Genomic DNA, 552093 nt, shown 5'->3' with positions numbered 1-552093 from the left:
AACTGGAATGCGTCTTTTGGAGCAAAAATTAATATAAGACCTGGTTTTATTTTCAGGGGAAAATCGTATATAAAACACTGATGAGGTTACCCTACTTTGGTAATGATGTGTCTGCAAAAAAACAACCAAGCTCAGAGAGCCCCAAGGCTCCATAAATGAGGGTTGTCCATACATGTCCACATGCAAGCACATATTTGAACTTTCACACGTGATTTGTACCAACAACCTATTTTTTCTTCCATTAGCCCTCATTTAACCTATGGAAATCTATCCAATACTCAGCTAGTCACTAGTGAATCATGAAGTGACCAAAAGAAGGCTGTTTCAGAAATTCACACAGGCCAGGCTATATGTATCCAGACACTGTTAAAACAAAACAAATGAAAGCAAATTATTGTTATTACTGGATAGGTTAGAAAATGTGTTAATTAAATGAGGATTTGCTAAGTGTTTGCAATACTTTAACAGCCAAAAGAATCCTTTTAAGAGAATGGGTTTATGCAATCCTTTCCACTAGGAGGTAGAGTCTCCACCTGACAGGAATTTGAAATAGGAGTGATAAAGAAATTGAAGACAATCCATGACTGATGTAGCTAAACATGTGGCGGGGTTGATTGGAGAGACTAGCTCAGGGGTAGGCAACCTTGGCTCTTTTATGACTTGTAGACTTCAACTCCCAGAATTCCTGAGCCAGCTGAGAGTTGAAGTCCACGAGTCATAAAAGAGCCAAGGTTGCCTAGCCCTGGACTAGCTCAAATGCAAGAATAAATGCCAGAATACAGAATGTCAGAATTCAGAAGGTAGGCTTGGAAAAGGCCATGAAAGAAAAAACAAATAGAAAATAATGCAGAATTTTATATAACATAAATAATATATTATATAAATAATATTGTAAAAATATGGGAGCGCTGTGAATTGAGAAATGGTTGTTTTGAAAATGGAATAAAAGCATTTTGCCCCAAATGACCTCCCCTTTCTTATTCATATAGGGGTAGCAAGCCTCAGGTTTTGAAAGGTTTTTATTTTGAGCCTTTCCTCTCAAGAAATATCTAATTATGAGAAGTATTAAATTTGAAAACCATGAAGTACATAGTTAAAATGCATAGTATTACTTAGTCCCACTATTCAAACTCCTCTAAAATTGCTTTTTTTCTATGCTTAATTACAGTGGATGTTGCCTTTCAAAGCTGTCTAATCCTGCAAAATAGAAAAAGCTGTGATATAGCCCCATTTTTTTTATTTAAGATGATCCTCCATATCAACAGTTCAATTTAATGGACAATAAAATCCTATTCTTCTGACAAGCAGCCTCAGCAAAGATTAACATTCTCATTCTCCATGTGGTCTGAGTCTTCCAACTCAATCCCGGGGACAAGGTTGTAATAATCTACTGATTGGTTCATGTAGAGCTTCTCACGGTCTGCTGAATCTCTCAGAACATCTGTTACACTCAATGTCTCTGCTTCATCTATCGCCTCTTCCTCTTCAATGACTGGTTTTGTTGTTCCCAACTTTTCTTGGTCGAGATTTCTACACATCAAGGAATCATCAGAAGCCCCCAGTTTAATCTCCACTTCCTCAGAAAGATCTCTGCTGCTCTCTAATAGTGCAGTTGAAGGTTTAAGCAAAATTTGATTTCTCAACAAGTTGTTTTCACTCTCTGCAGCACCATGAGCAGGCATAATAGGTGGAATAGAGCACTGATGATCATCTGATCTATTGGTTCCATTCTTCTCCACTGTAGCCAACCGGCATTCCTTTCTACTATGAAGAGCAAAGCCCGGCTTTCTCTTTGTCTTATTTTTGCGCTTGCAGAAGTAGCAGGTGACCAAGACAAGAATGGCAACCAGAGGTAAGCAAATAAACAGAGCAGTGAGTCTATGAGTCTGGCACAATTCTGCCTTGGAAATGTTTTTGATATTTATGCCATGGTAATGTTCTGGGGTGTGACAAACAATGTCAAATGAACTAATGATATATTTTCCTAGATGTTCAAGAAAGTTGCAAGTGCAATCCCAACTGTTGTGAGATAGACCAAGTGTGAGGAGGGAAGGTTTGAAAATCCCAGAAGGAAGGGAAGATAATTTATTGAAATCAAGGTAGATCTCCTGAATTTGGTTAGATGTTTCCAGAAATGACTTGGATAAATTCTGGAGTTGATTGTTCTCCAAGTGAATAACACGCAGTCTAGGTGCATGTCTCAGGAAATTATCAGGAAGCCAATTTAATTTGTTATGGTCCAAGTATATAATTTCCAGGCTAAAAGAATCAACACTTACATTCTTAATATGTGATATACCACAGTTTGATAGATACAGCTCTTTCAACCCTACAGTTCCAGCAAAAATGCTCCAATCCAAAGTATCGATTTTAGTCCTTGTGAAATTCAAACAACATATCTCAGGAGCTAATTTAGTCCTAAATTTCTGGAAACTGATATCTGTGCTGCAGTTGCAGGTCTTTTCCATTGCTCCAAATGTAAATTTGGTTGCTAATATCATCCCACCAAAAAATATAACTGTCCATTTCTTCTGATCTAAATAAAAAAAGATGGCAAGTATTAGACATTTTGCACAGATTTGCATTATGAATTGCAATTAGAAATCAACACTTTCTGCGGTTAACTCACTGATTCAATAAACAATTATCAATAAACAACTGAATTGCAATATTTTACTTCACTAATAATAGGTTATATCGAAACTAACTGTACTGATCATGGAAAGTCTCCTTCCATTCAGAGAAGACACTGGGATCCATCTGAGGCAAACATGGCTGATTCTTCTATTCCACTGCACCCCATTCCATCACTTTTTGCTCAAGCTGAACAAGAAAGTCCCCCAACTTTTGAAAACAGTTTTTATCACAATGGAAGTATCAGATATCAGATAATTTTTTTAAAAAGAAATGCTGCAGCCACAAAATAGGACAAAAGATGTTTGCATTATAACCAGAATTTGAACCACAATATGCATGCAAAATAAAATAATGTTTTAAAATGGTTGCTTGTCACTTTCTGGGAAAAGCTAGCAGTTTTTAGGGTTCAGGGAGCAGCACTAACCAACCTGGGGTACAGCATCATAAAACAAACACTATGAGGCTAGTCTATTTATATGCCTGCTAATATCATGGGCTGTGTCTCATAGTATCTTGTTCTGTAATGCCAGGGGACAACTCTCAGAGAATCCAAGGAACTTATGGCCTGCCAAACACAAGTCACTTCCCCTGGTCACAGCATTTTTTTCTTCCTTCTCCTGAGAAATATATTTTTATTGTTAGTGGTGTGCTTCCTTCACTCCTTATCCTGCTATAGATACAAGACTGGTCCTTTCCTTTAGAAGTGAAGTAACTGAGTTCTGAAAGAGATGGGAAGGAGAGCTGTGAATGAATGAATGGAAGTTGTTTGCTTGGAGGAAAACAGATACTTTTAAAAGAGTGAATAAGTAATCATAGACCTGGCTAAGTGTCTGAAACCCCACTGGGAAGGGGAAATCTTAATCTTTGGTTGATGCTGTATACAGCAATGTTATTATGAAGAAAAATTACATCCCTTTTTCATTCCAGAAAAGATGTAGCGCCAAAGCCTTTTGTTTGGAGGATGCCTTATGTTGATAGTGTATAAATTTGTTACCAATTAAGTATTTCCATACTACAGAATGCCACTTGCCCCCAAAAGCCCTCAATCATAATATGGTTTGTTTTATTTTGACTAAGAGCATCAAGTTAACATAGCCATTAAGTCATATAAACCCTATGCTGAATGTATTGAATGATCGAATGTATTGTACAATCCGGTAGCATTTATTTTTATTTATTTTATTACATTTATATATCAAATTTGGAGACTGTCCATCTCCCTCACTGAGCAACTCTAATAGGTAGATAAATAGTTTACTCAATAAATCATAGCTTAGATATGTACTGTGCCAGTTAGGGCTGTCTGTAGCCGGAGCAGAGTAAAACAGCTGATTCGTATTGTATTTGCTATGAAAGCAAGCAAGCAAGAGGTCATTCTAATGATTCCTCTTATATTCTCTGATCATTCCTGTCTTGTTGAACTGTAGAACACAGGCTGCCTTAAACTCTTTAAATTAGCGCACTCTCTCAACTGGAAAAAAAATATCCTACTTGTTGAAGGAAGATTCAACTTCTACTTCAGATCATTTGGCAGCAAAATGGCCCTGCTTACTGTTCTCACCTCTCACATGTTGAAGAGTTTTGCACCAACCTTGTCTAATGTCAGAAAATAATGACTGTATGCCAAAGGAACAATGCTACTTTACAAAGAGCAACCACTTCTTTCTAGTTGCTTGGAAATAAATACATCATTATTAAGTTGTAGTTGGTTTAGTCTGTGGCTGGTTTCACAGATTAAAGTCATAATATGATTTCTGTGACTTTGACTTAAGATGTTATCTGAACCATAAGCAAGCAAATTTATAGACATATTTCCCACGCAGTAAACTCCTGCACACATACATTTAAAAGCTCATAATTAATAAAGAACAGTTAAGTCCTTTAATCACTATGTTTTTGCAATATTAGAATAAATTATTTTAGAAGTTTAGAAATAATTTTATCTACCGGTAGGAACACAGAGTACAATAGGAAGAAAGATGAAAACATTTAACATTTTCAAATACTGTATATTATATACAGAATGCACTAGCAGATGAAACAAAAGCTTCAAAAGATATTGCAGGACTATGTAAGATTAATTGCTGGAAAGTTGTGTTGCAACATTCAGGAAGAGCTAATTGGCTTTATGTTAGTATCTCCCAATAATTTCCAATCAGGTTTAAAGCAGATCCAATGCTGCTATGATTTTGTAATGTTTTCCTTCTGCCATTGTGTTGAATCGGAAGTTGTGGTATGGTGGCCCCTGTGCTGGAGACACTGATTTAATCTACATTCCGCAGGAACAATTAGCAGGCCTTGAGCCAGAATAGCATCCCACCCTAGCTCTTCCTGACCAATGACATCAGCTTTTCCTTCTCAGGCTTGGTTCTCAAACATCCTTGACACTTAAAATAGAATATTAAGATCATTAATAGTCATTTGGATGAATAGTCAAACTGAATGAATTAATAAGTATTAGTTTCCAGAAGAATTTACAACATAAAGGGAGAAATTTACTGTATTACACTTTTAAGGTTAAATCACATCAGTGCTGATGTTAATAGAGATTGAAATATGCTTATGCTAGATGTTTTGGACTATTACATCCATTAACACAAATAAACCTGACCAAATAAAAATTATGTAAATTGTAATCCCAAGCTTTTGATAGGCACCAGTTGCCTACAGTTGAAAAAAGCAACCAGATAATCTGATGTGAAATTATATAATTTAGTACCCAATGTATTTTACCAATTTATGATAGTCGGACAAAAATAATCAATGGGAAGACTTTTGTGGAAAAGGTATAACCTAACACTGCTGATTGTTAAAATCCTGGATTTTAAATGGATAGTTTATTCCACAAACACGCTTTTGCTGCACAATTTCTTTTGAAGCATCTGATCTTGGGTATTCTATTTGATCAGTGATATCCACAAGGCAGCCTGTGATCTCTTTGTGTACAGTTCTTTCATAGTTAGCACTACCATTATATGGAGCAAGCAGGCACTGGTATTGGTAACAGTTCCTGTTGAGCTACTGTTCTAATGTTAGTGATCTTTGCTTGTTGTTGGATCACTAGTGTCATCTGGCCTCTTCCCAACATATCAGTGACCGTACTGAGAAAGGGCCTTGACTGAACAAGCAGCTTTTGATGATGTTTATTACTTCAATTGCAAATTTAGTTTTGCTTTTGATGATGTCTATTGCTTCAATTGCACATTTATCTGAGCAGAGAGCATGCAGGTGATAGATGGGACAGTGACAGTTGTTAAAGGATAGTTTTGTCTGTGCTACATGCTCTTCTTAGTGTCCTTAAGGTGGCCTGCTGTCCTTGGGTGCAGTGAAAGATGTTATCTCCTCACTACTGATGACAGAGTCAACTGACAGGTAGTCTGTTTTTGTGCATACAGTGGGAACCTCAAACATAATAGAACTTGTCTCCTAATACTAAGGTTTTTGGGGAAAAAAATATCCTAAGAAGCACAAACTGCTTTCAGATTAGCAAATGAATCATTGATCCACTTGTCAGTTTGCTGTAAAGGGAAAAGCTACCTCAATATGTTATTTAGAAGGGTAGGAAATGGTTGGCTTCAAAGCAGAAACAAGTCCTCTAAATATTCTTGTCATGCATTATTGCATGGAGTAGGTGAATGAATCATGACTGAACTCCTTGATCCCTACCACTTACGCTATGGTAAAAAAATCTTCTGCTTTTGAAAAGCAAGTTAGGGTTACACCTGAGAGATTGCACAGGTCTTATGAATGGAGTCATTATCTCCAACTTTAAAGCTACAAGCACCTGCTAGTTCCTTATGCCACTGAGATGGAAGAGACAATTGATCAGGAATACAATTTTCCTTGTGTGAGCTATACAGAAGCAAATTGCAGGATTCACTTTCTTTTCTCCTATGATTCAAGAAGGTGGGCAAGGAGGAAGGAAGAATAAGGAAACTTTTAGTCTCTCAATGCTCTTCTGGGAAATTCAAAAACTCCCAGTGCTGGAGTCCAGTCTGGAGCCAACAGAAATGTCCTTACTAGCAACTTTTTGGAATAAAAATGGAGGCCGCAGGCCCCCAGTACACAGGATACACATTCTGTTTATTGGGGACTCCTCTGACAGTAGATTCCATGCTATTAACCCAGACCTTTTATCTGGGAAGAAAGCTGAAACTTAAAAAAGCATCTCAGAGGATGCAATTATTATCAGCACAGTATTGTGAAAAGCAAATGCAGCCTCACTCAACTTTGTGCTGTTCTGGTTATAATCATTCCATTGCAAACTATAAAATAAAATAAAATAATAAAATAAAATAAAATAAAATAAAATAAAATAATAAATAAAATAAAATAAAATAAAATAAAATAAAATAAATAAAATAAAATAAAATAAAATAAAACCCCACATCTTGAATAGTGATCCGCCGGATACCTGCTGCCCTCTGCAGTACCGGAAGTGCAACTGTCCGGAGATAATAGCAAGTCAGAGACTGTGGGAAACAGCAGAGAAAATTGACAGCAGTTGGAAAGGGAGCTACCCTTTTAATTGAGTACAATACTTCATTCAGCCAAGCAGTAGTGATGAGAGACTCTTTATTTCTTCTTTCAAGACTCCAGCACCGTTCTGAAAAAATCGGCCCGGTCTTTAGCATCTTTTTTTTATTATTTTATTTTGGTTTCTCTGCTGCATTTCATTTGGTGCTTTTAACCCTTTTTTTCCCCTTCTCCCCAGCCCGCCCCCCCAGCAGAAAATAGGGTTGGGGATCCGTGAGTGGTTGGCTGGAAGAGGGAAAACGGATCCCCACCCCAGCTACTATATCCTGGAGCGGGCGGAAGAGTAACTCGAGCTGCCCTAACCAATTGCCTTTTTCTTCGCTTGGGACCACCGCACAACAATCGCTCCCGCTTTCTTGGAAGAGTCGCCTGCAAAAAAAAACGCGGCGTTCTTCTTTCTCAAAATAACCGGAGCCTGGTCCGTCTCCCAGGATACAAGATTATAAACAGAAAGCATCTCCCCAGCCGCGGCCTGGCAAACGTCCTCATGTCGAGGGCTTAAAGCCCAAAGGCCCGCGCGGACTCTTTTCCCCGTCCGGATTTCTCCCCGTCCAGCCAGGCTGCAAAAAGGGCCGACTCTCCCGCCCGTCCCAGCTCCTTTAAGCCAACTGCCCTGGCCGTGTCCGGAAAAGTAAGAGTTTGGTCTCGGCCGGACTCCTAGGAGAGAGGGAAGCGGCCACTCCTCTCTGCCTTCTTTTCTGGGACACCTGTCGACCTGCGCGGAGGAAAAGGAAGAGCTCCCCGAACTAGGTCCTTCGGTTGCCCAACTAGCGAGGCACCGCGCTCACGCTTCCTAAGAAGGCGCGCTCCGACGGCCGGGAAGCCTGAAAACTCCCTCGACCGTCGAGGATGACGGGCGACGAAAGGCCGGCCTGGAGAATCTCTCCAAGCTACTCACCTGTCCCCGGTGGCCTGTCCCGTCCCATTGTCCGGACCGCGTGGCGGGAAGCCCGGTCAAGAAGGCTGTTCCATGCCTGGCTCGGGCTCGGGAAAAGGCGCTCTTCGCTGAGCTAGCCTCCTCCTCGGGCAGCGCCGGGCTCTGCCTTCTTCCCCGGGGCGTGGCCCTCCCGACGCCCGAGAAACTGTCGGAAAAGGCATCTCGTGGAGAGGAGGGAGAACCGAGCCGGCGGGCGCCTGTACGCTTCCTCCCGCCAGTGCTCGCTGCTGTGGCCGCTTTGGGGGGGCCTTCGCCTGGCTCGAGAGGCCGCGTTCTCCCCGAGGAGTTTTTGGGTGGCGGGCTTCGAACCCAGGAAGGCTGGCTTGCCGCCTCTCCCGAGAAAGAGTTCAGGGAGAGCCGAAAGTGCGCCTCGCCCTACACCAGGAGTGACTAATCGGAGTAGACATTTTATTTATTTTTTTCTTCACCTTTCACCAGTAAATTAGTCCATAATTGGTTTGTGTCGTATTTAACGACTGCATAGTTGGAGCCACGAGTATGGATACGGTTATGATTGTAAATTACAGCAATCCGAAACAAGGGTAGTTTGAGACGTTCACCCCACTTTCCTTAGTCTGTACATTTTGTTCTTTAGCTGGTGAATATGAGATAGGGCAGGCAACCTGTCTCAATAGTCTATCTAACCCTGCACAGACAAATATCATAATCCAAGAATTAGGGTGAATTATTCTTCATAAATCACAGCGGCTAAATGGCAGTAGCTTACAAGAAGGGTTCCTTTCAAAGTTCAGGAGATTATACAATTCTAAATTTGGTTCCTAACTGCTATTCTTTACTTGTAGACACACATAATACATATGTACCCATCATGTTATTTCCTTTCAGGCTAAGCAACTTATGGGGGGGAGGAGTGAAAAGTAACGAGCCAAGTAAATTAAAATCAGGAAATAAGGAAAGAAAAACTAAAACTAGTTTACTTTAACCTCAGTCACTAAACCTTTCCATAGCATTTTATTGTTGCAAACTATATTTGCTTCCGCCGTATCATACACACGAGTCATATATTCTTTCTTTAAACTTCATTTTTTTCTGAAGGATCTCATGAACCGCATCCAAATCTGACTTTCTCAGTCAGAGAAAGTACCTAATATTTTAACGATTTGCTAACAGATGGCCTACATAATTCTCCTGCCATTACAGTTGTTAATACTGTGGGTAAACAATGCCTTTTAATTGCTCAGCAGTTTATTCGCTTGATCATATCACTGCAATACTAACATGCTGAAATATGTTTGAATATCAGTAGCTCGGGTTGGTGGTTAAGGCTGTTGGTTTGAGCCCCTAGCTTGGCAATTTGGTGGCAAACCTCTCATCACCATGCGAGGAGACACCGTCAGGGCGCTTTGAATTGTGCTCTTCTTCCGGAAAACTGGCCTTTAAATACCTTTTTATGTCATGTGAATTGGTATTAACATGCTGCCTGGCAAAATCTGGGGGTTGAAGTCCACAGTTTTTAAAGTTGTTGCGATTGATAAACGCTGCTCTATGGGGTTAGCAGTCACAATGTGAGACCACTCTTGAATAAAGATATGAATATCTATTTATTTATTTTATTTAGCATACGGCATATAATACATGGACTAGCAATATATATTAACATTTAACAAAGATACAAAATCTCCCCTTTAATGGTAGGTGCAAATGATCTTGGGAGACAGGGAAGAGCCACAGCCAGGGCCACTGTCCAAACAAGAGGCAGTTTAGCCCACAGCAGGAATGTGGATATGGCAAATATCTCAGAAGGGACCCTCCCTAGTTTCTTGGGCTACAAAGGCGAGAAAGAAGAAATGTAACTTTAGACTTGCAAGATGGACGTCCGCTTTCTGAGTTAGTCTAGACAAGAAATACACCCAGAAAAACTAACCTTTTTATTACAGGTGGTCCTTGGCTTACAACCACAATTAAGCACAAAATTTCTGTTGCAAGTGAGACAATGTTAAATGACTTTTGCCCTGTTTCACAACCCTTCTTGCCACAGTTAAGTGAATCACTGCAGTTGTTAAGTTAGTAACACGGTTGTAAAATGAATCTGGCTTCCCCATTGACTTTGCTTGTCAGAAAGTAACAAAGGGTGATCCCAGGATCCCAGGACACTGCAACCGTCATAAATATAAACTAGTTGCTAAGCATCCAAACTTTGATCACGGGGATGCTGCAATGGTTGTAAGTGTGAAAAATGGTCATCAGTCCCCCCTTTTCAGTGCTGTTTTAACTTTGAACCATCACTAAACGAATGGTTGTAAGTCAAGGACTATCTGGATAAGGTTTCATTAATAGAACCTTCTATGTTTGCCTTATAGGGACGTGGTGGCTCAGTGGGTTAGGACGCTGAGCTTGTCAATCAGAAGGTCGGCAGTTTGGTGGGTCAAATCCCGAGTGCTGCGTAGCAGAGTGAGCGCCTGTTACTCGTCCCAGCTTCTGCCAACCTGTTAGAAAGCACGTAAAAAAAAATGCAAGTAGAAAAATAAGGACCACTACGGTGGGAAGGTAACAGCGTTCCGTGCGCCTTTGGCGTCTAGTCATGCCGGCCACATGACCATGGAGATGTCCTCGGACAAGCGCTGGCTCTTCCACTTTGAAACGGAGATGAGCGCCGGCCCCTAAAGTTGGAAACGACTAGCACACATGTGCGGGGGAACCTTTACCTTTACCTTACGTTTGTCTTGCTTACATTCCTGCTGCAGACTAAGCTGCCTCTTATCCAACAATGGCCTTGCCTAAGCTCTTCCTTGTCCCCCAAGGTCACTCACACATATCATTGCATTCCCAGATTTACATATTCATCGAGAAGGATGCTAAGTTCCATTTACTCTTGTTTCATCTATGTCTAAAAAAGTTTTGCTTGGGCCATTTGAATATAAGTTAATTACTGAGTCAGATGCTAAAGGGTGAACAGACAGATATCTATTCATAATTTTAAAAAATCACCTTCATTATTCCCGTCCACCAAATGTTTCTTTATCATGCACAATAAAGAAGGGGTCACCTTGAGTCTTACTTTCTATCTCTATTCTGCCCCTGTTATGTACATAAAAGAGCTAAAGTTGGAACAATCAAAGGATCCTCTCTTTAGGGGAATTAACCCTCTTATTGAGAGTTAGGCCAGGTGAATTAATTAAAACATTTCCTAATTCTAAGACCGGACCCTGTATCAGCACACAGTAATTTGTTTCATCTAACATGGCTGAATCCAAGAGTTCCACTCAAACTCTGGCGTTTAAATTCAGGGCTTTAAAGCAGGCGCCTGGATAAGTAAGCTATGTTAGGATGGTTAATTTTCCTCAGAGGAGCTTCAATAAACTCAAATGGAATATTATTTGAATTTGCTTATCCTTCAAATCACAGCTGCTCCATTCCAGCCAGAAAGTACAGGTTGATGATACCACTCCCCTTGGTGCAGTGTAATGTGGTGTCTTCCAAAGAAGAACACAGAGTCATTGTTAAGGGGAAAGGAACTTGAGGATTGATTTCAAACATGAAAGCAGGTATAGGTCAAGGCCTATGCATATAATGCTGGCAGTGAGTTGGCTGTGACGAGTTGTTCTAGAGACCCTTTCCAAGAAAATCACTGAACTGTGGTCTTGCCAGATGGATTATGCCCAATGCTCCAATTATATGTATAACTCTTCTATTTGCTCTTAGTAAATGTTGCATGGGAAGAAAAAAATATGAAACAATTTAAAAAAAGGAGGATGTTTTCTGGCTCTCCCCTAACGTTCTATGAATGATATAGTACAGTGACACGTACAGGTCTGCTTGGACTAGAACCAGCCCTGGAGATACAAAACTCATTGCAAGGCATCCAGGGTATAATATAGGAAGCCACATTCCTGTCTTTATGCTGTAATGTCGATAGTTTTATACAGTACCCAAAGTAAAAGTGCCCCTCTGATATGCATTTCTTTGAGTTGTTTCCCTTCTAGCACAAATCAAGATCAAGCATCTCTGAAAATATAAATCTAGAAGTCAATGGTGCTACAGGCTCATTTTAAGTATGCTAACTCACCCCTGGTGAACTTTTGGTCTTCCCAGTGCTTTTTTTGTAAAAGAAAAAGGTGCCGGAACTTACACTTGTCATACAAACCACCTTGCCTACCCTACAAGGTTCCATCCAAAAAAGGTGCCGGAACTCCGTTCTGAGTGTTCTATGACAAAAAAAGCCCTGGGTTTTCCCATTTTCTATCTCTCCTTCTTTCTTACTGTAGCAAGGGAGGGCAATCTGTGTTCTTCAAATATTGCTGTACTAGTGAAGGTGCTGAGAATCATAGTTTAGCTTTATATGGAGGCCATATGCTTTCCATCTCTGCAAAACAGTCCAACTAATGTGCAAGGATGTTGGTTGAGGGACCTATGATTCCTTTATAACAGATTAGAAGATTTAAGATCTCTCTTTGGAAGGTTACAAGAAAGGTGTTGGCCTGATTAACACATTAACCCAGTGGGGGGATTCAAATATGTGAACAACAGGTTCTCTGTATGGATGCCACTTCCAGAAGTCCACTCTGGGTCTGCCGAAGTGGTGCGAACTGGCTGAATCCCACCACTGCATTAACCCATCATTAGTTTAACCATGATTTGTTCAATAAATCAGAATTAATAAGTCATAGAGCAAATTTTATGTATTACACTCGCTGGATTCACACAACACATTAAGCCCTAAAGAAGTAAACTATCTTTTAATTCAGCCTTATTGTGTCATGTAATCGCAGACTATATAGCAATAACAGGAAAATGAGAATTCTCCGGAGCCCTGTCCCATATTGCCAATGGTGAGGGATTTCAGGAATTTAGAAACATCTGGAGGGTCAACCCTGATGTTCGATTTTCAAAAATCACCAGATTTTGCAGCGACGTGTGGAGAAGAACCATTTAGAAATAAATAAATGCAGAGATTTGCACAGCTAGTTTATGGAAAAATCCTTCCTGGGAAGCTTACTAAGATTTGAATTCCGACCTTACCCTTTCACCCACAAAAAAGTTCCTTACAGATTGTTGTTTTTTTTTGTGATGAACTATTTATTCCATAAGCTCCACTCCTTTGATAACATCAGAATGCCATCTCTGTCCTTAAAAGCTCTTAACAGGCCAATGAAATGAAATGAAAGGCAACCTGCAGCTGTAAAAAGGCTGGCTTTTCCTGCCTTATTGCAACACTGGGGCTACTGTATGAGAGAAAGCAAAAAGAAGCAGGAAGTTGAACAATGATTCTTCTTTTTGAGCTCATTTTTGGAATGAGCAAAATGCTTAGGAACAAGCAGGTCTCTAAATCTTGTGGGCAAGAAATTCAAAAGGGAATCAAAGATTGATAAGCAGACAGAGATTGGGGTACACTAGATTCAAAATGCGACTAAATGAACTGAGACAGGAATCATCTGTCTATCTGAACTAATTTTCTGTAAAATGAGATGTATTTATGCAATCATGATTATTTATAACACGTATTACTAACTGTAACACTGAGTATGTATTTCCAAATTTCAGGAGCCAGAATTAGTTTAACAGTCCACTGCCATACAGATTAAGAATTGGTTTGTAACAGGCTGCTACAAACTAGTTTTAACTTACTTTTGATAGAGAAAATATACACAAAAAGTTTTTCTTTAAGTAATAATTAACTTACAAAATTCCTTGTCACAGGACTGTGGGATGACCTCTGGCTTAGATGGCTATACAGACTAAAACTGGACTCACTGCATTTAAGGGGAGTGCCTCTTGGATTATTTGATGATAGATACAAGCAGTAAGGAATAGCCAACACCATTAAATCTCATTATTCAGCCTCACAGATAATCTGCCTCTTTGCTGTAGTCTAATTACTGGCCAGGTTTAACAGAGAGAAAGAAAGAAAAAATAGGACCATGATCTTTCAAAATAAAACCTAGATTGCATGGCCAAAACCTCATGATAAATAATGCTTTCTTTATGGTCAGCCACTGTTAGCAATTGGGAAACCAGCACCATTATCAACATAACAAATACAATACACCCACAATGCTATGCCAAGAATAGAAATAAAAAGTGTTTTCTCCAGAGGTCATTCCCACCTTAACTGCAATAAATATATGGCAAACAGAACTCGAACACAGAAGATGGGCTTCCCAGTCAAGAACCTGAATATTTGGCAAGTCTGAGGAGAGTTTTGAAAGGGAGATCTTCAAACAACGGAAACAGCATTCTTTGGGGATCACTGGGTAGTCTGCCAAGCAACTGAGTTGCTACTGCAGCAGATATGCTAGTAGAAAATGCCTGTTTAATAATAATAATAATAATAATAATAATAATAATAATAATAATAATAATAATAATAATAATAATAATAATAATAATAAAGTTGGAAGGGACCTTGGAGGTCATCTAGTCCAACCCCCTGCTCAGGCAGGAAACCCTATACCATTTCAGGCAAATGGCTGTCCAGTCTCTTCTTAAAAACCTCCAGTGTTGGAGCATTCACCACTTCTGGAGGCAGGTTGTTCCACTGGTTAATTGTTCTAACTGTCAGGAAGTTTCTCCTTAGTTCTAGGTTGCTTCTCTCCTTGACTAGTTTCCATCCGTTGCTTCTTGTTCTGCTTTCAGGTGCTTTGGAGAATAGCTTGACTCCCTCTTCTTTGTGGCAGCCCCCGAGATATTGGAACACTGCTATCATGTCACCCCTCACCCTTCTCTTCATTAAACTACACATACCCAATTCCAGCAACCGTTCCCTATATGTTTTAGCCTCCAGCCCCCTAATCATCTTTGTCATTTTTCCCCCTTTTATATTGACCCAAATACATTCAAGTTTACAGTTTTCATCATTGTTGTGCTCTATTTCTGTAGAGATAAAGTTAATTCTTATATATAGAGCAACTCCACCTCCTCTTTTGTTTAGTCTATTTCTTTTAAATAATTTAAATCCCTCTAGCTGTGTGTTCCATTTGTGGGTTTCGTCCCACCATGTTTCTGTAATGGCAACAATATCATATCCGCCCTCATTTACCTGAATTTCTAGTTCACCCTGCTTGCTGTTCATACTCAGTGTATTCACTTGATCATATCACTGCAATACTAACATGCTGAAATATGTTTGAATATCAGTAGCTCGGGTTGGTGGTTAAGGCTGTTGGTTTGAGCCCCTAGCTTGGCAACTTGGTGGCAAACCTCTCATCACCATGCGAGGAGACATCGTCAGGGTGCTTTGAATTGTGCTCTTCTTCCGGAAAACTGGCCTTTAAATACCTTTTTATGTCATGTGAATTGGTATTAACATGCTGCCTGGCAAAATCTGGGGTTGAAGTCCACAGTTTTTAAAGTTGTTGCGATTGATAAACGCTGCTCTATGGGGTTAGCAGTCACAATGTGAGACCACTCTTGAATAAAGATATGAATATCTATTTATTTTATTTAGCATACAGCATATAATACATAGACTAGCAATATATATTAACATTTAACAAAGATACAAAATCTCCCCTTTAATGGTAGGTGCAAATGATCTTGGGAGACAGGGAAGAGCCACAGCCAGGGCCACTGTCCAAACAAGAGGCAGTTTAGCCCACAGGAGAGTTTTGAAAGGGAGATCTTCAAACAACGGAAACAGCATTCTTTGGGTATCACTGGGTAGTCTGCCAAGCAACTGAGTTGCTACTGCAGCAGACATGCTAGTAAAAAATGCCTGTATAATAATAATAATAATAATAATAATAATAATAATAATAATAATAATAATAATAATAATAATAATAATAATAATAATAATAATAATAAAAAGTTGGAAGGGACCTTGGAGGTCATCTAGTCCAACCCCCTGCTCAGGCAGGAAACCCTATACCATTTCAGGCAAATGGCTGTCCAGTCTCTTCTTAAAAACCTCCAGTGTTGGAGCATTCACCACTTCTGGAGGCAGGTTGTTCCACCGGTTAATTGTTCTAACTGTCAGGAAGTTTCTCCTTAGTTCTAGGTTGCTTCTCTCCTTGACTAGTTTCCATCCATTGCTTCTTGTCCTGCTTTCAGGTGCTTTGGAGAATAGCTTGACTCCCTCTTCTTTGTGGTAGCCCCTGAGATATTGGAACACTGCTATCATGTCACCCCTCACCCTTCTCTTCATTAAACTACACATACCCAATTCCAGCAACCGTTCCCTATATGTTTTAGCCTCCAGCCCCCTAATCATCTTTGTTGCTCTTCTCTTTACTCTTTCTAGAGTCTCGACATCTTTTTTACATCGTGGTGACCAAAACTGGATGCAGTATTCCAGGTGTGGCCTTACCAAAGCATTGTAAAGTGGTATTAGTACTTCACTTGATCTTGATTCTATCCCTCTGTTAATGCAGCCTAGCACTGTGTTGGCTTTTTTGGCAGCTGCAGCACACTGCTGGCTCATATTGAAGTGATTGTCTACTAATGATTAAATCCCTTCAGCCAGGACCTCCATGGCACTCCCTGAAATATTCCTGCCACAGGTAAAGGAAAGGCATGAGAAAAATAGTGAAAGAGGGGTGTGAGAGTAGTCAGAACTCTTTCATTTCAGTGAAGGAGATAGTGCCAGGCTGTGCTGTGCCTCCCCCCACAAAAAAAAAACAATTACCAGAAATGGAAGGCAGAGGAAGAACAAAAATAAAAACTCTGTCAAAACAGGAATCACCCCACTAACTTATAGTGCAGGAGAAAAGCAGAATAATCTCAATTTCTTTGGGAAAAATGGCAAGGAGCCACTGCAGGGAGATTAATTGCCATTCACATACTACTACTAATAATAATAGAGTTGGAAAGGACCTTGAAGGTCTTTAGTTCAACCCACTGCTCAGGCAGGGAACCCTATACCATTTCAGACAAAATGGCTGTCCAGCCTCTTCTTAAAAATTTCCAGTGTTAGAGCATTCACAACTTCTGGAGGCAGGTTGTTCCACTGAGTAATTATTCTTGTTGTGTAGTGGGTTCTGGAGAGCAGGAAGGACGCCGAGACGATGAGTACAACATAACAGCTCTTTATTAGGTGGAAGTGACTGTACTCGGGAATAGGGGCTACCTGCACTTCTTATATACCTGCCAGTACCTGGCCAGGTACACCACCAACCAATCAGATTGAACCTCTGTTTCCCACTGAAAGTGCTTCCCGCCAAAACAGTTACAGTTCAACGCCTCCTGGTGGTGACTCTTATGCAATGCTTTAGATGTTCCTAAAAGCCTAATACATAACACCCCTTCCCCCTTAAGGATGAAACTATATACATATACAACTATTACATTTATGACAACTAAACATCCCAATGAACCTAGCCCTCCGGCTTCCCTTATTTGCACACATAGTCCGTGAAGTACGCGGCTGGCCTATGGGCCCGAGATGAACGTCTTAGGGTTTCTTCCCCCTTGTGGGCTGTCGCCTTACTCGCCGTATTGTGGACGTCCAAGTTCTCCTGAACAGGAGAGTCAGCAGGTAAGCTCTGGCTGACCGTTTCTGGTAGACCCACCCCATAGTCGGACCCTGTGGCAGGGTTAGCCCAGCTGTCCTGGGAGGGTTGCTGTCCTGGTTGATCGAGGTTCTCCCGATGCAGTTCTGTGTCAACCTGCTCCTCCTCAGGCTCGGACGCAGTTGTTTGTTGGTGGTGCTGGTAGTGGGGATGTGAGCTAGCTTGTGTGCCAGCCTGAAAACTCAGTGAGGGGTAATTTGCCCTGTGGTCGCTTGGTGACCGTTCTGGAACTCTTTTCCTTACTTGGTCTATGTGCCATCTGACTTGACCCCCCTCCACCCCTACTACGTAAGATAAGGGCCCAGTTTTGTCAACCACCACTCCTGAAATCCACAAGTGTCCCGGACCATAGTTCCTGGCCCAAACCAAGTCACCCGGGTGTAGTTCTCTTGGAGTTTTGGGTTGCGCAGCCTCAGAAGCCACTCTGTCGGGGTGAAGCCTGTCCAGTTTGGTGATGAGGCGTCTACCCCAACAGAGCTCCGCAGGACTCTTCCCCGTGGCTGTGCATGGTGTGGTGTGTTGTGATAATAGAAATTCCTCCAGCCTGTGGTGCCAATCACTGACGATAATGCGCCTGAGTGCGTCTTTGGTTGTTCTCACCATCCTTTCTGCTTGTCCATTAGTCGATGGGTGGAAGGGCGCAGATGTGGCGTGTCTAATCAAGTTTGCTCTCATGAAGGCCTGAAACTCAGCAGCGGTAAATTGAGCCCCATTATCTGATACCACAACGTCAGGCAGACCATGTGTGGCAAAAAGTCTCCTGAGCACTTGGATTGTTCTGGCCGTGGTCATATTTGGGACTGGCACTGCCTCCAGCCATTTTGAGTGGCTGTCTACCACTATTAGAAAAAGCTGTCCTTGAAATGGACCAGCATAGTCTATATGGACCCTGGACCAGAGTGTATGTGTTGCCTCCCATTTGTGGACAGGCGCTTGGGGCATCTCAGGTCTGGACCTTTGGCAAGTGTAGCATCCCTGTACTTGCTCTTCCACTGCCTTATCTAACCCTGGCCACCAAAGATAACTCCTTGCTAGAGCCTTCATGCGAACTATGCCTTCATGTAGAGACTGCAGGACTCTATCTCTTAGCGTTGATGGTATAATAACCCTACTACCCCACAACAGGCATCCTTTATGAGCGGACAATTCATGCCTCCTTAAAAAATATGCTTGGAATTCCGGGCCTGGACTTTTATCCTGCCACCCTGTGAATACCCAAGACTGAACTCTGCTCAGGATTTTGTCTGAGGCTGTCTCCTCTGCAACATCCTCTGCATGGAGAGGGCATTCCGGTAGCTCTTGGATTGCCAGTATCTGTGCAGCTGGTGCCTGATCTGGTTCTATGTTTGCTAGGGGTAGCCTTCTTAACCCATCTGCATGGCCCATTTCTTTTCCTGGCTTATGAATCAGTTTAAAATTGTAAGCTGATAGGAATATGGACCATCTGAGCATCCTAGGGGAGAGTATTTGTGGGGTTTGTTTCTCCGTGGTGAATAAGCCTAATAGAGGCTTATGGTCTGTAAACACTGTCCCTACCATACAGATAGTCGTGGAATTTTTTGACCCCAGCTAATATTGCCAGGGCTTCCTTGTCTATCTGTGCATAGTTCCTTTCTGCCCCTGACAAGGTTCTAGAGTAGTAAGCTATGGGAACCTGTGTACCATTTCCCTCCAGATGGCTTAGCACTGTTCCCACTCCATATGGTGAAACATTGCAAGCAATGCAGATAGGCTTGGTTTCCATGAAATGGGTGACTGTGGACTTGTTGGACAGTAGAGCCTTTAGGTCCTGGAAGCTTTTGTCATGGACATTGGTCCATTTCCATGCAGCTTTTTTATCTAGGAGTCTATGCAGGGGTTCAGCTATGGCTGCTTTGTGGGGTAGGAAGGAGTGGTAAAAGTTTAATAATCCCAGAAAGGCTTGCAGTTCTGCCTTGTTCTTGGGAGTGGGGGCCATCTTAATTGCCTTCTGTGGGATGGATCCCACTGGCATCGATCCTGAACCCCAAAAATTCTGTGGATGTAACCCCTATGCTGCATTTGTCTCTTTTTAGTTTGAGACCTGCAGAGCGAAGCCTCTCTAAAACTGCCCTAAGTCTGTCTGCTAACACTTCCTCTGTTTCTCCAGCAATGAGGACATCATCAAAATAAGGGCATACACCTTGGATGCCCTTAAGTGTTCGCTCCATTACCTCCTGAAAAATTCCTGGCGCTACACTTACTCCAAACTGCAGACAGTTAACTCTGAAGGCTCCCTTATGAGTTACAATTGTTTGTGCTGCTGCTGTCTCCATGTAACTGGCAGCTGCTGGTACGCCTGCGCGAGGTCTAGTTTAGCAAAGATGGCACCGCCTTGGAGGGAAGCGAGAACGTGGCTGACCGTGGGGACCGGGTAAGCGTGCTGGTTTAGGGCCTTATTTAGAGTGCATTTATAATTGGTGCAGATACGGATCTCCCCGTTAGCTTTGGGGGGGGTGACTATTGGGGTCTCCCACTCTCCCCTGTCTGACGGCTGCAGGACCCCCTGTTCTACTAATTTGTCTAGGTGCTTTTCAATTTTGTGCTTGAGTGCAAAGGGGACTCTCCTGGGTTTGATTCTAATGGGTAATACACTGGGGTTTAATTTAAATGAAATGGGGGGCCCTGTGTACCTTCCCAGCTTACTATCGAATACGTCTGCAAACTTTTTGCAGACAGATTCGATGTTGTTTCCCTGCAATATGTGGATGCCAGATATTACAGTACCCAATGCCTCAAACCAGTCCAACCCGACTAAACTGGTCCTACAGCCTTCGACTACGATAACATCCAAGTGCCCCTGAAACCTCTTAAACCGCACGGAAAGGGTGGCCTCCCCCTTAACTTTTACTGGGGCATTTTGAAAATCGGTTAACATGATACTGGAGGGCCTCAATTTAACCCACTGCTTACTCAGGCCGCAAACAAGTTTAAATGTTTCATCGGAAATAATCGAGACTGCCGAGCCGGAGTCTAGCTCCATTTTATAAGGAATGCCTTGTAAATGGACTTCCAATTTTAGTTTGGGTTTAAGTGGCCAGCGGGCCCCGGTTCGGCAGATGGCCCTCCAGCTTTCGAAAAACCCCACACTTGTCGAGTTCCGGGCCCCAGTACCTTTTCCCGACGAGTTCTCCGACTGTCGCTTGGGTAGGCCCTCTTGGAAACAGCTACGGCAGACCACTGCGATGTGGCCCAATTTTCCGCAGGCCTGACACGTGGCCGACCGGAACTTGCAGTTCACCCGCGGGTGGTTGCCTCCGCAGCCTCCACATTTTGGGGATGGAGCTGCCTTCTGTTGGCTCTCCCTGTGCTCGCGTCGTCGATCCCGTTGTTCCATTTTTCGCTGGATCTGGTTGATGCCGGTTTCTTCCTCGTCTGTGTGCTGGCCATACATAGTGCCTTCGTAATGTATTGCTTCCTCTGGGCTGCTGGGCAGGGGAGTCTGTACCGCTTGCACCGCACCTCCGGCCACCTTGTCGGCCAAGATCTCATCTTGAGCATCTTGGAGAGTTATATCGGGCCTTGTGAAAAGCCTCTGTTGCAGTCGCTTATCTCTTAGGCCGCACACCAGCCTGTCCCGAAGTCTCTCATCCAGGCTGGAGAACTTGCAGAGGCGGGCGGCCTGTCGCAAGGCTGCGATAAACTCCGATGCAGATTCACCCGGCTGTTGTACCCTCTGGTCAAAACAGAACCGCCAGGCCAGCTCGGACATTCGGGGCTTGAAATGCCTGTTCAGCTTTTGCGTGAGGTCTTTGTATGAGACGGTTCCGATCGGCTTCGGTGCGAATAGGCTTTTGGCCAAATCGAATGTGGCAGGCCCGCTTATGCAAAGCAAGGTCACTGCTTTTAGGCCGTCCTCAGCGATTTGGTTCGCCTGGAGATAGTTCTCAACTTGTCCCAGGTGTGATGGCCATCGTTCGGGATGCCGGATGTCGAATTCTCTGGGCTGGCTGAACCTTGGCATCTTCTTCCTCTTGTTCTCAGATCCTGCTCTGCCGAATCAGATGGTTGGTTCTGAGTATGTGTGGCTGCTAGCGTGGTGACTAGCCGGCCGTAGAAGGGGGGGGAAGATGCCTCTTTCTTCCAGCACGCAAAGCCGTCCCCTTGTGAATTCAGCTCTTTAAGGCAAAGCAGGATCCCACCTTCGTCGCCACTGTTGTGTAGTGGGTTCTGGAGAGCAGGAAGGATGCCGAGATGATGAGTACAACATAACAGCTCTTTATTAGGTGGAAGTGACTGTACTCGGGAATAGGGGCTACCTGCACTCCTTATACAGTATACCTGGCCAGTACCTGGCCAGGTATACAATCAACCAATCAGATTGAACCTCTGTTTTCCACCAAAACTGCTTCCTGCCAAAACAGTTACAGTTCAACGCCTCCTGGTGGTGACTCTTATGCAATGCTTTAGATGTTCCTAAAAGCCTAATACATAACAGTTCTGTCAGGAAATCTCTCCTTAGTTGTAGATTGCTTCTCTCCTTGGTTACTTTCCATCCGTTGCTTCTTGTCCTGCCTTCAGGTGCTTTGGAGAATAGCTTGACTCCCTCTTCTTTGTGGCAGCCCCTGAGATATTGGAACACTGCTATCATGTCCCCCCTCGTCCTTCTCTTCATTAAACTAGACATACCCAATTCCAGCAACCGTTCCTTATATGTTTTAGCCTTCAGTCCCCTAATCATCTTTGTTGCTCTTCTCTGTACTCTTTCTAGAGTCTCAACATCTTTTTTACACTGTGGTGACCAAAACTGGATGCAGTAATCCAAGTGTGGCCTTACCAAGGCATTGTAAAGTAGTATTAACACTTCATGTGATCTTGATTCTATCCCTTTGTTGGCTTTTTTTGGCAGCTGCAGCACACTGCTGGCTCATGTTGATGTTTTAACTTTTGTGTTTCATCCCCAATAATAAAGTCGTTGCAACCACTTCATTAAATATGCTGAGGGTATCTCAGGGGAAAGAAATCAAGCATTTTGTTGTTCTAGTAACCCAATGTTATAATTCCACCCAAACCTCTGATCATTGTGAGATTTCAGAAATAGCAATTGCATCTGGTCAAAATAGACTAAATAAAAAAAGTGTGAATCAAACTGTCAAGAATCCCTCAGATAAATTAATTGAACAAATAAAAAAACAGCCTGGAATCAATTTATAACAGTGTTATTATTAGAGGAGCAGTTTATATTAAAATGGAATTTACCTATTATTTTAAAATTAAATTATTCCATGCCAGCTTTTTATATATAATCCACCTCACACACACATCAAACCACTCTTAAAGGAATAATTAAACCTCCCTCCCGCCATAATCAAAGAAAACTATCCCCCCTCCCCCACCAAGCTTTGTTTGCCTTAAAAACAGAGACTGCAGTTGTTTCAACCATTCCCAAGATATTAAAGGGCAGGAAAAGCCATTAAAACTGCTAGGTTTTTGCAACTTGCTGTCTTCCCACAGTGTCATTTGTATGATTAGTGAGGAGGAGGAAACCTCACAGAAGAAGCCTGACTTTTGCCCCCCTCTATAGATTCTCTCTAGATCAGGGGTGTCAAACTCAATTTCATTGAGGGCCACATCAGCATTGCAGTTGCCCTCAAGGGGCCGGATGGATATGGCCAGGGTGGGCGTGGCCTACTGGGTGGGCGTGGCTAGAGTGCGTATGGCCTATTGGGTGGGCATGGCCAGCTCTACATCGTTCGCATCAAGGGTGCCTATGGGGGCCTGGGCAGGAGTGGGAGAGATCTAAGGGTCTCTGGTGGAAGGAGGGTCTCTGGGCCAGGGCAGTGGGAGCCATTCCCTCACTGTTTCCAGGATGGTTTCGTGGGCCACATGAAACCACTTCGCGGGCCGCATCCGGCCCCCGGGCCTTGTGTTTGACATGTCTGCTCTAGATGGTATTGTCAAAAATGTTGAGAATAAGGTGCACAATTCTCTTAATTATCGGTAGATGGCAGTATCTTATCACTGCTGCAATATCATTAATTCTTTGGAAGAAACTAGTCTACCCTGCTTACAGTAGCTGCCAGTAGATATAGTCTGGACCTAGAAATGTTTTAAGGAGAAAATCTTCTCTGCTATTGGGACCTCAGTGATCCAGCTAACTAAACAGATCTTGCACTGACCATCAGTTAGCTCTTATTCTATATTCTATGGGGGAGGGGGTGTCTGTGTTTATCCTGCCTTTTTATATGTAACTCAAGATGGCAAATATACTTGATACTACTACCTCCTTTATTTATAATTTGTAGGGCTGGCTCTGATCTATAAAGTGGTTTATGATGTGGCCCCTGGATACCTACTGGACTGCCTGAATCAGCCTGATCATTCTAGGAAACAACGGCTTCTGGTGCCCCATCATAGAGAAATAGAGGAACTGGAGCCAGGAAGCAATGCCAGTCTTCTGTAACAATCTTCCTGTACAGATCAGATTTCTATCCTTCCTGAGTGGCTTTAGGAAAAAGTTGCAAACTAGCTCTGGAGAGTATTAAAGAATTTTGGCAGCTAAATTCTCCAACTGGAGTGCTCTAGTTTTGCTGACTGCAAACCCCATTATCCCCAGTCACTATGGTTGAGAGTGAAGAGGACAATAATTCTATGCCTCTTAGGGGCATCGGGTTAGGAAAGACTAGCTTTTACAGCAAATTACTTCTAAAAGATCCTTTGCTTTTCCCTCTAATCAAACCTGGTTCATACTTAATAGTAATCTGCAATATGTTTCGTTTGGCTTAGTGTGTTGTGCAGTTCTAGGCTATCATGCTTATTTAACAAACAGTGACAAAGTGTGATGCATGGACCCACATATGTATATAAAGAGCAACTAATGTGAGCATGTGTACATTTTTATTCTAGATAATCATAATAAAAATAACCATATAAATACACTGCATTGACATTAAAAGGTCAAAACAACAGACTCTGTATGGAGGGAAGCTAAAATATAGAAGCAAATTATTACATTTTTCTTAAACAGTGCTCCCTAGAGAAAGGAATTCCAGTGTTGGTGCCATCACCGAAAATTTTCCTAAACCTGAACATTTTTGCAGAAAGCAGTTAAATTACAGAGGCCATCACAGTCTGAAACCATGTTTCTTTTTGGCTTAACTAGTTTGTAGATTTGCATGTTTGAATCCAGACTAACGATTATGGTTAAGTAAGCTAACTTATAAAATAGCATATCAAATCATTATGAAAATACAGTGGCTAGATTTATACATTATATTAAAACTTAATGTGGAAAGTGGGCTTAGAATGCTGCATGAACCTATCCATTGTGATTTATTGAATAAATCATGGTCAGTCTTGATGTAGGCATCCAGATACCATAAAAGAATCAAAAGCAGATTGGAAATAACATATTCAGATTCTTTTAATTGGAACAAAGAAGTGAGTATCTTTTTTGGGAGTATCTTCTAGGAATGGAAGGCACTGTTGGATACCACTCTGAACGTAGTCAACGTCTCTTTCAGACAGCCCTATAGCATAAATTATTTTAATTCTTAGGGCTTTTTAATCTAAGTATTATACCTAGACAACTACATTTTTCACACAGGTATGTATCATTTTGGCATTATTTCATTTGCAAATTTTGTAAAGATTACTTAGAAGTTCCTGTGGCTTTAAAAACTTTCCCTTAAAAGGGGAACCACTTCTCTTTATCTCAGTTCCACTGTACTGTTGCTATAGTAATTTGTGTTGGTCTTGTGTTTCAGTGATACAAGAACCAATTGGAAAAAATGCAGAAGTGACATAACTAAAAACTTACTCACCTACTAAAAAACAGCCCAGAATTCTTCTATTCCCTGTTACCTTTGAGATAGTTACAGTTAAAGGAAACAATCATCAACTATAGGTTTTTTTTCCCCAGAAGATGAACTTAGAAATCTATATTAAAATTCTAAATCATGCCCATAGTAAACTGTGGTGAAACCTTACAGACAAAAAACTATTTTCCATTCATCTTCAATTGCTTGATTTATACTTCTACAAGCAAAAATGTCATCTGATCAAGCGGCAAAAAAGTACTCTTTATTTTTCAGATAGCCATTAACTTACAGTCACAACTGGGACCAGAAATCCAGTTGTAAGTCATTAGAGTTGTAAGTCAAGCTGCCCCATGAAATGATTTTGTGACCTTCTTTTTACAATAGATGTTAAAATGTGACAGTTAACTGAATGCAGCAGTTACAAGTATGAATCCATTCAAATGGGAGTTTTTTGCCAGAAAAATGCTGGAGCCTGGCAAAAAATGTTGTGAATCACAGCCACGTGACTGCAATATGCCGCAGCTGGTCATAAATGTGACCTGTAGCCATGTGCCCAACATGCAGTCATGTGATGAAGGGGGAGGAAAGCTGCGTGTGTGATCATTTAGGATGGCCAGGGGATGTTTTACAGCTGTAATTTTTATCAGAGTTAATCACTCCATAGTTGGGAGGGACCTGGAGCTTCCTCAGTTAGGGCCTGATCATGGGCCAGAAAGTTATGGAAAGTTATTTAAACTAGTCAAATGAATGTACCAAACAATTAATGCTAACCTTAAGATAACATTAACAAGCAAATGAAAAAATATATCCCATAATGACTTGCCTTGTCTAAAGTTTCAGAGTAAACCCATAGTTTAAAATAAATTTGAAAACCAATGAAATGTAAAGCAAAACAGATATACATCACATAATTAGCTTTAGTTCCACAGTCTTATCCCACTTCACAGGGTTGTTACGGTGATTAAAAGGTGGGGTGGATCATCCATACCTTGAGGCAAAATGGTTGTGTTTGCATGACTCACTAAAGCCCTCATGAAGCCTCATTGGGCTTGAAGTTCATGCCAGTAAGAGATAGGCAAGGCAAGTAACCCAATGTTATAATTCCACCCAAACCTCTGATCTTCGTGAGATTTCAGAAATAGCAATTGCATCTGGTCAAAATAGACTGAATAAAAAAATGTCAATCAAACTGTCAAGAATCCTTCAGATAAATTAATTGAACAAATTAAAAAAAACAGCCTGGAGTCAATTCATAACAGTGTTATTATTAGAGGAGCAGTTTATATTAAAATGGAATTTACCTATTATTTTTAAATTAAATTATTCCATGCCAGCTTTTTATATATAATCCACCTCACACACATCAAACCACTCTTAAAGGAATAATTAAACCTCCCTCCCGCCATAATCAAAGAAAACTATCTCCCCCCCTCCCCCACCAAGCTTTGTTTGCCTTAAAAACAGAGACTGCAGTTGTTTCAACCATTCCCAAGATATTAAAGGGCAGGAAAAGCCATTAAAACTGCTAGGTTTTTGCAACTTGCTGTCTTCCCACAGTGTCATTTGTATGATTAGCGAGGCCTGGAGACTAAAACATACCAAGAACGGCTGCAGGACTTGGGTTTGGCTAGTCTAAAGAAAAGAAGAAATAGGGGAGACATGATAGCAGTATTCCAGTATTTGAGGATCTTCCACAAAGAAGAGGGGGTCATGTTATTCATCAAAGCACCAGAGGGCAGGAGAAGAAAAAATGGTTGGAAACTGACCAAAGAGAGAAGCAATCTGGAATTAAGGAGAAACTTCCTGACAGTGAGGACAATTAACCAGTGGAATAGCTTGCCCCCAGAAATAGTGGGAGCTCCATCACTGGAGATTTTTAAAAAGAGGCTAGACAGTCACTTGTCTGAGATGGTATAGGTTCTCCTGCTTGAGCAGGGGGCTGGACTAGAAGACCTCCAAGGTCCCATTCTATTCTATTCTGTTCTATTCTATTCTATTCTATTCTATTCTATTCTATTCTATTCTATTCTATTCTATTCTATTCTATTCTATTCTATTCTATTCTATTCTATTCTATTCTATTCTATACATTGAGGAGAGAAATTGTCCAAATGACAGTGGATGGACTGAAACAGCCCCTTTCTTGTGGAACAACTCATCTCTATGATAGAGGTCGGAGGGGAGGGCTAATCTAACATTCTCTTCTACTCCAACAATGTGTGAATCCCAAAGGAATTAACAACTCTGTACATAATGTCTGCATTTGGGGTTCAAACAACATGCTGGGATTACAGTTGACTCAGTACAGGGGGTGATGCAATTAAGTCTAATTGTCTTGGCCTCAAACTAGCCGACTGTGTTGTCCAAATACAACCCACAAAGTTTGTCTGCAACTCATTGTACATTGTGAACTGAAAAAGTTGGGTCAATTGAATAGACCATGGTTAAATTAGTCATAATTAAATATGTTATGCCAATACAGCCACTAAGACAATTACTTTGGGCAGTTAATCATTGAATTAGTGACAGCGCAGCAAATGGCAATTATTGATACGGAAAGATAGTGGTACTTGTGGATTTTCTGATTTAGTTGGCAAATAATTTGGCAAGCTTCAGATACTACACACTTCAAGTTGCACAGTAACTGAATCACTATTTTTTGTTTTGTGTCCATATGCAAAAGGGAGGAATGGGATCTATATGAAAACAACAATGCAAAGAAAGCTGTAGCCAATGGGAGATATTTCCAAGTAGCAAAACTGTATTGATGTTTATGATTAATTTTTTAAAATAGGGCTACAATTCTAATCTCATGGCATCTTTCCTTCCCTGCTGATGTCTTTCAATTTATTTTTCACATTTCTGAACTACCCAGCTTCATTGGACTCAACGCAAGTAGATCATTGCTATTTTCTTCTTATAAGTAGAATCTTAGAAGTCCTTGCCACACCCCTGGCTCCAACAGGAAACAAGCCATTGAGTTCACAGGTGGTTGGTTTATTCACGAAACGTTCTGGCAGGTGGTATTCAAAGAAACAGCAAACAAAGTTAGCGCTGGGAACAATTGCTTCCCAGTGCTTTAAATACATGCCTCCAGACTGGCCCCATGCCCCACCCACCTAGCCAGCATTCGGCCTGCGCACCATTAAGAGCAGCCAGGCTGGGACGCGAGGCAAGCTTCCGGCTTCCTGCCGCTTCCGGCTTCCTGCTGCTTCTTCCTGCTGATCTGCTGTTCAGCAAGATGACCGCAGAGTTGACGGCCACGTAGCTGAGCTCCGCAGGGTCCCCCTTCCAGCATCCAGGTAATGGGAGGGAAGGGGCTTTTGCTCCTGTCTCTGTTGATGGTCCCGTCTGCTGCCTCCATCCAATGGTCTTGTCCCCTCCTCCCCCCTCCCATTAGTGGCAAGCCCACAGAGGCTTGACAGGTGGCCCCCTCTACCAGGGCTCCACCTGGAAGGCAAGGAGAGACGTGCAATTAGTCATGAACTATGGCGGATGATGCAGCTAAACCCCCCCTCCTGGCTTACATGGATTCCGTCGGTGGAATAGTCTCAGCAAATGGGGGGGCTTTTATGTCCGCTTCTCCCACCCATGACGTGTTCATGACAGGGTACCCTTTCCACCGTACCAGATACTGCAAGCAACCCCTAGCACCTCGTGGGTCTTGTAATGGTCCCCTGCGACAGGACCTGGTGTCTGCCTGATGGACCAAAAAGAGGAGTCTTCCACCAGCTTCAGTAAACTGCAGTGGAATACTGGGTGCACCTTCCCCAAAAGACAGGGTAGCTGTAGCCTCACAGCAACTGGGTTAATGACCTGTACAATCTGAAATGGACCTATAAAATTTGGCCCTAGTTTTTTGCAGGGTATTTTCAGGTGCAGGTACTTGGTCGACAAGTACACCATATCCCCCACCCGAAGGGGCTTGTGAGGTGCCCATTTCTTATCGGCCTGAGCCTTATATGCCTCTGCTGCTTTTTGTAGTGCTCTTTTTACAGTCTCCTAGACCCCCCCGTATGTGGTCTGTCCAATCCTGGGGTTGGCAGGGGGAAAGGTCCCCCTGAGGGCACTTGGGAATCGGGATAAACTCCACCCCATGAACCACCCAGAAAGGTCATCCACCAATTTGCGTGCAGCCACCTGAGCGGTTGACTAGTGGAAGGGAGGCATAATGACCTGTACTACCTCCTCCCTTCAGCTATTGTACTGGGGCATACGTGACAGAGTGTCCGCCAAAAAGTTCCTACCCCCCAGCACATATTTCAGCCGAAAGTGAAACCATTGAAAGTATTGTGCCCATCGAACATGTTTTGGGGATAGGCGCCACAGTGTCTGCAAAGCCTCAAGGTTTTTATGGTCCGTCCAGACCTCAAACGGTTCTTTGGCTCCCTCCAGGAAATGCCGCCAAGTCGACAATGCCCACCGTACTGCAAATGCCTCCTTCTCCCATATCGCCCACGCCCATCTTGTCCCCTCCTCTCCCCTCCCATTAGTGGCAAGCCCACAGAGGCTTGACATAGAATTTCTATGGATTTTCATTCAGCTAGGAATTACTGCGCTTTTGCAACAAAACACCTATTTGGGCCTTATTACAACCCTTATGCCAATTTTTCAGAAATTTGTGAAATGGGTACTAATTTATTGGGGAAGATGAATCCACCACTCCTCAAACACATTTAATCTTTTGCACCTGTTGCTGGTTTTATTACTTTTAAAAGTTAATTATTTAGATAGTGTTAAAATATTGTGGCTATATTTAAAAGAATAGTGAATTTCAAAATTGTTAAAATGACAGAAACTCAGAAGGAACTTTTGCCAGTATACATAAACAAACACAAACATGTATATATAATTTTAAGGAATACTGCATTTCACACAAAGAAAAAAAATCCTACTGATTTGAAATGGTAATATATTGATACTTACTGCTATATTCAATTGAAAGTTTTATGCTAAGGGTTTTTTAAAATACTTTTTATCCTTATAGCAAACCCATAAATGCTAAGATACATTGGGATGGGGTTGGTATTCTGTGCTTCTGGAAGATCATGCTTTTTCTCTTGAGTGAATCAGATAAAAATAGAACTGTGGAAATATAGTGAATTACAACTAAATACCATCATAAGGGCCGTGTAAAATATAAGTGAATGAGCAATACACATTCCACTATAAATACTTATCTGGAAACAGTTGCACATCAGTTGCACATCCAATACCATGTTCTTTTAAGTTACATGAAATCTAGCCTAATTATTAGATAATGATTCTAATCTGTATCCAATACAATTATTGTCTTCTGGTTTTAAAAACTAGCCTCAGCTGGTTAGGCTAAAAGTAGTGAATGGCTCAAAGTTACTCAGGCCTGGGTTCATATGAGTCATTGACTTGCCAACCTTATTTTAGCCTAGCCTGGTGAGTTTTAGCCATATTGTAATATAATCCAGCCAATGTGAATAGTTTATAATTTAATGTATCGCATAAATGTAGCCAGATGATCTGAGTACACTAAAGCTAATCATGGCTAAAGGTATCATGTGAACGCTATTTACAACTTAATTGGGATCAGGTTTACATAGTGTTAAACCATGATTCTTTAACCATGCTTACTTGAATAAACCACAATTAAGTCACAGCAGTTAATTCACACTACTGCTGTTGTTTACCAACCACAATAGCTGGGTTTCTGGAATACACAAAGTGAAAAAGAAACAAACTATATTATAGCTTAGTGAGATGTGTGAATCTACTGTGTCCACCTGACCTGCTATATTCTAAGTTTAATTAAATACATGTGCATGATTTACGTTTCAGTTTTTGCAACTTGCAGAATCAAATCAGCAGCGCTCTTGGAAATGCAGAATTTTAGCTTTGCCCCATACGTCTACAAAATCTGTTTTTTCAGATCTCGAAGATGGCAGCTGCTTTCCCGCGTTAAAACAGGGCTCCTAAGACCTTAGATGGAAAAACAAGCAGAGTTACACTTTTTGGAAAGCAAAACTCCAGCCGGCCTTTAAACTTTCCCCGGCAACTGTAAGCGACGCTTCTAGTTTTGTCTCTAGTTTCCGTCGATACATCTTTCCGGCGTTGTTGTTGTTGTTGTTTTAAAAAAACCTTTTTGCTCTTCCAGAGAACGGATGGAATATTTTGCATCTCTCTTTTGTTTTAGGAGAGGTGACGGGTTCTTTAAGGGCTCATTCCCGCCCTCTAGTTGGCGGGAGGGGTTTCCTATTCGATGACGTCAGACGCACTCATTGATAAAAGTATCGGGATTCCCTGACTGTGGGCTCAGAAAGAGTAGATGAAACTTCCTCCGCCGGCGCGACACGTGTCTTTGTGAGCGCTTGGGAGAACGCGCCGGGACGCGGGCCGACTGCTTCCCTCCTCGAGGGAGCTATGATGGAGCCCATTTGTTTCCCCCCCTCTCATCCTTTCAACGACCACGTTATGGCCTCGGATCCGTACAAACCTTCGTTTCCCGCGATTGAGGCGCCTAAATCCATCCGTGTGGAGCCATCTAGACCGGCCGAACCCACCCGAATCATTAGCGACCCAGTCACGGGCAGATCCTACAGCAAAGGCCGCCTGCTCGGCAAGGTACGTGCGGTTGTATCCGCCGCGGGTAGGAAGGGTTCGGCCGGACGGAGCGATCGCGATTCGGGGGGCGGCTCTGCCATCCGTGAGTCCGAGGGATGATCTCCAAGCTGGCCTCTCTTCGGTCCGCCGAAAGGGCTGAACTGAGTCGCGTTCGCGATTAGGAGAAAGGATTTAAAGGAGCAGTGGATTACGTTGGGAAGGATTATTGTACGTGAGAATCATTGTGGCACTTGAGGGTTGTCGTTGTGATGGGGGAGCAAAAAAAGCGTCTTGATTTCGCGCTTGCCCTCCGAAAGCTTTTCTTCCACCGGCCTGGGTTTTTCTCCCGTCCTGATTGAGGCTCTTCCTTCCCAGCGAGATTCGATTGATCCGAGGCAGGCCTGTCTGGGCAAGGCTCCCGCTGTGCTCTCCCCATTGGGTGGCGAGGGATCTGATATGATCTGGTTCTTCTCTCTCCCCTGCCGCCGGGCCTGTGTGCTCTTCTCCCGTCTTCTCCTTTTCCCCTTGAAAGCGTCAGAGATTTCCCATTATTTCTATAAGAGGATTTATTTTTTTTGAAGTTCGGGCCTGGTTTGGTTTGCTAGTCATATTGTTATACACGATAGATGATAGTTTGCTTCTCCATCTCCCCTGCAAATAATTTGTTGATTGGGAAAAGAATTTGTAGGCTAATGGCTGTGTTCACAAGACGCTGAAGTCTAACTAGCTTACAGTATGGGAATCGGTTCTTATGGTTAGCTTGTTTGATGGTGAAAGAATTTATTTAATTAATTGCGAGCAAGCAAATTTTAATACAGCTATGGTTTTTTGGGGTGGGGAGGGGCGGGTTGTGAAGACTGACCTTAGCAGAGAATTTCTCTCTTGACTGACTAGGGATTAGCAGAAACTAGACAGTTAGGGACCCACTGGCCAACCTCTAGTAATTTACATGACTTTTTGTTTAGTATTGTGTTAAAAACCAACTGTAAACCATGGTTAAACGATGGTTAAGCAAAAAACATAGTAATATAAGTGTTCACAACAATAGAACAAAACTGGCAAACAAGTGTAATCTAATACAGTGTAGTTAGAAGGTAGCGGGATGCCAATGGATTTCTGGGTCATGAAGACTGAAAACTCGATTCAGCTTTGATAGCTAACATTTCTGGGTTTAGAATTCTTCAGATAAATATGTTTAACATACTAGGCCTCCAATTTTTATTATTTAATTTATATGCTGACCATCTCCATGGGTTATAAATGGGTTATAAATTCTGGTTAAAAAAAAATAGCCAGCACAAAATTGGATTTGGGACTGGGTGGCCTTGATTTGAATTATGATTATGGAGTTTTTTTAAATTATGAGCTTAGCCTAATCCTCAGACTTCTGAGGGTTATCTCATTATAAGCTACCCAGAGCATCAGAAGGTGGGGCATCAGTGCCAAAGGCATTTAGAGGACTGTATCCTCATATGACTCTTTCATGCTGAGACAGGTTACTCAATAGGAATAGCTTGAATCTATAGGCAGTCCATTATATTTGTTCTCCAGTTGAATAGGACTTCAAGCCTTGGGATTTATAGCTAGTGTGACTGAAAACTCTTGCTTGCTGAGAATGCTAGGAATTAATTTTCAATGTATTTAGTAGCATCACATTGAAAAAGGCTATGTTGCTTGCTGATGGAGGCTGTGGAATCTATACTTGTAATGTGACTATGATATTCTCCACTGAGCTGTGTTATTTTTTTTAAAATAAATCACTGATTTAGTGCCATGCCTGAACCCACTCTTTTTTCTAGTATTTTGAGGCTTCACAAGTGCCTTTTTTAGAAACAGTTGACTTTTAGTATTCATGAAGCAATAAAGAAGCAATATGTCCTTGTGAAAATAAACTAAGGATGAATTCCAATCAAAGAATTTTTGTATGTTTTCTTAATCTGGTTTTGCACTACAAAGTTACTGCATAACTCATGGAAGCTTACATTTAATTTTTAAAGGATGTACCTAGAAGTGGATTTAATAGGTCTATGACATATAGGTCTATATCACGTTCTTCCACTGTTTTGATAATGGCTGTTTCTGTATTTTTGTCCTAATGGAGTCAGAATGTACTCTGCGTTTGTGACAATGATCCATGCATCTGATGAAGCACACTGTGAGCACACTGCTTATGCAATAAAAAGGCATTTGTTACATTTAAGATGCTATAAGGCTGTTATTTAACTGAATATATGATTGTGACTGCTGCTGATTTATATATTATTGGATACATTATATATACAGATGTATATATAATGAGCAAGAATGTTTTGCTTAAAATATATTTTCTTTTTTGGTCATACAAAATGTGTACATAACTGGTTTTCTAAATGGATTGGAGAAAACAGCATTTATGCGGGAAATCTCTGCCAGGAAAACTGATCGCATTCCAAAGATAGAAGGGGTGCAACTTTTGGTTCTGTTTGTTCTACATTATACAAAGCAGTGTGTCTTGTGAAAAATCTGTTCGTTGGCTATAGTGATACTTTCATCTAATATCAGGAAAAACAATCTTTTGCATCGAATGTGGCATTGTGTGAAATACTTGTTTTCTAATTGCTGTCTATTGGTAACTCTTTTTGATGATACCAGCCTAAATTGCTTCTGTAAAGACAATACCCAAACCAGGATTCTCTGTTGCAGAGAAACTGGTTTGTCTTGGCCAAAATGTTGTTTAGGCATGAAGCTATTTCAAACAAAGGAGTATGGTGCAGCCAAGCTTGTACTTTCTATGCTGCTTGAAAAACCTGTCTAGATAGTACCGTAATTTTGTTCTGGGTGTCATATGAACAGGGCTTAGCCATTCTCTGTTAAAAAAAAAAGGCCTGCCAGTGACTGAAGTGAAACAGCCTTAGGCAAAATTATATCCTAAAAAAAATGCATAACAGAGAAAGAATAGTATATTTGAAATTGCTGGATCAAATTTACCAAATTTGTACCTGCACATTCCTGAGAAACATTAGAAGAAATTAAATATTTGATTGTGTAGTCAGCACATCAAGCATGTTGTTTTTAAATTTGGAACAAGAGCTTGAAGATTTAGGTCTCCGTGTGAGAATCTGCATTAAGAGTATCTCTAGCCACCCACTTCTGCTGAATGCCTTCCAAGAAGCATATTATCTTCTGGAACATACTATTTTACTGTCAGCAAGCTGCCACCAATAACTTTCTAAAAATTAAATTTGCTTTTTTGGATACAGTATCTAAGGAAGACTTATCTTTTCTCCAACGCACGTAATCCCAGTTATTTTAGTTATTTATCATAGGATTCAATTTCTAGGTTTCTTACCATTATATTTGCTGTTTAAAAGTAATTGTTTTGTGGTTAAAATTTGAATGACCATGAGCCAGAATATGAGTATTGAACTATGCTCATCTCCAACTGATTTAAATTTGCTGCGCATTTGAGTCATAGGTACAATGAGGAGACAAATATGGGCAAAAGTTTTGGACACATTTTCACATCTTTCTAACACAAAGTATCAGAGCTTGACATAAAACATGGGCTAGAATATATCTAGGTGACCTCATCCTACTTATGCAGTTATGTACTCGTACCATTGACAAGGTATTTATCTTGGAGCTTTAGGTCCGTATATTAGTGCTCAGTGCTGTCACTAAAAGCAGGAGGTCTGAGAAAATCTGCTATTATTATAAATAGGTTATCACAGAAATTAATCTTTTTGACAATATTCCTGCCGGTTATTCCTCTTTGAGGCTTTTTAACAATGGGTACATTGGCTAATTTCGCAAATTAGCATATAGGCCTTTCAGGTGGTAGGGTAGGCGGGTTTTTTTTTAAAAAAAGTAAGAATGGCCAAGAACCTTGACTACAATCTTATGTTCAGAATTTTATGAATATTATATTCAGAATAATGTGGGTGTCTTGGAAAAGTGCCTTCCAATCATTTACTTGTGCATCAAGGAAAAATGGGAAGTTCCTGCAGTATACATAGGTAATTTCTGCTTCTTGATTGGCAGGGGGGATTCGCAAGATGCTATGAAGCGATTGACCTCTCAAGCAACACAATGTATGCAGTGAAAGTTATCCCTCACAGCAGAGTGGCTAAACCACACCAACGTGAGAAGGTATGTGACTGAGGCCTGAGCAGGCTGAGAATAAGTGAAGTAATCACCTTGTGCTGGACGTTGGTTCTGAACTTGCAGATTGTAATCCTCCTGGTGACTCTTTCAGATCATCAATGAAATTGAACTACACCGAGATTTGCATCACAAACATATCGTGAAGTTCTCACATCATTTTGAAGATGCAGACAACATTTATATTTTCCTTGAGCATTGTAGTAGGAAAGTGAGTACTAAATTACTTTCTGTCTCTGAACCTTGTGTGTTCCCTGAAGCATGTTTTACTATATTGTAGCCTTCTCCTTTTACAAATATGTGTGTTCTTTTGATGTCTTAACAGTCTCTGACCATCATTGTTTCATCAGAGCCGGGCAGTGAAACTAGGGCTGCTATCACATGACCAGCTGAAGCAAAAACATTTTGTAGCATTGTGAACTAACTAACAGAAATGGACCATGCAAGATGATAGCACTGAATCCTTGTTCCAGACAGGGCATAATTTATAAGCTATAACTATCACATCCATAGGAGAATGTAGATGTGATTTTTCTGTTATGTGTTCGAAATGATAGAATACTATAAGATTCATTATAGGAGCAAAACAAAGGGGCCAATGGTAGATTTTAACAAATAGAAGAAAGAGGAAGGGCGGTAATACTGTTGGCAGCATATATCTTAAGAGAGTTGAGAACCATAGATATTCAATGCATCCTTGACAGTTAGTAAAGATGTGCCCTTCTAGGCTGCTTACCAATACTGGAGGTATGTATTGCAGCTTGCCACTTTGATGCTTCCTGCTTGTCTTCCTAAATTCATTCCTCCTTGAAAGTATTCTTAGAGTGATAAAAATGTTCTTTGTAAAAATCTGTCATAGGAAGTATTTTCAGTATAGACATTGAGACTACCACAAGTAGCACTTGTTCTATTTTTAGTTACTTGTTCTTTATTTGCACTTTATTTTCATATAAACAATGTCATCTTATGGCATTTTAATGGCTTCAGTTGCTCTGGGGTACATCAAAATAGGTATTAAACTGTCCAGCAAGGATTACTTGTTGGAATAGTGTTTATAGATGTTATATCAGAATTCATGCCATTGCTTAAGACAAGAATGACCTTTGCTAGAATTGGCTATTAAGATTTGAAAATTTCTTTGATGAACTTTCTTGAGGTATAATACCAAATGTTCTTCATGCAGTTCATATACATTTTAGCATATTTCACTACACTCATAAGATAAAATTTCTAGTAATTTGACTCTCTTGTATTTTGGAAAGTGGACATGGAAACATTGCATGAATTTTATTTGTGGTCTGAGAATAAAATGGAAAAACATATAGATACCATCATAAGTTCACTGAGAGATATAGACGGGAGGAGGGATTAGCATCAAATGGAAACATACTTGAATTAGAACATTTTAGACTGACTTCGGGAGCATGCAGTGTTAGCACAGAGAGGAGCAACATAGGTATTCAGTAGCAACATAGGTATTGAATATATTAATGTATTCAATACCTATCATCTCTAGGTAGCATGACCAATGTTGTCAATAAGATAGTACAATATAACAAACTCTAATGTACCCAAATTTGCCCATGTCTGATATGTAAAAGATTGAGGAGAAGCCCTTTCTAATCCTTTACTGGTCATGAGTTTCATCGGTAACTGGGACACTCATGTCTATCTCCTATGTATTTATCATTCTTTTTCTGCCATCAACCACCAGTAGGGCTTAAAGTGTTCCATCTCACCAAATTGAAGAATTGTGGAGCAGATTAGATTAGATTAGATTAATGACTGGCTCACATTGACTCCTGAATTTCATGGAGGAGTAGGGATTTGAACTTGAGTTATGAACAATGCGCCAAACAGCAGTCTGCTTATAGCCTCTTTATGATTAATTATGTCTTGTTCTAGTCTTTGGCACATATCTGGAAGTCCCGCCATACCCTCCTGGAACCAGAGGTTCGGTATTACCTCAAACAAATAATCTCTGCTTTGAAATACCTCCACCTTAAGGGCATTTTACACAGAGACCTCAAGTTGGGTATGTACAGCACAGCTGCTCTTTTACTCATGAGTAAAATATGCCAAAAATGTATCTTAACATATTAACTACGATACTTGTTTTGAGAATGAGATTGCCTTAAGGAGACACCGTATAATCTCTCTAAATTTGCATTCTAAGATCTTCTCTCTCTCTCTCTCTTTTTTTTTAAAAAAAAGTAAAAACTGGGATTCTAAATGGTAAAACGTACATTCATTTTAAGCTTTTTTTTAATTTACATGGCACTTAGATAGGATTAGGAACTTCTTGGCCTAGAAGCCAAGTGTGATCTCTGGGAATATTTCTGTAATATCAGATTTTGAGGTAGAAAGGCAGGAAATAGGTAATATTAACTAAGGAAATAATGTCTGCTACAGGTAACTTTTTCATCAATGAAAATATGGAACTGAAAGTCGGTGACTTCGGTTTGGCTGCTCGCCAGGAGCCTGCAGACCAGAGGAAAAAGTAAGTGGCTCAACATTTTTATGCCGGGCATCAGCAATTTCTCAGGTCTTTGCTGTATTGCATAATATCCCCCAGTTGCCTAACCCTTCTCTAGGCCCTGCAAGACTGAAAATCAGGAGATTTTTTATTGGATGTTCCAAATTCTGTTTTTTCAAAGGAGACTATGAGGGGTTACTCTTAGAAGGGGTGAACTGATGCAAATATTAGTATTTGCAGGCCCATGTTGTCAGTCCCTACCGTATTCCTCTGGGGTTATGTTCTTATGCTGCCATCTCTAATCCACTTTTCATTCTAAGTTTGGGTGAAGAGCTTTATTGTCCTGGTGCTTCATTCTTTGCAGCTGTGTGTTGGGGGAGGGGAAGAATCTGAGTGCAATAGGGACCAAGGGACTTGAAATAGACTCCTTTGCATCAGCCTGGAACTTGGTCACCGAAGAAACAATGTGGTGCCTGTAGTAACGTCTAAGGCTGAGACCTTGTGGTTTGCTCCATGGAGGGGAACAATGGCTAATCTTATATTGTGTTACTCTTTGTGCAAACGTTGGCAGTTGGTGCCCGTCAGAAACGAGTATTAGTGGGAAAGCAGTGTCAGTCTCCTATCACAGGTTGTTAGGTGCAGAAGGCTCATACTTCCTCACTGGGGAGTTGTGAAAAAAGCTTCTTGCACGTCCTGTTCGTGGAACAAGGCAATGCGTTCGTATGACTTGTGAAATGGCTGGAAGAAGGAAGGTTTCTGAAGCCCAGCTGCAGAATAAAAGAAACGACAAAATAAAAATGTCAAACCAGGTTTTGTTTTCTTGCACCCTTGATGAAAAGATTAATTTTCCCTAAGACCTAACAATGAATGGATCAAGTTATAGCTAAAAAAAAGTCAGCCCTAGCAGTAGTGGAATTTTAAAATAAAAAATAGTTTGTTATATATTTTTTCTTAAAAGGCTCATTTTGGAATTACTGGAACTGTGTTTTTTCCTGGTATTGATAACTTAGGTTTAGCAAATACCTGGCTAATTTGGGAGGCTATTTTGTGTGTGTGTGTGTGTGGGGGGACACTTCAGTCCTATTTACTGGATCTGCTATGTGGTGGTGGCAGCAGAAGCAGCAGGATCATTGCCTTTACTTACCTTTACCCTCTAAATGTATACCCTTAAGAAGAACTAGCTGAAAATTCTAGCTATCCTGACTACATGAAGGGTACTAAGTTGGGAAAATATGTCCCTTAGCATAATAAGTATTTTGCCCGGATGAATAGAAAAAACAAAAGGGAGTTGCAGAAATGTTATGCTTGGTTCATTGTCTCATACTATGAACTTTTGTTCTCTAGGACTATCTGTGGCACTCCAAATTACCTTGCTCCAGAAGTGCTAGTGCGACAAGGACATGGGCCAGAATCAGATGTATGGTCTTTGGGTTGTGTCATGTAAGTCTAGACCTCAAAGTTTACAATCGATTATTTGCTTCTGCAGCATGGCTTTTGTACAGATCTGCTCTTTCAAATGGGTAAATAAAATGAAATAGTAAGCATTAATAGGTGCACGCACATGTATATATAAAACACCATTTAAAAATCTGCTTAGGTTTTGTCAGTTAAAAGTTAGGCCAAAAGTTAGACATTCCAAGTACCTGAATAGAAATTCTAGTAAAATGAATAGAATATAGCAAAAGGCCAAATTCTAGCCACTAAATCCAGTTTCAGCAGAGTATTATGGGGAAACTGCAAAGTAATCATGAAATAACATTATATGAGCCTCCCCCCCAAGCTTGGACAAACAGCTGGCAATGGGATATATAAATCAATGACTTCCTTGAGTCCCATATAAGCCCATGTCAAAATGGGCTTCATGGAGGCAGTAATTTGCATGAGGCCTGTTTTAGTTCTCTCTTGGTTTCTGCAAATCTTAATACTCCTTCCATATGTGTGTAAGTGATCTGATGAAACGTAATAGAATAATAAGGTTGGAAGGGACCCTGGGGTTCTTCTAGTCCAACCTCCTGCTCAATTGGACTCTATGCTATTTCAGACAAATGGTTGTCCAAAAATGTTTCCCTGAGGGTATTAAAAGGAGTTGATGACAAAGTGCATCCACTTTCCCTAGTTGATGCCAAATATGCCAGGTCTCCATAACAGTCTAATTTCATTGTGCCTGCAGTCTATAAAAATTAGCCTCAATAAAAAGCTTAGGTGATTATCTAGACCAGGGGTAGGCAACCTCGGCTCTTTTATGACTCATGGACTTCAACTCCCAGAATTCCTGAGCCAGCTGGCTCAGGAATTCTGGAGTTGAAGTCCATGAGTCATAAAAGAGCCGAGGTTGCCTACCCCTGATCTAGACTGTGTGTAGATCGTGTAGTTTAAACTGTGTGTGATTCACGTATTGTAAGCATCGATGTATATAACTCCGCTCTAAAACTCAAAACATTAGTGCTGTTACTAAACGTTGATGATCTGCTTTTAATTTCTGCAAAACAGATGGAAAAAAGTGGCCTGTCTGTTACACGCAGGGTAACTGTTTAACTCAGGTGGTATTCAGCAGTTTTCCGGAGTATCTTGAAAAACAGTCTGAGCCTTTAGATTTCTTTGCTTTGGTTACCCACAGTTTCCTGTTTACACAGCACATATAGAAAATGTGCTTCTAAATGCTGAGAAAGGGGAGAGGGATCTTCACTGAGAGGGATCTTCACTGAGAAGATCCCTCTTAAGAGAAGAACTCCCTGTGCTTCAGCTCAGATTCATTCCAGAAAAGTTTAGTTCCGAAGAGATTCTTTAGCTCTGATCACATGGAGGAGTGCTGTCATCTGCCAGCCGGATGTGCCTCCGGTCTGCAGGCACTTGGAGGAATAGCAATGTCTCATGAGCTTGATTACAGAGACAACTTAAGCCTGGGTGTTGTCTAACATAAACTTCCTCCATGGCTGCTGCTGAGTCAAGTGCTAATAGAGAGCCTGTCAGTGCTGACTGCAGAGAAGTGGTATCCTTCAATCTCCTTAGCACTCATCATTTGCCCTCTCCTCTTTCTCTTCCTCTCACTCCTTAGGTACACTTTACTATGTGGAAACCCGCCTTTTGAGACTTCAGATCTCAAGGAGACTTACCGTTGCATCAAACATGTTGCGTACACGCTTCCTCCTTTCCTTTCTATATCGGCCAAAAACCTTCTCGCTGGCATCTTGAAACGCAATCCGCAGGAACGCTTCACATTGGAAGAAATTTTGGACCATGAGTTTTTCACTAAAGTGAGTGGCAGTCCCATCAAAAGTGCACTACTTTAACTTTGGCGCAGGGATGCCAGGACCACAAACTGGGCTTTTGCAAAGTATATACTATTGGTAGCTGTATCTCTGTCTTTTTGCTTGGACACTGTCCTTCTAGAGGCAAAGTCTTCAGGGGAAGCCATGATTGAGGCCCTAGCAGCGCAAGAACATGACTGCCCCTATTACTAAGGGCGTGAGCTCCTGGAATCTTGCCTGGATTGTAATTTAGATAATTACATCCTGCTTCTAATTAACACTCACGCTCACACGATTCTGCTCTTGGCTCTGGCTTTTGTTTTCTGAACAACCTGATGGTTACATTCTTGCCTCTTAAATCAGAACCTTCTGCAGAGTTTTAAAACCTATGACTGTGGAAGATTTGATGAAAATGGCCCAATCTCAAACATGCATGAGAGTTCTGAAAAAGCTGGGAAAATGTAACGTAATGAATGCTTTCTGTTCTGACGTTTAGTTTGATTTTACTAATTATTTTTAACTTTCTAGGCCTACACACCTGATAAGCTCCCACCCAGCTGCTGCATGATGGCACCTGAACTGAGCCCCCCCAATCCTGCTAAGAGCCTATTGGTAAAGGTCACAAAGACACTCTTTGGGAAGAGAAGGTCCAAAGGTGAGTTCTGCACTGTGTCCCAGTGTATGACATGCTTCCTAAAATCATACAAATGTATTGGACAAAAAGTAGTAGCATGCCTAGCCTATTCAGTTAGTTTGTGGCCCTTTTGATTGCATGTCTTGGACCAAGGACTAATATTTAATTATAATCAGTTTGGGTGTTGCCTCTGCATGTCTTGGAAATCTAAAAGTATTAGAATTGGCAACAGACAAGTTATTTTTAACAATTTACTATACGATACTTGAAATATAAATAATGGAGAAGGGAGCTGTAAAATTGGCTATGTCATCATCTATATCATTCCTATATTATCATTTTTGGGATAGAATTGTGGTCAAGCTGAAGGTAGATTTCTGATTCTAACACAATCTCATATAGATATTATCATTCTTAAATCCATTTTGTCACTTATAGGATTGCCGGTTACATAACTGCTCTGAATTTTTTCCCCCCCCACAGTTAAGAAGGCTTCTTCTGAAGAGAAAGATGACATCTCTAAGCTAGTATCGGGCCTTGTAAAGACTTCTATCTGTAGGCAAATAAGTCACAAAACTGTGGATGGAAATGAAGTAAGTTAACTTTAGGAACTTGGTTAATCACTTGGCTCTTTCAGAAGGGGAAGAAAAAAAGATTAATGGTGTACACTGAAATTAACAAGAAGTAAAAGATGGGATGGATAGAAGGATATAGACTGAAATGGCTTTTTTTTTAAGGTCACTCCTCTGAATGGTCAGAGTCCTAGCTCCAGCCCTACAGAGACCCTAGCTGAAGAGGGTTCACAGAAGTCCATCTCCAGATTCATTCGTGGGACAACAGCTAGTAGCTGTGAAGGTGAGAATTGCCATTATCTCCAATAGGATGTGCTGATGCTCAGAGTATGTTTACCCAATGAGAAGTGGTTATCTTTAAACTTACTCAAACTTGGATAAGTGGATTAAGCCCAGTAAGAAAGAGGTCACTGGTAGCAGTAGACCTGTAAATACCTGAGATCAGGATTGTAATTTGAACAGATGACTCATAATATTGGACACTCAAGGTAGCTATTAGTCAAACAGCAGAACCAAAACTTATTCCTGGCCTTTCTTAGATATAGGATAATACTTGTCAAGGAACATGGGACAGTGAAGAAGATGCACTGAAGCTAATTCATCATGAAGGTTTATTAAATATTGGGGAAATCAAACTGGCCTACAGGAAAAGACCAAATGAAGAATACAAAAGACATGACAAGGCAAAGTATTACATGGCTAGTATAGTAAGTATAGCAAAGTATAGCAAGGCCAGTATAGCAAACAAGTAACAAAAAGACCTGGCAATAGTTAAGGGCAGGAAAGTTGAAGAAACTTTCTTGTGCAGCTAATGCTGGCTGCACAAGACCAAGTATTGAGAACAAATTCATACAAAACCAGTCCTGAGAAGACAGCATTAGACAGCAAATGCTGCTTCTGCAAAGAAGCTGAACTGGACCATCTCGTTAGCTGCTGAAGAAAATTGCACAGACTAATCACAAACAGTGGCATGACAAAGTACCAATGATGTTGCATTGGAATATCTGGAAGAAATACTATTTGTCTGCAAGCAGCAAGTGGTAGGATCACAAAACAAATAAAATAATAGAAAATAAAGAAGCTAAATTGCTCTGGGACTTTAAAATTTAAAACGGATCAAGTCTAGCACCCCAGACTTAACAACTATTAAGAAAGACAAAAAAAGTTTGGAAGTGGACATGGCAGAACCTGGAGACAGCAGACTAGAAAAGAAAGAAATTGAGAAAAATATCAACTAAATACAAAGGACCTACAAATAGTTGTAGAATGACAGTGCCAATGGAAAGCAAAGATTGTACCCAAGGCAACCAGTGCTATTGTTACTACCCCAAAACATCTGGAGCGCCATCTGAACACCATTGTCATTGACAAAATCATCAGTCAATTTAAAATGCAGCTTTACTTGGACAGCTTCCATCCTGCGATAATATCAAACAAAATCGGCCTACACCAGGGGTAGGCAACCTCGGCTCTTTTATGACTCATGGATTTCACCTCCCAGAATTCCTGAGCCATGTGGGAGTTGAAGTCCATGAGTCATAAAAGAGCCAAGGTTGCCTACCTCTGGCCTACTACACCATGTATTTGGGAAGGACTTAAGAGGTGCATAAAAATGCCAAAGGCTCTCCCTTGCCAAAGGCCTGGGTCTCCATGGCAGAGTCTTCTGCCATGATCTGGCTGGGAGTAGCAAAAGGTCTTAGTATACCTTTAAGAAGTTCAGCCTAATTAATTTGGTGAACCAGACGTAGTTTTATATCATCTTCTAATAAAAATGAATTTCCCTACCAGGTATATTCAGATTTTTAGCTTCGCAAGTAAGAATCTCTCTAGGCTTGCTCCATAGAAGCTGGAATCATCTTGTGCTATTATTTTTCTTTTGTCTAGTATTTGAAGAGTGTGTCACAGCATCAGCTCTTATTGAATCTGCTGTTGGGCTCCTGAAGAACTGTCTGTCTATTATGCCATCAGGTAAGTAAAGGGTATTAATTCAGAAATCGGGAATGGGTTGGTGGACCATGTGGAAAGAGCTTCTCTCCTGAAAGTTAATATCAAACAGGATAAAGCACAGGATGCATAAAGCTCTATGTGGTAACCTCCGAACACTTTTCCCTCTCCCAGTCCTTTTTAACATTAATGTCCAAGTGTTGAGTATTTATTCCCATGGTCTGTTCACTAGGAGGTTGAATGGAAAAGAGCATATTTTAATCTTCCATATCACCCCCTCCATTCATAGTGGGAGAGATACCTTAGGGGTTCTCACTATGACTTAGAACAGAGGTCCCCAACCTTTTGGGCACCAGGGACCGGTTCCGCTGAGGGAGGTTTTCCATGGACCGGAGGGGGCGTGGTTTTATGTGCTGCCTGCATCCCGCGGATGGGGCTTTGCTTGTTTGTGCGGACTGGTTGCGGACCGGAGGTTGGGGACCCCTGACTTAGAACCCTGGAAAATTGTAATCCTATTCAAGATTAAAATTGACCATGCAAGCAGCTAGGACGAACCCTGTTTTTCCAGTTATGTTTGTGTCAGCTGAAACTGCCCTAAGGAAGCCTCCTTTTGCATGCAAAGGCTTATATGTGAGCTGAAACGCTCTTTACAAAGGATTTGAACTTGTGTGGAGACTAAATCATAGAGCTCTCTATATGTGAGCTTTCCCTGCTGAACGTGCAAATGGCTTTTCGCACTTGATCATGAATTGGAAGAGAGTGGTTCTTCATAAATAAGGAATAGTTATTGGCTCACATATTTACTCTCCATATTTAGAGGCTGGTGTTAAGAAAGAGGAAGAGGAGCCATGTTAGTTTGCTCCTTTCTATATTTTCTGTCTTCAGTACAATCCTTTGAAGAGGATTATTTGATCTAATACTAATAATTTCTCCTGAATTAATAAGTATCTTTTATTCATTGTCCAGCCGAGACGAACCCGGCTTCCCTGGCTTGCCATGAACATTTTGTTTGGGTGAGCAAGTGGGTGGATTATTCCAACAAGTACGGATTTGGTTACCAGCTCTCCAACCACAGCATTGGTGTCCTCTTCAATGATGGAACTCACATGTCTCTCTCAGCTGACTGGAAGTAAGTGGAAGAAATGGATTGATTGAGGAGTTGAGGAAGGTATATGCACATAGTTGAGGCTGGTAATGCACTTGGATCAGCTCTTCACTACAGCGGAAGGCCTGCTCAGCCTTATGTGCCGAATGATAATCACTGGGTAGTACAGGCAATATAAAATAATGGATAACTGAAGACATGAGCCAGAAGATCACAACAAAGGGAAAGTGACATTTTCTGCTTAAAATAGCTCAACAATTTGTGCTTGCCTTTTTTTTCCCCCTTGGGATGCTCTAGAACAGGGGTCTTCAAACTTGGCCCTTTTATGACTTGTGGACTTCAACTCCCAGAATTCCTCAGCCAGCTTTGCTGGCTGAGGAATTCTGGGAGTTGAAGTCCACAAGTCATAAAAGGGCCAAGTTTGAAGACCCCTGCTCTAGAAGACCTGATATGCATTTTTTAAAAATCTTTTAATATTTATCCCTACATTAGAAGCCCTGTTTAGGAGCTATGAGCTCCACTCCCGTGTCATACGGCAGGATTGTTGATGTTACCAATGCTAAATTGTTGAATGGCCAAAAAAAAAAAATCAAAATAAGAAAGAGATGCCTCTCCATTTCATTCTGCCATACGTAGATAATTTGTACATCATAATAGATCCAAGGTGCTTCTGGCTACTGCTATCTAACTACATTCTCTTGCCTTTTAGGAAAGTACATTACAATCTGACAAATAGCAAACATTTCTCCTTCCCGACTTCAGCAATTCCGGAACAGCTACAGGAACAGATGGGGATTCTGCAGTACTTTGCTTCATACATGGAGGAGCATCTCATGAAGGTGAGATGTCACGTATGTTCATGTTTATGCTGTGTTGGTTTCTGAATGCAGAAGGAATTGCCAATTTTCTAACCATTTCATCTAGACGTTGATAGGCATCTTTCATAATACTTTCATGGCTTAGGCCCGGGATACCTGCAGGACTGTCTGCTGCCAGGAACGACTTCCCATCGCCCTGTGCGCTCACACAGAGAGGGCCTCCTTAGGGTGCTGTCGGCCAGACAATGTTGGCTGGCGACCCCCAGGGGGAGGGCCTTCTCTGTGGGGGCACCTGCCCTGTGCAATCAGCTCCCCTCGGAGCTCCGGATGGCCCCTGACCTCCGGTCCTTCCATTGTGACCTTTAAGACACTTCTTTTCCAACTGGCCGACCTGGACTGATGATAAGGGGTTTTAATACAGTTTTAACGTTTTATTGGTTTTAGTTGGGGCCTGGTATAGTTTAATCTCTTCTTAATATTTGTATCTTATTTGTATTTTATTGTTGTTAGCCGCCCTGAGTCCTTCGGGAGATAGGGCAGCATATAAGTCCCAATATAAATAAATATAAATAAATAAAGAGAATAGTTAAATACTCACTCCCTCTCTCCCTTCCTTTCTGTTTGATCAGCTGGTCCCATTGTCGGATCTGTTCTCAGATGTGATGCCTTATCCTTCTGGCTATGCCTATTCCACAGGTGTAATGAAGCTTTAACTAAAATTCTGCAGAATGCAGTGAAATTCTGCTAATCTGACTTTTCTTAAACATGTTTTCTGGTATTTTTTTTAATTGGATTTATATACCGCCCCTCTCCCGAAGGACTCGGGGCGGTGTACAGGGCAATTAAAACACAATATACAGCACATAATATACAAAAATTAAAATAAATTAAACCAAGTAGCCCTAAGCAATAAAACACATTCTAAAATTTAAAATATGGAATTTAAAATTTAAAACCCCAATCCCTCAGTCCAGGCCGGCAAGTTCAAATAGCCAAGTCTTCAGGTTGCGGCGAAAAGAGCGAAGGTCAGGAGCCATCCGGAGCTCAACAGGAAGCTGATTCCAGAGGGCAGGCATGCCCACAGATAATGCTCTCCCCCTGGGGGCCGCCAGTCGACATTCCCTGACCGACGGCACCCTGAGGAGGCCCTCTCTGTGGGAGCGCACAGGACGATGGGAAGTTAACGCCGGCAAAAGGTACTCCCGTATATAATCCGGGCCCATGCCATTTAGGGCTTTATAGGTCATCACCATCACTGAGGTACCTGAGATATTGTTTTGCAGTGGAAGCTGAGAATTACTTATTTTCATTTGGGTAGGAATGCCGAGAATAGATTGAGGAGGAATGTTAGGAACTGACCGTTCTTTCGTCCATTTTTCTAACTTTTCTGTCCTCTTTTCAAAGGGTGGAGATTTGCCCAGCATAGAAGAGACTGGACAGCTGCCTATGCTGCTCCTACAGTGGGTGAAGACTAATCAGGCTTTACTGATGCTTTTCAGCAATGGAACTTTACAGGTGTGTGATGCATCAAGTCCCTTAAGTAAAAGTATTTATGACCTGCGCCCTCTTCTACTTAAGAGAGTTCTAGACAGACTTCTCATGCCAAACACTTCCAAGGCTCCTTCGTGTTAACTGACATGAGAAGTATTTTTATTTACAGGAAGATGCTATGCCAAAGGTAGCTTATCTTTTGAAGGTTTTTATTTCTTCCCTGCCTTTACTATTTTTATAAATAATGCAACACTCCTTCCTCCTCATGAAAATATAAGGCTGTGCCTTCAATATTCTGTTAAAAGACCGATGTTGCAGTGGATAGGAGTTGCCTATGAGGAGGTTTGTGGGAACCCCTCAATCCTATATATTGCACAGCGCAATCATGTTTGCTACCTTATTAGACTTGGAGAAAAGGCAGGATATAAGTGCATATACGTTTGTCATGGTAGTTTAACATATATTGGATACCTGTAAGCCCATTTCTGTATATCTGGTTTTCTAGCCCTTCAGTTCAACTTCTGCATTTTGTTTCCTTCCAGTGTTTTAACTGAAGGGAACAGAGGAAGAAAACTACAGCCAAAGTCTCCTAGTCTCCTAGCAGATATGCTAAACAAGGGCGTGGCATGCATTTTCTTTACAATCTCCATAACCACAAAGATCATACAGCCAGAATTTAGTAGCAAGCCACTAAATAGTAGCTGTTCAATTTCTTGCCAATTTTCAGTAGGAAGTGAAATATAGTAAGTCCAGCAAAGCCTTATATGCTTAATCCACATAATATAAAAGGTATCCACCAAAAAGCAGATCTAAAATTTCAGGCCTATTTTTGCTGAAGTTATAGAACGTTGCCTACAGCAGTCTATAATTGTAGAAGAGTTCTTTGTGCTTAATCTAGATCAGGGGTCCTCAAACTTGGCCACTTTAAGACTTGTGGACTTCAACTCCCACAATTCCCTAGCCGGCCATGCTGGCTGGGGAATTCTGGGAGTTGAAGTCCACAAGTCTTATAATGGCCAAGTTTGAGGACCCCTGACCTAGATGCATGCAATATAAATGTGGAGAATCCAAAATAAATGCTATACTTTTAAATACCCATCAGTGATGAGTGTTAAGAAAGGGATTGTGCTGTCTTTTTTTATATAGGTTAACTTTTACAATGATCATACCAAGGTGATCTTCAGCAAACCTGACCACTCCTGCCTCCTTACCTACATAAACCGTGACAGGAATTCCTATACTTACAAGCTGAGCAGCATCGCAGAACTGGGTTGTTCACCAGAACTTCAACGTCGGCTCAAGTATATTCTCAAACTACTGCTACAGCGAGCAGATGCTTAAGGCTGCAAGTGGTGTAGTCTCACCGGAACACCTCAGGATGGATATGTTAATAACATAAAGGATGGCAACTCTAGGCATCCATAGTGAAAACATTCCGATGTCTAATTTTCTAAAAAGGAAAACTTCAAATCTGCACACATCTGTAGCTCCAAACCACTCCTCAGGATTCACCCAATTCTGGATCCCTTGCATCATTGTGTTTCTTGTTTTTTTTAAAAAAAACACAACAACATCAGCTTGATGTGAATGCTTCAGTTCACAGGAAAATGGTGTAGGGATAGATGCCTTAAGTTTTATGTCTGTGCAATCATTGCATAATTGGTTATGCACATGGTGTCACTGGGTAGAAAGGGTGGAGAAATTATGCTCCATACACTATGTACAGTGCAGGGTAAAGAAAAAAGTACAAATATTTTTTATGATGGTTTCTAGGCTTTTGGTCTAATGCCTGATACTAGATATTTGGTGTGGAAAGTGGTGTACCAGATGGAAAAAGGAATACAAATATAGAAATTGGTGGCTTTACTTATGTGTTGTCTCAAATCCTTGCAACACTACCATCATCTGCTCAGGAAACTGGCATAACACTGCTGGGAGTTGCGTTTCTACCCAAGCTTCACTTGGCTCTGACTCATGGACCAAAGCTGTGAATTGGGTGTGGCTATCTAGAGAAGAAAAAAGCTTATGCAAGGAAGCAGTTGTGGCATGGCTGACTTCTCTACTGTGAAAGCAGATAAACAGCTTCTTGTTCCAGCTATAATATAGTTCAAACAAAAATGCTTGAGCCACTTTAGTTGGCTAGAGTGCCGATTGCCTGTCCTCTAGAACTGGTAGAGAAGGAACTCCTCCAAATTTGGAAGGACTAGTTAATAGACCGTTGAATGTTCAGCCTTAAAATCTGGATCAATTCAGGCTTTTGGTGTTACTGCGAAGTACTTGAAGCTATGAAAGGACATGTTGGGTAATATAACTATTACACTAATTAAGCAAATGGGATGCCTTTTTGCTGAAACTGTGAATGACCTGTTTGCTTCAATTTCTTGGCTGCTTTTCGGTCCAGGGTACAGCAGGGGATCTGATAAATTGGTACAGACTTGAACAGCTTAAATAGAAGCTGCCCACTTGAAGTTTTGAACCTGACAGACTGTTCAGCTGTGGAGGCTACATGGTGTGAACATCAAAGAACTTTATTTATGTATTTATGCCAACTATTTATTTTGCACATGTCCTATCAATCACGCACACCATATTTCCCAAAATGCAGCAGTTTGATTATAATAAACACATTTTTAATAAAAGCAAAGAAATGCTTATTTTGTGTCAAAACAGTGTCTTGTGGCAACCAGTTGACTGGACCTCGGCGAAAGGCAGATGACCACACAGATTTCTTTAGAGCGATAATTTCACATTCTCACATGTTATAATATGCTGTATGCTCTTCACAAAAATTGTTTTACATCAGTATTTTGGTACAAAGAAACAAATATCTGAGTGGTGGACAGATTGGGTGCTCTGCGTTTCCAAATAATTTTCAGACTTCTGGCATTCTTCTGCCTATTATCCAGAGACGCTGACAAAAGACATTTACTGTTTATTGATTGCAGTATATTCATTTTTCTACTGCATATCCTGAAAGATGCCAGTTTATAGCCAATTCCCATGAAAAGTAGAGCACAAAAATATCTATTATCAAACTTGGATCAATGAGATAAAATCCCAGATGAACAACTCGATAATAAATAGCATTAAAATTCAAAATCTGATCCGAGCAAGATTATTTTAACCATTTTGAGGAAGGCTGGCTGTGAAGGGGTCAGGTGCATCTCCAGGGCTAAGCATGTGGCCAACCTGAGGAAGTCCCAACCCCCCTGAGCTTCTTGAGTTTGCCTGGCAATGGGTCATCAGAGGAATTTAGGTGATCAATTACCTTGATTAGGTTCTTGCCCTGTCATGTAAACACACTGGAGATTCTTTCCCCCTTTCTGGATAATTTTTATTTAATATTTTTAAATACCCAATTAACAAAATAATCTTTAAACTTAAAGAAATAGTAAAGATGCAAACTCAAAGAATGCAATTATGAAAAAAAATCTTATATTTAATACTTATCAACACTTGCTAACACATTAATATAATTGGTACAACATGTAAAATATCTCAATCTCTGCCATGGTAACAACATGTAAAATATCTCAATCTCTGCCAGAGGCCAATCTACCATACCTCAGCAGTTGCAACCTTTGATCAGTAGAAAATTCTACCTTTTCTAAAACATCACATATTTCTGACAACCACTAAACATCTGGAATAATGTTTCCAATTTCTCAATATGATTCTTTTAGCCACCCTCCTTTCTTGATACAATCATATTTCCTGGTGAACAGATTCTAAAGCTTAGTACAACATTGCATTAACATCTTTATCATATGAAGATTTTCCAGTAAACCTACTTATGTACATATTTTTTTTCTCTTTTTCGTTCAAACATGTACAACACTCGGACTGCCTGGACAGGTCCCTGCAATTTTCTTGGCAAGTTTTTGAGAAGTGGTTTGCCATTGCCTCTTTCCTAGGTCTGAGGAAATGTGATTGGCCCAAAGTCACCCAGCTGGCTTCGTGCCCAATTCAGGATTAGAACTCAAACTTTCCCATTTTCAAAGGAATAGATGACCGTATCCCATGCGTTAATGAAACCTCACAATTTTTATACTTCCAACACAGAAAACCTGATGTCCAAACTTTCAGATATTTGAAAGATACTTTGAGATACTTGCACCCTTTTGTAATCTCTTTTTATGCTTTATTGCCCTCTGAGTATAGTGGAGCTATTTGGGTATCTTTACTGAATAACCAGAATAGGTTTTTAAATAGAATTTATACTTTGCCACTCAGAAGCCAGATATTACAGACCTAGAATATCTGATGGGTTCTGACTTTGATGCAGAATGTTAGTATTTTTATCAGAATTTATCACTCAATTGTGCGTTTGAAGTAACACTTGACAAAATGTACATGGTAACCTACATTCTAATAGGCAATGTAAACAATTCTATCAACAGAATTAAAACAACTTCTAGCAATATCAAAGATATTTTAACAATTGTAGGTGTTGTAAGTTCTGTGAAAATAAACATTAGGTTTAATTAAATGTAATTACTTTAAATTTAATTATAGTTAGAAAGTAAGAGACAAGTCTTTCATAGGAAATTACGTCAAGGACAAGTTGATAGCATGAACTGGTTTATATAAGGTCTGAGATGATAAATGGTCTTGTGTTTTTTTATGGTAAAGTGGTCTCAGTTCTTACAGACTTAAAGATTAAAATGAGCTATCAGTTAGAATGGAAAACAGTACAGTGGCAAGGCAGAATCTTACTGCCATTTTTGGTAACATGCCTTGGTAACTAAAATCCCTTCTTTCAATAGTCAATCAGGTGGAGTTAAGTCATTTTATACAGGGAGAGTATTCCCCGTATGAACTCTTCAGCAAGTTCATTTCTAGTCAATAGGTGCTAATAGTTTGGACATCATTACCCCCATTTAGCAAAGTTGACAGAAATGGCAAATTCATATTTGATGCATAGCTTTCCCTAAATTAGTGTTCACCCAATGTGTTAAAGCATAACTGCCATTATTATTAATATTTGGCTATATTGTTGTTTTTCTTTCAAAGCAGTAAAGGTAATCAGTTATAATTTCAAGAGTTAAGTCAAGAATGTGTTGGGGTTTCCCCATATTTGTGTTGACGGTATTAGGTTTTTGACCTCAATGGAAAAAGTTACACTGACATAGGATGCAGCAACAAGAAAGGGTGTTTATATGTCTCAGACATTCTCAATGTTTTTAAAAGTCTTGGTGCTGGCAGAGAGAGGCCTTTTGATATTTTGGTCTTTCACTTGCAGTATGTCTCAAATCCAGCAAATACTTAAACAGCTATATTTTGGACATCCTTTAACACAGGGGTGTCAAACTGCCTGCAGGCTGGTTGCATCATACAGAGGCCGCGCCCACCCCAGCTCCGGCAATGGAAAAAAAGGTCACCATATGTAGCGACACATCATGTGACGTGGCGAGTTTGACACCCGTGCTTTAACATAATCTTGATTTGAAAGATCCTCTTTGCTCAAGGAAGAGCAATGGGTTTATTTTTTGGGAAAAGAAAGTTACATAAGTTACAAGCAAAGATATAAATATTGTATAACCAAATAATTCTAACTGCAAATTTAACAAAAGGACTCTTAAGGAGTTGGGTTGACCCACTGGGGCAGCTTTCCTAGTTATATCTATTGCTACTCTATTATTTTAGCATATATATTTTGCACACTCTGTTGTTACTTTAAACTATGTCCAGATACATACCCAGATCTGACAGAGCATAAGCTAATGAAGGAGAATATTTGTAGCTCAGGGTTGAGATGAGGGGTCCTTGGTGCGCTCTGAGCTTGCTTGTTTTGTTGCAAACATTTCATTACCTAAACTAGGTAACATCATCAGTGCTAGTCTACCTAGTTAGAGTAATGAAACGTTTGCAAGAAAACAAGCAAGCTCAGAGAGCAACAAGGACCTCCTAGACCATAATCTCTAGCAAGATAAAATTAGAAGAGAGGGAAGTTAATCTTCAGAAGCCTGACTCATTCATAATATAGTCCATGTACTGTGACTACAGCAAAAAGGGATGAATTTGTGAAAGTGGCTGAAGCAAAGCTATCATTCTCCACATCCCAGAGGGACCGACTAGCAATGTGCAAGCCTTGGTTGGCCAGCTGGCCCAGAAAGACATTGCACACAAGTTTGTAGCGTGGTGGGGTTAGATCTTTGACCCTGCTCCTGACAAGATCTGACAGGTTTTGGACCAACTGCCCACTAAGTGCAGGATTGTATTTGACATCGCTGAAGTAGCTGGCCAGAACTGACTCAAGAATCTGCTGTGTGCGTGAGGAATTAAACCTGTAATCTTTATCTGGCTGGATCTTGTAGGTGTTCTCATAGTGTGTTTCCTGAATGGGTTCAAAGAGTGGTAGCCCAGAAAAGCTCACTCGACCACAATGCATCCAGGGCCCAATAGAAAGGCGCCTTCCTCCAGCAGCAAATGAATTTCTCCTACTTGAAAATGGGGCATTGAGGATGCTCATAATGGAGCTTCTCCGGGATGGTGGGAAGGGGGCTTTCCCTTCAATACTCTGCAGAGGCAGTAATGGTCTGGGTGCCATATCTGTAGGCTGGGAGCTTTGATGGAGAGGCAGTGACCTTCTCTTTGGAAGGGTGGAATCAGTATCTTCTGAATCCATTACCTAATTGAAAGTTTCTTGGGATGTTGCCAGAGGCCAATCTACCATACCTCAGCAGTAAAATCCTAGAAAAGAAAAGAGGCACACAGTTATAAATGATTTCTTTCTAGAACCTATTTTCCCAGAACTCATTCTTCTTTGTATATGTACGCAAATATATATATATTCTTAATTGTATTAAATGTGGTAGACTTCTTTTGTGGAATTATTTTTTTGCTATACAGGTGAAACTTGAAAAATTAGAATATCGTGCAAAAGTTCATTTATTTCAGTAATGCAACTTAAAAGGGGAAAGTAATATATGAGATAGACTCATTACATGCAAAGCAAGATAGTTCAAGCCGTGATTTGTCATAATTGTGATGATTATGGCTTACAGCTGATGAAAACCCCAAATCCACAATCTCAGAAAATTAGAATATTGTGAAAAGGTGCAATATTCTAGGCTCAAAGTGTCCCACTCTAATCAGCTAATTAAGCCATAACACCTGCAAAGGGTTCCTGAGCCTTTAAATGGTCTCTCAGTCTGGTTCAGTAGGAATCACAATCATGGGGAAGACTGCTGACCTGACAGTTGTGCAGAAAACCATCATTGACACCCTCCATAAGGAGGGAAAGCCTCAAAAGGTAATTGCAAAAGAAGTTGGATGTTCCCAAAGATAACAGAAAGTTATGTGGAAGGGAAAAGTGGAAGAAAAAGGTGCACAAGCAGCAGGGATGACCGCAGCCTGGAGAGGATTGTCAGGAAAAGGCCATTCAAAAGTGTTGGGGACTTTCACAAGGAGTGGACTGAGGCTGGAGTCAGTGCATCAAGAGCGACCACACACAGACGGATCCTGGACATGGGCTTCAAACGTCGTATTCCTCTTGTCAAGCCGCTCCTGAACAACAAACAATGTCAGAAGCGTCTTACCTGGGCTAAAGAAAAACATAACATGTAAGCCATAATCATCACAATTATGACAAATCACGGCTTGAACTACCTTGCTTTGCATGTAATGAGTCTATCTCATATATTAGTTTCCCCTTTTACTGTAAGCTGCATTACTGAAATAAATGAACTTTTGCACGATATTCTAATTTTTCGAGTTTCACCTGTATGTCCATTAATAAAATTGAAGGGATTACTGTTACATCTCCTCTTATTAGATTTATTTACTTATTTATTATTAGCTACCCAACTCCAATGGACTGAATATTTTGAAAAGCACTCCAAATAAAGCAAACAAAACTTTAATTTATCTTCATATATAAAATTACATTACAGAATGAAATTATGTGATATACTCATTTGTTCATATATATTTTCTTCTATCTTGATAATCTTGGTGTGTTAATTCTCTATCATTATGAAAAATGTTTATGATTAAAAAATAAGACTGGAATAAATAGGCTAGTGCTAAAATCATAAAGCTAATGAGAGAAGAATAACAGCCAAATATTTGATAAGCTTCCTTTAATTATTTAAATTGCAAAACAGTTGATAAAAGCGAAATAAAAGAAATCAAGAATGCATCGTGACTCTTGTTGTAATAAACATCGTTGCCACATAGAAATAAGTAAAGTCTTAATGTTACCAATATTCTAAAAATTCAATTTTAAATTATTTTGAAGACTAATATTTATAATATTGGAATAAATCTTTTAAATATTCTGTTTTCTTCTAAATAGTATGGGTTAAGTATTTAAACAAATTCTATTGATACTAGGAATTTGATTTTTTTTTATTTATTTTTTTGCAATTAGGGAATATAATCTTGATCACCTAATGCAAATTGTGGTATTTTAAAATTGTTTTCCAAGCTTTTTTATTCAATAATAAATGATAAATTATAATAAAGGAATATTTTCCACTCTAGATTTTTGGTAGAAACTTTTGAAATATCTCTCTGTTCCCTTTTTATCTACCCATTTTAGCTTGGAATCACTAGTCTGCATTTTGTACTTAGCATGCTTTCTCTCTTTTTAAACATTCTTCGGATGGGTGGAAAAAGTTGCCTGCTATCTATATGATTATTGTTCTAATCAACAATGGAATGATTAAAACTTCCTTGGTGATAATACATTAAGATTAATTGATTATACAGGCACACAGTATATGAATTCTATAGCACACAAGAAAATCAGAGCTGAATAGCTAGGCGGTAGTACCCTCCTGTTTTCTGAGGCGCGTTTTTCCAAGCAACCCCAGAGAGAACATTCTTTTGCATTGTTCTGAAGCTATGGAATGGTGAGTTTGAATCCTTCCTTCCTTCCTTCCTTCCTTCCTTCCTTCCTTCCTTCCTTCCTTCCTTCCTTCAGGGGAAATCTCTAGCCAGGTCTATGTTAGGCTAAAAGAAGGTTAAGTGGTTTGCAGCTCAATATGTTGTGTGAACCTAGGCAATGTAGTTTGCTACTCTGTCACATAGGGTTGCGATGGGTCGGACACGACTTCGCAGCTAACAACAACAACAACTCTGTCACAGGCACATAAGTTCTTGGCTTAGTCCATAGTGGAACTATGATTCATATGGTATGCAAGCATAATCTTATTCTAGCTGTTTCCTATGATTTAATTATTTATATCGTAATTTTGGCTACTACCGTAACCACCTTGAGTACTCTAGGGATAGAAAGGCAGGGTATATGCTAAAATAATAAGTAACATACCTGGAAGCAATACAGACTAGAGGCTAGTAGGCTTCCTGGCAGGTGAGCTTTGCTGGATCTAAGACCTACAGCAGATTGCAAAGGCTTTTAATACTGTTATCTTGTTAACGCTTGCTCAGGCTTGTTGCAGGAACCTGCTGGAGCCCTTACTACCCTGTCTTAATAAGTTTCTCCCTTGGCCATGGTAAATCATTGGCTCTTTGAAGTGACAGCTCAATGGGAAAGGCATCCAAAGGGCTGCAGTAGGGCTGGGCAACCTGCCATCCAAAATGTGTGACCCCATGGAGACTGTATCACTTACATTATTTTTGCAGACTGGTGTGCGTGAAGAGGAACGTTAATGCCTCTCGGCATCTTGATGGCTTCTGAAATCCAGTAAAAGGATCTGGACCTGGACAAGTGACTCTTTAATGATTAGTTCAAGCTAAAATGTCTCCTTTCAGCAGGCTTCCCTAGAGTCTCTTATTTTACTTCAAAGTTTGTCTTTTGAATTTGAAGTAGTACTTTCATAGCTGCAGAAAGTTGATGAGCCAAACCAGATTTAATGCACACATGTCCTTATATAGGCATCCCCTCAACTGTTAGTTTACTTTGAAAAAAATCAAAATATGGCCACAGGTTTGTGAAGTGTATCCTCAGTTTAAATAGATTTTCCAGTTTTATAAACTAGAAGGGATATATTTTGATACTGCAGCTTTAACTGTTCAGTGAGTTTTATTGGTAATATTCTTTTCAGATGAACCCAATTAGTTTACAAGCTTAATAGATTCTTTTAAAAGATTTGTAACAAAAGTCAAAATGCCAAAAGCTTTTAAAAAAGTGAATTTATCTAAAGAGGTACCTTGCAGCAATTTTGGGACTGCAGTTTCCAATTTTACCAACCAATTTTGGGTAATGCTTGAAGTTGCAGAAGGCTTAAAGTATGGAAATGTTAGGTACGAAACATCAGGACCACATATATGCACAGGAATCAACTAATGCAGGTCTTTTCAACCAGTGGTACGGGTACCACCTGTGGTACATTGGCATCTGGCAGGTGGTACGTGACCATCCTAGAAAAGTGGTAGCGGGGGAGGGGAATGAGCTGAACCAGTGGCAGCGAGAAATGGCTGGAGCTGCAGGGCTGTCAGGGCTCAGCGGAAGCACCAGGATCAGCACCAGGCTCCAGCTGGAGCTCTGCACTGATCCTGGCTCTTCTGCTGAGCCCATAAAAAGCGTTGATCAGCTGGAGTGTTGCAGCATCTCCAGGGTCTTGTGATTTACATTCAGATGCTTGGCAACTGATTCATATTTATGATGGTCACAGTATCCCAGGGTTATGTGAAGTGACCAAAACCTGCTGCAACCACCCAGCAGACGGGTGGGGGGAATAAAAACCAAACACCCCCCCACCCCACCCCCACTGCCAATCCTCAACAGAAATGCTCACAATGAAAACCTCGGACAGGAGGAAGAGTGGTGCCGGGCAGGCAGGCAGGTGTCTTTCTCGGCTGTGGCTTGGGGGGCACTTTTTTCAGTGCCATTGTAACTTCAAACAGTCACTTAGCAAACTGTTGTAAGTTGAGGACTACCTGTACTTCATCACTTTTTTCCTTTTTTTTTTGGTCAAGTTTTTGACACCTTGCTAGGCGACTGGTGGTACTCGGATGTTGCCATATCCTAAAAGTGGTACAATGGGTGAAAAGGTTGAAAAACCCTGAACTAATGGTTCATACTATTTTGGTGCTAGGTAAGGTGAACAGAATTAAAAAGGAATTGAACATAGTCCATTTGTGGCTACGTAGAGATACTAGGCTGATTCCTCTTTTGACTCTGCCTCCAGGTTCTGCTACTCCTCCTACAGGAAGGATTAAAATTACATTCCAAGGCTTATGTATGATGTGGTCACTCCTGACAGTTGTTTTCAGTACCAGGACTTGCTTAGAAGCTTATTATGTACAGCTACAATTTACTGAAGATTGATGAGAAACATTTTCTAGCAAACTTTTTAGAAACATTTTATATATCTCTTATATTCTCTGAAATGACCCTAGCACATGAAGTAAGCTGTTTGGAATGCCACTACCTTACCTTATTGTTGCTTTCTGAGCTAGAGGGCTTCAAACTGGATTTAAAAACTGCAAGACATGCAGTTTCTAATGGGTCAACTCTGTTAATAAACAATAATGAAGACTATTTAACAAATCAGGACAACTCAGAAAGCAACAATAAGGTAAGGTAGTGGCAAATGTCAAACATTTTTATGCTGATTGTTCTGCATTTTCACAATCACCTTTCTATCTACTCAAACATTCACTTTTTATTCAGGTTCATCCTAATTCTATTAATTTTAATACCTGTCTTTCTGGCCCCATATGACCACTCCTTCCCTAACAATTTACTGCCTTGAATATATCCTCACTTAGGTAGCAGTTTCCTAATTTGTTTAGCTGAAACTCATTTCTGCATTCTCTGCTGAAAGCATTATTTTATTTCTGGCACACCTTTGTTTGGCTACCTTTTGCGTACTGTATTTGGAGAACTTCTATTATAGGAGAGAAAGATTCAAGAAATTATGTGTTTATTTTATGGTGAAACATTTTTGTTGCTATGTGACACAGGGTTTGTCCAAGGATATCATTCCCTTTTAACTCTTTGCAGCCATTGTGTGTTTAGAGAAATGGTATATCACGATTCTCGGACAAGGCTTAAACTATGGTTTATGGCTTAGTAAAATATTTGAACCAATTGCAATTTATTCAATAAACAATGATTAAATAAAGTCCAGTTTAACATTTGCAGATTTTATTCATGTGAAACTTTAAGAGAAGGGTTACAAAATAAAGAGAGGGATAGAATCAAGATCAAAGGGATAAAACCAAGAGCATGTGAAGTGTTAGTATCACTTTACAATGCCTAGGTAAGACCACACTAGCAGTATTGCATCCAATTTTGGTCGCTACTATATAAAAAAGATGTTGAGACTCTAAAACAAGTGCAAAGAAGAGCAACAAAGATGATTAGGAGACTGGAGACTAAAATATATGAAGTGATTGCAGGAATTGGGTATGCCTAGTTTAATGAAAACAAGGAGTAGTGGTGACATGATAGCAGTGTTCCAATATCTAAAGGGTTGCCACAAAGAAGGGTGGGGTGTCAACCTATTCTCCAAACCACCTGAAGGAAAGACAAGAAGCAATGGATAGAAACTAACCAAGGAGAGAACCAACCTAGAAATAAGGAGAAATTTCCTGCCCTCAATGGGGCAACTTGCCTTCAGAAATTGTGAGTGCTCTATTAATGGAGGGTTTTAAGAAGAGATTGAATAACCATTTGTCTGAAATGGCATAGGGCCTTCTGCTTGACTAGGGGGTTGGACTAGAAGACCTCCAAGATCCCTTCCAACTCTGTTATTCTGGTAGCAATAAGCCAGGGAAGAGTTTGGTATTCTATTTCCACAACAATTCTTTCTTCTAAGTTGAACTGAGCTGGAAACAAATCTGACAGGAATTCATTAAGGAATGAAGCATCAGGATTTCATTACAAATGTTTATAATTGGCATATAGTTCAATATGTATATGTTCAAAATACAAGGCTAACTCCGTGGTTACTGCTGCTTACAACATAACCTATTCCAATGCTATCTTTGGTTGTTTCCCGCCCTCTTTTAGCAAAGCCAAGTTTCAGCCATTATTGTACTAGACAGGTACACTGACAGTGATTTGATATTTCAAAATGTTTCCTGGATATTTCTTTTTAGACCAAAGAAATGCAAGGGCAGCAGGGATGTGTGCATCTAACTGTGATCGTGTAATTCCTTCCAATTAATCTGAACTGATTTCTTCACAAACATAAGAAATTCATTTTGACAGGTTTTAGCATTTAATTACCAGGTACAGTTGTATTTATTGAATTGCATTGTACAGCTTGGTCTTGGGAAAATTGTCTTTAATTAGGATTTGATTAGATCAACTAAAGGCAAGTAAAATGTGAAGTTTAATTAAGTAGTTTTCAGTAACAAGAGAGCTTGCTCAGTCTCATATTTTTTTCAAATACAAAGCCAGTGCATAATAGGTCTTCAGCTAACCAAAGAGAGGGTTAGATTACAAAGGAGCAAAGAACTGTAATAACATATTCTCATATGACTTTCATCGAGCTGTTGGCTAAATCCCACCAGATCAGCTTACTTTCATAGTTGGAATAGGCCAAGGCATTTTCCAGGGAGCCAAGATTAAATGAAACAACCTACTGGAAATTCATACAATTATCAGAGGCAGTTTCATAAGATGGTGTTTTAAAAGATGGTGTTTTTGTTGTTGTTGTTGTTGTTGTTAGTTGCGAAGTCGTGTCCGACCCATCGCGACCCTATGGACAATGTTCCTCCAGGCTTTCCTGTCCTCTACCAGATGGTGTTTTATTCTGCACAATTCACTGAAGTGATTAGCATATGGGAAACAAGGTGAGCAGTGTTCTTTATAAGGATATTTATTCATGATCCTACTAGTTGTAATTTTTATAATAAGAACTGAAGAATGGACCTGCAGCAATGGATCCCTAGCCCATCTAGTCCAGCAGTCTGTTCTCACAGTGACCAAGAATCCTCCTAGTCTCTCAGCAGATGGTCTTCAGAGGCAGTTACTGGAGGGTTTGTATCGCCATCAAAGCTATTAGCTTTTGATCTTCGTAATTTCCATGAATTAGTTCAACCTGTTTTTGAAGCCAGCCAAGCTAGTAGCCAGCGCCACATCTTATGCCAACAGATTCCAAAGTTTAATTATGCATTGTGTAAAAAAATGTTTTTCCTTTTGTCTATTCTAGTTCTTCCAGTATTCAATTTCATTGGGCAACTTCTTGTTCTAGTATTTTGGAAAAAGGGAAGGAGCTTCTCTTTGTCCATTTTATTCACACCTTGCATGGTACCCTTCAATCATGTCCGCTCAGGTTCACCTGACTGAGATTAAAAAACCCCAAGTGTTGCAACCTTCCCTCATAGGCAATCTGCTCCAGCTGCTTTCTTTAAACAGATGATACTAGAATGTGAATGGTAAACATGTAGGCAGCAGAAACTTTGTCATAATGTGTGTTTATAAGTAATTCATCTAGATTTAGTTCAGTAGCATGGGATCCTAACATAGAAGAAGTAATAACATCACTTAGATCAGTGGTTGCGAACCTATGGCACGGGTGCCAGAGGCGGCACTCAGAGCCCTCTCTGTGGGCACCCACGCCATGCCTCGGAGGTGGCAACTGTCCCTCTTCAACCAGCCGCCTGCTAACTTGCCGAGGTCCCACGTGGCCGGATGCATCCCAGCATGACTGATTTCCCTCCCCCCCACCCCATCCCTCCTGGCCTCACATGCTGTCCTTTTCCCACGCACGACCCACTGCATTGCCTCCTCAGCTGTCGGCCAACCATCCATCTTGGAGGTGGCTTCTCTGAACTGCTGGCGACGGGCTGCGGAGCCCCAGAGTGCGCCTGTCGAGGGGCTGGCAGGCTGTGGCTACTGACGGACACCGTTGGCCCCCATGCACTCGCTGGCCTCTGTGTGCGGGGGCTGATGGTGTCAGGCAGCAGCTGTCCCAGGCCTTGCCTTGCCCCATGGCAATGGCACACCCACCCTGCCTCGCCTTATCCTGTAGGATGTGCCTACCGCCATACCAGAGACCCACTGGATCTCACCCAACCCTGCCCACCACCCACAGGTGTCCCTCCCCACGAGCGACATTGAGGTGACCACATCCACCTTGGCCACACCCACCTAATCTTCCATGACCACCACAGCCACACCCACCCAGTGGGCCATGCCCACCTGGCACCCAGCGATAAATAAGTGGGTTTTGGGTTGCAGTTTGGGCACTCGGTCTCATCACTGACTTATTATGAAAGCACTAATATTTGGGAAAACAGATGATTTGCTATGTCTGTCCATCCCACTACAAACCCCCCAAATGTGTTAACTTCAATTCCCACAATCCCTAAGTAGCATTGCCAAAGGCTATTGTGTAGATTGAAGTCCAGTATACTTAGAAGATACAACTCTCTTTCAAACTGGGCTCAATCCTTGGAGATTTCACAAACATAGTCATGCTGTTTCCTTGGCAGTAAAATGGAATTGGTTTGTCACTACTTTTTTCAGGATTATTTAAAACTTGCGAGTCTACTTACAACCCAGTGCTTCATGGCTATTTCTCATCTTAGTAACAGGCTCTTTCAGATCTGTCAGCATTAGTTGGAAATCATCATGGAAAGCTGTCTACCAAAATATCTCCTCTGGATGATGTCACCTTCATTATGTTACTTTATTCTAAACCCATTGGTCTCTCATAATAGTTCTCCCTCCACATTTCTCTATTTGTTGAGCTACTACAGAGTAAAGGGGTGAATGAGTTTGTTGCATTTGCATCCTGTTCCCTTCTCATTCCCAAAATTGATCTGCATGAACATGACCTAACTTGCACATAGATGTATAATATGCCCCTTTGGTGTTGGAGAAGATTGTGAACAGCCATGTAAACAACCAATGAAAGCCAGTATTCTTATTTGAGGTACAGATGACCAGATTTAAATTATACTACTTCGCATACATTATGCAAAGCCCTAGTTTTTTGGAGAACATTATCAATGCTGGAAAAGTTGGAAGGGAAGAGGAAAATAACCAGGAGCAAGCAGTTACAATGGCAATGAGTGCACAGTTGAAAGAGCTGAAGGCCCAGGCTAGGGTCAGATCATCATGGAGAACATTTATCTATGTGGTCACTAAGAGTCAACATTGACCTGATGGCATCTAATCTAATCTAATCTAATCTAATCTAATCTAATCTAATCTAATCTAATCTAATCTAATCTAATTAATCTAATCTAATCTAATCTAATCTAATCTGGAAACAATATGAAATTCCTTAGCAGGAATTCCACCCCATTCCATGCAGAGAGGTGTTGTTTTAATTTTGTTGACAGAATAGTTGGCAGTTAGATGACATCTCAGTTCCAAACACGAACTTTTTCCAAACATTGATCTGGTTCTGAGCACAAAGCCCATACATGCAATGTCCCCACGTAAGGAGAAGAGCCTATTTGTTTTCTTTACAATAATCCTTATCCCTGGTTGAATGATTTCTCCGAGCCTGCTCTTGGGATTCCTTCCCAGTTTTTGCAACAGCCTTTTTCCTTCTATATTTTTGAGGTCCCTCCCACAACAGCTGGATATTAGGGCCTTGGCAGCTGCCTGTTGCTCAGCAACGTAAGTGTTGCTTTCTGCTTCTTTGGCCTTTCTCTGCATTCCTGCCTTGCCGCTGAGGCTCCGGCCAGCCGTGTCGATTCTCAGTATTATCGCGATTGCAAGCAATAAAGCAAAACCAAGGAAACTCGCATAAAGCTAGTGTTTGGCTGCCCTTCCCTGCCAGGGCCGACCTATGGCCGCCGCCTCTGGCTCTGTTCGCCTGCTGGGGGATCCATCTGCTTTTGCTGCCGCCCTCAAGGTTCTCATAAACAACCCCCAGTTCAGGTAAGCGTGCCAGCCAATCTGCCTGCCGTGGGAATCAGCCCGAAGAACGGGCAGGGATAATCATGTGACCGGGAAGGAAGGCAAGCCCGTGCCATTAGACTTGTTGGAAAAGTTGATACGTTATCACAAAGAAACAAGAGACGAATTTTGGGTGGTTTTAAACAATTTCCCTGACTTTGCACCGCAATGAACGTGCTTGGTTCTTTGAATCTCTCCAGATCACAACTACGCGTCTGATTTGACAAAGAGAGATTCTTTCCGGCCTACGTGGCTTCGGTTTATAAAGAAATGCTGGGTTTGCTGTAAAATTGCATACAAAGGCAAATGGTTGCTTGCTGCACATATAGTGTGTGTGGTCTTCTTTCCTTTGGGCCCTGCTTCTTTAGTAAAAAGAAACGATTCTTTGCAAGAAATGGAAGCCCTCCTTTCAAAATAAGCATTGATTTTATAATCTTTCTAGTTGTAAGCATGGAAGGGAAAAAGTGAGTCACATCACTGTTTGGAAAGAGTTGTCCTGTAGATGCCCAAAGATTTGGATCAGCTGTTTTGAAGACTATTGTGAGAAATGACAATGAAAGTATCTCTTTACAGGTATGCATTGTGAAACCTGAAATTTTATTTTTTATTTATTTCATTTATGGGCCATACATCTTGCCTAGAGGTGACTCTAAGTGGTTTACAACAGAGTAAAAGCAACAAGATAAAACATTAAAATATTAAGATCATAAATATCCACATTAAAATTAACAAAGGTAGCAAGGATGGGAGCAAAATAAAAACAGGATGAAGGTGGAAACTTCTGTAGTCCATTAACCACTCAAGTATGACAAGCTCCCTTCGGTGGCTCAGGCCAATTGTCAGAGCCAGGTTTTTAAGGCCCCTATGGAAGGCCAAGGGGTGCAGTGTTCCAAAGTGTGGGAGCCATGGCAGAAAAGCCTCTTTTCCCAACCCACTAGTGGAATTCTTTGACTGATGGGGTCTCCAGCATGTCCCTTCTGTCAGCATAGGTCAGGCAAGCCCATCCCATTGGGGTTAAATGGTTCCTCAAGTAACATGGACCCATGCAGTTAAGGGCTTTTAAGTAATAACAAACACCTTGAATTGGACCCCGAAGCAAACTGGCAACTAGTGCACTCGTGTAACAACATGGGTCACCCTAAAAGGTAAAGGTAAAGGTTCCCCCACACATGCGTGCTAGTTGTTTCCAACTCTAGGGGCCGGTGCTCATCTCCGTTTCAAAGCTGAAGAGCCAGCACTTGTCCGAGGACGTTTCCGTGGTCATGTGGCCGGCATGACTAGACGCCAAAGGTGCACGGAACGCTGTTAGTGGTCCCTATTTTTCTACTTGCATTTTTACGTGCTTTCAAACTGCTAGGTTGGCAGAAGCTGGGACGAGTAACAGGCGCTCACTCTGTTACGCGGCACTCGGGATTCAACCCGCCAAACTGCCGACCTTCTGATTGACAAGCTCAGCGTCCTAACCCACTGAGCCACTGAGGGGATCCCCAAAACAGTCCTCATAGCTGCATTCTGCACCAACAGTAGCTTCTGAATCCTCTTCAAAGGTAGCCCCATGAAGAACATGTTCTAACAGTCCAGCATGAATGGTTCAATGCACAGTTACATGAATTTATTGTGCATTGACAGCCTAAAATATGAGAGTTAGTAGCTCTCAAGTATCATTGCTACTACTTTGTCCTAGATAATTATTTCAAGTCAGTTAAACTACAGTGTGTTAAATGTGTAAACACCTCTTTTAATCTATTCACAGCACTTGTTCTTGACAGGAAAAAAATATCTATAACCACAAGTGTCTGTAGAAAAAGGGTAAGTGGCAAAATGTGCCTTCTGATGTGACAAACTCTTAGTTTCTTAGGTACTTGTGGTACAAGTATAAAAGAGTGGCATTTTGATGATGCACATGTTGTCATTTTGATGTAATTGCTGCTGGAAACAATCTATAATTATAATATCAGGTTTTGACAAAACCAACCAATACATTTTTCCTAAATGGGAATTTGAATTACAATGTTAGTCTCCAGAGATCATTTAAATGCCTTATTTTAAGTAGCAGGCTTTTTCAGCAATCGGGGTGAACAAGCCTGTCACTGTCACATATTATAGCATAGTCAAGATGCTACAGTACACTAAGCACAATAAATACACTAACCGATTTGCCTCATCATGAATTACTGTAAATCTAACTACTATGGTTATAGTTTATTCAGTAATTCATGATGAGGCAAATCGGTTAGTGTATTTATTGTGCTTAGTATACTGTAGCATCTTGACTATGCTATAATATGATTTGATTTTGACTGATACAAAATTAAAAGGAAAAAATAAATTATAAGTTATGGACACAAAACCATTGACTCCAGTACTTTTGAGATTATTTTGCAATATATTGCATATTGGTAATAACATTGTGTGATTGTTATTAACCCTAATTTGTTAGATTTGGAATTAAAGTCATTTCATAATTCTTAACGGTATAGACAGCCAATTGTCTCTACAAGCTAAGAGGCTTATAACTAGACCTAGATTTCGGTTAAAAGTTATGTAGCTGAATTTCCTGTTTCTCTGTTTCACAGTGTATACAACAGGGTCAGCAAACAGAAGAATGAAATGCCAGTCTGTGGGAAGATCAAAGGCCTAAATTGTGATCTAGTAAAAGTTTTAAGAAGGCAGTTCTTTTCAAGATATCCCATTTATTTAAAGCATTCAAGAGAACGATGATTAACATCGATGAAAACCAACTGCTAATGCTAGATAGACCATATATTGAATGATCCCTTCTACCTTTTCCATGATGAAAATATTTTGTCTTGCTTTTTTGAGCTATCTTGATCCATGTTTTCTGACTATATTCCAAATGATGCAGATTGTATGTGTCTGCTCTTCAGTGGTACTATATAATGATAATTGATACTGTTTCTGGTGCAACAGATCATTTGAATCTAATGATCCTAAAATATATAACTGCCTGATCTGCAGCACTGCTTGGAAAACAAAAAGTACATGAGGCTCTACTCATTAAATTAGTGAGGTTATTGCCTCATTTTTATTTTCTCTGCTTGTAATGTTTTCTGATCTTGTTGTATACTTATTCATTATTTGGTATTCGCTTGCTACTTTTTGTTGAAGGCAGCATGATTATTCAATGAGTTTTGTTATCTGATGCGGAATAGGAAATTTGTTCCTTCTTGAGTTAAATTGTTTAGTCTCTAAATTCGAGTATAATATGATTATTTTTTCAAAGATGTCCGTCATCTTCAATTTTAACCAATTCCTCACTGCTGGTAAGGATGCTTGGTTTTGTGTGCTGCCTGCATCCTGCAGATGGGGCTTTGCTTGTTTGTGCAGACTGGTTGCTGGCATGCCGCGGCCCAGTACTGGTCCATGGACTGGGGGTTGGGGACCCCTGTTCTAATGGCTTCATCCTTTCTTTGTCTTTATTTACTGTTCTATATATATTTTTCTGATTGCTCAAAAACCCCACATAACTAATAGTTTATAACAGGTGTTGAAAAAAGCCATTTTTCTCCTTGAAAGTCCTGAAGACCAGAATATGGAATGGGGCAATCCCTGCAAATGGGGAAATAGATTAAAATTGCCATAAGCTTGATCATTAAAAAAAGAGACAAAGTGTTAAATAATTACATAAATGAACAAGGTTCAGCAGTCAAACAGTGTTGATGTTACAGGATCAGAGAAATCTAGAACTGCATTTAAATACATCCTTGTCTCAATATGCTTTTAATTAGTAGTGCAGCCCTTGGTTTCACTTGCTTTACCAAAGGTCATCTGAATTCTGCATGCTGACTCTCAAAAGGAGGCATCTAAAGAATGATGAGAGAGAGAGAACAGGCTAAGAAGCTGAGCCATCTATATGGTAAACTGTGCTAGTTATATTGAGAACTATGTTACCTCTCTTTCCACAGTGATGTAACTTTTCTGGTTGGCAAAGAGAAGCAGAAAGTCTTTGCCCATCGTTGTCTACTCTCCACCCGCTGCCAAGTTCTCCATGCAATGCTAAACCAGCCCCATGAGACACATGTCCCGCTGACGTTGAATCACGTACAGCCAGAAGTGTTCCTTACAGTCATTGAGTATCTGTACACCAATGGTGTCACTCTCAACAGTCTTACGGTAAGTATCACTTATACTACTGGCTGGGTTGGGGTTCCACAGAAATGGATGGAGGAATAATTAAAATTAGTGGTATTTTTAATTATTTTTAATTTTTAATTAATAATAATAATTAATAATTTTAAATTATTTTTAATTTTTAATTATTTTTAATTAGTTTGTAAGATGAAAAAAGCAAAGGGACACAGTGGCTCAGTGGGTTAGGATGCTGAGCTTGTCAATCAGAAGGTCGGCAGTTTTGCGGGTCAAATCCCGAGTGCCACGTAGCAGAGTGAGCGCCTGCTACTCGTCCCAGCTTCTGCCAACCTAGCAGATCGAAAGCACATAAAAATGCAAGTAGAAAAATAGGGACCACTACGGCGGGAAGGTAATAGCGTTCCATGTGCCTTTGGCGTCTAGTCATGCCGGCCACATGACCACGGAGACGTCCTCGGACAAGCGCTGGCTCTTCGGCTTTGAAACGGAGATGAGCACCGGCCCCTAGAGTCAGAAACGACTAGCACGCATGTGCGGGGAAACCTTTACCTTTACCTTTAAGATGAAATAGATGAATTTTGAAATTCCGTAATCTTTTTAAAGATAAAGGTAAAGGTTTCCCCTTTACCTTTAAGATGAAATAGATGAATTTTGAAATTCTGTAATCTTTTTAAAGATAAAGGTAAAGGTTTCCCCTTTACCTTTGAGATGAAATAGATGAATTTTGAAATTCTGTAATCTTTTTAAAGATAAAGGTAAAGGTTTCCCCTTTACCTTTAAGATGAAATAGATGAATTTTGAAATTCTGTAATCTTTTTAAAGATAAAGGTAAAGGTCCCCCCGCACATGCGTGCTAGTCGTTTCTGACTCTAGGGGCCGGTGCTCATCTCCGTTTCAAAGCCGAAGAGCCAGCGCTTGTCCGAGGACGTCTCCGTGGTCATGTGGCCGGCATGACTGGATGCCAAAGATGCACAGAACGCTGTTACCTTCCCACCGTAGTGGTCCCTATTTTTCTACTTGCATTTTTACGTGCTTTCGAACTGCTAGGTTGGCAGAAGCTGGGACGAGTAACCGGCGCTCACTCTGTTTCGCAGCACTAGGGATTCGACCCGCCAAACTACCGACCTTCTGATCGACAAGCTCAGCGTCCTAACCCACTGAGCCAATGCGTCCCTTGTAATCTTTTTAGTGACATATAAAAGCATTTGTTTTTTTCTCTTTTTTCCTGATTTTGATTGATTCTGCAAATTGGAAATCTGTTCATATTATGTAGTCTTTTCTAACTGTGAGTTCGCTGTTTTTATTGTCTTTTTAAATATTTTTTTTTACCAAGAACCACCTTTAGATATTTCCAGTAGGACAGTGAAGTGTGCATTCGACACATGATAATGAAAAATTAATGTGAAGATGATAATTTGTAAAAGGCCATGGTGAATTAGTGGCCTGGAAAAAATCAGTTAGATATCCTGGTGGGCGAATGATCAATAGACTCTTTTAATTCACAGAACTGACACTAAGATTCTAGATGTGTCTAAATAGCACTTGTAATGTGCAGCATGTATGATTCATTACCATTGAGATGTGTTTGAATATTAGTAGTTCGGGTTGGTAGTTGGGCTGTTGGTTTGACGTCCGAGCTTGGTGATTTGGCTTGCAATCGTTTCGTCTTCATTCTGGGGGACTTCTTCAGTCTGCTTTGAATTGTGCTCGATAAAGCTCATTACCGTATTTTCTTTGAACATGCAGAGAATATTTTCTCATTTTAGTCATCAGCCAAGTTTTATATCTCTTTTTTTTTCTCCTAAAAGAAATTATGCACTTATACTCCCCTGATTTGCCATTTTACGTATCTGCGTGTTCAGCGTTTTTCTATTTGGTTTTATGCTTGCTTTTATTTCAACATGTGTATATTTTTCAGCTTTAGACTTTCAAAATACAAATTTATCACCTCACAACTTCTTATCTTTTCTTACTGGCTGTTTCTCCCCCCCAAAAAGAAAATTATCTTACGTCTATGGCAACTATCACAATCTGTCCACAATTTGTATTTTTTAAAATTTGTATGCAAGTGTGATTAAAAAAAAAAGCAGGAACAAACTGTGCCCAATCTGTATTGCAATTCCACCACCACCATCAACAAACCCTCCCCCCCATGACGTAATGTGAATGAAGGGTCAGTTCTGGATGCAGCCTTTGTGGTAGTGATATGTGAAAGATAGGAGCATTAGTGTTTGCATTGAATTTCATCCATATTCATATTAACAATTCTTAATATTTGAAGCAAATCTTTTCCATGGAGTCTTGAATTGCAGAACCTTCAGTTCTAAAATCCTATCACCCCTGCAGTATAGGAAGCTGGTTGAAGATGCGAAGGAAGAAGGATATTTGTGCAGGAATGCTGGCTTAAGCGATTACTCTGAATAGCTTCCAGATAATAAGTCTTGTTGCTTAGCTTTTTTGCTAATTTAACATTGTTGGCAGCCACCCCAAAATCACTGGCACAGTTCTGATATAAGAAAGCAATAAAATGATTTTTGAATAATGTGTTTCAAAACTGCACACTGTATGTAAGGCTGTCTTTTCCTTTACTAGCATGGAGGGAAAGTCTCTTGGATACAGAAAATTAGACATTGTGATCCCAGTCAACCTGAAATTCCTTATTAAGCTAGCACTTTTTTAAAATTAGCGTTTAGGCTCTTCATTTGTACTGTTTAATTGCAGAAATACAGCAACTTTATCTTTCCCACTATCATCTACGAAGCTCACTTGTATGAAGGACTTTTCTGCAATAGAAGATCCTATTTGGATGAAGATGACCATCCATATGGAATTGATGTTGGGTTTGGGGGCAGATATTGCCTTTATCATATTGTTTCTACATTTGTGTGGAGCATATGTCATCCTATTAATTATTCTGGATCTCTCTTTCTGCTTTTGTTAGTAGTGATTAGTTTCATTTACTGGAAACAAAAAGGTACATTTTTCCCACATATGTGGCAGAAGTAGTATCAAGATTTTTAGTTCAGTGTATACCAATTATTCTTATAGGTTTTTTTTAATCTGCAATTTGCTTCCCTTGGATTTTAATATTTACAAGAATCTTCAGAGTGAGTTGTCCAGAATTACAGAATGCAAAGTCATTAGTATGCATTTCTGAAATCATCAAGGCCGTAGAAATTCAAGTATTCTTTCATAAATCATAAAATAGAATGTATCATTAAATCTGCTTCATCTACCATTTTTTCTGTTTACTAGAGGAGCTGAATGAATATGTAAATTAAAATCTGCAGATGTTATCTTAAAATAAAGATGGGCAATTTGTGTCTCATTATATTTTGTTGAGCTACAGCTTCCATCAAGCCCGCATATTAATTCCTGAGGAATGATGAAAGTTGCAGGTTTCTTTCCCTTCCTTTAAAAAATGATCATATAGTCAGAAAGAATGCATGGCTGGCAGAGATAGTGTCTCCCAACAATCCTGAAGATATCAGTCTAAATAATTTGTGATTTTATTAACAATATACAGCATTTCTGAGAAGATCAAAATAAACACTGAAAAAGCTCAAAGCATGATAAAATCACGTAGAAACTTTTTATAGTGCTGGAAAGTTAAAAAATAAAAAGTTTAGGTACAGTTTTTCATCTTTGACAACATAAAGGATGTGGCTTATTACAAAATATTTGCCTTATTCATTTTATTTGCAGGCCCTTGAGGTTTTGACTTCCTCCATTGAGTATGGGTTGAATGACCTCAGAAAGGTAAGGATCTCACACTACAGTTTATTAATCCTGATCTAGGATTTTATAATCTATGAAAGCATGTGCCATGTAATTAGTGGTATATACTGCAAGCAGTGGATACTGGCTTATTTGACTCAAAGACTGTAAGGTTTGTATCCTTATACTACTTTAGACACTTTGCTATTCTAGACTAGACTACAGCTCATTTAACTCAAATTCTTGAGATCCCTGCCCATGTAGAACTAATATAATGGTAGGATTTTCTACCGTTCCTCGCTATGAAAGAGAAATCTTGTAAGTACAGTATTGATATTGGCAGGAGAGAACCACATCTTGATTCAGCCCATTATCAAAATGTTCTGTCCTGTTATTTTTCTCCCTCAGTTTTGTCTATTACCAAGGTGTGCCATCCTACTATCTTCTTCCTGAAAGCCTAAGAAAATATTAAGTAAATTATTAAGATTTTGTAAGTAAATGGTAGAAAGAAAATAATCATAGCAGTTTCTACCAGTAGGAAAGCAAGGTGATTTAATAAGAGCTTTTTCCCACTTGAACCCAATCTTGGCAAAAATCTGTCCTGGGAACATTCCCCCCCCTCCTGATTGAGTTATATCAGCTCAGATTTGGTACTGAGCACTGAGTGGAGCCAGCCTTAAGTCATCTTTAGCACAATGGAGGGGCCCCTTATTCTAGCACCTTCCAACAGCGCTCTCAAATCATTCAAAGACAGGCTTTGTCACTGGTTACTTCACGGAGACCAGATGATTGCAGTGACTTGAAACGGAGGCAATTTAAGCTGGATATGGCAGTGGGAATTTCACGCTGTTAATATCCTTTTCTGCCAGTTAAAGGATAGGGGGATACTCAGCGGTGGGGAAAGGCCGCCTAGTAAGCGGAAGCCAAGCAAGGCCTGGATATAGAGGAAGGTCTTGTTGAAAAATTGTCATAGCTATGGTCTATTAGGCAGAAATGTAAGATTCAATGGTGGAGTTTAAACTGGACCTTCATTATAGGTGGATTTTTCATTAATTGGAATTTACATACTATTTGTTAAAACTCACAATACCTCTGACTTTAATAATTAGGTTTAGGTTTATTCAATTTCTATACCGCCCTTATCCCGAAGGACTCAATTAATTGAAGCTTTGCGTATTGACAATATATTGTCACCAATATCAAAGAACCCAGGGAACTGCTGTGGGAACAGCATTAGGGAAGTCCTGTAATCTAAATTAAAAAAATTAGAAATTCTACTTTGGAAACTGATAATCCTCTGTAAATGTGCACACACACACACACACACACACACACAAATTAACTGCATGTAACTTGGAGGGAGCAGCATATATTGGCTACTTTCAGATTTGTGTCAGTTGTATAAAAACAGCAGCAACTGTCACATTATTGATGGCACCACGGAGCTTTGGCACGGCAGGTGCTATTTAACACAGGAACTGCTGACATTGTAGAACCCTGTTCTGATGACATCGTTAACATCTGTCCTATTTAGACAAATCTAATTTGGATAATTCCTATTATGTGAAGGCTTTGTGTTTGGTTTGGTTTGGTTTGCTTCTATTTTGGACAAAATCCATATTCTCCCTCCAAGTATTTAGTTCTAGAGCTTTTTTTCTTTAAACCCTTAGCTACATTTAGCCAGTTTCCTGACAAATTGATAATCGGTTTCTTTTCTTTTTCCTTTCTCTTTTTTCTTTCCTATGTTTACACAATTCCAATTATAACATTCTGGAATTTTGGTTATTTTGTTTGTACAAACTTACTGAGTTAATAGTAGTGATGAAATATAGTCCATATGGGTTAGCCATCTCTTTGATCTTCCACTTCCACCCTATTGGAATTTTTCCTCCTATTGAACTAGTATCTAATATAAAAGGTATAGACTTTCCTAGGAGTAATTTATTTATTTTATTTATTTATTTTAATTCCATTTATATCCCGCCCTTCTCCGAAGACTCAGGGCGGCTTACAAGCTTAGCAGTAGCCTTCATTCTATGTATATGCCTGCTTATTAGGGCTTTCACACACACCCCAAGCGGCATTATTACAAAGTCAGCTTATTGCCCCCAACAATCTGGGTCCTCATTTTACCTACCTGGGAAGGATGGAAGGCTGAGTCAACCTTGAGCCTGGTGGGACTCGAACCTGCACTAATTGCAGGCAGCTGGTGTTACTTAAGGAGGCATTAGCCCACTGCTCCACCAAGGCTCTAATCTGAAAGAAGCTCTAGTGCTGGTCTTTTCTCAGACTCTGATCAATCTCCTTCATAATATCTGTTATAATTTGCTTTGAATATCTTACTGTGTTCTGTGTTTGGTTCTTTTCCATTCTAAGCACCATTTTCAGTAGACCAAATAAAGGTCAGTGGGATACGGTTACAAACATTGAGTGCTCTTATTTCTTATTTTAACCTATGGAAAAAGATACGGTCTTTTCCCCCTGTATAGGCCAACTTCAGAAGAAAAAGGTTATGCTGTATATAATGACACTGGGTGGGTTGCTATTGCACAGCAGAAATGGAAGCTCTCCTTTTTTTTGGCCAAATCTGGTTGGGTATTCCCAAATAGTACCAGTTTTAATTTGTTGTGTTAACTCACTGGGTGTTATACAGTGGAATAGTGCTTGTTCCCACGTGCCTATGCACTTTACCCAATTGCCTAGCCAGGGGAGACAGCCCTTCTTATACTAACCTCATCATGGTTTAGAGCTTTTTCTCATGCGGTGCCAGTCCTATGGAATCAGCTTCCACCAGTTGTATACCTTGTGTTTGATCTGTCAGATTTTTAAAAGATACTAAACATGTTTCTTTCTTATGGGCCTTTGTTATCCTGCTTTAGGCATTATTTTTATGCAGTAAGATATAATAATCATTTAATGTAGTTTTTAATGGTTGTTATAAATCATATGGACCACTCAATTACTGAAGCTCTTTAATTGTGATTTTAAATTGGATGATAGTGACATTGTGCCTTTTTGATGTTATGTTTTACTGTTTTGTTCTGCTAAGAGAACAAAGCAGATGCATCCAAATAACTAGAGTCATAGATGCATTTTTATGCATCTGTAATCTAGTTATAGATATGTGAAAAACGAACATACTGTATACTAGCAATACAGCTACTATTGAAGAAGGGAAAAAAGAAACTAGTATTAATTCATGCCCTCATTTCCAAAAAGTGAGAGAAAATTAATATCCCTTTGGACTAAGCAAACAACTCCAGATAATTATGGCAATATTAAAGTATTTTTCAATGATTGCAGCATATAATCCAATCTACCTGAAGACATTAGTACTTCATTCTGTTTCCCCTGTCCAGTTCTAGGAGATAAAGTGGAATTATGCAAACTCTTATGCCGGTGAAAGAAATTAATTCCATTTGCAAGAACTCTGATGTCAAGAGCCATGTACCCCTTACCCATTTTTCTCTATGCTTTCTGTTCTGGACATTGGTAGCTAGTATCTAGGATACTTAGAAATGTATAAGCAACAAAAGTGAACCTGAGAGTATATGTATTTGATTGATTGTACAGTTATATTAAAGGGACGCGGTGGCTCAGTGGGTTAGGACGCTGAGCTTGTCGATCAGAAGATCGGCAGTTTGGCGGGTCGAATCCCGAGTGCCGCGTAACAGAGTGAGCGCCTGTTACTCGTCCCAGCTTCTGCCAACCTAGCAGTTCGAAAGCACGTAAAAATGCAAGTAGAAAAATAGGGACCACTACGGTGGGAAGGTAACAGCGTTCCGTGCGCCTTTGGCGTCTAGTCATGCCGGCCACATGACCACGGAGACGTCCTCGGACAAGCGCTGGCTCTTCGGCTTTGAAACGGAGATGAGCACCGGCCCCTAGAGTCGGAAACGACTAGCACGCATGTGCGGGGGAACCTTTACCTTTACCTTTTTACCTTACAGTTATATTACCCATCCTCTTTTCAGTAAACAATAACTACCAGAAAAGAAGCAAAAACTATTTTGTGAATGTGAATCCATGGGTTTTTGAAGGGCTTGACACTGAATTGCAAAATATACCTTGGGGTTACCCTACATGCTCAAATTAGTTACGTCCTGTGTCGGTGTGTTGCGCTTAGAGATGGCACTATGGAACTCTAAACTGTTAGCTCTTTTTTATATACATAAATGATATATTTCCCCTTTTTATATTTAAGAAATATTAGAGCAACATATTACTTATGCCTTTTTATATATTAGTGTTGTAACTAACTCGCTTGGGAGATTTCTGGGGAAACATAAAACATTCTGAGCTTTTTCTATTCCCTTGCATTTTTGTTATTACAAGTAAGAACATACATAGGCTTGAGAAAAATGCCTTTTATTAATAAGATTATATACATTTGAGAATGCATCTAAAGATGGTACTTTAACTGGTAGTGCTAATTTAGTTGATTTTCTTGCATATATGTGTGTGTATATATAGATAAGACATATTTTCTCAATTCTGTAACAGCGTGAGATTATTCAGAATTTCTCTGTCCTCTGAATAGGAGTAAACATATGTTCCCAGAAATAACACAGCAACAAAGACTCACAAAAGGATGGGAAAGCTGGATGAGAGAGCACTAGGTCTTGACTATTAACATGAATTAGTGACTTTTGGAGGGACTTTCTTAGGAAGAGAATAGAAGGAAAATCATGGAAATAAACAAAGGAGAAGTGACAGCTGACTAGGGACATAAACTTATCCATCTGCTTTCCAAAAGCTGGAAAGCCTAGGCACTGTTCACTGGGGAGTTGTCATAACCTGTCATTTCCTTGCTGACTTGATGATCCAAGAATAACCTTATGTGACCATCGGGAGTTTTCCAATTGATACAAGTATCTTAGAATGTGGGAATAGCAGGAAACTACATTTTGATGAGAACATATATTCAACAGAAGGTAGCTCACAAAGGCAAATAAGAAGGAATTAATGCCATGACCCTGGCAATTTGGAGGAAGTATTGAGTCTAGAATGTGGGAATTCTTGGAGATTAAACAAAAGGGAAAAAGATTTAGAAAATACGATGGTATGGACTTGAAGATTTTACCCAATATAATATTGTAATGCAAATATTACAAATTTTGAGGGAACAGAAAAAAATGGAATAATAGTATCTACAAAGAGGAGAGAGAAAAGTAGAATTAGATAATTGTAAAGATTGCAGAAGAAGAGCCATGTTGGTTTGTGGTAGCCAAAAATTAGAAGGAGTCTGGTGCCATCTTTTCAGTTTTATTAAAAATCATCACACTACAGTTCACTTCAGCACAGGCATGGAATAGCTAAAATGAAGTAGAATTTAAACCGGAATTATATAGGGGTAAAGGAGGAAGAAAACAGTGTGGTTATGCTCATGCGAGTTATTGGTGAATCAGATTGCAAATACCTTATCAATTAACAATTGTTAAAACCTACTGTGTTTGTTGAGATTTTCAGAGAAAACCTAAACCATTTGATGTATAGGAGTTCAGCAGTCTCTTGCTAAATATTATTGATGAAGTTTTTTGTTCCATAGTAGCTGCTCTGAGATCTGTAATGGAGCATCTGGGGAGATTAAAATGCTTTGCTATTATTTTGTCTTTGTTCTGATGTCAAACTTGGGCCTATTAATTATTTTATTTAAAGTCTGGCATGTTTGTCAGTTGTATCAAGTTAAATCCTATACCATTTTAGCTACTCCTTGTATCTGACAAAGTAAGCACTTCAAATATTTTTTATGCTAAAAATATAAATTACTCTCTAATTGTAAATGTGCCCATACGTGGCCCACTCTAGCTCCAGGATATCCCATATGTATACTTTTCAAAACTTGTTTCTTAAAATTCTGTTTGTTTCACTAATAAATATTTTAAAAATATCTTTATAGATACCAGGTAACAACTACTACACTACAGCTTTATTACTTCTTTCTGATTCAACCTCTTCTGTTTAACCCCCAGAGTTAAATAAACAAGAGCTGAAATGTTTGCACAGTCTGTTTAATTCCAGAGGGATTGAAGTTTCCCAGAAGCCTCAACTCTATCTCATTTTGTATAGATTCAGCATTTTGTAACTGCAACGTTAGCGAGCCCTTATTTGAAGATAAGTGAATATACTTTGGCAAGACAAATACAAGAACAAATTGAGGACACATTGATTTCTTTTACTACCAGTTTAATAAAAATAGGGGTAGCATGATACCAACAGCTGGTCCTGCTGATGAGCATTGCTGAATGGTTTGGAAAAGACATGAAAAACAGGTTTGGGGTTTATTGTAATCAAATAACTTCAATTGCTCTTCAACAGAAAGAAGACAAGCCGGTCAAATAAAATATCATAAATCACAGGAGCCAGCACTGAAGCATTAATCAATTCTCAATCACCTTAATATGTTATAATTTATTAGGCAAAAAATACTTGGCAGCTAATTTGAAATCATGTTCCGTTTCCCAGGGCCAGCTAGAAAGAAAGTACAAATCTATAGGGGTAATTGTAGCCTAAGGCATGGTACAACCAATGCATTATGCTACAATTCTTACAAATTTTGTTGGCCAATACCATGCTGGCTGGAGATGATGGGAGTTGTTACCTGCAACCAAAGAATGCTAAGGGTGGGAATATACTACCTCACATGATAGGCTTAGAAATATTGTTCTGTTTCTATCAAGGGGAGGGCGGGCAGGGTATGAAATACTGGGTTCATTAGTTTATCTGCCAATGCAGAGAGCCCACAGTGAACTGTGCAACAGGATATCACATCAAATCTTTTATCCCTGTGGTGTGCTTCTATAGCTCTTCTAAGAATTGGACAGTGAAAAGCATTAGTTACACTATCAATACTATTGTCCTTTAGAGATCTTAGAACAACAAACATACGGTCCCAGAGCATCCAGTCGGTAGTCAGCTCTCTTGCTTTATGGAGAAAATGTCTTTAAAAGATGGAGCTGAATTACACTGGGACTGAGATTCTTCCAAGGGAACAAGAAAAGAAGTATCAGTGAATTTTCTGGGGAGATGGCCGAGTTCCTCTTGCCCTTTGATTCTTAACACTAGCCTTGACTGATTTACAATCCAACCTGCTGGGAATTGGTGAGAATGTATGCTGCTTCCATTCCCCCCCCCACCCTCTCCCAGGGCTTCCCAGCAACATCTGAGTATGACTTTGAGTGAGTGGGACAGACAAGAGTGGAAGTAATCCCTGGTGTGAGAGCCAAACCCTTGCAGGTGTGCAAACGTTTGACAAAGAAACTATTTGCAGATCTTTCTCTACTGCCTTACATACTTCTTGGGATTTTTCTCTATATCTTTCAGCTTCTTGTGCCACCCTGGAGTCCTAAAAAAAAGGTTAACCCTTTTGTTATGTGAAACGTTACATAGTGGGTTTGGGCCATGAACTAAAAATAATTAAATATCTTCTGGTTATTTAAGTAAAAACATCTAGCATTTCTTTGGTTTAACATACTGTAAATGATGAGATTGATATTAATGCAGTTTCTAATCCCATATGGAGCAAGATGAGTAGCCATATTACCTAATGGTAAAAAAACCAGGAATCTAGTAGTAGTACCTTTTCAATCAACACATTTTATCAGAAGGCATAACCTTTTGCAATTTCATCAGAGGCATTACAACTACTAATTGCTAAGATACTTGCAATGTGTCTCACCTGTAGCTTTCACTTTCCTAACCAACCTGTCTCCTCCATTTCCCACCCCCACCCCAATTTAACCTATAAATCAATCTAACCCTTCTATGCTTCTGATGAAGCTAATGCTGTAGCTCATGAAAGCTATTAATAAAATTGTTAGTCTGAAAACAGGCTATCAAGCCTTTTTTGCCATCGTAGACTAACACAGCTATCCATTTACAATGTCTACTTAATTATCAAATGTTACTCATGTCCAAAAGGGCAGTCAATAGTACATGACAAAACACTGTCATGTTATTGCCAAGAAAACTGTATGGTTTTATCCCTGAAGTCACAAGGATTCAGCTCAGATCAAGTTGCTGTCAAGTCGTCATGGGGGAAATTTTGCCATTCCATTATGCATGAATAGGATGCCCGGAGAGAACATCCAGATGCAACCATAGTTTCATTCCATACAGCATTAACCTCAGGCTTCCTCCTTCCGTTATATATATTCAAGATGGACAGTATTTAATATTTTATTGTTATGTATGTGTAGGGGTGTGGGTCTATACATATGTTGTATGTAGTACGCTTTAGGTGTGTGTCATGTATGTATTTCACTTTGAGAGCGGGCAACTAAATTTCATTTTTGATGTGTGCCGTTGTGCCCACAGTAAAAAATGACAATAAAGATTATCTTACCTAAGTGGGTTGCTATTCCTTTTTATTTCAGAAGATGTTTTCTTAATGATTGTGAGAGTACCTTAGTTCATCTTATACGCTGTGTAAAATAAAATGAAACAGGCCACCATATGTGAATCCAGGCACTGTGATTTTACTTGTGGGTTTTTCAACATCTTGTGAACATTAAAGAATTCTTCCTCTGAATTGTTCTAAGAAGCAAGCTAGTTCAGTTGCCAGGCCCAGCAGTCATGGACGGAGCTGTAATTTGTTATCCATGAACATAATCAACGTGTCTCAAAATGATCAATTCGCTATCTAGAACAGGGGTGTCAAACTCAATTTCATTGAGGGCCGCATCAGCATTGCGGTTGCCCTCAGGGGGCCTGGTGGGTATGGCCAGGGTGGGTGTGGCCTACTGGGTGGGCGTGGCTAGAGTGCGTATGGCCTGCTGGGTGGGCGTGGCCAGCTCTACATCATTGGTATCAAGGGTGCCTATGGGGGCCTGGGCAGGAGTGGGACAGATCTGAGGGTCTCTGGCAGAGGGAGGGTCTCTGGGCCAGGGCCAAGGCAGTGGGGGCTGTTCCCTCACTGTTTCCAGGATGGCTTCGCGGGCCACATGAAACCACTTCGCGGGCCGGATCCGGCCCCCGGGCCTTGTGTTTGACATGTCTGATCTAGAAGAAGATATGGCAGCACAGATTACCAGTGGCTAGTTATATGAAAGAGATAAGATAGAAGACCATGTATATTTCAAGACTATTGTTTTCAGCTTTTTACAGTATCTTTTTAACAGTATCTGTTCTGAGTTACTTGGTATAACTTTGGCATGACAATAATTGTCCCATATTTTTTTCTAATTTACCGGGAAAAGTTAGTAACCCTTAAAGGCCAAATAGGTGAGGAACATTCTGCTCTGTTAAGCTAGGGAGTGATGGGTTAGTCTAAGGCTTCGTTCATTATTGGAATCACTGGTGGTGGAAAGCCTCCTTTATTATACTTGTGTGACCATCAGGCACTCTGCTTCTGCTTTTAGTCTCCAATTTTGAAGACTCTTGAATGAAATACTTTATTGAATTGAATTATTTGGCCATGTGTGATTAAACACACAATGAACTCGTCTCCGGTACAAAAGCATTCAGTGTTACATGCAAAGCAACAAGATAAACAACAACAATAAAAGGAGTAAAGAAGTAAAAAAAAATGACTGAGGGAATGTTCACTTTCTGGAAGGGAAGAAAGGAAAGAAAGCCAGCAATAACTGCAGAAAAGCTGTTGCTTTCTCCTTAAACCTGATTTCCCAATTTTGTGCACAGAATAAAAATCGAAGAGCCTCTTTATTGTAAGCTGCAAAAGCTGAGTGTGTGTCAGAATCCATTTATATCACATTCATAAATGTATGTTTAAAACATTATCCCCCCATGGATTCTGCCATCTCCCGAGGAAGGAGGAGCATATGTGGATTCAGCCTGCCTTAGGTTATTTCAAAGACCAAGGGAACCTTTTGAACTGGGGGAACAAAAGGGAGGGTTAGAGAAGAAGGCATCTGGCCTGTGTCTTCTTTTAATTCTGGAGAGGAAGAAGGCAATAACCATAAAGATTCGAAGTTCCTTCTTTCCCCCCCACGGATGACACGAAGTAGAATGATGGGGGCTCACCAAATGGGGTTGAGGGAAGGGGGGTTGAACCGGGTACCCTTTATAAAATTTCAATTTGTAAAACAGTACTAAGTCCTGTCTTGTATTTCCACAACCAAGCATGTCCTAGTAAAAATTCCTTTTGGACTAGAACTAAGATGTGGATTGGGGTGGGTCCTGACAGTGTGATGACGTGTGAACCAAGCTCCCTTATCTAGGCCCTATCCAGACCCAAACATGCTTGACTTTAGCAAGCCTGTCACATTATATGCTTCCAAGACAAGCCCTGTATAATAGCTTAAGATAGGTTAGTATGGCAAAAGGCATTTTGAGGTCATTTACTTTTATACTGCATACTTATGGCTTATATTGTTTATATAGTTTTACTTAAGAATCACAGTAATACATTTGTTTCTGACTTATCGCCCTCACTGTAGAGTTAGCAAGTTGAACAGAAAGACTGCATTTCTTCTGTGTGAGGGAATCCGTTAGGCCAGTGGCCCCCAACCTTTTGGGCACCAGGGACTGTTTTTGTGGAGAGAGGTTTTTCCATGGACTAGAGGGGGCGTGGTTTCAGGTGCTGCCTGCATTCCGCAAATGGGGCTTCGCTTGTTTGAGTGGACCGGTGCCAGTCCACGGACCGTGGTTTGGGGAGCCCTGCATTAGGCAAACGGCATGCAACACTCCTGGCCTTCATGGTAGACCTTGTGGGTGTGGTTTGTTTTCACTCACCATCTTTCCTTTCAAATTGTCTTAGAAGAAACATATTAATACAAATTATAAATAGGAGATGGTTTTATATTAAAAATATTTCATCCGTAGGCCTAGTCTACAGAATTGGCATGATAGTTAAGAATACTCAGGAATGTTCACTATAAATTTTGTCTTTAGAACTAAGAGGAAAGTGCAAAAAGATTGAAGTAGAAGTGAAAGAAGTCATAATGTTGTCACGGATGTCAGCTATGGTTTCTAATCAATAGGATTTTCTAATCCTTTCATCTTAATTAGCCTGGATAAACCAAAGCAGATACAAATAGTTGGTTCATATCCAATCAACTCTTCTCTGCATGTAAATGTACAAAAAAATCCTGGGATTTCCAGGAATTATATTAAGTACCCTAAATCATATGCATGTTTCAAAGGCCCTCTAATTAGCTCTGATTTATCAAACTAGAAGCTTGAAGCTCGGATGCTTCCTCTAAGTCACATGAGTGAGAAGGGAAGCTAAAATCAGGATCATGAGCGTCAGTCAGGGGGAAGGTGTGATCTTTTCCCTCTGTGTGACATGTTTTCCACAATTTCAGATTATTACTTTCTATACTTCCTAAGTATATTCTTTCCACTATTACTGGAATTCAATTTCCATGAAACTGAAGACAAATTCTGAAATTTTTCTCATCCATTAGCTGAGAATTAGATTTGGGCATGAAGGAACAGCCCTGCAGATTTGGGAAGGCTATTTTAAGAACAGAGAGTAGCTTGTTCATGTTTTGTGTCATGGATTTTTTTTAAAAAAATAAAAATCTATTCCCTGTTTTAAAGAGATACTCTTCATTGTCTGAGGTGCTCTTGGGCAGACATAACAGAGATCCCATTAATCCGTTTAACTGAGAACTGACACAAATCTTTGCTATGGTTTTTCCCAAAAACAACTTTTGGAAGTATACAGTGTCTTTGGTCCACAAATTCAAGTTGCTCCTTGTCTATGAGTCAGCAGCTGCACAGAGCTGGCTGGGGCCCATGTGCTTTGTGGCAATTTCCTGGCAGACTCATCACTTTTCTTATCTTCCAAGCTTTTGCTTTCGGAAGAATAATTTCCTGTTCCAGAGCTAGAATAGAATAACAGTAGTGTTAGAGGAATGCAGATTGCCGTTCCCATGAAGTGCAGGGGGTTATCAGAATGTTATTTTTAGACAATGTCATCAACAAAACCAGACTGAAGTGGGGGGGAAGCTAAATAAACAAACTAACATTCCTAAGATAGTAGGGTAAATCCATTAGAGCTTCCACAATTGATACGGCAAGCGTTTACAAACCTGCAATAATTCTATTTATTTTTTGACTCTTAAAGAATGTTTATTTTTTTAAAGTAAAAACTCTGTGTTTTTATTCCATGTGCAAATTTGCTCTCAGAGTCTAAAGAGGATCGTGTGTTTAGCTTTGATGATTGCAAGCAGAAGAACGTTTGGTGCTTATATGTAACCACATTTCAGTTCTCGTTAATGTATATCTGAGAATTAAAGAAACAAAAATCTCCGAGGATTTTCAGGAGTTTGATGATTTATACAATATTGGAGACTGGCTGTTGATGATCCAAGGGTCGAAGTCAAAGTTTGATTCCTAATTCCAGAAGAGGAATGATGTGGAGATTAGCATGAGGGAAAGCATTCTGTGTATGCTCTGAGGTACTGTTGAATATTAGTTCACATTAAGCACTGAAGTTAAGAATTTCTTGTCTATCTTTCTGTTGGGAAGAACATACTTCATTTTCAGTAAGAAGGAATAGTTGTGGTACAATATAAAGGCCTGAATTCTGTTTTGTAAAGCTGTCGTGTCATACAGTTCTGTTTAATATGTGATTTTTTAAAAAAAAAATAAGGAGGAACACTTTTTTTCATCTATGCCAGGCATGTCAAACTCGCAATGTCATGTGACATCGCGCGACATATCACAACTTTTTCCCCATTGCCGGCAGTGGGGTGGGCATGTTTTCAGCATGACGCATCCGGCCCACGGGCCAGCAGTTTGACATGTCTGATCTAAGCACTTACTGCATTATAACAGGGCTATTGGGGTAAAACTCTATGGTAGAGATTTGACTGTAGTCTAGCATGTGATGATGCCAATCCAGCAAATTGCAGTTTTTTCATTGAAAAGTGGTTAGCACAATTGTGGCAATTGACTACCTGAAGCCAGCTGGTATGTTTGAATTAAAATTGTGAAAGAATCAGACATGCTTGTTGCATTTTTATATCTTAAGATTTAATACAAGGATGGGGAAAATTTTCAGTCTTAGCTTCATGGGTAACCTTCTGGATGTCATATGATACTGATGACTAGTGTCATCTTTAGATAATCACTTTACATTCAGCTCAGAAGTGCAACAAACTGTTTCCTGCCTATCAGCAGAACAGGCAAGGAGGGAAGGGAGACTTCAGAAACAGGAACTTAAAAACGTCATGTCTTCCAACATCTTTTCTCCCTGTTCAACAGTTGAGTAATGGAGGAAATGATTCTGTAGACTAGAAAAAAAAATAGATGGAAAAAGTAGGTAAAAATGTATTGCAGGTATACGGGAAGGGCCCCTGGCCATGAATGGTCCCACTTCATTATTTCAAATGGTCTAAGAACATGAAAAGACATTCTTTCTAGGTGGGCCAGCCATATCTCTCCTGGAAAAAGTGAAAACGCAAGCTTTTCTTCAGGTTTGCCTTCAGCATCCTGATATTTAAGTGGGATAAGTGGGATCTATAGCAAAGCGCAGCAGGGTGGATTTCTCCTATTCAGAGTTCTAGCCAGCCAATATTCTACATTTAATTTTAATTTTCCCCCACTTTTCATTTTTCATTCCTCAGTTATTAGTATTCTAAGCCTGTTCAGTGTACTAATTCCTCACTAATCTGTTTGGATTAACTGTATCAGAGATGCTTGCCTTCTCGGGACGTTTTTCTTCTTCCTACTGTTTTCTGCTTTTCCCCAAGCATGCTGATACACACTATACTATAGTAGCAATATTTTGGCTGTATATATCATAATTATCACTTGAAATTACTTTTAGAGGTCCAATTTCTGTCGCTGAGGGAGCATGGTAACTACCCCAAATGAGGTGGTTTAATAGAATTTCCAAACATAATGGATTAGCCATGTGTTTTTGCTCTCCCAGGCTCTGGGGTTAGATTTTCCCAGAGGGAGAAATGTGATCTGAACAAATCACATACATTGAAATGTCCTCATCATACCATTGGGAACACATACCTTGACTACTGGGCTTACTTCAGCTAATCTATAACTCATAACTAAAGAACTGTAAATAGATAACATATTGCAGGTATGCAAGAAAGAAGGAAAAATATTAGTAATCCAGCATACCGGGAGGAAGCAATGCATAGGAAGAATGTTATCAGCCGTGTAATCCGGGCTACTTGTTATGATAATGGAATGTGGGCATGTTTGGGCAAAGGACTTTAGGAAATAGAGGAGGCAATGACTCCCCAGTTCAGAATACAGGGGAGTAATTCTTATAACAATCCATTTAGTGACCATTCAAATTTAGAATGGCGTTGAAAAAAATGACTTATGACCATTTTTCACAGTTACAACCTTTGTGGCATCCCCATGATCATGTGATCAAAGTTCAGATGCTTGGCAGTTGGTTTATACTTATGACTATTGCTGTGTCTCAGGGTCATGTGATCGTCTTTGCCAGCCTTTTGACAAGCAAAGTCAATGGGGAAGCCAGATTCACTTAACAGCCGGGTTACTAACTGATCAGTTGCAGTGATTCGCTTAACAACTGTGGCACAAAAGGTCGTAAAGTGGGGCAAAGCTCACTTAAGAAATGTTTCACTTAACAACAGAAATTGTGGGCTTGATTGTGGTCGTAAGTTGAGGTCTACCTGTACTACCTAAGGAGAAAAGAGTTGTTAGTGGAAAAGTGAGGCAAGAAAGAGATTGGAGTTGCATAGAGTCATCTGCTTTGAGTCCATCCCTTCCCCTGGAAGCTGGCTGAGTCCCAGACTTGGGGATGGGTGGGAAGGAGGTGAGATCATCTAAACTCAATTACCACGTGGCAGGCAAGGGAACCTCCCTGTACTACATTCCTGAATGGTGAGTCTAGCATGACTTCAAATATCCAAGTTAACTGTTCTTTATCATGTCCGTTCCCCTAAAAAGTGTATTCTCAGCTCTCTATAAGTGCGCCATCCAAAATACATCATGTCAAGCTATAAAATGAGACTTCTGTGTAGCTTGGTGCCCCTTGCTATTAAAAGAGGTAAAGAGATCTCCACCAGAGATAAACCCATCATTTTAGAATCAAACAACAGCTGGAGGGGATAATTACAATTTTGGGAAAAGATGTAGCTACTTTAAGAACAGTGACCCCAAATGGCTTTCATTTCTCCTTTGGATCAAAGCACTACATGTATATGTATTGTATAATTTATTTATTGTTCTTGAAAATCAGCCGATAACTGTAGGTCTTTTGTCAGCACAGAATAGCTGGTTCTCTTGCAAAAATGATCTGTATGAGCATCTTTACAGCTCTGCTGCTTCTTTCTAGGCTTGGCATTGCTGCTGCAAGACCCCCCCAACCATTCTTTGCCTCTTACTACCTGTTTATACCTGCATGGCAGTTGTTTATATATATACAGGGCTTTTTTTCTCATAGAACGCTCAGAACGGAGTTCCGGCACCTTTTTTGGATGGAACCTTGTAGGGTAGGCAAGGCGGGTTGTATGACATGTGTGAGTTCCGGCACCTTTTTCTTTTACAAAAAAAGCACTGTATATATATGATGTGTACTCTGAACTGTTCAGAAACCACTTTCCTTTTCAGAGCTCCAGAATAAGTTGCAAAGTGGGAAAAAGAAGAATAAATGTCTAGGAGTAACGATGTCCAAGTTTGCATTATATATACACTTTTTGCATATGGTTCTTTCCCCTATCCCCATCCCTTCACCATTTTGATCAAACAGCTTGTGCAACATCAGAAGTAGGAGCATGAGATGTGGAATAGTGCATATCACTGACAAACAAGGCCTCACAGATTTAGTCAAGGGCTAATGACTAAAGGCTGAGGGCTATAATTTTGATGCTCCAAAAAATTACTATAATTAAACTATGCTCGTTGCACCTTAAAAGGTTCCTGTGAAAGCAGATTTTGTACCCCCATTTATAGCTATTAAAGAAGCATTCTGCAATTTTCTGTTATGTATGCGTAAACATTTATGTTGGAAGAGCTGATTTCTCAAAGAATTTCATAAATGAAAAATAAATTAGGGCCACATAAATAGGTACTTTATAACAAAATTAAACATATTTCTGTTTTTGCTTATTTTGTGGAAAAATACTTTTCTACACCTGTTGAACCCCCTTTTTTACATCTATCAAAGGATTCCAATCTACTTTTGTATCTACCTACCTACCTACATTCTGTGCTCAGCTGCAGACCCATAACAACTTAGTTTGCTGTTGTCACCAAATTCATATTTCTAACTCTACTTTTCACATGGAGTCATGGATTGAACCAGATCTCATCTCTGAATGTTTCACATTCAGTTCAGCCTTGTTTTGAACACTTTGTCCCTGCTCTATTTAGCTGTATTAACTATTGTTGACCGTTCCATAATAGTCACTGTCTACTACCCTCATGTCTGTGTCTCTGCTAAAGGCTTTACACCAGGGGGCTCCAAACTGGGCAACTTTAAGACTTGTGGACTTTAACTCCCAGAAAAGCTGGCTGAGGAATTCTGGAAATTGAAGTCCACAAGTCTTAAGGTAGCCAAGGTTGAGGACCCCTGCTTTACACATTGTGGTATTGTGTAATTTATCCTATCTTCTGAGCAGTAATGCTGCTGAATATCCTTCTTGGATACTCTTTGCCCATACTCATCCCTCAGAGTTAATTATTACCTCTTATAGTCCTACTGGCTGTGTTGCAGCCCATGTGACGCTGTGTTTCGTTAGGCCTGTTTGAACAAGGATGAAATGAAAGAATATGGATTAGAATATAGATTTACAGTCACGGGTTAAGAAGGCACAGGACCAGTGATGGGATTCAGCCAGTTCGCACCACTTTGGCAGAACCGGTAGCTAATTTTTTGTTGCCAGAATGGACTTCCAGAAGCGACATTGACACAGAGAACCAGTTGTTCACATATTTGAATCCTACCACTGCACAGGACAATAGAATTTCTGTACTTTTAATTGTACAGAAACCATTAATTAATTAATGATAAATTAATAACTGTGGTTGTGAAAAAAGGTATTCTTGTTGAAATTTCTCTTAAAAGAGTTTCTTTTTGAAACTGATGATAGTATGATTCATTATGATTATAATCCCATTCTTCCCAATTGGATATTGTATGTTGAACTTCAAATTCCATGAGTGCCAACTCCTTGGCCATACTCGTTTTGGATTATGGTAGCTGAAGGCCAGTGTAGTGGGCACCATCCTGGAACCATTGCACTTGGTTTCTTCTACATCATTCATAATTCTATAACAAGGATTTTTTTCATTCTCTTTTTTTTAACTCTTTTTTTTCTGCTGTGAGCACATCAGAAGTGTTACTATGGATACATGCATAATGCTTGCTAGCAGACGTAAGAAACTATAACACAAAGTGGGAATTATGGTTTTTTATATAAGGCAGCCAAAATCACAATGTGCCTGTCAAAGAGTTCATCCATTGGAAGCTTGACAGTGCCCTTAAAAAACAATGAGATGCAGTTTGGGTAATATTAATATCAGCAACAGTAATAATGCTAATAAAAAGTTTGGGAAAACATTACATACCTCATTTTGAACTACCAAATACGATGAGTGGGTGCACATATTGCTGTAACATATTCTGGTTTTTGATAACTGTCAAATATCCTGTTCTCATTTATTCTTGAGTGCTTTCTGATCTTCAGCTGAAGTGGCTGCTATACATTTTGTTAGGTTAACATATTCCATCTTTTATTGAAGCAATAAGTTTTCACATTTACGACTCTTTTTTTTAATTCAACTGAAACACTGGGGGGGGAAACTGCTAGTAAATGCATTTCATGTGTACTGATCCTGTCTTCAGACGGTTGTCTGCTGCAACGAGCTAGGAAGTTACCAGTGCTAACTAACAAAAACTATGTTCTTTGTATATAAAGTTCATTTCCAGCATCCTCAAGATGGACCAGTAAAGATCCTTATCTAAAATCCTAATGATTAGCTAGCTAATGGTAGAGTTGAAGGAAAAGTCTTCACCAGGATCCAGTCCAAGCCAGGAATAAACAACATGGCGACTGCTTTAGAAAGAAGGTTACAGTTTATTGAAGAGGAGAGCCAGACAGAAAGATGGCTCTGGAAGAAAAGAGAGCCCACATGTAGTAGGGAGTAGGTTTTATACTGTCTTGGGCTTTTGTTTGGAGTTGTTTCCTGTTCCTGTTTGAGGCTTTGTATTTCCTGTGTCATGTATTTTGACCTGAGTCTGAGTGTGCCCCTTTGACATCTGTGGGTTAATCCTATTATGTCCTGTCTTAGAGTTTGGGCGGGGTATTAAATTTTCGGTATCTTTGTCTTCCTAAGCTTCTAGCTGGACGGTGCCAACCTTCCTGAATGGATTATTACATCTGCATTTCTACAGAGTTGGTTTCTGCTTGGGGAGACGGGGCTATTGAGAAAAACTGGGCATGCTTTTCTATCTCTTTAAGATCCTTGGAGGAAATATAATATTCTGCCCTTTTAATATTTTCTTCTCTGGGGGGGGGGGCTGACTTCCCAAAGTAGCAAATCAAATCCATACATTTAGTTTACAGTATGCTGCGGTGAAAATTGGTTTAATTGAATAAAATATGATTAGGTTAACAGTGAGCATGTCATGTGACTACAGTTGCATTCACATGTTATACTTACCTATGACAAATTTAACCACAATTTATAGAATCAATTTTTGATTATGGTAAAATATACTGAACCATAAGCTAACTGCATAAGCTGAGTTCATATATCATATTAGATTATACCATGAATTGTTTGGTTTTAGGATAATATAGTGCATGAATAAGAATTAGGGTATAATCAAAACATGGTTAAACTTTTTTAAAAAGGCATATGAACCCAGACGTAATACATACCATATTGATAGAGTTTACAATTTGCTATGACATATTTCAAATTATTACATGTTTGATACACGTGAGATAGAACTATCTACATCATTTGTTCTTTTATGAATTGCAGAATAGAATGTTGCACTTCTTTTGTCAAAGTAATTTATAAGTGTTTATGGTAAACTCCAAATATTCATAAAGCTCTGGAAGAGGTTTGATTCCCCCCCCCTCCATTTAAGTAGTCAAATCCAATCCTTTATAGTATTGGGACAGCTCATGTTTATTTAACACATTCTGTTAACAATAGATGGGGAAAGTCACTAAGTTGTTTTGCAATCTGTTTTGCCCTGAGTTATTCGAACTCCAAAGGGATAGAAGATGTGAATGCAGCTTCCAAGATTAAAATAAATGCTTTGCCTTCAGGCCCCTTCCCAGTTCTCATTGTTGGAATAAATAGAAGGAGTGGCTTTGGCAGCTGTATTGTAGCTCTTGTTTCCAAAGCAGAAAAACATCTAGTCTACAAGTAATGAAATAGAGATGTAAATAAGCAATTTATTGGATAGTAAGTTTCATTTCAAATAGCTTTACACAGAATCCACATGACTGTTGAATATGTTTCCTTGATGTCAACGAGGCTCAATATTGCTAATAATATAGATAATTTGGGAAACAGTAGCTGATGGGGGCAGGAATATATGAACATTTCCATCTGTTGCTTTCTTTTTTCCCCCAGAGCTGATGCAACTCTTTAAGATTTCAGGGGCAGATTAGGAATTTTACTAGACATGGAAAATAGGAATCTGATATATTCATTGTAGCTATCCCTAAAATGAGATCAAGCATCTCAGGAAAGATTGTTGAAACACAGTTGGGAGGACTGTACAATAGCAGCATCCCCAAAGCTCATCTCTTTAACCCTTCTTCACAAATGTGACTTAACAACTTTGTACTTGAAGAAGAGTGATCCTTGCAATAGTACACAAAATTGCCATTCTGCCTCTTCCCTCCCAAAATTAGGACTGATCCAAGACATAAAACCTGATTGGACAGGTCTCACTGAGTAGGACTTTCCTTTCTTTTCAAGCCAAGTCTCAGTGACACATGCTGGGTCTGCCCTCTTGCCCTTGAGTAAATCATGAAGTTTTATTGCAGCCAGATCTGGCATTCAAAAGCATCAACTTTTGCCCAGTTGTTCAGCTGCCTGGATCTTGAGGTGAGACTGGAGAGCCAGGCAACAGACTGGCAGTGAATTTGTAGTCTCTCTTCCTCTGGCATTTCTCATTGTATTTTTCCCTGTTCATCACTAGCGTTACTCTTCCTTCCATCTTTCCTTCCCCTTAACTAATGACCTTTCACCTCCTTGGTGTTCTTTCATCAGTACTTTTTTTTCATTATCCAGAATCAAGAAAGCTGAAATGGGGAAGAGATTTTAACTTCACTTCCTGACCGACCATGTTCCAGTAACCATTATTTACTGTTGGTCCTCTCCTTTTACCGTCCCCTACTTAAGAACAGATTACATTCCGAGAGGCTGTTGGTTTTGTTCGCAAATTCAACAAGCTTAAAAATATGCACAGTGCACTTCTTGCCTTGCATGGGTGGTGGTCTAGGGGGCCTTAGGTATGTGGCGTGCTAGAAACTGGCCATTTCCTACTTTCTCCCAAATTCCTATCTTCTCTCACTGCTGCCAATATATATAAAGGGACGCGGTGGCTCAGTGGGTTAGGACGCTGAGCTTGTCGATCAGAAGGTCGGCAGTTTGGCGGGTCGAATCCCAAGTGCCACGTAACAGAGTGAGCGCCTGTTACTCGTCCCAGCTTCTGCCAACCTAGCAGTTCGAAAGCACGTAAAAAATGCAAGTAGAAAAATAGGGACCACTACGGTGGGAAGGTAACAGCGTTCCGTGCGCCTTTGGCGTCTAGTCATGCCGGCCACATGACCACGGAGACGTCCTCGGACAAGCGCTGGCTCTTCGGCTTTGAAACGGAGATGAGCACCCGAAAGCTCCTAGTAATGTCTGAACTTAAATTAGTGAAAGTGGAAAATAGATTGACAATGAGAGTTCATAGGAATAACATTTTTCTATTTGTACTGCAGAGTGAATAAGACCCAACGTGATTCAGCAAAGGCTAATTTTGACTTCTTCCACATCACATTACAGGGGACTGTCTTTTAAAATGACCAGGATCCCACTGTTGAGCTATAATGAGTCACACATATGCAGTAGTTGGCATTGCTAATAACGGTGGGTGGGTGGTTATTCTGTACCTGGGGAAACCCCCAAAAGCCATATAATCCTCTGCACTCATTTCTTTTCCAATCCACTGGTACTCTGCTCATTAACAGAACAATATTTATAGCTATGAAGTCAGAAACTGCAAGTAGGGGTGAAAAGTCAAATGAAATTCTACAAAAAGTTTCAATAGCAAGAGGTGAATGAGTGCAAAATTGCGTCTACTTCCATAAATGAGTAAACAGCATATGATTCTGTAAGAAGACTAGCCTTCTGGTCCAAGATCTGCTTTTTTCCAGCCTTTCTGTTATCATTGCAAACTGAGTAAGCATTCATAATCTGGCTCCAGATGGCAAAAGAAAACCAAAACCAAGCTAGGACAGGTCTGGATAAAAAAATATTTTCTTTTATATTTTCCAGTCAAGGGTAAACCCATGTTATCATTGACCTTTTACTCATCTTTCTTAAAATTCACAATGTGGAATGTTTTAAATTTATTAACATGCAAAGCCTAGGGAATAAATGAGAACCTATACGCTGCTCTTATAGAAACATTTATATATGGCTATTGGCATACAGCTGATGAACTGGGATCTGTGAACAAGTCACATAAAGTATTTGTTTTGGTCAGCTTCCTCGGTAATACTACAAGAAGTAGCTCTCAGCTAGCAGTGAGAAAACTTCAGTTTGAAAGAGACTCCAGAACAGAGGCAACACTCAGAACTGGATTTCAAAGCAGAAATGTGAATCCCCCATTCCACCTTAAAAAGATGACAACACCCCCCCACCCCTGCATGAAAGTAAAATATATTGCAATTTTGAAGCAGTAAGAAATGTGATGCTCGCCAAATGTTGTTGAACTACAGCTCTCAAGTTGCCTTGCTATTAGTTAGGGTTGCTGGGAGTAAGCCTTTGCTTTCCTATCCCTCTTGTATGAGTCCTTACTGCAGCAATACACATCTGATTGATTCTCAGTCTCTTTTATTTCAGCTATGCATTGAATTCATCAAAGACACACTAACTGTGAACCAAGCAGGTGAGGCCTTTCAGGTAAGTTGTGATATTCCCAGGTTTGCCCATATAGCAGTCCCTGAATCTCTTTAAGGATAGAAGCAGGAGATCTTTCCCAGACAACCAATGCTACAGACATTGGCATCTGTCTATTTCCACGCAGATTCCTTGTTGTTAGGCTGAATTCAAAGGCATGCAATGCCTTAATTGGTAAAACACCTGAAATCATGTCAACTGTGGACAGACAGCAGTGGTAGAACTCTTCATCACAGACTACATATGTTGAGCAATTAGCATGGAAAGACAAGCACTAGCAAACTTGCAATTAATCACCTTTCCTGATAACGCGTGATGAGTAAGCATTGCCTCCATCCTACCAGTTGGATGGGGAAAGAGAATAATGTTGAAATGTATTGATACGTAGATTAGCAGACAAGCAAACAAGCAAATACTGTTGAAAGGAAAAATGCTGTAAGAGAGATTTGTTCACCTGATAGTGAGGCCATATGGTCTGAAGGTTTTTATACATAGTAACTAGAGCTTGAATTGCTCCCATAATTCAACTATCTGACAACTACTACAGCTCACAAAACAGGGAATGCCATGGCATGCCCAATACTATTTGTGTCATTGCATTCTGGACCAGCCACAGCTTCCAAGAGGACTTTCAGATAGTCCCATGTAGAATGCATTGCAACAATCCACACGTGATTGAGGCATGAGTGTCTCCCTGGAGAGCCCAGGAATGGGAGCAGCTACTTTATAGGATGAAGCTTTGCAAAGCCTCTAGCTTTCCTAACGCTGGACCAGGATGCCTTGCGTACAGTCACTCATGCGCTCGTGACCTCTCGTCTAGACTACTGTAATGCTTGTGACCTCTCGTCTAGACTACTGTAATGCTCTCTACATGGGGCTGCCCTTGAAGTCCACTCAGAGGCTCCAACTAGTGCAGAATGCAGCCGCGCGAGTTGTGCTGGGAGTCTCCCAATACTCCCATGTTACACCTTTGCTCCGCGAGCTGCATTGGCTGCCGGTTGTCCTCCGGGTGAGATTCAAGGTGTTGGTAATGACTTACAAAGCCCTACATGGCATGGGTCCAGATTACCTACGGCAACACCTGCGGCCGGCATCAACTTCCCTCCGTCCAGTGCGCTCCCACAGCGAGGGCCTCCTCAGGGTGCCTCCGATCAAAGAATGTCGATTAGTGGCCCCTAGGGGGAGGGCGTTCTCTGTGGGCGCGCCAGACCTGTGGAACCGCTTGCCGGTTGAGCTCCGGATGGCCCCCGACCTTCGCTCCTTCCGGCGCGATCTAAAAACTTATTTATTCGAGCAATCTGACCTGGTTTGATGGGTTAGGGTTGGGGTTTTAATATGTTTTTAATTACTGTTTTAAACTTGAGCATAATATTTAATCGTTTTTTAACTTTTGTATTCCGTTTTTATATTTATTGCCCTGTACACCGCCCTGAGTCCTTCGGGAGAAGGGCAGTATAAAAATATAAATATAAATATAAATATAAATATAAATATAAATATAAATATATAGCTACTAATTGCTTTTCAAGGAGGAGCTGTAAGTCTAGGAATGTTTCCAAATTGTGTACAGATCCTGAATAGGGAACAGCAGCCCTATTAATGACTAAAGAGTCTTGGTGTTGTAGTGGTTTAGAATGCAGTATTGCAGGCCAACTCTGCCCACAGCCTGGAGTTTGATCCTAATGGGGTTCAGGGTTACCCCAGCCTTCCATCTTTCCGAGGTCGGTAAAATGAGTACCAGATTGTTAAGGACAATATGCTGACACTGTTTACCCCCCAGAGAGTGCTGTAAAGCATTATAGGGTGGTGTATAAGTCTAAATGTTATTGCTAAAGATGGACTTTCTTTAAAATCAGGTGATGTAGATCAGGGGTTTTCAACCTTTTCACCCATTGCACCACTTTTAGGATATGGCAACATCCAAGTACCACCAGTCGCCTAGCAAGGTGTCAAAAACTTGATGACCCCCCCCCCCAAAAGCAAAAAAGTGATGAAGGACAGGTAGTCCTCAACTTACAACAGTTTGCTTAGTGACTGTTCGAAGTTACAATGGCACTGAAAAAAGTGCCCCCCAAGCCACAGCCGAGCAAGACACCTGCCTGCCCGCCCGGCACCGCTCTTCCTCCTGTCCGAGGTTTTCATTGTAAGCATTTCTGTTGAGGATTGGCAGTGGGGGTGGGGTGGGGGGGTGTTTGGTTTTTATACCCTCTGTCTGCTGGGTGGTTGCAGCAGGTTTTGGTCACTTCACATGACCCTGGGATACTGTGACCATCATATGAATCAGTTGCCAAGCATCTGAATGTAAATCACAAGACCCTGGAGATGCTGCAACATTCCAGCTGATCGGTGCTTCTTATGGCCTCAGCAGAAGTGCCAGGATCAGTGCCGAGCTCCAGCTGGAGCCTGGTGCTGATCCTGGCGCTTCCGCTGAGCCCTGACAGCCCTGCAGCTCCAGCCATCTCTCGCTGCCACCGGTTCAGCTCATTCCCCTCCCCCGCTACCACTTTTCTAGGATGGTCGCGTACCACCTGCCAGGTGCCAATGTACCACAGGTGGTACCCGTACCACTGGTTGAAAAGCCCTGGTCTAGATATCCAGTTACTTGGTATTGCTAAGGCTGAATTTGAGTCTGTTCCTTCCCATCCAGACCCTTACAGTCTCCAGCCATTTGGGACAATAAATGAATTGGTATATAAAGACTAGATGATGGAATGGAATGGAACTAAACAGAGGCTACTTTTGCTTTCTGGTAAATGCGTCTGTTTACCAGAAGATTCTTATTATAGCTATTGCAGTTCTTTTAACTCTGAGGGGAAAAGCTGAATTGTAGGTAAAATATCTGGAAAAACAGCATCCATCTGATGGTGAGAAAAGCATTGGAAACCCATTACTGTTGCAATTTTCAATATTGTAAGAAGGGATTTTCCAATTCAGGGTAATGGAACATAAAGCCTCTCTCACATGTCCTCTCCTTTCCCGATTTCTGTTCCGTTCTGTATTGAAAGAGAGTAGTGAAACGTTGCCGTCTTCGAACTTCCCCCACTTTGGTGTTCTTTTTAAGGGATATTACAAAGTACCCCACTGTGCCAAGGCTTTTGTACTGCAAGCCCTTCAATGCTGATGAACATTTACCCTGGCTGATTTCATAGTAGCTGACATGCAGAAGCCATATACCGAAACTGAAATTGAAGAGAAACCATTATGTGAAATGTTGGCAGCTTTCAACATTTCACTAAGCCAGAGATCAAACACACAATACAATGGTTCCTGTTATGTTTGGTTTTTGTTGCTTTACTCTGCTACTGTTTGCACTGGATTTTGTCCTGTGTCACTGCGTAAAAGTTAACAGGATGTGCCACATGATGTAGTACAGCCATTTCTGTGTTGTTTGTCTATGCTGTCTCAGTTCAATAGCACATATTCTGTGTACGTGGCAGGAGGAGGAAAAACTTTGCTGTAACAAAAGGACCTGTGCTGATTTGGGATTCTTCAACATGGCCCAGTTATTTTGTTCTTACTAGCAACATCAGCAGTATAAAACTTCTTATCCCCATCAATGATCCCAATTCTGTCACAAGCATAATGTTGGGAGAGGATGGTGTCTTTATTTATGGTGTACAAGACACAGTTGATGGATTCACCTTACCTCATTTCCTCTCCCCCCCCAAAAAACCACCTTCAGCTGGTGAAAGAGCCATCCTTCCCTATAGGAATAAATATGAAGGAGGAGGTTGGTTATGACAAAGAGCCAGATAGCAGGTTTAGCCTTCTTTCAAAATGTGCTGATTTTGTACAAGTGCTCAGGTGTGTTCAAAGAGAGCCTCACCATCAGCTGATTTCAGCTAACCATTCAGCTTCTTTTGGACACAAATTTATGGCTAGTCCAGAATAGCTCATTCAGGAATTATGCTAGTCTTGTGTTCAAAAAAGCATGAGACCCATACTGTATTCAAAAGAAGTCTGAACAACAGTAAAGAGATACGTTTCATCCTGCAGATTCACTCAGGAATTGGACTCTCCCACTGCTCTTTATCAGAATGGCCCTGGAAGATAATTTCCAGAAACTGGAAAGGAGAGGGCATGTCTGCTCCAGGGGCAGGTGGCCAATAGAGTCTGGATTAATTTTCTATTGATAAAATAAATATGGAGCTTTCCGGACCTAGCTTAAAGTGATATTAGCATACACAGCTTGGTGTTAGGTTGGACAGCTGGGGTCACAAATTGAGAGCCTTTGGGACCTTATTTCTAGTTCTGTTGCAACGATGCCCAGCTGAGCTAGGCAAACACTACTGTAATATGATAGCGGGGAAGAAATTGCAAACAGAAGTGTTTTAAGGTGCAGTCTTGAATCACCGTCTTGTGATTCATAGTCAGTGTGCCCCTGAATCTGTATTTCAAATATGCCCACATTCCTTGCTTGTGACAGAGATCATAGGATTTCTGCAACTATGTAGTTTGCCCATCAGCATAACCATGTCATGTTATAAAACTCATAAAAGACAAGAAGTGACATTCTAGATATGCTAGCTTGTTTCTCACATTCCTAAATTAATACGTAATCATCCACTGTAAAATTACAAGGAAGTTCTGTTTCGGATGTGAAAAGTCAATCATCTTTCTCAAAAAGAGGTTCAATTCTGCCCAATCCTGTTCTCAAAGAATGATTTCCTCTGCTAAATTTGGAACTAAGAATTTGTCATGAAGTCTTTTTGCATGGTTAATCTCCGTTCCTCACTTCAGATAACAGCCTCCTCCTTTAAAGCTTTCAATGCAGATACCTTTACGTCTATATGTATGTCTGCATGCATGTGTGAATTTATTTTTTAAATATATTTTATATATTGTAGAAATTTATAATCTGTTAATAAACTTCCCTGGGGAGTTTACAAAAATTAAAATACAAATTAAACATATAGTGTTTTTTTTAAATGCTGTATCTTGTGTCTCCAGATGCATTCTTTGTTGGCTGTAATTTTCTCCAAAAAAAAAGTTTGTGAAATAATGGTGGAACTAAAGCCAGTTAACTGCCTGTTATTTTTAGTGTTGTTATTTTTAAATGGATCTAACTGATATCTCTGTAACCTGAGGACTATAGTGATAATAGAGAGGAAATCCTCCATCCACTTCAATACCTCCACTGATTCACTCTAATTGAGTTTAATTGCTCTAACAGCATCATTATGGCACCTATCATTTGTTGGGGTGGGGTTTAATGAGAAATGAGCACTGCTGCAGTTCCTATACTGCAATTACCCTACAACCTAGGTGAACACTATTAGCGTATATTGCTTTTTTTCTATAACTTTAAGCAAGTGATATCATGGGCCGACAAGAGCTACCCCAAATTACTCAATACATAAAACCATATTTTTCCTTCCAACCAGACAAGGGGTAGGAAGCCTGCAGGCACTTTTTATGACCTTCTGAAGTATTAAGCTTGGCTGATAAAAACTGATGGCACAGTTTCTTACCACAGTATCTTCATGTGGGAAACACAAGAACGCCATTGTAAAAGCTGTAAAATGGGTATGTCAGAGTGAAAAATAGAAAATAAACTCAAACTCCCCTATTAACAGAATTCAGACCTGACCCAAAATGTGCCTCCACTCAGTTTGCAAAGTTTAGCATTCCCTGGTTAATTGCCACTCTTGACCACCAAAGATGGCCTAGCCCAGGGGCAGACAACCTTGGCTCTTTTATGACTTGTGGACTTCAACTCCCAAAATTCCTGAGCCAGCCTGGCTCAGGAATTCTGGGAGTTGAAGTCCACAAGTCATAAAAGAGCCAAGGTTGCGTACCCCTGGCCTAGCCCTAAACTGTGGTTTGCTTTTGCTCATCAGGATCATGACACAATAGAGGTAGTCTTCAACTTACGACCAGTTGCTTAACAACCATTCAAATTTATAACGGACCCCAACAAAAAGGTACCTACAACCCAGATTCAAAGTTCCAATGGCCCCTCCCCCTCCCCTACGGTCATGTGATTGCATTTCGGGCACTCAGCAGCTGGCCCACATTTACAACCATTTGCAGTGTCCCATAGTCACTTAACTGAGATTTATGATATTTTGGGCCGGAAACTGGCGCTTGCTTCTGGTTTCCAGCAGAAAAATGCCAGTTGCAGACAATGGGTTTGCTTAATGACCACTGCAAAAAAGTATGGTAAAATTGGATTGGTCATGTGATGACCCACTTAACAACCTGCATGACTTCCAGGCTCAATTATGGTGGTAAGTCGAGACTATCTGTAGACAGGACTGCCTTACCTTTATATTGTATTTGTATTGCTTCTGGGGCTTTTTTAAAAAAATAAAATAAAATAAAATAAAATAATAAAATAAAATAAAATAAAATAAAGCAGGATAAATTAAAATATATAAATAAATAAAATATTATGTCCAAGATTATAATTTACAATAAGCTTTTTTCTTAAATCATTTTAGGGATCACATTTATATAATATGAGACCTTTAGAATAGTGTGCAGTCCCTGAATACCTTGGTACAGCCTCCGGCAGCCTTTCTTCTGGAATCTCTGGCTGAAATTACATTTTATAAAGGCAGGTAAAACATTCAGGTCTTGGTTTCTAGAACTCTGTGCATAGCCGTAGAGTAGCTTTGCTCTGGCTCTTCTCTCCCAACACAAGGTGGTCCTGTTCTGTTGCATTGTTGGAACATTATTATTCTACTGATGAACAGTCCTCAGAATTTCATGCAATATCTTTTCAATGTTCTGAATTTCTGTGCGTTGAAGTGAACCTTTCTTAAAGTTGCAAAGATTGGGAAATACTGGTATGGTATCACACAAAAGAGCCTCTTCTATACTTGAGTTCATATTAGCTTCTTTAGTCTTTCACAGACATTGGTAGGTCCAGGAGAGATTCAAGAGTAATCCAGGAGCAAGGAATAAAATGAAAGTAGTGGTTAGAACTGTGGGTACATTCTTTCTTGTTTTCTGCAAAAAGAACAGCTCATACGGAAAAACCTCTGTATGCAGTTGATGAATTTTGTGGTGTCATGATGGGGTTTGCTAAACTTGCCCTTTGTGCTTCTGAGGCACACCTACACATTTAAAAATAGATGCCCCCTTTTGTGTTCTCCATAACCACCTGGCAGCATTTCCTTTATTTGTTTGTCAAATGATGTGTATTTATTGATGAATATATACGTTACTTGATTAGCCCATTTTGCAGATCAGGGGAAGACCAAGTGTGGCCACTAAAATCATTGTGTTCTATTTTCAGTAAATATAGGAACCAGATCAAAACACAAAAACATCTGATAATAATACCTAGTCTGTTAATGAAATGTCTGCAAGAAAAGTACCAAGCTCAGAGAGCACCAAGAACCTAACATTGGAGAAGCACATTGACACATAGTCATTGAAACTGAGAAAACAAGACTTTAGGTGGTATTCCAAGGTCCAATAATAGTATCGCAAAGGTGTGTGGTCAGGTGTGTTTTGCGTGGTGTTTGGTATTTACTGTTTTTGAAGATAGCCGTTGGTGAGTTGCATGCTTGCCCTATTTAGAACGCAGCCTGAGTTCAACTGGCAGGATAATGTGGTTTGCCACAATCACATTGTTTTCACACATATAGTTTGTAACAGAAATTGTTTATATCTTGCAGACTGCCTGTTTTTATTCCTTTTCACTCCCAGCTACAGTTCTGCTTAGTGAACCTGGAATATGTCAGACAAAACAGTAGTTTCATTCTGATGGGGAGCAGTAGAGCAAGTAAAATGGGATGTAAACATGTCATATGGAGGCTGAAACTCCATTAAGTCTACGCACAAGATAGCTACTCTCCATACTTTTGAAATGAACTCAGCACTACATCCATAGATGTTTCCTTTACTCTAAAGAATCTAAAGCAAGCACCGGTGACTTTTTTTAAAAAAGGAAGAAAAAGCCTGGCGATGCACTTAAAAGCAAAATGTTTGATCTCCAGAGACAACAGAAACATGTCTGATGATAAAGTAATATTGTCAGTGGCTGGGGCTGAACATTTTCTGCCTTCTTCCAATCCAGATAGTGACAAGTTGACAATAGGACAAAAATGGCATTTTAAAAAAATGCATAATTTTGCTGCCAATTTTGTCAGTGCAATCTAAATACCAGATAATGAGATGTGGAAGCCACATGTCCTATATAGATGCAATTTGTTTTTTTCAATTAATGGTCAGAGGAAAAGGTTCCACAACTGTTTATTAGGATGCGATTTGCAGATTTTGCCTATAAAAATAGCTTGATTTGAAATTTCTTTCATAAAAGGAACAAAATATGTTCCTGTTAAAATTACAGACAATATTAGTTCAACAATAAGCTATGTCCCCCATTCCCCATTCACCCCATGGCACCCAACAACCCAGTCAGATCAGTTCTAAAGGAGCCCCCCCCCCCCAAGCCTGCTGACAAAACTATATCTTCAATGCCTTGTGGAAAAGGGAGGGAACCACCACAGAGAAGGGCCCTTTTCTATGTCTAGATGTACCTTCCTGTTGTGGGACTTGCAACATGCCCTGGCTTCCTGTTCTGGTGGTCCTGTTAGATGTAACTGGGGAGAGGCCAATTGATCTAATGTATCTGCCAGTAACACTGAATTATACTCTCAGTTATTAAGATCAATTTTCACCCATTCTGAGTAAACACATCTGAAAGATACCAGAAGGAAGTCCTAACAAGATATTATGAAAAAGAGAAGTGGAGCAGGGAAATGCAGAGAATTTAAATGACTGCAACATTCTCTGTCTTTTTATATGGCATTGCTAATGATTACAGTATGTAGGGATTCACCCATGAAACAAATATTTTATTTATTTTACTCTTTCCTATACTAATTCTTTCAAAAATATAGGCTATAAATGCAGTTGTACCCACTGTAGTCATTTTATCCATTTTTTATTCTTACTCTCTTTATGACAGGCAGCAGTGGCATATGGACTCCTAGATTTGCAAACATATTGCTTGGCCTTTATTGAGAATTATACTCAGGTAAGAAGAGGTAGACACTGAGATGACATGCAGAAAGGCCCAATACAATGTTTCCCATTCTAACCGAGACACTGGAGACTAAAGAGAATTTATTTTAAATCAATGTAATTTTCTTTCCTATTGGGACCATGGGTATATATGTACAGATGTATGAATGTATGTATGAATACATGTATGTATGCATTTAATTAATATGGCCATTCACCTCACAACAGTGACGCTGGGTAGTACATAACCATTAAAAACCTAACAGTTACACACAATAGCCAGTGATGGCCAAGGTAAATTTTGTGTGTGTGTGTGTGTGTGTGTGTGTGTGTGTGTGTGTGTTTGTATTTTGCTGGGAAAGGTTGAGGGCAAGACAGAGAATGAGGTGGCTGGATGGAATCACTGAAGCAGTAGGCATGAGCTTAAATGGACTCCAGAAGATGGTAGAGGACAGGAAGGCCTGGAGGAACGTTGTCCATGGGGTCGCGATGGGTCGGACACGACTTTGCAGGTAACAACAACAACAAATATATATATTTGTTGTTTTTGTTGAATGGTGCAATAGGAAATGGTGGCAGTGAGTCTAGAAATGATGTTGGAGAGTAATATAATGGGGAACTGGATTGCTCTAACCCTCTGTTTTTTCCAGAGACACTTCATCTTTATCTAAGGTTTTTCATCCTCATATTGTATTCTGTATCTCAGAGGTATACAGCATCTTTTTTTTTCTGTAGGAGGTGATCAAAACCCGTGGGTTCTTGGAACTGTCAGAACAGGCAATGCAAATTATTTTGCAGAGTGACTATTTGGCTATTGACGAGGTGAAGCTGATCAATGCTGTACGAGAATGGGCTCATGTTGGGTCTGTAAGTACTGATACGGTAGCTTAGAGGGGGAGAAATGGGAAAAGGATTTAAGGTTTCTTTAAAAAAATAAGCTTCACAGAACTAGAAATAATCCTCCTCAAATACTTTGCAGTAGTCAGTGTTAGTAAAACAATATTATGATAATGATAGACTTGTTGAAATAACAGCAGAGATATGGTCATTAAATAAAAATAGTACAAGATGATGATAAGATAGGAGAATAAAAAACTAATAATCTTGTAATTCATGCAAAAGTATAATAAAAGAGGTTTTAAAACCCTCACATAGCCCAATAAGAAAGTAATCAAAGATATTTACTTGAGACAATAATTCATAGTAGTTTTATTTAATTTAATTCCATTTATATCCTGCCCTTCTCCGAAGACTCAGGGCCTACTGAGTCACTGATACTCAGGGCCTACTGAAGATCTGGAGAATAAGGACTCTTGAAGTCTCTCAGTACCATTTTTTTGAAACTAGCCTTTTTCTCCAAGTAAAACAATAGCCTTGCAATAAAGGCCCCATAGCCCCAATTCAGTATTAGGTTGATACTATAAAATCTGTTATCATGAGCACTGACTGCCTTCAATGCAGGAAACTCAGCAAAATGCACTTTCTGTACATTGATGCTCCAGTATAGATTCCATCTCAAATCCAGATGAAAAAACGGGATTTGAATGAATCCAAATGTTCTATCCTATAAAAATGTCTACAATTGAGAAGGCATCCCTCAGTTTAGAATCTTATACAAAAACAGCATGTTAAGCTATGTTAAAAAAATGGTGGTCATTGCCTCTTTTAAAACTATCGGAACTGCACCATCTCTTAATGCAGGGGTCCCCAACTCCCGGTCCATGGCTGGTACCGGGCAGCGCCTATTGGGGACCAAGCCACACAAGTGCGGGTGAGCATGTGAAACTCCATTTCCGTAAGTGGCGGGTGCACGTACGAAACCATCCCCTCCCGCCGCTGCCAGTCTGTGGAGCTGGAAAGGTTGGGGACCGCCGTCTGAATGGGACTTTTGTTGCAGTGTTTGAATAAACAGAATCTAATCCTGGGTAATTTCAAATGTCAGGATAGGCAGTCATGAAAGAGTACACTGCTCCCATCCCTTTCAGAGGCTTGTTAGCATTCTCAAGCTACAAAAGCCGCAATGCTGAAGGATATGCTGATATCCTTCAGGAAAACTAGTTCTGTGATAACAGATCAGATGATTCTTTGGCTATTTCTAATTCTATTGAAAATAATGGCATATAATAACTTTCGGCCAATAAATGGCATCTTTCACTTATTGGGGGTACATTGTAGGAGGGGAACCATGCTAGCCTATGGTAGCAAACAATCAGAAGTCTGGCAGCACCATTTCTGACAAGCACACTCTATTAAAAGATATAAGCATTTGTGAACTGCAGCTCCTTCTGATCTTTTGCTATTTCAGGTGTCTACAGTAAATGTTTTTTCTTCCAAGATCCCTATATTATTTTGTAATTAGAGCAGGAATTGTAGCACCAACAAATAGATTTACTTTGAACTCCAGTATCGGGCTGAGAAATGGCAATTATAATAGTCAATAACAGTTCTGTCTTGCTATATTTTATATTTTATACTAGTTTATAGTTTATTATTTTCCGTCTTTATTATTTAAAGCCATTCAAACCTGTGCTGGCCCTGTACTTATTCCCTACAGGCTGTGCTGGATAGGACTGTGCCTGATATGGCACGACCCGTGGTGCCACAGCTGCGTCTGGCTCTGCTGTCCCCAAGGGAGCTGACTTCTCTGGAAGAAGAGAACAAAAAAGACCAGATGATTCCGGTGAGGGTGGCTGTCAGCCTCTGTGCAGTTTCTGCATGCATTTCAGACCTGGCGCATTGCCATTCAGTTTGTACAGGTTTTGTAATTTCCTTGGCTTGCGTGTTCTTACGTTGTTGTCCTGCTCCCGGGGGTGAATTAACTTGCACAAGATAGGGCCTCTGGTGGTCTCATCCACTTGATTGGAAATCCATCAAAGGATTATTATTTTTTTGAAATACCCCACCCACCAAAATAGATGGTAGAAATTAATAGAGCTGCTGCCATCTGTGTCAGAAGTTCACAGAACTTACTGGGTGCTCAAAAGCTGTACAAAAATCTGATCATATTTGGGAAGAACGCCTTTGTAAAATGGTTTATGAAGACCATTTGTTAGGAAAACTGTGTAGACGAAAGAGAGAGAGGGAAAAGACATTTAAAAAATCATGTTATAGTAACTGAAAATTTGGGGGATTATTTTAAAAAAGAATCACACCGATGAATTAAATGAAACAAATCAGTAAAATTTGAACCCCCACTGATCTGTCCAGTCTTTCTTAGAAAAGCCAATCACAGCCCAAGTGCAAACAAATCTGAAGCAAAAAATATATTAAGGAAATACTGGCCAAACAGTCTACTGGGATGGGACAGGCTCTGTTGCCATAATAGATTGCTTAACGACATTTTGTGGGGTGTGAGTGTGTGCAGTGGGAAGGATTCAATGGATTAATATCAGAGCCGACATGTCTGGCTGGCCACCCACTGAACAGGAACTATTCAAACTACAATCCTTTGTTGCATATCCCAGTTGTAAATAAGTAATCCCAACATTGTAGGGAAAGGCTTTGTGACTAAGAAAAGTATAACTAGTAATTGGCAGGTGATGGCCTCTTTGCCTTTGAGAAGAGAGAAGGGGACGCATCAATTTCCCATGGCGCCTCTGTAACATATTCTGAATGTGTTACCTATTAAGTTCCATTGCTATACAGCACCGGTTCAAATATTCCATAACCGTTTTGCCTCCTCCTAGGTAGAGAGTTTTGCTGAGGCCTGGAAAACCCATGCTCTGTGGAAGAGGCGTGGGATGCCATCCTCCTCGTGCCAGCGTCGGCGTGGCACATTGCCTCGTGTCCATCATCGCCACCTTGACCCACAGCATAAATGACATGGTATCCTTGGAATGAGGAGGAAGCAGCACTTTTATGCCAAGGCAAGGGCCAGTTTGGTTTAGTGATTAAGGCACCAGGCTAGAAACCAGGAGACCACAGGTTCTGGTCCCGCCTTAGGCATGAAAGCCAGCTGGGTGTCTTTGGGTCAATCGCTCTTTCTCAGTGCAACCCACCTCACAGGGTTGTTGCTGTTGTGGGGAAAACAGGAGGAGGAATATCAGGTACATTCACTGCCTTGAGTAAATTATACATAAAAAAAACCCTCTCTTTGGTATGGTTTGCTGCTTTTGGGTTTCCCTTGGATGCTGTACCTACATAAACAGGACCAGAATTTGAGCGTGACCTCCTCCCCTTTGTATTATTTTCCAGGCTGTTCCTTCCACCCAAAATGAACAATTTGCTTTTAATTGTCAGAGAAGCTTATCAGCTATTAATTCCTCTACTTTAACCCATTTGCCTCCTTTTGCTATTTAAGATAGCACTGCCTTGTCTTCCTCACTATTTCTTCTGTTCCTTTTGAGCAAATAGCTATGCTCCAGTCATAGGGCCCATCCCACCAGTTCTTTGTTGTATCTATTAAATATTTGTCTTCCTGTCTGAAGATCACCGTACAATCCTTTTGCAAACAGATGCCAAACATTTTAGAGTGATTACACTGGGGAGGGGTGGTTTTGTAACAATCTGCACCCAACTTGAAACTACCTGACCTCTTGATCAGACTACTGCCCTTGCCTTTATAGAAATAATTTGTTATACTTTAAATTGGAGTGTGTGTGTGTGTGTGTGTGTGTGTGTAATATCATCCATCTTCCTCCATTGCTTATCCAGATGGAGAATCATGCAGAGAGAATTCCAAAATTTCTCTTAGCCTTCATAGAATTCTCCTCCACCTCCTCCAACAGCGTGTTGTTGCTGTTATTCAACATGAATGGAATGGACTATATAAAAATGGACCCTTTTGTGTGGAACACCTAATGGTTCACACAAGCAGCACTAATAGCAATCTATTGGTTCATCATTGTGTGTGAGTTTTCTTTTTAAAAGATTTTTTTAAATGTGCCAGTTTAGAAGCACCTTCCTTGCTGCATTGGCTCTTACAAGCAGCTTTGTAGAGGTGTGCATACTGGTGGGTCAAGGTAACCTGGGCCAAGTAAATGACTTGCCCCACCATTGTGCCATAAGAATTCAAAGTGAATCAGATCTGACTGTACTGTGGCTATTAACATAACCTTTCTGCTGTTCCAGTCAAGTAAATGCCAGATACCCCGGCTGCTTTAGATCAAGATCCAGGCCCAGCCTAGATTTGTTTGTTTGAGAGTGCCTGGTTGCTAGGCAGGCCAATGACTTGGAGAATACAGAAGAAACCTCTCCTTCACCCTGTTGCAATATATTGAATCACCTGGTTCAGGCATTGCTAATATCAGCTTCTCCTCTGTGTGAAAATGAGAGTGGGAGTAAGATTAGCCAAGAGCTTATGCTTAACACAGTTATAATCTTAAAATAACAAATATGTTGCAAACAGGTAAACCAAGATCCACACTTCATGAGCATTATGTGATTTCTAAAAATTGTAAATGCAATTGTTTATGAGATGGAGGGATTTAGAACAGATTGGAGATATTAAGGAAGATGCAATAATCCCCTTCCCACTTCTAGTTCTCTACTGCCTTATGGGGCTGTATACTACGTTTTTTGTTTCTTGTCATGATTGAATTCCAACTGCCCTGTCTCCATGACTTTATTTGCCATTTTGGAAGTAGGTAGAAGATACCTATTATGCTGTGATATTTTATGCGCGATTCCAAAGCACTTGTATTTAATACTCAAAACAAACCTTGACAAATGCATTATTTAAAAAGCCAGGAGCACATAAGACCTTTCAAACGCTGAAAGCATTTGAAACTACAGTAAAACTATAGAATAGCTTCATAGAACTATTCAGAATTAAGTCCTTTTGTTAATAGACCACGTCTGTTCTAGTAGGCTATTCTCTGGGTTGTACAGCTGTGTTGTCCAGCTGCACCCTTTTATTTATTTAAGTGGAAAATCCATTGAATTAATAAATGTGCTCCCATCTTGTTGTTTTCTTACGTCAATTATGCAAGTCAGGGTACAACTGTATTCCCTTTTCCTATGTGTTCTGTTTTTAATTAACACTATGACGGATTAGGTCAGGGGTAGGCAACCTTGGCTCTTGTATGACTCGTGGACTTCAACTCGGCTCAGGAATTCTGGGAGTTGAAGTCCACGAGTCATAAAAGAGCCAAGGTTGTCTACCCCTGGATTAGGTGATTCCATTGGTAAGAGAGTTTGTCACTTCTACTCTCTCAACTGCTTCTTGAACCCAACTCAGTCTTTCTGAGTCTTGTTCCTCAGATTAATTGGCTTACAATAAACAGCCTTCTTTACCAACGTGACCATTATCCAGATTGACCAATGGGGATGATTGGATGTACAGTCTAAAACATCTGGAAGATAGCAGGTTGTGGAAGGTGAGTCAAAGCTGACAGTCTCTCCTCATTGCCATTTGCTTCATGTGGCTTTTACTCTAAGGCTGTTTTAATTTTGTATGTTGCTTATTACAGCATTGGGAGGGGTTTTCCCCCCCTCATGTATGCAGCTGCTATGTAAAAATGGCTGTCTTATGCCTACACAATCCATAGCCAGTATGAAGATTTTCCCTGTCTTGTCATTTCCCACTCTGTTTCTTAGCTGAGAGAGCCAGCATTATCCAAAGACATTTCCATATGTATGAACATACATGTATGCAATTACATTTGAAAATATAAATTCCTTGGGAATTTCTCCACCCTCTCCTGCTTGGCAACATCAAATAATACACATCTTGACTTTCAGCCACTCCTTATAGCACTTCAGGGACCAATTTATCCTCACTGTTGCCTCTTTGAACTCAGCATCCACTGCATACCATCATTTCCCAGTGACCTTTGAACCAAACTTTTATTCAACCGCTTTGTCCTCACCATCCACAGATCCCAGTCATGTTTAGTGTAGCTAGGAAGCACTTTCAACTGAACATATCAATATAGTAGCTGATTTCTGAGAACACTAGTTTATCAGTGCTCACTCTCTTTTCATTATTTTTCTCCTCCACGGTTTCCATTGCTCCATGAAACAAGAGTAGAAGCAAAAAAAAAGCCTTTGATTCATTATTGCCCTGTTCTATCAAGCTCATGAGATGCATTAGTCCCCAAAATCCTGATAGCATAGCAAAGCTGCATTTGAAGACATTTCCTCAGAATGGGCATGAGTCAAGGAGATAGAACAGTGGAGTCGTGTCAGATAGTTAGGTTCTCCAGTGAGAAAGAAAATGCCCCAAAGTACAGAATGACCTCATTGGAGTTTCTTAGGAGATATAGAGGAAGGAACCGAAATATTAGTTTTCAAGGAGTGGTAAGGAAGTGGAATTTTTAGGCTTTTGTAGTGCATTTTGCTGGTGCACTGCTAGCCTCATACAGTAGACAAGGATGTCAATCAAGCAGACACGCAGTAAAATTGTCAGGTGGTACTTTGTTAAAAAAATAATAATCTGAAAGCAGAAACTTGTTTTGGCCTCACTGAGATTGAGAGATGCAAGGAACTGGATACACAGTAGGTAAATGGTGTCCAGGACATGTTACCTTGATTCTGCTGAATAAGGTGATTCTCATAAAGTCCTTGCATCATGCTCAAATAACAGCCACTTCTAGAGTTGTCCACTGTGGCCTCAATTCTATCCACAAGGCTAATGGGCACTGTGACATAAAAGGAAACTGCCAGTGTAGGGCAGTGTAGTATATATAATCAGTTTCCTGATGTATGATGGTTTTTCAGCTGTACCAGTAGCATCTGTATGTGTATATTTTAAATCATTCTTACATGTCACCTAGAGTCTTGTGAGATGGGCAACCGTATAATGTGATAGTAAGTACGTACATGCATACGTACATACGTTGTTGTTGTTAGCTGCAAAGATGTGTCCAACCCATCATGACCCTATGGACAATGTTCCTCCAGGCCTTCCTGTCCTCTACCATCTTCTGGAGTCCATTTAAGCTCACGCCTACTGCTTCAGTGATTCCATCCAGCCACCTCATGCTCTGTCATCCCCTTCTTCTGTTGCCCTCAATCTTTCCCAGCATTAGGCTCTTCTCCAGTGAGTCCTTCCTTCTCATTAGGTGGCCAAAGTATTTGAGTTTTAGCTTCAGGATCTGGCCTTCTAAAGAGCAGTCAGGGTTGATCTCCTCTAGGACTGACTGGTTTGATCGCCTTGCAGTCCAAGGGACTTGCAGGAGTCTTCTCCAGCACCATAGTTCAAAGGCCTCAATTCTTTGGCGCTCAGCCTTTTTTATGGTCCAACTTTCACTGCCATACATTGCAACTGGGAAGACCATAGCCTTGACTATATGCACTTTTGTTGACAGGGTGATGTCTCTGCTTTTTAGTGTGCTGTCTAGATTTGCCATGGCTTTCCTCCCCAGGAGCAAGCGTCTTTTAATTTCTTGGCTACAGTCCCCATCTGCAGTGATCTTGGAGCCCAGGAAAATAAAATCTGTCACTACCTCCATTTCTTCCCCATCTATTTGCCAGGAATTGAGAGGGCCGGATGCCATGATCTTGGTTTTCTTAATGTTAAGTTTCAACCCAAGTTTTGCACTCCCCTTCTTCACCCGCAACAAGAGGCTCTTTAGTTCTTCTTCACTTTCTGCCATTAGAGTGGTATCCTCTGCATATCTTAGGTTGTTGATATTTCTTCCGGCAATCTTAATTCCAACTTTTGATTCATCTAGCCCTGCCTTTCTCATGATGTGCTCTGCATATAAGTTAAATAGGCAGGGCGACTCTCTAGCTTTCTCCATGATCCAGCATATGTTTGCAATTTGATCTCTAGTTCCTCTGCCTCTTCGAAATCCTGCCTGTACTTCTGGTAGTTCTCGATCCACATACTGCTGAAGTCTAGCTTGTAGGATTTTAAGCATAACTTTACTAGCATGAGAAATGAGTGCAATGGTGCGATAGTTTGAATATTCTTTGGCACCGCCTTTCTTTGGAATTGGAATGTAAACTGGTCTTTTCCAATCCTGTGGCCACTGTTGCGTTTTCCAAATTTGCTGGCAAATTGAGTGTAGCACTTTTACTGCATCGTCTTTTAAGATTTTGAATAGCTCAGCTGGAATACTGTCACCTCCACTAGCTTTGTTGTTGCTCAGCTTTTCTAAGGCCCACTTCACTTCACATTCTAGGATGTCTGGCTCAAGGTCAGTGACCACCTCATTGTGATTATCAGGGATGTTAAGCTCATTCTTGTATAGTTCATCTGTGTAATTTTGCCACCTCTTCTTAATCTCTTCTGCCTCTGTTAGGTCCCTGCCATTTTGGTCCTTTATCATGCCCATTTTTGCATGAAACATTCCCTTCATCTCTCCAATTTTCTTGAAAAGATCTCTGGTCCTCCCTATTCTATTGTTTTCTTCTATTTCTTTGCACTGTTCATTTAAGAAGGCATTCTTATCTCTTCTAGCTATTCTCTGGAATTCTGCATTCAATTGGGCATATCTTTCTTTTTCTCCCTTGCCTTTCGCTTCCCTCCTTTCCTCAGCTATTTGCAAAGCTTCCTCAGACAGCCACTTTGCTTTCTTGCATTTCTTTTTCTTTGGGATGGTTTTGGTTGCTACCTGTTGTACAATGTTGCGAACCTCTGTCCATAGTTCTTCAGGCACTCTGTCTATCAGATCTAATTCCTTAAATCTATTTGTCACCTCTACTGTATATTCAACAGGGATGTGATTTAATTCATACCTGAGTGGCCTAGCGCTTTTCCCTACTTTCTTCAGTTTAAGCCTAAACTTTGCAATGAGAAGCTCATGGTCTGAGCCACAGTCAGCTCCTGGTCTTGTTTTTACTGACTGTATAGAGCTTCTCCATCTTTGGCTGCAGAGCATATAGTCAATCTGATTTCTGTGTTGACCGTCTGGTGACGTCCATGTGTAGAGCCGTCTCTTGGGTTGTTGGAAAAGAGTGTTTGCTATGACCATCGTATTCTCTTGAAAAAATTCTGTCAGCCTGTGCCCTGCTTCATTTTGTACTCCAAGGCCAAACTTGCCTGTTATTCCGTTATCTTTTGGCTTCCTACTTTAGCATTTCAATCCCCCATGATGATAAGGGCATCATTTTTGGTGTTAGTTCTATAAGGTGCTGTAGGGCTTCATAGAACCAGACAATTTCATCCTCTTCAGCACTGGTGGTTGGGGCATAGACTTGGACTACTGTGATATTGAATGGTTGGCCTTGGATTCGAACTGAGATCATTCTGTCATTTTGAGGATTGTATCCCAGTATTGCTTTTCCTACTCTTTTATTGACTATGAAGGCTACTCCATTTCTTCTGAGGGATTCTTGCCTGCAGTAGTATACCTGATGGTCATCTGAATTAAATTCACCCATTCCTGTCCATTTTAGTTCGCTGATACCTAAGATGTCGATATTCAGTCTTGTCATCTCTTGTTTGACCACATCCAGCTTTCCTTGATTCATGGATCTTACATTCTTACATGGATCTTACATTCCAGGTTCCTATGGAGAAAAAATAATTACAGCATCGGACTTTCCTTTCACCACCAGACACATCCACAGCTGAGTGTCCTTTCGGCTTTGGCCCAGTCGCTTCATTCTTTCTGGCGCTACTAGTACTAGCCCTCTGCTCTTCCCCAGTAGCATATTGGACGCCTTCCGACCTGAGGAGCTCATCTTCCAGCGTCATATGGTTTTGCCTTTTGATACTGTCCATAGGGTTTTCATGGCAAAGATACTGGAGTGGGTTGCCATTTCCTTCTCCAGTGGATCACGTTTTGTCAGAACTCTCTGCTATGACCTTTCCATCTTGGGTGGCCCTGCACGGCATAGCTCATAGCTTCATTGAATTACGCAAGCCCCTTCGCCACGACAAGGCAGTAATCCATGAAGGGGCGTACGTACGTACATACATACATACATATATACATAATGAAATTAAGGGGGCTCTCTATTTTTACTGGATAGAATTCTATGGAACATATATTTTCTTGTTATCCAGAATTATTAATAAACCAGTCAAGATAAGCAATTTTCGGTTACCTGCAGACTGAGTAAATTTTACATTCTAGAAGGCGCCTTTTTACTCTTTCCTATTACTAGATTAGGGAAAGTTCATTAATACCAGACTTTTAAAGGATATGATATCACAAATTTGATTAGAGAATCATTTTCTTACTCCATGCTTATTCCTGTTCTTTGACAAAATCAGGAACTGAGAACCAGACTAACACAGAGAGAAAGAGAGATCAGCTGAGAAACAGTGCTTGGTTAAAAATTACCCACTGAGTTTCTGTGGAGATTCTCAGTCATCTAGGTCATAGTTATCTCAAAGGTGTTTTTTCCCCTCAAAAGGCAACTGGACTTTTTCTTTTCCTTTTTTTTCTTTGAGGAAGAAGAAGGAAAAAACCCTCAAAGAAAAACAGTCCATTTGCTTTTTGAAGAAAAAAGCACCTTGAGATATTCACTAAGTTTCATGACAATGGTCTCACATGTAGGTGGGTAAGATTGGGTGAGATCTAGGTAGGCAGAAATAAGGGAGCTGAGGTAAATATGAAAGTTACGAAAAGCAAGACACCTGTTAAACCACAGAGTTCTTTGCTAGATATTAACTAGGTGTCTCAATTTTTGATTGCCCTTAGGTGGTCACTCTGGGGCAACACCTACTTTAGGTCAATTTACATTTTAAATTGGGAGAAGAATCATTTCATTACTTCTTTATCCTACCCATTTTAGAAATTTGGTGGATATCACAATTCACTGGAATCTAATTTCATTGTATTAAATCGAAACTTTCATCACATCTTGTGACTTCAGCATCAAATCATTCTCCTCCACCCCAGCACCCCCAAGCCCCCAGATTCTGCCCAAGCTGCTTCTACTTTTCTGAAGATCTGGAAAGTTTTTATATTGTTATGCTCTTGGCCTTAAAATAGATATTGCACTTAGCCAATATAACTTGCTTTTACAGTATTTGTTTTGTTTCTTCTGCCCCCTAGTGGTAGAAGCAAATCCTCAAGCTTGGGTCAGCAAAAAGAAACACGTTAATCACATCTTCAAGTACATTTCCCAGTTATTCCATTTCCTGCCACTCCAGGAATTTTTGTGGTGGAAAGAAAAGTGAATAATGGTGGGAAAACATACAAAAATTATGAATAGATAACAAGGACAGATGTACATAATTTTATTTAAAATAATCCAATAGTTCTGAGTTAAATTTCCAGATTTTTAAAAAATGTGCCAAATATGAGGGAAAATATTGAATTTTAAATGAATGGGAGGATAAAGGCAATTTTTAATATTGAAAGGAATTTTGTGTACTGCTATGACTATTGAAGCAAAGACAATAATTATTCAGGGTCAAGTTGCAGTTCCTGCTATAGACTCTGATATAGGATCTTTCTGGTATAAATATTCAAACCTGGTGTGAACTTATTGATTATGTGCCATAAATTGTTAGTGACCACATAGGTAATTTTCACCATGATGACCCGTTTCTACCCTGATCCTTTGGTGTTTGAGGACATATTAAAGTGGGAGTATATGAAGATCAAATGGCGTGCCTTTTTAAACCTATGTATGAATTTCCTTGGGGCAGTCATGTACAGTGTGCACAATTCTGTATTTAAATTTTTTTAGTCCAGATTGTGTTCATTTGAAAATTGAGTTAATTCATGCTATTATTAATATAACCTTTGATATTCAGCCTGTCAAAATTTCAGAGAAAGATCTGGCTGAAGGCAGTTATTTACATGCTTCCTTACACACAGCTGTGCCTGAAAATCAGAGTCCTATCCTTCCTAGTTCTCTCATGTTCCTCCAGGTTTTTTTTCTTTGTACAGTATTCTTGTACCTTACAATTGTGCCTTCTTGTGCCACCTGCTTTCTGCTTTTCTTTTGCCAAATCAAGCTGGCAAATTTCCTTAGGATTTCATACTTTGTAAAACAGTGCTTATCAGGGCTTTTTTTCTCATAGAACGCTCAGAATGGAGTTCCGGCACCTTTTTTGGATGGAACCTTGTAGGGTAGGCAAGGCGGGTTGTATGACGTGTGTGAGTTCCGGCACCTTTTTCTTTTACAAAAAAAAACCCACTAGTGCTTATCAATATCTTTCCTACAATACATCAAGGAAGCAAACAAGAAATCCGAAGTGACTATAATTGCTGATGGACCATGATCTTCCTCAGCTCTTTAATTAATTTCTTCCTGCAGATTGGTTGGATCAAACTGAAAAAAAGGGTTGGGTTGAAAAAGTAAGGAAAATGCCAATTTGTCTCTCTTGTACCCTTTTCCTGGTTGTGACTGTATACTGACCCTAACAGCAACCAGTTCAGAATCTTTGCAAGACTTCCAGACTACCATAAGATAAATTCCTGGCTATTTGATAAGTTGCCCTATGGATGTCCTGGTTGATTGGAAAATATGAAACTGACCTCCAGTGTTGATGCAATTCTATGTAGGTGTTTTTTTTCTAACAAATAAACTCAGGAAGTCTACTCATCATAGTTGAAAATGCAATAATTAGGTTAATGATCAGAGTATAGATCAGGGGTGTCAAACTGCTGGCCCAGAAGCCGGACGCATCACGAGGAAACTGTGCCCACCGCATTGCTGGCAGTGGGGGGAAAAGCTCCAATACATTGCACGACTTCACGTGACATTGTGAGTTTGACATGTCTGGTATAGATGTAGTCAGTTTGGGATGCTTGACAACAATCTCAGGTAATTATTTGAGGAAAATCATCTCGGTACAAGAGTTTTAGTATCATCAGAGCTGTATTTCTCTATTTTTCAGATTACAAATGTAAGTGGAGTTAGTGCCTTATATAATGAAAAGTTAAACTAAAAACCTTTAAAAATTATTTGCACTGCAGCTGTGGTGGGCGATGTTATTATAATGCATGTATATGTATGTATGTATTTTACAGAACGCCTAAAGTTCTGGAGCATCTTACAGATCTCAAAATACAAACTTACAATAACACGTGATACAATGATGGAAAGAGGAAAGGAAAGGAAAGGAAAGGAAAGGAAAGGAAAGGAAAGGAAAGGAAAGGAAAGGAAAGGAAAGGAAAGGAAAGGAAAGGAGGATGTTTAAAGCACTAATTATTTCTAAATATGCAAACGTTATTTTCATAGTTTCACTCTCACTTTATATTCTTTTTTAAGCAGAGTATTATTGCATCTACATGCAGGCATAAAAAACGTACTACTGGTACCTGTAGATGGTGCTGCTTAGCTATGTTTTAACTGGAGCTTAGCCATTGATCAACTCTAGCAAAAGCCACAGAGAATTATTTCTGATTCTTCTGACCTGTACTGAGGGCTTTATAATCAAGGCTGCATATTTTTCTTTTAGCCTCATTACAGGTATGACATTAACTCTTTTCCTGGATATGTGACAGATATGCCTGGGGGGTGATGCCTGTTTCTGCCTTTCCCCTCCACCTCTCTGTGTTAACAGGGAATTGTAAACTTGATTTGTACAGGCTTCTGGACCTCTGGAGTTTTGTGATCCACCAAATTTATTTTCTAATGACATTCCAGGCCTTACTGAACTACAGAAGAAGGGAGCAGATGCAGGGGAGAGCATTGCCCTCAAGCTCCATGCATGTGTTTTGCAAGTGCACCTGGCTGTTATAGATCAGCGGAGAGATGACTGCTGCTTTGCCACTGCCAAATACTTTGTCCTATTCTTCTTTCATAACCATAAGCCACCATATTTCTTTTCTCTCACCTTATCTACCCAGATGCTCTGCAAAGAGCAGAGGTTAGGCTAAGAGAAAGACTTGCTTGCAAGAGCCAGCTACAACTGGCCTGAGACCGTTTGTTCTCTGAGACAAAGATGGCATCTTCTCCCATCCCTAATACTAAGAAGCCGTATGAATTGAGCCTCTGTTTCTGTGACATGTTGTTGCTGAAACTCCATAGATAAAGTTGGAGAATACTAAGTAATAACAATAAAGAATTAGGTGAATGTTCCTCACATTGAGGAACTGTGTAATTTCTTAATGTTTTTCATGGAAATGTCTCTAAAATGATCATCCTTAATGTGCTAGCTTCCATTTAATTTGAGATTGCATGTGTCAGGACTGCAACAGCCAGAATTCCAATCAACGTGGTCCTGTGGAAGACTGATTTCGTAGGACTTCTAGACAGCATCACTGTAGTTAACATTAGAAAGTGAGATTATGTATTTGAAAAGCAAAAGCAAAAGAAAGCACCAAGCCAGGTGAAAAGTGAGGGAATGACGATTAACAAGGAAACTTTCACTGAGAAATATAATCTGCCCAACATAGTTTCAAAGTTATTTTGCCTTATTCAGGAATATTTATGTTTCACTTATCTTCAGTAAATGCATGCTACATTCTAATCTTCCATATTTTTACTCGAAGAAAGAAAAAAGACATTTTCCTCTGAAGAAGGCAAACTGGAAAAGAGCATGTGTTTATTGTTCTCTGACTGGAAATAAGAGATAGAAGAAACACCCAGCCCTATTTTTGTCATTGCGGCTTTTCACCCTATCACCTCATCCTGAGTTTTCCTTATGGTCATTTGCCTAGTTTTCTGTACCAGCTTGCTCCTATTTATATTGCAATTACAAATATTTATATTTATCCTCAGAATGTCTTGGGAAAGTGTGACAGCTGCCAGCATCTTATACACATCCAGTGGATTTTTTTAAAAAAAACATTATTTGTAAACATATTCTTAAGTCCAGATCTAATCAGTAATCAAACGCCAGACCTATTTACATTTTGGAAAATGCATTGCTGCTTTCTTGTTTTGCAGCTGTGATTCCTGCTCTTTTGTTCTAGGCAAGTGAACCATATGGGCAAAGAGGGGTCGAATGATAAGCCACTGGCCCAGCTTCACTTAGTGCAGCCTCCCCAGATGGTTGTGACTGGTTAACTACTATTTCCAAAGAACAAATTGCCAATTGATTTTGTAGCCATCTTAAAGCAATTTTTCTCATGCTAGGGCCACACAGGGAGGCAGCAGCCCTTCCCATCCCATGTAAAGATGAAGCAGATGGCTGATTGTAAGGATTGCCTGGAAAGATTTGAAGTGGGTAAGGGAGAGGCTATCCTCAAGAACCAAGGAGACCCAGCAGAGTAACACCAGGGAGGTCTGAGCTAGGAATGTTGTTTATGATCTGCTCAACTATAGCACACCAATACAAGTGTAGGGGAAATCCCAGGAGTAGGTGCATTCTGATCTCTCATATTTACCGAGAGAGGGTGGGATCTGTGTTCAGGCAGCAAAAGAGAGAAAAGAGTTACCGTAGATGCCTTTTTGCAAGAGGACTCAGGAGCCTCTAGATGGACATCTCCTTCTACCAATCATTGTGCCTACTATTTTTTCTTTCCCTCTTCAACAGCTTTACAGCAGTTAAAAAAAAAAAGAAGGATGGCAATACCTGGAAACCCCCTCCCACAAAAGCCTCTGGAAATGCCCTAAAGATCTAAAATCCTTCCTCATTATTTTGAACACCTGAAGTAAGAGTACTTACAGCGGTGGCCACTCATCCTTTCTCATCCATATATTTCTTGGAAAAATACACGCTCGGCATTACAAGACAAGATAGAAAGACCTGCACATCGATTAGAGAACAAACAAAAAGTATACTGGTATCATCAAAGGAGTAAAAGAATTGCAGTGGAAATGGGCTGGTCACATAGCAAGGAGAACTGATGGCAGGTGGACCAAGGTAGTCATAGAATGGATCCCACTTGATAAAAAGCATCCACGAAACAGACCTAAAAGAAGACGGATCGACAACATCAGCAAGTATTGCAGGCCCAATTGGCAAAAGCAAGCTCAGGATCATATTGTAGTCACAAGTTGAAGAGTACCTGTATTAGTATAATCTCTAAATATCATGGCATCATGAAAAAGATAACTAAATTTGTGAGAGCTAACAGCTTTTTTATATATTTAGTGTATTGTTAAAATGTGGAACGGTATCTATTGATCTAAGAAGCTGCATGAATATGTAATGGAAGAGTCAGTCTCTTGTTCCCTGAACTCCGAGAAAGTTTATCTAACTTTGGCCATTAAATTTCACTTTTGTTCATACTGCAGGGAAGGGAGTTCCAAAGGACATTAATCATAACGTGAAACCTACCTTAGTTCATTTGGAACTTAATATCTATGTCTTCAGGATAGATAAGCAGTACTCAATGACATTTTGATAGAAAGGATTCTGTCTTCTTGGTAACCTTTTTACAGAAGTGGAATTTGGAGAATTTCTTGTTTTTATTTCAGTCTTTCTCTTTCTTTTCAATACTAATCCTTGGAAGTACAACCCACATAGCTCATTAGAATTTATTTCTAAATAAGTATGCTTGAAATTCCTGCATGCTTTTCTCTTTCTCCTCAAGCCATGTTTGGTGTTAATTATGTTTTTCAAGTAAATCCAATAATCTTTTTGGCAAATGGTGAGGTAGGGGTGGGATCTAGCCATTAAGTGATCCACAGATCTTGCCAACACTGGCAGGATTTATACAAACCATGATTATGTTTCTTTCATGTTGTGACAGCGTTCTATTCTGGATCTGGCTGAGAAGTGTGGCACCCTCCTCCTCTCCCTCACACAAAGACAAAACACACATTCAGCATGGAATCTCATTCAAAGCAGCGAGGAAACTATTGTTCTTCCGTCTCCAGACAAGTTGGAAGCTCAGGATCTTACTCTGCTACTTGGCATAATCAGGCATGTCAGCCGATGATCAGTGATTGACTGACAGCTTTAATAAGGCTGCTATAGCAAGGGTGGGTACCCACCAGCTGAATGAGTCACCATGTTCAAGATGTGTGGGGTTTTTTAACTCTCCACCCTGCTGCCTGTACCATCATTTAGCTGTTCTTTGAAAGAGGGTAATTATGAACATCTTTGGATTTGATTCTTCCTCCCTTCCTCCTTAAATCCCCTCCCCATGCATGCGCACACCCCCACGTGTACACACACACACACACACACACACAGAGGCAGCTTGAGGCATTTCCATGATAATCATCTGGTAGACTGGAGCACTGTGAGGAAGTCAGCTGGTTTTGTGGGTGAGACACCCTAGTGAGTCTGGCTTTGCTAAGGCTTCCAAGTTCTGTTCAGACAGGGAGTAAGCAGCTCTGAAGTCAAATGCTGGGTGAGAGGGGAGGGGTGGGGAGGATGAGTTTCCACTAGAAAGCCACCCACGGTGTGATCCCAAGAACATGTCTGCACATTTGTGCACGCCCTCAGAGGTACATATGTCTTCAGCCTCTAGGAAGTATACACACACCCAGGGCAAATTTGAGTTATTCCCTCTGGAGGCTACAATGGGTAATTATAATGTTCACAAGAGAAATAACTGTAGTTATAATAATGTGTTTTGCCTTCTCCTCGTCTTTGATTACAGCATCCTATCTTTTAATTGTCCCTAGTCTTCTTTCCTTTTTAAACTTACTCTGTAAAAGTTGGGAGAGTCAAAGAATGAGGCCCTCAAATATAGCTTCCAGTCCCTTCTTTAGGTAGATGAAGGCTCAAGAGAATATTTATATTAGTATTGTGATTAAATTCTTTTCTAATATACTTTTGGGGTTAATGATTTTAATGGGTTATGATGTTTTCAGAGCAATTGCCTGCTGAGCATCTTCTTCAGAAGCAGGTGAGCAAACCGGGCCCAAAACTACTCAGGCCCCTGATTGGCAGCTATTTTTCTTTACAAGGGGTGAACTAGAAATGTTTCCCCGAGCCAAGGAGGCCCCAGGAATGAATTGGAAGCCCGGAGATAAAGCGGTAGGCGGGTGTTTTCCTGCCTCAGTTGGTAACTGTTTCCCTAATAGAAAGAAAAACATACTTGAGGAGGGGGTTGAAGGCTCTAATTAGGAGGATGAGGATTAGAACAGTGAAAAGGAGGCTTCTTTCTCTCTCTGACATGTGTATGGATCTCTGGGTTAATAGAAAGAAAGGGCTTTTGGGGACCGGAGAGAGAGTCTGCACGGGAGAGAGGCTATCGTCTCTCTCACAGATGCAGCTCAACTACCCCTTCTGCCCATTATCAACTCGATGCAGCTCAACTACCTAGACCCGTACCAATCGGGTTTCAGGCCCGGGTACAGCACGGAGACGGCATTGGTCGCGCTGGTGAATGATCTCTGGCGGGCTCGGGACAGGGGTTGTTCCTCTGTCCTAGTCCTTTTAGACCTCTCAGCGGCTTTTGATACCATCGACCATGGTATCCTGCTGCGACGTCTCAGGGGGTTAGGAGTGGGAGGCACGGTTCTCCAGTGGTTCTCCTCTTACCTCCTGGGACGTTCGCAGTCGGTGTTGGCAGGGGGGCAGAGATCGACCCTGAGACCTCTCATTTGTGGAGTTCCTCAGGGATCGGTTCTCTCGCCTCTCCTGTTCAACATCTATATGAAGCCGCTGGGTGAGATCATTCGTGGTTTTGGAGTTGGGTATCACCAATATGCTGATGATACCCAACTTTTTATTTCCACCCCAAACCACCCCAGCGATGCCCTCGACGTGATGTCCCGTTGCCTGGAGGCGGTCCGGGTCTGGATGGGGAGGAACAGGCTTCGACTCAACCCTGACAAGACTGAGTGGCTGTTCGTGCCGGCATCCTGGGAAATTCCGATTATCCCATCATTGGCCATGGGGGGGTGAGCTATTACCCCCCGTAGATAGGGCTCGCAACTTGGGGGTCCTTCTAGATTCACAGCTCTCTTTGGAAGAGCATATTGGAGCTGTGACTAGGGGGGCCTTTGCCCAGGTTCGCCTGGTGCGCCAGTTGCGGCCCTATCTAGACCGGGATGCCTTGCGCACAGTCACTCATGCGCTCGTGACCTCTCGTCTAGACTACTGTAATGCTCTCTACATGGGGCTGCCCTTGAGGTCCACCCGGAGACTCCAGCTGGTGCAGAATGCAGCCGTGCGAGTTGTCTTGGGAGTTTCCCGATACTCCCATGTTACACCTCTGCTCCGCGAGCTGCATTGGCTACCGGTTGCTCTCCGGGTGAGGTTCAAGGTGTTAGTTATGACGTATAAAGCCGTTCATGGCATGGGTCCGGATTACCTACGGCAACACCTGCGACCGGCGTCAACGTCCCTCCGTCCAGTGCGCTCCCACAGAGAGGGCCTCCTCAGGGTGCCGCCGATCAAAGAATGCCGATTGGCGACCCCCAGGGGGAGAGCCTTCTCTGTGGGCGCGCCAGACCTTTGGAACAGCTTACCGGTTGAGCTCCGGACGGCCCCCGACCTTCGCTCCTTCCGGCGCGATCTTAAAACATTTTTTTTCGAACAAGCTGGCCTGGTCTGACGGGGTGGGGTTGGGTTTTTTTAAAATTAGTTTTTAACTTAATATGTATTGATTTTATGGGCATGATGTTTAATTGGTTTTTAATGGTTTTTTAATTTTTGTATCTGATTTTTATTGTGTATTGCCCTGTTCACCGCCCTGAGTCCTTCGGGAGAAGGGCGGTATAGAAATCAAATTATTAAATTATTAATTATTATTAAACTACCCCTTCTGCCCATTATCAACTCGAGAGAGGATGGCCTCATTTAGCAATGGGGATTAGCTGAGCAAGCAACACTGCTTGGGTCCAGCAGAACAATAACCAGCCATCAGTAAACCTGGGAGTGTCGGACAGGCGGGTCCACAGCCTCTGTTACTTTTACTTGCTCATTGCTTTCATGGTGTCATCTCTCAAGGGTCAGCAGATGGCAGCATCTGGTCAGTCTTGCTTTGCTTGGAGGGTTATCAGGATTGGACCTGGTGCGTATTCAGATGGGAAACCTCCAGGGAATTCCAGAGGAATAGGCTAGTTTGGAAAATTGATCAGACATCCTCGAAGAAAGCACTGGCAAAGCACTCCTGTAGGGTTGGCCAAGAAAACTGCATGGAAATTTTCCCCAGAAACAAAACCTGATCCAAGGACATCTTGAGTCATCTGTATAGAAATGTATGAAAATTAAGAATGGAGGGGCTAAGGCTAACGTTGCTTCTGCACTAGATGCATTGTGGCATCACAATTTTTTATTCACACATTTTATGGAATCTTTTTCATGTTACTACCATCTGTTGGTAACCCTCCTGTGGTTTTTGAGGACTCTGTTGAGCCTGGAAGTGATGCAATAAGCACAGATTCAGCATAACTCTTTACGATGACGTCATTTCATAACAAATTACCTTTCAGCATATTATTAAGTTTTATCTGTGTCTGGATAAGTAGAGCTGTATTTCGGTAATTTAACTGAAACATTGTCAGGGTAATTTTAAATAGCTGCTAGTCTTTATGCGTAAATTTTGAGATGAAGAAAAACAGCTTTTCAGCTGCCATTTTAATAATTTGATTTCTTTTAATCAGACAGGAGACATAGCTAGAGGAGATAATTCTACTTTATTATAAGGTTACACTAACGGAATTTAGCAAGACTGAAAGCGTATCTCTCTCTCCTTCCCCTTTACAGCCCAAGAAACTATGGAGAGTTTCTTCTGAGTCTCTTGCCTCGTTGTGGGCTATGTTGCCTTTTATCTGAGTCTTCCTTAGCTGCATCTCTTTTTCCAAGATCACCCCCACTACAATACCCAAATGCTTAATCCTAAGGTTTCTCTGGATCCAATGGATAAATATCCATTGCCCCACTCACAAAAGTAATAGAAAACAAACTGTGCTCTTTCCCCTGCATTATAAGCTTGATTTGTTTTACATTTCATGTGTCATAATGGCTAATCGAGCTTGAACAAATATGTGCTGACCTCTATTTTTGAAAAAAACAATGTTCTGATTACTTGGATCTTCCCCAATGTATTCCAATCATATATGCAACATCTCTATCCAAGATCATCATATTCTGATACGTAACTGTAAAAAACCAGTGATTTATTAGTTCTAAGACCCGTTTGCTGGAAGCAAACTTAATATAAGCTAATATAGCTGGAAATCATTAAAATTAAAAGGGATGATTATGGAACATGTTTGATGACATAGCTGGCAAAGATTCCAACAATTCTTAGTTTCCTAATAAAAATTTGTATGGATATGAACTCATGATGGAAAAAGCCCCATATATCCTAGTTACTTCGTTAGATCAGGAAAGAACACTCTTGCAAAAAAAATCTTGTTTTGCCAACTGGATGCCAAATCATTTACATATCTTTGACACATAAAAGTTAGTGTGTTTTATTAAATATGGTATAGATTAAATGGGTTTTTTAATACTCCATAGTCAAATAAGTATTATAGGCAGAGATGCTGTTCTGCACTAACTCTTTAAAGAACAAGCCAATTTTCTTTTGTAGCAGTATGTTTACACATGATCAGCCAAATGGGTTATTTTTATCAGAACTAAGTTGTAAACATTCATTTTGTTTGATAAGATTTTTCCAAGGTCCATTTATGTCCATTACTAAAATAAAATTATTCACAAATTCCAGCCTTATTTACAGCTATAACTAAAAACAAACAAAGACAATCCATTAAAAACTTGAATGAACTGGTGCTCTCTTGATCCTTAGCGAGAATTGAAAATTACCTCTTGACAGTTACAACAATAGTTCATAAAACGTGATAACCTGCTACTTGCAATGAGTGCTGTAATTCTGGATAAATTGCAGTTTCTGTTGCTTGTGGATTCCTAGCTGCAGCAGTGGTGATTAAAAGCAGGTTGTCATCGTATAAGTCCTGCACCATGTATGTGAAGTTGACATAATACAAAAAGAGTAGGGCTAGCATTGTGACACATCATTTGCCATCTTATCCCGTCTCTCCTCTCCTCTCCCACAATAACAACTACGTACTTGTCCTTCTCCTTCTTCCTCCTCTTCTGCTGCAATTGCCATTTCTTCTTCTTCCTCTTCCCCTCCTTCTCCCCTCCTCCTCCAAATTATGTTCTTACTAGCTTCAAAATCATGCTCACGCCACTTCAGAAAAATGTTCAGAATAAAAATAACGAAATAGAAATTAGGATATTGTCTCTCCAATGATAATATTAAGTATGGGATAACTCACCCCATCTTCAACCACTTAAGTGTCCAAAATATTTATAAAAGATTAAAGGGAATAGCAACAGCTTGTGGAAATTCAAGCTACACTATACTTTTTACAATTTATATCATTATATTTATTTTAAACTCCTGCAAGGTGCATAGGACATTATGTAAGGTTTGCACTGCTCCTGTTTGTGCAAAATTCCACCAGTCTGAATCTATGACTGAATTAATATAATGATTTAATTATGGTTTGTTTGATAAATCACTATTGGCTGGGGTGACACTTAGTTAAGTTATAAAAATTAAAAAGCTTATTAGCTAGATTTCTACAATGTGCTAAGCTAAGTGAAAATCAGACACACTAAGGGCCCCATTTCCTGGTGTATTGCTAATTGGCTAAGTACCTTGCTCCTATAAGGGACGCGGTGGCTCAGTGGGTTAGGACGCTGAGCTTGTCGATCAGAAGGTCGGCAGTTTGGCGGGTTGAATCCCAAGTGCCGCGTAACAGAATGAGCGCCTGTTACTCTTCCCAGCTTCTGCCAACCTAGCAGTTCGAAAGCACGTAAAAATGCAAGTAGAAAAATAGGGACCACTATGGTGGGAAGGTAACAGCGTTCCGTGCGCCTTTGGCGTCTAGTCATGCCGACCACATGACCACGGAGACATCCTCGGACAAGCGCTGGCTCTTTGGCTTTGAAACAGAGATGAGCACCGGCCCCTAGAGTTGGAAACGACTAGCACGTATGTGCGGGGGAACCTTTACCTTTACTTTTTACCTTGCTCCTATATATATTTAATCTGGATGTTTTTAGTGTTTTTATTGTTTTAAAATGTTTTTAGTATTTTTAATTGTAATCTTTTTTTTAATTGTAAGCCATCCAGTCATTGAGATGGACGACTATAGAAATTGAAGAAATGAATGAATGTATGAATGATGGTTTAGCACAATGATTGACCTTGATGTAAGAAAGAAACTAGTTTAAAGACACTACAGGACAGTACATGAATGTTATGGTTGTGGGAGGATTTAAGCCTAGTTCCCCCCCCCAAAACTAACCACTGACCTTCCCATTTCTGAACACATTCTTAAATGTGTTTCTGTGGACTTGGATAAGTACAGTCATTTTGTTCCCCAATGGGAGGGCATCCTGGCCACAGATGGTAGAGATGTCATAAATCTCCATGATCTGCAAGATGGTTTGTTAGCTTCAGCGGCTCTACCTATTAGCCTACAGAGAACAAAAGTGAAGGGGAACAAAGAAGTGTAACTCTCAGTTGTGCAACACTGTGCCTGAAAAAAGGGGAAAGTTATCGCTTGAATGTTGAAACCTGAAGGGAGAGAAGATTTCAATGACAATTAATGAAAACAACTAGTTTCTTTTGGTATTTCTTTTGGCACAGCTCATTCTGTTCTATGCATCCAGTCTGTGATGTTGAAAGACAAGAGTTCTCATGGTAGCCCAGTCATATGGAGGAACTGGCCTCTGCATGGAAGACCCAAGGGAATTTTACAACAACATAGCAAGAGAAAGCTTTCATACATGGGAAAAGGTTTAAGATGCAAGGGAGAAAGTAATAATTCAGGCACTCTTGGTAGCAATGCTTGTTTATACGTTATCCACTATCCTTCCAAGAACTTATTGTAGTTAGAATGGGGTAGTCTGTAGGGTTGGATTCTCATGTCTAGAGTACTGAGACAGACATCTATTAATATTCCAGGTGAGGGGAATCATAGCAAAACTGAGAATCAATCACTACAGAATCAATCATAACCGCAGTGTATGTGTTGCCATTATAACCAACTTTATGTTATCAGAGCCAGTGGATTTTAACAAAAGAATGGTGTGCTAATGAAGAGGAAGTGTTTAGTGTTACTTTATATGTAGTCCTTGTTTAGTGGCTGCCTTATAGAGGACCATTTGCAGCTCCATAGTGATGAAATAAGGGACGTGGTGGCTCAGTGGGTTAGGACGCTGAGCTTGTCGATCAGAAGATCGGCAGTTTGGCAGGTCGAATCCCGAGTGCCGTGTAACAGAATGAGCGCCTGTTACTCGTCCCAGCTTCTGCCAACCTAGCAGTTCGAAAGCACGTAAAAATGCAAGTAGAAAAATAGGGACCACTACGGTGGGAAGGTAACAGTGTTCCATGCGCCCTTGGCGTCTAGTCATGCTGGCCACATGACCACGGAGACGTCCTGGGACAAGCGCTGGCTCTTCGGCTTTGAAACGGAGATGAGCACCGGCCCCTAGAGTCGGAAATGACTAGCACACATGTGCGGGGGAACCTTTACCTTTACCTTAGTGATGAAAAAGTAACTTTATGACCAATCCTCACATTCATAATCTTTGTACATCTGTAAAGCAGAGGAAAACTGAAGTAAAATTGCTGATTCCAATTGTGATCACTGAGGGCTACCTATGTATTTTTTTCTGATATTTTGTTTTAAATAGAGGGAGGTTGCAATGTTTTTTTATCCATATTCAAAGTGAATTTTGAAACACAGACTGCCATGTGAGAATGGAGATTCCAATTTCGGCTTTATTTAGTCCAGGCATGCTCAGGAGACTTATATTTTGAGAAAGCTTCCAGATGTGGGATTGTAGAAAATGCATTTAAGAAATAAAGTATTCAGCAATAAGTTAAGAGTTCACTCAGGAGAAATATTAAAGAAGGGCTGCTCTGATTATGTTCCTTAATCCTGATTTTTTTCCTGACTAATTAAATATGGAAATTTTTAAATTATCAAAGCAATAGCAAATACAGGCTTTATGATACAGGAAAGCACATCTGCAGGCATGTAGACTTTTTGTTGGAAACTTTCAACTCTTTCAACAGAAGTAAAACGAAACAGCTCTTCCATTTTTGTGGTCATACAACATAAATATAGTTTGCTTTTTTATGTGAGTTTTGTATAATTCAAATAATTACAATAGACTATACAGTATATTAGTATTCAGCATTCTTATATGGGAACTAATCAGCTATAAAAAATCTTGGTTTAAAATACTGTTGAATATAGAGTAGTCTGATTTATAGTATAGCAATGGGCTATAGTAACCCCTGCAACACTATATATTGTATAAACCAGTTTTCCAGAATGTGATGTTACCACTCAAAATTAGTTCCACCTTGAAATTTCAATCTTAAAATATAGTACAGTATCTTTAGCCTCTCCTGGCAAGAACAATAAAGTGCAGAAATAAGTAACACTGAATTAATTCCAACTGCCATGCTTAACCCTGCCAAATACATTCTAAACAGTATTCCCGTTTCTCTGTTTTTGGCTCTTTTTCTTTGCAGTCTCTCAAATGTCCTCTCATCATCATGGGTGTGCATTAAACAGAAAACGAGTTCCGTCTGTAACTTGAAACAAAGCATTACATTCCAGAAGTCAATTTGCCTCATTTCAAGTCAATCTTGGTTTCATAGAAACAAAGGTGTCTGCAAATTTTGGTCAGAAACTCAAGATGGCGGCCATGGCAGTTTGCAACACATAAAAAACCCCACGCACTGTCATACCATCATATTGGCTTTTTTGACCATGCCCTATGGGCACCCCTGGGCAGAAAAAAAACCTGAATTAATGTAGTGGATTCACTTTCAACAGAAATAAAACTCAGAGCAGTTTCAGATGTTTCAGGCATGGAAAATTGGGATCTGGAAGGGCTGCAAAAAATTGGACAACCACCAGATAGAAGCAAAACATTACAGAACATTCTCTGCTGCCATCTAGTGGTCATCTGTAGTTTCACAGTGCAGATGTGGTAACTCCCTTGAAACTAGAACAAACATTTGTGCCTGGAGTGTAGGTATTTTCACTGCAAGGAACGTAACCAGAAAGACATTGGTTCTGTGTTTTATCTCTCACACAAGAGACCAACTTTTAATTTAACTACCTCTTAAGGGCTGAAGGATATACTGGAAGAAATAAAATAACTCTAGTCGGTCCCATTTAAGAAAATACTTTTTCCCCCTAAATCTACATCTAAAACTAATCTTGCAGACAATCAAGGATAACTCTGTTCATTCTTCCATTTAAAAATTTACCTGAAACAGGCGGCCAAAAGACAAAATAAGGAATTTTGTGGTTTCTATCTGGTAAATCTACATCTAAAACTAATCTTGCAGACAATCAAGGATAACTCTATTCATTCTTCCATTTAAAAATTTACCTGAAACAGGCTGCCAAAAAAACAAAATAAGGAATTTTGTGGTTTCTATCTGGTAACTTAATGATTAGTGACAGGTACTTCCCCATAAGACAAGCTTCACACCACACAAATATCCTTCACTGCCTGGCTGCCAGCTTTTATATGCTAAATGTAGATTACATTTACATCAGTAGTCCTCAACAGCATACAAAATGAAAGAGTGATCATGAGGGGTACACCCTTGCTCAACAAAACAACTCTTCCTTTTTACACTTGAAATGCTAAAAGTGTAGGAGAACTGCAGCATACAGGTTAAAACTCAAGGACAAGCATACCTTTGCAGAAAAATGCCCCCATCAGTATTACAAAAAAAGCATGAGCAAGATGCACACTTCCAACCTGTTTCTGCTTTGCTTAGCAGGCTAACCATGACTTTTCTGGATTTGAAATGTACTATGAAATCTGTACAAACAATAGGGGCAAGAAAGTGCAGTGTACAGAATGCAAGAATGAATTAATGTTACCAAAATTTTAAAAATCCAAAAGAGCTAAATGAACCAAAGCACACCAACAGCATAGAACTTGTGGGGAAGGAAAAAATAATATTGATGATTTCTACTGGAATGATGGCCTGCTTCTGGACATCACCTTCATTACTGTCTTTGATCCAGGATGATCAGGTATTGAGGTTCAGCTGCTTCATCACTGGTTATTCTTGAAAATAGATGAGTCATGGGAATCAGACTCTGGAAAGAAAGGAGCCATAAGAGGGATCGGAGTTGAATCTCAGTGCATTCAGATGTGCTGGGGCTAGATAAGCCCATGTGGAGCTTATTCTACATAAGATTGAACTTATACATTCGGTCAGTGGTTGCTCAGAGACTGAAAGGGATAGTCAGATGAACCATACGGTTCTTACTCAGTGCACCTTTCTCAGGTGACTGGGTCAGAGATCATCCCAGTATCACTTGTTCCACTGATCAAACTGGTCATTGGTCAGTGGAATAAGCTTGATACATGTGAGTTGATATTTTAGAGGCAGCAATTGCCCTTCACTATTGGACACAGCTAGGTATTGAGCAGGTTGCTAGCAATCGGGAAGGTATGGTAAATGGCTGGCCCTCAGCTGTTTGAGGAAATCCATAAAAATATGTTTATCACAAGTTTGTTTCACCAAGTCATCACTCAGGTCTGAATGACAAAATGTTGTAAATTATCTTCCCTAGAAAACAGCATCTTATCAGTTCAGATGCTGTTGGTAGACAAATGTAACTGGGCAACTGTCACTGATTACCCAAAATGGGGGGGGGGAGGTTTGTCTCTTACCATCCCAAGCTAGTTCAGTTAACACAGAATTGTGCAACCTGCATTGCTAATTGTATCAACAGTCCTCTTTTCTTTGTGGCACGCATGCTACCCTACCTGCAGGCTGATGCCCTTAGGCCTGTCTTCAGTGAGTTTCAATCCTCAAGTTCTACCATGCACGTCTGTCACATCTCCCTTTACCCTCCATTCTAGGCTAAAGGACCAATTACTATAATCTTTCGTATATAGGGAAGGTGCTGTATTATTCCCACATTTTTCTCTTTGCATCTTTTCTATTTTTTAAAAACTTAATGATCTGTACAAGGTTTAACACTCCAAATGTAGTTTCATTATAGATTATTTATATAATAATATGTTGGCAATTCTATTTGGTTTGCCAATGGTTACAGGCATAGAATTTGCCTTTTTTAAACTTGTTTTTACCCACTGGCACCTGACCTTCAAGCCCTGTCCTTTTTGTTTCTTAATCTTAAAAGCACCCTGATCATTGCGGTTAAACTTGGAAAATTATAGGATGTGTTTTCACCGCGAACGAATGCTATTTTATTTCAGAAAAATAGGAAAACAGCAACCTATTCCCTCCCCCCCCCCGCCCTCGCTTTTTCTCACTACTCTTCCGAAAGAAAAGAGGGGAAGCGATATCTCTGGGCTCTTTGTAAGGCGCCTGTTCTTCCGAAATCGATAGCTCGGTATTCTTTTAACTTGATTATTTCCCCTACCAGTAACCAGTAGATCGATTATTCGGTGTTCTTCGTTAGGGCTGTTCATCGATTCGCTCGGCAAGTAAACACGGTGCGGTGAGCGTGTGCGCGTTTTGACGGCGGCGCAGACGCGGAAGTGCACCGGAGGGGAAGCGAACCTATTATTATTGGTTCCTCCTTGCCACGGTGAAACCAGCAGCCCTTTAGGCTTCAGGTACCAAAGCGCTGGTGAGACGTTGGGAAGAGAAGCCCACCCTTTCCCCGCGTAGCCTGACAGTTAGCATTTATTTCCGCTGGGACAGGAGGATAAAGAAGAAAATTATTGGATTCGCATGCTTATTAGGTATAAAATTGATGTCTGGCTTTTGCAACGGAGTTTTTAACACGGGGGTTCATTCACGTGGAGCATATTTTGCCTGCTTGCCGTGGTTTTAGGCCTGGCAGTACTAAGGCTTAAGAACACAGCAGATTGGTCTAGATCAGGGGTAGGCAACCTCGGCTCCTTTATGACTCATGGACTTCAACTCCCAGAATTCCTGAGTCAGCATAGCTGACTCAGGAATTCTGGGAGTTGAAGTCCATGAGTCATAAAAGAGCGAGGTTGCCTACCCCTGGTCTAGATTAATAAACTGAAAGAAAAATGAGGTAATAAAGTCTATGAGCAAGAGAAGAATATCTCTTTACAGCTTAAAGTGACCAGGTCTTCCGCTGCTGTAACTCAGAAAACAAAGGTTTAACACAAGAATGGGAAATGTATAATCTTTCAGAGGCTTACCTACAGTTTTCTGCGTTTTCCAACATTGGCTACACTAGTTGTAGTTATCGAACACAAGGGAGATAGTTAAATGGCAAAACAGAAGACTGAAGATGCTGGTTTTTCTGGGTTGTTAAAATCTTACTATGGATTATGGGACGTTACTAGTTCTGCATTTTTTTCCTCCTGTAAAGAGCACCGGCTGTCTGGTTATTGGTTGATTTTTTGGATTATTTCATCTTTTCAGATTTTGGTATGGAGTTTCAAGCAGTGGTGATGGCTGTAGGTGGTGGATCCCGCATGATGGATCTGACCTCAAATATCCCTAAAGCTCTTCTTCCTATTGGTAATAAACCTTTGATATGGTACCCACTCAACCTGTTGGAACAAGTTGGTTTTGAAGGTGAGCAGACTTGAATATGATATTTTGCTCTGTTGAGTAATGACATAACAGAAAGTCAAGGACACTGTTTGCAGCAGTACTGGGAATGAGCTATGTCAATAAATCCAAGGACTTTGGCACCATAGCTGGAAGTCCAGTTAATTCAGAATGTCCCATTTGACTTCTAACATAATTTAGAAGAAGGAGATTATATGTTCAAGATCATCTCTATATTTAAGTAAACATATACAAGCACTCCATATAAAGAATGCACACATTGTAATTTTTCTTATCTTTTTTCTTTTTCTGGAAATTTGATGTGAATATTAACAAAATAAAGGGGTGCGATGGCTCAGCTAAGCTTGCCAGCTAGAAAGCTGACAGGCTAGGTTCGAGACCTGAGTGCCATACAGTGGGGCGAGCTCCTGTTCCTGCCCCAGCTTCTGCCCACCTTGCAGTTCAAAAACATGGAAATGTGAGTAGATTAATAGATAACACTTCGGTGGGAAGGTAACAGTGTTCTATGCACCTTTGTCATATAGCCATGCTGGCCACAAGAACACAAAAAATGTCTTTGGACAACGCTGGCTCCCTTGGCTAAGAAACGGAGATGAGCATCACGCTCCTAGAGTCAGACATGACTGGACATTTACCTTTTTATTAACAAAATAGAGCCAGTGTAGTGGTTAAAGCATCTGGCTATGCTTTGAAACCGGCCTGAGTTCTAATGTAGCTCAAAGAACATTACAGTAGTTTTGGAAGCTCTGTGGGAAACTTCCAAGAAGATTGAGTGTGCATATGTGTGTGCATGTGAGAGAGAGATTGCACTAATGCCATATTTATATGTAAAGGCAGTGTAAACCACCCTTTCTTTTCACAGGCTTTATGCGAGAATAATATGCAATCTGTAGAATCACAATTTATTGATTTTCTCCAAACACTTCGCTCACTGATTATATTTTTCATCTAGAATTTTCATTGCTGTATACATGACATTATAAGCAAATTATATTAAACATTTCATTTCCTTTCAACATAATTAGTTTGGGTTAACTGGTATGGTTTATAATGGATATTTAGTGGGGTAATACAGTATTTCAGATTTCAAGGCAAAATGGATCCTCAGTGGAATGCACAAATATTGCACCAGTGTATAGTTGCTTAAAACAGCTTGCTTTTTCGTGGAATTGTGCAGGAAAATTGTACAATCATAGGAAAAAGCATGTAATATAGTTGTATAATTAGGCTTGATTATAATATAGTTAGTGCTACATTTTAATCTACCTCTTCAATTCTGTTATGGTGGTCAGCGTTTTAACAATTCTTGGCTTAACCCAGTGTAAGAGATCAATCGTATCACCTATGTTCATAACTAGTTTGTGATGAATTATATCTTCTATCTGCATTTACAGTCTTCTAAGAAAAAGGTCTAAACTATAGAAGTTTTAGTATAAATGGAATTGGATATATCTAGTTTAATGAAAAGGACTAAGGCTGACCTGATAGCAGTGTTCCAATATCTAAGGGGTTGCCACAAAAAAGAGGGAGTTGGGCTATTCTCCAAAGCACCTGAAGGCAGGACAAGAAGCAATGGATGGAAATTAGTCAAAGAGAGAAACAACCTAGAACTAAGGAGAAGTTTGCTGACAGAACAATTAATTAGTGGAACAACTTGACTCCAGAAGCTGTGAATGTTCCATACTGGAAGTTTTTAAGAAGAGATTCAACATCCGTTTGTCTGAAATGGTATAGGGTTTCCTGCCTGAGCACAGAGTTGGACTAGAAGACCTCCAAGGTCCCTTCCAACTCTATTGTTTTGTTATTCAATCTCTTAAAAACCTACAGTGATGGAGCACCCACAACTTCTGAAGGCAAGCTGTTCTTCTGGCTTGTTAGATGCTTTTTTCTAGTATGTCATTTCCTTTTTAGGATAGTTTTTGTTAGAAATTCTGATGCTAATAGATTCTTATTCATGGTTCCTATGAATTAATTATCATATGATTGGTAAAGTTTCTAAAACAAAGTTGGCAAAATAGGCTTATAAATAAGCACTAGGCTTTTTACAGGTTGTATCTCTTCTCTGAGCCAAGAATGTTGTATTTTCTGCCATGTCAAAGCAAAGGTCTGGGGTAGATGCACTTTTTTCTTATAACCCAGTAATAAAGAGGTATTCTTTATTAAGGTTGTATTATGGAGGCTTCAGGGAGAATCTTCAGAAAGTTTTGAAGCTAGAATAGAGAATGAGCCATGTCTACTATTCAACTCAACCCCGACAAGACTGAGTGGCTGTGCATACCGGCATCCCGGGATATTCAGAACATTCCATCTCTTTCCATGGGGGGGTGAACTATTACCCCCCGTAGATAGGGCTCGCAACTTGGGAGTCCTCCTAGATTCATGGCTCACTCTGGAAGACCATATAGTAGCTGTGACTAGGGGGGCCTTCGCCCAGGTTCGCCTGGTGCGCCAGTTGCGGCCCTATCTAGACCGGTATGCCTTATGTACGTTCACTCACACGCTCGTGACCTCTCGTCTGGACTACTGCAACGCTTTCTACATGGGGCTGCCGTTGAGGACCACTCGGAGGCTCCAACTGGTACAGAATGCAGCCGCGAGAGTTGTGTTGGGAGTCTCCTGATACTCCCATGTTACACCTCTGCTCCGTGAGCTGCATTGGTTACCAGTTGTCTTCCGGGTGAGATTCAAGGTACTGGTAATGGTGTTTAAGGCCCTACATGGCATGGGTCCGGAGTACCTTGGGGAGCACCTGCTGCCGGCATCAACTTCCCTCCGCCCTGTGCGTTCCCACAGAGAGGGCCTCCTCAGGGTGCCACCGATCAGAGAATGTCGTTTGGTGGCCCCCAGGGGGAGGTCCTTCTCTGTGGGCGCCCCGGAGCTATGGAATCGGTTGCCGGTGGAGCTCCGGATGGCGCCCGACCTTCGCTCCTTCCGTCGCGATCTGAAGACACTCTTATTTGAACAAGCCGGCCTGGCCTGATGGGGGATGGGTTGGGTTTTTATTGTCATTTTTAATATATGTATTTACTATTTTTAGTTGGGCATATGTTTAATTTTCTTTTAACTTTTGTATTTTTTATATATCTGCCCTGCTCACCGCCCTGAGTCCTTCGGGAGAAGGGCGGTATATAAATAAAATAAAATTAAATAAATAAATAAATAAATAAATAAATAAATTGTTCCAGTTTAATGTGTGGCTTTGCCCTTGCAACACTAAATACACCTATCTAAATGGCAGAAAGCATTCCATTCTCTAAAATAATTAATTTCAAAGCTGATGTGTCAAGAAATGCTTAATATGTTTACTTCTTGCATCTTCTATATAGAAACTAATCTAGTTATTATCAGTGGAACTAAATATGAGGTATGATTACTGACTATTTCCAATATTGATGTTTAATATGTATTTTCATTGAAGAAAGGATAAAGAGAGAAATAGTAAATGATTTCTGGCACAGAGAATAGAATAAGAAATTATTACAAAAGCCTTCACTGATAAAAGATCCTGTTTTCTTCGAATTAACTAATTCTGCTTTTTCCATTCCTACTTCAAAGGAAATCAGAGCTAATTGCCTGAACAGATTAGAGTTCTATGACAATGTAATTTAATTTTCAATACTAGCACACTGCCTTTTACTCTGCCTGCTCTTTGTCTGACAAATGGTTAATCTCAATTTCCTTCTGTCTTTCTTCCCATGAGTTTAGGGTACTTGCAACTGGCAAAATGTAGTTAGCTACATACTAGACTTTGCTTGGCAGAAAGTGAAGAAGAACTAAACAGCCTCTTGTTGCGGGTGAAGAAGGAGAGTGCAAAACTTGGGTTGAAACTAAACATTAAGAAAACCAAGATCATGGCATCCGGCCCTCTCAATTCCTGGCAAATAGATGGGGAAGAAATGGAGGTAGTGACAGATTTTATTTTCCTGGGCTCCAAGATCACTGCAGATGGCGACTGTAGCCAAGAAATTAAAAGACGCTTGCTCCTGGGGAGGAAAGCCATGGCAAATCTAGACAGCACACTAAAAAGCAGAGACATCACCCTGTCAACAAAAGTGCGTATAGTCAAGGCTATGGTCTTCCCAGTTGCAATGTATGGCAGTGAAAGCTCGACCATAAGAAAGGCTGAGCGCCAAAGAATTGAAGCCTTTGAACTATGGTGCTGGAGAAGACTCCTGTGAGTCTCTTGGACTGCAAGGCGATCAAACCGGTCAGTCCTAGACGAGATCAACCCTGACTGCTCTTTAGAAGGCCAGATCCTAAAGCTAAAACTCAAATACTTTGGCCACCTAATGAGAAGGAAGGACTCACTGGAGAAGAGCCTAATGCTGGGAAAGATTGAGGGCAATAGAAGAAGGGGACGACAGAGAATGAGGTGACTGGATGGAGTCACTGAAGCAGTAGGCGTGAGCTTAAATGGACTCCAGAAGATGGTAGAGGACAGGAAGGCCTGGAGGAACATTGTCCATAGGGTCGCGATGGGTTGGACACGACTTCGCAACTAACAACAACAGACTTTGCTTATAATGCATTTCCTAGAAATCTCTTTTATGTTAGTTACAAAATTTGTTTTTCTAAGCATTGCTCAAGTCAGATTTCTACCTTCAGTAATGTTCAAATGCCTAAACAAAAGATTTCAACCTCCACCACACCAAATTCCAGCCATGAGAATTTTTCCAAAATTATTTCCTTCTTTGAAGTAACTTCAAAACTGAGAAAAATGCAGAAGACTTTTTTTCTACTTGGTCTTAGACAGATTGGAAGAGAAAACTGACTTAATGAGAAACTGTCCAACCCAACCCCATTTCAAAATAAAATTCTCTTAATAAAATAACGAATTATTTCCTAAGAAGTTTATCCTATTTGAACAGAAGTTTCCCTCTCACTGCCCAAAAGAAATAGACATTTAGCTCAAAGTTAAAATATTATTGGCAATGCATTCCATAGTCAGTGAAGTGATTCTAGGCTTAAAACAACCCAATTCTGAATTTTTTCCATTATGAATGGATTTGCCTAGCTGTTCCCTTGTTGATTCAAAACTCATTTTGGATTTAATTCCAATGCAGATTAGATGTTTTGATTAACCCTATACATCAGGTGGGAGTTCAAAACATCTGGAGATTACTATGCTAATCTTTGTTCTAGGTCATTCATAAATATAAATTTAAAGTGGTAGTCTCAGTGCAACTCCCTGGGTGTCCCATTGTTTAGTTTCAACTATTGTGAAAGTTGACCATTTATTCCTAATCTAAGGTCTAAGGTCTGCAAATCAGATAATTATAAATGAATAAAGAAACCTTCATTCTACTGTTAGTTTATTCAGAAAAAAGGTGAGAGATCTATCAAATGTGTTTTGAGAATCCCAATAATCAGTGCATATGAATTTACTACTGTCCACATCCACATTGGGACTCTCTAAAACAGTTTCTCAACTTGGCAATATATCAGGAATAAATGTAATCCTGAAAAGCTTGTGCTTTCTTAAATCCTTTAAAAAGTTTGTATTACATTGGCTATCTCTTTCTCTCTGTCTCTCTTTCTCTCTCTTTCTCCTTCTCTCTCTCTTTCCTCTCTCTCTTCTCTCCCTCCCCCCCTTCAAGGTCATTTATCTACAATTGCTGATTTTAGGGATAGGAAATTTTACATGGGAGACTTTTTTTTAGAACTCTTGGATTAAAACCAATTAAATCAAATGAACAGGTATTTCAGATTCTTCTGAATGTTACATGGGAAGGCTCATAAGTGCTTTTTCAAGAGCCTGATTTAATGGAATTTGAATTCGGAAGACAAAATTCCATCTAGACGATCTCCTAAAATAAAGGACAAGTTGGTTGCATCCAAAGAAACTTTGGTGAGGTACTTTATGCTATTTGCATAAATATATATCAATTGTGTAATTATAAGGTAAAGGTAAAGGTTCCCCCGCACATGTGTGCTAGTCGTTTCCAACTCTAGGGGCCGGTGCTCATCTCCGTTTCAAAGCCGAAGAGCCAGCGCTTGTCCAATGACGTCTCCGTGGTCATGTGGCTGGCATGACTAGACGCCAAAGGTGCATGGAATGCTGTTACCTTCCCACCGTAGTGGTCCCTATTTTTCTACTTGCATTTTTATGTGCTTTCGAACTGCTAGGTTGGCAGAAGCTGAGACAAGTAACAGGCGCTCACTCTGTTACGCGGCACTCGGGATTCGACCCGCCAAACTGCCGACCTTCTGATTGACAAGCTCAGCGTCCTAACCCACTGAGCCACCGCGTCCCTATAATGTGTAATTATACCATTGCACAAATAATATAAATTAGTATGCATTATATGTTTTTAGATTTAATAGACATTTAAGATTAATAGATGTTTTCTCCTCTCACCTTTTCCATTATTCAGGTTGTATTTGCATATCTTTATTAGTATGTAGCTTTGTGTTAAATACATAGATATAATAGTGACAGAAATGCCAGTTTACCTAATAATTTTTTAGATTTACTATATTATATTTTGCTTAGGAGGTCTTACAAAATAATTATATTAATTAAAATAGTATAAATTATTTTTCTGCAGGAATAATGCTACCTATTCACATCTTAGTATTTTAATCAGTAAATTATTTTTGCAAATTTTGGCCTATGAGATTTCTGAAACCTTGAAGAACTTGATTAAGTTATTTGTAATTTGTAAGGGCCCTTTAAAGGTTTTACGACTTTAAAAGAATTCAAACTATTTAAACTTTACATTTAAACTTTACATTTACATTTAAAAGTTATATTTAAACTATCTAAAATTAAATGATCTGAATAATGTAAACTATTTCATAGATCTATTAACTTTTTTTCCTCTTCTGTAGAAGTCATTGTGGTTACAACGAAAGATGTTCAGAAAGTGCTAAACTTGGAGACAAAACTGAAGCTGGATATTGTATGTATTGCTGATGATGCAGATATGGGAACTGCAGACTCATTACGGCATATTCATGAAAAAATAAAGGTAATACTAAGTATTTAAAAATCATTTTAATTTATCATACTATGAGTAATGTGTATATGAGTGAAATATAGAAAGAATTCAATAGATCAGTGTTCACTAAGGAGATTAAGCAAACTTTTAAAATATCTAAATACTTTCAGCATAATTGTGTTAAAAAATGAATGTACACAAATATATATATATATATTTATTTATTTATTTGATTTGATTTGATTTATATACCGCCCTTTTCCCGAAGGACTCAAGGCGGTTTACAGGGCAAATTAAAAAAGAGATACAATATACAGATTAAAATACAATTAAATTAATAGCCCAACACTTTAAAATTAAATTTAAAACCTTAAAAACCCCTCAGTCCAGGCCAGCCAGCTCAAATAGCCAGGTTTTTAGGTCCCGGCGAAACAAGCGAAGGTCGGGGTCGATCCGGAGTTCCACCGGCAGCTGAAAATATGAGCATTGTTGATAAATTTCTACTATTATTTCCACTGACTACTTCAAATTGATCTTACCCATATTTTATCTATGTATAGTACTGTTACATAATATTATTTATTTGTTTGTTTGTTTTCTATGCTGCCCATCTCCCCTACAAGGTGATTCTGGGCAACTAAGATAAATCCTCATCTTAGGAAATGTTTATATCTTGTAAAGCCTGTATACATTTCTGAACTCTTTATTTGCTGCTGTGTCCAATTCAGTTTTAGGGACAAGATGAACAAATTAAGCCAACCAATGAACAATAATGTAATGTGTGCCACATCTTTGAGAAAGTATGAGAGAGAAATCCATTTGCTAAATAATGTTAAAAATGGATTCATATATCTATTTAGACGCTAATACTAATACAAAGTAAGTTCTACACCTTGAGTTATTTCTAAAAATAATAAAGGCAGGATACAAATAATTAAATATAAATTCACTATGGATCATAGATTTCTTCTAAGAGACCTAGTTTATTTCTAAATTCAGTGAGAACTGAAACACAGGAACAAAAATAATTCTAGGTATGACCCCATTTTTCATTATCCAGTGTGAAACAATATTGTATTTATAGGTACACTAAAGTGCATGTAAATCAAACTTCATTAGAATATTTCAGGCCTAGGTTATTGATTTTTCATGTTCCTTAATGATTACATGTTCTTAAGGTTAATATTTAATTTTCAACATTTTCTGAGGTACCTTGATCCAATTTAAATTATTTGGATGCTGAATTAAACATTTAATTTAATCACTTCTTAATCAGTAATTTAAATAATTTGAAATCTACATCACTAATATCAAAAAGCACTGAAGTGAAAATTGAGGAAGTCATAACCTTAGGTCATGAAATGAACCTGTTGTTGCATCAGATACACTGGCAATAAGAAGACCAGAAAATTGGTTTTTCAATGACTGATGAAAATTTGGTAAAGCAAATTAGAAATCAGGGTCAAGCACATATTAAACGGATATATCTTGCATTGATAGAAATTGATTCAGAAACAGAACTTGTTAAAGATTGCATGATAAAGTGGGCTCAGAATATTCAAGAAGTTATTACAATGGATACTTGGGAAAAGATCTGGGTGAGAAATGTAAAATTTACGCAAGCCCAAAATCTAAGAGAGAATTTTTATAAAATGTTTTATAGGTGGCATTTAGATCCCAAAAAGCTAGCAAGTATGTATCCGAACTACCAGCCTAAATGTTGGAGGTGTGGTGGTGAAGATGCAACGTATTAGTCATTTTATAAGAGCTAAAGTGCGATAGACCTAATACCGGTAGTTTATTGTTGTTAGCATATGGTAGTCTATGATTGTTTTTTACTTTTATACCTTGTATTTAGCTCTGGGAAGTCAGGGAAGGGGAGGGGGGAGGGTTGGGTTGGGTTGGGAGGGGGGGTGGGGGTGGGGAGGGGTTGTTTTGTTAAAGATAAAATGTATTGAAAAACTTTTCAATAAAAAAAAAGATACACTGGCAATAAGTTTTTAGTCTGAGCTGTGTATCCACTTCTGGTATGGTGGAACTGAACCTTCTTATCGCTGCGGCCGTGAACAGAACTGGTTTCGTAAAATTAACGTGGTGCTCTTTGACTGGAGTTCTTTAATAAGGGGGAAAGTGTCTCCTTTTCTGTTTCGGTGGCCTTGCATCCAGCTCATCGCAGTATTTTGTTTCCTGGCAGAAAGCAGTGTGTGAACTTGGGCAATATTTCGTCTGTTTCCTGAGGTTTGGCAGCAGCATCTGTAGACTCAGGTTATGCGGGAAGAGCCCATGGCATAGCTGCTTCCCGTGCTATTATTACTTCTCTTGGGAGTAGAAGCAATTTGGGCATGAGAAGGAAACCCACCATCAGCACTTCCTACACACTCTCACTTCTTTATAAAATTACAAGGAAAAGCCCTGTGCAATTAAGAGTAATGATGGGAAGGGCTCTTGCTCTGTTCGGTGTGAGCCAGAGACATATAGAACCACAGATATGGCCCCAAACTGTACTGCCTTGGTAAGAAGACCCTCCATTTTTGCTGGCATGTACATAGATAATGTTATGTTGGTTTGGAATATGAAGATGAAAGCTGACACATTATTTTTCCCTCTCATCCTGTCAAAGGTCTTCTCCAATTTATGTCAGTAACTACATTTTAACCAGCTATTAAAATATAGTATTCCAGCAGTATAACAGAGTGGAAAAATGTACATTTTCCTGCATTAATGAATGTTTACTTATTCTAATGGAACCTCTGACTAAACCGTACAGTTAGATACTAGTAGGACTTTGACTGTGAAGTAATGATCGGTGGTCTACGTAGTGTTTCCTGATTCTTTCAGAATAAAAGTTACAAAAAATGTTCCCATGATCCTTCATAATCTCAGGGGTTGCCAGTATCTCAGGGGTTGCCAAAAGAAGAGGGAGTCAAGCTATTCTCCAAAGCACCTGAGGGCAGGACAAGAAGCAATGGAGGGAAACTAATCAAGGGTAGAAGCAACCTAGAATTAAGGAGAAATTTCCTGACAGTTAGAACAATTAATCAATGGATCAGTTAATTAATTAATCTGCCCCCAGAAGTTGTGAATGCTCCAACACTGGAAGTTTTTAAGAAGAGATTGGACATCCATTTGTCTGAAATGGTATAGGGTTTCCTGCCTGAGCAGGGGGTTGGACTAGATGACCTCCAAGGTCCCTTCCAACTCTGTTATTGTATTGTATAAACAATGAAAGAAGCAGTAATTTCTTGGAAGAGCTAAGCAATGCAGATTTGCGTGCTGGGTACATCTTTTGGAGCCATATTGTGGAAAGTGTGATGTCACAGCAGTGGTCTGTATGCTGCTGAGGGTCAGTGATCCATGTAGTTTTGGACAGACAAGTTTAGCGCTTCACTTCCTCTGCTAAAAAACCTCCTTTCCAAATACATGACATAAGAAAGCTCACTGTAATGGCTGGGAAGTGGAATCTCTGCTTCTGGTACACTTGAGATGAGTTTGGTGACCATGGAAAAAAAGCATAACTTGTAACAGAGATGTTTTTGGACTGTTGGTGGATTGAAAAACAAACCATGAAATAAGTGCATAGAGACAAATGGATGTTTTACTCCTTTGCTTATGAGTTAATTTTAAAATAAATAAATAGAGCATTTCATTTCTTAAAGCAGTTTACCAGACCTCTTTTACTGAGGCTTAACTGATGCTCTCTGAAGCGCCATGTATAGTTCTACAGTAAAAATATTTTAGAATGCCTCACTCACCTCTTAACAACATTACAGAGACATCTATACAACAAAAATCATAAGAGTTCAAGAGATTGACAGTGGAATAAATAACAGAAAATCATAGGAGTTTTGGTATGGTCTGTGTCTCATAGTGGAATATATGTGAAAATACTTAGGTCACCACACACAATCCAGAAACAATACTATAATAATAATAATAATATCTTGCTCATCCTTGATATGAATTCATTTTGAAGTTCTCTCTTAAATCTGGATCTTATTATGAAAAAGGAATGGTTACAGAGAGGACCACTGTAGGGAATATCAAAGTCGAGTTCAATTAAGGTTATGTTAATCCAGTTTTCTTGCATAAACATTTTTCCTCTATGGGCTGATCAAAGCAATAAATGTATTTCCGGTACATATGTGGTAGGGAAGTATGGAGTTGTTCATCTTGCTGAAGGTCACTGTGTATATTTGCTGTTCCCTTATTTTACTTCTGGAAGAGGGTGGGAAAACGTGTGGAACAACTTATCTGTAAGGCCCATCTTGTAAAGTAGTGCAACGTGCCCCATAAAAACTTGGAATGGAATGGCTTATAATACTTTCTAAGCACTGATGATGCTTCTTCAAAACAGAATTAGTCTATTTACTACTGAAATTAGAAAAGTTATCTATGGAGATTCTCGATCATTCAGGTCATGGTTGTCCCAAAGATGCTTTTTCTAAAAGGCAACTAGACCTTCTTGGTTTTTGTTTTTTTTTCTTTGAAAATGTTTTGCTTCTCCAAGCTGAAATGAAGAAGCTTCTTGGATGAGAAATGAAATCTTTTCAAAGAAAAAAAAACCTTCCAGTTACCTCTTGGAAAAAGCACCTTTGGGATAGAAAAGATACCTCTTTTGCATCTGCTGTAGAAGAGAAGAAGGGTTACCTCTCCTGTGGGTGTATTCTCAAAAGTTCTAGAATCAAGATCAAGTGAAGTACTAATACCACTTTACAATGCTTTGGTAAGGCCACACCTGGAATACTGCATCCAGTTTTGGTCACCACGATGTAAAAAAGATGTCGAGACTTTAGAAAGGGTACAGAGAAGAGCAACAAAGATGATTGGGGGACTGGAGGCTAAAACATATAGGGAACGGTTGCTGGAATTGGGTATGTGTAGTTTAACGAAGAGAAGAGTGAGGGGTGACATGATAGCAGTGTTCCAATATCTCAGGGGCTGTCACAAAGAAGAGGGAGTCAAGCTATTCTCCAAAGCGCCGGAAGGCAGGACAAGAAGCAACGGATGGAAACTAGTCAAGGAGAGAAGCAACCTAGAACTAAGGAGAAACTTCCTGACAGTTAGAACAATTAATCAGTGGAACAACCTGCCTCCAGAGGTGGTGAATGCTCCAACACTGGAGGTTTTTAAGAAGAGACTGGACAGCCATTTGCCTGAAATGGTATAGGGTTTCCTGCCTGAGCAGGGGGTTGGACCTCCAAGGTCCCTTCCAACTACTACTACTACTTCTTCTTCTTCTTCTTCTTCTTCTTCTTCTTCTTCTTCTTCTTCTTCTTCTTCTTCTTCTTCTTATTATTATTATTATTATTATTATTATTATTATTATTATTATTATTATTATTATTATTCTCCTTAGAATTGAGAATTAGGTTGCTACTATTCTTTCTTTACTATGGATATTTTATTGGTCCATACCAAGGGTAGGCAACCTTGGCTCTTTTATGACTCGTGGACTTCAACTCCCAGAATTCCTGAGCTAGTCATAAAAGAGCCAAAGTTGCCTACCCCTGGTGTAGACCATTAGAGCTTTGAAGAGAAATGGGGGCTATATTCTCTTTTAAAAGATCATGAAAGTAGAAAAAAATTGGCAAGATTTGAGTGTCCTGGATGGCAGAAACTGATAAGGCATTTGATTGAAGTTGAGCTCCAGAAAAAATGTATTCTTGGCGCTGATTATTTTAAGTTATATAATAAGCTGAATAAGTCTTATCAATTCAGTGAGACCATATTGAAATTATATAAATATGTGTGTCTAGACAAATCTTCACCAGTAGTGGTAAGTTGTAAATGTGGATTACAGCTCCCCAAATACTTAGTGGGAATTGTGCAACACAGTATCAGTATATACTTATATTAGTATCAGTGTATTGGTACTGTACATATGAAGTTGATATATAGTCGTTAAAGAAGATGGTTACATCTTCTTTCATGCTGATTCCTGTCGAATCTCCTCCATATAAACAGCTTTATTCCCTGTGCTGTAATTTAATAGTATGTAATACCTGACATTATTTACAGAGATTCTCACAGAAGTTATGCAATTGCTATATTATTGTTCAGAACTTTAGAATGTGTATATAGGTCTAGATTTCCATCTGTAATAATTTGGATCAGAGTAATGTTGATAGATAACTCTAAATTATTGTCATTTTGGTTGAATGATACAGTTCTTGAAAAGGAAAGCTTAATTTAAATACTTATCCATAGAAATTCTGAACATCTTACAAAGCCAATTTGGCATTTTTTCAGTTTTCTCCATCTATATTCTATAATGTATTGATTAGGGAAAAATAAACTGGTGATAGTGAAGGTGTGTCTCATCCAGTTGTTGGCAAGGTGAGATAAAAATAACCATTTTTAAGTTCAGTCTGAGACTTTTTTATATATATAAAAGTTGAATTTTATAAGGTTAGGGAGGGGATATAACCAGGGTAGGGATTAGGGTTTAGGGTGGCGTTAGGATCGGGATTGGGGTGGGAACGGGGTTGGGAACAACATTGAGGTTGCCCCCCAATAACATTTTCAAGCTTTAGCAAACAGACTATTGTCCGGGTACATATGTTCAATGAACGCTAATTAATATAACAGTAAATAGCTGTAATGTATATGCTAAACGATAACCATAAACGGTATCAATCAATACATATCATTCTCCTTACTAATATATATTCAAAATAACGTATCACATTCATTTCTCGCTTTGACCATTGGTAAAATTTATCCTATGTTTTAAAATAAATTGAATCCTCTTTCTCTTTAATCTCTAAAGTTAATCTGTCCATTTCTGCACACTCTAAAAAATTTTTTTTATTAAAGAGTTTTACAAAAACAAAATTTTACAATATATCCCCAAATCCCTCCCACCCCAAACCCACCCACTTCCCCCCCACTTCCCAGAGCTAAGTACAGGATTATAGTTACAATAATCATATTCTAAATAAAAATTATGCATAATATACAATTAACCAAATTCATAATGTGCTTTAACTCCCCTTTAACATAACTACAAACAAAGTACCAATAACAATATCCCACTAAAATCTACTCATAAGCTAAATGGAACTTTTTAGTCCCATATTTGTTCTGAATATAATTTATCCATCTCCTCCAAACTGAAATATATCTTTCCTGTGAATGATCTTTCAAATAAGCAGAAATCTTAGACATTTCTGCAAGATTCGAAACTTTAAACACCCATTCTTCTATAGTGGGCAAACTATCCTTCTTCCAATATTGTCCCACTAGTAACCGTGCTGCTGTTATCATGTTCAACATCAAGTTAGTTTCTTTAACATCACAATCTACAACAATACCCAATAAAAACAATTGCGGAGAAAACTTTATCTTTCTCTTAAAAATCTTTTGAATGTTCCACCAAATTTTGATCCAAAAAGCTTTTATATTTCTACAAGTCCACCACATGTGAAAATAGGTAGCTTCTAAACTACCACATCTCCAACATTTAGACTGTAAATTAGGATACATGTTGGACAACTTCTTGGGATCCAGATGCCATCTATAAAACATTTTATAAAAATTTTCTCTTAAATTTTGAGCCTGAGTAAATTTAACATTTCTAACCCAAATTATCTCCCAGGTGTCCAACGAAATTGGTTCCTGAATATTTTGTGACCACTTTATCATACAGTCTTTAACCAGTTCCGTTTCCGAATCCAATTCAATTAAAGCATTATATATCCTCTTTATATGTGCACAATTTAAATCTCTAATTTGTTTTACTAAATTTTGATCTGTAATTGTGATGCCAACCTTTTGATCTGACTTCCACCTAACTTTCAATTGGGTATATTGAAACCAAGAGTAACTTATGTTTTCTTGTCTTAACTCCTCTAATGATTTAAGTTGCCAGTCAATCCCTTGCAATCTAAGTAGTTCCTTATAAGAAACCATGTCCATACTCACTCCCATAGATACGCCCTCTATCGCGTGTCCAGGAATTCCCCAAATCGGTATTTTATAATTTAACTTATAATAATACTTTTTCCAGACACGCAATAAAGCACTTCTAAGAATATGGGATTTAAAAGCCCTGTCCACTTTCTTATCGTAAAGCAAATATGCATGCCATCCATATACCAAATCCCATCCCTCAAGATGAAGTATTCTCTTGTTAGTTAAATTAAGCCAATCACTAACCCACGTCAAGGCAACCGCATCATAATACAATTTCAAATTCGGCCCCTTGAGTCCCCCTCTTTCCCTAGCATCTTGTAAAATCTTAAATTTAACTCTTGGTTTTTCCCCCGCCCAAATAAATTTGTTAATACCCTTCTGCCATTGATCAAGGTTGGCATCCTTTTTCAATATAGGTATCATTTGAAACAAAAAGAGAAACTTTGGTAGAACATTCATTTTAACAACTGCAATTCTTCCCAGTAATGATAATTGTAATTTTTTCCAATTATTTAAGTCCCTTTGTACCTTCGACCATAGTGTTTCATAATTATTCTTATACAATTTTACATTTGAGGCTGCAATATATACTCCTAAATATTTAACCTTCTTCACTATTTCAAAACCTGTTAATTTAGATAACATATCCCTTTCACTCATAGATAGGTTCTTAGATAATATAACTACTTCGCTGCCCTCATCGCGTCCGCAGATAATCGCCCGGCCGCCCTGTTTAGGGTGACCCGCTCCCTCCTTAATCAGGAGGTTAGTGGGGAACCCTTGCAGGGGCGGGCCGAGGAATTTAGTCAACATCTGTCGGACAAAATCGCTCGGATTCGGACCGGTTTGGACTCCGACTGGGCAGTATCGGACGATCAGGACACGAGCGGTCTTGTCAATGTCACCTGGGAGGAGTTCGATCCTGTGACTCCGGAGGAAGTGGACAGGATCATGGGGAGGCTGAGCTCCACCACATGTTTATTGGACCCGTGCCCTTCCTGGCTGGTTTATGCAGCCCGGGAGGGGACACGAGGCTGGTTCCAGGCGGTTATATCTGCTTCTTTGAGTGAGGGTAGTTTCCCCGCCGCCTTGAAAGAGGCGGTGGTGAGACCTCTCCTCAAGAAGCCTGCCTTGGACCCGGCTGTTTTGAATAACTTTCGTCCGGTCTCCAACCTTCGCTTTCTTGCGAAGGTTGTTGAGAGTGTGGTGGCGCATCAGCTCCCTCTGGTCCTGGATGAAGCGGATTATCTAGACCCGTACCAATCGGGCTTCAGACCCGGGTACAGCACGGAGACGGCATTGGTCGCGCTGGTGAATGATCTCTGGAGGGCTCGGGACAGAGGATACTCCTCTGTTCTAGTCCTATTAGACCTCTCAGCGGCTTTCGATACCATCGACCATGGTATCTTGCTGCGGCGTCTCAGGGGATTGGGAGTGGGAGGCACGGTTTTTCAGTGGTTCTCCTCCTATCTCCTGGGATGCTCGCAGTCGGTGTTGGCAGGGGGGCAGAGGTCGACCGCGAGGCCTCTCGCTTGTGGAGTCCCTCAGGGGTCGGTCCTCTCGCCCCTTCTGTTCAACATCTACATGAAACCGCTGGGTGAGATCATTCGTGGTTTTGGAGTTGGGTATCATCAGTATGCTGATGATACCCAACTTTTCATTTCGACCCAAACCACCCCAGTGATGCCCTCGACGTGATGTCCCGGTGCCTGGAGGCGGTCCGGGTCTGGATGGGGAGGAACAGGCTTCGTCTCAACCCTGACAAGACGGAGTGGCTGTGCGTACCGGCATCTCGGGATATTCAGGATATCCCACCCCTCATTATGGGGGGTGAGTCTTTACCTCCTGTAGATAGGGCTCGCAACTTGGGAGTCCTCCTAGACTCACAACTCTCTTTAGAAGATCATATTGTAGCTGTGACTAGGGGGGCGTTCGCCCAGGTTCGCCTGGTGCGCCAGTTGCGGCCCTATCTAGACCGGGATGCCTTGCGCACGGTCACTCATGCGCTCGTGACCTCTCGTCTTGATTACTGCAACGCTCTCTACATGGGGCTACCCTTGAAGACCACTCGGAGGCTCCAACTGGTACAGAATGCAGCCGCGAGAGTTGTATTGGGAGTCTCCCGATACTCCCGTGTTACACCTTTGCTCCGCGAGCTGCATTGGTTACCAGTTGTCTTCCGGGTGAGGTTCAAGGTGTTGGTAATGACCTACAAAGCCCTCCATGGCATGGGTCCAGAATACCTTGGGGAGCACCTGCAGCCGGCGTCAACTTCCCTCCGCCCAGTACGCTCCCACAGAGAGGGCCTCCTCAGGGTGCCGCCGGTCAAAGAATGCCGACTGGTGGCCCCCAGGGGGAGAGCGTTCTCTGTGGGTGCACCGGATTTATGGAACCATCTTCCGGTTGAGCTCCGGATGGTGCCCGATCTCCGCTCCTTCCGGCGCGACCTTAAAACCTATCTCTTTAAACAAGCTGGCCTGGCCTGATGGGACGGGGTGGGATTTTTATTAATGACTTCAATTTTAAATTTGTATTATCTTTGGGCATTGTTTAATTATGTTTTAATAATTTAATTTTAATTTTTGTATCTAATTTTTATGTATTGCCCTGTTCACCGCCCTGAGTCTCTTGAGAGAAGGGCGGTATATAAATTAAATAAATAAATAAATAAATAATATCTTAGTCTTATTACTATTCACCTTAAACCCAGAAACCTTACCATACTGAGTTATAATTTCCATCAAATCTATAACTGACTGTAACGGTTGGGATACTGTCACAACCAAGTCATCAGCAAAAGCTCTCAATCTATAATCATTCTGTTTTATTTTAATTCCCTTTATCATAGAGGACTCTCGAATTTTGATTAATAAAATCTCTAATGTTAAAACAAACAACACACTCTAAAATTTTCTTGATTAAGCTCTCTTCAGTTGGTAGGTTTTCAGTTTTCCAGTATGGGCAAATACTATTCTCGCTGCTATCAATACATGCAATTTTAGATACTCATTCTCCTTCTCATACTTAGCTCCTAGTATTCCTAATAGAAACAGTTCGGGTCTAAGTTCAGTCTGTATTTTAATCATCTTTTCCAACCACGTGTGTATCTTAAGCCAAAAGTCTCAGACTTTTGAATTATAATCTTAGATATTTTATTCAAATAGAAGGATCAGAAAGAAAGATAATCGTGTTTTTATATAATAACATATTGGTAAATAATACTATAAAAGGAGCCACTTTGGTATGGTGGTTAAGACACCAGGCTAGAAAATGTGAGACCACATGAGTTCTAATCCTGCCTCAGGCACAAAGCCAGTTAGGTGACCATGGACTAGTCGCTTTTGCGCATAAGAGGCAGTGGCAACCCATTTCTGAAAAATCTTGTCAAGAAAACTGCAATGACCTGTCAATTACCAGGTGGAAGGTGTGGATGCGTGTGCAAGCACGTGTGCGCGTGGACACACACACACACACACACACACACACACACACACACACTACTGCTAAACTCTGAAATTGGTGGTGGGCACTAAAGCTTTATAGTTTTGGTTTCCTAAACCATATAGTCTGCTGGATTTATACAGTATAGCAAAAATTTCTAGTGCAGTTTAAAAACAAAGCCATTAAGGATAAATGAACCAACTACAGTGTATCTGAATATTTTATGTCTTGCTTTAACTATTGTAAAACTGGAATGAATCCTGCATGTTCATGTCTGGGATGAAACAGGTGTTTAGCCTTAGGGATCTGTTGACTGACTTGGAATAGTAGATACCTAGATTATATTTTCCAAAGAGATGGGTTGGATGGGACTTAATGCATTAGTTGAAAAATAGGAAGAAACTACTGCATCAATAGATAACATTAGAAGCAGGTAATTGGAAAGTGGTTCTGCCTTGCTGGAGGTCTTCAAACAGAAGTTGGAATATGGGGAAAACACAAGAGATTTTAAATGAAAACTCTTGTAAAAACTATAAATCCGACTATATGCAATAAGAACCACACCCTAAAGGACCCTTGGTTTGTTATCATATTTTTTTTAAAGAAAACCTACGATTTTATGTCAAGTAAAAAAAGTTTCCTTTGATTGGTTCTGATACCCAGCTTAATTGGATAAAGCCGTATTCTGATATTGTGAACTAAAAAAATACTCAGGCATTAAAAATGTTCAATAAAATGTTTTTAAAACCTCTTTAATGTCCTGTTTGGAGTTGCTTATCCACTTAAGAAAGTGGCTTCCTAGGAAAACAGCTAAGGTACTGCTTAACGTAACTGCTCTGAGTCACTCTAAGAATGAGATTGCAGTATCTAAATTTGATAGATAAATAAAAATAAACTTTATAACACTAATTCTGTATGTTTAGAAAACTATTATAGTAATTAATATATATTGTTACAAAGATCTACTGTAATATATATTATTACAGGGTTCTATTGTTAGCGCAGTTTTCTGAACTGTAGGGATTGTTGTGAGCGTTATTAAATTAAACATACCTGTATTTCTGTTGCAATATAACAGAATCTTATGTGGCCAGATTTTAACCCACAAACTCTGTGTAGTTATGATCTCAGTTATGATCTCAGTGCAAAAGAAATACACTATTTCTTTTGCATTCAACAATTTAAGACTGTAATCTTTTAGATGCCTCCTCCAAAACTGTCTTATTGAGTTTAGTAAAGTGTCCTTGTTAAATGAGCATAGGACTGCAGCACATGTTTTTTAGGGATTTTTTTTTTAAAAAATACTGGCTTGACTGTATTAATTTGAAATAAGAATAACATGTCTCTTTATGTGGACTGGGTGATCCTGGATCATCTGTCTTCAGGGATTTTCTCTGGGCTATCTAAATCAATTATATTTTTAACTTGGGGGTTAAATCCAATTGTCAGCATTGCAATGTATGTTCAAAATCTGTAGTTGCTTTGATTTTAATCTCTGCTTACATTACTTGAATCTGTTGTATGTACGTAATTGGCATGTTATATCTTACATCAGAAAGCCTTAATTGTTAATTTGGATGTGCTGTATATTTCATAGTGGTTTCACTGCTGTATTTTCCATTTGCATTATATCAGTTTTGCGTAAAATTAAAATAATACTATTCTGCCTTTTTTAATCAAATGGACGTGCATAGGATTTTCCCCCAGTCGTTGGTCATACTGAGGATAAATTAGATTTTCTTATTATGTAGTTTTTAAAAATACAGACCATATTTCCCCCCCCCCTCTTTCTGCCACACCAACCCTTGAAAGTAAAGGAAAATAGAAGTGACTACTAGGGTGCTTGCCTAGTTTATTTTTCATTCAGGCATTAGTTTATTCTTTCAGGAGTTCCATACTGGAAAAAGGGCATCCATCAGACAGTAAGAACTTTATTTATGAGGGTGTTGGTGTTTCAAAGGGGAGGCTGTTGAATCCCAAAAGAGTCTTTCATGGTGTACTCTCAGCGTGTATCTGAGGCCGCTGCTCTGCTCATCAGGAGGAGAGGCAGAAATTTGGGCTTCACTTAGCAACCGTGTGTTTCACTGGTCCCTGTGCTCTCTGACGTTTATTTACATATTGAAGAGTAAATGGGTAGAACAGATGGCAACCAGACATTTGGTGGTTCTGTTCCCTTACGCTCCTCAGGGGTCTTGTATTCAGCCTCTGCCAGAGTTCATCCTAAAAAAAAACCCGAGAAGCCTGTTCGCAGTTATGAAAGCCTTGTTGGCAGTTTATGAGGATGACAGATTAAAATGGTGTAGCTAAATAATTACAAGATGGAGTTAACAAGTCCAAAATGAAGGCATGCCTGAGGTGCCTTTCATCATTGAGAAGAAGGAGGTATCCTACTGGAAAAAGATCTAGTCTTTAAAAGCAATTAAACTGTAACCTTGTCCACAACGTTTCAACAAAATGTTGCGTTGTCGCCATATGTTTGGCAGATACAATTCCTAACTTTTAAGGGCTCGTTGTGTGCACCACCAGTAGTTATGTGAACATTTATTCAAATTATTGTTTGGTGTGGAATTTTATTTTTTATTTGCCCCTGTCAGGTTACGTGGGATTACTTTATAATAGGCAGATACATTTTTATTTATCAGTTTTTATTTATTCAGTTTTTCTGTGAAATATTCTGAAATATTATCTTTGAAAAGCTGCTTTGTATGCGGATGAATTGGTTAAAAAGGGGATACCTTTGTAGTGTATTTACAAATACTTTTAAATTTTACATCTTACCCATTGCTGGTTATGACCTAGGTCCTACTCTCTATTTAACACTGTAATAGTATTAAATTATTACCTAGTAGTTAGTGAAACTGGCACATTATTCTTTGAAGGTTTTATGGAGGGTGGGTGAGGAGGAGGAGAAGGAAACCAATGACTCTATCATTCCAGGCTGATGTTATTCTTTTCAAAACCAGCAATATTTATATTCTTCTATTAAAGGAATATAGGTTCAGAATTTTGCCTGAAGCTAAAGGAAGAGGAATTAAAATGTCTTCTGTTTAAGGAATATTGTGAATAGTACAGAACTTCTGTAATAGTTTAAGATGAAATAAATTGTTTTTGTTTTATTTATAATGACTACACAATATGAAAAATTAATGTAATGTCACCTGTCTAAAAAGGTTTTCAAAGGTTTTCAATGATGGAATGATTTTTGGCAACATTGATCATCTTTGTTAATAACATGCTATGATGTGTCTCTGTGAAAACGACACATTTGATCTGGGGGAAAATTATCTTTAGATAATACAAATCACCTTGTAAAATTGTTCCCAGCAATACTTTTAGTACAATAGCCGTGGTAATTCATTTCAGTCATTTAAAAAAAATGGTTTTCAAGTAGAATTAGAAAAAAAAATAGTTTACAAATCAACTTTTTATCTAGATTGCTTTCCTGTGTTTTACCTTTCATAGTCATTTAAAGTTTCATAAAAAATATAGTGCTATGTAGAAAGAAACATTCTCTATATAAAATATAGAATTGCAGAGCAGGGAGGAATCCAGTGCATCCTTTAGCTGATGTCCTGTCTATCCTATCCCATTCCTTCAGACTCAATGCAGTACTTGCAAAGAAGATAAGATAATGAAAATTGAAAAGTTGTGTGGGATAATGAAATTGTTTTCCTTAATCCTCTTATTGGCATTCATATATATCAGGCTAAGCCTAAGAAGAATGTAGAACAATTCAGCCAGAGTTCAGTTCTTTATTTGCATATACATAATACGAACTAAACCAGGGGTAGGCAACCTTGGCTCTTTTATGACTCGTGGACTTCAACTCCCAGAATTCCTGAGCCAGCATGGCTCAGCTTGGAAACCTCTCCCTTTTCCCTCAGCATGGCTGGCTCAGGGATTCTGGGAGTTGAAGTCCACGAGTCATAAAAGAGCCAGGGTTGCCTGCCCCTAAACTAAACCCTTACTCCTCCCAGCCTAGTGGATATAACCCGAGAGATTCTAGGGATCAGCTACTCTAACTCTCTTCCTCTGTCTTCTATCTAGTTCCGGGCTGTGCTCCCTTCTCCGTTTTCTGGAATGTGATCCCTCCTTCCTGCTGCTTCACTGTAATCTCACCAGCTCCCCCTCCGTAGGCACTAGTGTACACTGTAAAATTCTAAAACGAAAATACCAGGCTGTCACTTGAATGTCTTGAACTTATTGGTTAGTTAGTATGCTTCTGTATATGGGGATGACCTAAGGTGATAGCGGGGGAAAAGATGGCCCCTAGGGAAGAATCAGATGAGGCAGGGCATAGCCACAGCTGCATAATGGGCAGAGAAAAAGACTCAGAAAAGATCCTTCCCTAACTTCTCAGGCCGTCAAAGAGACAGCAGGAGATTTGTACCATCAAACTTGCAAGGTTCTGATAATGTAGCGTCATAATAAAGTAGAACTAGCTGATCTGGTCCTGTTCCCTGCCTGGTCTACCTAGGAAAGCTGACAGCTTCATTTCTGCCTTCCCTTCGGAGTATACATCTTATTATGTGGGATAGAGGAAGAGGTGAAAAACGCTGCCACAACATCTATCTCACGTTTATTTGTTTATTACAGGTTTCAGTGATTATTATTATGTATTAAATTAGACACTTATTAAACTTACATATTTATACCTAAGCGGTCTAACCTTGGGGGCTTTAGAATTCTCCAGGAACATGTGTCCTTGGCCACCTCAGTCAAGACTTAACTGGGGTTGAAGCTTAATAAATCAGATTGAGGAAGGTAGCTTTATGGCATGAAATCTTTGGTTACAGTTTCTTATTTCTATCACTCTCGCAGGTACAAAACTCTCTAAGCAGCCTGTACGGAGAAGTAATCTAAAGCATGATTTTTAATAGGTGGAATGAAATTACGTCTATAGGGAACAGTGCTGAATATTTACAACACTTTAGTGTATCTGTTCCCTACAGATGTAACTTACAACTGTTGTAAATGCACAAAGGGTAAGGTGTATATTCATATAAAAGTGATGCAGAGACAAAAAACCTGAATGCCTGCCCGGTTTGCGGAGAATATTTTATGTCATGCTCACTGTGAACAATGAGAGCTTTCCCCCCGCTCTCTTTTTTAATACATTTTTTTTTAAAAAACGTATTTTCTAGAAAAAGAAAACCTAAATGTTGATATTAACAGAATATACCATACCTTGCAGATAGTTTCCTGGTACAACAGTGCAAAAAATGTCATAGTTTCCATGTTGGAAATATGTGTTTATAAATTTCAGTTTGCTGGAGCAGGAAGCCCAGTTTGCACTGTTTGCATGTTTACAATGTTTGCCTGGGCAGGCTGACCTCTTCAGAAGGTGGCTACATCCTACTTTGTAGACATTCTTAAAACATCATTGCATCAGCCTCCTCCCTCCTCTATAAGATGTTTCCTGTTCCTACTGTTCATGTTCCCCCCTCCCCTTTTTCTGGATAGATGGGCATCATTCCAAAGATAGCATGGCTCCATTTTTATTTTCTAAGAAACTTTATGAGACCCAGTAGCATTCTTGGAAATAAAAGCAGGAGCGGAAGTTGAACTTTGCTTTGTAGTATTCCAGATATTCGCCTGTAACATTTTCTTTAATAACAGATCTGTTAGAATGATCAAATCTTTAATTTGGAATAGCATTGATGATGTTTTTTGAACTAATCTTATCTCGTAGTACATGTATTCTTAAATTTTGTGTCGGTGAAATTTAAATAAAGTACAGTACCTTGGCATAATGGACTTGGGGTATTTATAAATAAATAGTTCCTGTTGGGAATTCCTGAGGTATTTATTTATTTATTTATTTATATATATATATATATATATATATATATATATATATATATATATATATATATATATATATATATATATATATATATATATATATATATATATATATATATATATATATATATACATACATACCGCCCTATTCCCGAAGGACTCAGGGCGGTTTACAGGGCAATATTTAAAAGACAATATAGATTAAGATAAATATAGAATTAAAAAGAATTAAATTAATAATAGCCCAACAATAAAACAATGTTAAAACTTAAAACTAAGAAGTCATAAAATGAAATTAAAATTACAAGAGGATGAAAAATGTAAACTGCTTTAATTCAGTATGACTGACTTGCTGCACTTTGGTTAATTAGTCAGTGTTAACCCTTAGCAATCACATACATTTTTTCCCCCATTACAATCTGTTCCTAACTGGTCTTTCAGGTCCTCTAATGGTGCAACCATTATTACTGGATAACTGAGGCCATCCACTTTGCTGCTGGTCATCATCTTCTGAAATAGAATAATTTGAGCCTGGAAATTTGTGCCTTGAGCGAGAACTCTGGGTTGACATCTCCAGTGACCCATATTTTTTTTCTGCCTGTCCACTATATTCTCTGGAATCTTTTCCAACATGAAAGTTGAAGAACATCTGTACTCTTGATACCAACTTTCACTTCCAGAGATTGTCACAGGGAATACTATTTCTTGCACTATTTTAATATTGGTAGATATAGACACATCACTATGTCTGAATACCTTTTCCAAGTGCTGCTCTTAATGCCATGGTATATGCTGTTGGGTAGGAAACATCAGGTTTGTCACTGTAAATAATAAACTTGTGCACGTTTTTAGCATTCTGCAATCCAGAATTACATGGCACAGGGAGGATTAAAATAAATTGTTGTTGTGTTGTTGTTAGCTGCGAAGTCGTGAACGACCCATCGCGACCCTATGGACAACGTTCATTACCACTAGCAAATATAATGGTAATAACAGAAATGTTAAAGTAATATACTGCTGAAGTCTTATGCAATATAATAACATATCTGGCAGAGGCATTGCGGGAGTACCACACTGAAGGTGTCTATTGGACTAATAGCTGACCCACCTCCCCCTGCTGCACATCTTGCCCTCCCTCCTTGCCCACCTTTTAAGTCATATTGCTGTATTTTAATTATTTATTTTCATTGTTCCGTTGTTTTACTATTTTTATATTTACGTTTTTATAATTTTCTACTGTTGTAAGCTGCCCAGAATAACCCCACAGCAAGAGGGGCGGCAAATAAGAAATAAATAAGATAAATGTCTGGCAGATGAAGTGCCTTTAAAAGGCAAGAAATAATAAACAGATAGATAATACCTATAAAATAATAAAAAGCTGTATTGTAGGACTAATGCAGAATGTTAATGGATTTAGCAGCATTTGCTGAGAAGCCCTCCTGTGTACTGTTCTTCCTATTTCAAAAGAATGCATCTACATGTTTATAAGGAAACATTTTTTCTTTTATGTTTGACAGACAGATGTGTTGGTGCTGAGTTGTGATCTAATTACAGATGTTGCTCTTCATGAAGTAGTAGATTTATTCCGAACTCATGATGCCACACTCTCCATGTTAATGAAGAAGGTCTGTGAACCCACCGAACTTGGACCTGGACAAAAAGGAAAGAAAAAATTAGGTAATTTAGTGAGCTTTATTCTGGAATGTGAACCACTGGTAGTTTCACAAGAATTGGTAGTTTTTGCAGAGTATTAACACTTTTCACAAGCTGTATGCAAGCTGAAATGATATCTCAGTTTCTCTTCCAATTCCTGATGACCATATAATTATTATAATTAGTATTATGATGTTACCATGCAATATAAGCCTTGTCATTTTTCTGTTACATTCTAGCAGCAGTTCTATTCCTAATCACAAAAGATTGAGTACTTAGCAATAATATTGAATCGGATTGATTTATACCATCAGGTAAAATGCACGATCAGAACCCCAAAATAAACTATGCTTGACTTAAATGATTATGCCTGTAATAAAAAATTTTTAGTTTGAAAAGAATCTACCAGATTCCTTCTGATTTTGGCTGCCATAGACTTAACACAGCTTCTCTTCCTACAATACTTAATATGGCAACTTACTTTTTAAACCTTATAATAGTCAAAATATTTGTTGTTTGTGGCATTCCATCACCATTCTGTTTAGGCAGAATAAACATACATTTCTGAAATGAAATTGGTGCTGCACTGCTGTTTAGGTTCTCCTGTTTGTATTCATTAACTTTGGCAATGTCTCTTTTAGAAATGATTCCTCGATTTTGGAATCTCTCTTAGAAAATTTACCCTTTATTTTTACGTAAGTCCAAGGTTCTAGCTATTAATGAATATTATACGAAACAATATGTCTCTCAATAGTTGCTAGCTATGCCCAAAATAATAATAATTTTAGTGAGAAGACAAAAACAGCTATTCCCTCGTTATCCCTGATTCAATAATTCAAATTGTAGAAGCAGGGAAGTGGCAATACAAGCATCTTTCAAACTATAGCCACACATAGCTAAAGGACCTCTCGTGGAACTTTTTTTATATTTCTTTGGTTCTTCCCTGGTTGGAACACCCTTGCTAGAATTTTCCGGAAAATTCTTTCAGGTTTGATGAGCAAACTTTGTTGACATTTCAACAGTTAGTCCTCAACTTACAACCATGCATTTCCTGACCATTCAAAGTTACAGTGGCATTGAAAAAAGTGACTTATGACCAGTCCTCTCCCTTACGACTAATGTAGCATCCCCACAATCATAGGATCAAAACTGACATGCTTGGCAACTGGCATGTACTCCCGATGGTTGCAGCGTCCCAAGGCCAGGTGATTACCACTTGCAACCATCCCAGCTTCTGACAAGCAAAGTCAATGAGGGAAGTTGTAATTCACTTAAGAACCACATTATTCACTTGGCTGCAGTGATTCACTTAACAGTCATGGCAAAAAAGGTCATAGAATAGGGTCCAACTCACTTAACAACTGCTTTGTTCTAATCTCAATTGTGCTCATAAGTTGAGGACTACATGTATATGCTTTGTTTCAGGAGTCTAGCCCAGGGATAGGCAACCTTGGCTCTTTTATGACTCATGGACTTCAACTCCCAGAATTCCTGAGCCAGCCATGCTGAGGGGAAAGGGAGAGGTTTCCAAGCTGAGCCAGGCTGGCTCAGGAATTCTGGGAGTTGAAGTCCACAAGTCAATAAAGAGCCGAGGTTGCCTACCCCTGGTCTACCCATACTCTTCCTGGGTTACAGAGAAGGATTATAAAAGAGTGATGTTATGATTTTCTATTTCAGTGGAACAGCGTGACTTCATTGGAGTAGATAGCTCAGGGAAGAGGTTGCTTTTCATGGCCAATGAAGCAGATCTGGATGAAGAAATTGTCATTAAGAGATCTATCCTTCAAAAGTAAGCTTTGGACTTTGCCTTTTCCAAATTAACAGTTTTATGAAATATAGTGAAAACAAGTAATTATGGAGATGAAGGCTAGCTGCTGTATATATTCAAAATTTTCCATTTCACCCAGAATCTAAATTTTTGTGATGTGTATTTATAGTTATTATATATGTTTTTCAAAGCTGCTACTCAAGGATATTTACAAGGTCTTTAAATATTCATTATAAAGCATAATAATATGCACCATAAAATTGTAATATGAAATTGAGCAATTTAATTATTTATTTCCTATAGCTAGTTCACACCTTATTGTTAATCCAGGAGGAAATGGGGTGAATGTTACGGCCTCTTAACTCTCTCCTACAGCAGATAAGCTACTGTATTGATTGTTCCTTTTATTACAATTTCTTTATCTTTGTTTCCCATTTGTTTAATCATTGTGCAAGTAGAACTAACATGGAAAGCCAATAGATTCATTTTATTTTCATTTTTTCAAACATTTACTGATAAAGTGAAATTGGGAAGGAGGAAATAAGATAATGCAAAATGGGATATCTCAATATGTGAATATAAGAATAATATTTGTTTCTGAATTTTCCATATAAATACATGTGGTACTGATTATTTTATGTTATGTTTATCTACTATTGTTCTTTTCTAACTTGATACAAAGCACAGTATGAAAATCTGAGCCCCTGAAGCATTCATTAAAAAGGCATTTCATTAATGCTCCTTTCAAAGGTGGTGCTAATAGACTGTATATTAACATTACAATTAAAATTGAATATTTGCAGTGAGATTCTCTGCAACATAGATGGTGAAGTTCCAAATTCATTTTGCTTGACAACATTAATTGGAATAATAATTTCTAGGCATTTTCTTTTCTAACCTTTTTAACACAATAAAGTAGAATTACAAAATTAGCTTTATCATTAATTTCTATTACGGTCATTAACTAGCATACAGTTGCAAGAAAAAGTATGTGAACCCTTTGGGATTATGTGGAGTTTTGCATGAATTGGCCATAAAATGCGCTCTAAACGTCATGTAAGTCACAACAATAGAAAAACACAGTCTGCTTAAAATAATACTACACAAACATTAGCTGTTGTCATGTTTTAATTGAACATAAGATGGAAACATTCACAGTGCAGGGTGGAAAAAGTATGTGAACCCCTAGCCTAATGACTTCTCCAAGAGCTAATTGGAGCCAGGAGTGAGCCAACCTTGACTCCAATCAGTGTGATGATATTGGATGTGTTGCTGACAGCCGTCCTGCCCTTTAAAAACACACACCTGTTTTGGGTTTACTGGTCTCAAGAAGCACTGTCTGATGTGAACCATGCCTCGCAGAAAAGAGCTCTCAAAAGACCTACGATCAAGAATTGTTGACTTGCATGAAGCTGGAAAGGGTTACAAAAGTATCTCCAAAAGCCTTGATGTTCATGTGTCCACGGTAAGACAGACTGTCTACAAATGGTGAAAGTTTAACACTGTTGCTACTCTCCCAAGGTGTGGTCGTCCTGTAAAAATGACTGCAAGAGCACAGCGCATAATGCTTAATGAGGTAAAGAAGAATCCTAGAGTGTCAGCTAAAGACCTACAGAAATCTCTGACACATGCTAACATTTTTGTTGACACATCTACAATAAGGAAAACATTAAACAAGAATGGAGTACATGGGAGGACACCACGGAGGAAGCCATTGCTGTCCCAAAAAAATATTGCAGCACGTTTGAAGTTTGCAAAAGAGCACCTGGATGTTCCACAGCACTACTGGCAAATTATACTGTGGACAGATGAAACCAAAATTGAGTTGTTTGGGAAAAACACACAACACTATGTGTGGAGAAAAAAAGGCACAGCACACCAACATCAAAACCTCATCCCCACTGTAAAACATGGCGGAGGGAACATCATGGTTTGGGGCTGCTTTGCTGCCTCAGGGCCTGGACGGATTGTTGTCATTGATGGGAAAATGAATTCCAGAGTTTATCAGGACATTTTGCAGGAAAACGTACGACCATCTGTCCGCCAACTGAAGCTCCGCAGAGGATGGGTGATGCAACAGGACAATGACCCAAAGCATACAAGTAATTCAACAAAACAATGCCTTCAACAGAACAGAATACGCCTTCTGGAGTGGCCCAGTCAGAGTCCTGACCTCAACCCGATTGAAATGCTGTGGCATGACCTTAAGAGAGCGATTCACACCAGACATCCCAAGAATATTGCTACACTGAAACAGTTTTGTGAAGAGGAGTGGTCCAAAATTACTCCAGATCGTTGTGCAGGTCTGATCTGCAACTACAGGAAACGTTTGGTTGAGGTTATTGCTGCCAAAGGAGGGTCAACCAGTTATTAAGTCCAAAGGTTCACATACTTTTTCCTGCACTGTGAATGTTTCCATCTTATCTTCAATTAAAAGATGACAACAGCTAATGTTTGTGTAGTATTATTTTAAGCAGACTGTGTTTTTCTATTGTTGTGACTTACATGATGTTTAGAGCGCATTTTATGGCCAATTCATGCAAAACTCCACGTAATCCCAAAGGGTTCACATAATTTTTTTTGCAACTGTAAAGAAAAATCACTAAGCAAATGAAATTATAGATTTATAGGGTAGACAAGTAGAATTAAAATAAATAAAAAGGGTACATGTATGTATGTATGTTTGTATCCATTGTATTCAATTTAGGTGCCACTTAATCTTAAATTGACCCTGGGTTGCTAGAATATAAACTTGAATCACTGTGATATCATTAACTTGCCACTTGATTATAAGAATTAAAATTAAAAGTATAACAAGCAACCCAGCCAACTAGTTGGTTTAGTTTAGGGCTTCAAAAATAACTACTCCTAAATATCAGTGTAAGGCAGATATGTCAAACTCAAGGCCCATGGGCCAGATCTGACCCATGGTATGTTTAGACCAGGCCCGTGGCGCTGCCCTGGAGACTTCGAGGGGCCGGCCCTTGCCACCTCGGCCACGGCCCACCCCAGCCCGGCTGTGCATTCCCCTGGGCGTTTCCCCAGGAGGCAGTGAGCACGTGGGGCCTGATGGGGCCTGGCAGCAGCTGCAGCTCATTAGCCCCCTGGCCGCTCATTTGTCTGCAGTGACAGCCAGCTGGATGTGAGCCTGGAGCATCCAATAAGCCATGCTCGGTCCCACCCCACCTGTACCGCACTCATGCAGCTTGGGACCCTGCAGCCAGGCCACTCCCACCCTGCCACCTGCCTCACCTTGCCTCATCTCACCCCCATGGTGGTGGCACCGGCAGCAGCAGCCAGAACCAGCAGGAGTCCCATCACCCTTCTGCTCTCATCCAGTCTGGGAAGATCGCAGCCCACTGGGTGAACCAGCCACCTTGGAGGCCTACCAGCCTCAACCCCCAGCTATCCTCCCATACCCACCGTTAGCAACCTGGCCGAGGAGAGCAAGCACAGCAGCAGCAGCCTCAAGGAGTTAAGTGTGGCCGGGAACCTCCTCGGAGAAGTGGGGCTGGGCTGGATGCACCCACCGAGCCACACCTACCTAGTTGTGGTGACCCAGCCACACCCACCCGGCCATGCCTATCTAGTCAGGCTGACCCAGTCACGCCCATCAGCCACACCTACCCAGCCACACACATGTGGCCCTTTGCATAATGCTGAGATTAGGATAATTTTAAAGTGTATGGGTTTGGGTAATATCAAATTCTTTTCTTCCTTTCACAATATTTATAGCCTGCTCATTCCTAGTAGACCTTTAGCAGGGAGCTACATCTTACATTGAATTAGATCTTATAATACACAGGGAAGAAAATTATCTATATTCAAACAGTAATAATAATTTTTGTTTATAATTTTAAACATTTAATTACTTGGCTGTCAGTCCTTACTAGATAATCTTAATTCAATTTAAAATATTGCTTATCACTAGAGTCTGAAAAATACTTAGCTTCTGAAACTAAATTCAGTTGCCTTCATGTAACACTTTTGAACTACATGAGTGTCCAAACATCAGGAGTTGAGCTTGATTTGGGAAATTCTTAACTTTTTTTCATCTTTGGTTTCGAAAAAAATGCATTTAAACTCATAGTTAAAATGCCTAGGAAGATACATTCAGCTCTTTCACTGATCAATAAGGCAATTAGTATCATGGTAACCAAAGACCATTCTAATACATACATCTACCAAAGTCAAATGAACATTCAGTTTTAAAGACAGCTTTTCCCAAATTGGATACCCTTTATTTATTTATTTATTTATTTTATTCCATTTATATCCCGCCCTTCTCCGAAGACTCAGGGCGGCTTACAAGCTTAGCAGTAGCCTTCATTCTATGTACCGTATATGCCTGCTTATTAGGGCTTTCGCCCCCCCCCCCCAAGCGGCATTATTACAAAGTCAGCTTATTGCCCCCAACAATCTGGGTATGGATTTTAGCTCCCATAATTCTCAGCAGTAGCCGTGGGAATGCTGGGAATGGGAAATATACGTGGAGCATGCAAAATATATGTGGAATATGCCAAGTTGTGGAAGGTTGCTGGGGAAGACTGCTATAAGAAAAGTGGGTTTTGTATTTACATTGGATTTCTTCATTTCCATTGTCACTTGCCAGGTTTCAAATCTTAGCTGCGATAACCCAAACATTAAGTCATAATTTATGCCAAATGAAGAAATGTTGAATTACCTTTATGTTAAACCAGGATAGGAAGTCTGTATCTTTTCAAATTTTACTGAACTATAATTCATAGCATCACTCACTATTGGCAGTGTTTCTAGAGAGGCATAGACTTTCCACCTTTGCATTATCCTAAGGATAAATATTGGATAGAAGTTTGGATCTGGGGATTTGGTATGTACTTTGAAGTCTCACTTCACTAAGCTCTATCTTTCTAAGCATTTGGCATGCCACAACATTGAGCAATAATGAGAATTCCATTGGCCTTTCTCCACCTCTCACCTTCAAAGGTGATGGTGGAGCTGTTATACTTGTTTCCATGGAGTGATTACTACAAGCAAAGAATTGTTTGCCTCATCTGAGATATTTATGACTGTATTCTAAAAAGTACTCTAAAAGACACCTGTTAGAGCAGGTCTAAATTTGGATCATTTCCCCTTAAAATGCTGTAGGTTGTTTGGGGATGAGCTGTCCCTAATAAGCCATCCACCTTCGTGGGTGTCCCATCTCTGCACATGCAGGTGCAGTGCTGCTCTAAAGAGGATGCACTAATAAATCACAGCCACAATCGGGCCCACTCATTACCTCATACAAAAAAGGAATACCTCCTGTATGAATATATATTGGGTAATGGCAAGAATGGCTTTGAAGTGACAATGCGGTCTCTATTCAAAAGACCTAACCCATTTTATGTATGAAAAGGATATTGTGGTTTTACTTCGTCCTCTTTAAAATCCTTTTGTGGGAGGAAAATCATATTTAAGTGTGGAGATGAATCGTTAAAAGAATTGTTCAGGCACAGAAATGTATTAGGCACCTCTGAAATACTAAGAGAGTACAAAGTTAGTTATGTCATTTTTTTTTATTTACAGCGGAGGTTTCTTTAAACAACAAGGAGTGGATCCTATAATGATACAGTAATCTTTATTACTGTGGTGTTCTCATGAAATTGCTTCTATGAACTTCTGTTACACTTTTTACAGTGTAATTCCATAACTCTGCATACTTTCTATAAAGTTATCGCATATTTCAGGTTAATTAGGGATTGTATGTCAATGTTGAGGTTTTTATAGTTGCCTCCAAGGCATTGTAAATCATCATGATTCGAAAAGGGCTACCTAGTGAGAACGGCATGTTAAGTAGCTAAGAGAATATTCTCTTTGTAAGCGTCAATTGATTTTCCCCCTACTTTTGTAAGTAAAGTTTAGCTGTTATCCCAAAATAGTATGAAGAGGGAACTCCTCTAAATGAAATTGATTGCTGCCTATACAACGAGTGTGCAAATGTCTGCATGCACATGCCTTACATGCTCTTGGCTTCAGATAGCCATGATAATATACTGAGGAAACTGCCATGAAAAAGCCATGCTTGGAAAGAACTATAAACTTTCTTTTTACAATCAATTAATCTTTGAATTGTACACTCATTTGTATTGCACTGAACAACAAAAAAGTGTAACGCTATTTGGGTTGTTACATGTTTGTGCTAGAGTGGATAGGAAATTTAAAGTGAGCCAAGCCATATTTGGTGTTTACCTACCTTGTCTCTAGCTGATGCTCCTAAGCCAGGCAGAAAATTTGGTACTCAGGAGGGAAACTTGCTGGAAGGAGAGGAAATCCGAGGAAGAAAAGTCTGTTTCTGGATTCTTGCTATAGACCAGGGGTTCTCAACCGGGGTGGGGTGGGGTGTTCACACCTCCTGGGGGTGCGAGACGATATTCCAGGGGGTGTGAAAACTTGGCTTTTCAAAATTAGAGTGTATATGCATAATTTGTTGCCATTATTTTGAACTTTTGTAAGGGGTGCGAGAATATATCAGAAGCGTTCTAGGGTTGCGGGGTAGAGAAAAGGTTGGGAGCTGCTGCTATAGGCTATGCCTTAGAACAGAGATTTCCAATTTGAGGTCCAAAGGTCATATACGCTCCTAAAAGCCTTGGATGTGATTCCTTAGAGCAGAGTTCTCCCAACTTTTCCGGCTTTGCAGACCAGTGGGAGGGGGCAGAGGGGGTGATTTCTCACTTGCAGCTGGCAAGCGTGCTCACAGCTCCTCCAAATGAGGATGCGCGTGAGTGCACTCACCGGCCGTTTTTGCAGCCCGGTTGCAATTCCCTCACGGACCACTAGTGGGCTGTGGCCCTCAGGTTGGGGAGCTCTGCTTCAGAGGCCTTCCTGAATTTTTAACTTTTTAAAGTAAGAGTGAAAAACATTAAATGCATAATCATATTAACTGCATTTAAATTAATTGAAATAATTTAAAATTAAAGGAAATCAACTTCAGTTTTTGTCCTAGCCTCACTGATGTTTCCCGGCATTTCCTACTGTGTGGAATATGGAGCCTGACATGCCATTCGTGGCCAAGGGCAGTTCTCATCCCAAAAACAGTTGCACATCTTTGACTTAGATGTCTGAAATCTTGCCATCAAAAATAGAACGGAATGAACATTATTGCAGTTTTAATTGCTTTCTTTTCTTTTGATAAATCTTTGCTCTTTAAATAGTCAATTATCAAGGATCTTGTGATAATATAATTCATTACTTCAAGAGATCTGCATAGTAAGTTGGGCTGGAAGATAATGATTGACTAAGCAAAGTTGCCCAAGGAACATCTTGGCTGAGGGATGATTTGAAACAAAAACTTTTGAATCTACCACTTACTCTACAGCTAATATACAGGTAATCCTCGACTTACAACCATTCATTTAGTGACTGTTCAAAGTTACAACCGTACTGAAAAATGTGATTTATGAGCATTTTTTACATTTAGGGTCGTTGCAGCATCACCATGGTTATAGATCAAAATTTGGATGTTTGGCAACTGATCATGTGGTCACCTTTTGTGACCTTATGACAAGCAAAGTCAGCAGGGAAGCCAGATTCATTTAACAACCATGTACCTACAGGTGAAACTCGAAAAATTAGAATATCATGCAAAAGTTCATTTATTTCAGTAATGCAACTTAAAAGGGGAAACTAATATATGAGATAGACTCATTACATGCAAAGCAAGATAGTTCAAGCCGTGATTTGTCATAATTGTGATGATTATGGCTTACAGCTCATGAAAACCCCAAATCCACAATCTCAGAAAATTAGAATATTACATGCAATCAATAAAACAAGGAGTGTACATAGAACAATATCGGACCTCTGAAAAGTATAAGCATGCATATGTACTCAGTACTTGGTTTGGGCCCCTTTTGCAGCAATTACTGCCTCAATGCGACGTGGCATGGAAGCTATCAGCCTGTGGCACTGCTGAGGTGTTATGGAAGACCAGAATGCTTCAATAGCGGTCTTCAGCTCTTCTGCATTGTTCGGTCTCATGTCTCTCATTTTTCTCTTGGCAATGCCGCATAGATTCTCTGTGGGGTTCAGGTCAGGCGAGTTTGCTGGCCAATCAAGCACAGTAATCCCACGGTCATTGAACCAGGTTTTGGTGCTTTTGGCAGTGTGGGCAGGTGCCAAGTCCTGCTGGAAAATGAAGTCAGCATGCCCATAAAGCTCGTCTGTGGAAGGAAGCATGAAGTGCTCCAAAATCTCCTGGTAGACGGTTGCGTTGACCCTGGAGTTAATGAAGCACAGTGGACCAACACCAGCAGATGACATGGCTCCCCAAATCAACACAGACTGTGGAAACTTCACACTGGACGTCAAGCATCTTGCAGTGTGTGCCTCTCCATTCTTCCTCCAGACTCTGGGTCCTTGGTTTCCAAATGAGATGCAAAAGTTGCTCTCATCAGAAAAGATGACTTTGGACCACTGAGCAATAGATCAGGTCTGTTTTTCTTTAGCCCAGGTAAGACGCTTCTGACGTTGTTTGTTGTTCAGGAGCGGCTTGACAAGAGGAATACGACATTTGAAGCCCATGTCCAGGATCCATCTCTGTGTGGTGGCTCTTGATGCACTGACTCCAGCCTCAGTCCACTCCTTGTGAAAGTCCCCAACACTTTTGAATGGCCTTTTCCTGACAATCTTCTCCAGGCTGTGGTCATCCCTGCTGCTTGTGCACCTTTTTCTTCCACACTTTTCCCTTCCACATAACTTTCTATTAATGTGCTTTGATACAGCACTTTGGGAACATCCAACTTCTTTTGCAATTATCTTTTGAGGCTTTCTCTCCTTATGGAGGGTGTCAATGATGGTTTTCTGCACAACTGTCAGGTCAGCAGTCTTCCCCATGGTTGTGATTCCTACTGAACCAGACTGAGAGACCATTTAAAGGCTCAGGAACCCTTTGCAGGTGTTATGGCTTAATTAGCTGATTAGAGTGGGACACTTTGAGCCTAGAATATTGCACCTTTTCACAATATTCTAATTTACTGAGATTGTGGATTTGGGGTTTTCATGAGCTGTAAGCCATAATCATCACAATTATGACAAATCACGGCTTGAACTATCTTGCTTTGCATGTAATGAGTCTATCTCATATATTAGTTTCCCCTTTTAAGTTGCATTACTGAAATAAATGAACTTTTGCCCGATATTCTAATTTTTCGAGTTTCACCTGTAATTTACCAACTGCAGTGATTCATTTAACAATTGTGGCAAGAAAGTTCATAAAACAGGACAAAACTCACTTAACAACTGTCTTGTTAATCAATGGAAATTTTAGGCTCAATTGTGGTCGTAAGTTAAGGACTCCTGTATGCGTAATGCAGGGTTGTTGGGCTTGGCAAATGATAGAATACAGCAGAGAAGAGTAGCTGAAACTCAGAATTACAGAAATACTGCACTTGAAAATCTAATGTTTTAATTTTACATTTTAATTACACAGTATTAAGTGCTCAGGAAATAGCTGCAAGTCTTTGGAACTGATAAGACTCTTTAGGTTGAGTTGGGAGAGAAAAGAGTGAAAAAGAGAGTTCCAAGGTGTGAATAAAGCGCCTGTTACTCGTCCCAGCTTCTGCCAACCTAGCAGTTCGAAAGCATGTAAAAATGCAAGTAGAAAAATAGGGACCACTCCGGTGGGAAGGTAACAGCCTTCTGTGCGCCTTTGGCGTCTAGTCATGCCGGCCACATGACCACGGAGATGTCCTTGGACAAGCGCTGGCTCTTCGGCTTTGAAACGGAGATGAGCACCGGCCCCTAGAGTCGGAAACGACTAGCACGCATGTGCGGGGGAACCTTTACCTTTAGCTTTTACTATATCTGAATTCAAAAATTCCAGTAAAAGGGATCATAGTACAGCCAAAAGAGCTCTTGTCTTCAGCATGTGTGAACTGTCTTAACATACTTAAATGATTGAGATATATCAGTACTTCAGAGCCTACGAATTATGTTCTAGATCATGGTTTTTCAACCTTGGCATACTTGAAGCTGGGGAATTCTGGGAGTTGAAGTCGGCACGTCTTCAAATTGCCAAGGTTGAGAAACACTGTTCTAGATGCTTCCCTTGCTTTTGTGTGGGTGTGTATACATTCAGAAAGGGAATCCTCCAAGTCAAACTGATCAGTGAATTTGAACTTTTGTTTTTTTCTGTTCTGGCTTACCTGCTTATTGGATGAACGGAGAAGCATGTTATATTTACTTTGTTTTACAACATCCTGTCCGTGATAGATTTTGTTTTGGTTTTTTTTTACTCTTATAGCGCTCTTAGTAAAACTTTGGTTTCTGATTTCAAAGGTAAAGAGCTCGTGACTCGTTTTAGGGCAGTTGGAGAGACTGACCTTTTGGTGCATCCATACTTACAATTTGAGCTTCTCTCATTTTTAGTGTTTCTGCTATCTTTCAAAGGAAAACATTGGAAAAAAACATAATCAAGTTTCCTGAGTGGGAATTTCTATTTCTTAAAAATATGCAGCTTTTTAATTATAACCTACCGTGCTCCTTTTTGAGGGGGAGGATTACATTAGGATTTCAGCAGGGAAGCAAATAGTGAGTGAATCTAATTGTTCTTTTCAGATTACTTTGTCAAAGCTCAGCATGTGTCTGTGTGTATAAATTATATAAATTAACCCTCCATTTTTTTTACCACCTAGCTGTATTTAAATTCGTCTTTCCCAGCCTGCATGACAATAGACCATGAGAGTGTAATCCAACACATTAGTACCAGACCATAAAAGAGATAATGCCCTGGTCTTTTGAATGTTTACAGGATCTTTCTCAGTGGACAATTCCTAACTTGTTTAGCTTCATAGAATCACTTTACTGTGCTGTTCAGATGGCATAGAAGACTGAGTCTAAGGTCAGCAGAGTTATCCATGCCTATTTGAACACAGTCCGAGTCTTCTTGGCCACATGTTAAACATATGTTACTCATCAATAGCTGTGGAACTCCATGACGCAAAGCAGACTGGAATGCAGCAGTTAGTTAACACCCCAGTCCGGGTTGTAAATATATTAGTAAATGTAAAGAAGCAGAGGAGAGAGAAAATATTACATAAAGCACTGCGAGAATAGCATAAGGCATTTGTCTTTTCTTTCCTAAAATATTAAATAGTCTCAGTCATTGGGATACTTGAGATCTGTGATAACAAAGCCTAAGCAGTTTCTGAGGCTTTTTATTTTAAACTATCTAGTCAATCTTAAATATGGAGCAGTATAAGAGGGTTTTCTAGCTGGTTACAGGGAAATACCGATGGGAATTGTTTAATTGTTGTCCTCCAAGAAATGCTAGCTTGAAAGAACTCTTATATCAACCCTATATTTTAGTTCAAAGTCATAATGCTTTCTAAAAAGACATACCAGTGAACGTGTTTTCAGAATTATGGTTACATTTGGTACTGATTGAACTAATTGGAGTTACATAATGACAATTTGCTACACTTACTGCATTGGCTGCTGGGTTAACAGTGCATAACCAGCACAATCACAGCGGTGCAATTTGGCTGAGAAAGTTGACAAAACCAAATAGCAGCAGGAATCACGCTGCAAAGTAATGGACCAATTGGGAAGTCACCTAAGGGTGAATGGTTTTCTGAACTGTAATTTTTTGTTTGTAGGCAAAGAGAATTCCTATAGCAATTACTGATTGGCTGTATAGGTAGTTCTTGACTTAAGACTAGTCATTAAGGACTGTTTGAAGTTATGACGGCTCCGAAAGCTTGCTTTATGGTCCATACACAGTTCCAGCCACAGACACACACAGACACACACACACACACACACACCTCTGGTTACGTGATCACGTTCTGGTTGCTTGACTACCTGTTCCTGTTTACGACCAGTGCGAAATGTCCCATAACCATGGGATTGCCAATTGTAAACTTCTCTGCTTGTTTCTCCAGGAAATCAGCGGGGATGTCCTGCACTGAGCTTGAAAAATGAAGCAAGGATCATGAGTTTTGTTTCTCCAGCACCGTGCAGGACTTCCGTTCCATGCATGGAGGGGAGAGGAACTACTGCACTAGGCTGGAGAAACAAAGCAAGGATCATGAAGATCTGAGCTCTATTTCTCCAGCCCAGCACAGGAATTTCTGTCTGCTCATGGAGGGGAGGGGAATTCCACCACTAGGCTGGATAAATGGAGAATCCTGAAGATCTAAGCTCTGTTTCTGCACCCTGCTGCAGGGGGTCCCCTTCCATGCACGTAGGGGAGCTACTTGTGTTCCTTCAGCAGGCAATTATATTGCTCCGTCCACTCAAACGACCCACACGGTCATTTAACAACTACAACTACCAGAATTGTGGTCGTTGAGCAAACTGATCATGTGGGCATCTCACTTAACAACTGTTTCACTCAACAACTGGTTGAGTGGTCCCAACTGTGATTGTAAGTCAAGGACTGTCTGTATGGGAGACCAGAAATATTATTTCCTTTGTTCTTTATTTTTAAGAAACCAGAGGGCAAAATTAAACCTCAAGAACATTTGATTGCCTGACTTATTTTTTTTTAAAAAAAATGTTTTCATTTTGTGGGAACGGTAAAGTAGGAATCAGCCATGCTACAAATGTCTCAGGCCCCATATGGGCCCCATAGGTGTTCTTAGAATTTAAAAATGCTGAGCGGTGGCAACACAAAGTTTTATTGGGAATATACTCATTGCCCATAACATGATAAGCTGGGGTAGCTGAGAACATATTAAGAGGGTAACAAAAATGGCAGGAGATTCCTCCCCAGTTTGCCTTCTCCTGAATGTATTTTGTGATTGCTAACAGCTGGCAGCTATTTTATGAATGAATCTAATCCAAACTAGACCCAATTCTCCTTTCTCATGGCAGTCATTTTGTGAGAGCACTCATTTGATTTTAAATATACCTATAAACCCCTCAAAGTTGGAGTTTTTTATTTAGAGCATACAGCAGCCTCTACCTTTTAAAGTGACAAAGTCAGCATGAGTTTCCCTGCTCTCATCTTGCTGCTTTCTGAAATTTATCTTCTCCTGCGTTATTGTTCAAAAGAAAGAAAAGCCCCATACTGGAAATAAATATCAGAAAGCCATAGTTCAAGGGCAGAGAAGGGAAAAAGGAAGAATGATGGTGATCCTGGTCAAGATTGATGCCACACATTTGATAGCAAAAAGTGGCCAAAGGAACAATTGCATGGTGGTTTAGGACTCTGAGCTTGTCGATCAGAAGGTCGGCAGTTTGGCGGGTCGAATCCCGAGTGCCGTGTAACAGAGTGAGTGCCTGTTACTCGTCCCAGCTTCTGCCAACCTAGCAGTTCGAAAGCACGTAAAAAATGCAAGTAGAAAAATAGGGACCACTACGGTGGGAAGGTAACAGCGTTCCGTGCGCCTTTGGCGTCTAGTCATGCCGGCCACATGACCACGGAGACGTCCTCGGACAAGCGCTGGCTCTTCGGCTTTGAAACGGAGATGAGCACCGGCCCCTAGAGTCGGAAACGACTAGCACGCATGTGCGGGGGAACCTTTACCTTTATATAATATAACACCAGTTTAGCTTAACAAGCTTAAAATTAGATGATAGAGAATGAGAAAAGGAAGAAACTGTCAACATACATTGTAGGTAGCAATCTGCCAATTAAAGCATATTTTAAGTTTGGTCTAAGAAGAAGTAAAATAGGCAGAGCTGCCAGAGAGCAGATCTTCAGTGCGCCTATTTTGTTAATCAACTTCAAAAAGTTAAGAAGAAAAGAGATTGGGGAGAGGGAGGGAAGGAATTTTGGCTGCACTCCTGGTTGCGGTTTATCCTTATTGGATCATTGCCATGACACTGCAGCTCCTGGTTGTGTTGTTTGCTTGCCCTTTGAGTAAACCTGTGTGTAAAAAAAAACCCCTATGAATGTGTTTGTAGGTAACACAATTGTTATATAGGATATTTTATTAAAAAATAAGATGTAATAAATTCCACATTCCTGGAATTTATAATCTTAGAGAGGAAAGACAGGAGGAAAAGTCAGGGATAGGTAGTTCTATCATTTCACTAAGTTGTATTTCATATTATTTACTATAAACTATTAGGACTATAACGTGTGTTCTGTTCATTGCTAAGGCACATTGGAAGAAATCTGTCTTAATGCTAAAAAAGAAATACCTTTGTTAAACACTTTAAGTCCTTCTGAATGACAGGGGGAGGGGGTGGCTCTAGCAGCAAACTGTTGCATAGATTAGATCCTGACATGAAAAAAGTAGAATTAACTGTTGTAGCGGTATCTGCAAAATATGTCTTAAGATCTAAGAATGCAAGGTAAATTGTACTGGCATAAACAGTCTGGGCCCAAGGGATATGATAAATTGATTCTCGGCAAATAACTTAAGTACAACTATTTGAACAATTACTGATTATTCAACATAGAGTTACTAGTGCATGAATATATCTGAGCTTGCAGGAAAGGCAAAATACAACTGGGTAGCATCAGAGTCCTAGTGGCTATTGGCTAAGAATCCATACTCTTCCTTGTGGCTTCATATAGCTGCTTAGTAATATGGTAGAAAAGTCAGAAACCAGGCAGGATTTCCTATGTTATGTTATGTCCAAGATGTTCTGCATCTGTTTTCTTCAATTTGATACCCTGTTGATGGGGATGTTTTGCTGGGAAGGATGGTTACTTTATATGAATTTATTGTAACAATGCAAAGGGATAAATATTGTAAAAATTTGCTTGTAACTGGCATTTATGAAAGCAAAAAGGAAAGGAGAGCAAAATCCTCCATGGTGTTTTAGAAATTATTCATGCAGAGGTTTAAAGACCACCAGTCAATTTGCTGAGCTTTTGGTCTAGCTGTCTAGATGTTCAGGACGGTCAAGTAAGTGGCAAGTTGTTGAAAATGAGTTCCCCCATTTGAAGCACTGTATCTCAGCCAGAGTGGAATTGTATTAAGTAGTAAACAATATTTGGTAATTTTCATCTAAAAACGAGGCGAAAGGCCAATTTTTGTTTGCACTGTTACGAAAGCCATTTGTGTGGGGGGGGGAGGCTTTTTGGCAAGCTTTCTTATTTTTGGAAGGATATAATTTTTCCATCTTTGCAATGTAGGGGTTTGGACTATGGCTGAAGAATTGCCCCTAAAGAGTGGCCATGAGATACAATTTGCTTAAGTCACTCTAACAACCCTGAGAACAGGGTTGCTCAGACTCTTCAGACTCCTTTCTTCCTATAGCCTTTGTTTTTAAGAGCACTTGAAAATATTGTTCTTCAGGCAATGTAGGGTTTCATGCTTGATCCATGCCTTAGGATTTCAGTGCACATATTTTTTCCCAGGCCAAGAAGCTATTGAATTTTTAAAGCTTTTCAGGAAGAAGAATCTGTGGGCACATATTTAGCTGTACCAGACTCTATTGAAAGAATAATGGACTTTTTCCCTCCATTCAGCAGCATTCTTATCCTAATGGAGTGCTTGAGTTGCAGTTGTCAAAATTATTTTATTTCTATGCTGTAACATTACTTGTGGTCCCTTCTTTATCCTAAGCGTTCTTAGTGAAACTGGGGGTATTTGAAATATGGGGTTTGGTTTTTTTCCTTTGTTTTGGGAAATGCAAGTAACCCTTGTAAGATGGGAAAGTGTATCATCTGCACAAAAATTATAGTGCTTCCTAATGCTCTGCTCTTATTTTCTATCCCAACTTCTTTTGGATATATATACCTTATGATATTGGTGTAGAAATGAAATAGGCCTTTTGAAAGGTAGGCATGAGTCTTTATAGCTGTATGACTCATCTTGTTACAAAGAGATAATATGACATAAACAAAAGTGAGAGTTTGTTTTTTGTTTTGTTTTTTTAAAAAAAAACACTCCTTTGTATCTATACCTGTATGAAAGATATCGTTTATCATAAAAATATTAACTCAGAGATTCAGCCTATATAACATACTCCATTCCTAGTTCATCATTTTATAAGGTATTTTTAATCCTTACATAATGATTCTAATACCAACTAGTTTTAACTTGCAATTTACTAATTTATTATTTTTTTAAAGAAATAAGATGTGTAATTGATGTCTGTCTAAAGTGGAGATGGAGAAGAAACCTAGGAAAAGGCTTAAAGGAGAAAGGTTGCTTCTTAATCCTGTTTCCTGTGGCAGTTTTCTGTCTTCACTCATCACACAACTAAAATATATTACGACCTTCTGAGAGGAAGATGGCAGAGTCTAATCCTCATGTGAAAGACTTCCTTCTGTTCTAACTGTTAACTATTGTGCATGGATACTGTGGAGACACACACACACACACACACACACAAACACACAAACACACATCTATCTATATCTATATCTACATATATATCAAAGCATTTGAACATAGCTTTACAGTTAAAGGAGTTTTGCTTAACCTACAATGTGTCACTTTGGATGTTATCAATAAACTTAATGAAAGGAATGACTCAACTAGAGGGTTCCAGGTATTGTTCAGAAGTGCCAAAAAGTAGTGTGCAGGTGATTCGGGTTCTCTTTTTCAGGTTTTGGAAACATCTGATGTAGCAACTTAGACTTTTGCTATGAGAAAAATAAATGAGTTGGGGTTTGGTTTTTTTTTGCTGGAGGCATTTGTACATTTTTGTTTTGTTTTGTTGCAAGCTGGAAATAGTAGAAAGCATATCCTGTTTAGTACTTTATGTCTGAATTTGCCTTAAGAAATGGTATGTAGTTGGAGGCAGAGATTTCTCCTTTTGCTTTTTTCATCTTTTCATAGTAAAAAAAAGTGTTTTCACTTTCCTGTTGTCCTGGTTTGATTAGTGAGACGCAGCAGTATGTCTACAGAAAAGTTAGGTTTTCCCTTTGCTAATGTTGTTGCTTTTTCATGTGAAATATCTAAGTGTGGCTTTTGATCTTGACGATACTTTCCTCACAGATCTGCCAGTTCTCAGTCTCCATTTATATAACTTGGAAAACCTTCTGCGCAAAACCTAGGGCTAAAATATATGAAGCTCCTCTTGGCACAACTCTTCCTTCCTGACTGGTATACCCTTCCATTCTTTAAGATTTTGTCAACATTACAGGTAGTCCTTGACCTACAACCATAATTGAGTCTCAAATTACTGTTGCTAAGCAAGACAGGGTCTTAACCACTAGACCAGATGTCTGCAACCTTGACAACTTTAAGACTTGTGGAATTCAGCTCCCAGAATTCCTCAACCAGCTATGCTATGCTGGCTGAGGAATTCTGGGAGCTGAAGTCCACAAGTCTTTAAAAGTTGTCAAGGTTGCAGAGCCCTGCACTAGACCAACACGTTTCGTGCGAATATGATATAATTAGCACAACGTACGAATAATCTCTGTTGAATTACTCTTGCATATTAGAAATGTTCTCAACGTTTACAGAGCCTAAATGAAAAACAGCAATATAGAACAGCCTCCATTGTTACGTGGATCCCTGGTTTGAAAGGAGACGGAATAAAAATCCCAGGTTCCAATAAAATTTACTAGCTTTACTAGAGCCCAATGGCTTAAAATATATTCCTTCCTCATGGACACTCTACAAACAGAAACAACTAAAAGAAGACACTAATGTTTATGCAGAGGGTTACAACAGACAGATTACAATATTTATAAAAATTATCTGGTATGTACTGTTAACAGTGGTGTCTACAATAGGAGAGTTTCAGCTGTAAATTCAAACAGTCAGCCCACCTCACTGTTAGACTTCTTGGATAGCAGAGTTTCAGTGGGCCACTGGGCTTCATGTCAAGTTCTGTAGCCACGTTGTGCTCTAAATTGCTCCTGTTACCAACAGTCCTGTTGATAAAGAAAAAGCCATTGTTTCAGTTTCAGTGGATTGTCATTTTATGATGTGTTGTTCAAATCGAACAGCACCATGATGTAGAATCTTGAAACCCAAACAAGTAGTCCCCCTGCTGTAACTTTTATACTTTTTGAACATTTGTGTGGCTAGTTTAATACATTTAAACAATTTTTATCTTGCTTCTGTAGCTAGATTAGATTAGATTAGATTAGATTAGATTCGGATGGATGGATGGATGGATGGATGGACGGACGGACGGATGGACAGACCATTAAATAAAATTAGATTCATAAAACCACTTTCTGTCAGTGATTTTTTCATCTTCTTGTTTGTATGCTCACTCTTCAGCCTCAGGACGATGCCCCAAAATAATTTTCTCGTTAGCTCAATGAAACTGGTGGCTATAATTTGGGCATTAAGACATAATATATGGGTGTCCAACCTTATGGCTTGCCTGGGCCACATTGAATGAAGAGGAATTGTTTTGGGCCGAATACAAAATATATAGTTAATGTATATAAATCACATAATGTTAACAATTTAGGATCTTGTGCGGGTCGTATTACTAGCTGTCCACTGACGCATGCATGGGCTTCAGGTTGGTTTAAAACGTAATCTCTAAATTTATGCCATGCAAAATGTATATTAACAGAAAAGAATTAAGGAAACATAGTGATATTCACATGTCATTTTAAGACATGACGTTCAATTTAATACATTGAAATTTAAACAAGCAGTAGGCTAATGAACTGGTTCATTTGTTCTTGGTTTGTGTAATAGTATAAGTCAATTAGGGAGGTCCTGTATAATCTTTGGCTATTAAACTTAAGAGAGTGGTTTATTGTACCTAAACAAGCCAGTAACGAATGCTGTATGAAATCGGGGAGAATCCATTATAAAGTTCCAGTTAGGACGTTGCCAGTCTTGTTTTCATATTTGCTTAGGGCTTTTTCACACACTGCATTCTTAAGCTGCTTGATTCCCAGAAATGAAATTGGTTTAAGAATCCTGTCCTAGATTTCAACTACTTCCTCTGCTTTGACCATCATAAGGGCCTGGTATTCTCTCTGGACTGTGCCCTCCAATTAGTGGCCTCCTCTTTTTTTTTTTTCTTTTAACTCCTCTGGCCCATACCAGGAAATGAAGCAACAATGGTTTTGCTTTCCATGAGTAAGTCGTTGAGGACATGTGGATTCGATTGACAGACCTTTTGTATGGACCCTTCTGCATTGGCTCTGCCTCAAACTGTGTGCCAATCCACGGACTGGGAAAAAAAAAGAAAAGAAAACACCTTTTACCAATTTTTCTGTTCCTTACCCTGGAAGGTAGCCCAACCAATTCCTACCACAGCACACAGTAATTAATTGTAATAAAAGTACACAGAATACAAACTGGACAGTGCTGCTTGCAATGGTAGAAATCGTAAAACGCTATTTTTGATGCAAGGCAGGGGGCAGGGTTGAGTAACGGTTGTCATTGTATGTTCCTCCTCTCCAGAAGCACTTAACATGGTAGCCTAGTCATGCAGATCAGCCCTGAATGACTTGTCGAAAATGAGGAGTAAGATGAATTAACAGATTGCCTGCATCAATATGTTGCTCATTCATTCTTTATTAAATCATAATCAATAGCTACATGAATACCTTTTCTGAAAGCATTTTCTATTAATTTATGAAGTTTAGGTACCTTGTTGCCTTATATTTTAGGCTTTGTGATAATGTAAACTATTACTGATCTGGGTAATACCTAGGAAAGCAAACATTTAAAGAATAATTATGAATATGTCAATATTGTTCAATTCATATTAATTTGTTAAGTTGCAAGTTGAATCTTAATTTAGCTTCCAGCTAAGAGGAGCCATTTTTGCTTAAATGGGACATTATTTTAAAATCCTATTGGTGTCTAGATTTGTTTTAACATGGAAATTTGTCCTCATTGCCAGGAATAGAGCGGGAGTGCCGCAGGGTTTGTATTTCTAGAATTCTTTCATAACTTTAATTTGTATTTGATTGTTGGCATGGTTGCAATATTTGTATGATCTGATTGACTGGATAATTTTTTTTTAATTAAATGCAGTCTGAACTCACTTAAAACTTGTTGCATTTACTTGTAAAAAGTTTTCAGATGATTTGAAATATCTTCTCTCTCGGTCATCTTTAAGTAGTTGAGCAAGCAGTTAACATTTATGACTCCATTTTAATAAATGTGTTGGAGGTCTCTTTAGCACAAACAAAATGTGCTACGCAGGATAATTAAATCAATATTAACATGTAAGAACTTGCAGTTTCTGGAATTGCTCTCTTAAAACTCAGATATAAACAAAAACCCTGTTATTTTTTGTGGGTGTACAAGCCCAAACGTAGGAGGTGTTTCCTGCTTTGTGTTGTTCATGCAATGCTTATGGGGCTTTTGTTGTTGAATGTGACTTGCAGATTCCCTGGATTTGAGTAGGAACAAATGAGAATTTCAGAATCTGTAGCAATTAAGAAGGATAGAGAAAGAGTTGAATTTTCCAAGGGCTTTTTCGAAGGCAATAAACTGGCTAAGCATATAAGCTTTCCTGTCATTGAAGGTAATGGAGGAGACTTGGTTTGTGGAACATTCTTTAACATAAAACACTCTTACAAAATATTAAGTGTTGTTATGTTCAGCAATACCTCCAGATAATCATCCTGCCTATTAGGGTGAAAAATCCCCTTAAATTTAGTGATAAGATAAGATACCCTTTATGGTCATTTTTTACTGTGGGCACAATGACACACATCAAAAATGAAATTTAGTTGAGCGCTCTCAAAGAGAACACATACATGACACACACCTAAACATACTGTATACAACATACACATACTATATACAACATGTGTATAGACCTACACCCCTACATATACATAACATATGAACATTAAACACTGTCCATCTGATGGGCTTGCTTCTGATGATAGAGCCATATACTTGTGCATATTCTAACTTTCATCTTTGATCAGGGATATACATGACAGAAATACAGTAGGATCAAATCTAGAATATTTATTTAAGTGTGTTGCTATTGGCATTTTCCAAGGACAGGCAAATTTTTTGTGGCCAGAGGTTGGGTTCATGGCAGAAAATAGGCTTTTTGACTCTAGGCCTAGGGCCACTTCCACCTCTAGCTCAGAATAGCCCAGTTTGCCCTCTTTAGAGTTTTTTGGTAGCAATCTATGAATTCCCTTCCAAGTATTTTTGTGGGTTTATCATTTTTATATATGTCTTTCTGTACATGATAGTTATGAAAGTACAGGAGGATTAATGGAAAAAATAAGATACAATACATGCTCAAAGAACATACAGAGATTACCTGGTCAGAAAATGTTTATCCTGTTTTCGAGAGGCCCTTCTCATTCCCTTCTAATCTCTTTGAGTCGGTAAATCTAAAAGTTAGACTTGCTTTCTAAATCCAAAGCTCCCGTTGCTCTCCTACAAGTCAATACCTACAAGGTCTTTGATGACTTTGAAATTGCTGTTTTGAATTGTTCTATTCTGAAAAATGAGTTCAGATATTCCTTGCTTAACAGCTATTCATTTGGCAACCGATGGATATTATGATGGTGCTGAACACGGGGTAGTTAGGTCCAGTCCTCAAAATTACATTTATTGCAGCTCCCCTGCAGTCACCAGATCAAAATTTGGGCGCTTAGCAGCCTGCCATCATTTACATCAGGGGTCCTCAACCTTGGCAACTTTGAGACTTGTGGACTTCAACTCCCAGAATTCCTCCGTCAGCGTTGAAGTCCACCAGTCTTAAAGTTGCTAAGGTTGGGGACCCCTGATTTACATCGTCCACTGGGACATTTCAACTTCCCCCCTTCTCTCCCCTTTTTGACTGCCCTGCACTCCACTGCCACCACTCACCCCTACCGCCTCTGGCTGGCCGTCACTGACCTTTGTCATCTCGGAGGGGAAAAAGATGGTGCAGGGTGGCCAAAAGGGCAGAAACGGGAGAGAGAGTGACGGATGGAAGTGTTGAAACAGAGGGAGATGCAGCAGGGCAGGAGAAGGCAGAAGTTCTTACCTAATGATGGAACGGTCCTCCCATAACAACTACAACCAGGACTACTGAAACCGCTGTTGCTAAGTAGTGCTGTCATGTAATGTTCCACCTAACCACCACTTCACTTAGAAGTCACAGTTAGGGAAATTAAGCAAGGTCTACTGTGCATTCTTTATTTAGAGGTGTTATGTGTTTAGAACCAATGTTTGAAATCCCCATCAAAATAAATATATCTTCAGGGGCATCAAAAAGGGTTGGATTTATCTTTTCCTTTCATTTGTTTTCTTAGGTGACTGAAAATAGCTTTCTCCAACTTAGTGCTTTCCTGATGTGATAACATTGGGTTGGGTAAGACTGATTAATAGAATAGAGAGATTATTATTTTTCTGAAAATCTTATCTCAGATAGATTACATTTCCTGTTACTACGGTTAATAAGACACAAGTTGAGCACACTTATCTGGCTGAACAAAGGATTTATAAAATACACGATATCACAGTTCCTAAAGCTTTCTCTAAAATTCATAAATTCAACTTTAGAAAATAATTCAGTGGAAACAACCAATATGAACCGGTGCCTTCCACGGTTAGAAATATTTGTTGTTACCAAAGTGATGTTCTCTAAATGTCATGTTCTTGTTGTATTTCCCCAAAAGAAAGAAATAAAGAAATTAAACTGGTAAAATTTATTTGGGGAAAAAAATGTATTTGTATGGAAGCAGAAGAGAATCTTACAAAGAAAACATTGCAAATAGTTTGTAGAAATAATATTAGACAACACTGGTATTTCTAAATTAAAATGTTGCTACGGTTCATGTTGGTCTTTCCCTGATACCAAACCTAAAGCAGAAGTCTCCTGCGGATGAACTTGCTACATAGATTTAATTTAAAATCTGTTTTCATGGATTAGAGCCTGATGTACTTACAGAATGGGATCAGTGACAAACTGGATAAGCAGGTGTGTGTTTGTATGACAAATTAAAGTCATGGGAGCCATCACAATTCACCTTCCCACTAATCCCATAGCAAAGGTTTGGGAACACAGATGGCCCTTGTAAAATTTTACCATCAAGAAGTTTTAAAGTGGAGCTCTTAAAGTAACTGTGGAATGCAGAGCTAAGTGACTTCATTCTCTGTTGTTTCCTCTCCAGGCATTCACGAATTCACATTAGGACAGGTTTGACGGATGCTCATCTGTACTGTTTGAAGAAATGTGTCATAGACTTCCTTGTGGAGAACAGGTAAGGAAAAGGATCTAGGACCCAAATTCACGTCAAAAAGGTTTGAATGTCATGCTGGAAACATCCTTGGCCTTGTTTAATATACAGGATTGCAATATACAGCTAGTGTTTTTCTGGCTTTAAATATAAGAACGCCCTCTTCAGTTTGTGATCATACGGACACAATTCCTTGATGTCCCATGAGCGTTCCTTTTAGCAAGGTGTGCACTGTGCGTTTTAATGATGTACAGTGCATTGCAGCAGTTCTACCTCTTATTCTGCTTATGGGCTCTCACAAGTGTAAAAGAAGCGAAAGAGAAGCAGAAAACATACTTGATCTTAGCCAAAAGGCCGAGAAGCGATGAGAGAAGCAGAAAACACGGAGAGGATCCTTTCGTCTTCCTACCTCCTCTTAGGTACCATGTTTCAGTTTTGAATACGTTCCTATAAGCTATTCCAATCCTGTTCTCAGCCTCGGCGGCATTCCCTTTCAAAACAACGGCTGAGTTTTTCCAGTGCCCACTCCACTGCCTTTCCGAAATGAGATTTAACAATGAGCAGGGTGCCTGAGAAAATTAAAATTATTGCTACCGTTCACGTATGCTGCAGAACATGCAAATGAAGCATCATCTGTGAGTAAGGTTTAATTATATGTTTTTAAAATAATTGGGCTGGAGGAAGACTTATGTAGGACAGCTGCATTGAAAAGGCAAGCGCTTATGAAAAATGCATGGCAGCGTTCTCCTTCTTTCCCACCTCTAAACTGCCACATAGCCTTTTAAAGATAATCCAACTGTATCTACCACATCTCACTCGTTTTGAACTGGAAGAAGAGAATGGGAAAATAAAAGTTTACCTCTCTGCTTGTTGCATAGGGAATCACTCAGCGTTCTCAGTTTCTTCCTGTTCCTTAGCTGGAGGGATGCTATGGAGCATTTCTATTTGTCTTTCAGAGGTTGGGACATGTGTAAGTGAGTACAATTTTTTGTTAGCCATCAAGGCCACCCAAACTTTGTTGGTTTTTAGTGGGAGATCAGTTTAAAGAGGAAGGCGACAGTGACAAGTTCCATTTAACTGAGAGTTATCTGCAGGATGTCTGCTTTCTGGAATATATCAAGCGAGGGGCAAGTTTATTCAACATGAATGCTAGACAATTAACTCTAATTGACAAGACCTAAACAAGTTGTTTGGACACTGGAAATTAAATCCAACCCATTACCTCCCCTGCCTCCCTTTTGTATATGACGGTAACTTTCCACCCAGTAGCATTAGACAATGGAGGATTAGCACACTGAACTAATAATCTTGTTGACTTCATACCGAAACCTAATACGTGCCTGCTTTGTCTTCATTTGTATTTATTAGGGCATTCTTGTGCAGCAGTAATATGAGCATTTCTGTTCTTTTTGTATGGGTCTTCTTTTCGTACGTTATTTTTGTCTATTTGTAAATCCAAGACTTCTCTGGATAAATCTTCATGTTGACTATTTTTGATACATCCTGTGTATCTTGCGGTGTTCCTAATATGAAATTGTGACCACCTACTGAGAGGAAGAAAGACAGCCTTTTATGGAAGATGAGAGAGATCCTGGGTGTAATGGTTTAGCGGTAATGAAAAATATGTACTCACCTCAAACTAGAAGTAACTTAAAGCTGAACCCCAGGCATAACTTTCGGTCCCACCTGCTCCAGATGCTGCTGGAGTTGAAACAGATGTGTTCCAGAATATATTTGCTCCTTTGAAATACTGCAGAAGCCACAGTTGATTTAAAGAAAAAGATGAGATGCTAAGGATGGAGTTTAAATGTTATGACAGACAAGTAAGGAGGTGAAGGATGACCAATGTGCAAAAAAAGTTCCCTACAAGTAAATAGATTTCTGTAATAAGAAGACCTGTTTTTATTCCCTCTTCCCCTAAACGTCATGACAGATTATGGCAGGGACAGATGGGCAGAAACAGATTAGGTAGTGAGTAAAGTCTTAAAATAGTCCTAAGAATGTTTCTTTGCATGGGCCTCTACAAAACCATTTTCAAAACAACTCTTGCACATGCATTTGAATGTATAAACATGATATTTTTATGTTCATCAGCCTTTTAGTTTAAAGGCTACTTATTTTATATTTTGATGTATTAGATTAGATAGAGTAGATAGCATGTTATAGTATTGTTGATTTAGCTGTACTCTGCTTAATAATAAATTCATGGTAAAGTTGTTACAACAACTACTACTGGCTGGCTATTGGCTACATGCCAACCGTAGCTACAAGAAAGATAGTTCTATACATCTGTAGGATGTAAGGCAGACATGTCAAACTCGGTCACATGACGTGCGACGTATCGGAACTTTTCCCCCCATTGCTGGCAATGGGGTTGCCGCGGTTTCGTCGTGACGCATCCGGCCCACGGGCTGCCAGTTTGACACCCCTGATGTAAGGTAAAGATTTAATTTGCTACGTGCTTTGCTACCAAACTGAGACAGGCAGTTAGGTTTCTGCAGTTTGAAAAGAAGTTACTACTTCCTGAGATATAAATCAAAAGAAAAGACGCTGCTTTCCTCTTAATCCTCATGTAAATGGCCTGATCAGTTAGCTTCTCTTTATTGAAATATTCCAGATCATTAATATTGAAGACCACCAGAAGCTTCAACTAGTCCAGAATGTGGCAGGATGGACAGGAATGGGCGCGCCTTGGTGTGCCTTTGCTTCACAAGATGCCGTAGTTGTGTGCTTGCTTCCCGGTGTGATTCAGGGTACTAGTCATTACCTACAGAGCCCTAAATAGCGCAGGGCCCAGCTATGTGAGGGTTAGGGTTCTGTCTCCCATAATATCTTCCTGGCCACTTCAATCCAGCAGGATTGGTATGCTCCAAATTTAAAGATTGCCATCTGTATGGAATTTGGAAAGGCTCCTTATCTGTCATAGCGCTTAACCTCTCCAGTAAGGTTCCCCAAGAACTGCTATTTGCAACCTTCATCGCCTGCTTTCAACGTGTAAAATCAATGGGGAAGCCAGCAGAAGGTTGCAAATGGTGATCACGTGAGCATGGGATTCTGTGACTAGTGCCCTAACTGCCTTCATAAGATTGTGTGGCCCCATGACATTACATCTTACAGTCATTGCTTAGCAATAGAGTTCCCTATCCCAATTATTTTTGTTTATTAGTTTTATTCATTTATAACATAACATGTGAAAATACGAAAAGCAAATAGTAAGGGACCACAGTAGAGAAAGGGAAAACAAAAAAGGTGGGAAGGAAAGGGAGGGGAAGAAACAAAAGGCATTGACTTCCGACTCACTCTTGCAGTAAAATCAGGCATTAAAATCAAATCTCAACTTTTTTTTTTACATTTCTCTAGTAGTATGCACTAGCCATTTCTGCATTGGCAAATCAGTCTAATCAGTAAAACCCAAAATCGTGATATCATTTTTTCCCCCACTTCAAGCACAAAGTCCAGAAGCGGCTTCCAAGTAGAAACAAAAGTACTTAAGTTCTTTTCTTTTATCAGCCCAGTCAGTTTGGCCATCTCTGCTAATTCCATCAGCTTTTGTAACCGTTCGTCCATGGTAGGAATCGAGGCACGCTTCCACTTTTGTGCATAGAGCAATCTTGCCGCCGTCAACATATATAAAATCAGAGTTCCAAATTTTTTCCCCAGTTCTCTTCCCATTAGACCTAGAAGAAAAGTTTGATCTGGTTTAATCTTTATGTTCACTTAAAGAATTTTCTGCATTAATATACGAATCCTACTTCAATATTTCTTTTGCCGCTATCCCAGTTATTATCAATGTGACCTATAGGTAGCTTCTACAGCAGACATGTCAAACACAAGGCCCGGGGGCCAGATCCGGCCCGCGGAGTGGTTTCATGTGGCCCGCGAAGCCATCCTGGGAACAGTGAGGGAACGGCCCCCACTGCCTTGGCCCTGGCCCAGAGACCCTCCTTCTGCCAGAGACCCTCAGATCTGTCCCACTCCTGCCCAGGCCCCCATAGGAACCCTTGATGCGAACGATCTAGAGTTGGCCATGCCCATCCAGTAGGCCATACGCACTCTAGCCACGCCCACCCGGTCGGCCACGCCCACCCAGGCCACACCCACCCGGCCCCCTGAGGGCAACCGCAATGCTGATGCGGCCCTTAATGAAATTGAGTTTGACACCCCTGTTCTACAGGTATATTTACCTATATCCTCCTTCTGAAATGAACTGAAGAAGCCTCTTGGATGAGCAGTGAAATATTTTCAAAGGGGGGGGAAAAAACCACCAAGGGAGTTTTTGTCTTTTGGAAAAAGCACCTTTGGATTGATTCAAAATCTTTCCAGTAGGAGAAAGTGGAATATTTCAAACAGAAGCCTTCTGAAATTATAGTGCCAACTTATCGGTTGGAACAGCAATGGACAAATTTAAAGATTTTTAACTGTAACATTTTTTTTTACTCCTGATAGCTGTACCTAAATCATTGATGATACTACTTAATTTGGTAATGAAATGTCTGCAAGAAAACAAACAAGCTCAGAGGAACCAAGAACCCCACAGTTCAACCCTGAGCTACAAATATCCCAAATCTAAACATGGAAACTACATTTTTAATTCTTATCTGTTATTATATTTCTGCCTCCCACCTTTCCCCAATAAATTCAAATCAGTGTCCATTTTCTCTTGTTCTGGTTTTACCATCACGTCGTCTTTATCGAAGAAGTCAGAGGAAGATGGTACATTTTTAAAGGCGATGGATTTGAATTTGTATCTTTCCCATCCCTAGACCCTGGAAACAAGGAAGACAAAAATAGAACTATGAGCTAGCCACAGCACAAGAAATGATGTGAGGGTGATTAGGAACAACTCTTGTGGATAAAGTCTAAAGAGTAATAAGTTAAGTAATTAGTTTTGTCATATTTTGTTACTTTTGAACCCATAAATGTCAGATTTAATAGCTCTACGTGGAGCAGTTTCCCGAGCAAAGTTAATTTGCTTTTCAGAAAAAGCGTTTAATGTTCAAGCGGAAACACTTGGCTCGGTTGTATTCAGAGAAGCAAAGTATCAGATATGTTTTGGGAAAGAAGAAAAATAAAGCATTTATGTGTCTTTTAAAAACGTTGGCTATTGATAAGCCACTTCCTCTGCCATTCCCTTCCTCCTCCCTTCAGCCAGTCTCCCAAGATCTTTATAGAGACCTTTTCTGGAAAGCTGTTCCAGAAAAGATTATTTTTTCTTCCATCTGAGCTGCAGACTGAAAGGAATGCTGTGAAGAAAAATCTTCAAAGTCCTGTACCTTCCATGAACGCTACTACCAAGATTGCCAGAGGGTAGGAGCTGTGTTTTGGTTGATGAGAGTAAATTTTGTCCACGGGCTTCTGCTTGATTTGCTGCGTGGTATGTTGTACACAGAGGCCCCTGCAGGTTTACATTAAGATATTGCCCAGACTAAACCAGTCTGTAGTTTTGCTTTCTCCCTCTCAATGCCTTTTTATCATTCACGCTGTCACCTGTGTTTCCTGGCAAGGCCTATGGACTGTGAGGGAGGTCTGGCAGAGTCAGACTTTTTCTGCCTTAATGCATGCTCTCTCTCTCTCTCTCTCTCTCTCTCTCTCTCTCTCTCTCTCTCTCTCTCTCTCTCTCTCTCTCTCTCTCTCTCTCTCTCTCTCTCCTCTCTTTCTTTCTTTCTTTCTTTCTTTCTTTCTTCTTTTTTTCTTTCCTGCCGGATAAATGTCTGTAAAAAGAGAGCTTGCTGCGTGGATACTGAAGAGAGAGCACGTCAGTTCTGTGGCTGGAGTGCATTTTTCTTCCTGATAAAAGTTCAGATTGTATACAGTGAGTATTTTCCATATGAAAAGAGAGAGAGAACAGATTAAAATTTAGGAATTAAAATGCAGACAGACAGACAAAATGGCCAAATAAAATGAAAAATATAAAAGATGCAGCTAAAGGTAGGCCATTCCTGCAGATGTACTGAAAATTTAAATGGTGTTACAGGGAAAGATTTAGGGATGATTAGCATTTCCACAAGTATCAGTTTACCCCAAGTAGTCCTCAAGTTTTAACCATTTTGTTCAGCAGCTATTCGGACTTATAGCAGTGCTGAATGAAGTGGGTTCTCAAAGTTTTGATTGTTGCAATACCCCCACAGTAACATGGACAAAATTTGAATGCTTGGCAACCAGCTAGCTTGCACTTATAACCACTTGCAGCACCCCTCGATGATGTGATTGCCATTTGCAACCTTCCCTGCTGGCTTCCCACAGACAAGGTCCGTGGGGAAGCCAGCAGGGAAGACCGCAAGTTTACTTGGCAACTGTCCTTTCTTTGCTTGCATGCCCCACAACTTCCTCCTTTCCTTTGCTTGCATGCATCCCAGCTCTCTTTTCTTGGACCTCCTGGCCTCCCTGCATTTGCACAAACCCCACACTTTCTTTCTCTGGCCTCCCGGTACTTGTACTCACCCTTGCATCCTCTTTCTGTAGCCTGTCTGAACTTGCAGCATACCACAGAAACTGCGCCCCCCACACACACAAATTTGTGTGTGACCTGCACTGGACCTCCCAGCGCCTCCCCTACACTGCTGCAGCACCTCCATATCTTTACCTGGGACAGCCTCTGCTTCCCACATAATGACCCACACATCTGGAGTTACAACCCAAACCAGGACTGCCTGGATTGTTATCTTGAAGATAAACTGGTAATTCATTCTCAAAATGTTTATTTATGCCCAATAATAATGTATTGGTTGTAAAAATAGTCCCCAATTTACAACTGCAAGTGGAAACAGAATTGCTGCAACTAAGTAAGCGAGCACTTTGCTTACTTTATTGCAATTCTCATCCCAGCCGCACTACTACTAATACAATAATTATTGTGTATCAATAAACTTTTTGAGAATGAATTGCCAATTCATCTTCAAGTATTAATAGTTTATCCTACCCTTGGGATTGTAGTACTGTACTCGCTTTTACCAAGGGATGATGTAGATCAGGGGTGTCAAACTGCCGGCCCGCAGTCCGGATGCGTCACACGGACGCCGCACCCACCCCATTGCCGGCAATGGCAAAACCGTCACGTGACGTTGCGAGTTTGACATGTCTGGTGTAGATTAAAAAAAAGTTACATAATTAGTCATAAATTTCTACTCAATAAATTAGTTTATAACTTATCAACCAATAATAGCAACAAGTAAAATTATAATACAACATATATATTTGATAAGGGACGCGGTGGCTCAGTGGGTTAGGACGCTGAGCTTGTCGATCAGAAGGTCGGCAGTTTGGCGGGTCGAATCCCGAGTGCCGCGTAACAGAGTGAGCACCTGTTACTCGTCCCAGCTTCTGCCAACCTAGCAGATCGAAAGCACGTAAAAATGCAAGTAGAAAAATAGGGACCACTACGGTGGGAAGGTAACAGCGTTCCGTGCGCCTTTGGCGTCTAGTCACGCCGGCCACATGACCACGGAGACATCCTCGGACAAGCGCTGGCTCTTCGGCTTTGAAATGGAGATGAGCACCAGCCCCTAGAGTCGGAAACGACTAGCACGCATGTGTGGGGGAACCTTTACCTTTTACCTTTATACATATTTAAAGGAGTGTCCTATGATACTGCAGAGCTCACATATATCCAGAAATCATACGAAATAAATACCCCCAAATTGCCAGTCTTAATGGGAATAGGGTAAAATAACCAGGACCCAATAATAATAATAAATGTCCCTAAAACGTCTTTAAAAGCCAACTGACTTTCAAGAGCAAAAGGTAGGATGAAACTGATTCTAGAGCAATATTTTTCAAACTTGGCAACTTCTTAAAGTTAATGTGTGGATTGCTGGCTGGGGAATTCTGAGAGTTGAAGTCCACACATCTTAAAAGTTGCCAAGTTTGAAACAGACTATTCCAGAGTCATGGTGCCGGGTTTGTGAAACAGACCCGCAACTCTTAAGGGGAAACAGTAAGGTGACTGTATCCAAAGGAACATAAGCAAAAAGCATGTTTTTAATGGAGGGGAAATGTTGTACACCAAGGAGAGTTACATTGTGCTTTTTAGTATTACTGGTTCTCAGGATAGAATCTGTCCTGTGGGTTTCTGTGGGAAAGTTGGTGAATCACTAATAAAAATGGAGGAGAACTAGATGTAAGTGCGGCAGGACTGCTCTTCCATATTTGTATGTTTCACCTGTTCTTCATTCTCTTTGTGTTCACATCCAATCCTTGTCTGGCACTGTGGGAATTTGCAGCTGCAACAAATCCTTTGGATATTTTTGCCGTAATCTACATGAATTTGCTTTGAATATTTCTAATGCTGCTTGTGTCCAATCTGCAGCTGGCAGAGCAGTTCACATCTACAGCTGTTGTTTGGAGTGCTTTGAAAATTCCAGCTTGTTATGACATAAAAGGAGCCCATTTGGAAGGATTTCTCCACAACCTGAAATACCCTGATTAGTCTTCCTGCTGTGCCCTCAGCTTCTGTTCTTTTCTTCCTATGCGGTTAACTGTTGGTGGCTGAAGCCACCTGTGATTAGTGTTAATGTGCAATACACACTACAAATATAACTCTTGCTTTTTGTTTGTATTTGGTATACAGTTGTCATGCTCTGTAAGGAATTTGAGGTACAGATTGGTGAGATCACCGTTTACAATTAGCCATAGTCACAGTAAAACATTCCTATTGTTAGCATCACTTTTTGCAATACTGGCTAGTCAAGTGTTTGCTTTTCCTCATGCCAGTACGTATACACACACACACACACACACACACACACACACACAAACAGAGTTTTAGGTTGCTTCAGAGAGAAATAATTTATAAACTTAGTATTCCCCATTTTTATTGCACTAATATATAAAGACATTAGCCAAATAAAATCAAGAATCACAAACAGAAATGGACCATAGAGGAATAGGCAAATTATAATTATGAAATACATATAAAACAAACAAAAAATTACCAAACAGTGAGGTAAATTTTGGTCACATGAAATAATGTTGACTGGACCTTTCCACTGTGCTGATAGGAAACCAATTGACATATGGACGATGAACATATGTCTTTAATATAGGATTTTAAAGCAGGTGTACTAGAGTGTTTTCATCAAAGTACAGCAGTCTGTCTAGCCACAGACCACACACTGTAAATCTAGAATTCTTCATACTTCACTTCCAAATGTTTCATATATAATTTAGCAGCACAGTCACATCTGTAATTTTTTTCTTATTCCAACACCGTATTAGGAATCTTTGAATATTAAACCAAATGAATACAGCTGTAGAATATGCCCAAAGTCTTCCGTAAAATTATGCTTGCAACATACGGTTGAGATCTAGCCTTGCTAGTATCCTTTGTAGTAAACTGAAAATGAAAAATCATTTTTTCTTCTATTCATCACTTTTTAGAACATACACTACAAATTTAATATTTTTTAGAACTCTTGCCTGTTGAATTATTAAAACAAGATATTCTAGCTCCTTGTTTCCCATATCTAGCTTAGTAATACTTCTGCATTCTTTCATCTGATTTTTTAAAAGTACCAACAGTTTACTAGGTGTCTACAAATCCATTAAAACATACAGTTTAAAACAAGCCCAATTTAAAATGTAGGTAGTTCTTATTTAGTAACTGTCTTGTTTAGCCATTCAGTTACCAGAGTGATGAAAAATCTGTGATCAGTCCACACATTTACAACTTTGCTGATCTGTAAAGCAAAGGAAAGCTGAAGATCATAAGCACAGTGGCAGTTTCACTTATTGACCACTTCGTTTAACAACTGAGTTATTGGTCCTAATTGTAAGCACTAAACAAGGAGTAAAATAGCAGAATAAAATTGATGCAATAAGAAGACTAATATACAGTTGCAATTACAATAAAATAACAGCAAACGGTGTTCTAAAATGATTTCTGATTGTCATGGGGAAAAAGTAGTGATACCAAAGAATCATAATATAGATGATCTCAACTTACGACCACTCATTGAGTGGCACTGAACGAAGGGACTTACAAATGATCTCTGAAGTTATAGCTGTTGCAGCACTCCCACATCATGTAATCAAAATTTGGGCACTCGGCAGCCTGCCTGTACTTTGGACTTCATGGCTGCTTGAACTCATACCCACTTATCTCCCCTCCCCATCTATACCCCCCCACACACACACCTACCTTGTGGTCCCTGGTGCTTTAGCTAGAGGAGGAGAGAAGACAGAGCTGGGGACAGAGTTAAGCCTATCATCAGCTTAGAATTGCTATGTTCCCACAAATGGTGAAAGTCCACTTGCCCTTATCTGGCACCAGTTCAGTGTTGAACTTTTGTTGACCATATTCTTGTGTATTGGATTGAATAAATTTTTGGTGCTGCAACTTAATGGATGATCCTAATCCTTTGCACCTGACATTAGTTGGCTTTCATCATCTTTTTTTCTTCTGTTGCTGTCCAAGCATGCCCAGCCTATCCCTTTGTGAGGCAAATGCTGACTACTTGAAGCCATCTTGCCCAGGTTTCATGAGGAAAGGACCATGCATAATCTGGAGAAGGTAGTCTTGTGTGGCTGGCAGCTGCTTTGTGAAGAGCCAGGTTGGGCATGCTTGTCAGCAGCAGGAGCAAGAACATAGTTAAGGTCATGGGGTGGTGGCCACATGTAGGGCAGCAAGTGCTGGAGTGCAAGGAAGTGAGGACAGTTGGGGCTAGACTGGGGCGTTTGCGGTTTTCTGCCGTGCTGCTGGGCTGGGTTGAGGTTGCATTTCACACTTTGCTGCAGATAAGGGGGTTCTTGCAACCACAAAACCATGGCACACCAAGAAGCCCTTGAGATGCAACGTATAGTTTCCCCAGTTTCCCTATGCTCACAACCATGCACTCTTTCCTAGCCTCCCGGATCTTTACTTGGAACCCCCTCCACGTTCTCCTTAACGACCTATGCCTCTAGAGCAGGGGTCTTCAAACTTGGCCCTTTTATGACTCGTGGACTTCAACTCCCAGCATTCCTCAGCCAGCATGCCTGGCTGAGGAATGCTGGGAGTTGAAGTCCACGAGTCATAAAAGGGCCGAGTTTGAAGACCCCTGCTCTAGAGTTACGATGGCAACTAGATTGCCATTGCTAAGATGTCACTCTTTAGAACCACATCATTTAATGGAGGAAATTCCAGCCCTGATTGTGGTCGTAGGGCAAGGACTATATGCACAGGCTCAAAAGAGCCTCTCTAGAAGAGGCTGTTCCACAAACCCGAAAGATACTACCAAAAAGTTTTTTTTCCTCTTGTGATCCTGATTCATTCATTTGGTATTGGCACTTGTGGAAAAGCCGTACGTCAACATAGAATCACATAGGTAGATATGTGAGGAATTGTTTCTTTTAAGTAATTTGGCCTGAAACCATTTAAGGAATTTAAAAAAACAAAAAAACTAGATTTTGAGCTCAAAAATGGGCTGGGAACTTGTTCCACTGATGAAACCGTGGCATAAGGTGAATGTATCCACGAGTCCTATTTTTCAGATGAGCTGCCTTTTCTTCAACAAACTTTGTTGCTTTGTTTTTAAGAATAAGCCCTACGTGTAATTTCTTTGATCTAAACAGAATAGTCCGTGCAAGGGTTATTCTGTCTTGCCTAAGCTGATAAAAGGTTAAGACACCGAGGCCAGTTGGGTCTCCGGCTTCAATGTGCATCCGATAGGAAGCCGAGACTACTCATCTGCTGCTTTAAAAAGAAAGCGTGCAAACCCCTTCCGAAAAAGCTGCAGATTACTGGAGTACAAAATGCAAAGAGACATCTTTCAGAGAAGGAAGCAATTAACACTGGAAATTGTTTTGCAGCAAGTGAGGATAAACCATGAACAGAATGGAAATTGCATAGGAAGTTCCATAAGCTTTTTTTTTTGTCCAGACTTTCTCCTGTTTTCTCTCATCTCAGCTGCACGTTCAGGTGTCAGAAGAGCATGCTTTCAGATGTAATCAGCCTGATGCTATCATTTTTAGTGAAGCTTAGTACTAAGTTTTGTGAATTGTAAAATTTCATTTTTTGCATGTTCAGTTTATTGAAACCTTAGCTCTTTGGTGTTTATATAATACTTCGGTTTTGATAATGTGTGTGTGTGTGTGTGTGTGTGTGTGTGTGTGTGTGTGTTTTGCACATGATAGCCGGAATATCCCTGCGTGATTTGCAAAGCAAACACGCCCCTGTGTCTAATTTGCAGAAGGGTTAGAGCCAAAATGTGATCAAGCCAGGAGGAAAGCTTCTTTTGAGAGCCATGCTAGGTGCAATTTGATTTAGTCTGAAAGGAAAGCAACCAAACTTGTGTGCATGCCGAAGGATTAGTACATGGATGAGAAATTGCCAGAAAATCCCAGATTAGTTGAAATTGAAAAAAACTTTCCTGGAAAAAGCCAGTCCCCATATTGTTGCCATTGAAATTCAGTAGAGGTGTCTATGCAGTCACCAGAAGTCATGTTCAGCTCTTCCTATTTTTTTTCCCTATGTATAATAAACAATTGCAAAAAGATTTGAACCTAAGCAGCAGTTTAAACTTGGTCCTCTTGTGCCATAAAATTTCACAGCCGAATGACACAAAGGCAGGCATGCTGTGTTAAACTTACAGTCACAGTGGTTATAATTTGAGTAATGCACATGGAATTACTTATAATATCCTGGTCTGCCTGACTACTTTAACATTTCTTTTCGCTTGTCATTTAAAAGTATAGTTCAGGAGCTGGGAGAGGAAAATGATGTGATTGCAATCAGATTTTTTTTGCTTAACTTTTCCGTTAGTACCAATAACCTTACTTCTCTATCTCAGAAACTCTGTACATTTTAAAGGAATAAATTGATCAAGCAGAGTTTTTTTGTTTGCAAACTCAGAAGGTGGTCACCAAAGCCATATTATATGAGATCAACCCAAACTTTGACTTAAGGAGTCAAAGAGGCAGATGATACTAACAAGAGGCTGCATTAACTCTTTTTCAGTTCTCTTCCCATTTCCTTGAAGAGACAAGCAAGGGGAGTATATAGTAGGGGAATTTTCCCTGCTTTTGCATTGAGATTGTAATGTTGGCTAGAATATAAATATCATTTCCCTGATGCCCTTGTTCTCAGCATTGTTTTTATTCTTTAAAGTGAATTGACTTTTCTTTATAGCAGTCAGGATGGGAAGAAAGGAATGGTAACTGGTTTTTCTAACTCGGGATATTAGAGAGCGGGGGAAAATAACTTGTTTTATTACAGTATTTGAATTCACTATATACCTATAGGATTCACAATTAACTTTTCTTTTCACCTCTCTTTCTTCTATTTAAAAAATATATGTTTTACGTTTCCCCTGACCACTACCATTACATTTTTACTATTGCGTCTCATTTTCTGAAATACAGCAGAATTAAATCTATAAGATATTTTTAAATAATTGACTAGAATTTCTTTCTCTGTTAAAATTGCTAGAGTCCTTCACTTACAACTGGTCACTTAACCATTCAAAGTTACAGCAGATTTTCCAAAAGCTACTTACAACATAGTCTTGAAGTTGTGGCAGCCGCAACGTGTCTGCAGTTGTTTGCCCTTATGACCGATTGCAGGGACTCTGCAGCACCCCCTGCCCATTCACCCCCTTCATTCCCCACACTGGGTTTCTGCAGCACCTTAGACATTCTTCCCACTCCACTGGCCCCCACACCTTCCTCCTCGCTTACCTTTTGTAGATTTCTACAGCTCAGGAGGTCAGGTTAAGGAAGGAGAACAGACTGCTCCATTGATGGACCTCATGGTGCAATTCTGGAAGTGGTCAACATTTTTCAAGTGATCACAGTGAATTGTAGCCGCTAGGATGATGGCTGCTTCCGGGAATATGCCATGCAGCCCAGCAATGAAGCACTTTGCTTTGCTAATGTGAGCTCCACAACATTTCAGAGTGTTCCAGTGTAATAACGTCACCAAGTATTGAGCTTGACTCAAAAGTAGATTTTATGCTTTTTTCCTGCTAGGAAATAATATTAGCATGTGTTTCAAATACTTTGCAGGTTGAAGAGATTGCAGTGATATCTTTTGCAGCAAGAATTATGTTGTGGCACCTTAACTAATTTATAATGCCTGGGGGTTTTTTGTGCCTCATCGTAGTCCATTTTATCAGATGCCCAAAGTATTTTTCAGGGCTCTGCTCAGGCATCAGATGGACAGATACAATCAGCCCATTCAGTGCTCCTGCAAAGGGTCACCAGGATATTTAATAGGAGAGGACATATAAATGAGCATTTACGGGCTTCCCACCTGTGGAACAGCTGCACCCAACAACACAGCACCTAAGCAGTTTGATACATTTCATTCCAGTTTGGTCAGTTTTACCCACCTCCCTTCGCCTGCATTACTGGGCCATTCAAAATCATTTAAAAGGATCCATAAATAATCAAAATAGCCAATGTCAATGACAGCTCCATTTTGTAGTGAAATCAGCTGGTTGGATTGCATTTGATTGGCTGCAAAAAAAGGGAGCTGAGAATGTGTCAAGCCACCATTCCCCTTAAATGGACTGTGACCATTATGCTGTTGCTGCTGAAAGGCGGGGGGGGGGGGCAAGAATTCCCAGCAAAGAGAAAATGGACCACTCACAAGTTCTGCTCAGTTTCAGGGCTATAAAAAGGGAGAACAGGTTTTGCAGCTCAGGCAGAAATAAATCACCTGAGATGCAAACACAAACTGCAGCTGGGAAACAATTTGAGAGCTGGTCTGGAGGGATACCAGGAGGACCAATATTATAGTTTAGTTACAAACTTAGTCTAATGGTCTTAATAGTCTAATGTTTTAACTATTCTTGAAGTGTTCTGCTCTCGTTTAGAATCTAGATTGCACAAACAGCTACTTGAACATCAGATACAAGGAAGAAACCCTTTCCCCCCCCCCCCTAAGGAACTTGTAAATAATATATTTACGTTTTAGTGCTATTTTTTTAAATTTCCCTAGGACATTTACTTCAATCAGAAGTGAACTGATCCCGTACTTGGTTAGAAAGCAGTTTTCCTTGCCTGCACAGTTTCAACAGGAACCAAAGTACAAAGAGCAGGGCCAAAAGAAAAAGGACCAGAAAACAGGTTAGTCCAAAAAAAAACCCATGCAGGAGACAATGAATGTCACTTGGGAAATATGACTCCAATATAGGGAAAGCAGTTATCTCCCGGTTCATAAACTCTTTTTAGCCTGCTTCTTGACAAATAAAACAGCTTGTCTCAATTAAAAATCTGGTAAAATGTTGGTAGCATGATCCATATAGAAATAAACATAGAAGAGATTGTTGCCATCAGGGTTGAAAAAGATAAGGAACAACATAGTAAAAGGTGAAAGGAAAGATAATGAGGGTGATCAGTTCGATTATGCCAGATGTAAGTGTTCTGTATTATATCCAAACTGGGAAGTTATCATTTGTTATAATAAGGCACTCGGCTTGTTTAACAGATCAGTTTAAACAAACATTGGGTTCCTGAATTTGGCTGAAAGAGGGAGTTTGGGTCTGTTTTAAAGAAAGAAACTCCTGTCATTTGGCAGCCATATAAGAGATAGGAACTTATGGGGCCTTGTTCATATATTACAAAAGTACATTATTCTCTTATAATTGAAGCAGAAATTAGTCTTATTTCTGGGAGGAAAAAGCAAAGCATTTTCTTTTGGCTGGTATTTCGATTCTTTGTTTCTTTGGTCTCAGTTAAAACAGGGATCTTTTGGGTGTTAGCAAGCAATTTCTTCCAGAAGCAGCTCTTTTTCTAGCCGGTGGATGAGGCCACACTGTTTTTTTCATTGCCCTGATATTTTACCTGTAGGCCAACAATCCCAGGGACCATTGTTCTTCTGGGCAGTGGCAAATATTGACATAATGTCATTTGTGGAGGGTAAATTCAGCTACTCTGTGCCCACCCATTCATTCTGTGCATAGAAAGAAATGTAAATAGGCCATATATAATTTATTTTTTATTTTATTTTTATTTTAATTCCATTTATATCCCGCCCTTCTCCGAAGACTCAGGGCGGCTTACAAGCTTAGCAGTAGCCTTCATTCTATGGATATGCCTGCTTATTAGGGCTTTCACACACACCCCAAGCGGCATTATTACAAAGTCAGCTTAATTGCCCCCAACAAAGTAATGCTTACTTTGATTCCATTTAAAATGTTTATGATTTATATTTTTGTATTCCACAGACATTTATAACTTTATGAAGGGTGATAGCTGGTTTGAACTGGGTACAGACAAAATGTGTTGGAACAATTGCAGAGGAGATGTAAAAGAGGCATTCCATGGAGGGAAAATTCGTTGCTATGTTCACATCATGAGAGACGGACTATGTTACCGAGTGAACACTCTTGGACTATATATTGAAGCAAATAGGCAGGTAAGATAGAAAAAAAAAGTTTTTAACTCAGGACTGGTGCTTGTGTAATTATGACAATTAAGAGAGGGATAGAATGGGGAGATTAGATTGAAATATCTTTATCTTGGTTACATTATGAAGGGGGAAATGACTGAATGACCCAAGTATATTTGTTCATATATTTACAGTACTTGCACCCCCATCTTTCTGGTCAGAAATCATTCACAGTGACTTACAACATTTTTTAAAAAATAGAGTGACAACAAATTAATAGTATGTTCCAAAGCTTGGGAATGATGTAAGTGAAGATCCTCCCTTGCGTGTCAAATAAATAAACCTCTGACACTGGAGACATCTTCACAAGGGCCTCTCCTGCAGTGCTTCATGGCCAGACAGACCCATAATTAAGAAGCCTCATCTAAAAAAGTCCAGGCCTTGACTTATTTAAAGATCAAGGGGTCCCTGCACCAGTTGCCCACATGAGCTTCTGGACACTTGGTGCCCATTACCTTGTGCCTTGACACTTTTCAAGGATAACACAGGCATAGATATCAGATCTGATTGCTGAGGGACAGTTGTAGTTGGTACACTAATTGTGCTTACTATTCACTATAACTGTCATCTAGGAAAACAGTAACAGCTGAGGAATATTTCCAAACTGTGGACTTGGTCTTTCGGGAGGAGTGAAACCTCATCCACAATAGACTGAATCAGAGTCATAAAAGCCTTTAATTATTCATCAATAGCATGTATATATTTTCTGGATTTATCCCTTATCAAGTCTATTATGAAAGTTAAGCCATTTTCTAGGAGTGACCACACTCTCATGGCATGTTTGTATGAACTGACTTTAAGGCACATTTAATAATAGGTCAAAACTTATTTTGTCCTATGAGAGGTGAGCTATTTTGGAGTCTGTAATATGGAATAGTAGATAGAAGATCTCATTTTGTAGAAAGAAAGAAAATGCACAATCGCTATATTTTAATTTCAAGGGTTTAAAAGAAGGAAAGAAGATTGGTGCAGTTTGACATTCTTAGAAGGTGCAAGAATGAATTGAAGAACAAACACTAGAGTTGTCTGTCTAAATATGTTATTCATTTGGAGTCAGTACTCCAAATATTCCCTCCCCATGTGATAATTCCAATATATATATACTGTATTTTTGTACAAAACATTCAGTGATCAGAGACAAATTTTCTTCAATAGTATCTTTTCTGGAATGGCAATATAAGGCAAACTATCAATCCTTCAGAGAATTTTCACATTTTAAAGAGAATTCTAATAGTCTTATGCTTTTGTTTTGCTTAAGCTGTTGTGGGTTCCCAATATTCCATAATTTTTGATTTGTGGATATTTTATTTTCTGCTTCACACTTCCCTTACTCTTTTAATATGTGAAAATTTATTCATCTATTCTAGCTGTTTGTCAGCTAGCTTAAGCAACTGGATTCCACTGAAAGCCTATCCAAGTCAGGAATGTATTCAGAAAGTCTATTCGGTGAAGTTTATATGCAGCATGATTATTCTGCAGCCTCCTTTATGTCTTCTAGCTTGAGAGTAAGGTCGCTCTGCCTAGTCTGAGTGTCCCGTTGTTTCTACACACGGAAAGGAGAAGGGACGGATTGTAGTGTCATCATATACAGCCATGTTGTGCAACAGATGCTTGCACGAATATGGAAGCGTGAGCACAGTCTATATTTTTTTGTTCGTAACCCATGAAGCAGCTGCTGATGCATTAGAACTAGCAGCAGGAACAGAACAGCACTTCAGTCCCCTGTTTTTCTACTTAGGAAATATTTCACTTGTTTCAGTTGACCTCTTCAGTCTGCTGCTCCCTTTGTGTGGGCAGGTGGCAGCAGGAGGGAGTAGTTTTTGGGAATAAGAAGTAGATTACTTCACCCCAAAAAAAGCACCCTAAAGTTAAACTAAACTTCCCCTCGGCTCCGGCGCTCCCTGACCATTCTGTTGTGCCACTACTTGTCTCACTAGTTGCTTCCCATATAACAGCATATTTAAATATTTTTTTATTATACGTAAAGGTAGGAAGGGGGAGAGAGAGACGGGCAACATGATAACTTTATTGTCACTTTGAATGTACACCAATCGGCATACATCAAAATGAAATTTCGTTGCATACAGCTCTCAAAGGGTCACCACCTCCGATATATACTCCTTGTTCGGGGCTCGCTCAAATTTCACATTGTCCATTTTAGTCTCTAGGGAGTGAACGATGGCAAACAGGACAGATGAAAATGGGGCTCCATGTGGATTAGCCCTCAGGTTAGCTTGTATTCTGACAACCTCGCCTTCTTTCCTTTTTCTGATCCTGACTCTTCCACCTTTTTCTTAAAGAGGCCTTGCTTCTTTTCGCCCCTGGAGCACGCTGCTGCCGCCGCCACCAACTCCTCCAAAAGCCTCTCTCTCTTCCTCTGGGCCTGCCGACAGCCTCATCCAGTTCCTTCGCTCCATAAGCTCCAGGTCCTCTCCTCCTCTGCCTCCTCTGGAAACAGCCCTGATTTGCAATACAATCCATCACTGGGCCAGCAGTCAGATCTTGCTGCTGGTAGAACAAATTCAAACAGCGCCAACGACTTTTAACGGTCTCACCAACAGTTCCAAAACAACTAGAAACTCGCCATGCCAGCAAAGATTGTCGGCCGTAATGTCGTATGTTACCTTAGTTCCACCATGTTGCTCAAACACATTAAAATCTTCCTGATCATGTGGCCTATAGCCCTTACTATCCCTCCCAAAACTATTTGCCTTCAAGAGCCAATGCAGCCGCAGCCATTCCAGGCGCCGCCATCTTAGAGAGACGCTTTCAAGCATGTATATTTTATGTTCTAAACAGAAATAACCTTACATAAATTCACATCGCATATTACCCTTAAAAGAACAATTTAAGCCAGTTAACAATAAAAAGAGATGAATGAGCATATACGCCAGTATAGGCAATATAATTTTTAAATACTTCTTCTAGTGCAGACATGTCAAACGTGCGACGTCACATGACGTCATGCAACGTATCAGGACGGTTTTGCCATTGCCAAGCAATGTTCAAACTTCAACTAAAAATATGAAATAGCTTGTGTACCCTTAACTTCCTATATAGTCTCCTGAAGCCTGCTACCTGTTTAGAAAATTAAAATCATCATGCGTCCTTTTTAGTCACTTGAAGATAATAATTTTAATTAAGTAAACTGAGGGTAATGTTTATATTATAAAGAGGAGTGTATCTGGGGGCCATTAATGTATGATTTCAAAATTTTTCTTTCAGGTTCCCAAAATGCTGCCTTCACTTTGTCCTGAAGAACCTCTGGTTCATAGTTCTGCATCGATTATTGATAAGTGCATGGTGAGTAGCAAGAAGAGGATAATGGGAAGGTAGAGGTAAATAAATATGGATGAGTCTGTGCAATTTGTTTTCCTGGTTCTTGATGTTGTTTCCTGGTAAATATTGTTCTAACGAAAGCTCTTTCAAGCTGTACTCAGACAATCATACCTTTGTATTTTAGCCATTTCTCTGCACATCTGCATGTACAGATAAGTGTATTGTTTTGTCTTGTTTTCTGAAGTAGGAAGCAGTGGTTTCAGCTTCAGAACAGCTAGGATCTTATACCAATGTCAATCAGTAGGTTAAGATTCTGAGATTTAGAGCAGGTAAGAAAAAAAACCTTAGTTTAGGCAAAACTAAGTAGGACAGATGCTAACAAACTTTCTGTTGCTATGTGGATGATACTCTTGTGAATAAAGCAGAGGCAGTTGCACAGGAAACCTCAAGGCCCATAAAAAATGTATTATGCACTGCATTCAGACTTGCTGAGAAAGAGAATGGGTCTGGGTATGAGCACAAGGCAGGTAGAACTGTGTGAAATGACCACCTTCCAATTTGATCAGGTCAGTTTTTCTCACATGGCAGAAACAAAATTCCTGTCCCCTTGTTCGTGTGTTTGTGTAGGTCGTGCTTCTCTTAGAACTCTCCTAGATAGTTAAACAAGACTTACGTATGCTTGACCTGCTGGGTTGGTATTGCTAAAGTGCACTGTTTTTTTGTTAATTAGAAAAAAATAGCATTTATATCTGTCTAGGTCTGGGTTTGCTGACTACCTGCAATGGACTATCGTATGTATTTATAATGTATACTGTTTATTCCAGTAGACTGGAAACAGTTAACTTCAGAGAAAGTTTAGCATTTAGCATTTAGCATTTAGCATTTCTTCATTATTGACAGAATTATCTCTTTTTATGTTCTTGAAAAGTGCAGTCAAATGTTCTTGAAAAGTGCAGTCAAATGTTCTTGAAAAGTGCAGTCAAAAAATCTTAAATCACCAGAACATCAATTTAGTAGCTATGGAACATATTCAAACATTCTCCAGTTCTTTTTTACTAATCCATTTAGAGTGTTATGTATTCTCCAATATACAGCAGAAAAAATAGACCCTTTTCCCGTGAAAAAAGAAAAGGATTCTTGAGGCTTCATTAAAGCTTATTTGGGTCTGTTCAGTCTGTTAATTGGCAGCTATTGGCAACTCAAGGAGAAGATATTGTTCAGTTTCTTTCTCTTCCTCCGCAGGTTGGATCTGACAGCATTGTAGGTGCATCTTCTCAAATAGGCGAAAAGACTTCAGTAAAGCATTCTGTCATTGGTACTTCATGTTTGATCAAAGATAAAGTTAAAATTACCAACTGCATCATCATGAATTCTGTCAGAATTGAAGAAGGGTAGGTGGTCTTTAAAAAAAAATTCTGTGGTTTTTACATAGAGAATTGTAGCTTTAACTACATGAACTACATGTAGCATGAACTAATTATGGAATATCCAAAGCATACCCTGTTTGGCTGGATGCCACTTCTTTATTTCCAGGAGAGAAAACAGAATTATGAATGAGAATAGAGGCATCCACAAGAGGGCCACAAGAGGGTACAAACCAACATTGTATCATTGTGATGCAAGCTGTACCTCTTTTGTACATGTACTGTACCATGATTGTGCAATTCTCTTTTTTTATCAATTTGATGAAAGCCTTCATTCCTGCAAGGTGCCTCTGAGAAATATTAAAATGTCCTGATATACATAGTCAGTTAAACTAGTGTTAAAGTAGTGTTAAAAAGATCACCATTGGCATATAATATGGGAAGCTAAAAACAAGAGTAATGCCATGCTTTTTAAATATGATTCAGAGAACATTCAGAAAATTACAAGTAGAATAGCTCTATTTTGGATAAATTGGTGGGAAGATGATACATGAAAGTAAAATAGCTTGAAGAAGTTTCAGTATCTTCAAATAATGAAGAAATGCTAAATGAATTCTACAGAAGTAAATTATGACCACAAACACTGTACAGCAGTGCTCTCCAACCTTTCTGGCTCCATGGACCAGCAACAGTGCCATCGGGGGAGGGGGGAAGGGGATGGTTTCCCTTGCACAAATGGAGCTTTCACACTCGTCCACTTGTGCAGGCCACGGCCCGATACCAGGCCACAGCTGGGAGACACCCTGCTGTAGAGTAGTTTGATTGTATGTCACTTAGATAAAATTGTTTGCTTGTCCTTTCAAGAAATGTTTTTCCTTCATCAAGCTCCTGAGCAGATACAGCAGTTTAATAGTAAAAAGATCCTCTTATAGATTGCAACTGTTTAAGAATAGGAAGCCAAAAGAGAAATAAATGAACATTAATCACAATTTTGAAATTATGTATACAAGGTGAAATAGCCTTTTTTCCCCTATTGAAATCAAATGATTTTACATGATTAAAATAAAAAGGGACGGTATTTTTGAATGGTAGATGCATATCAGAGTGGAACAATTCACATTAAAATACTTAACACAGATATGGTAGAAGCAAAAAGAAAGCCCAGATTATTATTATTATTATTATTATTATTATTATTATTATTATTATTATTATTATTATTATTATTATTATTAAAGACATATATATGTGAGATGTTGTGGGGATACTGTGATAGAGAAAAGCCTGCTGGATGGTTACATGATGATCGACTGAATGCATTCTGCATGGTTTTTCTTTTCACCGTTTTTAAAAATATTTTTAATTTATTTTGGTTGTATTTTTAATGAATTTTATCTGTTTGGATTGTTTTAGTACATATGCCATTCAGAGTCACTACCTGAGATGGATTGCTATATAAATGTGATAAGTACATTTATTTGTTTGTTTGTTTGTTTACGAGACTTCCCTTTGAAAGAGAACTGCCAGTGGTGTCAGGACCCACCCCAATCCATGTCTTAGGAAAATAAAAACTCTTGTAGTCAGTTCTAGTCCAAAAGGAATTTTTACTAGGACATGCTTAGTTGTGGAAATACAAGACAGGACTTGGTATTGTTTTACAAATTGAAACTTTATAAAGAGTTCCTGGTTCAACCCCCCTTCCCTCAACCCCATTTGGTCAGCCCCCCATCATTTTACTTCGTGTCATCCCTTTCATGTGAAAAAAGGGAACTTCGAATCTTTATGGTTATTACCTTCTTCCACTACAGATTCAAATGGAGACACTGGCCAGATGCCTTCTTCTCTAACCCTCCCTTTTGTTCCCCCAGTTCAAAAGGTTTCCCTTGGTCTTTGAAATAACCTAAGGCAGGCTGAATCCACATGCGCTCCTCCTTCCTTGGGAGATGGCAGAATCCATGGGGGGGGGGATAATGTTTTAAACATACATTTATGAATGTGATATAAATGGATTCTGACAAGTGGTTAACTCTAGACTTGAGCTGACGATTGACCAGGAAAAGTTTGGTTCTTTATTGAGACTCTTGTTCAAAAAGTAAATTCTCTATTATGGAAAAAAGCAGTTGCTGATATTATAATAACTTTCTAGAACTTTCCAAAACTATGGCGTGACTTATCTTGGATTAATTCTTATTGGAGCAGTGAAAAAAATGTAGTCGGTCAAAACATGGCAACCAGAAGACTCAGAGGGCTAAAGCAACTGCCCTATGAGGAAACAGTATTATACTGGGAATGTTTAACTTAAAAGATTAATGACAGGGACATGTTGGAGAAAAATTATATTGTATGCAATATAGATCAAGTAGATGGGAAAAATACTGATATTAATGCTGATTAACTTTACACAGTTATTTATTTTAACATATTTTATATGTGTTATTTCACATAGGAATTGCTCCCACAAACCTTATTTTGGCAAGGTTTTTCTCAATAGGTTGTCCTTTTAGTTCCATACTGTTCTTGTATTGGTTGAAAAAGCTAAATTATTATGTAAATGATGGCTGTTGTATAAGAGCTCCACCTCCCTTTGCAGACAATTTCTTGTATCAGTGAATTAAAAACATTAAACAATGAATTAAAAACAATTGCTCCTTGAAGTTGATTATCATAGTCACATGCTTGTATAATGTGAACAAAAAGCTTAGATTCCTGAAGCACATTGCAGTTACAAAACTAGGTTATAAGTGAATATAATATAATATATAATATATATAATTGCCACATTTAATTACCAGCATACTATAAATTAAATTCCCATACTATAAAGATAAAGGATAATTTCCACTTCATCTTCAGACAAGGCCGGTTCTGCTGTTGTAAAAAACAATAAATAATACTTCTGTTGAGATTCACCAAAGACAGGAGTAGCTCTTTGGAAAGAATGAAGAATTGAGGAGATAAGAGTGTACACATTTAATTTTCTAAATAGAATTAGACAGTCTCTACTAAGAGAGAGAGTGAGAGAGATTTTCATGTGTCAGTGGCCCAATTAAAGCTTTTCTAAAATGGCCTATTGGGTATTAATATTTAAATAAATAACATTATAAAGAGCAATAAAGTATTCTTTATTTTCTCAAAGGGACGCAGTAGCTCAGTGGGTTAGGACACTGAGCTTGTCAATCAGAAGGTCGGCAGTTTGGCAGGTCGAATCCGAGTGCCGCGTAGCAGAGTGAGCACCTGTTACTCGTCCCAGCTTCTGCCAACCTAGCAGTTCGAAAGCACATAAAAATGCAAGTAGAAAAATAGGGACCGCTACGGTGGGAAGGTAACAGCGTTCTGTGCGCCTTTGGCATCTAGTCATGCCGGCCACATGACCACGGAGACGTCCTCAGACAAACGCTGGCTCTTCGGCTTTGAAACGGAGATGAGCACCGGCCCCTAGAGTCGGAAACGACTAGCACACATGTGCGGGGGAACCTTTTACCTTATTTTCTCAACTTTTTAGTCTTAAGATTGAAAAGGTATTGGAGTTTGTAGATCCTTGCCTTATATCTACTTGGCAGACTACAGAGATCTCCTGTGCTACTTTATGTTTTAGTTTTTAGATTTTACATTTTGTAATTATGTTTATTAGTTTTTGCTTTTAACTTTTGTTAACTATGACAAAATTCTCAAGGATCAATGCGAAATGGCCACATCAAAATGTATAGTTGGAAGAAATAATTCTATTAACCAAGCTGCAGGGGCCTTTTGATTGTCATCTAGGTGCCTCTGTTCATGCTGCACAGTAATTTCTGGATTCCTTCAATCTAGCAGAAAATGAGTCTTGGTTTCATTATTTTAGTAATAGTTTGGCAAGAACAGGGTTATAATTTCTGTTCTCAGGCTGCTTAGCATGCAGTGAGTGATGGCATCTAGCACTGAAGGGAGAATTCTGACTATATATCTCCTGTCTATATTTGGCTCATTTCTGCTCCCTCTTGGGTCATATGTAACAGAGTATCAGTTACATCACATAGCCATCCTGGAAGTTGTCCCTCTTTGACTTTTTAAGGAAGCGGATGCTTTTTTATAACCAAAATTTCTGCACTCAAGTTGACTTTAGTACATATAGATGGTTCTTTTTCCTCTTCACTAATAAAACGTGTTTTTTTTCTAATATTCTTAATTTTAAAAATAGTACTGCCTTTCACCTCATTCATTCATTCAATTTATATCTTACCCTTTCTTAGGAGTTCAGAGCAATGTGCCTAGCATCCCTCCTCCCATTTTCCTCACAATAATAACTATGTGTGATAGATTGGTCTAAAAGAGAGTGACTGGCCCAAAGCCATCCTATGAGCTTCAGGGGTTGGGTAGACTTTTTTGGTATCCCCATTCCTGGGGATACACCTTAACCACCATGCTACATTGGATGTCATTTACTTATGTCACTTACTAGAACCTGTTTCATGCTGGTATAAGGAAAAACTACTGTATAACCAGGTATAAGCTTTGCTGACTCTCTAATCCAGGGGTCTCCAATCTCCAGTCTGTGGATTGGCACTGGTCCGCGGCATCCCGGAACCGGTCTGTGCAAACAAGTGAAGCCCCATCCACAGGATGCAGGCAGTATGCAAAACCATGCCCCCTCCGGTCCGCAAAAAACCCTCTTTCCACGGAACTCATCCCTGGTGCCCAAAAGGTTGGGGACCTCTGCTCTAATCCATAGGTGGGTGGGCAGCATGTACTTGGCCTGTTTTTGTGACCTTCAGTGCTCCCCCAGATTGTGCTGCTGAAATACACCATTGATTTTTGGCATTTTTTTAAATAAAAGAATAGAAGTGTTATGCCTCTACAGGTTGCATATTAATTTTGAATAACTGCTTTAAAAAAACTAAATATTTTTCCCATTCTCCCTCCAGTAGCATCGTTGTTGTTGTTGTTAGCTGCAAAGTCGTGTCCGACCCATCGCGACACAACTTCGCAGCATTACCACTGAAAATACCATAAAAAGCAGAGTTCTTGTTCTTTTTCTAATTTTCTCCATAACAATTGCTGTGACAGCATATTGGCAGTTTCCTGTGATGAACTCTACTTAATAATCAACCTGAATAAGTGAGATTCAATACATGTATGCTGATTCCCATGGAAAATATATGTAATCTCTGTATTAGTGCCTTGAGTATATATTTTTCTCTCCAAAGTGAGATGGGGAAAGAATAAAGATATTAATACACTTAAGTCAAGACAATGTGGTTTTGGTTGTGAAATATTATCCCAAGTTTGTTGAACTTAAGTAATAAATTATAGCTTTTGTAAATAATGGCCTACCTCAAGTGGTAATTTTCTTGTAAGGTAGTCCCCAATTTTATATTTTGTTTGAGTTAAAAAAAACACCATACATCAATATTTTACCAGTTTTTGACAAGTAAATGAATATAGGGGAAACACCTCCAGGATTCTTAATTGACAGATTATCAGTATGCATTTTACGGAAGTATCTGATGTGTTAATCATATGCTGAGTCAACTCCCTGAAAAGAGATTGTGTTACTATTTGCCAAGGTGCTATAATATTATCTTTTTAAAATCTTCACTTTAATGTATTCAATTTGCTATACACAGCTTTTCACTAGAAGTGGCAATCCATTTCTCACAGCAGTGAGTTGGCTGGATGAATCTAATAGCATGCATAGCACATCTGGGAAGTTAGCTGGCTGGATGACAAGCTTAAAGTAGCAGTGGATGTCAGAGTAAAACTGATGTCATTTGTAATAGAAACATGTTTGGCAAGATTGCTACTCTTCTTTATTTTGAGTATATACTCAGTTTTGTTCCCAGAAGCCATGAATTTAAACTTGTTAAGTTGCACAGAAAATGTTGCATCTGTGTCTGTGTGAATAGTCCATTGTGTTAAACATGAAAATAGATAATATCAACAAAATGCTTTCTGATCTAACTTTAATGGTAATACAGGGAGTGCAGAATTATTAGGCAAGTTGTATTTTTGAGGATTAATTTTATTATTGAACAACAACCATGTTCTCAATGAACCCAAAAAACTCATTAATATCAAAGCTGAATATTTTTGGAAGTAGTTTTTAGTTTGTTTTTAGTTATAGCTATTTTAGGGGGATATCTGTGTGTGCAGGTGACTATTACTGTGCATAATTATTAGGCAACTTAACAAAAAACAAATATATACCCATTTCATTTATTTATTTTTACCAGTGAAACCAATATAACATCTCAACATTCACAAATATACATTTCTGACATTCAAAAACATAACAAAAACAAATCAGTGACCAATATAGCCACCTTTCTTTGCAAGGACACTCAAAAGCCTGCCATCCATGGATTCTGTCAGTGTTTTGATCTGTTCACCATCAACATTGCGTGCAGCAGCAACCACAGCCTCCCAGACACTGTTCAGAGAGGTGTACTGTTTTCCCTCCTTGTAAATCTCACATTTGATGATGGACCACAGGTTCTCAATGGGGTTCAGATCAGGTGAACAAGGAGGCCATGTCATTAGATTTCCTTCTTTTATACCCTTTCTTGCCAGCCACGCTGTGGAGTACTTGGACGCGTGTGATGGAGCATTGTCCTGCATGAAAATCATGTTTTTCTTGAAGGATGCAGACTTCTTCCTGTACCACTGCTTGAAGAAGGTGTCTTCCAGAAACTGGCAGTAGGACTGGGAGTTGAGCTTGACTCCATCCTCAACCCGAAAAGGCCCCACAAGCTCATCTTTGATGATACCAGCCCAAACCAGTACTCCACCTCCACCTTGCTGGCGTCTGAGTCGGACTGGAGCTCTCTGCCCTTTACCAATCCAGCCACGGGCCCATCCATCTGGCCCATCAAGACTCACTCTCATTTCATCAGTCCATAAAACCTTAGAAAAATCAGTCGTGAGATATTTCTTGGCCCAGTCTTGACGTTTCAGCTTGTGTGTCTTGTTCAGTGGTGGTCGTCTTTCAGCCTTTCTTACCTTGGCCATGTCTCTGAGTATTGCACACCTTGTGCTTTTGGGCACTCCAGTGATGTTGCAGCTCTGAAATATGGCCAAACTGGTGGCAAGTGGCATCTTGGCAGCTGCACGCTTGACTTTTCTCAGTTCATGGGCAGTTATTTGCGCCTTGGTTTCTCCACACGCTTCTTGCGACCCTGTTGACTATTTTGAATGAAACGCTTGATTGTTCGATGATCACGCTTCAGAAGCTTTGCAATTTTAAGAGTGCTGCATCCCTCTGCAAGATATCTCACTATTTTTGACTTTTCTGAGCCTGTCAAGTCCTTCTTTTGACCCATTTTGCCAAAGGAAAGGAAGTTGCCTAATAATTATGCACACCTGATACAGGGTGTTGATGTCATTAGACCACACCCCTTCTCATTACAGAGATGCACATCACCTAATATGCTTAATTGGTAGTAGGCTTTCGAGCCTATACAGCTTGGAGTAAGACAACATGCATAAAGAGGATGATGTGGTCAAAATACTCATTTGCCTAATAATTCTGCACTCCCTGTATGGTAATCTCTCTAATATAATTTTCTCTCTAGCCCAGAGAATCCATATTGAACTCCAATTTATGGTATGTAGAATGTCTCAAAGATACACACACACACACACACACACACACAGAGAGAGAGAGAGAGAGAGAGAGAGAGAGAGAGAGAGAGAGAAGATATAATATACCACTGGACTAGAGGCTATTATAAGAGGACACGTTTTATAATTGAGACAAACTTTCAACTTGTGTCATTCAGATATGTTGGACAGCCATATTGATTGGGAATTATGGCAATTGTTGTTCATTGCCAGTTCACAGTACTGCTTGGTATATTGCCATTGCCATATTGTCTTGAACAACTCAAGAGCTTTTTAAAGAGCTTTGAAATTATTTTATAGGAAGTAATATTGGAATATATTAAATAAACATGTTTAAAGACAAGGAAGTCTCAAATGGCTTTAAGCCCTGGTCTCTGTTAAAACAGAATTCAAAGAAAGGTTCTCAATTGGACTCATTTAGATCCACTACTAGGATTTGTGCAAGGTTTTTGTGAATAGGTGTGGAGATGGAAGACCAATATCAATAGACACTTTGATACCTGTATCAGAGGATCCTAGTGTCATAATCCATAGAAAAGGTCTTCTAGGTCAACTCTTCCAGTGAAAGAGTGGGAATCCTAACAGAAGTAACCAACCTGTTTTCAACTGTCATTTGTGTCTAGTAGTATCATATATATCAGTTACAAAAGCTACGAGTGGCGCAAAGAGCCATGGAAAGATACATGCTTGGTATTACAAGACAAGATAGAAAGACCTGCACATGGATTAGAGAACAAACAAAAGTATACAATGCCATCAAGAGTGTAAAAGAATTGAAATGGAAATGGCACATGGCAAGAAGAACTGATGGCAGGTGGGCCAAGGCAGTCATAGAATGGACCCCACTTGATAGAAAGCGTCCACAAAAGGGACCTAAAACAAGATGGATCGATGACATCAACAAATATCGTGGGCTCAATTGTCAAAAGAAAGCTCAGGACCGTATAAGCTGGAAACATGCGGAAGAGGCCTTCATCCTGCAGTGGATAGACAGTGGCTAAAATGATGATGATGATATCTGTTACTTTCCAGCCCCAAGTTTGGTTTGGACTAGAGTTGTCACATCACCTTCCACCATGGGAGGACTGCTGTTGAATACCCAAGTGATTAGTGAGGTGAGAAACATTCACCCAAGGTTGGATGGCAATCCTGGATAATAATTGTGGATTTTGAAAGAAATGAAGAAGAATAACTACAAGATTTATATGCAAATTAACTGAGCTGACTGGCCAGATCTTTTATAGTCATTTAAGAACAGTACATTTGGTCTCCTTGCTGCTTTCTGATGAACTTCAGATACAAGTTCAAAACCTTATTTCTTCATATTGCCTAGAGATATTATTGCTGCTGAAATTATTATTGTGAATTGTTTTAGTGCACTGTTGCTGTCTTGTAATTTGTAAGCCATTTGGAACACAAATAGTATAGATATGTGGAATAAAAATTTAAAGAACATATTGCTGAACCTGTTAAATCTGGGCCCTTAAACAAGAGCTGCTGTTCTGCAGCTCATGCATAAGCCAAGTGAATTTGCCTTAGCAAATGGTATAGTCTTGTTCTTACTGCAAGATTATGAATGAGGGAGAGCATGTGTGTTTAGTTAAACCCTGCTGCCACCTACCACATGTCTCCAATTTAATGCTATTTTTTGTGAGAATATGGCCAAGTAAAAGAGAAGTTAAAAAGAAAGCAATAAAACTGGTTGAAAATTAATCATGGAGTGATTAGGTGGTTTTCTTAATAGTGCCTGATGTACAGAGCTAGGGACAAGCTGAACAAATTCTAATTAATCCCATGGAGGATTTGGGATTCATAGGCTGCAGCACAAAACTTTTCACTCACTGTCCATCTTATATAATGCATGCATTAGAGCAAACCTGTTCCAAAGTGATATTTATATACTGTACCGTCATAACACACTTTTTACAGGACATTCCCTCAGGAGAAAAGAGGCTTGCTTCCAACTTCATAGTTTGCAAAGCTGCAAATAATGTGACAGTCATGTGGAGATAATCAAATACATTACATTATACTCTTGGGATGGTATCTTCCTTTCACAGGACTTGCTGAGTGCCTCTCATATTAGCCATGCATGCCACATTTATCCCAGTGTGCAGGACCATGAGCACTAGATCCCATAAAAGAACAGATTCTCATAGTGTAGGCAACGTGCACTAAGCCATGTGTCTCAGAATTAATATAAAGAGGAAGAATTAGAGGAAACAAACCAAGATACTAACTTTATCCTTACAGATCTCACATTAGCCACTCTGAAAACAGATATGGGATCGTATGAATATGGAGGTGTGTTCCATAATCTTTGTGGAAGTTGGTCGCTATTTAAAAAGGGCCCAAATACAGAAAATATTCTCCTTGTAAGATTTATATTTAAATCCAATAGCTCTTGCCAGAGACCAACAAAAAAACAGCCAGCAAGATGCTTGCTTTGGCATTGGGCCTGGACAGCTATGCTTCTGGAGCTCCAGGATGAGTTCTGCACTGCATTATACTAATAGACAATGTCGCTCACTGACACCTTAAGTGTCCTTCGCCATTATGGAACACCCAAGTAAGCAGACCACCCAGAACCATGGCACAGTGCCCTGTGACCTAATGGAAATGCCCACTGAGTGAAATGTGTTGCTTTTTATGATACCATGTCTCCCTGTTATCCTACCAAGATACTAAATTCCAGCATGAAAAATTGAGTCATTTCTATTTATTACCCCTCTCACGGCTTCAAAGCAGTTCCTTATTGTGCCTAATATGTTTTAGAGAGAGAGAAAAACAGTGCAGAGGTGTTAATTCTTTTCCAGAGTAAACAGCGATAATGTCAGAAAAAAACAGAAGATAATAGTGATGGCTCTAGGACAGGTCAACCAAAAATCTATGAGTACCCGATTTCATATAAGATTTCCAAGCTGTCTCAGATCCCAGACATAGAAAAGACAACAGTTTCACATAGAATGTTCAACCAGGAAGATTCAGTTTTACAGATCAGTCAACCCCACTTCTCTTTGCCTTTCCCAGGCAAGTGCTTTACCATATAGCCAACCGTAAGTAAGTGGAGCAGAATATGCTCCCTGCAAAGTGCAGCTTAGAGTTGGTTGATACCCCGGATTAGCATTTAAATGCCCAGGTAGAATAGCAGATGTATTCTACCTCTTGATATCTGCAGACTGACTATAAGGCAAGGATTGATCATGCTGTGAATCAATGAGTCTTAAATAATTGGTATATAGCCTCTAACTATGGGCTGTCTTTGCATTGCTGCAATCTGTTTCTTGTTTGCGAACAGTGCATATTTCAGCCTCCCTGATTATTCTGACTCTTCCTAGGTGTTCATTTTTGTCCATTTCTGTTTTCTTGGACTAAAGAGAATGCAAAGCCACAGCGTTGTTGTTATTTTTTGATACTCTCAGTATTTTAGGCAAAAGAGGCCCCTCCCCCCCTCGTTAACTTTGCTCAACACACTTGATTTATAGATAGATAGCAAGCTCCGAAAGTCAGCAGTCCTGGCACTGTGTAAATCAGCTTTTCTTATTTATAGTTTCAACAGGAAAAGGAATTATTTCCCAACTCTTTACATTTCTTTCCGAAGCAGTCGACCACCCTGTCCTTTGGTTTAAAGCTGTGTAACTTTACCACAAAAGAGTGGCGGGGAGGAGAGAATGCAGCCTGGAATTGCTCTGCTATAAAAACTCCAGATTGTGTGTTCTTGGACGTTGCCTTTAAAACAGCTTCCTTTAAGGCCACACAAGAGATGGCCTGTGTCTTTGGCTTCCTCCCACCCACCCACCCCCCAATCTCTGACCTCTTAGAAAAATAAATAAAAGATAAAGCAGGGTCTGGAATGCTGCAGAATGAGTATACATTTTACTCTCTGTTGTTTTCTGCTGGGATTAGTTGTTTACAATGAGAGGGAGGTGCAAGTTGCAGCCTTACTGAAATTAGAAGCATTTCAGAGTTATCTTGTTAGGTGGTCTCTGCTTTAAAGACTTAAATCTACTGCCTTCCCTTTTGTCTTCTTGGTCATCATTTCTCCATGTGCCCTCTGTTAAAGAGAAGCCAAACCCTCTTGGCTTTCATCACATCTAAATAATATGCTAGCTGTGCTTTTGCTACAAACCCCAAAGTAGGTTAAATTCTCTCTTATTAATGTAAAAGGTTATCGACTTTTAGCTCTGCTTTAAACAAATTTAAATAAACAAGCTTTTACATTCTTCAAAATTGAATTCATTGAACAAATAGTCTACAGGTTATATACATATATGCTAAGGTTACACCTCAATTGTGAATTAAAAAATCATAGAATCATAGAGTTGTAAGGGTCCTGGGAAGTCTTCCTATTCCAGCACCCTGTCCATTGCAGGTATTCTCATACCATCCTGGGCAAATAGTCATCCAATCTTTTCTGGGAAAACCTCCAGCGACAGAGCATCCACCACTTACGGAGCTTTAATACCTCTCACAGCCAGGAAACTCATCCTTATTTCAACTCTCCCTGCAGAGCATCCTTTGATTGGTTCATGTTTTACCTTGGGTGCTGTGGAGAATAAATCCATCCTCTATGCGATGCTATTCCATCATATATGGAAGACTGCTATCATATCTCCCCTTAACTTTCTCTTCTTTAGGCTGAATGTAAAAAGGTAAAGGTAAAGGTTCCCCCGCACATGCGTGCTAGTCGTTTCCGACTCTAGGGGCCGGTGCTCATCTCCGTTTCAAAGCCGAAGAGCCAGCGCTTGTCCGAGGACGTCTCCGTGGTCATGTGGCCGGCATGACTAGACGCCAAAGGCGCACGGAACGCTGTTACCTTCCCACCGCAGTGGTCCCTATTTTTCTACTTGCATTTTTACGTGCTTTCGAACTGCTAGGTTGGCAGAAGCTGGGACGAGTAACAGGCGCTCACTCTGTTACGCGGCACTCGGGATTCGACCCGCCAAACTGCCAACCTTCTGATCGACAAGCTCAGCGTCCTAACCCACTGAGCCACCGCGTCCCTTTAGGCTGAATGTACCCACTTCCATTACCTATTCTTTGTAGAATTTAGTCTCCAAGTCCCTTACCACCTCCTATTCTTCTTTGAACTCTTTCTAATTCTTCAACATTTTTTCTTTTTGGGGTTGTAGTGGCTAGAACTGGATAGTGTATTTACGGGTGTGACATAGAGCAATGTTATCATTTCCTGTGAACTTGACCCCATAATTCTATTGATGCCAACTGCATTGGCTCTTTTGGCAGATACAGCACAGTATTTCATAAATGAATGCATGTTTTTGCACAACCCTTTATTTGTAGACATGCTTCAACAAAGTAAAGCAAATGAATGACATCCTTCAGCTTACAAGATGGAAGTTCCTTTCCCTCCCCTTCTTGTGTAGGTCTTTTATACCCACTCCCAAATCAGGACTATATTGCCCCCATTTTTAGGATCACATTGCTGGGTCCCTAGGAAGTGGACAGAAGGAAAAAAGGGTATTGTAAGGACATTTATCAGTCATGTAGATCAGTAAACACGGTTGAATTCAAGCCAGTATGTTGTAACGGTTAGAATCCTTCCACTAGATATACAAAAGATCACATTACATGTGACATCTGGAAGAATCAGAGATAAGTTCTGGAAAAAGTTGCACAACACTCTCAATAAATAAATTCCTGGGAAAATTTATTCTGTTAATTGGCATGGATGCTGGGAACAAGATGAGAGAGTCCAGGAAAAGCAAATGGATCATTTGGGCCATTCAGATATCCAAGAATGAATGAGAATGATAACTGGTGAGGATGTGCTTAAAAAGACAATTTATTTGTTTTGAATACATAGTTTTAAGAGCTTATGTCAGTGCACACGCGAGAAAATTGAAAATGAATGCAAAAATGCAGATGAGAGGAAGATTTTCTATAGAGAAAGAGTTGCAAAGAATGTAAGGGAGAGCAAGGAATGGTCAATAGACACAGAAGAATGCAAAGAAATTTTCATGGAAATAATTGTTTTGGAGGTAGATGAAAAATAGCTAAAGTAGGAGCCCCAGCAGAATGAATAGAACAAAAAGCAATGACAATTTGAAATGAAACAAAAGTGAAAAATGCTGAAATGAAACAAAAGTGAAAAATGCTGAAAGCGATATTTATGTATGGGAACTATAGGTACATGGCAAACAATGGAATGACTGAAAGGTAGCAATGAAAAAGGAGAAAAATTGAACATTAGTAGGGCTTTATGCTGGGCAGGGGAATGGAGATTTTTGTTTCTCATCAGGTAACATACAGTATATAAGAAAAATGGCTTATGGCAAAAAGATTAAAAGAAGTTGATGAATTGTGGACCATGATAGACTAATAAAGATGGATGAAATATTTGTCAGGAAGCAAAATTGGCTGCATTTAGGAATATCTCTGCCTGTTTTCTAATATGGAAGTGAGAATTGGGTATGTTAGAAGAAACATAAAAGTAAATTGTATGCGGTGGGAATAGAGCACATAAGAAACACAACAACAAAAAAGACAAGCCAGGAATGAATGATAATGAATTGTGGATTGAATACTAACACGAGTGATCAGTATGTAAGAAATATGTTGAGACAGCTTGGTCATATAGAAAGAATGTTCAAATTTCCAAAAAAAGAATGAATGGATCAAGAAGAAAATACAGACAGATAAAATATGGAGAGAGATAGTGACTGGTATTGATATAAATGACATTTAGCAATATTTCTTTTTTCTAATCCTATGCATAATTTCCCTTAACTGCTATTTCTTGCTTGTTTTTTGCATTTTGCATACTTTTGCTTATCCCAAAAGAGCATACTATAACATGTATAAAATGTACATTACGAATATTATCACTGTATTCCATTTGTAAAAGATCAAGTTAAACAGCTGTTTCTAGCATATTAATGTTAATAAAATTACCCAAACATTTAAGAAGGCTTTAATCCTAGTCAGACTCTTTGTTTTGCCAAATGTTTTCATATTTCATTTTAAAATTAATTCCATATTTGTAAATAGCAAGTAACAATTGACAGTACATTTTAAATAAAACATATTTGGAATCTTCATAATTACAATTAATTTTTCATAATTGATTAAAGTAGTTCCTTTTTTGGGGGGGAGCATTTCTCAACTGAGAGAAGCTCTGGGCTAAAAATATTGTTGAATGTTTTCTCCTCTTTTTCATATATCAATTTTTACACTGAAGTTTTAGAATTCATATTTTACTCCAATATAGATGTAAATTGGGACTTTAGTTCCCATAATTCTGTGGGAGTCTTGCTGGATGGGGGTTACAGGTAGTCCTTGACTTACAACCATTTGTTTAACAACAGTTTGAAGTTACAATGGCACTTACAACCAGTCCTGGCACTTAGGACCATCTCAGCATCTTCACATCATGTGATCAAAATGCAGGCACTTGGCAATGGGCATGTCTTTACAACGGTTGCCGTGTCCCGGGATCACATGCTTTTCAACCTTCCCAGCCAACTTCTGACAAGCAAAATCAACCTAGGAACTGGATTTGCTCATGTGAATTATACAACTGTCAGAGTGATTCACTTAACCATGCAAAAGAGCTTGTTAAATTGGGTGCAACTCACTTATTTTATTTAGAAAATCCATATTGCCACCTACTCACACATGGCCACTCAAGGCAACTTAAAAACTGCCTTCCTTAGCAACAGAAATTCTGGTCCCTGCTACCTGTATGGTGTCATGCCCAAGCACATCTAGAGGGTATTAGGTTGAGGGGGCTGCTTTACCTCTGTGAGAGGGTACAACTTCGCATTTATGACTGATCTGTTCCACTGTCTTTTACCAATAATATAGTCAATTTGATTTCGCTGGGCTCCATGTGGCCTACTAGGAAAGATACTCTGGGCATACACTCCTGGCATTCTCCACTCACCCCTCATAGGAGCAGTTCTTGCTGCCACAAGGGAGAGCATAGCAGGACATTTGGGACAGACTTAGCCATACCCCAAATTTGCAAGTTAACATGGGGTTAGAGAGGTTAGCACTTACTGCTCAAAACATAAACTCTTAAACCTTTTCCAACTTTATGATGAGGTGTGCCTTTCTGTTGTAAAAGCTCTAAAATCATGGTTTCTGAACAATCTGTACCATTAATCTTAGAAACCACTGCTTCAAATATGTTATTGTATAGATAGCTGCTATCAACCCACTTACAAGGGCTAATAAATGTTAATATTTGTAATTTTATAAAGCGGCACTGCTCAGAATTGAAAATTAGAAGGCCACAACACAAAAGTGCTTGCTATATAAGAATATAAATTTATTTCTAGTTCTTTATCCTAGATGGTAGGGAAGGACAGAAATGAGATTGAAATTCAGCAAACATATACTTCTTCTGTTGGCAGTCTTTTACGGTTTGATTTTCAAAATGTGCACAAAAAGGCATTTGCAACTAATTTCCAAATGGCTGTATTACAGCTGTCAGTGAGTGGAAGGAACACCCACAAAATGTGCTTCAATTTGCTTTCTACTCCTGTGGTAAATACTAGCCAAATTGCTCTGTTGTGTGGCAGGGCCATAGCAGGAGCTAGAATTATCAATGTGTGCCTGAAATCCTACATACAGAGATTGAACTCTAAACTGTTTCCAGCCCTGGTATGCTTCAATCATCCTGTTGTCAGGGGAGAAGTTACTCTAGTTTTGCTAGCTTCCAAAATGAGGATTGCGCTTTTACTGATTCTTTCAACTTCAATAAATGTGTGCAGTTGTAGGGTGTTTTTTTTTTAAATTCCAGCAATTCCTAACAAGAAGAAGGATCTGTATGTTTTTATACAACAAACTGAAAGTCACACGTAGCTATTGAGATATTTTTTTAAAGGTTCCATAGGCTCAATGTTTTAAAAAAGATGGAGGGGTTATTATATTACGAGCCCTTTCATGATGATTTCAAACTAACTTGCAGATTGATTAGGATTGGTTTTGCCAGTCAAAATGTTGATATATAAAAGTTATGTAACAAATATATATATATATATATATATATATATATATATATATATATATATATATATATATATATATATATATATATATATATATATATATATATATATATGTGTGTGTGTGTGTGTGTGTGTGTGTGTGTGTGTGTGTGTGTGTGTGTGTGTGTGTGTGTGTGTGTGTAAATTACTAACAAAGAATTAAAGGGAAACTGAGATGCATTTCTGACTGCCTTGTATGCAATCAGCCCAGGTTCGAATCTCAGAAGGGTATAGCTGACTGAGGACGACTAAGGAGTCAGAAATGCATCTCAGTTTCCCTTTAATTCTTTGTTAGTAATTTACACAAATATATGAATTGTCCGGTGTGACTACTGCCTGTTTGATAGCCTTCAAGATAGGCTGAAAACAGGAAATAAAGATTTGCCCCATGTTTGGGGCCTAGCAAGGTAATCTAAATAGTTAACATTTGAAACATATATATATATATATATATATATATATATATATATATATATATATATATATATATATATATATATATATATATATATATATATATATATATATATATATATATATATATATATATATATATATATTTGTTGTCAAAGGAACCACAGCTGTGGCCAATACTTGGTGAGAAAAAGAGAAGTGTTTTACTTTCATACCATTTTTATTGGAATTCTTGCACTGTATTTTCAGGACATGTCTTCAAGAAATTCCTGTAGCATTAGAGTTTTTTGGGGGGAGGAGCAGGGCTTTTTTTCTCATAGAACGCTCAGAACGGAGTTCCGGCACCTTTTTTGGATGGAACCTTGTAGGGTAGGCATGGCGGGTTGTATGACATGTGTGAGTTCCGGCACCTTTTTCTTTTACAAAAAAAGCACTGGGGAGGAGAGAGTACATTGTTTAAAATGTATTGTTTTGGTGCAGTTTTTCCCCCTATTTATAGTATTTTTCTTTTTAGTTCTTTGAAAAGTTTATTTCAGATGAATGACAATTCTTTTTTTTCCCCTTTTATCTATGAAAACACTGGCATTTTATGTGCACCATTGTTTATTATGACATTTGTAGTTAACTATGAAATCGCTTAGTTATCTTTTTCAGAAGGGATAGATATTTTCTACATTGGTCAATAAATACTATTAAATCTTATGAAAACAAGAAAAAAAGCTGAATTTTAATAGCTATCCTGTTGAATAACAAAAGACCTATGCACTATCAAAAAACAGGTTTTGCTCCTCTACTGCTGGAGATTCATAGTTATGCTTTTTCAAATGATGTTTTTGAAGGTTGGTAAAAATTTTGCTGATTTTCTACAAACTGTACCCAGATATTTTAGATAAGCTCTGGTGGTGCAGTGGTAAAATGCAGTACTGCAGGCTAACTCACTGCTCAGTGCAGGAGTTCGATTCTGAGCGACTCAGGGTTAATTTAGCCTTCCATCCTTCCATCCTTCCTTTTGGAGGCAATATGCTGACTCTGTAAACTGTGTACCACTGTGTGTACCACTCTGTAAAGCACTGTGGAGTGGTATATGTCTATGTGCTATTGTTATTGCTAACTGTTGAACTCAGAATCTGACAGCAGCATTAGCATTAGACTATTCATAGATGGTATCATGTTTCACTGTCTGTCCTGTGCTATCAAGTATCAGAAAAAGGCTGAGAAATCTTGCTTACCTAATCTTGGTTACTTGTATACTTAAGATGTACATTCTAGGATTTGTAGTGATGATTTCCTTCCTGCTAATTGGATTAAAATCTGGAGTTTTATTCCTTTGACCAGAGTCATTACAAAGTGAATTATCAAGATGGAATTCATCAAAAATATTTTTCCTCTTTACATTTAATATCAGTTATCGTGGGCCTCTCTTTATTAGGATTTGAAGTACATCCTGGGTATAAAAGTAGAGAGCAGCACAAATCACTATTGCATGCTCATGAAATATGTTGTAGTGATAATTATCAAGGTTCTTTATTAAGATTATAGACATAATACATCAGTTTGTAAAATATCAGGTTACTCAATTCATTGAAGTAAGTTTCACCTACTTTTAAAAACTGTAATCTATGAAAATCTGGAAAATAATTGGTATTTAATTATTGTTTTAATTTTCAGAATATCTTGGAATATTTATTCTCCCCCTCCCCCAATTCCTCTTTTTAGATGTACATTCTTAAACAAATTTATTTTCGATTAATATTTATATAAATAGATCTCAGTGACTATACAGAAGGATAAATATTGTAAAAATAATATTATTTCAAGATTTATATATGTATCCGTATTATTCCCATGGTAATATCTGTAAGGTATTTCAGGTAGATTGTTTACCAAGAAACTTTTTAATGGGAGAGCCCCCAAGATTTTCTTTATCTAAATTACAGATGAAGAACTACAATACAATAATGAGGCTTTAACTTTCCCGACTTTCAACTTTCTTGCTATGCATACATTTTGACTTCTGTTTCTTTATGGAATCTTAAGTGGCCAAAGTCAAAAACCATAATGGACATATTTATGAAAGTTATTATGGGGCTCCTGATATAACTGAAGTTTGGTTCCTATTTTCTAGTCAAAACTCTTACTTCATGGTATAAGGCATAGTTGGAAAACATTGAATGGAAATGCAACTTTGAGCCTTATTCATATGACAGATTTATATATTTGGAAATCTGAGTGAAAATGGAAGATAAATCTTTTAAATTCAGTAACAAGTGTATTAATTAGCTAAGTTTTAAATCATTTAACTTGCTGCAAGAGATATTCATATTTTTCCAAACTATAGAAAATTGCAATATACTCAATCATGATTGGTTTTCACAATTTGTTCAAAATGCATTAGCAGCAATCTATTTCCTGAATTATTATCAGCACTGAAATTAGTTTTGGTTGGGTGATTCCAAATATATAGTATTTTGAATAGAATACTAATCATCCAGTCATAAGAGAAGATGACTTCAACACTTATTTTCCCATTTACTTATTTTCTTGTAACCTTCTGGAAGGAGGCTCTATGTTATCCGAAGCAGAACATCCAGATTCAACACAGCTTTGTTCCATATAGTATCAACCTTGTGAACTCTCAAGTTTCCTCCTTCCACTATGTGTTCAAAATGGACAATGATTAATATTTGTGTGTGTGTGTACACGCACACACAGACACACACACACATGTGTGTGTGTGTGTAGTAGTAGTGTGTGTGTATATATTTGTGTGTGTGTGTGAATAGCATGTGTATATGTGTGTTATGTATGTGTATGGGTGAATAATATACTTTCTTTTGAGAGCAGGCAACAGAATTTCACTTTTAATATGAGCCAGTGTGCTCACAGTAAAAAATGACAATAAAGGTTATCCTATCTTATCTTATTGGGCACATCAGAAAATGTGTGTAAACCCGTGGATCAATGACATTTTTATCCTGTTGCCCATGTGAGTGGGTGGTTAATCTTCCTGCCATCATTGCTGGAGCAGTTGGAAAGAAAACAGCTGTGTCAGTGCAGCAGGAATAAGAAACCAAGGGAAAGAGCTGTCTGTTCAGACTTTCCCTTAGAATTAAGATCTCAATAAGAGGCTTTGCCAAGGCAACCTGAGCTAGATGACTCCATCATGCATAACTCTGTCATGTGAAAGGGGAGGTTGTTGGCCTAAGATTGAGTCAAGTCCTTCCTGTTCAAAATATTTCTTCCTTCTCATACCATAGACCTACTCTTCCCTAGACTGTAGGAGATGTCAGTTTGGCTGTGACCATAGAAGACCAGTTTCTACTTGTATGACAAAAATTGGTGTTCTTGTCAAACTCCATTTGCACTTCTGAAGCTTTAAGAAATCAAGATCTCTGTTGTGATATTTTACACTTAACTATGGATGACCTGCCTAATTTATCAGCAATATTTCAGTGGAAGAATAACCATAGCAACCAGTAGGGCTTCCCGTAACATCATCCTAGTCATTGTAAAAAGTTGTACCTTGCTTTTCTTTCTCATTCCCATTGTCTTTTCCTTCTCTACCATGTCTTTTTAGATTATAACCCTGAATACAGAACTGCCTGCTTTTAATTATTCTGGAAGCTTTCAGATGGAAAATGTGGAGTATTAGCATAAGTAGCCTTGTGGTTCATCATTATGAAACCCCTGTGGAAGGCCTGAGAAATTATTTTGCGGTCCAACCAACTGGAAGCTTCCCATTAACCCCTTATAGGACTGAATTTCTGTCTGCAGATTAAAAAAAAACACGATTTCTCCTTTTCCATGAGGACTAGAAACTCAAGATTGTAAACAACATGATACAACCTGATCTGTGTGAATAACTGAAGAACTGAATTTTTATTTTTCTATTTCAAGACAGCTGTCCTATTAATTGATATTTCCAGAGAAAGAGAATTCACTGGCTACATGGACAATCTGTTTCACTGTTAAATAACTCTTATTCAAGGGAAGTTTTTCCCCCCCTAATATTTAATTAAAATCTGTTTGTCAGCCGGTCCTCTTCATATTTGTTTAATTCAGTCTCATTTTATTGAGAGATTAAATTCTCTCATTTAGTTTCAAGCTACTGCTTCATCTTCCAAGATTCAGTCGTTAATTATGTTTACTGTCTCATTTAACAAGGCTATTGTAGGAAATACTTTGTGCTCTTACTGTTTCAGTATCCATCAAATTATTGATTGCCAGGAAAAGATTATTGAGTTTAATCTGGCAAGATTTTTGACAAACCAATGTTGGCTCCTAGGAATTAGTATTGTTAATTATAAAAAGTACTTTGCCAATATTTTAGAATTTATACCCCATCACTCTGAAGGAACTCCTCATAGTTGATATCAAGATCTACCAAAATATTTTTTGTTGACGATACCCTCGTTGTTGCCAGATAGTTTCCCCTTTCTTTACCCTATCCTTTTCTGTCTTGTAGGAAGGAGTAATTAAAACATGCTTGTAACTCTCATTCCTTCATTTTCCTACCTAGAACCTCATAAATTTTAGAAACTTTCCTCGGCACATTCTTTGTTCCAACGTATAGATGAGCAGTAAAGGATAGTATTCAGCTGTTTGTGTTAACTCACATCTTGAATACAGTCATTGGGAGGCCAAACTCCAGTCATCAGGATATGTTTGCAATTGGTGTGCCTTCATTCCTCTTATGTGAGGGATGTGATCAACACACTTGTGTTTCTGGGTAGATCTGAGTGTTTTCATTAGCGCTGCTTGATTTATTATCTGCCAATAGTCGAGGTTCACAAGAAAAACCTGGTACTACTATAGAATTCCAGTGGCACTGAATGCCTCCTGAGTGTTCTTGAACTCCTGGGCTACCATATTTGGGCTGCAAACATCAGATGGCAATTAGTAAGTCTTTGTTGCCATTTTTTTGGCCATTTGGATTTTTGCAGTCCAAATATGGTGGTCTTGCTTATTCCTTGCCTTTTGTCTCCTTTCTCTGCCGTTCATTCATCCAGTATATGGGGGACATGCAGTGAAAATACCTGAATCTCTTTCAGTATTTTTTTCTGCAGAAGGCAGAGCTTCCATTTTCTTGGGAGATAGTTTACATTGTTCTTGGGCAGAAAAATAAACAAACTTCACAGCTTGCGGGTCATTGATGTAACTGATGCCAGATTTTCTAAAGCCATATAACAGTTTTCTGCATTTCCTTAAACTTCCCTACTATATTTTTTTATGTAAAGCTTCCCTTTTGTGTGCTTCCTTTGTGATATCTCTTGTAAATAGAAATTATTTAACCATGTCCACCAAAGTTGTCAACCGTGATTGACCATTGGCTTTCCAGAATTTTGGATAGAAGATTTTTCGTACTTTCATTTATCTACTCTTTAAATGGAGAGAAAGCTTTAATTTTCTGTAAACCATATACTTTGCCACTTAAATATATTGCCTATCTCCTTCCCACAAGGCTTCCATCAAGAGCTGTGGGAATGATCAAGATGACAGCTGCAGCCATGTGACTGAAGCCTGGCCCCTTTTATACATGCATTGTGGATGCACCATATGTAAAAGGGGAGGGGCTTCAATTGCAAAGTCACTGATGCCATCTTGATTTTCTGAACCGCTGCAAATGTCCTGCATCCCCATCACTTCCGCACTTACTTGGTTATAATAATGATGGTTATTTTAATTTCTATATTTGTTTAAAATCCTCATTTATCTTTACAGATGCAATTTACAGAACTGTGTTGTTTGCCATCATGCTGTGATAGAGAAAGGAAGTGACCTCAAGGACTGTTTGATTGGAAATAGCCAGCACCTGGAAACTAATTGTAAGTGGAATCTAACCAGTGATTGTTAAAAGGGCTGATATTGTAATCCAGTATTTCTCAACCTCAGCGATGCTGGCTGGGGAATTCTGGGAGTTAAAGTCCACACATTTAAAAGTTGCTGGGGTTGAGAAACATTGCTATAATCCATCTTTGTTCCTGGAATTGTCCTCTGTAGCTATGCAAATGAACTAGCTCATTTTTAATCCACTCTATAGATTTAATAACACAGTAATTGTAGAAGGAACTGCTAGAAGCAATGCTTTAGAAGTCCAACCCAAATTAAAATAGTAGAAGCACTTTTGGTTGCTCACTGTAGATTAAAATTAAATTTCAAAATGACAAAACTTAGGCCATGTAAAGAGTAGTAAATTGCACAAAATATTGGTAGGTAACCACTTTTATGAGACCATTTGAATATTTGCAGAAAGCATGCAGAATTTAGAGCTTAATTATTAAAACCCTGTCTTAAAGCTGATTCCAATAGTTTATGCCAGTCCCTTATAAAATGATACCTGCTATTCAGACTTTCAGCATCTGTTGTTGTTTTTACTAAAACTCAGAAATGTACTTGCAGGAGCCAAGAGCAAACCATTAGTTCAAGTGAGAACATGGTTGGGCCAGATTCAGACATATATGTCTACCAATGTTCTTTTTCGGTACTCTGGTTTAAGTATTATTGTTAGAAAACCAGGAGACAACCCCTTGACAATGTATTGAAAATCACTTACACATGTACTTTTCGCCTAATCCTGTGCTAATCTAGGGGTGCCTTTGCTTAGGTGTGGGCCTGTGAAAAACACTACAGGCTAGCTGGATATGCTGGTGGTGGAGGCAATGTGCTTCTAAGGTCTTCAAAATTTGTAATGGAAAGACTGGCTGAGTTTATATATACACTGTATTTACGTTTATTGCAGAAGTATTTACACTATGTTTTTGTCATTTAATTTGGACACTAAGGCAGTTAACTCTCCAGAGTATGGACAAACCCTGTGCAGGATTTTTTTTGTATTTTGTATTTTTGAACAAATTTATCCCTAAATTTGTGGATCTGAAAGTTAGAGATGGATAATATTTTAAAGCAATCAGTAACATCTTTTTGAAAGTCAGACAGACAGACATACAGTGGGGCAAAAAAGTATTTAGTCAGCCACCAATTGTGCAATTTCTCCCACTTAAAAAAATGAGAGAGGCCTGTAATTTTCATCATAGGTATACCTCAACTATGAGAGACAAAATGGGGGGAAAGAATTCAGGAAATCACATTGTAGGATTTCTAATGAATTAATTTGTACATTCCTCGGTAAAATAAGTATTTGGTCACCTACAAACAAGCAAAATTTCTGGCTCTCACAGACCTGTAACTTCTTCGTTAAGAGGCTCCTCTGTCCTCCACTCATTACCTGTATGAATGGCACCTGGTTGAACTTGTTATCAGTATAAAAGACACCAGTCCACAACCTCAAACAGTCACACTCCAAACTCCACTATGGCCAAGATCAAAGAGCTGTCGAGGGACACCAGAAACAAAATTGTAGACCTGCACCATGCTGGGAAGACTGAATTTGCAATAGGCAAGCAGCTTGGTATGAAGAAATCAACTGTGGGAGCAATTATTAGAAAATGGAAGACATACAAGACCACTGATAATCTCCCTCGTTCTGGGGCTCCACGCAAGATCTCACCCCATGGGGTCAAAATGATCACAAGAACGGTGAGCAAAAATCCCAGAACCACACGGGGGGACCTAGTGAATGACCTGCAGAGAGCTGGGACCAAAGTAACAAAGGCTACCATCAGTAACACACTACGCCGCCAGGGACTCAAATCCTGCAGTGCCAGACGTGTCCCCCTGCTTAAGCCAGTACATTTCCGGGCCCGTCTAAAGTTTGCTAGAGAGCATTTGGATGATCCAGAACAGGATTGGGAGAATGTCATATGGTCAGATGAAACCAAAGTAGAACTTTTTGGTAAAAACTCAACTCGTCATGTTTGGAGGAGAAAGAATGCTGAGTTGCATCCAAAGAACACCATACCTACTGTGAAGCATAGGGGTGGAAACATCATGCTTTGTGGCTGTTTTTCTGCAAAGAGACCAGGATGACTGATCTGTGTAAAGGAAAGAATGAATGGGGCCATGTATTGTGAGATTTTGAGTGAAAACCTCCTTCCATCAGCAAGGGCATTGAAGATGAAACGTGGCTGGGTCTTTCAGCATGACAATGATCCCAAACACACCGCCTGGGCAATGAAGGAGTGGCTTCGTAAGAAGCATTTCAAGGTCCTGGAGTGGCCTAGTCAGTCTCCAGATCTCAACCCCATAGAAAACCTTTGGAGGGAGTTGAAAGTCCATGTTGCCCAGCGACAGCCCCAAAACATCACTGCTCTAGAGGAGATCTGCATGGAGGAATGGGCCAAAATACCAGCAACAGTGTGTGCAAACCTTGTGAAGACTTACAGAAAACGTTTGACCTCTGTCATTGCCAACAAAGGGTGTGTGAAAGCCCTAATAAGCAGGCATATACATAGAATGAAGGCTACTGCTAAGCTTGTAAGCCGCCCTGAGTCTTCGGAGAAGGGCGGGATATAAATGGAATTAAAATAAATAAAATAAAATAAAATAAATATAACAAAGTATTGAGATGAACTTTTGTTATTGACCAAATATTTATTTTCCACCATATTTTGCAAATAAATTCGTTAGAAATCCTACAATGTGATTTCCTGGATTCTTTCCCCCCATTTTGTCTCTCATAGTTGAGGTATACCTATGATGAAAATTACAGGCCTCTCTCATCTTTTTAAGTGGGAGAACTTGCACAATTGGTGGCTGACTAAATACTTTTTTGCCCCACTGTACAGTATATGTGCATATGCACATGCACATGCAAGCACACACACACACATGTAGAAAGTGCCCAGGAAGTCTAGTTGACTTCATCATTTCTTTTGATATTGAAAGTATCCTATGCCTTACTTCTGTCACTTGGATGTTGTTCTGCATTCCATCAAAGTAGAGCTTGCTTCAATCTCTCTTTTGCTTTAAACATCGGCTTTCAAGAATAAAGTAACCTTCTTTAATCCTTAAGCCTTAATATAGACCTGAAGGATGCTAATTCAGGAAAATATATGCCTAGCATTACAGAGTAATTTGTTTGGTGGCTGGACTATTTTTACAGCTAGAAGGAACTATTTTCTATCTTCGCTTTATTCTGCTATAAAAGTAATTACAGTTTCTCTTTTTACCCCATACGTTTTCTATCTTAATTAAATATTTGGTAACTTCTTTTATTCTTTTTCCTCTCTGATGAACAGTATCTTAAATTATGAAACATCGGTAGTTTTTATTGTCTTAATATGAGCCAGGAAGAAAATGGAATTACCTTTGAGGCTTCTATTGGTTTTTTTTTTTTCAATTTAAAATATATAGCCAAAATTCAGAATATTACTACTCAGCCAAAGTACCACAGAACTGTAGTATTATGCTTTGTTATTTAGTTATTTTATGTTTAATTAAATCACTTCACTTTGCCATTTTATAATCTTTTCATTGCAAATTCTCATTTATATTCTGATCCGTATTTCTGACCTTTCTTTTCTGAGGTGCTGAAACACTGCCTCCTTAAAGTGTTTCCAGAAGTATGAATGTTAGTACATCTTTTACTGTGCAATACTTTTTTAAATTGAAGATCCAAGATCTTTTTGAAAAAGAAATAAGTATTGTATATAAATTATCGTTGCTAGTTTAATAAGTTGCTTTATTACGGCACTGTAAGTTAAAAAAATCATAATCAAGATAAATTGATGCTATTCATAGTGACATATATTCTGCTTTCTGATGTCTATAACATACATAGTTAGCTTCTACATTATGTTTAATCAGATTCTCTTTAGCTAGTAGCTGTCAGTAGTCTTAATCCAAATTCCAACAGAAACCATGCCTCGACTGCTTGTCACCTAGCGATTTAAAATTCATAATTCTTCTGTAATAATGATTATCTTTTAGTCAAGAGGTCGAGAGAAAGCTCCTTTGAATGCAGAAGTCTATCCTGGATTAGAATCCACCACAACAGGAAACTGTTCTGTGTGGCCTGAGATTCTTTGTAAACAGCCTATGTGAGTCAGAGACCTTGTTGTTAGCGGTCCAAATCACCATATGACATTTGTATAATAGCAACTGTGCATCTGGAAGGTCTTAGAAATTTAACTCTAGGGAACTGGCTGTGTACATCAAGTGCCATCTGTATATGACCCGACTCTCTGATTGTATATGAAAAACCCCTTGCCAAGAATCCGCAGTCGCATATATCTCCTTGTTATTGCTTCCTACTTTCCCTTCTAAGATGGGCTAGGGAGCCCTTCAAATGCAGACCACCAGCTTTTACGCTCACTGGTGACGACTGCAGAGCATTGCTGCACAACATGCTCTTTCCTTTCACTGCCATGACTTAATTTAGAAAGTTCCTCACAAAGAGTAACCAGTTAGGCAGACAAGATAGAAGTACTTTTGCTGTAGAGAGGCACTTGTCAACGCTGCTAACATCGAATGTTATTGCTTGACATGAGATGAAGAAGTAGCTATTTCATATGTTAAACTTGTGTATTGCTTTAAGACTTGTGTATTGTTTTAGTTTAAAATTGGTGGGAGGGAAGAGTAGGAATGCACTTTGAAGGCCATTTGTCCCTCTAAAGAAGATAAGGCATTGGCGGTTCTTCTCACGGAAGTGAAGCTGATTCTTTAAATTAATTGGAGAATATGATTAATGACAAAATTAGAAAGGTGGAGAATTGTGTTTAATTATATCGTGCAAGGGGCGGAGATTTCAGATTCCAGCTTCCTTCCAGCAAGCATTTGCCGGTGTATTAGGCTAATAAAAGACTTTTAAGGTAAACAATGCCTCAGAGTCACTTGAAAAGCCCATACCTCGGAAACTTGACAGCACCTGTGAGAAGGCAAAGCAAGGTTGGACAAAGGAAAGGCATTACACAAATACAGGTTATCTTCTGGCACGCCAATAATTCTTCCTAGTTCAATAAGACTCTTCAGCAAGCAGTCTGTTCATTCAATCTTTTATAACTGTAAAGATAGGTAAAGATTCCCCCGCACATTCGTGCTAGTCGTTTCTGACTCTAGGGGCCGGTGCTCATCTCCGTTTCAAAGCCGAAGAGCCAGCGCTTGTCCGAGGACGTCTCCGTGGTCATGTGACCGGCATGACTAGACGCCAAAGGCGCACGGAACGCTGTTACCTTCCCACCGTAGTGGTCCCTATTTTTCTACTTGCATTTTTACGTGCTTTCGAACTGCTAGGTTTGCAGAAGCTGGGACGAGTAACAGGAGCTCACTCTGTTACGCGGCACTCGGGATTCGACCTGCCAAACTGCTGACCATTTGATCGACAAGCTCAGCGTCTTAACCCACTGAGCCACCGCGTCCCTTTTTTAACTGTAAAAGGGTGTAAAAGAGATATTGGATATGCAAAAATCTTCTCTTCGTTCTCTTCATCTTGCTACTGCTACAGTTAATTTTAAAATCTGTCCACAAATAACGCCTTTTACTCAGCTTACATATACACGGAGAGATATTTGTATGCTTTTTATCTGCAAAGCAGCATTCAGTGTAGCTTAGCATATTACAAATAGTACAAAAACTCCCACGTTAAAATACAATATTTAATTATAATTTATAAAAGTGATAGCCTTCAGTTACAAATGCAAACTGTAAGGAATAGTATAGGATAATTAAAACCTGGAACCGGGGGGGGGGGAAAGCTTGTGAAAAACAGTGAAGTTTCAGTAACCTTTTTTAAAAAAATTATCCACTGTACCTATGCTATGGGGGAGAGAGAGTTCTAAAATGTTGGTTCCCCTACTCTGATTTTGAAAACAAACTTATGGCTGATCAGCACTCATAACTCTACAGAAGATATTAATTCTGAAGTAACCACACAGAGCGACACATTTCCCCTAGATAAATGTAGGCAACCTGATATCATAGACTAAAATCTGTGATAAAGTCCTAAAATCCCTCCTGGGTGAACATTTGGGCGTTGTAGTCAAACTATCTGGCGTTTAATAAACTACATTCCTTAGCCAAGGTATCAAAGAGTTTGTGGGAAAATATCTTAAATGCATATAAGCTTCTTCCCTTTCCCAGTGGGTTGTATGAAAGTCCCCCCTTGAAAGAAATCTCTTTTTTCCCCTGTCTCCTCTCTACTGAGTCCAGTGAGCTCCCCCATTTTGATTGTTTCTCCTGTGAATATTGCTTCTCTTTCTTTCTGTCCTAGCTTGCAATCCTTGGAGAGGATTAAGCTTCCAGTTTCCCCTGGCACCTACTGAATGTTTTTCCCAACAAAAGAAGGACACATCAGCCCTTTGGTAGACATAATCAGTGGTCTTCCTCATTGAAAGGCTCTCGCGTTTTCTTGGCTTTGAAATATATGGGAAGCAGTCCGGGTCAGCAAATGATTACTGAATCTATTCTTTCCTCCATAATAATTACAACATACTGTATAGGTATCATGTCAGAAGTATGGGAAGGTGTGAAATTCAGGTTTTGGAGCAGAGCCAGTAGTTTCCTGCTATGGTTAGAAAAATGGGCATTTATTCCTCACGTCCAGGGAAGTTTATTCGTTGATTCTAATCATTTATTTATTGCTTTCCAGGAAAAGAAATCTTAAATAGATTTACAATTAAAGTTACAATGGGTTAAAACATTTTAAAAAAACATACTTTAAGGCAGAGGTCCCCAACCTATGGGTCGTGGCCAACTACCGGTCCATGGCCTTTTGGCCACCGGCCCGCATGAGTGGCTGGCCAGTGCACGGGCACATGTGTGCATGCTCAGCCCCTGCCCTTGTGCCTGCTCTAGCCGAACCACAAATCTCACACCAGCGCTAGCCGAGCCACAAGCCGCAAGCTGGCGCTAGGAGAACCACAAGCCTCTCGCCGGCACTAGGAGCCCCATTTGCAGAGCGTGCATGCTCACAGCCCCGTTTGCGTGGAGCCACATTTGTGTGCAGCCACACTTGCGTGTGTGCACATGCGCACATAAAGATGCCTGTCCTTCTCTTTCCCACCAGGCCGCCAACCCAGAAAGGTTGGCGACCCATGCTTTAAAGCACTATATGTATTTTTATTTGTTCAATCTTATCCAATTCTCAAGGACTGCCTTGACAAATCCCTGCTATTTTCTTGGCAAGGTTTATCAAAAATGGTTTGCCATTGCCTCTTTCCTAGGACTGAGAGAGAGTGACTGGCCCAAGGATACACAGCTAGCTTTGTGCCTAAGATGGGACTAGAACTCAGTCTCTTAGTTTCTAGTCTGATGTTTAAACCACTATACCAAACTGCCTCTCTAGACATTATATAAACAGTGAATAAAGAGAAAATCAAATCAAACAGACAAACAATAGAAACTTAAAACTAATAGCAGGAATGAAAAATTGAAAACACGAAAGCATTAACACATTAGAGGTTTGGAAGAATAAAAAAATGGCTTTACTTGGTGCCAAAATATACAGTAAGGTCTGGCTGGTTTAGGCATCCATCAGGACTCACTATTGTTTTGCAGAAATGTTTTATGCAGGTATATTCAAAGGAAGCCTGATTGTCAATTCATAGTTGAGCAGTTTTGGGGTATGGGCTTAATGCTGTTCTGGAAGCCAGCAGGCGTGTGCAGAGTGGAGGGTGGCTTTGTGCCATAATCATCAGAGAAAGGGTTGGTTCTTTCTCTTTTGCTTCACCACACAATCCTGCACCACCACCAAGGTTGCTGGTCAGCTGCCCTTTGGGAGGTTGAACCAGGTCCCAGGACCAGTATAAGGGTTTGGTGTGGATTGGAAAAAACTAAGCTTCCTTGTTGCCCAAAGTAATGGAGGACAGGGGCCAGAGGAGCTGGGTTATGTCCACACCAGCTTTAACTAGCCAAACAGTGATGAGTTGATCCCATGGCCAAAACAGAGCACTGTCTGTGACATCAGCAGCATAGTTGGTAAAGCATGCCAAATTGCACCCACAATAAAACTGCCAATGTTTGTTGCTTTGATGCCAAAAGTAAAATGCCCTGAGTTCCATCCACTGTCAAAATAAAATCTATGAGTGGAACACATTGGCCATACGTTCCTGTTTTCTGCGCTAAATAGCCTGTTTCCTTTTTCTCTCCTAACTACGTGGAATTTCCAGAGCTCTTCTCTCCCACCCAGAGATTTGTGTTGGGAAATATTAAGCCAAGCAGTGAGGAGGTCGCAAGTGGGGAATTAGCTTTGAATTCTTGCACAGCCACAAGAAATCCACAACTCACCCTCTCCCCCAAACTCCCTAGAGGCTTGTTTATTTGGTCCCAAGAGAAGGCAAGCAGTCTGGGGAGATTCCTGAATAATAGGCAGAATATAATAAAGTAATTAGCTTGAATTCTGCACAGATGGTGTGCCTGACCCACTATGAGTGTGATGGGCAGTTTCAAATTTTGATAAATAAATATTCAGTTCTTGCATTTGCTCTTAGTGTCATCAAAGCTCTTATGCTTGGGGGAATAGGGACCAAAAGAGTTGCACTTTAAAGCCACATTCGTGGAGGTGCATACATGATCCTTTGTATGTCTACATTTCTGTAGCTTCATTCCGATGCTCGACTCAATGTTTCTTTTTTAAATGCTATTATTAAAAGTGTCTCCAGTTTTTAAAAAGTGTTCATACGTAGCAGAGTCTTTCGGCAGTGCTATATAATAGAAGATTAATTTGGTGCCAGGGACTGTACTGTATTTTATTTAAAAGGATTTATGAAACACTGTGTAATTGAGTGAGTAAACTGAATATTTTTGAGCCCCTGAGGGCTGGAGCTTCGTGGTGGTCCTGGGTTTTGGCCCTAACCCCTTCTTTCTTCTCTTCCCACACACTCCTCCTTCTCTTCCTCCTCCTCCTTTATGGCTTAGCTTTGCCACCACCACCAGCAGCAATCTGTCTGGGGCTAATTGAGCAAATAACAAGGAGATGCTTTCATATTCACCCCAAGGCAGTGTTCTCAAGGAGAGATGCTGCCAGAAGATATCCGCTATCCAATTGGGGTGGGGAGAGAATACTTTGCCATTAGTATCCAGTACTATGTTAGAGTTTGTTGGAACAGAGTCATTGTTGTCCTTATGTTTGCTCAAATTGCACTGTTGTATACGATACTGTAGTCCATAAACTCCAAGAGCCCAGGTTTTCTGTAAGCTTGTCACACCTACATTTTTCAAGGTCTGATTCTTCTTGCACCCCCTGTAAAATAAGTGCTGCATTCTCTGAGTCTAAGCCGTTCAGGTGGGAGCTCCTGGGACCCCTGTGCCAGGCAACCTGCCTCCCTGACATTCTGTTGTGGCTCCAAATCTTGTGTGCCAGAGATGCTCTTGGTCTGAAGCATTCATGCCAGCAAATTCTGGGACAGTTTTGAAAGTACCTTCTTTAATCCTTCTTTTCTGTGTGGTTTGAATGCATCTGTAGCCCTGCCAATGTCAAATAAAAGACAGCCTGGTCAAAAATTTCTGAGGAGGTGGAGACTTTGTAAATTCTTATCTGGCTCTGAGAACAGAATGAAGCCAGTTGAAGAAGCGTTAACCAGGAATTGAAAAGTAATTGTGGGCCCACTTCCACGTAGGGCTAACCCAAGAAAGTTGAACAGTGCTTAGGCTTGGAGAGCACTACCTTCCCTTTAGGCTTATGTTATGTGATTCTGTTCCTGCCAGCAAAAACTGCTTCTCCCATTCCAGCTGTGTTACTTGACTGCAGTGATACAGACATGAAAGTTTTCTCATTCAAGTTCTGAAATCAGGTATTTGACTCAGATTGGAACATTATATTTGAGGCTTTCACTTTACCCCCATCACCGCCATACGCACCACATAGTCTCTTTTGTGTCACAGTGTACAAAGCATAACCTCTCTCTCTCTCTCTCTCTTTCTCTCAGCTAAACATGCAAATGAAGTTATTATGGGCACTGAACAGCTGATGGAAATCTGAGTCTGGCAGAACTGAAGAATGGATTTCTGGCAACCTGAACCTATAGCTCAGCTGGAGATTGTGCTACATGAATTTCTCCTGGCATAACTGACACTGACAGCCACCCCTGCTCCGACTTCTTCTTTACCTCTTAATAAAGAAATATTTACAGTGGCATCTGTCTGTCTCCTTCATTTAACTAGTTCCCTGCTCCTCTTCTCATTGACAGGCAGGCTGCTTTGCAGAGGCTGATATGGTTCTTGTAAATCCAACGAACTCACTTTGTTGCCAGCCAAGCTAAGAGCCAAGGACCACACAGATTGTGTTCCGCCAAAAGAACAGCTGAGCCAAAGTAGCTGCAATGAAAGTGCCAGCTCCCTGAGTACCACTAATTAGAAAAGGAAGGTAGTACATGTTGATTCAACTTTGCATATGAGGTTAAAAAACATTAGATAAAGGGAGAAGAAAAAGTGGTGAAGAGTCAGAAAAATACTCTCTATTATATCAGTTTGGACTGTGAATAGTGTGGTTATCTTTTTCTAGAGTGGAATTAATTACCAGCTTCTGTTGTCTGTAATTCCAAAAATTATTGTACAAACTATTTCAATCATAAAAAGCTGTCTGGAAAAGAGAGGAAAAACACTGTAGACAATTTGTAAGTCAACAGTGAGTATTGTTAGATTTTGCCAAAAATGTATAATGAACATTTTCATTCCAGCTTGGGACAAGCATATAAGGGCACAGATTACCATTATCTGATCAACATTAAGTGTGTCCTGACCACTAAGACAATTACTTGTAGTGGACAAGTAACTACTTGGATACAATTACTATTGGCTTCTGCATAGACTTTCTGAAATCACCAGGTCAGTTTGGTAGTTCTTCTGACTCTGAAATCCACTTTATGAAAATACAAACTATGCAGTGATGTTGCTGAATCTATAACCCATATCTTTTAGATTGGGGGCCATATGAGAGAACAATCTTGATTCAAACTATTTTTACAATATTTTTGACCAAGCTTTCAACACAGAGTGATTGTTTAGATTTAAAATATTATATTGGATCACATTTTACAGAGGCATCCTAATGCAATAATTCTAATCATACCTGGGTTATATTTGGTATTTTATTTATAATGAAATTACATTTTATCTTTCTAATCAATTGTCAATAATAGGTAGATTATAAGAAATTAATGAAAAACAAGAATGAACAATTTAAAATATGCCTGAAGCGTGATGAACTAAAGATTCTTGGAAACACATAGTTTTCTCCCTAAAATGTTTGGCTTGCAGGAATCTTTCAAGTCGGATTCTAAAACACATATCTGCACCTGTAAAGGCCTCCAGCAATTGACCCAGAGGTATACTGGTTCATTTTCATTAGTTGGTGTGATAAACATCTTCCTCATCTTTTTCCTCCCAGAGGGGATCTTTTTTTTGTTTTTGTTTCTTTGTTTCACACAGGAGCATTAAAATTATAAACCAGCCCTGCCCAATCCTTCATAAATGAAAAATAAACCACATTAAAGAACTGGCTTAGACTGGAAAAATGTGATGCAGCAGCTGTCTCAGATGAAAGGTTTCTTGGGTCTCCATGTGTGTATGTGTATACAAATGTAATACATACTTGCGCTAGCCCAAATTAACCTCACAAGCTTCTCTGGTGCCTGGTTTGCATGACATTTGTTAAGTGTATAAAATCGCAAATCTGCTAAATTTACCAGAAAAAAAGTTCATCAAATTAAGTGGCATTCCCTTTTCTTTATTCAGCTGAAGGGAAAACAGAGCGCTCCAAAGCTTTCTCATAAAATCTATTACTGTAAAAGAACTTTATCACTTGGGAGTCTTGATCTTTACATAGTGAGGATGCTGTTATAAAACATAAGGTTTTAAATTCAGACTAGCAAATTGGATGATGCCTCACATATTTCAGTTTACAAATTAAGACCCATGTTCATGCTTCCTTTAACTTATTCCCTTGTAACCCACTTCACACTGGCAAAATGACCTAGGTCTAATCCTGTATGTTCTGTGATTTGGTTAATATGCTTACTGATTGAAATAATGCAAACATCATACAATACAAACATACACTGTTAATTTTGTTAAGGAAAATTAACAGAACTGCCATTCTCATATGATGCAAGGTGTCCATCCTTTGTACAAGTATCTGGGCCCACATCTATCTATCTATCTATCTATCTATCTATCTATCTATCTATCTATCTATCTATCTATCTATCTATCATCTATCAGATAGATAGATAGATAGATAGATAGATAGATAGATAGATAGATAGATAGATAGATATTGCAATCCTTGATGTAATCCCTATTTTCCACGCATAAGTAATGGCTTCCTTCTTCTGCCTTCACAAGGAAGTTCGCATAGTTTTTATAACGTTTTTCTGTACTGACTTCCCACATCTGAGGAGTCATCCTGTCTTTATGCTCTTACTTTGCAGTATGATGAAAAGCCATAAGAAGATAAAGTGTGCAAATGAGAACCAAGGCCTTTAATCCATGCACTCTGCAACTTGCAAATGGTACACTGACTTTTCCTTTTTGTCTTTTATAACCTGCAGGTGTTTGGGGCAAGATAAAAGTAGATTATCAAAGCAAAGATTCATCCTTGATGTAGACATCGTGTGTGGCAGTACTGCAATTATGAAAAATAATTCCAAATAATGTTTTCCTTCAGAAAGTGCAGGATCGTTGCTAGGAATTTAACCCTCAAATGGTCTGATGGTAAGAATTTGGATCCCATCCTGAAAAAGCAACTTCCTACATGTCTGTTGCTATCAGAAAGGCAGTCTTCGGATAGCTCCATTTACTGTATAGGAGGTGGCAGACTTTGGTTTACTCTTATTATTTGAAGAATTCATAAGCCAACTAACTATAGATAGACAATTACTGTACCTCAGAAGCCATATGCTTCAAGCAATTTCTCTGTAGAAATATATATCTATAACTGAATTATTATATGCAAGTATTCTAATACTTGCAATGTATGGCAGTGAAAGCTGGACCATAAGAAAGGCTGAGCGCCAAAGAATTGAAGCCTTTGAACTATGGTGCTGGAGAAGACTCCTGCGAGTCCCTTGGACTGCAAGGCGATCAAACTGGTCAGTCCTAGAGGAGATGAACCCTGACTGCTCTTTAGAAGGCCAGATCCTGAAGCTAAAACTCAAATACTTTGGCCACCTAATGAGAAGGAAGGACTCACTGGAGAAGAGCCTAATGCTGGGAAAGATTAAGGGCAATAGAAGAAGGGGACGACAGAGAACGAGGTGGCTGGATGGAGTCACTGAAGCAGTAGGCGTGAGCTTAAATGGACTCCAGAAGATGGTAGAGGACAGGAAGGCCTGGAGGAACATTGTCCATAGGGTCGCGATGGGTCAGACACGACTTCGCAACTAACAACAACAAAATTCTAATACTTAAAATTGATCCATAGTTAGGAGTGGGATGTAAGCATAAGCATATAGTTTCCCAATAATTTCAATACATACTTCTCATACACCCCAATACAGGATATATACGGGTGGCAAGTAGCGAAATTACCCCATACTTCCTAACAGGCTAGAAAAAAAATTATAGCAACATCTTGGGTTGTGCAGTTGATAAAAAGCAATATGGCACTTCCTGGCATGTAAACTTTTTCTGCCACACCACCAGGAAATAGGAATTGCAACTTATTAGGAATGTGGGGAATTTCTTTACACAATGAGGAAACTGGCACTGATGATGTTACCTAGTTTGGGTAATGAAACGTCTGCAAGAAAATAAGCAAGCTCAGAGAGCACCAAGGCCCCCTCATTTCAACCCGGAGCTACAAATATTCTCCTTTATTGGTACCTTACATAAGATCATTTTGTCCATTTAGCTTAATTCTATATTCATGTATAGCTAACTTGAGGTTTTTTTCCGTAGTTCATTTGGTGGTGTATTGAACAAGCCGTGGTGGACTTCTTTGCTTAATAACAAACTGCTCCTTGCCTCTTCTTCGAGTTGTGACTTAGTATTAGATTATCTGTTTTAATAGGTAGAGTCACTTCAAGTTTTTTTTCCATAACCTGCTACTTGATTCTTTTAATTAGAGATGCCAGGATTAAAAATGGCATCCTTTGGTTGTAAAATATGACCTCTTTTCCTCATCTGTGTAGACAACTTTATTTTCCACGGAACAACGTGTCCAAATCCTGTTACATTTCCTTTTTTTAATCAGGCCAAAACTGCATTATATTATCCCTCTAGTTTTCTAAAACACATATCCAAATGGGATTATCATATTGGGGATTGGATAAACGTAACTGACCTCATCTATTTCATTCTGTTCTGTCTTCCAGAGTTTTTTTTCCCCCAAAGACTCATCCTGTAATGTGGTTTTGGTATCTGGAGAATCTAATATTCTAATAATCAGAAAATGGGGAAAAAATAACCTGGCCTAGATTGCTGTATTCTTATAAATTCCAATAAATTACAGTTTATATTGTGTCAGAACTCTTGGCTGTGTAATATTTTTTACAGATTTCTATTTCTGTTAGGAAATCAGCATGTTGTATAGACACTAATATGTCTATGGAAATGTCATCTCAAAAAGTTAGTTGCTAATTTTAAAAATTGTTCTGAATACAAAGCAACATTTTTATGTAATTTTAAAAATTGATCCAAGGCAAATCTTGTGCTTTTGGTCTAACCAGGTGTGTGGCCAAAGCCTTGTCAATTACCTCTTGTAATTTTGGTATGGTTAAATAGCATTTTCTCTAAATAGACTAATTACTGAGGAGGTTTAGTTTTCTTAATTTTAATTACTGTTACGTTATAGCTGGAGGTCTAGAAATCTCCATAGCTTGACTCACCTCCCCCAAAACAAATCTAATTATTTTACACAAAATCTAATTAGATATATGCAGTTTAAAGTATACATATCAAAATAAAGTTGCAGCAACAATTTCCAAACTCAAAGGTTTTGTGTAGAGGACTGAAGCTTCATATTATACATATCTAAATACAAATGTGTTTATATACTTTTATTTACTTTTACAATGTTTCTAAACTGCCCAATCTTTTAAGACTCTAGGTGATGAACAACTAAGCAAGAATAAAAGCAATTGTACAAACTAAACAATGAAAAATAATATTATTATTAGGGATGAAGACAAATATACCTCCAAAGGAAGCATATCCTATAGTTTCAGAGCCAATATTAAAACGACCTACTGCCTAGCCCACACTCCATGTATCTCTTAAAAAGGATTTTCAACAGGTCCTTAATCAATGCTTGGACTGGATGGGTAGATTTGGTTTTGGTAAGATGGATCTTGGTGTCACAGGTAATGACAAGCATTTTGAATTAGTCCCAAAAGTCTAGCATAGAGCCTTTATTTGGTTCTACAGTGGTAGGATTATCCTCCCAACACACTTGCCACTATACCAAATTCTGAGTCACCTATAAAAGCTGACCCACATAAATGTATTACAGTTGTCCAAATGAATGACTTATGTAGGATTGTTAGTGATACAACAGCTAGAGGTGAGTGAAGATCTTTTTGACTACTCTAAGGGTTTTGTACTCAAGGTTTATGAGAGTAGCTTGTGACTTACTAATGTTTCTGGATTTGCAGCTGCTGTTTAAGTGGGAACTACAAATCCAGAAAGTAAGTCACAAACTACCTCTCCTCAGACGGAGCACAAACCCGTCTGAGGAAGAAGATCTCTTCCAGGTGTCAGCCCTTCAAAGTAGATCAAATCAAGAAACAGACACCATGTAGGCCTACTTTTATTAGAATGGCTATAGTAACAGAATCTTACAATCTGAATGTGCTTCTCATCCTCCCTCTTTTAGCACTTAGCACTTACAAGTATATATCACCCCATACTGCTTTATTTAATTAGTAATCAAATAATGTATTAATAGGGCACCTGTCTTAGGTATCTATCTATCTATCTATCTATCTATCTATCTATCTATCTATCTATCTATCTATCTATCTATCTATCTATCTATCTCTATCTATCTATCTATCTATCTATCTATCTATCTATCTATCTATCTATCTATCTATCTACAAGTGTAAGCCATGTTTATCTGTTGCTTTCTTTCTGTCAAGATAATCCTTTGTAATCTATGCAAGAGTTTCAATTAGATGTTAAATAATATACAAGAGAGCAACAAGCCCTGTAGGGCTCAAATATTTATCTCATTTTTTTACTTTAAAAATATTTTTTTAAAAAGCTCCCCACCCCGCTCCCAAGAATCACTAGAATCACTTATTCAGGTAGGATCTGAATAATCATAATATGATGCTCTGGACTCCCAATCCTTGCAGGTGGTCCAAAAGAATGGCATGATTGATAACGCCAAAAGTTTGGGAAAAATTGTCAACAGTTCCTTCATGCACAGACTGTAAGAAAAGATATTCACACTACTACCTCCAAAGCAGGTGGCATTTTACTTTCCCTCAAATAAATATTTACTTTCTCCCAAATCTTGCCTTCCACTTGGCTGCCTGAAGAAGCTAGCTCACAGATGGCAGTATTCAAAGTACGGTATACTTCATAAGCTTGAAAGAGTCCCAAATGGTCACAATGTTTTACTCAACACAATCAACTCTGCTCAGCTAACATTCCAACTAGAAAGGATATGAGCAACTTTATCTACAAGAAACTCAAATCATGCATTTTGTTGAGCCTGTGCAATATTTTGCCCTTTTTTCAAAAAGGGTTTAGTTTGCTTTAAGCAGAACTAGGTATCTGCAGTGCTTGGACATGTCCACTTGTGGCTTTGTGCAATATTGTTCTAACATTTTTCCAATTGCTTCAATTTTTGTGGTGCAAGGAGTTGCTTGGAATCAGCAAGCTGATAGAAATCTTGCAGGTATAACCTGATCCAATATCCTGACCATCTGCACATTCTAGATATCAACCAGAGACATAAAGGAATTGCCTACCAAATTGTTGGGGAAATGCCAAAGCATACTTTAGAAACTTTCTGAATCTACTAGGTACCTCAGGTAAATCTTTCTAATAGACCCACCACCCTTGTGTAGGTCTAGGACAGACATGTCAAACACAAGGCCCGGGGGCCAGATCCGGCCCGCCAAGTGGTTTCATGCGGCCCGCAAAGCCATCCTGGAAACAGTGAGGGAACGGCCCCCACTGCCTTGGCCCTGGTCCAGAGACCCTCCTGCCAGAGACCCCCAGATCTGACCCACTCCTGCCCAGGCACCCATAGGCACCCATGATGCAAAGGATGTAGAGCTTGCCATGCCCACCCAGTAGGCCATATGCACTCTAGCCACGCCTACCCAGTAGGCCACACCCACCCTGGCCATACCCACCCGGCCCCCTGAGGGCAACCGCAGTGCTGATGTGGCCCTCAATGAAATTGAGTTTGACACCCCTGGTCTAGGACATCCATGATCTATGGTATGAAAAGCAAGTGACCTACTACAGCAAAAGGAAAATTTTAATGTCTTTCATCAACAGTTAATGTCTGCTCCAAAGCAAAAACCAGACTAATTGCATGCTAGCAACATGTTCTGGGGCTGTAGTTTGACAAGCCCATGATCAACAGGGATACCATGAATTCATGATGCGCACTTGGCCCCTCCATCAAGACTTGAATGTTTAAATCACCCAAATGCTTAAATCACCCAAAACTAAAAGCCTTAGAAGGTTCTGTCTAATCAAGTTTGTAAACTCGATTAGCACCAGATCATAAGACAGAAACAATCGGGTTATTCATCTGGCATTTAGTAGCTGGGAACCAAGACACCTGTTAATTCCCAGAACTGGAACAACTGGCTTAGAAGAACAGAACTCAAAGGTACAAGTACAGATTGGGTGACACCTGGCTCAAAAACAGTAACTGTGAGAGGGACCTTGGAGTCCTAGTGGACAATCACTTGACTATGAGCCAGCAGTGTGCAGCAGCAACCAGAAAACCTACAATGCGGGGCTGTATAAACAGAGACATAGAATCAAGATCACATGAAGTATTAGTACCACTTTATAAAACCCTAGTAAGACCACACCTGGAATACTTGAGCCAATTTTGGTCACCATATCACGAAAAAGTTGTTGAGGGTTTGGAAAAAATTCAAAGAACAACTACCGTAAGATCAAAGGCCTGGAGACTAAAACATACGAAGAACAGCTGCGGGACTTGGGTTTGGCTAGTCTAAAGAAAAGAAGAAATAGGGGAGACATGATAGCAATATTCCAGTATCTGAGGGGAATATTCCATTCCATTCCATTCCAGTATACAAGTCTTCTCTTGCAACAGCCTATCCAATGCCATCTGCCTTATTTCCTCTGTCCTTCACAATTCCAGTGTGTCTCCCTATACAAATCAACAATGGAGGCCAACAATGGCTCATCTCACATTTTTATTCCCACATACTCTGGGCAGAACACATTTGCAAGCTTAGCCTGGACATCACTCATTCATACATTTATATCATTTGCTTTAAACAAACCAGTAGACTAGAATGATATCCTCTCCTATGTAGATCCCACATAATTTCATAGGAATTCCATTATCTATGAATGCTATATAAACCAACCTGTTTTGTCAGCTTTCTCATTGTCTTGCCCTGCATAGAGTATTAGGTAAAGATTTTACCCATTATACAATTGCTATCAATTTAGTTGTTTGTAGCCTGTAGCCTATTGCCAAGCCAAAGTTAGGATATGATTTATCAGCCACTGTCAAATTCTCCAGAAAAGAAACACCTTTTTTTATAATGTCTTATGAAGTCTTCTTCTGCCAACCTAGCAGTTCGAAAGCATGTAAAAATGCAAGTAGAAAAATAGGGACCACTACGGTGGGAAGGTAACAGTGTTCCGTGCACCTTTGGTGTCTAGTCATGCCGGCCACATGACCACGGAGACGTCCTCGGACAAGCGCTGGCTCTTCGGCTTTGAAACGGAGATGAGCACCGGCCCCTAGAGTTGGAAACGACTAGCACGCATGTTCAGGGGAACCTTTACCTTTAGCTTTAAACTTGTTGGACTAGAAGAAACATATTGATTAGGGATGATGAGACTTGGCAGCCAAAATATCTGGGAAGCAACCAATTGGAGGAAAATGCTTTAGATCCAAGCTCCTTGGCATATTGATTTATATGGTCCTTGAATTTTGTTGTGGTTGTAATTTGAGTGAGCTTTCTGATTTTTTATTTGGACAAAGAATGATACAGTGATTGTAGCCCTTCCTGCTTTCATATCAGGTTATTACTGATGACAAAGGTGGGGAAACATATAATATGGTCTGTTTATGATATAGACTGGCGATTCTTGAAGTCCTGGAACTGCTGCCTTTCTATTGAGAATGGGACAGGAGTTGCATACTATCTAAAGCAGTGTTCTTCAATCATTTGTGTTCATGGCTCATAAATGTGTACAGCACTCAATTAAACCAACAACCATCTCTTTCCCTATGTTTTCATTGTTAAGAGCATGGGAGTTTATGTAATTCATAATACAAATTTATTCTGATAGCATGATGTGCTCCCATCCTCCTCCATTTTTTAAAAGGCCTTTTAAGACTAAATTGTTAAAATGTTAATCCAAAATTAAGTATTTATTTATCACCTAGCTCTCTCCCCCCCCCCCTTCCTCCTCCTCCCTCCCTCTCATTTAGAGATTCAGAGCAATTCTGGATAGCATACAATTAAATGGCCCCAAACATATAGTAACTATAAGTAGTCAGTAATAACTTGCTGGTCAAGAATATTGATGGCAATATAGGTGGCATATAAATTTAATAAAAAAAGTTCAACAGAACTCTTTTTGGTTTTATATCATATATTTTGATCAGCTGACTGATGGTAAATGTGGCAGGTGGGAGCTGAAGTAAGGAATGGGCTTTTTGCAGGCAATGAAACGCAAAGGTGGAGGCTGAGACTCAAAGACATACTGGGTGTCCCCAGTGCTAGCTACCCTAGCCATTGTGATTAAGTGGTCATTCTTGTAAATTTGTAGACATCTTTTGACAGAAGGGAATGCATTCTGCATTATACTGAGAGGAATGGATTAGGAGGGAAGCTGAAATTAAAAGATAGTGATTGAGAATATAAAATGAGGTATTCTGATCATGTATTGCATTTAATGACAATCCGGCAGCCTTTCTTCCTTCTAAAATTCCCACAAGCACATCCAGGATTTTGCAAGGATGGGGTTAGTTAGCAACTGAGTATTTCAAGGGGAAATGTAGTAGTTAGAGCATTTAGTATCAAGTCACTTCTCAAGTCATGCGGTGGCTCAGTGGGTTAGGACGCTGAGCTTGTCGATCAGAAGGTTTGGCGGGTCGAATCCTGAGTGCCGCGTAACAGAGTGAGAGCCTGTTACTCGTCCTAGCTTCTGCCAACCTAGCAGTTCAAAAGCACAGAAAAATGCAAGTAGAAAAATAGGGACCACTACGATGGGAAGGTAACAGTGTTCCGTGCGCCTTTGGCGTCTAGTCATGCCGGCCACATGACCACGGAGACGTCCTCAGACAAACGCTGGCTCTTCGGCTTTGAAACGGAGATGAGCACTGGCCCCTAGAGTTGGAAACGACTAGCACGCATGTGCGGGGGAAATTTTACCTTTACCTTTATGAAGTCTTGTTCTTCAGTGCTGGTAACTCAGGTTGAGAATACGGCTAATTCTGAAGAAGCAGAACTTCACAGTTAGCCTGATTTCTCATGGTTGAGCTGTTGTTCCTATTTAAGGGGGAAAGTACACAAGTTTAAACATTAATTGCATCAGTATATCTTAAGAAATGTTATATTTCCCTTTTCTATTGAGAATAGAAGGTAGCCATACAATGAATGAAGTTGTGAATAGTTGTAATCCTGACAGGGAATCTTGCAAAATATGTAAACAGCTTGTTTAATTAAATCTCAGGTTCAAAAGGTATTAAAATTTCTGGAATGTTATAAAAAGTGGTACACTTTAACTGGGAAGGTAAGAAAGCTGTTGGCTTGTGAAGCTTAGACTTGAAAACATGTGGGAAGCTATAGTTCGGTCTTTATGATTCCAGGAAAACTGAAGAGTAGTGAATTTTCCCGGCTTTTGTTTTTTAGTGGAAAGTAAAAGATCTGCCCCCAGTTCTTTGCCTCTCATCCCTTCTTTCAGCCCCCTCCCCAACAAAAAGGACTAGTGGCTGGCCTTGTATGCATAAGCTAATCCTTTGTGCAACATCTAAATGGTTAATTGTATTTGAGGAAGACATACAGCAAATGGAGGGGGGGGGTGAGAGAGACCACCCAGCATGAAACAGACAAGAAAGAGCAATCTTTGCAATGTTTAACCAGGGAGAGAGCAAAGTTGTTTAAAAATATTTAATTTACAACATTCCACTCTGCTGATTATAAGCCAAGCAGCCAAGAAAACGCCACTGCGTGTGGGGAATCATCCAGGAAGTTTGCAACAAATTCCTGGGATTGTTTTTAATCTTCAGGCACTTTTTAACTCAGGGCTTGGTATGGCTAAGTTGCCACAGGCCAATAAAATACTGTAGAGTCCATCATCCTTTCTCTTTTAAAAGTAGTCTCAGAAGGGGGGGGAGAGAAGAAAAGAAGGAAATGGAACACACTGGTAGGATATGGTCTTAGTTTAATATTTCCTAATTAGTCACTGACTCAGAGTAAACTTTAATGCTTTTGGCCAGAAGCTAGCTGATTGTTCAATATTTTATCATAAAGTACCTGTTGTACTACTTGTTATAATGTGGAACCTTGATGAACCATGAGATCATTAAGTGCTCTGCTCTAGAGGTATTATAATGGGGGAGGTGCTACACTGGAGAGTTGTACTTTTGTCTCCACTAAGCCTTGCAGCTCACTATAAGGTCTGTCACTAGTTATTATCTTTTATCCTGATATCCCTCACAAGGCTGATACAAAGATGTGTTTTTATGCATTAGTAGATGCATAGCCTGCCTTCCCTCCAGGAGTTCAAGGGAGCGTATATTCCACCTCCCTCAACAAATTAGACTAACATTCACTGGCCCCAGGTTATCCTGAGCTTCTGGGGTTGAAAATAAATTTGAACCTGCAGCTTCCTCAAATAAGTCCAAAACCTTAGCTAGGAATAAGAGAGGAGGAGTATACAAATAGTCCTCATTTAGTGACTGCCTTACTTATCAATTGTTCACAGTTACAATGGTGATTAAAAAGTAACTTTATGACCAATTCTCACAGTTGCAAGCTTCACAAGTCTCTAATGCAAAGGACAGCTGAAGTAAGATCATAAACACCATTGTGGGTTCACTGAGCAACCATTTCGCTTAATGAGCAAGTTACCAGTACAACTGTGGTTGTTAAATGAAGGAGTACTTAGAGATGCTTCTCTGAGCATCTTTAGATTCAGAGTATCTTGACACCTAGAACAAAGCTCTCCAAACTTGGCAGCTTTAAGACTTGTGGACTTAAAGACTTGTGGCAGAGGAGTTCTGGGAGTTGAAATCCACAAGTCTTAAAGTTGCCAAATCATGTCTCTCTATATTATATAGCACTGAATACGATTAAATTAATGATGCTCAACATGGTTCTATACATATCTACTCAGAAGCAGTTTTAGCTAAGTAAGTGGAATAATTTCATTACTCAGAAGTAAGATAAGAGAGGCTTGACTCTGCCCACTGCCAGCAGTTTGATTTTCAAAGGTTGACTCAGCCTTCCATCCTTCTGAGATTGGTAAAATGTAGAACCAGATTGTTGGGGGGGGTGTAATACACTGACTCTGTAAAACCCCTTAGAGAGGGCTGTAAAGCACAGTGAAGGGTATATAAGTCTAAGTGCTACTGCTATATATAGAACACTTCCCGCTAAATTCAGACTTGGGTTCTTTTCTCCTCTCACCTAAACATTTCTATATCTTGCATGCTGGTTGGATTTCCAAGGGCTGAATTATCCATCTAATCCAATGGTCAAATAACTTAGGCTACCACTGCATTTTGCACAAGTAATGAATTTGTTAATTTATCATTCATAAAGCTTGCCAGTAGTTGTGTGTTTATGTGTGTATGTAAGGGGGCAGAGGCTTGTAGGATGACTCTTCAGTAAAGGTGGTGCAGTTGAGCCAGGTTTGTACAGTTGTCATTGGGACTGACTCCTGCTTGCTTATCCGGCAGACTTTAAAAATATCCCGCCTCAGTTAATTAGCTCCTAGTGGGAGTGAGAGACTTCCTTGTTTCTAGCTGTGGCCTGTTAAGAGTAGGGAGCCCTGGGATGCTGGTAAACTGCTGTGGGTTTGGCCTCCTCCCTTCCTGGCTGAGGAGGCCAGAGATGAGTGCTGGACAGTCTACAGAGATTCAGCCAGCTTTACTAGGTACTACTTAGAGCAACTCTTGGAACAAAAAAGTTTCTATCCACATGCCAAAGTTAAAACATTTTGCAAGCCAAATCAAACCTGGATGCTTCCCATGGTGCAAGGCCCTGGGCCAACTTAATCATGTCTGCGCTCCTCCTTTCAAAATACAGTATAGAGGTTTGTTTTCTTCACTAGGAATTTACCAGGAACTCTTTGACGTCCTTCCCTTGCTATCTCTGTTGCTGCAGCCACCGTGCAAGACTCACACCACCCCTTTCACTCTCCACACCTATGCAGACTCATCCTTTGTGAGACCTCTGCCCTCCAGGGGGGTTGGGAGGGGGGGGTTCCTCGGCAGAACATAGAAAGTTTTGTGCTGAGGCAGACCACTGATCCACTGAGCCTAACGTTGCCTGTCCTGGTTAGCAGCAGCTCCCAGAATTTCAGACAGAAGTCAGATGCAAGGGATTTGTACTTTGGACAATATGTGCGCAAAGCCTGTCCTCTTACTACTGAACTATAACTGTTTTCACACAATTGCTCTTCCCTTGGCTTCGGTCTTCTGTTTTTTTCACAGCATCTTTCCAAAGGGGGATAAATCCTCTTCGCTGCTTCTCTTGGAAAACGTTTCTGGCTCAGTTTCTAGCACTATCATTAAGTAAAACCTGGCTTGCAGTCCTGAGATTTGGACTTCATTCCTTATTTCCCCCCACCCCCACCCCCCGTATTTTTCCTTAATTCAGAATTCTTCTGATCTCCTCAGCCCAAAGGTTTGACTCCTGGATAACACCTTTCTAGCACAGCTGCTAACCTCCTCTGTGTTCTCCTTTTGCTTACCTTTCTGCTCTCTGCACTCCTCATTCTTATTCTTGCTCATTGGAAAAAATATATATTTTCATTGTATCGAACCAATTAATGATGTGGGAATCCACTTCTTGATCATACAAGCTTGATTCTCACTGTTGTTTAGACTCCAGTCGGTGTCATTTGGGACCTTTAGGCTTATACTCATTTCTTATTTGTTTGATTTATTGATAGATAGCCCCAGGCAGCATATACGGTGCTTCCTATTACTGCTTTTCTCCATAACTGAAACCCTGTCAGGTCGGTTGGCTGAGTAAGATTGACTACTCCAAAGCCACTTGATGAACCTCTGTGACTGAGGGTAGACCAAACCCAGTTTTCCTGTTCCCAATCTAACAAATAAAGTAATTGACCACACACATACACACACACACACACTAAGCCAATGTTGACCCCCTCAGCTATTACGAGGATTCAATTCTTCATCAGAGTTTGTGGAGGACAATTCCAAATACTATAACTCAGTCAGGGAATATAATATACATGCCCCTGATTTTATGTTCAGGGCTGGCCCCAGCTTTTACTTTTTTATGAGCTAGATCTGATTTAGACTGTATCACTAGGTTTGTACCCTTGGTCTATGGTAGGAATATCTTGTCAGTCCTGGCTAACTTGGGTCCAATATATGAAGCAGCATTTGGAGGTGAGCTAGTCAAAAATGAACATCTTCATTCCAGAAGCCAGTGCAAAAAAATTGTTCAGTCACGATTGGCTGCATTTAATGTTGTGATACAGAACACAGAACATAGAATAATAGAATTGGAAGGAACCTCGGAGGTTTTCTAGTTCAACTCTCTGCTCAAGCAGGAGACCCTATATCATTTCAAACAAATCGTTGTCCAGTCTCTTTACTATTTATATGAGTACTTTAAAGCTAGAGTTTGTGTTCTTTATTTGCCAGTTACACATGTGCAACAAAATAGACACTGATGAAAAATTCTCTGAAATGTTCCTGTTGGAAAGATTGCTGCTGCAGGATTCTGATCAGCAACAGTATATTCTCCGATATAGTGGTGTGCTTTATTAGTTTAACAGCAGCTTATCCAATTTGTGGAGTAGCTATAAGCTAATTTATAGGAAATATATATTTAATTGTGATGCTGCAATCAACGGCAGCAATCAAGAAAATGCAGGCATACCACTAGAGCAGGGGGTCTTCAAACGTGGCCCTTTTATGACTTGTGGACTTCAACTCCCAGAATTCCTCAGCCAGGCACACCTGAGGAATTCTGGGAGTTGAAATCCACAAGTCATAAAAGGGCCAAGTTTGAAGACCCTTGTTCTAGAGCAGACATGTCAAACACAAGGCCCGGGGGCCGGATCCGGCCCGCGAAGTGGTTTCATGTGGCCCACGAAGCCATCCTGGAAACAGTGAGGGAACGGCCCCCACTGCCTTGGCCCTGGCCCAGAGACCCTCCTTCTGCCAGAGACCCTCAGATCTGTCCCACTCCTGCCCGGGCCCCCATAGGCACCCTTGATGCGAACGATGTAGAGCTGGCCACGCCCACCCAGTAGGCCATATGCACTCTAGCCACACCCACCCAGTAGGCCACGCCCACCCTGGCCACACCCACCCGGCCCCCTGAGGGCAACCGCAATGCTGATGCGGCCCTCAATGAAATTGAGTTTGACACCCCTGTTCTAGAGCCTTGATTTGGCTGACGACCAGCAGATGAAGGGTACCTTGGATAGAAGTGTACAGTCAAATGACAGTGCTAAACCAGGGGCTAAATAAATTACACAGAGATATTAGGAGAAGGAGCTAAGTTGATGCTTCTGATGAAAACGTTAAAAAGATGTTTGATGAATTTTGGTGAAAATGTCATTGATAAACTTATATTGCAAAAATAACTTAAGGCACATTCACCGAACACATATGTTCAGAGTTGCCATCCGTTTCTGGCAGCAGGAAGAGAGTAGGAGACCCCTCTGTTGATGTCTGCTGTTAGCCCCGTGAGGTAGTCCATACAAGCAGCACAACCAAGTCTAGTAACTCTAGCTTTATTGTTAGGCTACATTAACAGAATCTTGGTGCCTCCTCTCCTTTCCTTTTACTCTGACAAACGAGACAGGATCCCTTTTGAAACCTTTCTCATCCCCTTTTGTGAGTGAAAACTTTCTCATCTCCCTTTTCTGAGCAGACATCTTTCACAGATCCTATCTGTGGCTCCCCTTCCTGCCTCATAAGGCCATACATTTATACCTGCCCTGCCTGGATACTATTTTAGAAAATCTCCGCAAGTGCTCTGAGTTAATCAAGATTTAAATGTACTGCCGTGCCTCCAAGAGAGGTTATGCCATAGTTTCTTTTAACCATGGATTGTTGAATAAGGTGCAGCTGTCATGATAAATCAGAGTTAGGTGACTCTACAAGACCCACCCTGGTGTCTCCATCAGGCTACCAAATCCCAGTGGAAAAATTTGAGACAATCCAATGATACCTCTTTGCCACAAGGCTATGAAACAAGTTCTGAGTGGACTTCAGTTTGTCTTCCTCGTCTTCTTTGGCACTGGGCTCAATATTACTCTGCCTTGCTGGACAGCCTCCCTCCCCACTTTTTACCAACTTGAATATCAATTCTCTTTCCTACCCCAGCCTGTATTCTGGTGTCACAGACGCTTAATCCAGTCTGTAAACAAGGTTGGCCAGCACCTCATTAAGCCCTCACAGAGATTCTGCTTCTAAGGCTTGTCTGCCCTGCCTTCCTTTTACCCCCTGTTAAGTTTCAGCTGGCAGGCCCTCCCCTTGCAAAGCTAGGTATCCTTCATACAACAAGGCATCCAGTTCCCTTACAAATTAATTTGGAGTTAAAACGACAAAAAATTAGGAACACGTTGCTTGGTAGGAGACAAGGCCTGGCTAGTCCTCAAGACAAATATGTGGAAAACTCGCTCATCTGTAAGTTTGCTGTGTGCCTGGGGAGGGGGCAATGCAAGAGCAGTTCTGTTTTCTTTCGCTCAACTGTTGTCAAGGCCTTCAAATGTTGTTTTAACAGCCTGAGGCTTTAGAGCCCAAGAAAAACTGAAGCAATGGACAAAACCTAGGCTGTTTTTAAAAGAGGCAAAGTAAGCCAAAGGATAGAGTTTAAGTACGCTATGACAGCAAACACAATCTATATTATGTCAACAGCTAGTGTACAGGAAACTAACTTTGAGAAGCGGGTTCGCAAAATGGCCAGCAACCTAGCCCTGTCATTGCTTCTACTCTATCTTTTTTGCACCTTTGACTTGACAGCAAGGAATGCTCTTAAACAGGAGTATTTGGGTATGTTGTTTGAATCTGTTCAGTTTAAATTATTTAAACAAGCCATGACTAAGCGTGATGTATGTCCCAGACTATAATTTGGGAGGGTTGACCAACCAGGCTTACTCTGGTATAGCCATATGCTACAGACAGTTGCCTGATAGAACTTTGCTTCCTGCATGTACTGAAATCTTCTCTTGAATCAGAAATGATACTGTACAGTAAATAGCATTCAATTATTTTACTTCTTAGGTTAATAGAGAAAGGTAGGAATCTTGAGTAGTCCCCACTTTCTCCTGGAATATGTGTGTGTAATTGTGGCCTTCTACTTACATATCTATTATTGTCATCTGTGTTGGAGACAGCCATTGCCTTCATTCTTCAGGTATGCGTATGTACATAAAACAGATTGTTCTAACTCGTATGCACAAATGTCTGTGGTGGGAATCTATGTGGGTGAGTTCATTGCTAAAATGGACCTTTCCCTCCCTATTTCCTCCAGGCAAGCCCCAGTTCAATGTCCTGTTGCAAAGAACTGCTCCCTTATTGTTTGTCTCATGCAGATTTTGTGGGTGTGAGGAGGAAGGGCGAGATGGAGATGTGAAGAGCAGGGACGAGATAAAAAGCTGTGCTCTTGCCTGATCAAGCAGAGGCCACCCAAGTTTCATGGTGTTTGCTTGGATGTTTGACCTCTGCACCGTCACAGGGCACTTTCCTACATTTGCTTCTGTGTTTCCAAATTGCAAACAATTTCCTCCCTCATAAACAGAGCTGGGTGTGAAAAGGACTGCTGGGATACGTGTCCTTCATGGCTTTGCCTATCTTTCTGTCTGTCTGCAATTTAAGCAACAGGAGAACTTCAGCCTGTTTGGTAAAGCTGGAGTTTTTATTTTGTGTCCCAGCCAATAATACCTTATAAAAGGTATTGCTGCAATTCTTACAGGTGCATGATGTGAGGATTATTTCTGCATATGTCCCAGGAAATGCAAGAAAAAGAACAAATATTTGATGTGCTGAGTAAAAGGGCACTTGGACAATCTTGTTGCCATTGCTTTCCTTAGAGTTAATGTTTTTCCCCCCTAAATCTTCAGAGAGATGCTGAGCAGACTGAACTTTATGCAAAATCCAGATGGAATCTGTCAATCTTGTTTGGGGAAAGAGCATCAACAGCTTTTCTTAATCTGAGAAAAATTCCAGCTGTGTTGAGATTGCTACTCTTATAATTCCCAACCCCTTGGGAATTGTTGGGAATTCTGAGAACTACAAACCCAATACAACTGCAAGTGCTAGGTGGAGGAAAGTTGGAATAAACATTATTTAGTCAAATATTAAGTTTAAAAAAAAACCCGACACTATCCAATATGACCAATTTCAGTTTCTATGCACTACCCAGTGTCCCACGTTATTGGGATATTCTGAAGACCAATTTCATGTTGTAAAAATGTTGTGATCTCTCCATATTAATTGCATGTACATTTTATGTGTGTATGTTGTGCTTTCATACAAATCTCAAATGAAAATAATTAATGAGGCTGTAGGATCTCCAGTTTAGTCTTCTTTAGTTTCTGCCTGGTTTGTACAGTTGGGCAGAGTTGGTATGCTCCAGATCCCCTCTGTTAAACACTGTCATCTGAGAGGACCTGGGAAAAGTACTTTCAGTCACAGTACCAGCTTCTGGAACACCATTTCCTCCCCCCGTCCCTCCCCCCAGGTATATCTGGTCCCCACTCTGCCCAGGTTTAAAACCATGAGTTTAAGTGAGTATGTTTTAATGATTCAAATGGTTGTTTTTTTTCTGGGCATCTGGATTTTTAACTGTATTCTAGGATTAATTATAATGTATGCTGCTAATGAATAATATACAGGGTTCCCTTTGTGTACCTAAGAAATTGTCAACTATACAGATTCATACCATTTTCCTTTAAGATATTATTGCTATTCTTGTATAACAGAGGCAACAGAAAATCAACGGAATGATCCCAAGACAAATTGCAGTGCAGAACTGCAAGTCATAACTAATTCATTACTGTTCAATAATTTTTATTTTTATTTTATTTTTTATTTTAATTCCATTTATATCCCGCCCTTCTCCGAAGACTCAGGGCGGCTTACAAGCTTAGCAGTAGCCTTCATTCTATGTATATGCCTGCTTATTAGGGCTTTCGCCCCCCCCCCAAGCGGCATTATTACAAAGTCAGCTTAATTGCCCCCAACAATCTGGGTCCTCATTTTATCTACCTCGGAAGGATGGAAGGCTGAGTCAACCTTGAGCCTGGTAAAATAATTTCTCCCTTCCTAAATTCTGAAATGAACAAAATGTCATTTTTAAAATGATTTCTTTTTGTAGGAAAGAAGAATCATATCAATTATGATACCAAGAAGTAATTTCTGACTGAACGAGCTCTGTGCATAACTCTTCCTTAAATAACTAGTAGAGTTACCATTTTATATCGGCCTCCAGGTAGTTGATTCTGAACAAAATATGTCCTGGAAGCTCAGCTTATCTGTTCCTTTGCATACTTTTTTTAAAAAAGATCTTTCATCTGCTTTCTTGTGTTTTGGACACAGGAGCAAAAGCACTCTCTGAGTTCCGATGGTGCATTTCAGTCTTAGTAGTATGAATAAATTGTCTGTTACAGGACAAAATAAATTCCACAAGTATGTATGTGTTTACTTTGTGCATAGGCATGTCATGCTTTAGGCATTTCAAAACATGAATAACCTCCAGAATTTGGCTTAGCATTTAGGCATATTGGAACTGAAGCAGATTTACATGTTGACCAAATTGAATTGACAGAGGAGGTTGAGATTAGATTCCTCAAAAGAACAGGAATTGCTAGAAGACATTAACTGACTACACAAACATTTTCACCACATAGGATATCATGGACATTCCTGATTTCCAATAGTTCCAGCTGCCTCCAACATTTGATATAACTAATGTGGATGGTTTGATCAGGGATATCTGCTTGCAATCCCCGGTTAAGTTTTCCTCAGTTGTGAATCTTGCAATGGCAATATAAATTGGGAATAAGTGGATCAGAATGAAGAGTTACGCACAGAGAATGTGTCAGAAGTGCACTTTCTCCTCCCATTTCCCCCCTCCTCTTCCATTACTGTCAGTACAGCAAAAGTGACTAAGGAGCTTCCCTGTTCTGTTCTTCTCCCTACATCTTCAACCAGCCTCCCCCTCCCAGCCCCCCCTGTAGAAAAATAAAAGCGCCTGAGGAAGACAAAAGACCCTGTTTTGGCCGTGCCACCTGCTATCCCCTATCCTACAATACCGCCTTAAAAACAGGACAAACAAAGGGCCTTAAAATCTTAAAGGAGACCATTCATTAGGGTGACAAAAGGGAAAAGAAATACATTATCATAATTAATCCTGTGGCTGGCGGTGGGTGGCGAGGCCCTCTGTCTCCAAAGGTGGCAGTGATGGTTGTGTCATCAGGTCCAGTCTAAAGCATTGGGTAGGCAGTTGGCGTGTGAGACAAACCGTAAGAGTTGAGTACAGAATTGTCTTCTTTTTGCCTGTTCCCCACCCCATGTTACCCCACTGATACGCACTGGTTTCTGTGCAGATTACTTCACCAACATGCGTAGGTTCTATTCCCCAGCCCATCCTCCCCCTCCCCTGCTTGGCTACTAAGGCTATTAGATCCTAGGCTATAAAAATCTGAGTGACTATTAGACGGGAGGAAAGAGAGTTTCAGAAAATCTCTTTGCTGCACCTCATGGTTGTCCAGAGTTTTGCAGTTCGAATCTAGTAACCCTGTGGAAGCTCCAATGCAAAACCCTTGAGCCAATGAAAATTTGATATTAGAAATGGTGGAAAATTAGATAATTCTCTGCATTAGCCTCATATAGAAACTCAGTCAACTGCAGCATTGTACTAGCCAAACTTGTTAAGTTTGTTTGAGACTTGTTCTTGCAGCCTTGGAAACTACTCCTAAAATCATAGCTTTTCGAAGGGTGAAGTACTGTACTGCTCACGGATCTGGCTTCTGATTGGTTTGGGACGGTATTGCCCTGGTGACAGTTTTGCCCTCACTGCCTATAAGCAGGTACCCTGCCAGTTGATTGAGATATGTCAGGAAGATGAAAAAGTCGTTTGAGCAGCCCTCTATTCTTTCTCATCCATCTCCACTTACTTATCCTTTCATTTCTGGGTCATTAGAGTGTCTGCTTGAACATTATGAATTACAATAATTCTGTTTTCAAACCTGTAAATTAGTCATGCTTAGGAACTGTTTTAATAAAAAAAAATACTCTTGACATAGTAGAGATTAGTTGGAAAAAAACACTCGACATTTTCTCAGAGACATTACGGTAAGTCGGCACAGAATTAGTGAATCCCAATGAATATACATTCTAGCGGTATAGATTCTTGCCGATATGAGTCATATCCAGATTCCAGATGTGTTTCTATCCAAAAAGTTTACTTGATTTTGTTTTTTAAAAGTGCTTAGGTGTAAGATTTTTACTAAATGCTGTTTTTCTCTTCACAAGTGAAGCATTTGGCCTAAGAGCATATTTATTTGTTTACTTATTTTTTTTACGGGATATACAGTATGTGACCTCCTATCTCGTATAATGATACTAGGCTGCTCAATATACTTGTATACAAGTAACAAGGCACAATCCAGTAGGGTTTACTCACAAGTAAATAATATCAAAGATACCTGATTTTATAATCCTGCTGCTTTTCAGTCAGTGAACTTTTGCTGTAGGTAGAAGACTACAAATGCATATAGACCCTGTACGTTAACATACCTGCAGGTCACAGACTGGGACGTTTTCAAAAGTAAATGTATTTTGATTTGAATCTTGAGGAGTAAATGAATCATACTTCTGAACTGCCTGTTGATTAATCAGCTGATTAATTATTAAAATAGCAAAACTCCATACAGGTGAAATACTGAAAAAAAAGTAAAAACTTGAGAAAAGTGCTATCTACTGAGCCTAAAAAGAACAGGTAGTCTGAAAGATGGAATACAGGTGTTGAATAAAGGTTCTGGGTTAGGCACCCGGCTAGAAGCCAGGAGATTGTGAGTTCTAGTCTCACCTTAGATCAGGGGTGTCAAACTCAATTTCATTGAGGGCCGCATCAGCATTGCGGTTGCCCTCAGGGGGCCGGGTAGGTGTGGCCAGGGTGGGCGTGGCCTACTGGGTGGGCATGGCTAGAGTGCGTATGGCCTACTGGGTGGGTGTGGCCAGCTCTACATCGTTCGCATCAAGGGTGCCTATGGGGGCCTGGGCAGGAGTGGGACAGGTCTGAGGGTCTCTGGCAGAAGGAGGGTCTCTCGGCCAGGGCCAAGGCAGTGGGGGCCGTTCCCTCACTGTTTCCAGGATGGCTTCGTGGGCCACATGAAACCACTTCGCGGGCCGGATCCGTCCCCCGGGCCTTGTGTTTGACATGTCTGCCTTAGATGAAAACTGGCTGGCTGATCTTGGGCCAGGCACTCATCCTCCGCCCATCCCACCTCGCAGGATTGTTGCTGTGGGGAAAATAGAAGGAGAAAGGAGTATTAGGTATATGCACCACCTTGAGTTATTTATAAAAATAACAAAGGTGGGATAAAAATCTAAGCAATTAAGGCATCTTCAGGGGAACCGACTCTTGTCTGAAGTCCTCGAAGGATATGGCCAATCATAGAAGGCACAGTTGGCCATCCTTTTAATAGCTGGGTTTAACATTTTGGAGACAACCAAGATAATGCTATACAGTAGATGAGGCCAGGATTTTCTTGTATTATTCTGGAGGGATTAAATCTGCATTAAGGTTTCTTTTATAGCTATTCTGTCTTTCCTGCCTTAAAACGAAATCATGGCACCACACTTCAGTAATTAGGATTGGAAGAGGCTCTGGAGCATACAGAGGTTAGAGGTTAGGTGGGGGGGGGTATGATGCCCCAAAACTGCTGATCATCCGCACTAGAGGTAAACAATTCCAGCAGGCTAAATGAACCAGTGATTTGAATTAGAACAAAATTATTTTGTTTTTATTTTTAAGTATCAGAAGCCCAAATATGGATAGGTGGAGACAAATGGCATCATGTGCATCCTGACATCATCGTATAAAGGACAAATTATACCATTTGTATTTAACTACATATTTTGTGTCATGCTATCATATATGTAATATCCACCATGGCGTCTACTGGATGCTTATGAGCCCACTCAATTTGGTCAAACAACAGACTGTTTAATACACAAAATCCATTCTGTTGAAAATGCTTAGGGCAAGCTTGTTTGATGTCTAATTACCTAATGAACATCAGAGACGATGTTGAAATTCAGTATCTGCCTGCATGCAGTCATCTATAGTAGACTTAATATCCATTTCTTTTTACGGTAACAAGGGTAGATGAAGCTGGAAGATAAATAGTTTATTATTCAAGGAGACAGCACCATTCTGCTCCATTATTATCAGTCACAGGATAACCTCACTTTCTAATGTAATGTTCTTTTTTATTGCATAAGTAAAGATTTTAAAATTCTATTTTAAAAAGGAGTATATAAGTGTATAAAAGGAGCATTAGTAACAATAGGGAATCAGATAACCCCTCTGAAATCTCAGCATTAATCTAAATCAACTAAATAATTAAGTGTCAACATTATCAGTGTTTTGTCACAGTTATCAATAGATGTATAATAAAGCAGTATAGTTTACTCTGAATACTATATAAGGGCATAAAAGAGATATTCTTGGGCAGTTTCTTCCATTATTGTCCACTAGGGGGATTCTCGTTTTCTTTCTCCTTTAAAGTTGTGATTCCATTTCAATGACCAATTGAGTTATTGAAGATACTGAGCTAAGCTCTCTGGAAAAAATGATATGAGATGGCCAAAAAAGAAATAGAAATTCACACTTACTCTATATGCATGATTAAAATTATTTGGAAAAACAAATACAAAAAAAATTTAAATATTTTAAATCTTTAAAAATGAAAAATGAAAACTCTTTAATTACACAACATATGGATAGACTTAACCATAGTTTCAATTGGGAAACTGTGACCATCCTAGACCAGGCCAAGTCCAAAACTGCTAGGGAATTTATAGAAGCCTGGCATTCTGACAAATTAGCCATAGACAAATAGACACAATATCTATACTGTATACAATGCAAAAGAGACAACAAGCCAAAAAGGGAACAAAAGGAGCAAGACACCTACCCACCAGCAATCACCACCCAGATGATCATAAATTAACTCCAAGATTAACATCAGACCAACAGTCAAGTAAACAATACCCCAATCAAGGAACTGAAAAACAAGCCAACAGGAAACAGCCCAACCAAAGACCCTCTAAGACAGGCGTGTCAAACTGCCGGTCCACCCCAGCTCCCGCAATACAAAAAAAAAGTTGAGATACGTTGGGACACGTCATGTGGCGTGGCGAGTTTGACACCCGTGCTCTAAGATCATCCCTACCAACACTAACAGGGCAAGCCACTAGAATATAAACTAAGAGCAAATCCCATTCCTTACTAGTACTGATGAAGTTATCTAGTTTGGGTAATGAAACGTCTGCAAGAAAACAACCAAGCTCAGAGAGCATCAAGGACCCCTCATTTCAACCCTGAACTACAAATATTCTCCTTTATTGAAACATTTAAAGATAGATTTTAGCAAAATTCAAATAAAATTACAGCAATCCATATCAGTTCAATATACCCCCTTTATTAGTAACAGCACCATTTGTCAGAATGTGCTTTTGTGTCTGCCTTGCAGCTAATACAAACAATATAATTTGTATTATTACATATTTGTCTTCATCAGACAACAAAAAGATTCTTTTCTTCTTCTAAACTACACTGATTCAGTTGGATTAACAAGGGCGTAATGAATCTAGCTCCAGGTTCCTTCTAAAGTTTGCAATGCAATAAGTAATAGGTAAAATCTTCCCCTGTTAAGTTATTACAAGAGCATAAAGGGTAACTACCGGTAGTTGGAAACTTGTTATCTCTTTCATTCTAAATGGCTGATGGCTTTGTTTGAAAGTGAAGTCCTGTATGGGTTTCTCCCAGGGAATGGGATGTAAATAGTATGACATTCCTTGTCCTTCTTGAAAAAATGGATACTGTTTAGCTAACTTAAGCTCATATACTTGCTATCTATCTTGTTTAAAATCTTTAAAAAACAAGTAGTCCCTCAATAGTTTAAGATAATTTGCACATTCTAACAAGCATTGTGAGAGTAGTTTTAGACACAAATTTATTCATCTGGTACTGTGACATTTTTCATGGTAGCCTTGTTTTGCCACATAAGTTTCAGAAATTAATTGCTTTTTTACCTTTATATTTATTGATGGATAACATCAATATTATAATAACATTGCTGCTAGTGTACATGGGATAAGGCTAAGACTGATGTTATGGATTTATTCTGGACCACTTCTAATTCTTCTCATTCACCAGAAAAAAAGAGAATGGGAAGGAGTGTTTGCTATCAATGCCCATCAAGAAAATTTGCTACACTGGAGGACTGAGAGAAAACTGAATTTGGTCTGTGAGTTTCTGCTTCCCCAGAAGAGAAACCAAAGCTAAAAAGTAAACGATGAGATAAAAGAATCCTGCCCATAAATTAGACTTTATGTGCTACTTGTGGAGAGAAGCACAGCCTTTTCTGTACAAAACCAGAGCAATGAATGTTGCAGTATTACTACTGAGATCTTTCTTTGAGTAACTGATCTTCAAGTGTAGAATACCCACCTGGAAATTGTAGTCCCAGTCTGCTCTGAGCTGAGGAAAGCTGGTAAAAACTATACAGTTTCTTCAGATGTGACCTGTTTTAGTTGAACACCTATGCTGAACAGACAGTATAGCAGATGGAAATCAAAGTTTATTTCTGCAAGAATATTCTTTTCAGGGCCTATAATCTATAAAGTAAAGGTAAAGGTGTGCTAGTCGTTTCCGACTCTAGGGGCCGGTGCTCATCTCCGTTTCAAAGCCGAAGAGCCAGCGCTTGTCCGAGGACGTCTCCGTGGTCATGTGGCCGGCATGACTAAACGCCAAAGGCGCACAGAACGCTGTTACCTTCCCACTGTAGTGGTCCCTATTTTTCTACTTGCATTTTTACATGCTTTCGAACTGCTAGGTTGGCAGAAGCTGGGACGAGTAACAGGCGCTCACTCTGTTATGCGGCACTCGGGATTTGACCCGCCAAACTGCCGACCTTCAGATCGACAAGCTCAGCGTCCTAACCCACTGTAGTGGTACTTCAAAGACCAACAAACATGCTATAGCATAAACAATCTATTTTATCAGATCATGAAGTATTTAGCCTGAGAAAGAAATATTGGAGATTTCCTTTTGGACTTTTACCCAAAAAAAAGCCCTCCGGTTTCAAATAGCCAATAAATAGGAGTGAAAAACTATAGCTTTCCAGATGTTGCTGGACTACAACGTTTGATAGACTGACCCAGCCTGGTCAGTGGTGAGGGATGCTGGGAATTGTAGTTCAACAATGTTTTGAGGGCTTCAAATTTTACACCAGAATAGCTGACAGTACTTCAAGGTGGGGAAACCTAAGGACCTTACTTATATTGTTGCCTAGAAGCAGACCAAGCTGGTAGTTGAGCACTGAGGAAGTTTAAATCAGCATGGAGTGGGGGTTGTCACTGCAGCTGCTGCAGCAGACTCATAAACAGACAGAATGTGTGGGATGTTATGCAGAGAACTTGTTCTCATTAGCTGGATTCTTTTAACTATGTCAGTATCCCTTTGCCTCATAGGAAAAGGTCGGAGACAATATTTTACTAATAGAGACCAGTCCAGTTCAGAATCTTAAAATCACATTAGTTTTGCTGACTTTCTGATGGCTTAGAAGCCTCTTTCCCAAGCCAATGTCCTTCAAATGTATCTGACTCAACATCTCAACAATCCCAGTTATCACAGAGTTGAAAGAGAATGACAGGAACTGGAATCTAGGTACCTGGAAGGCATCAAATTGGGAAATGCTGTTTCAGTGCTGTTTGATTGTATTAAAGCAGTGTTTCTCAACCTTCACAATTTATAGATGTGTGGACTTCAACTTCCAGGGTTCCTCAGCCAGCTGGGGACTCCTGGGAGTTGAAGTCCACATGTCTTAAAGATGATAAGGCTGAAACACACCGTAATGCAGAAAAGAGTGGGCAGTGTATCTGGAGTGGGAACCTATTATCCTCCAACTTTTCCTGCCTCTACTGGGCAAGCAAACCTGCTGGAAATTACAGTTCATCAAGATCTGAAAGGCTATGGATTCATCACCGGTGATCTATATCAGGGGTGTCAAACTCAATTTCAATGAGGGCTGCATCAGCATTGCGGTTGCCCTCAGGGGGCCGGGTGGGTATGGCCAGGGTGGGCGTGGCCTACTGGGTGGGTGTGGCTAGAGTGCGTATGGCCTACTGGGTGGGCGTGGCCAGCTCTACATTCTTCGCATCAAGGGTGCCTATGGGGGCCAGGGCAGGAGTGGGACAGATCTGAGGGTCTCTGGTGGAAGGAGGGTCTCTGGGCCAGGGCCAAGGCAGTGGGGGCTGTTCCCTCACTGTTTCCAGGATGGCTTCACGGGCCACATGAAACCACTTCACAGGTCGGATCCGGCCCCTGGGCCTTGTGTTTGACATGTCTGATCTATATGAAGACTGGATTAATTTATTTCAAAAAGCATTAGTTTTTCTCTCCAGTCTTTTTTTGCTCAGTTCCAGCAGATTATGCAACTTAACTAAGGCAAAGGCTACTTTAAAGGAAACATAAAGGAGACAATTAGTCCAGGATAAAACTAGGCAACCCATTAAATTACTTTTTCTTGGAAAATAAAAATGAATTTTTTTTACTATTAATGGTTAAGACATAAACCATTGTTGTGGGAGTAGTAGCAGTCTACTGCGGTAGCAACAAAAATGAAACTAACAGACAGAAGCACTAAGGTTCTTATATTGAGATACACAACTGAGCCCAAAATTTTTGTTGCTAGGTGAGACATTTGTTAAGTGAGTTTTGCCCCATTTTATGATCTTTTTTGCCACAGTTGTTAAGTGAATCACTGCAGTTTTAAGTTACTAACAAGGTTGTTAAATGAAACTCGCTTCCTTGTTGGCTTGTCAGAAGGTTGCAAAGGGAAATCACATGACTCTGGGACATTGCAAGTGTCATAAGTATGAACCAGTTGCCAAGCATCTGAATTTTGATCATGTGACCATGGGGATGCTGCAACGGTCGTAAGCATGAAAAACGGTCACAAGTGCCGATGTAACTTTGAATGGTCACTAAAATAAACTGTTGTAAGTCGAGGACTATTTGTATTATCAGCCATACAAGGTAGTCCAGACCAGGAAATCAAGTCCCCGGGAAGACTAAAGCTACTTTTATTGAGATTAGCTATAATGAGAAAATCTTGTGCTATACCTCCTCCTCCTCCTCTGGAGTGAATTAGGAAGGTTGAGCCATTTTCAAATGTTATCTCATTCTCTGGATTTTAAAAAATGCTTCATTTCTTTGTGCCACATATCTCCATTCAAGTAATCTTCCTTACTGTCTTCAGACGTAATGATAGTGAACATTGTTTCCATTGTAATGAGCTACCAAATTTGTTCTAGAAATGGATTGTACAAAATTCTGTGTGATTGCTTTTGAGAACTTCCCTTCTTTCACTTGATCTGTTCATAAAATATTCCACTATGCCATTTCCCCAGGATCCTCCATATTTGTCCTATTGCCTGATAAGAAAGTGGTGGTGACTCTACCATGATGGATTACTGAACACAGCTTTCGTTCCCGTCAAAGGAGGATACAGAAATGCATACAAATACAACTCTGATCTGTTTGGGTTGTCCAAACTGAGCTTTGCTTCAAAGAATCGTGTGACTATACTAAGACTGCTTCACATCTCCTTGAAGAAATTAGACCCACCATTTGGGAATGGTGGTTACATGATGGTCTTTCCTACATGGTGGGCCATTTTCATCCAGCTCAGGGTCTGTAGCTATATAAATGAGTATCTATTAGATGCAGGGCTTTTTTTCTCATAGAACGCTCAGAACGGAGTTCCGGCACCTTTTTTGGATGGAACCTTGTAGGGTAGGCAAGGCGGGTTGTATGACATGTGTGAGTTCCGGCACCTTTTTCTTTTACAAAAAAAGCACTGATTAGATGCATGCACACTTCTTCCTGCTTCCTGACAGAAGTATAAACATAGTAACTGTCTTGCAGGCTGAAAGAAAATATCCCTTTTAAAGGCCCATTACTTGATAACTGACTACAATAGGGAAAGGAGAGATGTTGCCTGCTGTAATCTAAACAGCACTGGTAAGTAATCATGTGGCTTATTCATGTGGCTTGTTGTGTGTTAAATGTACATCCTGCTTTTCTTTTAGCAGCTTAAGGCAGTGTACACAGCACTGTCTCCTTTAGTTCTTCCTTTACACTGTGATATAGGAGGTTCCACAGAGTAGTGTATTTAAAATTATCAATAAATTCTAGGTATGTGTCTGAACTTGAACCCAGGTATCCCCAGATATCCAGTACTTTAACCCTATACCATACTCCAGAAGAGAATTTTATTCTGTAATTGTCCTATCTGGGGCGGGGGGGGGGCAGTCCAGACTATACCATCTTCTACTTGCATCCCTTTTGCAGCAAAAAGAGGTGATGCCTTTTGATCAGTAGCATAAGACTGTCCATCAAGAAGCTCACCCCACCCAGATTTTTTTTTACTCACTTGCCTCAGAATTGGCAGGAAACCTTCTTTTGGTCTTCTATTCTACATCTGAACAGTCCACATCCCGTCTTCATAATGTAGGATAGGGAAATTATTTTTTTGTAAGTTTCAGTTACTCTTTGTTTTAGATAGGTTAGCTTGTGGGAGGTGGCTGACAGGGTCACTGCATTAGGCAGCTTGCATTATGTCAAAGTGCTTTAATTTTATAGGAAAATTGAATGAATGGAAAAGGAAGGGGGGGGGGTTTGGTGATAACTGGCCTGGTTGTGTTTTATCAGTGATGAGAAGGAAGCAGGGTTAGGGCTAGGGTTTATATGATTGAAAGAAGAGGCGGAGATACCTGGGTATGCCAAGGTTTACCCTTGGCCTCCAAGCAAGTCTTCTGTCTTCAGATGTGGTGAAGGATGCTGCCCAATTCCCCATCTTAAAAGAACAAGTCACCTATCTAGAAGCATCAGCCTGGACCATTTGAAGCCTGGCTTATCTCTCCTCTGACCACACCACCAGGTTTTATTTCCATTTTATAGATTTTGTTTCCATTCCTGACAAATTAAGATTGGTCAAAATGAGTGGTCAGAAATCCTTCGCCTGTGAAGACAGGATATTTCTTCACATTTCCAAAACCATTTTCCTTGCTCAATATGGCAGAAAATGGGTCATTGACATACCGTTTGATTTTGGAACAGTCAAAATTGGCGGAAAGAGACCAAAAGTGATAAGATAGTTGTTGAATGCATTAGGTTAATGACTGTAAAGGTAAAGGTAAAGGTTCCCCCGCACATGCGTGCCAGTCGTTTCCGACTCTAGGGGCCGGTGCTCATCTCCGTTTCAAAGCCAAAGAGCCAGCGCTTGTCCGAGGACGTCTCCGTGGTCATGTGGCCGGCATGACTAGACGCCAAAGGCACACGGAACGCTGTTACCTTCCCACCGGAGTGGTCCCTATTTTTCTACTTGCATTTTTACGTGCTTTCGAACTGCTAGGTTGGCAGAAGCTGGGACGAGTAACAGGCGCTCACTCTGTTACGCGGCACTCGGGATTCGACCCGCCAAACTGCCGATCTTCTGATCGACAAGCTCAGCGTCCTAACCCACTGAGCCACCACGTCCCTTTTAATGACTGTAGTTTCCCTTAAAAAAACAACAAATTTAGGGGTAACAACAGACTGACTTTAAGTTCTAAGTGACACATGATGGGACTCAATTTCTTTTGGAAATTTCACAGTCATCCCTGTTGATCCACTCCTTCTCTGGGCCCACAGGGTTTAGAGAAAGCACTTTTCTCAGTCTTCTATACATGATTAAACCCTTCCTTTTGCTTACAGATACTGCCTAACTCCTGATGTAAGCACAGGACGTTTTGCACTGTATTTTGGCAATTACTTACTTAAATCATTCCTTCCAGTCACCACTCTACAGGGACCGTTCTTTCCCTTGTATGCCCTAGTTAGTTCCAATTTTGATTCCCCTATCCTTTTCCTGAAATCAACCAAGCTCCCCTTTCCTTAAACTAAAAGGTTTATTCTTTCCCCCCACCCTACTCCAAAGTTTCTCGCCCCCCCCTCTCCCCCCCCCTCAAGTTTGCAGCTGTCTCGATGTATCCGAACGTCCGCTTGCAATTACAAAGAAAGGAGCTGGTTTGGATGTGGGGAGTTGGGGGGGGGGGGAAGCTGGGAAGGGACAACGGGCAGTAAGCATTTGAAAATCTATGGAGCAGAATTCCTGTGTGGAAGGCAAGGCTCTCTCCCTCCCTCCCTCCCCCTCCCTCTGCCCTCATTGATTTGAGGCGGGGAGGAGGGAGGCGGGGGGGGGGAGGCGCTGCCTGGGTGGTCTCCTCTCTCTCCACTTTGGTGAGCTGTTGCTTAGCAGCTAATAATAGGAGATGTTTGCGGAGTAATTTGCCTCTTCCTCGGCCAATGGGAACTGGAGCACTTTCCCATCAAACCAAACCTTCCTTTCGCCCCCCCCCCTTTCCTCTTTTCAGGATCTCGAAGGAGGCTGTTTGTTCCAAATGTTGGTGGGACGGGTTCCGAGGCGCACTGCACAGCCGGGCACCCGAGCGCTTCTCCTCTCGCCCTCGGAGGCTGCGTGAGTGCTTGCTCGCTCCCCGTCTCCCACCGCGCCTCGAAGGGCCACGCTGGGCGGCGCCCAGGGCGCCTGGGGGGCGCCTGGATGGCCCCGGATTCGCCCCCATAATGTTGGCAGGGGATCCCCGCCGAAGCCATTCTGAAGCCTCGGAGCCCGCACTTTGCTCGCGTGGATTAACCGCTCTCGGGAAGCCGCCGGAGCTCCCCGGCTTCCCGGCAGCACCGTCCTCGTTCGACCCCGCACCATGGCTTCGGGTCAGCCGGTCCCCGGGAGCGGGGGCTTCTTTGGAGAGCTCCCGTCCCCTTACGCAGCTGCGGCCAACTCCGATCTCCTTCGGAGACCCAGCTACTGCCACGCAGCCTTTGCCCTCAAGCAGATCTCCAAGGTAAGGAAGCGGGACGGCGGCGCTTTCCCACGGATGGGGAAGGGAAGAGTGGGCAAAACGTGGGGGGATTCCTCCTCTCCAGGAGCCGTTACAAAGGGGTGAAGGCGAAAGCAGCTCGCGCGGGCGCGGGGATTGCGCGGTGGTGGATCCTCCAAGAGTCCCTTAGGCTTCTTTGGGGTGGGAGATGAAAGGAGGAGGCCGGCTCTCGCATGCGTGCTCCAGAGACAGTCTGCTCTGGGGTCCCAGAAGCTTGTTTATTGAAAAGAGGGGGAGACGAGGCAGAGCCGTCCTGGGGGACTGTTCCTAATGGGGAGTCAGGAAAGGCCCACTCCCGAAAAGATTCCTGAGAAGATGCGAAGGGGTTAGGAACAGGAGGACCCAGGCTCGCTGGAGTGTGAGTAGGAGGATGGATTTCCCCTAGTCATGTGGAAAGAGAAGTCCTGTCCTGGTCAGGGCTTTGGAAGAAACACTGGAGAGGATCAAAGGATCCCATGGAGAGAAGGGTGGAAGAGGATGAGGGACTGAGATAAGACAAAAAAGATAGAGCTGACAAATGGGGAGAAAAAGCTTACACCTCTTCTTCTCCCCTCTTTCCCTTGAGAGTATCTGGGAGTTAAGTTGACCAGATCCTTGACCTTCTAGCTGCAGTGAGGCTACAGACACCAAACAAGAAGCTTCAGTTAAGAGCTGTGTTCAGGAAAAAGAGGAGGTGAGAATCCTTCTCTAAGTCATCATCTGGGTGGGACAATCCCACCAAGTCTTAAGTGTAAACTTTGCAGTGACTTCTCATTTTTTGCATAGTAGCTGCCCAAAATATAAGTGTGAATGGGCCCATCTTTAGAAGCACCAGTCATTAGTGCAGCAGGCTTAAAGCCATCATTTTCAGCCAACACAACCCTAAAATACAGTGTGTGAAGATTATGGGGTACAGTCCAATGCATCTGGAACTGCACAAGGAAGGCAAAAGGAGGGTGAACAAATTCGTATCTTCAAACTAGGAGGGAGGAATCAGCAAGGAGATGAATAAGTTACTAGCAAATAGATTCAATTGAGCCCATAACAGATGACTGACTACATGTTAACACCTATGGCCCCAAATCTGTGAGTAGGATTTCACAGGAATGCTTTATTTAAAGATAGTAAATCTTCCTTAACCCCAGTGCTAGCTAATCCTCAAACAGGATGTTCCATGTAAGGAAAGCATTTTGGCTAACTTTCAGTTTTTCTCCCCAGGGTAAGGCTGTTGGCCAGAAAGCCCCACTGTGGCTGCGAGCCCAGTTCCAGGCTCTGTTGTTTACATTGGGCTGCTGGATCCAGCGTCATTGTGGCAAAGTGCTTTTTGTGGGGCTGCTGGTCTTTGGGGCATTGGCAGTAGGGCTGCGAGTAGCCTCCATCGAGACTGACATTGAACAGCTCTGGGTAGAAGGTAAGTTTCTTCCTGGTTGATGTGAATGCTAGGAGGACTACGTGTAGCGTGGAGTGTGTTAGGAGTGAGATAGAAGTTGTCTAACACATTGGAAGGAAATTTAGTTTTGGTACCAGCAATTAAATGCCTTTGCAAAGTAGATGTTGGCAGACTCCAAAATTCCATGCGGGATGGAAGCATGGAGCTTCTCACTTTGCACGCCTTCTTTTAAGTGACTGATACCAAGCAACAAGTCTATATTTAATCCCTTGGATATTAATTTTTTTCTTCCATTTTGAGGGATTTTATCTCTTGTCTTCAAGATATGCAGTGAATGTAACAGAAAGAAGTGTAGAGTGTGACCATAAAGTATGTTCTACAATCTCCAGAACCACTGGGCAAAATAAATCTTTTTATTTAAAAGAATAGTTATATGGGGAATATATACACGTATAGGCAACTTCTGTGCAAATCTCATGAGCGCAAAAATGAAAAATAATTGTGACCTGGTATATGTGTAAGCTAGTAAAAACATTGCATCAATATTTTTCTATGAAACAATAATTTTAGGACATTTCTTTGAATTACGTACTGCAAGAAGAGACTGGGCAGTCACTTGTCTGAAATGGTATAGGTTCTCCTGCTTGAGCAGGGGGCTGGACTAGAAGACCTCCAAGGTCCCTTCCAAATTCCTATTCTATTCTATTCTATTCTATTCTATTCTATTCTATTCTATTCTATTCTATTCTATTCTATTCTATTCTATATGGCAGATGTTGTAAAAGTATGGAGTACAGACTTTCCATGTTTTACGGTAGTTCTCATGGAATTATAGGCAACCACAAAGTAAAAAAATAAAGATGGGTTTTACTTCAGTTTTGTTTGTCACTTAAGACTGCTCCACAGATTGTATGGCTAAAAGGTATCCAGAAGGTATCTGTTTTGAGGGTTTCACTAATGAGATGCAACATTTTAGGGAGAGTTTTTGAAATTTTGGGAAACCATAGATTTTGATGTTTACTTATTTAGTTGTTTACTTATTTATTACACTTTGCTTTCTCTTTGAGAAACTTCCAGGTTGCTAGTCTGGCATATGAAGAATTATGCAGAGGCACACCTATATAGTTTAAGCAAAAGAGTTTTAGTCATTCTGCAGGCCATTTTCTGATAAGAATGAAATCATGGTTAATCTCTAGACTGACCTTTAATCTCTGGTTTGTTCAGTCACATTTAAATTAATCTATTAAGAAATTATTTAAAGCAACAAGTTTAAGGAAGCATATCTCACCCACATGCCAAAAATTTAATGACCTTTTTTAAAGAGACAGTTTGACTCCTGTGCCAGACTTGTTCGTAGGAGTGTATGTGTATAAACCTTTTATTGCTACTCTGCACATGTGTGCTTATGCATGTTGTCTCATTTTAAGTGTGTGCAATCCAGATTTCTATCAGTGAAAATGCATTCCTCCACAAATACAAGTATAATTAAATTGATATTCTTCCCTCAGCTATGGTTTTTCTTGCCACCACTTCCTGATTGGTTCATTACATTATTGATATTCGAACACTGAATTATCTTTCTGAAGGTGATACTGAAGGAGTGAATAATTACAATCTGCAACCAAGCTGTCAGTTGTACTTTAGTTTGGATCCCACTCTCTGGCAACTGAGAATGAATTCAGGTTAAATGCAGCCAGCTCAAAATAATGGTATCATCTAGGAATGCATCTTAATTTGATAAAAAAACCCCGATGCTTTTAGGAAATCCAGCATGCTAACTTTTTAAAAACTATTGCTTTCTCACCCCATTCTTTCCCTTCCATCCAGTCCCTTGCAATCTTCTCCCTTCCAACTCCAGGTTGTGCTGAGTTTTCACACCCTGGGACTTATTTATTTATTTATACTTTTTTTTTTTTGCAAACAGCCTGGGAGCTTTCCAAGAGCAGATGTTTCTCTGTGATGACTGTCAGCGATCTTTGGCGTTCCACACCTCCTCCCCCTGCACAACCCAAACTCCCTGTGTGGTCCTAAACTACTCTTGGATTTTGTTCAACAATAAAGGCAACTTTACTCTTCCACCCTCCCACTCCCTTTTAAATAAAACCACACTCACAGGAATGCCAGTAAAGTTTACCCACCTGTTTCACACTCTGAAAGGGGATTGGGGAAAAAAAAAGAAAATACCTCAGCCTTAGCCTTTTTCCCTCCCCTACTTCTTGCCTCTGTGTGATAGAGTCTCACGGCAAAAAGGAGACCCATCAAAAATCTGCAGCTGTTTAAACATTTAAAGGTGGGAAATTCCCTTTTTTGTAATCAACACATCTTAGTCCAAATCAAGAGCCTCCCCCTGAGAACCTACAGAACTGGGTTTGTTCTTAGTTATTGTTTGGACACTGACAGTTTGATCAGTCTTTAGCGCAGGATTCTCCTTTGTTGCCTCTTCCAGTGTTGAGTTGCCGCTTGCAGGATCTAGGGCTCAGCTTTGACTGCTGCATTGAAGAGAACCTATCCACAGTCTTAAAAGAAATTCTCACCGATCCCATTTTTAATGTACACTATACTTCTCAACACCACAAGTTGTTTATTATCTGGTTGTGCTTGTACTTCAGTGAAATGCAATGTTGTCAGTTGACTAGAATTTGCCAGGCACAATATATTTGAGATAGATTGTTATGGATAGCTATGTGCTGGGAAATTTGGATACACAAAATTGGCATACATGGAAGTAAGGGAAGATTGCACCTATATGTCTCCTTTCTTGCTTTCCTCCATCTTCTATTCTATAAATGTGGTTATAAATCCTTGGCTAGTTAAAACACAGCTTCTTTCTTGGAAATAAGTACTGATGTGAAAGTGCTTTTTGAATGCTTCTGCATTCTTCTCTGTAGTTATTGTGGGTCTCTTAAATATAAGTTGGTTATTAAGTTATTGATTTCTAAATCTATGTTACCAATCCACTGCCTCCAAACTGATTACTTATAGTGGTGTGCACAGAATACAAAGCAGGCAAATCTATTTGGATTCATGACTGAATTTGACATGTGCTACATCCTTAGTCATCTTTGATTGTTTTGATTTGAGAAAAACCCTAAATAGATACATCTTGGATAATGAGAGGAAAACGTTTTCTGCATTTCAGAAATTGACAAGGCTGAAACCATAAATAGATAGACCAGAGTTGAAAGTGGGTGTGTCCCCCCCTCTCTTTGCCCATTCCCTTGTCTTATCCGCCTCTTTTTTCCTCATATAGAGGTATTTCTTGTGGGAAGAAGAAATAATTCATGCCAGATAACAGAACTACTGGCTTCATGGGAATCCTGTTTTCTGTTCTGTATTTTGAATTCCTTCCCCCCCCCCGTCTTTTTCTCTTCCCTAAACTTTCCGATTTAAATCTGGGCTCATCCACAGGTTGAAAGTGGAATGTGGATCGCAGGACACAGATTGTTAGCCCTGATCTAGGGAGAGACTTCTTCTATCCTAAAAAGGTAAAGGTAAAGGTTCCCCCGCACATGTGTGTGCTAGTCGTTTCCGACTCTAGGGGCCGGTGCTCATCTCCGTTTCATAGCCGAAGAGCCAGCGCTTGTCCGAGGACATCTCCGTGGTCATGTGGCCGGCATGACTAGACGCCAAAGGTGCACGGAACGCTGTTACCTTCCCACCGGAGTGGTCCCTATTTTTCTACTTGCATTTTTACGTGCTTTCGAACTGCTAGGTGGGCAGAAGCTGGGACGAGTAACAGGCGCTCACTCTGCTACGCGGCACTCGGGATTCGACCCGCCAAACTGCCGACCTTCCGATCGACAAGCTCAGCGTCCTAACCCACTGAGCCACCGCGTCCCTTCTTCTTCTATCCTACTGTAGTATAATTCTTTCTGTCAGTTCATATCAGTGGCAACTTCTCAGAATTTATTTTATCAGTATGGATATTACAATGGATATGGGAAACGTCCTTCAAACAGAACATTGATTCTTAAAGCAGAAAATTATCGGTTTATAGTGTCTATGAAAATGATAGCAGAGACTATGCAAAATAAAGAACTTGGAAAATAGGTATTGTAGAAATCAACATCACACCTGATCTTCTGTTTTTCTACTCATCAAAATAATTATGGCTGCCTCCTGTTCTTGAATACCGTCCCTCTTTAGATTCCTTCCACCTAATTATTCTATCTGCAATGTTGTTATAAATTATCCTTCTTTAGACTCTTACCATTCAGAGTGCAACTCCTGTCATTCCTCACCATGATTCCTAACACACAAGAAGAATACCAGATTGGAAAAGATTTGGTATAGATACAAGTGTGGATAAGACTTGCCATCTACACCTGGATTTGGTGCTTTTGGTTTGTATAGTGTAGATATGATCTTCCTCATCTAAAGGCACTCAGGCTTTCCCTCATCCTGAGGCCATTATTTCTTTACCTCAGAACTGAATGATATGAAGGTAAAGCAGTTGATTGGGAATGGTAGCAGGAAAATGTTTGTTTGAAAGATTTCTGCAAGCTATGCCTTTTAGTCTGTAAGAATGTTTGAGACAATGCAATTGCCAAATTAAATTGATATTTTTGAACTATGAATGGTTTAAAAGATTTTGAGGTTGTTAAATCTTTTGTGGTTTATTCTGGAAAAAGATCAAACCATTATTTGTTTTTAATAAAATAACTTTTTCTGCTGCTGATATCTTAAATGACTCAGAGACAGAAGGCAATACAATATCCTGGCTAGATTCTTTTCCATGGATCTAAAGATACACTAAGTTCTTACTTCTTTTAGGTGGACATTATTCATCTCAAGTTTTGAGTACAAATGATTGTCCAATTTTATGCACTGAAATGTGATTTTAGCAGGGATAGTTCAAGCTTTTTCTTCATAAGCTTTCTTCCTTAACTAATTTTTTACTAAAGGATCGTTTTTGGACACATTAAGATGTGTTTTCTATGCATAAAAAAATCATCAAGAGCTAGTGACAATTAAGATACTTTAAATATATTCCATGAGCAACATTCAGGATTGGCACCTTATAATTAGAAATGTGATAAAAGAATAGTATGGATGTTTGCAAGTATTCTGGAACAAAAAACATGAGTTTATTCTACATTACCCCACAAAGACCAGCATTATAAATCTGAATCTTTATTTTTTTCAATCTCTTGCATCTTTCTATGTACTGATGGGTTATAGCCTGATAATAACAGCATCCTCATTAGAAAGAAAAAAACTGGCATGGAATTGAAATCATAAATAATATGCTTTTGTTTAAGTTTTGATGAATAAGCATCCAGAGGATTTCTCAAATTTGTATGCTGTACTCTGTTATATATTACAAGTATTTATTACAATGAGTAATCCTAAATACTTGAACTAAACACTTCTCTGAAAGCTCATGGCATTTTTTTCACTGGATTAGGTTTTTTTTCATGTCACATGGTCTACTCTAGGCAGATTTATAAGGCTCCACTTAGAATCAACTGATGGGAATAGTAGTATCTTCATTCATAAGTAAACTAAGCCTTATTTAACATAAATGTGAAAGTCAAGGTGATAATATTGGGATTGTATTACTTTAAACTATGTGTGGGAGCTTGCACAGGTGCTGTTCTGTTTTCCAAACACTCTTCTAAAAGGGATTTATCTTGGTTTATAAAGAATTTTTTTCCCCAATTAGTACCTGATTTTTTGGGAATTTCACAGCAAGGAAGGAACCTCTTAATGTTCAGGCACATCAGTGTACAAAATACTAAACATGCTTATGAGTAATACTGATAGTGATCATCTTAACCAGTTTCATACTAGAGAAAAAGTTGATAGCGATGTCAAGGGGATTGGTTAGAAGGCCTTATAGGTTAATCTCTTTGATGGCACTTGCCTGTTGGCATAGTTATAACCATGGTAGACTGCTCATTAGGGATTAAATCTAAAGCTTGGGGCTTGGAAACAAGCAAGTATGATGGAGGCAAAAGGTCATGGCTGATTTATAGGCCAGGGTGACCTCAAAGAAGGCAGGTTTAATTTTTAACTAGAATGTTTTAGTGTAGCTGGCCGCAGGGCCTTTTTAAAAGTAGCTGCTACTGGATGATTATTCTGGCAGACTAAACGCTTTTATCTTGCATTCCCTAGAATGTGCAAAAAATAGAAAAAAATATGGAAGGCTTTTTGCCCATTCATATTAAGTGGACAAGAACAGAAAAAAAAGATGAAGAAATGCTAGTTACCCAGAGATCTGGAAAGTGCTAGTGAACAAACAGATGCTTATTGTTCGAAAGTGGTAGACAAGAGTCTTCTGACTTTGAATATGTTTCCATATCTTGAATATGTCCGGATAGATTAAACGATAGTTGGTTGTGTTTCCTGCTCCAGGAGTTACATCTGGGTTGGTTTTTTTGCTGTGGATCTTCCTCTTAAATAGGATCATTCAGGGAAGATTGATTTTCTTTTAGTAGTCAAAATCAAATGACTTAATTAGCACATTAAATAATGGATGAGATGACAACAGATTTTATTCTGTAGACTGGGACAGCACAAATCCTAGATTCAGTTCTAGCTTGGAGACATAGAAAGGGGCTAGTAATACAGGAGCAAGTTAACTTGTGTATTTGAATATAATATGTGACTTGAGGCAGAATAAGAGGAAGAAAGATTCTGATATTTGGATATTCCCAGAATATACAAGCCTGACATGTTAACTCCATTCTGTTAATTCATTTCAGTACCGTGATCTAACATTTCTTTATATAATATTCAATGAAGAATGCCTGAACTATATGAAAGTATTGTGTATATAGAGTGCTGAGACTTGAAAATAGAAGATACATATTCATTCAGAGAGAGCTGATGTTTGATGGAAACAGATTTAGCCTGACGCCTCTGCATATGGGATGAATGAAGCTATCTTTGAATTAGATCAGACCACAGGATGTTTGTGATTGGAGATGAACCCCATCAAAGTGGGCAATTTGAAGAATGTTAGATGGGCCATCATATGTTCAATTAGGCTTTTCTACTTTAGCCAGCCTTGTGAACAGATAAATAAACTGTGACTGTGGGGTCTGCATACCTCACTCATACGAATAAATAAACAAGCCCCCAAGGCAGCTGAATGCAGAGGCCAAGGGGCTTCAATGTATATGTGTAAGTAATATTCTTGGGTGGGCAGCAGAGGTGGGTGGCCTACTGGCTAGCTGAAGGCTCTGAATGGTTTAGGTGCTGATAAGAGGGAAGAAGGGAAAAAATCTGAAAAGGGTAAAGCCATGGGTGAGATGGATGCCATAGGCTGAAATGTACTTCTCATAGTGTTTCACAGATGCAAAAGAAATTGGAATAGAACTTGAGATAACACAATTTATTTATTTTTATTTTATTTTTATTCCATTTATATCCCGCCCTTCTCCGAAGACTTGAATAGCCAACATTAAATTTATTATTAAACAGCAAACTGAAACATATGCATAAAAACATATCTCAAAATGCTGTGAAGCATCAGGATCCAGCAAATACCAAAGAAATTAGGTAATTCATAGAAACAGGCTACAAAGAATTATCACATATTCTCAAAATTCTATAGAAAGTTCCTTGTTTACAAAAGAAAAGCCAGATTGTTAATTATTTTCTTTCTTATATGAAAGAAGTATCTGCTGATAGGCTCCTTAAATTAGACAAACAATGTATACTCATAGATAGGCCAACCACTCTACTGAAATGGCAACTCTCTCACAAAAAATAATTACATGAATTTCCCTTTGTGATGATTTAAGAAAATAAGTTACTCCCATCATCACTTTAGCCTGCATCCGGTATAAATTTATTTAATAAATTTATACAATCACCCATCTCATATATGTGACTCTGGATCACAGACAAAAATCACATTGTATTGATCACTGAAAATAGAAAATAAAGCATATTTTTTTAAAAAACAAGAGGAAGAAAAAATTTTCCTTGCTTGCCAAAAAGTTAGTATTTTATACCTGTAGTACAAAATAATATTAGTGGTATTAATGTCAGAAATAGAATGTTGGCAATAAAGCCTTCAGGAAAATTTAAAGTTCTCATGCAAAGTAATTATTTATTAGCCCCCTTACTAATAACTGCTCTGACAGTTTTTTGAATCGATAGTTAATTCTAGAGAGTGGAAGTGTTTTCAGATACACCCTAAAAATAGAAATATAATAACAAAAAAAAAGAAATTTGCCCACTGTCTTCCAAATCTGCTTTGTTTACTGTCTTTGCTTTGACATTTGCTCTAAGAAGCATCTTCTAACTGTGATGGCCTGCTTTGAAAGGATCTTTCTTTTCTCAGACTAGCTGAAACTTGCTAGAGTTGCCACTCGGCTGTTTCAGTTTTCCAAAGAATTGAAGGATTGGGGGAGGAAGAAGCCTTTTTTTGGGGGGGGGGATCTGAACAAGAGAAAAGAAGTAGGAAGTAGTAGACAAGTTAAAATAAAATCACCTTGCTGATCTGCTTGGAAATATGCAATCAAAATTTTAAGACATAAGTGAGGAAAAACGTTGAGATTTTTTAAATGTTATTTTATTGGCAAGGGGCTAACTATAGGACAGAAAATGGAGAAAGCAAAAAGGAGAAAGGAGTGTTATTCTCTGGTCCATCCCCCCCCCCCCGCTTGGAAAAGTGGTCTGAGTTCAAAAAATTCATTTCTTGCCTGAATGAAGGCAGCAATGTGGAAAAATTTGACCATTCAGAGGGGGATGAATGTATGTTTCAACCCCACATTAAGTCACATTAGCAGGCAGTGGAGTGCTTAATGTGGGCATTTTTCACAGCGGCCAACAGAGGAGATGATTAGCATAATTAGTCCAGGCAACTCTATACATATGGAAATGCCAAATGCGTAAATGCCAACACCAGTGGAAATTTATGTCAATGCTGACAAGAGTCTTAGCAGTGAATGGCTCCCAACTGAATCTCTTTTAGCCCTCTTTTTTGGGGGTTGGGCCTTCCCCTCATCTTTGGCCAAAGCTCCTTCAGGCCATTCCTCTCCCCGCTCGCCTCCACCCCACTGCACTGGGAACCTGAGCCCTTTGCATGTCTGGTAAATAAAGACATTAATTTAGGTCTGGAATAAACAAAAGGGCATGCCAGGCCTGAGGATTGGGGAGTAGGCCTCAAACAAGCCTTTCACTGCTCTTCTTAAAGCCGGATCCCCAGCCCAGCCTGCCAAGGGCTCAGTGCTCCCCCCCACCTTGTTTATTTAGAAAGCAGCTTGGCGTCTCTGTCTTTGTCCCATTAGGTTTGTTAGAGAACAAGCACCAGGGGATGCAGCACATCTCCCCCTATCTCAAACTGTTTAGCCCCAAGCGGTTAGCTTAATAGGGTGCCCAGGCACCTTTTCTTCCCTTGATGGAGCCAGCCAAGGAACGGGATCCTGGCTGGATGTGTTTTGACAGCAGTAGGCAGCTAGCGGCCAGCCAGCCTTTCAGAGCAGCTAGGACAGGTAAAAATGGCTCTTTTAGCCTGCCCCCAGCGAGACTTCCTCCTGAGCAGCATGGCTCCTTTCATAGCTGCCTTAATCCAGCTAATCCGCCCCTCAACACTTTGAAGGTGGCCCATGGCATGTGCGTGCTGCTTACTCTGTGCAGGGGACGCTTCCAAAAAAAAAATAAAATCAAGATTCAGGGGTGGCTGCTGCTGCCACGGCCGTGTGTGTGTGTGTGTGTGTGTGTGTGTGTCAGGGAATTGCTGCTCCACTATCCTGCTTTCTTTTTCAGGTCAGTCAAGAAATCAGATCCCCACATGGAACTAGAGGGGACACAGCTGTCCCCTTGGTTTCCATTATGGCTGCATTATTCAGTTAATTGCTGATAGGAGTAATCATGGATTAAACCAAACATAAACTGTCCATGCTGGGGCCTTACTGTCAACCTGGCTCAAGTCCAAGTCTATCTAGACTAGTTTTTTACTTCTTATAAGGCAGCTCCTAATTGTTTATTGAGGAGTTTCCTAATACTGCAGTGAGCGGATATGGGGTAACTTGCCTGCATGAAGGCTTCAACCAGACTTTATTCTTCAGTCCTTTAAAAAAGGAGTTTACAAGTTTCATAATAATTCAAGTCTGTAAACCAAAATAAACCTTATAGGACTGTAAGTGAAGACAAAATATGATATAATTCTTCCTAAAAATTGTCATTTGACACATTCTTGTATTAGGCAACAAGTTTATATAACATAGCATTGATATCTAATATTAAGAAATATTTTTAGTTTAGTCAACTATAAAGCAAAAAAAGAATCATCATGGATACAACTATTCATAATAACTAATCCTAAGGTATTTCCTTTAGTGATTTTTTTTAAATTATTGCTTTTTGTTCTTCCCAACCAATCCAGCAATAGAAATACATGGTGAAAAAGGAGCTTAGGTTTGTGTATGTCTGTCCATCAACTAGATAACTCAAAATGCAACAGAACAAAACCAAATCATTATGGCAGCAGAAATCAGCAGAAAAAGATTTAGCTCTATAATGGGCTGCATTTAGACAGGAGTTGTGAAGAAAAAAAATCTCCAGTGCATCCTGATGGGAGAAGCATTTGGACAGTAGCTTGGATTCCTCCCTTTCAAACTATCCTCCCCCCTTATCATATAAATCAGATTGGAGTGTATGTGGAGCAACCTTCATAGTGCACACTTGCACATCACCACAGAGGCAGATGCACACAGTGGCAATACATATATAAACCTCCTTAATTAAACCAAACCATCCATCCACAGGAGCACCACATATGGACTTACTCTGATTAAACTGTCACATCTCACAGAGAGGTGCCACACATATGCACACACCTTTTTAATATTTGGGAGAAAGGAGATGTTTATACCCATGGACAAAATTAATTGCTTCATAACAGAGAACAAAATACAGATGTTGCCTATGCTGCTGGTAAAGGATTGGAAAAGAATTCCAGAAACTATGTTCTGCATGCTTTCCCTACCTTATTTAAATGTAAAACATTTGCTTTATTTCTCTTCTAAATAAGAAGGGAAACCAGTAAGAGATGTGCTTTTTTAAATGATCTGTTAGGCTCTTACAATGTATAACAATGCATACAGATGTAAATATTGTAAATTAGTATGAGACTACTGTCATCGCTTTTGGCCCATACTTCTCTAGATTCCAGCACAAAATATTTGTGCACACAGTTATGGCTGTAATATCAAAAAACATTTCCAGACCCCAAAAATATTAAAGTTCAAAAGATGTAATTGAAAAAAATGTACAAGGTTTCTGAATTGTAAAAGGTAAGCAAGTTAGCTAAAACCAGGAATAAAGAGCAAAAAAGAATATGTTGGTTGCAGATACTTGAGGACCAAATGTAAGCCAATTTTAGCCTGAGGGGGGGAAAAGCAGTATTCCGTGATTTTGCATTTTTCTATGTTTACCCAAGTTAAACTTTCACAAACTTTTAATAAGAAGTGCACTTGGGCTTTGGCAAAGCATTTATAAATATGAAAAAATAATTTACTTTGTCTTCAAAATGCACATTATCTTGTTTACTTTAAACATTATGTACTGTGTTTAATATTTTTCCTTTATTTATATTGTGAACTCTTCGTTATTCTGGTCATTTATTTAAAACATTTATATAGCAGCCCATCGTGTACCAAACTCTGGGTGGCTCACAACCAAAAAAATAAAACAACACTTCTTTACAATTAAATATATTACAGTTAAACCGTAAGACTTGGCACCATAGCAGAACTGTACAGCTCACAAGTTCATTTAAACCTATTCCAGCGATTGAAGGAAAAGCCCAGGTCTCGAGTGCTTTTTGCAAAGTTGAAAGGGTGGAGACCTGCCAAACATCAGGGGGAGGGTGTTCCATAGGCCAGGGATTGCCATGGAAAAGCCATGCTGCCTAGGTCCCATAAAATGGCATCATTTTAGGACTGAAGTAGGAGCATGCGTACCCTATCTGATCTAGTAGAACAGGCAGATGTCCTTAGGGAGAGACCATCCTGTAAAGATCAAGCCTGACCTAGAAGGCTGTGCTTTCTATTCTTGCTGTGTATCTTGAAAATCAGATCTGCATAAATATGCCTCATCAAGTGAAAAACAGACACTCTACCTTGTACATTGCCAATCAGTAACAATTCCACAGTTCCTTAGCTCCAAGTAGCAACAAAAGTGGATGCTTTTTCTGCCTAGATGGTGGCTTATGTTTGTCTTGGTGAATCACTATTTATGACCGCCTGTTTTATTTAAAGTGTATCCTTTCCCATATTTTGCCACTACATCTCATCCATAGAAATATCTCTATATTCTTGCTTTCTTGCCCAAGCAGACAGGGAACTCTGATCACAGCAAAATGAAAATAACTGTGCTGTGCCTTTCTTAGCTTAGAAGAGGCAATTGACATAAAGAAAAAGAAGATTACTACCAAGGGGATTCTGCTCTTTTTTGTAGTCTTCAGGATCAAATATCAATAATGAACAAAGAACCTAAAAATGATTTTTTTAAAAGCCAACTCAAAATTTTATAGAATAAAAAAATATAATGCCACCAAAAGAGCATAGGGTATTATTCCATATCTCTCTCTGGGTTCATCAAATCATTACCACCCTCGGGACTAGATAAAGACAAAAGTATCAAGTATCAGAATGTTTATATTTCCATTTACTTTTCCAACATACATTTTGTAGACAATGTTCTTGGAGATGCTCTAGTTTTCTTCTAATGCCATCTCTAAATTCACAAGATGCATTCATGTATATGAATGGTGTAGCATCTTGCAGAAAGTCTGATAGATTTTCGCTAGCACATGGCTAGCTCTACAATAGAAATGATCAGTTTAGTATTTAGTCAATCAAGTGACAGTTTGTAGAGATTTAGCTATAACAAATCTGTTTCAATAACATTATAAGGATTCTCTCTGGGCTTTATGGAGATATGATATGCTTGAATTAATACCACTTAGCAAATGGAATTAGATGCGCTTTATAAGTGCTTTAATTTTGGGGGGCTGTTTATGGTTTGTGTTATGTTTGATAGCTGTGATACCTAGAATGCTGAAAGGTTTTGTGTCCAAGGAAAGTTTTTGATTTCTTTTCCACTAAATCAATATCTTCTGAAAGGTTCATCTGGATATATTCTTTAAATAGGGAAATTTGGATAAGTGGCAGTAGAGATCAGTGCTCTAGATTCTTGGACAAAAGGAGTAGTTCCCCCAGGATACATACAAATATAATGTACATATAAATATAGGCAATCTAACAGGAAGTAGGAAATTTAGGCAACTGGCTCTTGGTAACTTCAAATATTTTGTGACTGAGTCTTTCCAATTCTGATGCTTATGCTGAACATAAGTGAACAGAATTGCTTTAGCAGAATTAAGAATTTAAAGTAAAAATGCTTTTCTCTTTAGTACACCTTTTCTTTTAAGCTTTGTAAATTGAATGATGCCTGTATTAGGAGCTCTTATATTGTTCAATAAAGTTGTAATTGCCTTGAGAAAATCCTGACTTTCATTGAAAAGTACATCAAATGCTAAAATTTTAGCTGGTTTCTCCCACTTCTCTGGCACACCTATTCATGGAGTGTATCTAAGCAAAAATATTTGCACATACATAGATTTATTTTCTTAGCAGTTTTATAGAAGTGATTTGCCAAGCAACACTGGAATTCCCAGTGGTCCCCCATCTAAGTACTAAGCAGCTCTGACCATCCATAACTTTTTAAATCAACCAATGTCAACTAGGTGCTACTAGGCAAATAATTAAACCTAGCTTTTGTAGTCAGAGTGGTTCAGTACACTGTGCCATGTGAAACTAGAATATAGAGTCAACTGAGTAAACAGTTGCATTAACCATGGATAAAAATGATGTGTACAGTGTTCACAGCCATGGGATAATAATCAACGCGAAGCGGTTCTCCTCCACTCCATTCCATGAAGCAATTCTAAATTACATAATCTTAATAAGTTGTCAAAATGCTAACTGGGACTTCATAAATGCAATCTTCTTATTTTGAATATGTCTTACAATGGTACTTTGCTACTCAACTGCTTTGAAACTTGATTAATTTGGTACTCAATGCATTTTGACACAAAAATGTTGTCCTGGTACTCATTGTTTCGTATTCAACACACAAGCTAGAATTTGTTGATGTTGGCTGCCTTGTGACTCACTACATTATTCCTTATGGGAAAAAGTTGTTTGGTACTCACTGTTTTTAATAGTTATCGTGGCTCCTGGAGCCAATTAACAATCACTACCAAGGTACCACTGTATAAGTAATGCAGTGTTTTTTTTAAAAGATATTCTTGTTCTATTTAAACTCTTGTAATTCAGTATGAAAACCCTATAACTGATAATGAATAGCTAGTCAATATGCAATTCCTGGCATTGGATCAATGTGTTCATTAATGTTCTATTAAGCATTCTACTTGCTGTGCATTGCATTAGCTGAGTCTTCTAAACTGATATTGAGGCAGTTCTTGGTTGAGCACATTGCAACAAACTAGCATATTGAGAATCAGTTATAATGGCTAAGGATTTTCTGTCAAGGAATTCCTGCTGTTCCACTCAATGCAGGAGAAAGATACTTCTTAGTCACTGAGGCCGTCTGAGACTTTGCGGACAAAGATATCAAATTGTAAAACTCTTCAATCTAAAGCAGGCAAATTGTCTAGCTCAGAGGTCTCCAACCTTTTAAGCACCAGGGACCAGTTCCATGAGAGAAGTTTTTCTGTGGACCGGAGGGTGTGTGGTTTTGTGTGCTGCCTGCATCCTGTGGATGGGGCTTAGCTTGTTTGTGCGGACCCAGTTGCTGGCATGCCACGGACCAGTGCTGGTCCACAGATTGGGGATTGGGGACCCCTGGTCTAGCTCACACTCAATAAATCTCAACCTAAGAATGGAATTTAGTTTCATCATAAATTCAACTCTCTATGGCATATTTCCTCAATAGATGTTAAAATACTACAAAGCATATCAAATCCCATCTCCAGAAAAAAATAGTCCCCTGTGTAGTAATTGAATCATGATAACAAGGTACATTCACTTTCCCAGTTCATAGAGATAGTTTGAGATGACACTATAGTTGAGAGCATTAAGATGCTGAGAAGCAAGAGCTTTATTATTATTATTATTATTATTATTATTATTATTATTATTATTATTACTACTACTACTACTACTACTACTACTACTACTACTACTACTACTACAGGAATGCCTTATCCAAATCTGAAAGAACAGCCCATGTGTTTTGGAATGACAATTTAAATTGAATGTGCAATAGTGGCGAATATCTGTAGTTCGGATGTAGGATGAGGGTTCGTTCTCCGAGTTGGTTGGTTGCCGAATGTTTCATTACCAAGCTAGGTAACATCTTCAGCGTTGTTTTGGGGATGTCTTTGTCAGTGCTCTTCTATTTATAAGGGCTCAAACTGAATATTTTCTAAATATGTTCATTTTTTATCATATTCTTAACTCACTTTGTTGGTTAAACCTGCCTATTTTGAATGTGATTCAATTCACACATTTCGCTAAACTATAATGTAATTTGTTTATTTTTGGCTTAAAATGTGTTAATCCAACCACTTGTGATTTATTAAGAAAAAACATGGTTTTAATACCCCAGGGCTTAGTACAGCATATGAACGAAATCTTTTTTTTCTCAACTAAACTTCCTTAAACTTGTGTTGGTTCGAGCACTACTCACTTCAAGAACAGTTCAGATTGTTTCTATCTATTCCAGACATGCTAGCTTTGAAAATTGTTCCTCCCAATTCAAATGAGTTCACTCAGCTGCTGGGATCTGATCACTGAAGCCTTTCTTCTGGCAAATGCTGTGAAAGATCCCAGCTGGAACTTGAGCACAAAGCAGTAAGAATTATCTTCAGCTTTTAGACTAAGGCCTGGATTTGGGTTTATTCTTTTGAAAATGTGGAATTGTAGAAGGAGAAAAGTGAATGCATTCAATTGACTCAAAACAGCTCTGAACATCCCTAAGATCCAGATAAGAAACATATTTTCCAGATTGCTATAGACTAATATAATACTATTTTATTTTAAATCAGTATCATTTACTGAACTGGAAAACTGCAGAATACAAGATACTATATATATGATGTACTACTTTTAGTATTTAACAGTTCATAAAATTTTGAATGCCATGAATAAGTAGCATATTTCCAGGATACAAATATTTGCAGGAGGAAAAGCAGAGCAAATGTAATCAAGTGAATTGCCACAGATAGGAACTTTAGATTCCAATATCTTCATTTTGATTATTGAGACTGCCTTGATACAAACCTTGTAGTAATTTTGTATAAATAGTGAATTCTGCTCTTGAAGTGGCAGGAATATATAGTCATCACAATAGTGACGTAATATCATCATGAGATGGTTGCCTAAGACACAGTATGTTCAGATGTTATGTGGCAGTGCCAGGCTTTTTAATATAAAATTAAGACATTACTCTTAATGCAAGCAGCTCCTATCTTGAATAACTGTTGTTACTACTGTTTTGTGACTCAGGTCTGGGAGTCAGCCATGTAGCTCTGAAATGAAGTAGCTGGAAAATGGGATCAGATACAGATAGAGGGATTGCAGGTTGTGGATCTGTATACCTAGTTATCTATTTCTTGTGTTTATCCTGTTTCTTCTCTGTTTTGCAATCAAGCTAAGTGGTTTTAAAAATAATGGAAAATTAAAAATTAATTATACCAATGACTTTTTCTGAAGATTTTGAAAGGAAAGCACTCTCCTATTAAAACCCAAAGCAATTGGATGAGCAAAACAAGGATTTTGTTTGTATTCTCTACTCTCTCAGAGAAAATCCTTGAATGCTCCAAGTGAGAATGCTGGCTTTCTTAGGAATGTTAGGCTGTTTGCTGCTACTCCTCAGCAAATATTTCAGTTTTCATCTTATACAATATACCCTGAATTTATATAATATAAATCAAGTCAACCTATTTTTTATAGATGTTGTAAGTTATAAATATAACAAATTATTCTTGCTTCTAAACATGTAATTTATCAGACTGTCATTATAAGACTGTCTTCCTCTGGGCTGAGAATATCACAAATTTCACACTTGGGAATTAAAAATGCTTTCAAAATGCAGTCTCATTGAGGGCAATTTAGTACTTCTGCATAACAAAAAAGCAATTTGGACCACTTATTGAAGCTTCTGTGTGCTCAATTTCTTATTCCAACAGATAGTGATTTCTACCAGGTTTAGGAATGACTGCATCAACTTGTACAGTATCTTAGAAATCAAAGACTTTTTAAGCAACATATGCATTTTAAAATATTTTTACAAAATTTTAAAAAGAAAAAAGACACATTAAAGAAGGGGGAAAGTCTACAATGGTGGTAATAAAAGATTTTTCAACTGTTCTTCATATACTGTATATTCATGGTATATTATGCAGTTAAAATTATTTAAACACAGAAAATGTCATGTGTTATTTAAATGAAGAAGCCTTATTTGTATTTTATAAATAGTGCATTTTGGACATATTTTTGTAAGTTAGCCTTTGGTTCAAAAATTGTTGCTCTATGATGCACTGATTTGCCCAGTTAAACAGCATGACTACAAGAGTTTTACTGGTATATTAGACAGCCTGTACCCTCTGGGTTATTGTTTCAGAGATATTTCCTCACCTAAACATCATCACAACAACAACAACAACAATAATAGAGTTGGAAGGGACCTTGGAGGTCTTCTAATCCAACCCCCTGCTCAGGCAGGAAGTCCTATACCATTTCAGACAAATGGTTGTCCAGTCTCTTCTTAAAGACTTCCAGTGTTGGAACATTCACAACTTAATTGTTCTAACTGTCAGGAAATTTCTTCTTAGTTCTAGGTTGCTTCTCTCTTTCATTAGTTTCCATCCATTGCTTCTTGTCCTGCCTTCAGGAGCTTTGGAGAATAGCTTGACTCCCTCTTCTTTGTGGCAGCCCCTTTGTAGCAACCTCTGAGATATTGGATATTGCTATCATGTCACCCCTAGTCCTTCTCTTCATTAAACATTAAACTAAATAAATGACCTTGGGTGGGCAAAAAAGCATCGGGAATGGGAGTAACTTCTGACTTCATGCCAGCTTCCCCACTGAGTTTCCTTGCACTTTTAAACTGGAAGATGCAGTGCTGGATTTTTTCCTTTCTCAGGGAATACAGCATTTTTTCCAATGCTAAAATTACAATATTTGAAAAGATTAAGATACGTTTCCTATCATCCAAATCTGTTGCCTGGGAACCATGGGCACATATTAGTGCTTATCACATGTTAACAATCCCATCTTCATTTTAGTAATAGCTTTTCTTTCTAGATTAAAATTTTAGTTTTTTGGACATTCTAAACCACTGGTGGCATACCTATGGCACGGGTGCCAGAGGCGGCACGCAGAGCCCTCTCTGTGGGCACCTGCGCCATGCCTCAGAGGTGGCAACTATCCCTCTTCAACCAGCCGCATGCTAACTTGCCGAGGTCCACATGGCCAGATGCATCCCAGCATGGCTGGTTTCCCTCCCACCCCCACCCCATCCCTCCTGGCCTCGCATGCTCTCCTTTTCCCAGGCACGACCCACTGCATTGCCTCCTCAGCTGTCGGCCAACCATCTATCTCAGAGACGGCTTCTTTGAACTGCTGAACCCCAACCCTAACCCTAACCCCAGAGTGTGCCGGTTGAGGGGCCGGCAGGCTGTGGCTACTGACAGACACCATCGGCCCCCATGTGCTCACTGGCTTCTGTGTGCGAGGGCTGATGGTGTCAGGCAGCAGCCGCCCCAGCCCTTGCCTTGCCTCATGGCCATGGCATCCTCACCCTGCCTCGCCTTATCCCACAGGATGAGCCTCCTGCCTACCACCACACCTACCAGAGACCTCCTGGATCTCCCCCAACCCTGCCCACCCCCCACAGGTGTCCCTCCCCACGAGCGACATTGCGGTGACCACATCCACCTTGGCCACACCCACCCAATCTTCCATGACCACCACAGCCACACCCACCCAGTAGACCACACCCACCTGGCACCCAGCAATAAATAAGTGGGTTTTGGGTTGCAGTTTGGGCACTCGGTCTCTAAAGGTTTCGCCATCGCTGTTCTAAACATATATTTTCCGGGTTGGAACATATTTGTAGCATGAGATTTCCTCTTCCCTCACCATTTCTAGGCTCCCCAACAATCCACGCATGGAAAATAAAATGTGTTCTATGTCTCTGAGTAGAACATTAGTTCTTTTATACCAACTAAAGATCAGAACCCAAAGTGCATGTTTCCTGCCTGCTTGTGCACAGGCAAAGTCCAGCAGGAGCTAAGACAGCTCTGATAATTTAACCATAAACTAGGTTGTGTGAAACAATATATTATTGGGCATTATTTCTTTTTAATGAACATTTATTGGTGGTAGAAATAGGAATCTGGGCGATCTAAAAATGAGAAATACAATGGTAGCTTGATACTCATCATTAATTGGTTCCAGGAGGTATGATGAGTACCAAAACCGATGAGTGCCAAACAAATTTTCCCATAAGGAATAGTATAATGAGTCACAAGGCAACTGACACCAACATGTTCTGGCTTGTGCATTGAGTACCAAACAAACAATGATTACCGAGATAAAAATTTTCATGTCAAGATGCATCGAATACTAAATTCGATGAGTTTTAAAGCAATTGAGTACCAAGGTGCTATTATATAAATAAATAAATATCTAGAGGAGGATTATGTTAGGAAAAGGATTTAAATCTTTGGCCTATGCTGTGGTTCTAAATTACTCTAGGTCTTCCATATTTGGGCTATAAAAATCCAAGCAGCAAATTTTCTTGTATCTTTGCTGTTATGTAGTTGTCATCTAGATTTTTGGAACCCTAGATATGGTAATTATACTTACACACAAATATTTCACATTTGTTCTTGGAGAAGAGTTGCCAATTGATTATTTTCATTGTTTAGATATGGCATTTATATTTTGCTTATATGCCAAAAACGTGCTCAAGGAGGCTTAGCACTATTAAAATATAAATAAGCAGAATAACATCAGCCCTAATTAAAACAAACTTCAGGGGTCAGTTTAATTGCCAAACGTCTATGTGAATGTCTCTGCTTGTAAAAGAGTAACAGAGATACTTCCTTCTAATTACCTTCATCTGATCTTGGGCTCTAAGACCCTTGCTTTAGTACTCAATAGCAAAGAATGTTTGTAAGGCTACAATATTCCTTTCCTTTGCTATTCTTCTCTTTAGTTTCCCTTGCCAGGGGGACCAATAACTATAAAAACTCTTAACCTATCTTCTTTAATTTGGACTCTTATAGGTGGTTTGGAAACAAAACAGGAGGGTCTATTAAGGGGACTCATTTGGGTGGCCCACCCAGGAAAGAGAAGGTGTCCAGCAGTTTATTCAAGAACCTATAATTATAGGGATAATTGTGAAGTTTCACTGCCGGAGAAGTGGCTTTGCTATGCAGTATTCAAGGGGAGAAAGATAGGAGAAAGATGGTGTTAACTGAAACACTGCTTTTGTCAACAACAGTAATTGATCTCATCTGCAATTCAGTTATACAACTGTCCATTTCTCAGCTGGGTAAGATAGTTGATTGGGTTGTCCCAGAATCTGTTAGGATGCTTTTGTGAATGGCCACATAATAGTCCCATGTAATGAATCACAGGCTGTGGCGTGCTATGGCTTTGCAAGAATAAAATGTAGTGTAGCATCTAACAATACTCTGTAGCAAGCAAGGTTTCAAAACAGATTCTTGCAGTAGGTCTGCAATAACAAATCCAGGTGCAAATCCTGTGTGATGCACTGCATAGTTGGGATCCAAGATGTCTACAGTTTACAGGCATAATATTTGTATCCCTGCTTCTCTTGGATGAGGAAACTTAATTTTGGAGAGGCTGTGGGAATGGGTTATAGTATCTCTCCTGAGTTTATGTGTGCAATGTATGGAAGAGGAATGAGAGATAATCCAATCTAATACTCAGCAGAAATACAATTGAGGTTTGATCCTGGAGGAAGAGGCTCTTTTGCATGAAAAAGGAGAGGGGTTCCTTTGTTAATTGGAATAACAAAGAATTTGCATAGGGCTTCTCATTAACATGCTTGCTGTTGCTACCTCATTGGATCCTAGAACCTCCTCTCTCAATTTTGCATCAAACAAAGCAGTTTTCTCAGTATAGGGGAGGTGAACAGCAGCAGATGTGGAAGGGGAGGGTGTACAATGACTGACAGTTCCTGGTTTAACTCCCTTTCTGTCAGAGAGGAGAGTGCTCCATATAAGCATACTTGGCAGCTTCTCTCAGTTTGCCTTGCCTTTTCATGCTGCTCCCTGGTTAATTAAGGTGTTGGAATTTGAGGCTTCCTCAATCCACTTTGAAGCTTCAGATTTTCCTGCTCCAAATTAAACTTAATTATAAGAATAGCCCCCCCCCTCTCTTTCCTCTTCACAACGCTTGCAGATGCTCTCTATATATATTTTACTACAAAGGGTGTAATAAAGAAATAAATGCCTCTAGTGTCTCTTAAACCACCATTACTCACCTAAGAGCAAAAACAAGGCTAGCTCAGTTCAGGAGTTTTTCTACAATGCAGATAATGAGAAGGGCAAAGTTAAGCCAGTTTTTTATGCCAAAGGGAGGGACTGTGTGCATGCCAATCTCTCTCCATGCTTATTTTTGCCCTGGCCATTGTACAACATAAAACCATATCCAAGCCGTTGTTAATGAGATTCTATACTTAAAGCCCATCAGGATGGATTTTTTTAAATTTTGGGATCCATCTTTGCCTGTGGCTTTAAAATTTGGACTGAACATATTCTCCGCCCTTCCTCAGATTCTGGTTTTGCATGTGTGGTTTTCCTCCTGGGTGGCCTAGTCAAGATCAGCATAGCGCAGCATGACTCCTGGTGTTTTGCCTCCCAAACAGCCTGGAATGGTTTGGATTCTGAGTCTGATGCTTCCCCTCCAGCTCAGAAGGATGTAGTGTGTCTATCCCCTCCCTACGTTCCTTGGCATGGCATCCTCCCTTACTGGCATCCCAGGAGTATCTTTGCGAAAAAGGAGGGAGGGAGGGAGGGAGAGATGGAGAGCTTTTTCTTTAAAAAAAATTCAGCTAATGCAAAATATTAGAATTATAGTTTATACTGAAAAGTCACAAAATAGTAGCTCTTCAGCAATGAGATTATCATAAAAACAAAGGCTATCTTTATTAGAAGATACAGTATATACCATAATCCTTGTTAAAGAATCTCATCTAACAGGTCAACATTAGCCCAAAATAATTATTAAATTATAGTTTTTGTTAATGTCCTTATTAACAAATCTAAAAATGTTTTTAAATAGTTATGCCAAAGATAAATGCCCTGATAATGAAATGCCCTGATAATCAAAAACCTTTGCTGTAAACAATACAGATATTTAGGTTATCTTTATTTTAATTTAGCTGAATTATTGGTAGGTTGAGTAGCAACTTGATTATTACTAAGGACTTTTCTAGTGCAATACTTTTGTTGTGACCATCACTCTTCCACAAGGCGTACTTGCATCATGATTTTGATTTTGATTTTTTTCACAATATGGTTTTCGTACTCAGTAATGAACCCTAAAATTTGTAGCTAGTGAGGATGCATAATATTTCTTTGTTACTGATCTTTCTGAATAAGCTAACTTTAATTAGAAAATTGCTTTATCAGTGAAATTCTGTTAACAGCTTTTGTAGCATTTTAGCAATTGAAATGTGTCTACTATGTGTGTTGTGTATGTTTTCTAGCAGACTAAGAAAACAGAGCATTAGACATGAAACTGGGAGAATATGATGCAGAATAGAATTCAGTCTTGGAAGTTCTGTGCCTTGAGCTCTCCTTGTCTACATAAAATAAAAGAGCAGTTGTGCCCTTACAATATGGTACAAATTAATAAAAAACATACTTGTTTTGTAGATTTAAATGGTTTGGGATTGGTGTAACAGTAGGACCATTCTCCAAAAACATAGGAATTGTGTCATTTTTGTGGGGGTGCTTTGAAATGAAGGTCAGTCCCTTTAAAATAATAAAGTGAATTTACAAAAGGAATATAAAGTTGCTTGTACCCTAAAGTAACTGATTTTATAGCAAAGTGAAGAAATATAGTTTTATAAGAAGTAGCTTAAAATAATATCTTCAACATGGGGATCCTGGGAAGAATATGAGGGAGATGCATTTTAATGAGAAGACGGAACAGTTAGTTGAATAGTTCTGAACTGCTGCTTTAACTGTCCATTTTCATCTTTTACACCAAGCAACATGCAGCCACAGAGGATATATGTCTGTGCCAGGTGCACTCTCAGTTTGTCCAGGATGACAATAAGACCAGAGACTTGGGCATTTCACAGCCTGAATTCACTGCGCTTCCAAAATATATTCTAAACTCATCTGTGATATTCATGGGTTTCTATGATAAATTGGCAAGATGTTTTAGCAGACATCCCCCTCCTACTTCATTAAGATGCAATGCAGCAAATCTTGACCCTGGTGGAGGGATAAGGAGAGCAGTGTTGGTTCTAATCTAAGTCATTATGTTTGTTTTGAGATGAAGTACCTAGCTGTACATGTGTTACTTCATTGGAGAAATCAACACTATTATGGGAGCATCTAGAAGAGGGCCAGCAATGTTGCTAATGGTAGGCAACAGGAATGGTATTGCTCTGTTCCCCAGTAAGTGATCCCCATTTAAATATGAGTGGAGGCAGAGTCAAAGGGGAATGAGTTGCCCAAAGACACATAACTGAAACCACCAGCTACAAATCTCAAGAAGAGATTTGTAAGAATATTTAGGGCCCAGGAAACTGAACAGAGGATTAACTACAGAGAGAGCCATGAAGGTTACAACTTCTCAAGTCTTGGGCTATAACACATTGCTTTAACTAGCTAGAAAACTATACCGGATGCCATCACCCTTCTAGAATGTGTGGATTGGATTTTAGGAGTATTAAGAATGGGAAAGAAAGCAGGAAATTTCTGGAGGCAAGTCACTTCCACTTTAATATTTAAAAAAAATCTCAACCCCCACCACTCTTCAAATCTGGTGGCAAAGTGGGATTGGCAGCATACTTTCAGACAGTTTGGGGGGGCGTGTTTTAAGTTTACAACTTGAAGTTGTTTATCTTATGCTCTCACAGTTATTTCTGAGAGAGCAAAGGTCCATCATTGAAAGCTGTCTATTTTTAAAGAGATAAGATATTGGAATGGCACAGTTTTGGGTGCCTAGGCAGAGGTCAGAAATGGGCTGCCTGTACTAGCTTTTAGGCACCTTGACATAAGAATGTCTAAGAGACTACTTTTATGTGAATTTGATGGACAAGAAGAAGAGTCATCTTGTAGGAGGTCACCATTAAAGTTTTCTACAGTTCCAAAGTACATTGTACCTCTCTTGATACAAATAAGTATTTTGCTCTTTGAAATCCATCCTGTTTCACTTTACAGCATAAAAACTCTCATTTCTTATACCATTTCTGTGAATCCTGAAACACTACAATGTACAATAGTCAATTTTCAATGTCACAAAATTAATGGCCACATTGTGTTCTGCATATGTAAGATTCCTTGCGACTCTACAAGGTAAACCAGATTAGGAAATAGAGTCCATGAAACTCTTTATTTATATATAGTTGTTGTTAGTCGGAACCATGACAATAGTAATGTAATTGTGCAAATCTAATTGTGTTTCCCCTCTCTTTTTTTAGATTTATGTGATTGGAGGGGGGGTCTATCTGAGGTGTTTGTAATCTTCCCCATAATTTAGACTCAAGCAAAGTTTTTTTTTGTTGCGTTGATAACGGAACTTGATAGAATTCCCCATCAAGTTTGTCCTCTTTACTGTCCACTTGTCTTACCATACCTTTATGCTTTTATTTAAAACACAAACAGAAAACACCATAACCACTAAAGCTGAAATCTGTTGTGGGAGATGCATAAGGGCCAATTCCTAGGCCCAGCCCACAGAAATTGCTGCCTTGCATTATGCTTTTGCCCAATATTTTCTTTAGATGAAAGATCCTCCACAATGGAGGAAGACAATTTGGCAGGTGAATGTTAGTGGAAAAATAATTGGAAAGGAAGGGAGAGAGTTGATAACTGTTGAAACTACATTTGTCAAATTTAGAAATGTAAAATGCTAGGTGCATTTAACATTATGCATTTCTTAATTTGTGTATTTTAGGCAGTTTTAATTAATTACACAGTTAAAAGTAATCCCAATCCCTTAAAATGGATAGCTGGAAAACATTAGGACTGCAAATTATTGAGTCTTCATAGATAAAAGCATTGCTGAGGCAACTCCATCATAATGTAAGTATCTGGTGTTCTTTGGCAGATGAAAAGGAGTGGGGGTAGCCAACAGAAGGTCCCATTTCAGGGCAGAAGTGAATCAGAACCAGTTTTGGATCTGCTTGATCCAGCTGTCTACATTCTTGCAGCCTCCTGCTGTGGAGCTGGTGTATTTAATTTTTCCCCCATCTATTGCTTTCAAAGAAGAATGGGAATTGAGCACATCTCTTACCTTATATCTTTCAAGATTCAACAGAGCTAACATTTGTTTCTGTCTAGCTCCATTTATAGCACTTTTTAATGTTGCCGCTTCAACTCCCCAAGTTCTCAAGGCATTTTGAAGTCATTTGTGCAGTGAGAGTTATTCCTGCTGACTTCAGAATGTTACAAACAGGCAAGGAACGCCATGAATCTTTCCAGCTGGCCAACAGGCCAGTGTAAAGATTTTCAGTCAATCAGTAGCTCCATCTGAGCTACAGCAATTCCTGGACTAATGAGCATATCCTTACATGTTGCAAAAAAGAAAAAATAACTGTTTTCTCCTCATTTTCAGTACATGCTATGTGTTTGTCTGTTTTGGAAAGTACATAAATCTGTCTTGTTGACATTCTACCAAAGCAACCTGACTATCAGATCAGATTTTCTTCGTATACATTCTAATTAAAAACTACAACCCAAGTCTTTTTCAAATGGGGCAACCATGGCTGTAAGTTGCAATGGACAGTCTTTGGGTTGGAGAGATGAGAGACAACTTGCTTGAGCCTAAAGACTGAAAAATGCAATGTGGGAAAAATTTAGGAAAAACATTTTGCTTATCTGCAGGATTTGTTTTAAGAGAGATTATGGAATTGATTTAAGCTGACCTGAAGTATTTCATTTAGTTAGTTGATATATTTTGCTTATGTAAAGAGGGAAAAACAACCAAGATAATTTTTTTTACGAAAGTTGTAAAACTGCTGAGAAGGATTTAGATTTCATTGGTAAGACTGTGGAATCTACCGGACAATTCAGCAGGCTGAGATGAGTGATCCTACTAATCAGCTAGGATACCCAATAAGAATGACATTGTGCGAATACGACACTGTGGTATTGATGCTAGTTTGGTGCAGATACTCTCTGTGATGGCTCAAGTCTTTTACTATGACATATATTAGAATGTTGAATCTGCATTTTAAGTCTGAGCATGAGAAAAATGCATTACTGAACTATTCATCTTGAATCTGAAACAAATACAGGTAGTCCTCAATTTATGTGAGATGGTCTCATGAGGTCAATGGATCGTTAAGGTGCTTCCAAGTAAAAGGCATCACGCAGAGATGCAATCATATGAAGCTTTATTTAGCGATAGATTAGAGAGAAAGAATTACTTGGCATGGAGCCATCCATGCCTGCATGTGAGAGAGAACAAAAGAACAGAAGTAGACTAGAAGAGAGCAGAACTAGAATAGAGAGCAGCCCCTCGAGCAGAGGTATTTATGGGGGGTCTCAGCCCCTCCCTAACCATAAAATTCTCTTGCCAATGGGGCTGCAGGGGCCTGGGACCCCTGATCCATCAGTGGAAGCAAAGAAGCCTCTTTGCTCCCATCTGATGACCTTTTTGGGGAACTGCCATGGCTGGCACAAAAACATCTAACAATTTATTACCACAATCGGGACCACAACTGCCACTGCTAGGTAAGACAGTGAGTTGTGCCCAATTTTACAGTATTTTTTGTCATGGTTGTTAAGTGACTCACTGTAGTTATTAAGTAAATCATGTCATTAAATGAATCTAGCTCCCCCCATTGACTTTGCTTGTTACGGTAGAAGTTGGCTGGGAAGGTTGCAATGATGATCACACGGCCCTGGGATGCTGCACCAGTCGTAAATACACGCTGGTTGCCAAGCACCCACATTTTAATCATATGACTGTGGGGACGCTGCTTCAGTCGTAAGTGCAAAGACCAGTCGTAAGTCACTTTTTTCAGGGCTATTGTAACTTCAGAAGACCACAAACCAAGTAGGTATATGTTGAGGACTACTTTTAAAATTAAGTTAAAAAAAAGGTAAAGGTAAAGGTTCCCCCGCACATGCGTGCTAGTCGTTTCTGACTCTAGGGGCCGGTGCTCATCTCCGTTTCAAAGCCAAAGAGCCAGCGCTTGTCCGAGGACGTCTCTGTGGTCATGTGGCTGGCATGACTAGACACCAAAAGCGCACGGAGCGCTGTTACCTTCCCACCGTAGTGGTCCCTATTTTTCTACTTGCATTTTTACGTGCTTTCGAACTGCTAGGTTGGCAGAAGCTGGGACGAGTAACAGGCGCTCACTCTGTTATGCGGCACTTGGGATTCGACCCGCCAAACTGCCGACCTTCCGATCGACAAGCTCAGCGTCCTAACCTACTAAGCCACCGCGTCCCTTAAAATTAAGTTAGTAGTACGTAAAACTTGAACTGAATTGCATTTGATATGAACATATTCCCAATTTTAATCTCTTGACTGATGGTAATGTAAAAACTGATTTAACGGGGGCAGAGATAAGAGAAAGGTATATTGATTCCATTGTTCTCTCTCTCTCCCTCTCTCCCTCTCTCTCTCTCTCCAGAGGGCAGTCGTGTCAGCCAAGAGCTCCGATACACAAGAGAAAAGCTTGGTGAAGAATCTCTCTACACATCCCAGATGCTAATACAAACTCCCAAACAGGAAGGAGAAAACATTCTAACTCCAGATGCCTTGGAAATGCATCTTGAAGCTGCTTTGGCTGCTAGTAAAGTGCAAGTCTTATTATTTGGAAAGTAAGTCTGAAATGGAGCAGCTGTATTACACTAATAATAAGAATTGTTCTTTTGGATTGTTTTCATTCATTCATTAGATTAGAAGCCCCTCTCCTATTTGCAGATCTCTGGTTTTCCATTGCAGGAAATTGGCAGTTTTATTGTTTGTTTGGGTAGAGCTCAGTAACACCATCCCTTTCCTCTCAGCAGTTCTGCTGGAGGTGGCTGGTTTCCTCCTGCTAATTTTGGGCAGGTTCAAAAGAAGCCATGACATTTTCCTCCTTTTTCCAGAATTCTACTAGATGTAGAATCAACTGTTTATTGCCCGCCGATTAGCTGATTTGCTAATTAACTTACCAACAAGACAGTCAGAATGCCTATTATCATCCCTTACTCACCAGCAAATCAATTGGCTGGCGATGGCAATAATTGCAGATTTCTATCTGCTAACGGCAACTGGGAAAGTAGTTGGGCTTTTCTATGGCTCTTTGAACCGCATTTTCCATAGTAATGGACCACAAGCAAACTTGATCTGCAGAATTACCCGTTATTGGATTAAACCAAGATCTAGTTAATTCAATATTCTGCTGTAGTCACTTACTAACTACATGCTACCCCAAAATCATAAATAGGGCATACAAATCATGGTCTTCTGTCCAACATCTGATTTTCAGAAATGTATTGTCTTGAAATATATTGAAGTCTCATTTAAATATCTTCATATAAACCTTGTATTAGTTAGGACAATTCTCTCCCAGAACTCCTGTTTTCCTGATGTTCGCTGTCTTTGCTCTTACTCTTAGGTCATGGGATCTCAACAAAATATGCTACAAATCAGGCGTCCCAATAATTGAAAATGGAATGATTGCACGGGTGAGTATATAAGGGAATCACTAGAACTCTGCAAGCAAGAGCCTTGGTGGAGCAGTGGGCTAATGCCTCCTTAAATAACACCAGCTGCCTGCAATTAGTGCAGGTTCGAGTCCCACCAGGCTCAAGGTTGACTCAGCCTTCCGAGGTAGGTAAAATGAGGACCCAGATTGTTGGGGGCAATAAGCTGACTTTGTAATAATGCCGCTTGGGGGGGGGGGGCAAAAAGCCCTAATAAGCAGGCATATACATAGAATGAAGGCTATTGCTAAGCACATTGATTTGTGCTTTAGATTGTAAGCTGCCCTGAGTCTTCGGAGAAGGGTGGGATATAAATGGGATTTTAAAAAAAACAACACATCCATGAATACCTTTACCCACCTCCAAAGGCCAACTATTTTCAGTTACACAAACATGTCCTCCTAAGGATCTAAAGCAGTGTTTCTCAACCTGGGCAACTTGAAGATGGTGGACTTCAACTCCCAGCATTCACCTGGCATGGGCTGGCTGGGGAATGCTGGGAGTTGAAGTCCACTCATTTTCAAGTTGCCCAGGTTGAGAAACACTGATCTAAAACAGATATCTATGCAGCTGCCAGGCAAAACAAAAACAAACACCGTTTGTCCCAACATTGTGTAGTAGCTACAGAAAGGAGGTGAAACATGTGGGAAAGTTCTCTTTGTTGAATACTGTAATTTCCTGGAGGATTCCTGGTTTTACTGGAGAATGGAGTAGATTCTAGAGGTGATCTTACGGTTGCTATGGGAATAGGTGGAATCTTTTTAAAATGCCATCACAAAAGAGCAGCTTTCCAAGTCATCCTTTTGGATTCGGAAATTGTTTTTTAATACGCTGGATTTTTTATTCTAATAATATTCACTCATCTCTATTCAAGATATCGGCTACTTGTGAATTTTTATCTCCATTCCATTCTGTGGAATAGGAAAATATAGTTTGTCCTTCTTTGTTTTCAGCAGTGCCTGATCTTTGCTAAAAAGGATTTTATATTACTTAGGCTTGGATTGTAAGAAACTGCAGTGTTTGACCCTTTGTACAAGGTCACCAAATTACTGTCATATTAGTCAGGATGCTGTCCTTAAAGTGAAGACTTCCCATGACTTGACTAGCCAACGCTAGGACTTGGCATTCAATATCTTACAGAGTAAGGTGTTATTTAAATTGTAGACTTTGTATTTAAGATGATACTCCTTGGTTCCCAGGGCAAATTTCTATTCCAAAACAACAATATAAGTTTTTAGATTTTAGTAATAGTAGAGAAAGAATTGCAGAATAAGTAATCAGTTAGGCAGTAAAATGAAAAAAATGTTAATAAATTAAAATAGAGGAAAGAATCCCCATAGACATATGAGAACTGGGTGCATGAATTTATATTTATGTGTCATAATTATTATTCTTTTTATTGCCAGATGATTGAGAAGCTCTTCCCTTGTGTTATTGTGACTCCACTGGATTGTTTCTGGGATGGTGCCAAACTACAAGGCGGATCTGCTTATCTACCGTAAGTGTCTGCTTTTTTTGCTATATCATTCTGTCCCTTCATCCTGCAGCCACATGATGGGACCCTAATTTTTAGAAAGGTACAGTTCATTAAGCAGTGACTATTATGGCTAGAGTTTTTTCTGCCCTTACCTTGCATAACTCCGATGAAAAGATGTAATGTGATTAGCCACCACTGCTTTGTTTTTTCATAGGGATAATAATTGTGCAATGCAATAACACTTGCCCTCCTCTAATTGCATTTCCCACTTATCCCATTAAATGTTTCTATTTAATATTCACTAAAAGTATTTTCTTTCAAAGAATCCCTCAGCTAATGAGAGCACTGTGATGCTCTTCCATTAACTAGCTGGGTTCTGCAACAAACTTAATTTGGTTACTTATTATTTTTTATTATTATTTTTGCATTTCTTCAATATATTGGAATAGAATGAAACCAGATTGATAGGCTTTGTACCATGTGCTAAGTATGAACCCAACTCTTTGAACTTGGTGGAGCAGTGGGCTAATGCCTCCTTAAGTAACACCAGCTGCCTGCAATTAGTGCAGGTTCGCATCCCACCAGGCTCAAGGTTGACTCAGCCTTCCATCCTTCCGAGGTAGGTAAAATGAGGACCCAGATTGTTGGGGGCAATTAAGCTGACTTTGTAATAATGCCGCTTGGGGGTGTGTGTGAAAGCCCTAACAAGCAGGCATATACATAGAATGAAGGCTACTGCTAAGCTTGTAAGCCGCCCTGAGTCTTCGGAGAAGGGCGGGATATAAATGGAATTTAAAAACAAAAAAGAACTTAACTGACAAGGCTAAGAAGTTTGGGAAAACCCAGTTTCTGTAAATGTGGAGAAAGGAAGGGTTGTTGTTGATATTATTCATAATATTATGAAACATTTCCCGTAAACACTCAAAGCACTTAGCTAACATAATCACAATAACGATGATAACCAACTTATATGGTCAGAGTTTCACAGAGGAAACTGCCACACAACCTACTTCTACTGACATTGTCATTGTGAAGATTAGTGAAGTTGCTGGCTATCAGCATACTGCTTTTCTGTTCTACTTCCCTTAGTCTCCTCCCTTTATTGCTATTTTCCTTTTATAAACAGTGAGCTACTACTGTCTGCACTGTAATATTAAAGGATATATTATTGAAAGTTAATTAGGAAATGGAGACTTCCCTGGTGGTTTGTGGATGGTAGAAATTTAAATATAGGATTTCCAGTTCCTAGTTTACTGTATTACAGGATTCTATTTGCTAAGTAATGTCCAATAAGGATGGACAGTGTTACTGATTTGAGATCACTGATTAAAAAAGGGAAGGGTTCATTGAATATTTGTGATAAGGAATGGTCATCGGCTACAAAATGGAGGCTAGGGAGTTCTAGCCCAAACACATAAAGAGGGCATTGCAAAGGTTTACTCTTTAAATTGTGTACTATTCAGGCACAACATTCAAACTCAATTATCCTGGGCACCTTAGGGGAAAGGTTGGATTAATTCAGGCAGACTGTAGAACAGTCTAACTCAGGGGTAGGCAACCTTGGCTCTTTTATGACTCGTGGACTTCAACTCCCAGAATTCCTGAGCCAGCCATGCTGGCTCAGGAATTCTGGGAGTTGAAGTCCATGAGTCATAAAAGAGCCAAGGTTGCCTACCCCTGGTCTAACTGATGATACTGGAAAGGAGACCTCTTTAAAATGTTCCTTTGAAAACATTTTGTCCTTTACCGATTTCCTGTACAGATAACCATAGGATCCTTGTCTGATAATAGCTTTCTTCCTTGACAACTTTAGATCAGGCTCACTTTGCATCTGGTGCCTTCAAGATATTTAGGTTTATGACAGAATGTATTCAAGATCATTGCTTGTATAAGGAAGGAAGCAGTGGGCATTCTGAGTGATCTCAGGGCAGATATATCAGGAATTAAGCTGTTCAGCATCCTCTCTCTTGAAGAATGGATGTGACACCGAGGCATAGGCGGAAATGTTTCGTAATGTCGATTTGGATAGGGAAAGAGCTCCCTTCTACCCTGATAGTGTTACTGTTTACCTTCTTTTTGTATGAAACAAAACATGAAAAAGGAAATATAGCGTGCCTTTTTCACCTGCTTTCAATGCAAGAGGATAGCAGTCTATGGGTGAGAGCCTAGAAATATTATGTCCTCCAGCACTGCCCCAGATTTTGGGCTCTTGTCTACAGCCCCAAAGTCCGCTCCTTGTCCTCTTTCCAAATCAAAGGGGGTTGGGGGTAACACTTGCTGTCATCAGTCCCCTCCCCAAATTTTCTAGGCCCAGTTGCTTTGTTTTATTGCTTCTGCTGCCTTGTAATTATGTTTCTATTAAGGTGTACAAAATGGGGGATGAATGGGGGGAGGGGGAGACTGAAGTTGTGGAGACCAGCCCTCTGCGGGGGAGGGGGAGGGAAGGCCAGGGACAATTGCCGGCATTCTTTCTGTTTACAAGTGTGTTTGTCTGTTAGGGGCCCTGGAGACTTATGCTTTGTCAGCAAATGGCAACACCACATATTCTCATGCTAATGATACTTTGAAAGCTCCAAGTTGCCCAACAAATGGAATAGTGGCTTTATTCAGTCTGCTGCTGAGTGGAAGAGGACAGTGAGTAAAGGAGGAGAAAACAGATTCCTAAAACAAAAACATTCAAAGAGGGAGGGATTACAGCATCCAACTGCCAGAAAGGTTATGGGGACGTGCAATGCTTTCCCCTTGAACTCAGTAGCAGCACAAATCCAAGGCAAGCAGTACAGGATCTAATTTCATTGCACTGGATGTAGATGACATGGTTACTGGCTCTTTTGGGTCAATAAGACGAGATTTATTCTTCACCCCCAGGAATGTAGCATGATTTCTTTCAAGCTGCCAAAACCATGCTTGAGATTTTGAGGAACCACCTGATTACAACATCCTTAACCTTTTTTTTTCTTTTAAAGTAGATTATCATAAGTATTACACATCTTGTACAACAAGGACAATTGACCAGGTTGTTTAGTTCTTTTCAGACACTACAGTGGACAGGACTAAATGCAAAGCCTTTGCTTCCTTGTTTTTGCACTTGTCTTTTGGTTCCTGAGTTTACCTTTCCTATCTTATATCCTACTTTTTACTCTTTAAATATTTTACACACACACACACACACACACCCAAAAGTTTTTCTTCTGAATGTCTGAAATGGGGGAGCTTTTGCTCCAGCTTCCGCTTCAGTTCAGTTCAGTTCAGGGTCCCTCTCTCTCTGTCTTCTCCTCTCTCCTTTTAACGCAAAGGGAGTGAAAATTCGGAGAACAAAAGGCAGCAATCTATGGAAAAACAAAAGGGCTGGACTTGGCTCAGTGAAGCAAGGAACAGGAGATAAAAGAAGCTCTCTTTAGAGGCAGGAGCTGGGCTGTTTGGAATGTGGGAATCAAGCAAGGAGGAAACTTCTCGGGATCTGAGATTTCATGAATGATTGGAGAGTGGCTCTGCCAAAACCACGACAAGATTTACTCTGCCTGAGTTTTCATCGTTTTCCCATCTTTTGAGTTTTAGTATTTATCCATTACCATAAAAAAAATAATTCAAGGCGTCCTTCATTATTCTTGTTGAAGATCTCAGAAAAAAAATCTAATCTATTTTATTAATAATTTATTAATCATCGATATTTTATTAATATTATGGTCACCTTTTCTTTTGATTCTCAAAGTTAAAATGATATAGTCACATAATAGCCTTAGGCAAGGAAAACGCTAAAGAATTCACCACAGGTTTAGGGAGAGACAATCACATTTTTAGAAGGCTCTGAAGAGAGATTTATGTTTGATTTGAACAAACTGACAGAAGGGAGAAGAACTGACTCCCCCCCTCCCCCCCCTCCCCCCCACAGAAGTTGGCTAGCAGACCAGTCAATCTGGCCAGGAGAATCCTGCATCAGCCTTCCCTGACCTGGAGTCTTTCTGATACGCCACACTGATTAAGCACTCTGAAAACTGCAGTCACCATTCATCTGGCAGACACCACATTGTGGAGGGTTAATTTACAGGAAGCTGCCAGCTTTGCATGAGAAAAAGAAGTCAGCTCTAACATCTTTCAGCTGGGCAGCTATTAAATAGGAACATATTTTGCTATTCCAGTGCCAAAATGTTAAAACATATACAGCTAGTCCTCGACTCACAGCAATTCATTTAGTGACTGTTCAAGTTACGACAGCACGGAGAAAAAAAGGGAATTATGGTGACCATTTTTTTCACACTGACAACTGTCACAGCATTGCCACGGTCGCGTGATAAAAATTCAGATGCTTGGCAACTGACTCATATTTATGATGGTCGCCATGTCCCCGGGTCATGTGATCACCTTTTGCGAACTTCTGACGAGCCACGTCAATGGGGAGGCCAGATTCACTTAACAACCATATTAGTAAATGAACAACTGCAGCAATTCTCTTGACAACAGGGGCAAGAAAAATTGTAAAAGGGGGCAAAACTCAGTTAAAAATTGTCTTGCTTAGTGACAGAATTTTGGGGCTCAGTTGTGGTCGTTGAGGATTACTTGGATATGTTTTTATATATACAAATATATATATGTTAAGTGTTTGTTAAGTATTTTAGAATACCTTGCTAGGCCCCAAACACGGGACAAACCTTATTGCCTGTTTCAGCCCTAACCCAAGGCCATCCACAGGCTGTAGTTACAACAGTGACAGCTTATATTTGTGTAAATATTTTGGATTGCTAACAAAGAATTAAAGGGAGACTAATATGGCCATTTCAAACTCATTTGTTCTCATCAGTCATACCCTTCTGAGATTCGAACCTGGGCCAATTGCACATTAGGCAATTGTTCTAACCTTTAGGCCACAGGCTCTTTCTCGCTTTGTTAGCTGAGAGGCAAGGGAGATATGTGTTAAGTGTTTGTTAAGTATTTTAGAATACCTTGCTAGGCCCCAAACACGGGACAAATCTTATTGCCTGTTTCAGCCTAACCCAAGGCCATCCACAGGCTGTAGTTACAACAGTGACAGCTCATATTTGTGTAAATTTTTTGGATTGCTAGCAAGGTATTCTAAAATACTTAACAAACACTTAACACATATCTCCCTTGCCTCTCAGCTAACAAAGCGAGAAAGAGCCTGTGGCCTAAAGGTTAGAACAATTGCCTAATGTGCAATCGGCCCAGGTTCGAATCTCAGAAGGGTATGGCTGACTGATGAGAACAAATGAGTTTGAAATGGCCATATTAGTCTCCCTTTAATTCTTTGTTAGCAATCCAAAAAATTTACACAAATGTTTGTGTGTGTGTGTGTGTAAGTATATGTATGTAGGTGTGTTATATTGCAAGATTTCAGAATCTTGCAAGTCTGAAAATACAATTCTCCCCTCCCTTTTATCCCCCAAGAAATTAGAGAGGGTTTTCTGAGATTCTTGTCCCATGCGCAAGCCAGCTGCAGACTCTGCTGCCTCTTATCTGATCTGACTGATCCCTGGGCAGCATTTCTTGGCCCAGTCTGCCAAAGTCATCCCCACGTACGATTACACTATTACAGACCCAGAAATTCAATAGCTATTTGTTTCCAAGCGTCAGGACTACTTCTTCTGGAAAAGAGATGTATGAATAATTTTTATTCTTTTAAAAAAAGACGATCAAGTTTGTAACAAAAGGGTTGTTGTTGCTGTACCGCCTCTCATTGCTTTTCAGTAGACTTAGCTGTTGCCCCATAGCAGATATAGGACAGGAGTGGATAAAGGCATTAGTGATGGATGGGGCAGCCTTCCCAACCTGGTGCTGTTTAGATGTGGTGGGACCTCAACTCTCTTTTTCTACCCAATATTTATTATTTGGTAAATTCCAAAAGCTGTAATCCCAGTACCATTGGAGGGCACCAATTTATGGAAGGTTCCACTAGAATAATCAGTACATCAGCAGAATTGTGTAGGTAGTATCTTCCACCTTGGCCTAGACAAGAACAGGGACCCATTCAGATCATACACCGTCAGTATTTGTTTGAATTCTGATGTAGAAGGGAACAAGCAGTTCTGTTTATGTTTGCTAGTACCACCAGTAGTGGCCACTGCTAAAAAATGTGGATAATTATGCTGGGTGTATAGAAGCCAATGTATGGTTATCCGTACCTTACTGCAGGTTCCATATAGATACATCAGATGAACATATACAGCATTTCTGCTGTGCAGAATCCTTCTCTTTCCTCTCCATTCCTGTTGAAAATTTCTCTGTTTTCCTTTCAAATAAACGTAATTTGTTCATGTTCTCATCCTTGTGCATAACTGCATTTACTGGTCCTACCAGGGAGGCACTGTCCAATTACTTTAGAACTGGCTCTCTAAACCACATGCAAAAGGAAAGCAGCATGCCTGATCCTGTTAACATATGGGGACAAAGGGAATGAAGCCCTGTTGAAACCCTGCACAAATCCCTCCTATCCCTAAATAAGTCTTTTGCAGCCAGTTCAGGGCAGTTATGTCCTCTACAGCTTCCTCTTAGCTGAACTCTCTTTGGAATAATAGCTGGCCTACTGGACTGCTGCCGCTGTTGTTCTTGCAAAGAAAATAAAAATCAAAACACTCCAATAATTGAATTTTAAAATGTCTTTTTCCCCTGTATGACAAAGGATTAAAAATGTTCCTTAAAATCCAACCAATGCAATTAAGATCAGCAATTTTGGAGCAAAATCAATAGCAACTCTCTTAAGGCAGTTAGAGGTGAAGAGCTACTTAAAGTTCCACCCTGTAACATTTTTATGACTATTTCACTGCAAGAAAAAGATAAGTAGAAGGAATGCAATAAAATTTGCAGTACAGTGTGGTAGTGTGGAATGCTTCTCATTCAAAATTCCAATGACTCCGCTCATTTTTTAGTCCCATTCCCAGTCCTGGGTATTTTTTTAATCCTAACTGTTAATTAGTACACCATGTCCTCATCACATGCATCCTCAGTGGACATTTATTGTTTTTCTATTTTTCAAAACTCTTTTTTCAGTTCTAAAAACTCTCAGATTCCCAAAGTGGAATTCTCTCTCACACGAGCAGGAGAAATGATTCATTACTACACCTTCAAGTACCTCTTTTGGGATATCCAGATCCAGGCAGAGTAGATGTGGCTTTGAGGGTTGGAGAGATTTAAAAAGTGGGCATGAGTATAAGAGGTATCACCACTTTAAGTGTTACGGATATGTAGGGCCAACTGATACTTTTTGAATTCTATTAATCTACGGCATTTTGTCTCTACAGGGGCCGGCGGGATATTCAGTGGACCAATTTAGATCCTATTCAATTGATGGAGGAACTGGGTCAATTTGCCTCACTGGAAGGATTCAAGGAGATGCTGGATAAGGCAGAGGTTGGCCAGGCCTATATGGAGCGACCTTGTCTCGATCCTTTTGACCCTGAGTGTCCTCCTAGTGCTCCCAACAGCCAAAACAGGAAGGTGAGTTTTCCCTGATTTTTGGTGTACTTATGAGAATAATAGCCAACCTAATGTGTTTTTTTCATAGTTTAAGTTTAAAGTAATTTGCTGAAGGAGGAGAGGGAGTTGGGCTGTGGGAGAGGGTTGTTGTTGTTGTTAGCTGTGAAGTCGTGTCTGACCCATCGCGACCCTATGGACAACGTTCCTCCAGGCCTTCCTGTCCTCTACCATCTTCTGAAGTCCATTTAAGCTCATGCCTACTGCTTCAGTGACTCCATCCAGCCACCTCATTCTCAGTCATCCCCTTCTTCTCTTCCCCTCAACCTTTCCCAGCATTAGGCTCTTCTCCAGTGAGTCCTTCCTTTTCATTAGGTGGCCAAAGTATTTGAGTTTTAGCTTCAGGATTTGTCCTTCTAAAGAGCAGTCAGGGTTGATCTCCTCTAGGACTGACCGGTTATTTAATCCATTAAAGGGTTATTTAATCGATTAAAGGAGAATATTTGTAGCTCAGGCTTGAAAGGAGGGATCCTTGATGCTCTCTGAGCTTGGTTGTTTTCTTGCAGTCGTTTCATTATCCAAAATAGGTAACATTATTAGTGCTAGTAAGGAGTGGGTTTTGCTCTCAATTTTATATTCTAGTGGCTTGCCTTGTCCGTGTTGGTGGAAGTTGGTCTTGGAAGTCCTTCTGCTGGGCTGTTTACTGTTAGCTTGCATGGCAATTCCTTGATTAGGGCATTGCTTACTCCCTGATTGTTGGTCTATTTAATTCATTTCCATATATTGTTTTCCCCAGTCTAAACTGAATTTCTTCATGAGAACCTGCTGTTCAGAGTATCGATAGTCACTGGGGGGGGGAAATCTGTTTTAATAGTGACATTTATATTCAACCGGGGTAAATATCCCTGTATTTTGACAATATATAAAGATAATTTCTGAGCATTTATCAAATACTGATTTTTATTCTCTCTGTTTCTCCAATTTCACTGATATTTTGTATTATGAATTTTTAAGGTTTTGTTTTGTTTTGTAGTATTTTTTCTTATCGTTTTCTGAAGTTTAGTGTTGCATATTAAGTCCAAGGCTATGCCAACACCATTCAATACCAATCCAGAATTGTATCAAATTGGGCTAGATAAACCAATGCTTTAATGTGAAATAATCAGCTTCTATTATCTCTTTTTAAATCTGACCCTCCCATAGTCCTAGTATTTTTATACATGCTGCTAATCTTGGAGAGTCATTGCCATTATTTTTATTGTTATTTCAGCAAATAGTTTACTGTTCCAAGTAATATTTTTCTTATTTTCCATTATGACTGGATCTGACAAGATACAGCAAGATATTCACAGTGCTGAATTTCTATAATGATCCAGTTAGTATGTTTTTTTAAAATAAATAAATAAAGAGGGGACCATTATAACATTACAGATCATTCTCAAAAAGAATATAGAATACTTTGTGGAAGGGATACAAAAATTGCCATCGGTGCAAAGAATTTAGAAAATTAAAGGTAAAGGTTCCCCCGCACATGCGTGCTAGTCGTTTCCGACTCTAGGGGCTGGTGCTCATCTCTGTTTCAAAGCCGAAGAGCCAGCGCTTGTCCGAGGACGACTCCGTGGTCATGTGGCCGGCATGACTAGACGCCAAAGGCGCACGGAACGCTGTTACCTTCCCACCGTAGTGGTCCCTATTTTTCTACTTGCATTTTTACGTGCTTTCGAACTGCTAGGTTGGCAGAAGCTGGGACGAGTAACAGGCGCTCACTCTGTTATGTGGCACTCGGGATTCGACCCGCCAAACTGCTGACCTTCTGATCGACAAGCTCAGTGTCCTAACCCACTGAGCCACCGCATCCCTTTAGAAAATTAGACTCCTATAAATTAGGAGCAAGAAGTTGAAAATTGGCATTCTTTTGATAAACAAAGGAAAAATGAATAAGAATAGTCAAGTGCTTAAAATAAATTATCCAAATAAAAGACTTGGGGTTGTTGTTTTTTTCTCCTGTCATTCATAGCTATTTGCTACAAGATAACTGCAAGTACACATTACGTTGTATGTGTGAAAATGAGAGAGATTGGCTTTAAGGAGATGATTCTCTGGGTTGAGAGGAGGAGAGAACCAAGTAGATGAACTTGCAATCATTTATATATATATATATGTTTTCTGAGGTTTTTGCGGGTGTTTGTAGATCTTTGGTCATTCGGGTTTTTCCCCATGTAGAATGGGAAATATATGTTTGTATGAAAACGTATGGTAGTTTCTTGAAGGCCAGAGGCACGTTTTTCAGACTATGAATGGCCCAACAGGCTCAACTAATTGTGGGGTCCCCTGTTTCGTTAGCTTTGCCCTTCTTATTCAGGGTATGGGGAGGCCAAATAAAAGAAGCGGGTTGCATGGCCCTATGCCAAGGAGGCTTCGGCTGGACTGATAGTGCTGATTCAGGCAGACGTAGTGCAAGGGCTGACCAGCAGGTGGTCATGGTTGGAATGTGTCCCAGAACAGATGGCAGCATGGCAGCTTTTGGAAAACAGAGGAGGAGGGAGCAGCAGCCTGTGAACACTGACATACACACAGACTGGGAGCCCTGTGACGGAGGACCAGCTCAGCGAGTGGGAGGGCGGGATTGCAGCCATAATTCCACATTTCCTGGCTTGAAAGCCAGACTGTTATCATTATGGCTATCCCGTTTCTCTTTTTTCCACCACAGAAAAAGGAAAGATATGTTTTTAGGTCTGAAAGAAAATACCCAATGTGCCGGCGGTCAAGCATCTGTGCTTGGGTGTATGTGTGCACAAACACAGACAGAAAGAGGGTTTTATATTTAGAAAGGTTTCTGACCAAATGCAATCAGCGTGTGTTTGCTCATTTTTCACAGTCATAGAAAACCAGAAAGATTCTGTAAGCATTTCCTGACATGATCACTAGAACTTTTTATATGTCTTTATTTTGATAGATATGATTCAATGCCGATGGGATTTGTTTGTTTGTCTAGTTAGGTGCTCTGTTGCTTTCATAACTGATGTATGGAAAACCTGCAAGCAGATGGAATAGATAGAGATAGATTAAAGCATGAACAGTGTGGATTTAGAAAGTCTTTTTGGCAAACAAGTTCAGAACTCCACTCATCCAAAAGGCTCATGGAATGATATTGGAACAGATATTGGAACAGCACTCTGCCTGAGGAATTCTGGGAGTTGAAGTCCACAAGTCATAAAAGGGCCAAGTTTGAAGACCCCTGCCCTAGACCTTTGGCCTAATTTGCCTTGTTAAGTAAACTGATTAGCCTAAATTCTTATTAGAAAATAAATTAGTACTCTCTCTCTCTCTCTCTCTCTCTCTCTCTCTCTCTCTCTCTCTCTCTCTCTCTCTCTCTCTCTCTCTCTCTCTCTCTCTCTCTCTCTCTCTCTCTCTCTCTCTCTCTCTCTCTCTCTCTCTCTCTCTCTCTCTCTCTCTGAATACCTTGCTAGGCCCCAAACACGGGGCAAATCTTATTGCCTGTTTGAGCCTAACCCAAGGCCATCCACAGGCTGTAGTCACAACAGTGACAGCTCATATATATATTGCTCAAAAAAATAAAGGGAACAGAAAATAAGACATCCTACTATTAAATACAGTACATTGTGTTGTTTAAGTGTTCCCTTTATTTTTTTGAGCAGTGTGTGTGTGTGTGTGTGTATACTACAATGTTTTTGCTTTCTCATAAGCCCAATTTAGTAGGGACACGGTGGCTCAGTGGGTTAGGACGCTGAGCTTGTTGATCAGAAGGTCAGCAGTTTGGTGGGTCGAATCCCGAGTGCCGCATAACAGAGTGAGCGCTTGTTACTCATCCCAGCTTCTGCCAACCTAGCAGTTCGAAAGCACGTAAAAATGCAAGTAGAAAAATAGCGACCACTACAGTGGGAAGGTAACAGCGTTCCGTGCGCCTTTGGCGTCTAATCATGCCGGCCACATGACCATGGAGATGTCCTTGGACAAGTGCTGGCTCTTCGGCTTTGAAACGGAGATGAGCACCGGCCCCTAGAGTCGGAAACGACTAGCACACATGTGCGGGGGAACCTTTACCTTTACCTTTTTAAGCCCAGTTTGATATTTTTCTTTTAGGTTTTGCTGCCTCTCATAACTTCTTGGTTTATTTTGGATCTGACATTATCCAAAAAGCAACATTTACTCTTGTTTGCCATAGTAACCAGTATGTGGGCATTTGCAGTAAATAATCAGTCTTAAGCAAAACAGGGCACCATGGGGATTCAATGGTTGTAATTTAAGAGCTAGAAATCGCTTACTATGGAAAACTCTTTGATACCGGTAGCATACTCACTTTACGCCCTCTTCTTTTTGTGCCTGCCAGAAACCACACATCCCTTCTGAACTCACAGGTGGCTGCCATGGCTTCTCCCGGAAATACATGCACTGGCAGGAGGAACTCATCTTGGGGGGCACAGTAAAGGATCCTCAAGGCAAACTGCAAAAGTAAGTTGGATTGTGAGTCCCTCTGTATATTAGGGAAAGGTTTCTGTCTTGGACTAAATGTGACAACCAAGAAATTCTGCCTGCAGATCAGGAGACTTCCCTTTGCACAGAAGAAAAGTAAAGATGAGGGCCAGTGTCGTACAGCACATTTGTTTTTCAATGCAAAAAGAAGGACATGTGGCTGGGAAATGAGTGGATTTCACTCTTTCTCCTCTACCCTTTGGAATGGTGCTATGTTGGCCCCTGAGCCAGCATGTAACCTGATGCTTCTGAGGCTTCAATTTCTGTGAGTGATGGGTGCGTGTCTATGGCTTGACCCCAGGAACAACTGGCAAGCATTTCTCAGCCGTGGGATTTATGTTGATCCCTGAAACCTGGGCTGGTGTTATCCCTTCCTTCCTGAAGCTACTGCTCACTCCAACCCCTTCCACTTAATGTGGATGCTGCCTTAAAACTAAAACACCTGTTTTTAGTACTCTGAACAGATTCTAGAGGGAGCTCATATATAGGCACATTTGAGCTCAACATAATCTGACCTTCAAAACTGTTCCCTGTACCAAGACCACTTTGTAAATTTGGTCCTCTTCCAATCTCTTTGTCATCCTTTATACAGTGCTGAATCCATAGCCATTTATCGGCCAGATTACTGCTACTTAAGTATAGTAGGACATATTCTACATCCTGGTGCGATCAGGATCATCACTGAATGTTCTTGTACATTATGCATGCTAGAAAGAAGTTATTGTGGATGCCTCTGTCCCTGAACTCTTTCGTGTCTGGCAAGGCAAAGGGCTCCAGATACAGTAAATGTTTAAAGATAAAGATTGCTGATGAGAAGAGAAATAGCCGTTTTCATTTTAAAAATAAATGCAACAAAGCAATCAGGAAATTAAAAAAAAACATGCCCACATCTTTCCTTTTCAAAGATTCAGATGCAAGTACAAGATATTCTAGAAAGTAAACCTTCTAACGGTGTCTCTTTCAGTGCATGAAGGCGTGTGTTTTTGAATGGGTGGAACAAACCCATGGTGAACAATATGAGCAATCATCTCCACAGGCACAAATTATAGGCCTACAGTACTCGCCATCATAGGCCATTGGGAAAGGTTGTTGGTTTTTCTGCAGAATGCTTTGGCTGCAGAGTTTGGGCAGAAGAAGGAGTCTCTAAGCCAGCTTCTCTTTCTCCAGAGCTGAAGCCCTGCAAAGCATGTTCCTGCTGATGAGCCCACGGCAACTTTATGAGCACTACCGGGATGACTACGAGATACATGATATCAGCTGGAGTGAGGAGAAGGCCGCTGCTGTGCTGGAAGCTTGGCAGCGGGAGTTTGTTGAGGTGAGGTGCCAATAGGGTTGTTTTGGCAGTGGCACTGATGTGATGCCCGACATGGGCTGCCTGATGCAAGGATGGAATGAGAGTTTAAAAGCTGCATGCAGAATGAGGCACAAATATGTGTCAGTGTGGGTGTGTGTGATTATATATCATGCAAAGCTATGTTCAACATATGCTTATAAATATAAAACTGACTGCTTGTGCATGACTGCTTGTAAATACACAGAATCACATGCTAAGCAGAGTTCTTTCTTTAACAAGAAAAAAAAATAAGACCAATTATTGCCCAGGCTAAGATTTAAATATGTGATACGTGTGGCAGCATACAGACTCATGCGTGCCTAAAAATCTCTTTGACATTTTATGACCATTTACCTAGTGATAAAAAAGGCCCAGCCAAATGAGGACTGTACAGAATGTATCAGAAAGAGATTTACTTGATTTGGATTGTAGGGATGGACGTAACTGACATGCCAAGCGAGAGGTTGATTGCGGGAGAATTTTTTTTTCCCTGGAAATGTTTCAGTGTTTGTGCAAGACAGTGAGTTAATTGAGCAATAGTTTCTTTGTGAGCATATGCTTTCCCTAGGAGTGTGCTAGGCATATCTGTGAGAAAGATTGTTTTATTATATGAATGTCAGCAAAATATTTCCTTAGATATTTTTTTTTGCAGTGTCTTACAAATTTTGTCTCTTTCCAGGTGGCCCAGGAATCTCTGCCTTCCAATTATTCTCAGACTATTCACGCCTTCTCTACCACCACACTCAGTGATATCATGAAATCCTTTTCAGATGTGAGTGCCATCCGTGTGGCTGGTGGTTATCTGCTAATGGTGCGTAGTAGCTTCTTCCCATCTTTCCCTCCCTATTTATTTCACTATAAATCATGGCCAATTAATACTTTCCCCATTCGTACTCTCACCCTTACAATTTCCGTTTTCATCTCCTTGCAGCTAGCGTACGCTTGCGTCACCCTGCTGCGCTGGGACTGCTCCAAGTCGCAGGGTGCTGTGGGCCTGGCTGGAGTTCTCCTAGTTGCTCTTTCAGTAGCAGCAGGACTTGGACTTTGCTCCTTACTTGGACTTTCATTCAATGCAGCCACCACTCAGGTATGCGAACCCATTTGAGAGGTCTAGATTTCCTGATTTACCGTATTTATTTTTTTAAAAAAAAATTGTAACTTTTCATTCTCCATCCTTTCTTTTCTTCCTGTTCTGCAGTATTAGTCATTCAGCCTTTTAAGATTTTTCAAAATTAAGCATTGAGTTGGATTTAACCCATTATTCTAGCATGACATCGTGAATAAGTTGAATTGTAGAGAGTATTTCAAACTTGTGGTTACTCTTGGGGCTCCAAAATTATCCCCATACTGCTTTCAGCTCTCAAAAGCCTGTAGCCCAGGGATCTTCAAACATGGCCCTTTTATGACTTGTGGATTTCAACTCCCAGAATTCCTCAGCCAGGCACGTGTCACAAAGTCATAAAAGGGCCAAGTTTGAAGAGCCCTGCTGTAGCCTTTTAGCTACTGTTTCCACACTCAGAGGCAGTTGAGGAAATGTAGAGCAGTCATAGATCGCTAGGGCTAAGCATTGTTGCTCCTTTGCATTTAAGGTCAGGTCTTTTATACCCTATTTAGAACTAAGCCTAAGAAACCTCTGTTCTAATTTTCAAGAAAATATTAGCATTTTCTAATGCCTAAACCTAAAAGCTCAACTAAGCATTTAGCATGATTCCCAATGTCTACTTCCAGCCATTCTCTTTCCTGCATAGACTAAGAGCTATGTCTAATTTTGCAAAACTTGGATAGGTTCTGATCACATTCCTTTTGTTATGCTTCCATCCTGACCTGTATAGGTGCTGCCTTTCCTGGCACTTGGCATTGGCGTGGATGACATGTTCTTGCTAGCACATGCCTTCACAGAGACTAGCCAACATGTCCCTGTCAAGGTGAGTATCTCTGTCTAGGTTTTGGGATCCTGTGTACTGTCAGTTGTATCCTCAGCCCTTATTGTCTATCCATTCTAAGTTTGTGTTGCTCATTTTCACATTTCTTACCCAGGAACGGACTGGTGAATGCCTGCGGCGTAGTGGCACCAGTGTGGCACTCACATCTGTCAATAACATGATTGCCTTCTTCATGGCTGCCCTTGTGCCTATCCCAGCATTGCGTGCCTTCTCTCTACAGGTAAGCTCCTCTGCTAACAGCTTTCATACAATAAGCTTATAGAATCATAGTATCCTAAAGTTGGAAAGGGCCTTAAAAGTCACCTACAGGTGAAATCCCCTGCTGCTTTTCTCTGCTTTTATGTAAAAGCCAAATCATATGAGTGGAACTACAATGGAGAGTAGAATATCGCCTTCCATTTCATAGTGTGTCCTTCAGACTGCCTATTTGTGGGGGAAAAAAACTTTTACGCAGAAGAGCAAATGAGATGCATAAAAGTCATGTGCAATTGTCCCTTAGCATCTCTGGCCTCTTCTAGCAAGCGGAATGATCCATTCACTTAAAGGGAACTAGTGGTAGAAGAATAAATTCTCATTTATAAAAGATTCCATGATTCAAGATCTTTGAATCTTCCGTGACAACTTTGCTTTTTTTAAAAAAAAAATCTGCTTGTTTTATTGCAGGCTGCAGTAGTGGTTGTTTTTAACTTTGCCATGGTGCTGTTCATTTTTCCTGCCATTCTGAGTCTGGATCTTCACAGGCGTGAAAACAAGAGGCTTGATATTCTTTGCTGCTTCTACAGGTACTATCTTAGGAGTGGAGTGAAAAGACAAGTATCTTTCTGAGGCCTCTTAATGCTTTTCCTGCAAACTGGGCTTCTAAGAGAGGAGAATAATTTGAAAAAGCACTTATATACAGCCAAAAAAAAATCAAATTCAGTTCTAAAAAAAATGCCAAAGCCACCAAAAGCTAGATATTAGTTTTTATCATTCAAGAATGTCTCTTAAAAACAGAGGTTTAAAAATTGACATGCGGGATCTAAAACTATTGGGAGAGTGCTGCCCTTCCTCATCATTCCAGAGTCTGAAAATTATGTCTGGTCATAACCAGAAAATGTATCCTGTGTACCTGCCTTTGCTGTAACAGTTTTCAATGACTTCTTCCACCCACAGCCTCTGTTCTGCCCGTGTCATCCAGATCCAACCGCAAGAATATGCTGATGTGAATGATAACCACACTGCTCCGACATATCCCCATGGTCATCCAGCCCTGACAGCCAGCACACATATCACCACCACTGTACAGGCCTTCACTCAGTGTGACTCCTCTGGGAGACATGTAGTCACTATTTTACCACCCACACAGCATGTGTTTACCACTCCCTCGACTCTTCTTTCTGCCAATCCTCTGGGCTCACAAATCTTCACTCCTGCCAATTCCACTCGAGATCTTCTGGCACAGCTAGATGAAAGTAAAGGAGCCCAAGAATGTGTACCCTTGCCGTTTTGTCGATGGAATCTTTCCAGCTTTGCTCGCGACAAATACGCGCCCCTCCTGCTGCAGAGCCAAACTAAGGTAGGCAGCTCAGAGTCATTCTCAAGGGGACAGAGTCGCGGGGTGGGGTGGGGCATCTTGATCTGTGTAGGGGGAAAAAAGACTGTATCGTCCTAGGCACAATTTGCGATTCAAGGAGTAAAGCCAGTTGGAAGCTAAATTTCCCTGACTATCTCAACCAACTGGAAATGAGAGTTGTGTTCCTTTGCAAACCATGTACTCACTGTGTGCTTCTAACAAACACTGAGTTGGTCATGCCTTGCCAAGTCAGCCCACAAGAGGGATATTTATCACAGCAGATATGGATCCTTTGTACATTTAGTCAGTTCGGAATGAGAACTGAGTAAATTAAGATAAAATGGCTAGGTCTGAAGGGCAACTCACCCCACTCTTTCAGGCATTAGGATCTCCCACTAGGGGATTAAGTATAACCAGCCTGCAGGCTCTTCTAGCAGCCTTCCTGGAACATTAAAAAAAAGTTCAAGCTGTAAGAAGCACATTGCAAATACTTCTTCATCTGGAGCATCCACAGCCATTCTCTGTACTGAAGGGGACGCTACAATGACTTTTATTTTACCTCATACATAGAAAAAGTACTTGGAGTTGAACAAACTGGGAGCAATGGCTCCCTCCATTTTATCATACTTAGATTGCCTTTGGGCAGCATAAGATGGGAAAACATGTCTGTCTGCTTCATCCTGCATTGATAACTAATTGAATCTGGGGAAAGGCTTTCAGTAGCATCATCTGGCCTATCATCCAACCCTGGAAATACAATTTCCAAAGAACCAAATGGGCCAAATCTCATATTAAACAAAAGCAAAAAAGTTGGATTATGCAAAGCAGGGTACTGTTTGCTCACACCCATCTTGACACATTTTTCCCCCTGCATTTTCAGGGAATTGTGGTAGCTCTATTCCTAGCCCTGCTGGGCCTCAGCCTCTATGGTACCACCAAGGTGCATGATGGACTCTACCTGACGGATATTGTACCACGAGGTACAAAGGAGCATGCCTTCATTTCAGCTCAGTTCAAGTATTTCTCCTTTTATAACATGTTTGTGGTAACAAATGGAGGCTTTGACTATCCAAGCTCACAGGAAGCTCTTTACAGCCTGCATCAGGCCTTTGCTGCCATCCAGTATGTAGTACGTGAGGAGAACCGCCAGTTGCCAAAGATGTGGCTGCACTACTTCCGAGATTGGCTACAAGGTGAATTAATTTCTCTTTAGCAATTCACTTTTCTTAGACTGCAATCTCTTCTCTAAACACATCAAAAATGATGTTTTCTAGTTCTCTGTGCAGGATTCTTTGAGTATAAACCTACTGGTTTATATTTCAGGGTCAACCAGGATTTTGACACTTTGTTTAACGAAGATAAGTTCATATCTCTATTTCACTCTAACCCTAACCCTAACCCTAACTGCACTCAGGATAAGATATATTCTAGGCTACCAGAAACCCTAATAGATCTTTCTGTAGACACTTTAACCCCAGCAACATTTTCATCAGAGCTGTGTTTCATATAGGAATTGCTTGTTTGTATTTTGCACAGAGGTAAACTTAAACTGGCAATGTTTATCTGCACACTGAAGTGTTGTGTGTGCATGTCTTGCTGCCCATATAGGACATATAGAACCACATAATATTTCTTATTCTTTAGAACTGAAACTGTGTTCTTATAAGTTAATGTTAATATTGTTGTACTCAGAGACTGGAGGCTAGGGAATACTGGAATACTTTCTTGAAAACAGTGTTTTTCTTCCTTCTTTCCCACTGGTAAAACATCTGTTGATGCACATATTAGTCATATTGTACTTTTTTTATTTGTCAGTAAGCTGTTGGATAATAATCACATATTCCTATATTGCTTAACTCTATTAAATGCCTTGTGTGTAAGAGTTCAAAGTCAGTTTCTCTTCACTATGTAAATCCTTTCCTGTGCATCATAGCTGAAATTATTGTGATAAAGCATAAGAGCAATGGCCCGAAGAGGTGCTAAATATGGGCAGATCTCTTGGAGAGCTGTCATTTACTTTTAAACTCTCTGAATGCCAGATCTACAGGCAGCCTTTGACCAAGACTGGGAAGCTGGGCACATCACCAGGGAAAATTATCGGAATGGTTCGGAAGATGGTGTTCTTGCTTATAAACTCCTTATCCAGACGGGCAACAAGAAAGAGCCTTTCAACTTAAATCAAGTAAGCATTAAGAATAACTCAGTAAGTTGGTAGGGAGAAAAAAGTGGATAGATGAATGGTATTTATTAAACCATAAGAATGAATAATATAGTAACTGCAAGAAGAGAATTTCTGCAAAATAAATATAGGGAAAGGAATGTTTCCCTGCTGCAGTTATGCAACGGGTGTTTCTTGGAAATAAAGGTTTGAAGGGACATGAAAGATCTGCATTCGTTTGGAAAATTGAGTTTTATCCTGCTCGATTTTCTCATTCTTCCATCTGCCCCACAGCTAACAGCTCGTCGTCTGGTTGATGAAAGTGGGATAATTCCCCCTGATATCTTTTACATCTGCTTGACAGTGTGGGTGAGCAATGACCCGCTTGGTTTTGCTGCTTCCCAGGCCAACTTCTATCCGCCACCCCCAGAATGGATCCATGATAAATATGATGCTACCGGTGAAAACCTTCGAAGTGAGTATTTATGAAAGCCCCATTTCCATTCAGCCTTGTGTCACATTTCAGTGTTTCAACCCAAGTCCCATTTTGTCGTGCCATAAAGCTACACAAATGGAATCACCTGCCTAGCTTCATTATTTGGGGGGCATGTGGGCAAAGGGGGAAACCATCAATCTTGGGGCCTAGAAACAAGGGGGGGGGCGGAGGTCACGTTTCCTAATGGCTGCCTCTGCTTCTTTTAGTCCCAGCTGCACAGCCCCTGGAGTTTGCTCAGTTCCCTTTCTACCTCAATGGGCTGCAACAGACATCGGACTTTGTGGCAGCTATTGAGAGTGTGCGTGCCATCTGTGATGAGGTGGCCCAGACACGTGGAGTATTTAGCTACCCCAGCGGATATCCATTCCTCTTCTGGGAGCAGTACATTGGCCTGCGCCACTGGCTTCTGCAGGCCATCAGCATTGTGCTGGCCTGCACATTTCTGGTGTGCACCCTGCTGCTACTCAATCCTTGGAGTGCCAGTATCATTGTAAGTATATTCATTTATGGTTATTGGGGAAGAACAGAGATGTTTAAGTGCCATGTTCAAACATTATCTGCTGTAGTGTGTGTGTGTGTGTGTATGTGTGTATGTGTGTATGTATGTATGTATGTATGTATGTATGTATGACTTTCAAATTGGCTTTGTAAGATCAGTATCATTTCTAGCCCTCATAAGTCAGGGGGCAAGGTTAAAAGCGGGTTTAGGTTAATTTGTGTGAAGCTTCCTGAGATTAGAGGACTTCTACTTTTTCCCTGATTCCCTTTCTTGCCTTACTACTATTCCCCTTCAGCCTCTATTTTATTCTCATCTATACAATACTGTAAAATGTTTAATTTTTATCCCAAAATGCTATTCTAAACAATTACAATTCTTCAGATACTCAATTTTTCCAACAGGAATATAATTCTGAAAATATGTTGATGTAGTTTGCATTATTTATCTTGGTTGCAAAATAAATAATTATTTTGGTTGTTTGCATTACACACACACACACACACACAGAGAGAGAGAGAGAGAGAGAGAGAGAGAGAGAGAGAGAGAGAGAGAGAGAGAGAGAGAGAGAGACTCATATGCCAGTTACCATATAAAATTTGTATCAGCCTATTTCTATCATCAGTTTTCTCTCTATATTTCTGACAGGTTTAAGTTAACATAAAGTTTATTTACAAACTGATGTGTTATATGCTGGTCCACTTTAATAGAGGTTTGCACACTGCATTTTTCTCCTTAATCTGCAGCCTTGCACTGGTGCTATTCCTTTGCTTGCTTAAGAAGTAATTGTTATTTAAAAAAAATATTGCATTTTATCATATTAACAATTTAGCAGATAATCTGTTTGTGGAAGATTAATGGCCGACAATGAATTTTAAGGACTAATTATCTAGCTTGTTAGATGCATTGATTAGATTTTTATCCTGCTTTTATTACTTTATAAGTAACTCAAGGCAGCAATACTCCTTCCGCCTCCTATTTTCCCCACAACTCTGTAAGGTTATTCCTCATAAAATTCCTCACATTATTCCTATGCTTGTTGCTCTATTTTCAGAATAGTTATATTTGGGGCTTTAATATTTATAATTAATTAATATCCATAACTACATGGAACATATATTGATAATTAAGAGCATCTATTATATAAAAGAATACTAAAGACATAACAGTTAAATGACACAAGTTAAATGACACAAGTGTAATTAATATATTTAATATTTAATTTTCTTTTTTTTTAAACAACAGATCGTGGCTATAGACAATTCCTTCTATATTCAGAATATGTGTTTAAACCTTTAGCAGCTGTAAATTTTCTGCAAGAAACATTATTCATGCATCACCGATTGTGGATTTGTGTTCATAAGCATTCTGTTTTCCCATTGGATTTAAATGCTGTACTCATGGTGATTTCTCTCATATATAGGTATTTGTTTTGGCAATGATGACAGTTGAGCTTTTTGGCATCATGGGCTTGATGGGCATCAAATTGAGTGCAATCCCTGTTGTCATCCTAATTGCTTCTGTAGGCATTGGTGTGGAATTCACTGTACATGTAGCTCTGGTAAGTAAGATTTTACCTAAGAATATTTGCGTTGCTATAAGACTCAATGGCTTGTGATGACAAAACATGCTTAACTAGAACCGTGATGGTGCAGTGGTTTGAATGCAGTATTGCAGACTAATTCTGCCAACTGCCAGCAGTTTGATCCTGACCGGCTCAAGGTTGACTCAGCCTTCCATCCTTCCGAGGATGGTAAAATGAGGACCGGATTGTTGGGAGCAATATGCTGACTCTGTAAGCCACTTAGAAAGGACTGCAAAGCACTATGAAGTGGTATATAAGTCTAAGTGCTACTGCTGTTAACTATGCTAGTGGTTCATTTGCACAACACAGTAAGCTGGGTATGGCTAGTGTGCTGGACAAAGCTAACCTGTTAGTTAGATTATGCATTAATTGGGTGGCCAAGCTAAAATATTGTGTGAATGCATTTTGCTGTCATTAGATTTTGTGGGCACAAGCTTTTATTTTTTAAAAAAAAATATTTATTTAGTTCTACACTGAAAAGAATGGGACCAATGAACTAGTATCATAGTTTAAAATGGATTTGTACTCTCTTTAAAATTAATATGGATGGTTAGAGGAGAATTTAATCTACTCTAACTTATGATACATGACTCTATAGTTGGGTTTCTTTCTTGATTATTTTGTATTAGAAGGTACTTTTCTTTTGAAAGAACTAGAGTGAGAAGTATCATTTCCAGGTGAGGCTTTCTGCACTCCTGTCATTGGTACTTGACTCTGTGCACAAGAACTGATCCAGCCTATTAGATCCTCTCAGCGTCTATGTAGTTAGTAGTCTCTAAGAGTGGCTGTAAGGCAAGGGTGTGAAACTCGCAACGTCGCATGACGTGTCGAGACGTATCGCGACTTTTTTGACATTGCCGGCAATAGGGTAGGAGCGGTTTTGCTATGATGCATCCGGCCCACGGGCCGGCAGTTTGACACCCCTGCTGTAAAGTATCCTTTTATGCTATGTTCTGACTGTCATTCTATTTTCAGGGGTTTGTCACTGCCATTGGCAGCCGGAACCTGCGCTCCACTGTGGCTTTAGAGCACATGTTTGCTCCTGTAATGGATGGTGCTGTTTCCACTCTGCTTGGTGTACTTATGTTGGCAGGCTCAGAATTTGATTTCATTCTGAGGTACAGTTCTTTCTTTTCCATTTATCAAATATGTATTTTTGAATATTAGATTGATTCTCTGTATATATTCGAACAAAATGGCAAATGTCCTATGGACAGTCTTAAAGCTTTAGATCATGAGTCAACATCCTTTTTTGGCCTTCTGGGGTATGTCAACAACAACTTGAAACTGCTGGTCCATGTCTTAGGGTATCAGTAAGAAGAAGGCTCTTTTTTCCCCCCTGATGGCTAATGGGGAATTTCAGTTGAATAAGTACAAGTAGTAAACTAACCTAAGAGATTAGCAGTTCAGGTAGATTTCCTGATTCACTGGAGCATAGGAAGAGGGAATTGGTGCAGCACAATTAAACTTGCCAGATTCTATAGCCACTGCAGCCACTCCCAATAAAAGCACTTTTAGCGCTCCCATGGTGTTTGATTTCTTGGTCAGGACTACCTAGTGGGACTCACAACTACCTTCTGGATAAATGCCTTTCTCTCCCCCTGGCTAAGTTCATACATTGCACCAATCTATTATGTGATTTGTTTGCTTATGGTTTAGCATGTCATCTGAACCTACATATTGTGTTACATGCTCCAGAATGGAGAATGAAAGTAGTAGGAAAAATGACAGTATAGCAATGAAGGTATTATGGGCAGATGAACCAAATATGCAACAATTACTAAATTCCATCTTCCACTGCAGGTATTTCTTTGCTGTGCTTACTATCCTGACTATTCTGGGGCTACTTAATGGCCTGGTACTGTTGCCTGTGCTACTTTCTATTATTGGACCACCTGCAGAGGTAAGTGATCTTCTGTTCCCAGATAGCATGTTCCAGGATACATTTTTTTAAAAAAAAACCTAATAGGGAAGAAAGAACAAAGGATTCTGAGTCCTATGGGCAGATTTTGTTAAGAGATTGTCCAGGTACTATGGGAATTCATTATCAATAAGTAGATTGGACATTGGGGGTTTATTTTGTTTTGTTTTGTTTACCATCAATACCCTTATAGGGTTTGCTGTATAATTATGAAAGTTTTAATATTAAGGGTAGTTACTATCAAATATAATCAGACATACTTTGAACTTTAAGAAAGCAAAACATAATAAGTTCTGAACAATAAGTAGGATTCCATGGACAAAAATTTAGTAACATGGGAAAGAAATCAAAAAGTAGGTGGGAATTCCTAGACTGAGATACTAAAACACATTTGCAAACAATTGTAATGTTTGTGTGTGGGGGGGGAGGGTAGATGAAGGAGCCTATGCAGCCTAAGAAAAACTTCAGGAAAGATCTGAAGATGAGGCAGGTCACATATAGGAGGTGAAAAGTGGATATATATATATAGATAGACAACCTTAGAACTGAAGCTATACTGACAGTCCTTGACATAACGACCATTTCTTTAATGATGGTTCAAACTTCAGAGTTACAACAGCCTTAGAAAAAGTGACATATGAACCATTCTTGAAGTTACAACCCCACCCATCTTACCATCCCCCGCATGTTGGACGCATTTACAACAGTTACAGCATCATACAGTCACTTGGTTGCGATTTGTCCCCTTCCCAGCTGGCTTCAAACAAGCAAAATCAATTGGGGAAGCTGGATTTGTTTAACTATTAACAATCATGTGATTCGTTTAACAACCATGATAAAAATGGTTGTAAAATCGAGTCTGGTCCTGTGATGACTTGTTTAACAGCCACATCACTTGGCAATCAAAAATCCCAGTCCCAATGTGGTCATAGTCGAGGACTATCTGTAGCGTCTCAAAACTAAAACTCCAAATGAGCTGAGATGGTTGAGGGAAGTTAAGAACTATAACAATAAAAAAACCCTCAGTTTTCTGACTCTGTAGTGGTTTCTTCAAATACATTCTTCAAAATAAAAGGAAAGGGAAAAAGTTGTTCATAAAAGTGACAGAGCAATAGATAACAAAAAAGTGGCAAAGTCAGTCTTCTCAGAGAAGAGGAATATATATTCCATTATGTTTGATTTCAGCAAAATGATTGACTATGAAATTTTGGATTGCACCATTTGTAGCATAATTTCTGCTCAAGAAGCTTAAAACAGAAATGAAAGAGGAATTGTTCTTTTATATTCTGCATTGTCAGAATGGATTGAATTTTGGCCACCTTATTTTAAGAAAAAAATTGCAAAAATTTGGAACCAGTGCAGACAAGTGCAACAAAAGTTATTCCAAATTTCAAAATTAAATCTTTTAAGGAAGAGATAAAGGAACTGGCAATTTTTAGCCTTGAAATGTAGATTATGTGAGTGGGAGATATAATTACACTTTTAAGTACCTGGTGACTGAGAACCGAATAATGATGCAGGGTAAAGTTGAATCCTACAAAATAATTATTTATAGAAAGAGCATCAATCCCCAAAAGAGAAGGCAAGTTTTCCTTCCTGAATGTGTTCATGCAGAAGACTGGTACTGCTTTAACCTGGATTCCTGCACCAATCAGGCAACTGGACTCCTTCGAAGTTTGTGATTCCTTGACAAAACAATACAATAGGATATAGATGCTCTGATATGCACTATTTCATCCCAGGGGTCTTATGTCATTTTCTTACTGGAAGTGCCAATTTAGATTAATAGAATTAAGAGAAATATATGCCAGCTGTGGTTTACCATTTGCTATACACAGATAACTAGAGCTGCCCTTTCCAGTTATGTGCTCTTCAGCTATAAGAACTTTTAAGCAATTCCGGTAATGACCTCAGACTGAGCTGGTTGCTTAGAGGGTCACATTTGAAAGCACAACATCCGGAGAACTTTTGCATAGTTCCCTCATTCTGTACACGTCTCTTTCTTTTTCATCATACAGGTCACTCCAGCAGATAATGGCAGCCGCTTGCCAACACCATCACCTGTCCCACCGCCTATCAACCATCATAGCTTCTACATTCGCCAACATGGAAATGCTTTCGGTGACTCCTCAGACTCAGAGTACTATTCAGAGACAGTTAGTGCATCAGAGACTGGTGAAGATGACCGCAGCACATATATCATCTCCCCAGCACAATCACAGATCTTGGTCAAGGCCAGCAAAAGTCCTAATTTCCCCCAAATCACTGTAAGTATCCATCAGGGCTCAAAACAACCAGCTTGGTTTTTTCTGGATAGTCAGTGTTACATCATAAAAAGAGAAGAAGAAAGGCTCCTAGATTGCAGCTCCCAATAAGAGCATATTTTCCTTCCTTAATTGGAGGAGGGACAAAATCAGATTCTTGATTTTTTTTTTATCACTAATCCTTTAGGACAGGGGTCCCCAACCTCTGGGCCCCGGCCTACTACCAGGCCTACTTGCAACCAGGCTGTGCGAACGGCAGGCCAGCGAGCACGCATGCACATGCAGCTTGAATGGTGCAAGTGTCGGTGCGGTATGCAAGTTGAACTGTGTGCTCATGTGTGCCAGTCTGCTGCGCACATGCATGCCAGCCCGCCACTCATGCGGCCTGATTCTCCTCTCCACCCCCTGCCAAGCCGCAAAGGTTGGGGACCACTGCTTTAGGATGTTTCCCCCACTTATATTTCTATGCACAGTGGAGAAGAGCCAATGGAAGAGATTATACATGACTCAGGACTGAACTATTCAGTTATTGATGCTCCATGAGCTTGGTTGTTTTCTTGTAGACATTTCATTACCAGGTTAGGTAAAATCATTAGTGCAAGAGAGATTAGACTTTGCTAGCTGTTTATATGTAGTAGTTTATGCTGGCAATCTTTGATTCCTCCTTGATGTTATTTGTTTAGGGTATCATTTTCTCCCTGATGGTTTGTCTGGTACAGTTTTCTGCTTAGTTGGATATTAGCTGCTGTGTGTGTGTGTGTGTGTGTGTGTGTGTGTGTGTGTGAGGATATGTTCTGGGCTTTTTATTTCCTTCCTTGGCTTCTGATTGTCACCTTTAATGTATGTAAATGGAGTTTATTTCTATGTATCTACTGATGACTGATTTATTTGAATGCCAAGCTTCCAGGAATTCTCTAGCATTTTTGGATTTGGATTGATCTAAAATATTAACAGTTTCTCAGTTGAGTCTATCCATGTGTTAAGATTTCATCATGGCCAATTGGTGTTGGTAGATATGGTCTGCCAGTTTTTTATCTGTCTCTCCTACACAGTGGCTGTTACAGTCTTTGCATAATATGGTGTTGATAATACCTGTGTTTTATTCTCTTCATTGTTTACTGAGTTTTCTGATTTGCTTAAAATGTTTTAGAGGGATGTTGTTGGTTTGCATGCTACGGTGATGCTGACCAATTGTGGAAGTATGTTGGTTGCCTTGGAGATGTTTTTCACATACAGAAGTATTGTCCATTTTGTAGGTTGCAATTGCTATGTTCTGGTGACTTATGGAGTTAGGCACTTTTCAATGAAGACCACATCTGATAATAATACCTAGCCTGTTAATGAAATGTCTGCAAGAAAACTACCAAGCTCAGAGAGCACCAAGAACCTAACATTGGAGAAGCACATTGACACACAGTCATTGAAACTGAGAAAACAAGACTTTAGGTGGTATTCCAAGGTCAAATAATAGTATCGCAAAGGGAAATATTGAGGAGTCACTTTTTAAAAGTCTTCTCCCATGACCTTATAAACGGTGAACAACAACGAATTAGGCGTCATTATTTCCTTGTACGGCTAATGCTTTTATTTCTAAATGTTTGTGAGAAGCACTGTCATGAGAAATGCTCACTCAGAGCAATGTTGTATTACTGTGCTGTTTCGTTCTATACCTAACTTGCTCACAGTAGTCTTTGCTCTCCCGTGCAGGTGGTAAAAAGCTACAAGACAAGCCTAGAATCACCGTTATCATTGTGCAGCCCAGAATGGACCCAATCCACAACTCCTGGTGGCCATTTGCCAGCATCTGTCACAGAAATCAAAAGTTGTTTGCAGCAGCAAGAACAGCCCAATCACAGACTAGGGTCTCAGTTGGCTCAGCCTACTCCCAATCCTCTTCAGACTAACTCCATTACTCATGGCACCAAAATACCACCTTCAGGACCTGGTGGCACTTTCACTACAGTAACAGCTACTGCCTCGGTGATGTTGGCCTTGCACCCACCTTTGCCTGGATCTTGCTGGGGCTATACACACGAGGGATTTGAATCTGATGAAAGCTCTGAAAAACCTGGCCCCAAACCATCTGACGCTTTGGAACTACAGGACCTAAAGCAGAATCATTAGCCATCCACATTTGCCAAGCCAAGTCACTGGCTCTAGAACTCTTGCCTCAGGGCTGGCCAGCATCCCAAGTGAGAACGGGGGGGGGGGGGCAGAAACATCCCACATCAGAGATTGTGAAGTTTGCTGTATTTATGGAAACTCTTGCACTGCATCTAACCAACTGCGGGCATGATTAGGACAGCTGAGAACAAAGAGACCAGATCAGTATTGATATTGCAAAAAAGCTGATAGGGGAATATCTCAGCATTTCCAGGTGTATTTGGCACCAAAAAGCATTCTGATTTCCTGGGTGTCAGGGCTTAGCTTTTGTACCCTTAGTTCGGGCCAGTGACCCATTTAATATCAGGCCTACTTGAATCTGAAAAATGAAAATGACCATTCTCCACAAGCTATGTGAACCATCTCATGGCCTTCTTTGGGCTTGTTGCTCAAACAGCCACCCTCCATGGAGAAAACAGGACTCAACTAGGTGTGGGGAACTCTCCCACATTGTGCTGCTATTCTTTTATTTTATTAATATTATTATAATAATAATTATTATTATTTTAAACTGTATAAAAAGAGTCACCAACCCTCCCCCTTATAATTATAATAATTATTTTTATTATTTTCACGGCTCTCTCAGTAAATATGTGGCAATTTCCCTTTGAAGGGAAACACCAGGGTGAAGTTGTAATAGGGAGAGTCACCCTATTGTAATGTGGAGTGAAAGGAGAATGTAATGGTGGGGGCACGATGTGTCTTAAGTTTCTATGCAAACTGTGTGGGACAGACTGCATTCTTATCTGGTTCCCACCAGTAGTACCGCCTGTCCTAGCATCTGGGATGTCGCTGTTCTGAATCCCATTCCTACACCCACCCACCCCCATCCCTATACTGTATAAACTTTCTCTTACGTTGCTTGCCTCTTGTATCAACTGAAAATGTTTATCACACAAATGTCCCCTAAGTTATTTCTGATTAGTGTTGAAATGTTCTGTTCATGACTAATAGAAATAAGGGATTATTGAAGAGCTTTTTAAATTTCCCCCCCCCCCAGGAAAAAACATAGTCGGGTCTTCAAACATCAGAGAAAGATAGATTCATCCCTATTCCTGGTACGTGGCACAATGCCATGGTACAGAATGGTTGCATACATACGTTGATTACAAAGCCTGTGTTGCACATAAGGATTGAGGATATCTAGGGGGGAAAACACTCAAAGAAGAAACAAGGATTTTGCGTAGTGCCCTCATTGAGAGAGTGTTATGAAATAAGGTCACTCACTCCATGTTATTATTGGGGTGGTGTCATGCATACTCATTGAGATCTTTTTACAGATAATATCTTTCCTCTGCTGAGATGATTGGCTTCCTGAACTTTGTGGTTATAGTAAAATACTCAAGCTGCACTTGGTAGCCAAGTGTGGCCTAAGCATTTCTTTCCCCTTTACCAGAGGAAATTTTTTATGTAAAAGAAACTTTATGTATGAAACTACCCTTTGATTTTATTTTGAGATATTTTGAGCTGACAGAAACCCTTCCCATTGAGTAAGATTTTGGTGCAATTGTTAAAGCAGAAATCTTTAGGATCTCCTGCCTAAAACCTACAGTTGCAGGTTCTGTTCTTGAAGTCTTCTAGTTCAACTTCTTTGGTAGAAAATTAAAAATGTATTAACATTCAGCAAGAGCTTTTAGAGGAGAAGTCCCAGTTCCAATATATGGGCTTGGTTTCTGCATAACCAAGTCAATATTGCTTTATAAAACAATTTGGTTTTTCCATTCTCTTTCAGAATGTCAGCTTGCATTCTCCATGAACTTTAAAGTGACGGTTTCTGGCCAGGTCTAATCTGGGCACTGCAAGAGAATAACTGACACCACATATGTTAAAATGCAATTTTTCCTGGTGTTAAAACAGCTTATAATTATTTATTTATTCCTTTCTTTCTGTCCTTTTCCAAAGGAGAAAAGATGGCAGCTGGAGCAATATTTTCTTTGGATGGGGTCTATTTACATAAGGTTACCAACTTCCTTATGTTAAACTACTCCCTATTTAAGTTAGCATTGAATTGAATGATAAATTTCCTTAATGTACTATTCTTTCATCTGCTGGATGTTAAGCCTGCCAAACATGGCAAATTTCCACAAAGAATAAGAAAGCAAGGCATATGGATTTAGATGATTTCATTAGCCACCTACATCAATCCAAAAGACTGGAGATCAAGCAACTCAATGCCCTCTGAATATTTCGCAGTTCAACTTCCATTAGTCCTAGCATGGCCGCTAGCAAGGAATTGTGGGAGTCGTAGTCCAAAACATCAAGAAGGTACTAGGTTGCCTGCCCACATAGTTTGCAAGAAATTAGAGGCTGAGCCTGCAACTGGCAAAACTTAAATGAAGGATTTTTGACATCTTGAGATAGAAACTATCTAACCTATTATTTACATACATGCGAACACACGCAGCTTTCTTACAAAAAAGATGAAATGATTCAAAACAAAATTAATGTACCAGTTAAGGCAGGTAAATCGTTTTAGCTGATCCTGATTATTGATTTGGGGATTTCAGAAGTCAGGAAATCCCTCCCTATAGACTTCTAGGCATGATGCTGCCCAACATTTAGACACTAATACTTTGCCATTTTAACCGTGGCATTATTATGTTCAGTAAGTTAACTTTTTAAAGCATTGTCAGTGTAATTGTCTGCTAGCCACTCTGAGGGCTTCACTTGAACTTGTGACATGCTTAGAAAAAAAAAGATATCATCACTTTGAGCACAGAGACTTATCACAATCAACCCATATTCTTACAAGAATTGATTCTTGTTGGAATCCATTGACATTCTTCCTTCTAAACCCCAGGCACTTTAACCCCTTCCCTTCACCAAGAACTGCTGTAAATTTATTTCCCAGCCAAAGTTGCATTCACTTCTTGTTACCAAGGGAATGTACTCCTGAGATTTTCACATCTGTGTAAGGTGAAAACCTCAGTAGGTTTATGTCTCTTGTTAAAATGAGCACATTCAGTTTATTTTAAACATCACTGATTTCTGGAGTCCAGAGAAATTTCCCAAAACTAATTTACTATATAGGGCCACTGACCTGGCCAGCATTTAGATCAAGGTTTTCCCACCATTAAATTCCTTCCTTCCATCCACTGACTAAAAAGAACTGAGTGCTTCTGAAAAAATCAATCCTTCCCCCTCACCAAATCTGGGACCAGTGAAACATGATGAAAAGTGGACACATTGTATGTGTATTTGCGTATGTGCGAGTGTGAGAGTATGTAGTGGGTGTGCTAGAGATCTGTTAACCTGATAATGTTGTCATGCCATATAAATTATTTATATGAAAAAGAAAATTTATTTTTGTAGTTTGTACAGACTTCTAGCCTTGCAATGGAATTTTTATTTTTAAAAGTAAATATATATTATATATAAACCTATCTTCTAGTGACCCTGTGTGTTGTTCTTTGTTCCATGCTGATGTCGAAGAACCTGTGATTTTTCTAGATGTGGACCTGTAGTGGAAGATTTCCATCTGAAAAATATGCTTGGCCAAAAGTTTACACTGATAGCCCAAGTGATTTCATTATAAATTTGTGGCCTCTTGCCTATATCTTCAATTCATCTTAAAGAAGTCTGTTTGATGGATTATATCAGTTTGTATAAAATACCTGCATGTGTGTGTGTGTGTGTATGATACACACACATACACAGAGCTGGATGTCTTCCATTAAGACTGAATTTTGCCTCAAGAAAATGCAAGCGCTATAGACAAAATATATAATTTATTTACATTTAATATATACAGTACAAATATATTATTGCTCTCTGCAGATATAATTTTAAATTACATTTTTAAAGCACGTAATGAATCACAAGAAAAAGGGTTCCACTCAGTGTTCATTTTGTGCTTTCAGCTTGTGGCACTTTTTTAAATGCAACTTGAATGATTTTCCTGGTCAGCTTTCACAGGTTCAACAAATAAGTCTCTGGTGCTCTTTTGAGCTTGGTTGTTTTCTTGCACATGTTTTGTTACCCGATCAGGCAACATCTGTGCTAACTAGTTGGATAACAAAATGTAAGAAAACAACCAAGCTCAAAAAGTATCAAGGACTCCATAGTTCAACTCTGAGCTGCATATATTATCTTCTCTTGATACTAAGTAACTTTTTAGTCTTATGTTTTTACCTGTGAATATTGACAAGAAAATATAACAAAATTCAGGACAGAGTATTTAAAGCCAAGTGTAAACGTCAAACTAATACAGCTTTTTATGCAATGTGTACAAAAAAAGCCCCAATTTTGATATCGGCAAACAGACTCTCAAGAAGAGGGTTTTTATAGACTCAGATAGCAATAACTCTGCAGGAAAGAAAATTCCAAGTAAACTGGCAGAGAACTGAGGCTTACCAATCAATAAATCAGAATAGAGGTGGAAGGGACCTTGGAGGTCTTCTAGTCCAGCCCCCTGCTCAAGCAAGAGACCCTATACCATTTCAGATAAGTGACTGTCCAGTCTCTTTATAAAAACCCTCCGTGAACAATGTGAAAACAATTGTTCCAGGATGATACAACTTAGCTTACTATTTTAAAAATGAAAGGTAGACTGCAAGAGAAAGGCCTGCACCTTGAGTTAACCCATCCCTAATGCAGTCCTCCTGGAAAAAATCAGTCTTTCTACTCCACCTTCCTCTTAGTAGTGTCTGTACTGCAGCTGTCTGGTAGTTTTTATTTTTCCATAGCCCATAGGCAGCGCAGATCTACATGTGCATGGATGTGTCTTGTCAGCAGCCACAGGGACCACAGCTGCGCCAATTCCACAAGCAGAGCAACAAACAGAACGAAGAAAAACAAATAGAGATCCGAGTTCTCTCACACAGCACTGAAGCCCAGAGGTTCAGTTAGGGGTTCACTTTAAAAGCAGTGTGACTCCTTTTTCCTACTGTTTTGTAGTTTGCAGTGTGCAATGGCTTTAGCAAAAGAGTTTGATTATGAAAACAATCAAAGCATATGGAGAGGCAGATGTTCGATGCATCAACATATAACTTTAATTCAAAAGTATGGCTACTCCCAAGAGAAAGAATGTAGAATCTTCCTAGAAGGCTAAGCCAGTTAATTTCCGATCAGCAACTAAAGTAGCTGTCCATGTTGAACAATAGGGATTCAAGTTCAGCCTGTAAAAATGCAATTAATCGGGTGTTACTAGAATGCATAAGATGAGAAATAGTCCTTTTCAAAAACTTTGCTTCAAGGTTGTTGATGTAAGTCCTATAGAAATCACAATGCCAAGCCCTAATCTTCTTGCCAATTTAGTATCAGGTGAACAAGGTAGCTAAGCTGTTTCTTATCCCTTTATACCAACTCACAATGGTTTTATAGGGTCCCAAGCTCAGTGTCTGTCTGTTAAAAGCACCAATCCTTCTGTTCTCAAGCCAGTTGCTTCATAGCATGATATCAATCCATTTCTCAGGACAAATCAGCTTCCTGATTCTTGGAAGTGGAAATTCTGGCCCTAATTGTTGTCGTAAGCCGAGGACTACCCATACAGGAGATTGATCTATCATACTATATCATGCATTTTATAAGCAAAGTCTAGCAACTACCCTGTGGTTTATAACTCTTTTCCAGATATACAAATATGAAGAAACCTACCCTTTTTCTACTTACATTTATGACAATTATTAAAAGACCAAATCTGTTCCTTAAGATAGATCTGTCATATGCCAGGTTAAATCTGAACAGTCAGGAAGTTGCCCCTTTTTTAACCTTTCTATTGAAATCAGCACACAGACTGCAATCCTAGTTGTTAATTGTAACTTAAAGAGAGCAAAGAAGGCTTCGAAGAAAGACGTTTGGCAGGACAGGATAACATGATAACACGATACTCAATATCAAGGCTGCTTGTTCCTGAGGCATTCGGCCCATTTGTGCTCAGAGAAAAGGTGAATTATGAATGACAAATGAAGATGGCAAGGGATGGGCAAGGGATGGGCAATAATGATTGTTTTTCTGAGAGAGAAAGAGAAAGAGAGAGAGAGAGAGTCAGCTGTTAAAATAAATATTCAGCTTGTTGATACACTGAATGGGAAAAGAATTCATCTTGTTTTTAAACCCTGAAGTCAGTTTAACTAATAAAGGTAAAGGTTCCCCCGCACATGCGTGCTAGTCATTTCCGACTCTAGGGGCCGGTGCTCATCTCCGTTTCAAAGCCGAAGAGCCAGCGCTTGTCCGAGGACGTCTCCGTGGTCATGTGGCCGGCATGACTAGACGCCAAAGGCGCACAGAATGCTGTTACCTTCCCACCGTAGTGGTCCCTATTTTTCTACTTGCATTTTTACGTGCTTTCAAACTGCTAGGTTGGCAGAAGCTGGGACGAGTAACAGGAGCTCACTCTGTTACGTGGCACTTGGGATTCGACCCGCCAAACTGCCGACCTTCTGATCGACAAGCTCAGCGTCCTAACCCACTGAGCCACCGCATCCCTGTTTAACTAATAGGGTAAAAGAAAGTCCAGGAGGCAGAACCTCTCTCAAACCCCTTTAGCAAGTAGGGACTTCCTTCAGCCTTGAATTAACTGAAGGCAATCAGCCTTTCACACATATGCTATAGATACTAATGCTCATATTCACACATACAATAGCATCAATCCTAGGAAACCTGATGTTTGACCCGGATTTTTTTTGTCTTTATGATAATTGAAGTTTCATTACTAAATAAGTAAATAAATCAATCCAACTTCAGTATCGCCAGCTTGAGCAATGCGTAGGACTTTTCTCTTTCAGCTGCATTCAGCATTTAACATAGTTCAAAATCCTGAACATTGTTCCCAGAATAGACAGGCAGAAAAATCTATTGGCAGTTTTCTGGATGATATACAGATATCTAGTTTCCAATTGTTTAACAACAGCAGCAGCACTAAAATGACACACGTTAGAAATCTACATAAATTATACCACTGAACTGAAAAGTGAAGGGAATATACATACAGTAGTGGCCAAAATTGTGGAAACCTTTTGGGAAAAGTATATTTTTGAGGTTTGATGGCTAATAACACCACTGTTTTGGGGGGGAGTAGTACCATAAAATTATATATCAATGGAAAGATAATTTAATCAAGAATGTAATGCAACAAAGTTTGTTCAATTATCTGTACTGTATTCTATGAAAAGTTATAGCCAAATAACCAGAAAAAGGAAGCACAACTTGCTTAGGTTGATATCAGGTAGCTTTCCTTCACCTGATTTCAGCCAATGAGCATGAGTGTTTAGAGAGCCAATCAGGTGTCATCTTGTTTTGGCAATGAGCCAATCAGATCACAGTAGGATTCAGTTATTGATGTCATGTACGCTGAGCTTGTCGATCAGAAGGTCGGCAGTTTGGCGGGTCGAATCCCGAGTGCCGCGTAACAGAGTGAGCGCCTGTTACTCGTCCCAGCTTCTGCCAACCTAGCAGTTCGAAAGCACGTAAAAATGCAAGTAGAAAAATAGGGACCACTACAGTGGGAAGGTAACAGCGTTCCGTGCGCCTTTGGCGTCTAGTCATGCCGGCCACATGACCACGGAGACGTCCTCGGACAAGCGCTGGCTCTTTGGCTTTGAAACGGAGATGAGCACTGGCCCCTAGAGTCGGAAACGACTAGCACGCATGTGTGGGGGAACCTTTACCTTTACCTTTACCTTATGTGATCGCTATCCAGTTGGTTGGGTTTTCTTGTGTTCTTTCATTTAGTGAACTTGTAAAACGTAATAAAATTAAAGTAATGGTGCAAAGAGTTGACTGGTTGCCCAGAAAGCGATGTAAAATAGTACTACTACGTGAACAAGGCTACAGTTATAAAGAAATTAGAAGAAAAATAGGTGGAAACATAACCAAAGGTGGCATTTCTACTGTACACTTTTCCCAAAAGGTTCCCACAATTTTGGCCACTACTGTATTTGTGGAAACTCAAATCAACAAACTCAAGATTGTTCAGTTTGGGATCTGAGTCCAGTTGATGACCTCTAATTCCTGGAAACAAACAAACAAAAAGCCTGCTCACTTTTATTTCTTGCCTTTCATTCAGCAGCTCAAGGCAGGAAGCAAAATGCTCCCTATTTTCCGCCACATCAACCATTTTTCTAGAAGAAAACAATTAGCCCAACGTCACTGGCTAAGGGTGGAATAGAACCCAGCTCTCACCATTCCTAATCTTTTCACAGCCCTTGAGACTTTAGCCCCCTCCTTTTACCTTATCTCCCTTCCCTGCAGCTCCCATGGCCACCTTAATAAAGGCACTTGGTCTCCAGCTGCTGCCCAGGCTTCAAACCACAGCGATTCTGAAGCTGCCCTCCACAAGTTTCTTTCAGTTTACCACAGGGTTATCCAACCTTGGCAACTTTAAGACTTGTGGACTTCAACATGCTGACTGGGGAATTCCAGGAGTTGAAGTCCACAAGTTTTAAACTTGTCAAGGTTGGACACCCCTGGTTTACCACCAGTCAAATTTGCAAAACTGCTTCAGGGCCTGCAACCTGGTTCACTGGTCCTGCAAGCAATAATCCAACCATGAACTCACACAAGTCCCAAAGAAAAGTGCAAACAGGAACTACAGCAATATTTAAAGTGGGATTCCCTGAGGTTAGAGTCCATTTATCCCTCAGAAATTTCTAGACAAGCATTCTTGACCATCAAGTTTGCTAAGTTATTTTCCAGAGGTTGCATAAAATAATTCAACTAGCAAACATATACTTGACTTTGGACTTTTTATTATTTTTGTGACAAATTTAGGTCTTTGACACAGATGCATTTATAATTCTCTTGTTCACCAAAAAAACATGACAAGCCCCCACTCTCCCCACCCCAGCTCTCGTAAGATAGATGTTTGTTTAATTGGGCAATTCCATTCTTTTCTAAATGTTTACTTAATTACGGTATCACTGAGTGGATAAGATTTGAGAAATGCTGTCCTTTCTATAAATGGAGAGATATTTCTTTTTGCTCCATTACTGAAAGTGATAAATTGAAATACAAAATGGATTTATTAGTTCAAGGTTAAAATATGTTACTTGTTTCTGGTAGCTCTAGATTTTTGCTGATTAGAACTGAAGGATTTATTGATGAGAGTTGAGAAAAGGGAAGAAGAGAACTTTTTAAAAGTTGAAATATTAGAGAAGATATAAAATTACAAAAGTTTTTTATGCTTGTCTGAGGGGATGGGGAGACATTTTTTATATATCTTTGTTTCTTACTTTTAATGTTTTTTTTCTATCTCTTGGTACTTCTTTTTTATATTTTTCTTTTATCGTATTTATATTTTTCTTTTATCGTATTTATAAACTAATAAAAAGTGTGTGTGTGTGTGTGTGTGTGAGAGAGAGAGAGAGAGAGGGAGAGAGAGAATGAATGAGAATGCATTGGCTTTTTTGGCAGCAGCCAGGAAAGTCAATGCAATCCTAGGCTGCATTAACAGATTGATAGAAAAAAGATAATGTGAAGTACTAGTAAAGGTAAAGGTAAAGGTTCCCCCACACATGCGTGCTAGTCGTTTCCGACTCTAGTACCACTCTGCAAAGCCTTGGTAAGACTACACATAGAATACTGCATCCAGTTTCAGTCACCCCAACACAAAAAAGGTGTTGAGACTTTGCAAAGAATTCAGAGAAGAGCAACAAAATGATTAGGGGCCTAGAAGCTAAAACGTACAAAGAATGATTGCAGGAACTGGGTATGCCTAGTTTAGAGAAAAGAAGGACCAGGGATGACAAGACAGCATCTTCCCTTACTTGGAAGGGCTGCCACAGGGAAGAAGGGCTCCAGTTGTTTACCAAAGGACCAGTAGGCAGGATAAGGAATAATGGATGGAAGCTAACCAAAGAGAGAAGCAACCTAGAACTAAGGAGAAAATTCCTTACAATGAGAACAGTTAACCAGTGGAACAAATTGCCTTTGGAACTCGTGGGTCCATCATTGGAAGCTTTTAAGAAGAGATTGGCTAGCCATTTATCAGAAATAGTATAGGTCTCCTGCGAGAGAAGGGGGTTGGACTAGATGACCTTCAAGGTCCCTTCCAATTCTGAGAGAAACAGAGAGATGCTGCCCTGCTCTTTCAGAGAAGAAAATGAAGCCCAAGCAAAGCAAAGCAAAGCTCATCTCCCAGGGGCCGAGGCACCCCTGCCCCCAAAAGCCTCGTCCATCCCTGGCTTTCGGCTTGCCTTGCCAGCCCTTCAGTGTCGACCTCGTCCTAAAAACACGCCTCGGAGCTGGGAAGCCTGGAGGAGGGAAAAAGCCAGGCGGCGCGCGGGGCGCTCCTCTCCTCTCTTCCCGCAGGCGCAGGGCAGCCAACAGGCGTCTTTCTCTGCCTCTTGAACTCGGGACACAACCTTCCTAACTGAGGCCTGCCGGTGCCTTCCCCGCCTGCTGGGTGGTCTGTAATTAATCCCCCGCCGCAGGCGGTACGGGACTTACACGTCCTCGCCCAGCAGGCCTCCCCGCCTAATCCCCGGTTCTTGTTACTCGCCTCGGGGGGCCGCCAGCACCTCCGAGAGACCCTCGTCTCCCGCCCCCCCCCGCTTTCCCGCCCCCCCCCCCCGCTTTTCCTGTCCGAGTCAGTGATGAAGAGCTAGAGTGCAATGAATGAGGCAGAATCAGACGCCTTTCTCTCTCTCTCTCTCCCTCCCTCCCCCTTCCCTTCCCCACTTTCCGCAGCGGGCGTAGGTTTTTCCCGACGCTTTCGTGCACGCTGCAAGGGCGCCTTCCTTGGCGAGGGTGCGCGGACTTCCTCGGAAAGCCCGGCTGGTCCGCGCTAGGGCGACAGACGGAGAAGCCTGGCTGGTCTGGAGAGACGAAACGAAGGCGACGGGTTTAAAAAAAGAAGAAGAAATAAAGCGTAAAAGAAGGGAGCAGCCCCGAAGGGAAGCTGCCAGATACCGAGAAGCCTCCCTTCCTGCTCCCCGCTTTGCATGACAAAAGCCCAGCTGCAGAGATGGCACCGTCCCTCCTCTTCTCCCCACCCCCCACCCCCGCACCTTCCCGCCAAATTCCCTTCCCCAATTCCCAACCGAGCCCATTATGTGGCAACAATAGCCGCCAGCTCGGGTGGCCCACCCAGGCGGCTAACCTACAGCCCGCAGCCTGCGCATTTTGGCAGAGGACTCTTGTCTCCCATCCTGTCACAAGTCCTCATGTTGGGGCATCAGCAGGCAAATGTACCAATACAGCTGCGACCATGGGAGTAAAGTAAAAGGGGGAGGTCAGCAGTATGAATTAGGGTGAAGGCGGTATAAATTGCCTTCTGTTATCGCTTGTCAAAAAACTTGTCTCTCTTCCCCCCCCCACTCCCCAAAAGCTATTTCCAGTTTGTACCTTCCCTTATTTGCACAATAAATATATGGATCTGGTATTTTAGCTTTCAGAATCTAGCATCTTTTAGCAGCGTTACTCAAGATGGTAATCAAGAGGTAGAACTTTAGGAGAAGGGCAGAGGTATACAGAAAGAAGGGAAAGGAGGCACTGACCATTAAAATAAAACCCCAAAACATGATCTTAACTGTAGTAGACTAAAGGTTTCCCCCCCCCCCAATTATGGTTCCATAATGCCCACGTGGTTAGAGGTGTTTATGCAGCTATTAAAAGAAAACTCATTAAAGCACAATTATCAGAATAAGAGTTCAGGCAAAAAAGGGAAGCAAAGCTGCAAAAGAGACCCTGAAATATAATCTCTGAATGAATTAGGGACAGGAAAGTATGTTTTACATGTAATTCACCCATTTTTGGGGGGGTCCAAATGTGTAATCAAAAAGTAAACCCCACTGAGCTCCATTAAGCTTACTCCCAGATACATGTCAATACAACTGTAGTCTAAGAAACAAATGAAAAAGTAAAAAGACTCCAGCAGGGAACTGTGTCACAAAATATGTCTGATTCCAAAAAATGAAAGAATCCTACTTCAAAGCAGTATTTTACTATATTTAAAAATATTTTCTCAGAGAAGGAAAAGCATTACTGAATTATTGAACCATAAATCTTATCTAACTTTTCACTAACAAGACGCTTTTGCTCAAGCTTCTCTTGAAAAGCAGCATATTAATATAATGTTCACATTTGATACTTTATTTTCTAGATATGTACACCCATATACACTTTGTGGAGGGTGGGTCATGATGAACAGAGTATTAAGAGCTTCTTCCAGGTAGCAAGGACAAAAATCAGACCACCATTAGCGAGACCATCATCCTTCCCAGTGTGGAGTTTCAGTCTTCCCATGGACTCATGTCTGTATCAATGGCGACACAATTATAAGCTGCATAACGCAATTTTTCTTCACAAACCTTGGCACTAGAAATAATACAAAAAACCAGGTTAACATTTCCAGGTATTCTGAAAATTCCCAGTACATCTCTAGCTTACCTGTCTGTGATTGTTCAATGGAAGTTACGTCACTATCATAGTCTCCCTATTTGCCTGTGTTGTGGTACAGAGTAATACTTTCCTGCTTACACTTCTCTGCTTCTTCCACTCCATAACTATCTTCTCTTCTCATTCTCTACTGTGAATATCATTTCCCTGGTCAGCATGTAACAGTCCTTGATGTTCTTCTGCTATTATATAATCTTCCCCAAATTGTCCTTCCTGTGTCTCTCTATTACAGTGGTGGGGAACAATGGCCCCTTTATGACTTGTGGACTTCAACTCCCAGGATTCCTGAGCCAGCAGAATTCTGGGAGTTCAAGTCCACAAATAATAAAAGGAGCATCATTTCCCACTTTTGCTCTATCATAAAGAAGTTTTCTAGAATAAGACTTACGAGGCATATTTGGGCAAAAACAGCGTGCTGGAGCAAGTGGATGATTCAGGGAGGGCATCGGTGGTCTCCGAGCTTGGCCATAAGACAGAAGAAAACAAGTTAAGTCAGAAGAATCTACCAGATAATAAAACTCCAAAGGACCAGTAATCAGTCTTCTCCCAAAGAGGGAAGCGGAACTCACCCTAATTTATCAGGATAGATGTAAATTCGAGCTGGAAGTCTGCTTCTTCCTGTAACAAACCTCAGAAAACGACTACGATCCTCTAAGGAGAAAAGCACATGGCTTTCATCAGTTCATCACAAGTCCCTCTCCATAATCTACCTCCCTGAAAGTGAAATAGATCTCAATATGCTAGCCTTGGAAAGCTGGAATTACTTTTTATTCAGTGGCTCAAAATGTAACTTGCAACCAAATATATAACAGCAGTTGTGGTGAAGGCTTCACCCTCTCTATTCTGAAATTTACTTAATCCATCACCACTTCCGTCCTTCTCATCTGAAAGAACTATTTTTTTAAGAAAAGAAAAATGTTTACAGCAAGTTCGATTTTTCAGCAATGGGTTCTGTGGGAGAAACTATGGTAGTATCAGTGGGAAAAGTTTCTTAAAATATGCTTGGCTCTGCAACCATTTAATAAACAACAGTGAACATTTGTTTACTCTGCATACCATTAGTAAAGTTGTTCAAGGCCTCCCAAAAATACTGAATTCTGGTGTCTGATGGTTCAAAATCCTCAAAACGAGCTGTAAGATAAAATTAGAAACAGTGCAGAGACAGTAATGTCAACTACATGCTGACAAGAGAGGAAGATATATTAGTTGTGAGGCACAAATTTTTACTAAATAAGCTCACCATACACTTTTTAAATAAGGTAATTATGCTGGGATTCTGTACTAAGTAGCAATTGCATGTGGTGCTAACAGTAGGTATAAAGAAGAATGTGTGCAGTATATTCCTCAAGATGAGAGCATTCTCATTCACAACAGGAAGTCCAAGCATCAGAGATACATACTGAGCTTCTTCAAGGCCTCAACTGTAACTTCAGGGTCACCACAGACCTTCTTCTCCAGTTCCTGCCAAGTAAGTAGGTCCAAGACAGCCTGAGGAACTACTTTCAGAAGTCCAGCCTGCATGGCTGCAATCTGGGAGATTAGGAAAAAGAAGTTAAGAAGAGAATATGTAAGAACAAAAACAAATGCGTAGGAAAGAAGTTCTTCCAAAAACACGTAACTGTTTTCTGACAAGTCCATGAGAATAAATAGTTTTCTGTTAAATTTTCTTCAATATTAGCTCTGTAATCAATTCACTTAAACAATGCCCAACGTTTCCTAAAACACGTTGATACAGACTGATGATAAACTATAGAGAAAAAAGTAGTGATCATATCTCTAAAATGCCACAATGAATTTACCTGTTCCTTACTCTCATTCAGCCGTGCTTTCTGTACCAGATGGATAAATTCCAGCCGGTTCTCATAGTGTACTGCAGTGCGAATGCCACCAGGAATAAGTTCCACCAAGCGCTGGTCACTCAGGACTGTAGTATAGGTCAGCTCATTCCCAAACTTGAATTCAAAGGTCTCCTTGTCCATTCCTTCCATCATCTCCAGAAGTTTTACCTGACAGCATGGAAAGAAACCGAGGAAATTAGAAAGAGGCCTCTGGGTTTCTGATTAAATTGAAGCCATCATTACCTGGTGTAATAACATAGGGTCAAAGTGTTTTCAAAAGAACAAAAAATTATTACACTTAAAGAGATACATTCTGATGGTTTTGATAGATATTGTGATATTATATCCTTTACAAAAACTAAGGTGCAAGGAATTTCTATCCCTCCTTCTCAATAACTATTTTAAAAAACAAGTTCAAGCCATCAGCTCAATTATGTATTGTTCCATATTTCTAATCCCCAGCAGCAAGTAAATAGAGAGAAGCCTATACGCCAATTTTATTCATGAAACAGAAACACCACTCGTGACTTACCAGCATTGAGTCAATAGCAGGGAAATCCTTATTCCAACTCACTTCTTCGCCTGTCAGTTGCTTCCAAACAAAGCCAGGCAAGGCAAGGACCTTGAACAAAAAAGAAGATAAGCAGAATTTTAAGGGTATTTGCAGTCAGATGGATCTCTCTATGTCCAAAGAGATGCTCAAAAATGGAGAGAGGATACTCTTTTAGTTCAAATGCTGCTGCTTTGTTTCTTTTGTGATATGTTTTAGTGTTTTTCATTATCTTTATATTATTTTAAGTGCATTTCTTTTTGTTAGCTGCCTTGAGCTTTTTATTAAAGTGGTATTTAAAAATAAAATTAAGAAATGTATATACATAAGAATAAAACCGAATATTGTCTCCAATTTAAGGCATTAATTCCAGATCATACCATAAACCTAGGCAATGAAAAGGGGAGTAGAAATAACTGAGAATAAAAGGAGGAAAAAGTACATTTAGACTTGCAAAATTTTGTCACTATAATCTTATAATAAAATGGTGTTAGCGTTTTTTGTCATCGTCAAATTTTTCTGGAAGAGCTGACAAATGCTAAGGCTAAGGAACTTGCTATTTGTATATCCAGAATTGGGAGTTGTTTGGTCAACAGTCCTCCATTAAAGATAAGGATAATGTCTACTGAGAAGGATATTTATAGTTTAGCATTGCCCCTTCCTAACTGCATTATATGTCCAAGGGTCAGGTGGAAGGTATTCTGTTGCCAATGCAGCTTCTTTTAAAAACACTTAAATTTGTGACAACAAACTAGGAAATATTGTCCCAAGTTATCTCAAATGCCTGATGAGAATAAGCTCTATAGCACAAATAGGGGCTGTTGGTCAGTTTTGATGTGAGAAAGAGACAACTTACGCTTGACCCTAAGCCATGTCAAAATTCTAAATTAAAAAGAAACAAAGTTTTTGAATGAACAAACCAAATGCATCTATGAAAGGAAATGGCCATAAACATAAATAAAAGAATCCCAGAAAAAAAAGAGAACATATGCCTCAACTTGATCAATAAATAAAAATGAAGCACTTATCTTCAAGAAATGGACTGTTCTTCTTTCTGGAATGACATTTTTCCAATATCTCCCTTCTGGTATCAAGGAGAAATTAGTCAATACTGGATACTAACCAGGAATTCTTTGCCACGTAGAGCTGCACCCATTATTTGCCCAATCCACTCATATTTGAGGAATTCCTTGCAGGATGGGTTTGGGACATACATGTCTCGGGCCTCTCCAGTTCCACTGCCCTAAAATGACAAATATCTTATTTAAAACAAAACAACTAAGCAAGAGTGTAATGATTCTATCAGCATAACTCCATACAAGAATTCCCTGTTCAACATCATGGCACCTAGCAATACATAATCCATCAAAGGCCAACAGAGATACTGCATCATTTTCTGGCATCTATTAGTGCCTTAACCTGGACATAAGAATTTTTTTTTAAAAAAAAAACTTGATTTGAAGCACTTTTAATACACTGAACAGAACGAGCCGCCATAATAGAGATAACAGTTACAATACAGCTCTGGAACACTTAATTCAACAGCACCAGGAAAAGATTGAGAAAATTAAGCATTGTTTCCTTGCCAACAATGCCTCTGACACTTTTTCTTCTTAGGTAGCTTTTATCTTTGTCTTAACAACCTGAAAGACTTGATCTAATTTTGGTTTGAGCAAAGAATAGGACCTGATTGGATGTACGGACAAAAAAAGGTAGTGGGACGGGTGTCTCAGATGAACTAGGACACAACTCTTCAGACATATCAGCAATGCTGTCTCGGAAACCACCACCTGTAAGAAAGAAAACAAACAAATCAAAAAAAGGGCAGTCCATTTTACATGTTTGCCAAACATCAACTTTCACTGGATTTCTGATCTTCCCACTCCCATCACTTTAGAAAGTCCATTTTTAATGGGGAGAATACATCCAGGGGGGAAAAAAATCAAAATTATGATTTGTTTAATATACTTTTATTTGGTCAGGTCTTTGCAGGACTTTTGTACTGAAAATAAAATTTGATACTACTAAAAATATAGTTACACAATAGCTATTTTTGTGGCTGTTGCAACAGCCAAATTTCCAGGTCTGAAATCCTATAACCTTGATTATGTCATGCCTATAATCCAAACATGGTCCCCCTAAAGGTCTAAATAAGCTTTATCAAAATCAGTAATATCTGCAGGTACACTTGTGATAATGGTGGGCACAATAAAATAACACAAATTGGGAGCAAGGAACATGAAAGTGTCAACACTGCAAACATTGGATGTTTTTGCTCTGACAATATAAGAGGCAGCCTTTTCCTTTAAACTGTTTTGCTTTGAATCAATTAAGCTGAGGGGGGGAGGAGAAGGTTGACCCGGTTGTTTTGATAAGATAAGAAATAGCGCTACAGAAAGAAAGTGAAACTTTGCATGTTAAACTAATTGGAGAATGTGATTCATGACGTGTAATTAAGGGAGGGAATTGTGTATGATACTATGTGTTTAGGGAAGGAGAATCCAGATTCTGGCATCCATCCATGAGTGCCCATGCTTCGTTCTCATTATTATTGACTTTTTAGAAAAACAATGCTTGAATGTTCTTTGATCTGTCTCATTAATCGGAAACATGACAGAAAGATTATTTAGACCTTTACGTGGTCATTTTAATTCCATTTCCTCAAAACAGAAACACAAAGTCAAGAAACTTACTTTTATTTGCCTTACTTTTATTGAACAATGCAGGGCACTAAAGGTTAAATTTAAGCAAGCCATCATTTGGGACTATGCAGTTTCATACTTACCCTGATCAATGATGCCCTCAGCAATGAATTTACATTCCCACCATTGATCATACCGCAATGGCCACCTGGGATAAAATAAAAATCAGTTATCAAGTGGGCTAGGCACTAGTCAAAATATTAGAGCTAATTATGATGATGATTATATTAACAGCTAGACAACTTGTGATAGAAATAGAATGACTGTGGCAAAAGAAAGCAAAGGTAATACCAATAGTAACGGGCATATTGGGTGCAATCCCAAAACAATGGCGATGATGTTACCTAGCTTGGGTAATGAAATGTCTGCAACAAAACAACCAGACTCAGACAGCACCAAGAATCCCTATCCTTGAAAAATGACCTTTTGGTTTATTTGCAAATCCCAAGATAGTTGTCATCCAGGCCTTTAAATTTCACATCCCCAAAAACTTGAAATAGAAAAGGGCAAGGAAGAAAGACAAATGGTTCAAGGATCACCCACCTATAATCCAGTGGCTTCTCATACTTGTCAGAAGGTTTCAGGCCTTCATATACCTAGGAAGAGCATAAAGTGCAGCTAAAGCTTTATTTTATTTTATTTCATTTTATTCAATGCAGCTTTAACAGTGGAAGAAAATAAAGTTCACAATATCCAAATTGCAGTCATGTGAGCGTGGAGGTGCTGTGGTGACCATAAGCACAAGGACTGGTCATAGCTATCATCATGGCCTGGTAGTGGGTCGCGGCTTGGGGGTTGAGAACAAAGGATTAAAATTCAATTTTTTAATTGCATCACACATACATTACACAAATTTAACATTCCTGCAAAAGTTCTATTATAAATTGAAGGAGCCCAAAGTGATGCTTCCCAATCTTGAAAAGGCTGCACCATAGTTGCTTGTCAGCTGTGATATAAACATCAACAGCATTTCATTCTGGACCTTGTATCAAGAGGATAGCGTAAAAAAAACATTCTGAAGTACAGAAGGAAACTTACTTCTCCAAGATAATATTTAGTGCAAGTTTTCCTACTCTGGTACTCTTTAGATGCGAGTTCCATACCTCCCAGAGTATCAGGCAGCCTTTTGGGAATTATTATCGCAACACACCTGGAGGATCCCATAGTGGAGAAAGGCATGCTATTATATTGTTTCCACTTACCTGGGTGAAGACAGTGTTTTTACAGGAAGGGTCAAGAGCAGGATTGTCGCGATGCTCCATGGCTAGGCGCCGGTTGATGTAGAGACGCGGCATGAAGTTGGGCTTGCTGGTTTCAGAGTCCTTGAGGCACTGACTGATTAGCATTGTGCGTCGTTTGGACAGCAACAGAAACTGTTTGATATGCTGTCAGGGGATAACAATTGATTCAAAGAGGGCAATAGCTAATGCACTTTCCCTCAACTTTTCCAGCCATCATGACCACCCCCAACTCTTCTTGATACGTTGATAACTTAGTTCTTTTTCCTGCTAGAAACATTCTGATAAAAGGAAAATGTGCATTTAATGAACAGAGTCGTTTCCATCTTTCATTAAAAATGATAATTTATTGAAGATTTATGAGCAATCTTGTAGAAAAAGTTGCCATATTTGTTCCTGAATGAGGGCTCGTTAAATGAGGACTACCTTGATACGTTGATAACTTAGTTCTTTTTCCTGCTAGAAACATTCTGATACAGGAAAATGTGCATTTAATGAACAGTCATTTCCATCTGACATTAAAAATGATAATTTATTGAAGATTTATGAGCAATCTTGTAGAAGTTGCCATATTTGTTCCTGAATGAGGGCTCGTTAAATGAGGACTACCTGTGGACACCATTGAGGAGAAAGAATTAAAATTCAGTTATTCCACTGAGTTTTAAGTTGCCGTGTTAATTTAAATTCAGATATAAAAGGATCTCATTAGAATGATGAATAAAAGACTTTTCCTGAAGCTTGAAAAATGAACTTGAAAATGAAAAGAAAATACAAAGTGCGCTTTCGTGTTAAAGTGAAGTTAAGAGAGCCCTGCTTTTTAAAATGCTGGGCTTGCTTATATAATGGCTGAAGGAGAGTTCCCAGCAACAGCATCTGTACATCTTCTCTGCTACATCATTTTCAACTCACTTTCAAGGAACAGGATGGCAACGTTAGCCTGTTTGATTGTCTCGTTAGGCAGGAGCTGTTGTGATTCAGGGTCAGCCTGTGGGTTCGGCAGTTGGGTCGGACGAATCAGAGGAGGAGAGGGGTCTTGAAGACCTTGCTGAGGGGGTTGAAGATCTTGCTGATGATAGCCCTCAGGCAGGCCCCTCCCACTTGGTCACCATGGAGACTCAGCTGTGTGAGCCTGACAGTGTGGATGAAGATGACCCACAGCTGGCCCTGTTCAAGGACGCCCGACGCAGGAGACAGTCAAGTAGGAGTAAACAGAGGAAGGCTGTGGGGCTTCTCGGAAGGAGGCAGAGAGAGGCCACGCCCTGAACTCCTTATAAAGGGAATGTTTGGGGAGGGCTGGTTTGCTGAAAGCAACCGCTCAGATAGTGTTTCAAAGCTCCTGTATCTTGGTACGTGTCTTGTTTGTTTTTTGTAGTAATAAATTTGGCAGACGTCATTCCAGCCTCTTGCCGTTTATAAAGGGGTTGCCTTTTCTGCAGGGCCGGTAGCAGGCTGGTACAGAACAGGAGCAGAAACATTTATTCAACTGTTTCATTGTTTTCCAAGTAAAGGCAGGTTTGGCTACTACAAAATGATCACTATCACTGCATTGATTGTGAGAAGACAAAAAAGATATTGATCCATTGGTAGGATTTTTAGTTACCTTACCTTTAGTTCATTGAAGGTGCAGAGCGTGTAGTCCCAGGCTGGTACAAGGTGATGAAGCACACTATCCAAGATCTTGATTAACCTGTGACAACAAAAAGAAACAGCACCAAGAATGTGGAAAACTATCTAAATGACGTACAGTGATGCATGATGGTGAGGGTACAATGTGATTCCATACAGTAATGTAAATTAAACAATGTATGGTTAGATTTATATTCCATTTGTCCACGAGGAGTTCAAGATAGTACTCTTTTCCTCCTACAGTTTTCCTATGCATCCCTCTACCACTGAGCGTTGTTTATCTTCTACCCAAACAAATTCTCTGAGCCTTTTATAATTAAAAACATTTGCAAGGTATCCATGAAGACATGACCATGAAATGAAGAATAGCGATGTTCGCATCCCACCAGGCTCAAGGTTGACTCAGCCTTCCATCCTTCCGAGGTAGGTAAAATGAGGACCCAGATTGTTGGGGGCAATTAAGCTGACTTTGTAATAATGCCGCTTAGGGTGTGTGTGAAAGCCCTAATAAGCAGGCATATACATAGAATGAAGGCTACTGCTAAGCTTGTAAGCCGCCCTGAGTCTTCGGAGAAGGGCGGGATATAAATGGAATTAAAATTAAAAATAAATAAATAAAAGGAAGAGAATTCACATGATCGTAATACTTGGAAAGGCTAGTGGAAGAATGAGAGGCTTCCTAGTTTATGGAAGTAAGCATTCAAAAAAGCAGTGCTTCAGCATTGCAATCAGAGAGTTATTGTGTTCCTAGGTGTAATGGTATGCGGAGGAGACCTTGGGAGATTGGAGCAAGAAATGGTCAGATAAGAGACAGCATAACCTGTAGCTAGAAACTCTCCCTAATTTTTCCACCTGTAAAGGAGACAGTGGAAGAACTGTATTCTGAGACATTAATGCAACTTTACAATGAAGCAGACTTAGGTCATCTGGTCATGTTTCTTGTTTCCTGTGCCTAATAAGGCTGACATCAATCTTGCAAGTCTCAAAGTGCAATCCTTCTTCCCCGAATCTCCTTTACGGCCAAAGAAATTAGAGAGTGTCCGAAGAGCCTTCTTCCCTGTCCACTATGGAGCTACAGGCTATGCTATCTCTTATCTGACCATTTCCTAGGCAGTTTCTCTTGGCTCAGTCTCCCAAGGTTTTCCCCACATACACTAGAAGAAAATTGATACACGCCTAGGATAGGATAGTGATGAAAAAGAACTTGATGCTTTTTTTAATTATTTCAACTGCTCGCAGAGACCTCTCACATATTTTCTTATTCCCACCCAGTTTGTGGAAATGTGGCTCATTAGACCTTCTTTCTTACCAATTTTTCTTGGCGTTCTTAACTAGCACTTCCATACCTCTGCAGGATCACAGCACGCCAATAAAGCACATCAGGCTCTCTCCCTTCCAGTCGTGGATACCTCACTAGGTTGGCTGGTTGAAACATGTCTGCATTGAGTCCCAATTCTCGTTGCCGAGAAGATTTGATCTTTATGCCCCGGAGCCGGACATCAATCCCGTCATCTGCATAAAAGGAAAGGACCGTATGCAGCGAGCAAATAATTTAAATAAATAATTAATTCCTCTGTATAGAGCAGGGGTAGGCAACCTCGTCTCTTTTATGACTCATGGACTTCAACTCCCAGAATTCCTGAGTCAGCTATGAGTCAGCTATGCTGACTCAGGAACTCTGGGAGTTGAAGTCCATGAGTCATAAAAGAGCCAAGGTTGCCTACCCCTGGTATAGAGAGAAGAAATTACCGTAGGGAAAAAACTATGAAGCAGAAAAATGGCAGCTGAAGAAAATACACGGTTTTTCAGAAAGATATAGTTCTTTTTTAAAGAATGGACATGATTTGGATTTCAACAGACTTAGCAACTAGATTTTTCCAAAGTAGAGATTTTACCAAGAGAGATTTTTGCAAACCATAATCCTATGAGCCTGGTTTATAAAATAAAATCTAGTTCTTTCAGATAGACACTAAATGATGTTTTGCTACAGAAAGAATTTGTTGAATTTATGCTGGAAAGGTGAACAATATGAAGTGACATTTTATCATATCCATGTAAGGCAGACATATAAAAAAGAAACAATTTTGCATACAAATAAATACACTAATTCAGAAGATTTTAAACACTGTGTTCAATTGAAACTAGAGGCTTTTCTTTTAGGATGAATGAAGATAGTTAGAAAAAAGCTATGGAACTTTATTTTTATACATGACAACTGCAGCAAAATTATTATATGCTCAAAAATGGAAAGATTTGACATTATCCACAATGGAGGAATGCTTGGTGAAGATGAATGGAACTTGCAAAGATGGCTAATCTGATTTCCTTAATTAGAGAAAAGAAAATATCTACATGTATGGCTGACTGAAAACCCCTTATAGACTTTTTTTGCATGAAACAGAAAAAAGTGCACTTATGACCTGTGGTCTTGATGATTAGAAAAAAATTACATAATAGAAAAAAGTAAGCATTTTTGGAAACACAGAGCAAGAGAAACTGCCGGCGTCAACTTCCCTTCGTCCTGTGCGGTCCCACAGAGAGGGCCTCCTCAGGGTGCCGTAGGTCAGGGAGTGCCGGCTGGCAGCCCCCAGGGGGAGAGCATTGTCTGTGGGTGCGCCTGCCCTCTGGAATCAATTGCCTGTTGAGCTCCGGATGGCTCCCGACCTTCGCTCTTTCTGCCGTGACCTGAAAACCTGGTTGTTTGAACAGGCCGGCCTGGACTAAGGGTTTGGGGTTTATTTTTAACTATTGTTAGGGCTAAAACAATTTAATTTTACTTTTAACTTTTGTATGTTGCATTTTAACTGCCCTGTACACCGCCCTGAGTCCTTCGGGAGAAGGGCGGTATAGAAATTCAAATAATAATAATAATAATAATAATAATAATAATAATAATAATAATAATAATAATAATAATAATAATAATAATAATAATAATAATAATAATAATAATAAAAATACCCATATTTGCTGTAACGAAAATTGGAAGCTCCTATATCTTTTCTTCTACACTTGTGTCTTTTTCCTTTTGTCTGTTTTTCTTTCATTGTTTTCTTTATTCAGTATAAATTTATGTAGTTTTATGTTCCTTTTAAAACTACATTATCTATCTATCTATCTATCTATCTATCTATCTATCTATCTATCTATTATATCCATCATCATCACCACCTCCCTTAGTTTATTTGCTAACAGATAATGGGCTTTGCTGTTTTCCTCAAGAACAGAGCCCATAACTGAAGTCTTGGGACAGGCGATAGGGAAACTGTTAAATTTGTCTCCTTGTACTTATATACAGATGGAATAAAATCCGTTTCAGAATTATCAAATGATCTTCCCAAGGATTAAAAATTTCATCCTCAAACTGACACCTACATACCTCTGCATTCCACAATGCGGATTTCAATGATAGGCAAATGAGCAGTCATGTCTTCTAGCACACAAACATCCCCGATGTAGCTCCTAGGGACAAAAAAAAAACAACACATCTATTTCATCTTGCACATAGTAGTATAATCCTCCCCTCTGCCAAACCTTTAATTTTATGTATCTGAAAACTGGGAACAAGTTAGATTGGGTTGTGGATGGGAACTGGAACCCAAAGACTCCTAGTTCGTTTTTCCAACCTTCTGAATTGCACAAATTGATCTGCCACTGATGGGGGAGGGGAGGGATGATGGAAATTTGACTCCTAAAACAGTGTTGTCAGATAGGACATAAAGGAGCTTGCCTACAGGTATTAGGCAAGATGTTAAAAAATATAGATATTGCCTATATCTATTTGTACATAAGACTGCCTTGTTAAATGAATCATCACGGTTCTAAAGTGAGTCGTTGGGTGACTGAGATTTGCCATTTTATGGCTGCATTCTCCATTAACTCTGCTTGTCAGGAACCAGTCGTTAAGCATGCAAATGGTGAGACTTCCGGTTTTGCGCAGTAGCGACTGGTTGCGGGCTTGTTGATTCTCCGCACTCCCGCAGCTAATTTCACCCTGCCTGGGGACCCTAAATGAGTCTAAGTTGCCCCAGAGAGGTGATGAAGAAAGAAGGGTGCTCCAGCGATTCTGGAACAGTGGTGGCCATTCCGTTTGACTTGGGGAAAGCCTTCTAGCCCGACAGGAGAAAGGCTGGCTGTATTGCATCAACCAGCACAAGCTACTAGCAACCGAACTGCAAAAGCACTAACCAGCACAACTGTGAACAGTGTGCCTGAAACTGGGTGAGGAATTCGATCTTCTCTTTTCTATTGTACATTTAATTTCCTGGAAAAGATCCCCAAGAAGCAAAATACCTCTGAAAGGGAAGGAGGAGGATTTCTAATGGAAGCGGCGAATTAATCTTTTTATGGATGATCAAAATATATGGAAGTGAAATAAATATAAAACCTGAAATTTAAAACTTAAATCTGGATAAATCTAAAATTGTTTGAATGGTTTAAGCTCTCATTTTAAAGATAATTGTTCATTTTGGAAATTAAAAACAAATAGTTGCTGACACCTAGTGGTGGATGAAGACTATGACAGCTATGACTTTAATATAAGATTTGGCAAAACCTGGGAAAAGCTAATCTGTGTTTGTGACCTTCAAAGGTTTAACAACAAAGAACAGTTGTGACAAAAAAAAAGATAATCTGGGCTGTAGACAAAGAGAGAATTATAAATTTCAGAAAAAAATTTTTTTGAACTATTTGGATTACAAATATCTATTTAATTGGGACTCTAAAGCCATTTGCAGAGAAAAGAAAGGAAGAGAAAAACTCAAATTCTTGGCCATCATGGATAGGAAACATGTAGAAAGAACATATCAAGAAAACATAAATGCTTCTCAGGAGGAGATATATAGTATACTGCAACTAATTCAAACAACAATGACTTTAAACCACAAAGAAATCCAAAATAACTTTGAAAATATACATCAATCTATTTCTAAGTTAACTCTACAACAAAAAAATTCCCAGAAAACAACAACAGAGAAGGAGCAGATAAAACAGATAAATGGATATAGAATAGAGAATAGAGACTTAAAAATGGAAGTTAACAAAACAAGGAAACATGATTTAATCCTAGTGGAGAAAAATTCACAAGAATTGGAAAAACAACCTATCCCTTAAGACTACAAAATAAATCTGAGGACAAGAAAACAGCTTGGATAAAATGGATGGTAGAGATGTCAGGAACAAAACAAAGCACTGAAAATCATAAATGTAAAGATTTATTGCAAAACTATAATTTGTTATACCTTCGGAATGTGAACAGTTGCTAAATGCTAAATGAGGCAGCTGATAGGGGAGGATTACTTGTGCAATGTTTCTTTCTACAATTATGCTGATATTAATAATGCAGTCCTCTATTTTTATTTGTATACTAGGCATTAGGCAACAAGGAATTACACACCAGCAAATTGGCCAAAACTGGCTGGTCCCTATCTCTGTGAACCCAGTATAGAAACTAAACAGATTGCCAAAGAAAGAATTTCTATTCTCTCTAAACCGGGGGTCCCCAACCTTGGGAACTTGAAGATTTGTGGACTTCAACTCCCAGAATTCCCCAGCCAGCATAGCTGGCCCCTGCTCTACACAACCTGACAATAGATCAGTCCACAGCAAAAGAGATAAGAGTTCTTGCTTCTTACCCTGTTAATTCCAGGCAGGCTAATAAAAGCATCAAGCTAGTAATGATTTGTGGGCTTTTGCATAATGTTGTTTCCTGCCTTAATTCCCTGGGATATGATTGACCCCAACATCAACAATCTTTTATCTAAGGGAACACCTGCTGCCGGCATCAACTTCCCATCGTCCTGTGCGCTCCCACAGGGAGGGCCTTCTCAGGGTGCCAGCGGTTAAGGAGTGCCGGCGGGTGATCCCCAGGGGGAGGGCATTCTCTGTGAGCGCGCCTGCCCTTTGGAATGATTTACCGGTGGAACTTCGGACTGCCCCCGATCTGCGTTCATTTCGCCGGGACCTGAAAACCTGGTTTTTTGATCTATCAGGCCTGGACTGAAGGGGTTTTAGCTTTTAATATTGTTTTAATTGTTGGGCTTAATTAATTTAATCTATTTTAATTTTATACTATTTTTATATTGTATTTTATGCTGCCCTGTAAACCGCCCTGAGTCCTTCGGGAATAGGGTGGTATAAAAATTTAATTAAATAAATAAATTAAAATAAATAAATAAATAAACAATCAACAACTACCTATGAACCTTTATTTCACTGCAGCAACTGGACCATTAATTCCTTGTTTTGCAGCAGTATTTGATCAAGATAACACTCTTCATTTTCTATTCTCCCCTTCTCCTTCTCATATCACAGGAAACGACCAGTTCTGGGCAATTATTAAACCACTTGAATAAAATTTAGTAGAATGGTTTCTTTCAGCTAGCCCCATCTCCCCTCACTGCCCTGACTCACTCATCAATGCCGACATCACTCAGTTTCTTCAGATTGTCACCCTCACCGCCATATACAGCCACCCTTTTTGGCATGAAATTTTCATCTGTTGTATCCACAGTCAGAAAGAGTTTCCTGGTGGAGAGAATTGAAACAACAAATGTGAGACAAAGCAAATGGGTATTAGGAAAACTTTCACATGCAAGAAAATTCTGTGAAGGCTGGACACTCACAAGGAGCTTTCTTTAAACAAAAAACTCCTGCTGAAAACTTTCTCATTTATTACAATTCCTGCCAATAAAGGATTGTTTGGCATGCTTACAAGCCATCACTGTAGATGTTTGGAAACATGAAGACGCTCTTGGCATCCATTCTTGCAACCCTCTCCTGCAATTTTTAAATCAGAGAAAATGTGAGGGAAAAGAGGAAGGGAGAACTGCCCACCTTAAAACAGTTCAATCAGATTCCGTGTTTTCTGAAAGACTATACTTGGACTTTTTCAAATATTCTTCAAAAAAAAGATTGGAAAAAATAAGCCTATTCTGAATTAAGAAGAGAGGGTGTACGCTTCATAATTCTGTGATTTACTTTGTGTCACTCTGCTTCAGGTCCTAGTTAATAGAAAAAGCCACTGGAAGGAGAGAAAGTGTTAATCTCTCTCTGACCTAAAAAGGAAATGGGATTGTAGAACTGCACATTTTATTTTATTAGATTTATTAGATTTTGTGATGCAATCTAATATAGTGTCTTAGCCTTACATTTATATTGGAAGCAATTGAAAAGCCATAGTAATGGATGAGCGCCTGAGGTTATTGTGCAAGAAAATTAAGATGTTTTCCGTTATTAAACATTTCCCAATTTTTCTGTAAAAAGAATGCCTAGGCACAAATCAGGGCCAGACACACAAACCATATTTTTAAACCTTTCTTGCTACCTGGTCTACAGTCAATGGAATACAGAAAATACCGTATATACTTGAGTATAAGCCGACTCGAGTATAAGCCGAGACCCCCAATTTCACCCCCAAAAACTGAAAAAAGTTATTGACTCGAGTATAAGCCGATCCGCCGTTCTGCAAGTCTCTGCCGCCAGCAGAGGCTCGATCCGCCATTTTGCAAGCCTGAATACACAGGAATACCCTGTGTGGCCGCGGCTCTCGGGGAAGCCCTGGCTGTCCGCTTCCTCGCTCCACGCTGCCATTCGGGGCCCGCGCGTTCCCCGGGCAAATCGCGGCGCCCAGCAGGCAAGGAAACACGCCCGCTCCAGTCGCCCCCCCTTCCCTCAGGAGACGCGAAGCAAGTGACAGCCCGGAGCTTACCGAGGACTTGCGCGCGGCCGAGGCTTCGGTGCTTCCAGGATCGCGCGCACCTCTCCCAAGCCGCCGCCGTCCGGAGACCTGCCGAAGTTTGGGGAGGTTTGGGGAGGTGCGCGCGCACCTCCCCAAACCTCCCCAAACCTCGGCAGGTCTCCGTTCCTCCTGCCGACCTTTGGGGAGGTTTGGGCGCCTCCCCAAACCTCCCCAAACCTCGGCAGGTCTCCGTTCCTCCTGCCGACCTTTGGGGAGGTTTGGGCGCCTCCCCAAACCTCCCCAAACCTCGGCAGGTCTCCGTTCCTCCTGCCGACCTTTGGGGAGGTTTGGGCGCCTCCCCAAACCTCCCCAAACCTCGGCAGGTCTCCGTTCCTCCTGCCGACCTTTGGGGAGGTTTGGGCGCCTCCCCAAACCTCCCCAAACCTCGGCAGGTCTCCGTTCCTCCTGCCGACCTTTGGGGAGGTTTGGGCGCCTCCCCAAACCTCGGCAGGTCTCCGTTCCTCCGCGCAGACCTGCCGACCTTTGGGGAGGTTTGGGCGCCTCCCCAAACCTCCCCAAACCTCGGCAGGTCTCCGTTCCTCCGCGCAGACCTGCCGACGTTTGGGGAGGTTTGGGCGCCTCCCCAAACCTCGGCAGGTCTCCGTTCCTCCTGCCGACCTTTGGGGAAGTTTGGGCGCCTCCCCAAACCTCCCCAAACCTCGGCAGGTCTCCGTTCCTCCTGCCGACCTTTGGGGAGGTTTGGGCGCCTCCCCAAACCTCCCCAAACCTCGGCAGGTCTCCGTTCCTCCTGCCGACCTTTGGGGAGGTTTGGGCGCCTCCCCAAACCTCGGCAGGTCTCCGTTCCTCCTGCCGACCTTTGGGGAGGTTTGGGCGCCTCCCCAAACCTCCCCAAACCTCGGCAGGTCTCCGTTCCTCCTGCCGACCTTTGGGGAGGTTTGGGCGCCTCCCCAAACCTCCCCAAACCTCGGCAGGTCTCCGTTCCTCCGCGCAGACCTGCCGACCTTTGGGGAGGTTTGGGCGCTTCCCCAAACCTCCCCAAACCTCGGCAGGTCTCCGTTCCTCCTGCCGACCTTTGAGGAGGTTTGGGCGCCTCCCCAAACCTCCCCAAACCTCGGCAGGTCTCCGTTCCTCCTGCTGACCTTTGGGGAGGTTTGGGCGCCTCCCCAAACCTCCCCAAACCTCGGCAGGTCTCCGTTCCTCCGCGCAGACCTGCCGACGTTTGGGGAGGTTTGGGCGCCTCCCCAAACCTCCCCAAACCTCGGCAGGTCTCCGTTCCTCCTGCCGACCTTTGGGGAGGTTTGGGCGCCTCCCCAAACCTCGGCAGGTCTCCGTTCCTCCGCGCAGACCTGCCGACCTTTGGGGAGGTTTGGGCGCCTCCCCAAACCTCGGCAGGTCTCCGTTACTCCTGCCGACCTTTGGGGAGGTTTGGGCGCCTCCCCAAACCTCCCCAAACCTCGGCAGGTCTCCGTTCCTCCTGCCGACCTTTGGGGAGGTTTGGGCGCCTCCCCAAACCTCCCCAAACCTCGGCAGGTCTCCGTTCCTCCTGCCGACCTTTGGGGAGGTTTGGGCGCCTCCCCAAACCTCCCCAAACCTCGGCAGGTCTCCGTTCCTCCGCGCAGTCCTGCCGACGTTTGGGGAGGTTTGGGCGCCTCCCCAAACCTCGGCAGGTCTCCGTTCCTCCTGCCGACCTTTGGGGAAGTTTGGGCGCCTCCCCAAACCTCGGCAGGTCTCCGTTCCTCCTGCCGACCTTTGGGGAGGTTTGGGGAGGCGCCCAAACCTCCCCAAACGTCGGCAGGTCTGCGCGGAGGAACGGAGACCTGCCGAGGTTTGGGGAGGTTTGGGGAGGCGCCCAAACCTCCCCAAACGTCGGCAGGAGGAACGGAGACCTGCCGAGGTTTGGGGAGGTTTGGGGAGGCGCCCAAACCTCCCCAAACGTCGGCAGGAGGAACGGAGACCTGCCGAGGTTTGGGGAGGTTTGGGGAGGCGCCCAAACCTCCCCAAAGGTCGGCAGGAGGAACGGAGACCTGCCGAGGTTTGGGGAGGCGCCCAAACCTCCCCAAAGGTCGGCAGGAGGAACGGAGACCTGCCGAGGTTTGGGGAGGTTTGGGGAGGCGCCCAAACCTCCCCAAAGGTCGGCAGGAGGAACGGAGACCTGCCGAGGTTTGGGGAGGTTTGGGGAGGCGCCCAAACCTCCCCAAAGGTCGGCAGGAGGAACGGAGACCTGCCGAGGTTTGGGGAGGTTTGGGGAGGCGCCCAAACCTCCCCAAACGTCGGCAGGTCTGCGCGGAGGAACGGAGACCTGCCGAGGTTTGGGGAGGTTTGGGGAGGCGCCCAAACCTCCCCAAAGGTCGGCAGGAGGAACGGAGACCTGCCGAGGTTTGGGGAGGCGCCCAAACCTCCCCAAAGGTCGGCAGGAGGAACGGAGACCTGCCGAGGTTTGGGGAGGTTTGGGGAGGCGCCCAAACCTCCCCAAAGGTCGGCAGGAGGAACGGAGACCTGCCGAGGTTTGGGGAGGTTTGGGGAGGCGCCCAAACCTCCCCAAAGGTCGGCAGGAGGAACGGAGACCTGCCGAGGTTTGGGGAGGTTTGGGGAGGCGCCCAAACCTCCCCAAACGTCGGCAGGTCTGCGCGGAGGAACGGAGACCTGCCGAGGTTTGGGGAGGTTTGGGGAGGCGCCCAAACCTCCCCAAAGGTCGGCAGGAGGAACGGAGACCTGCCGAGGTTTGGGGAGGTTTGGGGAGGCGCCCAAACCTCCCCAAAGGTCGGCAGGAGGAACGGAGACCTGCCGAGGTTTGGGGAGGTTTGGGGAGGCGCCCAAACCTCCCCAAAGGTCGGCAGGAGGAACGGAGACCTGCCGAGGTTTGGGGAGGTTTGGGGAGGCGCCCAAACCTCCCCAAAGGTCGGCAGGAGGAACGGAGACCTGCCGAGGTTTGGGGAGGTTTGGGGAGGCGCCCAAACCTCCCCAAAGGTCGGCAGGTCTGTGCGGAGGAACGGAGACCTGCCGAGGTTTAGGGAGGCGCCCAAACCTCCCCAAAGGTCGGCAGGAGGAACGGAGACCTGCCGAGGTTTGGGGAGGTTTGGGGAGGCGCCCAAACCTCCCCAAAGGTCGGCAGGAGGAACGGAGACCTGCCGAGGTTTGGGGAGGTTTGGGGAGGCGCCCAAACCTCCCCAAAGGTCGGCAGGAGGAACGGAGACCTGCCGAGGTTTGGGGAGGCGCCCAAACCTCCCCAAAGGTCGGCAGGTCTGCGCGGAGGAACGGAGACCTGCCGAGGTTTGGGGAGGTTTGGGGAGGCGCCCAAACCTCCCCAAAGGTCGGCAGGAGGAACGGAGACCTGCCGAGGTTTGGGGAGGTTTGGGGAGGCGCCCAAACCTCCCCAAAGGTCGGCAGGAGGAACGGAGACCTGCCGAGGTTTGGGGAGGTTTGGGGAGGCGCCCAAACCTCCCCAAAGGTCGGCAGGTCTGCGCGGAGGAACGGAGACCTGCCGAGGTTTGGGGAGGCGCCCAAACCTCCCCAAAGGTCGGCAGGAGGAACGGAGACCTGCCGAGGTTTGGGGAGGTTTGGGGAGGCGCCCAAACCTCCCCAAACGTCGGCAGGTCTGCGCGGAGGAACGGAGACCTGCCGAGGTTTGGGGAGGTGCCCAAACCTCCCCAAAGGTCGGCAGGAGGAACGGAGACCTGCCGAGGTTTGGGGAGGTTTGGGGAGGCGCCCAAACCTCCCCAAACGTCGGCAGGTCTGCGCGGAGGAACGGAGACCTGCCGAGGTTTGGGGAGGCGCCCAAACCTCCCCAAAGGTCGGCAGGAGGAACGGAGACCTGCCGAGGTTTGGGGAGGCGCCCAAACCTCCCCAAAGGTCGGCAGGAGGAACGGAGACCTGCCGAGGTTTGGGGAGGCGCCCAAACCTCCCCAAAGGTCGGCAGGTCTGCGCGGAGGAACGGAGACCTGCCGAGGTTTGGGGAGGCGCCCAAACCTCCCCAAAGGTCGGCAGGAGGAACGGAGACCTGCCGAGGTTTGGGGAGGTTTGGGGAGGCGCCCAAACCTCCCCAAACGTCGGCAGGTCTGCGCGGAGGAACGGAGACCTGCCGAGGTTTGGGGAGGCGCCCAAACCTCCCCAAACGTCGGCAGGAGGAACGGAGACCTGCCGAGGTTTGGGGAGGTTTGGGGAGGCGCCCAAACCTCCCCAAACGTCGGCAGGTCTGCGCGGAGGAACGGAGACCTGCCGAGGTTTGGGGAGGCGCCCAAACCTCCCCAAAGGTCGGCAGGAGGAACGGAGACCTGCCGAGGTTTGGGGAGGTTTGGGGAGGCGCCCAAACCTCCCCAAAGGTCGGCAGGAGGAACGGAGACCTGCTGAGGTTTGGGGAGGTTTGGGGAGGCGCCCAAACCTCCCCAAAGGTCGGCAGGAGGAACGGAGACCTGCCGAGGTTTGGGGAGGTTTGGGGAGGCGCCCAAACCTCCCCAAACGTCGGCAGGTCTGCGCGGAGGAACGGAGACCTGCCGAGGTTTGGGGAGGCGCCCAAACCTCCCCAAACGTCGGCAGGTCTGCGCGGAGGAACGGAGACCTGCCGAGGTTTGGGGAGGCGCCCAAACCTCCCCAAACGTCGGCAGGTCTGCGCGGAGGAACGGAGACCTGCCGAGGTTTGGGGAGGTGCCCAAACCTCCCCAAAGGTCGGCAGGAGGAACGGAGACCTGCCGAGGTTTGGGGAGGTTTGGGGAGGCGCCCAAACCTCCCCAAACGTCGGCAGGTCTGCGCGGAGGAACGGAGACCTGCCGAGGTTTGGGGAGGCGCCCAAACCTCCCCAAAGGTCGGCAGGAGGAACGGAGACCTGCCGAGGTTTGGGGAGGCGCCCAAACCTCCCCAAAGGTCGGCAGGAGGAACGGAGACCTGCCGAGGTTTGGGGAGGTTTGGGGAGGCGCCCAAACCTCCCCAAAGGTCGGCAGGTCTGCGCGGAGGAACGGAGACCTGCCGAGGTTTGGGGAGGCGCCCAAACCTCCCCAAAGGTCGGCAGGAGGAACGGAGACCTGCCGAGGTTTGGGGAGGTTTGGGGAGGCGCCCAAACCTCCCCAAACGTCGGCAGGTCTGCGCGGAGGAACGGAGACCTGCCGAGGTTTGGGGAGGCGCCCAAACCTCCCCAAACGTCGGCAGGAGGAACGGAGACCTGCCGAGGTTTGGGGAGGTTTGGGGAGGCGCCCAAACCTCCCCAAACGTCGGCAGGTCTGCGCGGAGGAACGGAGACCTGCCGAGGTTTGGGGAGGCGCCCAAACCTCCCCAAAGGTCGGCAGGAGGAACGGAGACCTGCCGAGGTTTGGGGAGGTTTGGGGAGGCGCCCAAACCTCCCCAAAGGTCGGCAGGAGGAACGGAGACCTGCTGAGGTTTGGGGAGGTTTGGGGAGGCGCCCAAACCTCCCCAAAGGTCGGCAGGAGGAACGGAGACCTGCCGAGGTTTGGGGAGGTTTGGGGAGGCGCCCAAACCTCCCCAAACGTCGGCAGGTCTGCGCGGAGGAACGGAGACCTGCCGAGGTTTGGGGAGGCGCCCAAACCTCCCCAAACGTCGGCAGGTCTGCGCGGAGGAACGGAGACCTGCCGAGGTTTGGGGAGGCGCCCAAACCTCCCCAAACGTCGGCAGGTCTCCGTTCCTCCGCGCCCTGCCTGCCTGCTTCTTTCCGCTGCGGAAAGAAGCAGGCAGGCAAGGCGCGGAGGTCCGGAGACCTGCCGACGTTTGGGGAGGTTTGGGGAGGTGCGCGCGCACCTCCCCAAACCTCCCCAAACTTCGGCAGGTCTCCGGATGGCGGTGGCTTGGGAGAGGTGCGCGCGATCCCGGAAGCACCAAAGCCTCGGCCGCGCACAAGTCCTCGGTAAGTTTTTTTGTTGACTGGAGTATAAGCCGAAGTGGAATTTTTCAGCCCAAAAAGTGGGCTGAAAAATTCGGCTTATACTCAAGTATATACGGTAATTGTTTTTCAGGAAGGCCACATGAATTAGAGCAGCAAACTGTTTGCAAAGACTGATCCTAAATCACTTTGTATCTAATGACAGAAAAGAAAATCTTGCCATACAGAGAAAAAGCTAGGAAAGGGAGGAACAGATTTAATTACTAACTTTATTATGGTTCCTTTCTTCATGTTGAGACGGACCCAATGTTGGCCTTGGGATCCATCACTCTCCCAGTAGGTGTCATCGTGGTTGTCGGTCAAGTATGAAACATTGAATTCTTCCTAAAGAAGCAGAGCAGCACATTAGCACATTCGAACCAGCCCTTCTTATTCACACAGACATGTTCATGATGAATATGCTTCACTTGAGAAGCATTTCAATGAAGAACTGCATCTATTAACCTGCTCAGACCTCATTTGGAGTACCATATCCAACAAATTGTAAGTTAAGAAAAGGTCTAAGTTCAGGAGAGCCAGCTCTCAGAAGAACAGTGTGTGTGTGTAAAGGTAAAGGTTCCCCCGCACATGTGTGCTAGTCGTTTCCGACTCTAGGGGGCGGTGCTCATCTCCGTTTCAAAGCTGAAGAGCCAGCGCTTGTCCGAGGACGTCTCCGTGGTCATGTGGCCGGTATGACTAGATGCCAAAGGCGCACGGAACGCTGTTACCTTCCCACTGTAGTGGTCCCTATTTTTCTACTTGCATTTTTACGTGCTTTCGAACTGCTAGATTGGCAGAAGCTGGGACGAGTAACAGGCGCTCGCTCTGTTATGCGGCACTCGGGATTCGACCCGCCAAACTGCTGACCTTCTGATCGACAAGCTCAGCGTCCTAACCCACTGAGCCACCGCGTCCCTTGTGTGTGTGTATACAAATAAGAAGTGTACTTATTTTCTCTTATTCTAGAGGACACGAACTACTTAGTTAAAACAGGAGATAAGATTCATGCTACAGCTTAGCAGGAACTTTCAGTTTGTACAAGGTGTCAGCCAGAGAGTGCTCTAGTCTAGCAGAATCTGCACTGAATGAGGTGGGATGTGTGGAGTAGATTATCCTTGAGGTCATCACATTTCTATGTATCTAATCCTTTACAAAGACTAAAAAAGGGAGTTCCAAAGTCAGAGGCAAGTAAATGAAATGTGAAAGTGCTGGCTTGTAGTGTTATCTTCTGCCAGCATGGCCACACTGGCTAAGAATAATGGAAGTCCAGCATTACTGAAGGGCACCAGTCTGAAGAATAGTGATTATTCTAAAACTAAAATAATGGTGCTTTTATTGTGACCTGAGCTGGGTAAGCAGACAATGCCTCTCATCCTTCATCATCAACTGTGAAAGTTGCAGGAACAATTTATAGACTAGACAATCCTTAGCTTTTGCTTATCGACTATAAATTCATAACCTTTGATAATAACTTCCAGATGATATTCTGAGGAAGTTTCCTCTACAAAGAGATCCAATCCACTGATAATATTATACCGTGTAAGAGGAGACATCAATGCTGTCCACATATTGCTTGATACTACCCAGATTCTCATCCTCCTTGCCAATATGGTCATAAAGGAAATGCACCAGATCTTCGTCACATTCATAGCTCCATGTGGGTGGTACAAATCTACAAAGCAGTGATGGTGGTCAGTAGCACAGGAGCACTGAGGCAGATAGTCAGAAACTGTATTCTATTTATTCCTCCATTCTTAGTCATATTTTTCATCTCCTCATCCCATAATGCATGTTATTTCAGTCAGCTTTATACCAAAGTACTGTTTCCACTGATGGTGGATGGCAAAGCCTAACTCAACTCCATAGGCTGAACCACTATTTCCAAAGTAATAGCACTGGCTACCCCAAGCAACCAAATAAAATGAAATTACCGGAGTCTCTCTACTGCAGCCACATCTGGCTCCATGATTTTTGGCTTTGCTCCAAGATGCAAGGAATATGTTAAATCCACTACCTGTTCCCATCTGGAGTTAAAAAAAATGCAATAGAAACCATAAACTTAAATTCCAGGTTAGAGAAACTGATTGGCTTCTATGAAAAGTTCTAAGAACACATCAAAGGACCAATATTCCACCTATCTGTGGAAGGTGCAACAACATTACATTTCTAATCTATTTTGTTATAGAAACAAATTTATCAGATCAATTAATCAACAAATGTGAAACAACTTTTACAGACAAACGATTCACTAACTAGAATTCAACAAATGTTATTCTTAAAAAATGGGCATACCTACATATTTTAGAAAAATTTAGCCCCTCTCCAGAATCTTCCTTTGGGTGCCGCACATTTTCTTGTGAGAATGCTCTGACAAACAGAGGTTCATGGACAAATAAAATATATTTGCTTACAGTCACATTTGTAGCATCCTCCACAATGACTTCTCCAAAGCCAATCAAGCAGAAGTGAGATTCTGTACCTGATTACTGGTTTAAAATCCATCCCAAAGAGCTGCTGCTGCCTCTGAATCCTCTCCATTGATTCCACTGGCACCAGCCTGTCCCCACTATCTGCATGTTTACACGTAAGAACCCAACCTTCTTCCAGGTCACAACCAGTCTTGTATTCCTGAAGTTGCTCCTATGTGGGCAGAACACAAAGTTACATGAGCAGTAAAATCTAAATTGGTCAAAAAGAGGCTTCATTACCACAGTATAAACATATAGAGTTTAAATACGCAAGAGCTTTGCACTATTTATTTGGACCACTAAATGTGCAGCAGCAATTAAATCCTTATTTAAATTCAACTTGTATCTTTGTGATTCATAAATATGCCTGTACAAGTTCCAGAGTCAATAAAATACAGGGAATAAGATGGTGAAGTAGAGCTAAGAGCCATCTAGAACTGTGTGGTTTTGAGCTAATCATTTTCTCTCAGCCCAGTTTAACTCAGAGAGTTAGTATAGTGGGGCTAAAACAAAGAGATATTTCTTTGCTCTCAGGTCCTGGAAAAAATATATAAGTAAAATAAAAATAAAATAAAATAAAATAATAAAATAAAAGTAAAATAAAATAATAAATAGCAAGCTTCACTATTCACGTTCAATCCCATTTTTGGAAGAAACCAAAGATGTATACAAATCAAAAAGGTATATTTACAGCAATATACAAAATGTTATCCTATACAACAAACTATGGAACTGGCAATTTGATTAATTATAAAAGTTTCTACGTGGATGTTCAGAATTTGGCATATATTTGTAAGACTGATCAGACTGATCCTACAGCCTTGGATTTCCTAGCCCATAAGCTCATAAGCTTTCAAGGGCTATGAAGTGATGCCTCTAGTCTGACATCCGACAGTTCATGCACTTCTTTTATAGTCTATTCCAAGTTTAGAACTAACCATTGTTTCCTGCAACTCTAACACTGACAAGACTTATAGCAGGTGGTTGTACCTGGCTGGCTGCAAGTGATCTGCAAAATGCTAAGCAAGGTAGGGAGACCAGGAAACCCAAGGCTATAGGATGGAGTGGGAATTTGCAGAGGGAGGGGAAGAAATCATGCTGAAAGAAGTCAGTGGTAAACCCCATCTATTAAGAAACTACAAGCTACACCCATGGAATCATTAGGAGGCAAACTTGGCAAAAATGGGAACTCTGAGGTCCTCCCCCCCCACCCCGACTTAGCATTTACATGACTGATTTACATGGGTGCCAGACAGCTACAAATGGAAAGGAATAGAATGGGATAAATGGGAACCTTCACCTCTATCTCAAATCATATATGCATTAAGGCCCTTCTTTTTTTTATTTTCTAATTTGAAGTGCAGCTCAGCCCTGGCACGCTTGGTGGAGCAGTGGGCTAATGCCTCCTTAAGTAACACCAGCTGCCTGCAATTAGTGCAGGTTCGCATCCCACCAGGCTCAAGGTTGACTCAGCCTTCCATCCTTCCGAGGTAGGTAAAATGAGGACCCAGATTGTTGGGGGCAATTAAGCTGACTTTGTAATAATGCCGCTTGGGGTGTGTGTGAAAGCCCTAACAAGCAGGCATATACATAGAATGAAGGCTACTGCTAAGCTTGTAAGCCGCCCTGAGTCTTCGGAGAAGGGCGGGATATAAATGTAATAAAAATAAAATAAATAAAAATAAATAGTAACTCTGGAGTGCCTCTGAGCATGCTCATTATGCAGCCCAGCCTCTCTTAAGAGAAATTTCCTGATCTAACTATCAGGATCCACCCGGAACTAACACAGGATCTAAACGGTTCAGACCCGCCGGGGTTTCGCTCAGTTTCTTCGGATTTAGCCTCCAGGTCCAAAGGGCGCGCGCGAGAGCCACGCCTTGTCCCTCACCCTGGTGAGCTTCACCCAGAGCCCGTGCCCGTTGCAGTATTCCTCGCCGCTGGCTCGAATACACGATCCCTTGCGCACTTCCATGGTGGCCCTGCCTGGACTTTTCCTGATGCCGGGACCCGCACCGCCCGCAGCTTTGCTTGGGTTCTCCCACACCGACAATAGGCTCCGGCCCGAGGCGGAGCCCTGGGCGCTGGGATCCTTGCACAGCTTGTACTGCACTTCGCGGGGCACGTAGCCCAAAGTGGCGGGCAGCGGCTCCGCCCGGATCAGGCACCCGATCGCCTCGCTCAGGAAGCGCAGTCGGCCCAGCAGCAGGTGCGGAGATTCGCTGTCAGTCGAGGGAACCATCCTGCCTTGTCTCGGGCGGACGGAGCCTGCGGCGGCCGCTCCACCACTTCTCTCCTCTCCTTCCCTGCCGCAGCCGGCGACAGCTCAACGGCGGTCGGGAGGAGGCGGCCACCGAAGTCGCTTCCTACTTCCTCCGCCGCCTGGATTCCGGCTGCTCTACCGTAAAGCATCCTCTATCGGCGGAAAGTAAATCCGGGCCGTCGCGCTGAAGAGATTTTGCGAGGCTGCGGCGTGGGAAATGGCTCAGTTAGCTAGCGAGCGGCGAGATTTTTGCTCTTGTTGCCCGCCGGGGAGTTTCGCACATCAGTCAATTAAGATCTGCTTATTTTTTTTGGCTGCCTCATACTTTTTGCCCACCAAGTAGGTTAGGGTTAAGGTTAGGGTTAGGTCAGGGGTCCTCAAACTTGGCCCTTTTATGACTGGTGGACTTCAACTCCCAGAATTCCTCAGCCAGCCATGCTGGCTGAGGAATTCTGGGAGTTGAAGTCCACCAGTCATAAAAGGGCCGAGTTTGAAGACCTCTGGGTTAGGTTATCGATCGATGATTGACAGTCACCTCTACAGGTGTATGTGCCCAATCGGACATTGCACCGATTGATTACGTCTGCGGGAAGCAAAAACCTTTTTGGGCAGATGTTAATACTACTGGCAGACAAAAGGGTTCCTCCATTGAGGCTTCGGTCCAAAGGTTGGAAAGGAAAGGCATTTATTGGATAATGCGACTGTCCACGTTTGTTTCTTATTTATTTTTAATATGAATACAGTAGAAAACGGGAAAAACAAATATCTGGTGTTTAAAACAGCAAGACAGAGGGCAAAACTTTAACTTGTGTAGAAAAAACGTGCATTTATTGTATTGATGTGTTTTTTTTAAAGAACACAAGATGATTTACCTGGGATTCCTCCCTAATTTTCTCTCCATAACTCTGGGAAGTAGCGTTGGGCTGAATGCCCACCCTGAAGTCCATAGTCAAGTGGATTTGAACCTGAATCTTCCTAGGCAAATCCAGCCAACACATATGTGAAGAGGCTTAACTCCCCCCACCCCACCCCACCCGTGTCCTCAAGGCTAAAATTCCCAGGATTCCTCTGGGGATACCCAACTCCCACCTTGAGGGTGACCAATTGAGAAGGGCCGTCTGTGGATTGATCTGTCGGTAATCCATCCAGCTTCGTCTACCCAGTTGGGCGGAGCAATGCAGGGAGGCATGGTCTCACTTTTCACCACTGTCTTAAGAGTTTCACTTCAGGGTTTAATTGGAGGTGTCACAGAGTGGGAGGGACAGGCCGGTAATGCTGAAATAGTGGTGGGTGGCACTGTTTTCGATAGGTTGGATTCAAAGTAGAACTTAACAGCTGGAAGCAAAAGACAATATGACTTCCCACTGGCATTCCAGGTATAGAAACTGGCTTGCTTGATGCTTGCATTTTATATATGTACTGATACTGTATGTATTTTGTTTGTTTTTTAATCCACTTACATCCAGTTACAATCCAATAGGACTCTTACTACTCTATGACATATAGATAATGTCTGAGACACTCAGAAGGCATTATATATAAAAACCACTACAATAAATAACAAAGAACAATTTAAAAAATGATGAATGATACCTTAAATGAATTTTGTAGTTATGTTAATGCCACATAAGATCCTGTGCTGCATTACATCAGTGGGCAATTTATTAGTTTTTGTCATACATAACCGGCTATGTCTTCTCTTATCCCTATTCTGTCCTCCAATGCCTTCTTCTGTTCCTTTGACTTACTCTGACTTATGGAAAGACCAAGGTCTGAGGAATTATATGTACATCACTCTGGCTGTATTGCTATGACGCATTAAGCCAGGATATTACCTGAGCTTATTGGATAAATCATAATCGGCTGGATTCAGACAGTTTTCCAACCTGTAAGGATAGATTATACTGGATGGATTCCATTTTGTGTTAGTGTAGTCTCTGAATCCAGCCCATGCTTTCCTAATTTAGTGGATCAGTGATTATCATGCTAATTCTGTCATCTCTGCCTCTTCCTTCCCAGAATCAAGCATCATTTTCTCACTGTCTGTTTTCTTAATAACATTCTAGGATGATTGAAAGAAGTACCTCTCTTAATCTTGAAATTTCAGCAAGCAGTTTGCTTTGAAGAAAGCCCAGGACCATATTTCCTGTGGATTAGAAACCTAATGTCCTGCCTTTTATTCACTGGATCAACCCACTAGCCTAGCTAGTTTAGTACTTTTGTTTGTTTGGCTGTAGTAATGTTTTAAATTTTCCCCACTGCCTTTATATAAATGCCAAGAATTGAACTGAGACATTGTAGAAACCAGTAGTTTGCCACTGAACTACATCTCTTACAGGAGAATTATTTTCTCAAATGTAAGTTGAGAATGTAAATGTAAGTTACATAGTCAAAGGGAGAAAAACTTTAGAGAGAGATGGTTATCTGTTAAAGGTATATGTCAGTATAGGATCTAACTTTCACTGATGCCTCTAAAAGTAAATATGGGAGTCATTCATTTTTAGCACTTATGTTGGAATCAGTTTAGGGTTTCATCCAAGGGGAAGAATATAACATAGCTTTTTCAAGGCACTTCCAAACAGATGAAGATGCAAACTATGTCATTAGATTAAATGATAATTGTTTTCTTGATGTCCTGGTTTTGGGTGGCATGAAAGGAGAGGCAATGGTAAGATTTTTACACATCAGGTAATAAAATAGCTTGACCAAACGTGGGTGTGTTATACCATGATGTGACAGCAGTGAAGGGGAAATTTACCACTTTACCTGAGGCAGCAAAATGCCTTGGCTAATGCTGGTGATGGCTAAAGCCTTAAGCTCAGGTCTTTTTGCTTACATTAGAAATCAATTTTATTCTGTGTTGCATATGACTGTGCAGCATATTGCTAATCATGTATATCTTTATTAATTATATTACCATTACATGTTTGGTAATTAAGTATTTGGGGATTTTTATAAGTTCTGAGCTCTGAATTGTGTGCTGTCTTCCTATATTAACTGTCACCTCTGCTTCAAGCTGATAAAAAACATGCATGACTCTTCTACAGATACACCATGCACTCTGCTTGCAGATAAAATTGGCCTTAACCACAGCACCATTCAGAATTCTATAGATAAAAACCTGTGGTGTTGTCAAAGCCACTATTATCAGTTTCTTTGTTTCAACCTTTTTTGGGGGGGAGGGGGGCGGCGGGAGAATCCACAGCGCATTGAAAATATGGTATATTGTACACTTCATTTCCAAGTACTCAGTTTTACATAACTAAAACAGCAGTATATGATGATGATGATGATGATAATAATAATAATAATAATAATAATAATAATAATAATAATAATAATAATAATAATAATAATGGTGTTGGAAGGGACATTGGAGGTCATCTAGCCCAACCCCCTGCTCAGGCAGGAAATCCTATACCATTTCAGACAAATGGCTGTCCAGTCTCTTCTTAAAAACTTCCAGTGTTGGAGCATTCACAGCTTCAGGAGGAAGTTTGTTCCACTGATTAATTGTTCTAACTGTCAGGAAATTTCTCCTTAGTTCTAGGTTGCTTCTCTCTTTGGTTAGTTTCCATCCGTTGCTTCTTGTCCTGCCTTATGTTTAGGATCATTTCAACCCTTGGAGAATTTTGAAGGAGAAATGGAGGGATCTCTAAAAATTAAAAATGACAAAAAAAGAAGTTGTGCATTTTTTTCTCAGTAGCATACTATTTCTTCTTTTATGCACACAGCCTGACCGTTTGCTGTCATGCTAGAGCTGCAGAAATCCAGGTAACCACTTGATGGTAGCAAAGAGCTGTAATACTGTTGTTTGCTGCTCACAAATTATAATTTAATGAATTGATTGGCCTAACTTAACCCTGGGTGGAGAGATAGACTGAGCTAGTAAGTTATGGATTAGTTGTCATAAAATAATCATAAGAGTTTTTTTCTAATCCTATTACAAAAGTGCATAATCAGATTCATACAGCATGGTTATATAAAGTTGCAAGTTCAGTTCTTGATACAACCTCTTGGAGATCCTTTTTCAATCTAGCAGATCTGATTTGAAAAAATACGGACAATGACTGCAAAGAGAATCAAGTTTTATACAGTCCAGATCTGGTACCCAAATTTTACATGTATTTTTAGGGAGCCTTAGGCTTTGGGAATTCTGGATGCAGAATTCAGTCAAATTCTACCACATAGAAACCGTGGGTATGTTCCTAGTTGCTATGATTAGATTGTATCTAAAAATTTCTTGACACATATGCAATATTTGTTCTTAGCTTGTTTTTAACAAGATGCATTAGTCAATCTGTCATATGAGTGTTGCAACTATCTAACTATTAAATCACAGGCCCTGATAAACTTGCTTCTTTAAGAACATGTAAACTGTAATTGTGTGCATGCTCATCTGGAAGAAAGCTTCGCTGCCTTCAAGAGGACTTCTGAGTAAACATAACATTTAGATATTTGAAAATTACACTGTCACACCTAACCCCATAAAAAAAAACGTGAATAAATGATGGCTTATTAAGTTAACATGATTTTAGCTGAATGTTAAACGAGTTCAAGCTTATGGTTTCAGCATCGTGCAATTTAGAGCCTTCTTCGGTTTTGCTCTTTTTTATTATTATTATTATTATTATTATTATTATTATTATTATTATTATTATTATTATTATTATTATTATTATTATTATTATTATTATTATTATTATTATTATTATTATTATTACCTCGGAGCTACTATAGCAATCATTACGGTAATGGTGCCCCGCTCTTCTGACGCAAACCTTGGGCGGTCCTCACAAGCACCAATTAGGGCAGGCGGGAAAAGAATCCGGAAGTCTAGAGGGGTGCTGCTTTTTTTTTCCTTTTTGGTAGGCAGCAGGGCGGGAAAAAGACACGCACCGCCGCGTAGAGGGCGAGATGGAAAAGAATGGGATGGTCGTGTGAGTAGCGGCTGCGGAGACGAAACGGAGAGATCGAATAATAACATTTCTCTTGTCTGCTCTTCTAGGTTACGGGACTACATTTCCCATAGTTCCAAAGTCTCGCGGTCATTAGCTAAAGGCCGGCAGAATTTTGGGAAATGTAGTGTAACTGGCAATGCACCAAGGTGGGGGGAGGCTGCCCTGGGTTCGGTCGGAGGGCATTGGCATACGGCAAATTAGGGAGCGGTGTCCGAACCCGTCCGGCAGGAATTGGGCTGCATGGGGACGAGGCCCAAGAGTGGAGAACTCTGCTTCTCAGAGGCACCGGGTTATGCTCCAAGAAATGGAGTTACTGCTTTCCCCCCCCCTTCCACCCCATATGGCAAAGTCATTAGGTCTTCAGGGGGTGCAGCAGGTGGCTTCACGTGCCGACCTGCTCCCCAAAATCGAAGGCCCAGGAAAAGGACGCCACTTACTGAGAAATGGACAGCCATTTGCCTGAAATGGTATAGGGTTTCCTGCCTGAGCAGGGGGTTGGACTAGATGACCTCCAAGGTCCCTTCCAACTTTAAGGTAAAGGTAAAGGTTCCCCCGCACATGCGTGCTAGTCGTTTCCAACTCTAGGGGCCGGTGCTCATCTCTGTTTCAAAGCCGAAGAGCCAGCGCTTGTCCGAGGACGTCTCCGTGGTCATGTGGCCGGCATGACTAGACGCCAAAGGCGCACGGAACGCTGTTACCTTCCCACCGTAGTGGTCCCTATTTTTCTATTTGCATTTTTACGTGCTTTCGAACTGCTAGGTTGGCAGAAGCTGGGACGAGTAACAGGCGCTCACTCTGTTATGCGGCACTCGGGATTTGACCCGCCAAACTGCCGACCTTCTGATCGACAAGCTCAGCGTCCTAACCCACTGAGCCACTGCGTCCCTTATACTTCCAACTTTATATTATTATTATTATTATTATTATTATTATTATTATTATTATTATTATTATTATTATTATTATTATTATTATTATTATTATATCTCGTGGTCTGCAGCCCTGGTGCGCTAGTACTTAAATGAGCACACAAGGATGAGCAGCAGCCAGCGAGAAATTCCCATTCCGTCCTGAGCTGGATGTGTCAAGAATGAAAAGCAGGACTTTATTAAAGGAGCTCATTCCCCTTCGCCTTTCTTGCTTTTAACGTGTGAATAGATACTACTGGCAGGAGAGAGATTCGGTTTTAGCAGTCGTTTTTGTTCGGTAGAAAAATCGGGCTCAAATGTCTCATTTGTCCCCCTTTTTTGAGATAATCTGTGGGTGTGGGAAGCAGCCTAAGAACATGGTATTCTTAGAATCCCTCTTTCTCTTCAATTGTTCCTTAGTTCAAGGAAGGCAAAGCTGTAACCTTCCAGATATGATTGGAGTCTAGTTGCTGTCTGCCCCAGTTGGCACGGCCTATATGGTCAGGGGACATTAGAATTGCAATTCATAACATCTGGAACATTACACGCCGCCCTGCTTTTCTATGTTACTTTTCTCCAGAAATATAAATGCGAAAAGAATTGAAAATATTATGTAATCATTTTGTTATATATATGGTGACATGAAACCAATTCTATCATCCCAAAGTGGGATGATAGAATTGGGCTGTAAAGCTGATATTTTGAAATAATTTTCAGATAAGAACATTTTGCAATAAAAAGTACAGGTACACAGTCCAGTTCAATTTGAGGTCCAAAGGGACATTTATAAAGTCCCAGTTTTGCTATCATTGTCAATGCATGATCCTATGCCTACAGAGTGAATTTATCTACTGTATCTTTTACCTCTTTAGAGAGAATGGCTTTCCCCAGCCATTTCTTTCCCAATTTGTATTGTTACTTCAGCTCACGGACTTTGTAACCAAAATGGCTGGAATTCTGAGAGTCACAGGTCCATAGGACCTTGAGCCTAGTATTTGTTTTTTTTTATTATTATTTTTTGCATTTGTAAGGGAAGTACGATTAGGAGGAAATGATTACTTGAAAAAAATGTATACATTTTTCTGGAAGTAGTTGAATTAGCTGATGACATTAGTGATTGAATAGGAATTAATTTTGGGATAGAATGTTAAAAGTGTGGGTCAGTACAATTTTACATATCTCAGGGAAGGGGATTGTAAAAATGTACATGGACCTTTGAACTTAGAACCTTATGAACACTTACCTGGGAATAAGCCCCTGGAATTTAGGGTAAGTTCTTTCAGAATCACCCTGCATTTAAAACATTAATATCCTAGATTTCTTGTTTTTGTTCTTTGCTTGACCAATAATGTTGACAGTATAAGCAGGTAATCAAGTTAACTGCTACTCTGCATTTCGGACAATGAAAAAAGATTATGCTAAGTTAGAAAAAACATTGTTATTCTGTGACGGTAGCATAGGGACTAGGGCAGGGGTAGGCAACTTTGGCTCTTTTATGACTCATGGACTTCAACTCCCAGAATTCCTGAGTCAGTAGCTGACTCAGGAATTCTGGGAGTTGAAGTCCATGAGTCATAAAAGAGCCGAGGTTGCCTACCCCTGGACTAGGGGACACTTGAAATATGTAGCTGCTTCTGGATAAACTCCAAGCACGTGTAATCCTATACTGTTATGTCTCTTTGACAACTGAGGTGAATTAAATTTAGCTCTGCTATGATGTAAGAGGAACCGCTCTGATGCTAGTTTTCAAAGGGCTGGAGTTCTGCAGAGTTTTTGGAGGATGTATTATGTCCATTATACGAATCTCTTCTCTCATCCCAAACCCTAAACTTCAGCACCCGAACAGGTTGTGCAAAGAGAATGCTGACTCGGCAGCTCTGCATCTCTGCCTCAGAACCCCAGGCAAAGGGAGCCAAGGTTTACATTGTATTGTCAGGCTTCAATCAGTTTTCCATTTTTGTTATCAAGGCACCATCCCTTTCAAAGACAAGCTATTAAGTTTTTGAATATATTTTCCTTCTGTTTGCAGGAATTATTTTAGTGGGGGGAGGGGGTATATTTGGTAGGTGCAGGTCGTGAGACATGCTTAGAATGGGGTAATGATTTTAATTACTTATTCTGTTTCTGAGTCAGTAAATGAAGATGATTATGGATTGTTTTGGAACTGGTGAGGAGAAATAGTGGCATAGTGGAAGGGCTTTAGAGTAGGTTATAATATATTTCATTCCTCATTCAGTACAAGTGTTTGTTTCTGATAACTAGTGACGGTTCATAGTGTAGTTTGGTGTATATGTGTGGGGTGATTTTCTAGTTTGAAACATTGGATTTTATAGCTAATATAAGGAAATAAAAGAAATAAAGAGGAATCGAGCTGAGAAGAGAAACTGCTAGTAAACACCTTTATTTGGAGGGGGGGTGTCAAGTTGCAAAATTTAATTATGGTTCAGCTGCCACATACTTCCTGTCATCTGTTTTATGTTACTTGAGAAACACAGAAAATCTGATTTCATTTGAGAACTGTTTACATAACTGCATATACAAAACCCAAGACTGGGTGTAGAAGCATTTGGATATATCGCCATAAGAAATGAGGATGCTACATTCAGAACTTGCAGTTTGCATGTAGGAGTAAAGCTTATTTTATAATTTTTATTTAGGAATCAGAAGTAAGAATATTTCCAAAAATCTTCAGAATGCTTTCCTTTTGCAACTGAGGCAATAATCATTTCCAGAAAAACAACCAACACCTGATATTTTTTTTATTTAAAAGATTAGCCATTGAGAGGGAGGCCTCATTTATTTTCAGCTTTCTGCCCCTGTTGGAAAGAAATTATGTAAAGGATCTCAGGATTTTGTCTGTTTGGCCCTCACTAGGATAATTCTCAGAAAATGGAACAGAATGGAACTTAATTTGATATCTAATTAGACCACTCCATGCCCATTGGGTCATCATTCCAGAGATATTACCTTACCTAAACAGAGAAACAGAATGACTGTGGGAAGGCAAAAAAAGCAGTCTAAACAGAGTGACTTCCAATTTCCTGTTGCTTCCCCATTAAAAATTTCCTTGTGGGAAACTGGCAAGGAGCACCAGAAATCCTCCTTTCCTTCCCTCCCTCCCTATCATTCTGTTATTATCTTCCTCCCTTCCTCCGTAGAATTCCTATTGGCTTCCTATTTTCTTTGTTTGTGGAAAGTTTACAGGGAGAATGTCAGCGAGGAAGCCAGCAAAGAGGTGCATGTAGATACAAGTTAGTAATGATACCTGGGTGTGCGTAAGAGGTACTATGTGGTTTGGGAAGGATATGTGGGTGCACATCAGAGATGTCATCAGGGTTAAGGAGGTTGTGCAGATGGTAATGTAGGTTGGAAAGGGTGTCCGAGGTGCCTAAGGTTAAGTAGGATGCAAGGTGGTGGTGGGGGAAGTGTGGATGAACAAGGATGTGGAGATCACAGGGTGTAAGAGGGGCTGCGTGGTTCAAGTAGGGTATGCAGAGGACAATGCGGCTCAAGAAGAGTGCATGGGGGGGTCACAAGGATTACGAGAGATGCTGCACTGGTAGGGGATGGTTCACAGGAGGAATGTGGATTGGGAAGGGTATCAAGGAGTAGTGGGAGCCCAAGAGGTGCTGTGCAGGTCAGGGATGGCATGCCAGGGAAGCAGCCTGGGTGTATGGGGATTCCCAAAAGATGCTGCCTGGGTCAGGAAGGTGTGCCAGAGGGGCACGGATTGGAGAGGGGGCATGACCGTGCACAAGAGGTGCCCTGTGCATCAGGGATGACACATGGGGAACAATGCATGTCAGGAAAGCTGCATTGGGGCGCACAAGACATGCCATGTGGGTCAAGGAAGACGGACAAGGAGGCAGCATGGGTCAGGGAGTGCATGAGGTTGCATAACAGGTGTTGCATGGGTTGGGGAAAATGTGTGTGGGGTTGGGAAGGTGTGTGGGGATGTAAGCACAGGTCGGGGGAGCATGCAGAGGGGGTGGGGACAGGTGGGGCAAGATGGGCTGCACAGGGATTCCTTCCTCTTCCTCTCTCCCCTTCCCATCCCTTCCCATCCCAGAAGACAGATAATTTGCTGCTGGGTGGGGAGGGAGCAAAGTATTATGAGACTGACTGAGAAACTGTAAAAGAAATTTGAAAATAAAGATCATGTGATGGGTGCAGCAGTCGTCATCTTTCCCACATTTCATTCCCTTGGGTCACGGATCTTGGATTTTGAACATATTCTGTGAGTTAGCCCATTAAAGGTACCTTGGTCCAAAAACCATTGCCCTGTGATGCACCATTTCAGCCAGTTAAAGATCATAGCAATGAAAGTTTTATTAATATATAGATAGATATCTGGGGAGAAGCTGACAATAGAGGTAGCGAGTCTGAAAATGGATCAGAAGAAGCTGCAGAGCTGCAGAGGAAAAAAAGTGCAGAAAAAAATTATAATGTGAACCTATGGCACCTCCCTTTTAACTCTGCATTCACTATGATCGAATGACCGAGACAGAGTATATGCCATCTGTCTTGTGCTTCCCTGGGTACACATACGGATAAATAATACACACATGTACAACATAAGGGGAGCGCACCCAAACATACGCAATCTGCATATACACTCACTCAATTATGTCTCTCTAATGCATGTGTGTATCTATGTGTTCATTCAGCCTGCTTAGTGCCTGGGGAGAAAGTGCACCCAGTACACCACATCATTATATGGGAGGAAACACAGATGCTTCCTAAGGCTGCTTACGGGGTGAAGGGGATGGGAAAGAATTCCAGAAGCTATGAATACCTTGCCTATTTATTCCAACCCTTTGGAATATTGGAAAGAAATGTGAATAGGTTGGGACTCTACCTGTCTGTCTGTCAGCAGGATAACAGTCTGGAAAGAGAACAAAATGGGTCCAAAAAGGCTGTAGGCACAGACACTGGGGAAAAAATGATCAAGATCAAAATGAGCTTGACACAGCCCAGGAGCACATAGAAAAAGAAATCCTGAACAAATGCCCACAGTGCACCCTAAGGGGCACGGCTTTGAATGTTGACAGTTCTCTTTTGTAAGCAGCCTTCCTGCTCTCTCCTCTAGACACACAATTGTGTGCCCCAGAGTGTAACATATGGAGCCCACTCTCCTCCCAGCGCACAGACACCACGGGACAGGAACAAAAATGCTCCTACACAAATGCAGCATGTTACTTCAGTACGGATGCCTCCCATTGGTAAACGGCTTGGAAAGATTTCCCAAAGCCACGTTTGACGTTGTTTTCCTTTTGCAATCACAATATTTATGGCAGAAACCATTAGCTTTTGACTGCCTCCTTAATCCAAGGAGGAATGTAAAGATATTATTCGATTTTCTCTGTACGGATGCAGAATTTCCACTCTTAGAATTCCTACCTAGACTAAGGAAGGCTATAGAATTTATATTGAGAATTAACCATTTAATGCCATCCGTTATAGTGATCTGGAAAGTTCAAAGTCTCCATCTTCTATGTTCACACTGCTTTTTGTTTTCCTCTGATTAGTCCTACAGGGTTTCCTGAATTGAAAAATGATACGTTCTTGCGGGCAGCACGTGGAGAAGAGACAAAATACGCTCCTGTTTGGTGCATGAGACAGGCAGGAAGATACCTGCCAGGTAAGTAGAGCAGAAAGGTTGACTTGAATTTATATAAGAGTGTGCCCAGTTTATCGCTTTCAAATAGTTGCAGTGCCTGTTATTCCTAGTCATTGGCCATATTGGTTGAATTGAATGGAATTATAGTCCCAATGATACTGTTTCTGCTGTCTAGTCAGTGTGTCGTATCTGAGTTGTTAAAATCCAGATAGCCGTTAGATGGCGGCAAAGAGAAAAGGGACCCCACTAGTTGATCTGAATTAGGGAGACTAGATATTCTAGTCTATACCTTGTGATTGTGCCTTCAAATGTGAGTGTTGATTCCAGTTGACTGCAGTTTTCTTGGCCCAGGATTTTCAGAAGTGATTTGCCCTTGCTTGTTTTCCCTAGGGCTGAGAGTGACTGGCCCCAAATTGCCCAACTGGTTTTGGGACTAAGGCAGGACTAGAGCTCTCTAGTTTCTAGCCTGATGCCTTAATCACCATATCAGACTGCCTGTCTTGGGTTGGGTATTTTAATAAGCAGTGCTTTTTTTGTAAAAGAAAAAGGTGCCGGAACTCACACATGTCATACAACCCGCCTTGCCTACCCTACAAGGTTCCATCCAAAAAAGGTGCCGGAACTCCATTCTGAGCGTTCTATGAGAAAAAAAGCCCTGTTAATAAGATATATAAGCCATGAATTATGAGGTGAGAATACAATTTCTGTCAAGTGAGAAGAGGGCATGGGAAAAAAAATATTCTAAAGATCAGATTCTTAGGGAGAATCCTGGGAGTGAATACAGGTAGTCCTCGACTTACGAGAGTTTGTTTTATAACCGTTCGATCCACGTTCAATCCACTTTCTAATTATTTTGTAGAATTCCGTGAGACTCGAGCAGCTCAGGATTTCTTTGCAACCTGTCGATCACCAGAGACATGCTGTGAACTCACACTGCAAGTATGGAGGGAGCTTTATGTTGTCCTTCAATTAGGACTGATGTTCGGGACTGAAGTTCTGTTCAGGACATCACTTAGCTCTTAAGTCTGTTTTCGTTTTGTTCTTTTCTAAAATTATCTCTGCTCCACTTGTTTAATGTCTGTGTATCCTGAGTGTCTTTGCTCCTCCTTTGCTCCTGTTATTTATTCATCCTTATTGCACTGATATACTGCCTGTGTTTCTTAATGTTTTCTGTTAGAACTTAATTTGGAATATTTTCATTAGGTTTATTTTCATTCATCTTTATTTACCCAGTGTAGTTTTGTCTTTCTTTTTGAAAACATATTAATAGCCTAAAGTTTCATTTATTTGCCTGCAAAACACTTATATACATTGTTGACTGCTTTGGGATTTCTTTTTCCGCTTTTTAATCTTCTATTTATATAATGCTTCCTTTGTTATCTGTCATATTGTTATAAACGTGTCAGTATTTTTTTCCGTGTTTATTGTCAGACTGACAGCATCGCTTTAGACATTACTTGGGTCTGTTTTTATAATTTTCGTATTGAAAAAAAAATCCTCTTCTTTTTTTCCCCACACATTAATCTTATTCTGTTTTGGCCCATTGAAAGTTTTGTTTTTGACCTGAATATAATTTTAGTTTTAAAATAGAAATTGTTATGTTTTTTTAAATTTAACTTTTTAATATTCACCCTTTTATAATATTTTTAAATATTTTTGAATCACTACTTTTCATGATATTTCAATACTTTCATTGGCAACTTTATACACTATCTTCGTCAGAGCTACTTTTCAATTTTGCAATTTTTCAATTTTGACTAGAGTATATACCCACAATTATTGCCACCCTCCAATAGAAATAGCACTTAGATTTATATACTGCTTCATAGTGTTTTGCAACCCTCTCTAAGCAGTTTACAGAGTGAGCATATTGCCCCCAACAATCTGGGTCCTCAATCTTGAACTCCGTCAGGATCGAATTGCTGGCAGTGGGAATGCAGAATTAGCCAGAAATACTGCATTCTAACCACTATGCCACAATGGTTCTTGTAGTGTCATATTGTAGCTCTTGAAAAGATCCTCATTAATTATCATATTTTATATAACTATATACAAGAATTTTCCCCCTGCTGAGTTAGGCATTCTTGCATTCCTTGTAAATTTCAGTCTATATTTAAAAGGTTTATGCCTCATTGGTACAACGTGACTAATATTAACAAGAGAGTATTATCAGAGGTGATGTGGATTCTGAAAAGCAGTAGAACTAGTCTATAGAGAAATTCTTTAGTGCTCGGTATATGTCTGTATGGTAGGCAAGATTGTGCCATTGATACAACAATGCCGGATTTGTTAATTATCCAGGAAGCACTTAAAGCTGCCTCTGGGGAGGCCTACAATTACAGTTTCTTAATTTTCTTTTATATAGAAAAGTGCTCCACACAGAATGGCAGCTACTACGCATCATTAAAAAAATCCTAGCTCCATTTTACTTTTTCTCTGAATTTGTTCAATCAAGTTGCTTTACATTTTCACATATTTTCACCACCATCGTGAATGCTAGATTTGCCTGTTTCAAATATATACAGTATGTACAGATCAAGCCTAGTTAAAAATCAAGTTTATGTGTTGTCTCCACTCTCTTTGGTTTCAGCCTCTACGACGCTTTCCTTTCGATGCTGCCATCATCTTCTCTGACATCTTGGTGGTGCCTCAGGTATGGGAAATGGCTGGGGACAAGGACATGCTGCTAATGATTTTACTTGGGAGAAGAGGACTGACGAAACTTTCACAACCGGAATGAGTTCTGTCCCACATTACTTGTCTCTTTCAGGCATTGGGCATGGAAGTGGTGATGGTACCAGGAAAAGGCCCCACATTTCCAGAACCACTAAAGGAAGTAGAGGACCTGCTGAAGCTTCAGCAAAAGGTTGATGTGGCAACAGAACTGGCCTATGTCTTCCAGGCTATCACACTGACACGGCACAGATTGGAGGGGAAGGTGCCTCTGATCGGCTTCTCTGGTGCCCCAGTAAGTTCAGTTGTTTGGAAAAACATATCTTACAACAAATCCCTGCTTGCGTCTATGCACTTTTCTATTGGGTAGTATGGGAGTGTGCTAGAACTCTGTGTTGTTACTGGACACGAGGAGGGTTATGTGTCTTTGGCAACAGCATTAGATAAGTCATTAGGATGGAGAAAATGTCTTTGTTCTCAAATACTTTCAGCCTGACTTCCTTAGCCATTAACATGTTGATCAGCTGGCTGGCCAACCATCTACTCCACAAAGATCTACCAAGTTTTATTTTGTGACATGTGATTTGAGCCAGATAGGTTTTGTATCTTTTGCATTTCATCCCAAAAGACTTGGTTGAACATGAAAACTAATTGTTTCACAAACTAAGTACTTGGTGGGATGGAATGTGTAACTCTCCAGAATGAGCAAAGTGCTGATACAGTTTCAGAAGAGAGCACAGTACAATGCCAACCATGTAATCTGTTTGTAGTAGAACTGCTTCAGTGTTTCTGCACAGTTCATGTAGTTGCAGAAGCTGGCCTAGCTCTGGAAGTAGACTTTTTTTATTCATATGTACTTTTCCTTTCTGCTCGCTCTCATTCCTAGTGGACTTTGATGTCCTATATGATTGAAGGTGGTGGCTCCAACACCATGGCCAAAGCCAAGGCTTGGCTCTACCGGCATCCTGAGGCCAGCTGTCGTCTGCTCACTTTATTGACTGACGTTATTGTGGAATATCTGGTGAGACAGGTGGCTGCAGGTGCTCAGGTGAGTAGACCCTAAACAGCTTCTGTCCGTAAGTTTGTAGACATCACAGTTCATTAAATAGATCAGTTCTTGGGTTTCTGAAGGTGTACTATTCCCTTTTATCTTTCTGCCGAAAAGGATTCTTCCAAGGAAGGTTAACTGAATCAATAAATCAGCACTGTACCATTTAGACTACTGTTCCTAGACCATAGCTTTTCATAAATATCTGATTGTATTTCCTCTGTGTTTCTAAAGAGTAGATTTCTGGAGCTCACAAGGACAGATTGAAGCTGAATTTGATGGCATTGGACAGAGCACAACTCTCCCCCACAGCAAATGATTTATAAAGTACCAGTCACCTTCAACTTTTGATATTTTTGATCTGGCTTTATAAGCTCCAGAAAGCTCTTTTTCTTTTCTCCCAAATTATTCTTCTTCCCAAAATGTTTCAAGAGGTGACATCTTGCAGCTAGTTCATATATATAGCCAGGACAGTAAGCATTTTCTGACTAGCCCCCTGCCCTTCTTCCAACTGCCTGCAGTTACTATTATGATGAAACTGAGATCCACCCAGTGTAACTGGCAATCATGCCAGGCTTCTTGAACATACAGGTATAGATTCTGTCTACATAAAGCTCATTCTTATATTACACCAAATATATAGGAACTGCAACCTTGTCGTCTGTATTCTTTCACTTGAGAATAGGATTAAACACTGCAACTATCGTGTGACAATCTAATCCCGGGACAAAACCTTCAACAACGATAAAAACAATGAACACTACTAACCTGAGGGTTTTCTCTTAAATACATTTTGGCAATTGAAACTTGGATTTGTTCCAGTTGAAGAACCCTAGAATGATATGTTCTATGCCAGGACAGATTGGAGTGAATGCATTGTACAGTGGGAGGAGGGCCTTCCAGATAACTGGAAGGAAGAGGGGGAACAGCTGTTAACCAGGAAGTGATTCTGGTTCTCTGCTTGTCTTGTTTTGCCAGGCTCTGCAGATTTTTGACTCCCACGCAGGACATCTGGGGCCAGACCAGTTTGCAGAGTTTGCCCTCCCATTCATTCGGTCTATTGCCAAGGGTGTGAAGAATAAGCTACAAGAAAATGCTCTCCCTGTGGTGCCAATGGTAAAGAGATAGAGCTGCTTCCTTCTGCTTTTTTTCTGAATTATTTCCCAGAATTTACAGCACTTCTGTCCAGAATGACAGTGTTCTGTTTATTTTAAAGACAAATATCACATTTTGGTAGATCCTGAAGCTCATTTTTTTACCTATATGTTTTTTCTCAATGATTGAAAAACCATTAACAGACATTTTCTAATCTAGAAGACATAAAGGAGAGGGAAAGTATAGGTGATGGTAAAAAAGACCTAGATCAGACCTACATAATCCCACATTCAGATGGCCATGGAGTGCTTGCAAGTTGGATACGAGTATAATTAGTTATGGACTCCAGCAACTACTACTGCAAAATATGCCGCATCGACTATTGCCAGAAACTTCATAGCTACCCTGATTTAGTAGCCAATAAAAAGAGAATAAGCTTTATTCTCTTCTTTCTCTTTCTTTAGTCTCCTTTGTCAGAACTATTTCTTGATGTATCAAAACAATATTAAAATACGAAGTAAGTTTCTACAATTTAGATGTTAAAGTAAAACAGTTCCCCCCCCCCAAACCATAACTGGGAGTAAAGCTGGCATTCCAAAGTTTGGTTTTATAGTGCAGATTTTCCATAATCAGAAGTGGTGGACAATAGGCTTGCACTTCCATTCCTCTTTATAGAAGCTTCTTTTTCACCCTCTCTAATGCCTAACTGGGGGGAAAAAAGGATAATATGCAAGTGAATGTCACTCTGCATAATATTTACTCCACGAGATAATATAACTTTTCTTCATACAAAATTTGAATTCCTATATTACGAAGTGTTTGTAACCCTGTCCACATAATCCTATTTTTTATATTCTCCTCCACTCTCCACCTACTAGATCATCTTTGCTAAGGATGCCCACTATGCATTGGAGGATTTGGCACAATCTGGGTATGACGTGGTTAGCCTGGACTGGACCATGTGTCCCCAAGAGGCTCGGTGAGAAATGGGTTGTATTCCCTTGGGGGCTTTGTATGGGTGTCATCTCTTCTAATGATATATTTCCTCAAGTTTTGCAATAATAAGAGTAGCTTGTCATAAAAGTCAAATCCCTTCCACATAAGATACTTGAAACATAAAGAGATGGTAGCTGAAGGTAAGACTCAGTAAAGATACCAATCACGGGCTGTGCATGAAATATTATACTTGCATAGAGATGAGTTTTCTAGGACAGGTTAGGGCAGGGGTAGGCAACCTCGGCTCTTTTATGACTCGTGGACTTCAACTCCCAGAATTCCTGAGCCAGCATGGCTCAGCTTGGAAACCTCTGTCTTTCCCCTCAGGATAGCTGACTCAGGAATTCTGGGAGTTGAAGTCCATGAGTCATAAAAGAGCCGAGGTTGCCTACCCCCGGGTTAGGATAATACAGTGTAACAGATAGAACAGAATGTTCTCTTGCTTTCCCTTTACGAAATCAGTTTGGTTTGGTTCATTAGAAACCATATAGAGAAATGAGTAATTTTCTGCTTTCCCTCTGCTACTTAAGACTCTGCTACCTAACATCTTTCATCTGCTTCAGCATTTCAGCTGGAGTTAGCAGGAAGGAAGGAAGGAAGGAAGGAAGGAAGGAAGGAAGGAAGGAAGGAAGGAAGGAAGGAAGGAAGGAAGGAAGGAAGGAAAGATGCTGGATTTGACTAATAGCTTGCCTTTTATTCAGGAGCTCAAGGTAGTGTAATGTGTGTAGAACTCCCTCTTTGTATTCCTCCTCCTCTCAAAAAGCTCTGTGAAGTAAGCTGAGCTGAGAGAGAGAGAGATTGGCTCAAAATCACTTTTTCTGTGGCTGAGAGTGGAATAGAATCTGGGTCTTCCTACAGAACATGGTAGCTTTTCTCTGCTTATTATTGATTTCAGTTCAAAAGACCACCTGTTTAATAGCTTCTGAGAGACACACTTTATTTTAAAATTAGCAGTTATCATTGCATGTTGAGGCAATGAAGTCCAACAAGCAATTTTATCTCGGTTAAGTGCCTTTCTTCTACTTTATTTTTTTTTCCTGATTCAGCCAGCGGACAGGAAGAAATGTCACCTTACAAGGGAATTTAGATCCATGTGCTCTATATGCATCTAAGGTAAGAAACATGCATTAACTTGTTGGGTTATACTCATTTCGGCAGCTAGCAACTTCTTACATAAATTCATTTGTTGTCTAGCTGGTTCTATGGAACTTGAATGGGTTCTATGGGACAAAGGGGAAAAAAAACTACAAGGTATTAAAGGGAAAAAATTCCCTTGCAGAGAATTTTATCTTAGTCCCTTGTAGAGAGGAGGGGAAAAAAATCTTGGTGACAAAGAAAAAAATATCTTTAGAAATATGACTTTTTTTCCCCTCCGCCCTTAATGGAAAGAGGTTTGTTCTTCTTCTTAGCCACTAAGGAACAGTGTAACTGACATCGATAAGCCCCTGCCCTCTTGATTAGGGTTTTGGAGACTTTATTTTTAAAATCGGTTCTGTGGCTTGAAATATTTTGAAAACTCATGTTCTTGTCTTTTTTTTTTAAAGAAAAAAGTAACCAAGGCCTTTCATTGACAGAGAAGTTCAGCTATGGAGTAAAAATAATTTTCAAATCCTAAATCTTGCTTATAGGTTAACAAAGGTCAAAATGCTGTTACCAACCAGTTTTTCTCTTGCTGTGGATCAAATGAGCAATCAAGGACTTCAAGCCACGCTTTTGTTATGGAAACAACAAAAGTTGGCTTGAAGGCACCGCCTTCTTTTTCACTTATGTAACCCATTCAGAATTTTGCATAGTGTGAGCAAAACGTGGTTGTCTCTAATTCAGACTGCCTCCAAGCATATATTGGTCATAAACTACAGTCAACTCTTAACCATTTGTCTAATGTGACAGCAAGCTAGGCAAAAGAGCAAAGGAATTATGCTAGGCAATGTCTACCCAGTTCCCCAATAATTTTGAAGATTGAGAATGTGATGTAAAAGAGCCGAGATGGCGCAGTGGTTAGAATGCAGCATTGCAGGCTGACTCTGCCCACAACCTGGAGTTCGATACTGAAGGAGTTTGAGGTTGACTCAGCCTTCCACCCTTCCCAGGTTGGTAAAATGAGGGCCCAGATTGTTGGGGCCAATATGCTGATTCTATAAATCATTTAGAGAAGGCTGTAAAGCACTGTGAAGCAGTACTATTGCTATTGCTATCTGGTCTGCTAATCATTTTTCACTTCCCATAGGAGAAGATTGGGGAGCTGGTAAAAAAGATGTTGGAAAACTTTGGCTCCCAACGTTACATTGCCAATTTGGGCCACGGCCTCTATCCTGACATCGATCCAGAACACGTAGGGGCTTTTGTGGATGCTGTGCACATGCATTCTCGCAATTTGAACAAATGTTCTTAGAGATTCGGAGAAAACAGTCCTTAAGCAAAAAAGAAAAGAAATGGATGATCTGCTAAGCAAATGTAACCGTTTTTGAGAAGTACCATGCTGGAAAGGATCTCAGTGTAATTAGCTACAAAGGCTGCTGCAGGAAGTGGCAAAAGGAACCGGATAGTGCAGATTTTTCACACATATGTTTTCTTCTTCTCAATCTCTACCATAGAAAATGGATTCATTATGAAACATATATTGCCCCAGCTGTGTACTTTTTATCCCCAAATTGCTCCTACCGGTTACAAAACTAATCCGAGCACCTCTTGACAATCAGTGAACACCTTTTATTATAAGTGAACTTCATTTGCCCTTCCGCACAGAATTTGGCCGTCTTATCTTGCTTCCTACCCATCTGTTTCTTGCAGAAATACTTTTTTTAATTGTTTTGGTTGCTTTTGATATGCAGAAGTGCCACAAGAGTGGTGCTTCTGATGTGGGGAGATGTTCAAAACATCTCAGAAGGAGAAGATATGCCTCATGCATATGCCTGAATGGTCTGCTTTTGCAGGTTAGGTATCCTGTGTCTGAGGAAAGGATACTCCCCTTTTAGCTTATATGCAAATTACCTTGATTATACCAGAAAAGGGAGAACTATATCCTCCCCTTCCAGTTACAGAATATGGAACTGTAACCTCTCCATGATCCTATCTCAGTAGCAGCACAGATTGTCTTTGAATGGCTTTCCTTTTCATGATTTCCGACTGGCAGCATGATACCAAAAGGGCTGGAGTGATACGATGAATGGCTTCCTTTTTTATTATTATTAAACATCAGATCAAGAAGTTGTACATACAAAATAAAGAGACAGAAGAATGATACTTTTATGGCAACAAATACTGGGTGAGTAGGGCTTGTCTGGTCTTCGAACCAGTTTCTCAGGATTTTCTTTTTTTTTTAAAATAAAAAACAAATTGGAGTCAGACAATACGTAATTTTAATCCACATTTCCTAAACTACGCTTCATCTTAACCCCTGCCCCATCCATTCCCTCCCTGCCCCTTTTAGAACTAAGATGCACTGGAACAGGGGAACACAAAGACATTTAGAAAAGGGGGAAAAACTATTTTGCTCCTGCTACACTCCCTTTCATGGGACCGAATTAAACATTCAGATGGATCCAAAGCCATAGTAGGAGATAAAAGTAGCAGACGCTATGGCAGACAGCTGTCCTCAAGAAGGCACCAGCCTTAGCAGATGCCAGCAAAGACAGTAGTTTTGAAATGAAATTGAGAATAAAGACACATATGCAGACTAATTGCCCCTGCTCCCGAGATGACAAAAATAAAATAAAAATAGAATCCTTTCTAAATTCACAGAGTAATGCAAGTCTTGCACAAATCAATTCATTTGCACGTGGAGAAAGGCCAAAAATAGAGCTTTTTACACTATGGCCTCAACTGGCTCACAGTCTTGTTTCAGCTTCTTGGGGATCATTTTGCATCCCATATTTGGAACCATGGCATGAAGTAGCAGAGTCAAGTAGTGTGCTGTGGCTTATAGCCAGCGGGCCAAGTCCACACCCTGATGGCCTTGAAATGCTGAGGTGTATCTGGCTTTGCGGTTTCCACCTTGGTCTCCTCTCTTCCAAGGTTGTGTGTTGTGGTAGGTCTACTCGAGCTTTTATTTATTTTCCATTGGTCAAACTCCACCCACCTGTCTTTTTTTTTTTGCCAACAATGCTGGGAGAAAACCTGAGAAATATTCATATTTCTCATGTTTGGAAAAGCTTAGCCCAGCCCACAACACATTTCAAGTATCCCCAAACAAACAAAAACAAAACAAAACAAAAAAAGAATAATTATAAATAATTAGAACTTTACAATTTAATAATTGACACATATACTATTGTATTTACAGTATCATAAATGCTTGTTACTTTTAGTAAAGCAATCCCTGAGAACCGTTAACTTTAGTTGTTTTTTTTAATTAAGAATTTTCATACGCACCCACTTGCACACATACTAAACCAACCACCCCCAGCCTATAACCCCCCCTCCCTCACCCCACTTACTCTGGAGGCAACTCATCCTATTCCCCAGCCAAGCAAATAGTTTGAAGTCTGGCAAATCTGGAGGGTACCAGGTTGGAGAAGGTTGCACTAGATGGTGATGCCAGTAATGACAGGATGCACATCTCAAAATCCACCAGCTGAGAATACAGATGGCAGCACAAGAGACTGAGTAATGTGCTCCCATATTGGCTGCTTCTCTGCCTCCATCCACCATGCTGTTTGGGAAAGAGGTATTCAATTTCCTAGTTAGCCTTTTGGTATTGCTGAAGTGTTTGCAAGTAAGTGGTCATTGGGAAGCAAACTCTTCCTGTCATGCTACTTTTGGTTTATGTTCCTGAAAGAATCGGGAGATTTTTCTACGATGACAACTACAATTAGTCTTGCCTGATAAGCATGATTCCACCAACAATGATCAGGGTTTCCTTCTTCCTTTTTCCCTAATGCAGAAGTTCAACCAAATCGTTCTCGCACTAGCAACATAAGCTTCTTCTTGCCCTTATAGATCTGCTTAAGGTTGTCTATGAACTGCGCAAACTGAATGTGGCCATCTTGAGCAAGCAGGAACGTCTCCCGAGCTTTGCTCAGAAACTCAATAAACTCCCCATAATGCCGTGGGCTGATGTGGGTAAGACGGGAGTGTGTGGTATTGATGTAAGCGCTTATTGTAGCATCCAGCAGTTGGCGCAAAGGCGCTTTGTCTGTCGACATCAGTTTCCCAGAGTTCCTGCGGCCAGGAATGCCAGCAAGGCCTGGTGCTGTCATGGTGCAGCGTCGCAGAATGTCAGACAGCACTGTGGCACAGTGCACGCTCTTTACTACCAATGGAATAATAGCTGCCAGCTCATTCTTGCCTAGGGAATGGCTGAGTGCACATGCCCAAAGCACGTCATTGATGGCAGGGTGTGTGTCCTGGTTATAGGCAAGGTTGAGGTGTGTCATGGCAAGCGATGCCAGCTTGAAGGCCCGTAATGGGTACCCACGGTGCTCCATATACCGTGCAATGGTGAAGAGCTGGGAATAAGTCATGCCAGTGGATGCAGCATCTATAACAATTTGGTAAGCGGTCTCAAAAGCAATGTGGTCTTTCTCACAAAGGGTAAGAGCTGAGAGCGCACAGTTTTGCGGGTCCTTCATGGCACACTGCAGGGCCAGCGTGCGAGCACAACTAGCCAGTTCTTCTCGTTGTGGATAGTCCAGGCTGAGGCGCAAGATGGTACTGTGGGACATCACCGTTGCTGCTACTATGCTAGTTGCTTCAGTAGGGGTAAAGAGTGAATACCAACTCTGCAAGATGCTGACTAGGGCCCGAACACCTGCAAAGAAAGAATCGTGAACTGCTCAGCCAGTAGTGAAGAACCAGCAAGGTTCATGCAATGGTGGTAAGTACAGTGAGCAATAATTGTATTTTCATCACCAAGGTCATAATTGTGTCAGGAGACCAATATTGCAGTCAATTATATTTTTGTCTCTCACTGTCTTGAAAATAGCATATCACTGTCTAGCTTAGCACTAGCCTGTAGGAGATGACACCTCTCTTTTTTACAATGAAGGATTGAGCTCCATTGTAAAAAAGATTAAAAAGATTGCTATAATTTGAGCTACTTACTGAATTCAGTTGGAAAATGTCATATATCCTATCTATCCTATCTTCGCTTGGTGTGTTTTCTTTATAATTAAATCCTTACATATTTGCAACCTAGAGAGCCAATATCGGGAGAAACAGACTGAGTTAGAAATCACTCATCTTTATCATGAATTTGGGTATAAGTTGTCATCCAAATTTGGCTCTGGTGCCCAATAGCATCTTAATATCTTTTGGGTGAGCAGAACATATGACACATGCATACCTTCTTGATGTTTAGGGAATTATACTCTCAGAATCTCAAGCCCATGTTGAGAAAGGCTGAAATAGGCTCTCTCTCAGCTGCAGTCTTCATTTTAAGTATAGGTTCATGAAATACCTACCAACTTCTGTAGCACAGGTCACCAGCCATCGCACCATCTCCCGCCGTCTCCAGTTCAGTGTTGACAAGGTCATGCGCATCACCTGCAACAGTAGAAATAAGCAGAAAACATTTTTTTTCACCCACCAGTGATATCCAAAGAAATGGTTGTGTTCCACCTAGAGCAGCATATCATAACAACTTAAATGGTTTCAACCCGTTTTGAAGATTAGCAGGTCTGGCTTCTAGCTTCATAAACTGCCTAGATTGGAGGCCACGTGGGAAGCATAATGGCCCATTCTGAATTTTTCAGTTGAGAAATGTAAGTGTGCTTATTATTTAATTATTTAAATCAGGGACACCCCCCACCCACCCCCCGCAACCTCTCCAGCTTTGTGGACTAGTGGCGGTGGCGAGAGGGGATGGTTCTGTGTGAGGGGCAGGCGTGCATTCAGCTCCATTTGCACAAGCAGTGAGAGTGCACGCACGCTGCTCACACAAATGGAGTTTCGCATGCGTTTGCCTGCTGTTTGGTCAGCCCAGTTCCAATGGAATGTGGCCCAGTGCTGGGCCATGGCCCCCGGGGGTTGGGGGGACCCTTGATTTAAATGGCCAGTATGGCCACAATCCTGTAAGAGAGCAGGGTTAGTGCTTAAGATCACAACTTGGCAGACTTTTTCTTTGGCTCATAGACATTTCATTAACCTTCAAGGCGGGCTTCCATCTTATTATGGAGATTTGGAAATTATTCATTTTTCTTGATTATTAATATCCTTACTTGTAGCCCCAACTCCAGTGCCACATTAAGTAGTGTTGTGTCAGCATTACTATCAGTGGGTGTGGCAATCTTAAAAGCATCCTGAGCCAGTTTGAAGATCAAGGAAGAGGAGTGGATATTCTTCTGAATTGCTTCTAGGACAGTTCGCAGACGCAGCATGTCACCTGCAGTATAAGAAAGTTTATCCATTATCCATCGAATAAACCTTTCTAAAATAATAGTAAATATCTTCCTATGTAAACTGGGTAAGCCTAAGCAACATTATTCTTATTTTGTATATCCTGCTAGAGGGCTCAAATATTCAATTACAGATTTCTTCTCAAACCCTTCAGTGTCTTTCCACTTAGCCTAATTCAGCTCATGCAAGGGATTCTATGACAAATATGCATTTTGTCTGTTTCTGGAGCCAAGTAAGGAAATAAGTACAGGTACTGCACAGAAATAAAAGGCTGTTACACAATGTATATCATTTGCAATCTGAACTGCAATCATAAATTACCAGACAAAAATATGCTGGCAATATATATTAGCTCACATTAGATTGCATTATGAAAGTCAAAAAAATCTACAACAGCAAAACTTATTTTTAAAAAATTCAACTACAGATAAAAATATATTCTATGGAATAAGTTTGGAGATGTCTTTGGTCTCCGAAGCCCAAAGGTTTAATTTCCTGGCCTTTTGTTCACCTCAAGTAGCTAAATGTCCATCTGTCTTGCTAGGTGGACCATATAGATCAGAACCAAAACTATCATTAAAAGTGGTTAGAGAGTAAACACTATCAAGTGTGTCATGCAGAAAGCAAGACAGCAGTGAGAGCCAGCAACCACTCAAAAGAAAATAAGACAAAGAGCAATTGGGTCCTAGTAGAGTTCAGCAAAACTGTAGATAATGAGCGTGATTTGCTCTGGTTTGTTTCAGAACTGTCTCTCTCGTAACATCTGGCCAAATATTAAGCACAGTTCAGGAAGAATACCTGGGCCACAAACTGATGAGCCCTATGTAAGTGGGAATCCCATTAGATCTACAGTTCTTATACAGAAATCAAACCAAAGAAAGTGTCTCAAGGCTTTCCTCAATAGTAAGTAGGAAAAGGGACGCGGTGGCTCAGTGGGTTAGGACGCTGAGCTTGTCGATCAGAAGGTTGGCAGTTTGGCGGATCGAATCCCGAGTGCCGCGTAGCAGAGTGAGCGCCTGTTACTTGTCCCAGCTTCTGCCAACCTAGCAGTTCAAAAGCACGTAAAAATGCAAGTAGAAAAATAGGGACCACTACGGTGGGAAGGTAACAGTGTTCCGTGCGCCTTTGGCGTCTAGTCATGCCGGCCACATGACCACGGAGACGTCCTCAGACAAGCGCTGGCTCTTCGGCTTTGAAACGGAGATGAGCACCGACCCCTAGAGTCGGAAACGACTAGCACGCATGTGCGGGGGAACCTTTACCTTTTACTTTTTAAGTAGGAAAAGTAATTGCCTGAAAAGGGGACACGAAGGAGGCAATTATGTAAGTCACACAGTAGTTTGTCCCATTGGCCCATCATTCCAGTATTAGCAACTTTCCTAAATGCAGCACGGAACCAACCCCTGCACTGCAATATATCAGATGGGAAACCTGAGAGTAATTTAACTTTGCTTTTTTGGGAGTGTTGGACTTCTGGGAGTCCCACCATCCAGTAAGGTAAGTATCCCTTCCTCTTAATATAGACAGCTGGGCTCACATCAACAAATGCAATTTGTCTTTGTTGATAAAGTGAGAAAGAATGATCTTGCCCAGCAGTTTCCCTCTTCCATACAGCCCAGCAAGAAATAGTCTGCAGTTTGCTGGTACTAGTCATAAAGGCTGTGAGTAGGTCCACTATCTGCATACAGCTGATGTTCCCAGTTGCTCATGCACATCGACACCTCTTTTCACTTCTCAGGCATCAAAAACGTCTCGGTGTCAGAACGTTCTTGTCCAGATTGAAAGAAATTCTTGAAATTGAAAACAACTGCTGCATCCAACAGTTACTCAGGAAAAGTTATTTCTATAATTCTCGTTTGTTTTTAATGGAACGACTGTATCCACTATTCGGCTAGAGAGCAGTCTCTGCTTGACATGTACAAATTGACTTTCTAATAGATTTCTTTTAAAGGCCAGCGGGTGAATATTTCACCTGGATCTCTAGTGGTCTATGTTCAGTTATATTAGGAATCCTTCACCCACCTTTGGCTGCTGTCAGCATAGTGGAAGCAAGTTCACACTGTTGCGATTCCAAGTGCCCCAAAGTAAACCAACGGGGATACCTGCTAGGGACCACTGAAACAATATGGTGAGGATGTGCGACATCACCTGAGGGAGTTGTCTCCAAAACAGGCAGCCTAGGAAAAACAAAGCCACAACATTAGGTCAATAGAAGGATACCTGCTGGTAATCATATTAAATCCTCTCTGATTTGTCTTCTTGTGGCACGCTGGGGGAAGATGATGTGGAAAACCTATCAAAGGCTTTCAGCAGCATATGGTTGCCACACTAATCTTGAACAAACTGGAAAGGTCACTAGAGAACTAAGAAGGGATTTAAATACTTGTAAAGAAAAACAAAACTTTAGATGTACACATTTCTTACAGTTTTATGTCAGAGCAAAACTTGATTTGCATTGCAGTTATCTGGTTCTGCTCTGGGGTGCATGTGTAAGTTCTTGCTGGGTATCTTATGCACTTTAGAACTATTTGTTCGCATGTTTATATAGATAGTCCTTGAGTTATGATGATGATTAGGAATGGAAGCATGGTATTACGTGACCACATTGCTTAATGACAGCAATCTCAGCAGTGTCCATTGCCATTGTTAACCAAATCCCACTGACTATTAGATGAGGACCCACCACAATCCAAATCTTTCCCAGCTTCATCCTTCCCAGCCCCATGCCTCAGTAAAGTAAGGGATTGCCTCCTCTGCAGGCCTCCTGAATCACTGTGTGAACAGCACATGTGAGTTGGAGAACGGCACAAGCAGACTCAAGAAGAAGGCCTGGCACAGCCAGGGGCTGCTTTACATAGAGCCAGGCTAGGTGTGCCTTACCTGCTGGAAATAGTATTCATTCAGCAGCAGCAACATAACTTCAAATGGTTACTGAACCATTCTTGGTCATTAAGAAAGTACTGTAGTTAAGAGGCTTGGGAATCTAGGAAACGTGAACCCCAAGCTCTTCTACCCAGGATTTGCAGCAATTATTGACAGGTTACGGTTTCCGAGTTTATTATTACAACCTTGTTGGTAATGGCAAATTACAATTGTCTTATTGAGTCTAAGCAACCCTCCGAACATTTGGTTGGAGCAGCAATGCACATTACTACATGTGACTTCAACAAGCAGTAGACGGTTTAGGAAGCTGTGCTGCAATTGAAATATACAGGTAGTCCTCACCAATTGTCTCGTTTAGCAACCATTCGAAGTAAAAAAAAAACACCTGTTTTTTGACTGGTCATCAAATGTATGGTGGTCACAGCATCACTGTGATCATGTGTTCACCATTTCGGCATTTTGCAACCAGCTTCTGAAGCAGATCAACTGAGAAGCCAGCAGTAAAATCACAAGTGACTGCTGTATCTTGCTTAACAACTGGAATGGTTCTGTGTTTAATGATGGAAGTGGAAGTGATATAAACCTGGTGCGGACACATGATTTTTTGCTTAACGTGTGTAGCACTTAATGACAGAGTTGCCAGTCCCAACTGTGGCCAATAAGTGAAGGCTTCCTATTAAGTTCTTGATTTTTGTATTCTCTATTATGGGCCTGTGGCAGAAGCTATGTTTTACCACTGAAACTTGCAACAATGGACCCACTAAAATTTCTACATTCTCTTTGATTAAAATGTAAATCCTAAGTTATAGTAGACAATTGATATTTATCAATGAAATTGACCAACCACACTTGCTAATCAGCAACTCTATTTTCACATACTTTAAAAAAAAGATGAACATATGTGAACATGCTCTCTTTAAAAATCTATTAAAATGCTGCAAGAATGTTGATACTGGAGAAAGTTGGGAAGAATGTAACATATGCCAAGCTTTAGTAAAAAAAATATCTATCACTGATGTTTTCACTTTGATTTTATTAACAAAGGGAGTAAAAAAAAAGTGGTACCAACCTCATGGAGCGCAATGCCAGCTTGTAGGCCAGGTCAGCATCATGGGGCAGCAAGGCAGAAAAGAGGTACTTTGCAAAAGTGTGCATAGGCACACTTTCCCGGTGGATTACTTCACCAAGGCCACTAAAGGGACCACCTAGGCAAAAGCAGAAACTTATCAGCGTCTCTCCTTCAACCAACCTTATTTATCAGATTTATATCTTTATCTTTTCATCAAGAGTTCAAGATGGCACACAAAGTGCTCCTTCCTCCAACTGTCGCACAATAATCCTATGAGGTAGATTAGGCTCACAGTACGTGACCGGCCTAAAGTCAGCCAGTGAACTACTGCAGCTAATGTTGGATATGAACCTGGATCTCTAATGTTATGACACAAATGGTTTGGAGATATTCCTCTTCCCACCATCTAATTTAAAACCAGATTCTCCTATTCATCTTTCTGACATTTTCAACTCAGTGTGGTTAGAAAGACACAACAAGGTTGACTCAGCCTTCCATCCTTTCGAGGTAGGTAAAATGAGGACCCAGATTGTTGGGGGCATTTAAGCTGACTTTGTAATAATGCCGCTTGGGGGGGGCGAAAGTCCTAATAAGCAGGCATATACATAGAATGAAGGCTATTGCTAAGCACATTGGTTTGTGCTTTAGATTGTAAGCCGCCCTGAGTCTTCGGAGAAGGGCGGGATATAAATGGGATTAAAAAAAAAACTTGTCTTCCTCTCCTTCCATCCCTATGGCAAAGGCCAAGTTACCCATTATTTCCCTCTACTTTTCAAAGGAAACTGCACACACATGAATACACAGGCTTTAGAGCCCACAGTGAAATGGGGAGGGAGAAGCAGCATTTTTAAAGCAGTGCAAGGCACTGACATGGATTGTCTTCTAAATTCAACTGCCAGAGCCCTCTAGACAAGAAGCTACAGCAATCACTGCAAAGGGCTCCTGTTTCAGTAAAGAAAAAAAAGAAAGAAAGTAGGGGATGAGGAAATATATACATTAAAAATTCAAATTTAAGAAAATATTTGTGTAGGCCCTCTAATGCTCAGAGGTTCAGGGCACTAAACTACTCACTGAAGTAGATCAATAGACAAATCAATAGAGCCAGATAAAATTCCCAGGGAGGACATATTAAAAGACAGACCACAGAAATAGAAGAATAGAACACTATTGGTTGTCACCTACAGCTCACAGCTCTAACCACTCAAATGTGTTGTTAATAATCCACAGCTTATAAGACTTTTAATAGGTCAATATTGGAAGAAGGAGGAACTGCCGACTATAGAAGAATGGACTCTAAAGGTTTCTGACCTGGCGGAAATGGCAAAGATCTCGGCTTACTTGAAAGATCATTTGCAAGAACGTTATATTATGGAGTGGAAAAATGGATTGATTATATCCAGAACAAATATGGGACTAAAAAGTTTCATTTAGCATTTGAATAAGTCTTCCTTTCTTTTTTCTTTTCTTTTTCTTTTTATATGTATATTAATATTGCTTGTAGTTATCTTATATGAGCAAGAGAGCGATAGATTTAATAGCTTATTGTTAGCATATGGATGTTTATGATTGTTCTTTGTTTTTATACCTTGTACTTAGCTCTGGGAAGTCTGGGGGGGAGGGGGAAATGGGGGGGAGGGATAGGGAGGGTTAGGTAGGGGTGGGGGAGGGGGGATTGTTAAAGATAAAATGTACTGTAAAACTTTTCAATTAAAAAAAAATAATCCACAGCTTATAATGGGCAATGATACTGAATTTTCTGGAGCACTGAGTGCCAGGCCCATACTTGCATGCAGACAGCCACTCAGCCTGAATCAGATTCTCACAAGTCACAAAAGACAACATGGGAACCAGCCCCTGCAACAATCCCAGAGTTCCTCTTTGCCCTCACATCTATGCCAACAGCATTGTCACAGGCCCCAACAAGTACACACAAAAGATTAGAGGCCTTTCATATGCTTTCCCTCCAATGTGATACGTCATGTGTATACCCTCATCTGCCAGCAATGCCCTTCTGCGTGCTACATAGGACAAATGGAACAAACTTTGTGCAAAAGAATTCATGGACACAAATTTAATATCAAGACTCAAAACAAGGACAAAGTAATATCAGAACATTGCAACTTGCCAGGGTACATCACTGCAGATTGCAAAATGATTTCTTTTGGCAAAGCTGGACTTTTAACAGCACCATCAAGCCAAGGCAATCTCAAAATGTCTCATCAAACATAATGCGTTCCTCATTACTGTTGCTAATTAATAAGGTTCTTCAATCTGTTTCACCCAGAACCTGCACCACCACTGTGTCTTCCCCTCCACTCTGCTCCCCTCACTCCAATTCTACCTATATACGTCTAGCCACTCTGTCATCTAATAAAGTGAGTTGCAACTCACAAAAAATCGTGTCTTTCAATAAAACTGGTTAGTCAGAAAAAGAGTTATCAGCGTCCTTCTGAATCTTTTGCCATCAAAGACTAACACAATTCTCTTCCTACAATCTCTAATACTATGTAATCTAGTATCTAATCCTGATATTCCTAACCTCTTTTCCAATACATATTATTACCAAATTCTTCTATTCAAAAGTATTTTGACAGCATTATCTCATTGGCATTTGCTATTGTGACCAAGGGACACTGACTGGGTTTCCGATATGGAATTTACCAGAGGGAATCTAAAAAAAATTTCTGGGTTGCGGACACAGCTTTAGTTTCTCATGAGTGACTTCTCTCACCTTCCAGAAGCAGAATGCACTGCTTGCGTAGGGTCTGCACCAATACAGCATCAAGCTCCAGCTCTTGCAGGCAGGCAATAATCTGTTCCTCATTACGCCACACTTTGTCTTGTGCATAAAGGCCTTCTGGCATCACCCGTTGCTGCCCCATCCCCATCAGTGCCACTTCCAAAGCCAGAGATAGGTAGGATTCCCCACTCTCAGGGCAATTGTTGGCCACAGGGACATGCTGATACACTGGAGGTTTTGACTCACCAGCATCTGATGGCAAAAGGAAAGAATTAAGAGGATAGGAGGATCAGACTCCATATAGTAATTGTAATTTCTTCTCACGCCTTCCAAGACGCACAATCAGGTTGGCTCTAGTGATGCTATCGGTCCAAACTATCCACTGACAGCACAACACAGTGACTGTTTTTGCTGCAACTCATGTGCTCAATTATGCTTGGTGCAGCTGGGCTGAGCTGCACAGATTCATTAATTCCATCCTGCACCTTCTGCCTGGAGAAGTACACTGCATAGGAATCATAAGGAGCATTAAACAAACCTTTGGACTATGAACAAATGAAAAGAGTGAAATTCTGCTTACTCTGCTAGTAGGTGGAATATTTTCTGGAACCGTTTTTTTTTTTGCATTTTCACACAAAGAACTTGACTTCTCTTGATTTCCTCAGTCCCTGGGGAATATCCTGTGCTTAGCAGGAGAAGTCAACCATGCCAAGTGCAGATGCCAAAGAGCAGAACGTCAAAGATATCTTATTATTATCAGCTAGAGCTAGAGAGCTACATGACAAAAATCTAAAGGCCAGTGGAAGGCTGCATCTCCTCTCTCACAGGAAAATTTCCATTGAAAATTGTGGGCTGGGCTTTTCTTATTTATTCATATACATACAGCTTTTAGACAAAAAAATAAGCATTCAATAACAATGACAGGAATCTGTGGATGGCTCCAAACCGAACAAAAGGGAAAAGAACAGAAGCTGGTTTGAATTCAAAGTGTGCAACCTGGAGTTCTCATTCTCATACCTGAAATATCAAGGCTGTTTTCATCCTCTATTCGACATGCTTCCGTCAGAGTGAGAAATAAGCAGCCAATCGGATTGAGAGGATGTCCTACCCAGCTTTCCAGGTTTGTGATGGTGGTTGTTCCTCTTTGCAATAGTTCTAGAGGACAGCACAATACAAGAAAAATCCCAGAGTAAGGTCATAGGGGGCATCCTCTTTGGCTTCATCTTCCAAAAACATATTGTTCAAAACTATCCCTGAAAATGTGCAATAGATATTAGGGATTCCTTTCAATTAGTTGTATCTATACTCTGTTCTTCCATTCTGACAAGGTCGTTCCAACAAAGTTGTGCCCAGTTTTGGCTTCAGATTTTGAAGTATTCTAAGTTCCATGCATTCTGTGTTTACAAAAAGACCAATGGCCAACTCAGTCGAACAGCACTCACACATGCAAGTATCCTTTATGCGGGCAACATCAACTACAAATGGACAGCCGTTCTTTAAAAGATAGTTGCAAAAATAATTGCTCTATGGTTAAAATTTGTTTGGAAAGATCAGGATGGCAAACTAGGGAACTGTTATGTTCCAAACAGCACAAAAATAATGTATCAAGAATTCCAAATTAACATTCAGAAAGTCTGAATGGAACCAAAGTCACAAACACAAGCTAATTCGTACCTTTCTTCTGATGTTTGTATATCTCCAGCTGCCTCTGTTGTTGCAGTCTCAGGGTGTTGATTATGGCCACAGTTAGACGGAGTGCCTCCTTGGGGTACCCATGGGAACGTAGGGCATCAACCCGGGCACAAGCAGTTGGGACATGTTCTATGGCATCATGTAAGGATAAGAAGGCAATTAAGCCTCAATTAGAGACAAATGAATTATACAGACAGTTTATGCTAAAGAATCAACCACACAGTGGGAATTTAAGGTTAAGCTTTATTTATATATTCTGTTCTCTTGATTTCCCCCTTCCCCTTTAATTATGACAAACATGCATGATGCTTGCTTAATTTTTTGCTTGCCTTTTTAGGGCAGCATTGAATGCTGTAATATGCAGCTCATGTACTATATTTTCAGGTCTTGTATCTGCCAAACAAACTATTGTCCTAACCTTGTGTTTTTAATAAAACCAAATAAAACCCATAATGGTATAATGTTCACCCATGAAATAGATTTTTCAACTCCTTCCATTCAAAAGATAACCCAAATACATAAAGGCAACATTTCCCCTGATTATAGTATATAATGTTAAATGAAAATATTAAAAGATCCCCCTTTCAGAAAAAAGAAGGCAAACGAGCGAACAACTGCCTTTTCTCCTAACCTTCTAATTTTATTGTAAAAGAAAGTTGTCTATGTACAGTATGTTTTGTACTTTTCCTGGTCCGTCTTAAAGCAATACATCTGGCAGTCAAATGGAGCCACAGTTACAATTCCATCCTTCAAACCTCCTCTGTACTCAAAGCTCTTTATGAAATAGAAGCCTATATTTTATAACTTCTGCTCAACCTCTAGAATATCTCTCTGCAAGTGATTTTGTATCAAGTGTATGTTCTGTGCCGTTCCTGATAGTATTACCACGAGAGAACAATCTGTCCCGTGGCAACACAACTGCATGGCATAGAAACTAATCTATTCTTGATTATTGTTCCACACCCCCTACCCCAAAAAAGGTCACAGTGAGTAGGAGAGGAACAGATGACACAGAGTGGTGGGAAAGCTGCAAAGGACTTCTTCGTCTTGAAATGTCCCTCTCATGGGGAATGCAGTCAGAAAGTCACAGTAGACAATCTGTGAAGAAACTATTTTTGTAATGATAGCTACATCGCCTTTCCTTGTCGTCCTCCAAATCCTCAGTTGATTTGCTCCATGGGTTTTAATGCTCTTGAAGAACATGCTTGGATCCCTTTCAAGAAAGTTTGCTCATTGTATGTATAGTATGCACACCTTTTTAAAATTATACCATTCAAGTGTTGCTGGCAAATAAAAAACAAATCCTCAATGCTCTCAATGTCCTCCAGGAGGAGCTCCAAGAAAAAGAAGCAAGAAGACTGGACAATGCATTTCATTTATGTCTTTGGCCAATTCAAATAAAAAGGATTGAGGAGGTGAAGAAAGATGCAGAGATGGCTAAAAAGTTTTGTCACCAAACCCAGGTCCCATGCACGCTGTATCCCTGGATTTCTACACTCTGTGCTACATAGGTCCTACTTTCCTAACGAAGCTGTGAAGAGGTGGATCTATAACATTATGATTTGGGACTAATTTAGTATGGTAGGGTTCATTGATATAGATGAAAAACCCATTACAGTCTTACTGTACGATCATTATATAACTTCAGGGTTTGGCTACAGATTTCAGTTTTAATGCCTTTCATTTAATTTCAACCAATCTGTTATTTTGTTATTAGTAGAATTTCTGGTCTAGTTACCAATGCACTATTGCATTTAATTACACCAGCAGCAAACTCTTTCCATACTGCATTAGGAGCATTTCAATACACAGTATTCCAATACAGAGCTAGGGGGAAAAAGGGCCACCTTGCCTCCGAAGGCCCTGTGAGTATTGAGTATTGCCAGAGACTGAGGCTTCTCAACCTTCTGGAAAGTAAGTAAGCGAAGTAGGTCTCCTTAGAGAGCGACAGCACCCACAAATGCAAGAATATTGTTCTGTCCTAGAAGGATCACCACTTTCTCTTCAACAAATACTCTTTTGAAAAATAAAACTGCACAGCAACCAGAACAAGGAAGCTTACCCAGCCACAACGGTTGTCCTTGTGAGTTGAAAAGAAGGCCCTCACCCTCCCTGGGGTAAGATGGAGAAATGTAGAAATCACTGCTGATTATTCGCTGGAGGTGGCTGTCCTGCCAGTGGAGGTCACAGCCTTCAATGGCACGAGTGAATACTGTGCGCCGTGGCCTTGTTAAAGAGCCTATAAGGGGGGGGGGGAAACAGGTAAGAACATAAAAACCCAAGTAGCATCCTGCTGGATCAGACCCCTGTTCCATCCAACAGGGCATCGATTCTCACAGGGGACAGTCAATTGCTCAAGGAAGCTAACTAATTTTTCAGCAGATGGCCATCAAAAGCAGTCACTCATCCATCAAGGCTAATCATACAGAACATCCAAGTACAGAGTAGTCTTCCCAAACTATTCACCCTGCTTGGGGCAATCCATTTGTCACAATGGACCTGTTTACCACCGAAGTGCTCGCAAGCAACAAAACTCAACTTAGGAAAAGGATACTACAACTCAACCCCTGACAGAAGGGCTAGGAAGAGTTCTAAGCAGGTCATTGTAACAAGGGCTGCATTCTTTTACACACTATTACAGGAACTCTATGCTGTGCTATTCACACAATTTTTAAGCTACCGTACCTATTGGCATTAAAAAAAAAACAGACTCGGAGAACATCAAAATCTTTGTATAACATTCCAGGACTGTTGTCACCATAATAATTCTATTAGCAGCATTTGTTGCCATTTCCAATATAAAGTCAGGGCAAGAACACTGTTGCAGTGCCATGTTGAAAATATCTCTCCCAATATGAAGACTGGGAAGCAACGACTTGGAAACTTTGCAAATAAAGATTGTGACATCAAACCCCTGACATATTATATATTAAGTAATAGGAGTCAATTTTTATGCATTCAACCTGCATGGTGGTTCATTTTAGGGCCTGACTGAGATCTTTAATTCAAACAAAATGTACGTATCTGAGGCTGGGCAGGAATTGTTTGAGACTGCAAAGGATATAAATGATGCTTTTGCTGACTATTGTTAGCAAAACTGTCATAACAAATATTGTTATAAGATCCAGCTATACAAATTATAGCATCTCCAGCCCCAAACAGCATAAGGAAATAATTAAGGAGACAGATAATGCTGATCAATTCTTTTCTAAACTGGATAATTTCCAGTTTATATTACAACAACAAAAAAACAACCTACAGCAGGGTCCAACTACTGCCTGGTACTGATAAATGAGCAAGAATACAGGGAGGAAGTAAAGAGAAAATCAGGAACAGAGGAAGAGAGAGAGAGAAGCCACCATCCCATTATGAGATTGGGAGCTAGGAAGAACACAAGATTTATAGAGCTCCTGAAAATCTGAGTCAAAACCATTTTCCTTCAATTGGGACATTTTAATAAGAACTAGACAACCCATGCCCCCATCATTTCAAAGATAATCCCTTACGTTAACAGGGAAACAGAATGACCACTGACCAGCAAAAAAATAAAACAACAGTGGGAGGGAGGAATGGTTTCCAACTTCCTGCCAACTTCCCCACTGACTTTCCTTGTAGAAAGCTGGCAAGGAGTGTTGCAAATGATCACATGACTGCAGCTGACTGTGCCACTGTGGCAGCATTGAAGCAGCCACAATTTTGCCAAATTTTCCAAATCTTGCCCACAAGAGTCATGGGTTCTAAATTCTGTAAATTGGCCTATTTGACTCAAAAATTGTTGCTCTATGATGCACCAATTTCACCCAATTGAAGGTTACAAGCAATCAAACAGTCACGGGAATGCAGATTAGCATTATGCACAGCATGTAATATCAGGCAAGATTCTTTTGTTCATTGATCTACCAGCTGAAATGCAGAACAACAGTCCTATGGCATGAATTAGATTGCTATTAATCCACAACTGGGACCTTATAAGATTATTTTTAGCTGTTTATGGAAACTAGAGTAAGATGTTACAGAATAGACACTTACTTTGCCTGTGACTAGAGCTCTGAGTAAGTGCACTAGTGATGTTGGGAAGTTCATTGCTGTAGTTTCCATCTTCCAGTGGACAAACATCCATATCACCCCACTTCCGGAGCTGTCGCAGCCAGCATGCCTTTTCTTCTAGCGTGCAGTGTGGATTTAATACAACGCACACCCATAGGGCCCCTGTAAGAGCAAGTCAAGTGTCGAAATGCATTCAGTATTTTTCTACTTGAGCAGGCAACAAGAGTCCCCCCCTGTAGGTTCTTTGCTTTGAAGATTTTGGAAATGTTTACATCTTGTTTCGGGGGACTGCACTGAGCCCAGAGGGAGAATTTATAAAAGAAACTAGCTAACTAACTCAAGAAAACATCTTCCATAAATCAGCTTAATTGTATCCCTCAGAGCTGAAAATGGAGAGGCAATGTGCAACCAAGATTATTTCTGTCTGCCAGGATAGATCGACTGTTTGAACTGTACTTCAAAGACTGCTTAAATGTATGCCAGCAAGTCCCAGTGTTGGAATCACCACATGATAGCCCAATTTCTATACTGCACATTTACTCCATTTTAGAAAAGCAGTAGGCAAGTGGCATTTGCCCCATAATCAGCAGCAACAGCGTAATTACTGCTCCCAGTACTGTAGTTCAGATTTGCAGGCCAGTTAATGCTGTATATGTAAAAATATATATTAAGTACTCTTTGGCAAAAGAATCTGAAATTAAGCAAAGACTAAAGGAACAGTTGCCTTTCAATTGAGTTTCACTTCTAATGACTTTGTGGCCAGGAATGCATATAGTTTTCTTGGCACCCCTATGGAAAAAATGTTTTATTACACAATGATTTTTTTCAGTTTCCAATTTAGCCTTCAACCCTTGGCATTTTCCAGTGATCTCCTATCCCATGGGTAGGCAACCTCGGCTCTTTTATGACTCATGGACTTCAACTCCCAGAATTCCTGAGTCAGCTATGCTGACTCAGGAATTCTGGGAGTTGAAGTCCATGAGTCATAAAAGAGCCGAGGTTGCCTACCCCTGTCCTATCCCAACCAGGCTCAACACTTAAGTTTTTCAGGCCAGCTGAGGTCAATTAGATGCTGATGAGGGACACAGATATAAAGCCAAAAAACCCACACTTAACTCTGGATGGTTGTTTACAGTTTTAAAAGAGATTATGAGTTTTATGCATGTCACATGATTTGTGGCTACCTCTATTTTTATATGCTGTTCTTAATTATATACTTCATACTATGCAACTATCTCTTAAAATATTTTTCTCTGCCTGTGAGCAAGCTTCTCTAGATTTTATTATTATTCCATTTGATTAAAATATTTTTGTCAGAAATCCTAAGACACATAAAGATGCAGTAAATACAGATATATGTTTAAGTATCTAATATCAGTGTGTGCAGATTTCTGTATAACTGGAAAACTTGTACAAGCAGCTCTAAGAAAAGGTTTTCTATACCCAGAAAATTAAACTCTCAGGATGCGCACTTTAAGTAGGTTTCACACCTCTTAGAACTGGAATTGGCTGGGTCTTCTCCTAAGCCTGAACCAATTTCATTCAAAACCAGGGATTACAGGCCTTCAAGATTTGCGATTCACTGAGCTGAATGTTCACCAGTTATGTGCTTACACTGGTTTAACAGAAGTCTATACATTTGTGTACTTGGTATCTGTGACACAGAATTGTGCAAATATTATCTTTAGAATGGAGTAAGCAGACTGGATCGTGGTGCAGGGCCAGGTTATTTGAGGGGGTTGCTATCTTCCATGACTCCTGCCAATCCAGTAAGATTGGAGAGAGCTGGTGTTCTCTGGGTCCCAGGAAGCATGCCTCCTCTGTTATGATGCTTGCCCTCTAGAACAAAATTCCCCCAGAAATTGTAGGATTCCCATCTGGATGTGTTCTGGAAATCTTTAAAAACCTGGCTACTGCTTCATGCTCTTGGGGAAGGGTTTTTGTGGAGCCTCCGTCAGTTGTGTTTTCCTAGTATATGTAATATATTTTGCCCAGATGTACATAATCTCTTTTGTTGTTTTCATTCTTTTTGCTCTTCTACAGTGTAAACTATGAGTTGCTCTTGATTTGGGCAGTCTACATCAAAACAAAGAAATAAATTGAACTTGATGGTCAGTCTTTTTATTATTCAATCTACCCTATATCTATATCTTTCCCTTTCCAGTCTTTTCCATATACTTCTAGGGACATCTTCACAGGAGAATTTCGCTCCATTTGAAACCATCATTTAGAAATCTATGATCCCATGACACCAGTTGTATTTGACAGCCAAGCAGATTTGTTTCTGGCTCAGCTATGGTATGTTTAAAAACCACAATAAATTAGTTGTTCCCATAGAACTGTGGAGAGTCTCTTTCCCAATTCCAGAAACTACTGCCTCACCCAGGGCTTCAGCCCTCAGCAGATGTTTCAAGAAACATTGCGGCTTGGCAGCAACTCTTCTAGGAATTGTTCAGAGTTGTTCTTTTTTTGGACACAATCAGAAAACTGCATAACGCATGACATAAGGATGTGGATGTAGACGGGGTGCAGAGCAAGCCATTTATTTCCATTTTGATATACAGGTGAAACTCGAAAAATTAGAATATCGTGCAAAAGTTCATTTATTTCAGTAATGCAACTTAAAAGGGGAAAGTAATATATGAGATAGACTCATTACATGCAAAGCAAGATAGTTCAAGCCGTGATTTGTCATAATTGTGATGATTATGGCGTACAGCTCATGAAAACCCCAAATCCACAATCTCAGAAAATTAGAATATTACATACAATCAATAAAAAAGGAGTGTACATAGAACAATATCAGACCTCTGAAAAGTATAAGCATGCATATGTACTCAGTACTTGGTTTGGGCCCCTTTTGCAGCAATGACTGCCTCAATGCGGCGTGGCATGGAAGCTATCAGCCTGTGGCACTGCTGAGGTGTTATGGAAGACCAGGATGCTTCAATAGCGGCCTTCAGCTCTTCTGCATTGTTTGGTCTCATGTCTCTCATCTTTCTCTTGGTAATGCCCCATAGATTCTCTATGGGGTTCAGGTCAGGCAAGTTTGCTGGCCAATCAAGCACAGTAATCCCACGGTCATTGAACCAGGTTTTGGTGCTTTTGGCAGTGTGGGCAGGTGCCAAGTCCTGCTGGAAAATGAAGTCAGCATCCCCATAAAGCTCGTCTGTGGAAGGAAGCATGAAGTGCTCCAAAATCTCCTGGTAGACAGCTACGTTGACCCTGGACATAATGAAGCACAGTGGACCAACACCAGCAGATGACATGGCTCCCCAAATCAACACAGACTGTGGAAACTTCACACTGGACTTCAAGCATCTTGCAGTGTGTGCCTCTCCATTCTTCCTCCAGACTCTGGGTCCTTGGTTTCCAAATGACATGCAAAAGATGCTCTCATCAGAAAAGAGGACTTTGGACCACTGAGCAACAGACCAGGTCTGTTTTTCTTTAGCCCAGGGAAGACGCTTCTGACGTTATTTGTTGTTCAGGAGCGGCTTGACAAGAGGAATATGACATCTGAAGCCCATGTCCAGGATCCGTCTTCGTGTGGTGGTTCTTGATGCACTGACTCCAGCCTCAGTCCACTCCTTGTGAAAGTCCCCAACACTTTTGAATGACCTTTTCCTGACAATCCTCTCCAGGCTGCGGTCATCCCTGCTGCTTGTGCACCTTTTTCTTCCATACTTTTCCTTTCCACATAACTTTCTATTAATGTGCTTTGATACAGCACTTTGGGAACATCCAACTTCTTTTGCAATTACCTTTTGAGGCTTTCCCTCCTTATGGAGGGTGTCAATGATGGTTTTCTGCACAACTGTCAGGTCAGCAGTCTTCCCCATGATTGTGATTCCTACTGAACCAGACTGAGAGACCATTTAAAGGCTCAGGAACCATTTGCAGGTGTTTTGGCTTAATTAGCTGATTAGAGTGGGACACTTTGAGCCTAGAATAGTGCACCTTTTCACAATATTCTAATTTACTGAGATTGTGGATTTGGGGTTTTCATGAGCTTGTAAGCCATAATCATCACAATTATGACAAATCACGGTGAGTCTATCTTATATTAGTTTCCCCTTTTAAGTTGCATTACTGAAATAAATGAACTTTTGCATGATATTCTAATTTTTCGAGTTTCACCTGTAGAAGCAAGTAAGAAACTTTTTGCTCCTCCAGCTCCTGCATCAACTGGAGGCAAGTTAATGATTTTTTTGGCTCTCCTTAGTAGAAGTATGGACTTCTTTAAAAAAAATTGCTTTTGAGTGCTTAGGAAACCAGTGGCAGACTGAAAGGGCCCTGAATCTGTAAATAGCCACTTTCAGCCTCCCCTGCTACTAAGCATCTCAAGTTCCCTCATATTTCCCAGACTGTCCCCTTCATTATGGAATTGGGATGGTTTGGGGGTTTTCTTTTGAGCCTAACCATAAATGCAGGGTAGCCATCACTGAGCTTCTAAGAGTTTCCCTCCTCATACTGAACAGGAAAAAAGAAGCTTTACAGATCTGGCTTTTTTGAAGTTTCCTAGCTGGCAAGTCTGCTCCTGATGTCCAGTGGCCTCTTTTCCAAAGCTGGCAATTTAAAGAATCAGATCTTTTGATAAAGAGCCACAATGCTCAGCATAAAATAATACATAGATCTGACTCCTGGGTGGCAAGTTTTTAAACTCTTTCTTTCTTTTATACAAAACAACTCATCTCAACCTCAGACTGCTGGGAATGAATAGAATAAAAGAGAATAATAGAGTTGGAAGGGACCTTGGAGGTCTTCTCATCCAACCCCCTGCTCAGGCAGGAAACCCTATACCATTTCAGACAAATGGCTGTCCAATCTCTTCTTAAAAACTTCCAATGTTGGAGCATTCACAACTTCTGGAGCCATGTTGTTCCACTGATTAATTGTTCTAACTGTCAGGAAATCTCTCCTTAGTTCTAGATTGCTTCTCTCCTTTATTAGTTTCCATCCATTGCTTCTTGTCCTGCCTTCAGATGCTTTGGAGAATAGCTTGACTCCCTCTTCATTATGGCAACTCGAGATATTGGAACACTGCTATCATGTAATCCCTAGTCCTTCTTTTCATTAAACTAGACACACCCAACTCCAGCAACTGTTCTTTATATGTTTTAGCCTCCAGTCCCCTAATCATCTTTGTTGCTCTTCTCTGCAATCTTTCTAGAGTCTCAACATCTTTTTTATATTGTGGTGACCAAAACTGGATGCAGTATTCCAAGTGTAGTTTTACCAAGGCATTATAAAGTGATATTAACACTTCATGTGATCTTGATTCCATCCCTCTGTTAATGCAGCCTAGAACAGTGTTCACTTTTTGGCAGCTGCAGTGCACTGCTGGCTCATATTGAACTGATGTCCATTAGGACTCCAAGATCCCTCTCACAATTACTACTATTGAGCCAGGTATCACCTATATACTATACCTGTGCATTTGGTTTTTCTTGCCTAAATGTAGATCCTTACTTTTTTCACCACTGAATTTCATTTTGTTAGATAGAGCCCAATGTTCAAGTCTGTCAAGATCCTTCTGTATCTTACGTCTATTTTCTGGAGTGTTGGCTATTTTTGCTAGCTTGGTGTCATCTGGAGATTTGATGAGTTCCCCATAATCTTCATTGATAAAGATGTTGAAGAGTACTGGGCCTAAAACAGAGCCTTGGGGTACCCCACTGCATACTTACCTCCATGTAGATGCAGTTCTATTGAGGACTACACATTGAGTGCGGTGGGTCAGCCAGTTATGAATCCATCTGGTGGTGATGCTATCTAACCCACATTTTTCTATCTTATCAAGTAGGAGGTTGTGGTCTATTTTATAAAATGCCTTACTGAAGTCCAAGTAAATTATATCCACAATATTCCTCTGATCCACTAATTTTGTTACTTTGTCAAAGAATGCAATAAGATTTGTCTGTCATGAACTGTTTTTGACAAACACATGTTGGCTTTTGGTTATGACTTTGTTTGCCTCTAGGTATTCGCTGATTCATTGCTAGATTATCTTTTCCAGAATCTTCCCAGGTATTGAGGTCAAGCTGATAGGTCTGTAGTTTCCTGGATCTATTTTTTCCCCTTTTTTGAAGTTGGAAACTACATTAGCTTGTTTCCAGTCCTCTGGTAGTTTCCTGGAGCTCCAGGATCTTTGAAAGATATAGTTCAGTGGTTCTGAGATCATGTCTGCCAGTTCCCTCAGAATTTTGGGGTGTAATCCATCTGGTCCTGGTGATTTGAACTTGTCTACGGTGGACAGGTGCTCACTTACAATTTTCTTGCCTATCTTAACTTGTGTTTCTAATCTGTTTTTTATGGTACTGTTTTTGATAGGTTGGACTGGTTTTTTTCCCTTTTGTGTGAAGATGAATGCAAAAACAAAAAACAAAAAACAAGTTAAGCAGTTCTGCTTTCTCCCTGTTGCTTGTCACCTTCTTGCCACTTTCTCCAATTAATGGACCAATTGCTTCCTTGACTTTTTTCTAGTTTTTTACATGTTGAAAGTAGCTTGTTATTTTTTACTTTTGTTGCAAGCCGTAGTTCATTTTGAGCCTCAGGCTTGAGCTAATTGCTGATATTCTGTCTTAATTATGTGCCCCTCTTTCCACTTTTTATACTTGTCCTTGTCTCTGTCTCTTTCAATTTGACAGAGTTCTTTACATAGCCATGATGGTTTCTTTTGAGAGCTGTTATTCTTCATTGGTATTGTTCTAGACTTTTCAAAGTTTCCCAAGCTTCTTGGCTTGTTCTCCCCTTGAGGATTCTCATCCATGGAATTCTTCCCAAGCTCTCTCTAAGTTTATTGAAATTAGCTCTCTTAAAGTCCAAGACTCTAGTTTGATAATGTTCTATTTCTTGTGCTTGTATAATGCTGAATTCCAATACTGTATGATCACTCCCCTCACCAAGGTTCCTGTAGCTTTACCACCTTCTATAATTTCCTCTCTGTTAGTGAGAATTAAGTCCAATATGGCTAATCCCCTAGTTCCCTTCACTGCTTTTTGGGAGACAAAGTTGTCTGCTAGGTTTGTCAGGAACCTGCTTGATCTTCCACTCGGTGCAAAGTTTGTCTCCCAGTTGATAGTAGTAGTTAAAGTCCCCCATTACTATTGTAATGTCCTTCCTACATAGCTTAGTTAACTGACTGGCAAAAAGTTCATCTACTTCCTCTGTTTGGTTGGGTGGCCTATAGTATACACCTATGGCAATGTCATCTTTCCCCTTTTATATTGACACAAATGCATTCAAGACAGTTTTCATCATTGTTGTGCTCTATTTCTGTAGAGATGTAGTTATTTCTTATATATAGTGTAACTCTACCTCCTTCTTTATTTGGTCTGTTTCTTTTAAATAATTTAAATCCCTCTAGCGGTGGCTCAGCGGGTTAGGACGCTTAGCTTGTCGATCAGAAGGTCGGCAGTTTGGCGGGTCGAATCCCGAGTGCCACGTAACAGAGTGAGCGCCTGTTACTCGTCCCAGCTTCTGCCAACCTAGCAGTTCGAAAGCATGTAAAAATGCAAGTAGAAAAATAGGGACCACTACGGTGGGAAGGTAACAGCGTTCCGTGCGCCTTTGGCGTCTAGTCATGCCGGCCACATGAACACGGAGACGTCCTCGGACAAGCGCTGGCTCTTCGGCTTTGAAACGGAGATGAGCACCGGCCCCTAGAGTCGGAAACGACTAGCAGCATGTGCGGTTAACCTTTAGCTGTATATTCCATTTGTGGATTTTATCCCACCACGTTTCTGTAATGGCAACAATATAATATCTGCCCTCACTTACTTGAATTTCTTATTCACCCTGTTTATTCCTCATACTCTGTGCATTGGTGTATAGACAATGAATGGCAGGGGATGGAAAATTCTCTAATTGCCCTGTTTCCCTTACATGTTCTTCTAAAATATGGTCCCAGTTACTGTCTGTGGAAACAATATGTCAACAGAAGGATAATATAAACATGGATCAGGGTTCACTAGACATTTATTGGGCATATACTGATATTTTCTGAAGTTCTAATGAAAACACATGGGGGTTTTTTTGCACATGTTTATGGGATCATAAATGAGTATTCCTGTTTTGTTGTATAAAGGTATCAAAGCAATATATTTGAGATTTTTTTTTGCTTCTTAATGCTGTAGTATGTTTCCCAGATGGCATAACTGATCTATAGCATTCCCATTTCTACCTTCAAATATGCATGTTTATGTTTGTATAGGTAATCTACAACTTGCAATCAGTCGTTTTATGACAACTGAAAGTTACAATGGCCATTGTATGCTTTATGGCCCGTAAACCACCCTCAGCCTTTGTAAATAGTTGTCACACACACACACACACACACACACACACACACACACGCACACGCACAGGTCACATGTCCACATGTTGGGTGAGTCAGCTTTATGACCTCTTGCGGCTTCCCATAATCACATGACTGCAATTTGCAATGTTATTTGCCACTTTCTGGCAAATTGTTTTTGCTGGTTTCTGGTAAAAACTGCTCATTCAAAAAATGGGTTCACTTAATCACTGCTGCCTTTGCATATAATGACCATGATGAAAAAGACCAAAAAATTACTTCCAGTCGTTATGGTAATTTACAACCATAATGACTTACAAATAGATTCTACAGTTTTAAGAGGAGGACTACCTTTACAGAAATGTATGTTAACCATTAGCTATAATGATTATCCTTTATGAACAAAGCTGGTTGAACCCTTGCTCTCCTCTTGTTCCATAATAATTTCCTACGTATTTTTTAAAGTTATTTTCCCACTTAAATGTGTAGACTCCTATAAAATACCCAATTGGCATATTTTTCAATCATTCAAAATCTCAGACTACTGGTATGCATATACATAAAATAACTGCATTTTTTGAAAAACCAGATTAGAAATGAGCAAAGGACACAATCTTTTTTTTTTTTTTTTTTTTTTATTGAAAAGTTTTAAAATACAATTTTCCTTTAAAAAACCCCCCTTCCCCCTCCCTCCTCCCCCCCTACCTCCCCTCCTCTTCTCCCGAGGAGGGGGCTTCAGATTCGCCCGAACAGCTGATCGGCGCTGTTTCGGGCGAAAAAACAACAGCTGAGCCGCGGGCAGCCCGGGAAGGCTCCCTTCGTCGTCCGCGGAGCCACCGGAAGTCCCGCAAAGGACACAATCTTAAATATTTATTTGGAGAACCACAATAATAATAACTTTAATAGCAGAGGTAATGTTGTTTGGGTATAGAATAGGAGTAGAGTTCTTAAACCTCACTGATCCTGCATATATGGCTAGAACTACAGACAAATGTTCCGGACAATACTACTCAAGTGTGGATATGTAACTCCAATGCTGTAAGGAGAAACTACTCTTGACCAGAAGGAAGAACAATAGTAACTCTAGCAACAACTCAATTAAAAAAATACAATTACTCAGTTCAGATGTAACGCCAGAGAATTACAAGATCAAGCCTCCAGCTAATGCACTTTTCCCAACTGGTTTACACAAACCACAGTTTGCCAGATTCTAGCAAAAGGGCCAACAGAGAAATAACTGGAGCATGTCAGCTCCAGATTTGTTTCATTTGATGTTTCACTTGAAACAAGCCAATTTTTCCCACATTTTGTTTTCTTCCCCTTTCTGGTGTCCAGCTGTAAACAAATAAAGATTAAGCTTCTCAGAGATTAAGGTCGAGCTATAATCCAACTGTTTTCAACTCAATTAGGATCTAATCTTTAATATCACTGCAATGGGATTAAAGCTTCAACATTTCTCAGTTATGATACCAGCTTTCCTCTTGTGTTTCAGCTGACAGAATCATGTAGGAACATTTATATGGATTTTTCAATGTCTTGAAAAGACTTGAAAAAACTTTCCTTTTTCAATCCCTGCCCTCTTTATTTAAATTATAAACCAGGTCATAATTCTGAGACTTTCTATTTGAGCATCAACCATTTAAGATGGTCCTTCCAAATAACAGGAAGAAGTTTTTCTTATCTAATTTTCTTCAGATTGAGAAAATATCAGAAAGCCTTGCTAAGGGGCAATAATTAATGTTGGCTTGATATCCTGTAAAGCTGTATTCTGACATTTGGAGAGAACAAAATAAATATATGTACATTTGTTTTTATCATAATACCTGGAGATAGCAGAAGAGAAGAGAAAAAAAACCTAGAGAAAACTGTAACATATTATGACTTGCAAATAGAAGTAGAACCACTGTGGCAAGAGAAAGCAAAGACAGTACCCGTAGTAATAGGCACCTTCAGTGCAATTCCAAACAGTCTGGAGCACAACACCATCAGAACTGACAAAATCACAATTAGTCAATTGCAAAAGGCAGTTTTACATGGAATAGCCTACTACATCCTGAAACAATACCTTTAATATTATTAAACAACATCTGCCTATCCCAGGTCATTGGGAAGGACTCGACAGATGGCCAAAAATGTCAAACCCCATCTAAGCACTTAGCTGACTGTGTGAACAACCATGAAAATATACTGTTTATTAATAATTACATGTACTCCTCATTCAGTGACCTCAATCGGGACTAGCAACTCAGTCATTAAGCAAAGTAGTTGCTGAGTGAAACCGTGACTGGGCTTACAAGCTTACTTCAGTTTTCTTTTGTTTTACAGGCTTGTGAAGGTCATAAATACAAGGGTTGTCACAAAGTTACTTTTTCAATCATGGTTATAACTGTGAACAGTTGCTAAACAAATTAGTAGCTAAATTAGGACTATCTGGATACCTTTTTTATTAAGGATAGCCAGGTTGATTGATAGGCTTGTACACCCAACTCTAAAATATTCATTCTAGTTCCTGCTACTAAACAAAATGTCTCAATGACTTATCTTCACTGCCTCAACAATTTTACAATTTGAGGGATGCAGATAGCATTATTTTGTTGTTGAAAGTAAAAGATGTAGGAAAATTTATTATGAAAGCAAAAGTGAAACATCTGAGTTCATGTTAAAACTGAAGTAAAAAAGGCAAGATCAACCGTACTGAATGTACAATCGATGGCGAAGCAAAGTTAGGTAATTTTGTTTTACCAAGCTCCCAAACAGTAAAACTATGTGCTGGAGAACAAAGAGAATGTTAATACTAAGGAGGAAGGAATGAAAAACATAAATAAAATCATGAAGAATGTGGCAATAAAGATCAGAATAATTAAAGCAATGGTTTTACCAATGGACCGTGTGGTTACAAAAGCTGGACATAGAGAAAGAGAAACAAAGCAACTGGTAAACAACAGGACGGTTTGCCAAAGATAGTGATACAACTCTCTCTTTCTTAGTTCTGCCTTTCCAATCAAACATAAGATTACGTAAGCAGTTTTACTAGATTAGGAAGCCAAATGCACAAATAAAAAAATAATAATTCTGCCAGCACATAGGAATCTTGCCCTGCATGTTTCTGTGTGTATCAGTGCCAAGGGTCAAATCCTGGGTTTCTTTCTTCTTTTTTAGACTATGGATTTTTGGCTTCACTGAAGCATTCTCTCATCTACCCCTTTGTTTACCAAGCTGCTACTTCTGGTGTTGATAGAAGCATATGCAGAGGAAGGGAGGGGGGGTCATCTACTCTATAATAAAAGCATGACTGATCAATTTAAACCTTTTCCCCTTTTTAAATGTCTCCAACACACATTTAAAAAGAGCAGGACTTTGATCACCTGGTTGCACCTGCCACTTTGAAGTTGTTGTCACACTCTCCCATGGTCATAGCCAGTGTGAGAATCGGGGAGGGGGGGGCTTTGCCTCACCAGTTTTAACTCTTTTCAGTAAGATCACAATCAAAAGGTTTCGTTGGAATATTCACAAAACAGTCAGAAGTTATTGCTAGTGACTGGTCAAGATGGCTAGCATTTGTCAGTGCAAGATTTAAGCTCCACTTGATGCATCTAATTAATTTTAATCTCATTTTAAGTTTCAAATGTAATTATGCATTGTGATTATTCAAGAATGGAGATGAAAACTTTGAAGATCTTACATCCATGCCAAGGGCTACTGCAACCTTTCAATGATATTCCACTGTTTTTCAAAATGTCCATATGCGTCCAACATCAATCGCCATCCTAGATATTGATTCTCAGTGCTAAGTCACAAGCTAAGGTCAAATATATTATTTCCACAGCAGACTCTGCTCATATTACCATGACTGCACAAAATCCAGAGATTCAGGCCAGTTCTGGGTATTAACCTTTTTTTATGCAGTTGATGAAAGAAAAACAAAAAGGTTTTTTTTTCATATTAGACTTTAAATTCCAGTGCAAGCATATGACCTAGGGCAGGGGTAGGCAACTTTGGCTCTTTTATGACTCATGGACTTCAACTCCCAGAATTCCTGAGCCAGCCTAAGGAAAGAGGAACATTAGTTTTAGGAGAGATTATAGATCATTTATAGAGAATATTTTTGTGCACAAAAATTCCCTGGCATCTCCATTAGAAAGAATCAATTAGCAGGTAATGGGAAAGATCTTACAATTAACTTTGTTTCCTATTTTTGAGGAGAAGACTAATCTTAAAATTGACTTTGAACCATTCTTTCTCTCCTTCCCTCCCCCACAGACATAGACACAAATGCATATACTAACTCATATAGTCTATAGCCTATAGCAGGGGTGGGGAACCTTTGCTCTTTTATGACTTGTGGACTTCAATTCCCAGAATTCCTGAGCCAGCAGGCTCAGGAGTTCTGGGAGTTGAAGTCCACAAGTTATAAAAGAGCAAAGGTTCCCCACCCCTGGCCTATAGTAATGCTATTCCCAGCTCTGTGTGGTTTCCAGCTGCCACCATAAGTCATCTGCTCAGAGCAGATCGGCTATTTTCTTGCAGACTTCCCGATCTGAGTTCCTTCTATCCTCAAGCATTACATACTACTGGACTTACCCAACTCATCCCACAGTTGTCGACATTTGTCAGTCATGCCCGTTCCTTGTTGCCTCCAGAGAGCAAGACGTGGATCGGCCATGAATTGCTCTGTTATCAGCGTCAGCATCCTAGCTCCATTAGAATCTCTCATGCGCAGCATTTCACGGACCTAAGATAAAAGAGGAGGGCATGTAGACTCTCAATCATATGGGGACTGGATTTAAGGGTTAGCTTCTACATAATCTTTGCCACATTTTGCCCATAGGGTATCCCACCATACATTTGGAGCTAAATTACAACTCTGATTATCCCGGGTGATCATGATGGCTGCAACTGACAGGAACGGAGATACCAGATTTTGGGGGTGGGGTGGGGGGTGGATGGAATTATGTACTTCTTATAAAATGATTTAAAAGCTTGCCATTGTTAAGCTGCCTACGTGGTTTGAAAATGTCTCTAAAGAGTAGATCTTGCTGAACAAATATCAAGCTATTCAGACAAGCCAAAGAAAGCATTTTTTCCTGAGAATAAGTGGCATACAAAATCATTAATAAAGAATATGATAAGCCAGATGGTGATTTTTATATTCTCCAGCCAGTACCGGCTAAGCCAGATAAACTCAAATCACGATCCCCATTTCCGACAGCGTTCAACTCCAAATGCTCTGTGGATTACTGAACTTCCAAATTCCCTCCTCAAAAAAATACCTTGAAATGTGGGTTTAGATTATGAGAATTCGTGGTAATCAGCTTGTCTCCCTTTACTGTTCTATAATTTGGGGGTAAGATGTTTCACTTCAGACTCTGAATCTCTCCTAATGATGGGTTCTTGAAAATCTGAACAATTCCAAGTAAAATGTCTAATCTTGTAATGTGATGCAAACTCTGTTTGAAAGAGAAAGGTTTGGTTTCAATGATATCTAATGCCTTATGGCAGGGCTTTTCAACCTTTTCACCCATTGTACCACTTTTAGGATATGGCAACATCCGAGTACCACCAGTCGCCTAGCAAGGTGTCAAAAACTTGATGACCAAAAAAAAAAAGGGAAAAAAGTGATGACGTACAGGTAGTCCTCGACTTACAATAGTTCGCTTAGTGACTGTTCGAAGTTATAGTGGCACTGAAAAAAGTGCCCCCCAAGCCACAGCCGAGCAAGACACCTGCCTGCCTGCCCAGTGAAGCTCTTCCTCCTGTCATTGTTGTGAGCATTTCTGTTGAGGATTGGCAGTGGGGGTGGGGTAGGGTGGGAGTGTTTGGTTTTTATTTCCCCCCCCTCTGCTGGGTGGTTGGACACTGTGACCATCATAAATATGAATCAGTTGCCAAGCATCTGAATGTAAATCACAAGACCCTGGAGATGCTGCAACATTCCAGCTGATCGGCGCTTCTTCTGGGCTCAGCAAAAGTGCATGGTCAGCGCCGAGGTCCAGTTGGAGCCTGGCGCTGAGCCTGGCGCTGAGCCTGGCGCTTCCGCTGAGTCCTGACAGCCCTGCAGCTCCAGCCATCTCTCGCTCAGGCTTGTGCGGTGCTACCACCGGTTCAGCTCATTCCCCTCCCCCACTACCACTTTTCTAGGATGGTCGCATACTACCTGCTAGGTGCCAAAGTATCACAGGTGGTACCCATACCACTGGTTGAAAAGCCCTGCCTTATGGAATAGATCTTCGAAGTAAGGTGTGGAATCACCATACCTGGACATTTTCCAATATAGGAAGGCGTATATCCTGCTCAAGAGATACAATTACAGAATTGCTTACAGAATGCCATTTATCATTTCTTACATGCTGGATTCTGCAAGGGAAGATATCACTTGATCTAACTAGAATTTCTCTAACACACTAGGTCCCTGAATAATATTTTCTCAAAATGTGGAATCCCCAGATGGGACATCTTAGAATAAGATATACACTGAAAATATTCTTTGATTTATATGAGGTATAAACATTTACAAAATATGTTATGGGGGTCAGTAGCTATTAGTCCTGATGACAGTGTAACTGCCTCTAAGGCTATTTGCAGACAAGCTAGTGAGTTGCCTTGTATAGTTAGTTGTCCAAAGTGAGAATAGATTGCCAGACTACGTGGCCTTATGGGTTTGATCCAGCAAGGACTGTTTATATCCTTAATTATATAGATTGCCCTAAATACAATTAAATATATTTCCATCTATCAATGAATGACTGTTATAAAATTGCAAGAACATATTTGGAACAGTTCTAAAACTAAACTTTGCAATTATGCATACATACAAGTATTTTCTGCCTATTTTTTAAAATAACTTTTGTATATCATTAATATTTAGACCATCTTGACTGCACTTGGCTATGAAAAACTAGACATTAATGCTTATGGATTAATCTCAGGCCATGTACTTACTATTTTTTTTTTGTCAGAAGCATAGATTAATTCAATGTGAATACCTTTATATACTGTAGTTTATTGATCTGAATGCTTATACTTTCTTGAAAATACTACCTTCAACACACTTATACACTGTCAGTACATTCATACAGTTCATATTGGAATTTATATATATTCATAAGAAAGATTCTAGGTATTCTTTTTTCATGATAGTCATGTGAAAGAACAATTTGCTATATTGTTCAAACTCTGTTGACTTAGAATAAAAACTAAGAGCATTAAATTCTAAGTAAAAGTAGCACATACTTCTAAAAAAGCCTTTAGTAATTGCTTTTGAAATCACCGCTACAGTCGTTTTCTTTTAGCCCAACTCACCTTACAGGACTGTCGTGGAGAATGATAAAAAAAGTCACTGCTGCTATTGAATCATAAGCAAGTCTTACTTGTTCAGATGGCTTTGTATACTGTATCATTTAGTTCTACCCATTATAAAAAGTATTGGCGCAGTTGTGCATGTTTGCATACATGCACATGCCAAAATCCAGCAATGGAGAAACACAAAGTTATATGTTCCACTTTTTCCACTATTATTTTTCTATGTTGCAATCCTTTATTAAAACCAAAATCCCTACTGTAAGGGTTTGATTGATACATCTCTCTTGAGTGAACTTAATCATCAGAAAACACAAAAAATGTCTACCAAAACCAAATACGTAATGATAAGCTAACTGTAAGATATAATATACTTTTTGACTCCTAGTGGCCATTGCACCAATGCAATTTAACATGCCACTGCCAGCCCATTCTTTGGAAAAGACTGAAGGATATAAAGCTAAATGTTTCAAAGCTGATTCCACAGAGAAAAGAACAGCAAACTGAAAGAATATTATAAAACTTCAAGGGCAAGAAGTTTTTGCAAACGTGACAGAAAAGGGAATCTATGTCTCACCTTAGCAAACATGGAATTGAGTTGCTTCCCAGAGCCATAGTACCCTCCTTGGGAGAGGAACAGCTTCACCTGCTCTCGAACCTGTTCCTCATCCAAATGCCAGCAATTTTCATCATCAATACTGGCTCCCGCAGTAGGATCTGGAGCACCTATGGCAAGAAAACTCAGCTGTTAAAAGAAACCTTGTCCATGGCTTTAAAAGGGTGGAATTGCCTATTATCCCTAACTCTATTATACGGTAAAACGAGCTCCTTAACCTTAGCCACTTTAAGAGGAGTGGACTTCAACTCCCAGAATTCCTTAGCCAGATTCATCTTAAAGTGGCTTAAGGTTAAGAAACACTGCTCTAAGGTTTCCATAAATGGAGAAGAACTCCTGGTGACTTTACACATCCACACAACACAGAACTGGTTTGTCATTTCATTTTCCAGGATTTCCGTTAAATACCCAAATTTTATCTTTGGTATTCCTTGGCAGTCTCCTATCTAAGTTATTAAGCAGGCTCTAACCTACTTACTTTCCAAGCACAAACAGGGTTAGGGTTAGAGTTAGGGTTCAGCCACCTTCTACCAAGTGCTGAGGTATATACAAAGGGGAGAAAAAACAAACTGTTCTTAGGCAAAACAACAGTGTAGTACCACAGTATGTGTAATTAAAAAAAAACAATATTCAAATTAGTACTTTTGTTTTCAAACAAACAAAAAATGTAGGGTTATGTTTGTTTTAATTGCAGCTGTAGAGCCAAATAAAATACTGTAAAGGTAGTAAAATAACAAATTATTGTCCTGGCCCAAATAATTTTATTTAAAAAGAATCAGAAAAGCAAGGGAGAAATTTCAGCTCTATTATGTCATAAAAGGCTTGACGTTGGTAGTATTCCCCACAACTGCTCCTTCTGTAAGCTAAAAACAAAGTAAGAATGAGTCCCTTCTTTGTTACTAAAAATTTTATAATGCATCATTTTGGGTAATATCTAACATGAAAAGTCTCCTTAGCTCAGTTTTCTCCACTGAGGCCCTCCTGATAAATTTAGGAGGCAAAGAAAGTCCAGTTTAAATTCTAAGATGATCCAAATGACTCCCACCAAGACTTATACTTGGTCTTCCTATGCTGATGTCTACTCAGCAATTCATATATGACTATCTTTCTTGGGCCTCAAAAGAGAGAAGCTATCTCTCTAAACTTTAGAGTCTAAAGCAGTGGTGGCGAACCTTTTAGAGACCGAGTGCCCAAACTGCAACCAAAACCCACTTATTTATCACTGGGTGCCAGGTGGGCGTGGCCCACTGGGTGGGCGTGGCTGTGGTCATGGAAGATTGGGTGGGTGTGGTCACCTCAATGTTGCTCGTGGGGAGGGACACCTGTGGGGGGTGGGCAGGGTTGGGGAGCTCCAGGAGGTCTCTGGCAGGTGGGGCGGTAGGCAGGAGACTTATCCTGTGGGGGTGAGGCGAGGCAGGGTGGGGGTGCCATTGCCATGGGGCAAGGCAAGGGCTGGGGCAGCTGCTGCCTGACACCATCGGCCCCCGCACACAGAGACCAGTGAGCGCATGGGGGCCAACGGTGTCCATCAGTAGCCACAGCCTGCCAGCCCCTCAACAGGCGCACTCTGGGGCTCCACAGCCCATCACCAGCAGTTCAAAGAAGCCATCTCCGAGATGGATGATCGGCCAACAGCTGAAGAGGTGATGCAGTGGGTCGTGCCTGGAAAAAGGAGAGCATGCAAGGCCAGGAGGGACGGGATGTGGGGGAGGGAAACCAGCCATGCCGGGATGCATTCAGCTACGTGGGACCTCGGCAAATTAGCAGGCAGCTGGTTGAAGAGGGATGGTTGCCACCTCTGGGGCATGGCGCGGGTGCCCACAGAGAGGGCTCTGAGTGCCGCCTCTGGCACCCATGCCATAGGTTCACCACCACTGGTCTAAAGCCATGAACCTCTCAAAGACAGCACACGAAAAAAAAAATACATTGCTGAGCCCAGAGGTTTCACAAAATGTTTGGAGATGTCCATACAGAAGATAACATTCTTCTGACACACTTAATCTTAGCTATGTTGACTATTTTAAGAATGACTAAGTATTACATGAAACAGGCTGAGAGCAATGAAAGCCAGTGATGGTGGGACCAAAATAAACATTATCTTCAACAGCTTGAGAGTGATTTCTTTCTATTAGTGAAGGAACCAATGTTGTTACTATTACAAAGTTATCGATCAAGGATTCCTTTGGCTAGGATTACCAGATATCTGTACAGGCAAAGGAGGATGTGAACAACTGCAAAAGAGAAACATACCGTTTAACTTTCTTGGCATCCATTTCAAAAATTACAGCAAAAATTTGCAAAAAGCCCTATTTCAGCCAACATGTACATGAAATCACTTTTTCCATCATCAGAAAGACTGATTTTTCTAATCATAATATTTTCCCAACAAATCTTTATTTTGAAGAACAGATGCTGGCAGTAATATAGAATTGGTGATGACATGCTTTTCAAATTTCATCATAGAAAATATGACAAGTTGTATAATCTACCGGTTATAGGGATCATAGATTTGAAGGGGATGGATTTAACCTGATTGCTGGAATCAGGAAATAAATTAAATATTGTAAGTTTAGGCTATTAGTTTATTCACATACAAAAAGAGCAATTTAAAAGATCACAATACATAAAAGTTTGAATGACTGCCATTGTGAAAAAAAGTCCAAAAATACCCCCACCCAAAGAAAAACCAAAGACACTTAAGCTAGACAATATTTTATTTTAAAGTATGCCTGCTGGATGGAAGATTTGTCCTCCTTTTGCTTGATGTCTGATAGCCCTACCTTGGGTAGCATCTTGAGGCAATTAATATTTGCTATATGAAATTCTGGAATAATATCCCATTGACTACTGAAAAACCAAGACACTAAAAAAGCTGGACAATATTTGATTTTAAAGTTTGCCTGCTGAATGGAAGATATAAAGACAATCCTATCTACTGTGCAAGCCAAACTCAAGAAAGAGAAAACCAAAAATAGTAGACGTTAGATGCCAGTTTATCATTCAAGAGCTTTGAGAAAGCCTTCAAACATTAAAGAAGAGTTTAGTGTTTTTCAATTCCTGATCCCAAACATAGTTTTAGCTAATAAACTATTTCCTGAGTACTGTATCTATGGGATGGCCCAAGCATCCCATAGATAAACTGGAAAATGGGGAAATCTTTTTTATCTTTCATCAACCAGTAAGAAACAACACAAGAAGGCTGGGGAAAAATCCTATTTAGTCAGGAACAGCTGCAGTAATTTCTGGAAGCTATTAAGTTCTATACATGTACGTACTTTTATGTATATTGTTGGTAACATGCCTACATGTTTTTCCACTTATGGATGAGGTCAAGGAGAAGTTAGTAAGACTAGACTTGGACTTAATAGGTTACTGACTCCTAATCATTTAGAATCCTCTTGCTTTAATACTTTTTAAGGTCTTTTACATTACTTTAGATAACTACAGCCCTGGAAATATTTAAGATTTACTTCTGCAAACTATGTATTGTCTGTTTCCGCACTTAAGTCTCAGACTTTTAAAGGTTGCAGCAGAATGCTTATTAAGGAAGAATAATCATATCCAAAAAGCAGACTTTTCTGTTTCCAGAGCTTCAAGTCCTTTTTCTTGCTTCTCAATGTCTTTCCCCTACACAACACATTGCAATAAATGCAAACATTTAGCGTTGCTTACTTTTCAAGCTTCAACTTTGCAGTGGCACAATTTGTCTGTAAGAACAGCTGAGTGCCTCACTGATGTGCTAGTCACAATGAAATCTTTCCTCACAAAGCATCTTAATGCCATAAGACTAAACAAAAATATTTCTAAAGTTAAAAGGAGTTATGCTATAAAATGAGATGCCAAATTGATGAGCACTTATTTTTTTATTTTTTTGAAGCCTCTAGAAAAAGAGAGAATAAGGCAATATTTACAAGGCACTCAGCTGTACAGCACTCCCAAGAAATTAGATAGCATTCCACATTGTTATATCGTTGTACTCAACTTCAAAAGCTAAGAAAAAATATATTCTGTTTTCTTATCACTGAAATGCTTCAATGGCAACTTTGTAAAGACAATTGCTTCTATAGAGAAATTACCAACATTATCGATCTGGATGTCTGACATTAGATAACAAAAACCAAAATAAAAAATCCTAATCTATACTGGCTTATGCAAAAGAAGAGAAAGAAAACTCCTGGATGGTAATTTCAGTTAGGGATAAATCATGGTGCCCGGAACATGCAACACTGACCTTTATCCCATTTCTCTAATGTTTATTACTACTCTTCAGTGAGTTAAAAGCTCATAACTGGAGTGAGGAGACATGGCAAAAGATAGATGCAGCCCTTTCCAACTGAACCTAGTCAACTGGATTTGTCCTTGTCAATAAAGCTCCATCTCTACCACCATTAAGAAAAAGCAGGCCAGTAAATGCCTGCTTTAATCCTACTCAGAGGCAATTAACACTCTCAAAATAAGCAGCATTGTGGAGCAAAACCAATATATTATAACAATGAAATTAGAAAAATGATATTGTAACTGTCCCATCAGATAGAAGCCGGATGACTCATAAGAACTACAGGGCAGAGCAATAGGGCAAAGCAGTTTTTGCAATCCCTAGGCATCTTCAACTGAAAGTAACAGAATAACACAGTTGGAAGGGACCTTGGGAGGCTTTCTAGTCCAACCCCTGCTCAAGCAGGAAACCCTATATCTTTTTAGATAAATGTTATCCAATCTCTTCTAAAAAAACCTCCAGTGTTGGACCACCCACAACTTCTGGAGGCAACTCGTTCTACTGATTAATTAACTGTCAGGAAATTTCTCCTTAATTCTAAATTGATTCTTTCCTTGATTAGTTTCCATCCATTGCATCATGTCCTGCCTTCAGGTCCTTTGGAGAACAGATTGACCACCTCTATGTATACTTTAGTTCTCATTTAAACTAGGGGCAGGTAATCCATTATTCTGTAGATAAGTTTGAATTTAAATTTATATCAGCCTCAATAAACCCAGCCACTGGCAAAGGATTTTAGGACTTGTTGCTCAAAACCTTTTGATTTCACTGGGTTATTTGCCAGAGTTTTCAACAATCAGTGAAGAGGCTTGCCTGCCAAGCCTCAGGGTTTGATTTGTACCTTACAGAAAAAGTACCAGTCTATAATTACCCCAACTTTCAGAGCGTTCACTGGACTTTCGTAAGCAGGAAGACTTTCATTCAATGTTCAAGTCATTAAAATATTTCTGGTCATCATAAATCAGGGGTGTCGAACTGCCGGCCTGTGGGCCGGACGCATCATCAGGAAACCACGCCCACCCCATTGCCGGCAATGGAGAAAAAGCTCCAATACATTGCACGACGTCACGTGACATCGCGAGTTTGACATGTCTGCCATAAATCATGGGCCAGGTTCACCAGCAGCAAATGAAATGTTTCTCCAGCTTTCTTCACTACCGATTTTATCTTTACACATATTAGTAACAATTATTTGGTTTACAACTGTCAGACAATGGGAGGTCCAAATATCTGTCAACTTTGATTTTATTTTATTTATAAAAAAGATAATCTTTATTTCTAGGATGAGCACAAGTGAATTACTTTTCTAAACAAAGCAAGAGTAAGAAAAAAGGAAAAGAAACAATACAATGGTACCTTGGTACTCAATGGCTTTGAAAATCATTGAACTTAGCACTCAACGCATTTTGATGTGCAAATTTTATTCTGGTACTCATCCTTTGTTTGATACTCAATGCACAAGCTAGAACTTGTTAGTGTCAGCTGCCTTATGACTCATTACATTATTTCTTATGGGAAAAATTTGTTTAATATTCGTTTTGGGTACTCATCATGTCGCCCAGAACCAACTGACAGTAGTATCAAGGTTTTCCCTGTTTATACTTCTTTCTATGTTTCAAAATAGGCAACTCTTATTTTTATTCCCAGTTTTATATTTTAAGTCTGTTATTTATTTTTTGGATTTATATACCGCCCATTTCCCGAAGGACTCAGGGCGGTTTACAGGGCAATTAAAACAATACAATATACAAAGTTAAAATAGAATTAAATTAAATAGCCCCGAAAATTAAAAACTAAAAACCCAATCCCTCAGTCCAGGCCAGCAAGCTCGAATAGCCAGGTTTTTAGGTCCCGGCGAAATGAGCGAAGGTCGGGGGCCATCCGGAGTGATTCCTACAATTATGAGGAGAAAGCTTAATAATCAGTAAATTTAATTTTGGTCTGTATTAAAATTTTACAGACCTTTTACTACAGTTCTTTGGGACGAAATTTAAATAGTGATTTAACTAGATTGACATCCCTGAAACCAACTGTTTCCAAAGGAATTAACTGATTCAAGCATTTCCTTGAGGGTGGATGAACTCTATGTCTCTTTAATAGAAACACCCTCTTCTTAACAGCAGCCTTCCAATGAATTCACACAGTGATAGGTAATCAGAATCAAAGCCAAATAGAAAGAATAGCGTGTGTGCATGAGGAAAGAAGGGAGATAGCTACAGGCATTTAGCAGTTCACAGGAATGGGATTCTCCCTCTAGCCTTGAAGGAAGAGGTAATGGCTCCTGTCCTTAAGTAGCTGTCACTGGACCCAACTCATTTGAACAGTTATCATCCTTTCACCAACTTTCCGTCTCTTGGGAAGGTTGTTGAGATGATGGTTAGACAATAGTTGCAGAAGTTCTTGGAGGAAACAGATTATCTGGATCTATTTCAATTGGCTTTGAGACTAGGATACAGTGTGGAGACAGCATTAATGGTCTTTGTCAATTACCTCTGACAGAGGCAGGGGAAGGTTGGGTGCACCCATCCTTGTGCTCCTAGAAGTGTACATTCTCTGTTATGGTGTCTGACTACCTAGTATATCATTACCCCCCACCCCCAAGATTTGTGCAGCTTCTACCCCCTAGGAGTTCCACGACTTTATAAAAACATAGTTGTGCTCCTGAGCCTGGGTTAGGTCGAGTACCTGGTGGATTTCTTTGTGTCATGTAACATGTTTTTTTTTTCTGGGTTCACCCGTTTTTGTTTTTCTACTGTTTTCCTTTCTTTTAATTATTAAGCCTTAATTATTCCCTTTTTCTAAATTATTAATTAGGCAGCCAGTTTAGCCTAGTGATTAAGGTACCAGGCTAGAAACCAGGAGACTGTAAGTTATGCTCTTATTTCAGCTTTCCTTTGCTTAACAGACTTGTGGAAGTCGTAAATGCAAGGATTGATTACAAGTTTACTTTTTCATTATTGTTGTAACTGTGAAAAGAACTTCAAACAAAGCAGTCTCTAAAGGATGAGAACTTGTATAAGCTTTGTATTTAGCAGCTAAAAAAAAAAGCAAGATGCTGTAAGAGCCAGTTTTGTCTAATGGCTAATGTACCTGGCTAAAAACCAGGAGCCTGAGTTGTAATCCCACCTTAGGCATGAAAGCCGGCTGGGTGACTTTGAGCCAATCAATCTCTCTCAGCTTAACTCACCTCACAAGGTTATTGTTTTGTGGAAAATAAGACAGGGAAGGAGTATTACATTCGCCTCTTTGAGTTATTTATAAAAATAATAAAGGCGGAATTTTAAAAAGTGATGATATAAAAAGCTGATCTACATAGGGTCAAACTGTGAAGCCCTTGGTGCTCTCTGAGTTTGGTTATTTGCTTGCTGATGTTTCTGCAAGCAAACATCCAAGCTCAGAGAGCACAAAGTATACCATCAGCTGATCTGTCAACTCAAAATAATTAGCTGGAGTCTAAATTGAGAATGTAAAAAAAATATCACTCATTCTCACTTTAATATACCTAGAAATAGCAACCACGTCTTTTCTGACATCACGGTAACAAGCTTCTGAGTAACCTTCTGCTAGCAGCTGATAAATCCCCACACAGTAACAAATACAGGGCATTCAACTTTTAAAACTCAGTCGTTATAGAACAGAAAAAACTGAACACCACTCTCAACTTTCCTTGAAATGTGGGCCTTTTTAAATATAGTCACTATGAATCAAATTTCACTTCTACTTGGCTTTTTCAACAAGGCAAGCTCCTTATGTGTGAGAGAACCATTCTCATCATACCTACCCACATGAACAGACTGGAGAAAAGTAGCAGTTCTATCAATGCTAAGGAAGGAACCTTCAGAACAGAAATATAATGCTACTTTATAAAAAGTGACTAGCTTCTCTCCTTGTTCATGCTCCTAAGCAGAAAGTACAAGCATTACATATGACCTGACAGTGTCACAGTATATTTAGAATCCAGAGTATTAGGTACTCAACCACTTCCAGCATTGTTTGTGGTTATAAACTTCTTTTCCTGAAGAGAGACAAACAGTTGTGACAGCCAAAATCTTTTGGTGAAAGATATGAGCCTGCACACAATTTGTCAGGGAGCTGTAAAGATTCTATATTTTAAAGAATTAAGTGCTTCAGACAGTATAAACATGGTGAGAGATTCTTCTCATCTTCAGGTTCATCAGGAACTGAGCATGTTATTATGATTTGGGCTGAATTTATTTCGGCCTCGTTGACTTACCGTGCACTTGATTGATTTCAGAGTTGGAGGACAAGATTTCATCAGCCAATTTCTGGGCTGTTGGGAGCACTTCAGTGTGGTGGGCTGTAATCAAATACTGAACAAATTTTTGGAGCTGGTCCCTGTTCATTTGGAAAAGAGTCTCTGATATGGGAAGACGGAGTTTGACCTGATCAGGCTTGCGAATCCTGTAGAGGGAGAGTGCCACAACATGAGCACAATAGAAAATGTCCTTGTTCCCACAATCACATGTCACGGAGGTTATCTTGCACCGGTCAAAGCTGATGGCCACTTTGTAGGTCATTTCTGGTTCTGCTGCAGTTGCTGCTTCTGTCACAGTGCCACTCAGGTGGAATCCTGAAAGGAAAAAAAGAAAAGAAATAGATTACTAGGGAAGAGATCTTTATTATAACACACCACTACCTAGTTATACCCATGTTCACAAGATGTGTTCATTAGCCCTCCCCAACCTGGTATGTTTCAGGTGCATTGGCACATAATTCCCTATATGCCCAACCACAGCAAAGGTAATACTCTTCTCTATCAAAATATCAACATATATATATTGAACATCCTTCCAGCTGAGCAGCCTGTGTTCTTGATTTGAGCCAGTTAACAATAACTATAAAATGCAAGAGTGTACACAATATTCAGTTTCTTTCTGAAACACATAAGCTCCCATTGCCCATTCCAACTTAACTTGATTCGGAATGCAATCCTACTGGCATCTTATAAGAGGTAAGATACATTGACTTCAGAGGGCTACTGCCACAGAACTCTGTACAGGTAGCTCACATTTCTGTTGTTAAGTAAGACATTGATAAAGTGAGTTTTGCCCCACTTTATGACCTTTTTGCCACAGTTGTTAAGTGAATCACTGCAGTTAAGTTACTTACACAGTTAAGTGAATCTGACTTCCCATTGATTTTGCTTGTCAAAAGGTTGCAAAAGGTGATCACATGACCTTGGGACACAGCAACGGTCATAAGTATGAGTCAGTTGCCAAGCATCTGAATTGTGATCACATGATCATGGGGATGCTGCAAAGGTTGTAAGTGTAAAAAATGGTCGTAAGTCACTTTTTTCAGTGAGTGCCACTGTAACTTTGAATGGTCACTAAATGAACTGTTGTAAGTTGAGGACCACCTCTATGGAAGTGCAGCCAAGTCTTAAGCTGGCTAATATTCCCACATGATTACTAGGCTGTCACAAGAAAAAAAATATTTAGGATAATTCCAGTAAATACTGGAACAAAGGTATCTAGCAGCAATGTGGCCGCTGTAATCATTGCTTCATTTTACTACCAATAATTACCATGAACATTACTTAACTTCTCCATCTGATGGCTAATGAAATTTAACAACATGTCACTTTTGTTAACTGTCACCTCCAGAAAATATGATTTAACATATTTTAGAAAAGGCAAGCCTTTCAAACTTATCTGAATGTCAGATACTTATGCAAGGTACAACATGATTATCAAAATGTACATTAACTTTGGACAAAGTATCCTTAAAGGTAAAGGTAAAGGTTCCCCCGCACATGTGTGCTAGTCGTTTCCGACTCTAGGGGCCGGTGCTCATCTCCGTTTCAAAGCCGAAGAGCCAGCGCTTGTCCGAGGACGTCTCCGTGGTCATGTGGCCGGCATGACTAGACGCCAAAGGCGCACGGAACGCTGTTACCTTCCCACCGGAGTGGTCCCTATTTTTCTACTTGCATTTTTTACGTGCTTTCGAACTGCTAGGTTGGCAGAAGCTGGGACGAGTAACAGGCGCTCACTCTGTTACGCGGCACTCGGGATTCGACCCGCCAAACTGCCGACCTTCTGATCGACAAGCTCAGCGTCCTAACCCACTGAGCCACCGCGTCCCTGTAATATGCCTTAGATATGCCATATTTCGTGGATGGATGGACATTAAAAATGTTGACAAAATTAGAACCATTTCCACCAGAAAATTGCCACACACATCACTTATTAATCTCATGAGTCACAGATGCTAAAAAAAACAGCCACAGAATACATCTAGGATGGACAGGACCACCAGAAAGAGGGTGCTTTTGCTGTATTAATTCCAGCAAATTACCCCCAAACATAACTAATCTGCAGAATTGATAATAAAAGCACATCAATATAAGCTACTTCTCTTTTTTAATGGTACAAGACATGTAAACCTCATCAATTAATTTCAGAAAAGTGAGACCACACTGCATTAAAATATTTAAGCCACTCCCACTCAAGATCTCAATCTGTACACTGCCTTGTTCACCCAGTTGAAAAACATACAAATGCTCTGCACGGTTTCATTTGCTAAAGTGGAAAATGAAGTAAATAATATACAACAGTAAAGATAAACAAGTTGTATTTTGTGACAGAGGCAAGTGGACAGTGAAAATAAAAAGTGGTATCGTGGTATGCCACAAAAGACATGGTGACTAGACACCATCAAAGCTGGCATCAGCACAAACTTTCAGAATACCTAACAAACAATGCAGTTTTCCTTTTTGCTTATTTACAAAGTTCCAATTTTGTGGTCTTCTATTTTTTTTTAAATGAAGGGTAAAATTCTCAGAAAAGATTAGGGGTGCATATACTTCTAGCCACCAGAATTGAGCAGAAGCCTGAAGTCCCCAGGTTAAATAACAATAAGACAATTGACTACTGGAGAACCTTAAGACAGAATGGAAGCGCAGCCGAGTTTTATAATGAGAATGATGTTCATTTAATGCAGCGTAAGTGTGTATCTCTTTGCCAGGAGTTTCCACTATAAAATAGTATTTCCAGAAACTTATTCTCCCAGTGATTATAATTTCCCACCCTTGAAAGCAATTCAGAAGAGGAAAAGCAGAAATAAAGGAAGTCAGTGAAAGAGCATTTGTTCTGCCCATCCTTGCTCAATTGATTTATTTCCTTCCCAGCCTTATAGATAATCAGAAAGTCTCACATTGTAACATGTCTACAGTATTGTCAGAATGCTTACTTTGTAACCATCCTATGCATCAACCATTTCATTTGTAATTTAAGGGTTAAATAATACAATAATAGTCCAGCATTACTAGACACTGGATTTATGATTATTGCCAAAGCCTGATGGGGAAATCTGTCTGAGTTTTATCTTCTGGAACAGTAGCTTTGACTCCAACCCTAGATGGGAGTAGCAATGATCTAGAGCAGGGCTTTTCAACCAGTGGTACGGGTACCAACTGTGGTACATTGGCACCTGGCAGGTGGTACGCGACCATCCTAGAAAAGTGGTAGTGGGGGAGGGGAATGACAACACCACACAAGCCTGAACGAGAGACGGCTGGAGCTGCAGGGCAGTCAGGGCTCAGCGGAAGCACCAGGATCAGCACCATGCTCCACCTGGAGCTCGGTGCTAATCCCGGCGCTTCTGCTGAGCCCAGAAGAAGCGCTGATCAGATGGAATGTTGCAGCATCTCCAGGGTCTTGTGATTTACATTCAGATGCTTGGCAACTGATTCATATTTACGACCGTCACAGTGTCCCAGGGTCATGTGAAGTGACCAAAACCTGCTGCAACCACCCAGCAGATGGGGGGGGAAAATAAAAACCAAACAACATCCCCCCCGCTGCCAATCCTTAACAGAAATGCTCACAACAATGAAAACCTTGGACAGGAGGAAGAGCGCCGCCAGGAGGGCAGGCTGGTGTCTTGCTTGGCTGTGGCTTGGGGGGCACTTTTTTCAGTGCCATTGTAACTTTGAACAGTCACTAAGCAAACTGTTGTAAGGCGAGGACTACCTGTACTTCATCACTTTTTTCCTTTTTGGGGGGGTCATCAAGACTGGTGGTACTCGGATGTTGACATATCCTAAAAGTGGTATAATGGGTGAAAAGGTTGAAAAGCTCTGATCTAGAGGCAGCTTACTTGGGACAGGGCTACTGAGTGCCTGTTTGTTACACTCAACTAGAGGAACAAGTTAAAGATTCTTCTTGTGCATTGGCTGTTGTGCTGCCTGTTACAATCTTTGAAAAGCTTCTCCATTACTCTCAAGGCTGAAATCACATCATCTTTTGGCACTGAGTGATTTCAATCATGACCTGTGGCAAAGCCTTGAGAAGACTTGAGATTCCATGGTCTCAATGATGACCATGGACTTATACAAAACCATCTTGGCTTGACTCACACCAGCAGTCACACTCTTGATTTTGTGTTTGCCTCAGAGCAGTTGCTAGATAATCTGGATTCGGAGGTTGTGTCATCTAACATTTACTATGGTCAGATCATTTTATGGTCCAGATGAGACTGTCCGATTCATGGAATCCCTGCAGGGGGAGTAGACTGATTAAAATGGCATGCCCCAGGCACCATATGAATCCAGATGGACTTCAGCAGGCAGCTGGTGATTTACCAGGCAACCTGATAGGTAGCTCTATTGATTGCCTGGGTAGCCACTGGCAACAGAAGGCAACTTGACGCCTCAACAAGATTGTTCCCAATCAGCCTCTCTTTGTTCATCAACTCCAGTTGTCCCCATGCTTTACTGAGTAGCTCTGGGAGATGAAGTTTCATTAGAAATGCTTAGGATGTTGGAACAAGACAAAAAGTAAATCTTTCTATATTGATCTTGGCAATAGCATTTCTATATTGTTACCAAGAAGATCAGGAGTTAGATATGAGAACCTTTATTTTTTACTATGAGCACACTGGCCCCAATTAAAAATGAAATTCTATTGCCTGCTCTCAAAAGAAAGTGTATATCTACAAACACACAGACACACACACACACACACACACACACAGACACAGACACAGACACACACACACACACACACACACCATATAGATACTTCACAATATGGTTGGTGGCAAACCTGGCATGACAGATGGGTCAACAGGGTGAACAGCAGCAGACTTTAGGACACGGCCATGAGGAGAACATGTGCTCAAGAAAATGGTGTTAGAAATATTAGTCCTAGCTCGTACATACTGGGGCCTATCAATAAGTGTTGAGCCTAACTTGAGGCAGTCTTTGTTTTAAAAAAGACAATAATAAGGTACAAGATAAGTGGTCTTTCCTAAATTCATAATATGATTATATACAAAGTCTGGATACTTACTGTATTTCATGTAATCTATGAAGTTTTTCATGTAATTCACTTATTGCATTTCTATATTTTTTTGCTTGCTAGAAATATTCCACAAATGTATTTCTTATGTAAATTCATATCAAACTGATAGATGTTTGTGTAACAAAAGATGAAAAAATGATTAACTGCATATATGCCTTATGTTTTTGCCAACTCTTACAAGTTTTATAAGACAAATTCTTTCAGAGGTTTTTAATCAGCAGCATCAAAACTATCTATATAATGCTGTTCTTTTTAAAGCAGTGCCAAAACCCACATACAGATGTGATTAAGGACTGAAGAGTGTTTCATTTTAAAAACTGGATTTTTAAAAATAAGTCTTGTAAATAGGACATGAAAGCTTTTAGACTGATGTAAAAACCAGAAATATATTCAGAAGTTTTATCCATTGAAAACCTCTCTGATCACTATATCATTTCTCTTCATATATTTCACTTTAAATAGCATATAAAACAATTTGCAGGCTCTACTTCTATACCACAGCAGGACCATTTGTGTATTATACTATTAAGTGATATGGTTTAGTCAAGAATGAGGATGATCATTTACACTATCTCAACTGTATGAATGGGTATGGCTAACAAACTAGTATGCTTTTACACTAACCAGAAAAAGAACCCATGGTTTGTTGAATAAATAACTGGAGTCCTTAATCCAGGGGTCTTCAAACTTGGCCCTTTTATGACTTGTGGACTTCAACTCCCAGAATTCCTCAGCCAGTGTGCCTGGCTGAGGAATTCTGGGAGTTGAAGTCCACAAGTCATAAAAGGGCCAAGTTTGAAGACCCCTACCTTAATCCATGCTCCATGACTCCTGTAGAATTGAAATTTGGCAAATTTTAAAAAATGTTTTATGACATTATCATAAAGTAGTTTATGACAAAATGCAAAATATTCCGGAAAACTTTTTCTGGGCTGATGTTTGGCTGTTCAATACAGTTCAACATGGGCTATTTTTAAGACAGAGGCATCTCTGAATGTACTGATTTTTTTTTAATGAAATGAAAGTTATGAAAAAGAGAAAGATAACATACTCTTACTCTATTTGATTATATAATCGATCTCATTGCTTTAAAAGTTTCTTCTTTATTCTCCACTGTTGAACAGAAGTACTTTGTACCTATTCTGGAGCAAGCAGAAAACTGCCAGCAAAGCCTACCCTTTCTCTGTATCAAATCACTTGCAGTCACTGATTCCCACCCACCACATATTCCGCAACAAAGTAATGCATCACAAATCCTAACAGATTTTATACGCTGCTGGACAGTGGCAGAAAGGAAGAAAATACTACTTTAACCAACAGCTAAGGATAATTTTAAACTGACTCATGAACTTGGGTCAGGATGAAGGTGACAAGACTGGGTACAGGAGGAAAAAAAAATATTGCCAAGGAGGGCATATTCCTGTTCTAGTCAGTAGGCTGCATGAAAAGACCCTGAAAAGAACTAGTTTCTTATAGGATTTTTGCAAGTCTATTAAAAAATAGTAACTTGACATACTTAGTATTCAACAGCTTATTGTAAATTATTTACCATGACTAAGAATGCAATCCTAAGTGTACTTGCCATGAAAAAAAAACATTGAATACAACAGTACTAACCCTTTGGTAAATGTTGCATCAATTTATGCTGTTATATTTGGAATATGCTATAGCAGTGATAGCGAACCTTTTAGAGACTGAGTGCCCAAACTGCAATCCAAAACCCACTTATGTATCGTCAGATGCCAGGTGGGCGTGGCCCATTGGGTGGGCATGGCCCATTGAGTAGGCGTGGCCTATTGGGTGGGCATGGCTGCGGTGGTAACGGCAGACTGGGTGGGACTAAAAAGTTCAATCAATCAATTCCAACTTTGCGGGATCTTTTTTTTTCCCCACGAGAGGTTGAAATTGATTGAACTTTTTTTTCCCCGCACACGGTGGTGGAGGCCTAAAGCGAGAAGGTTTTATAAAACCCATCTGAAGGCCTAGGACTGGGGCGACGGCGCGCATGCCCACAGAGAGGGCTCTGCGTGCCACCTGTGGCACGTGTGCCATAGGTTCGCCAGCACGGTGCTATAGGCTTACAGACTCCTTTCTTGCTACGTATCTACATTTTTATATGTTTGACAACATGTCATGACATCCAAACTAAAAATCATTCTGTTGTTTTCCAGCCTTTCAGTGGTAGCTTTCCACATAGTTAGAATAAATAGTTAGAATAGAATAGAGCTGGAAGGGACCCCTGGAGGTCTTCTAGTGCACCTCCTTGCTCAAACAGGAGAACCTACACCAGGGCTCATGCTGGCTCAGGAATTCTGGAATTTGAAGTCCACGAGTCATAAAAGAGCAAAGGTTGCCTACCTCTGACCTATACCACCTCAAATCAGTGTATTGTGCAATCTTGTTCAACTGTTCTTTTGACTACGGATGATTAAAAAGTAAACATTTGTATTTTATTCTATTAAGGTAAATTATATTGTATTTTTAACATATGAGGTATTAATGCTTTCTGATATATCACCAAGAGTTGGAACGGTTGGGAAGTTGTACATATATTGCAAACAAATTGTAGATTGTGGTTTGGATTCTAAAGTTAACTGGAGTATGCCCAGTTCCAGTGTCATGCCAAAATACAATTCAGAAACACAGGAAAGAGACAAAGCCTGCAAGTCTGCAGCACATTCCCAGCTCTCTGTAAAATCAAGCTCAGTACTATTAGTAGGCTGATGTTATCATAGTTAAAAGTGTGGAATTTCATAAAATAGATCAGGATCCAAGTAAAAGTTCCACTTCAATATAATTTCCTTCAGGTACTGTGAATGGTAACCAAGTGCCATATTATAGTAGTCCTCGTTTAATAATTGATTCATTTAGCAACTATTCACAGTTTACAGTGATGATGACAAAGTAAGTTTGCGACCAATCCAAATAAAGCTTCAATTAGCCTGACATTTATGACTTTTGCAGGTCTATAAAGCAAAGGAGGGCTGAAATCAAATTGTAAGCACAGTCAGTTTCACTGAATGACTTCTTTCCTTAATGAGTAAGTTCCTAGCCTCCACTCTAATTGCTAAATGAGGATTACCTGTTGTACATTTAGCCAATTTTGAAGATTGAGACAGTCTACAAGAAAGAGGGTGCAATTCACTTTTTTATATTAAGTAAGATATAAATGTGCCCAGAGTCCATCAATTTTTTTTAATGTTTAAGCTTTTAAAACAAAAATCACTTTAATTTCTAGCTGTCATCACACTAAACTGTCAAAGATTAACTAGGGAAGAGCATATGCAAAATATTTATCAAAAGCTTAGCCAGAGATTAAACACTAGTTTTTGGGGGCAGGACATGTTAACATGAATAGTTCACTTATATTAGCATTTCAGATGCATTTGGCCAAATTTCTTGGAAACCACTAATAGTCCTGGGAAACTAGAAGCCAGAAATGAAGAATACAACTTTTACAAAATATCACTGTTTCTATCTATTCAGGAAATCTAGTTTGTCAAACTCAGCTGCTGTTGAACATACATTTTGTATTGAGAGAGAGAGGATTTTTGTATTGTAGAGAGGAAAAATATATGCATTCATTCATTTCAAATGTGCATTATGAAAGCAAATAACACATAGTACCACCTTTCTAGATGTTTTAGATGATCAAACCTGAGAATAGTGGGGAAATGCTTAGATTTGTTTTCTCAGATGTCAGTTTGGAAAAGGCTGTCGTATAGTTTAACCATGAGATGTTTCACACACATGCATCCTATTAATATAACAAAGCTGAAATATAGAAAAAGTTGCTTTCTGGCTTAAAGATTTTAGGAAGTGTAAGGAACAAAGATTGCTAGATTAATAAGGTGAGAAAAAAATTCCTCTAACTGGAAAGATTTTGCACAAGCTGGGGAATCCTAGTAACACAGACTGGAGAAATCAAGTGCTTCTGTCTTTCTTTTTCAACATGCTACAATTTCATTGCCTGTGATGCATCACTCCACAGCAGAAGTGGACAACACATAGCCTCTGTCCTTTGCCAGATTTTGCCCCATATTTAAGCAGCAAAATACACAGATTTAAGAGTATAATCCTTAAGGGTTTTTTTAAAAAAAATCCAAAAATTTAAATCAGGTATGTTAATCCACCATGGGTTTAACATATTTATTTCCCTTCAAATCAAATCACCAAGCACCTCAACCCAATCCCCTTTAGTAATGTCACTATGACCCAATGAATACTTGAGGCTGGAAAAAAACATATTTTTTTAGGGTTAGACATCCCTGCTCCAAATAAATCTGCATTGGATGTAGTACCAATTCCTTGCTTGGTAACTGACATAAACCTTTTTCAGAATTAGTGCAAGATCCATTTACATCTGAGATGGTTTCGATACAAGGTTGAAGTGCTAATAAGTGGCATACACATACACACAATCTGCTGAATGATAAATCATAATGTGATAAGCATAGTATACTTGAATTTTCAAAAGGTTTTTGATAATACAATTATCACTCTTGAGAAAATTCGGTAGTCATAGATTAAAGATTAGGTCCTTTACGAATCAACCAACTAGTTAAAGAGCAGGAAAAAACAGTGGTCATTCTCAAAACCAATAAATAAGCAGGTTTCAAATATGAAAAAACGGGTGAATAAACGAAATAAAATGGCATGTACAAATGTCCTGTTCTGGCCTTAACAGGGCCTTAGCAAGACAGTATGATAGTTACAGGACCATGGATAGCTCCATGTAAGCAACCTGCTCCTAAAGCTAAAAATAGAGACTAAAATCTTTGATTTATTACAATGCCCTCATAGGTCTGCCCTTGAAAACTACCTGGAAATTCCAGTTGATTCAACATGCAGCCACTGAAGTACTGATGGGCATTTCAGAAGAGACAATGGCATCAGGAATAAAAAGTGGATTTTATTAAGTCAAGACCTCGAGAACTATAAGCCATTTTCTCTTTGGAGGTGACCAAAGGTATCATTCACAGCATTCACAAAATAATTATATTTTAATTCAGCATTAGTACATTGATATTTTGTTTTGCTTGCCAACTTTTGATCTAATTTTTGTTTGGCTTTTTTTTTACAAAGGAGCAACAAAAAAAACCTTACAATAAACTAGGCCAATTTTTATTTAATTAATCAATATAATTATTTAAATTAATATAATATACCTCACATTTTCTTTCTTTTAAAAATTTTAGCGTACACCGCATTATTAACAGTTAAGCCCTTACACATTTTGTTTCTTGTGTAATATAATAAAATTGCAAATATATTAAGAATCTGAAAAAATACTCTGAATTTAACCATTTCAAATTTGAAATGTCTTTCCAAGTTAATCAATTGTTTAGTGCTTCAAATGGATCGCTTCTGCCTTGTATCTGCATTTCAACCACAGAATGTGAAACAAAGCTATTCCGAGTTTAAAACTACAAATAATTGAAACCCATTCTAAGGCCAAAAATATTTGTTTAAGCTTTGAGACTGAATAATTGTTTAAACTTTGACACTGTTTAAACCTTGAGACAACTGACTTCTATTTGAACCAGACTGAATTCAAAACATTTTGCATATCATATACTGAGAAAAAAAGAAATAACCATTAGAATACAGCCACCACACAATGCAATCTATTGGTTGTGATACTGTTTACTGTGTGAAAAAAAGAATGCAGTATTGAAAAAGATTCAGAAAAACAGAATCATGACAGGGCTACTTAAAATTATGCAGCAGATGAAGAAAATTAGTAAAGAAATATTTTTCTTTCTTTCTTATTCTATTAGAAAGCAGAATAATCTAGTGAGTCTGAATGATAGATTCATGACATATAGCCTATCTAATAGTTACGATTCAGGATCTGCCTTGATTTTAATCCATTCTCAACTACAGAAACTCACCATGGGATGACTTTGGGCCCATTTTCTCAGCCTAACTCACCTCATAGGATTGTTTTTGTAGGAAAAATGGGTGGAGCAAGTACTAGGTATGAGGCCTTGAATTCTTGCATGAAAGGAGGGATATAAATCTAACAGATTCCTCTGTATGGTATTCATTAAGAGGATATAAAGATAGTAATCAACTTAAGCTATTTTAAGGGAAATGAGAATATTGTTCATGAAATCAATATTCTATCATCTCCTGTGGGACAACAACAAAGGTAATAAAATATGCAGGATCCAACTTGGGTCAGTCACCAGGCCAGAGGTTTTGTCATCCCACTTTCAGACTCGTGACAGAGCCCCTCTTCAGGGAACTTCTCTCTAGCACAGTGTGTGCTGTTCTGCGTGTGGTATTTATAGTGCCTGTTGTAAGTGGCTTTTTAGACTTTGATTGGAGTGTGTTGATGACTGCCTTCTAAGTCATTAGCTGTTGTTTGCTTGTGCTGCCCAGCCCTCGCCTTCTAAGTACTTGATAGGCTGGTGGTAAATCAGCACCCCTGTTAACTGACAAGGGGCTTGTTTCCCAGGCTTCAATCACTTCCCTGGCTGTTTTTGTGCCTGCTCATCCAACAATCTTAGTAGCTGCAAAGTTGAATGTGTGTCCTTGTTTATTGCAATATGACCCAATGAATTTGGGTCTCCTTGTCTGACTACTCGCTTGTGTTTTTGCAATAAAGTGATTAGCTTCCTCCCCATGTGTCCTACATAGTCACAGGTGAAAGTTTGGAAGACCAACCCAGATTGAATCCTGCAGCATTATCCTGGGACACGTATATTCACCTTCATTCGTAATAAAAATGTTTTCTTAATATCCAGCTTCCCATTGGCTTCCGACAGGCTACTGTGGAATTCTGGACCAGATAGGTCTTTGGGCTGTTTCAGAAATACTCTTATGTTCTAAACTTTAAAAAAGTTAGCTCTCCAAAGAATCATGATGAATAACATCATATGTTTTATTTAAATATCAACACCCCAAGCTCCCAATAAATGTCTGGTTTCCTTTTAATGTTTGCCAAACCACAAAAGTTTGCTTACAGGGCTTCACATAAATGAGGGATTTTCCCCAAAGCCTGCTGTCTAGAAGTATCAGTTTCAAAGAACAAATAAGCAAAAAGGGGACATTTCTTCATACCCTCTTCCTCAAATCATCTCATAAAAAGTTTTTAAGAGGTTTGCAAGCAGCTTCTTGCTGCTTCTTATTTCTATGTGATCTTCTCCACTCTCCAAACTTCCAGGAAGCAGTAGGGAATCAGTCTTATACAATTAGCAGAAGCAAACATTAAAGTTTTTTCCCAGGCTGTACCAGAAAATATATATCACAATTACCTCATTTATATTTTCTGTTCAAATTAAGCGAACCAGCTCTCCTTTTCCAAACTTTCTATGACAAATGATTATTCCTTAGTAACAATTATAAATGTATTATAAAAAGCTTAATTACGGTTCCATCCTTAAATAGGTCTTTCAATTTGTTACAAATCTTCACTTTCCTATCTGAAACCTAAACAACTGTCTCTTTCTATAAGCACAAAATTAGGGAAGAATGTTACTGGATGATACAAAGAGTGTACCATGGACATGGACCAAATTAACATGAAACGTTGCCAGCGCAGGCATACAAACATGGCTGTGTATGAGTTAAAATTCTCGCAAGCCTTCTATGAACTGTAAACTGTAATTTGCCATTTTCACTTTACAGAATGGAAAAGGCAACCCAGATGAGTTTTCTTGTATGGGACCAGCAAGCTGCACCTGCTCAGAAACAAAGCAGCTTTCTGACTCTCTTCATCATGCTGAGACAGCATATTATCTTACTGAGCATGTTCTGTTTCTAGCTCTGAAATACCGACATCTAATTGGGCAAACCTAATTTCAAGGGTGTTTCTGTTGTACATAACAATCTGCTGTCTGATTATAACCCTTATCAAGACCAAGGAAACATAATACTGAATTGGCTAAAACTGCACACTCATCCAGAATCAACTTAATTTTATCGGTCTTTTCTTCCATTTGAATCATGAGCAAGCCTTTTCCTCTCCTTAAATCCATTATCCTTCAAGGCCAAAGCAAATTTCAATTTTGAAACTTCCAGGACCTTTTAGAACACAGGTGTCTAACTCGATTGCGTCATGTGACTTATCACAGTGTTTTTTTGCCTTTGTGGAGCCGGGATGGGCGTGGCCTGCATCTAATGCATCCAGCCCGTGGGCCGCCAATATGACACCCCTGTTTTAGAGAGTGATTTGCCTGTAAATAAAATAACATTCAATGTCTTATCCTCCAGATAACCAAGTCAGTGTAAACAAACAAACAAGGCCAATGAGGGAATTAAAAGTGCTAGGGAAATATGTGCAGGTTCTGGAAAAGTCACCAAGGTAAGATTATTATGATCCAAAATAATTTTATATTTGTCTGATCTGAAAAATAGGAAAAATTGTAATTTTTTCTCAATGTACAAATATTTACATGGGCTGATAGGATAGGAGAAAGAAACCTTTATACTTTTTCAAGAAAAAAGACCTACCCACCACAAATTCCATTAATTGACTAGTGATCACATGTCGTTCCCAAAGCTAATCAGCTCCTACTTTCTATGAATTACTTTAAGCCAATGTCATGTGAAAGCATATTCGTTAATGCTCATTTGTGTATATGGTTATAAGACTATGCTGGCACAGTGAAGAACTGAATAAGCAACATTCTAACGAACAGATTAATGGCTCCAGCCAACTGAAACTGACAATTGCTCTATCCCTGACCTTGCAGTTGGAAAGAAGATGGGCTCGTGAACTCATTTCCACATGACAATGCTCCTGCAAAGTGATTAGCTTGCCTCTGAGAACCCGTGGAGAGTTCTTCTCACAGCCCGGCCCTCCCCAACTCAGTGAAAGCAGCTCAGTGACGGTCTTTTGTGTTATAAGTGCAAGAAAGGCTCCATGTAAGATGCATGCAATTAAACCTGCTTTTCTTGCTGCTCCTCTAATTCAGAGATTCCATGGGCAGGTGTTGCTACACACAAAGGGGGAAAAGAAAATTTAATCTTTGCAATATAACATATCCTCTTTCACTTCTCAAAAGAGAAAGGAATGGGGGAGGGGGAGAAAGAGAGAAGTAAATATTATCATTTCTCAAACACAGGTATGTAAGTTCATTTTCGCAAAAATCTACGACAAAGAAGAGTAAGCTCACATCTGTATATGCGTTCTCCTCAGAAAGCTATATTTTTTCCAAGGTAACTGGACCTTTGGACAATGTACAGGGAGGCACAGAAGCAGAAAAGATCTTTTTCTGTGTGTCCTCCCTTTAGCAGGAGGAGACTGCTTTTATTTGGGAATAATGCTGATGCAACAAAATAGGGAGGTATTTCATTAACTTTGCAATTGTCTTTCCTATTCCTCCCTCCTGCTCCACATTATTGGACACCAATGTCCAAGCCAGGATCCTGCTCTACTGAAAATGGAAACAATAAATAATTCACCCAGATGGGGGGGGGGGGGAATCAACAAAGCTTTTTTTTAAAAAACAACAACAACAACAACAACAAAACCTTGACTTTCCAACCTGCCTCACGTAACATTTTAAAATGAAATACTGCATTTAAGAAAGCCAATACAGCCAACACATTGAAGGGAGCAGGAAACACCCACATGTTTAGGTGAACAGCCATGTTCGGCAATGGAATGAAACGGCACAGAGTTGCCTTGAAATGAAAGATTCTAAATTGGCTTGTTTATATTAGAGGTCGCCATAAAGTTCTCAGAGCAGCTGAATAAGCTGCAGGGATGTTCTTCTTGCCATCTGTTCCTTTCCCAGAACACCTCCTGCAAATCAAGAGTCAGTCTGCTAGTTTCTATTCCTGTTAACCTCTAATCACCCACAAGGGCCCTCCTATGCTTTGCTCTTTATCTGCGCCAGCTAATGCGTGAAGTGGTCTTCGCTTCCCATCTGTTCCAGCATTAGTAGAGTTAAAGAACAATGCAGCTAGCCTGGTTTAAGCATTCACTTACCCAGATGCCCCAGTATTAACTCAATTTCTCACTGTTTGTTACTATTATGCATATAGGATTTGGAATGTTTGCTAATTTGGAAGCCAAATGATAGAATTTTTCCCACTGGCCAGCTTAGAACTCTCTGTGCTTCTTTCCAGTAAAACAAATCAAACCCTAAAAATCTACCATATCCATTTGAGGCAAATTATTAGAAGATAAGAAGAATGTATCAAAACATGTCTTAACAAAAGCCCTAGGCTATCTCCTGCTTTTCCAGTCCGGATCCAGGCAACAGCCAACCCTAGCATCTAGGCTGTCATTCCTTAGTGAAATGGATCATTAATCTTCCCATGCCTGCTTTTCAGATACCAAATTCATGCAATCACGCTTTTTGTGAAAGAAAAAAATTAAATTAAAAAACTTTTCAAAAAGGCTTTGTTTGAGAAGACCACTTCCCCTGTAATTGCACTTTCTTCTCCGAAGTCTGCTCCTTCAGTCAGAAGAAACTGTCAGCTGAATCATACAAGTCTTTGATCATATTAACAGTGGAAGATATGTGTATTCTCACTTTGTAGCAAACCAAACAACCTACAAATTTGAAACAAATGAAATACTAATTCTTCACAAACACATATACTTTCATCTATAGAAAATCAAGAGCAAATCAACCAAGAGTATTTTGATTCAATACCATAGCTTTGGATTTATTTATTTACCTCTGAGAAAAAGAGATGTGTTCAAAAACCATACTAGACAAGCAATTAAATTTGCATAAAATAAACATGCTTAACTGAAACACCAATACTGTTCCTTTAAAGCAAAATTATTTGACCCTGTGATTTAATGGTGATTGCACGAGGGGGGGAAGAAATATAAGAGTTTCATAATTATACATGCATACTCTGTTAGTTCGCCGAGGAATTAGATATGTCTCTAGGCCACCATGCAGTCAATGTAAGTTACAGTTAGTCCTCAAGTTAGGATGGTAATTGGATCAGAAATTTCCATTGCTGAGTGGTGCGGTTGTAATGTCACATGACCATGTCACATGACCACATTGCTTAGCCTAACCTGGCACTTCCGGTTGCTGTTATTGACCAAATTCCACTGGGTGTTAAGCTAAGGATCAAGGACCAATCCAAGTCATTCTGAGCTTGGTTCCTCCCAGCTCTGAGCCTTGGTTCTTCCAAGGTAAGGGAGCTTAACCCTAACGCCTTCAGCTTCCACTAACTGCCTATTCCTTCCAACACTGCCCTTTTGGCTGGCCTGCATCCTGCCTTGTAAGGTGAAAAGCAGCCATGCTGTGGCTTCAGGGGCTTCTTGGTGTGCCCCAGTTCCATGGCTGCAAGAAGCCCCTGACCCATAACACAGCACAAAGCTGCGGCTCCCCCTAAAGATTTCCACTGCCCCAGCCACATAGCATGGTGTGAAGCTGCAGCTGCAGCTCACCTCAGCAATGCAGGAAAAACCTACTGCTTCCCCAGGAATTTTCATGTGCATGTTGCAAAGCTGCAGTCACCTTGGGAAGCTTCAGCCAACCCAGTCCAGTCTCAGCTGCAAGCAACCTCACCACCTTGCACTCTAAGGCCTCTGCCACCAGCACTCTACCCACCCCAGCAGACTTTCACTACCTTCTTCACTACCTGCTGCTGATGAGGCATGCCTGCCTTGGCCCTTCATGAGGTAGCTGCTGGCCATGTGAGGCCATCATCCCCAGGTCTCACGAGTAAACCACTGTACAAAACCTTGGGAAGAAAGCCTTACAAGGTCAACAGCTGCTGCATGAAGGGCCGGACTGGACGTGTTTGGTCAACAATAGGAACAAGAAGATGAAAGTCAACTACTAGGGCATCAGGGGCTGTGGAGTGCAGGGGACCAAAAGGTCATAGATGGTGGGAGATAGGTAGGTGGGAGGAGCTGAAGCTTCCCCACAGTCAATGTGGGCAGAGTGTCAAGTACTTGAATTTTGAGCTTGTGACCAGGGTGTGTATGCTGCAGGTTCCATAACTTCAGGACACCCAAAATTCAAGATCTACAAAGATCAATCTGAGCACAGCCTGGATCGACTACAAGAAAGCCTATGACTCAATGTCTCAAAAGGCAAGCTTCTTGGATGAGAAATGAAGCATTTTTAAAGGAAAAAAAACCCAAGAAAGTCCAGTTGCCTTTTGGGAAAGCACCTTTGGGATGACTATGATTTGGATGACTGAGAATCTCCATAGACACTAAGACTCAATAACACACAAATGGATCTGAGAATGTCTGGTGCTATACAAAGTTAATAGGACACTAAGGATCTCCCTCAAAAACTCAGTTGGAGTGTAAGACAACACTGGAAGTCAATAGTTTATAGAAGCAGTCATCAAGTGGATTATATACTAAGGTGATGCACTGTCCCTGTTGCTGTTTTGCATAGGGTTGAACTTCCTCAGCCAATTAATCACAAGGACTGGATATGGAGAGGAGTTCAAAATCAGAACTATCATCAACCATCACCTCTACATGCATGGCATGAAACTGTATGCTAAGTGTGAGACATTTCCTCATTCATCCACTTGACACAATTCCTTAGTAAGGACATTGGGATTCATTCAAAGAATGGAGAAGTGTGGCTTAATGGTAGTCAAGACAGGGAAAGTGAGGTGGAACTATCAGCAGGCCACATAGCAGACATACAAACAAGAACCCTCAAACTCCCAAGTCTTTGGTAGTGGACTCAAAAATGAAGAAGACACTTACATCCATGTGGGTGAGAAGGAGAAGAAAAAAAAGAAAATAGAAAGAAAAAGAAAAGAAATGTATAAAGTGATTTCCAGCTTCATCACAAGTAAAAACAATTTTTGTAACTCTTCACCTTCTCTTAAGTTTTCAACCAATAATCTCTTTATCCCATCTTCCATCTCCTCTCTATACCCAAATCCATAAAACACCTTTTCAGTCCTAGTGACAGCAGAAAGTCTATTAAATGTTTCCAGGGGAAAAAAAATCTTACTTTAACTTTGATCAGTTAAGTCAACTATTCTAACAGACTTAATCTTTAGTCTATTCATATAATGTTGTACAGCTTGGTTTCTTTTCATTTCTTCTTTGCCTCTCCTCACAAAATTCTTCAAAGCTTTAACAACCCTTTTTTGTAAATACAGTATAAAAACATACAGGTCATTGTTTGGGTTTGTTGTTCGTATTTCCCCTATGATTTTTAAAACAACTAGATTTTTTCATATGTCCAGTGAGATATCCAAGTCATTCTCATAGCCTCTCATTTGTATATCTACTTTCGATGCCACGTCTGTTGTCAAATAAAATTTGTCCTCATCTGCCTTTCTTCCATAACATCTTTTGGACACGCTCTATCTGTAGAAGCAAACATCACTACTGACATTTTTGATACTAATTTCTGATTTCATTCTTCAAATGTCATGTTTTGCAACATTTTATAAGTTCCTAATTAACTAGCTCTTAATCAGGATTGTGTATTTTTCTAGTTTAACTAAATCTTTAGCTCGCTCTAGCATCCAATTTTTAAAATTACTTATTTTTATTGTGTCTTGGAAAAGTCCAAACAAATCTATTTTTTTCACAGAAGGATTCTTTACAATTAATTCCAAATTTATTTGGACCCTTAATCTGTTTATAACTTTCTAAGATCAAAATTTTATTTAGCTTTTTCCTGTTTATTTCATTTTTTAAAAAAAAATCTTAAACTTATGTTTAAAATTTTCTTTCGTTAAGGAATGGAGGCAGTCTTCCCAGTGTTTTCAGACTTCTCAATCTGAATAATAGCTTAACAGTAGTTAACAAGCAATTTCCAAATATTAGAAATGGAAACTTGCAAACTTAGTGTTAAAAGGTGCTGACCACAGCTATAAGCCAGACAGTTATTCCTGTTATCTAGTAGTGTTCAAAACCTGCCCAGGATGGCTTTCTTGTGGTCTCTTCACGAGAAGCAACTGTTTGGAGTACATGTGGCCAATCTCCTGTCTTCTCCTTGCCCAGAGAAATTCCAAAGGGCTACTAACCAGCTTTTCATTCTTCATTACAATCGTCAGCTCCACTTTTTGCAGAGCTATCTTTGGTCTGCTAATTTTTTCTCTGGAAGCCAATGCTCATAAACATTTTCATACATATCATTGATAAATTATGACTGAATATAATGCATTGCCTTAAATAACTACAAATCACAATTAAACAAGGATAAATAATCACAGTCAACACAGTATCAATCACCAAATAAAATTGTTTCCTGCAATAGATTGAATCGAAATATATTCTGAAAATCTAAAATTTGAGGCAAGGTACAAATCTATGTATTAAAGTCCAGAAATAGTTTCTATTCTGACTTATATTCTATGTCAGATTTATTCTTAAGGTACTAAATTATTTACCACAAAACTATTCTTCCAAAGAGGGAAAGTGATGACCTTTTCTAAAAGAAGTATAAAATATCCATACAACAGTTAGAATATATAAAGCTATTTCAGTAAACTTTGACAAAGGGTATATGGTTTGACGAAGGGACGCGGTGGCTCAGTGGGTTAGGACGCTGAGCTTGTCGATCAGAAGGTCGGCAGTTTGGCGGGTCGAATCCCGAGTGCCGCGTAACAGAGTGAGCGCCTGTTACTCGTCCCAGCTTCTGCCCACCTAGCAGTTCGAAAGCACGTAAAAATGCAAGTAGAAAAATAGGGACCACTATGGTGGGAAGGTAACAGCGTTCCGTGCGCCTTTGGCGTCTAGTCATGCCGGCCACATGACCACGGAGACGTCCTCGGACAAACGCTGGCTCTTCGGCTTTGAAACGGAGATGAGCACCGGCCCCTAGAGTCGGAAACGACTAGCACGCATGTGCGGGGGAACCTTTACCTTTACCTTTATATGGTTTGACAAGGTTTAATATTTTTATTAAACTTCAACAAAGTTTAATAAAAATATTGCAAATAAATTGAAATTCCATTTTTAAAATCCATTTCATTCTACAGTATTGATGAATCATTTACAACATTGCCGACAAATATGTTGTCTATAGTATCCTTTAATATCAATATAAAATCACTGGACACAGCTGTAAACAGTTTGGGGATAAGATGCCCTGAATATGCTGATAAAATTCAGCTCTATTTCTTCTATCTGAAACAGGAAAGGCCATGCATGAACTGTGCCAAGATGCAATCACAGACTGGATAAGAAATAATCTGAGTCTATAGACTTTCAAGATGGATGGTTTCTGGGTATGAGAACTGGGGAACCTATTCTAAATAGGGTTGCATTCCTCCACAGAGAAGAGAAATAAAATCTAAGGATGCTCCTATAAACTTCATGACTGCTAGTGTTGTCTAGAGCTGATTTCTCTGGCGAGGAATCCCATATTCCAGTTTCAGCTATATCCTAACAAGGATAATGTAACTACTGCTATTTATTCATTGCTAACCTCACATTTGGATTACTGTGAGTTTTTTCTTGTTTCTGGTCTGGACGTTTCAGTTGATGTTTAGGTGTGGGGCTCCTGGCCAAGGGCATATGACATCTGTACTAATGAAACTGCATTGGCTACCAATTAGGTTAAAAAAGTGTTTCGATGTTCTTTGAAGGCATATAAAGCCCTAACCATCTTTGGGTCAAGACAACTGATATGTTGTCTGCCCTTTTGCAAATTGTTCCACTATTTATACAGGAAGGAGCTACTGAATGCCCATGACCCATAACTTGTAAGCTACCATATTGTGGTCACTAATGTATGGCCATATGGTCTTTAGAATGTTGTTCAGACTGATATTTGAAAGACATCTACTAGGCTGAAATAGTATCGACTGAAGACCCATCTTTTATCAAAGCCTTATTTGTGAAAAAGCTATACACAGATTTTTATTTTAATTTATTTTAGTATTCTTGCAATCATTCACTGTTTATTTATTTTAATGTGAATCTTATATTTTATGGTTGTTCTATTATTTTTACAAAAACACAGTAGCAACACAGGAAAACAGTTTTCCAAGTGAAAAATCACAATTTCTGAATTTCTTATACAATAGTGAAACTGAGACAAAGATGACTGCCAAGTCCAACCTGGAAGCAACTCTGGAATTGTAGAGTAAATATTTTATTTTGCTCAGTTCAAGAACTGTCAAAAGCTAAGACCATTTCCTTTCTCCTTGAACTGTTCCAAGAATTTGTTCAGGTCCTGCCTAGTATCAGAAACCCGATCTGAAGAAAATAAACAGCTATGTCTGCTTAATCCTATTAATGGTTCATAGTGGTCTCTTTGTATCTATTTTCTCCATTTGTGATCTGTGTTCTATTACTTCCTTTGTTTTCCACATTCCATTCTCAACCTGCTTTTCAGCAAGATAGTCTCTCTCCTTTACCTGCAATTTTTCAGATTTTTTGCTTTATTTGACATAGTAGACCATATTTATCAATTGCCTTTAACTAGAATAACTTTGCTACAGCTTGAGTAAAATTATTTTGAGCTGAATTCAACTCCTAATGAATTCATAGCTATGTTGCCAAAAGAAATCTCCATAAATAATGTGAAAATAATTTCCACTGATGCTTTCTAGGAGCCTTCCTTCCTTCCTTCCTTCCTTCCTTCCTTCCTTCCTTCCTTCCTTCCTTCCTTCCTTCCTTCCTTCCTTCCTTCCCCTGATATTTTTTGGTGATCTCTCATTCAAACAGAGATGAGATTTAAAAATACTTCGCATTTTGAGATCAGTCAAGGTTGACTAGAATGGAGCAATAGCTGGATTAGTAAGGCATAAAGCATGAAGAGCTTCCATGGGTGGAAATCATGGTGGTCTCTCCCCTCCAATATATAGAGAGACATCATAGCTATAAACATTGGTTGGAAGCCAGTTTCTGGCCAGCATAAACACACTGGATCAAAAGAGATTGTGAGATAAACCAAGTGCTCTCCAGACAGTGGTTCCTCACTATATATTTTTTTAATTTTGACAAAGGTGCTTTGATATAAATTTTCAATAAGTTAGTTAAAGACACCAGTATGGTGTGGGAATACTTTTTATTTATTCTTAAAGGGTGCATTTCATTGGCAGACTCTACATAACAAAAGATGAGGTAAAGAATCAGATTGTGATGTTTAGTTTCCATGGAGATGTGTTGCCTGTCATGGCTGAATCTACTGAGAGCTATTAAAACTAAAGTGTTCACACTATAAAAAGATAATAAAGAAAAAAAATGCTTGTCTTTTTACTTTGCCTGCTTGAAATATCTTTATCTTTGGATTACTACTTTGAAATGGCTGCTAGAAAAATTGCAAAGAAGGGCAGGAGGGTTTCACTAGAGCAACCTGCAGAAAAAATAATTACACAGACACTCTTCAGAAACTTTTAACAGATAAAAAATAAAATATATGATTTTGAAAAGAGGGTAGATGAAAAAATTTTGAAGTTGAGAGAGGAGATGAAAGAAGATGTTAGGAAGATAGAAAGTTGTATAAAGAAAGTATATGGAGAGATAAAACAAGTGGCCTCAATGTCTCTCAGAAAGAATGCTAACAACCAGATGACTGCAAGGAATATAAATTCTTCCATCTTCCACCATTCAGTCAGAACTGAAGAAGCTTCTTGGATGGGAAGTGAAACAACTTAAAGGAAAAACAAAGTCCAGTTGACTTTTGAAAAAGCACCTTTGGGAGTCCCTTGACTGGTAGCTTTCTGACTTGATCTCAGATATCTATAGCAAGCAATGTTCAGTATTCTTACTACAGTTAGATATATAGTTAGATCATGCTATCTAATGAATTCATAATGAAACCATAATTTTGTACCTGTTCTTATATATATTAATATCTGGCAAAACAACAGAAACCAGAAATAGATGTGAGAGATGCAAGCTCAATATTTCAATGCATCTTGATTACTACTCAGTAAAAGAATATTTATTTTAGTCTGAGGACCACATTATCTTTGGGTAAGCAAATCAGGAATCATAGGCAAAAGCAGGAAGATCAGTATAATTTTATACCAATTTTTAAAGGACATCAACCAAAAACTTCAAAGGTCATCTAAATCTATAAAATATAATTTTTCCTTAGTTCAAAGTGAAATGGAAAAATGTTACTACAGGAGATATGTGCGCTGTTATTCACTGGACTGAAGACTTGGCATAAATGGCAATTTGTAGAATTCCTTATAGTTGACAGATTATGTATGGATTATGACAGTGAACAATGGCCATATTTTATTGAAGCCTATTAATACAATTTGCCCATTAAAGTTTGTACACATATGCACATGTGTGAGAAGCCCTTAGCTATACATATTTGCTATTCAATCAGCCTGGAAAAGAGATGCAGCAGTTTTCTTGGCAGTGCCTTTTTTTTTTGCAAGCTCATAACTAAATCCAAGCAAATTTGGACTGCTTTAATTAAGAGCAAAGTGGTGTTGTATGCATGCTCAGCCTAACCCTATCTTTCAAATAACCTTCCAAGTAGGTATAATGCTAATATTTATAGCAGTAGTAGATAAATACCTTTATATCCAGCAGGCATGTAAGAATTTTGCTCTTAACATGACAGACCTGTAAATTAGCATGGCCTTCCCTAAACTGACAACCTAAAATTATGTTGGGACTATATTTTCTCTGAGAATTCTAACAGTTATTGTAAACAAATATAGAGGTGATCTTGGAGAAGAAGATATTAAAGAATCATTAAGGAGGAACTTGGACAAGAGTTTTCACAGTCCAGACATTGAAGAAGAAACTCAGAATAAATTGGCTAGTATAAAAGAGAGAAATTTGAACAAGCTTTCATAATTCTGTTATCATACATTGCAACAATAAAGTCGCGTTCCTGGAATCCTGGGCTGTCTGTTCTTGATTGGCCTACTTCAAAAATCTGACAGTACCGCATAATCCGAATACATCTGGAGAACATCAGGTTGCGAGGAAGTTGCACATTACATAAATGGAATTTAGTTGGAGAATTCAATCATTTACTTTGGATTAATAATTTTAATTGCTTTGTTTCTGACAGAGCTCTAATCAAGTAAGCAGCTGATGTCAAGCTTTAAATACATAGCTATTTTATTCACTATTTCATGATTAAGTGACCATGTGTCTGGAAAAACAACAAGAGCTAGACAAAGCAAGGCTGATTTATATTTCAGAAATAAAATCTGAGGCCCCTTATATCCGTTTCTTAAATGAAGTTTAATTCTCCAAACACATTTCAAATCCTTAAAAGAAATCTGACATGCTTTTCCAGAGAAATAACTCGCTGCAGTAAAATAAATAAATACATAAATGAAATAAATAAATCTTGAGCCCTTTAAAGGCTAACAGGTGACTCACAGCATAAGTTATCATTCACTGCTGAGCTCAAAAGATTTACGAACTGCACAAAAACAATATTATCAGCAAAGGCCATGAACAAAATAATTGTTGCTGATAACCTAAACATCAGCTAATTAAATTATTGTGAGTTTTTTTTAATAGATCCCAGTTTAAATGACAGAAGATAGAACTGAACATCTTGACATACCATGCACATATCCACCTATCTCCTGACTCAGCAATGCTTCACTGGTTTCACAGCAGGTTATAAAGGACATGTGCACATGATGCATGCTTCCTCCCATTCCAAATCATAGCTAACTTCCCATGTAAGTGACCAATGTGAAACTGGTGATTTCTACCTTCTCTGATCACAAGTCCTACTGAAGGCACAATTTGTCACACTTGGGCAGTAACCATGGTGATGATGCCATCAGGGAGACAGATCTGCCCAGTTCCTAAAGGCCGCTTACAACTGTACCATACATATTTCTTTTCCCTTCCATTGCATTGTTTTCCATGCCTGCTTTTGGTTTGCATGGCTGAACTGATATCTGGCTTCCCAATAAACCTCTTCCATAATGTAACTTAAATGGTCTTGTGAGAGGCACCAGTAAGAGTGATAGACTTTGCTCTCAAAAAATTGCAGAGATGGTTAACTTTGCTGTGAAAGAAAGCCTGATTCTGGCACTGATGTATTGTTAATCACTATTAAAGATTTATACTTCAATGAAAGAAATTTCAAGAAACCACAACATACGTCATGAGAACAGCTTTTCATTGGAACTCTGTTGGATGCCCAATGAAACAGTGGTGCACAGTGATCTTTCTGCTCTCATTCTATGTGGTGAACTCTGTGCTGCTAATCGATAACAAGTGGTTCCTGCAATATTCCATCATTCAATCATCCACCAGATATATTATGGCGTTAACATGCTAAAACAAAGGGGTCTCAGTATGGAAAGAAGCAGTGGGGAGTACTGAGAAATCATTAACTAAACTCTCTTCAGCTTCACTCTGATTCCCAGGCACCTTTTTTTTTTACTAGCCGATAGAAGAATTGATACTGGAATTGCCACAAAGACTGCTATCCATCACTGCCTATGCAACGGTCTTCCTGCTGACTTCCCAAGGCCATTCCCACATACCACATCATCTATTCAGTTATTCCTAGCATGGCAGCCTTGGTGATCATTGCAAAATACATTGGAATAAGTGGGATAGGAGGGTAGAGAAGGGAGTACAGAGAGAGACAGAGAGACACACAGAGAGAGAAAGAGACACACAGAGACAGAGTCAGAGAGAGATCCAACTCCTTGCTGCAACAAACACACATAGATGCACATTTTGATTGATTTACACCAACAGCCTGTCACTTCTGGAAATTGGAATGTGGCACAGAGCATTTCTTTCAATTTCATTGTCAACACTATCAAATTGCTTCTGCTTTTACCCCAGGATGGGCTTAAAGACAGCAATTGGTGCTTGTTTTTTCCTGCCGGGTAGGTGGGAGTAGGAATGCAGGTGGGAAGAGAAAGGAAATCACCAGCAGCTGCACCTGAATTTGGCTCACATAAAACAGTCATAAGAGTACCAGTCAAACCCTCTTGTGGTACAGAATAGAGACTGGCTGTGGTGAGAGAACAAATTATGCTGGGGTGCTTTTGTTAATCTAGCTATCTAGAGGTGCTTGCCATACAGCTCCCACAGAAGTTTCTTTGTTCAAAAATACCCAGGTTAATGTCAGCCGTGGGCTTTGAATATTGTCATTTCTAACGTCAGATTGTGTCTTTATTGATTTGCACAGAGAGTGGACTATGTAGAATGCATTAGATCAGACATGTCAAACACAAGGCCCGGGGGCCGGATACGGCCCACGAAGTGGTTTCTTGTGGCCCGCAAAACCATCCTGGAAACAGTGAGGGAACAGCCCCCACTGCCTTGGCCTTGGCCCAGAGACCCTCCTTCTGCCAGAGACCCTCAGATCTGTCCCACTCCTGCCCAGGCCCCCATAGGCACCCTTGATGCGAACAATGTATAGCTGGCCATGCCCACCCAGTAGGCCATACGCACTCTAGCCACGCCCACCCAGTAGGCCACGCCCACCCTGGCCATACCCACCCGGCCCCCTGAGGGCAACCGCAATGCTGATGCGGCCCTCAGTGAAATTGAGTTTGACACCCCTGCATTAGATTATTGCTGGCCAATGGCAACATAAATCACATTGTATATACTGCTATAAACAAAGCTCATTATTTTCTGGAAACATAAGCCCATTGATAGATCTTTGCTGCCTATGACAGACAATATCCACAGCCCTGATTTTAGAAAAGGGAAAATAATTCCCTAGGATATTGCTGGAATGGAATTAAGGGAACAACTTTTAAAAATTAGGGTGTGTCTGCAGCACGTACGTCATTCATCTTGTGCATCATTCATGAAATGTATATACACTGTGATCTACTATTGTGCACAGAAATATTTCAAAAAACTGTCTTAATCTGGCCTATAAATACCAGCATGCTTTTTTAAAAAAGGTTGAAAACCATGCACTTTTTTTAAAGGTAAAAGATATCATCAAGTTAAATTTGACTTCTGATAATTACAAAGATATATATCTACACAATTTACTTAGAAACTGGACCTGACAGCAAACCATTAAAACACCCACTTCCTTCTGAGTTTATTTCCTAAGAAACAAAATATTAATTTCCAGTGTTAAATCACATTCAGAAGGAATTCTGGGAGTGTACTTGGCAACCTCTCTCTCACATCCTGTAGTCTTTTTTTGTTCTGGATTTAACTTTCTCAGCATAAAGCAACTGAGTCACTATGACATTAAAATATAGATTGGATTTTTAATTATTCTGCTTTGCCAGGATGCATTTCAACTCATATTGCACCGCTGAATTCTATAATGTAGCACTACATTTTTATCCATATTGGCTGTTAAGATGTACAATGCAAATATTGTACACCTAATGTGTATCCAAGGCTGGCAAATAAAAAAGGGGAAGGCAAAGTTCCAGCTCATTAAATTGCTCATTTGCAGTCATGTTTTAAAACCAGAGACAGGATGTTGGACATTTAGCAGTTTTTGTCTGATATTTTCCATGCAACTGATACTCTAAAACTCTTCATAATCTTGGAAACTAAACTGATTGGTTAAGAACGTGGAGTACTCTGCCTAATCCATTTCAAAAATTATGAAGACCTCAGCCACATCTTTTCCTCCCATTCCATGCACCAATGCCTGCCACGTGCCTAACACAATAACCCTCTGGATTTTCTTAGCAGAGCCTGTGATGCAGGAATGCTGGCTTGCATTCCAGAAGCACTTTGCAACCATCCCCATGGCTTCGGCAAGAAGAGGCATTTCAGAAAGAAAGCCATTCCAGGCACTCAGCCAAAGTCATGAATTATAACACATAATTTTGGAGGAATTAGGGTAGCTGGCTTTGCATTCTGAGCGATCCAACAGCAACAGAGGAGCAACAATCCTTTTGCCACTGGAGACGCTGCCTTTTGAGAAAGCTATAACCTCCTAATACCTCTTTATTAGATTTTCTGGCATTGTTCCTCATGCCCAATTGGGATGCTCCAGCTATTAAAACTGCACTTGTTAAAATGGTAGTCAAGTAATGCAAATACAGTACCTGCAATTGAAGCTATCTTTACAAAACAGTCTAATATGTTAACATGAACAAAATCTGAGAGAGCTGTAAAGTGCACAGTTTGTGCATGTGTGTTGGAAGCGGAGAGCACTGCTGTTTTGTTTAAAAATAGCCATAGTTGATTAAATCTTTCAATAAGGGTTTATTACTTTCATATTCTACTCAACCAGAGCACACTGTTTGATCTGACGCCACCATGGTCATAGCTAGAAGCGGGAAGGGCAAGGGAAAATGCATTTTTTAATCTTGATCTATGTGTGACTTTTCAGTACTGTTGTAAGACGAACTACCCATGACAAGGTATTTTTGATTAAAAAGAAATGATATGATACAGATTAATACAGTATAGGGAGGCAGCACACACACCCAGTTAAATTATAGTAGCAAGGTCACTTACGTGTCAAGAAAACTGTAGGGACTTGTCCAAGGAGTTGCCAGAAGTCAACACTGACCCAACCAACACACACACACACACACACACACAGAAACACACAAGATTGCAGGAAGTACTTGAATATCCTATATATAATTCTGAATATACAGCTGATCTAGGTGGTCACAGACTTCACAGGACGGCTGGGTATCAGGATGAATTCATCAATCAACCAACCTAAAGAATTCATCTACAACAAGCATGTCTTTATGAGGAAATATTGGACTAATACTATACTGAGTACACATATATACCATAAACAGCAATAGTAGTTGCTAATGGATCCCTACTGATTATTTTAAATCCAATCCACTTTCCAAACTTAACTTTGCTCTCCCTGCCTCACCATTTTTCATTACTTGATTTCTCTGATCTCAAATTCTCATTAATATCTGCTGTCTTTTGCCCCCATTTGAAATATGCAAATGAGATGATACAGTACTTTCTTCTACAAATCTGTTTTCTCATAGTATATTTTCTATCTCTAATCACAAGTCACAACCCATCTTGGCTTGACTCCTGTCTGGAGTTTGGCTTGGGAGCATAACTAGGGGACTCGATAACAACATCATTTTAAGAGCAGAGCTTGAAACTTAAACTGGAGCTTGGTAGCCAATTTGGTGTAGTAGTTAAGATGCTAGGAAAAAAGCCAAGAGATTGTAAGTTCTGGTCCCATTTTAGGCATGAAAGCTCACACACGTTCAGCCCAACCCACCTCACAGATCTGATCAACCTGGGAAAGATGACATTGCATATTGTGTCCAAAAGAAGATCATTTAAGCCTGATGATTTGTGCCACTATTATGGATAAAGACTGTGAATTTTGTCTTTGCTGCATATTCTCCCAATCTACTAACATTAGCAAGGTTCCTATTTTATTATGTTGTACCAGATTTGTTCTTGTAGCTCTCAGGAGGTACCTTAGTATATTGTGTTATTTTTCATATGTGATTTCTAAATTATGGAGCTGATAAAAGTATTGCTCGTTTGCTGTGTGACTACGCAAACACTTCTTACATACTTGCATCTGATGACACAACACAAGTACTAGACTAGAGGATGGAGTTTGCGTTATGCATGTTTTATCATTTTGGCATCATTGTGATTAGGACCTAATCTCATATTAGCTATCTTATTTCATGTTGATGAATGATCAAAATAAAAGCATTTTATTATATATAATATAATACAATTATAGTACAATGTTATATCTCCTTTAAAAGTTGCAATTTAAAAACTATTCAATTTATTTGATTTTCCATTTCCTAAGCTCAGTAATTAAGGTATTTTTGTGCCTTTATATATCTTTCTAAATTAAAAGATAAAAGCAACTTAATTTGTTAAATTAATTCTGTGTTGGAGGACTGTTTTTTCACTCTGGGATTTTTGAAATGTTTTTTGCTAATTTAATTTTGCAATTTCAGACAATGCAGAAATGAGTTTTGTCCATTTCAACTACATTAAAAACCTCACTTTCTGATGAAACATTACACTTTCATCAAAGCATATTACAACTTTTTAACAGGTTTTTGACATCTGGATGATTTAACAAATATTTAAAAATTTGCAATAGAGATATGCAAGTATACAAAGTTCCTCTTGAAATATGTTTTGTTTATTACAGCAATAAATCATTTTAAAAACAACACTGTTGACAATTCACAAAATTCTCTGCTAAGAAAAGGAAGTAGTGGAAAATCTGTAAGCAAATAATGTCCCAAAATCCAACTCATTTAAAACAGATTTTCAATCCCAGTCATATGGCAGCCTTCCAGGAAACAATAATTCATAATTTAAGACACCACCCAGCTTTAAGAGATTTTTCTTATACACACACTACAGAAATAATAAGAGCAGCTTTCTAACTCTGGTAATAAAGCAGGCCATCCTACTTTAGAAACATTTGCATAAGTTGTTGCAAATTGCTCAAAACACCAACTGCAGTTTCTGAATTGCCTCATTGCCACAAATTATAAAACATCACATATTTTCCCAAATATTTCAATAAATTAAACTTTCTCCACAACATTAACGGGTCTTCTCTGAACAATATACATGTGCAGGTATACTCAAAGCCCAAGCCATAGGCATATATCCTATTTCTACATACTCTCTTCAGGCAGAAACATATACTCACACCAATACAGAGAGACCACTTACGCACAGCAAAGAAGTTATCGACAAAACAAACTATGAAGATTTCTCTTATAGTCCGGTCTTTTTTGAAAAACTACCTGAACACAGTTAGCTTGTAGGGTCTTTGGAAACTGAGGTCTCCCAATATTAGATGATGATGATGATGATGATGATGATGATGGTGGTGGTGGTGGTGGTGATGGAAGGGACCTTAGAGGTCATCTAGTCCAACCCCCTGCTCAGACAGGAAACCCTATACCATTTCATACAAATGGCTGTCAAGTCTCTTCTTAAAAACTTAGTACTGGAGCATTCACAGTTACTGGAGACAGGTTGTTCCACTGATTAATTGTTCTGTCAGAAAATTTCTTCTTAGTTCTAGGTTGCTTCTCTCCTTGATTAGTTTCCATCCGTTGCTTCTTGTCCTGCCTTCAGGTGCTTTGGAGAATAGCTTGACTCCCTCTTCCCTGTGGCAACCCCTGAGATATTGGAACACTGCTAAGATGTCACCCCTAGCCCTTCTCTTCATTAAACTAGACATACTCAGTTCCAGCAACCGTTCCTTATATGTTTTAGCCTCCAGTCCCCTAATCATCTTTGTTGCTCTTCTCTGCACTCTTTCTAGAGTCTCAACATCTTTTTTATATTGTGGTGACCAAAACTGGATGCAGTATTCCAAGTGTGGCCTTACAAAGGCATTGTAAAGTGGCATTAACACTTCACGTGATCTAGATTCTATCCCTCTGTTAATGCAACCTAGCACTATGTTGGCTTTTTTGGCAGCTGCAGCACACTGCTGGCTCATATTTAAGTGACTGTCCACTAGGACTCCAAGATCCCTCTCAGTTACTACTATTGAGCAAGGTACCACTGTCCTATACTATACCTGTGCATTTGGTTTTTCTTGCCTAAATGTAGATCCTTACTTTTTTCACCATTGAATTTCATTTTGTTAGATAGCGCCCAATGTTCAAGTCTGTCAAGATCCTTCTGTAGATCGATGTCATCAAATACAAATTAGCATTATTGGTTTTATATCACTTTACATCACTTTTGACTTACATGCATATTTTTGGCAGTACAGAAACAAAGTAAACCAATAAATAAAATTCAGCTCCAGAAGAGTCTCCCAATAAAGAAATACTGGAGTTTTATAAAACTCAGCTGCATGGGGAGAGCTTGTCTATGGGATATAATGTGTGGAGAGAGACAAGTTAATTCACCCTCTGGGTCTGTGACCTTCCCAATTACTTTGCAAGTTAACAAAAGCCTCCCATTGTTTAAGAGGAAACGTTTCCATACCTGTCTATATGGTATATGAGAATATGACTATATCGTGGGGTGGTTAGACAGTCTCATTACCATGGCTAGCCCATGGGTAGCCACCCACCAATCTATCAAATCATATAAAGCAAGCCCTTTTCAAAATATTACTGAAATTGTAGCATGTCTTCAGAATTTTTTATTTCATCTTATTACTGAATCTGTCCTTCAGTCTCTAGCTTTTTAAGAGAAAAAAGATGTACAGTAAAAGATGTACAGTAAAATCAAACAAGTCCCTTCATTGTCCACAAGAGAACTTCTTCCCCACCCATACACTCATTCCAATGGTGGTCTTGCTTTCTGCAAGATATGAAATGCTGTTAAAAACAATATGGTTTTTTTTGTTAAGCCAAGCCTGCCCACCCCCCTCTCTCATATATGCAGGGCTCTTCAAACTTGGCCCTTTTATGATTTGTGGACTTCAACTCCCAGAATTCCTCAGCCAGGCACGCTGGCTGAGGAATTCTGGGAGTTGAAGTCCACAAATCACAAAAGGGCCAAGTTTGAAGACCCCTGCTCTAATGATTGCCTTCAACAAAATGCTTTTCTTCTGGCCACAAAATGCAGATTCAGCTGTTGTATCTAAAACAGATTTTGGCCAGCTGCAGCATACCACTGTATTTAATTAATTAAAACAGTGCTGCAAAGTGAAAGGACTATGCTATATTACTGAACATCCTGAAGTATACTGTACCTGTATTTCTGTGCTCCATGCACTAATTTTGATTTGTATCCTACAGTTAGAAGACAATAGTGAACTATTGCACTATTGTGCATTTTCAAACAGTACTTTAAGCCAGAAAAGCAAGGTGACCTTGGAGCAATTTGTTCTGGGATTGAACAAGTAGGCTTTTCTACAGAATAAAGAAATCTAAATCATATAATTTTTTGAAAGAATTTTTTTTGTGAGGAGTTTTAATTATGCAGCAATAATTGCAAAGAATTTATTTTCTACAGCGAATATTGTATAAAATGGATATTACGATCACAATACTGTATGAATATACTGAGACTGATGGACACATAGACCTAGCATATACAATTATTTTCATGCTGCATGTCAATGATTTTCTACACTAAAGTGCCAGCTTTGTAATGTGTGAAGTGGCCCCTATTCTCAGCAATCTGGTAGAGGATTCTTCATCAGAAAAAAGAGACTAACGACTTTGCTGGAGCCAATCAACAAAATATGTTGATCACTTAATATCCATATCCTATTATTGCCAATTGTACCAACTCAACAATAATCTCATCAGAAAATCCCTTGAAGGAAGATATTTCTACTATGTTTCTTAATCTTCTTCTGTCTCTGTTTTCATTCTGTGTAGATAAATTTTCTGGAAGCGATATAATTGAAATAAAACAAGGTATTTTCATTTTTCAGTACTGGCTACTTTTTAATTTTTGTATTGTTATTTATATATGCCCTGTTAACCGCCCTGAGTCCTTCGGGAGAAGGGCGGTATACAAATTTAATAAACAGTAAACAGTTATATTTTTCTCTTCAAGCCATATTTAACAGAATAAAAAATGCTTTTTGATGGTATCTGTACCTCATGTATAGCACAAATCCCTAATGTAGAACTTGTGTGTACCAAGATACCCTCAGATGATTTTTCTTGTGACTGGCTGTGCCACTACAGCAGCTATTTTGTGAAGAGGCAAGCCACACCCCATGGCAATCTAGATCCCACAATCTACCTCACAGGATTATTGCAGCAGGAACAATAGGAGAAGGACCCATCCCATATCGTACCTTGAGTTCCTGAGGGAAAACTGGGATCAAATGACTGAATAAACACTCAAAATCCAAAGATGCCATCTGGTAAAAAAAAGATGGGTATCCCTGTTATAATAATATTGTTTGATAAGTAGAATAAGAATTACCTCAAAGACGTTTGCTGCAGCAAGCAATTCTGAACTTGCCTTGCAGAAAGAATTACAAAAACTTATTAAAAGTCTCTTGAATTAGCTTAAGGAATCTGATGGAACTAAACATTAAAATATATTTCCTCAATTGCTTTGACCACATCTCAAATGGAGAGTGTTTTATAAATCCCAACACTTCCCGTACCTACCCGAGGCACACAAATTGATGACATGGAAAATTAATTAAAACAATCCCTATAAATCACCTTTGTGCGATTACTGTTTCTTGCAAGCAAAAGACAGTGAGGGGGCAATTTCACCTGTCTTGCAAGCCTAGCATTTTTTCCATAGTAATGATTACTTTCAGATATTGAGCAAATTATTTAAGCCAAAAAAATTGATGCTTGCATTATAAGAATTTTATCACTGAACAAAATTAGACTTGTAGGTAGAGTGGCTTTGAAAGACAACGTATTACATATACAACCAATAACCTCCTGGAGTAGAAATAGAAAGGAGAAGCCATAAGAGGTAGGCAGAATTTTTCACCAGGCCTATCATAGGTTGGAAATATAATGCTGCAGAGACCTTGTTCAGTTTCTTACAACAATATATGTGTTAACGTAAATATATAAACACTCCATGGTACTTATTTCAGAAGTCTTAACCAATATACAAACAATTTGTGGATTTGTTTCCTTTTTTTACATTAAATGCATATAGAAATTTTAAATTCAAATTACAATTTTCATATAAATTGACAAGCTTTGCATTCTTGCAATAAGAAACTAAGCCGTTAAATATCAACCTGGTTGAAACCAACACATGGAAGCATTTTGTAAATTTTCTTTTTCTATAACATACATCTGCATTTTAATAAAAATACATCTGTATTTTAATAGTTAAAATTCTTCAGGTTGCTTGGCAGGGATCCCAGCTCTAAAAAATGTGTTTTATAAACCACAAGAGATCCTGTTTGGTCTAGTGGTTAAGACACCAGGACATGGTAAGTTCTAATCCTGCCTTAGGGCTAAAAACTGGTTAGGTGATTTTGCGCCAGTCATTCTCTCTCAGCTCATGATGTCAGGCTCAGGCAATAACACCTGTTGCAACCAATGGATCAACACTTGGCTGATCTGGAAAAAGTAGACCTTGCACTCAAACTATCTCTCTCAAACCTTTGGTTTGTGAGAAAAACTTTCAAGGAGAATTGGGTACAGAGAAATCTTTAATGGCAAAATCAGAGATTAAATTAATGAAAATGAAATAGAACCAGGGCTTTTTTTGTCATAGAATGTTCAGAACGGAGTTCCGGCAGCTTTTTTGGATGGAACCTTGTAGGGTAGGCAAGGCGGGTTGTATGACGTGTGTGAGTTCTGGCACCTTTTTTTTTAAGAAAAAAAGCACTGAATAGAACTGTCATAAATTAACAACTTCCATGTAGGTGAATACACAATGCTTAATATATTTCATGTTTACTGTAATGTACATGTACTCTATGTCTTTTCTTATTTACATATCACAATCCACATCCAGAATCACATTGGGCAGTGAGGTGGACGGCATCTAAATTTTAAAAATAAGTTTATATTAATAAATTTATTATTTATATATAAATATTTATATTTATATTTTATAGATATAATGTATAAATATTAATAAATAATAAGCATGCTTCAAGATTACACAATTTAACAACCACGTATTATATATTTACAAAGGAAAAGCATCTGAGAGAATATGTTGCAGACTGACAAAACTTACTCCTGAGCATTTTTTGCCATAATATTCCTCTGTTCATCAGCAAGATAACTCTTCCAAAGCTGAACAGAACAGAATCAAACTTCAGATGGGAGGAGAAACCAGGAGAAAATCAGACAGATGTGCCTGAGTGGAGGTTGAAGAAAAATTCAGAAAAAAGTTGCCCAATGCATCCCTGTAGGAAGGGCAATGTTACTGACTCGTTCATATTAAGCAATGTCCTAATCATATAAACCAGCAAAGATCTTATTAACTTATTGGAAAGAATTCCATAAGCTATATTCTATATACCTTTCTACTTTGTTGTTCTACTCTTCTGGAAGATAGATAGATAGATAGATAGATAGATAGATAGATAGATAGATAGATAGATAGATAGATAGATAGATAGATAGATAGATAGATAGATAGATAGATAGATAGATAGATAGATAGTAGGTAGGTAGGTAGAGAGATAACCTTTACTGTTATTTTTTACTGTGAGCACACTGGCACACATTAAAAATGAAATTCTGTTACCTGCTCTCAAAAAAAGTAAATATATACCCATATTCTCTCTCTCTCTCTCTCTCTCACACACACACACACACACACACACACACACACGTATATCTTAATCACTGTCCATTTTGAATACATAGCAGAAAGAAAAAACATGAAAGTTCACAAGGTGATACTATATGGAACAAAACTGTGACTGAATCTGGATGTTCTGCTTCGGGTATCACGAAGCCTCCTGCCAGAAGGTAACAAGGAAAACAGGTCATGAAGAGGATGTGTAGCATCCCAGACAATCCTGAGGACCTTGCTCACGTATTGCTTATATACTATGTCCTGGATAGAAGGAAGTGAACTGCCAATAATCTTTCCTACCATCCTCACCACTCTCTGCACCGCCTTCCTGTCTGAAGCAGTAATGCTTCCAAACCAGACTGTAACGCAATATAATAGGAGGCTCTCGATCGTCCCTCTGTAGAAAGTGGTAAGGACAGGAGAAGGAAGTTGTGCTTGTCTCATGTGATACAGAAAGTGCAGGTGCTGCTGTGCCTGCTTCACCAGTGTCTCACTTTTTAGCAACCAAGCCAACCTACCCATCAGCTACACATCCACAAATCTTGATATTTATATCCATAATATAGTTTATAGAACACAGCTAGATATTGACCTTAGATCAGTTTTCTTCAATAATTATTATTATTATTATTATTATTATTATTATTATTATTATTATTATTATTATTATTATTATTATTATTATTATTATTATTATTATTATTATTATTATTATTTTTACATTTATATACCGCCCTTTCCCTGAGGACTCAGGGCGGTTTACAGGGAATTAAAAACCAAAAATACAAAAGTTAAAACCAGTTTAAAAAAGATTAAATTTAACCCTGTGCAACTAAAACCCCAGTTAAAATAAGTTAATCCTCAGCCTGGGCCAGAGAGCTCGAAGAGCCAGGTCTTCAGGCCCCGGCGGAATGAACGGAGGTCGGGGGCAGTCCTCAGCTCCACTGGCAGCTGGTTCCAGAGGGCAGGCGCCCCCACTGAGAAGGCTCTATCCCTAGGCGTTACCCGCCGGCAATCTCTTACCGGTGGGACCCTGAGCAGACCCTCCCTGTGGGAGCGCACTGGACGAAGGGAACTTGATGCTGGCAGCAGGTGTTCCCTCAAGTACCCCGGACCCAAGCCATGTAGGGCTTTATAGGTAATGACCAGCACCTTGAATTTCACCCGGAGGGCAACCGGAAGCCAATGCAGCTCGCGGAGTAGAGGTGTTACATGGGAGTATCGGGAGACCCCCATTACAACTCGCGCGGCTGCATTCTGCACCAGTTGAAGCCTCCGAGTGGTCCTCAAGGGCAGCCCCATGTAGAGAGCGTTGCAGTAGTCCAAACGGGAGGTCACGAGCGCATGAGTAACTGTGCGTAGGGCATCTCGGTCCAGATAGGGACGCAACTGGCGCACCAGGCGAACCTGGGCAAAAGCCCCCCTGGTCACGGCTCCTATGTGGTCTTCAAAATTGAGTCGTGAATCCAGGAGGACGCCCAAGTTGCGAGCCCTATCAACGGGGGGTAACACCTCACCCCCCCATCGTTAGAGATGGAACAGTCTGGTTGACCCGAGATGTCGATATGCACAGCCCCTCAGTCTTGGCGGGATTGAGACGAAGCCTGTTTCTCCCCATCCAGACCTGGACCGCCTCCAGGCACCGGGACATCACGGCGAGGGCATCACTGGGTTGGTTCGGGGTGGAAAGAAAAAGTTGGGTATCATCAGCGTACTGATGATACCCCACCCCGAAACCACAAATGATCTTGCCCAGCGGCTTCATATAGATGTTGAACAGGAGGGGCGAGAGAACCGACCCCTGAGGACCTCCACAAATGAGAGGCCTCGGGGCGGATCTCTGCCCTCCCGTCAACACCGACTGCGAGCGGCCCAGGAGATAGGAGGAGAACCACCGTAAAACGGTGCCTCCCACTCCCAACCCCCTGAGACGCCGCAGCAGGATACCATGGTCGATGGTATCGAAAGCCGCTGAGAGATCTAATAGGACCAGGACAGAGGAGCAACCCCTGTCCCTAGCCCTCCAGAGATCATTCACCAGTGCGACCAATGCCGTCTCCGTGCTGTGTCCGGGTCTGAAGCCCGATTGGTACGGGTCCAGATAATCAGTTTCCTCCAGGAACAGAGGAAGCTGATGCGCCACCACACTCTCAACAACCTTTGCCAAAAAGCGAAGGTTGGAGACTGGACGATAGTTATTTAAAACAGCCGGGTCCAAAGCAGGCTTCTTGAGGAGGGGTCTCACCACCGCCTCCTTCAAGGCGGCAGGGAAGACACCCTCCTTCAAAGAAGCAGTTATTACTGCATGGAACCAGCCTCGTGTCCCCTCCCGGGCCGCATAAGCTAGCCAGGAGGGGCACGGATCCAACAAACAGGTGGTGGTGCTCAGTCTCCCCATGATCCTGTCCACATCATCAGGGGAAACAGGGTCGAACTCAGTCCAGATAACATGCTCAAGACCGCCCGATTCCTCCACATCAGACTCTGCCCAGTCAGAGTCCAGACCGGTCCGGATCTGAGCAATTTTGTCCGCAAGATGATGACTAAACTCCTCGGCTCGTCCCCGCAAGGGATCCTCCCTCACCTCCTGGTTAAGGAGGGAGCGAGTTACCCTAAACAGGGCGGCCGGGCGATTATCTGCGGACGCGATAAGGGCAGCAAAGTAGTTAGACTTTGCCGTCCTTATCGCCACAAGATAAGACCTTATAAAGGTTCTTAGCTGCAATCAGTCAGATTCGGATCGGCTGGACCTCCAACCGCTCTCTAGACCTCGTCTCCGACGCTTCATCTCCCAGAGCTCCACAGAAAACCATGGGGCCCAACGGGATCTGCGTCGGGTCAGAGGTCGCAAGGGTACAACGCAGTCAAGTGCCCCGGCAGCCGCCGTTTCCCAGGCATCCACTAGAGCATTGACTGGGCTGTGGGTAAGGGTGATGGGTATAGGCCCAAGCGCCCTCTGGAACCGTTCCGGGTCCATTAGGCCCCTGGGGCGGAACCACCTGGTGGCATAACGGAAAACCAGCCGCAGGAGGTAATGATCTGACCATGACAGGGGGGTGATGGTTGGTGAACCCCCTCCCAGATCATCCAACCACTGTCCAGATAGGAACACCAGGTCGAGAGTATGATCCCCCACATGAGTCAGGCCCTCAATAACTTGGGTCAGGCCCATGGCCGTCATGGAGGCCATGAACTCCCGAGCTAACTCAGACGACCCTCCCAGTGACGGCAGGTTGAAGTCACCCAGGACTATAAGCCTGGGGAACTCCACCGCCAGCCCTGAGAGAGTGTCGAGCAGCTCGGGCAGGGCTGTAGCCACACAGCCGGGTGCCAGGTATGTGAGCAACAAGCCCAACTGAGCCCGAGGACCACATCTCAAGAGGAGGGATTCACTCCCGGCCATCTGGACAATGGTGGCCTCCCGCGGACACAGAGTCTCCCGAATAACCACTGCCACCCCACCACCCCTGCCCTGAGCCCGTGGCTGGTGTAGCACCCGGAAACCTGGAGGGCATAGCTCGGTCAGAGGCACCCCTCCCTCCGAACCCAACCAAGTTTCTGTAATGCACACTAGATCCGCACATTCCTCCTCGATCAGATCGTGAATGAGGGGAGCTTTGTTAACGACGGATCTAGCGTTAAAATAAACCAGCCTGAGCTCCACATTCCCAGAACCAGCAGCCACCTCCCCCGACCCTGTCCCGTCAGGACCCCTAACAGGCCCAGACTGAGTGCCGGTTAAAGATTCCCTCCCCACCCTCCTACCCCTCCCCCTCCCTAACCTTTTAAAATAACCGGCTAAAAATTTTATCAGGGGCCTCTTAGCACGTCTCAACTCGAGGCCCCTATCTAAGCCCAGCCACCTCTCGGAGTCCCAACACTTGGGCTCGTCATTAAGGGGAGTGTGGAAACAGGCGGTAGGTCGCGCCCAGGAGGGAGAAACCCCCCTGAGGGCTAACAGATCAGCTTCGGAGTAACGAAAGCAAACCATGCAGCGCTAAAATAATCACATAGGGCAGGTGTTACAGATATGTCCAAAGGGTAGTTCAATGATATTATTATAGATGAGAAAAGAAGTCCAGTAGGCATGTCTCTCAATCCACAAGACCATCTCAGCTCTCACCTGAGATGGCAGTCAAAAAGGGAAGCCTCAGCCGTCCTCTCACTCCGGCTGAGGGGTCCAATCCGGAGTGGAGAGAAAAGGGAGTCCTGGGCCAAGCCCACCCCCACTGGTCTCTCACACCAGTGAGGTGGTCAGTGACCAGTCCAATAACCGTCCTCCCACCACGGTCAAGTCCCAGCCAAACTGGACTGTCAATAGGGGGGTCTTGATTCCAGCCGGGCATGGAGATAGCCATGATGCCTGCCTGCCAGCACAGGAAGCAAAAAAGCAGGCAGGCCAGGCCTCTGTCGATCTTCACGTCGCCGGCCAATGCCGCCAGTCTGGGGGGGGAGGGCAAAAACATTCTCTCCCCCAAACACCCGCCCGCCAGTCCAAACGGTATTCCAGCGGCGGAAAAAGGCATTCCCAGCAGCTGTCTCGAATCCGGGCATTCACCAGCACGTCCGCCGAGGCCGATGTCCAGGCCCACAGTCCACTGCCGCCATCCGGAAGGAGAGGGAGGCTCCGCGCCGCCGAAGACGGCGCCTGCCAGCTGATAGTCCTAATCGAATCTCCAGCCGGTGGGATCGTCGCCGCTGCCCCTCCGAACGAGCAGAGGGTATCCACGACGAACGGGCAGGAAAGGAAAGGCAAGCAAGGACGCCCAGAGCCTTCACAGCACTGCAGCATTGCTCGGCAGGTCGGCAGGCCGGCGATTTCCAAGACGCCGCTATTCAGAGGGGGGGGGGTCAGCGCCGCCGAGAACAGCACCCAGCAGCTGTTTTTGCATCCCCCAGCCCCCGGAGTCGCCCCATCGTACCGTGCCACGGGTGGGCCTCCCTGAACTGACCCATTTGGAGCCCTCGTGGAGCGCCCGAAGCTCAAACTGCGGCCGCCGCCATCTTGGGCAGGAAAAAAAAAATCCCCTCACTTTGTATTTGGAAAGCAATTTCCATGTTGGTTGGAAATGTTGGGCTTTGTTATCAAAATACACTAGGACTGTACCAAGTTTAGGGAGGCAGTTTTATACTTGTCTTCATATTCATATACTAAAGACTCTAGGAGAACTTTTTTCCCCTTCATATTATCTGTTTGTACAATAGAGAGAAGAGGAGATTTCCAAAAGGATTTATCTTAGATCTTTTTTTTTATGCTCTTCTGTCCTATCTCAGAACCAAGCATCTACCACTATCTGGCATAAAAATGTTTTATGCTATCCTTTTTAGCCCAATGAGGTGTTTTCTTTTCAGCTTCACAATTTTTATATTCAATCATTTGTACTTGATATAGCTGGATCCACATCATGGCGCTCCAGAACACTAACGTACCTACCTAGTTCCTATATTAATTTTTCAGATGCTCCTAATTAAAAAAAAATACTGGAATTTCAGAATAAAATGGTAGACTCAAGCATAACCTGTATTTCCAGCAAAATCTCTCAGCCACACATAGATCCCAGAGGCATTTTTAAAAAATGAAAGTGTTTTTGCAGTAGTTGCAAGCCAATGCTTTGTCTGCTTTCCGGATTATGAGTATTTTGTGAGTCGCCTATTTATAAGAGAGCCAACTGTGCCTACTGGTCCCAACAAAAGAAAGGATGAATGCATTGTATCAGTTATTTCTACTTTCATCTGAACAAGATCTAGAGCATCACTCTTGTAGACATAAGTCACTACTTCCAACAGCAGATAGAAGAATGCTGGCACATAAGCAGTAAACAGTATATGAGACAATGCTACTTCTTTATGGTTATACAGTATGCCAATTATGCAATCAGCCTTAAGTTCCAACATCTATGCTTTCTGGAGGATAAATGAATTTTTCAATGCTTCTTAACATAAAATTCTTTTAAACTTAGACATGTTCATGCAGTGCTGTCTCAAAAGTATATGGTGCCTCAAGGCCACTTTGCCACTTCCCACAGATACAAAGATTTGTATTTGTAGACTGATTTGGAAGGAGAGATAGCACAGATGCTTCTTAAGCTTTGGTGCCCAAAGCCAGTGCCTACTCACTCTTAGTCCCTGGATCCATCATATAAAAGAGTTGTATTTCAGATAAATCTAGTTTGTGTACACCACCACTCATATTACCTTCAGAAGAAGTGCCTGCTGCAGGAAAAACTGACATATCTCTCCAGTCATGTTAATAACTGGATATTAATGGAGAAGATTATTCCAAATGTTCTGGAGTAGTGCAGCTAAGGGATTTACATAAAAGGCAGAGAACTGATGCAAGGAAAATCTAGAATAAAATAGTTGTGCTCAAGTCAGGAGAGCATACATGCTACATGAGAATCCTTAGAAAACTTCTCACAAAGATACTAAGTTGATACCGCCTGACTCAGTCACCGAAGGAAAGCATGAGTGGTAGAGAAAAACAGAACTGAGGCAAATAGAACAGAGGCAAAAATTCAGATGGAACCTAGCAACAAGAGGGTAAGTAATATTTACAAGAAGCAAGTAAATAAAGTCTGGAAGGCTTGGATTATGGACTAAAAAGGTTACAGCCACAGGAACAGAGTCAAGACTCTTGTTCCTTTATTAGTTGTCTAAGCAAGAAAAGTTTTGTCAATTACAGTTATCTGGATGCTCAGTTACTAATGACCCTAAACTGGAATCAGAGACAAGGAACAAGTGAAGCAATGGTCTATGGAGATTCTCAATCATTCAGCTCATTCAGGTGAATAAAGTAATCACATCATTTGTCCCAAGATGCTTTTCAGAAGGCAACTGGATTTTCTTAGTATTTTTTCTTGAAAATATTCTTCAGAACTGAAGAAGCTTCTTGAATGAGAAATGAAATGTCTTCAAAGAAAAACAAGAAAATCCAGTTGCCTCTTGAAAAAGCATCTTTAGGACATTCAGGTCATGGTTGTCCCAAAGTTGCTTCACAAAAGGCAACTGGACTTTCTTACTTTTTTTCTTGAAAACATTTCGCTTCTCATCCAAAAAGCGTCTTCAGTTCTGAAGAATGTTTTCAAGAAAAAAAAATGAAGAAAATCCAGTTGCCTTTTGAAAAGCACCTTGGGACAAGTGAAGTGATTAATTTATCTATCAATTTAAACTAGTCAGATCTTTTGCTGATGGTTATACATCCATGTTTACATATGTGAAAGCTGACTAACTGTTGTACCTTGGCTAATAATGCAAATTAGAAGAAACTGTGATTACGTAAAACTTTTTTTTACATCAATATTCTGGGCATAAATAAGGAGAGCAATATGAAAAAAAGAGCTACATGGACACAAATATGATTCAGAAATCATAAGGTGCCTTATGATTCTTAAACTTGTTACCCTAGTTACGTCCTTTGGTGGAAGCATGCAAATGCCGCCTCAACCAAATAGCCTCAGAAAGCACTGGGTTATCTCAGCACTGAAAGAATGTTACTGATGTGACATCAGTATATACAGTTTGAGAAAACAGATGAAAAATTTACCAACTACAATATCTATCTATCTATCATCTATCTATCTATCTATCTATCTATCTATCTATCTATCTATCTATCTATCTATCTATCTATCATCCATTTATTTAGCACATGCACTACAATCACTAACCTCCAGCCACACATTTAAATGACATTAGAATTCACAAACTCTAAAAAACATGAAAAGCTAGTTTTCAGAAAGTCACACTTTAATGCCATTTTAAAGTAAAAAAAACCAGATTTAGAAGCTGTTCTCTATAAATTTATCATTTGTGAAATAGGGCGGACATATGGTAACCTCCTCATTTAATGCAGATGGAGAAGTTTTCGTTAATCTTTTCAAGTGTGATTCCAATAAAAGGGATTCCAGTTTTCAGATGTGAGTCAGGCTGCTGCTGCAAGTCATTCTTACATATAAGAATAGTGTACTGTGGTCCTTTAAAAATTAAGAGCTGTATTTAACATAAACGCTTGTGGAATACAATCCACTCTTCATCAAATGTATGGAATGTTATTTTCAGACAGAAGTACGTATAAACAGTCGGTTTGCGGGGAAAGGATCATAGCACAGATGTCTCAAATCCTCCAATTATATTGTGTGACTTTTATCTTATAATGCAAACCAAAGAAGGCATCAGATTGACAGTAATCTTTCTTCAGAGTTGACAACTACTTGTAAGCAGGAATGTGACATTTGTGGAAAATGTGGGACAAGTTGGAAGGCCAGCCTAACTTCTCACCACTCCTCCTGACTATGGTTTTAGAGTATGAAGAACAACTCCACACCCAGGCAGGGCACGTTGAGGGATATCCCAGCTCTGTTTCAAGGCATCAGTACCTGCATACTCATCACAAGGGGACAGGCCTGCATTTCTCATCCAAACTCTACAACAAGATAGGTCTGCAACAATGGCAATGGTGGTAGGAACAGGTCCTGGCTCTGGTTGTGATAGTACCTTGATGTAGGGCTAGGAGTGCACCCATTCCTTGGTTTCTCCCACCAGAGCAAAGAAGTGCATCTCTCCAGCTTAACCTGATGCAAAAAATGAGCTGCAATACCAGATGAGATAGCTGCCCTATCCATGCTGTGATGGCCTTGTTCTCTCACTCTCCCAGGGAAGATTTTGCACTGGAAGACCATGGCAAGACTGATGAGCTCAGTGCAGCACAATAGCCCAGGCCCAGTTCTAATAGGAGGGGGAAGAAGCATCTGTGCCTGGACTTTCAGCACTTCTGAATTAAAACAAGGCTCCCAGAGTCTTATCCATAGAACCAATGGCTCCCTAACTAAGAGCCATTCCTACAATCTCAGTCTCAATCTTGGTCAGAATCTCAACTGTCCTGGCACAACTATCACTGTAATCTAAATAGCCAAATGAAATGATGAAAAAGTAACAGCAAAGTTTTTTTAATTTAATAAATTTATGTTTACTGGCATAACAGGAGACTCTTCATTTTCTTAATTTTGTACTAACTAGATTTTCATATCAATGTATGAGAAGGCATCAGCATTGGACACCTTGGGCTAGTGAACTAATTCTCATAAAGCTATTGGGATTATTTGAGTACAAAATTCCTACCACAGAAAATATATTTAAATCAAGGAGCAGCAGCTCTAAAAACAGAAGATTACTATTTTATACCAGTGAGTCCAAATTGCCGTCTGTGCACTATCTGTGGACACAGAGTCCACAAGATATCCTATACTATAGCCTACTTACATTCATCGTCAATCAGTGCTCAACCATCTCAGAGCCTGCCTCCCCATGTTCCCTGCCAGTTGGCTGGTTCACAATATAGATCACAGTCAACAACATACAAGTAGTAATGCAAATACTAACATTCAAAACCTGACAACAGTGAAAGAGTGTCAAATGTAATTACTGATTGTAAGTTCTCCTGAGCTGTGCTAAGTGGAACTGTGATCTTCCATAAGCATCCCCAAACCCCACAAAATAAGTCTGCAAATAGGACCAATGATGTGTATGTTAAAATGGAATTTCATTGAGCTGGTCATCCCTTATCTGCTTATTACTCAAAGAGATTTCTATTGAGCTATGTTCCTGATCAGTGAGCGAATGAATCCTAAGAATTATTGTAATAGTGTGAGCACACAAAACATCAAATAATGTGTAAATACTTAATTTGGTTTCATTTTTGATACAAAAAGCCTTTAAAAGGGGAACAGATAGGAAGGCATACATAAATTCAAATGTAATCACTATGTGATGAAAAAGATACGCTTGTATCTTTTGATTCCCCACATTTCCTGAAAATTTAATTAGTGATCCACAATTGAAAAAGTTTAGAAAATACTGTTCGATAACAATCATATCACAGTGGAATTCATAAATCTTAGAAGAGTATATTCAATAATCAAGGAACAACATTTGTGTATGAATTACAAGAGGGCTGCCTCTTCAAGCTTCTTATCATACATTATTACAGTTTTACTAAAATTAATATTAATACAAATACCTCCAGAATTTTGAAAGCTGGGTTACACAATCTAGTTTATTATCAGAATAATTCTACCTTGAAAATAGAAGGATTTTCAAAAGTCTGAATTGCAAGGGGAAAAAGTGACCTGGAACATATATGTTATGTCTGTTGGTACCTCCCTATATCAAATGGATCGTTTCCTGGGAAAACCAGGAAAGATTAAGCTTCTTTAGAGAATTGCCAGCAGGTGCGAAATTTGCACCCATGCATTCTGCTCCTCATCCTTCAAATTCAGATTGCTCCATTGCATTACAAAATACGGTACTCTGTATTTCCTGAATACTCTTCACAACCTCTGAATTGTTTTTGAGTTATTCAGGTTGCTGCTCTGAATGTGCTTTCCACAAATATCACTTCTAGCATAAAAGTGCAGCTGGCAGAGACTTGAAAACAAACCTAATTTTCCCTGTTCCTTTCCTCCATTGCTTTGTTTTCTGCAGACTCTTTGAATCAGACTAAGCAACTCTACAGCCACACTGCAGGAAACCAGTGCAATTCACTTAACTTCACTTACATGGAGGCCTGGGAGTTCATATCAAACATTTCAACATGAATAGGAAACCACAATTCAGGGAGTGTCTCACAGCTGGCTGCCAGCTGCCAGCAAACCAGACTTCAAACACAATTGCCTTCTCTCTCACCATACATAGCCATCAGCAACCCCCTATTTGCAAAAGGGGGGAAAAAAGAAACCACCAAAAGCCTAAGGCAGCAAGCAATGCCAACACTAAATCTCCTGATTTTCTTTTTTTTTCTTTTTTCTAAATTCCATAACACCAGCTTTAATGTTTTAAATCAATATCCTTTATTCTATCTGTATTCAAAGAAAAACTATTCTCTTAAAAATTAAGCGAAGCTTTCAAAATATGCCAAATGCACTTCATAGCAACTTTTAAAATTTATCAGAGATACAAGTGAGAGCTCCTCCCTTTCTCTGAACACAGTGGGGGACAAGCTTTGCCAGTAGGGGAGGGAGATGAGAATGATTGATTGTTCTATTTGATTAACGGCAGATCCTTAAATGTTCCTTTTTTTTACTTCTTATATTCAGTTGAAGAGATTATTACTAACCAATGAACACACCCCAGGTATGCAATTGTTAATTTTGCCAGGAACAGTGCCACAACCAACAATTACCTCATCGTGTGAATGTAATCCTCCTTTCTTGGGTCCCAATGACTCACCCAGCCCTACCTTGAGGACACCCATGACTGCTGGTTGTATATTAAAAGTGTTATCCCGTTATGTCCCGAACATCAGATTCACTCTTTAAATGTTTTTAGATTACATTCATTTAATAAAAGAGCTAAATCTAAACAATTGCTGCAGGACTGATGGAATCTTAGTATCTTTGAGAAATGAATTTAATGTATTTGCAAGTCTGTTCCAGACTTTAACATTTACATATTACAACTTTCACAGGATTTTAAATCTAGACTATTTTAAGTGGTTCTACTGTAAAAGCTAAAGTAAATATGTTTATACTGTATATTATGATACTACTTTAAGCAACTAAGGGATCAGGGTTCGCTGATGTTGTCCAAAATTGCTTTTCATCTTTAATTAATTTATTTAAGAGTTTATATGGCTGTCCAATCTAAGAATCACTAGGTGAGATGGGCGATATAGAAATGTGATGGATGAATGAATAAATAAATAAAATCCCAGCCAAATCTGACTCTAGACATTGTCCAGTAAGCAAGTAATACAATAAGCAAATAGCATAGCTGAAATGATAACAACAATTAAAAGGTGATTAGGGACACAAATATGGCCTACAAAACCTCCTGGAAGAAATTCAAATTATCCTGGGGCTAATGCTCAAAGAAAGAACCATGTTTTTAATGCTTTTTTGAAAGCCAACATGGTGGAGGGCCAACCATATAGCGGAGGACTAGAGGAGGAGAAAAGGATCGGTCCAGAGGGCAGATGCTGCAACAGAGATCAAGCTTCCTAGATCCTGTCAGATTACATTGCTTCAAAGAAGGGTCCCAAAGGATGACAATCCTATGTGACCTAACTGAAGTAGAGTACCTCTTCTATTTATCTTCTTTCAAAGCATTTGCACAATCCTAATACACTAACTACTCTACTCACACCATTTCAGACCATTTGGAAGGCAAGGAAAGGGACTTTAAAGGGAGAGAATGGGAATTACTTGCAACACACAAAACTGTCGCTCTAATTTCCCCCTCAAAAATCCCCACAAAACAGGAAAAAAGGAGCCCAAATATCTGTTGATGTTACAGCAATACACATCCCACAGTCCTCTGGAAGGATATCTGAATAGCAAATGACTACTAGTCAACCTCCAACTCCTGGAGACTTTACTAGAGGTTTTTAAAAAGAGATTGGGCAACCATTTGTCTGAAATGGTACTGGGTTTTCTGCTTGAGCAGGGGGTTGAGCTAGAAGACTTCCAATGTCCCTTCCAACTCTGATATTCTGTTATTCTGAGACCATTTTTTGATCTTATACATCAAAAGAAGAGATGCAGGATAAATGTTTTGCACCTATCATTTCAGCTTGAGGAGAATTTTTAGAGGGATGATTTGTCCATTTGTAATCTGTATAAAGAAATTAACTTATAAAATCACAGGTCACTTTTTGTCTTGAGAAACAGCACAGCATTTAACCCAGAATGTTGGTTAAAGCATTCAGCTGATTGTAAAAGACCTGGGAAGCAGAAAGATAATATTGCAAACCATATGTAGATACTTAACTTTGTACAAGAAAATTAAATAAATGGACAAAGCATAACTTGAAAAAAGTTTTGTAAACTATCACTTGATTCTAAGACTTCCTGACTGCAAGGATTAAAGTATGACTTCAAAATAAGGGAGGGGAAAGGAAGGAATTAGCTAATTTACTATCCTAAAGATCTGTCTCATAAATATATGAGGGAATTACTGCATATTTTTCCCATATGAAACCAGCCACATTAATTGACTGGGAACAAATAAAGATGACTAATTTGTTCTGGCTAAGATAAAGAAAACCTTTTATAAAATGAGCGCTACACTTGGCTCTTCAGGTAAAGATCGCAGTAGTTTATGAAGCAAGGAACACAGTAAATACATATTTATTATTATTATTGCAAGAGATCTAAAAGTTCATATTAGAAAATGGATTAATAATTACATCTAGATAGTTCATCTTTGAACTATTACAATCATGCTGGCTCTTCTGTCATATTCTTATCTATAAAGGTTGAACCATCTGGTCTAAATTATGTATTACCCTCAACCATACTGAGACTTGCTTGTTTTTAGTTTAGCATATGAATGAACTAATATAGCATGGCCTAGCATTGTGAAAATTAGAAGTGGAAAATATCCTCAGGAATTCTGGTAGGTGCCAATAAAGATGTAAAAGAGTTGTAGAAAAACACTAGGGAGATACTAGAAAAACTGAATGAATTAACTATTTTTATATTCACTGGAGAATATTTTAGACAATTTCCACAAGAGCATTTTTGGGAGGAAAGTAGCTAAAGAACTGTTGAAATGCAAACTTATTTTAGAATTATCTGCCAAATTGTCAACCGAGAAATCCTTCAGAGATTTATGCTCCCCACATTCAACAATCCATCACTAACTTTTATCCAAACAATAATGTGCAAAATGTTTGGATAAAATATGCAAACTGTAATTAGATTGGCCTCTTAACCACAGAATTTGAAGTAGCTAATACAACACCAAATATTCAAGAGAATAAAAAAGAAATTATAATACTCTTATTCTAATATTCTGCATAGCTAAACTGGTAAAAAGTATTAATAATAAATTATATAAGCACGTAAAAATGCAAGTAGAAAAATAGGGACCACTCTGGTGGGAAGGTAACAGCGTTCCGTGTGCCTTTGGCGTATAGTCATGCCGGCCACATGACCACGGAGACGTCCTCGGACAAGCGCTGGCTCTTCGGCTTTGAAACGGAGATGAGCACCGGCCCCTAGAGTCGGAAACGACTAGCACGCATGTGCGGGGTAACCTTTACCTTTACTTTTTTAAAAATCATTGTATCTACACATGAGGAAGCCTCATTTTAAAAAAAAGTACGTCTTCTGCAATAGGGAATCTTCCTCTAACCTTCTTCAAATTGCTAAGAATATAAACAAAAAATGAGAATGTTAATCCTCTCCCTGTTGCCAATCTGAATCTATCCTACTGTTCAAAGTTTTTTGGGGGAATTTTTTTTTCTTTAGCTTTGCTTCCTCTCCCTTTCAGGAGGCCGCAAGGAAAAATATCTACCTGTCGCAACTCTGTGAAAGAAATGGGATGGGTCTTATTTTAGGACTGTCTGTGTTTCTGTAAGCTAATATGTCTGTTCCTCCTCTTCCCCCATGTTACAATATCGTGTAATAAACTTTTGAGACAACATCAGTACAGAAATACAGTAGCTATCAGCAGGAAGGAGACAGACCTTGTTTTGTAGAGGGGGGGCCGGGCGGGGTAGTAAATGAAGCTGATCTGCAGCAGGACAACTACCTCTCCTTATTTTACTGGAAGAATAGGGGGCAAAATGATTGAAACTAGGGACAGTGGCAAATATGTACACATTCTCTCTACTTCCCTAAATGAAACTGTGGAGATCTCTGTTCGGCTCTGTTCTACTTTGCTGAAATCCTGCAATAAATATAAGTAAAGTAAGAAAGATGGTAGCCCAGTAGCTAATCAGGTAAGAAAGTTGTTGTGTATTAACATAATTCAAGAAACAATTATTCCAAATAATTGGAATTCTTGACTATTAATTGGTCAAGGGTTGCCTCTACCATTCATGACTTGTAAAATACATCTCTCATCATATCCAGAACAGATCACCTGGTTTTATCTCCAGGCTAATAGATTTTATGCAACTTGAGGCTGTCCTTAGATTAACCTTCAGATCAATTACAGTTTTTCTCCTACATGTCCTTTTTAGAATATTCTTGTGATCATGTATATAAATTGCACAATATATAGATATTACCATAACTATATAACACTTGGAAAGCCAAAACAAATACGCATCTCTTTTTAAAGTTTTCAATTCAAAATAAAACAAGTGGCAGAAGGAGCAGAATGAAATAGACAATAGTCTACTTTCTAATTAATTACTGCAATATTAGAATATATTGGTCAAAGCCAAATTATGTCTACAACATTTGTGAAGTATAAAGCATTTTCATTCCTTCCCTATTTATTTTTACTTTTTCTTTATTAAATGGAAACTCAAATGTGTAAGTAGAGAAAAAGGATGTGAAGAGGTCAGGAGCTGTGACTTAATTGAGGCATACAGTAGTTTAAATATTATTACTCCAGTGTAACAGATGTTCACACACAAACATAAATTCAGTGCGGTTAAAGCTTTGAATCTCAGTTAAGGGCTGCTTCCATGAAAGCACCACATTTCTAGAAATCTCGTTCACATTTGGGTAACTCATACCATTTTCATTGCTGTCAAATATGCATGTACAATTGCAAGAAAAAGTATGTGAACCCTTTGGGATTATGTGGTTTTTTGCATGAATTGGCCATAAAATGCACTCTAAACGTCATGTAAGTCACAACAATAGAAAAACACAGTCTGCTTAAAATAATACTACACAAACATTAGCTGAAGATGGAAACATTCACAGTACAGGGTGGAAAAAGTATGTGAACCTTTGGACTTAATAACTGGTTGACCCTCCTTTGGCAGCAATAACCTCAACCAAACGTTTCCTGTAGTTGCAGATCAGACCTGCACAACGGTCTGGAGTAATTTTGGACCACTCCTCTGCACAAAACTGTTTCAGTGTAGCAATATTCTTGGGATGTCTGGTGTGAATCGCTTTCTTAAGGTCATGCCATAGCTCATTTCAATCGGGTTGAGGTCAGGACTCTGACTGGGCCACTCCAGAAGGCGTATTCTGTTCTGTTGAAGCCATTGTTTTGTTGAATTACTTGTATGCTTTGGGTCATTGTCCTGTTGCATCACCCATCCTCTGCGGAGCTTCAGTTGGTGGACAGATGGTCATACGTTTTCCTGCAAAATGTCCTGATAAACTCTGGAATTCATTTTCTCATCAATGACAACAATCTGTCCAGGCCCTGAGGCAGCAAAGCAGCCCCAAACCATGATGCTCCCTCCACCATGTTTTACAGTGGGGATGAGGTTTTGATGTTGGTGTGCTGTGCCATTGTTTCTCCACACATAGTGTTGTGTGTTTTTCCCAAACAACTCAATTTTGGTTTCATCTGTCCACGTTTGAAGTTTGCAAAAGAGCACCTGGATGTTCCACAGCACTACTGGCAAAATATACTGTGGACAGATGAAACCAAAATTGAGTTGTTTGGGAAAAACCTCATTCCCACTGTAAAACATGGCAGAGGGAGCATCATGGTTTGGGGCTGCTTTGCTGCCTCAGGGCCTGGATGGATTGTTGTCATTGATGGGAAAATGAATTCCAGAGTTTATCAGGACATTTTGCAGGAAAACGTATGACCATCTGTCCACCAACTGAAGCTCCGCAGAGGATGGGTGATGCAACAGGACAATGACCCAAAGCATACAAGTAATTCAACAAAACAATGGCTTCAACAGAACAGAATACGCCTTCTGGAGTGGCCCAGTCAGAGTCCTGACCTCAACCCGATTGAAATGCTGTGGCATGACCTTAAGAAAGCGATTCACACCAGACATCCCAAGAATATTGCTACACTGAAAGAGTTGTGTGCAGAGGAGTGGTCCAAAATTACTCCAGATCATTGTGCAGGTCTGATCTGCAACTACAGGAAACGTTTGGTTGAGGTTATTGCTGCCAAAGGAGGGTCAACCAGTTATTAAGTCCAGAGGTTCACATACTTTTTCCACCCTGCACTGTGAATGTTTCCATCTTATCTTCAATTAAAACATGACAACAGCTAATGTTTGTGTAGTATTATTTTAAGCAGACTGTGTTTTTCTATTGTTGTGACTTACATGACGTTTAGAGCGCATTTTATGGCCAATTCATGCAAAAAAACACATAATCCCAAAGGGTTGAAATACTTTTTCTTGCAACTGTATCCCAGTGTTGGGATTCAGCCAGTTCACACCAGTTCGTGAGAACTGGTAGCTAATTTTTTGTTGCCCAGGCCCAGAATGGACTTCTGGAAGCAGCATCCACACAGAGAACTGGTTGTTCACATATTTGAATCCCACCACTGATGTATCCCCAATATTTCATTCTATCATGAGAATATTAACTTGTCCAACCTTTTCTACTGTATCTTCTAGAAAGCAAAGTAAGAGCATCAGATGTTCCTCTTTCACGCAGCAGAACAGGCAACATTGGGAAATGAATTCTTTAAATCTGGTTTAGCAAAATGGTAAATGTGAGAGGTAACTGCGGAATGGAAGAGAAACAGGGATACCCACTGTATTAATTATATTTACTAAATTATCACTGGATACAGCCATCAGTAAATATTGTGAATGACTGCTCTGACAAGAATAAGATATGGTAATCCAATGTAAACATGTATTTTCCTAAAATAATCTGGATGGTGCAAGAAGAATTCATAGTCCACAGTGATTAACTTTGTTAAGAAGACAACGCAAACACAGAGAAATATATCAGCTCTATTTCCAGGTTAAGTAAATAAACTTTTGTTGTTTATGTAACCAGATAAGAAGCAACACTGAAAACAGTCTAAGGAACATGTGTCATTCAGGAACACCTGGAGCAATTTTGCCATGACACATTCATATTTGGGGAATATATCAGTACTTCTTATCCCATTCTAAAGAGAAGTCTCTTTGTTGAATATTTCACAAAACTTTGTTGTTAGTTGCAAAGTCGTGTCTGACCCATCGCGACCCCATGGACAACGTTTCTCCAGGCCTTCCTGTCCTCTACCATCTTCTGGAATACATTTAGGCTCATGCCTACTGCTTCAGTGACTTTTACAAAACTACTGACCTGTTATTTTAGCACAAGAATCACATAGAGACAACCAATGCTTTTTGTTTATCAAAACTATCTAGTTTATCGTTTTGAATCTAAAATATATTTTCCTTTTAGAAAGTGCTGAGATATTATTGCAGCTAAACAAGGATAATTAAGATGATACAAAATACTATGCTCGGTCTCTTGGATGTCAAAATATCCCATAAAGTTGCCATTACATGGTAAACATAACTTTAAGAGTGGAAGATTCTCCTGTCTCTTTCTTGACTCTTAAATCATTGCACAAACACATACACAAAGGTTAACACACATATATACCTTGGTAAGTTTTCTCTGATTAGTAGCATAAGAGTGTAATATCCTCATAGGAGTAGACTTGAAAACAGTATTCACGGTTACATCCATGGAATGAAACACAACCAGGAGAAGATCAGGATAAAATAGGAAAGTAGTAGTCAATCATTCCTGTAACATTTCAGGAGCCAGTATCCTATATCCGTATTGCAGTTGGTGGGTTGTCATTTGAGTCAGTGTTGATTCCTGGCAACTACCTGGACAAGACGCTGAAGTTTTCTTAGGAAGATTTCAGAAGTGATTTGAGGTTGCCTTGTTCCTAGAGCTGAGAGTGGACTGGGACAACTTGCCACGGTCAAATCACTATGGCCAATTGTCCACAGCCAACTCGCTACGGGACAACTCGCTGCAAGACAATTCAACAGTGCAATATAATTATTTAAGAGAGTTAAAAATTAATTTAATTTTTGTCATTCACATTTCACTTTGTCCTTCCTTTGGCATCCTTTCTTTAATTATTCTATTCTACTATTTCTTTGATATTAGTGTAACTCTTGTCCCATGGTGAGTTGTCCTGTGGTGAGCTGGCCATGCTGAATTGTCCCATGGTGAGTTGGCTGCAATGAGTTGGCCATGGCAAGTTGGCTGTAGAGAGTTGTCGTAGATCCTTCTGAGAGAGGATGACTGACCTAAGATCACCTAAGTGCCTAAGGCTGGACCAGAATTCAAAATCTCCTGGTCTCTAACATGGTGCTTTAACTGCTAGACTAAACTGGCCTTTTTTGTTCTTAATTGCATTATGAATCATGATTTACATATCTTATATATATATGAATGTTTAATCAATATAATTTGTCAGCAACTAGACTAGAAGATAAAGACTCAATCATATTGATGTTACTTCCATATGATTTTTTTTACCCTCCCTGCAGATGAATGGCAAAAGACTGCCTTCCTAAGCAAGGCAGTAACTGATAGATTTTTCATAACTAAGTGTCTTGGTTTTGGAATGTGGAAGATGTTAAAAGATAAATGATAAATTAGAAAAAATAAAGTCTGAATAAGAATAAATTTTATTCTACCTTGCAAGTAAATTTTCTGGGATAATTTAGAGCAAAATATAATGCATCTACTTTCAATTAACAATTAAAAGAGTATAAAATAATTATATATAATATTACATTTTAGTATACATATACACACATACATATGTGTGTCTGTGTGCATGTGTGTGTACGTATGTATTGTACTGTCTAGAATTTTTTAAAAAGTAAAAAGATAAAAATCAGTGGTAGGTTTGTTGGTAAAGTTTGCCTAACTATCAGAAAGTGGACAGAGCAATATAGGACGAAAGTGCATCAAATGAAGAATATGCCCTTGGAGTTTTTTCGAAAGTGGTATTACCTACATAACCTAAGCAATGATAGGTAACTCCTGCATCAACTAAAGCATCAAATTCAAGGAGCACCCATGTGTAATAACCCTGCAATAATCCAACTAGAAGGATACCACAGCATCTATAGTTTTCAAATTCCTGATCCTATGGCAAAAATCATTCTATTCTATCAAGATCAATTTAAACTCTAGTGACAAAGTGGGTTCTATAAACACATTCCATGTGTATCTGCCTTGAAGAGGAAGTATATTTTGTATGTCAAAAAAACAATTTCCAGAGCTAGCTATCCACTATGAATCTGTCTTGAGAGGATTCGGCTTTAGTTTGTTATCAAAACTAAATATCATCTTAGGCCTTAATTCAGGAGTTTCTATGCCCCACATAACTCAAGAGTTATGAGAGATATGTACAAGTGTGTCCAGTGCTTTTTTTGTAAAAGAAAAAGGTACCAGAACTCACACATATCATACAACCCGCCTTGCCTACTCTACAAGGTTCCATCAAAAAAAGGTGCCGGAACTCCGTTCTGAGCCTTCTATGAGGAAAAAAAGCCCTGAGTGTGTCCATTAAAAATCTCTGGTTCAGACTCTGCAATGGCTCCATATAAATTCTTTTTTTTAAATTAAAGAGTTTTACAAAAACAAAATTTTACAATATATCCCCAAATCCCTCCCACCCCAAACCCACCCACTTCCCCCCCACTTCCCAGAGCTAAATACAGGATTATAGTTACAATAATCATATTCTAAATAAAAATTATGCATAATATACAATTAACCAAATTCATAATGTGCTTTAACTCCCCTTTAACATAACTACAAACAAAGTACCAATAACAATATTCCACTAAAATCTACTCATAAGCTAAATGGAACTTTTTAGTCCCATATTTGTTCTGAATATAATTTATCCATCTCCTCCAAACTGAAATATATCTTTCCTGTGAATGATCTTTCAAATAAGCAGAAATCTTAGACATTTCTGCAAGATTCGAAACTTTAAACACCCATTCTTCTATAGTGGGCAAACTATCCTTCTTCCAATATTGTCCCACCAGTAACCGTGCTGCTGTTATCATGTTCAACATCAAGTTAGTTTCTTTAACATCACAATCTACCACAATACCCAATAATACACAATACTCCATATAAATTCTAATCAGGGGAGGATATGGTTCATGAACCACTCTGGAAGGTCTTAGCACAATTCCCTAATATTACCATTGCAGGAAGAATTAGCATGACTACTATTCCCAACCCACAAAATCAATTCAGAAGGATATCATTGTCAATTATATCAACAGCTGTTGAGCAACGAAAGAGAATCAATAAAACTGCACTTCCTCTTCCACCTCCAAAAGGACATTTGCACTGTGGGAAAACTTCATTAATTTACATTATGCCTGTCTTCCAGGGGCATCCTTTCCTCCCAATTTTCCCTCTCGCTCCATGTAGAGTAAATTGAATTAAGACACTGGCCCAAAGTTATACAATCAACTTCAGTGTCTGAGGGTGGGTCTGAACTGGGTCTCTCAGGTCCAAGTCCAACACTTTAATCATGACATCACCACAGCATTGTTATTAGTTTTCTGAATCTTAAAAAGAGATTCTTAAAAGAAAACTCGGCAATTGCCTCTTTTAAACCAAAGATAGATATGCTTCCTCTGACTCAGCATCATTACTGCCTCTTTTCTCTAATAAAATGCAAATAACCACACTAGGCAAGAATTTACAAAACAAATAATGGCCCATATCTCATCAGACATCTATCATTTACTGAACTGATCCCTATATACCTAGAGTTTTGGATGCTTCCAACTTTAACATCAGTTTGCAGTCCTGACTTACATTTTCTTGTCACTACACTAAGTTTCCATGGCCCCTTCTTCTTCTGAACATACAACACAATTCTCTTCCTCTTTGTTTGGAAGTCCCAAACCACTCAGTGGGGTTGAAAGGAGAATCAGGCAAGAAATGTCAGGGACCACATTAATATTGCATGAAAACCAAACTAACAGAATTAAAAAGTACATTCTTTTAATTTCAAAACGCATGGATGTGATTTTATTATTGCTTTAGTTGGCGGGAAAAATCTTTACTCAGAAGCACTCTCTTTTAATAATTTATACTTTCAAGGGAAGTTTTGGTTCAAATTAAGCTCTGAAATTATCTGTTTAAAACAAAAACAGATCATACTTCATATTAAAAATTAGAAGCACCATATGCTAAAACTAAAATACTAGCAGTTAAGATTAAACACAAAATAATATGTTTTTAATTTCCATTACAGTATACAAAGAGATACTTTCTTGCAAGTAATTAATGTTTCAAATTAGAATAGATATTTTAGACTTAAGAGGAAAGATAATGTTTTTCTTAATCATTGCCTGTGCTTATGGAAAATTCTTTGATTTTCAGGAGGAACAGTGGCATGTTTATAAGATTCCGTACAAAATAGCAACATCTAGTCAGCATCTCAGAAAATGTTCAGTTCTGGTTCTCTGAGTTAATGAAGTTTGCTCTTAAGTAATCAGGCAGGAGATTGTAGCCTAAGGCATCAACGACAATTATCACAGCTAGAAAGTTTCAATAATTTAAATCTAATTTAATAAGCAAGTGACGTCTGTTTTATATAAAAGACTTTACAGCAGCTCAAATTACCAGCATCCATTGTTTTCAAAGCTCACCTTTAGTTCAACTTGAATTTACATTTCACTAACCCTACAGCAAATCTAAACAATCGAATATATTTGAACTAGGTATACATTTTTCTTTGCCCATCTCTGTTTTATTACCCATCCCTTATTCTTTTTCTCCTGTCTCAATTCTAGACTATATAATCTTAGGTAGAAACCTTTCATATTGTATTACATAATGTACTTTGCACACTAATGACATGGGGGCAAAGTAAAATAATCATTTATCTTATACAGTAACTGCTCATAAACCTCAAGCTTCCAACTTGTGCTTTTTCCTAAACTGAGTAGGGAATGAATTTCCCCTGATGGTCCTGCATGAGTATTTTAAATTCTTTTTCTTTAGCGTCTTCCTTTTCTGCCTCTTACTAGGCATTCATATATAGATACACTTTACTGTGAGTCTTTAAGGAACAACAACAAAAAATAACCACTTAAAATTTCTGTGATAGGGAAGACGCTCAGTGAATTAAATCAAATTAAATCATACAAGACAATTAATTGCCTGAACCAAAGCATAGCATCCAGCTGCCTAGGTGAGCAACTTGTAGTTCAGAACTATATGCATTCCTCAGGTCCCCTTTCTGTTGTGATTCAGGGTCAGCCTGTGGGTTCGGCAGTTGGGTCGGACAACTCAGAGGAGGAGGAGGGGGGTGTTGAAGACCTTGCTGAGGGGGTTGAAGATCTTGCTGATGAGAGCCCTCAGCCAGGCCCCTCCCACTTGGTCACCACGGAGACCCAGCTCTGTGAGCCTGACAGCGTGGATGAAGATGACCCACAGCTGGCCCTGTTCAAGGACGCCCGACGCAGGAGGCAGTCAATTAGGAGTAAACAGAGGAAGGCAATGGGGCTTCTCGGAAGGAGGCAGAGAGAAGCCACGCCCTGAACTCTATATAAGGGGAATGTGTGGGGAGGGCTGGTTTGCTGAAGGCAACCGCTTGGATAGTTCGTGTTTCTTAAAGCTCCTGTTTCCTGGTTCATGTCTTGTTTGTTTTTGTAGCTATAAATTTGGCAGGCGTAATTCCAGCCTCTTGCCGTTTGTAAAGGGGTTGTCCCTGCCTTTTCTGCAGGGCTGGTAGCAGGCTGGTACAGAACACTTTCTATGGCCCTGGAGCTGTCTCATAAGCCTACTGAAAATTGGCAACAAATTTCCTACAACTGTTTATGAGATGAAAATATGAAAAGCTACAAAATAGTCACAGCATGCTTAAAAAACACAAAAATGTCTCCCACTTACACACTGTTCCACACACATATACACAGTGATAAAATTTTGCAGCCCTTGGCTCCTCAGTAGTATACTGCAAGTTCACTGCAGTTTGAGGAGCTGGGACAGTCTGGACTAATATCAGCTCTCTATTATTGAGACCATCTTGCATGGGGATCAGATCAGGGCAGACACACATTGACATCAAAATTTGTAGACCTAGCCAAGTAAAATATAGGCTCACGAGAAAGGAAGTTTGACCATATTCATCTTATGAAACAAACTAATCCTCAGCTAACAATTGACAGCTACAATGGTATTACGTTTTTTACAATTTGCACAACATTGGAGGGAAATATATTTTTGTAATGTCCCTTTACATTTCATGTACGTACATCCGAAATTGAATTCTGATGTTCTTACTCTATAGCTGTGGCTATAGCTGTGCTCAAGTGTTTTCTTTCTCCTCATGAGTAAGCAGAAAAGAATTCCAGCATGAATGACATTGGTCCTCATTGCTGAATTCTACGGTGCTTCAGGAGCAAGGCCAGGGAGTGGGGTTTCTCTTTAATGCAAGATAAGGAAAGGGCTTGTAGATACAGTCTTACCGGCTACTGCTTTTTGGTGCATTTTAAGCCACCTTTTATAATTCTCATGAGATTTTAGGATTATCTTGGGTACAGGAGGATTTAGCTATTTTCGCTAAATTAGATTTAGCACAGGCCTATCAGCAACTGCCGGTTGATGAGGCCACAGCCGCGGCTCAGACAATCGTGACTCAAAGGGGGGCTTTCAAAGTAAAGCATTTACAATTTGGAGTTAGCGTTGCTCCAGGCATTTTTCAGGGAATCATGGAACGAACACTTAAAGGCATTCAGGGTGTTTGCCCTTATTTTGATGATGTACTTATTGCTGGAGAATCTACAGAAATGTTAGCCAGCAGGCTCAGGGCTGTCTTATAGGGGCTTCGAGAAGCAGGCCTCAAATTAAAGAAGAGTAAATGTAGTATTGGGGTTCCTTCAACAGAATTTCTAGGATTCTGAATTGAAGCTAATGGTATTCATCCTGCTGAATCCAAAGTGAAGGCCATTCAATTGGCTCCTAGTCCTAAATCCAAAGGAGAGCTACAAGCATTCTTGGGCCTCCTCAACTTCTACCATGCCTTCCTGCCTAACAAGGCTACATTGGCAGAGCCTCTTCACAGGCTCTTAGATAAGAAAGCTCCATGGAAATGGACCAGCATTCATGAAAAAAGCTTCCAGGACTTAAAGGCACTATTGTCAGTTAAATCCACTGTAACTCATTTTAGGAAGTCTAAACCAGTCTGTTTAGCATGTGATGCATCTCCGTATGGGGTGGGGGCAGTCTTGAGTCATTTAGAAAAGAATGGAACACAAGTCCCTATTGCATTTTAATTATGTTTACAATTTCTAATTTATTTTTAATTTTTAATTTTAATTTATTGCACAGATGACTTTAATTTTAATTTTATCTTAATTTCTGTACTTATTATATGTTATTGTTGTTAGCCGCCCTGAGTCCTTCGGGAGATAGGGCGGGATATAAGTCCCATTAATACATAAATAAATAAATAAATAAATAAATAAATAAATTTTATTCAAGGACACTGTCCTCTGCTGAGCGTAACTACGCTCAAATTGACAAAGAGGCCTTAGCCATTGTAGCAGGAATTAAAAAATTCCATGACTATTTATATGGCAGGGACTTCACGGTCTTTACAGACCACAAACCACTGTTGGGACTCTTCACAACAGACAAACAACCCCCCCACATACTTTCCCCAAGAATGTTGAGATGGTCTATTTTCTTATCTGCATACATGTTTAAATTGGTTCACAAACCTGGTAAAGAAATGGGCCATGCTGATGGCCTCAGCAGACTTCCACTGCCACTAATGGAACCAGACCCGGCCCCTGTGGCCAGAATTCTCTCCATTCAGGACCTACCAGAATTTCCCCTCCATGCTGGGGACACTGCTGCAGAAACAGCTACAGATAGAACACTTAGTAGAGTGCTTTCATGGGTACATACGGGGTGGTTAGATAAAAGCCCAGGCTCTGAGTTTCAGAGTTATTTTGTCAGAAGACATGAGCTATCAGCTCACAAGGGGTGCATCCTATGGGGAAACAGAGTCATAATCCCCTCTTCACTGAGAGACAGAGTTTTACAGTCATTACGTTAGGGCCATCCAGGCATTGTCAGAATGAAAGCTTTAGCAAGAAGCTACCTTTGGTGGCCTGGCCTTGACAAGGACATTGAGGCACAGGTACATACATGGTTGTTATACATGTCAGCAATCTAGGCCTGAGATGCCACACGCCCCAGTTCACAGGTGGGGAAAAAACGTACACTCCCTGGCCTAGAATTCACATAGACTACACTGGGCCCTTTCAGGGACAGCTCTTCCTCATAGTGGTGGACAGCCACTCCAAATGGCCGGAAGTAATCCCAGTTGCAAACATGACTACTGCTAGGACCATCCAGGTGCTGAGAAAACTCTTTGCCACACATGGGTTGCCAGATGTCTTAGTTTCAGACAATGGGGCCCAATTCACTGCTGCTGAATTTCAGGCCTTCCTAAGAGCAAATCTTATCAGACATGCAATGTCTGCCACTTTTCACCCGTCCTCTAATGGTCAAGCTGAATGAATGGTAAGGACCACAAAGGAATCACTCAAACGCATCGTAACAGGTGACTGGCATCACAGACTGCCAGATTTTTTACTGTGCCAACATTCTACGCCCTGCACTGCTACAGGCAAAAGTCCTGCAGAACTTCGTTGGGGGAGGCGACTGATCACTAAACTGGACAGGATGTATCCAGATAGAGTGGCAGCAGAAGCCTCTCGACCAAAACCCCCAAGGGAGCTGCAAGTGGGCGATTGGGTATGGGCCAGAAACTATGGACATGGGAATCTGTGGGTTCCTGGTAAAATTACCAAATCATCTGGTCCCCTTTCTTACGAAGTGGGGCTGGAGGGAGGGTGAGTTGTCAGCCGCCACATTGATCAACTCACAAAACGGTTTCCAGAACAGCCACTAAGCGAGGACTGCATCATAAGTCCCTCCCAAAGTCCCCAAGCTGGCAGCCAAGCCATCCCATACATGGACTCTCAAGACTCTTCCTTCTTAAGCAATGAGGAACTGGGCGTAGAGGAGGGGAGTCCAGCGGTACAACATGGATTCCCTGAAGGAGCAAGCCAACCAGACTTTAACAACCGCTGTGCCAACTCTGCTGATCAGTATTACTCTGGGGTGGGCCAACCTGGAGAGGCCAACCAGAGAGCATCTAATTCCTTTGACTCAAGTGCATCAAGGGACATTGGTCTACCTGGCCTGATGGGTAAGCTGGTAGACCAGAAAATGACTGGAACCCCAAGGCGTTCCACAAGGGCATGCAAGCCTCTTTCTTATCTAGCTGATTATGTTGTAAAATAAGGGAACTATAAAGTTGTCTGTACTGTAACTTGTCACTGTACTGAAACAGTATTGGAACTATGATGTTAACTGTCTTGTGTACTATAATGGAAGTCTATTCATTCTGGCTAACTGATGCTCTAATGTAACTTGTACTGTTTTACAAAAGTTGCTATAATGTTAAGTCTTGTAACTTGTACTATTTGCCAATTATTGCTATGATGTTGTCTGATCTAAGAGGGGAGGAGTGTTATGTATTGGGCTCGATTGTAACACCACGTGGTAAGCTGGAGCAGCTAACGGCTCTCCAGCAACCCAGACGCCAGGTCTCCAATGCTGCTATTGGCTGCCCCTAGGCGGCAATGGGTTGCTTTAAACCTATTGGCTGCCGCCTAGGGGCCAGGCTATAAATTGCTGCAAGCTGCAGCCCAATTCTCAGTTCAGATCCTGCAAGCAATAAACCATGAGCTTTGTTGAACTCACTTGCCTCGTCTCCTTTCCTGTGCGAAGAACTCACTACACAACAGCTGCCTTCTCAGAGGGCAGGGGATGAGACAAAGCTGGTATCAAAGCTGGCATCCTTTTAAAAGAGTTAGTCAGGCATCCTTGTGCCATAGTTAGCCAGATGTGAGGCTGAGTGCATTCTCTACTAAATATACAAAATTCAAATCGTTGCTGGCAACTCAGTTGTTTTCATTCAAAAGAATTTACACCATCAGTGAATTATTTAGAAGTGGCTAAGGCACGAACATTATCTATCAGAAATAATTTGGCCTTGTTTGAATTTGAATTCTGCCTACGAACATTTTCTATTTTTGTATTATGGTTTTTAATTTAAAAACCTTTTAGAAATTAATCACTACCACAGCCACATATACTAGCCATAATCCAACAAAAGAGAATAAGTGAAATAGAAAATAGAATAATATGAAGGCCTCAAAAGTCTTCTAAAGGCTTTCCGAAGCATCAAGAGAATGGCCCAAGCTATTTGGAAAATGGTATGAGCAGCCTTGGGGGGAAGGCCAGTTGCATCATACAGAGGCTGCACCCACCCAGCTCCAGCAATGCAAAAAAAGTCATGATACATCGCGACACGTCATGTGATGTGGCAAGTTTGATACCCGTGGTCTAGTATAACCAGCAGTTGCCTCACATTAAGGCCAGTCCAGGTGCATCTCAGCAGCAGCAGAATGAAGCCAACGAAGGTCAATTGAGGACTGCAGGGCCAGTGAGCACATGGCAGCAGGGTTAGTAGGCCTACAGTACCAGTGGAGTGCAGGGTGGCAAGGCTGGCAGGTTAAGGCAGCACTCCTTAAGGATTGCCTTAGTGGCTGAACTAAAGGCCCAGCAGAGGTGATGACAAATGAGTCTGCTGAAGCCTGCTAAAGCCTTTTCTTTAGCCCCAGCAAAACCATAGATGAGTGCCTCTGTGCAGGGCAGCCAAAAGGGCAGAGATGGGAAGATGGGCAAGTAGGGGATTTTAAGTGCCCTTGCAGTTGCAAGTGTGGATGGTTCGCCAAGTTTGATTGCATGACCATACGAGCACTGAAACAGTCATAACTTTGAACGTTTTCTCCTTTCAAAAAAGACTGGGCCATTCTAAACATAAAAGTGAAAAAAAGCCCTATTCTCAAAGAAGAAGCCTTATATGTCTTGTCATTAATATATGCTTGATGTGCTGGCTGTTCTATAATTGAACTACCTCAAATTCTCTTCTTCTTTTTTGAAAAAAATTTTATTAGTTTTTATAGGGTTAAAAAGGAGGGTAGGGAAATGGGGATTTGGGATAGGGTAGAGGAAAGATTGGGGATGAGGGTTGGGGTTTCCCCCAATAACATTCAATATTTGGCAAACAGCATGTTGTCTGGGTAAACATACATAAATAAAGATAATAAGGCTAACAATAACACTGATAGGTATAATAAGTTATCAGAAACAATACTAAATTTTCAATGTATGATATCATTCTTACTCAAATAAATTCAAAGTTGCATATCACATTCCTTTCTCTCTAACTCGTTTATCTAGCCACTGATAAAATTTATTCCAAGTTCTATAATAAACTAAATGCTCTTTCTCTTTAATCTCTAAAGTTAATCTATCCATTTCTGCACAATCCAATATTTTCTTAATTAATACTTCTTCAGTCGGTGACTTTTCATTTTCCCAATATTGGGCATACATAATTCTCGCTGCTGTCAATACATGTAACATTAAGTATCCGCTCTCCTTATCATAGTTAGGGCCTATCATTCCTAAGAGAAACAATTCTGGTTTAAATTCTATTTGTTTTTTAATCATCTTCTCTAACCATGAATGTATCTTAAGCCAAAATCTTTTTGCTTTGGGACATGTCCACCAGATATGATAATAAGTACCTGGTCTTTGCTTACATTTCCAACAAACATTTGAAGTATTTTTAAACATTTTAGCTAGTCTCACTGGAGTCATGTGCCATCTATAAAACATTTTATACAAATTTTCTTTATATGATACAGCTTTGGTTAATCTAATATTTCTATCCCATAGGTTTTCCCATTCTTCAAGCTCTATAGTATGACCTACATTTTTTGCCCATATTATCATTGTTTCTTTAACTTGTTCCTCCTCCATCTTTAGGTTAAGCAGTAATCTATAGTTTTTTAATCAGCTTTTCATCTGTTTTTAACAATGTAAGATCAAGTTCTGTCTGTTCCTTATAGAGCCCCGTTGCTTTCACATCTTTTTCATATCTCGATTGAATTTGTAAATATGGCCACCATGGTAGGTCAATACCTTGTTGTTCTAAGTCTTGTCTAGATTTCAATCTTCCTTCATTGTCCAGTAAGTCTTTATATGTTACAAGTTTATCATATTTAATTTAGTTTGGGTAAGCAAAGGCTTCCATTGTTGAGAGCCATTCAGGTATCTTAGTATAATTTTTTTTCTTTTATTTTTTCCCATTCTAAGAGAAGTGCATTTCTTATAACATGGTTATGAAAATATCTATGCACTTTATTCTTTCCATACCACAGAAAGGCATGCCAGCCAATCTGCAGGTCATGCCCCTCTAGGTATAGTAATCTTTTGTCTCTAAGTGTTATCCATTCTTTAATCCACGTTAAAATAGCTGCTTGGTAATATAACTTCCAATCTGGAAGTCCAAGTCCTCCCCTTTCTCTAATGTCCTGTAGCAATTTCACTTTAATTCGTGCTTTCTTCCCTTGCCAAACAAATTTCAATATTATGGTATTCAGTTCATCAAAAAAGGCTTTTTCTAATTTTACCGGAATGGTTTGAAATAAAAAGAGTATTTTCGGTAAGATATTCATTTTAACTGTAGCTATTCTCCCCAATATTGACAGTTGGAGATTTTTCCACTTTTCTAAGTCCAGTTTTATTTGTTTTAATAATTTTGTATAGTTGTCCTCTTTCACTGTTATACATCTTGCTGTTAAATAAATTCCCAAGTATTTAACTTTTTTAACTATTTGAAGATTTGTTTTTCTTGCAAGTTGCATTTTCTGTTTTTCTGTTAAGTTGTCAACACTTTGGTCAAAACTATACAGAAAACTTTGATATTAAAAAGGGCACAAGACAAGGATGTCTTTTATCACCATTGCTATTCATATTAACCTTGAAAGTATTGAACAGAAATATTAGACAAGACTCTGAGATCGAAGGACTGGAGATAAAGGGTGAAAAATATAAATTGCAGGCATTCGCGGATGACTTGGTCTTTATACTGGAAGAACCTCTGGAAACAAGCACAAAATTGTTGGCCATAATAGAACAATATGGTGAGGTTGCAGGTCTGATAATAAATAGAGAAAACACCAAAGTTTTGACAAAGAACTTAACAGAAAAACAGAAAATTCTCTTCTGCTATTCTCTCCTACTAGTATAGTTCAACTCAATGAAATATTTTAATAAACATTTGCTATCAATAACTTGTCATTTCTCTAAAAAGAACCTGGGAAATCACTGCATTACATCAAAGGTACCAAAGGTGAACATGGGGAGCAGAAAAATATATATAAACAGAGCTAAATTGGCGAATAGTTGCTTTGGTACCAAACACTCAAATAAAATGACTTTTTTTTCAAAGAAAGGACAGGCTGATATTATGATCTTGTTCACAGCATACATGCAACAGAAACTATCACCTGTTCACTGTCTAGAAAAGCTGTCTTGTACATTCACAGGAACTTGATAAGATGCTACTGTTGGTAAAAAGCAGTTAGTATTCACTCTGATTTGTTTTCTCTTTGTCATGTGACAAAGAGTTTCAATGACTTTTTGTTCCCTCTAATAATGCCTTTGATAAGGAACTCTCAACTCTAAGTAGGAATGTTATCTATAGAGTAGACTTAATGTTGATTCTTGAACCAGAAAGTGAGGTATAGTCTACAACCATAACTGTAATATATATTGTGGTAGCATAAAGCAGTGGTGGGATTCAGCCAGTTGCACCGGTTCGGCAGAACTGGTAGCTAATTTTTTTGTTGCCCAGGCCCAGAATGGACTTCCGGAAGCAGCATCCACACAGAGAACCGGTTGTTCACATATTTGAATCCCACCACTGGCATAAAGCTTTTCTCAAATCAAAGGCTCAGTTTAAATTAAAATCCTGTGACCTTTTCAAGGCATATATTGTCCCGTAATCATTTTAAGGAGACTCCCTGGAAATATCCAAGATGCTGCAATATGGACATAAAACAGTGACAAAAAACAAACTTGCTCATCCTTTTTTTTTCATTTCCAAAATCTCAAAGACTTCTCCAACTCAATAGAATTTTCAACTCTCAAAACTGCAGCAAGAGTGGAGTTGCCATGCCCATGTTATTGCCCCAGTCTGCTTGAAAGTACCATTCTTCCCTTAAGCCAACACTATCCTACTACATCTTCAAAAGGTGTGAAATCTGTAAAGCTTTGTCATACATTATCTTAGAGCAGTGTTTTTCAACCTTTTTTGGGCAAAGGCACACTTGTTTCATGAAAAAAATCACGAGGCACTCCGAAAGGGGGGGGAGGGGAAATAGACATATTTTTCCAAGCTGTCTTTCTAGCAGCTCGGTCTAGCTAGCCGTATCAGTTTCATGCCTTCCAAAGGAACCGAATACCCAGCATGCATCTTTCTCCTAAATACCAATTTAAAATTGTATTCGAGTATATTATATGCAGATTGAACAATGACAAGAGATCCAAGAGCTTCCCCTTCAGAGGTCACGTGAACGGAAAAAAAAGTGTGAGCCGTCCCGCCAAGGCCTAAAAGAATACCATAAAGGCCAAGGTGGTCAAGCTTCGCGGTATTGGAAGGAAGCGGGGTGGGGGGGAGAGAAAGGGGTTACCTTACGACGTTTGCTTGTTCGTTCGTGTTTTGTTTTCTTTAGCGAGCCCAGATCTCCCAACTACCAACCTCCCTCCCGTTTCCTAAGCCACCCCACCCTGACAACCGCATAATCATCTCTTTGCGACAGCGGGACAAGAAAGGAGACTAAAGAGCGAGAGCGAAGCTTGCAGCTGCTGGAGAGCACGCGGAGATGGGGAAGACACCCCATCTCAACCCGAGGAACTCTCCGCGCCAAGCCTCCGTAGGGCTGGCACGACCAAAAAGGGGGAAGGGGGGGTTGTGTGCGAGGGGAAACACCCTGCCCAAATCGCACTTCGGCTGCTCTGCAAGCTGACGTGGGAAGGGAATCGCCGAGAACTTCCAGGCGGACACGAGAGAGACTGCCCTGCGGTGACAAGACTTGCAGCCCCTTTTTCTCCTCTTTCCCCCTTCCCGAGCCAAGCCCAAGTCACGGCAATAGCGGTCATGGCGCTTGCAAGAACAGTCACCCCCCCAACCCCCCACTCCACCCCCGAAAAAGGGAAGGAGCCGAACGGAGAGGGGGGGAGGGGAAAAAAAACACCTTCACCTTGGCTCCCAAGAGGCGTGCGGCCGCCCTGCTACCAGCAGTCAACAAGGTCATGGCGAGCAGCGACCAAACTGGCGTGGCGGCGAAAGGGAAAGCAGAAGCCGCCACCCTCGCGAGGGGAGAGTCTTTTTAAAAAAAAAAATTCAAATTTTTCAATTTTTCCCACGGCACACCAGGCAACACTGTCTTAGAGGTAGGACCCACTGATTAATTTTGGATGTGATGCAACAATATTTGGCTAATGCTGAAATGATTCCCTTTTGGTCAACCTCCAGAGCAGCTATTTCTCTTCCAGCATTTGTTTCCTCCACTAGCAATTTGTTTCTTTAATGTCCATCCCCTACTATAAGAATGGGAATTGTTTTTGTGTTTTATAAAGCTATTCTGAAATTATCTTTAACATTATATGTAGCAGTCTCACTTTTCTGTTTTGCAGTGTTCAGAAAATGAGGGATATTGAACTAAGTTGTCCTACCTTGTTCCTGTTGCAGTGCTGTTAATGGCGCGTCTGTCCCAGCCAGTTAGTGACGTACTAAAGGGGGACAGCATAGCAGCATAGTCAGAAGAGAAAATCAATCACTCTGCCTATCATAACTGACACACTCACAATTCAGTGCCATTTAACAGTAACTTGGAACAGATTCAGCAAAGGCAGGAGAAAGATTGGCAATGGCAACAGCACATTTTATATAGGCATTATTTTGTGCTGACTCAAAGATGGGAGGGTAACACTTAACATCATTAGTGGGGAAAACCCTTAGAATAGCAATACGTTTGTTTCTGCCAACACAGGAGACCTAATGAAATCAACAAACAAGGACAGTCAATCAGTTTAAGAGAGTCTCATCCCAGACATTAGAGTACCCTCCTTTTTTACACTCCTGGATTACAGAGAAATTCTCTCAGACATTATCCAGACTGGCTGCGTTCAGCTTGTAGGTCTCCCTCCTCCCCTTCACATGGATGAACTTCCACATTCACAACTGTACAAAGAATCCTCTTTTTTTGTAATTTTACCATAATCAAGCCAAAGGCAGAAAGCAACTCACATACAAAGGACCCCTCCCACTAATTAATCTGATTTCAGTTCAAGTGGGTATTCATAAATTGCTCCTGCTCCCTGCTTTGCAAAAAACCTCAGCCAGCAAGCAGACACAGTGGATGATTGAAGAGGCCCCAAACAATGTTGTTTACAACTCCCCTTACCTTCATTATCTTTTACTTCTATTTAAATTCTGAGAGTTACACAGTCACTCCCCACCCCTCGATGTCTCCCCGACTGTTTATTACTTTAGTCTTTTATTATAACATTATCTCCTGGTTCTAATATACGTTCATTTTTAAATGAACTTTGAGAAGAGAGAGTGTTGTCTGGACAGAAAATTACATTTGCATGCTTGAGAGAGGCCTGAGGGGGTCTCTGTGGATTTTGGCAAAGCTCATAAGCTTGGTAGGGATGAACACTGATTTGATTTCCCCTGTCCTTCTCTGCTCTCTTCTTCCCCTTTTCTTTCCATAATAAATATATATGTTAATTTCACATTTTTTCTGCATATGCAAGCCCTTTAAAGAACAATGGCACAAATTAGACACCTCCTTAGGATGAGAGTAGAATTCAGCTCTACATCGTATATAGTAACTGGACAATTAATCAGCAAACTATTTTTGAGTAAAGGCCCACTGTCAGAAGCGGTGAGCACTCCTCCCTATCTCCAAGGTTTTGGGTTTTTTTTGCATACTTAATTAAGGCTTCAGATAAACTTAATGAGATTAGATAAGTGATGTTTAAAAAAGACTTGCTAACATTTTAAAAATAGGCTTGGACCAACTGGGCAAAGAAAGCTTTACAACATTCAAACTCTTAAATCCTTGAAGCCAAATCCCTAGAGCAGGGTGGAGTCTCAAGAGCAAAAGGATAAGAATGCATAACAGCTTCTCGGGAGGCAATAGGATTTACAGCACATGTTGAGATGACAGCCATTTTAGCTTATCCTAGAGAAAGTCAATGTAGTGCCTTTTGGACACCAACCAATCTGCTGAAGATCTTTTTGGTGCAAAGCCTCCTTGACTTTTTTTAAAAGATGCATTTGATTTTTTCAAAAAAAAGCAAATGGGAAGCTATCCACTTAAATAGAACACTATTTCGACATGCTCTCGAAATTCCTGGTCCCCAAAGCATTGGGGTACAAACAAGATCATACAGTAGTCTATATTTTTATCCACCAAAGTTCATTTATGTTTCATGATTTTTTCACGTCCAAAGTACCAGATGCCCAAAACCCACTTGTGTGTGTGTGTGTGTGTGTGTGTGTGTTTTATAAACAGATAAAGCCTGCACATATTTCCCCCTTTTTCCTGATTTTGAGCTAGCTAATTCTTATGAGAGTAAGAATGGCATGGCAGCTATCAAGACTCAATGGCACTCATATGGGCGATATAAGTATATTTACAAGGCAGAAAACAAATTACCAAAGAAATCATCATGAATTGATTTGTTTTTGTATGAAAATATGGAACATTATGTAACATAATAGAACAGAACAGAATAGAGTAGAATAACAGAGTTGCAAGGGACCTTGGAGGTCTTCTAGTCCAACCCCCTGCTCAGGCAGGAAACCCTATACCAGTGATGGAGAACCTTTTAGAGACCAAGTGCCCAAACTGCAACCCAAAACCCACTCATGTATCGTCGGATGCTGGGTGGGTGTGGCCCATTGGGTGGGTGTGGCCAATTGAGTAGGCTTGGCCCACTGGGTGGGCATGGCTGCAATGGTAATGGCAGATTGGGCGGGGCTAAAACGTTCAATCAATAAATTCCAACTTTGCGAGATCTTTTTTTTCCCTTGAGAAGTTGAAATTGATTAATTGAACTTTTTTTTTTGCACATGGCTGCAGAGGCCTAAAGTGAAAAGGTTTTATAAAACCAAGCTGAAGGCCTAGGACTGGGGCGACGGTGCGCGTGCCCACAGAGAGGGCTCTGTGTGCCACCTGTGGCACGCATGCCATAGGTTCACCACCACAGCCCTATACCATTTCAGACAAATGGCTGTCCAGTCTCTTCTTAAAAACTTACAGTACTGGAGCATTCACAGCTTCTGGAGGCAGGTTGTTCCACTGATTAATTGTTCTAACTGTCAGGAAATTTCTCCTTAGTTCTAGGTTTTAATTTTTGTATCTTGTTTTTTAATATGTATTGCCCTGTTCACTGCCCTGAGTACTCCGGGAGAAGGGCGGTATACAAATTAAATTAATAAATAATAAATAAATAAATAAATAGGTTGCTTCTCTCTTTGGTTAGTTTCCATCTGTTGCTTTTTGTCTTGCTTTCAGGTGCTTTGGAGAATAGCTTGACTCCCTCGACTAGAGTAGACAGGTGCTGATTTTCTTGCCTATTTTAACTTGCATTCCTAATCTGTTTTTTACGGAACTGTTTTTGATAGGTTGGACTGTTTTTTGTTTTTTCCCTTTGTGTAAAGACCAATGCAAAAAACGAGTTAAATAGTTCTGCTTTCTCCCTATCTCCAAGCTAAACGGTTCTTTTTATCACCTTCTTGCCATTTTCTCCCATTAATGGACCAATCATTTCGTTGATTTTTTTCTTGTTGAAAGAAACTTTTTGTTGTTGTTGTTATTTTTGACTTTTGTTGCAATTCCCCAACTAAAAACCAAGGAAACTTTTAAACTTAGGAATAGCCTAAAATATTCTTGAAAGTCAGAAACTCGCCAAGAATCTGCTATTGGTGTGTCTTATTGCTTTCTGTTGTTACAATATAATAAGACATACAGTATATCTGTACATATACAGATACACACACACACACACACACATATATACACAAACACACACATACACACACATATATACTATATATATACCATATATATACTGTATATATTACATATACACATATACACATAGACATTGACACACACACACACACACACATATATATATATGGTTTTTTTTGTTTTTTTTATCAATGCACCATGGGTTTTTGAACTTGCTATACTGCAGTTCTATTATTATGATTTCTTTCGCCTTGCAGCTCCAACCTATGAGCGTTAAACAGGGCTCAAGCCGCTACTGCGAAACATTGTGTATTCAAATTTCTTTTTGCTGACATTTTACTCTTGCCATGTCTACATCCTTTCTTTAATTATTCTGTTCCACTGTTTCTTCAATATTAAGTGTAATTCTTGTCCCACAGTGAGTCAGCTGCAGCAATTTGGCCATGGTGAGTCGGCTGTGGCAAGTTATCGTAGATCTGCCACTGAGAACACAGGCCTGAGCTTATAAGAAGTGAAAGAAGCAATTGCTGACAATCTTGGCTTAACTACTTATCTATCAATAACCAAATATGTCTAGTTACTAGTAGCTTTTAAAGCTGGAAAATGAAGATACCTGTTTAGTATAACTGGACCCTAAATTGGCCAATGTTTCAGAGGGTTTGAATACTTGTTTTCTAAATAGGCCCAAAGACAGCAAATGCTCAGGAAGAATACGCCATTCAGAGACTTAGTATCTTATCTCAGATCCCTGAAGAATATATTTATTTAATGCATGTGATTCCAAAACTGTTTATTGCATTTGTTACATCCATACATTATTAGACACTCAAAAAACTGGGGGAAAGAAAAAAGGATTTAGTTTAAAACAGTACGTACAAATTAGTTCATTCAATCCAAAGCTGGTACTTTTAAGGGAATTATTACTGAAATTGATTTTGTAGGAGTTTCAGAAAGGATTAATGATTTTTGAAGTAAAAATTCCTTCAAGTCATGTTTGACTCCTGGTGGCTATATAAGTGCTCCATAAAACATAAACAATAAGGAATTTACTAGTTGTCTTCTATGTTTTCCCCCCAATTTGCCAATATAGCCTACATAGATTTCCTGGTGGGACTTGGACCCTGCTTAGCTTTCTTCAAAATCAGCCAAGGTCGCTAGGTATTCTACTTCTATATGCAAAGCAAAATGAAGATTTTTACTAGGCTCTGAGATGTCTTTGTGCTGATGTAATCAAAAGAATTTGATAAATGATCCCAGTGGAGATTGCTGGCCTATTACATGGTTCCAGAGGAACAAAATGTCAGCTGTGTTTGCTGCTAATTAATTTTGCTGTTTAGATTTCAAAGAGTGACTTTGATTTACATCTATTACAATCAGATAATACTTGCTGCAGCAGTCTGGACTTATTTTTATATTTTCTAGTAATTAAGAAGGCAACACTGATTTCTGTTGCAAATAGTGATTATAGTCACAGCTAAGCAGGATAGCCTGGGCTATCAAAAAAAAGGTTACATATTTTTTCCTGCTGCTTCTCTCATGTAAAGGACTCCTCTAAATGCTGTTTGGCACAGGAAAAATAAGAGCAGCTTCACTCTGTAAATACTGAACATACAACTTCAAATTCAACAACAGGGACTTTAAAAAACCTAAATAACTACTGCTTTATATCTAAAAAAATTAACTAATAAGCTAAGTTTAGTGCCAATTTATGAATTCAAAATCATAAAGTGAGGAATATTCCTTTAATATAAGTGGAAGTCATGTATTTCAATATTCTCTTGTACAAATATTTAATTATCTATAAATACATAACAAATTCAATGCTAAGGAGAGGCTCCAGTATCCAATTATTAAGTTCTTTAGGATCAATTATAGAAAGAATTAGTATTTTTTAAAGAATTTCCATGCGTGCTGGTACTTTGTCTCCATACATTTTAATCAGTGGTAAGTATATTTTTTACACTACTGCTCCAAATCAAGTTGGCGTCCTTTTATCCAACAGACCAGAAAGCTCTTACATGATTCCCTTTGCTTGAAGATGGAAATCAACCTGAACCTCAGTACTACTAGATTATATGTGCTACTCTCATTTTAATAAAAATAATCAGATTTCATTGATAATAAATTATTCAGTGGCTCCTCAGCAGCAAAATTAAAAGATCAAGTTGGAACAGCTACAATAGTAGTCACAGATAAATCCTGTGCCTCTTATCAAAGTATAAGCAGAAGGGAATTGAAAGTTTGGTTCATCAGCATATCACATGAAATGCATTCTCATAAAAAATGGTAAGATACTATTCTTAGATCTCTATCCTCTATAAGAAATCAAAATTGTTTATATTTTTCTGGCTGCTGAACTCATGTAGTTCATGTGACCTCATGCAGCTTTGTTCCATAGACACAAAGAATGAATAAATCATTGGATTCTTATGTGTTTGTAATGCACAGTGCAACACAAAATGTTGATTGCTAAGAAGCCTGGGTTTATTCCCCTATCAAAGGCTTCTTTGTCTGCAATGTGCATGTCAGGATTATAGATAAATCAGGATTATTCACTGTTCTGTGAAAAGGTTGATGCATATTATTTTAAACATGCATCTACTTCATCCCTGGAGAAAAACTGAAGAGTTTTGGTTTCTATCAAAGCTGAAGTCAAAAGGATTACCAGTCCTATTTCTATATTCTCCATAATCAGATACATATACACAGGGCTTTTTTTCTCATAGAACGTTCAAAATGGCGTTCCGGCACCTTTTTTTTGGAAAAAAAAAGCTCCCTCTATTGGCTTTCGAAAGCCTACTGCAGGAGTAGGCAATCTTGGCTCTTTTTTATGACTCGTGGACTTCAACTCCCAGAAATCCTGAGCCAGCCACGCTGAGGGGAAAGAGAGAGGTTTCCAAGCTGAGCCATGCTGGCTCAGGAATTCTGGGAGTTGAAGTCCTTGAGTTATAAAAGAGCCAAGGTTGCCTACCTTGCACTAGAGGAGGACATTAAAATTATTTACAAGGTTACTTCTTTAGGAACTAAACTTTTAGAATCTAAAACAGCTAATTCAAAAAAGCCAACAGTATCTGTCCACAGTATATTTTGCCAGTAGTGCTGTGGAACATCCAGGTGCTCTTTTGCAAACTTCAAACGTGGACAGATGAAACCAAAATTGAGTTGTTTGGGAAAAACACACAACACTATGTGTGGAGAAACAATGGCACAGCACACCAACATCAAAACCTCATCCCCACTGTAAAACATGGCGGAGGGAGCATCATGGTTTGGGGCTGCTTTGCTGCCTCAGGGCCTGGACGGATTGTTGTCATTGATGGGAAAATGAATTCCAGATTTTATCAGGACATTTTGCAGGAAAACGTACGACCATCTGTCCACCAACTGAAGCTCCGCAGAGGATGGGTGATGCAACAGGACAATGACCCAAAGCATACAAGTAATTCAACAAAACAATGGCTTCAACAGAACAGAATACGCCTTCTGGAGTGGCCCAGTCAAAGTCCTGACCTCAACCCGATTGAAATGCTGTGGCATGACCTTAAGAGCACGATTCACACCAGACATCCCAAGAATATTGCTACACTGAAACAGTTTTGTGCAGAGGAGTGGTCCAAAATTGCTCCAGATCATTGTGCAGGTCTGATCTGCAACTACAGGAAACGTTTGGTTGAGGTTATTGCTGCCAAAGGAGGGTCAACCAGTTATTAAATCCAAAGGTTCACATACTTTTTCCACCCTGCACTGTGAATGTTTCCATCTTATCTTCAATTAAAACATGACAACAGCTAATGTTTGTGTAGTATTATTTTAAGCAGACTGTGTTTTTCTATTGTTGTGACTTACATGACGTTTAGAGCGCATTTTATGGCCAATTCATGCAAAAAAACCACATAATCCCACAGGGTTCACATACTTTTTCTTGCAACTGTATGATGTTTTCCATGGTGAGCTTAACATCAATAACAACATTTATTAAAAAGGGTAAAATAATTTCTGTACATTAAAATTTTGTTTAGTCACAATCTTTCACTTTTCATATTCTGGACAAGCAGTGGTCATGTATCCTTGCAAAAGATGTTATATATGTGGATAAGCGTAGTCAGTAGCATATGCCTTTTTTAAAATATCAAACATGCAAAGAAACAAAAATAAGTCCAAAATATATGTATTACATCCAGAAATGCCAACTTTGCAACCAATATTTCTCATCCATAACTATGGCACCCTAAGGATACCTGCACACATGCAAATGCTTCCCTGGTATCAGTAACGCAGCAGGGATTGCTTTTTCCTTCCAGTAACAGATTGCTGGGAAATACCAAACATGGCCTTGAGAATTCCAATGTTTGTTACAAATTTTTCTTTTTTTTTTTTATTGAAAAGTTTTAAAATACAATTTTCCTTTAAAAAAACCCCCCTTCCCCCTACCTCCTCCCCCGCTACCTCCCCCCCTCCCTCCCTCCCTCCTCCCCCCCCCTGCCTCCCCCCCACCCCCCCTCCCCCCCCGACTTCCCAGAGCTGAATACAAGGTATATATATAAAAAGAAAAAAAAAGAAAGGCAAATATAAACAACCATATACTAACCTTAGCAATATTAAATATATATAAAAAACTAAAGTAAAAAAGAAACACTTTCTAGCTTATATAGAATAAAACAAACCTTAATAATATTAAATATACATTAAAAACAAGAAAAAAAAACCCCAAAATAGAAAGAGAAAAGAAAAAAACAGAAAAAAAAAGAAAAGGGGAAAAAAGAATTATTCAAATACTATATAATACTTCTCAGCCTATACTTGTCCTAAATAGACTCCATCCACTTTGTCCATTCCATGATATAACGTTCTTACAAATAATCTTTCAAATTAACCAAAATCTTCGCCACCTCAACCAAATCAGGAAACTTTAAAGTCCACTCTTCTATAATCGGCCGTTCCTCTTCCAGCACATCTATAATTATTCCAAACAATAAAAAAGATTGCGAACAAAACTTTAACCTCCATTTGGAAATCTTCTATATATTCCACCAAACTTTAATCCAAAAAAACTCACCCTTTCCACAAAACCACCACATATAAAAAATATATTGCGTCTACACCCAAATCTTTTCCCACCTCCCATACTTGACTATAAATACGTCGTAAAAATTCCATAGGCTTCTGCAAATCCTGCTATTTCCTCTTCTTAGATCGTTTTGCAGCAGCACGCGTCACCCTCTGTTGTATAGAATCATCCGACGAAGTTGTAACTTGATCTCCTCCAACACCGTTGTCTTCCATCTGACCACCTTCGACCTCTTGATGCACTCCTTCTCCAGATCCCTTTTCAGCTTCCAGAAGTGTTAATGGCGTTGCATTTAAAACATTATTATAGAAATCACGCGCTTGCATCACAGTAACCAGACGGTACCTTTTACCTTCGTGCGTCACCATCAACCCAACTGGGATCTCCCATCTAAACCTTATATCTCGTTGCTTGAGCTCTTGCACAAGAAATGTAAAATCCTTCCTTCTCCTTAAAATCTTTGGAGGAATTTCTTTTAAGACCAAAACTTCTTGATTAGCAATCACAACTTTGGTGTCATAAGCAGCTCGTATAACTTCATCTCTAGTTTCCCTTTTTGCAAAATATACCACCACATCTCTAGGCAACTTTCTCTGTCTAGCAATCCATGAATTCACACGAAACACTTTATCCATGCCTCCTTTTATTTCAGATGCTGGCTGTTTCAACACTATTTCCAAAGCCTCAGAAACCAGCTGCTTTAGATCTTCCTTGGTATTCTCCTTTAAGCCTCTAACTCTAATGGCAAACTGCATCTGGTAATATTGAGCAAGACTCAGTTCCTTTTCCACTTTATCTTCATTCTCCAATACTTTTGCTTCTAATATAGCATTCTTTTGAGTCAAATCTTCTAGCTTTTCCTCCAATTCTTCCACACAGCGAGCCACTTTACACACTGAAGACAAGATGTCTGCCTTCATCACTCTGAACTTCTGTTCCATCCTCTCCTCCATTCTCTCCTCCAATTTCTCCAATTTCTCCTCCATCTGTACAAATCTATCATTAATTGATTCCAAAATTACCTGGGCGTGTTTTTCAAGAGCATCTTGTAAGTCCTTTGATGTCAATACATCAGGAGGATGCAGCGCCTGCAGTAATGATTGTTGCACAGGAGAATTTCCAGCACTCCGAAGAGTTCTAGGGGGTGGTTTAGCCGCCATCTTTTACCAAATATGACGCACTTTCACTTCAAATTTATAATCCAAAAAAGTCCATCAAGCTGGAGAGTAAAATATAATAGTCCTCTTCACCTTTCCCTCTTGTATCGCTCTGCCTGCTCCTTTAATTCATAGTCATTCCTTCAGGCAGGGGTGGTCGCAGACGGCTGGCTCTGCTCCAAGAAATCAGGAGCAGAGGCGACGGCCAGCTGGGAGCAGCCCAGGCTACGGGGGAGTTCAATCCTTCAGCCGCCCAAGCCATAAGCTCAGGCGGCCCTGGAGAACTCTACCCCTACCTGGGAGCTCGCCCCCTCCTCTTCTCCCGAGGAGGGGGCTTCAAATTCGCCCGAACAGCTGATCGGCGCTGTTTCGGGCGAAAAAAACAACAGCTGAGCCGCGGGCAGCCCGGGAAGGCTGTCTCCGTCGCCGCGGAGCCACCAGAAGTCTCCTGTTACAAATTTTTCTGGATGTGGTTGGAAAGAGGCCTAGAAATGCCAGTACAAATACATCACACTTGCTGAACGTGCACACGCAACTAATTACAATCTTCAATTATAGGTGATATATCTAAAATGAGATGGGATGTCTCAACTGCAACTTGCAAACCATTCCGTTTTGCAGCAAAACAATCCAGGACAAGCTGATTAGCAGAGCTTAGAGAGGACTCATTTTAACACAATTTTTGGGAAGGAAAGAAACAGAAGGACATTTTAACATCTTCCAGTAGACGTTAGGTTATGTAACATCTTCTGGGAGTTGAAGTCCACGAGTCATAAAAGAGCCAAGGTTGTCTACGCCTGGCCTATTGGCTTTCAAAAGCCAATAGAAATTGCTGCTGAGCACGCCAAAAGACCTGGCCGGCAAACGTTGCACAGGCAAGTTGTCTGCAGCAAAGGCAGGAACTTTGCACCCCTCCCTGCTGCCCAACTACACCACCTCAACTAGGTAAGTAAGATATTATTTGCAAATAGGATGGCAATAAACAATTTAGGCTGCATTTACATCAGGGCTTTTCAACCTTTTCAGAAATTGCACCACTTTTAGGACATGACAATATTCAAGCACCACCAGTGCTTAACAAGGTGTAAAAAACTTGATGACTAAAAAAAAAAGAGGGGGGTATTTTGGGTTTCATTGCTTAGATTCATTTATTGTTATAGAAATGGCTAGTTTATAATATTATAGTAAAGCAAAAAGTTGAGGTTCAATGTTAATGCTTCCTTCTACTCCTGTAACAGAGGAAGTCAGAAGTCAGTGCCTTTTCTTTTTCCCTTCTTCCCCTCACATTTCCCTTTTTCTCTCACCCTTTGCTTGCAAAAGCCCCCCCCCCCCACTCACTCACACTTTGTTCACAAAAGCCTCGTCGCTTTCACTCACTCCTCCATCTTTCAAAGGCACCTCGTTCAGTCTCTCCCCCACTCACACCATCTCTTTCAAAGGCCTTTTGCTTGCTCACTTACTGCCCCGTTGCTTCCAAACGCCATTTGCTCATTCACTCACTCACTTACTGCCCCATCGCTTCCAAATGCTTCTAAACGAAATGCCACTTGCTCGCTCACTCACTTACTGCATTTGGAAGCGACGGGGCAGTAAGTGAACGAGTGCCGGTGCTGGAGGGCATCAGCTGTTTGGTGCCGAAGACCACTGCCACGAGGAACACAGCTCTGGGTTGGGGTTCAGAGCAGCTCTGGGTGGGGGCTCAGTACGGGCCGCGGCGTGGCAACTGCGGGAAGGGGAATCCCTGTGGCATGTGGCTCTGAGCCGCAGGGGCGGGGGTGCAAAGGATGGGCGGCGATGCCGTAGCAAGACACCAGCATCGCTCCCAGTGACAGCACCTCTGAGTTCCGGCACCTTTTTTTTTTAGAAAAAAAGCACTGCATATACAGTAATAGTCCAGTATGTAAGCCAGGATATGAATAACATAACAACTTTGTTGTTCTTTTGGCACAAGTAGGAAACATACCAAAAAGATAACACAATCAATTTTACATTATCTCCAGAAAGTAATTATTAATGGCTTCTAAACAAGCCAAAATACGAAATTAATGTGTAAAATTATCTTAGATTACACTGTTATTTATTCAACTGTATATATTCAGTCAAATATACTGATTTATTGTAGGAAGAAATTTTGAAGATCATTGTCCATCAACAAATGGTTCATTCTCTTTGAGATCTGCAACTTCTTCCTCAAATACATCCTTCTAGTAGCATTTGATGAAAGAAAGCTATAATCCAACTCCCACCAGATTCCTGTTAACAAGAGCCCAATTAACTAGAAAAAGAAAAGAAATACTGAATGTGTATAGTATCAGACAATATTCTTCCTCAAATTTACAATACATTAGTGGGATATTGCAAAGATAATGGAGATGAAGGAGACGAAGGCTGGTAACAACCATATCTTGGTTGTAACATAAATTCAAACTCTATCATTCTGCATCAACTGAGAACACAACAATAACCGATAGAAAATTTATATTTGATATTCATAATGTAGAGAACATAAGCATTCGTATCTCTCTAATATTTATAATTATTTCTTCAATTCCTCCAAACAGTAACATTCAATAACATTTTATAATCAAGTTTTGTTTTGTTCTTTACTTAGCAGCGTTTCTTTGTTACCACTATAATACAGAAAGTCTGAAAACACAAGTTGCGATCTTGGCAGAAAAGGGCACATTTATATAAAGCAATACACTGTCAGAAAGAAATATAATCCAGAGCCTGATCTGTAAACAATAATCCATTACAGTAATGAAAGAGCATTTTCCCTTGAGAACAGCATATATTTAAGGGAGGAAAGAGATTAATATGACTGTGAATTTTTACACATAGTTTGTCTTCCTACTGCTACACCAGGGGTCCCAACCCCTGGTCCGTGGACTGGTACCGAGCCACAGCATGCCAGCAACCGGTCCGCACAACAATCAAAGCCCCATCCATGGGATGCAGACAGCACACAAAACTATGCACTCTACGGTCTATGGAAAAACCTTTCTCCATGGAACTAGTCCCTGTTGGCCAAAAGTTTGGGGACCTCTGTGCCAGACAATCTTTTCTGGGCCTAGAGCCTTGATGTTTACTTTCAAGTCTCACTCCTGCCTTGTAAGAGCAAATTAAAATCATATCTAAAATCTTAGGCTAAAGAAATAACATGTTGGTTATTTTTATTACCTAAATCAGTAGTTGGGAACATCCACCCTGCAGGTCAAATTTAATCCCCCCAAAATCTTGATTTAGACCTTCCTCTGAATCACCAAATCTTTGCAGGAATACCAGTATGTTGGATGGCTGAGTCACCTGAAGCATCTTGAGATAGCAGTTCCTGTAAGATTGCCTTATCTTTCACTTTCACAATAAGGAACTTGAGTAAAGCATCCTTCTTTATCTTTTCCATTCAATGTGCAGTAATTGAAACTCTTTAAGATAGGACCTTATGAAATAGCAGCTCCTCCTTTGTTATAGCTCAGCTGTTTCTTAGGGATCATGAAAGGGGGAACACTAGTGGTAGATTGGAAGACAACCTTAAAACCTCTTTTCCCAGGGACTTTCAACCTCATCCTCAGGAAGTAAGTATCTTCTTTATATGATTAGCTTTAAAGAAAATAGACTCTATCCTTTACCAAGGAAATCAGCCTACATTGGACAAAATACCTATGTGTTGCCAGCTGTAGAGTCAATCTTCTTATTAATGCCAGCAGTGGGGTAGAGAGGGAGGCAAATTTCCCCTCCTTTCTCTCTTTCTTTCTCTCCAAGTCTTCTGCCCAAACAACAGTTTAGTACTGAGCTCCAAAATCTTTTCCCAACTGGAGAGCAGAATTTTATTCAGAATTCTGAAAGCACGTTACAAGCATTCCTACAAAATGGCTATGATGGTTTATCAGACAGCCAAAATGTTAAAGTTACTCTTCAAGATGCTCTTTAAATTTCACAGGATGCTTTCTACCATCTCATTCTATTTCTGTCTTCTTTCCAAGCAAATGGCTATACTTTCAAGGAAACTCTGGGATGCAGTCCCGTGTCACTTCTATATTTCAAGAATGCCTCTACAGAAGGTGTGTAGAAAACAAGGACAGTGTGAATGAGTGTGCCTTTTTGTTAATAAATTGCAAAACTGTGTGAATTTGAAAATACTAACATAAACAAATCATTAATGTTTAAGGAAAAGCAAATTTCTATGGTTACAAAGAGGTGCAAATTTTGTCCAGAAAAAAATATCTGGCATATTAAGTCCAACTGCATACTTTAAGCAAAAGTTCAATCAACAAGAATCTGACAGAACTGAATAGATAGTATCCTCATTATCATAATCAATCTTCCTACAAATCAGAATTAGCTTGCCTTAAACTGGAATAACAATAAGATTTTATTAACTATTAACTGAGCTGCTGGCAATAGAAATAAAAGATGTGCTTTGTTCTCCAATAGTAAAGCAATACTTTTTGCCACCAACTTCCTACCGTGCAATATAACACTATGCTAAGGACAAAAGGAAATAAACAAAATAAACAAATACACAAAGGAAAACAAAAAATGAAAATACCCTGTGTAGTATTTCTTTTTGAAGTGTAAACTATCTGATCTGTATGTATAATTTAACAAATGTACTCCTTAACATGCTTAGTTACTATAGTGGTAAATAACTTGTAATCAACTTTTAATAAATCGGTCTACAGTATATGATTAACATTTCTTCAGATCATTCCATTCTTTGTGTATTTCCATTATATACACCTCTTCCCCAAACTCTGGTATTATTTTTATTATTCAAATTTCATCACCTTTAATGGTAATTCTGCTAGTTTCTTTTCTAGCATTTCATATAGAGAGGTCATAAAGCACCCAGGTGCTTTACTATTTTTTTTTTCTGATTCTTTAATATGTACACAAAAATATAGTACACAATTAATCATCTTTTAAAAACATCTCAGAATTTAAAAACAATGCACATGAATATCTCACCTAACCAAGGCAAATCATTCTGTTGAAAAGTTTAGAAATTGTTCAGAGTAGGCACCTGATGTATCTAGTCTCTGGTACTACACAAGAAAGAGGTGTCATCCAAAATATAGTTCAATATTTTAAGTTGTCAGATGGATCAGTGTTTTTATTCAAGATATAGTAAATAATCAGGTAAAATATATTCCCAAGTATTATTTCAGCTCAGGGATTTCTCTACATGATGCTGTTTATTTGTCAGTGAAGAACTATTACATGAGATCAGGATGCAGTGAAAGGGAAAATAAACACGCAATGAACTTTCAGCTCCCCAAGCTCTTAAAGAGAGTGACCAGTTTTCAGTTCCCACAAATACACTGAAGTAAATATAGTCCGAGATTCTCTGTTGCAACACCATTTACTCATACAAATTTGGTGTGATATTATTTGTACAAATGACAACGGGAGGGAAGCTTTCAATACACATGCCTGGAATTAAAATATGAGCAATAGTCCCGATATCTTTAACATTATGAATTCTGTGCTAACAGCCATATCCAGCCATTAGAACATTAACTAGGCTCGCCCTTTTATTACAATTGCAACAGCAAAGGCTATATGAATTCTTCAGTAATCATTTAAACCTAAAATGCATATTGTTTACATAGGGCCTAATCACAAAATGTAAGCAGGCAGAAACCTGTCCAATCTTTCATTAGCCGGCGTTATCCCTTCTATTTCAGGCACAATAAAAACACCTCCTCCCTGCTTTCCCAGTCCTTTATCTGGGTCAGTGTAACCACAATTTCTACCCTAGTGTTTCTTGTCAAGATTCATTAGGGCCAGGATAACAGAAAAAGGATCAAGTGTGCCATCTTTACAGGCTGTCAACAAATGATTTGCTATTATTTGTTATCAGGTTATCAAGGCTGACAAAATAGAAAAGGATGCTTACTGGTTTTTATACTCAGATATTTTTTTAAAAAAATATCCTTTTAAATCTCATTTGAAGTAAAAAAAAACATCCTTCAGTTACAGCAGAGCTACTTCAGCTCGACCTTGTCTAATTTACATGCATATTCATAACCTTTATGTATTTAATTAAATTCTCCAGTCCCTGGAGTGTCTTTCCTAAACAATGGTAATTTATCTTGTGCAGATAAGGGGGCCTTGGATATATTTTGCTTTGTACTTAGCAAGGTTCTCTCTTGATGCAGAATACCAGATAGCTTCAAATGCAGAAAATATTTTAAAATTATTCTGCACTAAAATTAAGCTTTCTTTTCAACACCCAGATATCAAATAGAGATGCCATTTTGATGGGTTAAATATCTTTGTGGTAGATAATACCTCCAAGAGTGCTCTTCAACACCCAAGAAGTTATTTAAATTTCTTTTTTTTACAGTTAATGCAAACATTATTAACATCAAGGGCAAACGTCTGTCTCAAAACAATGTTTCTTTAGTTGTATGCCAGGAAAAATACTACCTCATTCAAATACTGCATAGAGCCAAAACAGTTGGTCTATCATTCTAATAGTGCTTTCTTTTACATTTCATAATTCAAACATTCAAAAAAAGCAAATGTTGGCATGATAGCACATAAAACTAGCTTTGGGCAGACAGAATCTCAATGTCAGATCACAGTCATAGTTTCCAGTTTATAATTTTACACTTTCTTTGACCTCTGCCATATGAAGTGCATAGTAGTAGGACGTCACTCTAGGCTAAATAATTTTTGTAACAGCCAAAAGCCATGAAATGACACTGTGTTTCACTGTGCCATGTCTGCTAACTATTCCTGTTTGATTGGGGCAATTATGATTTGGAGCAATTCATCATGCCTCAAACACATGCTCCAGAAAATCTCAGGCTAGTACCTTCCCTGCAAATTGTTCTGGTGGCATCAGGGAAGCCCAAGGAATGGAGCCACAGCCATCACAAATGCCATTTCACCACGAAACTGCACCCCTGCTTCCCGTCTGTTTCCCTGATCAGCACTGTCGAGTCTGCACCCTAAGTGCAACTAGTCTGAACTGACGAGAGGCTGAAATGTAGAACATAAGAGTTGATTGTCGCAGTTATTACTGAGGTCCTGGCCATAAGCAGTAGTGTGCTGATAAATATATAACAACCAGCTCTGCCGTCTCCATTGGCACCTTCACACATGCCACTAGCCACCAATCAGCTAACCAGCTCATTAGGTGTCATCGCTCTGCACTGCTCTCAACCAATTCACAGAAAATATAACAATGAGCTGTTGTGAGCCGGTATGAGTGGGCTTCAATGGGCCATAAGTCATCCAAAGTGTGGTTCAGTTTATCCCTCTGGCTAGGTCAGGGATAGGCAACCTTGGCTCTTTTATGACTTGTGGGCTTCAACTCCCAGAATTCCTGAGCCAGCCATGCGCAGGCTCAGGAATTCTGGGCGTTGAAGTCCACGAGTCATAAAAGAGCCAAGGTTGCCTACCCCTGGGCTAGGTAGATATAGAGCAATAAGACTAAAAGACTTTAGACTTTAGTATTACTTCCAGAAGTTGTTTATAACTGCAAACCAGTAATTTCTGGTAGAAAACATTTATTTTCCAAAACTACTTGCTACAGACAAATGTTTTACTGATACAAAACAGTCTCCATGTTCCAAAATAAAGGGATCCGGGCCCTTTTTGATACAGAACAGTTCATATTTTCCAAAACATTTTACTGTTGCTCTATGCTTAAAAAGAAATATAATGAAACCACATCAGTGCCAGCCAACTCAGAACAGATGCATTTTGTGAAACCTGTATCTGGGATGTCTCAATATCTTATGGTGGGAATATTGTTTTCAATTTGTTAACTCCTTTAATATATAAACAAGGAAGGCAGCTATGTACACCACACATACTTGTATAAATGTATTAGAAATAGATACATACTTGAATAATGTTTGCATTAGACAAACATATGTAGAATTCTAAGTGTTTATTGCTAAGACATATAATTTTCTTTTTTCTTTCTTGTATTTCTTTCACTTTTTTGTTAAAGCACTTTTTCTGTGTAGGGTTTCTTTTGACAATGTACATATCAGCATCTCTATTTGTGACAAAATCACAAAATAATAATAGTTTTACACATTTTCAATATGGAGATTAACAACACAATAACTTTAAAAACATTAATATTCCAGTATGCTGTATAACTATAAAACGAGCCCCAAATATATGAATCAACATTCACTATCTAATACTAGATTTTTAACATAGGTAAAGGTAAAGGTTCCCCCGCACATGCGTGCTAGTCGTTTCCAACTCTAGGGGCCGGTGCTCATCTCAGTTTCAAAGCCGAAGAGCCAGCACTTGTCCGAGGACATCTCCGTGGTCATGTGGCTGGCATGACTAGACGCCAAAGGCATACCAAAAGTTAAATCCATTTCTTATTGAATATCCTCTGTAGCATCCAATAAACATATAACTAAACTTTTTTATTTAATTGCATATTAAACTGATAAATATATATTTAACACTTTTTAAAGCTTTTTGTTAATGCAAGATAATCCAAATCTTTATTTCAAGTTTCTTGCAAGTTGCAATATCTAATAGTAACATTTAACATTTAATCTGCATAAAAATTAACTGTTGTTTTGAGAATTTCCAAATCTGATGCACGGGTGTCATACCAGGATCAACGTGTTAACTGAACCAAAGCTTTAGGCAACGGTTAAAATACAGATTAATAAAATGATATTGAGATGGTTAACACTATTTTTTGCCCAACAACTTCAGTTCTTTTCAGACTGGGATTTGTTACCAACTTTAATGCAATATATAGCTAGAACAGGTTCCATGCTCCTTCTAAATAGGATCAAGTAAGTAAGTAAGTAAGTAAGTAAGTAAGTAAGTAAGTAACTAAACAAGCAAGCAAGCAAGCAAGCAAGCAAGCAAATGCTTTACCCCAATCTATAAGATAGCTACATGGATCAGAAGCCTTATTGAATTTCACTTATTTAATAGTTTCTACTATTTGTTGCAACATAATGGTTCCATTTAATACAGGTAGTCCTTGATTTATGACTAGCAACCAATCAAAGTTATGACAGATTCAAAGTACAGAAGGCTTAGGAAATTCTCCCCCCGCCCGTCCTCACATTCACCTGATTGCATTTTGAATGCTTGGTAACCAGTCCGTATTTATGACTATTGGCAGCATTCTGTGGTCATGTGACTGATTTACTACACGTGGTCCCTTACTTACAACCACAACTGAGTCCAAAATTTCCATTGCTAAGCAAGACAATTGTTAAGTGAGTTTTGACCCATTTTACGACTCTTTTTGTCAAAGTGAATCACTGCTGTTGTTAATAACATGCTTGTTAAATGAATCTTGCTTCCCCACTGTGACTTGCTTGTCAGAAGGCTGCAAAAGGTGATCACATGACCCTGTGACACTGCAATCGTCATAAATATGTGCCAGTTGCCAAGCATCTGAATTTTGATCATGTGACTATGGGGATGTGGCAATGCTCATAAGTGTCAGAAACAGTATTTACTTCCAGCTCCTGGGGAAAAATGCCCATTGGGGACAATAAGTCCACTTAACTATTGTGGCATTTGCTTAACATCAACTGTAAAAATGTCATAAAATTAGATTCATCATGTGGATACCTCATGACAGAAATTTCAGATTCCAGATTGTATGGACTACTTGTAAGCAGCTCAGTGCTGTGCATTTTTCAAGAGATTTATTTTGTTCAAAAAAACTTTTGATTTGTACCTCTTAAACCTATCAAACAATACTGTAAAGGTGGGTATAAAAATGAAACCTGAATCATTCCAATTTTGTACCCTGTTGATTATTTGCTATGGATTTTTGTTAGATGTGTTCAGAAATTGTGGCAAATACATAAGGGACCTCCAAGGTCCCTTCCAACTTTATTATTGTTGCTGTTGTTGTTGTTATTGTTATTATATGACCAAAGTTGACATTGCGTACATTGATATAAATATTCAGTCAATAAGCAGAATGATTGCCTTTTCTGATCAATGTCAAGTGAGAATCAAACATCTAGATACAACCCCAATATTGACATTCTATATTCTTTGCATCTTTAGTTATTTTACCAAGCATATGCCTTTCGAAACAATTTATTGTCGTTTTCAAGTATGCAGTACTAATTAAATATTTTTTGTGTTGTGTATATTAGCACACACAGGCCTCCCACACAAATTGCAATGATACCAAAATGATGAAATGTGCAGTGTGATGTCATAATGCAACCTTCAGTCTTTTGTATCAGGTCCAAACTTTGGGTGTAAATATAGAAGTCACATGATTTGTACCGTAGTGTCATGACACATTTTGTTATTTGCACCCTCCCACCATTCTGCAAATGTCTAAACACTCATACCACTATGGTCCTCAGAAGCACAAATATATTTTAAAAAAACTATTCTCTCTCAAAGAGTGACAAATTAAAATGCAGGTAAAGGTAAAGGTAAAGGTTCCCCTACACATGCGTGCTAGTCGTTTCCAACTCTAGGAGCCGGTGCTCATCTCCGTTTCAAAGCCGAAGAGCCAGCGCTTGTCCAAGGACGTCTCCGTGGTCATGTGGCCGGCATGACTAGACACCAAAGGAGCACGGAACGCTGTTACCTTCCCACCGGAGTGGTCCCTATTTTCCTACTTGCATTTTTACGTGCTTTCGAACTGCTAGGTTGGCAGAAGCTGGGACGAGTAACAGGCGCTCACTCTGTTACGCGGCACTCGGGATTAGACCCTCCAAACTGCCGACCTTCTGATCGACAAGCTCAGCATCCTAACCCACTGAGCCACTGCGTCCTTACAATGCAGGTAGTACTTGCTTAACAAACACAACTGAGACCAGCAACTCAATAGCTAGGCTACACAGTCATTAAGCAAGATACCACATAATTGCAACTTGCTGCTGGCTTTTCCATTGACTCAGAAGCCTGGCTATGCCCAAATGTTGATTTTGTGATCCAGTGATGCTGCAACAGTCATAAATACCCATTGTTTGCAAAGTGCCTGAATCTCAATTATGTGGTGTCCATGAGGATACCGCAATAAAAGTAAGTGAGAGGATCAGTAATAAAGTTTATTTTCCAATCAAATCATAACTTTCAGCAGTCGCTAAAAAGGCAGTCATTAAGCAAGGACTACGTGTAGCTGGGGAGAAAACATGAGGTTTTACTGAAATTGATACCATATTTATAGCACCTAAAATTTCCAATTTTTAGAAAATAATAGTTTGATTGTCATATTACGAAGAATATGGTTGTGACTACTGTGAATTGAGAACATTTTAGGGGAGTCTGCTGCAGACCACAAGATAGTACAAAATAATTTGAAACAAGCAATGGCAACTGCATGAAAAAGAACTATACTGTATTGTCTTTTATTCCTTAAGTGGCCTGTTTTCTCTATAATTGCAATTATTAAACTAACAATACTAACTGCATTTAAATTAATCATACAGTAGTACATTGGGTATTAAAGCTCTGATTGACCAGTGTCTGACCAATTAATTGCAAATAAACATTTTGGTTTTTTAATTGGCACTTGTCAAACAGTCTTGTCACTGATGTAATGCCGCAAGCAAATAATTTCTACCTATTTATTTGAGTAGTATTTTAAGATTTACTACAGAAATCATTTTTACAGCATTACAAGAAAAGGAAGCTATGCAGTTGATGGTCTATCAATCAATTTAATGGCAGGTTCTAGGTAAGATAAGGAATGTATTTTCAAAATGAATGGTTAGAGCTCTAGGCAGTGAATTTTTATGCATGCAATGACAGTGATCACAGAAAATTTCAAGGAGGATTTCTAATGTCATATTATTTAGTGCAATGCAGATTTTCTTTGTGGAAAAGCTCACTATGACTGCTAAATCTTTTATACCCAAGAACCTATACACATAGCAAGCTCCAAGAGATTTTTGAGGAAGGCAATGCTATTTGCAAAAGAAAGGTGTAATATTTGAATTTTCCATTTATTTTCAAACAATCCTGTTACCATAAAATTGACTAGAATACTCCACAATATTCAGTCTTAGTGCAGCCTGAATATTGATTTGAATTTCCATACATCTATGGGTTTTTTTGTTTCTATTATTCAGCTGCAAAACAAAATTGCATCTGTTATTTTAGGAACTCCTGTGATCTTAAAATAGTTTAATTTGAACAGGCAATTAACACTTTAAAAATTGTAAAGATATTATATATGTCAGGACATTGTAGTAGTAATTCCAGAAATAACATTCAAAAGAATGAAAATGTTGGATAACCAGATGGAGAAAAATCATGGGCCTCTGTTTTAATTTAATTTAATTTAATTTAATTTATTAATATTTCTATACCGCCCTTCTCCCGAAGGACTCAGGGCGGTGTACAGGGCAAGAATAAAACACAGAGATTTACAAAAGATAAAAGATAATTAAATACATGCCCAATTAAAAATACAGTAATACATAATAAAAAGCCCCAATAAAAATAGTAAAAAACCCCACCAATCCCCCCTCAGGCCAGGCCGGCTTGCTCGAACAAGTATGTTTTCAGATCGCGGCGAAAGGAGCGAAGATCGGGCGCCGTCCGGAGCTCAACCGGTAACTGGTTCCATAGCTCCGGGGCGCCCACAGAGAAGGATCTCCCCCTGGGGGCCACCGGTCGACATTCTCTGACCGGTGGCACCCTGAGGAGGCCCTCTCTGTGGGAACGCACAGGGCGGAGGGAAGTAGACGCCGGCAGTAGGTGTTCCCTAAGGTACTCCGGACCCCTGCCATGAAGGGCTTTAAACACCATTACTAGCACCTTGAATCTCACCCGGAAGACAACTGGCAACCAATGCAGCTCACGGAGCAGAGGTGTGACATGGGAGTATCGGGAGACTCCCAACACAACTCTCGCGGCTGCATTCTGTACCAGCTGGAGCCTCCGGGTGGTCCTCAAGGGAAGCCCCATGTAGAGAGCGTTGCAGTAGTCTAGACGAGAGGTCACGAGCGCGTGAGTGACCGTGCATAAATCATCCCGGCTTAGATAGGGCCGCAACTGGCGCACCAGGCGAACCTGGGCGAAAGCCCCCCTAGTCACAGCCACCATGTGATCTTCCAAGGTGAGCCGTGAATCTAGGAGGACTCCCAAGTTGCGAGCCCTATCCACGGGGGGTAATAATTCACCCCCCATAGAAAGAGATGGAATATCCGAATAGACCCGGGATGAAGGTATGCAAAGCCACTCGGTCTTGTCGGGGTTGAGTTGAAGTCTGTTCCTCCCCATCCAGACCCGAACCGCCTCCAGGCAACGGGACATCACGTTGAGGGCATCACTGGGGTGGTTTGGGGTCGAAAGAAAAAGCTGGGTATCATCAGCATACTGATGATACCCAACTCCAAAGCCACGAATGATCTCACCCAGCGGTTTCATGTAGATGTTGAACAGGAGAGGCGAGAGGACCGACCCCTGAGGAACTCCACAAATGAGAGACCTCGAGGTCGACCTCTGCCCTCCTGTCAACACCGACTGCGAACGTCCCTGGAGATAGGAGGAGAACCACTGTAAGACCGTGCCTCCCACTCCCAATCCCCTGAGATGCCGCAGCAGGATACCATGGTCGATAGTATCAAAAGCCGCTGAGAGGTCTAATAGGACTAGAACAGAGGAATGACCCCTGTCCCGAGCCCTCCAGAGATCATTCACCAGCGCGACCAATGCCGTCTCCGTGCTGTGCCCGGGCCTGAAACCCGATTGGTACGGGTCTAGATAATCTGCTTCATCCAGGACCAAAGGGAGCTGATGCGCCACCACACTCTCAACAACCTTCGCAAGAAAGCGAAGGTTGGAGACCGGACGAAAGTTGTTCAATACAGCTGGGTCCAAGGCAGGCTTCTTGAGGAGAGGCCTCACCACCGCCTCTTTCAAGGCGGCAGGGAAGCTACCCTCACTCAAAGAAGCTGATATAACTGCTTGGAACCAGCTGCGTGTCCTCTCCCGGGCTGCATAAACCAGCCAGGAAGGGCACGGGTCCAATAAACATGTGGTGGAGCTCACTCTCCCCATAATCCTGTCCACTTCCTCCGGAGTCACAGAATCAAACTCCTCCCAGGTGATATCGACAAGACCGCCCGTGTCCTGATCGCCAGACTCTGCCCAGTCAGAGTCCAGACCGGTCCGAATCCGAGCGATTTTGTCCGACAGATAATTGTTAAACTCCTCGGCACGACCCTGCAAGGGTTCCTCCCTCACCTCTTGATTAAGGAGGGAGCGAGTCACCCTAAACAGGGCGGCCGGGCGATTATCTGCGGACGCGATAAGGGTAGCGAAGTGATTAGACCTCGCCACCCTTATCGCAGCGAGATAAGACCTAATGTAGGTTCTTAGTCGCAATCGGTCGGATTCGGATCGGCTGGACCTCCAACCGCTCTCTAGGCCCCGTCTCCGATGCTTCATCTCCCGGAGCTCCGCGGAGAACCATGGAGCTCGACGGGATCTGCATCGGGTCAGGGGCCGCAAGGGTACAACTCGGTCAAGAGCCTCAGTGGCTGCCCTTTCCCAGGCTTCTACTAAGGCATCTGCCGAGCTGTGAGTGGGGGAGGCAGGTGGGGACCCCAGCGCTGCCTGGAATCTCTCGGGATCCATTAAGCGTCTGGGGCGGTACCATCTAACTGGTTCCACACACCCACGGCAGGGGGTAGCAAAGCGGAAGACCAGCCGCAGGAGATGATGATCGGTCCATGACAGGGGCATAATAATTGGAGAGCCCCCACCAAGATCATCTAACCACCGACCAGATAAGAAAACTAGGTCAAGGGTGTGGCCTCCCTCATGAGTCGGTCCTGAAATTACTTGCGTCAGGTCCATGGCCGTCATGGAAGCCATGAACTCCCGAGCCAACTCAGATGATCCTCCCAGAGATGGTAGATTGAAGTCCCCCAAAACTATAAGTTTCGGGAACTCAACCACCAGCCCAGAGGACATCGAGAAGCTCAGGCAGGGCTGCTGCTGCGTGACTAGGCGAAAGGTACACCAGCAGCAAGCCCAACTGCGCACCAGGGCCGCATCTCAAAAAGAGAGACTCATAACCGACTATCTGCGGAACGGTGGCCTCCCGCCGACCTAAGGTCTCCCTCATAACAACAGCCACTCCCCCACCCCTACCCTGAGCCCGAGGCCGGTGTAGCACCCGGAAACCTGGTGGGCAAATATCAGCCAGAGGAATACCGCCCTCTGGGCCCAACCAAGTCTCCGTGATGCAAGCCAGGTCCGCCTGCTCACACTCGACCAAGTCACGGACGAGAGGAGCTTTATTGACGACAGACCTGGCATTCAAGCACACCAGCCGGAGCCCAGGAGGCTGCACATCCTCACTCCCGGGACCTCGGGGCAGAACAAGAGGGTCGGAACGCCTCACCGCTTGCAAGTAGCGGAGAGGCCTTCCCTGAGATCGGTACGGCCCTCTGTTCCTGCACCTGCTGCCATTCCCTAACGTCGTGGGAATGGGTAATCCCACGACTTGCCCTGGAGCCCCGGGGGCAACCGACCCCCGCTCCTCCCCCCCGCGATCAATCCCGGACCTGGCCTGAACAACGGTTGTTGGACTACCCCCCATATCCAAACAACCAGAAGAAGTTCCCACCCCCCTCCCTAACCTCCTAAAAAATTTAGCCAAAAACCTAACCAGGGGCCTCTTAATTGGTTTATATCGGAGGCCCCTATCCGTGCCCAGCCATCTCTCAGGGTCCCAACAATCGGGCCCTTCATCAAGAGGAGGTGTAAAAAGTAAGGCGGGTCGCTCCCAGGATGGGGGGGCCCCCTGAGGCGAGTAAAACCGTGCTAGGATAAGTCAGACGCATGATGGTTATTAATTAAGTCTGACAAAAGGCAGCAAGGCAGACCAGATCGATACGGGAGGATCTCAAAATAAATCGAAGGCAAATGACCAGAGTGCCAGCCCAGCTCCACTGCCACTAGAGCTGGAAACCCCGGAACAGATCGAATCCCGCCCTCTCACGGCGGTCAGGGCCGGGGAGCAGCCTGGTACATGCAACCGGGGGGGGAAGCAATACCGCCCAGAGGTCTCACCTCTGGGGGCAGCAGATGTAAACTCTCAACCACTCTCCCACAGTGGTTGTACCCCGGACCTTCCAAAATTATAGGGGAGGGGAGGGGAGAAGAGGGAATTAGAACAAGAGAGTCAGCGAAATACATCAGGGCTGATAAGCCTGTAGAGATACAGAATGGTAGGAGAACTCCGGTTACAGTTCAAAGTCATGTTGTAAGAGGACCAGATAATAGTCGGCCAGGAAGGGAAACCAAGACCATGGTAGTTCAACCGAACCACAAAACATGGTCTAGTCAGTTTCTGGCGGCGCAGAGGTTAAAATTGTGTCTCATTAACGTCCGAGGCATCAGCGTCCGCATTCCCCCACCAGGCCAGGTCGCCATACCAGAGAGGCCGCGGTACTCCACTCTCCTCGCCGCCAGCCATCTCAGACACCAGCCAGGCAATATCTCCACCACTTGAACACTTCTACGCCAACGCTGCTCCAAGCCGCGATTCATAGTTAGTCAGTCGACACGCGGCTCTCCCAAGCAGCTGAAAGGCGCTCCGGAACACCACCAAGCTCTAGAAAGTTGTCCCGGGCTCCGCAGGCTTCAGAACACCACCAGGATCCGCAGACTCCAGCAGGGGCCGACAATCATTTTATATGTAGTTAACTGCAGAGGCACTTTTGTATGCACAGAGATGGAAAGACTTACAATTCCCACAAAGGAAGAATGGATGGTGAAGTTAATGGAACTGGCTGAGATGGCAAAATTAACTACTTTGATTAAAGAAAAGACTTTGTCTAGTTTTGTTTCTATGTGGAAACCACTTTTGGTTTCCATTACTTCTTGCTACAAAGCAAAAGAAATTATATTAATTTTGAGATTTGACAAATTAGAATTATTTACAATTATAGCAGCACTGTATAACATTGAATTTTAGATCAAAAGAGTAATGTATTTTATATTTGTAACTGTATCAAAGAAAGATACAATAGAAAGTTACCCTTTTTCTATTTCTTTTCTTTTCTCCTTATTTCATTGCATCTTACCCATCCCTATTTTTTCTTAATCTTTTCTTCTTTTTTATATTTTATCTTTTGCAGAAATTTAGTAAAAGTATATTAGAAGAATGAAAATGTATTATTTTACTTTTTCTATTAAAACAAAATGGAGAAAATATACTGCTGCAGCACTCTCCAAAATAGTCAAACATTGTTTATATCAATTTTTCCTTTAAAAAATTATTCCAAAATTGTGTCTAGGTCATTGTACCTATGATTAATTTTAGATTTAGCTACTGCCTTTTATGTTTGGTATAATTTTCTTGTTTAATTGTGATTTCTTCAACATCATTTTGACAGATATATCCCACTTCAGTGGTTTTACAGCCCTCTCTAAGCCATTTATAGAGTCAGCATATTGCCCCCAACAATCTGGGTCCTCATTTTACCAAACCTGGACGGATGAAAGGCTGTCAACCTTGAGCCGGTCAGGATCGAACTTCTGGCAGTTGGCAGAATTAGCCTGCAATACTGCATTCTGACCACTAGGCCACCACGGCTCTATAAAATCTCCTGTTTGTATAGGATACACCATTACTATCAGTAGAAATATGAATATTTGAAGGTGAAGGTCCATTCTCTAAGCTTGTGGGTTGGTTTCCAAACGTTTTGTTACCAGGCTGGGTAACATCTTGGACTTCGTTCCATATTAAAAAAAAAATTATGCCATTTGATCACTGAAATACTTTTTCTAGCCTTTATACTCAAACACTACAGTTGCAACAAGCAGACATTTGCAATTTTAAAAAATCCATTATTGATATTTTCAGACCAAAATGCTTACATCCATTGGCTCAAACTATGTTTTAAAGAAGTACTACTCTTTGCAATATTTACTGATACCTTTTAAATCAGGGGTCTTCAAACTTGGCCCTTTTATGACTTGTGCTGGCTGAGGAATTCTGGGACTTGAAGTCCACAAGTCATAAAAGGGAAGATCCCTGTTCTAAATAATACGCATAAAAACAGTTTTAATGTTATTAAAAGGACCAATAGTGGATTCTTTGGAGAGCGGTGTAATAAGGTAAGAAAAAAGAACAGCATTTATTTGTCTGTTCTAGCATCTGACAAAGATTTATTTTAGTAGATATTGTCTCCTAAAGCAAAGTCCACAGTACATTCTTCCAGCCTATCTGCCATGCGAAACCAGAACCTTGCACAGTTTTGCTGACTGCAACATTTCTTTTACAAATGGCTTAGCCTGTTTTTCTTCAAGATAAAGGTCAAAGAGAAAATTCATTTAATAGAACTCTAGATATTACAAAACAATACAGAACAAGCACATAGATAAGAAAATTTCAAATATGCTGTGGCAGGACAAACGTCAGAGTTTCATATGGTGCAAATTGTACTTAATATATACAGAAAGCTCTGAATAAGCTGTTTGATCATGCCCTCTTGGAAGTCGTCCTTGCGTATAACAACATTAACTAAAAATCTTGGATTGGTTTGTATTTTCCTGTAAGAGTGATAGTGAGAAAGTTCCATGTTTTCAGGCAACATACATTAAAGAACATGATATATCTGATCAAAGAATATAAAGAGAAGGAAAAAATGAAAGAATATGAAATATTTTTTTATTAAATAAGGAGTAAGAGAGATAATAAGAAGGATAAATAATAATGCCACAGCCATATTACTTACACATAGACATTAGACAGCAGCGTGAGAATTAGGTGCTCAGTAGAGTGATGGCCTGAGGAGAAAAAAACTGTCCCTGTGTCTAGTTGTTTTGGCCTACAATGCCCTGTAGTGCCATCCCAAGAGGAGGAGTTGAAACAGTTTATGTCCAGGATATGAGGGATCTGCAAATATCTTCTCAGCCCTCCTTCTATGGAAGAGGACTGGTTGGAATTGTTCTTTCTGCAGTCTGAACTATCTGTTTAAGTCTGTACCTGTCCTGTTTGGTTGCTGTACCAAACCAGACGGTTACAGACGTACATATGACAGATTCAATAATTCTTCCGTAAAACTGTTATCAACAGTTCCTGGGACAGTCTGAACTTCGTGAGTTGATGGAAGAAGAACATTCTTTGTTGTGCCTTTTTAATGATGGTTCTAATGTTAAGTGTCCATTTCAAGTCGTGGGAGATGACAGAAACCAACAATCTGAAGGACTCTACTGTGTTGTTGAATACAGTAAGAAATTGTAAAATAGAAGGGCTCCTCCTAAAGTCCACTCTCATCTCTACAGTTTTAAGTGTATGCAGCTCCAGATAGTTAAAGCTGCACCCCAGGGCCAGTTGTTTTCCCGTCTACATGAGGCCAATGACTGATATAGCATCTGCAAATTTGATGATGATGGTAACAACAACAACAATGCCCAGTGAGGCACTACCTTGATGTGGTTGTGGGGCTTGTGTACTCTGAGGAACATGAGAGCTATCCCAGAGGTCCAACCATACTGGACAGGTCTCATCAGAGGATTCAGACAAAGAGTGTCTCTCCCATAAAAAATATGGTGAGACGTAAATTTCAGAATGCAATACCAGCTCGGATGTCACCCAGGTTAACAAGGTCCATGCTAGATGTTGGAGTTCCTGGATATCTGGTGAAAAATGGGTTACAGGACTCAGGACTATTGGCTGAGCAACCAGGGCCAGCAGCTGCAGAACTACTGGAAGAAAAGGTGTTTACTCGTCGCAAATACACAGTGATTGAAAACAAGGAAATAATGATCTGTTATTACAGATCAAGTCCAACAAGAAGAGGATATCTAAAATGAATGCACCAGTTCTGGAAAGAAGAACATCCAGAATCAGAAATAACAGAACAGAGACTAGCAGATCAACGGCGATTTATAATACGAAATAAAGTATTCACAGAAACAGAATTGGACGAACTGCAAAGGTTTACCCAGGGCAAAGAAATCAAAGCCTTGCCAGAAGTAATTCAGAATGTAGAGGCAAGCCAGAGGGAGTTGGCAGTGAAGGAATCCAGCAGAGATATACAACTGCTCTCATTTGGAAACCAGGCATCTCTTCCTCAGGAAGAACAAAGCCCTCTAACTAAAGAAATAAAATAATTGAAACAAAGAATCTAGAGCATCTTCTAGAACAACACAAAAACAACAGAATAAGGCTGCCTGCATTGAAGCTTGTTCCAAAGAAACAGCTAGCACAAGCATTAAAAGATGCAAACACTGCAATATCAAGTATAAGCACCAATTCACTGCAAGAAACAAACCAACTAATATACAGCACAGCTGCATTTATAACTGAATACCTGGGATGCAAAATCAACAAAGAAGAAAAACAAACAGTGCACCACAAAAATGGAAGGTTAGACTAGAAAATAAGATCAGCAAGTTAAGATCACATGCAAGCAATCTAGAACAGATGAAAGAAAAGAAGCTGAAGAACAAGACCAAAGAATACCTAATCAAGAAATACCACTTAGAAACAAGGAAGATCAAGGAAGCACTGGAAATAATAAAGCAGCAAATAACAGCTATTGCCAGGAAAATCAGTAGATATGAAGCTCAAATTGCAAATTACAGGCAGAACCTCCAATTTCAATCCAATCAGAAACGTTTCTACCAATCCATCAATGGAGAAACTGCAATGAATCAGTCAGTACCTGACAAGGAAGAAACAGTGCAGTTCTGGAAGCAGATATGGGATAATGGTTGTTCCAACAAGCGGGCCTGGACTGACTATGGTTTTAAATTTGGTTTTTATTGTGTTAAATTGTCCCATATTTCTTATATTCATTGTTTAATTCTTTTTTAATTTTTGTATTTTATGTCTCTTAATTTTTATTGTTGTGAGCCGCCCTGAGTCCTTAGGGAGAAGGGCGGCATATAAATTTAATAAATCCTAATTCTAAATCCTAACCCAAAGAAACACAACAAGTATGCGGCTTGGTTAAAAGAGGTGGATGCAAATAAAACAAAAGTTGAAAAGAAAGAACTAGTAATAACAACAAAAATGGTAGAAAAAAGAGCAAGGAAGATCAAAAATTGGTCAGCTCCAGGTGAAGATGAACTGCATGGGTTTTGGTTGAAACATCTAACTGTTTTATTTTATTTATTTTAATTCCATTTATATCCCGCCCTTCTCCGAAGACTCAGGGCGGCTTACAAGCTTAGCAGTAGCCTTCATTCTATGTATATGCCTGCTTGTTAGGGCTTTCACACACACCCCAAGCGGCATTATTACAAAGTCAGCTTATTGCCCCCAACAATCTGGGTCCTCATTTTACCTACCTCAGAAGGATGGAAGGCTGAGTCAACCTTGAGCCTGGTGGGATGCGAACCTGCACTAATTGCAGGCAGCTGGTGTTACTTAAGTAGGCATCAGCCCACTGCTCCACCAAGGCTCTAACTGTTATATACCTACTCATTGCCAAGCAGTTCAACAATATACCACAAGGAGGAGAAATTGAAAAGTGGCTAACAACTGGGAAAACCTACCTAATAATGAAAAATCCAGCAAAAGGGCAGGCAACTACAGGGCAATTACCTGCTTACCAACAACTTTCAAATTGCTAACTGGTGTGGTAGCTGATGCAGTACAACAGCATCTAGTTGAAAACAATCTCTTTCCACCTGAGCAGAAAGTAAACCGCCTCAATAGCAGAGGAACAAAAGATCAACTCCTAATAGACAAAATGATCTTGGAAAACTGCAAGAAAAGGAAGACCAACCTGAATGTGGCATGGATTTGATTCTCTGCCACATGACTGGATAATCAAGTGCCTAGAAATAACAGGAGTCAGTAGAAACATCAGAAAATTTGTGCAAAGATTGATGGCACAATGGAAGACACAGTTGCAGGTCAATGGTGAAAGACTGGGAGAGGTTAATATCAAGAGAGGAATATTTCAAGGAGATTCATTAGCACCACTACTATTTGTTATTGCACCATTTCCTCTGTCAACAATACTGAATAACTCAGGACATGGCTATCAAACATCAAAAACATCTGCCAGACTATCCCACCTCCTTTACATGGATGATCTGAAGCTGTATGGAAAAACATCATCTGAAATAGAATCGCTGCTGAACACTGTCCATATATGTAGCCAAGATACTGCAATGGAGTTTGGCTTGGACAAATGTGCCTCACTTACTCTCAAACAAGGAAAAATAGTGAAAACTGAAGGAATCAAGAGGCCCCATGAAAATAACATTAAGAGTATGGTTGAGGAAGATTACTACAAATACTTGGGTATCCTTCAAGCTGACAACATCAAGCACACTGAACTCAAGAGAAAGATTAGAAGTAAATACATCAAGAGAGTGAAGAAGATCTTAAAGTCCAAACTCAATGGAGGAAATACCATGAAGGCAATCAACACCTGGGCAATTCCAGTCATTAGATACACAGCTGGAATAGCGGACTGGACTCAAGCAGAACTAAAAGCAATGGATAGGAAGACCAGAAAAATAATGACAATGAATCATGCCCTTCATCCACGCAGTGACATTGACAGACTCTATCTACCAAGGCAAATAGGTGGACATGGAATGCTGCAAGTACATCAGATGGTTGAAGAAGAAAAAATGGCTTTGGAAAAATATCTGAAGGACAATGATGAAGATGCACTGAAATTAGTATATCAAGAAGGCTTACTGACTACTGGAGAGACCAAACTGGCCTACAAGAAAGACCAAATGAAGAACAGAATAGAGGCATGGGAAGACAAAGCACTATATGGCCAGTACATTAAAAAATAGCTGGGAAAATAGATAATAACAAGACCTGGCAATGGCTAAGAGCAGGAAAGTTGAAGAAAGAGACCAAGGGACTAATTCTGGCTGCACAAGACCAAACCTTAAGGACAAATGCATACAAAGTCAAAATTGAGAAGACAGCAACAGACAGTAAGTGCCGCCTATGCAAAGAAGCTGAAGAAACAGTGGACCATCTAGTAAGCTACTGCAAGAAGATTGTGCAGACTGACTACAAGCAGCGGCATGACAAAGTAGCAACAATGGTGCATTGGAAGATCTGCAAGGAATATCATTTGCCTGTAATCAAGAACTGGTGGGATCATAAAATAGAGAAAGTCATAGAAAATGTTAAAGTTAAGCTGCTCTGGGACTTCAGGATTGAAACAGACAAGCACCTGCAACATAACACTCTGGACTTAACAATTGTTGATAAGAAGGACAGAAAAGGCTGGATAGTGGACGTGGCAGGACCTGGAGACAGCAGAATAGACGAGAAAGAACTGGAGAAGATAACAAAATACAAAGACCTACAAATAGAAATAGAAAGACTGTGGCAAAGGCAAGAAAGGGTAGTACCAATAGTAATAGGCGCTTTGGGTGCAATCCCAAAACAACTGGAGCACCACTTGAACGCCATTGCCATTGATAAATTTGTCATTAATCAATTGCAAAAGGCGGCCTTACTAGGAACTGCTTCCATCCTGCGACGATATCTATAATACCATCAAACATCCACATCTGCCTATCCCAGGTCCTTGGTAAGGACTCGATAGGTAGACAAAAATGCCATATCCAGTCTGAACATCTGGCTGACTGCAATGATATTATTATTATTATTATTATTATTATTATTATTATTATTATTATTATTAATAATAGTAATAATAATAAATTAAGCACCATAAAACACTGGGCTAGCAAGGATTCCTACACAAGCTGCCACATAGGAAGTTTCAGCTTTACTGGAGCAATGGTGATCATTCAGCACTGCCACAGCATGGCCTGAGCGAGAGCTTCTGGGAGAAGCGCCTTTTGCTTAGGACAGCAGTCCTTTCCCAGTCTTGCAGCTAACAGCTCTACATTGGGCCTAGCTAGCACATCAGGATGCATCATGCCGAAATCACGCCCACCCCATTGCCGGCAATGGAGAAAAAGTCGTGATACGTTGCAACAAGTCACGTGATGTTGCGAATCTGACACCCCTACTATAGACAAAGGAATCATGCCACAGGCCTGCTCCACACTGAAAGGTGGCTCCTAACAGACCCCACAAGCCCACCTCCCTCCTCAAAATTTTTAATTAATAACTGCTGGGTTTCAGGCCATACAAGGTCCATGACAATTATTACATTTATAAAAATTTCAATTTTAAAATTAATAGTACAGTCTCTTATTTACAAATTTTCAGGTTATGAACTTTCACTGATACGAACAAACCAATCTGCAACTCCAGCCTAGACGATCCTGGAAGGCAGCACCATTATGCTTTGGGAAGTTGAGCGTGCGCCATTTTGCTTGCTATCCATTCCTATCTGTTTGCTGATCTCGTAGTGTTCAATTTGCAATAAACTTCTTTTGTGTAGTGATTGTGAATTATAGTATTTCTGGAATTAAATGTAAGCACCACCTATGTGAGGAAAAAACCGTACTGTTCATATATTTTATACTTAGTTGGACTCGCAAACAAAATGTGACTTATGAACAGCCTCTCAGAATGTAAGCTGTTCATAAGTAAAGGACTGTCCATAATTAAAGTTTAAATAAGTTCAAAATGCATCCACAGAAGAAAGACAGAAGAGGGAGAAGAGGGGGCTTCAGTATGTAAATATTTTTTGTGTGTAATGTTTTATTTTTTAAGTTTTCTTACATTGAAATAACATTTTAAACAATAAACAATTTTAAGTGCTTACAAATTATCAATCACCATTATCACTGATTAGTGACTAGCAAATTATATCTAGAGCTTGTTTGGTGTACTGATTAAGGCAGCAGTCTAGAAACTGAGAGATTATGAGTTCTAGTTTTGCCTTAGATATAAAACCAAGTAATTTTGAAACAGATAATCTCTCTCAACCAGAGAAAAAAGGCAATGACGAACCACTTCTGAAAAATGCAGCGAGGAATCACTAGGAGTCAAAACTGGCTTGAAGGCACAGCTTTTAAGTGAGTGTATATGTGATATGCTATTATATTCTCTAGTTTCTACATTTTAACTAAGAAGTATGTAAACATTTTAACATGTTAACTTATATGTATTTGCAATTTACTCATATACAAACATTTCCCCCCCCCCACATACAGCTTGTCCAACATTACAAGGAATTGCTTACTAATGAGAGTGAAGTTTTGAACATATGACTTTGTCTAAAACTCAGATATGCAGTTCATTCTAGTTTCAGAAACCCCATATTTAGTATTTAGACATTTATTCTACTGAACCAGGCAAAGTATGTACAGAGACTGGGCAATTAAGGCTGCCCAATGCTAGCAATCTGTAGAATTCCACCCTGACCTCTGCTAATCAAGCACATGAGCATTTTTACTCCCTTTAGGGGCAAGAAACGTGACTTGTGGATGTCATCAGCTGAGAGTGGATTAACACAATTGCTCAGGCTCCACTGTGCCAGAAGATGAGCCCAAATACAGGTAAACAAATGCATATTTTATTTTATCCTGTGATTTCTAGTTTACAATGACAGCATTGATAAAAATGTTCACAAAATGCTAATTAAGGCATATTGACATCTAGCACATTCATGAACAAACAAAAGCATGAACATTTATCTCTCACAAGAAGGCTCTTGAAATAGTTAATGAATATGTACTTTTCAAAGAATAAAAAGGTGAAAGAATAATATCGATTGATGTTTTCACAATTTTTCAATCTCTTTTATGTCATTTGTGCTTTGCACTCATAGTTTTTTTAATGAAATTTTTTTTTGATTCAGGGATTATTGCTCTTAAGGGAACTCATACACCTTCAAATGTACTACATTACAACCACTGGCTTCAGGGGGAAAAATGATAACATATTGTACTTATTAAATTAAAAAAAAACTAGACCACTTTGGTCTAGTGCAGGGATAGGCAACCTTGGTTCTTTTATAACTCATGGACTTCAAGCTCCCAGAATTCCTGAGCCAACTGGCTCAGGAATTCTGGGAATTGAAGTCCACAAGTCATAAAAGAGCCAAAGTTGCCTACCCCTGGTCTAGTGGTTAAAGCACCAAGCTAGAAGAACAGGAGATTGCGAAATCTACTTCCATACTTAGGCATGAAAGCTGGCTGGCTGACTTGGGGCCAGCCACTCTTTCTCAGCCTAATTCACCTCACAGGGTTGTTGTAGTGAGGAAAATAGGAGGAAGGAGTATTGTGTGTATTCACTGCCTTGATTTACAAAAATAATAAAGGTGGGAAATAGATAAGATAGATAAACATAAACATATAAATAGATAAATAGGTAAATAAATAGATAAATAAATAGGTAAATAGATAAATAGATAAATAGTGTGGATGTGCATGAGAGAGAGAGGGAAAAAAGACGGAGAGAAATGGGAGAGATATTTATTATGTACAAAATAGCATACTAAATCTTTCCTATTTTGAAATTATGTGGAAAAAGGTGCTGTATTTTTGACTGCTCTAGTACTGCAGTGCTGAATCATGCTTATTTCTCTCTTGGTCTCTCAAGAACCACCTGCTCCCTGTGAGGGACTCACTCATTATCTGAGGTTCTCTAACATGAACGTTATGAGCCACAGTCCCTCACGAGACAGAGACTAGTTTAACTGAAAGCAAAAGCAAATTTTGGGCCTGGAGACTGCTGCTGCTGTTCATGGCTTGCAAAGAAATGCAAAGCAGCCCTGTGTGAACAGAGGGGCTCTGAATCCAGTTATGAAAGAAGCATAGAGCGCTGGAGAATGAAAAGGCAAGAAAGCCAAACACCATTTAAACCATTTAAACCACCAAGACACAAAATTTTTGTGAGGCCCACACATTTCTACACCTACAGTTGCTGAAAACCGGTAGCACAATTTTCAACTATTTGATCTTGAAACATATACTACTATAATCCCTAGATCATGCTTAACAATAATTTTAAAAAATCAATGTAATAACAAATAGGAAACCTTTTATTTTAATAATGAAAAAAGAAATCTCATCAAACTCCCCTTGAAAACAAAGAAAAAAGCAAACAAAAAACTGCTTTGCCACAGCCACATGGCATGGCATATATCCCCAAATACCTTGCACCATTTCCTAATATAGCCCTCGGGCTACAAAAACTATTAGGTGTAGCACCTAGCCACCAAGATTCCTCTCTCCTTATATAACAATGAAGCTAGAAACAAGGAAAGGATTTTAAAAAGGAAAGAGCAAAGGAGAAAAGATTCTGAAAACTACTTGGCCTAAAGTTGATTGATTGATTGAGTGATCATGTGTCATCAAGATGGTGTTGCCTCTTAGCAACCACACAGATAGACCTGTCCCCAATTTGGCCCTTCAGGTCTTCCACTGGTGTCCCCTTTGCCATTGTTACTGAGCTTATGCCACTTCCTGCTGTTTGTCTTCTTCTCCTTCTATCTAGATTGTCCCATTATTTATTGACTCAATGTATGTATAAGGCTGCCCAACTCAAACAATGTGACTCTGGGTGGTATACAGCAGAAAACAAATAATAAAGCAAAGCACATAGCATTAAAAACATATTTTGTCAGTTTGGCATAGTGCTACTGGCCTAGGAATCAGGAGACAGCAAGTTCTAGGTCTGCTTTAGGCAAAACTGTTCCACTTCTTCCCCAAAATTTGCTCTATCCCTTAACATTGCTCAACATTCCTCTTCCCAGTTTTACTGCTTGCAAAGTGCAAAATAAAATGGCTTCGTTTAAATGCATTATTTTGCACTTGAATACAACATACAGTATAGAATATGTTGGAATTTGGCCCAGAGCTTCACAACAGTTAAGAACAAATGCTACATTACAATTAAGAATTACCTACAGCATCCAAACACATATTTGCATAATTTGACCTAGATCAGACATGTCAAACTTGCGATGTTACATGACGTTGCGCAACGTATCAGGACAGTTTTGCTATTGCCGGCAATGGGGTGGGCGCGGCTTCCAGAGGACGCATCCAGCCCGCGGGCCGGCAGCTTGACATCCCTGACCTAGATGTTCCCAAGAAAGCAGTTGTGGAAATTATTTACATATTTTTAATTATACTTTTTCTTTAAAAAATGTTACATTTTGTTATATGATAAATCTCTCAAGATTACATATTTTAAATTAAAAGCTTTAATAAGAATTATTATTTTATTATTAAAATTATTTATTATTATTTAATCATTTAATAAGAATAAGAATTAAAGTTTATCTGTAAACTTTTAAAATCCTAAGACCTTTTATCAGATGCATTGAGACAAAGCTGTTTTTTCTACATAAAAGAACAACTTAGATCTAATTCTAAAGCTCGAATTATGAATATTTAACTGTCAAAACTGCAAACAGAATATTTAAATCATAGCACCCTATTAAATTTAATGGAAGAATTAAAGCCTTTGATTTAATCTTCTACAGAAAACAATAGGAATTTATGACTGCTTAACTCTAGCAACCTATAATCCTGTTTGTTTTGTGTCCTTGGACAAGTATAAATAGCCCATCTAGAAGTATCCATATTCAATACTGTACATTTCCAGGATAAATTCCATTAAACCAATTGATTTATCTCTGAGAAGACTGATCTAATAAAGGTAGTCCTTGACTTACAACCATTCATTTAACAGCCATTTGAACTTACAACAGCACTGAAAAAAGCAACATGACCAGTCCTCACACTTACAACAGTTGCAGCATCCCCACAGTCCTATGATCAAAATTTGGGTGCTTGGCACCCAGCATGTATTTACACCATCCCAAAGTCATGTGGTTGCCATATGTGACCTTTCCAGCAGGTTTCCGATAATGGGTGGAGCCAGGTTCATTTAATTTCCATGTCATTCACTTAATAACTGAGGTGATTCACTTAACAACCATGGCAAAAAGATCATTAAACCAGGACCAACTTGCTTAGCCTTGCAAACTGAAATTTTGATTTCAAATACCGTCGTGACTTGAGGACTACATCTATTGCACTGATGGCGAACCTTTTAGAGACTGAGTGCCCAAACTGCAACCCAAAACCCACTTATGTATTGTCAGGTGCCGGGTGGGTGTGGCCAATTGAGTAGGCATGGCCCATTGGGTAGGCATGGCCCATTGGGTAGGCGTGGCTGCGGTGTTAATGGCAGACTAGGTGAGACTAAAAAGTTCAATCAATCAATTCCAACATTGCAAGATCTTTTTTCCCCCCACAAGAGGTTGAAATTGATTGATTGAACTTTTTTTTTTGCACATGGAGGTGGAGGACTAAGTGAAAAGGTTTTATAAAACCCATCTGAAGGCCTAGGACTGAGGCAATGGTTCACGTGCTCACAGAGAGGGCTCTGCATGCCACCTATGCCATAGGTTCACCACCATGGATCTATTGCAATGTCACTAAGCAGTTCAAACATTATATTAACTATTTTGTCCTCAAAGCTGCTTTGTAGAATAACATAGACTCTTACTCCTTGCTTTATATCAGGGCTTTTCAACCAGTGGTACGGGTACCACCTGTGGTACATTGGCACCTGGCAGGTGGTACGTGACCATCCTAGAAAAGTGGTAGCAGGGGAGGAGAATGAGCTGAACCAGTGGCAGCACCGCACAAGCCTGAGCAAGAGATGGCTGGAGCTGCAGGGCTGTCAGGGCTCAACGGAAGCGCCAGGATCAGTGCCATGCTCCAGCTGGAGCTCGGCGCTTATCCTGGCACTTCTGCTGAGCCCAGAAGAAGCACCAATCAGCTGGAATGTTGCAGCATCTCCAGGGTCTTGTGATTTACATTCAGGTACTTGGCAACTGATTCATATTTATGACGGTCACAGTGTCCCAGGGTCATGTGAAGTGACCAAAACCTGCTGCAACCACCCAGCAGAGGGGGGGAATAAAAACCAAACACCCCCACCCTACCCCAACTGCCAATCCTCAACAGAAATGCTAACAACAATGAAAACCTCGGACAGGAGGAAGAGCGCCGCTGGGCAGGCAGGCAGCCATTTGCTTGGCTGTGGCTTGGGGGTCACTTTTTTCAGTGCCATTGTAACTTCGAACAATCACTAAGCGAACTGTTGTAAGTTGAGAACTACCTGTACTTCATCACTTTTTTCTTTTCTTTTTTTGGTCATCAAGTTTTTGACACCTTGCTAGGCAACTGGTGGTACTCGGATGTTGCCATATCCTAAAAGTGGTACAATGGGTGATAAGGTTGAAAAGCCCTGCTTTATATCACTACATCCTCACCCAAACAGGTCTAGTTCAGTAGTCAAAAAAGGTTTTCTGTTAATGTAGTTTAGTGAGACTTAATCCTTACAAAATGTGTTGAGGATAAGTAACCTGTAATAGTTGTTAAATCAAAGAAGATTAAAATGTAAAATATTGCCTAGAGGAAACACGAAGGTGTACTTAACCAGAAATAAATTCCATTGCCGTGAGAGCTGAAATATGCTACAATTATAAAAATGAGCCCTGTTAAGCTAAGGCTGCATTTATTGGATGCCTGGATGCAAAATAGTGTAAGGGGTACCTTTAACACTGAACAGGAAGTACAGCTTCTATGAAAATCAACTGCTGAAACTTCTTCTCCTGCATAATTATTAAATATGTAGAAACATTAATTTTACTGTGTCTGCCCATCCTCTTCACACAAGCTTCAACTGCAGAGGATTTTTCACTGCCAATACATATCCAGGAACATCAGGAGTGGGATCTATAATGTAACCCCTTTTATCTATGTGGCACCGTTCTAGTGGGTTTCTTCTAGACACACTTGCTGTTTACACAAATACAGGTCATATACCACTGTAGACCTGTAAATTAGATGAAAACAAAAATAATAGGAGATTCAAAGAACATATTAACCGCATCAGCTAACTACATGCTATGATTCCCCATCACCATCATAAATATCCATTACGCAAATCTATATTTGTAAAGTCATAAGATTCCTCTTTCCATAGAAGGTGAAGACAATATTCCTTCCTTGTTTCTACATACAGGTAGTCCTCGACTTACAACAGTTCATTTAGTGACCAAAGTTACAACAGCACTGAAAAAACTGACTTATGACTGTTTTTCACACTAATTGCAGCATCCCCATGGTCATGTGATCAAAATTCAGATGCCTGGCAACGGGCTCATGTTTATGACAATTGCAGTGTCCCTGGGTCATGTGACCACCTTCTGCAGTCTTCTGACAAGCAAAATCAATGGGGAAGCCAGATTCACTTGACAACCGTGTTACTAACTTAACAACTGCAGTGGTTCACTAACAACTGTGGGAAGAAAACTCATAATATAGGGCAAAATTAACTTAACAACTGTCTCACTTAACAGAAATTTTGGACTCAGTTATGGTTATAAGTTGGGAACTACCTGTAAAGAAAAATAACAGTGATATTTTTACTAATAAAGCAACAAAGTTCTGTTCTTTGCACCATAGAACATTTGATACAGTACCCAGTCAACTGAAAAAGGTGCTCACATATCATATGCTACTATGGACTGCCAATAAGAGCCTTTTTGCTCATTGGACTCTCCATTAGAAAAGGACTACTGCTTTCCAAACTGATGCTTACATATATCCTATTTCTTTATTATCCCTTTCCTATTTCACCCTCTAATTGCCCCTTCTTCTTCTCATGAGTGACCCTGAAAGAACTCCCCAAAAATTATTCTTGGAAAAAAGCAGACAGTTGAGAGAAAAGCGGAATCAAACATGTTGGGAGAATGTGTTGGATACTTTCAAAAGAAGTCAGATGAAGTCAGATGTCAGAGTGATAAGATAAAAATTCAATGTAGTTTTTAACACTGAATAATGTTCAAAACTGAAAATGGTTTAAGAAGGGCTACATTGTATACATGTGCAGGTAGTCCTTTAGTTACAATGGCCATTGGGACTGGGATTGCTGCCCCTGAGTGATGCATGAGTGCATCACTTAGTGATGGCAATCCTGGCATCCCCTGTGGCGGTTGTTAACCAAATTCCACCAATCAGCTATCTAGGCAGTCCTTCAGGTTGTTCAGTAGGATGCAAAGGCAGCCTCAGATGAGGACCAGTTGGGTGCTACAGAGAGGGTGGAGGAGGCCCTGGGAGACACAGTGCACAATATGCACAAATTGGGGTGTGTGTGTGTGTGCTGCACTGCAGAGTGAACCTCAGGAGAGTGTGAAAGAAGGTGTAGGGTACAAGGACGTGTGTGAAAGAGGGCGTGGGATGCATGTATACAAGTGCATGGAGGTTGGGAAAACAGTGTGAGAGGTGCATGTACGTTTGTGTGTGAACACAAGAAGACACAGGGAAGGAGGGTGCTGGTAGCTGCATGTCTGTGTGTGCAAGGAGGCCAGGGAAGGAGGATGCTAGTGGGAGCATGCCTGTGTGCGAGCGCAGGAAAGTCCAGGGAAGGAGAGAGCTGGTGGATGCATGTCTATTCACAAATGCAGGGAGGATGGGGAAGGAAAGGGCTGCTGGGTGTGAATGAGTGAAGGGGATGATGTGTGAGAGTGAAGAAAGGCACGAGGGAGGGGAGATTTACCCAAATGACTTGTCATCTTCCCCATTGGCTTCCCCACTGACTTTACTTGTGGGAAGTCAGCAGAGGAGTTGGCGATCATGTGACTGCCACAGCCAATATAAATGTGAGCCAGTTGCCAAGTGTCCAGATTTTGTTCACGTGACTTTGGGGCCATCAGAGTGACTGAGAGCAGGGCACAAGTTTCTTTATTCGGTATCATCATCACTGTGAACAGTTGCTGAACAAATAGCCATAATTCGAGGACTCCCTGTGTATTATTTCTTTGGTCTCATTATCATGTCTAGTAAATTAGGTACAAGATGAGAGGTTTTACTAACAATACAAAAATCTGCAAAATCTGTTTACTGGTTCCCAAGGAACAAAAAATGCTCAGAAATTTTTTTTACTTAACTAACAGTCCTCAAAAGCCTAGAATATGTCAAAATGTTGGAATGCTTACCTTTTATAATCTGAGTCAGGCAGATTTCAGAGAATTGACTGCAGTACATTTTTTTTATCAGAACCCTGGAATCAGAACCCTAAATATGTCTATTTGAATAGACTTTACAATCATTTCAAGCTAAATTCATTTCCTAATTATGTCAATTTTTTTCAATTCATCAGGATAATTATCTAGAGGAATCAAATATTCCTCACTGAGCAATTGTAAATTAGCCAGATATGTATATTTTTCTGCCTCTCCTTGTACAGTACCTCTTATGAAAAACACATTTAATATTCTCTAGAGTAGAAGCATATGGTACTTCAAGTGCAGAAAAATTCAACTACAAAAATTCAAACCATAGTCACTAAACGAACTGTTTTAAGTCAAGGAGTACAGTACTTGTACAATCTTTGCAGAGTCAGTGATTGAAATTAATGGAATTAAAATTAACACAAATTTTGTGCACAGCTTTTCACGTTGGAAACAAAATTCAACAACTGAGCTGTAGTAAGGGGGATACATAATTTGATAATGGTACTCGATATTATTATTACCTCAGAATTGCAAATTGCATATGAGGCAGCAATATGATGTTATTGCAAAAGAGCAAACAAAGAAGCAACTACAGTTTTGAATCACATCAAGTGACATACATTTTCCAAAGCATAAGAAATGATAGTTATACTTTATTCGGTTTTGGTCAGATTTTTCTTCCAAGTTCTGGCTTGGGTCCGGGATATTTGAGGGAACACCTGCTGCCAGCATCAAGTTCCCTTCATCCAGTGCGCTCACACAGGGAGGGTCTTCTCAGGGTGCCGCCGGTAAAAGACTGCCGGCGGATAACACCCAGGGGGAGGGCCTTCTCTGTGGGTGCGCCTGCCCTCTGGAACCAGCTGCCCGTGGAGCTTAGGACTGCCCCCGACCTTCGTTCATGTCACCGGGACCTGAAGACCTGTCTGTTTGAGCTCTCCGGCCCAGGCTGAGAATTTTTAACTGGGGTTTTATTTTTTAGGGATGATTTAATCTTTTTAAAATTGTTTTTAACTTTTGTATTGGTTTGGTTTAAAATACCCTGTAAACCGCCCTGAGTCCTTCGGGAAAGGGCGGTATATAAATCTAATAAAATAAATAAATAAATAAATTACACTAAGGATTCACTGAAAGGATTCTCCTATGAAGCCCTTGTTATGTCTGGGTTATTTATCAACTATTGTCTTTTCCCATTCTATATTATCTAACAGATAATATAGACCCACCAAATAATGCCAACATATAGGAACCATAAGGTATATATATCTTCACCCTCTCAGCATCTGCCCTATGCAGCTCCAGACCCCCTCAACAACCCCAAATATTTATTTATTTTATTTTATTTTAATTCCATTTATATCCCGCCCTTCTCCGAAGACTCAGGGCGGCTTACAAGCTTAGCAGTAGCCTTCATTCTATGTATATGCCTGCTTATTAGGGCTTTCACACACACCCCAAGCGGCATTATTACAAAGTCAGCTTAATTGCCCCCAACAATCTGGGTCCTCATTTTATCTACCTCGGAAGGATGGAAGGCTGAGTCAACCTTGAGCCTGGTGGGATGCGAACCTGCACTAATTGCAGGCAGCTGGTGTTACTTAAGGAGGCATTAGCCCACTGCTCCACCAAGGCTCTTATAATATGACTGGCCCCATCCCTGTCACCCTTTATGAAGGACCAGAAGACTGGACTTTTTTGTAGGTACTGTCTGAGGAAAGCAGATGAGTCAGATATGTGTTTTGTGTCTGATCCCCTGCACAATATATTTTACCTTATTGTTTATTATTTTACAACTTTCTATTAATGTCAATGGAGATTTTCAGGCATCCAGATCACGGTTGTCCCAAAGGTGCTTTTTCAAAAAGCAACAGGACTTTGTTTTTTCCTCGAAGATGGTTTGCTTCTCATTCAAGAAGCTTCTCCAAAACTGAAGAAGCTTCTTGGACAAGAAGGAAAACATCTTCAAGGAAAAAACAAACTCCAGTTGCTTTTTGAAAAAGCACCTCTGGGACGAATTTCTATTAATTCTGTTCACTTTGCTAGCCACCCAAGGTCACGTGGCAAGAGGACCGTCATATAAATCAATTAAATAACTAACTAAAAATGGAAAAAATTCCACAAAGGACAATAAGGATACCAAGAAACTAGACATGAAGTCCTGTGAATACTCATTGAAGTAGCTGGTATGTAGTAATTTTAATCTCGAAATGAGGAATATGATAATACCTTAAATAATGTTTAAATCCAAATTTGGGGAGGGGGGAGGGTTAGGAAGGGTTGGGTAGGGGGTGGGGGGGAGGGGTTGTTAAAGATAAAATGTATTGAAAAACTTTTCAATAAAAAAAATAATAATGTTATACAGTGGTACCTCAACTGCTTTGAAACTCATCAAATTTGGTACTCAACACATTTTGACAAGAAAAGTTTGTCCCAGTACTCGTCATTTATTTGGTATTCAACACGCAAGGTAAAACTTTTCGGTGTCGGCAGCCTGGTGACTCGCTACCCTTTCCAGCCAAAACAAAGGGTGACGCATTAATCACGCGGTAGCTCTTGCCCTGTGCACATCCCCTTGCAGCCTTATCTTAGCTTCTGTGGTCATTTTGTGTATTTGGGGGCTTTTTCCCCACCAGTATAGGTAAAGTTTTTGTCTTATTTAATCTAAGTATTTATTAATTCTTAGGTTTATTTCTCATGCAATGATACACATCCCTATCTTTTTACATATTGCCTTAAAAATGTGCCTTGTCATTGGTTTGGGAATGCATAGCATTTATTTGCATTATTCTTTATGGAAAAAATTTGTTTAGTAATTGTTTTTGGTACTTATCACAACTCCCAGAACCAATTAACAAGTACCCAGGTACAACTGTATAGAAGAAGGTCCACAACTTCTCTCTTGTTCCAAAATGTCAGACACAGAACAATGGATTTAAATTCTAGGAAAGCAGTTTCCCATTGAACATTAAGAAAAAATTTCTATCACAGCAGTTTAGAGCAAATTACCCACAGAGATGCTGAGCTCTCTTTTAGATGTGTTCAACCAGCTGGGATGTTTTAATTTCCAACTTGATTATGATTCTATAAATTGTATAACAAAAATCAATACAATACAAGCTTTTAAGCATGAAAGCCACTGAAGGAAAAACTACATTACATATACCGTAGTGTATATGTATATGTATATGTATATGTATATGTATATGTATATGTATATGTATATGTATATGTATATGTATATGTATATGTATATGTATATGTATATGTATATGTATAATAGCAACAGTTCCACTGAATAGGAGTTCTCAAATTGTAGGTCACTGCTTCCAGGGGAAACATGAGAAATTTAGAAATGAGTTGCAAAATATTTCTAAAGCCACAGCAAGCTTATACCGTCAGGGTGAAAAATAAAGCCTGAAGAAAGTTTTGACAGAGGGCTAAATCTGTGGATCCACTTAAGCCATCTGTCAAAAATATCTGTCAATCACAGCAGTACTACAATTGGCAAATGGTTTCCCACCAGCTCATGATTTCTAGCATGACATTTATTTATTTATCAAATTTCTATACTGCCTATCACACTTACATGACATGATGTATAAGAATATATCTGCAATCTCTGGAGTTGTCTATATATATACTTTTCTCTGTTATCAAAGTTCAGTACTGCATTTTTAACATTATAAATTCCTAACCTTTCAAAATGGGTAAAAATATTAGGCAGTTAAGACAGAAGCTAATCTACAGTAGCCCAGCTAAAAGTAAGCCTGAGCATAGGATATCTCATGAAAGTTACATATACAGTATTTCAGTAAATGCGACATTTATTCCTTGCCTAGTTCTAACCCAAATGAAATCCTTAACATGGGTGACACAAATATACTTATTTAGCACTGCAAAGTTTGAGTATATCTGTTTTTTTAAAAAATACCCAGATTGTTGGGGGCAATAAGCTGACTTTGTAATAATGCCGCTTTGGGGGGGAGGCGAAAGCCCTAACAAGCAGCATATACATAGAATGAAGGCTACTGCTAAGCTTGTAAGCCACCCTGAGTCTTCGGAGAAGGGCGGGATATAAATGTAATAAAAATTAAATAAATAAATAAATTTACACAATTGCAGAAAAAATATGAAAATTAGCTTACTAAATATTAATATCCTCATGTTTTGGATTTCCAGAAAATCCCACCAGACATTAGTGTTTCATGTTAAGATTCTGTATACTTTTATCTTTTAATGCATCTAGTATTTTATAAATACTTCCACCACTGCTACACAAAACTAAATATGTATTAGTATGTGCTTAGATGCTTGTATCCAACAGCTTTCTGAATATGAAAACTCAATTTAATAACTGTAAAATTAAAAGAAAACAGTGTTTGCTTTTCCACATATGACACAGCAATAAACTGTCCATAATGGTAGGTACCAAAAGGTTACATGCAAAAATCAGTTTATCCTGTCCACCTCTGTTATTTTTTTATTGCTTTAGCATAAATACACAACCATTTGTTTTATAAATGTCTGTATTCCTTTGAAACAATATTCATTTTCTATTCTATGATTTTTACCAGGTATAAAGAGACATAAAAATGCATTGGTTGTATAACAACATAAAGAAACACAGGTAGTGTTTATTATAAATATGCAGCTGAACTGATTTCATAGGTAGGATTTTTTTTGCCATTAAAATATAATGATCCCATTAAGTATATCCAGGCATCAAATTTCCAATTTCAGTGCAAATATTTCTAGGCCTAGCTAATTTCTTTGCTGGTTAGGTTTATGCCTCTCTTTACATTAAAAAATGTGGTTTACTGTAGAGATACAGAATAAGCTATGCCCCACCACCTGCACAAAATAAACATCTATCACCTCAGACTATGTTTGTTTTATTTAATTATTGCTCAGCCCCTTTCTGGCAAACAGACTACAGTATTATGCAAATAAACACTAACTCCTTCCCCTATTAAGTAAGCAATCTTTCATCTCTTTCTCCAACCCTGTTATGAATTAGTTTAAGATTTGGATTTTAAAAAAAAACTGAGATAGAGCATCAGTACAAACTGAAAACTTTTGTTTAGTATCATGGGAATAGGCTACATACCTACACGAAGCACGCATTCATGATTCATAGTTCAACAAGTAAACTATCACTGACAGTGCTGAGTAATTCACTTAAAAATACCAGTCTGCATTTAAAGTTTACATTTATTAATACAGAACCTAGCAAAATAAGAAGTTTTGTTACTATCTACAAGTCTCAAGATATTTGAACTATGGAATTATAAAATGGCCAAGTTATTGTAACAATGCCCATAATTTAGCTATAAGCATCAACAGGCCTATGTAATTTGATTTACGCTGAAACTGAACATGATTGTACTAGGGAAACACCTTTACAAACTTAATATTTTCTTTTCCATATTGAAGAAATGTGTCTTTGTGATTTAGATAGATAAATGGTTATTATAATTAAGAGACTGAAATAATTTTTGTCACTTATAAATTGTTTACTTACTCCCTACGTTTTAAGAGTACTCATTTTAGAGGAAGCATTTTTAAACTGTTATAGCAAATATTGATAATAGAATACTAAAGAATTTAGCATGACATGAAGATTCCTATAAATGAGCAAGCTACTTATAATTTACCCATATTGTTCCACATCGTGGTACATATGATTGCAACAAAAATCATTTAAAAATCACTCCAAATTAATTTATATACATTAAATCAATCCTGAAATCCCCAGCCCCAACATTCACATACCAAATGTATTACTTATTTAATGTATTCTTTTATAAGAAATTTAATACTTTTTATTCCTTTAGTCCAAAATGTTCTATCATGTAGAGATACCAAATTGGGTAGACAATTAAATATTTTATTAGAGGAAGACTCTAATGAAGTCTTTATTAAGACTCATTTCTTGTTATGCGTATTGTTTCATTTCACCCTTTTTTAATTATCTTAAATTACTTTAGAATCTATTATCAAAACTGGACAAGGTTCCTGACTGGGAAAAAAAATCTAACAAAATAATCTCTTTACCATTGTGGCATGTAAATATATCAGACTATGATACCAAAATCATTATATAATATCATTGTCCTTTGGATTAAGTCTAGGTTGTACCACTGTATCTTTCCTTCTTTGAATTGGCATAAATAAAAGAATCAGTATGACTCAAAAAATGAATTAAGGGGATTTGCCAACCTTACTGCTGATGAATGACAGTAGACTCAACATCACATAACTTTACATTTCAGATTTGCAAAACAAATCCTACCAGGACACCAGTTTTGATGAGAACACTCATGTCATTTATCTCTATTAGCTATGTAAATGAGATTATTTTCTGTTAGATTAAAAAATATTTCTCTCATATTGTTGCTTTGTTTTCATTCATAAGCCTCTGATCAATGTAGTAACGATGAACTTTGTGCATTATGTCAAGGTAGTCAAAGGATTCGTGTCTTTTTTTATTTTGAATGGAATAATAAAATGCAGTACCAAAAGCTGTATCTTTTTACATTAAACAAAAGGGAATAGTAAAATGTTAACTAACAGGTACTTGTCAGAGTTTAAACATGTTTTGTTTTCTCCTAAGAAATAGTGTTTGTTACAATCCAGGAAAGTTACGATTCTTTGGATAGAAATCAGCACTGTCTTCCATTTTAAAGGCATCATAGTGATGTATAGTCTCCACAGTTTCCCAAATTGCCTTTTTAGGTGATGCTATTTTTCTTATCCTCATCTGGCCTTTTGGCTGCCCCGCTCTCAGCTCTCACGCTCTCAGCTCTCACCGGTAGGGAAGAGATAGTTGGGAGTGGCTGGGCAAGAAAGCAATGCTACAGGCACAATTTGGGTGAAAGGTGTATTACTCTGTCTAGTTCAGCAATTCAACTGGCAGCTGCCTAATGCTTTCAGAGACTTCCCAACAACGTCTGTCTCCCAACCCTTAGCCACATTCCCATGTACCAATAACGTTACAGAAATATAACCTTAATAATAGTGCTTGCTCCTTTCTCAATTGCCACAAAACACATTCCACATATCCTTCTCTTCCTACCCCTAATCTCGATTTTCAGAGCTGGCCGCGGAGGGAAGTACTGTCAAATTACGAACAGAGCAGACAAAAGGCTGCGAGTGTGAGTGTGTGTGTGTGTGTGTGTGTGTGTGTGTGTGTGTGGGGGTGTGTGTCTGGATCTTGGAGCACAGAGGTACGGAAGGGAACGGGAGAAAGACGATAAAACGGAGGGGGGAGGGGGGAGGAAGAAGGCAAGGGTATAAAGGTGGAAAGGGAAGCGAAGCGGAGGGCGAGATTGGAAACCGGAATGGAACTTGACAGGCGGGAGGGCAGCGGAAGGGCAGACGGGAGGAGGAGGAGGAGGAGGAGGAGGAGGAGGAGGAGGAGGAGGCAGACAGGGCAGAAAAAAGGAAAAGATATCTCGAATGGCGGGGCAGAAGAAGCGACCTCCCGTCGGCGCTCCGTGGCAGGGCATTCACTCACTCACCCACTTGCAGCACGTTATCCACGGCGCCGCTCTCCAGCAGGCGGATGCCTCTGCGGAACGGGAGCCCCTCGGAGATGGCGGCGCTGGCGGCGGCCGGCAGAGGGGCCGGGCCGGACGCCCCCGAGGGAATAGCTGGACCAGGGACGGTGGCCGGGTTCTCCTCTCCTCCGACGGTGGTCCCGCCGCTGCCCGCCGCTGCCGAGGCACTGCCGGATGCCCCGTTGCAGCTGGGTCGGCCGGGCTGAAAGCTGGAGTACATGCATATCTGACGCTCGCTGCGGGGGAAGCTCCAGTAGACGATGCGGCGCTGCACGGGCTCCGGGATGCGCTGGAAACGGCCCTCTACCCTCTCGAAGGCCCAGCTGCCCGCCACACGCTTGGCTGCCGCGTCCAGCAGCGACTCGGGCTGCAGCAGCGGCAGCAGCGCCCCCTCCGGCCCGCAGCCAGGCCCCGTGCCCGGCCCGCCCGGGGGGCAGCAGCCCCGCGTCCCGCCGCCGCCACCGCCCGCCGCCGCCGCCGCCGTTCCGACGGGACCTCCCGGGCAGCCTCCGGATCGGGCCGGCGTGGCCACCCCCACCACCCGCGAGCACAGGCGCTTAGGGCCCGGCGACCCCGCGGCGGGCAGCGGCGGTCGGAGCAGCTCCTCTCCCTCGCCTCCCTCCGCCATGGCTGCGTCCGACCCACTGAGTTCCAGCCGGTGCCTGCCTGCCGCCCGCCCGCCTGCGAACGCGGGGGGGCGGAGGGCGGTAGAGGGAGGAGACTGCGGCGGCGGCGGCGGGGAAGCGGAGGGAGGGAGAGAGGGAGGGAGGGAGGGAGGGTGGACGGGCACCCCGGTGTGGGCAGCTGCCCCAGAGACCCGCGGCGGGAGGGAGGGAGGGAGGCAGGGAGGTGGGTCACGTGGTCCCTGCCTCTACCATTTAGCCCCCCCCTTCCCGAACAATTACTCCGTCCTGTCTGCAACCTGCGTAGGTGCGGGCTGTCTACTCGCGACTTGACTTCTCCCCCCCCCCGCTCCGCACTCTCACACAGCGCTTCCCATTCTTAATCTGACCGAGATTTCCTCTTCCGAGGATTCCTTTTGCGTTGAATGGCCGCAAAGGGGGTGGTGGGGGGGAGAAGAAAGAATGCTTTTGTTCGCGTTCAGGGAAGCAAGGTTGCCCGCGGGGACGATGTTCAACGGGGAATGATTACTTCGCCAAGAGCGCCAAGAGCTCTGCTCCGGAATCTGCTCGCCTCGGTCCTTTCGTGGGCTACGTCCTGGCTGGAAAGAAAAGTCGGACTCTAAACGGCGTGCCCGGCTCCAGCAGCGACTTTTCTCGGGAGATTACTGGCTTGTCGGGTCTCTCTCACCTAGGATTAAGCCGCACTTCGAAGGCTGGTGTGCCAAGGCTGGTGGACGCGCTTGAACTTTCCACCACCTCCTGGTTTAGAAACGAGGCATCGAATAGGGAAGCGTCTCCCGTCTTACCAACGCGGCTTTGCCTTCTCTATTCACACTACGCTAAATCCGTTTTTGTGACTTCTCACGACGGAGTATTAATATTCTTTTTTTAGCCAGTAATCATACTGAAGTCTAACGCGGAGAAAGTGCCTTCTCGAAAAGCAAGAACTCCATAGGGCCCCCTGTTG

The 552093-nt window shown here is 40.2% G+C and overlaps 8 protein-coding genes and 1 long non-coding RNA gene across 13 annotated transcripts; 6 read left to right on the top strand and 3 right to left on the bottom strand.

Moving 5' to 3' along the window:
• Positions 1-31661: 31661 nt before the first annotated feature.
• Positions 31662-50994, top strand: PLK3 (polo like kinase 3). The gene is made up of 15 exons (XM_081324560.1): positions 31662-31949; positions 35949-36056; positions 36163-36279; positions 37974-38103; positions 38481-38568; positions 39889-39984; positions 41600-41798; positions 42321-42447; positions 42910-43019; positions 43164-43281; positions 44883-44966; positions 45909-46071; positions 46757-46886; positions 48270-48380; positions 49503-50994. Exons 1-15 carry the CDS (start codon positions 31749-31751, stop codon positions 49695-49697), a joined length of 1977 nt encoding a protein of 658 aa, XP_081180686.1. The 5' UTR covers positions 31662-31748; the 3' UTR covers positions 49698-50994.
• A 3333-nt stretch (positions 50995-54327) lies between these two features.
• DYNLT4 (dynein light chain Tctex-type 4) lies at positions 54328-55032 on the bottom strand (the record flags this gene model as incomplete). The annotated part of the gene is given in 2 exon segments (XM_081324571.1): positions 54328-54987; positions 54991-55032. Coding segments are annotated over 2 exon segments (702 nt in total).
• Positions 55033-65026: 9994 nt separating this feature from the next.
• Positions 65027-107810, top strand: BTBD19 (BTB domain containing 19; the record flags this gene model as incomplete). The annotated part of the gene is made up of 8 exons (XM_081324570.1): positions 65027-65118; positions 69063-69270; positions 72952-73005; positions 94954-95013; positions 103934-104002; positions 104725-104856; positions 106544-106669; positions 107676-107810. The coding sequence occupies 8 exons, from the start codon at positions 65027-65029 to the stop codon at positions 107808-107810; spliced, it is 876 nt and encodes a 291-aa protein (XP_081180696.1).
• A 25357-nt stretch (positions 107811-133167) lies between these two features.
• Positions 133168-238716, top strand: EIF2B3 (eukaryotic translation initiation factor 2B subunit gamma). Of its 3 annotated transcripts, XR_014026022.1 has the most exons (13): positions 133168-133387; positions 134046-134201; positions 141030-141169; positions 159817-159976; positions 161630-161741; positions 184654-184743; positions 199634-199761; positions 200862-201052; positions 204311-204388; positions 205607-205755; positions 207142-207189; positions 228471-228574; positions 238511-238539. XR_014026022.1 is itself a non-coding variant. In XM_081324566.1 (12 exons), the coding sequence occupies exons 2-12, from the start codon at positions 134054-134056 to the stop codon at positions 238561-238563; spliced, it is 1353 nt and encodes a 450-aa protein (XP_081180692.1). In that variant the 5' UTR covers positions 133168-133387; positions 134046-134053; the 3' UTR covers positions 238564-238716. The 3 variants fall into 3 exon arrangements, 2 of the variants coding, with proteins under 2 accessions (XP_081180692.1, XP_081180693.1); XM_081324566.1 differs by lacking the exon at positions 207142-207189 and having other exon boundaries at positions 238511-238716; XM_081324567.1 differs by lacking the exons at positions 133168-133387; positions 134046-134201; positions 207142-207189 and adding an exon at positions 140353-140459 and having other exon boundaries at positions 238511-238716.
• A 32274-nt stretch (positions 238717-270990) lies between these two features.
• PTCH2 (patched 2) lies at positions 270991-330713 on the top strand (the record flags this gene model as incomplete). The annotated part of the gene is made up of 23 exons (XM_081324559.1): positions 270991-271131; positions 272365-272557; positions 300386-300575; positions 301358-301427; positions 302852-302943; positions 310176-310371; positions 314699-314820; positions 316009-316156; positions 316854-316985; positions 317106-317261; positions 318007-318099; positions 318212-318337; positions 318781-318899; positions 319270-319672; positions 320550-320862; positions 321709-321851; positions 322122-322302; positions 322530-322813; positions 324243-324380; positions 325380-325522; positions 326208-326307; positions 328344-328592; positions 330297-330713. 23 exons carry the CDS (start codon positions 270991-270993, stop codon positions 330711-330713), a joined length of 4149 nt encoding a protein of 1382 aa, XP_081180685.1.
• Positions 330714-342761: 12048 nt separating this feature from the next.
• Positions 342762-370512, bottom strand: HECTD3 (HECT domain E3 ubiquitin protein ligase 3). 2 transcript variants are annotated; one of them, XM_081325744.1, is made up of 21 exons: positions 370422-370512; positions 367084-367244; positions 366536-366628; positions 366141-366276; positions 364834-364949; positions 357454-357567; positions 354422-354504; positions 352389-352554; positions 351022-351103; positions 349381-349563; positions 348722-348774; positions 348262-348326; positions 347163-347266; positions 346600-346719; positions 345459-345548; positions 344888-345094; positions 344489-344618; positions 344145-344219; positions 343658-343739; positions 343477-343548; positions 342762-343007 (listed from the first exon to the last, which is right to left on the bottom strand). In XM_081325744.1, the coding sequence occupies exons 2-21, from the start codon at positions 367140-367142 to the stop codon at positions 342923-342925; spliced, it is 2115 nt and encodes a 704-aa protein (XP_081181870.1). In that variant the 5' UTR covers positions 367143-367244; positions 370422-370512; the 3' UTR covers positions 342762-342922. The 2 variants fall into 2 exon arrangements, with proteins under 2 accessions (XP_081181870.1, XP_081181869.1); XM_081325743.1 differs by lacking the exon at positions 370422-370512 and adding an exon at positions 368961-369430.
• A 154-nt stretch (positions 370513-370666) lies between these two features.
• UROD (uroporphyrinogen decarboxylase) lies at positions 370667-389876 on the top strand. 2 transcript variants are annotated; one of them, XM_081325708.1, is made up of 10 exons: positions 370667-370708; positions 380730-380842; positions 381681-381760; positions 383412-383474; positions 383592-383789; positions 384381-384542; positions 385521-385658; positions 386516-386616; positions 387680-387746; positions 388861-389876. In XM_081325708.1, the coding sequence occupies exons 1-10, from the start codon at positions 370686-370688 to the stop codon at positions 389023-389025; spliced, it is 1110 nt and encodes a 369-aa protein (XP_081181834.1). In that variant the 5' UTR covers positions 370667-370685; the 3' UTR covers positions 389026-389876. The 2 variants fall into 2 exon arrangements, with proteins under 2 accessions (XP_081181834.1, XP_081181833.1); XM_081325707.1 differs by lacking the exon at positions 370667-370708 and adding an exon at positions 374161-374272.
• Positions 389877-390104: 228 nt separating this feature from the next.
• ZSWIM5 (zinc finger SWIM-type containing 5) lies at positions 390105-551168 on the bottom strand. The gene is made up of 14 exons (XM_081325709.1): positions 550465-551168; positions 431121-431477; positions 422572-422720; positions 419280-419430; positions 406382-406561; positions 404415-404591; positions 402335-402481; positions 401678-401815; positions 400652-400912; positions 397921-398056; positions 395991-396145; positions 393791-393954; positions 393035-393116; positions 390105-392382 (listed from the first exon to the last, which is right to left on the bottom strand). Exons 1-14 carry the CDS (start codon positions 551129-551131, stop codon positions 391520-391522), a joined length of 3627 nt encoding a protein of 1208 aa, XP_081181835.1. The 5' UTR covers positions 551132-551168; the 3' UTR covers positions 390105-391519.
• On the top strand, positions 393013-394764 carry LOC308666783. Its single transcript, XR_014026152.1, has 3 exons — positions 393013-393334; positions 393797-394035; positions 394712-394764. It is a non-coding gene; the product is annotated as an uncharacterized lncRNA (long non-coding RNA).
• Positions 551169-552093: the final 925 nt, after the last annotated feature.

This window comes from Vipera berus, assembly GCF_964194415.1.
Source record: "Vipera berus genome assembly, chromosome: 3".
Lineage (NCBI taxonomy): Eukaryota > Metazoa > Chordata > Lepidosauria > Squamata > Viperidae > Vipera > Vipera berus.
Note: the sequence above shows the minus strand (reverse complement) of the source record. Positions and strands in the feature narration are given on the sequence as shown.

Coding starts and splice junctions, on each gene's coding strand:
- PLK3 (XM_081324560.1), top strand. CDS start 31,749: ATGATGGAGCCCATTTGTTTCCCCCCCTCTCATCCTTTCAACGACCAC. Junction 31,950..35,948: donor AAGGCCGCCTGCTCGGCAAG/GTACGTGCGGTT, acceptor CTTGATTGGCAG/GGGGGATTCGCAAGATGCTA. Junction 39,985..41,599: donor TGGTCTTTGGGTTGTGTCAT/GTAAGTCTAGAC, acceptor CTCACTCCTTAG/GTACACTTTACTATGTGGAA.
- EIF2B3 (XM_081324566.1), top strand. CDS start 134,054: ATGGAGTTTCAAGCAGTGGTGATGGCTGTAGGTGGTGGATCCCGCATG. Junction 159,977..161,629: donor AAAAGGAAAGAAAAAATTAG/GTAATTTAGTGA, acceptor TTTCTATTTCAG/TGGAACAGCGTGACTTCATT. Junction 204,389..205,606: donor CGATTATTGATAAGTGCATG/GTGAGTAGCAAG, acceptor CTTCCTCCGCAG/GTTGGATCTGACAGCATTGT.
- HECTD3 (XM_081325743.1), bottom strand. CDS start 369,311: ATGGTTCCCTCGACTGACAGCGAATCTCCGCACCTGCTGCTGGGCCGA. Junction 345,549..346,599: donor TACGTGGCAAAGAATTCCTG/GTTAGTATCCAG, acceptor TTTTTGTTCAAG/GTCCTTGCCTTGCCTGGCTT. Junction 344,619..344,887: donor TGAATGAGAGTAAGGAACAG/GTAAATTCATTG, acceptor CTAATCTCCCAG/ATTGCAGCCATGCAGGCTGG.
- UROD (XM_081325708.1), top strand. CDS start 370,686: ATGACTTCCCACTGGCATTCCAG. Junction 370,709..380,729: donor ACTTCCCACTGGCATTCCAG/GTATAGAAACTG, acceptor TCCTCTGATTAG/TCCTACAGGGTTTCCTGAAT. Junction 380,843..381,680: donor GGCAGGAAGATACCTGCCAG/GTAAGTAGAGCA, acceptor ATTATTTTGTAG/AATTCCGTGAGACTCGAGCA.
- ZSWIM5 (XM_081325709.1), bottom strand. CDS start 551,131: ATGGCGGAGGGAGGCGAGGGAGAGGAGCTGCTCCGACCGCCGCTGCCC. Junction 404,592..406,381: donor GAGCTCTAGTCACAGGCAAA/GTAAGTGTCTAT, acceptor CCCCCCTTATAG/GCTCTTTAACAAGGCCACGG. Junction 393,117..393,790: donor CACTGGAGTTGGGGCTACAA/GTAAGGATATTA, acceptor CTACTGTTGCAG/GTGATGCGCATGACCTTGTC.